The sequence below is a fragment of the Halichoeres trimaculatus genome, unplaced genomic scaffold, assembly GCF_033239565.1.
Source record: "Halichoeres trimaculatus isolate MK-OKI-2021-1 unplaced genomic scaffold, fHalTri1.1 fHalTri1_scaffold_13, whole genome shotgun sequence".
In the NCBI taxonomy this organism is placed as follows: Eukaryota; Metazoa; Chordata; class Actinopteri; order Labriformes; family Labridae; genus Halichoeres; species Halichoeres trimaculatus.
The window spans coordinates 13,351,044-13,847,821 of record NW_027437191.1 but is presented as its reverse complement, the minus strand read 5'-3'; the positions used below and the strand labels follow the sequence as shown (position 1 = coordinate 13,847,821).

Below are 496,778 nucleotides of genomic sequence, written 5' to 3'. Positions count from 1 at the left end.
CTGTGTGTGCACACACATGACTGTGAGTGTGGGTGCTTGCATGCATGTGTTCATTTTTTTGCTTGTGCTCATCAAAATATGACAAACATAGATGTACCTTAGCTCAGCCTTTTATGTTATTTATAGTCTCTCCAATTCGTCTCTATTGATCAGTCATTTTTAACCCGACACCAAAAGCATGTAAAAAACAATAAAACAAACAACTCTGTATTGAAATCAATACATTTTTATGTGATGAAATCTGAGAATAGGTTTTAGTAGAGGTGAGCGATACTGGGAATTTTGGTATCAATGTTGAAATCAAAGCTACACCACTGAGACACTGAGATAGCACAGTAACATATGCACACTCAGCAGCACTGGGCACCTCTCACTCTATTGGTTCACTTGTCAAATGCCAAACATATTAGGAACAACATATCAGTTATCAGGTTGCACCTTGAAACTGATAAAGACATGGTGACATAATTCCTTTCCTTTGGCAGATTAGCTCAAGGTTTTTAGCCCAGTTTTCACTTGCTAGTTCAACAGGGGCAGACTTCAATCATTAAAATACTGATCTGACAGCAGGATGCACGGTTTGCTGAAGATGTTTGTTTTCGACAGACTCACCGAGTTCCCACATTGTTTTTGTATTATCTTTTTAATTTGCCCTGGTCATTTTTAATTCTGACTTTGGGTGACTTTAAATCATCACCCATCATTCTTAAGGTGATGATTTATAGTCTCTCTTTCATTTATAACATGGTTCATTGACATTCCTGGTTACCATACATACCAATACCATTTCCTTTAACTCTTAGTAGATCTCCCAAAAATGTTTTGTTGATAATGTTCAAAGAAAATAAAATGATCATATTTACAGATGTTAAGATTAATTCTGATTAATTCTGATGGTTTTTGCACTTTCCTACAGCCTTGATGTTCCGCACATTGAATTGATGAAGAACAGAAAAATGTGTCAACAATGACACCAGAAAGTTTTGGCAAGCACTCACGGCAGAACAGGATAGATGCAGCAAATAATCTACCCTGTTTTGAAACAGGAAATAAAAACACTAGGTCATAATAATATGCAACTAGAACATCAAAGTTAGCACATCCCACTTCAGAATCAACTTTTAAGGACTTTTTTTTCCAATTTGCATAATTTTAGGTGAATTAAATGAGCTTTGAGAAGAACTAAATGCCAATATGAATGCTGTCAAGGTAAAACTTTCTAAGACAATTTGTTAACTCTACCATCCATGGGCCCGATCATATTTTTATTGCAAACACAAGTTTTAATACACATTCTTATGCCTGTAAACAAACATAAAGTTCATTAAGAGAGAACTTTTATAAGTAATATATTCATTCTAACTGCTAAAAAGCTGTTTCAATGTAGAATTAGGACCACTGTCTCTGTCTCTTTTAAAATGTTAATTGATGTGCCTCTACAGGAGATTTTATCTGAGTGTGTTTTCATCCTCTGAATGCAGCTTACATTTCTTTCTGAGACAGTATCACACGCAGGATCTTAAATCTTCAGAATTATTTTTTTTTTGTGTGTTTTGGTATATTTTTAGACACCCCCCCCAAAATAAATAAATAAATAAATAAATAAATTAAAAATAAAAATAAATAAATAAAATTAAATAAAAAACAAAAAACATAAATGAATAAATAAATGAATAATAATTAAAAAAATCTGGTGGTATCAGCCTTTTTCTATTGTTTTATTCTCTTCTGTTCAGTTTTAATCTTGTCCGCACATTTTTCTCTATTTCTCTTTTATTGATCGTTTTATGTTGGACCTTGTTTTGTATAACCTTGTTTTGTAGACTGCCAAATTAAGTGTTTTATTATTCTTTAGCATAAAGATGCTGAGTCAGTTGTTATGTGAACGCGCCCTCTGCTGTACAATAAGGCAAAGTACACCATTTTTACCTCTTGCAACGGCACTTTAAAACAGCATTATTTAATCTTTGTGGAAAGTTGAAACTCAAGCTGAATATTATTATAGCAACATCTGACAACATATTATCGATTAATGTTTAGAGTTTTTCAATAAAAATAACGAAAAACACTGTCATAAGAATAGCTTAATGTTTCACTGGGAATTGTAGTTGCTTTGGCTACCAGCCCGGCTGCGTGTGCTGCGTCGAGGACTCAATTTCCCATGATTCCACAAAGCTCGCTTAAGCCACAAGCAGGTGCACGCCCACGCTAAATAAACCCATCGACTGTAATCCTCACTGTACACAGCGGGATCCTCTGCGGCTATTTTCTTCATTCACTTTAAGTTTGTGTCCAATAAAGCGATAAAAATGGACAACTCCGGGAAAGAGAAGGAAGCGATTCAGCTAATGGCGGACGCTGACAAAAAAGTCAAGTCCTCTGGCTCCTTTTTGGGAGGGATGTTTGGAGGGTAAGACAGCATTGCACCAAAGAACAAACAGCTAGCACGCATGAAGTGACAGCAGCAAAGTTGGCACGCAGCCTGTTTCTTTTTATATATTTAATCAGTTGTTATATATTTACCTGCAAATCATGAATAAATTGTCGTTAGGTGTTACAACAGTGTAAGTCAGTATCTGGCTTTCAGGAACATTATTCATCTGTGACAGTTAGCCAAGAAGCTATAGCTGTCCCTCTAAACAAGCCAGTACATCCGTGTTCCAACTGCAGGATACGCAGTTGGCTGAAGATATCGTTTGTTTTGTGCAGACTCACCCAGTTCCCACAGTGTTTTGGAATTGTCCTGGTCATATTTAACTCTAATTACGGTATCTCTTTCAAAACAACGATAAACATCTGATTTTGCTTTGACATCCTCTTCACTCAGGGTGATGATGTAAAGTCTCTTTCTTCAGACCTTATCTGATAATCTACATTGCAATACCTGTGAAAATACTGCCTCTATATTAGAATCATTTCTAGTATAGTTCATTGACATCTCTAGTCACTATAAATACCACTCCCATCAAAGAAAATATCATATATGATCATATTTGCAGGTGTTGTATGAAGATCCATACTGATGGCTTTAGTACTTTCATACAGCCTTAATGTTTCTCAGATTGAAGTTATGAATTACAAAAATACATTAAATCATGACGACATTGACACCCGTGAGTCAAAAAACATACTTTAAGAGTTGGCAAGTGTTGTCCCATCATCATGATGTATGCACTCTTCCAAAAATATGCTTCTCTTTCCCAACACCTTTCATTACAAGAGTCACACATATTAACACAGTATGACTGACCTTGGGAATATGATTACTATGTTGCAGTTTGAATGAAAAAAAATGCATGTCATTTTATATCAAAGGATTTTATCATGACACAGAGGAAAGACTGCAAGAGTAGTGTCATAACACAAAACACCAGCTTTAAATCTGTCTCTTTTCCACACCCCTGTCCTTTGTGACCCCCAGATGTTCACAGTCCACAGTTTTTAAGCGTGATAACCCTCAGCTGGCTTTATACTGGTAATTCTGTGGCCGGCCAAGCTGTGAAGTAATCCCCTCTCAGGATTGAATGGCCAGAATATTATTACAAGGACAGAAAGCTCCCCAGGGTCCACATCTTGTCATGGAGGAGGGGAAATGTATAGTGCCTGTGATGAGGTCTTTACATAAGCCAGAATGCCAACCTGGGATCTGCATCTCTTTGAGAAATGCTTTAGCTTGGCAGGCTGTACACTGCATCACCCCATGGTGCCAGCCTGGCACAATTTATCAGATATAACCAAAGTATGTGAATCTTTTTAAAGCTGTCAAAGTTTTGTATTAACTGTTTTTCTATTCTGTTTGTCCCTCTCTTTGTCTAGAGGACCTCACAAAGTGGAGGAAGCATGTGAGATGTACTGCAGAGCAGCCAACATGTTTAAGATGGCCAAGAACTGGAGCGGTGGGCACAGTATTTTGAAACGTATTGCATGCATGATAGATTATATAAAGCCGTAACAAAGTGAAAAGCTAAAGATTTTGCCTTCTCTCTCCCCTCAGCTGCTGGAGGAGCATTTTGCAAGGCAGCACGTCTTCATATGCAGCTGCAGAACAAACACGACTGTGCCACCAGTTTCATTGATGCAGGAAATGCTTACAAGAAGTCCGACCCTAATGGTGAGACTTCTGTGAATCCCCACCCTAAATGATGAAACACAGATGCCACACCAGCATCTATTATTTATAATTCAACACACCCTGGACTGGACAAATAATAATAGAGAGTTTAAATGAATATTATTCGCAGTAGAGATAACTTGCTAAATAATTCCCACTTCTTGTAATGTGGCAACAAAGCTATACAGTGTATGATGGACATGTTTTTGTTGATGCAATTTAGCCTACTCTCAAGAAATCAATTGCAATTTTCAAACTACTGTATTATCAAAATGTTGTGCCCTTAAGCTCAGTTCTCACAATTTTGAAATAGACTGCAAGTACAGTTTTCTGCCAGGTTCAGCTGAGGGCCTGTGATTCTGAAGCTTTTCTCTGTGTGTCACTGTCTTTCTTTCCTTTTAATACTGCCAAATATATGTATTACCGTACTGACCTGAATATAGGACAACTCCATTTTTTTAGACGACCCCTGTCTTTTCAAGACCAATCTTCAGAAAAAGACTGACAAAAATTTACTTTGAAATTCTGAGACAATCATTGAAATAATATTCAGAGACTGCTTTCATTTGTGGCTATTGATAAAATCACCAAGATCTGTGTTTCAAATGTAATTCTGAGGACAGCTCTGGTATAGCCTTTGTTACATTTCTCAAAGTCACAGACCCTCTTGTCATTGTCTTGGTAACCGCCACTTTGAGGACCACGATAATCTTTTCTTTTACAGTTCCGATTTTTCAGACGGTCTTTATGGACAATTCTTTGGACAATACACTTCATAACCTTGTAACTACATTTTTTTTTGTCTGCCAGACAGCTGTTTAAGGTCTCTTTTGCATTATTATCTTAAAATTGGCATCAGAACTCTGCCGCAGTTGTCTATTAACCTTGCCCAACTTTTGGTCCATTTTCCTCTGGATTATCATCGCATCTCTTTTTGGCTCATTTCCTGTCACTGCGTCTCTGCTGGGATCGACGGATCACAGCAGCCACAGTGAAGCCCCTGGCTGTACAAAAAGCTGGCGCTCTCTGCTGTTGCAGTCATGTAGCGACCACTGACAACTATCAGCATGTATCAACAGTTAGACCCCGATCATAAGACAACCCCACCACTTCACACATCATTTTCAACTAAAAAAAACTTGTCTTATATTCGGGTTAATACGGTATATTAAAGTAGTTATTGACCTTTCTTTTCCATGTAACTTTGACTGTATGTGTAACAGCTGTCTTTGTTTTACTAAACATAAGAGGGGGATTCTTGCTTGCAATTTTAATCTGTTTCATATCAAACTAACTGCATGAAACTAATTGGAAAAAAACAAACACCTCAGTTAAGTCAAACTAACATGATCTCTTACTGTTCCCTCGTCTTCCTTCCTTTTCCCTTAATGCTTTCAAAAGAGGCAATCAAGTGTTTAAACGCTGCCATCGATATATACACAGACATGGTAAGATGCAAGAGAAAGAGTCCACGTATCCTCTGGTCCATATCAGTCATATCATTTTTAGAGTTTAGCTCTGATTTCTCCTTCACAGTGTGAGTTTTGTAGATCACATCGTTACATTCACCTAGTAGCCTCTCCCTGCCTTCTTCACTCTCCCAGATTTACATTATTGTTTCATGTCACTCTTTTCAGTTTGTTTACCTGTCTTTGATCCCTGGATCAAACTGGTTACTTGTTAATCTTTTTTAGCAAAGGATTAATTTCAGAAGCTAAAATCTTGTAGATGTGTAGCCACAGGCTTCTACTTAACCTCCCCTCTCTGCATTGTCTTGTAACACAGAGCTTTCATTGACTAAAGAGGTGTCTGTGGATAGATCCTGTTAGTAATGATTTCTTCTCCTCCTCCTCCTCCTTTTCTAGGGAAGATTCACAATTGCGGCCAAACACCATATCAGTATTGCAGAGATCTACGAGTCTGAGCTGGTGGATATAGAAAAGGTAAAATTATGCAGCCACAACCATTATCGTTTAACATTACTAAATGTTATTTGTTAACAACAGTGCAAGTTATTTTTTTTCTGTTTTCTGTTTTTATTAAGGCTATTGCACATTATGAACAAGCAGCAGACTACTACAAGGGAGAAGAGTCCAACAGGTACGGTTATATTTCTTTACATAGACTAAGAAAATGTATCATGTCTTTTTACAGCTCTAAATGAGTTAAATATTAGTTTTAATGGGAAAATAAAAGTAAGAAGTGTGTTTCAATTACTTAGTTTAAATGGACACAACCTGAGTAATTAAAAAATGTAGTTCATAGATGACACATATTTCAGTGGAGGAGCAGAATCTGAAACGCTCTTGCTGTTTTCAAACGCTGACTTGTCAAAGCAGGGAGAGCACAGCTGCCTCTAATTAACTCACCAGTAACGAGCATATGACACTGTAACACCTGGCAAAACATGAGCCCAGGAACTGACTACATGGGTTGTAGTCAGAGCCGTCATTAATTACACCTGAGTGTGTTTTCTGCTATTACACATCAAAATGTCTGTAACATTCAAGAGCCTCTCTTAATTATTCGGCCAGGTTAGCTGCCAGGATCTAATGTCATCTATGGTCTGAATGTGTTAACACATTAGTATTCATCTCAAAAGAAGGTTTTTATAGTTGTTACTGTGGGGATTTTTGTCAGACAGTTTGAAAAAGAAAGGTTTAATTGATAAATAAAATGTTACCACAAATAAAATGACAGTGTTTATTTGCGTTTCATGTTACTTATAGCTATAGTTTCACACTTCAGTGGCACTTAGTGCACTTTAAAGTCTCAATAGCATTAACACAGTCATTGTTAATGCCATTAGTAACACGTGTGCTTCTCATCCTACTACAAATCAAATGTCCTCTGTTAAAATGCTCATGCTCTTTTGTAGGGATGAACGATTTTGGAAAATAATCAAATTGCGATTTTTTTTTTTTTTTACCATGTTGCAATTTATCATGCAAATTTTGGGGGGGTTATGTTTATCTTCTACATTATTCACTGAACACAAACAATAAACTGTTCTATAGTATGACCAACACAACAAAGGATAGTGTAACATACAAACAATTTTTTTCTGTATGCTAGGCCTACATGTCATATTTACAAATAACATATACCTTTATTTAACTTTTACAATCACAGTAGAATATTGACTGATTGATTTAACTTTAGGCCTAATAAACCTGTAATAAAATTATCATTAATTACCTTAAATAAAATCAGAGAAAGGAACAAAGCACTGCAGATCAACAGGCCTATTATGAACAATAAAATAAAAAAATAAATATGAATCCTCTCGTCTATTGATCTCACATAAAATACAGTGCAGAAATGTAAATAAGACCAAATCTCTGCCTCAACCACTGAAATATGTCAACATGTGGAATGCACTTTTTTTTATAAAATGAAAAAGAAACACTGTGTGGACATAAATTTAAATATTAATTGTATAGAAATCATACTGATCTCTCATCAGTAACAAAACACAAACTGAAGTAAATGCACTTTTTGCATGCATTTTTTTTTGTTTTGTTTTTCTAATTGCAGTCCTTGCGATTTGAAAATTGCATTCTAGTACATTGCAATGTCGGTTTAAATTTGATTAATTGTTCAGCCCTTCTCTTTTGAAATCCATGTTTGTAGACTGTAATAGACATAATAAAAACTGTGTTTTGTATTTTTTATTCTTCCCTCAAAGTTCTGCCAACAAGTGTCTGCTGAAAGTGGGGGCTTACTGTGCCCAGTTGGAGCAGTACCAGAAGGCGATTGAGATCTATGAGCAGGTACGTTTTGTCTCATGATTCTCTATTAACACTAACTTCAGGATGCTGGTGTTTTTAACAGAGTTCATGTGATTTTGATTCCTTCAGGTTGGAGCTAACACCATGGACAACCCGTTGTTGAAATACAGTGCTAAAGAATATTTCTTTAAAGCTTCTCTCTGTCATTTCATTGTGGACGAGCTCAACGCTAAGGCGAGTTTGTACTTTATCACAGTTATAGAGTTTGGGAATCAGGGGTATGAGGCAGAATTTTAACACATCATATCTCCACAGATTGCTGTTGAAAAATATGAGGAGATGTTCCCGGCTTTCTCAGACTCTCGAGAATGCAAACTGTTGAAGGTAACGCAGCTCTAAAAACTCAGAGGAATCTGACGGCTTACTTTCTCCTCTTAATGTGTTCAGTGTCTGTGAGTAACCTATATCTCTTTGTCTGAACAGAAACTTCTTGAAGCTCATGAGGAACAGAACAGCGAGGCTTTCACAGAGGCAGTAAGTTTGAAATTCGTTGGAAAGTTTTAAAACAAGGGCACTGGTGAGCAGAGGCATCCCTCTGCAACTGCTTCTGTAGTTTGTGAGATCCCTTGAGTGTTCAGGAAAGTTAGAGGCTGGCACTTGGGTATCTTGTCACTCTCAGAGGGCTCAGTGTTTACATGGTACTACAGAGAAATCTACAACTTGCTTTTGTAGATTAAGGCTTACATTTTTTCAAAGTGAGACAAGGAGAAGTTCTTGTTTTGTTCTAAATCTCTGACTTTGCCATTTTCATTTTAGAGGATGGTTCATGTGTGTTGAGTCAATAGAGTACGAGTATATGCATTACTGGTGGTAGAAATTGAATAGAATAAATCAGTATACTGTATTACTCTGTCTAGATACACCCAAATGTGTATGAAACTCAAACTCAAAGAGCAGAACTCTAAACCCTGGTAAATCTTTCTCACCTGCAGGTAAAAGAGTTTGATTCAATCTCACGCCTCGACCAGTGGCATACAACCCTCCTGCTGCGTATCAAAAAAACCATCCAGGGGGATGAAGGGGATCTGAAATGAAAGAAACCAAGGGGCAAACTGCAGCACGGAGGGACAAATCCATCACGCATGCTTTCTTACACACACACACACACACACGCACACACACTTGCACATATACAGACCTGCACTCTTTCACTCGCTGCACTGTGTATAGCATCTGGAGAGGAGCCACTGCTGATTACTTATAATTTATCACTGCTTCACTGTCAGAGTACTATCTTTGCTTTCCTGACAAACAAATCTGAATCCAGTCTGAATGTAAATCCTCTCGCCCTCACCTCTTGTCTAGAGGACTGCTGCATACCTTTTCTGCTGAAAACCTGTCCTGGGGGGCAGAGTGGTATCTTGTATTGAAACTATTGTTAGTATTGACAACAAGCACTGCATGTTTTATACGATCATCATTTCTTAGTCACTTGCAGCTTGTTTTTCTTCTTTCTTTCTTTTTTTTATTTAAATCTAGTTTAAATAAATCATTTAAATGTTTCAGTTTGCTGTACATAAAACTATCATGGTATGGCTGGGTTTGAAAAATGTGTTTTTATTTGTTGGATTAGAGGAGAGGTAGATCCTGTCGATCCTGCATTTTATCAGCCATGAGGAGAGACTCTTCTGGGAGAAGGGCAAAGATATGCACCAAGTGTAGACTGTTAACCATTTGTATCCAATCAGACCATACACTTCCAAACTTCCATCAGTTTTTGCCTCAGTTATTTATACTTTAGGAGTTATACATACAGTTCTACTTTGAATGTTTGAATGCGTAAGCTGTGATTTATAGTTTGGCTGTGGAAAATGTCTTTTTCGATCTGAAGCCCTGATGCGTAAACCCTTCCTCCTTCTTTCCAGGGATGTAATCTTGGGGTTAATGTGCATCATTTGTCACTCATCTCGTGCTGTGTCGTGATGTGAACTTGTCATTGGAGGTTTTACTAACACAGCAAAGCTTCCTAAAGCCCAGTCGCTAAGCATGTCATTGTGTGTAGTAATGTGTTGTGTTACATTCATTAGAGTGAGCCAGACCAAAGTTTTTACCAAAGGGTCAGTCGCCCTGCGTATCCAGCTTCTTCCAGGTGGAATGACTATGGACCTTATATATGATCTGTTTGCTTGTATAAAGGGACAATAATAAAGATAATATAGCTCATCTTTATGGTCCTTCTCTTGAATTTACCAATCAAACAGTATCTTTCATTCTTGAATCATCTATAGATACATCATCACTTTGGGTTAGACCTCTGGGGGGTTTGGAGTCAGTAAATGCACGCTGCTCACTACTGCTGGCAGAGCACAGTCTGCTTTGTGGAACAACTGTCAGGTAAAATTTTGGCTGAAAATAGTGCATTTCCCATCCTTTTATAATAAAGGAATAGTAATTAAACTGGGCACCTGCTTTAGACTTTTTCCCCTATTGATGACTACTATATCTACATTAATTTAAAATATATTTGTAAGAAGACTTTAAACATAGTAACACAACAATATAACATATTCTATATATATATATATAGTAACAATATAACATGGGTAGCGGGCCAAAAAAACCCCACTTGCAGCCAACTTTGGCCTGCAGACCCCAAATTGGGCAGCTTTGCTCTAACCATATTTATTTTCTTGTTTTGGAAATGTTGCAAATAATCCTCGAGGCACAAGAGTTTGTAGGTACAGCGTTTCCAGAAAAAATTCCAGAATCAGTTAATATGGCTACTAGAAACAGTATGTTTATCATTCAGTCACACGAATCACAACTAATTTTATCTTCATGTGTTGATGTGGTATGGTAAGGGAAAGTTTTGAAAATGGCTTTAAAACAGAATTCAACATTTCAACGCAAACCTGTCCCCTGATCTCTGTCGGTTTTTAAAAATGTCATAATTAAAATGCTCTCCACTAGGGATAGACCGATTATCGTCCTGGCTGATTATTAGGGCCGATATTTGGCATTCTGGGGCATATCGGCATCGGCCTTTTTTTAAAATCCGACGGCCGATATGAAACCCATTCAAAACTGTGCTGTTTTGGCTTCTCTGCACAAAATTTCTCCCTATCTACGCTATGGAAGCCCTAGATGGTCATTTAAAATCAGTCATGTACAACCAAACAGAAAAATAATTGAACTGCATTACATGCCTGTAAAAGGCAACACAAACTCAATTCTGTCCAGTTTTATTGCAGTTACCTAGATTTTTTTGAAAACTTTATTTACTGTAGAAAACTTTAGCTATTTATTTTTATTATTATTATTTATTATTATCATTATTTTTTTCAAGTTTTCATTTACCTTTATAAAACATGCTGCTTAGCCTGGGAGCTGTTTAATAAACATATGCTTGAAGGCATTTGATTTCAGTTAAGTGTTGGAGTTTGTATTGTTCAAAATTTTTACGCCAATTTTTTCACTTGTCTGCAAATAAATATATCAGCTTCAAATATTGGTTATCGTCCTCCTTGCCTACAAATCAGTATCGTATCGGCCCCAAAAAATCCATATCGGTCAACCTCTACTCTCCACATGTTGATCTTAAGTGACATTATGATGTCTTGGGATTGCCAAAAGGCAAGCTTCCTGATGACATATTTAACATTAAACACAAACTTACCTTACTTCAAACTTTTAATATCAGTGAAATATATGACATAGCGCTTCTTGCATTTGCTCTGCTTCTTTAAACGCATCATACAAACTTTAACATCATTCTTAGTATTATTCCTTGAGAATTTAAGAAAGATGAATCAAGTATTTCCAGATGAAATGTTCTTAATTTTAAATCTGTCAATTGCTTACATTGGAATAATTTTGGACAACATGATTTAAAAAGCTTTAAATACTTAAATCGTTGCTTTATTTGAGCTGATGGATCTTGCGTTCCCTTATCACTGACATTATTCAGTCTGCTGCAGCAGAGCAGCTGTTAAGTCTGACATGTCCCGACATGACAGACTGGTGATTTTTTTAGTTGGAGGGTTAGGTTATTGATGGAAGATGAAACCCCAAATCTGTAAATCTGATACGGTGTAAGACACCTGGTTTCTATTGTGTAGTGCAACACCTCCACAAAGCAGAATGTTCACCACAGATATTTATTTCTTTTGCCCACATGATTAAACATGCAAATTAAATCAGTCACAACAGTTTTCTTGTAACATGCCACACTGGCCCATTCAAACTTTGTTTACTGAGTTAAAGATTCAGACTCCAGTGATTATTTTTCTGAACCTTTTTGAGGTTTTGTAGCTGGTTGCAGCCTTTTAAATCCTCTGGGATTACACAGGTACCTCCTGTCAATAAACAGCTTAAATAACAGCTGTGTTTATACGGAAAGGGTTCCAAGGAGAGAGACGTGCCAGAACTTTGAAGGATTAAGGGTGCTTCATTTACATTTAGATGACCATAAATCATGAGGGGAGTTGCAGAAAGTGTGTCTGAGGTGTGTGGAAAGCTACTTGAGGATTCACAGGGGTGCTGTTCTGCTGCTGGCAAGGACTTCTGTCAAATTTCCCAGAACATTAAACCCAACACCAAATTTGTAAATCCTTCAACACATGATGTAACAGATGGCCTATGTTAATGTGAGTGCTACGAAGTAAACCTGACGTGGTGTTTGGGTAAATATGAAAGGAATTAACCGTTTCCTTCATTTTATTCTGAGGATATAATTCATGCTTCTCATCACACACTGCGGTTGAACCATAGCTAAAAAACAAAATGTCCACAAAACTGATGATTCTTTTTGGGTTTTAATGAAGACTTTACACCCCAAATAACTGAGACAAACACTGAACATCACATTCAAGTCTTCATGAAATACTGGATTACAGCTCTATGTATTATGAAACAGCACATTGTCAAATTTGTAATGGTCAAGTATGTACAGAAACAACACAGAGACAGGGATTGATATGCATTTTACATTCCCTACACCCTGAACATGTTACTAAAAGGGGTCTTGGTTTGCCCTAGTGGTCCAGTCATGTACCTCCTGTGCAGAGGCTTTGGTCTTCGAGCATGCAGCAGGGCAATTCAACCTGCAGCCTCTTTCCAGAATGTGATCCCCCATTGTTCCCTGCTCCATTCACTGTCCTGTCCCCTTCAGTAAAGGCATAAAATATAACTAGAACAGCATTTTTTACACAGCATCTCATGTCTGGGCCTCTTCAGGTTCAGCTGTGGGCTTCTCTTCTGTCTTCTGCTGCTCATCTTTTTGGACAGTATTTATTTGTTCTAGACCCTTATCAGAAATAATCACAGTCTGGATATCAGGGCTCAAACTTTCTGCCTCAGCCACTGAAGCTTTATTTTCTGAATCTGGAGCTAAAATGGTCTGTGAGGCTGCAGCTTCCAGCACAGACGATGAAGACATCGTCGGGGTCTCTGTGTCTGATGTTAAGGTGCCATCAGAAACAGGAACCATGATAGTAGAAGCGGCGTCTGAGACCAAGGGTATAGATTGAGCCATGGACACAGGGATAGAGAAAGGGATGGTGGATCCGTCTAAAGAAATGACACTTGCTCCAGTGCTGTCGGTGGTTACTATGGGCTGGAGCTGAGTCCCAGGTGGCACCTCGGTGTGGATGACTGTAATCCCGCCGAGGGCGCCATGGCTGACCAGAGCAATGGCTCCATGAGTGGCCCATTCAGAAGGGAGGGTGACAGGCTCGGTCTGCACCACAACTGAGTCAGCGTTGGTTTTAGCAGCACCACCAGCAGCGATGGCATCGGCGATACTAATGTTTTTCCCATAAAAGCCTTTTCTCTCCCCTGCTCCTGGTTTTTCTGTCTTTTCCTTTGTCGGGGTTTTGGGCTTTTTTTCCTCCACATTTCCTTCCAGCACCACGAGGTAGTTTTTCCAGGGAGCATCTGCATCATGAATCTGAATAATTAAAGAGCTCAAGTTATTTACAGAGCAGTTGGAGGGGCTTATTGTCTTTTTAAACACAACTGTTAGAGGATAAACATGCATTGATTAGACATTGTACAATCATGTTTTCAGGAATTCTTTTGTCCTGCTGCAACACAAGCATAACCATTACTCCATTTAACACTTTGCAGCTACTCACCATTGTGTGCCTGCGCAGGGTGGACTTGTCTGTGAAGGTGCGTTTACAGAGACCACACATGTAAGGCTTCTCCCCTGTGTGAATGCGTTGATGTCTCTGCAGAGCATTGAGCTGAGTGAACTGCTTATCACAGTCTTTGCAGCTGTATGGACGCTCACCTGACAATCGAGAGAGACAAGTTAAAAGACAGAAAAAAGCAAAGAAGGAATGACAACCAACCTAAAATAGATGGTAATAATGTCAAATGTTGATGGTCAAACAGTTACCTGTGTGTATTTTTAAATGCTGGTGGAGGGAATTCCTCTGAGCAAATCCTCTACCACATTTGTCACACTTGTACGGCTTGGACCCTGTGTGGATGTTTGAGTGGTGTCTCAGGTATTCCTTTGATGCAAAGCTCTTACCACAGGCTTCACACATGAACGGTTTCTCTCCTAACATAAGAATTAGAGACAGAATCAACAGAATTAACAAGTTATAAAATCCCTAAATGGCGCATGAAAATTCAGAAATCTCAGAAATGAGGATAGTTTCAACACTGCATCACTCTTACCTGTGTGAGACCGCTTGTGATAAGCCAACATGTGTTTCTGAGTGAACCGGGAATCACACTCATCACAAGCAAACGGCTTCTCACCTGTGTGCGTCCTACATGCAAAAAAACAGACATTTTATTGAGTTTATAGATAAATTAACAGAATAACTTTGATGTTTACATCTGCATTCCAGTACTTCATACCTGCGGTGCATCTTGAGAGCAGAGTTCTGAGTGAATCTTGCCCCACAGTCAGTGCACTCATAAGGCTTTGAACCTGTGTGTGTCCTCTCATGCAACAGCAGGGCTGTTTTGGAGCTGAGCGCCTTTCCACACTCAGTACAGACATGTCGCAGGTTGTTGCGTTCATGAACCTGAAATTAACAGACACAGACATGCTTCAAAGTTAACCTTTGTATATTTATCTTGGCACATTAATAGAGTGAATAAGCTTCAGGTATGGTCAGTACCTGTCGCTGATGGCGGACAACATCCTTCTTTCGTTTAAAAGTCTTTGTGCAGGATTCACATGCAAAGAGCCTCTCAGTACTGTGGACGTGCTTCTCATGGATCTTCAGGTTGCTGCGGTTGGCAAAGGTCTGCAGACAGGTCTCACAGCGGTAGATGACATCTGCTTGTACTCCATGATATGTACTGTCCGGGAGAACAAACACAGGTTACAAAAAACAGCTTTTTATAGCCACCACATACAACACAATTTCACAATTAGGATTAAGCCCAGTCAGGAACACACTATCAGAGCTGATGTCAAAGAGTTGAGAAAAGGTTTAAGTTGCTTCCCTGATACATTTAACCCAGCAGTGCTAACATGTCTTACCTGATGTGCTTTAAGTAACTTCTCTCATAGTGGAAGGTCCGCTGGCACTTGTCACACTGGAACTGAGCTTTGGATGTTCTCTTTATGGGCTCCTTGGACTGCCCCTCCTCCTCCCCTTCCTCTTCTTCCTCCTCCATATATAACATATCTTCTTCGGGATCACTTCCCTGCTCCTCACAATCCCAATCGTCCATATCAGGGGCTGGCATTTCCATCCATGATTCATCTCCAGTTTCGGCTTGATCATCTACTGCAGGTTCAGCTTTGGTCCAGTCCACATCTTCCTCTGTTTCATTAGTCTTACACTGTTTTTCACCGTTTGCCTTTTTCCTATCAATTAAACTCCTGTGAAGGACTTTACGACCAGCTAACCTTACTTTGAACACTTTTCCTTGTGTTACATTATCCTTTGGCTTACGCTTTTTTGAGACAACCTCTTTCTCAGAGCTATGTGAAGGGAGCCGCCTCTTAAGAAGTAAGCTTTGAGGTGTCCTCTTTAATTTGGTCCTATTTTCTGTCTTGGCAACATCCAGGTCCTCGGTGTGAGCGGGATTCATTTTTTTCTTTTTATGTTTTGTGTGTACGTTTTCTATGACTTCAGCATCCGAAGCCTCAGTACAAACCTCTAACAGATCCACACAGTCTAAAAACTGTGCTGCTGCTTTAACATCCTCAATCTCGTCTCTTGGGACCTTAACTTGACCGGTGTACACAAACTCCAAAAACTTGGAGAAGCAGCTTGAATGCATATTTGAAAGAAGTAGGTTGTCTCTGGTAGCATCCTGGGAGAGAAGGGTCTTCTTAAAATAGCCACTGGATGCTGCCAGCATCACCTGGTGGGCTAGAAACTTCTTTGTGTCTCCTTGATAGTCCACCTGCACAGTGACGTCACTCAGGTGTCCCTGCACCATTAGCTCATGCAGTGAGGACAGGATGTTTTCATGGTGGGACTTAGAGGTCAGCTGCATTATTTTAACTCCCATGTTTCATTGAAGCTGCTGTGAGAGGGGAGGGAAAAGGGGAGATTTGCAATCCCCGAGTTACATTATATGTGTAAACAACAGGAAACAAAAATGCTCTGTCAAAGATAAAACTAAAAAGAGAGGCAGCCTACACATAAAGCCTCGCATATATATTTTTTTAATCATTGCTGGGTCTACTTTTTGGTATTTTAAAAGTTCATGCACCTAAATGTAATTTCTGCCCCTGTATTTTCTAACCGGATGCAATTCTTAATCAGTTTCCAAAATATATAACATCTACCGGTATTAGCCAAGTTTCATATAGTGACTGACAACCGATATATTTATGTCTTTGTCTTGATAATGTTGCAAATTGAGCTTAAGGATTGCTAACCGTAGCACAACACATACGTTAACATACCAGCTAGCTACCGTTAGCTGTCATTACGAAGCTGACGCGTTAGGAACAGCAAATGAAATACATTTTAATGTACTGTACAGTGCAATGAATGTGCAGCAGCCAGTGGACGACTCAACAACACGAAGCAAGTTTTCTTACCGTAAGCTCGCTAAAATGGCAGCCCTTCACAAATGCTCTCTCCATACAGCGGAAGGTATTTCCTGTAGAAATCGCTCACGAAAACGGCTCCAACCCACATCCGGTGTCGACAGGGCTGGTTTGGGATCAGCGAATGGTTTATCATCACAGCAAGTCGGCACATACGTGATTACATCTACTGGTCCTGGATCAGTTTAGCATGTCTTGTAGAGAAACATAAAAAAAATGCGCCTTTGTATTTGTTTCGTTAGAAGAAAAAGTAGTTTTGCTCCAACAGACCAAACTGCATTTTCCTTGTATTTTTGTCAACAGTTTGGCGATATTTGACGATATTCTTTTTTTTAACCTGCAATTTCACAGCAACTGACTGGCACAAGTCCTGGTTAACAATAATTAAATCGTACAGGATTTGCTTTAAATCCTCTGAATGATCATAATATAAGGGTTTCATGTAAATGGCAAAAACCAAAACGTTAATGCGCATTATTGCTTTACGTCCACAGGGTGGCGCCACTCTACAGATGTACATTTATGGATGTGCAAACTAGGGTTGGAGATTTAAAGCAGCTCGGTTTCCTCTGTAACAGCTTAATGAGCATTTTTTGTCAGTACAAACGGTATCCACAGCGGCTACGTTTATTATCAGTTTTAATGTCTCATTACCAGATCACCAGCACGAGTAAATCAGCCTCTGCACGGTTGGACACTCACTACTACTACAGGTTGAATCAGAATAGCTCTTTGACAACAAAACATATGATTGAAGCTTATTCATTTACTTTCAGATCAGCAGTATTCAGCAGGCTGCAAAAAGCATGCTGTCATTCCTAAGGTGTATGGAAAGCTACTCAGGGATACACTGGGGTGCTGTTCTGCAGCTGCCAGGGTTGTTTTCTTCCAGAGGAAATCCATATACCTTACATTTGTCTTAATGAATTTTGCAAGCTAGCAATCTGCTAAGTTCCGGTGACTCATGCTGGTCTCTGGACCAAAGCTCTATAGACTACAGCTCTGACCTGGAACACTGTGTCCGTCTGGCTTTTATTACATTACTCCCCTGCAATACCATATTTCATGGATTAGACTTTTCACACAAACCATCCTTATTGATTCATCTTTACAGAAAAGGCACAGAACATCTGCAAATATAACGAGCTGAAACCATACACTCATGGGAATCTGAAGTATTTGCATAGATATTAATGTTGTATAAAGTATTACCACAAAAATAAGCTGAGGCTTTAATGGAATATCAAATTACTTTGTGCAAATTAATGAGACAAGTCATAAAAATTAATTTTCTGTATACTGCCATAAGAGCACATTTTGAGATTAGAGGAAGGAGAAAAAATTTTTTTCACTTAGGGCTCAACCCCTCATTTAGATACATAAACATTTTTTGGCTAATATTATGGAACATTTCCCTTAAAAAAAAGAACTGCAACTTGCGTTTACAAAGAACTTGGTGATATTATCTTTTCAGCAGGACACAGCTATGAACTTTGTATCTAAAGTTTGAAGTGTCAGATTCTAGATAGCACTGTTGGTAAAAATAATGTCAAGTTGTGGTTTGTGATGTTGTCACTGGATGGTTTGTCATAATGAAGACATGGCAGGGAAACAAAGGTTTCTACATTTCATCACCAGCAGACATGTAATCAGGGGGGTGAACAAATGCTGCATCACTGAAATAACAAAAGGTCAAACAGTCATCTCAGTATAAGTGTTAGTTTTAATCTACTTTTCGTGGTATTACTGGCTGACTTTTTAAATGACTGTGGGCATTTTGTGATATTCAAGGACGCATGATTCAGCTGCAGAGAGAAGACGTCATGTAGAAGATGTCATGTAACAGTTAAGGATCCAGATGTTGTCTCCCCATGGCATGCACAATAGCCAGCTGCATCACCAGGCCTTGCAGTAGCAAATTAAACTCCCACAGATATATCATCAGGTTGTCATTGGAGAAGTAGAGGTGTAAATGCTTGTTGAAAGGTGATGGGCTCAGCAAACACAGGATTCTACCAACACTGGGTCTTGTTTGCTCAGGATAGCGGGTAGACTCCTCCACACGTACCGAAAATATCTGTGCTGACGTTCCACAGTGCACAAACAACGTGACAAAATGTGCACTGTGTGAGTGAAAAAACACAACTCATAGCCAAAACCGGTTTTAATTTAAGGCTCCAAACTGAACACACTGTACAGAAACACAGCAGGATTCTGGAGTTTGGTGGTGAAGGCTGTGTCCAGGCTCGGTTTGTGTGCTGGAGTCGCGCAAACACTTTAATTTGGATGCAACAAGGGTAAGCAAGACAGTCAGTGTCCTTGCAGGACCTCTGTGCAGCTCCTTAACAGGGCTGACTCATAATCCCTGCAGATGAATTAAACCAGTGATGGTAAACACCAGAACATTACATGGAAGTGCAGACAGAGGTGGTCCAACAATAACCGCAGCATTCTCTTTGTGCTTACACACAAAACCACACAGCTGATGCCAGACCAATCACTGAAAAGTCCAACTTAGTTTTCTGTGGTGTCTCTTTCTTCCCCTCCAGTCACAGGGTTTAGTTAAAAGGAAACATGTTGCATGGATTCACATTTTATGCTCTTGTATTTTTGTTTCATTTCCCTTTTTTATCAATGGGACACAGGATTTAATGCAGACTTGGAGAATGGTTTTGGTTTGTTTTTGTAAATGGGAAAAAATGTCCACCCGTATTTGTTGAAGGAAGAAACTGGGTAGGTGTCAAATATTGTACATGTTTGTGCAGTCCTGTCAAGGCCAAGTTTGCTTAGCCAGGATACACACAGCAGTCCAAACCTGTCTCTGGTAGTCCCTCCTAACACTTTACCTAACGTCTTTCCTCTTTGCCCTTTTCTTTCCCTGACTCTGGCTGGATACCACACCACACTTAGTCAGTCCAAAAATTGCTGGAAAGCCTCTCAACCACAATATAGCTTGAGGACATAAGAAACCATTACTTTACTAAAATTGCAGAATGCTTTCTCCCATAGTGACGAACTGTGTTTTTTCTCTCTTGGCAAGGGATGATGACAAATCGCAGTATTTCTGGGTCATGTCCTTGCTCATGACCACATAGGATGAAATGCAAGCAAAAAGAAAATGTATTTCTTTGGTGCATTATTTGTCTGTCTGAAGCTGGAATATGGGTTTATTGACCACAAAGCTGCCACAAAATTTCAGGGATATATGCTGTCGTGCATGGAAGAAATCTCAGTGACTGATAATTCCCCAGTTCTGCTTGTTAACAATTACCAGGTTCGGTTTACAATTGATCAAGTCACTTAATTTGCTGTTGAGAAAAAATCTAATTGGCTAAAGTCACCATTCCAGCTAGCTAATACCAGTAAAACACACAAGTACATTAATATTTCCATTCATGGCTCAAAACCTTAATGTCTGTTGTTGCCTCACTCTAGTTTTGTTCAGCTATTAGATTAAAAAATTGTTTTATTTCATGCAAACCTTAAGTAATGACACATTAAAAAAAACTGTCTTAGTTAGCAAGCTAGCAAGCTCAAAAAGATAGTTGCCATGTTACACATTTAATAAACTTGCTAAACAGCTTTCATATATATACTGTTGTTTATTCTTCGAACACTACTAGTAAATTTAGCTAGTTTGTAGTTAGAAAAGAAGTGAATTAGCTTCATAACATCATTGAACCAGTACTCATTCATGCTTTTACCACTAGTACAGGACTATACTTGAATAACAACCAGTTTTTTGGCTAGCTCTCTGATTTGATAAGTCTGACATCACTATTTACAAAGTTATATTTTAACATATGTTTCAGAACCTTTACTGCTAAGTTTTGTCACCACTAACAGCAGCATGTCAGGTACGGTGATTTGTAAACAAAGCTAGTTCGCTAACGCTATAAGTTCAGTCTATGATTTTAAAAATATTGGTATGCTAGTATTCTCATTTGGCTCACAAATATTTCTACACTCTTTGAAGTAAAGGTGCAGACTAGAACCATACAAGGTCGTCAGAGGAGAACTCTTTTTGGTTCCTGCTCAAAACCCCTTATAAAGGTTGCACCTGAAACCCTTCCATAGGACTCTACCTAGAACCCATCATAAAGGGTTATACCCAGAACCGTCTGCAAAGCACCCATCTTTGTAACTGTGAGTGTGGAGGGAATGCCATGGACATGAGTCCCAGCTGTACTTTGAGATGCTCTGTGGGAGATACAGGCTGAGTGTGCCCCGTTGCATGGACCAAAAAAACAACAAACTTCAATCAATGTTTTTTTATACTTTGTTTTAAAACCGGCCAACACAGCATCAAAACATTTCGTGCTCCATGTGGCACAGTACACAGCCATTTTGAAATGACTGTCTGCAAACCTTACAAATTCAAAAAATTAGCAATGGTTTGAAAATTAGTACAAAATGAGAAATTAGGGACCTGAGCTTAACTTGACAGCTTGACAGCTAAAATTGGCATCTCAACCAAGCGGTTCACCATGTTTCCAGAGGACTCATACATAAACGTCTAACAAATGCCCCTCAGCCAAAGTAATATCGATATGGTTTGTAGAAATAAAATCTGTAAAAAAATTTTTTTCCTTAATTTTCACATATTGCCCACAAACATTTTGAGAAGCTGCGCTGCTTTGTGTCACTTATGTGTCTTTCAATAGCTTTCGGACAATAATATTTCTGCACAGCAGTACCACCCAGTGGATGTCATTGGAGCTATAAACACTTTGGGTAAATGCAGACATACTAACCCCCCCCCCCCCTCCCCCCCCAAAAAAAAAAAGCTTTAAAGAATTTTTGATATGGCAAAATGGTGGCTAGAAACAAGTTAACTGTGCGGTTACAGTGCTGGTTCAAGAGCCCATATCCTTCCATTCTCAAACTTCCCCAGTCAACAGTACATATACTCTAAACAAATCTTTCTTCCTTCCCTTCTCTCTCTTTTTTTTTTTTAGGTCATTCCTAAGTACTTTTTCATACAAACTCCTTAGTATGCCAAGGTGACTGACTCATGTCCATCATTGTAATTTCATTTCCATCCATGTTGGCTATCAGAACAGTAATTTCCTTGGCCCAAGAAAAGAAGAGAGTAGAATGATCACCTGTGGGGAGCCCTCCATGAATGCTCACACAACACTACAAAGGCTGAAATATGCATTGTTGATGAGCTTGAACAGCTACAGACTTTTTTTTGGAAAACTTTTGTTAATGCCATGTACTGATACAACTAACTTCACCAACACAACATAAGAGCAAAAAATAATCTGTGAATTGTTTCCATGCGCTCCCCTTCAGACAGACTCAGAGATGTTTTCCTTCTCGTGCTAGCCTGGCTCACAAAATTCCTTCCTTTCATTGATGAAAAGATACACAGCATTCAGAGATTAAATTACTTTCGAAACGGCCTCTGACTCACCATCTCTATTCCCAGTTCCCTCTCACACTCGGCCTCCCCTCCTCCTTTCCTCCCCTCCACACCCCTCTCCACCTTCACTTGTCCTTGTGCTTGTTCTAGCTATTGTAACTGTATACAGCACTTAGCACTTCAGACGGCAGACAAACCAGCTCAAGGACAACCACCCACTCTCACCATGCTCATAAATAGACTATTTGTGCAGGCTTACCAATCACCTTACCCACCAAGCTTGTGTGGGTGCTTGTGGACAATGTGTAGCTTGCACTAAAATAGATCCTCACTGCTGTTATGTGAAGGAGGACCGGGCCTCCAGCCTGCATATTTCTACTCTGACAATGGTTGTTGTACTTCAGGAAATTAACAGCTATGACTCATAAAGTCTATCTCTTTATAACGTGTGATTTTATCATCTGCTTGCCTGCCTAAACAGGTGGTGTCACCTCTGCCCTGTTTCCCAGAATGCAACAGTCTTCTGGGTTGTGTGGGACATGACCGTCAGCACATTCCTGGAGAGAGCTGGATCTCCAGAAGCAACAATTCCTCCTTCCTCCCTTCCCTCCCTTCCTTCCTGCTGCCCTTGTGTCCTCTCCTTTGCTTCCGTGGATTGCATCACTTGTCTGCCTCCTGGCCTCCTCTGCTTGGACCCTTTAATCACATACAGCACACAGGCACACACACAAATGCAGACAGACACACACACACCCATTATGGGCAGAAGGCACCCTCGTCAGTCCTCGTACTGGTTTCGTGGCTTCAGTTGGAATTTTATGGTTGGTTTGAGCAGAGGATTCTGGAGGTTTTCCAAAGACTCTGCTTCTCTCTTTCCATCTCTTTGTTCCTTTGGTCTCTTTTTCGCTCTCTCGCTACTCTTTCCTCCCCCCTCCCTGTTTCACCCGCTCACCCTCAAGGTCAAAAATATCCTGTGGTTTAGGTTTGATCCCTTAGGTTATGCCTTCACTCTCTGCCTCTTTCAGTCTCTCACTTCCTTTCTGTCTCGCTGGGGCTCTCTTGCACACTCACTGCGAGCATACTGCACTTATTGAAGCATTCCCATACAGGAAACACATGCTGGGATCAGCATATGTGTGTGAGCGTGTGTGTGTGTGTGTGTGTGTGTTTGTGCATTGCAACTGCACACACATTCCTTCCTCACCCGGGTCAACTCGCTATCTGGACATGTAAATATTTTCATCTCTACATCTCTTCTGTGACCAAGTTGTCATCACTACAGATATCATCTATCATGGATTTAATGTCGCAGAAACAGAAAAAAAAAGTACACTGATCCTCCACTTTCCCATAGACTCACAGTCCATTGACTCTTATTCTCCACTGGCTGCAGCCAGGTTGATCCAGCTCCTCTGGGTTCACCTATCCTCTGAGTTGTGCAACATGGCAGAGGTCCAGCACTTGTGTAATAACAGAGGTCTTGGCTGGCTGAAAGAACGCCAGTTCAGCCAGTCATCCTCTCATATCCGCCAGTTAATGGAGGAAAACAAAGTCTTGCCCAATTAAAGCTCCAGCCCAGAGTCTCTAGAGCATGCACATCTGTCATAGTCATACAGATGTCAAGTTAAGTTTTTGTACTTGAAGTTTGTGATTGTTCCAAACTTTTGGGTGCAGCCATAAAGCTGCTTCCTTCCTTTTATGACCATTAAAGTTTGGGATTGTAATTTTGACATTTACTTTCAGTGTGGAATCCAGTTATGGAGTCTAAAGTGAGTGGGTGTGATATATGTACACCGTCTGGTAACCATAAATACAGATTTGCATGTTGTGAAACTTAACCCTTTTTAATATTTAGGTGTGGAAAAAAATCTGACCGGACAAGAATCATTCTACGTGTGCAGATGTAAAATTAGAACAGAGGTGGCCAACCTGTGGCTCGCTAGCCACATGTGGCTCTTTGCCTTTTAGTATGCGGCCCTTGATCCTTTCATAAAAATATATATATATAGTTAAGAGTAGTGGTGTGCTGATCAATCCAAAATATTGATAAACTGATGCCAACGTGGGGATCAGTGTTGATCAATGTTTGGGTGTACACATTGATACTTAAGTTTCAGTTTCTCTTCTCTAGTACTCATTTTAACACACAAAACACACTAACACACTAACAAACACAGTAATTCTCGCTTTGAAAATTTGAAATGTATTGATTTTATTTCATTCTGTTTATGTGTGCGTGACGTGGTTCTCTATCGTACCTCAGTAATTTTTGTGGCTCTTGGTCTCTGACTGGTTGGCCACCCCTGAATTAGACTAACACTGGATAAATGTAGCTCAGGTATATTGACATATTGACTCACATACACTTAACCAGTTTTGCCCCACCAGCAGCAACTGTCATTTTCTTCTCTCAATAAAAAATCTCAGCATTACTAATACAACTTTTTCCACTTATATGCTAGTAGATAACTTAGACAAATATTATGGTTTATAAAAAATAGTTTCCAAGTGGTTCCTGTCACATGACATCATCTGATCCTGCTCCTGCTGGTGGAAGACATGGTGGATGCAAATCTTTCTGGAAAGGGCCAATTTTTTAAAATAAATTTCTTGTGATTTTCCCCCAAAATATATTTACCATTCAAGTCTCTAGAGTAACCTTTCACCAAAAAATTGTACATGGGACATTTTTTTTTTTCATGGGCTTATTTCTGTGAGTGGCAACAAAAGTTGCTGGTGGGCACATTTCTTATTAGGAGCTATGTCCTTGACACACAAGTACTTACCATAGCCAATGCCCACACCTACTACCCCCCACTCCCCCACACACCACCTTTAAAAAAATGACTTTATTATTGTTTTTTAAAATTAATCTATTAGTACTATGATTACTTTTATTTCTATATAATTGTTAGGTGACCCAGTGACAAGCTGTGTGACCACTGGCAAAAAATGTTGCCAGTCATAAAATTCTATTTACCTCAAAACAAAGTACAAAATGGAAAAAAAAAATACATAACATGATTGAGAGGGACTCAACCGATAAAGCTACATACCTTACAACTCTGAAAAAATGTAGGCATACATGGGTTAAGGCTGTACAGGTCAAATCCATTCTGTGCTGATATTTGTTACAACACCACATCTTTTAGGTTGATTTTTTTTTAGTATAAACAAGAAGTAATAACTTTTTTCCTACAAGTTGTCAACCATTCTTTTTGCCTGTCTTTTGTTTGTGGCACATTGATGCTTTTTATGGCTCCACACCTCCAGATGAGTGAGATAGTGTTACAAAATTAACAGGATGTGTCATTATGTCATTATGTCATCTGCAAACCTGATGTGCAACACACTCACCTACAATGACTTAATGACAAAAACCTTTTGTTTTGAAATTTGTGATAGCAGAGGACGCTTTGTCCATTTCCTAACAGTTTCAGTAACACGTAACTGTAAAATCTTTGTATATTACACTGAGACAGAGTAAAACAGCCTTCTCTCATACTCTTTTTTTAGCCAAAGTGGGAAAAAAAGAGCTAATATCTGTCATATAGTTTGTCTAACATTTGTGTGAAACACCATGTGCAGCTGAACGCCTTTCTTAGCCACATGGGGCTCTCCTCATTAATTTTATGACCACTTTGCACATACAAGGGCCTCCTGGCATGCCAAACACTCCTCTGACATATCTAGCCTTGGGCTGACTCAATCAGTAAGACTGACAAAGGCTTTGACAGAGATATCCGTTGCCCTGCTTCGGTTTGACGCTTTGACGTGATTGAAGAAAGTTTCTCCCAGTAAAATAAACCACAAATACTTCTGGAGAAACGCTGCACCCTGCTGCTGTCCTCCAGCTTGTTGACACAACGGCTCAAGACGGATTGTTTTTCAAATATGCAACCGGTTGTCAAATATACAGTGTCAAATTAACTTCAGGGTTGCCTCCCAAAGGTCTGTGTTCTCCATGCTGAATTTGTCCATTTTCTTTGGGCTGGAGCCCAGACGTGGAGGAGACCACAGACATGGAAATACCTGTGTGAAATGAAGCCTAACCATACAGCCAGCTGGCTTAGGCCATGTAATGGAGCCTGTCTGGAGATATACAGTGTGAAGACTGCATTTTTCCCTCTCCATAACTCTCGTCAAGTCTTATTATTTATGTAGTTTCACTATACTGACTGTAATAATCCATAGTAATCCATTGCATATTTGGTATAAAATATGTATAAGAATGCCTTGTTTGATGTTTACAGCCACTTTCTTTCATAGAGGGAAAGAAGGCTGGGTTATAGGAAGGTCGCTACTCTGTGGAAATTCTACAGGTTTAAAGCCCAAGCCTTGTTTTTTATAGTATATATATTTTTTGTCTTTGGAGTGATTTTGTTCATCTTTTACTGACCTCTATGGGATAATTACCTCAGCCAAGGAGCCTATGTTTTTGGGAAGTTTGTCTCTGAACAACATAACTCAAAAAGTAATGAACAGATCTTGATGAAATTTTCAGGAAATGTTTAAAATGGGATAAGAAAGAAGTGATGAAATTTTTTAGGTGATCCAGATCACCATCTGGATCCAGGACGTTTTTAAAGGATTCCCTATCACTATGAGGATAGGGTCATTTTCACCATATGTGTATATAACTCCACCATAAATGGTCGGATTGCTTTGCAAGAGAATACAAGACAAGGTCACCATATTTTCTGACAGATGTAAAAGTACGATCCAGATCCTGGAAATATTCTGGATACTAAGATCTGGAATAGGAAATATGTACTGGGTCAACATAATTTTCAACACTGTCACTGTCTCACTGCTGAAAGGGAGTATAACATTAAAGTAGGACTAAAGTGTTGCGTGATGGTCACAATGTGCTTGGCGGAGGTCTGGGCACTCTGAGTGCTTTTCTTGTTTTTGTCTGTTTTTGTTTTTAAATTCATACTGCTTGCTCTTAATTTTGCTTTGTGTGTTCACAACAGTGAGAGCCTTGCAGTAGGATCAGCTAACGGTACTCTGTTTGCACCAAATCCAGTTAACCCTGATAAACACAGCTTTACTTCCTTTGTGTATGAACCCTTGCTCTTTTTTTCTCCCTGAATGTCCAAAAATGGAGGAGAGTGCGGAAAATGGCCATCGGGGGGAGGGGGGATATAGCCTCTGACAGGCTGTTCCAGCAATGAGACCCATGACTGACACATTTACTGTGAAATAAGACAAGACTGAGACTGTGTGAGAGAGATAGACACAGAGAGTGAGAGGATGAGATGGAAATAATGCCACACGCACACACAAAGTGAAAGCAGTGCATCTTTTTCTGTCAGCTAAGTCACGGGGCCGAAGCTTCGTTTCACTGATTTCATTTCATGCAGGCTGCCGAGGAATTTTGCAGGGGCACAGGCATCCCAGCAGGACTGCAATCCCATCACGTCCTGACTGTAAGCTCTGCAACAGACACCGATGTGTCACTTTTTCCATAATGAGCTCTCATTTGATCTGCTACCATTGAAATGGCCCTCTGTCTGAGACGACTGTCACTGTTTATCCGCATTACCAAGATAACGGGGCCATCTTGTGTGGTTTGGCGGTGTTAGATGCGAGGAGTGTGGAGGATATTGTCAGTGAAGAGGAGAATGATTCATTGTGTTGCTCTATAATTGAATGATCCGGCATTTATCGTGGGCATGATGGTGAGATCATCTCCCACCACCGGACCTGCGGGCCTCGGAGCCAGACTGCAGGACACACACATTCAAGGAACCATACGTGCGGTTTTAACTGATGCAGTCTATTAACTATCATTTTCAAATTCCTTTCTTTACTGCTGGCTATTTTCTGAAGTAGACCGCAAATGTTAAGATTGATATCCCAATTTACAGGAAGCCACTGGTTTGTGTTTCACCACAATGTGAAAGTCATTAGCAGCAGCCTGAAATTTCATTGAAACAGTAATCAATCACACTAAATATTTTCTCATGTGTATGTTTGAGGAAAAGTTAAGTTGATTTTCTTTGGCGGTACATCCAGGACACAGGCAGTGGAGTGTTAAGGGACTGAAGAGTTGTCCAGAACCTACTTTTTAATCAATGTTTTCTCTGAGCTTGTTGCTGTTTTTTACAGAGAGGATATGGAAAAAAACAAACCAAAAAAAAAGGATTTTCTTGAGATCTCACAAAACTTTTGCAAGAAATATTTTGCAAGATCTCAAGGCACTTTTTTTTGTCTTAAGATCTTGCTCAGTGGTTTTTGAATTTCTTATAATGTGGATTTTAGATTCAGAAAACTGTGTCATACAGTCACCACTTCTCACATCTACTTTACCACAAATTATCAGCGCAGGAAAATGATGGCGTATAAGTCTTCAGCATGACATCAGAAAAGTGTCTAAGAAATCTTGTAGACAATAGACTGAGGGGTAGCTCTGGAAACATAAATACTGTTGTATATTCCATAAAGTTTGAGACATCAAGAAAAGAAAATATGTGGGTGGGTAATTCCATTTCTTGGCTTAGAGTTGTGTTTACATTTGCTGACATGTTTGTGAGCTGTAAAAGTACACAACATCAACTCAATGTGCATAAAGTCAACAAGGATGTCCACATCTGTTCTGAAGCAAGTCAACATGAAAAGGAAACAAATATAAAGTTATCTTGAACAGCTCTATCTTTAGCTAAAGTTAGCCTAATGTTAGCTCCTAGCTGCATTGATTATCATGTTATTTTGTTTGTTGGGAGTTCATCTGCCTATTTAGTTTCATTTTTTGGTGATCATACATCATTGTTGGCTGTTGTCCAAAGGGCTTTAGTAAAAATGATGCTAACTTCTGTAGCTTAGCTTCATTACCTGATCTATAATAGCTGAAAAAACAAAGGTTGCCAAATGTTATGCTGAATAATTCAATGTAAACACTGTTGCACCAAGCTAGCAGAGACACTCTAGGTGTATGATTAATATATCCCTGCAATGCCCATTTTAGACCCTTTTGGTGACTTCTGGATCATATGTGATCTTTCTGTCTCCAAAAACCATCAATGACCTCCTGCGAAATGTCTCCTACTGTGAGACCTGCAGTATTGCCCATCACTGAATGTTCACTGTTTGCCCTGGGTCAATTGTGGTACACATTCCAGAGTTATGGCCCCTTACAGAAAAAGACTGAACATCTTCACAAGCCATCCTGCTGTGTGTTCTGTCATGCAGCAGCAACAATGTGGAAAGAATTTGGCTTAAAGGTCCCGTATTATGCTCCTTTTCTGCAGTGTAATATGGATCATTGGTGTCTTCATGAAATGGTAGCAACATGTTTTGGTCCAAAAAGACAATGAATCAAGCACAGCAGCATTGTTTCCAGGCTCTCATAGCCCCTCTGTTCAGAACGCTCTGATTTAGTGGGCGTGATCTTCACGTTAATTAACCTACCGCTGATACTGCCCCGCTCTTCCGCGTCACTGAGAGCGGCGCCACAAGCTCTGAGTGCACAATGTTTAGAAAAACAGCGGAGCTCGTTTACCGTAACATTACAGGCTAAAACAACAGGCTAACCGCGGCTAAAGTTAGCATCCTGAAGCTAACACAGAGACAGGGGGGACACTGAGGAAAAGCTCTTACATCTGCTCCACAGCTCACAGCATTTAAAATACTCACATTTCCAGAGTCCCAGGTTTGTTGGTGGATGGTTGGTAATGCCCCTGGATTCAGGACCAGTCTATTCACTAGCCCTCTGTTGTACTGTCCAAAGTTGGAAAAGCAGTCCGCCGTGAAGTGACTAGCACAAACATGCACAGTTTTACTGAGTGTAGCTGGCACATTTCCTTGATAAATTAACCATAGCCACTCAGTCTTGTCTTCTTCTGGGATGGGAAGCTTGTGCATGGAACTATGTGGCTGTTTACAGCCAAAAACAGAGCAGTGATGGCTCTTCAGCTTCAGCATTCTTCAGCAGCAGGGAGGGGAGTGGGCGGGGAGGGGATGTGGGGCTATCTGCTCTGGTGGACCAATCAGGTCAGGCTTGCTCCTGATTGGTCAAAAAAGGGAACCGCTGACATCCGCAAGTCCCCAAAATCAGAAGTACAGGTTTTGTGATTAAATATCAAATTTTGTGGGCTGGAAGGAAAGCCAAAGACCCACAAATTTCACTAAAAGACTTAATAAAGTGATTTTTGCATAATATGGGACCTTTAATATTAACAAAAGCCGGTTTTCTTTTCTAATTTCCTAACTGGTTTTTGGTACAGTTTTGTTGACATTTGCTGCTGCGCCCATGAACTGTAACATTCATTTGATCAAAGTCTGCTCCTTTGATTGGCTGTCATGAGCATTCCATCAGAGTTTCTCTGATCCGTAACAGTAGATATTCAACATGTTTAATATCTACAGTTCCAGGTCAGGGAGACTCTGACATGGTCAGAAGCAGTAAAAAAGTCATATTGACGACACACACTTGAGATTTGGTTCCTGAATCCAGCTTGAAATCGTGTACTGTGTTGTGTTGTAACTCTAAGATAACCCTGATAACATAATTACAACATCCCTTGTGATGTTTTTCCAGTCAAAGTTCCTTCTAAGCGACAAAGCTACTGGGAAGTTTCTTCCATTGACAGTTCTGTTAATGGCGAGTTCACAGATATTCCAGCACTAAAATAGTGGAGAAACCTTGATTTGTCTGAGATGCAAACTCATGGCTTCTGTCCGTGACATGAGTAATTAAAACTCTAAAAGGGCAGATTCTATTTATACTGTAAAGGCCACAATTTTATTATTCTAGATAAGTCGTCCACAATCTACACTTAATCTAGGATTTAAACCTTTTGTAAACCATGAGGAAACACTAATGAACTCTGATTAGTATGTTGCCTTTGGTGTCTTCTTTTAAAACATCAATCAGTCATGTTTTTTTTTTTTTGTTTGTTTTATTTTTGTTTTCATCCTCAGTTTGTTGTCTGTTGTGAACAGATCTTACCCTGTTTCTCGCGGTGTGCTCTGTACCATGACAGAGAATAATGCAGGGACTTAGGAGGAAGGTTCTTTGAGACACAAGATAAGAGAAGGTGCTTGACCTCCCATAAGGAGCCATCTGTATACTGTGTGTGCTTAGAGTACAGTACAGACTGTTCCCAGTGTTAACACTCAGCTAAGATAGTAATGCTGTCACTGTTTTATAGATTAGTGCTGCTGATAGTTTAAGTATGCGGTGATTTAATTTAATACCCAGCATGCTTTACCTGCAGCACTATAGAAACAGATCTTCATCACAGGGACTGTTCCAGTTAGAGGTCATTTTTGATTACACTTCATCAGTTGGGCTTAGTCTTTTCATGACGGGAACATGCATGCATGAGTGTGTGTGTGTGTATGTGTATGAGGCAGAGGAAGAAGTATGAGGGTCACCTTGACTTTGCCCCAGTGGTGCAAATCAGTAAGTTAAAGAAGGCAATCTTTTTCACATTTGTCTATAGCGAGTCTCACATCAGAGCACAGAGAAGCAATTTACCCTCCCAACGCTGCAAAAAGTAAACACACAAGCTGCAGTCATAACCACCCTCCCTACACACACACACTCACAATGTTCTGTGTGTGTGTTTGTGTGTGTGCGTGAGAGCATAAAAAGCACAAGGACACGAGTGCGACAACACTAGGTACACAGGTAGATGGACAAAACGATCCAGTTTGCCTCATTAGAGACAAAACGTGATGTTCCCGGAGACTCCGAGCAGAGCCTGGCAGGGGTTGTCATGGAAACGGAGCAGCATTGTCGCAGAGTGTTTCCGCGGGGTTCTCGTCTGTCTGTCTCTCTCCACATTTGCTCTTCATCAGAGACACTCAGATCACTGATATTCTACACCACGAGGCTATGACTCATACACATCTTTTTTTTTCTTTTACTGCATCTGGAGGAAAAGGGTTGAAACAAAACAACACACACAGAGGAGCAGCTATGCAAACACACACACCTTGATGCACATGTATACTTTGAGCTCATGCAAACATGCACAGAAGTGTTGATTGTGTTTTAAATCAATTACAGAGCCTACAAGCAGGGACTTTGGATAAAAATGTTTGCTCTTTCTCTTCTTTTGTAACAGAACAGATGTGCAGCTCAACATGAAGCCCTCTTTTCTGAGTGGTTATCTCTGTGATCTGGGCTGTTTCCCCCTCATTACATATCAGGTAGATTATGTGCTTTAATCGCCCTTTAGCCCTCACAGATCGGCTGATGTGCTCAGTGTGTTTTCTGCTTATCTAGGCCACCAGATGTCAAAATCCGGAGCCTTATGGAAAGTCGGAGCGGCATCCTCAGTATCAGACGGCGGAGAGGGATGAGAGATGAGTGATGTGGAGGAGAATGCCAAACTTTGTAAGGAGGAGACAATCTGTGGAAGGGACGGTGGGATGCAAGTGTTTGCCAGAGATATTCCAGGTGCGCCAGATGATTTCTGTTTGAGTTAAAGATAGGCAGCCCAGCACATACACACACATATGCACTCATGTACACACACACACACACACACACACACACACACACACACACACACACACACACACACACACACACACACACACACACACACACACACACCTACACACCCTGAGGTGCAAAGTAGAACAAAGTGACGAGTGACCCCCTGTCTCATCGTTCTCCTGCCATTTCCTACAGCTGTATCATCAAAGCCTTTCTGCTGGCACCTCTTCATGTGCTCTGACACACACACATTCACAAACACACACACACACCCTTTCTCCCCTGCCCTCTCTTCCTATAAGCTAGTATAAAACACATATGGCGCTCTATATTCTACATTCCACATATGGACTCATAGACGGAGGATGAAACATGTTCAAGACATTTGATGTGGATTTTCTGTCAAGGAAAAAAGTCTCTAACCAATTCGATCCCGCTGTTGCTTCACCTCCTCCTCCTCCTTCTCTCTTTAAGATGTGCATTTAATGTTAATGAAATGCAAAGAATCCATATGAAATGGTTTATATATGTGACGCATGTTCAATCTTTTATACATTCCAGGTGTTGGAGAATGAAATTAAAAACGTAGGTACATAGAAATGTATGCAAACGAGACCGTTCTGTAACCTCACCCTCGCAGCAGCATTGTTTGCATCCACAGTCACATTAAATGCTGGTTTCTGTTCTGGAAAGAATGCTGCAGCATCGGCCCAGGTTTGTCTGCCTCGCGTTGCTTCATGGTTTCATTCTGATGGATAAACATGTTAGCTGTGATTTTTCAAGCTGCCTTTTATTTGCTCGACTATCTACCATTTCAAGCTGTGTTTGTGCAGGAAGAACAGCAAACTTCCCTCTCTCTGATCTGCACGGCAAACATATTTGTTTTGGAAATTGCATCCAGTTCTTCTCAAGTACTGTTGTTGTTTAATCAGTGCAATTTTTTTTTTTAAATGGATCTGGTAAATATGGTCATGTGAATTTCTCAGCAAAACAACTTTTAACTATTACTATCACCACTTTTAATTTTCAAGCTTCAACAACACCTGTTTTGTTATGTAGACCTTGATAACCCCTACTTTACTTAATTTAGCTAATTTTTGCTTAAGCTAACTGTTGTTAGTGAATTAAAATCATATCAATAATTGTTTCCATTCATTGGCACCTTGATGATTTCAATCAACTTCACATAAGAAAACTCAAATCTTGAAGACACTTATTTACTTATTTCACAGCTTTTTTATATTACAAGGTCCATAACAGAACTTAAGCATTCTGACATGTCCTTGACCCTAGAAGACAAGGTCTGGCTTGGTGGCATGCATGCAAAAACCTGTTTCCTCGCACCTGTCTCCCGCCAAAACCATCTGCATCTATCTTCCATTGCATTAAACAAACTAATGAGGTGTGAAACTGGCAGCTAAAGTCACTGATTGCAAAGTGTGGGGCGGCTTCCATAACAGAACAGCATGTAGCATGTGAAGGACGGCTATTTCGGCAGCCAACTGCAAATCAAACATCAGTTAACAAGAAAGTCAAAGAGTCTCGTGTGACGATCTCATCGGAGTCTTGAGCTCAGCCGTGCATAGCTGATGAGTTTCCTGCTTAACTGCTTCCAACCAGCCTGCCTGCCGCTCCCTGGCAAACCAGCCCTGTGTATGACTCATCACATGGAGCATGTGATCCTGCTCTTAATGCACACACACACACACACAAGCACATTTATCTGCAAGGGGTTTCCCTCCCTCGCAAGGTTTTATATGGGTTATGAAATCCCTGCCAAGCATACAGAAAAGGAAAGCCCGTCTTTGTGTTCGAGTTTTTACGTGTATCTCTGTGTGTGAGAGTGTGCAGGTGTGTTTGTTAGATAGTGTTTATATCAATGGATGTGTGATTGGACGTGTGAATGGGAGTGTGTTGATTTTTCTGCAGGGCCAACGTTTGATGAGGATGAGTCATCCGGATGGAGACCCCGAGGAAGACAGGCAGGTTGGTGATTCACCCTGCTTAGAAAAAAATGTGTGTCTGCGTGTGTGTGTTACTGTGTGTGTGTATGAGTTTTATTTGTTCCTGCAGTATGAATCCCGTAGATCCACATAAACATACGCTCATATATGCAAACACCTGGAATCCATGTTCTTTAGGCGGGTATCCATATGCATAAAGAATGTATGTAATGAAAGCATATGCAAATATGAGATATCATCAAAAGCCTCCGCGCGCGCGCGCGTGTGTGTGTGTGTGTGTGTGTGTGTGTCCTTGTGCACATATCTATGTATTATATGTAGACAGCTTGGTTTGAGCTCTTTATTTATCTTTCTGAAGTGTGTGGCGTTGGCTGGTGCATAATCAGAGAGATGCCACAGGGTACTGTTGACTCCATTAATCCAGTGTACAGGAGAGCATTCGTCATCCCACACCACACCCACAAATGCACACCCCCATCAGCCTGGTGAAACAATATGAACAGCATAATGCAACATAGATGCAAGCATCTGCATTTCTGCAGGGATGTGATTGAAGTGATCTCATTATGTTCTTGTCAGATATGCCCATACACTCAAAGCTGGAGAGTGAAACACAGTGCAGCAGAGAGGAATTAATCAAAGATATCAGAGACTCCTACAAACGAATTGATATTCCGTCAGCTGGAAATCTGCATATTTTTCTTTTATTCGGGTCTTTTATGTCTGCTAGAAACATCCTACACCTCCTGACTGAACTCCATTGCGAGGAAGTTCATTTTCATCCTCTTGCTCCGAGACTCTCAAGAAACTGCTTCTGATGGTATGTTCTGATTAAACATCAGAAGAGTTTTTTCAAACAGATTAAAACTAAAAGTGCAGAGGCACTGATTTTGATCAGATGGATGAGCAGGCAGCCCGTGTGCAGAGAATACAGTTGTGGGATCAATTCCTGAAACGGCCATGATTTGGTGCATGTTGTTCTACCATCTCCCCACAGATTTCTTGTCAGTCTCTCACTCCCTGGAGATTTTTCAGCTAATAAAGTGTTTTTTTTTCACTTGCACATCATAGTACAGTCAATATTGTACAAAACATAACAAATACAAAAAAATAACAAAAATGCATTTTAACCATGCAGTCATTTTTGACTTAAAAACTCAAACCACTTAAACAGTCAAATCAAGGTTTTGTCATCTATAAGCTTTACTTAATCCTTTGTGATTGGGGATATTCTTATTTTATTTTATTTTATTTTATTTTATTTTATTCATTTATTTATTTTAATTGGTTATGGTTGTTACAATTTGCTGCTGCTGCTGATTGAAATAAAACTACTCATTCATTTTTTATAAAGTGCTTCCAAAAAAATCTTGTGGGAGGATAGGAAATTTAGGAATGTGAGACATACATTTTTAAAAATGTGCTAGAAATGTGAGAGCATAGGGCTGACACCAGAAAGATGAAAAAAAATGAAAGAAAAAATAATTAATAAAGAGTCCTTTTTTGTTTCATTTTCTTTGGCTACTTATCCTCTTTTTAACAGTGTATACACAAAATACAATTTAATCATAACTTAATAAACTTTACGGTTTATGCAACATGAATCATTTACGTGCAGTGATGTGTTTCAATATTTTTTTTCTCTTTTTTTCATATCACTAAAAAATTTGGGTCACTGATTTAAGGAAAATAAACGTCAAAACAAAACACAGCTGAAATTCCTGGGCTGTAATACTATATCACCAAGGAAAAAACAGGAGGCCAGCTCAAAAAGTTAGCTGTGATCAGAGTGATCATTATTGCATAGAATGTACATATTTTCTACTAAATGTGGACTATTTGCCATCATTTTGCACCACAATCTTGCATTCAAAAATCCTGGTGCACCTAATATCTGGCAACCTGGGAAAAGAATGTTACCTTCAGGTTTCACTGATGCTTGCTGAGAGAAATTAAAAAATAATTGAAATGACAATAACAGACTTTCATTGCTTTATTTACACATCTTCTACTCTCTAATAATCATTTAAGTCAAATAAAGCCATGTAATAAAAGGCTGTTATGGACATACTGGGCACATCATAGCATTCACAGGAGGAGTTCACAGCAGCTTTAATGAGCAATCATCAGATGAATGCGGCTGTGGTTAAAGCAGCCAGAGTCTATCTCTTTACATTAAGATGATTGATCAGCCAGGCGGGATGCTTGGCTGATGATGAGCCAGTTATCTAGAAGAGACAACAGCGCGATCATTAATCTTCCCCCGTGATGAGGATGCAGGGTGTGTGTGTATGAGTGTGTGTGTCTAAGGATGCCGATGTGGCTGTTTGTGATTGGTTGAAGCTGCGCTTGTTTGTTTACAGCGGCACTGATGAGGATTTATAAAAAAAAAAAAAAAAAGAAAAAAAAAAAGGAAAGGTAAACACTGCATCTCTCTGTTTCTTTGGGTCTCACACCGACACGCACACACACACATTCACACACTGCTACAGTCTCCTGGGGGTCACCTTGAGCTTCACAAATTGGCTTTGGTTGGTTGAGGTCTCCGCGCTCACAAATTAGTCAGGCGCTGCACCTTTTTGAAAGTCTGAACTTGACTCTCTGTCTTTCCAAACATCATCCTTTGTTCTCTTCCTTCAGACGCTCTCCTTTTTTGTTTTTACAGTGCTCACTCTTACTGTTTCTCCTTTTCTTTCCTCCTTTCATTCATCAAATCTCTTTCACTTTTGCATTCTAGTTTCGTCTCTTTTTACCCCTAACCCCCTTTTTTCCTCTTTCTCTTCTGATGAATGAAGTGGAAAGTTTGTCACTAAATGCAGCTGCTGTGGCATTTCTTCGCTCATTCATTCACAAGGCTGTTAAATACAGTGCTGCTTTTCAACTTTTTATCCTCCCTGTGCTGTTTGTGTGAATGCATTACTTCAGCTTCACTTATGGTCGCGGTGAATGAGCTTGTTTGCTCGGCCGACGTGCAGGAACTTGGCAAAGTGCTTCCATTTAGGGAGAAAGATAATGCTGTGTCACCAGAGGAGCAGACACTATTTATCTCCCACAAGCTGTAGTGTCAGTGGAAACAAGCACCCATTCTGTAACTGACATCAGAGAGCTTTTATATCAAAACGGAGAATCTGAGGTGCGTCAGAGCAAGTTGTGTGAACAAAAAGTGAGCCAATGAAATCAATTCCTCTGTGAAAAACAACAAGTATTAAATTAACACGATAAGGATGTTGATTTTGGCTTTTTCATCGTCATCAGCAAATGTTTTCATTCTGGTCTTGTCAATACAGCATCCAGTATTCAGCATGAGATCCAGACTCGGTTTTCCTATCTTTTTTTACAAAGCTATATAAAATAAAATCCTTTGCTGTCTTTATTCACCCACCAATCTATTTTAAATAAGTCCAATTATATTTCATTTGCATATTTCCCTGCTCACTTCTCATTATTTTCACCTTTTTCTAAATCTACAATTAGACTGGTGCTATTTTAGTTACCCTGTAATTTGGCAGGGTACACAAACCCACACCAATGCTGTGGGTGCTTAATATCAATGCTCGACAGCAGTGATTCCCCTGAGTCCACACCAATTAGTTCCACAGGGGGTGAACGACTTTCAGTTACCAGGTGGAAAACGGAAAGCTTTACTTTTTTTTAAAATCCATGCCCATGTGATTTTAGTATATTCATAAATCTTTATGCTTGTGGTGAAAAAGGGAAATAAACATATTTAGAGTATATCAAATGTGAATTGCTGCATGCATTGAGAAGCAATGGTTAGCATTTTGAACAGTATCTGTTGTCACTGCATGAGCGAAATCAACAGCTAGTAACTTGCACTAAGGACCAGTGGATGTTGCTCTAAGACTGCAAGGGAAGCTCAGCTTCCCCTAAAATGTCACCAAACAAAGTGGTGATATGTTCTGCTGTGTGTACATTTCATTGACAAAATATGCACAAATATTCCTTCATCTTTTGTTCAGAATCAGCTCCTATCACAGGTAACTGGCTCCACCTCCTTCTTTTTCATCCTCCCAGCATCTCAGCACTTTAACACAGTCAGACGCTGAGCGTCTTCTGACTTCAGCGGGGAAGCGTAGAGTGGGTTGTTCCACTGTGGAAACTGGACGGTCATTGGATAAACACTGGACTTTGTCCCACCCATCAGACACTCAGCGTCTCTGGGGGTCTATGAGGCAGTGGGCTGGCCTGGACGCTGGGCTTCTGCATGATGATTGGATGATCTGTGTGAGGTCGAATCCCTTTTTGATTGACAGTGAAATGAGCCAGTCAGCGATCTTGAAGTATAACCCTCCACTGAAGCATCTTCTGACATTAAACATTCAGTTGTTCTGGACTGACTCGGAGGCTTTATCGATCCCCAGCGAGTTTACCTTTCTTAAAAATGACGAGCGTTGAGCGAACACTAGTAAAATCCCTGGAAAAAACACCTGGTTGGTACGACAGGGTCACAGATCATTTTCTTGAACAGGAATGGAGGGTAGAATTTACGTTAAATTAAACAAATTTATGATGTAGGCGGGCAAAAAGTGAGCCTCCCCTCCTTGACTGACCAGCAGCCGCCACTGCTAAAGACCAAATCCAAAACGGAGGGCCAAGAGAAAGGGATAGAAGAAGGGATGAGACAAAGGGGAAAGAGTGACAATTGGGATTGGCCCTAAAGCTTTATATCTCAAATCGTATACTTCTGTAAGAACATGAACTGCACTGCATACACTATGCACTTCCCAGAACAGTTTACAAAATCTTTTAGGTTTGTGTTCTCCCAAATCAAACACTGCAGCTTTGCACTTACCCAAAATTATGTTCGTGTTCAAAGTACATTGCATTTTTCCATACTGTCAATGTGAACACACTTGTGCACCAAAATAGTAAGTGTGAGTGAGGAAGTATGTGTTTTGGGTGGATGTAAAGTTGATATAGCCAGCTATAAAATGGCTTAAACTGATGTGGCTAGTTAGCTCTGCAAGGCAAAATGCAAGGCAAGACAATGTTACAATGACCCCAACACTACCACAATATTACTTCTAAAGGAAATTATCCATGTTACACAAAATTATGACTGATTTTACTGATTATAATGCTTTTCCTGTTGAACCATGTAGCTTTACTTATTTCTGTTTTCCAAACTTCATTTTGAGAAGATCAACAGAAACACATAAACCACGTCAGCAGCCCCTGATTTGCAGGACGATGCGGTGATTGATATACTAAAGCATCACCCAAACAGAACTTTGTCCAGCAATATGCTATCGATTTAAAAAAAAAAAAAAGCATTGTTATACCTAAATAACAAACCAGTTATTGCAGAAACGTACCAATCAAGATCAAGCATTTAACAAATTTCTGTGGTAACAGCAGAGGGATAAAAAGCTTAGCAGCTGATATTTGACTGAAAATGGTTAAAATTATTGGTTATAATGCACCCTGTAAAAACATGTAAAAATCAACTTAAAGTGACAAAAGCTCTGAACACAGTGAAATGTAATGAGGTCACAGGTGAAACTGTTAGCTTAAGATATTGACAGAAAAAAATATTTACAGCATTTTACAACTGAAATAAAAAGTTAAAAGTATCCAATTGCTGAAATAATGATCTAAACAGCTTAAATGAATAAGTTCAAAAGTACTAAAGAGCAACAAAAGTTAGCTTGAAGTAATCACAACTGCAATTGTTAGCTAGATGACATTCATACTGGTAGTTAGCTCATAGCACTGAACAGCTAAAATAAAAAGCTAAAATGACTAGTTGGCTGATGTAGTTAGATAAAATTGTTTAACAGCTTCAATGGATATCATGAAAAGTACCAAAAAGATGAAATTGCAAGCAAATGGTATTCAGTAAATAGGTGAAAGTGTGAGTTTCAAGCAAAGGTAAACAGCTTGAAAGGTCAATGTTCTTCATGAACTTTCAGTTGTTCAGAACTGATGTAATAAAATAACTACTGTAACTTTATTATTTTTTTTTAAATAACTTCTTTCAACATCCCCTGATCAGCTTTACTGATAACACTGTCCACTGAATAACATGTTATCAACAAGAAATATGTTGAGAATGATTTTTGTTAATGTTTTGAAAAGGTTACTTGAGCTCATCTTACTGAGCTGAGGGAGAACATCTGTCTAAATAAGATGGGGAGTCTCTGCTGAACAATGTTTTCTCTTTCTGTATCTCTGTGTATGTCATGTATCAGTTTCTGAACCCAGATATGAGGAGCAACAGACTGGAGCAGTGGACTCTTTGATCAAGACCAAGTGAGACCTCATCTTTTGTCTTGCCACTGGCTGCGTTGGCATGGAAACCCCAGAAGAGTGGGGAACACTGTGGTCGATCAGCAAATAGGTCACATGGAGAGGAAAACAAGCAGAGACCTGCGAGAGTGCGCACGCACACACACACACACACACACACACACACACACACACACACACACACACACACACACACACACACACACACACACACACACACACACACACACACACTTAAAACTTGTGTGGCAACCCCCTTAGCATCAAGTGCAGTGTTACAAAGTACAGAAACCCCTGACCTATTTCACCACCAGGCTGAAGACTGAGCCCCTTTCTTTTGCACAACATGCTTATGTTGCAACATGCTATACAGTTAAAGTATAAGCCATGAGCCACATCTCTCACTAAAGTTGAGAAAGACTTTTTGGAACTTAACAGAAAAATGCATTTCCATTTTTGAGTAATTTATTATTGATATCCTACATGTCTGTCAGGCAGGAAGATGGCACAGCTATTTGGAGAGCAGATGCAGAGAGGAGTGTCTCAAGGAGCAGTTATAGAATTAACAAATTAGCTTCCTGCTGGTGATTCTGAAGCAGGAAGATGGTAAGGGATACTCAAGGCTCAGTACTTAGAGGGAGAGCCCAGGGTGATGACTCACTGCCAGTTAGCAGGGAATACTTTCTGTTACACAAGAGCATCAGCGGAAAAAAATGAAGAATTAGGAAGGAAGCAAAATATCAGATAATATAACAATGAATGACAAGAAAGCAACAAAAGAAGATCGGAAAAGAGTCAAAGGCAGATTGTTCCTGAACATCCATTCAGATGCCTCACTACACACCCTCCTGACCAAGTCACAGCCTGAGACAGTGTGTACTTGGCTCTGAATAGCTTGCGTTGTTAGTCCACAAACCAGTCAGAGATTGAGTGTTACAGGAGTTGTGTGTGCATTGGTTGGCTGCCACATCTTGGTGACCTTGTAAAAGTATCTGCAGGGCAACGTGATGCAATAAAACATCATGTTTACTGCAGCAAAAATCTGCAGAGGCAAAGAAGAGCAACATAGAATAACTCCTTGGTCCAACCATCCTCTGCAATTAGTTGTAAATAGTGATATAAATGATGTAAAGAGAAATAAAGAATGCACACACGCACACACACAGACACACACACACTCACACACACACATATGCAGAGACACAGTTCAGTGTGTCTGGCTTGCTGGCTGGCTCTCCTATTTGGTTCAGGGCTGGCATTCAGTTACATCATTCTTCAGAGAACGGAAGCTCAGATTACAGGAAAGGCAAACACAGGCCTCTAGGGTCTGCATGAGAGTGTGTGCGTGTCTGTGTGTGTGCGTGTGTGTGTGTGCGCACTTGCTCTCCCTGTATGCCCTTCTTATATAACCAATCAGAATGCCCGGCACGTCTTTCTCTATGGATGCGTTTCGTTTGGGTTCAGATTTCATCATTCAATTCAACACAAGGTTTTGGGGCTGTTTGTATAGTTGAGATCTGGCTGATGTTTTTGTCTCAGAGCAATACACTTGTATGCATAATGCTTGCCATAACTGTGGTAGTATGCACTTAATTGAATTGATTAAAAAATGTTCAATAAGCTTTTTAAAAATCCTTTTAAAATTTTGGTAATACAAGAGATTTGCTAACTGAAGTTGTCATCACACTTGTAAACACACAGAATCTTGTTGTTTATGGGCCTTATGAAAAGTCAACTTGTTTGACTTTCCCTTACAATAGCTAACACAGCAATGGTGCAAATTTGAGCTCCTACTGGCAGCTAAGGATTTACATTGTTTGCATCAGACGCTATTAAAGTAATGGGTGTGTTAAATTTGTGAGTACTTGAATGTTTGGAGTTAACTTCCAAAATTATTGTGAGGAATCAGTTGAGTTAGACTTCACAGGGAGGTGACACTGTTTATGCTAACTGTGGTAGTGCGTACTAGCTAGCGCTGACTAAGGTTTTCAGCTAATCTAGCCTCCTCACTTACTTTCTAACCAGCTTATTTTTATCCCTGCCCTCAAAAAAAAAAACAGTGTCGACACAAAGTGTCACAGAGTTGCCCCACACAGATACAATCAGCTTGTCCCACTTATCCAGATGAATGGCCATCTTTGAGCCGTACGTCACTGGATGCTGATCGGTCATTGTGGCACAAATAGCTCAATAAAGATCAGATTTTTCCACTTCTGGTTTTGTGAATTTGCATCATTCCTACATAAAACTCTCCACATTTTCACAATGTCACCACCCAGTTTTAGTTATCTGTGTTGCTTGGAAAGAACTCATATTGTCACCTACTTGTCTTTATATAAAAAAGAATTGGTCAAAGCTAGCATGATGAGGGTAGATAGATTTTGACCAGCAAACATTTCAAAGCCAAGTTACGATGATGCATTGTTAGGATGATCAAAATAGTAATAAATAAAATACAACGTTTAAAGCAGTTATGTTGTAACACAGGGGTCACCAACCTTTTTTAGACCGAGGGCTACCTCACGGGTAATGAGTGGCACGAAGGGCTACTTGTCTGACAAAAACTTTCTGAAAAAAATTGCACAGATCACTTTTTAATATCATTTATCATAGAAGAAGTGGTAATACTATGTGAAGAGACTGCATACAGGTCAATGGTAATTATATTACAATGATTTACACAACAATGATGGTTGCTAGGCGCTGCCCAAGTAGCTGCCTTTTGCAGCAGCTCTCTCTTCTTTGTCCGTTTCTTGTATTTTTTTTTCGTCTCTTTTTCGTAATCTTTGTATTTGGAGTGGATCATTACTTTGTATGGTTCATTTTTGGTCATGGACACCAAACTTTTCGTGGCTTCAGCGATATTTTTTACTACTTTTCTCCTGTGTTTGTCTGGAGATCCCACATGTAACCATGGCTGCATTGTATACATGCGGAATTAGCAGTTAGCAGCCTGTAGCATGTCAATGCTAACTGGTGTAGGGCTTGATGATTTCCCTCTAGGTGAGGAGAAGGAGGTGAGGATGGCGTGCTGGTTCTCGGGTGTGAGCTGGGAGGTGACGACATGGACCTGTCCTTCCATCCATCATTGTGAACGTGGGATCTATCTCTGGAGGGATGGACGAGCTAGCCGTGCTAACCCAGCGGCAGAGGAGCTGCCGGAGGGCAGAGTGGCATCGTGCTGTTCACGGATGTGGCTGACGGAGCTGACATCGGTTGCCGGCGCCACATTGGAGGAGCTTTGCCTGTTGTGGGCAGACAGGATCCAGGAGACAGAGACTGAACTGCTGGGAAGGCTCAGTCCGGTGTGGAGGTGCAGACTGGCTGGGCTGGAGAGTGGTGGACGGGATGTCCTAATCTATTTTCTTGTGGACATTTCTGCACTTTCTATACACTTTCTTACTCTGGTTTTCTTGATTGCTGCTGTGACTCCTGAATTTCCCATCGGGGATAAATAAAGTATTTTCTATTCTATTCTATTCTATTCTATTCTATTCTATTCTATTCTATTCTATGATAGTAGTAAGGAGCTCCATTGTGACCAGTGTTGTTTTTTGGATCACTCCCGCGGGCACCTTAAGTGGTTCTTGAGGGCACCCAGGTGCCCACGGGCACCATGTTGGTGACCCCTGCAATAACATATAATGTTGACCTACAAAATTGGGACAGTGAGCCTTCTCTGTCAAAGGGGGAAAACCAACTCATTCACCAATTCATTACCAACTGAAATCAAACCGAACACAGACCTGAAATCCTTCGCTGTTAAGGTCAAGTGCTGGCTGAAAACAAAACAGAGCTGTAACCATTTTTAGTCTGCCGTGTTTTTAATTCCTGTTTTGAACTAGGAATTTGTTGTTGTTTTTTAGGTTGATGTTGTCCTTATAATTTTACTGTTATCCTGTAATTTTTTCTGTTCATTTTATTGCTGGTAAATGCACATTTTATGATCATTGTTTTAAAGGCCCGACTGGAAACATGAGTTGGAAATTAGCACTCGCTATAACTTCTCTGTGCAGCACATCAGATTCATGCTTTGTTGTGAACTATGTTAAACTGCATCAACCCTATCAAATAAATTCAAATTCAAATTCAAATAACTTTTGGATTTTATGTTTGTATAGATTCGAACTACTATCAGTCAAAAGAAGCTTAGCTTAGCTGTGGCTAGCTTCAGCTCATGCTAACATTTGCTCAGCCCGTACGATATGCTTAGGTTAGGCTTAATGTGCAGTGATAGTAACCATATCTCACCCATACACAGCCAGTGCTTACTTAATGATGGTATTATGATATTTTTTTTAGTGCAAGTATAACAGACAACATCTCAGTTTTGATCATTGCTTGAGACTGGACAAGGAATCAGTACTGTGATGGAAAAAGGGTATTGGAAACAAACTTAGTCATTCCTCCAAACGAGCAAAAAGGATGTAAATGTTTTTGTGGGCGCTCAAATAATGAAATCATTCAAGGACCTTTTGCCTTATCTCTCAAGAAAAGCCTTCACTCCATTTATTAAAAAACATAATCTGCCATAGATCTTATCTCTAATGAGCTGCATTCAAACTGTTTCTTCCTCTGTAGGTAGTTAACAGTTGCAGGAACTAGAGCAGTTAACCAAACAGAAGTCTGCTTAATTACTAAAGAGATGCACAAACAGAGATATACAATAGCTGAGAGCATCAGGCAGGTTGAACAGGAGATAAAGTAGGAGTCAGGACATCTTGCTCCACAGTTCACCAAGCATCTCCACACTTCTCTTTGTGTCAGAGCTGGAGTTAAATTAGTGCTGTATAATTAACAGGACCAAATGGGCTCACAGATGTTCCAAAGTCGATTTAACATCAATAACTTCATCGGAGCGACCGTCTCTCTTTCTTGGGCTGTCTGTCTCTCTCGTCACTGCCAATCCCCTCTTTCTTTCTTTCTTTCTTTCTTTCTTTCTTTCTTTCTTTCTTTCTTTCTTTCTTTCTTTCTTCCTGTATAAGAATCAAAATCTGTCTCTCTCCGCCTTCCTTCAAACCGTGGAGATGGATTTCACAGTCTGTTTGAAGCTGCTTTTCAGCCCTCTGGATGGATGAGTACAGTAACATTTCTGAGTGCAGCTGCTGCTGATGTGGCCATTTCTCTCCCGGCATCTCTGGATTTGGCAGGCTGTCGCATATATGACTGCTGTCTGCTTAATGCCACTCAGAGCTTTGGAGCCCTGATCCCAGTGATTTGAGCATGCCCTATAGATTATGTATGTTATCACATGTCATATGGGTCAAGTGTCACTGAAGCACACTTTAAACGAATTACTGCTGGGAGATGGGCTGCCCATTTGACATAACTCTGACACTTTCACATTTAATAAAGCTATGTTGAAAAGAAGTTTATACCCACCTTGTGGGAATCTGTTGAAGAGTTGTTTTTTAATCACCCAGTCTACCTAAATCCTCCCTTATTGCTCAGGAGTGGACTGTCAGACAACCCATGATATTTCCCCCAATATCTATATAATCCATCAAAATATGAGCAATGCATTGCTCCAACAGGCTGAGTTAGCTGAGGGGTACAGAGTTAGCTCTGTCACTTACCTGGAACTGGAACAAGTGTACTGTGGGTACAAATTCACAGCCTACATGCAACTTTTATCATTTTCATTGATGCCAATCAAGCCATGAGAAATATGCAATTTTGAAATCTTCAAAAATAACTTTAAAAAAAAAAAAAAAATTACTTCCCATTACGTGTGTGGTGATAGAGAAATGAGATAGTCAGAACATTTTTTTTTAAAATTTTTCATTTTGCACCTGATGGCAAACATGTTTACCTTAAATGGAAAGGAGACATTTTTTAATGGTTCGGGTTCTACAGATAGCTTTAAGGAACATGTGAGAAAATTCAGTTTTTAGCACTTTGGCATGGGCTCCATTTTTCAAGACTGAAGGTCATAGTTTGGTTTAAAGCAAGAAAAAGCCTGAAGTGACAAAAATGTAGGGACTTAAATGACTAAAAATAGACTTAGATGTTAGAGGGCTACAAAGACTAAAGAGTGCCTTAAACTACAATTACATATACAAATATTTTTGGATTAATATTTTGGATATTTTCATATAAACACATAGAGCAAAAGTCTTATAGAAATATCTACCCAAACCAGGACCATCCTCAGCTTTTAGTCAAAACAAAAACTCTACAGAATGGTTTTTCCCCCACTCACAAAAATTAGAGACACTCAGCCCACATCAAATGTGATGCTGAACACCCCAAAATGATACACAGACCCACTAAAAGTCTATGCTTGCAGCCACACATTGATATGCTGACTGTATTCTGCCCAAACTAGGCCAACATCCCCCATGACTTCAGAGGCGGAAAGGAAAAAAAAAGCCATCACACACATTGTAGTTTTTCTGGGCAAAGATTCACTAAGCATTGCAATCTTTAAATTTTAGCCAGAACAGCACTTCAGCTCTTAATTAGTTCAAGAAACAGTGCACTTCTGCCCCGAGGCTTTATTAACAGACAATCAGCCCGAGCTATGATTAATTTCTGCTACCTGTGGTGGATTTGAAACAAAAGGGCACAGGATTCAGCAGATGTTAAACTGTGCTGTAAAAAGAAAAGTGAGCTGGAGTCTGGAGGCTAATTCACAGGAGGGCAGGACACAAACTTCCCCCTCAGTTAGTGCAGATTGAATTCACCCCTGCCTGGAGAACTCCCCCACCATCTCCTTCACTGTCTCCCCCACCATCTCCATTCCTTTTTTTTCACTCTTGGGAGACATTCACTTTCTCTAATGCAATTCAGCGAGGTGACAATAATGTGACTCACATGCAAAACCTGCTGGCCATATGCAAAACACAGTCACTGAACTCAGGGGGAAGACAGAGCTGATAAGATGGCTGTGATGAAAGAGAGTAATGATGGCGAGGGGTTGATACTGTGGACTCTAATTTCAATTCCAGAATGATTTCATAAATCATTCATGGAGATAGTTATCTATAAGACAGCTGATGGAGATTTTCTTTGTCTTTATCTTTTGCGCAAAAATGTTGCAACTTCAGTTTTTTTTCTGCTTTTCTCCCCTGAGTGATGATTATGCTGCCTGACTTCTTTCTGTATTTCAGTTTTTATGAATGTAGCAAGTGCATGACTCATGCACACTGACAGCCTGACTCTGTTCCCAAAGCTGATCCACCGAACATCATAAGTATCATAAATTTGGCCCCCTCCCCACCTAAGGCTGGAGGAGACGATAAAAGGAGAGCGTAATAGAGTGGAGGCTCTAGGGTGAGATTGACAGAGCCAAAGAGACCCACTGAGAGAGACAGAGATAAACTTTGACTTTTAGCTCTCGAATGAATAATCGGATAGAGGGGGGAGGTAGATGCGGAAAGAGAAAGTGTGAGTGAAAAATAAGCCCCTTTCTCTTCTCTGATAGTGTGTATGGAAACAGGTGTGTCTATGGCAGTGCTCGGATCCTTAGTGGTGGGCGTTGTACAGATGGCAAAAGGGGAAGTTAAGCTGTGCTGCAAATGCGCAAAGGATGCAAATTTAGGAACACATGCAAAAGTCCATAACAAAACAAAACAAAAAAGCACAAACAACTGCATTAAGAGAAGACATGGTAGGAATATATGAAAGATATGAGGCCAAAAATACACCAAAGCAGGAAACAACTGCAAAACATTGCAGCATTTGTATCCATGCTATCCACTATCAGTGTTGGGCACATTACTTTTGAAAACGTGATTAGTTAAAGCTACTCATTACTTTCCCCAAAATAGTAGTTAAATGAGTAACAAATTACTCCTTCATAAATGTAATTAGTTACCAAGGAAAGTAGTTATTGAGTTACTTTTTTGATAAACTTTAAACATATAAAGACATCAAATTTTTGAGCAGGTTTTGCTCTGGGACATAATGTAGTGTTAACCTTCCTGCTTTGGTGTAGGACCATGGTTGGGAATTACAGGGGAGGCTTTCAGTGGTCTGTGCCAGGGCCAGAGTTAATGCTAACTTTGGGAGTAAACCCCAAACACTCGACCAGTTGGCAGCAGGCAACAAAAAGTACGCGGGAAACCAGTTTGGCTCTTAAAAATTTGCAACTTTATTCATACATAGGCACACAAATAACTTTTCTAACATCTCCCACTACCGCTTGCCTGGTTCAGAAAACAATTTGGGTCTGAAGTGCTAATTTCACCATTGGCGCTCACTGAGTTTGTAGTGAATTTTTTTCTATCCTGGCGGTTTAGAAGATGTTAGGATCATCTGATTGTCCAATCAGAGCCACAGCTCAGCACGTGACTGACAGGCACCCGATAGCTGTTAAAAAGGAAGCTCAAAGCCTGTGCATCATATTGAATGTGGCTGCATTCATGGACTGGCTTCATTACACTGTATCAGGAACAGACGAATGATGTTGTGGAGACTACGTCCATATTTTATACAGTCTATGCACTCTCCGAATAAATCATGCTTATGCACAAAGCTGTTCATAAACAGACATATGCTACATGTACAATATTAGACTTCACCTGCTTGTCCTTGCCTTGTACGTCAATGATGGTGAAGTAGCTCCTGTATGAACAGACAACTGCGTGTAGAGCACACACAGCAAAGAAGGACAAAACCGGAAAAACACAATTGATATGTAACTCCTGTCCTGTGGCTGGCTGAGCAAGCCAGGTAGGATACAAAGTAATGCGCCACTGTGGGAAAGAGTGATGGCGTTGTAATATTTGAAATAATTATTATTTAGATTACCGATGACTGTGGTTATTCCAAGCACTGACTTCCTTACACTAAAATTACATCAGTAATTTTACATCAAATATTGCTTTGAATTAATAACATCTATTGCCTTGAGCATGGTAAATAAAGTTACAAACATGTCATGGTTATGTGAAGCAACCTCTAAGGCCCCTTTTACACGACAACGTTTAATTAGAAAATGCTAAAATGCAGTGAAAAAATTTGCATTTACATGGACTGAAAACGCTGTAGTAAGCATGCCAGGCCTGTAGTTGGCGCTATTACTGTCTTATCCAGAAACTGTTTTTGGTAGATCTCCACTGAGTAGAGTTGGACGAATCATCTGGTGTATTGGTGAATACTAAAGGCAGTAGCGAAGTAACAGACGCACATTTTGTTAAAAGACAGTCAGCAGATACAGCAGCACAAGCACCACATGGAAGTCCGGGAGGAGCGTAAGAACGGTACTGTGGTGCTGTTGTATGCGCTCATGCGAAGCGGAGCATGGTGTTAGTGTTTCCACTGAAAAAGCCGGCTTACTGTTTACGTGGCAATGTTGCCAGCAGTTTTTCAGAAAAATGTCACTCTGGTGGCCGTTTTTGAAAGTTTGCGTTTTAGGTCAGCTAAAATGCTGTTTCCGTGTAAACGCAAAGCTAAAATGCAACAATACCTTTGCTTTTCATCCTAAAACCCTTGTCGTGTAAATAGCCCCTGACACTTACTGAAGCTTAACCAAACTTTTAACTAAAGACTTTCCCATCTCACTTTAGGTGCCGGTGAGTCTTATGCCATGTATTCAAATCTATGTAAAGCGTATTGATGTCAGTCTGGAGTGAGGCAATAAGCCACCTGTTTGCATGTCATTTGTGGCCCCACAGCAGTGTGAGCTGAGGTAGAAATAAGTTCACTTAAGAGCTAGTTTTCAGTCACTTTGGGTTCAACAGGTACGCTCTTTGAAGAATGACTACAGAGTGAATGATGAAATATATGAGAGGATATTTTTCTCTGAAAAGATGGACCGTCTGTTCAGTTGTGTCACCTGTTGGTTAATGGCTGCTCTTTACTGCAGTGCAGCACTGAAACAGAGTCAAGAATCCAACTCTCTGTATTTCATCAATGTGATTAATATTCAAACCAGACGGCCAAATAAATGTGAAACTATGTGGTCTCAGAGCTTCAGAAGACGTTTGAGGGCTGAATTATTCACTGAAGCATCCTGATTAAAAAATGATTAATCAGACAGTCAGGGCAGACTCAAATGGAAACACAATCTTCAAACAGAGCAGAGAGGTATTAAAGTTGGTTGGAGTATTTGACGACAATCTCATTATAGAGGCCAACAGCATGTAATCTTCTCCTTTTTTATTCTCTCTCTTTGTTTCACAGTTACACTCCCTCCCTCGCTTTTCCTCACTCCCTCCAATATGCAAAAGAGGCATTTCCCCCCTCTTTCTGTAATTAGCACAGAATATGCAAAGCAGATCAGAAGTTGGAATTTAATAAGTTTCATATTCTAAACAAATTAGCTTTTTATTGAGGAGTCTCCTCCCTCCAGTCTGCGGTTCATTGACAAGCTCACTCATGTTTAATTGCTGAGGCTCAAAGCTGACCTTGAAACAATGAATTCATATAAAAGTGGAGATTTACAATACAATTACAGCCTCCCTGAGAAAGGACAGATTATAAAACCTGGGATTAGAGAGGTCAAACATGAGCAGGTTTGAAGTTTTATCTAGCAAGTGATGAAGTGTAAGTACATCAGTGACGGTGCTCTCTGAGCTGATTTGACCCTGGCTTTCTGGTCTGCCTCTTTGAATCCCTCTTTCTGTGTCACTCAGCAAAAAGCACATCCGTCTTTTAAACTGGGGCTTGCTGAGTCTCACACACACACACACTGGCCACATACTCGAATACTCTACCTACGGTTTGTTTATGAGCTGTATGTCAGCATTAACATCCTGCATGTACATGTACCAACACGTTTGCCTGTCTCGTGCGAGTCGATAAGCACTCATCATGTCATTATGAAGGCACACATCACGTCCTCCAGATAATTTGTTGTTGCCGAGCTTGGGACCTCTGGGGTAATGCATTACCTTTAACTCATAAACCATACTGCTAATGAGACAGGGCTGATGCTAATGTTCCTCTTGAGAGGCTCCTGGTTTTCTCTGACTGGTTTACAGTTTTCTTTTCTCAGCTCAACTTCCCTTTTCAAACCATGTGTCACATTTCTAAAACTCAACACAATTATCACATCAGCAGCCAGTTGTGAAACATACCATTAACACCATTTGTGCTGGAGTGCATAGTGATAAGGCTTGTTTTCTTTACTTACACACTCTATAATGGAAGCTTCGGTCCTTATTGACAAACACCCCGAAACAATGTGTAAGAAACAAAAAGCTGACATCCAAACTACTTTATTTCATTTATGTGGAATTTATTTAACAAGAAAGGCTGGTTCACCTGAAGATATAATTGTACAACAGAGGACAAAAAAGTTGTGAAGGAATAACAGAGCAAAGACTGTAGCTTTTTCAAATCATTGAAACTGTTTTAGAGGAAAGAAAGTAAGAAATTTTTATGAGGACACACCTGTGTTACAGTCTCCTGGTGGATGTTGCAGGCCAGGGAACTCGAGAACGAAGACGAGTCAAAGCTTAAAGATTTACAGTGAAGCTCAGAGCTCCACAGGAAACAGCTAATCTTCATACTAAAAACCATGAACAAAGTCCTAAGTGCTTTTAATGAGTAAAAATATCTGCTCGTGAAATTTCCCAGATCAATTTTTTGAGACGAGATTTTCTGTTTGAAAAAGCTGATCAAGGCAATTTCACATGCTTTTGTGGCCAAGTCCTCATTTCTTTATGTATATTTAATAAGGTTTATTTCTGGACATGCTGGATGAGTATGACTAAGTGAAATTTGATATAACACAATTGTGAAGTTTAAACTTTTTGCTGCGTAGTAAAATTACCTCCACTAAAGTTGATGAGTTGGTGATTGCTAAACTGCACACAGACAGGAATGCATTAAAGAAATAAAGGAAGTTACTGATGTTTTTCACATTTTCTTATGTGAGCCTGACCCAGCAGATGACCCCTCTTATATAATACACTGGATTGATGGCAGGAAACACTGTGGTCAGGATGAAAATTGCTGTCACATTTATAATCATACAGCAGGAGTTGGTGTTTATTACCCGAGTGTGCACCGATGAGAAAGAAACAAACAAAAAGCAGAGACCAGCATGTAAGCTCTGCACCCACTAACCACACACAACACCTACTCGCATGCCTTCATCACATACAAACACTCACGCGCACACACACATGCGCACACTCTTTCGTGGGATTGGATTAGGGGAGAAGAATCAGTTTAACCTCTTTCCTGTGAAGAGCTGAACAGTGGTATCTTGCCTCTGCCTGTCTGAGTTGGAGGAATGAATTTGACACGGCTTCCAAGAAAAGAATCAATTTCCATCCAGGCATTAAAGCCACCCTTCAAATGGAGTGTATGAATTCGAGTGATGCTCTAGGACAGACGCATAATTACAAGAGAGAAGGTGATAATTAGCGTGCCCGTCAGCGTGAGCACACAACATGATTTTGGCTTCCTCTCTACTCTGACAGGCCAACACATTCACATTATGATTTCTTGGTTCGTCTTCAGAACATCAGTCTTCTCTTTGTGTCATTGTGTTAGTAACTCCTTGCCAAAGGTTGCACATACTGTACATGTGTGTGCCTTTTTCTCTGAAACCCTGGGACATCTCTATCATCTTTATCATTTCAAGAAGATCTCATCATGTGCCTCAAATCTTTTTCTTGGCTGGAGCGCAGCTTGGTGTCTGAGCGCCTGAAGTGAAGTCAGACTTCATCAGCTACTATCAAGGTGAGGTCCCTCTCCCCAGGCAAAGCCGAGCCACCAGTCACATGTTTCTTGTTCGCTGCCCTGCCTTGCATCATGTTCTGATCATAGCCACAACAAGAGACATAACATTGGAGAGGCGGTGTGTTGCGTTGCTGGAGGCTGAAGCAAACGCTGCAAAACTTTGCATCAGAAGTTTTTTATTTTACAAGACTGGGTGTGTCCAAAATAGCTGCAAAGTTCCAGAGAATCTGTCAAACCTGATTTGTAGCTGCTGCTCACACGCCAAACTTTTTTGATATCCTCTATAGCTACATTTGTACTTTTACCTAATGGCTTATCAAACTATTGATCAGCTCTCTATTACTGGCCTGAGCCAAGCAGCTACATCATAGGCCTGTCTGCTGTGAGTCTGCATTGAGAAATGATGAATGGGAGTGCTCTGGTACTCCCCCATCAGGAGACAGGCTTCCCTGTGGCCCAGTCCATTAATGCATTATAAATGAGCCGACGAGCATCTTCAGAGAGACATGTGAAGCATGTGAGACACCACAGACCAACACTTCCTGTCTTCCAGTAAGGAGCAGCCGACTCCGCGTGACCTGGCCGGCAGGAAACCATGTGACACAGCAGTGCAGACCACCAGACCAAAGACTGGCTGCAGAACTTTATGCAATTGCAAAATTAAATGCTGTTGTCATGCGCTTTGAAGTCAGAACACTCTTTGTTTAGAGTAAAGTGTATGAATGATCTGACAACTTAACAGCTTGGTGACATTCAGCATCTTAGTAAACAGGATGTGCTATTATTTATGGACTTAAAATCAGAGAGCAGGTCCAGAAAGGGTCTACATAAAAATGCCAAGAGTTCCCATTGCTTTAAAGTCACAGCTGCAGTCTTTCCTAAACATTTTGTTATGTAATTATATTCATAACATTTTGTGCGATCAGCAGATTTAAAACAGTTTGAGGCTGAGTTAGGCAAAGCTGCAACCTCCAAGTGTAAATCTCATGCAACAGTGATAAAAACTGCAGTTCAGTGGGTGTTCACTTGAGGCTGGCTCCATGAACCACAAACCCCACATACACATCCATTCAAAAAGGACTGTCATACTGGAAATAAACATATTTACACACACACACACACACACACACACACACACACACACACACACACACACACACACACACACACACACACACACACACACACACACACACACACACACACACACACACACACACACACACATTTTGTCTGTGCTTTGTTCAGTTAACTTGCCTGTTATCATCACTTTTACCTCCATGGACCGTGTGAGGTACAACCCTCACAGAATGCATGTTTGATATGGTTTTCAGCAAGTAAAGAAAATGACTCACACCAAGTCAAACTGAGGGGCTGCATGGTGGCGTAATGGTTAGCGCTGCAGCCTCACAGCAAGAAGGTCACTGGTTCGGTTCTCAGCTTGGCCGGTGGGCCTTTCTATGTGGAGTTCATGTTCTCCCCGTGGGTTCTTTCCGCCTTCCTCCCACAGTCCAAAAACATGCTCATCAGGTTAATTGAGCACTCTAAAATGTCCCTGGGTGTGAGTGTGTGTGTGAATGGTTGTCTGTCTCTGTGTCAGCCCTGCGATTGACTGGCGACCAGTCCAGGGTGTACCCCGCTTCTCGCCCAGTTTTGGGAGTTTGTCCGTTTGTTTGTTTGTGAACAACATAACTCAAAAAGTGACAAACAGATCTGGATGAAATTTCAGGAAAAGTTCAAAATGGGATAAGGAAGTAGTGATTAAATTTTGGAGGTGATCCGGATCACTGTCTAGATCCAGGACTTTTTAAAGGATCCTGTATCATTGTGGGATAGGACTGTTTTCACCATATGTGTATATACTCTATGATAAATGGTCAGATTGCTTTGCAAAATAATACAAGACAAGGTCACGATAATTTCCGACATATGTAAAAGTATGATCCAGATCCTGGCAATATTCTGGAAACTAAGAGGCAGATTATGAAATATATACTGGGTCATCATCATTTTCAACACTGTCAGGTAACAAATTATCGTACAAACCTGCAACTAACGCCAAATTGTAGCAGACAGTCTGCTGAAAGGGAGTAAAACATTGAAGTAGGACTTAAGTGTTGCGTGAAAATCACAAAATGCTTGGCAGAGGTCTGTGCTCTCTGAGTGCTTTTCTAAGTTTTGTTGTGTCTTTTCTTCATGAAGAATCACCATCTCAGAAAGTTCACTGAGCCTCAGACACAGTTTGATTACTCCAAGAGGTATGAAAAGACAACACTGTGTTATTCTGGGAATTTTTAAATGCTAGACGGATGGTTTAGGGATTTTTTTTTTCCACATAATTTCCAGTTTAATTACTTGATCAACCAGGTGCTAACACATTCCTTGTTTTACAGGCCGAGGGGCTGGTTGGCTCATTAAAACACACATAAAAAGATTCTCATCAAAATGATCCATTCTCCAAACCCAGATTTTAAAAAAAACCCACAAACGCCAAACAACTTCACTGAAACCAATTTCTTTTGTGTAATTTTTATCAGCTATGCTAGACACATATGAAAGATGGACAAGCACGTCTTCCCTTTGATTGACACACCATGATGACTGGCCTCATTGAGCTCCCTGAGCCGTATCAAAGACTTGATTTCCGGATACTTTCTCCAGGTAGAACGCACCAAAGAAAATCCTGTTCTTTTCATCTGTGTCAAAGTAAAGTGATACCACTTTTGATGTCAGAGCCAAGATCTCTCTGCTAAACCACTGCTGCACTTTGAAGTTGCTTGTTGTGCAGGCACAGTGGAGAATTCATTAAATGTTGTGATAGTTGCAGTGTGTCACATGATGAGCCCGAGCATGAAAACGAGAGCTCGTGTACAAGTCGGAATAAAGATTTCTCTCTCTTTTTAAAACCCCTGGCTCGATGCTCTGTGCAACCATATGCTCTCTGATGCTTTATCCTGTCCTGTGCTCACGGCAGCCTCTAGCTATCTCTTACAGACACGGAGCTTAAATAGAGCATGCAGCACATTAGCTAGACCTGGAGAAAGAAAAAGAGATACCGTGCTGCCATCCACTTTGGCTGCTCAAGCCCCAGAGCAAGCGTAGTTATATGAACAGCAGCAGACATGCTATGCACACAAAACACACACCTGCACACACACGCAAAGTTGCACTGGAGGAGTGGGAGCTGCAATGGAAACTCTGAGTCATGAGCACTCCTTTGCCATTCAAACCTAAATCTTTGTGGCGTTGAGTCACTACAGGGCTTCCTGTGTGTTCATTTGTGTGTCTGCATGCGTGAGCGTTGACAAGAGCTGGGTTTTATTTTTAAAGATGTGTGGCTGCCGCTTATACATACATACAGTCTCTTCTTATTTGCAGTATAGGTGCGTGGGGATTGTATAATATATATAGATATATATTAATAAATGCTCACATGTTCCCTGCATGTGAATGTTTATATTAACATCAACCACGACAGGAAGCTGAGAGCAGTGGAAACTATACATATTGTATCCTGTGCTGCAGAGGAGCTTGTGCTGCTATGTTCAAACAAAGAGGAGGAAAGAAGAGAAGAGAAGCAAAAATTCAGTCTTTAAAGGTCCCATATTGTGCAAAAATCATTTTATTAAGTCTGTTAGTGAAATTTGTGGGTCTTTGGCTTTCCTCCCAGCCCACAAAATGTGACATTTAATGACAAAACCTGTACCAAGTAGTGCTTGTGAATGTAAAACCCTGACCTAAAAAAGCTGTTTGAATTTTGGGGACTTGCCGACGTCAGCAATTCCCTTTTTTGACCAATAAGGAGCAAGTCTGACCTGATTGGTCCACCAGAGCAGATACCCCCGAACCCCCTCCCTGCCCACTGCCCGTCCCGCTGCTGGAGAGAAATCTCTCCAGCAGCGGGGCAGATAATGCCAAAGTTAGAGAGCCATCACTGCTCTGTTTTTGGCTGTAAACAGCCACATAGTTTTATGCACAAGCTTACCATCTCGGAAGAAGACAAGACTAAGTGGCTGGAGTTCATTTATCAAGAAAATGTGCCAGCTACACTCAGTAAAACTGTGCATGTGTGTGCTAGTCACTTCACGGCCGACTGCTTTTCCAACTTTGGACAGTACAACAGAGGGCTAGTGAATAGACTGGTCCTGAATCCAGGCGCATTACCAACCATCCACCAACAAACCTCAGACCCTGGAAATGCGAGTATTTTAAATGCTGTGTGCTGTGGAGCAGATGTAAGAGCTTTTCCTCAGTGTCCCCCCTGTCTCTGTGTTAGCTTCAGGATGCTAACTTTAGCTCCGGTTAGCCTGTTGTTTTAGTCTGTAATGTTACATTAAATGAGCTTCGCTGTTTTCTAAACATTGTGCACTCAGAGCTCGTAGTGCTGCTCTCAGTGATGCTGAAGAGTGGGGCGGTATCAGTGGTGGCTCATTTACATATGAAGGTCACGCCCACTAAATCAGACCGTTCTGAACAGAGGGACTATGAGAGCCTGGAAACAATGCTGCTGTGCTTGATTTATTGTCTTTTTGGACCAAAACATGTTACTAACATTTCATGAAGACATCAGTGATCCATATTAAACTGCAGAAAAGGAGCATAATATGGGACCTTTAAGAATAGATTCCAGCCCAAATACTCGTCTGGTGGGCAGCTTGTCTCTGTAGTCATGGATGCTGTAAATACCAACATGAGGGGGATTTTTACTCCTCTCTTATCACCACCTTTCACTTCTTTCTCACCTTTCGGGTCACCAAAGGTGCCAGCCTGTGCTTAGTTCTGCATTTTTCTGAGCTCCATCTTAGGGCCTCTGTCCATTCTGTTAGCACATAACAGGGTTGACATGTCAACACAACCCTGGTCAGCTATCACACAATTACCATAGAGATAATGAGGGCTTTTAACGTTTCTGTTGCTCCAACAAGATTGTGCAAATACTCTTTCTCCCTCCCTCTCTGTCTCTGAGTTGGGGGATATGCTGGGGGCATAATGACCTGCAGCAGCACTGAGATGTGTTTGCGGTTGCAGAGATTTGATAAGCAGGAAACCTACAGGAAAATAGACGTGATAAGGCATTGTACATTGTGCTTCCCGGTGCGTTGTGATTCTCCTAACTTTTCAATGTTGATGCTATCACGCAAGACCTGGCAGCCAGGAACTGGCTCACCACTGAATTTAAAGATAGCATTTATAGGCCAGTCAACACCCTGATATACTGCAGCGTATGGAAATGAGAAAAGAGCTGCTGGGGTCTGCTAAAGAAATGGAAACATTGCACTGGAGTTCACGTTGTGGCCATTCTCAGTCATTTGAAGCAATTATAGAAGATTGTGTGGACACTAAACATCCTTCTGAGACCACAGTTAAAATGTTTTAGCCATCACTGTTGCCAGTTGTTGATCAGATGTCATCTTAGCCTGAACCAAGGCCTGGATTGATTTGAGAAAATCTGTGGGAGTGATTATGAGACAGGAAGGTGGGAGGCTTTGAAACTGAAACCAGCCCAAATGGAATCAGATGCGTGTACAGCCAACCGCCATCGGCCCACTGCTGGCTGCCTAAAAGCTCCTGACCTTTGAGAATCAGACAGATATTTTTTTGATTAACTGCTTTTGAATGCACTCAAACACAGTCAAGCTCCTGTCTCTTGTGAGCATGCAAACACTTCCTAAGTTATTACATCTGCAACTTAGAGGTGCATACCAGGAGTCTTTCAGTCGCCAGTGCTATGCATGCTGGGAGCTGCACCTTATTATGTGGGTTAAAAGGCCCGATTCACCAGAGAGGACAGGTAGTAACTGAGCATTTCGACTCTCCTCCACTTCAGGCAGGCACAGGAGGAATGAAGCGGCTGGCTGCCTCAGATGACTCATCCTCATTGATGAGCTTAACAGCCATCAATTCCACTCTAGGGAGCAGAGCCCAGCGCTCTCCCCCCACCCGCTGTACTCCTGCCTGGGCTCGGCTTCCTCTGCACTCCCCCTCTCCCAGCAGAAGGCCTGGAGCTTAAATTAGAGCTCTGGCAGAAGGCCATGTGAGAGAAGAGCAGTGAGCCGGCAGCAGTCATTCATTCCTCTGGAAGCCTGAGTCACATTCATTGTAGCGCTGAGACAGGGCTGGGGGCCGGCTCAGAGTGGGCCCGATAGTTTTTCCACAATGGAGCCCAGAAATTTCCCTTCACAGTCTGAGAGAAACATTTTGGTTTCAAGACGCAACTCAGCACAATTTTGCAGATAAGCGGATGGTTTTCTGTAATTCATCAGCTGCTGCTCCAAGAGGTGATTGTATTTCATCCATTCTTTTGCATCCATACAGAGCTCAACTTGAAACAGACAAGGAGACATTTACAGCTGTTTATCTACATGCATAGATATACTTTGTGTTAGAAGCAATGTTAATGTGTTCAGGTGGAAGTATGTCGAGTATATGCATACAGCTTCAAATATGAACCAATGTCTTTGGCATGTGGGAAAAATGACTACTCAAAGCAAAAATACAGTCATGAGTAATGTTTTAATCTTGTCAAGGGAAATAATGGACCAAAAAACCCTTTCATTCCTAATTATTACTTATCATTTCTTATTTCAACTATACAGTAATGATAAATGGAGAGATGCCTGCTAGCTAACTCAGGCAGGCAACTCCAGCTGCTGCTTTTGCATTTGCCATGCATCATTCCCACAATCACCTGACAGAGTATTGTCCTTAGGCGGTGTATTTCAGCTGCAAGATTTCCGCTCTCTGCCTCTACTTGGCTACTGTCAGCTCAAACTTACAGCCCCACCACCCTGGGCTCTGATTATAGGAGGTTTAAGATATTATGTCATTACTCCCTCATGTTTCTTGTATAAAGTTAATCTGCAAGGAGTGATCAGGCTCAACATAAACACTTATTGTGCTGCTGAAGCCAGTTTTAACCAATATAGTATGAGTTGAATAACTTAACTCAGGTAACCAAGGCCAGTATTCAAAAAAGTAGCATGAATAGATCCTTATGGGAGACACTGAGACAGGTATTAAGGCCTTAGCCCTATCCTCTCTGAGTGCATTTGTCATTGTTTTTATTTATTCATTTTCAAGCCTTTTAAATAAGTTCAGTCTTTTTTAAAAATCTCATTTAGTATTACAGAATAAAGCCTGGCATTTATTTTTTCAAAAGTTGTGTAACGTGTTCAGCTGGCTGGTTGTTACTGAACATCAAATTCAAAGTGAAAGAGAGCTCTTCAGCCAACTTATACCTCTTGCACATGCACTCCTGGAAACTTCTAGACCAGGGATCTGCCACCTTGACTATCAGAGGAGCCATTTTGCTTGATCTTACTTGGATTAAAGTCATTCCAGGGCCAAAAAATCTACTTTACCTTCACAATAAAGACAGTACAGTATAAAAAGTTCTATACATGGATTAAATATTTTTAAAAATTATGACCAGATTTTTTTTGAATTTCTGAAAAGGTTCAGCTATAAAAAATAATATTTAAATTTGAAACATATATTGATAATGTCGCTCAACTCCTCATTTTTTTTTCTTTTCTTTTCTTTTGCCACATATCAAGTATTTATATCCAGCTGGCACGTTTATTCAGCAAAGCATTAAAATCTTTTTTTTTAAAATTTGTCTTTTTGTTGATTAAGTTATCTTACCAGAGGTGCAAGACTTGAGGTAAACCTCAGGTGCAAAGAAAGTTGCCGTTAATGTTGTAGGAGGTGAAGTAGAGAGGTGGCAGGCTTAATAGCAAGATGTGATGCATATTTAGTTCAACAAAATGTCAATTATTGATTTTCTGTAGCCTCAGTGTCTCTAACCATTAATACCCTCTGGAAGAAAAATAAAAATTCTTCATTTCAATAACATTTTTAAGGCCAAGGGAGCCAGTGCATATAAATCAAAGTGCCACAGGTTGCAGACCCCTGTTCTAGACATTATCAAAAGCTCCATCTCCCTGAAAGTGTTATGCATTGCTTGTTCACACATCCCACACAGTGTGCATTCTTACTTGAGTGAAGTCACCGCAATGCAACGTTTACAACATCATGGTGGACAAAGCATCTCTAAGATGACAGCTTTTAAATCTGTATCAATGCTGCATGCAAAGAGACAGATGTGCAGACACCTGTCATAATCTTCCTGTCATCAACAATCGGCTACCTGCTCATCATTACATTTACTGAATATTTTTTACTATGTTCTCACACCTCAATTTCACAAGGAAATTTTACTAGTAGAAGAAAACCCAGGAAAATTTGGGGTTAGAAATGTGTCCGTTTGTGTTCAGACACAGCTCAGTCCAGGAATTTAGTGGTATATGTGGGTTTAATGAAGTTTTTCACTAAACATTGTGTAACTATAAAAGCACTCAGAGAGTACAGACCTCCGTCAAGCATATTGTGATTGTCACGCTTCACTTAGTCCTACTTTAATGTTATACTCCCTTTCAGCAGACTGTCTGCAACAATTTGGTGTTAGTTGCAGGTTTGAACGATAATTTGTTACCTGACTGTGTTGAAAATTATGATGATCCAGTACATATTTTATATTCTGGATCTTAGTATCCAGAATATTGCCAGGATCTGGATCATACTTTTACATCTGTCAGAAATTATGGTGACCTTGTCTTGTATTGTATTGCAAAGCAATCTGACCATTTATGGTGGAGTTATATACACATATGGCCCTATCTCACAATGATAAAGAATCCTTTTTAAAAAATCCTGGATCAAGACAGTGATCCAGATCACCACCAAAATGTAATCACTTCTTCTTTATCCCATTTTGAACATTTCCTGAAAATTTCATCAAGATTCGTTTGTTACTTTTTAAGTTATGCTGTTCACAGACAGACAAACTCTCCCAAAAACATAACCTCCATGGCAGAGGTGATGATAACAAAGTTCAACACACTGACTGATTTCATGCTGACTGTCATAACAAATTCACTGCCAAGTCACAGGTTATTTTGTATTCCTTCACGATTAACATATTGTTGCTTGCTTTTTCTTGGGCAAACAAGGAAAACCTCTGATTTGTGGTTTTTCCTGGTTTGAGCATTTTTCACTTTAATATGTCCATCACTGTGTTGTCTAATCTCTCAACCGGTCATCAGCCGCCTGACTTTGTTCATGATAATTCATATATTAGAAAAAATCCATAAAGGAGCATGGACAGTGGCACTCCACCATGTGCAGTATCTCATACCATGATCCGATACAAAATGAAAGACTTATTACACCAGCATCTATGAACTGTTGTATAATATTTGATATTTTTTCATTCAGTCCTTTTGTTTTCCGCGCCTCCAAAGTGTGATGTTATCAGTGTCGGAGGAGATTGCTTTTCGCTTCACTCCCTCATTTCTTTGGCAGTTATTACATCTGAAGTCAGGGAGGTCACCCCAACATATTGCTCAGGTTGTAGAAAGCCATCTGTTAGATTTCATATAATGTAGCAGCCCGCTGGCACTCATGGCACATTTCAGCGCAATAATACACCATAGCTAAACTATATCCCCAAAGTAATTTACACAGCAGGCGGACAATATGTGCAGACGCTGTGCGGCATCTGATCCACAACTGCAGCACAGCGAGACATGTTTGAGAGGATGATATTACACATTAAAGGGTTTGTGTTTTCATGTCTGCTGGCTTTTTGTGACTCTTAAAGCAAAATGTGGGAGCATCTCATCGCTTTAATTACCATTCTTAGCATCATGATCATAATAGAAGTCATCTGGTGCAGCAGCAGAGTAATTTCTCCAGCTATTGTTATCAGCATAATCCTTATTAACATTTTTTTTCATTGTGAGCAATTAAAGAGGGGTTCTTTTCTCACACGGATCCTGTCTGTGAAAGCAAAATGGCCCAAATCTGCCCAATTCCTAAAAGTCACATCCCCTTTGGCATTAATTAGCGATACTTTCCAAGTGTGGCTCATCACAGCTGAATTAAAGCAGATCAAACAGCGGGTCATCAGTGTAGCTAATGGTGATGTTAGTAGTCAGGGGTAGGAAGGGAAGTAAGTCACTAAAGCAGCTGTTTACTTATGGAGAGCACTGTGAAGGATGCGACTTTTAGCCTCCAGTATACACACACGGCTCTTATAAAACCATCTATATGACTTAATACAAACAAGAACAAAAGTTGCCCAACAACACACTCTCCATCATTTGTTATTCCCAACACATACTGTACTTCATTCTCTCATAACCCAGATGCATTCTGGATATTTAATTACTGTCTTTAATGATGTTAAAACAACGCTTCTCATTTGCAGGTCATTGGGAACAGCAGGAAACAAGGGGAATATTCCAGGGCTGCAATAATTACATCATGCTCATGTTATTTGCATTTGTGTGTTTGTGTGTGTGTGTCACGTGCAAGATTTTGCAAGTGTGTACAGTACGTGTGTGAACGGAAAGCTAGGAAGCGTAATTGGATTAGAGAGAAATTATATCAAACGAAAATGCATCTCCGTGGGTAAACAATACAGCAGGAGGTTTTTCGGCAGTACCCTGAATGCAGCATCTCTCCTCAGTGTGTTTCTATCACAAACATTGTGTTTGTTGTAAAAAGAAAAGTTGTAATGACCCATGATGTGGACACAACAGATGATGACCTTTAATAACAAAGGAACGTGGTGGGTATGCAAGCAGGCAAAACTTCCTCTTTCACTTTTCTTTGCTTACACACACATACATGAACACACACACACGCACACACCTGTAAACTCAGCATTAAATCCCAGACTGTGCAACTCAGCAGAAAGCTAATGCTAAGGTGCTGCACTGAGAAACTAGCGGCTAAGCGGTTCTCATACTCGGCCTTATCTCCTCATCAGAGGCAGAGGTGTGCTGCTGAAAGGGGATGTCCTGCTGCATCAAAGATACAATCACTGAGATGAAATCTCAAAGGTCTGCTCCCCTTAATGCCTCACCCACTGAAACCCCCTGTCTCTTTGTGATGTACCACATTAGAGAGTTATCTCAAATCAGACTGAAAAATGAAAAGACAGTGAGAGAGGGTATGGCACCAGTTTTCCAGAGACTTTTGAGAGCTGCGACCCCTCTCATTATCTGTTTCAAAGCAAGCCATCATTTTTAAATAGATGGTAAAAAAGGGGAGGAAATGTAAAAAGGATTCAGTTTTCTTTGCTCTTACAATTCAGTGGGAGTACTCTGCAGTCATTTGAGCTCTAATGGTATGCTAAATACACTGACCCATGCCCGGCACTGATTGCCACAGGCATGGTTTGTTTGACATGCCAGCCTTTGTTAGCCAGATATGCTAGAAACAGATCATTACTGTCACAGCTAATGCTGCTAATGTTGCTTACTGTGACAGTAATCGCAGGTCACTCCTCCCTCTTTCTCCTTCCTTGTTTGTCTCCCTCCTTTTCAGACTCGAGGCTATTCCGCCTGAGGCTAAGGCCTTTGGAGAAGACAGTCAGTTATTATCCTAATAGCTGCACATCCCCATTACGTGAATGCAGACCATATTCACAGCAAAGCAACATGAGCCCACACAAAGATCTCTGAAACGCCAAAAAGACACAGGCACAGCTTCTGCAACTTCTCTTTGCATTCATGTTTTTCACACCAAATCATGTATGCTCTTATCTGATCAATCTGGCATGGCCTAGATTCTCTTTCTCATCCACGATGCCTCTTCTGTCGAGATATCGGGGCAAGACAGACATTTAGACTGAATTTAAAAGGAAAAGTCAGAGGAAATGGGGAGATCCTTGTGGGTTTGATTGTCATGCTCAAAGCAGCTTCATGAGTCTTTCTACCACAGTCTGATGGGTACCAGTTTCAGAACCTCCTGAAGTAATAGCAGACTTCAGGGCTTCAGGTGAGGCCAACAATAAGAGATAAGAGTCGTCTAGTTTCCCATGCAGTGACACAGAATAGAGATGATAAGCAAAACATCCCAAAGTTGGCTATGAAATGAAATTTCTTGCAGATATCTGTCTGACATTAATAAATGGAGCTTATCTTTTACAAGATTGTTGCTCAAAGGTTCGCACCTATATTCTGCATTATCTGTAAATGTAGATGAAGTAGGCACCAGCTTGTTGAATGACTCACAGCAGCTCTACAGGCAGGAAGTGGAGCTAAAACACTGACGTAGAGTAGCAAGTCATGCCCTCCCCAACACCTCACTACTTCTTCCAGACCAAGAGTCTTTACTGCTCAACTTGTCCTATAGCTCAACAGCGGTGTAAAATGGTTAAGCAGCACTTATCATACCTAGAAATTAAAGAAGAAGAGAAGCTGCTTCTTACCCTGGATTGATTTCATTTGCATGGATTTCAGTCTTCATGCTGCGTTTTCAGAGGCTGTTCCACCCCATCAAGAAAGATAAAACATGGGAGAAAGTGTTGCATATGGAGTGAACACGGCATAATGAAGCAGTAATTCACGTTACATGATGGAAGTGGCGTTAAGTTGACTGTAGTCGTGCTGTGATGGAGTTCTGTGACTACATCCTTTTTGCATGGTATGGCGAAAAAGAGAAAGTGAATCAAAACTCCCCGCCATCATTTTTCTGTCTAAACAGCCATGAAATGTACCTTTTGGCACAAAATGGCTCATAAAGCGAGCAGAGTGTTCGTTCTCTCCCAGGAGATTAGACCATGGGGTCCCTTCGGTGTGTTTCAGAATGTGTAGTGTACTTATGTGTGTGTGTGTGTGTGTGTGTGTTTATGTTTGCAATCCTGTACAACTCTCCCTGGGGGATGGAGACAGGTTGCCATGGCAGCAGCTTGAATGTTGCGTATATTGCAGTGTGGTGTGAGTGTGTGTGTGTGTGTGTGTGTGTGTGTGTGTGTGTGTGTGTGTGTGTGTGTGTGTGTGTGTGTGTGTGTGTGTGTGTGTGTGTGTGTGTGTGTGTGTGTGTGTCTGTGTTGTGTGTTAATGTTCTCGTGCAGAGACCAGACAAGGACAGCGTGCTCTCGTCATTTCGTAGCTTATTGTACAGGCTGAATCACTGCGAAAAACTGTTCGTGAGACCTTTTCATCATCTAATTTTAACCTGGGGACTCATAGATATTTCTTCAATTTTTGCATTACTTTGACAACCTACCAGACATCACTTTTGGGAATCTTTATGAAGCTTATTATTTAAGATTAGTCAAATGCCAGAAGTAATACATGCAATACATGTTAAAGAGGGGGTGAAAGTTCCAACTCTTGTCAAACAAGGCTGACAAGTATATCATACAGGTTTGATACATGTACTATTAACCTTGTTTTTTTCCACCCAAAGATGGAAAGAAAGAGATATTGTCAGTTATCAAAGTTATAAAAAAACATAAAAAACTCCCATTGTAATCAGAGACTGTATAAAGAGACGGGCATTTAGCCTTTTTGCAGACATCTATAAGGACCCGCCTGTCAAGCTAGTCAGCAATTCCCTTACATGGGCAAAATTTACATGTTGTATAACTTTAAAAATAACAAGTTATAAATGAATTCACCCCTTGTACAGTGCACTCTGATAGATAAACCAGCTATTTTGGCTTGGTGTGTATGTGGTTTTGGTGTTTTAACAGCAAGTATCAAGTGGGATCTCAAAGAACGGCCATTTTTAACACCTTCACAGACCAATTTAAAGATACGGCTTCGGCTGAGCGTTGCTGCTTGATATAGCAATAATTATTCCTATTGAGGGAATTTCTTTAATTTTCCTTTTTTTTGCATCCAAAATCAGCAAATGTGTTGTTCAACATACTTGCCTCCTGTTTTGGTTCAAATCATCATCATTTTTCACTTCATCTAGACCAGACAGAGTGATGATGATGCAACACTCATTTTCAGTAAAGCAGATCTTTGCAATCCCTGATATTTACTTTTTTCCCATCCTCTTAATTTAAAAACTCACTCTTTTAACTTATACCATCTCTAGAGTAAGACATCCTTTGTTACCAAAACTATACTACTTTCAATAATCATTGGCTGCAGATAGTGATAGTTGGGTTTGCAGCATATACTGAAGAAAATATGGGCATAAGCCTGTTTCCACTAAGCGGTTCAGTTCTGTCTTGGCACAGGACACATTTTGACTAATCCTGGGACAGACCCCCAAATTACAGAGACAAGCTGTCCCACTTTTTGGGACCCTTTCGTAGGGTGTCAGACTAAACCCATCTAATCCCAGAAGGTGGAGCTACAACACAACAACACTGAAGTGATTGGTCAAAAGAATCATCACTTACCGTGCAACAGCAGCTTTATTTCTCCTGGTGGCACACAGTCTTCTCTGAAACAAAACTTGATTGTGCTTTGTAACAAAGAGCCACATGCCAATCACTTAGAAGGCGAATTGCTGGATGTCTCCCATATAGTTGCTCTTTGTTTACTGTGTCACGATTTTCTTTTTCGTGAAATTGGGTACACTGTGTCGTGCTGCTATTCCATAACACTATTATTTAACCGATGTGGTTATCAACAACCGGCTTACGTGGCGCCTACCATGAAGGGGCATGGTTATCTGTTGAAACGCAAACAGGACCTGGCCTAACAGAGCCAACCTGTACCATTGAGCTAAACTGTACTGCTTGGTGGAGACGGGGCTTTAGTCTCCGCGACATGACCCAGCTGTTACAGTGAATGAAGCCCGTCAATGGCTTGGTACGGCCATATTGGATTTGAGCTTCCTTGCTAACAGATTTAGGGCCCCCGTTAGTCACGTGAGCTGAGCTGTGTCTCTGATTGGACTATCAAACTATCATAATATCTTCTAAATGGCTAAGTTAGAAAAAAAATCACCCCCTTACAACGTTTTCAGACCCATGCTGTTTCATGAACCAGGCTGTAAGTATGCTTTTGAATGCCATAAAAGCCCTTCTTTTCTGGTTTGGTGTGTACGTGGTTTCCAGTCTTTCTGCAGCAAGCTTCATGCAGCTTCTCAATGGACAGTGACTTTTAGCACTTTTGCATAGGCGTCTTTTCTCAAAACCGAATGTTTCCCTTGGTTTCCAGTACTGAATATGTGAGCATTGTCTGTGTTTAGAAATCTTTTTAGGATAAATAATATTAAATGAGTTGAAAGTTGCTCCAGTTGTCCAGTTTGGCCCATCTAGGGTCTTTAGACAGTGTCATTGTGAAGGTTTTGTTGGCTCATATTTTTCATCACTACTGGGTTGCAAATGAAAAAAAAAAAAAAAAAACTTTAAAAGTGTTTTGACGCTGACCCAGGAGCTCTCTAGTGTCGTTGGACTATAAAAGGAAACCAGCTTGGTGAGAACAAATGTCACAAAAAGCGCGCTCTTTGCTCTGAGACGTCAGTGAAAACCACGGAGCCACCAGGTGTCTATTTGTAGTCATCTCAGAGTTAAACATCTCAAACCAACAGACAGCCAACAAAGATCACACACCTCTGTTGGCTGTGATAATTTTTTTTTTTACCAAGTCAGTATTTTGATCTGTTTACCGCCTGATGTCAAAGCAGTATGTAACATTCAGTGGCTTCACATGCAAAAGATTACGTAAAAAATCCAAAACACATTTCAATTCATTTAGTTTTATTTGAGAAGGACTGCAGTATCCTTATGTGCTCTTCACTGATTTGTCTCCTCTTTATGTACTCTGCTCCTCTGCAGGGCGTTGAGAATCATGACTGACTCATCAATATCACATGCAGTATGATGTCGGTGTCTATGCTTTGGCTTTCTGAAATGTCAAGATTTAATATATCTGCCTGCATTTCTCTGTCCTGTGACGCCTCAGGCAGTTCTGTGCAGGTGTTGCTGTGCCAGGAAATATCTTTTCACACGTACAAAACAATATCATCTGTCATACACAACAGAAAAAACACAAATTAAGACACTGCTGTTTTTTCCCCATTCACCCCATAGCTTTGAACTGTCATACTTGATGCCTAGAAATATCTTTATGTGCCAAACCACATTACTAACAGTAATGTCATCCAGACCTATACACTGTCATATAAATAGGATCGCTACATGGCAGTTTTGCCCTCCAGCTGGATCACATGGTTGGCTTAGGCTGATAAAGATGTGTGATTTCACCTGTAGCGACTCTAATGTATGACTATTATTAACCTCTCCACTTATGAGTGAGTGAGTCACCCTGTCCAGTGACAGAGCTGCCACAAGTCCTCGCTCAGCTGTCTGACTTCATGAAGGCGAGATCCAAGCCAGTGACGCCAATCCAGTCTCCCCCTCGAGCCAAGAGCCTTCCCCTCCGCGCAGAGGGGAAGAGGGGGGAGGTCCTGTCTGCGTGACCTGCCACTCACAGCCGCTCACATTTCCTGCTGCCTCAGAGAGGGAAAGTGGAAAAAATGTCTCACTCTGGGCAGTATTACAGGGATATTCTCAGTTTAATTCAGGCTGGTATAGCAGCACATAAATCCAGAAGGTCGGGCTCAGGTCAGAGGAAGTGCCACTGTTTGATTTGATTGTTCCCCTCAGTTCACACAGATGCTGACTGGACAGTGTTCAAGCAAAGTGTCCATTAATTTGCACTCATGCATTTCTTACTTTGTTGTGAGTGGACAAATTTATTAAGGGGACCAGAGCCAAATCCCACATAATGGAACATTTTGTAAGCTTTGCCTGTTGTCCTGACCCATTTAGGTCGACATGCATCATTCCTTTTTGCTCCACACGTGGAAGATTTAAAATAATGTCATGGAATCTCTCTTTAGCGTTTAGTCACCAGACAAATGATTCAGAATTTCACTCTGTAATGTGACACATTATAGTTTGGGTCAGTCTCTACAAGACCCTGATGCTATTTCAACCAGTCCCTGTGCAATTTGTATGACCTTGCAATTTTCACTAATCACAGTAGTTATCAGCATATTTGATCACTCGCTTTAGTTCCTCTGAGAATAAATTGTTTAGTATTCTGTGTTGAAAGAAATGGTTTGTCTAAGTTGATCAGTGGATTTCTACCAGAGACTGTGGATTTAGTCTCTGAGGTGCCATACATTGTTTTCCCAGCTAAAGGATTGAAACCTATTTTTTTAAAAGGTGTCATATAAAAGATGTTCACTCAATAATGTTTTTGATAAATATGAAAACAGCTATTTTGTTGGGATTGTGATGTTATTGGTGCTGTAGCAAACAGCTACAGCACCAATAACATGCTTGTGAGCTCAGCTCATCCCTTAATTTTGAAATGTAGAAGTCCTGGCCTTGGTGAAATCTAATTGGATGCTCTATGAAAAATATTACTGCTTCATAAAGTATGTACAAATAAATGATAATAAAAACACATAAAAGCTGCAAAATGATAAGTTTAAATGGAACAATTAGGATTTTGATACAGGACCTGCAGAGGACACTGAACTATAGGGCTACTGGGTTATACCACTTACTGACTGGCTTTATGTTTAAGACTGGATGGTGGGGCTTGATTGTTGCACAGGTAAAAAAAAAAAAAAAAAGGAAAAAAAAAGAGGACAAAAGCCTCAGCACGCTGCAACCTGTATTGTATAAAAGCTACTCAAAATCATACATTTAGGCCACAAAAAGAGTCAGGGAATTCATGTTAGCGATGTAAAGTATGCGCCTGTAGAGCTATAAACATCTTCATTGTCTCCTGTTCTAAAAAGGGAGTATGACACTTCTGTATTGAATGCGTCCAGCCTAATTAAAAATGGTGCATTTCAACCTCTTAGGATAAAGAAAAGAACAGAGTGCACTTCCACAATTACAAATGTAAGCTTTCTTTTTGTCTGACACGCCATTTAAAAGGGCAGATCTAATTACAAACACATATTAAAAACAAGCTTGCACTTGTAATTGCACTTCTTTTTTTATGGTTGCCATTGTTGTGTGACAAGCAGCTCGGGCTCTGCAGTGACAGGAAGAATGGGAGGAAATATGAGCGTTGACACATTATCAGTGAAACATTATCCTCCTTTCTCTTCCTCTCTGTCCTCATAATCTGCGGCTCTATCCCTCTGTAGCTCTCCTGGTTAAACACAGGCCTTCAGTCCCAAAGCGCCACGCAGAGCAGAATGTGGCACATGTACCCATCCCCAAAATAACTTGCTTTTTTCCACTGCACAGAAATTGAGGGGTATTGCAGCTGTTACCCTGAACCAACATGCTTACCAAGAGTCATAAAAAGGATGAGGGATATGGGACTTTGAGGAAAGCATAACTGGGCATATAAAAAATAAAACCAGAGAACCCATGGGAGTAAATCCACCGCTAAAATGGGACTCAGATTATGTCTGATATAAAATTGATGGAACATTTTTCTTATTTGTTTTGTAAAGCATATGTTGTCTAGATTCACCCAAAGCTTCAAACAATAGTCCCTCCTCTGTCTCCCTGGTTGCTCTAACATGAGGTGTTTCCATGAAACCATTTTGAAAGTCTATCACTTTCTGTCACTTTGCTCTTCTTCTACTTTTCCTACCACTCGTCACGTTCTCCTGCTGCCTGCTTTCCCTCCTCTGTCCTCCTGCCTCGTTCTCTTTCTCCCACACATCCTCTCCTCTCACTTTCGCTCAATGAGCTCATCCTCCTATGTGCCTCTGCATCTATCTTCTCGCATATGATCGAGTTTCTCAGTGGAAGTTACCCGCAGGGTGTGGATGTGACAGCGCTGATTCTTGCTGGTGTCAACATGAGCTGGCTATAACTGCGTTGCTATGGGAAATTGGCTATTTTCTGCATGTATAATGAGGGGAAAATAAGTCTCATATGAGTGGGTTTCATGGTGCATTGTAATGAATTTCATTTGAAAGTGCATTCCTCTGGAGAATGTCATCCCTTAGGCCTTCATGTAACATCAACTTCTCAGGAAAAAAACTGACCTTAGATCATTTTCTGCAGGGCAAAACAGCCTATTAGAAAGTTGGTAACATCACAACACTGCTCCGGGGATTCACAGACACTCATCCGTCCTTGTTGACCTCTGTAGTCTTCCAGGACACATCTTGCTCCAGTGGCAGACACACACACACACACACACACACACACACACACACACACACTAAGAGTCATGAGCTCTCGCTTGAAGGCACTGCTGGGACAGCCTGCCCGTTGCTCCTCGGCATGTAGGCGTGTCTAGAGAGCTGATGAGCCTCAATGGATTTTCTCGAGTGCTGTTCTCCTCTGCGAATGAGTCACATAGTGTGTCAGGGAATGGGGGCAAAAAGGAATCTTTAGGGATTATTATTCTGATTCATGCACAGCTGTGGTTTAGGCTTAACAGAATCCCTATCCAGGGTTAGAGCAATGGGCAGAGAATGCAGAGATGGAGGGAAATAAAACAGAAATGAACCAGGGTAAAAAAGAAGTCATCTATAGCTACTGCAAAATGAAAATGTTGAGCAAAAGATAACGTAGGTGTCTCATCACAGAAACATACATGCACATAAGCTTCAGGCCTGGGATGTAAAAGCTTGTGGGTGCAGCCACATTCTGCATCTGCAAACCACCATCTCTGAAATGAGAGGCCTCTGTGTGCTAAACACATTTCCATGTTGCGGGGGCTTATTCAGCCAGGCAGCAAGAAATGAAGCTTTCGAATGGTGCATGTTTTTGTATGCTTTTGTGTGTGCTGCTACTGCCTTCAAGCATGGGGAATAAAGGTTAAATGGAACACTTCTGTCAGTGTCTTTAGTCCAGCTGCGAGCATTCCTCTCACCGCCCCGCTGTTCCTACATGGAATTGCACAATCCTGCCGTCACACCCCCTGGTAATCTAGGAAGAACAATGAATAATGAACCTCCTCCATCCTGCACTTTGTAATGTATTGCAGGAGCACAACTCTGCAAAGACAGGAATTTGTTACAGGAGGAGCTCACATCCCTGTGCCAGCTTTTAATCAAGTCTGTGCTCATACATCTATTTTTTTACACTTGGCACAAAAATCTGATACATGATCCCATATCAAAGCAAAGCTAATACCTTTCACATTTAAAAGATGCTAGTGGGCAATTTTTCCAAGGTCAAGGCTTACACTGATCAATGTCATTACACTCTTCAGCTGGGAAGACCCACCCCCCCTCTTCAGATCTCTCATTTTATTCTTCTCTTTTTGACAATGGCTCTTGCATACTGCATATGAGTGTATTTATTTATGTATCCCTTTGTAATACACATTTTTATTGCTTTCATTGTACATTTACTGATCTATCCTCGTAGAAAAGGAAAGTTGAATTGTTGCATTCACGTGCTAAAATACAAATAGTCTCCAGTGTAACGTTGTGGCTGCATTCAGTGTTTTTGCAAATGAATACAACTACTATATGACTGGGCTGGCTGGTGAACATCTGCCTGCTGTTGTGAGAAAGGGATCCCCCTCACTTTCCCTTGAATGACATTTCAGGAGGAAACACATTTGTTACACAGCACGTACAGTAGCTATACTCTCGCTCCCATCATCGCCCCCTCCTTCCCCACCTAATTTACCAGCGTGCGATGCATTTAGATTCATGGGGGTGTAGCTGCACTACATGGTTCTCACATGACTGCGCTGCACATTATAACTCAGAGTGGAAGCCAATCAGGTTTCGAGATTGGAGTGACGTCAGGGGGCGGGTCGGTATGCCTCCCTGTATGTGTATGAGTGTGTGCGCGTGTACGCGAGTTCGTGCGTATGTAGAAGCTCCCTCAGCTCCGCAGCTCTGTACAGGCGCAGTGTGTGCAGTGTGTGCAGTGTGTGCAGCTCGGCTGGCCTCCCTCCGCACTGAATGGACTAGATTCCCAGCCACGTAAGAAGCACAGCGGCACCACGGGAGAGAGGATGTCCTGCTGAATCAAGGGATAGGCCTGGGAAAGTCGGCCGGCCGTCCCTTCCTTCCTTCCTTCCTTCCAGCAGCAGACATACAACACTGACGACACTTTTCCTCATTTGGACAAGACCGAGCGAAGCAGAGAAGACGTCGACTCCCGCATACAAAGAGCTACAGCAGTTTTCCGGATGGGGTTTTCTGCTCCTGTGGTAGATGACAATCACCGTGCATGGATATGATCCTGGGGAACAAGGCCGTGCACTGACCTGGTACTAGTTAGCCAACGAAGCTAACTAGTTAGCTCTGCACCTGCTAGCCATAATTTGTCTGACCAATTACGGCTAAATTTATCAGCTAGAAATCGCTTGCAAAACTTGATTTATGTTTCTAATGACATTATTTTGAGACTGCAAGCTGTACAAAATAATTTGTTTCCATTTTATGAAACGTGCCATACTATTAACCGGCGAGATAAGCTAGCGAACAGCTGCGGGTTAACTAGCACTCTTCATTCATTATAAAAGCTGACTTTTTGTAGCCTCTGTTAGAGATTTTTGTATCTAAAGGCGCCACGAACGTTAATGAAATTGCAGCAAGCATTTGCACAAGGTTTTCAATCGACGTGGGGCAGTGCATTTATCATTTTAACCTGGCCTTATCTCTTGAATGGAAAACAAAGGGGGTCAAATGTACAGCTGAACTCTGCAAAGAAAATTGCAGACCTCAATTTTGAGAACCAACGAGGCAGCTTTGGTTGTTGGTCGTCTGCCTCATTCGTGAGCAGCGAGTTGCATATAAAGTAGAGAGTATATTTTTTTGTTTTTTTAGAGTTTATTCACGGTTTTACACAAGTATCGAAGATACTGTGATATTGCACTGAGTTCACAACAAAGTGGTGCCCTTGTCAAAGAGGAGTAGAAGACCGAGGAGGAGGAAGGCCCCCGCTTTTGTGGAGTTATCTCACTTTTTCCTCATGAACATACAGAGGTCAAATCCAATTAACATTTCACGTTATGGGAGATCACGGCACAAATCACACGATTTTGAAGAGCTGTCTTGCTTAAGGACTACAGAGTCGCACCAGAGTTTCAGTCCCAACCTCGGGTCCCCCAGCCCGCCGGAGACCCCGGACTCCTCTCACTGTATCTCCCGCATCGGGGACTACCTTTTGTTGGAACCACTGGAGGGAGACCACGTTTTCAGAGCCGCCCACCTGCACAGCGGGGAAGAGCTCGTATGTAAGGTCAGTAAGCAGCGTGATCGATCGAGCCTACCTTCATGCTCCCACAACAGCTCTTCTACTCTTTCATGAAGCCCAAGTGCAACACGAAAAGAACATTTGCGGGATGAAATTCAGTGTTACTACAGACTTCTCACCTCTGCTGCTTGTAGCTCATGATACTCAACACTATTTCAACACCTATCACATAAAATATAACGCACATACTTGCATTGAGACACGCCAGCATTTGGTTTCTACTGACTGGCTTTTGCAGAAAGTCCTCTGCTCTCAGCTTTTAAATAATTGCTTGAATTGTAAATAGAGAGCTGGCAGAGCAGCCTAATGGAAAAAGTGAATGGGGCGAGCTGCGTGGTTTGGGTTGCATGATGTAACGTTGACAAAGGAGTGAGTAACCACGCACACACACTCCTCTCTGTGCTATTCTTGCTTACCCCTGGCTTCTCTCGTTCATAGTGCTGTGCTGTAACAGTATCAGATCATCCTTGGTTTTACATACAGTGCCAAAGAAAAGACATCTAGAAGCAGCTTTTGAATTGAATATTCAAAGAAAAGCGAGGTTTTGACAACAGTTGTGTACAGAAGAGCACACATAAGGCAAGGAAACTGCACAAGTTCAGCCAGCTCTGACCCTCTCACCATAAAGAGGAAACTGCTCTTCTCAAAGGTTGAAGACCTACTCACAGCCTTCACTCACTCACCACATGTATAGCCCATATTCACATTCCTATATCACTGATTATAAGATAGATAGATAGATAGATAGATAGATAGATAGATAGATAGATAGATAGATAAAATACTTTATTAATCCCCAAAGGGAAATTCATGAGAATAGAGATATATGAGCAGTGAAGTCGTGTCTAAGGTACATTCCAGCTGGCTTAGGAGTCTGGATGAATTGAGACGATAGTTGCATGCACTGTTGGACTCATAAGACATGGCGTATCCAATAACCTGTACCTTTTGACTCCAGATAATGTTTCGTCATGGCTATAACAAATTAATGGCCTTTGGCACCGTCTGTGGGTTAACTGCTTTTTGACCTCATCTGCTTTGTGCTGCTCTCAATACGGCACCAATCAATCCACACATCAATGATGAATCATTACTGCTAAGCTGGAGGTCTAGGTAACAGTACGAGCTGTATTTGTATTGACTGAAAGCAGAGGAGCCCTCTCACCTGAACTGGTGGTACTGAAAGTCAATTGGGGGTGGTTACTATGGAAACAAAAAGAGACACTGCTACCTGGGGCTGCAGAACAATACTGTTCATTAACTGCTGCTTTGATTTTGTTACTTTGCATCCTTTGACCCTCTCAAGTATCCACAAGTTAAGTAGCACAAAGATGTGGCACACTGTTCTTGTTTCCCTTCAGCACAGTTTGGAGCCGTTTCAGTTAGATTAAAGTGTTTCTGCAGAAGGAAAGGGAAGATTAAAGATTTGCACTAATGTTAAAAGCAGACCGTAAATAGGTATGTTTTCCTGTCGTTGCAGGTTTTTGACATCGGCCGGTACCAGGAGTCACTGGCGGCCTATTTTGCCCTCGGTCAGCACCAACACATCAACCAAATCGTGGAGATATTGCTCGGAGAGACTCGAGCCTATGTATTCTTTGAGAGAAGCTATGGCGACATGCACTCTTTTGTCCGCACCTGCAAGAAGCTGCGGGAGGACGAAGCAGCCAGACTCTTCTATCAGATAGCCTCGGCTGTGACACATTGCCACGACAACGGGCTGGTCCTTCGTGACCTCAAACTAAGAAAGTTTGTCTTCAAGAACGAGGACAGGTGAGTCCTCCAGAAACTACAGTGTTATTTTCAGCTTTATCTCTGCTCCCTGTGTGTCTAATAAGAAGCGTTTCAAACTGATCTGTGTTTTATCTCCACTTACACTGATGATGCTGTAAACTGAGACAACGCAGGGCTGACATGCCTCTCCCAGATGTGGTGCTGAGTACAGGAAACCTAAACCCTTTATGTCTCCCCAAGATATTTCTGTGCACAAGGTTTATTACTGGATCTGACTCATATATACACATATATAAAGGTGTGTGTGTGTGTGTGTGTGTGTGTGTGTGTGTGTGTGTGTGTGTGTGTGTGTGTGTGTGTGTGTGTGTGTGTGTGTGTGTGTGTGTGTGTGGGGGGGGGGGGGGGGGGGGGGGGGGGGGGTTGTTAAAGTGCATTTGTTTTAAACAGCTCATGAAAGGAAGACCTGGAGCATAGAAGTTACCAGAATTAGCTGATACATGACAGAGACAAGCTTTTGCTGCTGCTGCTCTTAAGTGATCAGCATTGGGAATCCATGGAACTGCATCTGTGCAACATGAATTTACTGACCCCTGGTGGGAACACTGGATAACTACCAGTCTAAATATACAAGGATCTGTTTCCACAGCAACCTCCAAAGCCCTGTTTTTTAAATAAGCTGTGTATTATCTTTTAATGTATAAAGGCTTAAACCTCTTTCCAGACTTAAGCCAAGTGAATGCTAACTCTGCAGATCCAGAAGGAAACTTCCCAATGGCCTCAGAGCCCTCTGTCTCTGAGTGTGATGTCATTCTTTGGCTCTTACTTTGGAAAAGGGAAGTTGAGCCGTCCCACATATTCAGTACCGGTTCAGTGACCTTGAACGTTACACCAGACTGCTGCTGGGTTGCCATTAAATGATTGATGACAGGTGAATTTTTAGAGCTATCACGCAGGACAGTGTGAGGACACATTTACTATACGACCTGTCACGAATCCTCTTACATCTTTCCAACAGGTCTGGCAGCAGAATTGAAGAGACGGTGTTTCAATAGAGGCTGAAACACAAGGATCTGATTTGGCTCAAGTTTAGGATTGTGACAAAAGTTTGTAGTGTCTGCACAGAGTAGGAAGAGAACAAGGCGAGACATCATATTGTACCTTAGCAGGCTACCTCATGACCTGCCAGCCTCCTGACTTTATTCTGTCCTGTTGTTCTCCCAGCACCACGCTCACGACACATTGTAGGATTTGAGACTATCAGAAATAGGTTTGGTCTTTCTGTTTTGCTAAACCCTCTAAAGAATAATTGCATATGTTTGCACATGTGCTCCAAAAATGCTAATATCCAGAATTACGTTATTAATAAAAACACATGGCATTTAATCTCCCAGAGGAACAAAGGGAATTTAGCTCAGAAAACAATAGACTCTACTGATTTTTCAAAATGTGAAAAGGCTCTACTTCATATTAATGAAAGCTAATTGAAACTTGAAACAATGAACCACAGAGTGGGCTCGTATGGTTGCAGCCTTGCATTCTTGAATAGGTCCCAGCACATACTTCTTGGTTTTCCTTTCCATGGCAGGTCTCAGGACAAGGATCTTATCACATGGTGGTGGGTTCTTTCTTTGCAGCATCATGGCAGCATTTTCAAAACCACATGCACACAGAAATCGCTCTTACCTGAATCTCTTAACATTCTTTGGTGACAATGCATCTCTACTGCCAGCGTTTTTATCACTTCAGGAGTATCATAGCTGGGATCAAGAGGGTGACAGATGTTGTTTTGCCCGGGAAAAGCATGAGAAAGAATCCACATGGTCTGGTTGCTCTCTAACAGCGCCTTAAGAGTTGTGGAGGTCTTTTGGAAATTATTTTCATGTTGATGCCCTTGAGCTGCGCTTTTATCCAGGCAAAAGGAAATGTGGAACTGAAGCCCGAAGCATTTTGCACTCGTCTTTTTTTGATATTGATCTGAAATATGCAAGATATGTTCTTCAGAGCCATTTGGTATTTCTATTCAATGGCATCCAAATAATAAAGTAATGAGACTGATCTTTATTTACTGACATAATCAGATAATTTCTGTTTGTCCTCAGCACTGTTGAGCAGTATCATCGTTTTTAATGTACTTTTCTCTTTTCTTTGTTTGTCTCCAGGAGTCTTGTAAAGCTGGAGAGCCTTGAGGACACTTATATCCTGGATGGTCATGATGACTCCCTGTCAGACAAACATGGCTGCCCTGCGTATGTCAGTCCTGAGATCCTCAATGCCAACGGCAGCTATTCGGGGAAGGCAGCTGATGTCTGGAGCTTGGGCGTCATGTTGTATACAATCCTTGTAGGCCGCTACCCTTTCCATGACGTTGAGCCCGGATCCTTGTTCAGTAAAATCCGCAGGGGCCACTTTAACATCCCTGAAACACTCACACCCAAGGCCAAGTGCCTGATCCGCTCCATCCTCCGCCGGGAACCTGCAGAGCGCCTCACCTCCCGGGAGATTTTGGAGCACCCCTGGTTTGCCTCCTCCGGGGCACTAGGGGGAGCTACAGTGCACTGCAGAGGGGAAAGAGAGCAGGAGCAGATGGTGCCTGAGGTGAACATGGAAGAAGAGCTGGAGCAGTTCTTCAGCTGAGCAAACAGCAAGCACAAACAGATGACTTTGCCACGGCCGGCTCATCATGCTCACAGCAGAGCCAAAAACAGTAGTTTAGAGATTAATAGGTGATCATTTGTCACTCATAATAAAGGTGTTTCCATCCTATTTCCTTTTCCACCATTTCATGGAAAACCTTAAGCCTGGCATGACAAATGGCATCTCTACGTCACCTGGCGAGGCACCTCCCGCTCTAGGAAGCTGCTGCCAGACATGCAAGTTGCGACGATGTAGCAAAGTTTTTTCTTTCCTTTTCAATCTGTTTTGGTTTAATGTGGTGCTCTTAACGGTAGACACATTCACCATTTTTGACACTATGGAAAGCATGAAGGGACATCAGAAAACAGGAAACCAAGGAGAGCAGTTAAAAAAAACAAACTGACAAACTGCAACACCACACCTTAAAGTTTTTTTTGCTCTAGCTTGAGGTGCTTACAGTTTAAACCACAGACCCAGGGCCAGACATAACAACCTCATGTTCTTATGCTGAACAAATACAAGGTGATTATCCCTGACCTTGGATTGGTGGTTGGTGAATGGAGCAGCTTTGGCTTTTTCTTATCATAATCATCCACAACATGGTTGACCTCATCTTTGTTTTGTATTTTTCCTTATTTGTTTATTTTTATATTGGTAATAATGCTGACATCACCGCTAAACCCCTCAATGGCCTTGTTTTCAGTCATTCTTATGTGTATGCATCCATCTTTGTAACACTTTGTCCCATCTTCCACACCAGTTTATGTTTCAGCGACTAAGCATTTTTAAACAACTCGCTACTTTTGTTTCAAGCTATCCCACTCTGTTGTTAATGCTGCTTTGAGATCACTCCCTGAACCTCAATCTTCAAACGTTTTCTTGGTAAGCCTCCAAACATGGCATCATGCACTTGATGTGTTGGGTGAATGAATAATTCCACCTTAAAATTAGCTTCCTCTTATTTAAATTCATTCTTCAGTTGTAGGAAGGAGAACGTAACATTTATTTAAATTGTAACAACTATATATATAAATCTAAAAATATATATAAATAAATATATATTTAAAACTACATTGCAGGGTTTTTCTTTTTTCAGAGATTCCTTTTTCATGTATGATGTAGGCAATATCTTGACACAGGACAGGCACAAAGAGGAAAATGTCTGTCTGAAGTTTTGGTATACACGATATCTTCTGTGCCAGTATTCTGGTGCCCTGACAAGCCCCATGCCACCCGGTCTCCCTCGTTTCTTTTTTCAAAACTTGATATGAGATATTCAGTGATAGTATTGCTATGACATGCTCACTCCAGGACCTCATGTTAGTTTTCTACTGCCTGCGTAGGTTCTGTGAAACGATCACACTCGGAATGGGTACCAGTGGACATGTTTTGTCGTATCTCAATGTTACTTGAATTTGTGTTTTTAATCTAGTCATTGGCATGTGCCCCATGAATGCTATAGCCTGCCTAGCAGGGGGGAGGGTGGGGGGAGGTGGGTGCTTGTTTTTTAAGAAAAGTTAAAAACAGGAAAATTCTCACTTTGCTACTTTTCTGAGTTGCTTTTCATTAAGAAAAAAACAACTATTGCTTTTTATTGTTTTTTGTAGACTGAGCTACCTTTTATTTAAGTTGGTGCTGATTTGGTGCTAATGTTTAGTCCTTTTTGTTTCATGGAGGGGGTGGTGCATGGTGGGATATCTGCCTCAGATGTTCTGATTGTATTGTAACAGATTCTGGTGTTTTGTCCAAATTAATTCAGTAAATAAATTGTGAACTGCTATCAGTCTTTTGTTGCTTTTTTAAAATCTGTCTACAGAATTTAGTCACAATAAAGAGAGTGGTGGCTGACTTTTCAGTGGAAAACCTGTAGAATATTTGTCAGTTTCTTTATATTTCCAGGAGTAGGTAAGGCACAGCTTTTCATACCAAGCCACATCTTGGTGATTCCACCTTCATGAAATGAAGAAGCAGGTCATTTAATGCACGTATATGAAGAAAATGTAAATTTCCTTCTACACCTGCCTTCCCTTTACTGTGTGCCCTTACAGAAGCACTTTCCAGTCCATCATGAGATTGCAATCAGCGACAGGTCTTGAATGCATTCCAAATGAACAAGGAGAAAAAGGCTTTTGCGCTGCCAGCTCCACTTTATCTAAATGATTCCACACATGAGGCACCGGTAAAAAGCTCTTCAGTCCAGTAATTTTCCTGGAGGCATCCCTGTGAGAGACCATTAACAACATTCTTTCTTTCCTGTCCACTGTGGCAGGATTGTAGTTCCGCAGGACTGGCTGATCCTCTGTGGCTCTGCTGACCTCGGCATGTCACTGAGGCAGAAAATCTCTTCAGATTCAAACAAGGCAGGTCCATAATGTAGTTTGAAGTAGGATCTGCATATTTGTGGGCTCTCCTACCTGTGATCAGGCTCATGAATAGTAATGCAGATTAAGCTTCAACTATCAAACAGGGCAAAGCTGCAGTAGTTTAAGATGCCTATGTGACTATCCTCTGTACAGGGCAGAGTTTTAATAGTAATGGGTCACTGCTTAGCCCCACCTGTGATCATACTGTTCACACAACAAAAAGCCCCGTCCATTCTCCCAGTGGAGCTGAAAACATGCGATGCCATCAAAGGCTTAAAATGACTTTGACAAGTTATGTACTGTGTTCGCTTCAAGAGGCTGTCCATATTTCAGGGAGCAACATACAAAAAGAACAGGCAGATTACTATTGTCCTCTCATTTCTGTTTATATAATGGCAAAATCCAGCCTGTAGAAGTTTTTATCGTGCAAATAGAGGATGCAGGAGATGGTGCTGCCCTCCCTCTTGCAACTCAGTGGACAGGCTGTCTTTCATTAAATTCAGCTTGAGAATGCTACATTGACCTCTAGTGGCAATAGAAGGGAAGGAACAGGGATTGATATTTCCAAGTGCAAAACAATAAAACATTTGTGCTGAAATTGATTTCATCTAAATTTCTTCCTCTGATCAAAAAAAAAAAACATGTCTGGTTACTTTGGTAGGCAAGAAGTCAACATTGATTTAACAAAAATGTGGTACCTCATAGTGTGTTACAACGTACAATACTTAGTAAGAGAAGAGTTCAGACATGCAAACCACTTCACTCTGTGTTTGGTAGATTACAAAAGCTATCAATAGGTTGTTACTGATCCTTTTTGCCAGTTCTGCATGTGTGAATGTGGAAGTGATGAGTGTGCTATACAGATCAGGAACAATAGTGTTCAACTTATTACTTACAGTATATGTCTCTCTGCTGCATGGGTTGGTGAAAAGTCATTGAGAATTTAACCCTATATTGCTGAACATATCAGATTTCATACACGAGTTTCAAAGACCTCAAAATGATAAATAGTTTCCTAAAAAAAAAAGTTTAAAAATGTTAAAATGTATTTTTTTTAAATCATTGGAAAACCATTGAAAAGCTGCAGTTTTGGTTCTTACCATCTCAGTTCCACAAAATTAGGATTTTCAGAGGGGTCAGGCTTTACAGGGTTAATATGTAAATCTAAACGTATTTGTGTTTTGTTGAAGTGGATCATTAATCATGTACAACAGACATTGTGTTTTCATTTGCATGAAGTTAACAAATCAAATGAAACACGAAATTCAGTATTATTTGAACTAAATCAAATCAAATCAAATTCAGTGGGGACGCCAGCTGGATTGCCACGCTGGTGGTGGTTTCAGTCTTTCTCCTGTATCGCTCTTGTTGGGCTCCATGAAGTTTGCCAGCACACTTAAGAGAAATTTGTAAAACATTTAAAAAGGCTGCAGAAGCACAAGTTGCTTCACCCTGAAGTTTAGAAGTAAATGTAAATAAAGATCTTAAAACTCAGTATTCCACATTGTAACCGTTCAGAACTGCAAAAATTAATATGCTTCACTGAACTGTTCAAATGAGATATGATGCAGGAAACGTGCATTCATGTTGTGAACTTTTCTTTCTCTGCACTTTAATTAGTTTCAGTCGTTTCTATCTTTGTAACTCTCACTTTGTCTAATTAAAGACCTTGTGCTGAGTCAAAAACCTGGCAGCAGCAACTTCACAGTGCGAACAACACTCCCCAGGCAAACTGCACTGCTATTTTTATTTTTGACAGACTCTGACCAGGTGTATAAATTTAGACACTCTACTTTCAAGAGTCTTCACTGGGTGCAAAGACAGAAAGTTTGGAGTCTGGTTTGAGCCCAAACCAGATTAGCAGACATCCACATTTCCTGCCCCGCTTGCTTGTTTTGCCTGTTGACAGAAATGATTCATCTCATGTTTACACTCTGCAGCCAGTACTGTGCATTTCCACAATCTGTCAGGCTGCCGCTGAAAGCTGTTGACATCCACAAACTTTATCAAGACTTGGTAAACACTGAAAATGTAATGAAATCTGTCTCTGTTTGAGTTAAATTATTGATTAGTGTTTGCTTCTGTTTTCACACCACTGCAGGACATTAGCTGTTTACTTATACAGGAACCATTACCAAACAGTTTATTTAATATTTTTTGCATTTTTAGGTGCTCATTTATTTCTCTCAAGCTTCTCAGGGAGAAAGAGAAAAAACACATGGGTGCTTTAATAGCACTGTGTGGAAGATCAACTGAAGAGACATTATATGAATTTCTCATTTCTCACTGCGTGGATTTGCTGCTGATTGCAAAACGCAGTGAACTTCTGCCCCAGAAAATCCTGCTGTCACAATAATCTTTTTTTGCAATCCCATCACTAGTGAGATTAAAATGAGGGCAAGATAACATATTATAGGTAGAAAGTTCTGTAAAATGATGATGATAATAATGATCTCTCACTAATGTGTAGGAGTACTCTAGATAGATGAAAGAGGCTCGCCCTGGAAGGTGACCTGACTATTTACGAAGCACTTAAAAAGAAAGTTATCACCATTTCAGCTATTTTAATTCAAAACAGCTGCAACCTGTTTCCATTTTAACACAACAGCCTTTTTGTTTGATGTCAAGCTACAGTTGGAGAGTCGATTACTGCTAAATACTTTTGCTCTTCCTGAGGCTGAAGTAGTGAACACAAGAAAATACAAATGTCCCTGCTTTAGAATTGATCAGTAGGTGGAAAGACAAGATGAGTGAAATTTGAAGAATTATTTACAAATTATAAAGTCAAAACAAAATATTTGATTATTTGTTAGCTAAGGATGGGTACCCAATTGAGTACTTCTATAGGTACCCACCGGTTCTGTCTGTAGAACCGCGTACCAATTCACATAAAATCAAACGGCACCCGAACGCATCCTTGTAACTGTGAGTAAGTGGAAGAGTAGGCAATTTTCCATGCTGGACATGAACACAGCATTGCAAGGTTATATAACAGAGAAGAAATATGTTAAATTGAACATTGAGATTTTAGAATTAAACAAATTTATATTTATTACCACATGAATGCACAAAAGTACTTAAAATAGGTACCGGTGAGTACCGATTGCCAGGTACTGGGTATTGGTACCATACCGTTTTAAATGTGAAAGGTACCCATCCCTGTTACCTTGCTATTAGCTTGTTAACAAACATTGGCAAACATTGTCATTTTACAGCATCCTAATTTAAATCTGTCAGAGGTTGATCTTTTTTTTTTCTCTCTGAAACATAAAATGAATTAATGCCTTGCTAGGAATGCTACCTAGCAGTTGGTTGAAAGCTAATATTAGCTGTTAGCTGCTGGCGTAGCTGGGGTCAGCCCTATGTTCCCAATTTTGTTGCACATCTTCAAAATTAGGTCTTGTGTTCCTACATTTCCCTTCAATTTAAGCCTGATCTTTGGAAGCACTCTGTAACAAATGAATGAATGAATGACTGAATAATTTCAATTTGATCATCAGCAGCAGAAACTGCCATAGCCACAGTCATTACAAGAGAAAAAATAGGCTGAAGTAGAGCTTATACAGTAGATGCGAAACCCTTGTTTTCATTTCCTTAAGTCAGACAAACAAAACCATATTTTGGAGAAAAAGAAAAAATCCAAGCAATGTGGGAACATTGGGCCATGGGAATAGAGGCCCTGCAAGCGAACAAGTAATCAAAAGTTTTGTTGTTGAAATATTAAAATATTACCTTCCAGGTGTTGACTCTCTTATGCATTTCAGTTTCAGATCAATCTGGAGGTGGTATGATTCTCACAGTTTGTTAATCCCCATGTTTCTACTGTAATCTGAACCATGTTGTCGAAGAAGAAATGGTTGCCATGTTAATATAATCTACTGCTATCAATATAAAAATGTCAAATCTTCATATGCAGATTTATTTATTTAACTATGCTGCGTGTGTGTTTTATTGTTTTAAAATTCTCTCAAAGCAAACAAGAAAAGTTATCTTCACTTGCACCTCACTGCTCAGTTTCACAACAGGAATATAAGTTTTCCCCCAATTCAATTAACTCAGCCTATTTTATGCACAATGATTTTATGGAACTCCGGGGAACAACATTACTGTCTCACTGTTCTGAAAGTTTTTCTGTGTTCCGCCAAGTTGCTCCAATTAAGGTTAATGGCATGGTTGTGTAATGATCCTGCTTCAACAAAGCTCTTTTCAAACACTGCTGCTATTGTGCCCAGGATTTGGTGGATACGGGCGAACCTGACAGAGCCAGAAGGCAATAAAGGTGCTTCAGTGATTCAGCCCCCAGGCACAGCGTGGCGCACATGGGTACTCTTGGGTGTTCTGGCAGCAGAGTTTTGTGGCAGGGCACCACACACACACACACACACACACACACACACACACACACACACACACACACACACACACACACACACACACACACAGCAGATGCCCTCCGTTGTCTTCCACACAGGCACAAGGCTTGGCTGGCTCTTGGTTACAAAACCCACAGAGAAACAGAGAGGCCTGGGACTCGGCCAGGTGGATGTCTGAGTCATTTGTTATGGTGATGTTTGATACTGTAATTCATCCCCAAGCAGCATGTAGCAGTTTGTCTCTTATTCTGCTCATACAATTTTGCCTTAGCATATCTTAAAAACAATTGTATTCAATTTCATTTAGTTACATAACTCTTTAAAAAAACAAAAACCAAACAAAAAAAAAAGATTGTGACGATGTCAAACAGCAGAATACAAAGAACTGCTGGAGTTTTTGGTCAAAAGAGCTTAAAACAATATCAACAATAAAAAGCTCTATATTAGAGGAGAAACAGGTTTTGGGTTGAAGCTTCTAACAGTGCACAAATATACATTTCAGTTTCTACAACAGTGAATTAAAATTTATATTCTGTTGGGTTGAAAGGTTCAAATCAAAATAAACACGGGTCAGTAGAGTTCAGTTTACAGGTTAATTTTCATTGTTTATGCAACCAAAGATGACTGGCATGAATTAAAAACTGAATGACAGACTTTTTTACATGTCACCTGGCAACATAAGCAACAACCCTTATCATATCTAGCTGCAGCTGGATTACACACTTACACGTCACACTAGTGGTGGATCACAGTTCCTCCGCAGCTTGGGTGGCAGAAGCCCTGATTTACTGAGTGCTTTAGTCCCATCAAGCCATTTAAGATCGATTCATTTGACTTTCATAATCGATGAAAAGGTGTAAGGTCCTATTTCAATCAAATAGGTTAAAAAAAAAAAAGGAGAAGAATTGTTTTTGGGATCCGGTAGGCACCTTGTTTCTTTGTGTCCTCCCACATTATGATTTCTGCCCGAGCCACTGTTGAAACCTTCTTTGCTTTTAAGAAAATACTACTGAAACATTTCTACAAATAAATGCTGAGAATACTTTTTGCAAGGTTGAAATATAAATTCATACAATACTCCTTTAGCCAGTGCTGCCCCAATTACATGGTCAGTAAACAGCACAATCAGAGCGTCGAGATGACAGAGTAAAGTGGAGAGAGGTCTTGAGTGCTGTCTTCACTTTCCCCATTCTTCTGTCAATATCCAATTATCCTCTCTGCTACTGAAAGTGTGCCACTGCGATTGCTTTTGCAGGCATTGTATTCTAATTGCACTTATCCAAAGTAATGACGCTTTAAACAACCATTGACAGCTTTAAATAGAGGAGACAGTTCAGTTGGAAGAGAGCATAGTTTAAAAGATATTTTGAAGGGTCCCTGCAAAGGGGGAGAATTTTGTATAGCTGTTGGTTCTGAGGTTTAGACATCTGTAGCTGTTTCAGGTATTTCTCTTATAAGGGCTTTACAGATTACAGTGTTTGGAGGAAGTTCTGGCTTTTTCTTGTGAACAACAAACCTCAATATACTTCTGTGTATATCATAAACTCTGTCCTACAATAGCACCAGGAATATCATTACAGGGCAACATTTGTGATGATTATCTTACTGTTTGTCAAAGATATTGTTTTTGATTTTTTCCTTAACCTTTACCTTAAAAAAAAGAAGCAAAACAACCTTCTTGCCATTATATGATACTCATACATTATGAGACATGGTTTGCTTTATAGTAAAATATAATTTGTGCAAGTCACTTGCATTGCTAAACAACATCCTAGGATAAGCCCAAGTGACTTTAGTCCTTAAAAGCTTTCCACTGTCTGTTTCTATGATTCAGGGTCTTGCCTGAGCCTAGTGCCTGGCTGTGCTCAGAGGGAGAGGCAGTTGAATAAAACATGTTGTTTTGTGTTTTACTGAAGTGCTGGAGAAGTGAGAAGAAAGGGGGGAAATGGCATGAAGTCCTCTTCAAAAAAGAAAAAAAAATCTCTGAAGCCTAAAGTAGCAAGATGTTACACAGGCTGAGTTCAGCTTTTCAACAAGCAGGAACATCCTGTGAGCTACAGATGACCATTTTACAGTGGTCAGCCTTTCAAATGCAAGCTTTGATCTGTCTCACTAAAGTTTAAGATCCAAATGTGCCATGCTCCTGATCTGAGAGTACATTTTGATAAGGGGTGTCAGATTTTTTGAGATGCCAAAAAAATGAGGTCTTGTTTTTATTTTCACCACTTGAGGTCAGCATAGACTTAGTTTCATCATACTGACATAGCACATGTAAGCAGACATTACTTGCACATCTGTAAATACTGTTTCACTGCATAATCATGTCCCTGTTTGTCTGGGAAATGTATGGTCAGTGTGTCCTCTCCTTTGGCTGCTTTAGTCTTGATCACTGTAGAAAACAAAACTTTTAAGTCACCAGATGCTCTCACTTAATGTAAAGGTCCCTTATAGTTCAATATAGAGTCATATAATCATCAAAATGTAGAATGTATAAAACAATGGATTAAACAGAACATCATGCGTTAGGTATCAAGCTCTGTATCCATACAGAGGTCAGACCTAATAAAGAAAGTAGAAGCTGAAATGCTGTCATTATGTTGCATTGCTGAGTTTGAGGAGTGATAAAATGTATGATGAAATCACCTCTTCATTAGTTTATAACAAATAAAAGCAGTGTATATATGATCCTTAAGAGCAGACAATAGATTGAATTAGATATTAGACTCCTTAAGATGCCATATAACAACAATAAATTTGATGTTTTAAGCAAGCATAGTAAAAGCTTATCAAAAGAAAAGCCTACATTTGCATTTTCATTCATTTTAAATAGTATTGTGAAATACCAAGGGGGAGCTTATATTAACAGGACAGCATGGCTGAGCTCTATGTCTTATACAATTAAAATGAAATCACAGCAAATGGTAGATTTTAAAAATGTTCTTTCTTAATGGGCTTTTTGCACTGCAGCATTCTCTTCCATAGAATAAACAAACAATGGCTCTCATGGCGTGCCCTCTTAAGCCTAGAAGCCCACAACTTTGGACTAGTGACACAACTGCAGAGCCACAGGCTTCAGAAATATTTGTGGGAGGGTGGAGAGTTTGACATGAACAAGGTAGACAATGTTGATTAATCACTTTCTCAAGCATTTTCTTGTGGGTTGTGGAAAATTGCAAATTAGGGCAGATTTAATTATGGCCAAGTAGTTTTTACATTACATGAAACTTGTTTTGGTCTTTTGGTGCTAATAGTTAAAAAACAAATAAACAAACAAACAAACATAAGAAACGAACATCACAAATAAAATTATATTAAGAATATAATAAACAAAAGTATTTGCATACAAAAGTGAAGAATAGAATATAAATGAAAACAAACACTAAGAGAATATGAGATTAAAATGTGTACAGAATAGCTGTTCATTAAAGTGGGAGTTGTGCATGGCAGTACAAATGAGCAACTGTGCAAAATAAACAAGTGACAAGTGTCCATGGGGGTCAGGGGCCTCGTTGATGAGACCAGCTGCAGATGGAAGAAACTGTTTTTGTGGCGTGATGTTTTGGTCCTGATGGACTGCAGCCTCCTGCCAGAGGGGAGTGTTTCAAAGAGTTTGTGTCCGGGGTGAAAGGGGTCAGTCACAATCCTCCTTTCTCGCCTCGGGGTTCTTGCGCTGTACAGGTCCAGGAGGGATGGAAGACTGCAGCCAATCATCTTCTCTGCTGAGCGAATAATACGCTGCAGCCTGCCCCTGTCCTTGACCGTGGCCGCAGCGTACCAGATGGTGATGGAGGAGGTGAGGATGGACTCAGTGATGAAGGAGTAAGAATGCACCATCATTGTCTTCGGCAGGTTGGATTTCCTCAGCTGCAGCAGAAAGTACATCCTCTTCTGGGCTTTCTGATGTTCAGCTCCCACTAAAGGTCCTGGGTGACGATGGTCCCAGGAAATGGAAGGGCACCACAGCGTCAACTTGGGAGTCACACAGGGTGACGGGGGCAGGTAGGGCTGCACCACCGTCATCTCAACTGTTTTCAAAGCGTTAAGGTCTAAGCTGTTCTGATCTCCCGCCTGTGGGCAGTCATAGGTAATAGTGGTAATGGTGAATGCTGTCAAATGGTAACATCCATTGTGAAGTCGATGAGGGCTAATAGGCTGGTAAAAAAAAATGGTCATCATATCATGGAGCAGAGATATATTATATTATACTCCTCTGCAGTGCTGTAGTGTTGTTCTGTCTCTTGGTACCTTACATATTGTCTTGCTTTTGTGGCTGACCTACAAATTTATAGACATTCCCTTGCTGCCCCAAAACAACCATGAGCTGTCACTAATCAATAAAGTGGAAGGCACAGTTTATTAGATGTCAGTAGCTAATCAAAAACCATGTCTGTAAACTGGGACACTAGCTAACGTCACAAGCTAGGTAGCACCCTTTTTATCATATCATGTCACCATAACTGGAGAGGTCAGTCGATCCACTGTTATTTTACTACAACTACACTATTATTTTCAACAGAATATGATACCTGGCTTCATATTTATATATTTCCCATGGTCTTTTCAGCTGCATGATTGTATTCAGTATATTTGCTCATCATCCTTAATGTTTCTATGTAAACTTATCTGCAAGGAGTGATGAGACCAGAGCCTCGGAGCCAAGCATATGAATGTATTTGTTTGCTAAATAAACAATTCAAATGTGAGGTATCTGACTGAAACATGTTTACAGCCTGGTACAACAAATGACCTCAATCTGAGTAGCTTATTTCTCCAACAGCACACACTTCAAGCAGGATATATATGTTTCTAACTAGGCAGTTCGGAGGATATTAAAATGACAAGTTTACTCAGTCAGAGGCACAGCCCAGCTGATTGACAGATGGGCATCCTGTAGGTGTTTGTGAAGAAGCTGAAATCTGCATTTCCATTATGGCTTCTGTGGACCATGTGGTTCAAAACTCTATTTCAGAAACAGATGGGTGACATCACAGAAACTACGACCATTTATTATACAGTCTATGAGAATCACTCAAAAAAGACTAAGACAGGCGGAAACACAGATTAGGGCTGTGTCTCACACCGCTTACTTCTTATATATGAAGTGTACTGCGTACACTCTGCACTGACAAGAATAGTTCACAAAATCTTTCAGGGTCGCATTGTCCCAAATAAAAAACTGCAGCTTCACACTGCATTTTACAACTGTTCACAGGTGTTCTTCTGCTATTCAATGATTACAACCATCAACCATTGTTTGATCTGTTCCTGCTCCTTCCTCTATGTAAAAAATATGGAAAACAATAGGCCTCATTCACCAATAAATATGAAGAAATGTTCTTATTCTCTCACAAGCTCCGTTTTTACATAAAAACACAGTCCGATTCATAACACGTGCGCACCAGCCAATTTCCTCCCCACCATCGTGCGTATCTTAGTGAATCAGACTCATTCTGAATTGACAGGCGTGTTCCCGCAACCTGCAATCAGCATACTAACACACCCCAATTCAGCCATATAAGGATAACAAATACGTAAGTATGAGTGAACAGTGAAGCTGTGTGTGCGTCATTTGCTCAGAGAAATCATAAAAAGAAGCAATTTACGTCATGTTACCATTCAATTTACATTTAGAAACATGCTTAACAACTGACCTCCATTAGAGACGCTGCATTTAGGATACCCAGCAATTCAATTTTAACATCAAAACTGGGACATTTTAAAATGCACATTGTGATATTTTGAACTGTAAAACTAAGCATTTAATGTAAGATTCTGTATTATGTGTATGATAAGGGTGGATATGCATGAATTTTGTTATTTAATACATTTAGTCAATTCACAGATTTTATTCTTTGATTCTATTCAAGTCTTTCTTCTTTTACTGAAAGTAGTCCAAATATGTCATGCATTTAGTGAAAAGTTTATGTGTTCACACTTGCTAAAGGAGCTGGTCGTCATTATTTGTGTGTACACACGGTCTGAGGAGGTTCTAATTTGTGCGCACAGTAAGAACAAATTCAAGTAAGAAATATTGATGAATCACAGAATTGTACGTCAAACGTTTGTCAAATACATGATCTAGGCCCAAATTTGTGCAAATGCACTGTTCATGAATAAGGCCCATTGAGTGTGGGAAGTGTCCAGCGTTACGAATCTATACTGTCAGTGTGAATACACTTATGATCTCAAAATAGTAAGTATAAGTTCAAAGTACGCTATTTTGGACACAGCCTAGACAGTCACAGAAGTAAGAGCAGAAAGTAAAACTAATCCAGACGCACAGGGAGCAAGAATTACTACAAAGGACTACAACACAAAACAGATTGCTATTAAATAACAAGACATAAAGAGCAACTTTTAACAACACAGGGAAACAAGCTATGAAACAAAGAATAAACCTTCAAAGAGAAACAGGAAATTAAAGACAGAGTACAGTGAAATTACAGAAACAAAACAACAGTCATTCATGACATTTGTGATCTTAGGGGAAAAAAACTGAGTCAAGTTGGGGAATCAAACCATCTCTAGCTGGGTTTTGTTACCATGAATGTCTACTTTCATGTCCAAGAAGTGGGCTGTCAAAAACAGCTGTTCATAAGTGGTTTATTCATGGCATTCATTTAGTTTTTTCCATTTGGCCAGTCATGAAATATCTTACATCTATAACACAAAGAAATAAAAACAGTTACCGTGAAACAACAACAACAACAACAACAAAATCACTGCTATAAATTGTTGTGATAAATAATTGGTTGTAATATCAAATTCAGCAGCATCTGAGCAGCTTCTACACGACAGTTGTTCCCTTTAAATGCCAAAAGAACAACGCCGCCTGTTAAGTTGTTCAGTTTTAGGATTAAAGCCCTGAGAATTGAATGCCAATTATCAAGTTGAAGAAGAAACAAAGTCTGTCCCCTGACTCTAATTATTATTGTGCTGTTTTTAAAATCACATGCACATGAACAATCCGACACAGTGAATAGCATGCTGCTCTGCAGAGTTGTGGTGCATTATCAGGTGTTAATTGGAGGAAAGTGTTTTTCCACCTGCTGCAGTGATGGAGGAATATGTGTGTGTATGTATATATGATATGTGAATTTATATGAATGCATGATTATTTTTGTATACATATACATATACACATACATGCACACACGCATATAAATATTACTACATACAAATAAAACTATATACATATAAATATATAAATGTATAAATATATAAATATGTATGTAAATATGTATGTAAATATATATATAGCCATCCATTTTTTATACTGCTTTACTGCTTATCCTGTTCAGGGTCGCGAGTGGCTGGAGCCTATCCCAGCTGTCATTGGGCAAGAAACGGGGTACACCCTGGACTGGTCGCCAGCCAATCGCAGGGCATGTATATATATATATATATATATATATATATATATATATATATATATATATATATATATATATATATATATATATATATATATATATATATATATATATATATGTATACAACTGTCTACAGGGACTTGGCTTTGAACCTGGAAGGTCGCTGGAGGGGCCAGAGGGTTTAAGTCCCAGCATGGACCAAGACTGGGAATTGGGATGATAGCTGTTGAGGTGTTAGCATGATTTCCTAAGTGCTGTCAAGGTGCCCTTGAGCAAGGCACTATTACTTTTTGCTGTTGAGGTTGTACATTGTTTTAGACAAAAACATCTGCTAAGAAAAACTTCAAAAAATTACAAGTATATGTATTTGTTTATGTTCATGCATACGCATTTATAAAGTTGTTCTTTGATTTCCCATCCATTATCAGAACCTGCTAGTTCTAGGACACAATGTTTACAGTCTATGAAGTTTACTGCACTGGCAATTTGATTCACATTAAATACTATTAAAAGTCTATCAGAACATCTGTGAAAGAGCGGCAGCCCTTTATCCACTGACAAGAATAAGCTTAAGAACATGCAGTTTGAAGCAAAAGGAAAAAAAGAACATTTTTTCAGAAAAAATCTTTTACACAAAGACAAGTAGAGAAATACCTTAGTTTCAGAGAGTGATTCTTCAGACTGTCGTAATGAACTGCAGACCAACAAGCTCCAATTGGCATCTCTAAACTAATAGTATTTGTCACTAGTCCCTTATTTGGAGACAAGTCTTTTCTTTTTGCAAAGTGCTTATTCTAATTCTGCTGTGAATCCTTTTTTTTAAGATGCCCTGAATTTTTCATAGTGTTGATTTAACTGCCATTGATTTCTCGTGCATAATCAGAGTCATAGCAGCAAATCAATTATTTAAAAAAACAAATTCTGTGGTGGACAGACTGTGATTTCAGACTGAACTGCTGATGTTTAGTTTCCAGACAGATATGGATTTCATAATGGATAAACATAGACTTGCTGGCTCCTTCATCTCTCTCTAATAGGATAAATGTGTTGGCTCTTCCCTTTTTCTGTGATGTCACATCGAACAGTTCTGCCAATATAAGTCTACCAACTACCATGGGGTCCATTACATACAGTGCTCTTTAAGAAGTGTGATGAAACTACAGCCTGGTTACCGGAGCGTCTGGAGTTTATTGTAAAGCAATTGTAACCTGTAAAAAAAATAGACAAAGTGACAGTTTAACTCAAAGATGAAGCTTGTTTTTTTTTCCCACTGCCTCCTGAGCCCAATTACTGCTGTTTACAGGCTTCAGATTTAGTCACACATACAGCACATTAATAGGCTCTAACACATTGCCCTGCAGAGCCACTGGTATCCGAGGCGAGGAATAGCAGATAACATGTGGAGCATGATGGACAGATTTAACCATCGACAACAAGGAATTATGGGAAAGCTTTAGTTCTGTTGATTTACATTTAAAAAAATAATTTCCCCAAAAGGTCACATATAATTTGAATTTAAAAAGAATAATGCAAAAACTTCACAGTTTCACAAAATCATGTCTTTTGTGCAAAATTAAAACTATTACTTTTCAAGACTCCATTAGATTCCATCTAATTGGACATCAAGCACTTTTGGATATGTCTTTGTTGTCACTAAAGATACAGATACTTAAGGAATTTGATTAATTACTCAAAGGTTTCTAATCCCCCCGCACATCTTGTATTGCATTGTCATCAGCTGTGGAGTTGAGCTGAACACCATTTTCATCCCACAGACAATTCAAACAAATACTAGCCGCGATTGTGTGCTTTAGTAGATTAGTTGACACTGTTGTACATCATTTCACATGCTACCTTGGCTAACAGGTTCTGTTGAAAGACTCCTAAAATTACCGCAAACTAGAATTGGACTCCTGATAAGGCCCACTATCTCCTCTCCTTATAGTGTGACATTTTGATGAAACGCAGGCTTACCCAGGAGTTGAGAGCACTCAAGTCTCTTACCCAGACACTCTGGCAAGATACTGAAATTACACAGGGTGATATTTATTATCTTTCTTATGAGTGCTATGGGACTTCATTCACTTTTAAAACAAGACCATGAAAATCCACAGATCACAACAAAGTGAAGGCTTCACATCAACAGTTTGAATGTTTATCTTCATCTTTTACAGGGGTTAAATAGATAAACACCTTTTAAATGGTGTGATGAAAATAAATACATTAACTGAAGGACACAGCTCAAACTGAAGTTGTCTTTGGATTCTATGGTAAAGCACTTTAAAGTATTTCCTCTTAAGATCTTAGAGTAAATAGTGTCATTTTAACAGCCTTTAATTTAACTTATTTGTAAATAAAGACCTTAAAATAGTCACACAGTTGTCATCAATTACAGTCCCTCATTGAGATATTAAATCACTATGTTTGTAGAGTCTACAAATAAGGTTTCATTGGCTTTAAAAAGTCAAACTCCTGTGTTTACGAACTTTTGAGGTGCAGGGTGATTAAATTTAGATATTTAGATTATTGTCAGTAAAACTTCACAGAGCTATAACTAATATGCAGAATTTTGTACATCATTAAAAAAACTTTTCCTAATGTATTCAGAGGTAATTCATCAACAACATAAAAAAAACTTACTGAAAATGCAGTCTGGTATAGTTTTACTAGGAAACGTTGGAGTTTAAATGATCATCAGGCACTTATTTTTGGCTAATTAAATAATTTGCTTTACCATTAGAATTAACTATAACAGAAACGTTCAGTGCTAATTTGTGCTACGCAATATTTAAATATAATTTCTTATGTCATGCTTTTGAGTATGATTCTTTTCCTAATTCATGAGCATTAATTTTAATTCAAGGTCCACTATAAATCTAGTAACAGTGATAATTGTAAGTCCTTAGATATAGAATCATCAAAACAGTCAGTAGCAGGTAACTCAGGTCACAGGCTGGGGAGATTTCAAAACAAACTGCTGACTCAGAAGGTTTTGTTACAACATTACAAAACAATGCCAGAGATTCTTCTCCCATTAAATTTATGATATTTCAGAGTGGGCTACTTATATAGTAAACAAAGATTTTGTTCTGCTTCACTGACTCAGAAAATCATGCTAGAAACCCAGGACTTTTAGACTTAAACAATGTTATTCAGTTCATCAATCAATGATTCAGATGTGAAAATGACCTAAATTAAGGTCCTAGTAATGGGCAGAGCTAAAGTCATATCTGAATATGAACCAATAAAATGTTCTATCATGTTCTGTCTTCTCAATGAATAAATAAATGAATAAATAAACAAAAGAAACAAAAGTCAATCAAATATCCTGCACATCTCCAGTTGAGCATTAATCAAGTAAAAACACCTGTGAGAGTCTCCTATGGGAGCAGGAAGGTGACACCATAACAGTATAACAATGGATATTTATTTCTCCTTTGATGGTGACCAGGAAAGCTCAAGTGGGTGATAATAAGTGCCAGTCTTTAACATATAGTTGCCAAATGTCTGTCGAAAAGTTTGGGTTGTTTAGTTGTTTGAGTTGCAAGTTGCTTAGCAAGCATGAAAGGAACTGCTCGAGTGCCCATGCCAAATCGTCTCAAAGGATATGCACTAACAATTAATTTACATCTAAACTTTTGGGCATTTTTGGCACTTCTTATTTATTTATTTATTTATTTATTTATTTATTTATTTATTTATTTATTTATTTATTTATCTATCTATCTATTTATCTATTAATTGTGAGGCCAAATCACATTCTCAATCATGGCCTTGGAAAAACGCTCATTTAAGCAAAAGGGACATCCTTTTTTTTTTTCTTTGTAAACTTTTAATCCAGAGAGGGAGGGTGTACAATAAAAGACTGATTTGTAACCAGAGACAAGATGTGGCCAGTGTATAACTGCTGGTAGGATGAATATGCATTCCCCCCTCTAAGAAAAAAGAAGAAGCTTTCATTGGAGGATTAGTATTTTGAAATGTGACATTTAAAACATTTAACTGCGTATTTATCTCTTTCTTATGAATTTAACCTCCTGAGACACCATCGGAGGTTCGTGCCAAGGCTCCACTGACGCTGTGCTGATGGGACACCTCTGTAGGTGCATACAGTTACGCGTAGTGACTACTGGAGGCGCTGTAGGGCTTGTGTGAGCCAATCACAATGAAAAGGGCGGAGCAGCATCGTGAAAAAGTGGCCACACGGTGTGCCTGTCCGTTCTAACACTCACTCACATCTCAGATCAGCTCCGCAAGACGCGTCTGCCAAGTCCAAGCCACTACAACCGGTGACGTGCAGCACGGAGCACAGACAGGACATTTACCAACCAGCACACAGCCCCCACCAGCATGCACTGTTGTTCCTTTTTGCTGTAAAATGCAACAGTCGACTATTCGGGATAGAAACAGCGATCATTCATGAGCAGCGTTGCAGCAAAACAAGAACAAACACCGGGGACAGGAGCGGCGAGCGGCCGGCGAGGTAAGCGCTCTGTCGGTGCAGGTACAAGCAGCCACCACGCTGACTCCGGTGGCCGCTTGTCTTTGTTTTGTGTCGGACAGGAGGGTTTGGACAGCACGCGGGCACCTGTCCTACAGTGAATGCATAAGAGGACCATTAGTTTCACTGCCACCCTTTCCCGAGGACCACAGCCTACCAAACGATGTGTGCGGTGCTCAGGTCGTGCACACGCGCTCCTGTAAAGACGGATGGAGAAATTAACTTTACGTTTTGGCTCGTGACATGAAACGAAAGGGTTTGAAATGTGATCTGAAAAGGATAGGAAAAAGTCAGCCCTGGAAACATGGATGATTTATCAATGTATGAAAAAGCAGGATGTATTCTCCTTATTTTTTAATTATATCCATTTTACACTGAAATGATCTTTATTCTATCATAAAGCCATAAATTATGGATTTTAAAAACCGTAAAAGTGAAGCAGTCGTTCAACCATCATTAAGCAATGTTATGATGTGGTCCTACTTCCACCCCAGATGTGATTTTTACATCCCTCTAATTGTTATCCTGAATTCGCAGAGCAAAACTTATACCCAGTTTCTTGTTTTATCCATACCCTGTAGTGTTACAAAAATCTTTCCTTTCTCCATGAGAACACAACTTGTAGCGGATCCTCATCCTCGAGATAACAAAGCCTTCCTCCTCCTCCTCAGTCCCATGTGTTGTTACAGTGAAGTGCTGTACCCTTGGATGTGAAGTAGAGCTCTGGTTGTGAAGAACACTGTGCCTTTTCCTGGCACACAGTCACAGCTGAAGCTGAATCCAGCCATTTATTACTGCTGTCAATCGTCCCTGACAGTGTTTCTCTCTGAATCAGTACCCTCCATGTTTCAGTTATTTCCTGGCAAGTGTGAAGGTGTTAATGAAAGAATGAGGTTGGTACTAGTCAGGGTATTATCACATGAAATCTAAGCTCCATATTTAGCACAGTTTACTATCAACCCTCATACCAAACTATGCATGGGTCTTGGCACTTGTTCCTGTTTACAAGTGTGATGCTATATTTAACTGGATGCGGTTTGTATGCATGTGTTACTACTCCTTAACGGATGAACCCTAGAGTTGTTTTTGTAGTAACTGGTCGACCATGTGAGGCGGGAGCAAGACACTCTCTCCCACAGATGACATTTGAAAACCTGGCAGGCTATCATGAATCAAGGCGGGGATTAAGGGCTTTAGTCCTAGTTCTCCCTGAACAGGCAGGCGGCTCTACGCTCGATGATGTAACACAATGCATTTGCTTCAGAGCCCGAGCCGTTTAGCAGGGGTCTACTCGGCTCATCTGCTGCTTCTGCTGGATAATTGTCTCCCCATATTTATATTGAGCAGTCACTGTAGGTGGATGATTACGCAGCAGCATCAGCAGCAGTATACTGAGGTGTGAAATAGGTGTGTGAGCACCAGTACGCTGCCATGTTGTCAGGTAACTTGATGTTTTACAGTTTCTGAAGTTTTGGCAGGAGTCTGTGCTGTAAACTCAATCAATATGTCCGTAACATGTGGTTTATGTTTGCCTGGGGGATGATTTTGCTTTAGAAATTTATTTTCACATTAAAAAAGCAATTTATTGTTATAGTAGGCCACAAGAAAAATGCCTTTTTTTTCTTAAAGACAGCAAATTACAATGCTGTAGCTCAAGGCAGTTCATTTTTTTCATCAAATTCAATGTGAAAGAGCTCATTTTTTGTGTGTGGGGTTACATACATTTGACTTGTGTGATGTACCCTTAGCTGCGTATAAAATCAATATATTGTACAGTACATTCTTGTTCATGGGTTCTGATGCGTTCCTGTGCTTTACCTACGGTGATGCACTGTCGAGCAGAAGCTTAGGCTTAGACTGTATAGTCGTCGTCTTCCTGACGTTATCCGTCTGTCAGAAATATTGTCTCAATCTAACTTCAGCCAACCTTACATGAGTTAAAGAGGAAGAATTCAGGTGGTTCTCGAGCCTTCTTGCTAAAAGCTAGACATAGACCGATATGGATTTTTCCAGGCCAATATTAATACTGATTATTTGTAGTCAAAGAGGCTGATAACAAATATTTGAAGCCAATAATAATTTGCAGTTAAAGTGAAAATATTGGTGTCAAAATTTTTAACAATACAAACTCCAACACTTAACTTCATTCAAATACCTTTAAGCATGAGTTTATTAGAGCAGCTCCCAGGCTTAGCAGCATGTTTTATAAAGTTAAAAGGAAAACTTAAAAAAAAAATTGCTAAAGTTTCTACAGTAAACAAAGTTTTCCAAAGTTTCATTGTAACTGCAATAACTGTAATAATTGCACTGCTGATTGGCTCAGTCCCAAGCCATGGCTCTGCTTGTAACCAATCAGATGGTACTGTGGGTGGGACAGTGCTGGGGATTGAGGAGTGACTGCAGACAGTGGAGCGGCTGCATCAGAGCTGCAACCACGCAGTTTTAAATTTGTTTCCTATCACCCGTTGGATTAAACAAAAGGCCGATGCGCCTCAAAATGCTAAATACCGGCCCCGATAATCGATCCGTCCGTAATAAAAGCTACAGTGTGTCTGCCTGTCAGTCAAGACAGCAGTGCCTCTAATTGTACAAAACTTGCAATCTTAATATCTTCTGAGCTACAAGTTTTTTTTTCTTTATTTAAATAGTCCCTGTACAGCTTATGTTGGGAAATAAGCTGTTGTTACCAAACTAATTTCTTGTTAACTTCAGGGGAAATTGGCTTTTTTGAAAGGTTGGGTTCATGGTTTCCTGTATTTTTCCAGCCAACCTCAAATGAACACCACAGACTGTATAATTAATGGAGGTAGTCTGCCCGACGTCACCCATCTGCTTCTGAAACAGATTTTTTAAGCAAATTGGCTATTGGGGCCATACTGGAATTAAAGGGTGGCTTCGAGTACAGCTATAGAGCTGAACTGTGCCTCTGATTGGGCAAGCTCGCGATCTTAATATCCTCTGTACTGCTGAGTTAGAAAAAACTTCATTCCCTTTTGTGCGTGCCGATAGTGAAATTAGTGATTCAGACAGGAAATAGTTTTTTTTTAAACCACGCTGTAGATATGTTTATTTCTGCTGTTAATACTGCTTGTTTTTGGCTTGGTGTGTATGTGAATTCCAGTACTTCTGGAGCCAGCCTCAAGCGGACACTCGAGAAACAGCAGTGCATGGGGCAAAAGGCCATGAGTGAATGCTGTGATTCTTGAGCTCTATAGAGATCAGTGAACTATGAAAGGCCGTCTCTTGAGCTGCCCTCTTCAACACAGTCTCTGAAGGACCCGTGATGCTGGTATCATTTTCTAAAAAGCTTTGAGTTCCCCTGTACAGAGACCTAAATGGTCTCAAAAAGCACTGAGCGCTAACCCTTCTCCACCTGTGACTTTTATGATAGTACTGGACATTTTAAATCAAGATTTTGTTCATTCTTAGATAAATGCAGCCATAGCTCAATACACAATATATTCCTGTATCTGAGTGGGAGAAATTTGAAGTAAAATATTCATTTTAACTTGACTTTCTTTTTTTTTACTGTAAAAAAAAAAATAAAAAAAATCAAAACCCATTCATAAACTCTATGTCTGTGTTGTAGCCCTGTGTAATGGTGTTATCATGGCCTTGATATTCCAAATTCCCCCTTTTGTTATCCAGCAAAATGCAATTTCCTGCAGTATTTATGAATATTACTTGTCTTGCAAAATGGAGACCAGTTGGCCTTTCAATTAAGAGAATGACCACACTTTCAATGCCCATACAAGTAGTTCATCCACTGAACATCTCTGGGGGTGCTGGGTGAACGATTATGTCTGGACTTCGGTCTGTGATACTTTGTCTTGGGGCCAGTGCAGTGAGCGGCTCTATGGGGGGCAGATTAAGCCTATTAGCTCCACATGATGCCATGGTGGCTTTCCTTCGTGGATGGAGGAGAGAGGAGAGGGAAAGGAATGAGGAATTTTTTTTTTTATCTCTCATCTCAAAACCTGAAATTCATCAGCCATAAGTGTTAAGTGTTTCCATACACTCCCATCAAGCATGGCTGCATTGTTATTTTCCCCTGACATCTACTTTATGAACCCCTGTCATTTCAGTAAGGTTTATTTTGACATCTGATCTCTACTTCGAAGTAAATATCATCTATAATGAAACACAAAATCTATTGTTGGTATGTCTGGGCTGTTAAATATGCAGAATATATCAGTCATTATCAGAGAGTGCACTGGGCCATAGAAGGACCTGGATATATTATGTAATAATTTATTTGAAATTGAATAATTGAATCAGCCGGGACGAGAAGCAGAGCTCTAAAGAGGCCTGATGGAGCAGCCCTGTCTGCCTGAGGCAAACCAGACTTAAGATTACTTCAAGTAAAAACAAATTTAGTCACTGGATTCACTTAAACTTATTCCTTCCTTCTTTTCTAAACAAATTGATAGTAGATGTATATCTTTCTAGAAATGACATAGTTTTATTTGTGTGCATCAGGTGATAACAGAACTCCCTGATTCTCCCTGATGTAGTTTATTTGAGCAATCTGCTCCAGCCTCAGATGTAAAACTATATCATCTGTCCTAGCAAAAACTAAACTTGAATGTGTAATTGATTCCTGGTTAAGAGGAAAGAGAACAGAGTAATTTGGGGTACACTCTGTGCATATGAGTTTGAAGGTGGCTTTTGAGTTAAGGAAACAAATTACATCTTTGAAGAAAACGTGATGTGCATCTGTAAAGCACCATTTCTACATTCTGTATTCCTTAACGTATTCTTCCAAAGACTGTATAAACTATTGGCCTCATTCCGAACTCATCATGCTGTGCTGGTTGCTCTCTAGTGTTGATTCATTCAACATTATTTTCAGCATTATATTTTTCCTGTTTAAATACCTGCAGTGAGTTGACAAGGGTCATTATTTAGAATAAACTGTATAAACCTGTCAGAAAATGCATTGAGAGAGCAGGTTTTGTTTTCCTGACTATACCCCTGCTGTCTCTCAGGGGTCTGGCGGTTGCCATTAATAACACAGGTTGCTGTTACTGGAGTAATTGGGTCATGTAAACATTAAAATCAGTCACATAGTGTTAGTGTGTGTTGTTAAGGAACAGAAGAATTCCTTAGTTTTTTGTTGAAATACATCTTAGTTACTTTACTCAACCTGTCCTCTGTTTCAAAGTGAATCAATCAAATTTTAATGTTTAAATCTGAAATATTATACTTTTCTGTAGACACTCATGAAGGATAGGGGTGTTCAAAAAATTGATTGTTGATTATGTTAAGGATGAGTATGGATCGATCATTAAATTTCTAAAAACCAGTTACATGCTATAACAACTTCTAGCATTGTTCACAAACAGAGAAAAGGCTGCTCCGCTGTTTCTGGCTTTAAAAGAACGTTATCTCTGTGACCCACAGGATGCTGTCCTCATGTGCTGGCTAAAGCATTATGAGAATGAATACGTTAATAACATGTTGAAATCAGCTCTGTGTATCCCTCTGTAGTCTCAGAATTGGACACAAGAAGAGCTAGCGAAAATTTAGGTCAAAGATTGTCTATAATGTGTGAGAACTCACTCTGAAGCTACTTTTGAAAACCAAACAAATACAGAGCGGTCACTCTGTCACTATTTCTGAAACCCTACTATGAATTGCTTTAATTTAAAGACAGCGCACACAGCATGTCCTGCCATTTACATATTTGGTTTCCTATCCTGCCTCACTGGAGCTGTACAGCACAGTCTGTGACAACATGTGATGTGATTCAAACATGATGCGACTAGTTTGACAGCTTACGTTTGTCTTGTGTTTCTGCTGAGCCTCGCAGCACACTGGATTGATTCTATCACTTTCTTTCTTTAGATGATTCAAGTCAGGTGAAGTAGTCATAAAGTTTGAGACAAAATAAACATTTTAATGACGGGGAAAAACAAGAGACTGTCATGTAAGTGTGTGATATTTATATTTGTAGTCTTGCACCATATCATCGGAGTTGTGTTTATGTCCCCTAGTTGATTTCTGTGTTCTATAGTATTTAATCTAGTAAAGCTACAACAAGTTTTGCTATTTGAGTTTAGTTGTCATGAAGGTGCAAGTGATTAAACAGCTGTGAACACACACAGTTTCAAAGCTGCAGTTTTGTTCTAAAGAACAAAAACCTCCAAATGTGGACATTTATTTGCAAATATGAATATGTTTTTAAAAAAAAATCTAGTAACAAGTACATCACTCAGGAAGTGCTATGAGTTGTTTCCCAACCAAAGAAAATTATTTCAGCAACTGATTTTTTTTTTTAATGGTGCAATAACTTTTTGGGTGTCAAATCGTAACCAAATTGAATTGGGAAATCAGACCACCCCTGACAAAGGAAATTGTTTTTTGCCTGCTCTCTGCGCATGTGTTGTTTGTTTTAGACATTTTGCTGTGGTAAAGTGTGCCTCAGATTAAAACCTCAATTGGCATTTTTATATTTGAACATTTACTATTGCTCTATCCATACCATGCTTCACCACACATAAACTCATTAAGGATAAAAAAACCTTTGAGTCTGTGTGGTCAATCCTCAGGCTGTAGTTGCACCTGTTAAAGGTCATTTAACAGTGTGACTATCGAGCTGGAGATGGAGTCAGAGGTAATGGGACATCATCCATGTTAGGTTTTTGATGATGGGTCTCAATCTCTCAGGTCCTAATTGGTCTCTGCTGATTGCGGAGCCTTCTGATTAAGAAATGACATTAAAATTGGTGCATCATGATTCCACGTGTTTATCACCGTGAGATAGCTCCTTCAATCAATTGATTAAAGTCAGATAATTTATGGCTGGGCTTTAGTTCGTCAAGTTAACTATAACTGACGTGATGCAACTTTTCCCCTTCACACTGCTGGATGCAGCCTCTGCGCCAAGGAAGAGGCAGTGGCTTGATGTTTGTTTATAGTATGCCTTTTGTCTAAGTAGCACTGACCATTTGAGTAAAATTGATGCCTTCTGCGTTCACCTGCACACTGTAACTGAAGCCAAACAGCATAAAGACTCTGATGATACAAAAATGAGCTTTGAAAAGAAGTTCACTTTCCCTCATGATGACAGTCTTGAAACGGTCTGCATTTTCACTTTCCACTGCATTATGGGGCTTCTAGAAATGTAATTGGTTCTTTAACAGCAAGACAATCACAAGGAAAATGGTATTAGATTCATACTGCTGAAGTAAACCAAAGCGAAAATTTTGCGTAATTTCCCATCTACTTTTCAGCTGAGACTTTGGAGAGACTGACCATCCCAGATGTAAAACACTGCATACACTGCATTATTTCCTAGAGTCGCATATGCATCATCACTAGTCAGTTATGAAGTTCATTGAAACAAGACACAGAATCAGACCTGTAATATTAAGCCCATAGGGAAGTTAATGAACTATTCTGCCATGAAACTGTTGAAGTCCTCCTTTAACTGTGTTCATAATCCAATACTTTTCCTATGTACAGTTTCAGCTCATACTTCTGAAAAACAAGAGGAAACAATGATCAGTTTTATAAAAATTACAATGAAATGGGTATATAACTGGGTAAAGGAGTTTTTGACTTTTTATTAAATCAACCCCATGTTGTCATTGGGTAATGTAGAGAAATGTCTTTGAAGTTTGAATTAGTACATCATACTGGTATACATATTCAGATTACAGAAAAGTGAAAGCAGAAATCAGTGGGATAAGATCTTTTACAAATTCATGGTTTGTTTAGTTGAGCTCTTAGCATTTGATCAAATTCCCTGAAGTATTTCTTTGATAGATGTATTAGATGTATGCGTCAAAACCTTAACAGCTTTTAGCACATTAAGGGGTAGCAAAAAATTTGGTGTCTTCAAGCAACCTTCAGTGTTTTCATCACTGCATAAAGGAAGCCTTTTCCTCTTTATGTAGAACAAAATGTCTTCATATGCAATTTTTCTATCTTGAAGGAAAACAACAATCAAAACCATGTTTAGGAGACGCTTGACGTGTGTGACATGGTAGTGAAATAACTAACACATCAACAAGAACCATCTCCACATTACCCATTACCATCTCACTTTTGTGCAGCAGTTGGCCTGTGAACCCCTTGCTCATAGAATAGAATAGAATAGAATAGAATAGAATAGAATAGAATAAAATGGAACCGGTATTCCCTCTGATTCTGGGTTAGCACAGTTAACTTGTCTATCTTATCGGAGATAGATCTTACCAATAACGATGGATGGAAGGATAGGTCCATGTCGTCACTTCTTAGCTCTCACCTGAGAACCAGCACATCGTCCTCACCTCCTTCTCCTCACCTTGTGGGAAACATCAGGCCTTACACCAGTTAGCATCGACATGCTACAGGCTACTAACAGCTGAGTTCACATGTAAACAATGCAGCCATGGTTACATGTATGATCTCCCGACAAACACAGGACAAAAAGTAGTAAAAATATCACTGAAGCCACAAAAAGTTTGGTGTCCATGCACAACAAATGAGCCATACAAAGTAATGATCCACTCCGAATACAAAGATTACGAAAAAGAGACAAAAAAATTACAAGAAATGGACAAAGAAGAGAGAGCTGCTGCAAAACGCAGCCATAGCAAACAGGGCGGCGCCTAGCAACATGTATATGATACAGCTCTGCAGATCATCCTTGGATTGGTCAGCAATATTAGTGTTTTAATTTAAGACGGAGGATGCTTTGTTCCCTATTTTATGGAAATACATTTTGGGAGCACAACTTCAGAGGTGACTGTAAAAGCAGAGATATGTTTCAGAATATCACCACAACAAGGTGTGTAGATTAAACAGCTCATTTGGTGATCAAAGTCTTTCACGTGCTGACTTTTCATGCAGGTGCACACATGCAGTTTGAAAGGAAGACGAAATTTAAATTTCAGGGCTTTGCATTTTACCAGCTTGTCACCTGGTGTATATACATGATTGACAGAGCCTGGGCCAGCTGATGGCTGCTTTCACCAGTCCACTTTGGCCTGTTAGAAGATCAGAATCAGAAACAGGTTTTATTGTCAAGTGCATTTGCACATACAAGGAATTTGGCTGTATTGGTGCTTACAATCAACAAGGAAGTAACGTAAGACTAGCAACTACTTAATTAATACAGAAATATAAGCTATACACTCTGTAAAAAAGAATATAGAAAAAGTTAAGATATAAAAAATAAAAATTAAAGCAAAAGAATGTACAAGGTGCAAAGTGGAGCTGTGCAGTTTAAAGTCCAGTGGGTGTTAATGTAACGCATAAAGAGAAAGAAAATCACTCCCATGGGAAGAGTCAGGGTCGTGTGGGAGGAGGAGGGGTGGCAGAGACATTGTTCACCAGGCTGGAGGCAGAGGGGAAGAAAAAAGACCACATTGCCTATCAGCTTATTTCACATACTGTCATTGTTTTCTTTTGATGATGAGGTTTTTTTTCAGTGATTCTTGTCATTTTGTCATTTATTACCGCATCAACATTTCATTAAGTACCTGTGTGTGTCATAGCTGAAGAGAGTGTCTGCTCTGCTTCACTGCTGCTTCACTGCTGTCACTCCTCGGAGCATTCTCACTAAACTTTGGGTTGTACACTCAAGATACTGATTGTAGTGTGGGTTTTCTTTGAAGCTAGTTTGTTTTTTGCCAGAAGCTGGGCACATGAAGTAAAGAAAGTAACAGATTTTCAGAATCAGAAGTCGTGTCCCTGAGCCATTGATCTTAAAAAGCCACTAGTCCAGTTTAAATGTAGCTTGATGTCATCCTTTGTTCTTGGACCATGTTTATCTTTTTCTCTCTTGTAGGCTTCCTGTTTTACTTTCATTGAAGTAATCGAAATTATGTTTTTTTTTTCATTTCCTTGAATGACTTTGGAGAACCCTCAAACAAGTACATGAACAAACTGGATGGGTTGAGTGGGTAGACAGAGAAAAGCTGAAATCTCAGTGATCCTGGAGAAGAATGAGTTCAAAGGTTACTCTGTCTTTAAATATCAACAAGGCTGCACTTCACTCTGGGATATAAAGACCAGACAAATTAATATCCTTAACTGAAAGCTTAACTGAATCCGTGATGTATTTTTTATTTTACTTTAATCAGGCCATATTTTGCTCTAATAAGGAAAGTCTTCCTGTATACATGATTGCCTTGTACAAAGAAAATTCCATTTTACTCTGTTTTCCAAACAGAAGCCGACTCTCTCATACACACACAGACACACACAAAGCCTGAGATGTGGTGACACCAAAGGCTGCCACCGCAGATGAGTCACATGATTGCTGTTTTTTTTCCCCAACACCAGTGCTATTGTTATATTTGACAATGAAATCTTTTGAAGTATCATCTCCGATGCAAACCCTTTCCTTTGTCTAAATCTTAAAATGAGAAGAGCTTTCACTCTCAGGTATATGGTTGTTGACATTTTTTATTTCCACTGAGGAATTCTTTCATTACCAACTCTTAAGAGCTTTGCTAACTTCAACCATATGCCTTCAGTTTGACCTTCTCCACAGCCGAATTATCCACCACTGGCCTCTTATTTTCTCTTAGGGCAGTTGGAGAGAAGCATGAATATCTGTGGTGTAAATTCTCTCGTAACTAGACCAAAGAATATGCTAATAAAGCCCATAATGAAGATTGTTTCTCACAAAAATGTTCCCTTTCTCTGTCTCTTTGAATGAAAGCATGCGTTCATGAACAGATGGCAAGCACAAGAGTTATAGGGGCAAAATCAAAGACTTTTTCCATTTAGTTTTCAACCTAAAGCCTCATCACATTTATCTTTTTTTAACTGTTTCTGCAGGTGCAGACATTGATACTCTTAGGATCTCATTTGTCTGTGATGATCGTCCTCATCCACCAGAGACCAAAGGTAGGGTAAGCATTGAAAAGCTTATTATGCCCAATAAACATTTTATTAAACCACAGACAAACCACACTGTGTGGTACAAAAGCACAATAAAATGAGTCATGTCCTGTCTCACTGGCATATTATTCTCCCATGGAAACCATTTGGACAATTGTTACATTGTTGTTCAGTTTAAAACCCTTTTAACCAATGAATGTTAACTTGACTCTATGATTTCTCTAAATATACTAACTTTTTACTATCTGAGAGCACTCGATTGTTTGATTCTCTGCTCATTGTGTGTACAGGCTGTGCAGTGTTGGCCTGCTTTAGTGGGACATTGATTGTCAGACATTATTTGATATACTGCCTCATTAATTCTGCCTGACTTCCCTGCTGTGTCCACAAAATGAGCTCTGTCTGGCTTTGTTTCTCTTCCTGCAAACATCTCACAATTCTGTCAGCCAGTAAGACCAGGTCAGCCTCTCAGTAGATTTGGGACAGAGGAGGGCTGGAGAGGTAGGATTACTCCTGGGGCATGCTCAGGACCCCAGGAATGCACAGACCCCTCTGGTGGTCTACTTACTGCTGATGAAATAGAATTGAATTAATGGGGTTGCTCACAGCGAGGACTGATTAGGGTGACACGCCGCCTTTGATCCCGGGCGGGGTGACAGGGTGCACAGGCACTTGGATGGGGGTTGGGATTGGCTTTGTTTTGGTGTGTTAGTGTGTCTATCTAGTTAATGTTCGGCGATGTGGCCTCAAATCAATTCTACAACAAATGAAACATTTCACATTGATGAAGGTTATTGAATTTTTTCATGTTGCAACAAATAATGTGTTTAAACAAGGCACACAGTATTTTTTTTTTGAAACAAGCTGCTCTGTATTCTCGTTGTTTGAGTTCTACCTTACGATTTTCCATGATTCAGCCGTGACCACAAATGTGATTATTTTAAGGAATCAGTACAGCATTGATAGAAATTTTAGGAAGTCATCACAAAATTAAAAGAGAAAGAAAGATAACGTCCAGAAGAGGCAAAATTATATTGGTCAGAGGTTCTGATTGTCTGCTTTTGATTAATTTTCAATAAATTGAGCTACTGTCGGTCCCTAAGCAGTAAATCTCTGATGAAAAAAGCGTGTTATGTGTTCTGCTTGCATGGGTTCAACCCCCTCACCGTTGGTCTGGGAAATCATTCCATGGCATTTCTGCCCAGGGAACTCTTCTATGGAAGCCTGTGTGGCTCAAAGCTGTTGTGGTCAATAATTATTATTATTATTAATAATAATAAAATAATGATAATAATAATAGTAGTTATCATTATATTGTATAGCACTTTTCAAAGTTCTCAAAGACACTTGACAGAATGCATGTAAGCATAAAAAGATACATGTAAAACAGAGCACAATAACACAATGATTTAAGCACAATTAAAGACATTTAAAAACAATCCTGAAAGGTGGGGAAAGGAGGTTACAGTTAGAAGGGTGAAGACTACAGAGTATGGGCTTCATGGGGATGAAGCAGGTCAGTAAGACAGTGAGGGGCCAGATTAAAGAGGCCGCTGGTAAAAGGACTTTGAACTGGATGCGGTAGGGAACAGGGAGCCAGTGGAGGATGTGAAGGACGGGGGTGATGTGATCATGGAGTGAAAGTGGTTGAGCAGATGGTCAGCTAAATTCTGAATGAACTGCAGTTTGAGGAAGAACCTTATAAGAGGCTATTGCAGTAGTACATTCTGGGTGGCATGTATGAGGGTTTTGGCAGCAAAGAAGGGGAGTAGTGGGCAAGTACGGGATATGTTTTTAAGATGAAAGAAAGCTGTTTTGGAGATGTAATTAACATGTTGTTCCAAGGTGAGTCCATAATAACGCCCAGATTTCAGAGCTGGGATGATGGAGTGAGGCTGGTGTTGTCGACAGTAAGGGAGAATTCCTAAGAGGCTGTAGTGAGGGATTTTGGGCTGCTGATTAAAATGCAGCAATCACCTTTTTAAGACAGTTCCATTTGGAGTATGGTCCTGCAAGTGTTCAAAAAGTCTCACCTGAAGCTTGTGTGTGTACGTAAGAGCATTTAGTGTTTTTCCTGCATCATGTGTGGAAGTGTTATAACACAGCTCATAAACCCAGGATTGTTTGGCTTCCACTGGTGTTTACCACTTTATGGGCTCCTATGGATATTTGTGGTAAATTTTCCTAGTAGACAAGTTGATGAGGACCATTTGAGTGTAAAATGAACCCTGTAGCACTACCGCAGAGTGAAAGAATGTGAAAATAATCTGTTGGGTGTTAAAAAGTTACAAAATCCAACTGATGAAAAAAGCCCAGCTGTCTGCAATGGCTACTCCTTGAATTCTGACTTCCCCACATCCCAACTGTACTTTCTAACCAACTATCATAGATAGTAATAAAAATCATTGCCTGGTTTACTCTGCTGTTCATGTTTGGCATTTGGACAGACTGTTTGGACCGTAGACTGGCGCTGGCTGCTGGAATCATTCAGAGAGTCTCTGCATGCAAGAGCACCATAGAGCTGGCAGACGACCTGTTGCTTTAGATGCGGGGAAAGTTTTAGGTTGGTGATAAATAAATGCCTATAGGGGACTCTGCTGCAGTCATTTTGGGAGGAAATGACAACTTTATTTTTGTGGAAGTGCAGTTAATCCTAAAAGATGGGAGCAGTGACTGGAACCAAGCAGCCACCTGCTTTGGCCTGTCAGGAAGTACAGGGCCTCTCTGCAGAACTGACTTTGACTTTGAAGTGAAGTAAAATAATCAGCACTTAAGTGAAACACTTGTCTGAGATCGCTCTTTATACTTGAATATTGGGTCCAAAGACTCACATTTTTTGTGAGCCAAAAGTCCAGATTCCAAAAATATTTAGTCAAAAGTACCAACATTGTAAACATACCACACTTGAACCTTGGTAACATGACTTGATTTGTGTTAGAATAAGAGGTTGAAAATAATAACCAAAGGTCGGAGCGGTGCACACATGCAATTTTTACCTGAAGAACAGTCCTGCTGTGAGGAGATAAACACTAAATGATGTGAATTTTTAGTCCTGAGTCATGGCCTGTCATGATCCATTAGACAAATGCAGCAGGAATAGCTTTATATAATGTCAACCACTGTTTAAAACCCTTACTTGTGAGCCAGCCTTCTCCTTCCTCCATCATCAAGAGGAGAAGCCTCCAGCTGCTCACAAAGAGGAAACAACCTTGAAGAGCATTTATCTGGACACAGCACGGTGCAATTTATAGCTGGAGGGACAGAATATGATGGGGGGAGTTTTGAGATCCAAGCATAAAATGGATGTAGCTTACGACATGACCTTTGACCCCGCTAATGAGCCGCATCTCTAATATTGTTTGTGCTGCTGAATGATCATGTGCGGGAAGAAGAGAGAGGAGAAAGCCTTCTCTTGCTGCTGACCATAACGACAGCCTGTAGCTCCCCCAGCTGCAGCCTTAATGATAGAAATGGCTGCCCTTTTTCCTGTGTTCATAATAAATTCAAACACTGTTGCCCAAGCACGACGGAGGTAGAACATAAACTCACACAAACAGGCTGTCACATCAGGTTACATCCTTGTCGCGTAGTCAATGAGCCATTGTCTCCTGGATGCCCCTGCAGTGATTAAGATGTAGGGCACTGCAGGGGTGCCCTTGGTGAAAGGGGCATAGGACATACACACACAGCAGGGGTTTTAACATGGTATGTTATCCGGCCTATTGAGGCTAATATGTGTGAATGGGACATGCTGGCACTTTTAGAAGTGCTATCAGTGTTTTGTCTCTCTTCTCTTTAAGTGTCCACAAGGACTGAAGCGTAAACACAGCAATAGGAGAAAGAAAAGTAAAAAGCTGATTCATCTTTAGCGCTCTTACTGAGGAGGAGTCAAGTGGGACGAGGACAACCATCAACTGCCTGGTCTTCTTTTACTCAGGAGATAAAACTTAAAATCGTTTGAAGTTTAAAATCTGCAACACAGCCTTTATCCGCTTCATGATGTTATCAGCTCATATGGTGGATCACAACAAGGAGGCAGAGAAAATGAAGTCAAACACAGAAATGAGGTGTTTGGGAGTAAAGGAAGTGAGAGCACATTTTGTGTCTTTTGGCCGCAAATAAAATAAGGATACTGGAAGAGAACAACATGGCATAGACCAGGGCTATTTAATTAGAAATTTAGTCGGGTCAGATTCTCAGGCTAAGGGCACCAGCTGGGCTGCACATTTTTAGCAGCAAAGTTAAGCTGCTGTGGTCTTCTCCTGAGCTAAGTTTGCTTTTTGCTTCTTTTCAAGTTTGCTTTCTTGTTGTGCAGCTCCACATGTAAGACACAGTCAAACTCTGAATTTTGGCGGCCCCTCAAGAGATCCCTCGGGGAAGTTTGTGTAAAACTCTGCATGTTTTTCAGTCTGGTGTCTTCAGACATTATAAACTTTCAGCAATTGTTGCAGAGAAAACACACTGGTTTGGTTTGGACTGGGTGGTGAAATAAATAAATAAATACTTTCCAGTCCACACAGGATTAAACTGATGATTTTCCTTGCTATTTTTCATTTTAAGGTAGACAGGGACATACTATTTTCACCTACGTAGGACTACTAATGCTCAATGACACAATGCATTGGGTTAGTTGATAGGTTACGATAGGTGTTGCAGTCATTATATGTAATTTAGCCAAGAACACTCTTGTCATACATTGAACCATTTATTGCCAAATGGATACAGTTAGAATTGATGTTTCAGCTCAGCTTTCCAGTGCATAGCAAAACCCCATATGTACATACAGATTAGAAGGATGCATACATATCAATTGGATAAATACAGAGTCTTAATAGGAGGAGGCTGGGGTGGAGGAGGAGTTATTAGGACGGCAGCAGCTGGGTAGCAATAAGGTAGCAGGGATAAGACAGAGTGATGACGTGATTTAAATACGCCACCTTGTCGTTAGACACACGCTGTGATTGGTTGAGAGGTGTTAGAGACTGAACATCAGTCAGCTGATCACAGCTGGGCGTATAACCCCCGTGTCTTGCATGAACTTACACTAACTCCCTTAATGTTGGAATTTTTGTAGGAACTTGTCAAAATCAGTAAAGATGTTTTTCTCAACCGATCACTGAATCCCAATCACTTGTGGACACTTTCGGGCAGGTTACTTTCGGGCAGCTAATATAATAGGGCTGGCATAGACTATTGCTTTTTAATAGCCACTCAAGTTTAGAGCATAGCATTGCTCCTATATCAAAAAATATCCCACAAAATAAAGTGTTGCTGTTGAGTTATTGAACAAAAGACAAAACCACTGAACCAGGAGTGTATAACATATTTTATTTTGAAATATTCTGCATAAATTATACAAAACTAGAGAAAATATTGACTTAAACTTAAACTTGAACTGGAAAGGCAAACCAGCAGAGACTTTTTCTGGCAGCAGAGGTGATTCACAGTGGAGATCTGCAGAAGTAGGGCCTGACGGTGGAGGTCTGCAGCTGGACTGTCTTGGAGCTCCTTAAACTGATTTAGAGTGCATCACATTAGCCTTCTTGGCCATGAAAAGTGTGTAAAAAAGAAAAAGTTTTGCTTTTCTCTTCGGCTTGCCAAACTTAACAAAGTGTCTGAAGACTTGTGGTGGACCCACGAGGTTTGGTCGGTGATATATTTTGCCTTCCTCTCCTTTTTCCTTCTGGGTCAGGCTGTTGCACAGAGCAGCAGCTTCCTGTTTCAGCTGCAGTTCAATAACACTCTGACATTGTGAGCAGCAACAGTGAGTCTGCTGTCAGTTATCCAAAGACATATTTCAAAAAAGCATTTTCATGCCTGCTATAAAATATCCTTTTAACTTTCATTACACCTCTGATCTGCGGGGACTGAATGTCTGCTGCTGAAATTAATTTCTCAACAGGGCTTCTTATCAGACAGGTCAGATGTATGCTCTTATCATCATCTGTGATTGGGTCTGCTGGAAAACTTAGCCTGGATTACTTGTGAGCATCATCTAACACGTTTAAAGACTTCCCTGTTCAGTGTTGATTAAAGCTTTAATGGCCATGGACAGGGAGCAGCTCATCATGGCATGTCCCTTTGCATACAGATGTAGGGGTTATGTGAGGGTGTTTTATGGCTTTTTACACTACTCTTAAACAGCCTGACTGAGTTGTTGTCCATCTTGAGGCAGAGAGAAACTTCTGGTACATATTTCCTCTTGAACTGAGCCTGAGAGGCTGCTGTCATGTCTGCGGATGGTTACTGCAGAAGTCTTTCAGCAGAGACCAGAGAGCTCATAGAGACACGAAGGAGCCGTATGATTACTTGTATGTTAGAGGTCATTTGGTATTCCACATTTAGCCGAGCTCGACAGCAAAGATTTGCTCAGCTTCTCTCAGGTCTGAATAACAGTCAGGAGACTTTCAGTGGCTATTCCTCTGTGTAAGTTGTGTATTTGTTGCACATGTATGACCATGAAAAGGATTCTTGGGTAGGTTTTTTTTGTTTGGTTTACGGCTGAGACACACATGCCGTGCAGATGTCAAAGTGATGCTATAGGGGCTTCCCAGAGGTTAAACGCGCTTGTAAAATGTGAATTCCTGCACCAGGTTTTTTTCTTTTTCTGTCTGTGGAACTCATGCACCACTCGGCAAAAACAAGTGGGGTTTTAAGTCTGCTTGTAACGGTAGAAAGGATCCACGTCACCGCAGCTGAATTCAACCCATTTGTCAAAGATACTGATTTTTAAGTTGATTTCAAAGTAGAAATCTGTGGTCATTAGAAAACATCTTGCAGCAGCATAGATAATTTGAGCAGGAGAACAAAGCAGAAAGCTGAGAGGTCATCATAAGATAAGATGAGATCCACTTTATTAATTGCAAAGTAAATTGTTAACAGAGTGAAAAAAGTAAATACAAAATTCAGTACAGGCAAATCACAAACTTCAAAGTGTTAGTAAATAAAGAACAAGATGCAGAATACAGAACAGGTATCTATTAACCAATAAAAAGTGTCGAATGGAGATTTAATATGTAAGTGTTCAAGTGAGAATGCAAATGCATAATAGCCCTCAAAAATAACATGATGAATAAAAGTGATAAAGGATCTGTTGAACTTTATCAAGGTTCACACACAGGGCTCGTGTGACCAAATGCATCCATACAGAAGGAATGCAAATGTGCTGCTTTTCAAAATAAAAGCAACACAGTTGTATGGCATGCACTTTACATTCTTTTAATTTAACCATAATCAAATTTATGATTGGCCTTGGGCCGGCCTGACAGCAACCCCCTTTGTGGCCACATCTGGTCAATATTTGCTCAGGTATGCTACAGATACAGTTTGATCTACCTCCACTACTTTTTTCAGACTCAGAGCCACCCCCTGAGAGACGTTTCCAGCACCCAAGCATTAGGTCTCATAGCTTAAGTGAAGTATACAGGAACACATCCTTCATTGTTACAGCTGAACTGGCTCAATATTTCAAGTCTGCCCTATGCTGTAATGCATTTTATGAGATTTTCTCTCAAATCACTCAAATCGTTCTTTAATATTTATTCAGTTTTTGTCTACATGCTTGTGCAGGAGTTGTTTGAGTGGTCTGATGACTATCACTCTGTGTCAGGGGTTCCCAAACCCTACGACGCCAAGACCTCCCAAACAGCATTTGCTTCTGGCTGGGGACCCCTTTCGAAACCAACGACTTTGCTTCAAAACTTTCAGAATGTTTTTCTAACATTTACTCACTTTTCAATAATTATTACATTTGTTTAGAACAGGAAATTATTAACAAAAAGAAGCCAGACTCACAGAAGTAGGTTGTTGCAAAGAGGAGAGGGGAATTCAGAGCTCTGTCAGCCAAGGTGGGATACTCTTTTCTAACATGTAGTCAGTAGTTAGACAGGGGAATAGCCTTGAAGTTCAGTTCACAAGTTTTACAGATAGCTTAATAACAGGCTCAAATGACCAGGTCAACACCGGACATGACATCATCATGCAGAAGCTGCATTTGTCATATCAGAAACTTGAGAATCCGACAATTATGGCGCTTTATGTGTTACATGTTCAGGACAAATTGTTCTCCATATACATACATTTATGTATGTATGTATGTATGTATGTATGTATGTATGTATGTATGTATGTATGTATGTATATATATATATATATATATATATATATATATATATATATATATATATATATACACACACCTCGAAAACCACTGCTCTATGTAATATTTTTGCATCAGTCTGAAGCTTTGTCAGAATTTCAGATTCTCACCGCCTTTTACCTTTAAGGTATGATGAAAAGTCAAATGGGAGCAAATGTTTTAAACGTGATTGTACTTGGATTCTCAAACCTTTGCACTTATTTCCACCCACAACACTTCTGGCAATTTATCAGCTCACAAGTTTCTTTAAAAAAACTGACCTTGGCATCAGCCTTTGGCTTTTTCAAATGTGAGCAAGTGTCCAAAATATTCTGAGTGGGAAGCTGCTTTGACCTTCAGAAGTAGCACAATTTCTTTTTCTGGAGTCGGCAAAAGCGCCTTGGTTGGAAGCAGTAGAAAAGCAACACACTCTTTTTTTTCTACTTCTGGAGAAATGTCAGAAATGTATTCAAAACCTAACTTTTTTTCAAAGCAGCTTATCTTTAGTTTCCAACCTTCATCCCTATCACATCGGAAAAATAGTGAATTTTGTCTAATTTTTTATTTGTTTTGTTGGCAAAAAACAAAACAAAACAAAACAAAAAAACCCACCACCAACAACAAAACAATCAAACAAAGTGATAGGAAACGTTCCCTGCCATCTCTGTAGAATGAAGCTTATGACTTTCTTGTAGTGATTTCAGCATTCAGGCTAAGAGCTGAAAGAGTCACCCACCTGTTAGCCCCTGTCCTGTTTCCTTACACCACACAACAATCCACACGTTTTAGAAAAATATGTTTTATAACTTTTCTTTTCACCCCCCCATTGGGCTCTAAGGAGCCTCTTGTTTTTAGCTAATGAAATCGATAGCCATTCCAGGAGTAAGAGAGACTGCTCTCCTGTCAGTGTGACTTTGCCTGATGGCTGTCATCTCTTTTAATTGCTTTGCTAATATCATCCACACTCAGCCTGGATCTGGGTCAGCAGGGCCCCTCTGCTGGAGCTGGCTGCTGGCTGTCCTCCTCCACCATCTCTCTCTGCCTTCTTATTGTCATCTTCTCCTTCTCTAAGCTCATCTTGGAGCAAAAAAAACAACAAAAAAACTAACTGTTGGACTGCGAGAAAATTACATTTTATTTTCTTGGCAGTGGATAATCATTTATGCATCCTGCTCCATTCTGGGACATGGAAGAGGTCTCACCAGAATTAACCTTTTATATTCCTCTCAGGTGATGCAGGATCTGCTTTTTCTCTGTCGACTCTTTCTTTGATTTGGATCATCACAAAAACCTTATAATCTATAATAGAACACAGCAGAATATCATTCTGATGTCTCAGTGTTGGAGATTGCTCAAAGGTCAGCATGACAAGAAAGGCTCTAAATTGAGCTCCGCGACTGAAAATGAACAGTTGATGTTGTGCTCTGTAGAACAATGAGAAGACGTAAAGGTGAATACTGTGTCTGATTCCTCATGTCTTGAATCAATCAATCCCTAAAATACTTTTATGTTTGAATAATTCAAAGCACTTTTTTTTTAATGAGAACTTTCTTTTTTGGCAAACTGTCTGCTGGCTGTGTATTGGCATCTCAGTGGAGTTTTTCTCCGAGGAAGAGGGAGAATGTTATGCAAGTGTTGAAGATGAAAAGCAGACTGCTTGGGGTAAATGCAGAATTATCGGTGTGATGTTGTCTGTTGTGGCTTCTTTTCTTCATGTGTCCGGGTCTAAATGTCTATTCATATTCCTGTTCTTACACTATATTTTAGTAGTTTAACACTTTAAAGGTGCCATATTATGCAAAAATCACTTTACTAAGTCTTTTAGTGAAATTTGTGGGTCTTTGGCTTTCCTCCCAGCCCACAAAATGTGATATGACAAAACCTGTACTTAGTAGTGCTTGTGAATGTAAAATCCTGACCTAAAATGAGCTGTTTGGATTTTGGGGATTTGCCGACATCAGCGTCCCTTTTTTGACCAATCAGGAGCAAGTCTGACCTGATTGGTCCACCGGAGCAGATATCCCTGGATCCTCTCCCCGCCCACTCCCCTCCCCTACTGGTGAGTAATCTCCACAGCAGCGGGGAGGAGAATGCTGAAGTTGAAGAGCCATCACTGCCCTGTTTTTGGCTGTAAACAGCCACATAGTTCCATGCACATGCTTCCCATCTCAGAAGAAGACAACACTAAGTGGCTAGAGTTCATTTATCAAGGAAATGTGCCAGCTACACTCAGTAAAACTGTGCATGTGTGTGCTAGTCACTTCGCGGCCGACTGCTTTTCCAACTTTGGACAGTACAACAGAGGGCTAGCGAATAGACTGGTCCTGAATCCAGGCGCATTACCAACCATCTGCCAACAAACCTCGGACCCTGGAAATGTGAGTATTTTAAATGCTGTGTGCTGTGGAGCAGATGTAAGAGCTTTTCCTCAGTGTCCCCCCTGTCTCTGTGTTAGCATCAGGATGCTAACTTTAGCTGCGGTTAGCCTGTTGTTTTAGTCTGTTTTCCAAACATTGTGCACTCGGAGCTTGGTAGGTAGTCATGTATGTGGGGCCGCTCTCAGTGACGCAGAAAAGCAGGACGGTATCAGCTGTGGCTCATTTACATATGAAGGCCCCGCCCACTAAATCAGACTGTTCTGAACAGAGGGGCTATGAGAGCCTGGAAACAATGCTGCTATGCTTGATTTATTGGCTTCGATTGAACTGCTGAAAAGGAGCATTTTATGGGACCTTTAACTAATGGATCCTTGAGATATTAAACATTGGATGATGAACTTCATGCTGTTCCATGACCAAAACCAATTAAAAAGAGATCTGAAAAGCAACATGTGGATAATCTTCTGTAAAGAAAACTCTATGTTCAGCCTAAGAATCTTAAAGTACAATCAACAAATATATCATTGAAAACGTGTTTATCCAGCATTGGGTCTGGCATCAAGTGTGATGTTTTTTCCCAATCATTTCGCTCAACATTGAGCTCCCTAATGGCCAAAGGAAGTCTGCGATCAAAACATTGAATCTTCTACCACCTTGTTGAGTTGCAGCGCTGTGACAACATTACTCCTCTTGGTTGTTATAGTAACCAGTCCCACTGGGCTGAGCTTCCAGCTTGTGAGGACTTCAGCCATGACTTACCAGTGTGATCTTAGGGAACATAGCTAGTTTGGAGACAGGCCCTTTTAATTTCCCAGTCTCCTATTAAATGTACTGTCACGCTCATGCATGGCTCATGGGTCCTGCTGGACCGCATGTAATCAGCGCAAAGTGAGGCACTTTTTTCCAGCTGTGCAGTGAGGGTCAGGCTGCTGTGTACACATAGGCAGCACTTCTCTTGCAAAGTAAATGTGGCTAGGCGACTGCTACCATGGGTCAATGGTTGTTGGCACCTGCATAAAGCTGTCCTGTTGTATGGTTGAAGACAAACTGTGGCTGTTTTCCAAACCGCCTACTACATACTACATTACCACATTCTACATGTGAATGTAGTATGTAGTAGGCACTACATACTACCTACTGCTTTTGCATGTAGTATGTAGCATGATGGTTCTGTTGTGTCTGTTTTGTAGTAGGATATACTACTCTTGTTTCCAGTCTCGGAAGGCGAAGCTACAGATGATGTTGGATTTTTTTTGCCTTTAATATAATTGTACAAAACAAGTTATGGGCAGATCTCGGCATTTAGTTATTTTGTTAATCATTTCAAAGCAGAATCATCATTCTTGATTTTTAATCTTACACCAAAAGTTATATCATTGACTGAAAATAAATCTGAATTTTTATTTTTGCAGCTCTCCATATAACCCTTTCCATATAATCCATGTATGGTTAAAAACGGGTAATTAGTCTTTTATATGGACTTTAATGAGTTTGTAGAAGTAAACACCTCTTTTACAACCAGAAGTGACAAGATTCACCGATGTTTATGTGTATGTCTATCTCACGAACCATATAACGTTAATGTTGTTGTGTTGTAGTTATAGTGCTGACTTATTCCAGTAGATGGCAGTAATTCACCGAAACCTGCCATCTGCATCAGCGCTGTGCATTGGGGGAAACAGTATGCCAGGTAGACTAGCCTTCATACAGAGAAATTTTCCTGGATCAGTAGGACATCCAAGGATTTTTGGCATACTGCAGATTTTGCAAGTTTTGCATACTGACTATAACGTACTAAATTTCGGCCAAAATAGTAGGCATTGCTAGTGTAGTAGGCGGTTTGGAAAACAGCCAATGTCTTTTGCAGTTACAAGCTTAATCTATTACGGTAACTGGACAAGGAAAAGTTTTTGAAGGTGTTTCACCAAACCTGCAAAGGCTTCTTTATTTCTAACAGACTGGTGGACAGAGGAAGAAAAGACAAGCCTCTAAGACACATCACATGTTCACACATGTGACCCCAATGTCTTTTACTATGTCAGGCCCCCACCTTTGTAGTACCCCCCACTGTTTGTATTTTTCTTCACAAGGCAACCTGGATCGAGCATTGCAACATAAACTAAATGGACATAGATGATCTTGTCTTGTTCAACATATTGATGTATCTAAAGAACACGGTGTGGGACCCAGAGTTTCTTACAGTCATGCATTCAAAAAAGGCAAAATGCAAATGAGGGATAAGGGCTCTAAAGCGCTCTGAGCCAGGAGCTGTCAGGGCCTCATACTTTCCCTCTGCTCACTTTTTATTGGAGTGTGTAAGGGTCAAGGTGAGCTGCTCTGGCCCCATTCTACGCTGCTCCCATCCTTCTCTGCTAGATTCGTCTGAACAATAAGCCTGTAAAGGAGCAGCTGAAAGAGCCAAATGGTTGTCAATTCACTGTCATTGACCACGTTTGGCTTAGAAAGAAATCTGATTTTTCACATTAAATACATTTCTTTAGTCTTAAGTTGAAAAGCTTAACTTTTAGATATCATGTTTCTCTGTTCTTGGGGACAGGAGTCACACTCTCAGGTGCACATGGGCAAAAAGTCTCCTGCCGCCTTCCTGTGGAACCAGACTTAAGTTTTTTTACAACATCTCCACCCTCTGGTGGGCTATAATTCTTGTGTCTGTTGGCTGCAGTCTCAGATTCCTAACAGTGGAAATGAATCTTCTCTTCATGGTAAAGAGTGAAAGTCCAGCTGTCATCCAAACTGTTTGCTTTGGAGGATGGTGTGAAGTGGTAGAAACTGACCCTCTGAGTAACATGAGGCCTGTTGTTTTTGAACCACTATTGTTGGGAATAAAGCCCAGATTTCACAGATCAGTGGTGTCATTGTTCAAACCTCACAAGGAGCTGGTACTAGTGAGCTTCTGATTCACAAAGACAAACATTTTTCTCAGCTTCAGTGCTTGAGCTAAGCCTGAATTTTTATGTGTAAACTTGTCTGTTTTTTTTGTTTGTTTGTTCAGTGTAATTTGGTCATCATAGGTAAGTTCATATCAAGTTGAAACATGTATATCATCATTGATAGTATGAACATATTGCACCAGATCATCACTCTAAAGGTCCTTAGCTTTGGTGCATATTATGTCAAGTCATATTTAATATCCGACACTAGGGCTTAGTGATAAGAAATGACTTCAGTGAGAGCTATGGACTTAAATAGATATGAATCAAGATCAGTATTTTTGAAGGTAAGACTTTGTTTTAAGAAAGGAAGTTGTCACAGCTGACTGGATATGCAGCAGGTTAACTGTTGTAGTATTTTTTTTGGCTAGCAAAACAAAGCTAAAAGTATTCAGAATGAGATCGTGCTGCAGCTAACAGGCTGAACTGAGCCGGGATGTGCATTCATGGTGATTGGTTCACAGCTTTTCTGGTGACCGCTCACTCTTTCATAAAAGGGCCATATGCAGTCTTAGTGTTTGCCTTACACTCTCAATCAATGAAGATGTGAGGTTGAATTTTCCCCTGTGCTCCTCTGCATCCTGGTGAACAGATTTTCAAGATGAGCTTGCTGACAAGTGTCTTCTTCCCTGAAGGCGAGGCCACAGCCTTCCTCAGAAACTCTCACAGCTGTTTGTGCAGTTGAAAATGATGACAGGACTATGTTAGGATGATCTTTCTAACACTTTTCAAATGGCTTAATTTGTTTTTATACAGTATATGTATCTGCTGCCAACTAGCAGTTAAAACATTTGATATGGTCAGTTGTCTCTGATCAGTCTGTAGAAAAGAGATGATCACTGACTTAAATGTGGGAATGAAAGAGATTTATTTTAGAGTAGACATGCACTGATCAATTGGTCAGCCCATCGATCAGTGCCAATTTCCTTTATTTGTGAGATTGGTGATTGGCCCATCCTTACATATAAAACTGATCTTATATACCTCTGGGAAGGTCTGACAGCCAACCATTGTCGCTTTTTGCTCTGAGACCTAAAACTTAGGACACTTTTTTGGTTGTTTAAGTTAAAACAAAAATATTTTATTGTTTCACAGGTATTGTTCAATGATTTTCAATAGAAAAAGATTGGAACATTGAAGGTATATGCTATCAGTTACTAAAAAAAAAAAAAAAAAAAACAGTATTGGCCCAAATCAGTGTCAGCAGGTCAGGCTTTTTGAAGATAGGTGATCGGTGGTCCCCAAGAAAATTGTTATCGGTGCACCCCTACTTTTGAGGAGATCTCATACATAAACAACACTTTTAGAAAGATGACTGTGCTTATTTTTTGTATTTTTATATCATTGATGATTTTTGTCCAAAGACATGGAGATACAGATTAATGGAGCAGTTCATCCAAAATCAGTCCTGTCATACAGTATTACCGTAGCTTTCTCATTTGTAAGTTTTTATTTGAGCAGTGACATAAACACCACAGTTGGCAGTGCTACCCCTGTGCTGTTACCCTAAATAAATTACTGTGATAATGCACAAACCCCTGTGCAGACAGCTGCACGGGGGTTTTGTTCATGCTGCATCATGGACTCAAAAAGGTCTTCACCCAGGATACCAGACTGTTTGGTTATATTTATAGGAAATTGCTGGTGTGCAGCTCCCCCTCCTTGACGGGTTATGTTTGATCATAGTCAGATTGGGCGTCATAAACTTTGTAACAAAGACGGTGTAGTGAGGAAGGCCAGCTCTGTCCTGGGCTGCTCTCTGGACCCTGTAGAGGTAGAGGCTGATGGTCAGGAGAATGATGGTCAAGCAGTCTATGATGGACAACAGGTCTCACCTCTTTCAGAAGACTTTTTACCTTTTATGTTAGCAGTCTGTCCACATTTCGTATTTATACATTGGTTCTTTACAGATTTATTGTGGTTAAATAGTACTGTATGACTTTTTTCCCTAGGTTATTATGTTATTCAATTTGACAAATTCTTATTGTAATGTTTGCACAATACACTTTCATGTTTGCTGCTGTAAATCTGTAAATGTCCCCGTTGTGGGACAAATGAATTATTATCTTACCTTAATTACCAAATTCACTTGTTTTAATTGCTCATAAAACTCATAAAGATGGTTTGAACCACGGTTTTCTTACTTTGGTAATTTTAGCCGTGTTATTCTGGTGAAGACAGTGCCGATTGGTCAGCCTGCCCGATTATAAATCCATATTATGATTATTTAAAAAGCTGACTGAATGGATTTCATTTGTATTTTTTGGTCGACATTCATGTTCCCCAGTGGAGTAGGCTCCCTTACTTGCAGGCTTCTCTGACCTTTCATGTAACTGTGTCATGCAGCAGATGATTTGTTATGGCTCAAGATGTGTTGCTTCATGGATACCATAAACTTACACCATCCGGTTGAATATAGAGCACAACATCTGCCTTTAATGCAAAAAATACTTTTTGAGAGTTTTAAGGTCAGGTTTCAAATTATTTTTGATAAATTGATCAATTTAAGGAGATAGTCAAGTTGCTTTATGTCTTCTCTTTGAGATTAACAGGTTGAAGAGTCATTTCAACAAAGAACGACAGCAGCTATCTTTATTGCTCTGGTCGGCACCGGGACAATTTTTTTCCTCGTCACCAGTCAGCCTTTCCAGTTTCAAGACAGCGTAGACACTCATTACTTTCTAAAGAATAATGAGTATTAAGTTGATTCATTCTTCTCAGATTATGTTGTAGTTTAATAAAGGATGATAATGAGTAAAGGGGAGCTAGAATTTGTCACTGCTGGATTATTTTACTGTTTTTTCTCACATCATTAATTCGCACCCTCCACAGTCCAAAGACTCGTCTGTTGCTTCTTTGTTCAGCTTTGTTGCATTGTTTTCCCAATGGTTCAGATTATACAGTTTCCAGTTTATTACCTGTGTGTCCAGGTGCTCCTTCACTGGATTAACTGATGAATCATTGCTGAGTGTTTGGACTCTAACAGGGTTTTATCGTGAATATCAAGGATTGTTCAGTGCTCTTGTGATAGAGCAACACTTTACAGAACCCCCCCTGACGTCTGATTCAGGACTGCTGTCCTGACATTTCTCTTCTGGTGTTGGCTGAGGTTTGGATTGAGATCAGGGGTGGGATGATCTCTGATCTGTGGAGAAGTCTGTGACATGTCTGTGGGGAAAACATGCTCCAGTCCAAAACCCAATTTCCTTGAAAAGATTGAGGAGGCTAACATGCTCCAGGGCGCAAGCTCTCCTTCTTTTGGCCCCTTGTCTTTATATCGCACGAGAGCTTTTGATTATTTCTTGAACTCGGTCTCAAACCTTTATTTCTTAACCTTTGATTGTAAGCATGATAGGAGACGAGAGCTGTGAATCTGAATCTCTGTGACATTTGGCATTTTTAGAGCAGACTCTTGTTACCAAACCACCTCTGGTAATTATGCAAAGGGAGTTGTCAGCTTTGACTGATGGTTTACTCTTCCAACACTGACACACACACAGACACACAGGTTGCTGAGTTGTGAATCCTGCATATAAACGACCTAATCATTCTAGGGTGCCTGATTTCAGTATTGATCAGTGAAGAAGTCGCCTTGCGCTGAGGTTCATAGTTTGCTCTTTTAATGGCTGAATGTGCTGCAAACATGACAGTTAGCTACATGTCCTCTCTTATAGAGTTCATCGTCTTTATGCATCATTGGTTAACTCACTCTGAAGCTCTGACGAGTTGCTTTAATCCACCGACATATTAACAGTTATGGATTTTAGCTGTATTTGTCTGTGTTTACATCATCCTCATCTTGTCTCTGTCAGCTCGGCTTAACACACCCAAAACCCTGACAGGTCAAAGTGTGCTAATGCAGTGTGTGTAGGCTGCTGTCTGTGTACAGATAAACCCAGTAAAATCAATGAGCTCCTGTGCAGCTCTTTCACACCTTTTATCTCCAAAAGGTCAGAGGCAGCCGAGTCTTTGAACTCCTCATTGTTTGCTGTGTGTGTCATGTTTAGCTGGAATGATAAGAAAACGACACAACCATCAGATTTGCTTTGTTTTTCTGATTTGTTCTGAGATATCCTGGAAGAGAGATGTTGCTAATGTTCCTGACTGGTTTGCAGTTCATGCTGCCAACCCCTTTTCATCCTGCTTTTTGAGTCACTGTTCTCATTCTGATGGCAGCGACTACTGTATATTGTTTTTTTTTTTTTCTTTTGTTGTACATGCTGATTGGCACAATATCTCCTTTTGTTCTTTAAATAAAGTCTCCGCTTTTCTCTTAAGTTGAAGCACAAAGCTTGAAAACTAGGAAACATGGCAAGATTTGTACCTTTACCAAGATACTTCAGACAATTACACAAGTAAATTGGATTTGATAAAACCCTTTAATTGAAAAAATATCTCTGGTTTTCACAGGAGGAATAATTACATTGGCTGTGAAACAAACAAAAAACAATGATGATTTACTTTAGGGTTTGCCCCCTCTATCATTTTTTTGATGTCATGTTTTGTTATTATAAATGTGTAATTAATTCACCACAAAGTGTTGCTACAGTTTTCCCTTTGTGGTTGGAATTTAATTTTACAGGACACATGTGAAACATGTGACAAAAAAGGAAAGAAAGCTTAAATATGTACAGCAGACCTATGAAAAGGACTTCCACTTACAAAGCCATGTGACGCCTGCACACCATATGTAGATGAGTGTTAATGGTCAAAAGGACCAGCAGTATTCCATCGGTGAAACTGCACCGACTCTGTCAACTCCACTCATCTGGCTTTTTACTTGCTTCATAGTAAGTGAGAATTGGTTTGATATTTAAAAAGCAGAGCTACAGGATGTTAACAGCAGGAGTATAGACATCATGGTGCTCCGAGGTGTTAGCAGTCACCCCAACAGTCGCTGTGACATTCAGCCGTCTGAAATGGCATTTATCACATTCATTGAGAGTAATGTATTCTCCTCAGTCGGCTCATCTTGCCCCTCAGCAGAGCAGAGCGTATTCTTACACGGTCGACAGTCCTGTTTGATTTTATCAGCTCAGAATGAAGAGAAAAGGAAGAGATAAAAGCCTCATTTCTAACTATTACTTGTACAGAAGAGGATGTTTTTTGTCTTCAAAGGTTGGGTATGCAAGAATTTCTGTTACTTGTTAGTAAACACAACATTCAAACTGGGCTCCTCCTCCTTGGCTCAGTGCAAGTGGAAGCGCACACCCACTGTGACTACATGAACACACTCAGTTCCCCAGTAACCACCGGTAGCAATGCATTTCTATGTGAGACAGATTGGAGAGCCGTGCATCTGACTTGGCATGTTAGCACAAGCTAATTAAAGGTAATTGACAAATACAAATTCACATTGCTCTTTGCCCTGCTGCTCTCCAAGTGCCTGAGTGAAAGTCGTACCAAGCTTCACCCTCATCTAGTGCAAAACTTTATCCGTTTGGTGTTTCGTTTCACTTTAGTTGTGTTTTTCTTCCTCCATGCAACGCCCACTATCGTAGCTGCTCAGGCTCAGCTTCTTCCTCTTACAATCATCAATGTGCAAAGTCTCATGCGCACTGAGCACTCTGTCATTAGCTGATATAACCACTGTTACTCTCCACCCAGAAATATCTTAATACAATGAAAACATCAACATTCAGGCTGAGGAGGCAGAAACAGACACTGACACACATGTATAGGGGCCCGTAGGAGACGATTGAGCAGGATTATTCCTTATAATGTGCCCCAAAGGAAAACAAATTGCTATTCAAAGTCCTTCATTCCCTCTGCTATTAAGCTCCTAAATACAGACTGCACCGACTTTAAATGACTATTTCTAGAGGATATTATTTAATTCTTGTCTTATCTTCTTTCTTGCTGTTTTAAAATTTTTTACATAGATTTTATTTTTCCTTTTTTCTTTTTTTGGTTTTGTTTTGTTTTTTAACCTTTATCCTACCTTGTTTCTATCTTGCTCTACAATTTGCATATGTAGACTACTTATAATGTCCGACATCTCTATCTGTCCCATGCCTGCTTAGATATGTGTCCTTGATGATTATCTATTTATTTATTTATGTTGTTGACTGACTGAACGAATGCATAAACACTGGGAAGCTACAAATGAATTACCCCTTGTGGGATAAATAAAGTTGTCTGAATCTGAATCTAAAAATTGACATTTTATTTTACTTTGAAGAAAATCCTGCAGACTCTACCTTCAATTTAATGACTCAGTGTAATTTATTTATTTTTTTAACAGCATTGCCCTACTCTAGACTGGCTCTAAGCAACAAAAAATGCAGAGGCAAGGCCATAGTAGGTATGAGAAAGTTATTTAATCAAAGATAATGTGTTGTTTTAATGGTATGGTAAAATTACACTGGCAGGTGTATCATTCGTTTTGCAAAACTACTTAAAACATACCTTGAAAGTCCACATGCTTCATTTGCATGGTAACACACTGAGGGCACATGCAGTGATTACACTGAGCGGAGCTGGCGTTAGCTGCCTGCATAGCTGGAGTTGAAATGAGTAACCAAACAGTTCCAGGAGACAAAACATCCACTAAACACCACCAGCCTCAGAAGCGACGTTGTTAGATTTAATTGCTAGATGTGGATCTCCCTCACTCACAAGGAGCTAGTTTGGCCCTGGGAAGATGGATGTTGCTCAAAAGGTTCTGCCGACTCTAAGTGTTTGCTGCTGAAGACAGCTCTATGGCAAATTTGTTTCACCATCTGCCAATTAAGCATCTCACAGAATATGAGGAATATAAAAGTCAGTGATAGACAGTGACTGATCATCGGAGGTACTACAAAACAAGAAAATTCTCAGCATTAGTGCAGTTCATTTCATTATTTGCAGCTTTTAAACTTTTAAGAACAAACGCTGTGAGTTGGCAACATCCATCCTGAACCTGCTAGGTTGATGTATCAGAGCAGACTGATGTAGAGCAAGCATGAGGAAAAAAGGAAATCTTGAGTTTGACGGCACTTCTACCTGAAAATAAAATAAAATAAGAAGCATTTCGTGTTTATGAACTGAATGTACAAACTCACTCCTCTTTTTCCCTCCATCTCAGTCATCCACAAGAGGATTGGGAGGGTTTGTGTCGCAGCATCCTTAGAGGATTATCAACACTGCCGAGCATTTTACAGCTTGTAAAGCAACCATTGCCTTTCCCACTCTCATTCTCCCGCATACGCTGCCAGATCTGCTGAGTCAGCTCACCTTTGCATGGAGAGGTGCCCCCTCAACCGAGACGTTATTGATTTGCCTCTGTTTGCGAGAGGAAATGTTCACAAACCTCTGTGTGCCACACAGCCACATAGTATTATATTAAGAGCAGAGAAAGTACAAAAACTGTTATCACTATCAAAAGCGAGGCAGTCACACATGGGTGCAGAAACCAGCTGTATGAGGTCATCTTAACACCTTTTGCCTCCTGTTTTTTGTATTTTTTACATGACCTTGGTGCCCGCACAGTCTTCACTTCAATGTTAACCCGGGCCAGTGAGCTACATCATTGCTTCATTTGGATCAAACTCCAGTGCTCAGGAATCATTTACCTATATAGTGTGTGTGTAACCTTCACACTCTTTGTCACTGAAAGAGATCTGTGCCAAGGTGCAGAAAAAGAAGTGAGCCCCTTTTCACTTTACAAAGGTAGAAATTAGAATAATCTGTTTTTATTCTGCTGTAAATAATTTATCCTTGAGATCTTTAACTGGGAGATACTTTCTTTTATTAGTTTTTCTTGGGTCTTTTTTTAATCTGGTACATATTTTAAGAGTTGTTCAGTTGCTCAACTTTTTTTTTTATTTATCGTCCTACTTCTTCATTCCTGTTAGTCATTGCCTGACCTAGCACTGATCGTTCATATTTTAATGACTGCCTTTTTTCGTTTGAATGCATCCCTTCTTCACTTATTAGTCTCTTAAAACTTGTCAGAGAATGAGTGTGTTCCTATAAAAGTCGAGAAGATTTAGAAAGCTGAAAAATTCAGGAGAGGGCTGTTTGCCATAATCAGCATGTCTGTGTTTGTTTTGCTCTGGGGTTTCCCTCAAACCCTCTTCTGGATCAGTTTTTCTTCTGTCCTCTGCTTGTGTGTTCTTCACGAGAGCTTCATGATCCTCCCTCAGCCACTGACTTTGTCCATTTTCTCTCATTTCTGTAATCCATGCACACAGAATATACCAACGCACACCCAGAGTGTCTGGCTATCATGTTTCCTCATCTCCTGTGACTGTCTAGCTGGTACAGTTTGAGTGACAGCTCTTGGTTTGTCTGGGTATCTGTGGTTACAGCCCAGAGGCCTGCGTCAGGGGACCTGGACCTGTCAGCACTCTCTGAATCCAGAAACCAGAGATGGATGGCCAGGAGCCACCTCTGCCCTGAGCTCTGTGCTCTGCTCGTCTCTCCTGCTGCTCTCAGCTCTTTATCACAGGCCCTCCTCCTAAACAGAGGCTCTGCAGGCAATTTACAGAAAACTGAGGCAATAGCCTGTTTGATATGGTAGGAAGAGACAAACTGTTTTACTAGCAAATTTTTCAGAAATATGGCTAAAATTAAAAATCACAAGTCAAGCTGTATATTTTTAAGGACGGCTGGTTTAATTTTACCGTAACAACCCCAATCGGTCACCTGAAAGGGGAGCACTACTCACGACAGATCAGGTATCTGTCGGTCTACATTATCCCACTGCTTCTTTGGTGACGGACACATGCTGCACATATCAGACACCAGTCGCCTGTCGCCCAGTGTCTAAATGGAGACTGAAAAAGAGTAGGCGATGCAGACAGGAGGAGAAGAAGAAAGCACAGCAACGCTGGAAATGGGGAGGTTGTTACCGCCCAAGGCTCTGATAGCTGTAGGCTGTAGCTGCGCTGTCAGAGTGCGTGTGATCTCTCAACCAGCTAATGAGAACATTTAACATTTGCTGAGTCTGCAGAGGGTTGGAAGTCATTCAGCACTTGACTGATTCAGCTCTTGCTGGACGAATGTTGAACCAGCAAGATTGTGCCATGGGGCCTGAGGGTGAAACTATGAGGGTGTGTTTAACGTGAGGTAACACACCAGGGTAATGTAAGGGGTTTGAATGGTCTGGGATAAGTGAGAGTCTTTCTTCATCTGTTTGAAGCTTCTGTGGAAAAAATGTTAGTACATCTGATTTAGGCATTTTTTAGGCAAATTCTTAAGCATTTTATTTCACAGACTGCATTGTAGGGCTGCAACTAATGATTATTTTAAGTAATTGATTACTCTGACTTTTATATTTACGATTCATTGATGAATCAGAAAAAAAAGATGAGAATGCATAATTGTAAAATTCGCAAACCCATATATGTGTTTTAGTTGATGACTATTGTTTGCTGAAAGATATATACAAAGAATCAACATATTTCAACATAATAAAACTGATCAGATGCTTCATTTATAGAGTATAAAAAGTGATATGAATGTATTGTCACTTAAAGAATCAACAGTATGGGCAAAATAAAATAAAAGATAGTGGGCAAAAAGACAAATAAATAAAAATGTGTCTTCAGTCTTTTCACCTGCAGGTCAAACAGTACACCCCCCCTGCTCTACCACTATCTGTAGCAGCTAATGCTAATGCTAACGGTAGTTCAATGAACTCCCCCCATGCTGATCTGTTTACATGTGACGCATACAGCCCCACAGCCCAGGTAATCTACACTCCAGTCAAGTAGGTGGCGGTAATGCACCTTTAGCTAGTTGCCAACCGCTAATTAATCCAACAAAAAGGAAGAAGACAAATAAACTGAAGAGAAACTAATACAGTAATGATGCAGCACAGTTCATCAATTATGGAAGAACGTTGTTAACGCTTTTGCCAATCAATTTTTATCGATTTAATCAGTTTGTCGTCAAAGCCCTACTGCATTGTAAACAAATGCCCCCCTAACATGGCACCGCTGCTGCCTTTTCCTTCAACCAATGGTGAAGCAACGTGTTAGCCTGCTGCTGCCGGCTGCAGTTAAGTGAGGAAAGACTGGGTGCTGCTCATTTATTTATGTCCAGAGATATCCAGACCCAGTGGCCAATTTATTATTAATTTAGTTATAAACTCATTAAGGGGCTGCACGGTGGTGCAACGGTTAGCGCTGCAGCCGCACATCAAGAAGGTTACTGGTTCGGTTCCCAGCTGGTGGAGTTAACCAGTTCTCCCCGTGCATGCGTGGGTTCTCTCCAGGTCCCCCGGCTTCCTCCCACAGTCCAAAAAACATGCTCATCAGGTTAATTGAGCACTCTAAATTTCCATAGGTGTGAGTGTGTTTGTGAATGGTTGTCTGTCTCTGTATCAGCCCTGTGATTGGCTGGTGACCAGTCCAGGTCGTACCCCGCCTCTTGCCCAAAGACAGCTGGGATAGGCTCAAACCAGCCTCGACCCTGAACAGGATAAGCAGTTCGAAAAATTAATGAATTAATAAACTCACTAAAATGCTGTTAATAGAAAACACTACTTTTTTGTACACAAAATTCATGGACTCAATGAAAAATCTGATCGATAAAGACATTGATTTCAGTTAAATCTTAGCAATACCCATGAATGACCATTTCAATGTTCTTCTTTTGTGCTTTATTAAAGTTCATCAATGTATTAAACGTTTGTGAAAAGAATTGTGATCTCAATTCAAAAGCAAAAATACTGTCATCTACATCTTTGCCAGAATCATGCAGCCCCTAGTTTTATTTTCTTAAGTCATTTCCATTTCTTAAATAAACAACAACAACAACAAAAAACCCCAAAACATTGTTCAGTATTTACGGAAAGGTCAAATTGTTGCAAGAATAAAAGTTAACCTGTGTAGTGATGAGACCCTACAGTTTTTACAAAATGACAGCCTGATGTTTCACAGCAATCAGTCCAGCTTTTGGTGAGATATCTCCGTCTCCAAGAAATGAACAACCCACTGTCACAAAACGCTTTATCTCCTCTTTAAGGCCAAATCTGTCTAAAGTCTGCCAAGGTCCACAGACAGATTTCAACCTGCTGGAGTGTTGAATATGTGACAGTAAAAGCTGCACTTTTCCCACTCCCACACTGTGGAAGAAAATGAACCATTTCATGACTTTCTATAAACTGGCTTTCCGTTGTGAACTGTAAAAAAAATCGTTGAGGAAACCAAACAGATCCTTTGAGCCATTTCATGTTACAGAACTGTTTGATTTGCTTCCACAGTTTAGTGCTACAAAGAGCTGCTCCATTGTGAGTGACCAATAAATGCACCTGGAAGCTATATTCCTAGATAAGAGCTTAAAGAACGCTCCATCTTTCATGAGCTTTGCTTTCCTATTTTCACAGAACCAACAAACGTGCTCGTATTCAAAGAGATTCAAAAAATGTAACCCTGCCTCCCAGAGCCTGTGTTTCTGTGACACTCAAACTGCTCAGTGACCGTGACATGAACTCACCTCATGCTGGCAACCAGGCAAGTGTTACAGTGAGGTGAACACGCACGTGTTTTTGTTTCAGAGGAATATTTAAGTGTGGTGTGTGCTGAAAGTTGCATGACGAAGGGCTGGTCTCTTAACCGAAGAGCAGCCTTGCACTCTCGCTGAACCCGGCAGTGTCGAGGATAACATGAGCACTAAGACTGAAGCTGTCCAGCTCAGCTCCACCCAGGGACCCATCACCATCTAATGACAGTCTCCTCACAGAAACATATCCTTCCTTAGCCAGTGTGTCCTTTTTTTTAACCATAGAGAGACCCCTGTTCGTGAACATGAGTGAATGATGACTAATTTATTATGGGAAAGTTGGTGCCTGACTGCTGGAGTGTGACATGATTGTTTTTGTCTTAGCTGAGGGGGAAAGGGAGGTCACGATCCACTCAGGTGTCAGCTACTGTTTCAAGTATCTTAAGCAGTTTTTCCCCTGTTCCCCTTCGGTTGTTGTATGCTGCTTCGAAACAAAGATCACTCCTGATAAGCCCTTTCACTTAAATCTCTAACAGGACTAAGCAACAAAAGTTATACCCTGAAGAATTCCTTTTTAAATCTAAGAACAAGTTGTCTTTACTTCATCTTCTAGTTACATTATATTTGGGTAACTACACTCAATGTTTCATGCCTGCAGCAACATTTTAAAGAGGCAACAGAGTCATTATTATTCAGCTGTGAGGGGCTAGTGGTTAATGGGAATAGAGATGGATATAGAACGTGAGTGTTAGAAGAATGTGAAGTATTGAATTAAAAGTTTATGTTAGATCAAAGTTGTGAAACCAAAAAAAAAAAAGAGAAAACAACAACAAAAAAAACCATTGCTCCAGCCTTTCTTCAGCAGTGCAGCTTTGAATACAAATTAGCATTACCTTTTTACTTACTTATATATGTACAAAAAAGCTTCAGCAGGACCTGTTATGTTTTCTTCAATATCGGTTGGATTTCAGCTATTAAACAAAAATAATTCTGAAATTTAATTGTGAGCTCTGCAAAGTAGTATTTAATTGACCATACATTCACATGAATCAGTATCCGGTACTTTTGACAGAATTCGGTACGTGGTACCTATAAAAGTACCTAATTCGGTACCCATCCCTACTCTGGCTGAAGTCAGGTTGAAGGATATACACAGAATTTGTGTATACAACCACAAATTTCAGCAAAATTAAAAATATTTTACATGCACTTTGAAGGACAGCAAAAATGTCATAAAGCAGCAGTTAAAGCACTGAGGGAATAATTTTGTCCTTGTCTTAGTTCCTCCACTCCTGAGGAAACCATGGACACCAAGTGAATTTGACGACATGAAATATATTTAACTCTGCGTCCTGAGACAAAATCACCTTTATGGTAAAGCCAATTTTCTGATTTTCAATTCAGCTAACCTGAAATCCAGTAGGTTGATCTTTTTAACTTTGAGGATGTAGGACTATATGACTTTTTGAAGACCTCAAGCTGCTTCTTCCATGACATGACAGTCTGTGCAAAAGGTGAGGAGTCATTGTGTTGTGTTCCCCTCAACTACAGTAATTCGTCAGCACTTGAGGCAGTTTCGGCTGATTGCATCTTTGACAGAGCAATCTCCACTACGTCAAAGATAATTTGGTTTTATGGTGGGGCAGAGCTTTGAGGCCGAATACAAAGATCATTTTAGGTAAACATGTAAGAGTCAGACTGCTGAATATGATTGCAAATTGAAAATCCTGTGTGCGTCTGTGCCTGCATGTCCTGTTCGCCAGCGTGCTGCAGTGCCAGGGAGATTCAGTGTTTGTACCTCTTGAGATATGATGGAGTTTTTCCCATCTGCTGCTCCCTCAAGTCTTGTTTCTTTCATCTCCTGAGATATTCAAAGATTGCAGCAAAATAAAGGTCACTATGAGCCACTTTTCAGACTGTTTTAATATGCGTGTTGTATACATGGAAAGCCTTCTGTTCAATTTGCCATCTCTGCTTCCTCGGTATTTGCTGGCCAGCCACAGAGCAGCTTCTATAACAGCTTTAATTAACACAAGAAACCCTTTGAGGCTCAAGAATTGGAAAAGAAAAATGGCAGCATTTACCAGTATCTTAACTATTTGCTTATGTGCGTAAGCCGTGGAGAAAAGAGACTGTAAATAGCATTGCTTAGATGTGCAGCTTTTTAAATGTCAGTGCATTTCAGGAGAAATGAGTGTTTTTAAGTAATTTGTTGGGGAGCTGGGCTTTCACTGCAGGGAGCTGATAGGGCTCAGTATTTAGAGGTAACATAAACACCAGAGTCTGATAATATTTCACTGTCATGTGGAGCAGTGACCATGAGAAGCTCGAGTGGGGGTGGAAGAAATGAGTTGGATACCCTGAGGATATCTGCCCTGCGAGTGTAAAACCCACTGTGAATTTTTTATCATCAGCTTTTCCTCTCACTGTGTTTCCTCCTAAACATCAGGGTTTCCTGAACAGAAAGATAACAACAGAATGTCATTTAAGCAAAATTAACACTGATTAACAGAATCTAAATCTTATTTGACTTGCTCACTTTTATTCAAATACTAAATGTCAGTGTTTCACCCACACCTCCGAGCTATGCTTGATTAAATCCAATCTGCTTCACAAGCTGCACTCATTGGGAAATGTAGAGGATTCTTTATGGGGAGGTTTTAGGCTAAAAGCCCCCTGGAACGCAGGAACATTAGCAGATATTACACTGCCTTTAGCCCCGTTTATTGCGTCTGTAGAGCATGATTTAATGTAGAACAGTTGGTATGGTTTTCATTTGGTGAAAGTTATTCTGGGATTTTCAAAGGAGCTCTCTTAATTTTCAATCGGCTGCTTCAAATGAAAACTTTAGCTTTGGTCCCAGTTTAATTTTTATTCAGTGTGTTAAACTGAAATTTCACTTAAAGTGCAAATGCCACTAAGAGGCTCCCCACCATGTAGGATGAGTATAAGCCACAAAGTGCAGACTCAGCTGATTAAATTTCTTTATTATTTCATTATTGCCCTGAAGATGGCTTCTGGCTATGTGAAGCACTGTGTAAATTAGCTCTTTATTATACCAGCTAACCCCCTCCACCTTAACCTCATCCCCATGGCTTCACCCCTTACCCCCTCTGAAGCTGTCTCAGCAGTTAGGACATAATTGGTTGGATAAACTAATTGTTTCAGTGGCCGATGTTGCTGACATGAGTTACTTTGTTTTTTATTTTCCTCCAGTAATATCACTGTAAAGTTGAAGAAAATGGATCACTCATGTTGCCTGAGTGACTGCTTTGTTGATGGGTTAAAAAAAAGATCTTTAAAGCATCCAGCTGTCAATCAATGTGAAGCAGAAATGATAGAGACAAGGTGGGTACAGATGTTGGATTTTGACAGGCCTCTCTGTGCTGAAATCAAACCTCAACTCAAAAGCTGTTGGTTTGTACTCAGCCAATGAAACATCATACCTGATCTTTACAGATAACCGTAAAATCCATTGTCATCTGAGACTTTTAACATTTGCTGCTTGAAACACTTGTCAATGTGACGCATGCTCAAGGTCACCAGTCTAATCCAGTAAACTTTGCTTTGCATCAGAAAATATCCATGTACAGTATGGGTGAAGCAATCTTCTGGTTCTCAAAATCAATCCAGTGCAAAGGTACCTTGCTTTCTTTCTGGTGCTTCTCAGGAGTGCTCTCCACTCGTTGCTAAACTGAATAAAAAAGATAAAACCCTGCCAGGAATGTCGTCGACTCTCCAGTTAATTTATGACTGCAGTATGTCATTAATTTCGAAAACAAGGGGATTACGGGTAGTATCTTTGACTGTGGGTGTCATTGATAAGCTACTAATATGGTAGCCTCTCAGTTAGGATCCAGATTGGGAATGGATCCTATGACCAGCAGAATGAAGACTGTAGCCTTTGGCCCCGTTTACACAACAACGTTTCATCTGAAAATGCTAAAACGCGGTTAAAAAAATCTGCATTTACACGGAAACGCCTAGGGACTGAAAAGGCTGTAGTAAGCATGCCAGGCGTGTAGGTGGTGCTATAACTGTCTTGTCCAGAAGCCGCTTTTGGGAGATCTCCACCCAAGCAGAGTTGAGCCGGTCGTCTGGTGTATTGGGGAATACAAAGTTAAAAAGTGGAGCAAAATATGCACATTTTGTATAAAGACAGTCTGCAGATTCAGCAGATTGAGCAGCACAAGCACAACACGGTAGACCACCACAATTGTAACAGCGATACTGTTGTCCTGTTGTATGCGTTTGCGCAAAGCGGAGTGTGACATCAGCGTTTCAAATGAAAATGCTGTGATGAATGAAATTCCGTGGACAAGCGAGGCTGAAACGCAACAAAACTTTTGTGCTGCACCCTAAAACAGTTGTCGTGAAAACGGCCCCTTACTGTACCAACCCATCTGTTACTGTACAATTTCACTCTATGATGATTTTTGGGGGGGCGGTGTGATTTAAATTGTGTTTCTTGGATATTTACGATTTTTGCAATTTTTAGTTTGCTTTTTTAACACCAGACCATGTGAAAAAGTTAAATGACAATGATAATGTCAACAGAAAAGAAGTGGTAACTTTTCTCCAACTCGGTTTATAAACAAAGACTGAATTGAATAATTTGAATCTGACAAAAAAAAAAATTGACAAAGAATCCATATTTTGATATTATCAAACAAAAAATCCTGATGTAACCAAGATGACAAGCACCAAGTGTCAAACTTTCAAAGGGGGTTTCACAACCCTAGGGTTGACAGTAGTCTATGAGTGTTATCACCTCTGGATCATTTGGAGGTGTTGATCCTAAACCCGGAGCATTTTTAAATTTGTAAATTTGTGAACACAGCAATCACTCTCTGCTCATTTGTTTTGCTTTGTATCAGAGGTTGCCTACATGAGGCAATCTGGTCTTGGCTCATTTCCTATCTAACTTCAGAGTGGTTTGTGTGCCTTAAGGACACAACCAACCCAGCAACCACAGTAAATAGCCCCTTGACTCATTATGCTAGTTGTAATGGATGCAGTAATACATCTGTAACATTTGTAGAAGAGCTATTTGTGACCACATCACAAGACTTGATGTCTGTAGTTTTGTGGGTGGTGTCCAAAAGCTATGCCCATCGCAAAAAATCCCTGTTGCTGCTTTAAGTCAACTAAAGACTCACTGGAGTAACCAGTATGCACAGGATTTGTTAATGGTTTTGTTCATTTGCCACAGATAAAGGAGCGACAGCCCTGCAATGGTGTAAGCTTTGGCCCACTTTGCAATCTTTCAATGTGAGCACAAAACAACCCCAGGAAAACATGCAGCAGAAAATCATTATTTTGACCTGAATTGGAACCAAACAAAGACTCTTGGGGTGAGATAACAGCCTGTGATCAGGTGGGCCAACATTTATATTGGAACGAGGGCACGGTAACAAATCCTCTCAAGAGCTAACCTTCACTAGGAGCCTCCTCCGGGCCTCACAAAGCGTGATCTTTGCAGCAGGGGAAGAACAGCAGTGGATGCACATGGAGAGAGGTCGAGCTGTTTAATACATGGTAATTAGACTCCACAGTGGGAATAAGTGACCTTTTAGATATGGCCATGAGTTGTATCTGGACTGGATGGAGTGCTCTTCAGAAAGAAAAGTACTGAGTGAAGTCTTGCAGAGAGACAGTGAGTCGATGCCGTAACCCCAGCGGGAAATAATTCATCTCTTTAGGCATCCTCTCTTTTTACTGCCTTTTTTATTTATTTAGTCGTACACAGCTTTGGTAATTGCATTTTGCTTCCAGGGAAAAACTGCCAATGCAATCTCTCCCTTGTTTTTGATGCGAGGGTTTGTCTGCTGCATATATTAATAAATTTAACATCTATTACTGACAGTGCAGGCCAAATGTACATAATACATTTTGGAAACAAAACCAATTTATTTCAAAGCTGTTAATGCTGATGCATGTGTCTTTCAGATAAGGCTGTCTGTTTAATTTCCTCCCTCTCTTTAAAGAGCAGAATTTATTACTTGAAGACTTGTTATTATTGTAAGTATATCTTTAAGTGTGATTGCTGCAGCAACCCTTCCAATGAGTTATATCAGAAGACACACTATTTGTGGAGTGTAACAGCTGCTATTATCAACTCGTTCAGGGAAACTTTTTGCTTCCTATCGGATTTTTCTGAATGTATCAGCTTATGGTCCCGGTCACCCTGCAGATAAAACTTAACAGGAAAGTGAGAAGGACACTTTTGACAGTTAACTTGTCCAGACTTCCTTTCTGGAGACCCAAATTATAAAAGAACAACACTCAGAGAGTCTTTTCAGTGACACAAAGTTTTTATAGAATTTGTATTTGTTTTTCATTTTGCCATTTTTAGAGTGAATGACCTGCCCATGTCCCAAAAATCAGGGGAAAATGACTCATGACGCCTTACAATGAAAGGCATTACAGACTAACTCCTTAAGGTTAAATTCCCCGTGTGGAGGACATCCTGTTAAAGCTCTTCAAACGTGGAGCCAATTGCTGTAACACTTGATGTGGACCATGCTTCTTTCTGCGCGAATCAGACATCTAAAATGTTTTCACTAGAAGCCTGTCTGCTTTTAAGAGCCTGAGCCAAGTTCAAACTCAGTATTGGTAGTGAAAAATCTCAGGTTTTGTGACTGATCATCTGCACATTTATTTATTAACACTTGTGTAGCACATTGAAAGGCCAGGAAGAAGTATGGTCCCCATGACTTAATACTTTAAGACACGCAGCCACTGGAAAAATGAAAAACAAAATCTCTTTCCAGAGCAGATTTCTTTTTCAGTGTTAACTTAACAGTCCTGCGTTGAACTCTACTGACACAGAGGAGAGGGAAATGATGAGAGAAATAACACAGGCCAAAACAAGAGGGAGGCTGAATGATGAGTCTAAATCCAGATGGATTTTTATAGTGGTGAGTGGGCTGGTTTGATACTGGGATGAAGGATGAGTAAAGACAGAGAGCACACCAAGTCAGCACACACAGGCACAGGGCTCCACAGCTGTGGTCATTTATTCTGCTTTGTTGGACACTAATGCTTACTGTGAATCCAACCACATCAAACACTCTCCAGTTCCCATGATGCAGTAGCTTTGGAAACGGCACACACTATCATACCTACATCATGTGCAACTGTGTATTCTGCATCTGTGTAAGAATCTTCTCCCGTGTGTTTGCGTTGCAAGCTAACATGCTTTCTATTGGGGAACACAGTAGTCAGGCAATATGTGATTTCTGTTGTTGTGTGGCTATATTTGTGCACAAAAATGTTGCACGTTTGGTTTCCTTTTTACTCTGTCTTTGTGTGTATGCTTTTGTTTGTGGTGACAAAAGCGTACTTTTGTTCCTTCTGCTTGTTTTTCAGCAGCACTGACAACGACGAGCCACTGAATCACACTCTTTGTCTCCCTCACTCATTGACTTCTCTCCTGCACCTACACTTAGTCACGAGATGCCACACTACCGTACACATGATGGAAACTCTAGGCCTTGGACGATAGTCAATAAATCAATTAATCATGGGCTAAATAAAATGAACTAGGACTGGGCGATATATTGATAATTTAATTATATCGATATATTTCTGCCACGCGATATAAAAGGGACTCTATCACTTGTATGGATTAAGTTTTTTTTGCATATCCTCCCCTCACTCCGCAACAAACACTGAGATAATCTAGCCACCGAAGAAAAGTTAGTCAAAGATGAATGGTGGCTCGATTATTTGAAGATGGTTCGTATTCAGTTTATCAGACAACTAGCATCAAAACGTTTTCTATTAAAGAATGTGGAAAACCCGTTTCTGGAGTGCTGTCAGGCATTTGGTGCTGGATGAAACTGTAACAGCGTGTGCTTCTGAGCAGAGTGCTGAAAGTGCCGGCAAGATTAAAAAAATAACAGAGAAACACAAGAGTCTTTTCCTATTGGTCAAAAAGTGTATCTAAAAAATCAAATGGTTGCTAGGAGAGAGGGGAAGTTCTGGGAGTTATAACATGTCCAACATTGAGTTTTAATCTATTTGTGCCTTTTAACGCGTTTGGATTACATTATTAGTGTGTAGTAGTGTGTTAAGTGGGTACTGTAGTTTTGTGTTTTGCATGTCAGAGCAATGAGGCAATTCCTGGAAAGCATTCTGTACAATCTTTTTGACACCTGATGGTTTTATAAATAGTTGTACAAAAATGCATGAGAATTCCCTGTTTTAATGCAAATAGTTTATCGTATTGTTTGCTAAATTTGTACATTAGCATTGAAATTTACTATTTATATTTGCATTCTAAGTTATAAAAATGAAACGCTGCACGTTAGTCAGAACAGATACATAATTAATATGAATTAACATAATAAATATCAATACACATATCGAGTGTTGCCATTCTGGTTTGATTGTGTGTATCAAAGCAACATTCCAAGGCTAAGTCAAAATATCAAGATATATATCTTAAATCGAGACATGGCCTAAAGATATTGAGATACGGATAAAATGCTATATCGTCCAGCCCTAACTCAATAATTTGCCTCCGAACAGGCTGGATGTCGAGAGGGTATTTGAAAGTTATTTGTATTCCAATTACAATAGTAAAAGATACTAATGAGAAATATATATTTTTTTGCATTTGAAATGGTTTATGTATTATTATAAGAGGTGGAAGTAAGGAATTACAGATACCCAAGTTACTGTAATTAAGTAGACTTTTTTGTTACATGTACTTTCATGAGTAAGTTTAACCAAAGCTACCCTCTATTCATATTACGCTAAACAATCAAAAATGTCCTCAGATTGTTTCACTGGTTGAATGAGTTTTTGAATATCTGTTTTCCTTTGGTGCTAATGGCAGAGATGTGATGAAGTAATATTTGAACATGATGTGCGATAGTTTACTTATCTCTGCAGAGAAAACATCCATAAAAGATTGAGTACCATGACACCACTGACAGCAACATCTCGTCAAGGCAATTTGAATTTCTGCTATTGGAAACATAAACAAACACTCCTTGTTTGAAACGAATTAATACTCTGAGTAGATTTTGAGAAGAGTTTGTACATTTACTTAAGTATTATTTTAACACCAGTACTTTTACTTGTAATTGAGTAAAATTGAAGCAATGTAACAGTACTCATACTTGAGTATAAATTTTAGTACCCTTTCCACCTCTGATTATTATGATATATTACTTTTATATTATTGGTTAACTTGGTCTCAAAATAATATTGTAAATTATATTGTGTCAACAATTGTGGGAAAATGTATCGTCCAGCAGAATTTGTTATCAGCCCAGGCCTATGTAACTCATGGACACAGGGGAGTGACGTCACTTTTGATTTCATTTCATGTATTTATTAATTGTGCTGGAACACTGCATATTAATCATCATTATGCACTGAGCATCAGCAATAATGCGCTGAACTTTAGCACAGATGCTAAACCATCATAATCTGTCGGTCACTCAGCTTTGCTGGCAGACAGGTGAGCACACATAGGCTCTCAAATTAATACCTGTACTTTCTCACCAGCCCTCCACTCTAAGGATACACACCACCACAAACCCTCAAATGGGGCTGCAGACAGAATTTAACACAGGACTTGTGCTCTACAGCAGCACGACAGCTGTATGGTTTTTGTTTGGGCTGTGGTGAATGAGGCTGGCAGTGCAACACAGTGCAACAAATACAGTAAACACACTTTCAGCCAGGGAAAGCTGAACTGACTGACTGAGATTTTTGGGCCATGGTTCTGACAGGAACAGACCCTGAGAGAGGAGAGGAGATGTGCTGTTTCTGGAGAATCATACACTGTTCACTACTTCTGTGTAAAAGCATAAGAAGAAAGAAACGAGAAGAGAATGACATCCTATTACCGTGTTTGCGTTTCTTTCTTGCATACTCTCTACTTGACCTGTGCACGTATCTTTAGGTGTGTAATCCAGCAGTATCTCTAATGGTGTGTGTTCATTTGAGTTTGCCTTGAAACAGAATACATAATATACTGTAATGGTTTGACTCGAGCCAAGTGGGCTAACACTTCTTGGCGCCTTTTAATGGCTCGCATAAAAAGAGAGAATTGATTTTGCGGTTTCTGCCTCAGACGCTTGTGTGTAGTAAGGCTACTGTACCATCACATAGTATTTACCTCTAATGTGTGATTGTGTGCGTGGAGAGGGAGAACAGAGGGAGACAAGAGGATGAAAAGGAGTAAGACAGAGTGAGGCTTAACAGACAGGGAGAGCGTAGTTTCTCCTCAGCTCTGAAGAGTTTCCTGGTGAGTGGGTTGTCAGCTTGTTTGCTGATGGAGCAGCAGGAAGAGCAGCAGTAGTAGAGAGGACGTGATAAGACCCTTCAGAGGCAGGCGTAGATGCTAATGCTGCTGGAATTAATGACTGAAATGCCATCGTTTCTCATCTGATTCAGACCCTGTGACAGAGCAGAAAAACCAATGAACTGAGATATTCTGTTTTCCTCTTTTCACCTCCGTGCTCTGTCCATTATTGGAATAATCTTGAATCTTTGAATCTCTCCTGTCTTGACACACCCTCACAGCCTCTCATCCTGCCTCTCTCTGCTTTCAACTGCTTGTCCTTTGTGCTCACTCTCCTCCCTGTGCAATCCTTTATCTTGTTCCATTCATTTAGCTAATTTGATATTTGGACTTGATAGAGCTCTGAATGGGGGCCTGTGTACGTACATTTGTCTGCATCTCCCAATCTCTTTTTTTCTCTTCTTTTTCCCGAGCTGTGATAATGAAATCAGGCTGCAGCCCTTCTCCTGTATTAGCAGCATTTGTGGGTCTAAGAGCATCTAACAGCTTGCTAATTCTCTGCCTCTGATTTGTTTAATTGACAGACATTTGCATAATTTAGCCGCCTGCTCTCTCATCCTCAAAGGTTGCCTGCAGATGCTCCTGTCATTGAGTGAAATTGAAATCCATCAACATCACGGCTTGTCTGATCAGATATCACTTTTCAAGCACCTGCAGTCCTCGCACATTCACCGCTTTTCTCTCTGAAAAATGCCCTCATGTGAATAGAGAAGGTTTCTCCTCTGTTACGCTGACACACATGATTGCTCGTGTTGCTTTGTGTTATCTCTTTTACCTTTCTCTTTGGAGCGGCAGTGCCTGCATCTTCACAGCACTCCTGGCTGGTGAATAATGCACATGCCCGAGACACTGGCGCGCAGTGATTCACACAGATCATGCCTCCTGCTCTGGTTCCCTACTCTGTGTGCATACAGGTGTTCCATTAACCTCACAGGCTGACAGGTCTCTGGGTAGCTTCATTATCTGCAGCATGATTAGCTCTAAACTCGGCTGTTGCGCTGACAAGTCACACACACCCACAACTGTTTCACTGTCAAAGAGCACCCATAATGGCACAGTTTGCTTTTCACCATAGATAAGTGGCTGTGTGTGGGAGAAAATTCCTCTGGGTGTGAGTGTGTGTTTATCTCATGCATTATAAAGAGATCTGGTTCCTGATGCTCTCTGTGAGAACCAGACAGTGAAGGAAGCAGGGGGGGAAATGAGGGGGAGGTGCTTGTGACACTCTTTGGCATTTTAGCGGCCTCTGTTTCCTTACGGTGTTACGGTCTCGCCGGGGTTATCCAACTGGCACAATGTGTCACGCCCAGTGAGCTGCACTGTGCCATAGGGAAAGGCCAGGCTTCGAGGGGGTACAGGGGCTGGAAGGTGGAAGTGTCAGGGGAGAGCCAGCAAATGTTCTCTATAATGCCTGGAGGTATGCGACCTTTATCAAAGTAAAGGGGCCTGAGGGAGCAAATGAAATAGCAGGTGTAGAGGAGAAAAAGAGTAAGTGTCAATGGGAGACTGGGTTTCTTTTGCCTTTTAGTTGTTTTTAATATGCTATCTCTTATGTGCGTCAGTTTTTCTTATCTGTTTTTAGCTTTTTATCTATCCGTACTGCACTTTGTTTACGGCTGTGGTTGTTTTTGAAAGTGCTTTGTAAACCAAACATTAAAGTCCTCCTTTAATGTTATACTTCCTTTCAGCAGACTGTCTTCTACAATTTGGTGTTAGTTGCAGGTTTGTACAATAATTTGTTACCTTACAGTGTGGAAATTTTGATGACCTAGTAAATATTTCATATTCTGGATCTTGGTATTCAGAACATTGCCAGGATCTGGATGGTACTTTTACATCTGTCAGAAATTATGGTGTCCTTGTCTGGTGTTGTTTTGCAAAGCAATCTGACTGTTTATGGTGGAGTTATATACACATATGGTCAAAACAGCCCTGTCTTACAATGATACAGAGTTCTTAAAAAAATCCTGGATCCAGTTGGTGATCCAGATTACCTTCAAAATGTAATCACTACTTCCTTATCATGTTTTGAACATTTCCTGAAAATTTCATGAAGATCTTTTTTTTTTTTTTGAGTTATGCTGTTCACAGACAAACAAACAAACAGACAAACTCTCCCCTGAACATAACCTCCCTTGGCAGAGCTAATAAAGTTGGTGTGGTTTGGTAGGCTTTGAAAAACTACAACAATTTAGAAATTTCTTTCATCCTTATTTTGGATTAAATTTTACTGGAAAGTTCAAAAAATGGATCCAAAGAAGGCTCGCTGTTCTGGATGGATGACTTGAGGAAGTGTTTGTCTCACGTCTGATGATAAATATTAAAATATTTAAAGCATTTCAGCTTTTTTGTTCTACATTATTGTCCCTGTGTGGTACAGTGGTGCAGTGTTTGGCATAATTGCTTCATAGCAAGATTTTTCCTGGTTCAGCATCCTGGCTGGGCAGGCTGCTTTCCATGTAGAGTATTCATGCTCCCTGTTTGTATGCGTTGGTTCTCTTAGGCGTCCTCCCACAGTCCAAAAACAATGGTTGTGTGTGTATATGTATGGAAATGATTGTTTGTCTCTTCGTGTTAGCCCTGTGATAGGCTGGAAACCTGGTCAGGGTGTCCCGTGTCTTTCACCCAATGACAGCAGGGAAAAGGAAGAGTGGTAAGGATAAAGAATGGACAGATGACGACCCCTGCCAGATCCCCCCTTCCCACTCACCTTTTTCATTTCTATCTCATTCTTCTTTGTTAGACTCATACCTCTATGAATATCACGTCTGATTTCCAGCAGCTTTAAAGTTAAGCTCTGAAGTTTTATGGCTCTTTTAGATATTTGTCATCCTTTACAGCTGCTGTAATAACTCAGATCTCAGCCCATTTATACACAAACTCATAGTAACTCTTATGTGATTTTTTCTGTCTTTATTTTTGCCCACTGTACAAAAACAAATTCCATCCTCTATTGCTGGCTCATCTACTTTTCACCCCCCTTCACAGAGAACCTCGGGCTGACCCTCACAGCATATCGAATTCTACATTTCACAGCTCTTTTCCCACACACCGCTGAGTGTGAGGAATATTTTCCACATATTTATTCCTCTCTGGATGCAGGTTTCTATTCCAATTGCTCTTAGAAGCTACAAGACCACATTATTGTCCCTGTTGCTTTATATGTGGTCCATTAGTAATGATTCACAGTGCCACATGAAAAGTGCAGGTAATACCTGGGGCCTTTTTTTTATTTATGAAGGTGTGCCTGTGGAGACATCAGTATAATCAGTGTACATAGCCCTGTTGGAGCAACTTGACAAGGATCGCTATAGAAAATTCAACTGATCGATATAGAAAATCCAGTTAGGATCTCAATGATTAAATGTTGTCACTGTCTTTCATCAGCCCAAGAAGTCCTAGTCCGTTTAACAAGTCATTAATATTTATTTTTATTATTTATTGTGGGCTTGCTACTAGCTGTGGTTAATGGCTCCAGCCAGAATCCTATACTGCTCCAGTACCAGGATGTAAACAAGCACAGATGATGATCTTGCTTGGTGGAAAAGTTTGGTCGTATTTTGATCTAGAAGTTGGAGATAAAGCTGTATGACTGCTTGTAGGGGGAATTCTTAACCCAGCACATTTAGACCATAACCTTCAAGGAAGAATGAACCCTTGCTCAAAAAGTGAAATTAAAATTGAAAAAACAGGAAAGTAGTTGCTCTGGATCATCCTTTTTTGAATTACTTTATTTGAAGCGACAGAGCATCAGCTTCAAAAACATTTCATTGCAGCATATTTTTTTTTAATAAGCCAAAGTTAGACCTAAGGCTAATTTTTGTCTGCAGTCCTTGGAGGGTCACAGCAAAATTCATATGGGTAGAAAGGGATAAAGACAGATAGAAACAACGCCTCATAATACCATAAAAAGGAAGCTCAATAAAAGCCAGATTGAAACTTGGCTACAAAAAGCGTTGATGGATCCTGAGCTGTCATTGGAAATGTCTTTTGATTGTAATTTCAAGGTTATTTGACTCACATTATGTGTATGACACAAAGGGTTCATCACAGACGTGAACTTGACACAGACAATTAAAAATCATCAAAACGTGTAACATGGAGCTCATCCAAATAAGATTGTCTTTTGAAGAGACAAGCACGTAATGGGATACCTTATCTCCGTCACTGTGTGTCATGCAGCTCTTTATGGTCGCTTTGTTGCAAATGTAACTAGGTGTTTGTAGCGTGTGCTTGGCATGAGAAGGACATGCAAGAAGTCTCAGTCTTACGTCACAATGACAATTTCTTGCAACTTTATTTACAGATTTATCTGTTCTCTGGTGTAGGAAAGAGAAAGCACCAGGGGATTTTTTTTCAAACTTGAAAAAAATTCAACTTGTTCAGAGATCAGAAGTATGAGAATTGTAATTTCAGGCATTAAAAAATGTTTGTGGGACAGGAGAGTTTCTGGAGTCTGCATTAGTAAAAAATATTCTTGATAAACAAATATTGGTGTAGTGAGTCACAGCAGGTGTACCCCAGAAACAAAGTGGACTCACTTTATTACATTTATCTCTACAGAGCAATCTTCCTCCTCACCAGTACACGTGCAGCATCGGGGCTCTGTAGTGCTGACTCTGCCTACCCAGCTTACTCATACACTTGGTCCGTGACAGCATGGTTGCATGAACTAGTTGTTTGTGCAGCTGAAATGCAAAATTGAAACTGCTTTCACTGTCAAAAAAGAGCAGAGTATTTCATAACCAAGGTGATGACCTGAACTAACTTTTTCATGTGAATTACAGAGCAGGATACCAGATTTACTTTAAAACTACATTAAAAAACAACACAGAACAGAGAAACACTTATTAAATTAAAGACATTAATAGGTTAACAGTAAAGTAGCTGGTGGAGGGTATTTGTTAATTTGTTGGAAACCAGTTGAATAACCACACAACGTTTTTAGTTTTTTGGGGTTGTGGCATGTGCATATTCCTTATATAGCCACCCTCTTTAACTTTTACTGAACGTTGAACAAATTCTCTACCTGCTTTGACCTTCAGACGTCAGCTGCACCTCCAAGTAAGAGTGAATTTTTTTTGCAGAACTGTACCAGCAGGTTGTCATCACTCATTTCATTTTCCCCTCCAGAATCTTACTCAGGCTTGGGTTCAGCTGATATTGTTCATCTATGAGATACATGAAATAGCCTGACTGACATTCGATCTCCATTTGCCCATCCATTAATCTTTCCTTACTGTAACCCATCCTGCTACAGGCCAGTCAAAACAGATGAGATGTCCCATTATTTATTTAGTGACACTCCAAAGGGAACCCAGATCACCTGAGGAGACTCTCGTTCACGTTACCAACATTTGTCAACCGTCTCAAACACAGCAGAAATATGTGATCGATCAAGTCAATAAAGGATGCAGGGGATGATTTGCTGTGGGTCAGATGGTTAAGTGAAGGTCAACATGAGAGGGTACTGTGTAATTCTGAGCTCCTGATGTTGACAGGCAGAAACAGATTCATGAAGCCTAGGTGGTACAGTTTTTTAGACTTTCTTACCTCCTAAATCACCGTGAGCAGAAGAGCAGGGGGGTTGTTTTTACTCCTGTAATGAAATTCTCTTATGACAAAGGAAAGTTGCTCTGAGGAGGGTGGGTTTTGATACATTAGAAACTCACGAGGAAGAACACAAGATGAGTGAGTTTTGTAGGAGAGAGACATCTCTCAGACTGGCCTGACTATTGTTGGTGTGTTTCTTCCTGTTCTCTGTCCACCTCAGCATCCTCATTTTCCTCTCTGCCATACACTTTAGTTCTATTATTCAGTAATTTCATCAGTGCCCAACAACCCCCCTTAAGACTTTTTATATTATGTAGAATTATCAAGTTTAATAAACAATCCCTCTTACTTTAAAGGGGACAGATCGTGCTGATCCGTGATTTAATACTTAAATATAAAATAAAGTTGAAAACAAGACCTTACACCCCCCCAATTTTCAAAAAATGAGATATTGTATTTTTTCTGATATCCTAGAACGAGATTTGATGCCTCTGAAAATAGGTCATTGCCATTTGGCCGTGAGATTTCGACCTTCATGACGACACGAGGATCCTTTCTTTTTATTGGAGTAATCTAATAAAGCAGCTCCTCCTCTGTGATGTCAGTTAGTCACACAACCGCCACCGAGGGATACACCCACCAAGAGCCGAGTATAAATAAAGCTCCCTACTAGCTCTGGCTAGCTTGACTGAGTGCTAACATAGTGACGAACTGACGGTAGAGGCGATCTTTAGACTACACTTTCAGCATGATGGAAAAAACAGACAGAGAAAAGTGAAGGAGCAGGATGGAGCCCTGTTATAGAAATAGTTTATTAGTGAAGTCTGCCGATATTTCCACGTATAAACTATACATGTTACAGTACCAGTTTGACTCACCACGCTGAAGCGTCCTGAGATGATCTGTGTCGTGGTGGGTTTTCTTCCTCCTGAGCTGCAGAACTGTCAGGGTCTGACTCGGGGTCCAATACAAAAAGACGTATCCTACACTCTGCCATTTTATTAGTGCTATCAATGCCTTACGGTGAAGTTATGGCAAACAGCAAACTCGCTCGGTCTGCTCCATTCAATGTGGTGATTTTGTAAATACTGCCATGCTGCAAAAACCGCCCCCTGGCTCTACCCCCTCCACCCCTCTGATAGAACTGACCAATCAGAGCACAAAGGGCTGTGACGTTGCGAGGTTACTGGAGGTCATTCTTGAAACAGAGCGTTTCAACGAGATCTTCAGAATGGCCTAAAATGAGGATATTGAGAACGCTATTGTGGGGCAATGAAGGAACTAAATGACTTGTACTGAGGGCAGAAATGCTTTACAGGCATCCTAGTCTGGCATAGTGAAAAGGAGAAACAAGCATGATATGTCCCCTTTAACTTTGATAATATACTATAAATGTTCAATGCCGTAACTCTCAAAAATGCTTGGCTCCCATAATTACCACACCAAATCCAAGGGACATCTTGCGGTAGTATCAAACAAAAGAAGCAAAAAGTCTCTACAATGGTGTGTTAGCCAGAGAGTAAGAAAATGTTAATACTTAGCAACAATAGTGGTCTGTCTATACTGGGGATGGTTGCAATTAATTGAGTACTCGAAAACTTGCTGATGACCCCATTATTGAAGTGACACTTTTTTTTATCAGCCCTCATGTGCAAGCGCTGCTTTTGTTGACATAACTTGAACACATAGAGCATTACATGTGTGACCCAGCTTTTTGTCTTTGCCTAACTGAAGATACTTGGTAGGAAAACAAATCAGCTAAGCCAGATTTCAGTAAAAACAACTGTTTTATGGCAACCAAGGCAACTCTCAAGGAACGTGTTACAACACTGAAAGCAAAAGCATAGCAAATGCAGAACCGTCTGCTGCACTTGCAACATGTCAGTCAAGAAAAGTGATGTCTGGAAGTACTTCGACAAAAATGATGAAGTTAATGTACGGTGTGAGATATGTGGTGTTGAACTTGCATGCCATAGAATATCAGTTTGAACTTTAACCACATGAGCTCAAAGCACAAGGAGAAAATAGCAGACGGGCAGTCTCTCATCACGTCAATGGCTAGCCCTGTTAGCACACATGGCTGTGACCAAACCAGAGCGGAAGAAATCTTATTTAGCGGTGTTTTTGTGTGATAACCAAAAAAAAAACGCGCTGAAAATTCTCTAAATAAAGCGTGAGTGCAGAAATCTTGATTTTTTTTATTTTAATTTTTTGGGGACCACCTAAAGTGGCCCCCCTTGTGACAAGATTGGATACTTAGTAGCCCTCAGGTAATCTGAGTTTAAGACCCCTAATCTACATAGATGACAGAAATAGTCAGATTACCCTTGCAGTGTATGTTTGTTGAATATATCAGAATCAGTTGTGTGAATCTATTTTGAATTTGGAAAAAAAACTTAATCATTATATTATAACTACAATATAACTTCATGCTGAACTAGGTTAAAGCTGTTATGCTGTTTAAGACCTCAGTCACAGTTAATGTCTGTCTCTGACTAGTTCATTACAAGCTAAATGTTTTTGTTGTCATTTTAAAGCACTAAATGCATTAATTGAAGTTCCTGTTCATTAAATCTGTGCAGTGTCAGGCCCCATCTTATCAAAAAAAAGGGTCTTTTTTTAGATGACACACACTGACCCCTTCATTTTGTTTTTACTCAGTCAGATAGCAAGAATATAAAACTGAGCACGTTCCCCACAGTTTGACTCTGGTACAGTTTAGTTTACATCCCATGTACGCTTCACTCGTCTTATCATTCAGCTCTTTTCTTTTTCTCTCTGGGGTTATTGAAGCTGCTCTCTGTGTTCATTCCTCTTGCCTCAGCTGTCTCCTGTGTCATTAATCTATACTACTCCAACAGCTACTCTGGGACGGACCGGGTTGCTGCTTCACTCAATGTGGAGGCTCTGAGTAAAACACTGAGTTCCATCAGGCAGAGATAGAGGACAGCTTTTAGAGATAAAACACTCAGAGACAGAAGATAAGACGTAGAAATGAAATGAATGAAGAATGAAGGATATAAGGATACGTTTCTCCTTCATTGTTCATCCCCTGTAAAACAGGAGAGACAGAATCATCTGCACTGAGGTCACTGTGGTGTCTGCCTTTTTTTTTCTTTTTTGAGAAGGTTGAGATTTGAGTAGAGTAATATGCTGTGGCACACTGGGGCATCCTGGCTCATCTGGAGTCTGCCTGCAAACCCTGGAGGTGACAGGGAGCTGGAGTAGACGACCTGGCTTGATTAAGGAGAGAGCACTGTCCTGGGTCCAAGTCTGTTTGAGATAGATTTTGTATGACTTGAAGTAACATAGCGCCCGTGCTTGTGTAGGGGAAAAAACAATAACTGGATGCACCAAACTTGGCAGTGAGGCTCGCCTGACTCCAGACTCAGTCACTGATTATAATGGAAAGTCTTGGAGCTGACAGAGTTGGAATTTGTTGCTGCAGCTCATCTGAACTCTGTTTGGCTCTAGTTTTATTGTTATTGCCTCTGTTGGAAATTAGCACCAATTTTTTCATTTACAAAACAGCTCGCTGATCTAAAATTGTCTCAGAACATTGCTTCTCCACATGATTTTCTTATCATCATCTTATAGTGTTTCTCTTTTTAACTTTTTTAGTAAAGTGAAAATGTCTCATGCCATCACTCAGGGGGGAGACTAGCATCAATTTACATTCAGTCTTTTAGAACTATGTGTGTAGTTTATCCACCTTGTGTAAGTTTTCACCTGTTATCTCAGCTCTGGTGTAAAGTATGACTTAATGTTGGGTTTTCTGTATCTCTTAAGTTCCACACCTCCTCACCAGGGAGCTTAACGCTACAACCAGGATGTTACTGTTGTCTAGTTTGTCTCTCAAGGGCATTGCGGATGCATTTCCTCACCCAAAGGATCCACCTTAGTATCTCATATCTAAAATATAGCAGCAGAAACACAAGGGCTAAGTGCTAATGAGCTAAGAGAGGTTGTAGAAAAGTACTGCTTGTTCAGTATTTCATGGACATAAGATAGTTTTTACTTTACGAAACTGGAGGATTCAGACCAGTGATCTCTTCAGTTGTGAGGACACTAGCCATACCAGAGCACCTTCTGTTAGCAAATAAAGCTCAATGATTTAGGAAATGTCAGCTGTTAGAGCCATCACTGCCTTTTCATGTTCTTTGAAAATAAAACTTATTAAAAGCATTTAAAGCTAGGGGTGTAACAAAATGGTCAACTCACGATACGACAGTACAATACAATACAAAACACTACGACTTAACTAATAGTTTAGTCATAGTGTTTACATTTGCTTTAGCTCACTCATCAGCATCAACTGATGGGAGGGAGGATGATTGACAGTGTTTTCCCAAACTTCAATACAGACATCCTGTTGAAGTGGGTCAAACACACTGAAACCGGTTTTTAGACACTGCCTTGTTTTTTTATTTATCTATTTATTTATTTATTTTTTATCAAACCTGAATAACATTAAACAAAGTTTGACACGTTGAGACAGCTGTATTTCAAAGTTATACCTCCTAACTACAGTAGCCCCTCAAGCCCCAATGTATATGGGGTAGAGCATGTGAGGAGAAGCACAAAAACTGGCTGTTAGTAAGACAGAGCTGTTGTATAAATGCATATCCCTCATTGTCAGATTTGCAGAAAATGAATATTTTGTGCAGACACCCAGTTTCACGCAGTAAAATTTGGGTCCTTTCATTTTTTTTCTTGATTATATGGTGCATCTTTCAAATTTATTTCACCATTTTCCATTTTGCCAACTTTTGGGCCGTAATTTTTTTTTAACACCCCTATTTCAATCTGCTTTTTAATAGTTCCTCCTTAGGAACAGGAAACCTTAGACATGGTGGTATGGCCACATATTTTTTTAAGAGTTGTAAGGCATATAGCTTTTTTAAGTTCCTCTGATTAATGTTATGTATTTACTTTTTTCCATTTTGTACTTTGTTTTGAGGAAAATAGTATTTTTTATGACTGGCAACAGTTGCTGCTGGTGGTCACACAGCCTGTCACTAGGTCACCTAAAATTATATGGAAATGATATAAATTATAATATTAATAAATTCATAAAAAAAACAATAATGTAGTCATAATAAATTAAAAAGGTGGTGTGTGAGTTGTGTGTGTGTGTGTGTGTGTGTGTGTGTGTGTGTGTGTGTGGGGGGGGGGGGGGGGGGGGGGGTTGGTGTGCAATCCTGCAGGCAGTGTTTTCCTTTAGTTTTCGACTAGCTATGTGCCCACCAGCAGCTTTTGTTGCCACTCACAGAATTAAGCTCGTGAACAAAAAAAAAAAAATATGTCCCAGGTACAATTTTTTGGTAGAGAGTTACCCTAGAGACTTGAATTATTAAACAATTATAAATATGTTTTGGGGGAAAATCATATGAAATTTATGAAAATCGTCTCTTTCCAGAATGATTTGCATCCACCATGTCCTCCACCGGCAGGAGCAGGAAGCAGATTATGTCATGTGATGTGACAGGAACCACTTGGAAACTATTTTTTATAATCGAAAATATTGGTCTAAGTTGTCTACTGGCATATAAGTGGAAAGAGATGCATTGGTAACACTGATTTTTTTATTCTGAGTAGAAAATGATAGTGATACACTTTTGCAACAGTTGTTGCAGGTGGGGCAAAACAGGTTAAGTCTGTTATTGCAAAAGAGGTCATGATTTAGAAATCCTACCCTGTGGTTGGGTTGCAGGTCAACCAGCAGGACTTTGTCTTCTGGAGCAGGCAGGAGCTAAACATGTTGCTTAAAGGTTCTTGTAGCTCTGTGTGAGCTCAGAGTCAAAGCCCTCCTGTTTGAAATCATGTAACGGAGAGACGGGCCTAATGTAGAGCCTTTGTCGCAGAGCAGAGAGGGTACTGATACAATCCAACCCCAGAGCATCTTGCAATGTCCGGGAGATACAGATCACAGTTGAAGAGGGCATTGCTATGGTGACAGAGGACATGTCATAACCCGTGTTGCCAGAGAACGACAGACCATTGCTGGTTTTCAAAAGCCTGTAAGCTCCCAACCTTCTCTGCTGTAAATCTCTTCTTCTGTGTCCTCACTCTTCACCATATTGTGTCCCTCGTTTAATTCTCCTGCTCTCTTTTTCATTCTCATTGCTGCTACATCTTTTATGTTTATATCTCCTGATCTCTGAACAGGAGCTAGAGTTGAAAGGGATGTATGCCTGCTGCCCTCTCTGCAGCAGACGTCCAGATAATTTGGACTCTAGAGCTGTTCTCATATTCATACACATGCTCACATGCATATTGAAAAATTAACAAACATGTTTTATTTATTATAATAATCCAGCACCCAAAGGTTGTCTTTGCTTCATGTGCCTTGTATGTGTGTTAGACCTATGCCTAGTGACGTGTGTGTGTATGCCTGTGTGTGTGTGTGTGTTTGTTAATCTCATCTGCCGTAAGAACATTTTTTATGCTGCCATAAAAAAGGCGACAGCTGCTGTGGGCTGCAGAGGATACACAACACACATGAGCACGTAAGCTTTATGTCCCCCAGCCTCATGTCATATGACTTTTAATTTTTTTGTTGTTGTTGTAGATTTGTGTTTTCAGTAACTGAGCAGCAGCGTGAGGTGATGGAGGGAGCATTTCCAGCTTTTTTGCTGATGAACATTCAGGACCAGAGATAACCAGACACTGGAAGGGTGTTACTTACTCCATCATGTAAAGATATGATAGGTCTATGCTCAGTCCGCACCCTTGTGTGAAGGTGGTGCGCTAAGAGGAGAAGTGTTGTTGAGGTAGAAGTTAGAGACTCTTACCCAGATTGGAAGAATGTTTTATACAAGTGTTATGGGTTAGATAAAGTTTTAGGAAGCAAAGAGCTTTCACACCAGTAATCCAAAAGAAAAGGGTGTCCTCCGAGTCTGCTGTGTCTTGGCGTTGTAGTTCAGTCCAGTGCATCCATTCCGGCCTTTTCACTGCTGGAGCCACTTCTCTAGATTACCTTGACATCTTAAAGGGAACCCAGCCCCCGCTCCAGGAATGATGCATTCAAAGACTCAGAACAACACAGTGACTCTTCATTACTTATCCAAACACCTTATTTCTGTCAGAAAAATATGTATTATATAGGAAAGAAATAGAAATATGTAAAAGGAGAAACACAAGGATAACTATTGTTTTATATCATCCCTAACATAACAATGCCAAAATGTTTTAGTGATAAGCATAGAGAGAGGAACATTAGCTTTTTTTCCTCTGTCCTCCTTCTGTTTTCCTTATATTTCTGTTTTTCATTATCCTTTCTGAGGGATGTTTCAGATACTTGAATGCTTTGTCAAAGTGAAAATGATCAGGGAGTGTAAGTCTCTTGGAAACTGAGGCAGTGTGTGCATATCACCAAGGGATGGGTACCGAATTAGGTACTTTTATAGGTATGGACCAAATTCTGTCAAAGTACCGGTACCAATTTAGGTAAAATCAAAAGGCTCTATGTTTAGGTACCTAAATGCATCTTTGTGACTGTGAGGAAGTGGAAGAGTAGGTGATTTTCCATGCTGGACATGAACACAGCATTACAGGGTTATATATTGAAGAATAAATATGTTAAAGTAAAAAGAATTAACTTTTTATTTTTTAACAAATTGATTTTTTTTTATCACGTAAGCACACAAAAGTGCCGAAAATTGTTACCGTTGAGTACCTATACCGTTTGTCAGGTACTGGGAATTGGTACCGTATTATTTCTAATGTTAAAAGGTACCCATCTCTAATATCACCCATCAGTGTTTATCCATTAGGGTTTCAGATTAATGAATAAAGTACATTCACAATACTCCCCACAGGATCTTCAGTGTAAATCCTTTTTTTTTTCATTTGAAATAAGCAAATGGATCAAGGTTAGAGCTTTTGCTTATTACTGGTTTATCTGATCACTTTTCTTTGCTTGTTTTAGCTCAGTCAGCCTGTGACAATGTGCTCAAATGAAAGCTGTGAAGGGCGTTTCAACTGGTGGCCCCTGTTTGAGGAATCCCACGTTTCATGATACACTGATGACTGTACGATGTCCATGAATTCCACTTCGACCACTAATGGCTTTAAGAAGATTGAGGCAAATTGCCTTCTCAAGCCACTGGGATTAATTGGGCCTGCTAATGCTCAATCCCACTTAGGGCCAGCATGGCTCACACTGGGTTTGCTGATTTCCATGCCAGCAGGTAGCTGCATTCATCTCCCCTTTTCTTTGAGATTAGCTTTTCTCCTTCCCTTACCAGTCCCTACATTTCCTGTACAAATACAGATATTCCCAATGAAAGAGCCAATAAAGTCACAACTCTGCTTTCCTTTTTCTCTAGTTTATTTATTTGGAAGTACTTGTATTTCTCTTCTTCTGAAACATCACTGAGGTGTCTCCTGTATCACATTCTTAAAAGGAAAAGCTAAAAATACTCAGGACATGCTGGTGCTTTTCCGGAAGATCGGCTTGCTTCATCAATCAATATTTTACCATGGAGGATAAAAATTCAAAGATGCTGGAAAGAAGGATATCCAAATAAATAGATATTTGGATTGTGTAGCTAAGATTGTAGTAGCACCCAGTTATTTTGTATGTTTGTGTATGTTTGTGTATGCCTGTGTCGAAAAGTAGTTAGATTTCTCTCTTTGGCATTTGTATCTCTATCCCATCTGACTGTAACGTCAACATCTGCTGGGTCCTGTACAGACTCCAGCTAAGAAGCAGAATTTAAAAGCCTCAGACTCTGGTTTACATCGCCCTGGGCTGCTCCTGTACCCACAGTCTCTTCCATTATTTAAATATAAGGATGGATACCTCTGATGTCCTGGAGGAACTGTCAGCACATTTACTGGTGTGCAAATTCTATTGGTGTGTGTTTTTGTGTGTGTGTTTGTGGTTGTCTGAGTGCATGTCCCACAGGGCCTCTCATTTACCACCATATCTTGTCCCCTTAAAGTAACATTACACCTACTTTCCTGCCCCTTGTAACAGCCAGACTTGCAGATGGACAAATTGATCATTAAGAGGCTTCTGTAATGTAGCAGGTGTCTGTGTGTATGTGAGTGTGTGTGTGTGTGTGTGTGTATGTGCATGCCTGTGTATTAAAGATCAAGACCAGAGGCCTTCATCTTGTGAAGTATCTGTGGTCGATGAAGGAGCTGGGGGGTATTGAGTGCAGGTCAAAATGTGCAAGCCCAGCAAACATCACATCCTAGAACAGAAGTTTGAAACTCAATCCATCCCTTGCTAATCTGGTCTTTTAACACCTTTTCTCTATTCTGGGTATCACATAGACACACACACACACACACACACACACACACACACACACACACACACACACACACACACACACACACACACACACACACACACACACACACACACACTCAAACACACTTTACTGCTTTTGTTTCTCATCTGCTTTCTCACTTACACTGTCTAGCTGTCTCCTCATCTCTGCCACGTCCTGTCCATCTGTTACACTCCCTCTTTCCTCACATCTATCTGCAGCTCCCTGTGTTTTCCCATAAGGCTTTATTAACGCAGCTCCATCACACACGCCTGACACGCTGCATGCCGCCTCAGAGTGACAGATGCTGTTCTCAGGGTGTGTGTCTCACACCCCTCAGCTAACTTATTATTTTGGCTAATCACTCAGCTGTTGTCAAGGAACTTAAGTTATTAAAGGTTGTGGTTCTGCATGATTGTACGCCTCACACAAGAACGTGCAGGACGTCTCCTTGGTAATACGTGAGGTCAGGATGATGTCAACCTCAGCTGATACACACGTGCAGACTTTTGTGTTTGTTCACAATAAACACACACATGCACTCCCACACTATGCTTCTACCTCCTATTGATATCTTCTTTTCCACCTGCTCACCCACATCATATAAATCTAATGTTACATTTAAAACTGATGCATGATGTGGTTTTGATAACAATAAGGCTGCAACTAACAATTATTTGTAATGTTGACTAATCTATCGTTTTTTTTTTTTTTTTTTTTTTTGTTTTTACATTAGTCAATTAATCATGGTTATTTTGTGTTCCAACCCAACTTGGCCTGTGAAATTTTCAGACCTTTAAAATCAACGTGTGTTGCATTTTCACTGCATTTACCCAGAGTTAGGTTCTCACATCTGATTGGTCAGCCCCGTTTCATGCTTGTTTTTTTTTTTTTTTTGTCTTAATTTCATTCAGATGACATAAACATATGAGTTAAATACAAAAAATAAACAAACAAATAAATAAATAAATCTCAAAATGAATGAAGCAGGTTACGAGGAAATTAAGTTGTTGTTCGCAGTGTTGGTTGGCAAGACCACTTATTAGAGACTTAGATTATTTTTTAATGTTTATTTGCACAATGGGGCTTGCTTTGCTTTCTGTATGATCCCGCTTGACTCTCTCCCAGCTCTCCATAGCAGCGCGTTAAGTTTTGTTTCTCTACATGCGCTACTTCCACTTCGCTCATGCGCACTCCGCCCCTCCTCCTCCCCGCTGAGTTTTACCGGTGCAGTGTGAGCTTGTGTGTGAGAGCTCCATCGGAAAAAATGTCCCCTTTTATAAAAAGTTAGGGGAGTTTTGACACTAGTTTGTGACTCAGACCCTGAAAAACTATTTAAAATGGAGAGTGAAAAAGACTCTCTAAATCACGTTATCAGGCGCCAAACACAGGGAGCTGTAAGGCTGTCCAAGCCGGAGATGCAGTCTCATCAGCGCGCAGTGCCAATATTTCCTCATCAATATTCTGGTATTTCATTTCACCATATGACAATAATAATAATAATAATAATGGTAATAATAATAATAATGATAATAATAATAATGGTAACAATAATAATAATAATAATAATAATAATAATAATAATAATAATAATAATAATAATAATAATAATAATAACGGTAATAATAATAATAATAATAATAATAATAATAATAATAATAATAATAATAATAATAATAATACATGTCGACTGTTAAAATTTGTGTCGATTAATTTTTATAGTCGACGAGTTGATTATGTCGACTAATCGTTACAGCCCTAGATAAAAATGCGTCAACACTATTGTATCATACTAAATGCATACCAATGTGTATGATGAATGTGAATAAACCAGCATCTTAAGTTGAGAACGAAAAAAAAATACCCAGCAGCCAACACACACTTTGACTCCTCTGCAGCTTTTTGGATGACTGACAGTCTAATGGAGATGCCAGTCAGCCAGTCAGGCCATTAGGTTTGATTGCTGACATCATATTTTCACCTGTCTCAGACTCAGATGATCGTTTTGGAAACTGGATCCTTGTTCTCACTATTTAGGCTTCCAGAGGAATAATGATGATCTTTCTTTGTTTAGTTCTCCATCTCTCAGCATGGGATTCTCATTCATCAATTGTTGTTTCATTTTTGGAGAGAGGAAAAAACATTTGGTATGGAAAGTCTGTCACCTTCTGGTAAGATTATTAACATGCTGACAGGATTGTAGGAGCTGCAGAGCAGCAGTAATTGCTTAAGAATTGGCTGAAATGATGTCATTAGTCTCTTATAAAACTTAAAAAAGGCTCTGAGCGGGTTTGGCTCCATGTGCACGTCTTGCAGCAGAGGTCATCATCTCTCCTCTCAGAGGCTATTGTTCTGTCCACGGCTGACTCTGTGATCACTGGATGTGAGGGAAATAGGCCGATCTTTCTTGGCTCGTTTTCCCCTGGAGCAGCCCAGCCTGAGCAAAGTGTCACTGCAAATGTGATGTATACGAGTGTTTATCTGCTCTGGCAGAGTCCACAGGTGTGCTGGCTGTTACTTTCCACAGGCAACTCCGAGAGCTAAATTCTCCTTTTTCATTGGCCTTAAGCAGAAACACACGCAGCATACACTCTCTGCCTCAAGTCAACGTGCTCATACAACAACACACAGCAGCAGTCTTTTAAGGAGTAACAGAAAGTGAAGATTGTGAAAATTATTTAAGAGTCTTTTAATGAGACCCCTGAATCCCTCTGTTATTTAGTAAAACAAGACATGCTGAGGGATTCATCTAAGTGACACGCTACAAGCTGTCAGACATGCATACACAAAAAGTCAAGGGATGATGGGGACGATAGTGCACATATTAAAATGGAAAGCTAGTACAGTGAATATACCATCCCTGACCATGTTGAATTCTTTTGTTCTACTTACTCTGCCCAATATAAGATGCAGTCTTGTTTTTGAACTTTAATTTGATTATCTCTTTGAGTCAATTCCAGTGATTTTAATATTTTTACAAACTTAGTTTAAAAGGGATACTTTAATTTGTTTTACTTACATTTTGCAGCCATTTCTAAAATATATATATTAAGGGTTAGAAAAAAATTTGATAAACTGCAGTATAGAGATTTTTTGTTGAATGATTTCAAACAGGAATTTTTTTGTTCAAAAATCTTTTTTTCTTTTCATTTTTTAAATTTTTATTCCTTTATTTTAATCTTTTTTTATAAGCTGGGTTGGAAAAAGTTGAGAATGTGGTCGCCCTGAATAAATCCTAAAATCTGACTCAAATGTGATGTGCATTTTTGGGGGAAGATATCATTCCTTATATAGTCTTTAGACATCATCATCTTCATCTAGCTTTTTCACATGGTCTGCAGTTAAAAAAAACAAACTAAAATTTACAAAAATTGGAATCAGTAAAGAATCCCAATTCAGACTGAAGCGTCATCCTGTAAATTATAAAAGAATAAAATAAGTGGAAAAGCACATCTTCCCAGCCCTAATATTTATATAAAAAAGTTTTTTTTTTTTTTTTTACTGCTTTGATTTTTTTCTTCTCTTTGTGGCAATAAGATCCAGTTTTACTCAAGGTCATTCCACAAAGCTCTCTCTTATGGGCTCTTGGAAACTTTATGCACTGCCTTTCTGAATAATGCTGCAGATTTGTTCTCAAGGATGCCCTTGTTTCTTGGTCTTCAGGACACACACACACACACACACACACACACACACACACACACACACACACACACACACACACACACACACACACACACACACACACACACACGCTTTTTCTATATCATCGCCGAAATACACTAGATACAGTTTTGGTCCTGCTCCTCTCCCTCAGATCAGATAGGTTTCCGTTTAAATCCAGATCGTATTTAGCTTGACTTTGATGACATAATGAGTGGAGCTGGACCAGGAGTTGGCAAGTTTGATGTTTTACAGCCCAACATGAATGAAGAGAGACTCATCAATGGAGTGGGAAGCGCGGGAACTTCTCGGTCTTGCAACTCCAACTGTCTGTCAGTCATGCAGATTGCTGGACTCAACATGCAGCCGGTGTGAGTTGACAAACGCTGTCAACACACAAAAGAGGGGAGCCAGACTGCAGACGTATCTGGTGTATTTGAGGCGTCACCCTTTTTTTCCTGTGAAAAATCATTTGGTATCCCTCTTATTTCTTCAAGAAATGTGAGGCTCTGTAAGAAAATAGTACCACACGCTTGCTCTGTCATTATTCAGGTAACCTGGCACCGTGTCACTCTCTGTATCTCCTGTATTTTTAGAGAAAGTACAAACATCCTCTTTTGCAAAATTTGAGGTTATTTAAAAAGGTAACTGTGGAGACGGAGGATGATGTTGGATTGCAGCTTTTCACTGCTCTGTTTGGCTTCCACTTTCTTTGTGCATTGGTAGGTCAAAGTTGGACAGAGCAGACGTTGTTAAGGAATGAATGAAAGAAGCCAAGAGATGACATGGTGAAAAAAATGACAGGTAGAAAAATCAGAGGCAAACATAACAGCAAATAGAGTGAGGGGGTTTGGGGCTGTGACACATTCTTGTCGCACCAAAAATTTTAGTCATTTGGTCTGTCTAAATGTCCAATTCAAAAATCACATTATGCTAATAATATTAAAGATTCCCAAGCAGCAGAGTTGTTCTTTTACTCAAGTTTGTTGGAGTTTTTTCTCATTTATGCCTGCCCAAACAATGTATTAGTTCACAGCCATTTGCTTGTAGCTCACACTGTTTTACACATGCAAGAGTAAGCTTTTTAACTTACACTTCTCTCTGTGGGTCAAAACACAGAGTGACAGACTCCAGTGTGCAGAGTAAAGATTTACCATCTGCTGTCACTCTCCCCCCACAGACCTGTGGATTTAATATGGGGACTGGCTGGACCTGGTTTGAGCTAATTTATTTATATCATCTGTTATCAGGGGCTCAAGAAGCAGAATGTGCCTTTGGTGAGGAGGAGTGCAATGTACTTTGGTCCCTTCAGCAATGGATTTCATTGCTCAGATCCTGCACTGCTTTGGTTAATGAAATAGTGCAAGGGTCTTCAACCTGCTGCAGCTCTTTGACTCCTTTGAAGTGGCTCCTTGTAGCTTTAAAAAGTATTGAAGAACAGATTTCTTTTTTTTTTTCTTACAGAGGATATGGATAATTAAAGACACGGACACTAAATAAAATCATGCATTAACAATTTTTTTTTGTTTGCAATTTTTTTATTTTTTGCAGATTTTTGGAATTTTGATTTTTTTTTTGCGAAAAAAATGAAGAGCTTGCAAAGTTTTTGCATTTTCTTTGCAAATTTCAAAATTGTTTGGATTTCTGCAAATTCTACAAATTATTTAAAATCCATAATTTGGAAAATTAAGCAATTTTTTAAATAGATTTTTACAAATTCTTCGCAAATGTATCAGATTTTTGAAATAACAATTTTTATGAATTGTTGTTGGAAATCTATGAAATTTTGGCAAAATTTTGGAATTGTTTTAGATTGTGGCACATTTTTTAAAATGTAATTATTTTGAAAATTTTTGAAAGCTTTGAAAAGTCAGACATTTTGCAAAAATATGCAATTTTATGAAAATTCTTTTTTTAATATTTGAAAATTTATTAAAAATAAAAACAATGGCAGTCCCATTTACAACTTTATAAACAAATAAAAATTTCTTCTGTAGGTAATTTTCTTCTAGAGTTTTACTATGTTTTTAATTTTATCCCTTTTTCATCCTGTGAAGCTAAAGCAGATTTTGTGGCTCCAGAATGACTTACATCCAGGTGAGCTGAGAAAACAATGGTTCCTTTGAAAGTAAAGGTTGCAGGTCCCTGACATAGAGTAAAACACTGTAAATGCTGCACACACCATACTGATGTCACCCCACCTTTTTGTCCAGCACAGCTCGTCTTTTTTTTTTTTTTTTTTTTGAAAAATATGGAAAACCAGGGGCAATCTGACGAAATTAAGTGGTCAATATGTTGGTTTTATGTGTTCAGACAGCTGAGTTTTTACCAAAGGGTCATGATACTGCTGCACTGTCCTCAGGCGAACTTCACTATGTGTGAAGCTGGTTGTGTTTGCTCCCCAGCTTTGTTTTAACCTTGCTTTGTTCAGCAAGAAGCCCCGTGACAGATTTAGCTCCTTATGGTTTTGGCACTAATGGTGTTTTTATAGACCTCATTTGCTCATTTCTCTCCTGTTTGTTTCAGCTCTCAGAAATTAAGAGCAACAAATGAGCTGCAGAGCAATTGCCAGTCGGATGTGTCTGGAGCAGATGCTACGAGCATTTACACTTTAATGTCAACATTTCCTCGCCTTGATACACTTTGAATGCCACACTTTTTATCTTCCATGGTTTCTTTTTATCTCTTTAAAACTTCCGTCACTTCGTCTTTCTCTTTCTGAGGCTTCTTTCTCTCAGTTTGTGTTCTAGATAAGGAGGAATTAACTTGAACTGGACTTTATCTGTTTTTTTCTGCAGCCTTGCACCAGTAGTTCCCTCTGAAAGGAAGTGATGTCACGCCATCACCACCGCTTTGGGGACTATCGGGGACCCTGGGAGCGGAGAGACATCCGTCCTTCTGGCCTCCACAATGGAGGAGCCAATCACAACAGTGCCTCCACTGTCGTTAACGGCAACAACCGCCCAGGGCTCCTCCCTCTACCGGTCATCCCCTCCCTCCTGCCCACACCAGTTACAGTTGCCGTGACAACATCAAGCAGCGACATAGCAGTCAAAAGGGGAATCACACCAGTAGGACCTGTGACACCGACCTCAGCAAAGGTAAGAAGATCATCCAATCTGGTTCAGTGACCTAGTCCACTCTGAATCATCATGAAAGCCTCTCCATGTGTGGCAGTGTTTCTGTCCTTAACTTGAACTCTGTGAAAACTGGACATGAGTTTCATTTTAGTCCCTGCTGTTCAGACTTTACACCTCTCTCACTTTCTCCAAATGTTTCTGATCTGTCCAACTCACTCGTGTGCTCATCTTCATCAGTTGTCTCAACCCCCCTCCCCCCCTCACCCCTCCTGCCTCCATCACTCTCTACAGTCTTCCTGCTCTCTTTTTGTCTTCTGCTTCATTTTGCCAAACCATTTTACTTCATCCTCATTTTCTCTTTGTGCCAAATGGCTAACTCGCCCTGCCTCTTTCACCTTGGTTGTTTTCTTCTGTCATTATCTAAATGACCTATGACAATGACTTGGATGGTTACTGCTGTCAGAAGTGGTGAAAAGGGGTGATGCTTTCATCAGCATGCTAACAAACAAATGGACGACATCATTATAAAGTCCCTCATCATTAGCTCACTCGAAAGAAAGCGTGTTTACTTCAGCTGCATATATCTCATTTTCAGTGGTTTCTACAGTGACCACGATATTTGCAATAAAAATATAGAACAGAATAGAATAGAATAGAATAGAACAGAATAGAATAGAATAGAATAGAATAGAATAGAATAGAATAGAATGGAATGGAATAGAATAGAAAATTCTTTATTTATCCCGAGGGGAAATTTGGGAGCCACAGCAGCAATCAAGAAAACAAAAGTAAGAAAGTGCAAAAAGGTCCATAAGAAAATAGATGATGACAGCTTGTCCATCATTCTCCAGTTCAGCCAGCCTCCACCTCTACAGGGTCCAGGACTGAGCTTCTTCAGCAGTCTGTTCAGTCTCTGTCTCCTGGATCCTGTCTGCTCACAGCAGGGTGAAGTTCCTCCAATGTAGTGTTGGTGTCCAGTGTTAGCTCATTTAGCCATGTCTGTAAATAGCATGATGCTACTCTGCCCTCTGGTATTCCCTCTGTTGCTGGGTTAGCATGGCTAGCTTGTCCATCTCACTGGAGATAGGTGTTACATTCCCAATAACAACAGGTGGACGGACAGGTCAATGTCGTCACTTCTTAGTTCACACCTGAGAACCAGCACGTCATCCTCACCTCCTTCTCCTCACCTTGTGGGAAGACATCAGGCCTTGCACCAGTTAGCATTTGCATGCTACAGGCTGCTTATTGCTAATCTCATATGTAAACAATGCAGCCATGGTTATGTGTAAGATCTTCAGACTAACACAGGAGCAAAATTAGTAAAAATATCACTGAATACACAACCATTTTGGTGTCCATGACCAACAAATGAGCCATACAAACTGATGATCCACTCCAAATACAAAGATGACCAAAAAGAGACGAAAAAATTACAATAAACCGACAAAGAAGGGAGAGCTGCCGCAACAGGCAGTCACAACCAACAGCAACAACTTTGTATCTTCATATCTATGGAGATATGGGGGCCCAACAGGCCCAACATACTGAGACAGAAGACCATTCCGATGAGGCAGCTTTAGCTCAGTGGTGGAGTCTATTGTCTTTGTATCAAAGATGTTGGCGGTTCTACTTTATGTCCTACTGTCTGCATGCCAAAGTTTGGAGCAGTGCCATGGGTGTGTGAATGGGAACATAGCATTGACCATAACTGAATATAGTAACCTCTGCCATCAGTGTGGTAATGTGGTGTGAACGGGACTAACAATGTAAAAGCACTTTGAGTGGTCTAAAGACTCGAGAGACAGTGTGTTATAGAAGTACAGTTCAATTACCATTTACCATTTTATGGGCAATTTGGAGTCACCAATCAACCTGATGAGTGTGCTTTTGGAAAATGAGAGTAAGCAGAAGGTTCCTGCCTGGGTACTAGGAATCTCCTTACTGTGAAGCAACAGCACCTACCACTGTACCACTGTGCAACCCTATAAATACTGCCCAAAAACCCATGTTAAATATGAAACCTTATTCTGAAACTGCAGCTTGAAAATCTTTGTCCAGTTTAGACAAGAGTCTTCGGTTTGTGTTGTTCAGCCCCTCTTCCCTGGTTTCTGAGCTGGCTGTCAGCAGTGTGTGAAGAGGAGCCTTTTCCAAAAAACAGTTAAACATTTGAGCTTCTCCCCTGGCTTTGTTTCCATGGATACCATTCATCCTTCTCTTAACACTTGTCCTCACCATCAGATCATTTGCTTTAATTTAAGCAGACCCATGTCTCTTCCCAGTACCGTCTTTCTCTCAGTGGGGCCTGCACTCTCAGCGCAGAGGTAAACAAAGCTCTGCTGATTTAGCCTGTAAGTGAACATCATTAGAGATCCTGCTGAATGCACTGACCACAGACTGTGAATCTGCTCTGACACAGCCTCAACCTCGTCTTTTGTCTGTCTGAATAATTACACACACCCCAACAAACTCTCTCCAACTCCCACTGTGGTCATTGTCATCATTTAATGGCTGCCACAGCAATTAGGTGTTTTATGTTGAACATGGTGGCACAATAGTACAAAGCTTGAGCCTGTGTGAGGCAGCTTGTGCGTGTATTAAGCAGTAATTTCCATTTTTGAGAGAAAGGAGGTGCTGTGTAAGTCCTAAAAAATCTTTCCTCAAATGTCCACCTGGGGCTGTCTGACACACTTATTCTGATAAACATCATAACAGCTAAGATGAACATTTTTACAGATTCACAAAACATCTAAACTGTATCATAGGCTGTAGATCATCGCTGCCCAATAAGAAACAAGGATCTCCACTTTTGAAAAATCTGCCTTTCTACGACACATAGTGTAGCCGCAGTCTCCTCCAACCATTGTCAGTGTTGGAGACCCAGATGACCAAAGGAAAGACATTTTATTACTTTATCTAGTTATTACACCTGTATCACCCTGATGTGCCTCTCTAGCAGGAGGAGATTTTTACGTCTGGTGGGCTCTGTAATGTATCATTTTTTGTGGAAAACACTGCGTTCTCTCATGGTTCAAAGTATAGTTGTCCACTATTGCACAGAAGCGATGTGATTTCCTCGAGCCACAAACAGGCTGCTGTGCACACGTCAGTATCAGACTACTGGCCTTTAAATAATCATAATTTTAGGGGTCCCAGGAAAAAGGAATGATTAGGATAATGTGCCATGTGGAATAGGGGAGTGCCATATCACAATATCTACGATAATACCGGTAAAAAAAAAAATTACGATATAAATTTGTCATTTTGCAATATTTGTAGTGCAGAGGCGCAATTACGTTTGACGCTCCCTGCTGTGTACAAAACAACGATGGCAGAGAGCAAAAGTAGTCGGCAGCATCAACTTAATCCTGACATGAGGCTTTAGTGCCTGAAAGAGGAGCTTCCTCAGTGATGTGGAGGTGGTTTGGCTACCAAAGATCAGACACACAGCAAAACACATTAAATGCAAAATGTGCAGGAGAACTATTACCGGGAAGGGTGGCAACGCCACAAACATGTTCCACCACCTAAAGTTGAAACACACGGCCGAATACAACCAGGCTATAAAGACACATGAGGAGGACGTGAAAGTTACGTTAGTATCAGTGGATTTGTTGTCTCTACGATGGACGTGTAGTCGAGCCGAATGTCTGGACCCTATATTAGCATCACCCCTCTTTCACACATAAAGAGTGAGCACCGTGCAGCGCAGGTCCGCAGATTTTGGCTGTGTCCCAATTCATACTGGATGCATCTTTGGACGCGCAGCACAGCAGAGGGCAGCGCCCATAGCAGCTGGATACCCGAGATCACAGGAGAACAACATGTTCCTGCAGGAATCCCGCCCATGATAACGTACTTTCATGGTCATTAATTAGTATGTTAAGCTCATCTGGCCCTCCCAAAACTTCAGCACCTTCAGTCCATGTCTATTGCTTTCTGCTGGTTTCCTTATAGAAAGACGTGTTGTGTCATATAGAAATATGAAGTTTTTCACCTGCAAGATTGACTTTTCCTCCTCCAAAACGTCAGATTTCCTCTGGATCTGACCTACTAATTGTGCTTACATTTCAAGCTTTTGTAGTAGTAGTTAATGATTGGAAAAAACGTCTTCCATACTGTGTGTGCGATAAAAATGCTGTTATTCAGAAGCAGCAACCACTAATAATAAGTTGTTCAATTTTTTCCTCCATATTGCCAAAAATATTGTTATTGCAAATTTCCTTGAAATATCATGATATAATTTTAGGGTATATCGCCCAGCGTGGAATCATAGAACGGTCCTCTGCCTATTGTTTACCAACATAATGAGACATAAACCTGGATACCAAGGTTTATGATAAACGTCACTCCAGTGCATTATAAATAATAGTGGCCGACCACTACTGATTTTTATTTTTTATAACTGACAGCATATACCTTCAATGTTTCAATGGTATTTTATTGAAAATCAATCACAATACTTGTGAAAAAATAAAATCTTTATGTTTTAACTTTAACAAAGTGTCCTGAGTTTTAGGTCTCTCAGCAAAAAGCAACAAAGGCTGGCTGTCTGACCTTCCCAGAGCTATATAAGATCAGTTTCATATGTTACAATGGGCCAATCACTGATCCCCCATCACTGATCACTGATCTCCCAAAATTAAGGAAATCGGCACAGATTGATTGGTGCCTCTCTATTAAAACGTACATGTCTGTCACTGCTTGCAGTCATACATGCAAATCTATTTGAAATATTAAAAGGTTCATGGATGATATTATGTTTTCATTTTGGGTCTTGTATAGGTCATGTCACGGCATTTTGTGTTTATTTTGAAAGTTAGTATATGAGAAAAACATTTTTTGCATGCTCCTAGAAAAGAAGAATTTTGGAGATGTGTTTTTTTTCAATGGACAGCCACAATATTAAAATTGATGAAGCCAAGAGATTTACATCGCCTCCTGCTAACTGGCTTTATTATAGATCATTTTCCAGAGGTTGTCATGCTAGACGACTTTTTCTCAAACTTAGCTTTTGTGCTCATTACGGATGGGTATGGAATCAGGTATTTTTAAAGGACTATTCTGTCTGTTTTACCGAGTGCCGATTCTCATATAATCAAATGGTCCCGTGTTTAGGTACCTGAACATTTCCTTGTGACTGTGAAGGAGTGGAAGAGTTGGCGATTTTTCATGCTGGACATAAACAAAGCATTGTAAATATATGTATTGAGAAATAAAAATGTTAAATTGAAAATACACACAAAAGTACCAAAAATTGGTACCGTTGAGTACTAACACTGATTGCCAGTATCAATTAAATGTGAAAGGTACCCATCCCTAGTGGTCACAGTTAGTTCTTATCACGGTGGTTTGAATGCTGTATCACCCCTTGGATGCTTTGCCTTTTGTATTGAAGCCTTCATCAAGAAGAACTGTATCAGCATCACTCTGATGTCTGATCACCCTGTAATGAACAGGCTGCAAACATAAATCCCTCAGTTGTTGTTGTTTAAAGGTGAACAGAAGAGAATGAAATCTTTATTGAAAATGGGATGATTTAAGTTAAAGGAGGATCGTGGTGGAGGAGCTTGGTGAAGCAGACAGAGGGGGAGGTGAGGGTGAGAAAATGACAGGTGAGAGTTTTTAAAATAGCTTCAAATCAGGAAGAAACTATATTCGTTCCATCCCAGAGTAAAACTTTGTCATCAATGAGAGATGACAGTTTCTGCATCAGGCTCAGCAGGGGCTCTTACAGAAAATTCAGCTACATTATGAAATAGCTGGAGGAAAGTAAACTTCCTCACAGTTTGAAACGATGTGATTCAGGTTTTTTTTCATTTTACTGATGAATGTGAATCGATGAAGTCTGGTGAGGATTGTTACATTAAAGAAATCTTATCCCTAATGTGTAACGAATGAATGTTGTGTTATTTTCCCTGACAGTTTCACATAAATTGGAATAGACTCTCAAACACCTACATGAATACTGAGCAGGAGAAACTTCCTGTTATCTTCCTCTGAGCAGCAGAGAAGTAAACTATCTTCCTACTATGCTCACTGGTTTGATTAATTAAATACTACTCTGTGTTGGTGTGTGATCACAGCCTCACTGTGTGTCATTTGCATTCATGGCGAAAATGTCTCTTCATTCCAGCGCTCAGTGGACTTCTCCCTGAGAGGAGAAAGTCGACTGAACAGATTGATTAGAAACACCTAATGGCTCTCATTTATTATCCATACACCTTTGTACAAAACCTGAAAGCTTTTTTAAGTGGGTAAAGTGTCTCTTTATCTGACTTTCAGTGTTTGAACAGTTATGCATTTTTAAATACCTGGAGTCAGAGGTACATTGTGTTCTCTGTAAGTGGTTAAGTGGTGCATGTGTCAAACAATTTAAAGCTTGCAGTCAGCTTATCTGACACTGTACTGAGGTGAACCCATCAGCTCTTTTTTTTGTGCAGTCAAAACTGTCAGCTGAATAAAAATCCTGTTCTGCTTGTGAAAAAACTGCCCACTTTGTGCTCCTTCTGATTAGATTTAATAGAAAACGTTTTGAGTTTTTGGCACATAATATTATGTCTGCCATTGAAATACATTAAGAGCTGGTCTGACGATGCAGGTGTTTTATGTATATCTAGAATTTACTGTAGCTTTTCTTTTCTTTGGACATCATGATCTGCTGTCAGGCATGTACAGCGAAGTCATTAACAAACAGTGGACCTGGAGGGAGCAGAGCTAATCTGGGATTTTCCTGAAGATGATCTGTGGAAACTTCAAAGTGTAGATAAGAGGCTGTGATTGTGTGTTTACCAGAAGACATTACACCAGGGCAGGGATGTCTCTTCACCATGTGAGGAGAATTAAAGCTTTCTGCTCACAATCAGCCCAGGCCATGCTGCAGTGATTGCTAATCAGTGACAGAAGTAAAGAGGTAGACAGACAGACAGACAGACAGACATATAGACAGATACCTCAGTCATGACTAACAGAACGCCAATCTGTCCAACACTGACAGAGTGTAAAAAGAAAACACTTTGAAAAGGAAATTTCATGACTTCCTTTTTAAAAGTCCCATATTATGCTCATTTTCTGCTGTTTAATATGGATCATTGATGTCTTCATAAAATGGTAGTAACATGTTTTGGTCCAAAAAGCCAATAAATAAAGCACAGCAGCATTGTTTCCAGGCTCTCATAGCCCCTCTGTTCAGGTCTGATTTAGTGGGCTGATTTAGTGACCTTCATATGTTAATGAGCCACAGCTGATACTGCCCTGCTCCTCAGCGTCACTGAGAGCGGCGCCACGAGCTCCGAGTACACATTGTTTAGAAAACAGGTAAGCTTGTTTACCGTAACATTACAGGCTAAAATAACAGGCTAACCGCAGCTAAAGTTAGCATCCTGAAGCTAACAGAGAGACAGGGGGGACACTGAGGAAAAGCTCTTACATCTGCTCCACAGCACACAGCATTTAAAATACTCACATTTCCAGGGTCCAAGGTTTGTTGGTGGATGGTTGGTAATGCGGCTGGATTTAGGAGTGGGCGGGGAGGGGGTTTGGGGGTATCTGCTCTGGTGGACCAATCAGGTCAGACTTGCTCCTGATTGGTCAAAAAAGGGGATAGCTGATGTCGGCAAATCCCCAAGATCCACACAGCTCGTTTTAGGTCAGGATTTTACATTCACAAGCACTACTGAGTACAGGTTTTGTCATTAAATATCACAAATTTCACTGATAGACTTACTAAAGTGACCTTTGCATAATATGGGGCCTTTAAGTATCAGTGTTTAAACCACACATCTGAACACAAAACCTAAATACAAAATCAGGATATGGTTATCTTGTATTACTCCAAAGACTGCAGCAAGGGTCTCTTTGATACAAGAAATAAAATCCACATGAAATTCAGAAACAGCCTTTAGATGTGTTGAATGATAATGGTGAACAGGTCCAGACATGTCTTATCTTTGTCTGTGTTGTCAGTCTCTTTGTTCAGGCTGTTTTACGGGTTTCATTTACACCTTTTCTTCTCCCGGGTTCTCCTGTGTCTATCTTTCTTTCTTGTCTGTCAGGTTTTGGTCCTAGTTGACCTTTTGGTATGAACATTACTGTAGTTGCACATCAGTCAGCCTTCTTCTTTATCATGAGTTTACAGACCTGGTTAAATCTCCAATCTTCTTGATTTTGATGAATCTGAGGTGGATTTTAAACCTCTTCAGAAACAGAGGCAGGTTAAGTCTTCTGAAAACCAAAATACCACAGAATTGGTCAAATCTCTTTACTTTTTAACTCCCCATCATACTTTGACTACCGTTTTTATCTAATTTTTCAGCCAATCTCTCCCTTCATCCTTCATGATCCCCCAACAACTTCTCGTCTTTGTTGAAGCGTAGAGCCTCATTCCTGCATTAGCATCGCCTCCCTCTGAGCCTGGTGTGAAATTGGATCGCTGATCCATTGGCGCTGAGTGGCAAAGATGTAATATTAGATAGCAGCGACCACATGTTTTGATGCCTGGAACAGCTGACGGATCGCAGATGACGCTCGACTGCTCGTTCTCATCTCCTCTAGTCTGGGAATGCTCTCAGTAAATCTCCTGACACAGAAAGGAGGATGCAGTGCTGAACAGTCGACCTAAACACACGAGGCACATTTCACCCCGCAGCGTGTCGTAGGTTGTCAGAATGGTCAACCTCTCCTTATTATGAAGGGGTCATTGTTAATCCTGAGGTAATTTGAAGTGGCTGCCATATCAGATTTGCTTTCATTTTGTCATCCCTGTGACTGCTGCATCTCACACTTTCACTCCCTCATTATGGGTGATGAGCTCATGTCAAAGAGGAAACTGATACTTCACACAGCCAAAGCTTATTAAAAAAACAAAAAAAAAACAATAAAAAAATAACAACAAAGAAATGGAAAAAAAAAGAAAAAGAAACAAGGTTAATGTTGCGCTAAATTAAGCTTCATCCTCATGATCACTGTCCCAGGAACACTGCTTGTGAGACAGAAATATAACAGTCAAGGATTTTTTCCTAATATGAAGAAATGGTCCTTGCTGATGCCAAAGTAATTTATCTTGTAAACTTCGTCTAATTCATTGAGTTCTTCCTGGCTGGGTCTGACATTCTCCAGATGCTGAGGTTACAAATCCTGGGATTCTGTCTCTATACCCCAAAGCAGCTCTCTTGGCATTGTAGTAATAATAATAATATTAATGAGAATAATAACAACAACAACAATAATAATAATAATAATAATAGTAATAATAACAATAATAATAATAACAACAACAGCAATAATAATAATAATAATAATAATAATAATAATAACAACAATAACAATAATGATAATACATCAGATTTATATAGCGTTTTAAAGGTAGTCTACAATGCTTTACAAAACAGAGATAAGTGCATAACACAGATAAATAAAAACTTATAGTGCATTAAAAATACTGAAAAGACATTCCAACACATTTTCTTACTCATTCTCAGTTTTGCCTCTTTAGTTGCTGTTTGTATTGGGATCAGTGATTGGGGATTGGGAAAGCAAGTCTCCAATTGGACATCTTTAAACAGCCAACCACACCAGTAACACAACAAACTGTTTGTTGCTCTCTGTGGTGTCAACAGGTGACAATATGAAAACAGATTAGTACTTAACAGGCTTTAGTTTGTGGAAAATCTTTGAATTTTGGTCTCAATTGTTACACTGATAAAACTCAAACATTTCTGAAAAGCTTATTCAGCCCCAAACAAACAAGAGTAAGGAATATTCAAGACTCCAAGATATCTCCGCTTGTAATTGCAAACATCATCACGTGGGCTGTGTAGATATGTGGGCTCACATAGTACACATATTCCTTTGTAAGCCCCCTGCTGGCCAGGTGGATTGTATGTCATATGTTTTTCTTGTGATGGAGGGACAAAAACAAATCTGCCTATCTCCTTCCTCCGCCTTTCTGTCCTGTTCCACAGTTGCAGAATAAAGACCTGTGACATTTCCAAAGTTCCACATGTGGAGGAGTTGACATTCAGAGTGCTGACACCTTAAGGTTAACTCTATATGAAAGGTGATGGTGAATGCAGGCTGTTAGAGCATCAGTCATGCAATGTGGAGTATCAGCTATCAGTGAGGAGGAGTGTTTCAGATGCACAGGTAAACTGTACGTCTCTGCAACTCTGAAAAGCTTTTTTGCTCCACAAAATTCACAAATCTTATGGAATTTGCAAAAGAATGTGATGATAACCAAGTTTAATTTATTTCATTTATTTATTCATCAGCACCTTAGGTGTTCATCAATACTCTAACATTTCCGTGACAAACAATTATTTCTTATCCATTCCTCCTAACACACTGTCAAGAGTCTGTATTTTGGAATAAATGGGATGCTCTGTTCTGTCTTCATGTCTGACTTCTTGCCTGGGTGGATTTGCTTTAGAAAGACTTTGTGTATTTCTACTGGAGCAGTTGCTTCAGATGCCTCACAGTGCTCCCAGTGGAAACACAGCAGCGGCACTCGCAGCAGAATCAAGGTTGAAGTTTGTGCGAGATCGCAGCATCAACACAATAAAACAAATAAAAGCTGGGTGATGTTTTTGTTTGTCTGCTGTGTCTCAGACATATTTGACTGAATGACTCTGTCTACTAAAAAACAGAGTTATGGACAATTGCACTCAGAAGCTGCCTGAGGCTGGATCCTGACTCCAGGTTAAAATAAGATGTTTACTTCCTCATGCTCGTCTGAACAGGTGGAACAAAAGTGCTCTGGCTTACAACAGCTTGTTCTTTAAATTTCTCAATTTGAATTGAATGCATGCTCAAGGACTATAGCCTCTTCACATAGCTAAAGGTAAACATGCTGTCAGAACTCCCTGACAGGTGTTACAAAAGCATTACCAGAGACCAAATGAAAAAACAGCCAATGAGGCTCCACAGTTTATTTTTCCTCTGTATTTCTGCTTTAACAGCCCTGCCAACTACACTGCAGCTGTAATCAGATGAGATACTTCTGGGAAATAACTGGATCATGCTTGAAGAGGAGGATATATCCCTGTTCAAATTAGTTTGCAAATTGGTATGAATTAAATGTCTTAAGATCATATTTTACTGTGTCCAGAGGAAAAACATCCAAAATAAATTGAAAGCATTAGATTTTGATTACTTCATTTGATTAATCTCACTCTACAGGTTGATAATTTGAAGTAGTTAATCATTTACAGATCAGTTTATCTGCTTTTATATAAATGATAATGTTTAGTGAAATCATCATATATGCCGATATTTATTCAAGCTGAATGAAGAAAGGTCATCTACAACTGATCTCTGCAGTTTGAGCATTTATTTTTTTTCAGCACAACAAAAACAAGGATGGCCTCATTTGCTCCATTTATCTTCAGTGCAGTGCATCTGTCTGCCGCACTGGACAGATTTTTACATATTATCCCCACTACCTGAGTGTAACAGAAATGCAGTTTAAAGAAAAGAGACCTTTTCATGAAAATACCACCAAACTTTGGCAGGGGTAAGGGGCAGAACAAAAACTATTTAGAGTTGGCTGCTTTGCACTTTCATATGCTGGAAAAAATCCTGCACAGGTGTTATTTTGTTCCCTATTTGATTTTAACACACATTTGCTGGTTTGTTGTTGGGGACAGAGACACCTGTTCCCCTTATGTTCACACAAACTTGTCAGGAGATCATGACAAAAGGATGAACCGCCACAGATCAGTTTTGATGAATTCATTTCATGGGTCTGTGTATGATCAGTTACATGTGTCTTACCTTGTCTCATAGATCACTTTAAAAATTAGAGATAAACCGGTATGGATTTTTCAGGTCAGATACTGATACCGATTGTTTGTAGTCAAGGAGGCCTATATCTGATATTTGAAGCCTACGTTAGTTTTCAATCAAAGTAAAAATATTGATGCAAAAATGTTGAACAATAGGAACTCCAACACTTAACTGCATTCAAATACCTTCAAGCATATGTTTATTAAACAGCTCCGAGGCTTGGCAGCACGTTTTATAAAGTTAAATGAAAACATAAAAAATAAATAGCTAAAGTTTTCTACAGTAAATGAAGTTTTCCAAAATTTCAATGCAACTGATTGGCTGATACCCGAGCCATGGCTCTGCTTGTAACCAATCAGGTGGTACTGAGGGTGGGACAGTGCTGGGGCTTGAGTAGTGACTGCAGACAGTAGAGCGTCTGCTTCAGAGCTGCAACAACACAGTTTTGAATTTGTGTCTTATCGGCCGTTGGATTACAAAAAAACAGGCTTTAAAAAGCCAAATATCGGCCCCAATAATCAGCCCCTCCGATAATCGATCTATCTCTATTAAAAATCGTGTTGGCACTCTCCTGTTCACATCCCTGGTCAGCTGCTGCTTTGTATCTCTCAACTGTTTCCTGACCAGTTAGCATAGAGATAAAGAAATGTACAGAAGATGGAGTTTGGCTGAGCATTTCAGATGTATTCAGTTGTTGTAAAATACCGTCTTCTTGATGATAACAAAATCTTAAAAGTACAAAGGCATTTCAAGATTTAGTCTTACTCAGAGTGGAGAAAAAACAGACTGTAGTATCTTTGCTTTAAGGCTCACTGCAACTTTGAGGGACTTGTGTTTTTCTCTCAGGGAGCAAAAGTTTTATGTCTCAACAAGTAAATGAAATATGGGCTCAGTTTTACCAAGGGCACCACAAGTATGTTTGATTTTTTCAGGTTAACCGATTAGGCCTGCAGTCCCCCATAAAACGTCCTTGCAGATTTTTCTCAACATGTTCTTGAAGAGAAGTGAAGGTTGCTTCATATTAAATTGAGAAAAGTCGAATTGAAAGAACCAAATTATTATCTTGGCCTTAATTAACTTGATACAGACGAGGGAATGACCATGTTTGTGATGTTTTTGAAAACTGAAATAGCAAAGCTGATAAAAACAGCGTCACATAATTGAAAAATGTTTGCCGATTTGAACCGTACAGCCTGACATCAAAATACAGAAGAAGGACATCAGTGCTCAGGAAGGTTATCAGCGCCTCAGGAATTTTTCCTTGAGAAGATTGCAGAATTTTTATTTCACAGTATCAAAATTTAGCAGAGCCTCATTATTTCCATCACAATGAAACATAAAAGAATGATTGTGAAAAGAAATGGTTTTTACCCATACTGGATCACTGTGCAAGCCACATCCACCTTGAACCTCCAAAACACATTAATAGATAGAATAAATGAACCTAAGTTTTGGTTTTCTCCAGCCATTTTCTCTAATATGAAGTTTTTAATCCTGTAGTATGTTTTTTTTAACTCTTGAGGAAAACATTGAACTTGTACTTGTATTTGTCTGGCGATTTGTGATTAATTTAAATATAAATTATATACACTACAATGCTTTACCATTCAATAGGGATGGGTAAAAAATATTGATGAATTGATGCATCAAAATATTGCCTCGCCCAATTCAATTTCAATTCAGCAAATGCTATTAATTGATTCATCTCCAGGCAAAGTGGGGAGAGTGTCCGGGGAGTGTGCGTGTTATTCACGTTGTGTGGACAAGGGCCATGAGAGACCAAACAAAAAAAAAAAATGGCATCCAAAGCAGCAGCAGCAGTACAAGCATTAAGCCAGATCCTTCAGCTTTAAAGTCTGACGTTTGGGTTGTCTTATTGCTCCAAAAGGTGAGGTGACATACAACATATGTTCACATGGGGCATGGAAATCGATAATGAAGCATTTAAGTCAATATTGAATCGAATTGAAATCAAATCAAATCAAAATCGAATCGAATCTAACCACAACCTAAAGAATCAAAATCAAATCGAACCATGAGGTTGTTAGCAATACCCAGCCCGACCATTTAAACTTATTAATGAGAAGCACTTGCTTCGTTGCAGCCATTAATAATTGCAGCAGTAATTTTGAAACATAGTTATTTGGCTGATACATTAAAATGGGTCAAGAGATAAAGTGTCTGTTAACTTCCTACTGTATCCAGTGTTTTTTTTTAAAGCTATATTGTGACCTGGAAAAGGCAAAGCATTCACATCCATGTGATTGAAACATAAGGATAGGAAGTGTTATAGCAGCTGTCTTTTAAATCCTTTTCGTTGGTATTGTTGGGGATAAAGATGTCTCCAGAACTGGTGGTGTCTGACCGGCATGCTTTCCTCCTAAATGAAACCTGTGAAATAATGTGCCAGAGGTAAAATGAGTCTTTCAAGAAGCACATGCTGCTCCCATCATCACAGATAACTCAGCTGGAAGGCGAGGGACCTCATTTAAGGGATTTTACCATTCCCCAGATTTGCAATTGAGCTGTACCCAGCTCTGGCTAACGGGCAAAAAAACTGAAAACCTGCTGAGCAAAAAGAGCTTAAAAGTTTGCTAGTCCACAAACATAATCATGTCATTTTTTTTCAGAGTTTACCAAACAGTGGTAATTAATAATTCATGCAGCTTATCTCATCCTCTGCTGTGAATGTTTTCTGAGCTCCTCCTTAGAGTTGATACTCATCCTGGAAAATGAAGCAATACAGGAAAGAGGACCCACTTTGATAAAACAAAGAGGTTGGATGTGATTAATTCCTGGTCACATCTTCTGGCTGCCTCACACTTCACTGATTCATGAGAGCGGAGCCAGGAAAGGAACAGCATTTTTAATCAGAGTCATAATCCTAGATCAGCACTTAAGCAGGATTTGTCTGTAATCCAAGTGATTGTTGTCACTTCTCAGCATGTTTAAACAGCTTATAGTCAAGGTGAAATAATTTATGCTTAACAATGAGCTTTCTCTCTCCACCTCGGTGTTGGCTGTTTTTCTTATCTGGGCTTCACTTGCGAGTTATCATACTAATATGCTGAGCAGACAAACGCCAGATTTATGAGCTCACGGGAGGATAAAATATTCAAAAGCTTAGATTTATGTAAAGGTCATTCCAAACTTTTATTTAGACATTGTTGTCTATTTTTCAACCATTTGTGTTTGTTTCTTGAACTGCAAATATTTGCCTCACATAGGTTAGCATAAACTAATATTTTCTAAACTTTTTTTGGCTTCTCTAAGATTTACAAGTTATTATGTATCACTATTCTTTGACCCTCACAAACAACATGAAAACCGTTTGAATTTTTTTTAATCATGACAACTGTTTCTAGGTGTCATAAAATCAGTTTCAGAGGAAAAAAAACGTGACACTTTGACTTGTCTCATCCAGGCCCAGTTATTGTAACGTTGTGCTTGACTCAGAGGAGATTTCACAGCAATGAGAAGCAGGGCAGTCTTTCTTCTTTTTCTTTCTTCCTGCACTCCACTACTCAGCCTCTTTTCATCGGCTTAATGACCTAATTTTTCTCACTAATACACGAGCAGGGACGAGAGATTGTGACTGTTCTCACAAGCAGTGCCCTCTGCATTCAACCTGTGTGTCTCTATTATGAGGCCTGGTCTCCGTAGAGAAAACAACCTGTTTATTGTCTCCTCTCATTATTGAGATTAATACTTAACTAATGCACAGGCTTCTTGTTCAGTTTACACATTACAGTGTGTAAATTTAACGCATAGTTTATTTTACATTGTGGCTTAGTTGATAAGATGCTTGTGTTGTTTGTATTTTCCTTGAAACTAGATGTAAGAAATAATTTGAACTAGAAAAGCACTCAGAGAGCGCAGACCTCTGCCAAGCGTATTGTGATTGTCGCAACACTTAAGTCCTACCTTAATGTTATACTTCCTTTCAGCAGACTGTCTGCTACAATTTGGTGTTAGTTACAGGTTTGAATGATAATTTATTACCTGACAGTGTTGAAAGTTATGATGACCCAGTACATATTTCATATTCTGGATCTTAGTACCCAGAATGTTGGCAGGATCTGGATCATACTTTTACATCTGTCAGAAATTATGGTGACCTTGTCTTGTATTGTCTAGGGATGGGTGCCTTACACATTTGAAACAATATGGTACCGATGCCTGGTACCTGGCAATCGGTACCCGTACTCAACGGTACCAATATTTGGTACTTTTTTGTGTTTAAGTGCTAAAAAATATCAATTTGTTTAATTATAAAATATATTTATTTTACAATTTAACAAATATATTCTTCAGTATATAACCTTGAAATGCTGTGTTCATGTCCAGAATGGAAAGCACCAACTCTTCCACTCCCTCACAGTCACAAGGATGCGTTTAGGTACCTAAACATGGTACCTTTTGACTGTACACGAATTGGTACCTGGTACTTTTGACATAATTCGGTCGGTACCTGAAAAATTACCAAATTTTGAACCCATCCCTAACCTTGTCTTATATTGTCTTGCAAAGCAATCCAACCATTTGTCATGGAGTTATATACACATATGGTGAAAACGGCTCTATCTCACAATGATAAAGAATCCCTTAAAAAATCCTGGATCCAGACGGTGATCCAGATCACCTCCAAAATTTAATGACTCTTTCCATATTCTATTTTGAACATTTCCTGAAAATTTCATCAAGATCTGTTTGTTACTTTTTGACTTATATTGTTCACAGTTAATGCATTCTCCCCATGAACTTCTTTAAAAGGGATGTATCATGAAAAACAACTTTTTTAGTGTTCTTGCTTACATACTTGTGTGTCTGGATTGCAGTGCCTCGTTCAATGTAAGGTTTGATCGTTTTCACTAAAGATCAGAGTGTGAAATCAGCACCTGGATTCTCTGTTATTGATCTACATAAGTAAGAGACTAGGCTTGTTTTTTTGCAGCACAGATCAATATGCAGGCAGACTACCTGATATGGGCATAAACACCAAAACAAGTTTATCATGCAGGAGACTGCTGTCAGCGACAGAGGTAAAGCACATACAAAGGGACATGAGACAGGAAATCAATACTCTCTGATCGGGACTGAGACCTGACAGCTCAATATGCTTCAGAGAGGACATGCTCCCTCCTCTTACTCTTCTTTCTGCTCTTCCCACCATATATCCTCTATCAACCTATATCCCGCTCCTGCGAGGGACGTGACAGCTCAGCCCCGCAGACCATTTCAGATTACAAGCTTCTGTCAACAAGTGCTCAGAAAGCCGGTGTGTAAAAGAAACAGGAGTCTATGTACAACATGGGTATCTTAAAGCTGGTTTCCAGTGCTGTCGATACCTCGCTACAGATGCAAAGGAAGAGCGTGTACTCATGATTAAGGTCAAATCACAAAAAAACTCAAGCATGCTGCTGCTAAATAACTGATGTTTTTAAGTTTTGCATTTTGCAAAGTCCTTTTTGTCAAACATAAATATAGCCTAGAACAAATTAAGACATTGGCATACTGTATTGTGTTAATTTGTGAACATTAAAATTGCTCAAAGTGTGTTTGATGTCTCTCCTTGAATAAGTATGACAACAGATAGAAAGAAGACACCTCAGATATTATTTATTTACTGACTGATATTCTATTTCAATGTGTCCAAAGTGCAGATTTAAGTTACATGACTCATTAATGTAAGTGATTTATTCTCTGTCTCATAAATATTCATGTTTCTTTCTTTAGATCTGCTCAGACTCAAAACAAACAAGTAAAGGAACAGAAACAGATGCATAGAAAATAATAAAATTACCAAATGAAATAAGTATTGGCCTCAAAGGACATATTAAAAATAAAGTTTGTTTTGTGTTTTTTAACTCCCAAAGATTTCGTGTTTGAATAAAACTGCAGCAAAGCTTTGCAGGTCTGCTCATTTCTCCGGCACTGACTGATGAAATGGGTAGATACAAAACTGCACCATGAAAAAAGAAACAAAAACAATAAGGAAGTGTAAAAATGTATTTGAAGCAGAGCTTCTGTTTATAAAAAAATAAAACACAGGTCATATTTATTTTTTTGCTTTTGAATATAACCTAAATCGAACGACACAACTTTTTGTTTTTCACGCATCTTTGTTTAAATTTCTCAATTCTTTTTTATTTTTTTGCAATTCTTTCTTCAATTTATGTTTGTTTAAAAATAGATACGGCATGGAAACATAAACCAGAAAAAGATCAGTATATTTTTTGTTGAAGGTAACAAAAGTTGTAGACCTTGAAATTACTTTTGCCATCTGTAAATAATTGCCTTAGCATGTGAAAAACCAACAACTGCAGACAGAATCAACGGGAGCTCATTCAGAGAGAGTTTGAAAGGCGACTCAAAACGGAAAGAAAACCCTCCCACAGCTCAAGTGAAGGTCTGTTTATGCACCTGTTGCAGTAGAGTTCACGGTTATTTCTCACTTTCTTTAAGAGTCCTCTGTGTCTAATGTTCCCAGCGTGTCTCTTCGGTGTATATCTTACCCCAAGCAGAGCGCTGTGTGGACTCCCCCCTGAGCTCACAGGAGCACTGAGCAGCAATGACCGCTTCATCTTGAGGGATAAACCAGTCTTTCAGTCTCCTGTTAAACCCCGGGGGGAGCAGAGCTGGAGCTCTCACACTGAAACCTCAAAGGATAGAGCTCTGACAAGGGTTACACATTACTTATGTACAACTTTATGTTTCCTCTGTGTCTGATAAAGTCTGAGTTCATTTCCAGCACTACATCACTTACAACCCCCCCCCCTGCATTTAGAGATAGGTACTCTTTAACTGTCTGATGATGCTGTAATGTTTATCATTAATGTGCACTTTTTACCTGTAAAAGTTCTGCAAAAACAACTCATCATAGGAAGCTTTTGAGTGCCCTGGTAATTTAAACCAAAGTGGTGTCATGAGGGGTTTTGATCCGACAGTAATATAATCCTGATTCTGCAGTCCCTGTTTAACACAGCTATCTAAGGAGCTTCAGTGAAAGGTGATAGGCACTCTGCAGCCAGATGGCACATTCATTTCACTGTCCAAAGTTCATCTGAGTGGAGCTGATGAATCAGCTTGTTGAGCTCTCGTGATGTTGCAGCACATCTATAATTAGGCCTATTTGCAGCAAATACTGTCCATTGGCTGTATCTAAATTTGACTCTGAGGCAAAGCCTGGTGGTAGTGTAGTGATTTTGACTTCCTGCTGAGGTTATGTTACAGTTAAAAACTTTTTGTGGCTTATTTCAGTCGATCAGAGAAAAGATGGTGCAGGAAGTTGGACCCAGTGCATAAAGATTACATAAAGAACAGAAGGTTTCAACTTCAGTGAAACCAAACTCAAATATTAGAATCAGACCAGTTTTGGTTTAGCCGGAGGCTTTACTATTTAGGATTTGTGGTCCCAACTCACTAAAGACTGCTTATTTGTGAGTCACTGCTTTATCTGCCCTAATCTAAGGACCCAACCAAAAGCAGAGGATGATGGTTCAATCTATCTCACTTCCTGTCTCAGACAACCTCATAACCATACATGGGGCTGGTGCAAATCCAGTTTTCAATGACGTTTTAACCTGCTTTTGCATTTAGTCGCAAGTTTTTGTTTTCAGTCTAGGAGATATTAAATCAAAATAACTGTTAAAACACATCTGCTGGTATGCAATTGTTTAATTATTGCTGATGTAAGCAGCCAAATTTAATAAAACTCTCATTACACGTGGAGCAATTCCCTCTCATGAGCATCTGCGTCCCTCACATCATAACCCGTGTAAGGAGCCATGCTGCTTATAAGAAATATATTCAGGAAGTTGTGTTGTTTTTAAAGCATATTGGAAACATTGTAGCATGCAGACACAATACCAAAGTGTTAAACAAAAAAGTGGTGCTGAGGCGACTTAACTTTAAGGATGAAGCTGCAAATTTCCACCTCTCACGGGATATTAGCTGTGTTTATAGCACCACTTTTCTTCTGAATCTTGTCGTCCTCACCCCTGCAGTCATGCTTTTCTTCTTCCAGAACGTGAACCGAACTAAAAGCCTGCTGAGCTGTCAGAGCATCTTAGCTGGAATTTTAGTTGAAGTGAAGTCTGTTCCCTTTCAGCCATTTGGTCCAGAGCTTGGAAGTACAGTCTATCTATTGACCTGTCTGTGGCGCATCCCTAGTGTATACCTACTAAACGCTTGTGTTGTGGTTTGGGATAATACACACTTGTCTGTTGTGTGATGCTTGGGGTGAGTGTTTACTGTTGGCATCACGGAGAATTCACTCTCTTTGGATTTTCAGTTTCGAGTAAACAAACTGTCATTTATTGACTGCCAACTGCCATTGATGGCTGACAACAATGAGGCAGGTGTTTCTTACCTAAGCCTGGATGGTAACTCTGCTCTCAGGACCATGTCTGTAGTTTATCCCCAACTTGTATCAGCAGAGAGATATTTCACAAGAGCTTTACTGCACATTTTCTGACATTCATTTTTCTGACTTCCATTTAACTGTTGGTTGAAATAAATTCATAATTAACTCTCCTTGAAATATTCATGTATTTTGCTAGAGATTTTTTTCTAAACAGAAGAATTACAATACCAACCCGCTGACTGATCTTACCTAAAGATGCCATTCAGGAAATGGTTCAAATTTCAATAACAGTGTGACACACAGGATCACAGATTCTCCAAGTAAACTGTGTCATATTAGTTTGCTTAGTTGCTTGGATTTTGTTAGCCAAGCTAGCTTCACCAGCCTTCAATACAGGGTAACACTAACTTGCTTGTGCTTGTTATTAGGTGGAGTTCACTCAATACAACCTGCAAACATCTGCATCTCAATTTTTCTAATAAAAAAACTGCCAAACTGTGATCAGTGCTTGTTTACATTAAGATGATGTAGATTTTTAGCATTGTGGCAGCAGCTGCTGACCAAAGCTGCAGCCCTTGCACGTTGCAGGTGGCAACTTTATCAACATTTCAGGCCTACAAGAATAGATTAGTAACTTGGCCAACAGGTTAATAATTCTGATACTAACAAGCAGAGTAAACACTAGGGCTGCTACAGTCACCAGCATTGACTGTAACTGCCCTTTTAAAGAAAAATGAAATATTAATTATGTGCTAAAAATTAACATTATGGTTATAGTACTTATTTTAAAGGGTGTGTTTTGCACTGGTTGCCACCTGATGTGAAATGTAGGGGTGGGAGACAAGATTGAAAATCGATAAACCACTAACTTCTTTGCAGGGTCTGGTATTTAAAAAAAACAAACTAAAAATCGTAAATATAAAAGAATCACAATTCAAATTGAATCTGCACCCCCAAAATTGTAACAGAATAGAACTGCAAAAATAGCATATCATCTGAGCCCTAGTGAAGTGGAGGATGATTGAAGAAGCAAAGAGATGGTCGTTAGCTAGGCAGCTTGGTAGTGAGTACGTCATATCATGTTGGAAGAGATGACAGGTGAAAAACCCCACACTCTTCACCCCATCCCGAACCCTCCCAGAAAAAAAAAAAAAAAAAAAAAAAAAAAAAAAAAAGATAAGAATCTCCTCTCTAGTTTGAATGTGCCACAAAGACTTGTTTCGGTGGATGCTCCAGTCTGCCGGAAATGTGAAACAACAGTGACTTTAAGAAGGAGGAAATTAAAGAAATAGACTGAAAAAAGCTCAAGACCTGATCAGTGGACATTGAGCCAAAGACACATTTTTCTCACATACTTATTCTCTGTCCCTGCACCGTTTTGTCTGGTTGTGTTTTTACTACTCATTAAATGTGTTCTTGTTATTTCTTTGACATTCTCGTAGTTATTGTCATAGACTCTCTCTTACCTCCCTGAAAATGTACTCAGAATATTTTTACAAAGAAGACATGAACAGTTAAGTTTAAGGTACATCTGACTACTTTTGATTCCCAAACATAACATTATTAGTTTCAATGTGAATCATATGATTATGATTATGAGGGGAAATTCTGACATTCTAGAGCCCTAGTTGACGATATTTAATTGTTTATAAGATAAAAAAAAATAATTCCTACACTGTTATATGCAATTTCTAGGTTTAATTTAGAAGTATGAGGTAAAGGGCTGCCTTAAAGTTATATATTAGATTGAAAAAAAAAAAAAATTTGTAGCTCTGACACCAACAAAAGTTATCTTGATGATGTCTTGTGTAAACCCTTGTCTTAGTTTTGTTGATTTAGACTTGTTCGGTAGCTTAACTTCTTCAGGTAGTTATTTGGAAAAATTAATCTTCTCTGACTCAACTAAATTTTTCAGTTATGTTACCTTTCATTTCTTGACGTTATAAAGCTATTTCATAGACTAACACTTTGAGTCATGGAGCTCAAAAATCAGATTTGTACCGCGAGGCTCTGACGTGACAGTGACAAAAAAATGTAATTCATAAAGGCATTCTGGGTATTAACTTGAAGGCTGAAGCTTTACAAAACAGTTTGAGGCTCTCATATCCCCCTCACTCAAGGTGAAAATAACTTTTAGGTCACAATTCACAAAGGCATTCTGGGTAATAACTTGAAGGCTGTAGCTTTATTAAACAGCTTGGAGGGGCTAAGGTGTGCAGAAAATTAGGAAACAAAGCGCAGCAGCAGCAGACCCCTGACAGTGATCCTCAGCTGTAGTATTTGACCTTAAGGACCATAGGCAAGTGTTTAAAAGAAAACTTTATTTAAAAAAACAAGCGTTAACTCCAAGTGAGAACTATGCTTACAAGAGCAAAACATGCAAGTTTTTTGAAGTCACTTATTACCACAGTGCAGCTCTGTAATAGTGTAATAGCAAGGATGTGACGAGGTTGGTGTTTTTAATCCTACACCCACCTGAATCCCTTCATTGTCAAGTCGACATCCACTACTACTTTATTTGGAAATACATTTTCAATTTGAAATATTTTTTTGTTGTTAAGATAATGCCAACTTAATATTGTGAGCTATCACAACAATTTCAGGGATTGATCTGAATCTGACATAGAATATGCTAGAATAACTAAAATACAAAATCTAATTTTACAGTGTACTCATTATTTCACACTTCTAACTGCCTTACAATTGATTATTTAACAATAGAAATTAAATTACCTACCTAAGTCTAAATGCAGCCATCACATAAAATACAAATCTTCCCGATCCGTGGACCCACACTCTTCGACATGTTTGTGCTACACTGCACTTTAAGATGGCTGCCAATAATGGCGCAGCCGTCTCTTTGTTTCTCCGTGCGGTGCTCTGCGATGTTCCAGTCCGATAGATTAGACACAGCCGCCCGCGTGGTCCGGCTCCAGCATTCAGGACCATTATGTCGGAGGTCCAGAACAAATCCACCTCACATTTAGATGTCAGTGCACTGTCATGGAGAAGAGATACCTCTATACAGTAAGTGATGAATGGTGGAAAGAGAATGTGTGATTCTTCTCTTGTTAGTACTTCTGGACAGTTTTGGACCACACTTGGAGCTTTTGGCAGAGCAGGGGGAAAAAAAAGGTTGTTTTTTTCGTTACTCCTTTAAAAAAATAATTAATAAAATGATCAGTCATAGGCAATAATTCAAAGCGATAGATGTGCGATGTGATGGATGGTTTGTCTTTCTCTGGCTCATCCTTCACTCCTTTCTTTGCTGCCAATCTTCCTGTTTCTTTTCTCTGAGGAAAACCATTATTTCCATCCACTTCCACATTTCTGCCAAATTCTCTGTATCTGTCCGTGCCTGGCCAAAGGGAAGAAAAAGCCATTCTGTCAGAGCTGAATTTCATTTCCTCGCTTGCACATACCGTTTTTTATGATTTGTTCATTGCAGGGAATTACATTGTGAAATGGTTTTACAGTTGCTCACACAGATATGAAAAATATATCGCTGCAGTGATAGCTTCAGTTTGAATTTTGATGGAAATTAAATCTGAAAATATATCTGCCCAGAGGTTGCTGCTAATCACGGAGGTGAATTTTCTCTCTTGGATGCGTTACACTAAACTGTAGTTCCAACATCTGACCGCCAGACATCCTGTCCATCATTTTGGAATAAATTCTTCTCACTGAACTGATGTTCTGTCAGGATAATGACTGAACAGCAAAAAGGTTTGATTCAAGACACAGCAGTAAACCTCCTCCGCTCCTGCAGTCTGTTATTTCCCTCATGTGTGGAAAGAGAAACACAAAGCAGAACATTATCAACTTTCAGTGCTACGGATATCGATAAATGTTGATTTGTCTCTGTAATGACCTGCATTATATACCCTGTTGTTTCTAGCTGGCTCTGGAAGTTGTTCTTAAAACATTAGCTATTGTTACTGACTTTCATTTTGTTCGTTTCCGTATGCTACTTTCTTTAGTTGAGGCCAAGCTTTCCTTTAGCCCCTCTTTCAAGTTTTGTCTTTTTAAACGTGTCAGGAAAATCCTTCCTGTGCCCTGACTCACAGGTGGCGGTAAAATTATCTCAAAGAGCAGAGTAGTCTGTTCGATGAACTTTTACTTTCAAGGAGTGAGCAGTTTACAACAAAGGCAACTTCCTCTCACTGAAGATCAGGTTCTTGGATGTACATTGTTATAGCAAGTTGGTGCCCACACCTTGCTGTTACACATAAACATGTGCTAATACATCTCACACAGCAACCCACATATGCATTTGTCTATGTGACTACAAGTCTGTTGAAAGACTTGTAGTCTTTCAACTACAAGTGATTGGGGGGTGGGGGGGCGAGTGGAGGGGCAAGTGATTCTGGAGTTTGACCACAACAAAGGATTCTGTCAACATGTGAACAGTACTTTCTTGCAAATTTCTTTTTTTATAATTCTTTATTTTTTGTTGGAAAAGACATTTTCATTGATAAACAATTAAGCATTTCTTATAAAAAGTCCTTTTCTAGTCTTTTTTATTTACACATATGCAGAATTTTGTGTGTCTTCTTCAAAAATATACCGTTAGACATATTCTCCTTGTTGCTGTTTACATTTTGAATGTGTGTAAATCTCCATATAATATCCACATATGTTACATCACTCATATAAATAAATAACTATGTACAAATGAACAAAGGGAGTTAACATTTACATTGTCCCTCACTTAGGAGGGTGGAGGAGAATAACTGTTGGTGGGGTCAGACAATGTCTGCTCTAAATGGGGTAACAAAATCAATCCACTTATTCCAGATGAGATATAATTTATCTTTCTGAATCCTTAGATTATAGGTCAACTTCTCCATTTTAAAGATTTCTAGGATTATTTCGAACCACTCGTCTCTTGTAGGTGGTAGAGGATTGAGCCATTTTGAGTGATGAACTTTTTGCTAGCTGCCAGGAGGGCCTTCAATAACTTTTTTTCACTCCTATCTTTTATGGAAACAATATTACCAAGGTAAAGTCCTTCAAAACTCAGTATTATTTGAGTGTTAAATATTTTTTCAAGTGTTTTGTGGATATCCTCCCAGTAAAAATTCAGTTTGGGGCAACCCTAGAAGACATGAAAATGATTTGCCGCTCCTGAACCACACTGTCTCCAGCATGTTGGACTTGGGTTCTTATACTTTTCTTGATATGGGGTCTTAAAGTATCAATATTTTTCCAACAGTGCTCTCACCAATTTATCAAATTTGTTGAAGAACACTGAAAACTGCAAATCTCTTCCCAAACTCTGGCAATTTTCAGTTGAAAAATAAAAAGGAACTTTGGAATTGTACTGGCCTCCAGTTGTCAGTCAGAGTAAAAAACCATACACAACTAAAAAAGCACTCAGAGAGCGCAGTCCTCTGTCAAGCATGTTGTGATTCTAATGCAACACTTTAGTCCTACTTTGATGTTATACTCCGTTTCAGCAGACTGTCCGCTACAATTTGGTGTTAGTTGCAGGTTTGTATGATAACTTTTTACCTGACATTAGCCACAGTTACATGAGGAGTTTTTCGTCTTTCCGAGTGGAATCTTTCTGAATGACTTTTACGAAAACAATACTATACATGGAAAGGAATATTCCAATCTCTGGTTTACATGCGCCGCTATAATCAAACAGAATAGTCAATGGGGCATGCGCAGAAAAACGTAAACATCACATGATTTATCAAAGAATGTCTCTAGTTGCGTCTTATGTCATATCTGAGCGTGCGCTGGAAGAACGCACCCTGACAACTTTCCATTTGAGTGGATACATGATACCTCAATTGGTTTGGGGAAAGGAATATTCCACCCTGTGAAACCGTTTAAATGCTCATTCAGATTGGCACTTTTCTGTCACAATGAGGTCTATACTAAGGTTAAATTCTTTCCATTTGAAATAAACTGAATGCAAGTGGAATATTTGGGTCCATGAATAAGTGGCTAGTGTTGAAAATTATGATGACCCAGTTCATATTTCATATTCTGGATCTTAGTATCTAGAATATTGCCAGGATCTGGATTGAACTTTTACATCCGTCAGACATTATGGTGACCTTATCTTATCTAAATTCTGGATCAGCTCCAAAAATGCCTTATCCCATTTAGAACATTTCCTGAAAATTTCATGATGCTCTGTAAGTTACTTTTTGACTTATGTTGTTCACAAACAAACAAACAGACAAACTCTCCCAAAAACATAACCTCCTTGGTGGAAGTAATGAAGTGAACAAGGGGTGTAGCTCTGTGAACCACAATCATTCTGTTGGGGATCTCTGTAGCTCACAGGTTTTTTGCCAGTAAAAAACAGCATGTTGGCTTTGTCAAATTTTGAGGAAGATTAAGTACAAGTTACTTTGTCCCCTCCAGGTCTGTGTACATGATCCTTTTTTTATTCTTAAATGTAGCTTTTTTTAATTTGAAAATTGCATTTTATCATGTTGCGATGTTGCCTTCATTTGATTAATTGTTCAGCTGTTGGTGAGAGGCAACTCTCTTTATGTTACTCATCATCCAGGGTAGAAAAATCTCCTCAGAATATGAGTTGAAACATTCACACTAAGACTTCATTCACACAGACTTACATGCAGACGTTCAAGGCCGGCAGCCATGATGGAGGGCAGACAGCTCCCTCAAGCAAAGATGAAACACAGTTTAGCAAGCTCCTAAATTTTTTATGTAAACAAACTCCTTTCAATAAGTAAGCTAATAAATCATTTAGATATGCATTGGGTTTTCTGTAAACTTAATAGTTTCCTGTGAGTCTGTGAATATGATGAGTTTCTGTGCTCATAATATGTGACTGAGTTTTCTGTGAGCTTTGTAACATGTATACTTTTTCCAGCAAAACTTAAGAATTAGTTCTTCTCCCACAGCCGTACCCCTTTCAATTCTTTATTTATGTTGTGAAATTTTCTGTGCAGTTGTCTCTTTGACAGTTCCGTAATGTTGTTTATATCACTGGGAGGTGATCAATAAGAATTGACATAACATGGCTTTTCCTCTTCCTGTTGAGTACACTTTAACATCTGCTAAAACTGACAGGACGATGAATTGTGCAGGTTACACACACAGGCCAATAACACATGTTCAAAAGCTTTAAAGAACAGAAGCTTATGTTGAGGGGTTGGGAGTTTTTCTGCAGATATCTGGTTTCCTACTCAGATATTACAGGACTGAACTAGTGCAATACCTCGCACAGACAAGGTCTGACTCAAACGGAACCCAAAGACAAACACAAAGCTGTGAGCAAACAGTCCCTGATCATTGTGATGTGGATGTTGTGAGTGACTCAAAGCAATCAAAGCCCAGAGTCCTGGCTCACCACGAGGCCTCTCCTGTACCAGTCTACAGCAGATGGCCAGTGGTGAGAGGTAATACTGCCTGCTATACTCAAACACACATAGTGACAGATGTCAGTGTTTGCTCTGTCTGAGAGAATAGCTGATATTCCAGCTAGAACAGGACTGCTGGCTGTGCACTGACAGAGGATTAGTTTATGTTCAGCCTTGATGCGTCTTGATTTTATCTTTCCCTCCACAATACACTGATTCTGACATTTCTGCTACACTCAGAGGTTTGAGAGGGGATCTGTCAAAATTGGCTGTGCATGCATGTGTGTTCATGTGTTTCTGCATGGGACTGGACAGGAGGAGCTGATGAATAGCTTCTGCTTCAAACGCTAAAAAGCAGATACTTTGTTTACCTGCTCAAATAGACTTAATATCCTCTAGAAATAAAACAGGTTGTGCTTTCTAATGCTATAAAGTGGTTATTAAAGTGGTAATAAAAATGGTAATGAACAACTATTTTTTTATTAGAAGTTTAGTTAAAGTTAGGGCTGGGATGATAAGCTATTCTCGCGATTCAATTCTATTGCGATTCATTGATATTTATGATTTTTGCTATTTTTAGTTTGCTTTTCTAAACACCGGACCATGTATAAAAGTTAAAAGATGATGAAAATGTCTTCAGACTATATCAGGAACCATATTTTCACATAAAATGCACATCACATGAATCAGAAACATTTCACCCTCTGCTGGAGAAAGGTAGCATATTTTTCCAATCCAGTTTATAAACATAGACTGAAATGAAGAATTTGAATTTGAAAAAAACTAACAAAACAAAACAAAAAAGTTTTTGTTTGACAAAGTATCCCGATTTTGATATTGTCAAACAAAAAATCTTCATATATCTTGTATCGTTTTTTTTTCTCCTACCCCTAACAGTTAGTCCATCAAAAATTAGGGATGGGTGAGTACTGGTATTGGTATTTGGTAGACATGCACCTGATTTCTATAATTTTGGGGGATCGGTGATCGGCCCATCCTAACATATGAAACTCATCTTATATACCTCCAGAAAGGTCTGACAGCCAGCTATTGTTGCTTTTTGTTCTGAGACCTAAAACTCAGGACACTTTTTGTTTTTTTTTTAAGTTAAAACATGAAGATTATTTTGGTTTACAGGTATTGTTGAATGATTTTCAATATAATAAGATTGGAACATTGAAGGTATGTGCTCCCAGTTGTCAAGAAATAAATAAATAAAAATCGGTATCAGCCCAAATCAGCATCAGCAAGTCAAACTTTCTAAAAATCGGTGATCGGCCAGAGATTGTGATTGGTGCACCCCTACTATTGGGTATTGGCCGTTACAGCCTTTTTTCAAGATATCAGTACTCGCAAAGGCTGCCAAAACCAGCAGCCGATACTCATGACAAAAAAAAAAAGAAAAAGAAGTACTAATTACTACTAAACAAAAACTCTGATGGTCGGTTTCATTTTGCACTTTGGTTAATTTATCAAAAACAAATAATAAGCACAGAGAGAGTTTGTTGTGTTTTATTTGGGACTGTGCTGTCTTTGTTCAAAATGATTGTCACTCTTCAATGAAATTTTATGTATCAAACATAGCAGTGGTATCATCCCTCGGTATCCATGAGTACTTAAAAAAGAGTGCTCTTAGTGTTATCAGTCTGAAAGAAAAGTGGTATCCAACATCCCTATCAAAGATCATGTCTTACATCAGTTTATTCATTTTTCTTATCACACTCTTATCACACACTGAAGGGTACTATTAGCTACACCAAGTCAAAGGATCTCAACGTGTGTCTGAAAGGGGGCAAGAAAAATATCTTTAGTTTGGTACTAGACCTGAAACTATCAAAACATAACATTGGATGTGATGAGACACATTAACATTAATACATAAGTTATCTTTGATGTCTTAAATAAGCTAAGGATAAAAAAAAGGTTTTGTTCATCTTGTTAACCAGTCGATTAATGAATTATATTAACGTGTTGATAAGTGGGTCACAGGCTCAGAAGAATGTCAGTCATGTTTTATAAATGGAGATAAGATACATGTGTCCAACACAATACTCTCCACTCCTCAGTCAATGGTCTGTATTCATGTACATTGCTCACTCCACAGAATAACCTTTCCCATGCCAGATTGACAGCAGACACAGAAAAGCTTGGCCCTTCTCCAGCATGGTCTTGGTCGAGTCAGAGGAACCAATCTGCTGCTCGGTGATAATGTGCCGCTGGGGAAGAGGGGACTGGAAACGTGAAGAGCAAATAAGATAGAGAGAAAATGTCAGCCCTTTCCCAGAACCTGCACATGCTTGAGCCAACATATCTGTGAATGTATTTCCCATCCATCATTGATCATTCTCTGGTCTGGATTGTTTCTGAGTCTGTCCCATGTGATGCTGTCAGTGTGATGGCGCTGACTAAGAATCTCTTATTTCTGTCCTGGTGAAACTGAAACTGGGACAGATGGAGTGCCTGCAGAAAAAGATTTTCCCTGTTTTTGTGTCTGTTTTAGGTAGATTGGTGGGAGCACTAATGAGGGGGTATTATGAGGCAGGTGCAGCACAAAAAGAAAACAGAGAGTCATTGCTGCGAGTTAATGGGTGGAGAGGAATTTGGTGAAGCTTACGGAGCGTAGGAGGAAAACGCTCATTAAAACAAAGAGTGGAAATCAACTCCTCACCTTGAAAACGGCCTAAATTTTCCCTCCTGGAGTCTCAGGAGTTACTGAGCACTGAGGGTTTCCTCCCAATAAACCCTTTAAGTTTTCTCTTGTCTTAAGTCGGCAGGTGGAGGTGGAGGTGGACAAAAACTCCTGAAAGCCTGTCTCCTCCTCCTCCACCCAGCCTCACTCTCCCACTCCATCTCACTCTTTTTGCTGCTCTACCTTGGGATGTTGTCCTTTTTTATTTATTTTTTACCTTTGCCTACCAGCACAAACTTTCAGTAAAGATTTATTAACTCAGTGACACTCACTGAACATGTCTGCTGTTGAAATGTGGTTTATTACAAGGCAGGTTTTGTGCCGCCTCAATAAATCAAATCTTAATGTATAAATATATATTTTTTATATTTTTGGGATTTCTGAGAATTTATATTTTTAAAAGTCGGTTCAAAATTAAAACCCTTTAGATTTTGTGCAGTTAATTTGACAAGAGAAGAAATCATTAGGTCGCCGAATTGGGTTATCGGAAAAGCTTTAATGACTTCCACTTTAGCGTCTTAAATGTACAATAGACAACTGATTGACAAAGTGTCAAAACAATCCTCAAATTGCAGGCTCTGTCTTTGAGTGTAAGCATTCCTTAAATACTGATTACCCCGTCTTAGAGCAAGAAGCGATATATCCCTGAAATCAGATCCAGATAAGGCTGGGACAGATTTGTTTGGACCACGTTCTGTCCATCAGAGATTGTCGGCACAGCTGTTTGGTTTCTTGATGGGAGCTTGATGAATTGAATGGTGGGTCAGGGAGGACAATGGAACAGAGGGACGGAGGGATCAGCCAGGAGGACTCAGCAGGGCCCTGGTGACCAGGTCTTTTCTATTAACTCAGAGTTCAAGCTAAGGGGAGCGCAGGAATCAGGCTCTGCTCTGTCCTGTTCTCTCCCTGCCTGCTTGTTAGACCAAAGTGTCCAAACTGCAGAGAGGGAGAGGAGAGCATTGCTCAAAGGTTTAGAGAGGATTGACCCTATATTTTCACCAGCCTGGACTCTCCTGATATTATTTCTTATCCCCCTGAAAAGCGAAATACAAGAGGCATCGAGCAAAGACAGCTCAACGTGGTTTAGTACCATGTCATTGGTTTTACCCCTGAACACAGAAACAGTGTATATTTGAAATTACAGTTTTCATTTTTCTCAACCCTGAAAAATAGTTTCTATTTACTTCTTTGATGAATCAGTGTTCAGAGTTCTACTTTCCAGCTTGACTGAACAAAATGTCTCATGTACTGCAAAATAAAAAAAAAATTGGTCTCAAGAGCGAAGCTCTGAGTTTGAGTAGAGCTTCCCCAAGTAAATTGTCTGACTGTATAAAAGCAGAAGTAATGGACCTTCTGTAAAGACTCCTGAGACTTTTGATCCCAATTTTCTGTTCTTTTTAACTGCACCCTTATTTGAGTTATAAAATATTGTATTCACACACTCAGAGGATCATAAAGTGTAAACTGCACTGTTTAGCATCTAAAGCCAAAGGTGTGATGTGTTGTTTGGTTTTAATCTTGCGTACATCGTCTGGTTCTGAAAATTGATTCTGTGCTTCAGGTTGACACAAAGAAACATACCTTTTCATGTTCTACAATAAAACCTTGTGTCTCTTGTGTCTGCAGGTCTCAGGTGTGTCCCCTGTTGACAACCAGAGTCCAGGACTGCTGCTGGCTCCAGGGGTGAGGTGGGGACAGACGCCCATTAACCAGCTCACACCTTGGGATACAGATGAGCCGCCTGCCAAACAGCATCGAGACAGCGAGCCCAGCGGTGATAAATCTTACCCACGCAGCAGTTATATACACAAAGTTAGACACATACACCCTCCATAAAACAAAAGAAAAATCTATACCCCTGAATTTCTGTAGCTTAACAAGCATCCAGTGCTGAGACATCTTGGGTGCTTTCATTTAACACACACAATACCCCAAACCATGAATATTCTGAATGCATTAACAACATCTCTGTTAAGATAAGATGAAATATGCAAATTTATGTAGTGGAAAATCCCCCCAAAAATGTGTGATCAAAAAGTTTCCAAAAAGAAAAGTTACAAATTCAAAACCACCTCCAGAAGTCTCTAACTCTACACTTTCTATTTTGTTATCCTGAAACTTAAAACGTCTAAATCAAATTGTTGCTGCAAAACTCTTCCAAACGATCCCCACCAGGTCTAATCTAAAGGTAGACCTTATTCTATTTCTGCCTCTTTAAAAACAGAAAATGGTTTCTACAGCACCCTCTGAGGAGTTAATCCAGTGTTGTTGTTTTTTTACTTTCATCGTAATGAACTCGCCCAGGACGACTCTGCCCTACAGCAGTTAATTTTCCTCTAATGCTCCCTGGCCTCTGCCTTCTGTTCATCACAAACGTGCGTCTAATACTGGCACACAGCTCGCTCTAGTGGAAGCTGCAGTTCAACTAATCCAGATTTTTGACACCTGCTTCTCTTTGAGGGAGCTGTTTCGATCAAAGCAGTGTTTCGGCTCCTGCTAATGCATCACCAGCCTCTCTCCTTGATTTCATTTGCAAGTCACATGTGAAGATTGGTCCGTGGATTAATTATCACACACTTTTTACGAGAGTGTCCCTGTCTCAAAGTTTCATTACTATGGAGGAACTCAGATTTGATGGAAGGGTATGGAGTGCAGGGTTAATTTGGAGTCTTTGCCCCCCCTGCTGTGCGGCCACAGTCTCCTGCTGTGTTTTCCGAGTCTGGTTTAAGTCCATGAAGCTCCAGAGTTCCTATCAAAGTGGGAAGTGCACATGGCCTCACTTCCTGCCCCCTCCTCTTGCCACACTGCAGCTCAGACCCCAGTGTGAAGAGGGGAGTGAGATGTCACTGACTGAGCGTGCTGTCACATATGACGCTCAGAATCCAAGCAGTGTTGTGTGTCGATTTGTGTGTGTGCGTGTAATTCCAAACTGTGACTGGCATTTGCAGTGAAGCCAGCTCCTCTCCACACTTTGCTGAAGTGTGTCTCCAGAAAGTTCTCTGCCAACCATGCCAGAATTAATCAACACTTTCTTTCAACAGAAACTGGGAAGTTGTGTTTGTTAGAGTCTCTATCTGAAAAGAACGGCTGTGAACGGAAATACATCTTTAATTGCGTTCATGCTGTAGGTTGAAGCCAGATAGTCTTTTATTAAACTTAGTAAATACATAAATAAACGAAGTCCTCTCTGCCTAGATTATCGTCAAGGCTCTTTTAATTTGCAAAAAATGTTAAAAAAATTTTTTTGCATGCCTTAATGAACCCTTTGGCCCCTTTGCAAGCTGGTGAGTTCATTTCTGGACACTTGCATCAGGGGAGGCAGAGATGCAGGAGTAAAATGAGGGAAGCTGCTCTCAGCCCCATCATGGCTTCATCTCTCCAGCTCAGTCTCGGCATACAACACCTCAGAGTGGAGAAATAATTGGCCCCAAGTGTCTGGGTAGACTCAGACCCTCACAAATAAAATGTTGACTGCAGCATATTTTTCATTTCACATTAAGACATTTCTTTAAGTTTTAGCAAATCTGATCTCATTATAATGTTGATCATTATTAAATTATGCAATCTTTCACATCTTTCGTGGTGTGAAAAGGAGGGTGGGTTCTCTCTCTTTATGCTCCTTTTTCTCTCATGCTGCTGTAACAGCTTTATTCACACTTGATAAATCTGTTTTCCTGTCTCCACAGGTCCAGCCTGGGCTGCACCAGTAGCAGCAGTTTGCCAGTCCAGCCTCCTGCCTCACACCTACACACTCCCCCAGCCTCCCTCCTTTAGCCACAGCGTGACCACGCAGTCACCCATCAGAGGAGTAACCCCGTCCATCCAGACACCAGGTCCTCCACAACACCCCCTTATGACGGCCCACTTCCAGCTGACCCCACAGTCCACCCAGCAGCCTCCCTCTATGGTTCTGAGCATGCCCAGTCAGTCTCTTTACCCCTCTGCTCAGCCCATCGTTGCACCGTCCGCCCTCACTGCTCAAACCAACCAGGTGGTTCATCCGAACCAACACAATGTGATCGGCAACGGCCACTTGACCCCTCATCCTGGCCTCATCCAGCCCCCTGCCCTCCCTCTGACAAATGGACAGGCAGCAGCACAAGCTCCGCCCTCCGCAGCAGACAACCTAGACGGTCCTAATGGGCTTCAAATGCTACGGACAGTTGGGATGGGAAAGTATGAGTTTAGCGACCCGGGACATCCTAAAGGTAAGCACAGACAGTCAAAGCTGATACGCACTACACAGCAGATTCCCTTAGTTTTTTTAGACACATTTTCTTACTGATAGAACCTGTTAAATCTTTCTTTGAAAAGCTGAATCCGTTCAGGCAACAACCTGAGCTCAGAAGAGAATCAAACCAGGGAGCTGTTAGGAGTCATCTAAGCTCTCTCTTTCATCCTGACCTCCACTATGTGTGAGGCTGTACTGAAATGAAACTTATAGTCCCCCTCCCCTGCCCTTTCCGTCTGCGTACCAGAGCAGTTTCAGATGCCAGCAGTCATAAACAAGACCATAAACACTCCAGGAAGGGAATTTTAAAATATAACCAGAGCCAATTCACTTCAAAGCTGCTCCAAGGTCTCAGAGAACAGAGGTCCAACCAGAACCTCTGGTACTGCTGCTGAGGTGGATTCTTTAGAAAGGAGGATATGTTATTTTGGTCTTAGCCTGTTTCATAACACCAGCATCTGAACTGTTGGTCCTTGTTGACTCGATCTGTGTTTGTGAAGGTGCTTCAGAGCTGGGACTCATGTCTGAGTCTGTGAGCTGTAAATTGATGCCTGGTTTAATCTCGGGAGTTTATGATGCTGGGCGCCAGAAACAGATGGTGGCAATACCCCAACCAACACATTCAGTGAAGCTTTTAATTTAGGCTTGGATTGTTTTTTTTTTTACTGACTAATTTTCATCAATAAAATGTGTCCAAATGGACTTGCAGATTGTAGAAAAGCAATTATTGTGGGAGCTGCCTGTGATGCATTGAAATGAGATCTCAGGTAGAGTTGGAAACGGATAATTAGACAGGCTGCTCCGCTTGACCCAGTGTTAACAAATGAGAGCTTCTTGACCTCTGTGTTGAATAAACTGTCTGCATTCATTAAAGATGTATGTGTCAAAATATATTAACCGAATACGCCTGAGCAAGGGTCACTCTAGACTGTATCAAGACTTGAAATTATAAAAGAAAAAAACCCACAATGTCACAAGTACCTGAAAGTCTTACTGATTGTAAAAAAGAATGAGTGTCTAAAGGGAGAGGAATTACCGACAGGCTCAGATGCAGGCTGCTTCTCATTTTACAGGTCTTTACAAGGTCTTGTAATGTTTGTACAGATCGGTGTCAATTGGTGATTCCTTTGTCTATACTTACACTGTGCCATCACAGTGTTATATTTGATTTTTTCTCAGATTAGGGCTGTTAGAGTGGCGTGTAAAGATTAAAAAAGATAATCTGTGAGAAACTACAGCATGCTGAAACTGCAAAAGTAATGTTTATTTGTTGTGGATGATGGGAAATGATTTCCTTGTCATCCATCAAGGGAGGACTCAAGGATACTGAAACAAATAAAGATTTCGAAGCATCTGTGCTGTTTTTGAGACCTCTGTTTTGATCTCAGGGTAGATATTTTGGTTGAAAAAAAAGGTGTGCTTTAAGTCCAATCAGACCATAACTCTCCCAGTAACATAAAGTTTGTTCTGTACTCAGGAGATTCAATATAACTTTCTAGCACACACACAAACCTAACACCAATCAGCTAATTAATTTGGAGCGAAATCAGCTGGGGTTTCTGAGTTTAAAGCCAAAATAAATGAGATTCCCAATTTCTCAGTGTACCACCGACTGGCATGTGGAAGACTCTGTGAATCTCAGTTTTACGTTGACAGATTTCCAAAACATCCTCCAGATTGGGCAGAAACTTTCAGAATTTATCACTTTTTCTGTTGGTCGTCTGTTTTAGCATCACCCCAGGGGATTTTCTAAAGTGGCTCTACAACAATAGTTTTGAAACTCACAGCTTAGTTAGAAAAGAAATGCTTGATCCGATGGCCAACAGGCGCTGATATGCAGAGGAGGTTTTGTGGCTTTTTGGCCTTGATCTTGAAGAAGCTGACAGAGCTCTTCTGCTTTAATCCAGCTATACCGCAGGCCGCTGGGTGTATACGGTTGTACGCCCTCTCTCAGCGTCTTGGTTGTGACTTTATAGATGTTGTGTCAGATGTCAGCCTCGCAGCCTGAAAGCCAAACAGCACAGTGACAGAAATCAGACTCCGTGTTTGATTTGGCTTGGCCTTCAAAGGGAAGCAATTTGTTTTCACTCTGCATCAGTGGGCACATCAACAACTGTGTGCTGCTCTCTGTGTGGCAGTGTGTGTTTGTGTGTGTGTCTCTGAATTTTTAGTTTACAGTATACAGTCAGTGTGTTTGCATTCATCTGTGGAAATACAGTATGTTTGTGTGTATATAGATTCACAGAGAGCAGCTTCAAGGCAGCTTTAACCTCATCGCCTCCTGAGGTATTTCCATCACCCTGCTGTGATCCATCCACAGCAGGGCGTCTTCATCGTAGCTGCCTGTCAAAGTTAACAAACCAAACTCCACACCTTCCTTCCAGTGGTTAATTTTCCTGTCACACCTCTGACTCCTCATCCAGTTTTCTATTGTTTCCTGTTTTATGAGGGAAACAGAATATTGGCGCATTTTCAAGCTCCTGAATAATCTCTGCACATCTGTTGTCTAAACTGCAGTGACGCAGCTGTCAGCATGTTTTGTGAAATGTCGGAGACAAGACCGCCACTGTTGTTGTGTTTGAAAAGGACAGTGAAACTTCAGATGAATAGGCCACGGTGAAGCAAGAGAGGGAAGAGTGTGAACATGAGAGTGAGGGGCAGAGGTGCTGAGTGTGTAAGGAGCAAATCATTAAAATCAATGGCTGGATGAACATTAGCAGTCAGAGCTGAGCGTAGCTGTACTCAATCAGGAGCCACCTGAGCATGTGCCACTACACCTCTCATGTCAAACATCGTTTTAACATGTCCTTCCACCTCATTGGCCTCCATTGATCCATTTTCTGTTGTCTATCCTCACCAGTATGGGTATAAACATTTTAAAGCAGAAACAAAAGACACACACATAACAGGCTATTGTAAGGCATGTCCTCAGCTCTGCAGGGGAAGCTCATCTCCCAGGCATTAAAGCTGCGTTTCCACCAAGCAGTCCGGTTTGGTTCGTCTCGGTACGGCGCTCATTTTGTGGCGTTTCCACTGACTCATCTCCAAATAACTGAGACAAGCCGTCCCACTTTTTGAGACCCTTTCGTATGGGTGCCAGACTGAACCGATCCGCTTTCGGAAGGTGGAGCAACACACTGCAGACCGTTGATTGGTCATAGCCGTCACTTACCCCAACAACGGCTGCATTTCTCCTGGCGGCACACAGACTTCTCTAAAACAAAGCTTGATTGCACTTTGTATCAAAGAGCTACATGCCAATCACAGAGGGGACGAAATGCTGCATGTCTTTCATCTGTGCTCTTTGTTTACTGTCGAGTTTTTCCTCCTTCATTGGATTTTTTAGCGGGGTAAACTGCGTTGCGCTGCTACGGCGTCATGCTATTGTTTAACAGCTGCGGCTTTTGGCAACTGGCTTACACGCGGCCTACCACAAGAAGGCACAGTTTGCTGTGGAAACGCAAATGGGATCAGGCTTAACTGTACCAAACCGTGCCAAACCGTACTGAACCAGACCGGACTGCCTGGTGGAAACATGGCTTAAGATGCCTTATTGAATTCAAGTGTGTGTTAGTTTGTTTAAGTAAGATCATCATGCCTGCACATCCAGAGCTGGCTCACCTTAATTCCCCTCATCAGCTTTATGAAAACTTTACCCTCAGTTAGATTTTTATTTATGTTTGTTTACTTTTGGGCTGAGAATCTTAGTATTTCTGTTTAGTTTTGTAAAAAGGCTATGCATGTAGAAACTAGAAAAGCACTCAGAGAGCGCAGACCTCCGCCAAGCTTATTGTGATTTTCACGCAACGCTTTAGTCCTACTTTAATGTTATACGTCCTTTCAGCCGACTGTCTGCTACAACTTGCTTTTAATTGCAGATTTGTAAACTAATTGTTTTGCAAAGCAATCCGACCATTTATGGTGAAATTATACACACATATTTAGTGAAAATGGCCCTATTTCACAATGATGAAGAATCCTTTAAAAAATCCTGGATCCAGATGGAGATCCGGATCACCTCCAAAATGTAATCACTTCTTCCTTATTCCATTTTGAACATTTCCTGAAATTTTCATCAAGATCTGTTCTTTACTTTTTGAGTTATGTTGTTCACAGACAAACAAACTTCCAAAAACATAACCTCCTTGGCGGAGGTAAGTCGTGATGCTGAGTAAGGAAATTATTGGCAACAAACTGAATAAGACAGTAGCTTTCTGCTTCTTGAAGCTGTGTGCTTTGGGAGACTTGTTCGCATGAGATATATCTGTTTTATTGAAACTGAACACATTTGATAAAAACAAAACATTTTGAGTTAACCTGCTGTTTTGATTGGGTTGATGTTTCTGGATTTGAAAACAACATTTCTTAAGATTTACAGACAGGGATAAGAGATCATTTTTCTTTTGATTCACTGGAAAAAAACTGAAATTTTATCAAGTGTTTTTGTCTTATTTTCAGTAAAAAATGTCTTTTTTGACTTAATATAAGCCCAATTCACATGACTAGTCCAGAAAAATGTCTTGTTTCAAGTTATTTAAAGACAAAATGAGGTCTGAATTGCTTGTAACAAGATAAAAAAAAATCTGCCAATGGATCAAGAGAAAAGCTACTTGTAGTAAGATATCATTATAGTTTTATTTTATTTAACCGTTATGTAACCAGGAAGTCCCATTGAGATTTAAAAAAATCTCTAATACAAGAGAGACCTGGCCAAAATTAGCAGCTGTACAAAGTCACGGTACATAGAAAATGACACAACACAATGAACTGGTTTAAAACAAATCACATCAAATACACATTTGGCTTTCAAGAAAAACAACCACATACAGCTGTCACCACATTATTAATGAAGCTCTTAAATTCACTTAGATATCATTAAATCCAGTTTTAGCTCTTTTTGAAGATTTGAAGGAAGTTTTCAAGCAATTTTTTCTTGTTTTATTGGCAGCTCTTGTCAGACCTCATTTTTGTCTTTAAAAAAACTTAACACAAGACATTTTTCTGGGCTGACCAGTTGAATATGGCTCATTTTAAGTACAACAAGACAATTTTTACTTCACACAAGACAATAACACTTGATAATATTTAAGTTTTTTCTGCAGTGTTCAACCACAAGAACAAACAGCCAGCACGTCCGGCCATTTGAATCTGTTATTTCAAAACCAGTCAGCCAGCGTTGGGGCCATTAATCACAGAGAGCATGTTCATTAAACCCCCTGCTTTCTTTTCCCTCTCTTTGTCTTCCCCTCACCTGATAGAGAGCAGAAGAGCTCCTCTTCATCCTCACTGTACATGACACAAAAGAGTTTTTCCCCCATTTCACACATATGTAGGATCTTCTTTTAGAGCAGTATATTCTTCTCACTCTTCTAACATGCTTTGTATGAATGCATGTGGAAAAAGCAGCAGTACATTAATACATTAATACAAATCTTTGCTGTGTTGTGCTGTGTGGTTCATTATCTTTTTTCCATTTTAGAGTTATCCACAGAAGGATTAATATTATTTTGTGACAGAAGATTAGTCCAATCACTGTGGAGTCACTTAGTGAATGAACGGAGGACATGGTGACAAACTTTTGTTTAACCTGAGCGCATGGATCCACATGAGGTCTGCGTATTAAGTCAAACATCTCATTGCAGAACTAAACATCCTGATGTCGTCTCGTTAATTATGCTCTGATGGCTTCCACTGAGATATCTCTTTACAGCTCCGACTCTGAGGAGGGAGCAGAGAAGAGAAGAATAGAAAGTAAAGGTAAAATAGGCGGTAAAGCTTCTTGCTCTTCACCACATTCCCCCTTCTTATCACATTTTAAAGGAAAGGAGCCCCTCCAGGAGCCTCATCCGTTATATCCCCTGTACATTTAAAATAGGCACGGTGGATAGCTCATTAAAACGGATCATTCCTTGTCCGCCTCCTCCTAGCAAAACACAGCAGCAGCTTCATTAATCATTGGGATTTTTAAGATAAAGCTCAGTGGCGGCACAGTGGCAGGACTGAGAGCCTGACAGCCTCGGCTCCTACGTGCATAATCACAGTGGAGGAGCAGCCGCCGGCTCCCTGCTACGCTAGAGGAGGTGTTGCGTTCACGCCTCCCTCCCTCCTCTATACTCTCCGTCCTCCCTCCCCCTCAAGTCTTTTTTCCTCTGCAATTGTATCTTAGTTTCCATTTTCTCCACTCCCATGCTGAGCATCCACTCTGGCCATCCCGCCGTGCTAACATCCACCTGCTATCAGTCCGCACATATACCTTCTGCTTTCTCCTGCATTCACTTCCACCTCCTTTTTCACTTTTTTTATGCTCTGCATGATGTTGTTTTCTGTACTCACCATCTGTTCTCTGCTTTGCTAACTCGTCTCTCCTCCTGGTTTCTGAAGTCTTTTGATGCTGTCATTAGAAAGTTGTTTAATGGCTTTTTTTAAAGCATGGTAGCTTGTTTTGTAAAGTGATGGTGAAAAGTTTGATCAAAGGATAAAGACTGAACAAAAAGCAACTCATCATAGATTGCTCATTTGTGACAGCTGGAGCAAGTTTTAGTTGCTGGTTTGATTTAAAACAAACTGTTTCACCTTCTCTAAAAGTGTTAAAAATCTGAGTTACATTTCTGAGAAATTAAATCACTTAATACTTAAAGTTCAAATTGCTTTCATTATTAAAAACAGGTTTAATTAATGTCTTCATAGAAATAAACAGCTACACTAGCTAAAAAAGACCTTGCATTTTTGTTCAATTTAAGTCTCTGCAATTTTATTTTTTTGGTCCTGATCCACAAAATACAAGCAGGTTTACGTACCGAACAGAAAAACAGATCAAGATTATAAGTCCCCCATCTGTTACCATTATATTGTAAAGATATATTGGTGGTATTAACACAATGTTGTTCTAACAAACAAAGACATCAGAGTTGGCCTCATTCCTGATTTACTGTCTGTTTGTATGTTTGAATAGAATATAACTTTATTTGTCATTGCAACAAGTACAACAAAATTGCAAAAGCCTTTCAGTCAGTGCAAAACAGTGCAAAGTGCAAAATCGCTGCCATGATCAGGTGCATTGATGATATAGAGATAATTGTGATATTGTAATTATATGACAACAAATGAGGTAGTGATTTTAGCCTTTGTTCAGGACCCTTACTGCTGTTGGGTAAACTGTCTCTGAACCAGTTTGTCCTTATAGTTATAGACCTGTACCGCCTGCCTGACAGTAACAGATTAAACATATGGTGTCCGGGGCGAGAGGGGTCCTGGGTTTGCTGGCAGGTAGAGAAAGGTAAATAGTATATGTAGCACAAAAGTAGTGAAAGGGTGATTTATCATTTTGCTAGAAACTGAAGTAGTTATGTGAATATAAGATAAAAGACTATAGGGCTTACTATAATTTGATTAAAAACAATAACAGAACACAGGTACATTTGACATCCTCTCTTGCAATTTCCTGAAAAAAAAAAGTCATCATCCTTACTTATATCATGTTTGAAGGCAGAAACAGCCTTACAAGGTTTGTATAATCTGTTTTTGAGAGACTGAGATTCCACAATGAAGACAGGGAAAGTGTGTTCAATAAGATTTGGGACCCTTTGCTCAACTTTCTTTGTGGCAAAAAAAAATGTTCCATGTCTTAGTCGGGCCATATTGCTGGAACTATGTGTCTTTGTTTTTTTCCCTCAAATTATTCATTGTTTTTTTTTCCAAGAAGAACTGCTTAAGTCAAGACTTCAATATGATTTAATGTCTTAATAGTGCAATAGACGTGCATTCTTTGTTACTTTGTTTTTTCTTTCCCTTTTGGGTGGGGGTGGGGGGAAAGGCTCCTCCTTTTTTCAGTTTTGCTGGGTTTTTTTTTGCTTGGTTTGTACTCTATAAAAAAACAACAACCATATTTTCAAAAAAAAAAATCTGAAATAATTGGTGTGAAACAGAAAGGCTTTAACTCGATCTGTAACTAGCAAATCTACACTCAGAAAAGCTGAGAGTATTTTAGCCTCTCCTCCTCATGTACCTTTCGATGAAATCTGCTTGTTGCTTTCATAGCACCGGTATGTTCTCCCTACCTGTAAAACAAACCGGCTGTTAAAAATTGTTCATCCCCTCTGCAATCAGATTACTGAATGTTTCTTAACAATCAATCTATCTTTGGTGCTACATATCTTTCATCCTTTATTTCTTTTTATTGACATTTTCTGGTGGCCAGAGTGGATGCTTATTTTTATTGATATTTTCTGTTGAGTCTGATTGACTTTCAGTCAAGCCCAGTATCATCATCTCCTTTAAGTTGTATTTGTGTTCTCAAGCTAAGTTTGTTCACTGCTTGTACGTCAACTTGCCTTTATTTCTGTTTCTTTCTTATGTGCACAAACTGCTCCACACTAATTGTCCCATGAGTGATAAATAAAGTTGCCTTAATCTGAAACATCCAAGAATATTAAAAGGAACTATTTTCCTTTATGGGGTGTCTTCTGCCCACAGAAGCTTATTTAAGATGATATATTTTTTTTTTTTTTTTTTTTTTGGGGGGGGGGGCTTTGCCTTTATTTAATGGAAAAGCTTGACAAACTGGAAATGTAGGAATGGACAATGGACATACACCAGATGCTGGCAGGACCATGAATCTGCCCAACGCCGAGTCACTCTCGGCATAAAGCACTGACTAAGCCAAACAGGCATCCCTGCGATCCTCAGCAGGGGTATTTGATGAAATTATTTGTGGAAGGAGGCTCCCCCATAAATGGTTCTGAATCTCAAACACTTTGTGTCAGGAACTGTTTGATATGAGAGATTAATTTCCGTGAGTGAAATGTGGAGGTGTTACTCTGCGTATCAGCCATGAAATATGTGCTAATGCATTATCAATGAGACCGAGTGTAAACTCAGCAGATGTTAGCAGGAAGCAGTCAATAGAGGATGTTTCTCTCTAATGAAAAGTGTAATTGAAACAGAGAGAGGAGTCAGGATCTAAAACAGCAGCAGATGTGCAGCAGCAGCTCTGCAGAAACATCCAGAAGAAGTTAAGTGGTATGAATCCACTAATGTTTGTATGCTTATCTGAATGAATCATCTCCCTTTGTCCTTTTGACTCAAAGTGCATGCAGAGAATCTGATATGTACTAATGACAGGATATGAAATGCTAAGAGTGGGATCTGAACCATCTCAAACTCAATACTTTACAAAGTTTTTGAAAAGAAACTGTCTTGGATGGAGTGACACAGCCCAGGATGGAAGATTAAGCTGATGTAGAGATGGAAAAACAAAAACTTGAGCGCCCACCCAGAATCCCACTTTAAAATCACACAGACACAGTGTAATTAGTCCACTTCCCTTCACTCCTCTCAATTTTAAATGGTCTTAAGCTAGGGATGCACCGTCCAACTTTTCTGGTACCGATACTGATACCGGGGCTTTGGGTATCGACCAATACCGATCTGCAGTGGCAATTGCTCTAAGACTGCAAGGGAAGCTCAGCTTCCCCTAAAATGTACCAAAAAAAGTGGTGATATGCACTGTTGTGTGTACATTTCATTGACAAAATATGCGCTAGAATTCCTTCATCTTTTGTTCAGAATTAGCTACCTATCACAGGTAACTGGCTCCACCTCCTTCTCAGTCATCCCCGCAGTGTCTCAGTGCTTTTACACAGTTGGACGCTGAGCGTCTTCTGACTTCAGCGGGGAAGCGTAGAGTGGGTTGTTCCACTGTGGAAACTGGACGGTCATTGGATAAATGCTGGGCTTTGTCCCGGCCATCGGATGATCAGCGTCTCTGGGGGTCTATGAGGCAGTGGGCTTGCCTGGACGCTGGGCTTCTGCATGATGATTGGGTTCTCTCTCTTTTCACCAATAAACAGCTACAGCTTCGGAGCTTCTCCCCCTGTCACTCACTCAATCCGGTAACAGTGTTTAATAATAACCTGCATGCCCTGCTGTGGGATAAGACTGGTAATGTTTTTGATAAAAGGCAAAAAATGAGTATATGGATTTACTAAAGTTAATATTTATTCAAACCATAAAATATTTAAATGTTTGCCAGCAGTTTGGTGAAAACCATGCTTCAGAATGTGCAGAAATCAGTATTTAATTGTGATATTTTTTACCCTGTAGACTGGTAATTCAGTGAAAAACAAAGAGAGTACATCAGTAAAAGGGAGAAAGCTGGAACGGCTCCTGCCCAGTGATACTGATCCAGCTTTGAGGGGCAACGATCCACCAATTCCTGATACTAGGATGGGTATCAGTGCATCCCTACCTTAAGCCTGCTCCTTCCTAGAGGTTAACGTTACAACCAAGTGTAACAGAAATAGTGTAATTAGTGCACAGGACACGACTTTGAATTGAGGTCGTAACTTTCAGCTGTAAGTCAAAGGCAAGGTTATACCCAGGCGTACGCCCAGCTGGTGCACTCATCCCCTGAGCTCCTCTCAGGTGTGCAGTCTGCTGAGAAGACTCCCACATACAAGCCACTACTAACCTTTCTGCTTGAGCTGCCATGACTTACACAAAGTTACCCAGTAAACACACACTGTCTTCAGGGAGCGATGTGACATTTATCTCACACTGCACTGCAGACATTAGGTATTTTTTCTCTGTGTGTTGTTGTCCTGTTGTTTAAGGTCAACTTGGAGGAAATGTAGACCATAGAGGGAAGAATCCTCCCTGTGCAAAGCCAGGACGGAGTGTACACAAACCAACCTCATAAACAGCAGAGGTGCTAAGACAAGCTGGGGAGCAGATCTACATTCTCTCACACACACGCTAGGCTTATTGTTGTAGTGGCAGCAATAAGCTCTGCTGCCTTACATTTTAACCCCTTAACACCTCCATGACATGTCTGTAATACCTGTCTGCTGACCAGCTCAGCCTCACACAGTGGCTGTGTGTCTGGCTTGGTCGCACACTTGCTCAGTCTAAATAAATTGTATGAAAACACCTTCAGATATGATACACTGTTAAGTTTAGTTTTATATGTAGATTTTTCATTAAACTCAAAACATTTCTGTGTTTGCTCCCACTGCCTGTGGTAATAAAGGATCCAGATTGGTGAAAACTCAGTGTACAAGCTGCCTGAATGAGAGCTGGCTAAAAGTTGGATTGTCTCATTGACATGGTGTCGTTGTTCAAGGTCAGATCCTGTTCTGAGTGACAGCTGGAGTGACTCAGCAAAAACGGACAGAAATCTGTTTTCAACGATCAAGTTTAGGAGTGAATGCAACACACTGATGTTTGTTTTTATGGCTTATGAAAGGATGCATTTATATCCATGCTCAAGACCTTTATCTAGATGATTAATTACTCTGAATTAGTCTCGTTCCTCTGATGTTAATTATGTGTCAGAACTCTGGCCTCTGCAGTTATTTCTATAACAAAGTAATAAAGCTATTTTAATGAAACAGGAGAGTAAAGTAGTGTAGCACACCCACTCATTTCTTATCAAATCCCCTCTCAGCTGTATGTTATCCTCTCATACAAACCTTTGTACTTAAATTATTTTTCTATGACATTGTCTCGCCCACAGTGTGCATGTGTGTGTGTTCGAGTGTGTTTTTCTGGCTGTCTGTTTTAAAGGTACATTGCGTGTATGTCCTCCTGCATATGCATGGTTGCGTGTGTGTCTCTCTGCATCAGTGCTCTTGTGTTTCCGCACAATGACAGAGTCATCTGCTGCGCGGTGAATGAATTATTAAACCTTGAGCTGAGTTAAACAATGATGTCCACAGAAGAGTGTTTGTTAGTCTGTGATGGTGCCCAGCCATATAGCCCTCACACTCTCAGATGAATGTCAAAACAGTCCTGACAACCTTAGACATGTCCTTAGACACCTCCATTGGACCTCTGAGGTTGTGATGGGGTATATTGCTCTAAGATATGAGCAGCAGATTATTTAGGTCTTGCAGGTCATGAAATGGAGATTGAGATCTGAGGAATAATGTGGATTGAATGGTTCTTTTGTTAAACAGAACCACACAGGCCATCCTTTTCTTACCCTGTGCATGGATGAGCCTTCGTTTCCCAAGACCATCTCACTGCTTCGCTGTTTTTTCCTGGTTCCTTTGACCACTTCTGATTAGGGATGGGTACCGAGTTAGGTACTTTAATAGGTACCGACCTAATTCTGTCAAAAGTACCGAGTACCGATTCACATTAAATCAAAAGGTACCTAAATGCATCCTTGTGACTATGAAGGAGTGGAAGAATAGGCGGTTTTTCATGTTGGCCATGAACACAGCATTACAAGGTTATACATTGAAGAATGAATATGTTAAATTGGAAAAAAAACAAACTTATATTTTATTATTAAATAAATTTATATATATTTTTAACACATTAACACAGAAAGTATCAAAAAATTGGTACTGTTGAGTGTCGGTACTGATTGCCAGGTACCAGGTATCGGTACCGCATCATTTCAAATGTGAAAGGTACCCATCCCTAATTCTGATACTGATCACTGCAGAACCACTACAAGTTTTGGTGACACTCTGACCCAGCTGCTTAGTCTCTACAATCCAGCTCTTGTCAAAGTCCCTCACAGCCTATTTTTTCTGCTCCCAACAACAACTTTGAACAAAATGTTCTCTTATTAGTGTCCATATTGGCACCTTGCCTCTTTGGCAATTTTTCAAATAAGCCAATCCAAAAATTCAAGGCTTGCACTCAGCATGCGGAGCAAAAAAAAAGGAAATTATCCATGTTTCCACGTGAAGTTCTTTATAAAGTCTAAAGCTTTTACATTTTACTTCAATAAAACTTTTCAGGAAATTTTCAGGAAATTTTCAATCTTTTTTTTCCCTGACAGAAATAAATATAAATGAGGGCATTAAAACCCAATCTGTATAAATAGAGTAAGTGTGATTTATGAAAAGATGATTAGCTGTTGTAATCAGCTAGTTTTTCTAAATCTATTGTCAGTTCGCAATGACTTGCTTGCCACTCCTCTTAGTCCATATTCAGTAACGGATGAAGACAAACACTTAACAGAGGCTTTTGTCATATCTCTGAGACATAGAAGCTGTTTTTTCTTATTTTCCTCCCATGTGTGTCTGTGTTAAACACACCTGGCCTTTGAATGAAAGTGTTGCAGACAGGACAGTGCAGAGCTGTGCTCTCTGCTCCTCTAAGCTGTTTGTTGCATGCTGATTGGAGAAGGCAACAAAGGCCTCGAAGGCGCGTTTGAGGGGCACAGGTTCCTTTCTTTTCCTGTGTCCCCTGCTGCCTCCCTCGGCTCATTGCAGGCTGGTACCCAGCAGTGCAGAGACAGGAGCAGTTCAGCTCAGCAGATTGGAGCAGGGGGAATAAAAGGCGTTCTCATCACGGACTTCTGGCTTGATGAGCCACTGCTGGAAAAAGGAGGAAGAGAGACTTGAGGAGACTTGAGGACTTGGATGTCTCTGTGTGCTGATTTCCTGGGAGTGAGCTCAGGCTGTTGGCTTGATGGAATAAGTGAGTCTGTGATTGTTAAAGGTATGCTTCACACACTTTTAAGAGTGATTGCACCTGGCATGAAACGAGGGCTTAGCTGAGTTCCTCACAGACCTGTAAGAATTAATTTGTGAAAAGTACATTTTGCCACTGCAGCTTCATAAATGAATTAAATTTACCCGAGGCTGTGAATATGCCTGGAGAGAGGTCTTAAATCATACCGTCATGGTTTACACGTTTCTTTAGTTAACGTCTATGGGTTTCTCATACAAATACATTTAACAATGTGAAAAACAAACTACATTCTTAATAGATATCATGAAATATTATCAAAGGGAAATCAGATGATTTCTAACCGAATGCCATTTAAAAAATCCCCTCATGTATTAAGAATAAAAAGGGCAAAAAAAGTGTTTTTTATTTATTTATTTTTATTTTAATTCTTGATGGTTTGTGTTTTCAAACACTTGCCAAATCAAAGTATTTCTCATCAAAGCAAAGACTTTGAGTCACATCTTCAATTGGGGAACATATAAAATGTTTTTGGACTGGAATACACTGATCTTTCCTGTACTAGATATTTTTGAATAAAGAGTGTGTCAGAAATGCACAAATGCACAATCCCTTTTAAGAAACAAAAGAAAAAGCCCTTTTTTTTTTTTTTTTTTTTTTTTTTTTTTAAAGATATTTAAAACTAACATGGAAAAAAAATGAAGACTAATTTTTGATTAAAAGATTGATCTAATTAAATATATTGGCTACAGTAGCAGAAACTATTTAAAGGGGAAACAAACAAAAAAAATGTAACAGTATTTTAATCTTTTTATTTCTTTTGTCAAATGTAATTTTTTTCTTTTATTTGAATTACACAAACAACCGTAAAGCACAGCACATCATGAAACGTTTAAAATAAATCAACTTGATGGAAGCATGCAAAGATAATTAAGGACTGAGACATTGATGTGTAAATTAAAGCAAAGGAAAAATAGTGTTTTTTGGTCCATATTTTGCCAAATACATGTTAAAAAAAATTGTCAACAAATATTAACAGATTTATAATTATTTAATTAGACTATTGTTGTTGATACCTCATAAAAGCCGCTTGCATGTGAAGTTTTCTTACTCTTTTTAGTCTTTTTACTCTTTTCATGCAAATAAGATACAGATCTGGACAAAACTACCTGGTTTATGCTTTAGTCTCAACTGGCGGTTTGTCTTGTCTACACGGGTATCATTTGAAAGACATGACCTTTTGCAAAAATATCAAGGTCAAAGAGCTAAGATAGTGTATCAGACAGCAGTTTTATTTATTACAAGAGATTCAATGTTAAATCAATCATACTTATTTATTTATTTGTATTTATCCTGTAGTTTGTAATTACCATGAATTAAAACAAATACACAAAATCAAAAATGAAAAATGTGAATAAATTTATTCTTTATTTGTGTGATCATTTGATTTATTTATTGATTTATTTACTTATTTATTTTTTTGTAAATTATGAGTTGCCCAGATAATTTAAATTTAACACTTGTCAAAATATCTAAGAAAAAAACCCAAAAAGTTCATTAGAGACTGACCAAAAATGTATTTTTAAGAAATCTTTCAATTATGTAAGGTGTTTGCCACCACTACCCTAAATTAACAGTATTTGGTTTAAGGTCAAAGCAGTTCTCATGTTTCTGAAATGTTTAATCCGCTATGTGCAACCTTTTAATCAAAATGACGTATTTAATGGCTAACATATTTTTATTGTTCAAATCCATGAACTCTCAAATGTACTGTGGTACAAAAAAGCAGAAAAAACAGTCGCACGATTGAGTATAATTTAATTTTTTGATTGAAAAATTACAGTTATTCATTGCTGTTCCTGAACAAAAAAAAAAAGAAAAAAAAAGAAGTTTTTTAGTGGTTGGATGATATTTATGATACATTTCTGACCTCTCAGAGAATTCCAGTTTTTTTACTCAAATTTGTCAATAAAAACAGAAAATCAATGTTACCAATTTGAGACTCGTCTCTCCTGTTCCAAAGGGTGAAGTGAAGAGAAATCTACAAAAAAAAAAGAAAAAAAGGAGTCAGAGTTTAAGTACTTCATTATGCAGGGTGGTTTCTTCATTTGTGTGTGTATGTGTGTGTATTTATATATAAATACATATATAACCTCTTATACTGAAATAGTGTATTTGGTTCTCATGCATGTTAAAACATGGAATTGTTAAACAGGCAAGAAGAGAACCAGATCACCATAATCTTCTCCACCAACGTTTCCCCTGAAGCTTTACTGGTGGTAACATCATGCAACCAAAAATTATTCACACTGGAAAAAAAACTGATATAAAATGCAAATGAAATCAACTCAAACCATACAATTATGTCGGATCAAAAATAGCTACACACTGTAAACAGTAAGAACTTCATTTTCAAACAGAAAGAATCTGTATAATTGTGAAGTGGACTTTTTAAAATAAAACAAATGACAAAAAATAAAAATTATTAACTCCTTTTCGTTCAGAAAGAGTCTTTATAATCATACCTTCAAAATAACATGCACATTTTTCTGACTTTATAAAGCAGTCCTGACCTTTATAAAGTGTTTTGGTTACAGAGAAGACTTTCAGCATTTTTTTTAATTCTACATCTCAAAACTTCAACCTCAAATATATTTAACCAGAATATTTTTCTTGTCTTGAGTAACATTTTGTCCTTTATAGCAAATTAATTACAAGGAAAAAGAACTAATAGTAATCATACCGCTCATATAAAGGGCATTTGAATGTCCAATGTGTTTCTCTTTTTTGGGGACATTGCCACATATTGCCTGAATACTTTTAGTATTTTGGACACTCCAGATAGAAAGAGGTCAAGAAAACATTGTGAGTTGTTGCAGGTTTTCTTTTATACTGTGGCATGAAAACAAAATGGAGACTCTACGGATGAGTAACCCTAAAATGACTTCTAGTTCCAAAACCAATGGCGTAAAGCCTCGCCCTCCTGCAGCAGCCAATAACAGCTCAAAGAAGATTTCACACATCTCATTGGAAGGAAATATCTGGTGCACATTGATTGGTTACTGGAAACCACAACACAGGACCCCCATTGGCCCCAGAGCTCAGATGTTTTACTGTTGAGTTACTAGGGTGAGCAGCAGAGTTGGCCCTGATTTTATTCCCCGTGTGGTGCGTCGACCAATCAGAATGAGCCAGCTCAGGCCTTCGCTACTGTAATGAACAGCTCACAGGCAGAAACTGCGCTAGCATTTTCATTGCTTTTCATTGCCAGTAATATTCTTCAAAGGAGTACACCATGTCTTCCCATGAAAAAAAAAAATGTGGTCATTGGAAAATGTCTTTTCGTCATCTGTGAGAGGACTTTCCTTCAAAGATTCCTCTCTTTTATTGAGACGTCTGCAGTTTCTTAGCCGCTGCGGTCCAATTGAACATGGCCTCACACACTCCATGCTAAGTGAGAAAGGGGACATCATGTGCTGTTTCACGGTGCTGATGAGGAGGTCTTAGAGGCCATAGTTATCTTGCACGGCTCTGAGGGAGGCAGCCATTGTTTGCCGACAGGCTGAGTTCTGCGTCTCCTCCTCTCTTTTTCTCTATTCTGGGGGTAAACTGATGGTAGGCTGTGGAGCTGATTGGAGGTGAGAGCCGTATAAGTTGTTGGAGTCTTGAATGTAAACTTGAACTCACTAAGGGCTCAGTATTCACTGCTTATATCTACACAGCAGTCAGTTGGTTGACTGATGAACAGGCAGCAGTTGTTGGGAGGAAGGTGGAGAGAAAAGTGATGGATGATGGCCGACGCAGACTCTAGCCTTTGTTTTTGCGTGTGTGTATGTCTCACACAAACTCAGGCTGCTGTGAATCCTCACTGTCTACAACAAACATGTTGTCATGAACTGGATTCATTATTGTGTTTTCCTTCTATTCTGTATTCAGCATGTTTGTTAACCACTTTTCTTTCTGTTCATTAACTCTGAAGGATGCATCACTCAGAGACAACGCTTTTCGGAATCTTTTAATACAACCTTATTCAACCTATTTCTTTTTTCAGTGTAATTAAAATCTGAATGAATTCAAAGCTCCCAGTGTCAGTCAGGAGAAAGAAGGTGCTAAATGAAAAAATATTTCTGGCAAAAAGAGGACCAGGTGTCAGTTTAGTTTACCAAATGTCTTCTTTCACGGCGGCGAGCTCAGACTTCTTTCACGATGATAAACAACTTTTTTATTTCACCACCAAAGTTAAAGCTGATAAAATCACAAGTCTGATCATTTATTCTACAATTATCGACCCAACGTATAAACTGAATATCTACACACACATTATGCGTGTTACGAGTGACAACAAGCCATTCATTTAGTCACTGTTTAGATTTGCCAAGAATTGCTAAAATACTGTTTATACAAGTTGAAAGAAAGAAAAGTAAGTTTTTGTGTTGGTGGAGAAAGTGTTTCTCTCTCTGTTATCTTTCTTCAGTTAGGACTTTGTGCTGTGTGCCAAATAGATGTTTACCCTGCGGTCTGCAGTCTTTATAAAATTTGTCAAGTCTAATTTGACAATATGGCAGCTGGCTCCTCTTTAATTAGCCACATTATTGTTTCTTTAGCTCTCAATTTGAAACTCTACGTGTTCTCTCAGCAGCATTTCCGATAGATTAACAGAGCTACAGTGTTGGTTATCCCTCCTGAGGCTGCAGAACAAGTTGCTCGTCTCCCGCTGATTTCCCCTCTCAGCTTCCCCTCATGGTGCCTCATTAAGACGCAGAGAAACAAGAGCCTCCGACCCAACGCTACTGTAAGGCCAGGCCTGACACGAAGCCGCTACACCGCATTATGCAGCTCTTTGTATGCACCAGCCCCGAAGATTACACAGTTCTGCACATATTTTTCTATTCTGTATTTATTTTCTACCTGACGGGGAAATTGGTGGGGGTGTAATTTGTAAAAGGCAGCGAGAGAAAAGAAGCAGGTGTTTGGGTTTGAGGATAAGCATTTGTTGTCTCACCAAGTGGCGTCTGAAGGTCAACTCTTCATTGCGCGGCAGAGCACTCGAGAAAAGAAACAGCATTTGATTCCAGTATGAATAATGCAAAGAAAGAGTCTGTTTTCAGCCCACATCTCTTTTAAAGAACATTTTAGTCTCATTCAGCGTCTTTTCCTTGAAGATGTCACTCAGCAGTGAACATAAACAGAGGTCAAACACATTTAATCGAGGGTCTCTCCACAATGATGTCAGCTTGAGGTTCTTTTTAGTCCATCATCAATGAGCATGGTTTAGGTTGTGCACACTTGTAGATCAGTATAGAATATATAAGCTAATTATTTCCTGTTCTACATGCATACCTTTCTGTTACATATATAATCATAAATCATTTTTCATTGACTGAAACTCTTAATAGGATCTGTACATCTAACTTCTTCTCTGTCAGATAATGAACATTATTTCCTTAGACCATCTATCAGTTGATCCACACAATCTGCACTCTTCAGAACTGTTTTGTTTCTTGTCATGCTGCTCATGTGTGTACAGGAAAGTGAAAAATTTTTCAACCCAAACATGTCGTTGTGTGTTTCTTTTTCTTGTTCTACAGAGATGTTGAAGGAGCTGAACCAGCAGCGCAGAGTGAAAGAGTTTACAGACCTGAAAATAATAGTTGAAGGCAAAGAGTTTGAAGTCCACCAAAATGTTCTAGCTTCCTGCAGCTTGTATTTCAAGGACCTGGTGAAAAGGTTTGCCTTCTCTTCCCCCCTCCCACCAGCTCTTGATCCAATCTGTTCTTTTCATAGGGCGCATTTGTGTCACTTTTTTCCCTTCCCCTCTTTCTCTCTTGCAGGTGTGTGAAGACTTTGGTTCCTAGCACAGGGCCAGCAGCCATTCCTTCCTCTTCCTGCTCAAATGAATGTATCTGAAAACAGAGAATTAAGGTCAAACTTGGTCATTGCTTTTCCTCCTCATGTGGAGCAATTTAACTACATTTCCATTTTAATGAGACGAGAAAACGCTCTTTGACTGGGGATGTTTTAAACTCACCAAAGATCCAAAAACAGGCGACTGCAATGATTTACACTTTGGGTCACAAAGTCACACACTGTCTTCAGTGGGACTTTTGTCTGTGACAGAATTAATTATACAGCTAAATCCTGTGATTTTGCTGCAGAAAAACTTGCTGTGTTCAAAAATCCTTGTCATTATAAGAAAGTAAAGAGTCATACACAAAGACAGCTTTATGAACCTCCACTGTTACAGGTCAACACCACCTCTCACTCGTGATTTCATCTGATATTAGGGTGTCCCCTGAGTATTCTGCCTGTCATACTGCACATTTTACTGTCTATGTACTTGTCTGCATAAAACTTTGTGTTTCAGATAATTGTGTTAAAGTTGTTTTCTTTTTGCTGTTTTTTGGTCAGCTTTTTTTTTCTTTCGATTTTTTTCTCCTATTTTGACATCGTAACCCCCTCATGTCCACGTCTACACCCTATATACTAAGCTTGATTGAGTGTGTGTGTGTGTGTGTGTGTGTGTGTGTGTGTGTGTGTGTGTGTGTGTGTGTGTGTGTGTGTGTGTGTGTGTGTGTGTGTGTGTGTGTGTGTGTGTGTGTGTGTGTGTGTGTGTGTGTGTGTGCGAAAGGGCGCATGTTCATGTTAGTATAAAGATGAAGTAAGAAAACACATCCACACAGTCTCTAAGAGTACCCACAATGCCTGAGGGAAGTTCTCCTCTCTGCCCTGCAGCCATGCTGTCTTCTCTGTGAAGCTCATCAGAGAGCAGAGAGCTGCTCATCAGCTGCTAAACTCACCACTGATACACTTGTTCTTGACTGTGAATGGAGCGAGGAAGAGCAGAGAGGGAACAGAGGTAGAGGAGTCACAGAGCCTCTCCTATCCTCAGCCTGCTCTTCTCTATGACAGCTCCACTCAGAATAAAAAAGAGACACAGAGTCCTTTTTGACCTTGACAGCAGCAAAGCAGCTGTCTGAGAGACTGAGAAGACTTTGGAGGGAACTGAAGCCCCCATGCTGGTCAACCTGTCCATCAGATTGTCTCCTCTGTGCCTCTTATCAGTCACATCCTCTATGCTTAAAGAATGGGCCTTTAAACACTGGTGGGACCTTGTTGCCCATGAAGGTCATCAAGCTCATTATTACTTTTTATTCCATGTTTTAAAAATTCTGTCCCAAATTGAATTCCCTTTATTTCATTCTTCATTTGATCAGTCTTTTGTTTTGCTAATTTTTTAGACATCTTTGTTTCAATGTTGTCATGACAACCTGAGCAGCTTTTTTTATCAGGAGCTTTGATTTTATGGAAATGAGAGCTGCGTGACAGCAGGTCAGCAGTAGTAAAAAACAAGGCACGGGCCGTAAGATCAGACAGAGAGGATGAAAGAGATCATTAGGTCGTAGCCCTGGGGGGGACAGCCGAGTCAGACTTAGTGTCTGAGACTCCGTCATAGAGAGCGGTGGGTCTGACTATCTTTGACTTCTGGCCTCTGGTGTTTGGCTCCGGTCAATCTTTCAGTGTGGCTTAAATTAAGCTGGGAGTCCACGTGGCTTCCTGCTGTCCACATCTTTATGAGGCCAAATAAGAGTGAAGGACATCTGTGAGCTGCCCACCATAGCCTGCCAGAAACTGTGTGTGTACATGTACACGTGTGTGTGAGTGTGGTATACAAGGACATAACTTACAAAAAGGAAGACTACGTCACACTCTTTTTTTTGTGACAATCGGAGGAATTAACATGATGTTTTGGAATTGAATTTTTTTTTTTAAAAAAGAGCGCTTGAGTTTTTTTTCATTCAAATCAGAAAAACTAGTGCTCAAATGCAAAAAATGTTTCTTACTCTCACTCTTTTGTAAAATGACTGATTCTGATGTGAGTTCTAGTTTGATAACAAGAAGTTTTGTTGAAAGTTTTTCCAAGTTGAATTGAAAGGCTTGACCCAAAGTAACATTCTGTCTGAATGTTTTATACTTTCAGCATTGATGATGTCATTCTCATTTTAAGCCTGAGAATAAAAGAGATGGTTTCTGTAAACCTTTGCAATTTTAGATATTTCTGCCTTTTGTCAGATACCACTGATAATAAGTGTGAATGTAATATTTTTTTAGTTCATTCAACTGAAGGTCTTATAAAATACAATATAAGTGTTATGGCAGGTTTTATTGGATACTTAATATTTATCCAACTCATTTTCTCTTTCTGATGTCAGTCCTCCTCCTAAAGCTTCTATGTTCAAGTAGTTAGAGTTTTGAATTAAGACTTTGTCAGTCCAGTGTCCATGATGAGTTTTTTCTCCCTCGTGTTGATGCTTCAGTGGTTTGAGCTTTTAAACTCTCCACCAGTCACCCTGTCCTCTCTGCGGGTGACACAAACTGGACTCATTCTCAGCGCATAGCCTTGACGCGCCCTCAGATGTGTATTTATACAAGACGTTTATAGCTCCGATGGTGCAGCTTTACATTAAAGTCATTTTCTGCCCGGGTGTATCGCTGCAGCGTGAGCACTTCCACAGAATAGATGATGTTGTAAGAACAACCTATAAATGTATTCCTTGTAAATGGTCTCCCTTTACTATATAGGGTGTGTGAGTGTCTGTGTGTGTGTGTGTGTGTGTGTGTGTGTGTGTGTGTGTGTGTGTGTGTGTGTGTGTGTGTGTGTGTGTGTGTGTGTGTGTGTGTGTGTGTGTGTGTGTGTGTGTGTGGGAATGTGTGTTCCCTCATCATTCTGGCAGCCCCTGCTGGTTTTAAGATTTCCTCTTGAATGATTGGAACATTTTTCACAAACAAATTTTTCTGCCTGTGTGCGCCCATCCCTCCCACCCTCACCCCCCTCTGCTCCCCTCTGTCTCTCCTGTATTCCTCGACTCCCTCATAAAGTAACACAGCATAAATATCCACCTCCTACGAGAAGCTCAGGAAAAAGTCATTTCCATCACATAGACATTTAAAAGACTCAGACTGCCGCTTATTAAAGTGGTTCTTTTTGCTCTAATCGAGCATGTTGATGAGCATGCTCTCCTTTACCTTTCACATTCTTCCACACACATGCACACACTCCCTCTTTTCTCCTCTTTGTGACTACACCTTATTCACACTCCCCTTCCATTGTTGCTGTCTTACCTCCAGCCTCCAAACCTCACGGCAGGGCTTTGTGTTTTAAACAGCAATAACACCTTGTTGCTTTTTGCTTTGCAGGAGGAAATAAGAGTGACTGTCTTGGTTTTTCCAGCCAAAGTCCATCCAGAGACACATGTTTCTGTCTCTTATTTAATTTTTGGATGTCCTTCTCCCCTTCTCACCTCCTGACTGCTCTTTAAGATGACACTAATATCTCGGTTCACATACTACAGGCTGCTGATGAGTATTGCAGTGGGGACAAAGGTTCTGTTTAGGTGTGGTGGATTGTTGTTGGGGTGGGGATTATCTCTAATTTAAAAGACCAAGGTAAAGTCATGGTACAACACAACTTCTCCCTCAGAAGGATGGCTGCTGGCTCCCTGTGGAAGGACCGTCTCACCCTGCTCCCCTTTATTTTCTCTCCCCTTCACCCTCCCCCAAGTCCTCTCTCTGATCTTCACTCTAACCATTTCATCCACCCGTCACATCACGTTTGTTTTGCTGTCTGTGTCCCACTAAATGCTGACTGTTTATCATGACTCCTAACTAACAAACTGCCTCCTACAGAGAAGGAAAAGACACACACTGCATACACACACACCTAATATATTTGTGTTACAATGACTGACAAATGCAAACTGCATCCATCCATCTCAATGAAGGCCACTTTTTTTTATTGATGTAAAAAGCTGCAGTGAGAGTCATGGTTGTGTGGGCACATGCTCTGCAGAGTTTTGATTCCACTTATTTTGTCCTTGAGTGGATTATTGTTTCACATGGGACATTAAACATGGCTGGTGAAGTGATATTTAACTCTCACTCATGAAGTAGTCTCTGCCATTTGATCCTGGTGGAGCCACAACACAGCCCACTTCTGAAAGCAGACCCCTCAGTCGCCCTCCACATCTCAGGCTTTTGGCATTATGGCGCTATCGAGTTATGTTTAACTGATCTGACATCCATCACGCACACACGTAACAGCTGTGTAGACCCATAAAAAGCGAGGGCTCTCCAGTACAACACTCTTTAAACAGCGTCCTTTACATCCTGTCATATATCAGTGTTTGAGCTGTGCTGTCTCTTTCTCTCTGTTTCTGTCTGATGACTCATATGTACTCTGCCATGTATGCATGTCCACATCTGAAACTATGCATACATGAAAAAACACGTGAAAGGCATCAACCAAAGCAATAATATTTGTTTTTGTAATCTTTGTTCAGGGATTATGTTTTGTTTTTGAATCAGAAGCAGTTTCATAGAAAAGTAGAAACCATCAAAGTTCTGTTTTTGTCTATTGCCACTTCTTCTGTGATGATTCTTTTATTTTTCTTCACACCTTCATACTAGACCAGGTGTCTTTTAGGTCTTGGTGTGTCTGTGTCCCTTTCCTTCCTTTTTGTTTTGATACTTTTTCTTTCCTTGTTTTTCCTCTCACAGCATCCCTAACACTCCTTTCTTTACCGTGATTGGTTGATCAGGTCATCGAGAGATACGAGGAGCGGGGAGATGCTGGAGCTGAAAATGAGCAACATCAGCGCTGACGTGCTGGAGCAGCTGCTGGAGTTTGTCTACACCGGATCGCTGGTCATCGACTCGGCCAACGCTAAGACGCTGCTGGAGGCCGCCAACAAGTTCCAGTTCAACACCTTCTGTAAAGTCTGCGTCTCCTTTTTGGGTAGGTACCACCCAGAGCACAGGAGGAGTCTGTTATGGTTTATGCCTGTGCGAGCTTGCAGACTTATTTCATCTTTAAAGGTGACCTTTCCAGCTGCCTTGTTTTTCTCTGACGTTGTCGCTGCTCATCACAACATACAGTATGTACAACCTCACCAAACAGGGCTAAAAATAATTTCCTCTCCGTCTTTCCACATCACACTTCTTTCTGTAACGTTTCCAAAGTGAGCAGCCGTGTGAGAATCCTGCCTGCCGACATTCTCAGTCAGAAATGGTGCTCGTGATCTTGTCCCTGTGGGCGGGGCCAAACGCAGGGGGCAGATTTATAGAAAGGTCATGAACAATTGTCACTTAAATGTCAAAACTTCTGGCCCACACAATGACGGGGGAAAAAAAAGCCAGATGAATTCTTAGACAAGGTGTGAAAAGTGGAGCAAAGGCTGTTTACGATGGGCTCAAAGGGTCACATACAAAGCAAACAGCGTGAGCCAGGTTTTTTTTTTTTTTTTTTTCAAGGGAGGCAGCCAAAAAGCTGCAAATGTCAGATTTTGCATTATTTTATAATTGTATTGTGTCTCTTCAGAGGAATGCATGTTGGTCAAAAGGTCAGCAACAGGACATCAGCAGAAAGGACGTAAAAGAAAACCTGCGGCTCATATTATCGACTTGTTTTTCTCGATTTGGGAAAAAGACACGGCCATTTATGGGCTTCATTGTTGGTGAAATGTCAATCCATTTCTTCTCAACAAGATTCATGACATTTGAGTGGGGGAAAATAAGGTGTGTGTGTGTTTGTGTTAGCAAACAAAATGGTGAAGAGAAAAACTTACCGCATGTCTGGTTATTATTTGTCTGTAAAAAAAAAAAAAAAAAATTGCAACACAACACAACATACAAAGACATTAGTCACACAAGATGAAGTATTGACAAATGGTAATATCTGAGACTTTTCAGACACAGTTTGGACATAATATATTGAAATACAAAACATGGCTGTAAAGTATTCAAGAAAATGATGAAATGAGTTCAACACAGTGTTCCCAGTGCTAGTAATCCTTCATCTGTTAAAAAGGCGTGATCTGGGAAAATTTCAAGACACTTTTGTGTTGCTCTGAGTCCGGCCACTGCCACTCAGCTTGTTCTTCGCTTTGGTTAAGGTTTGATTTAGAGGTTAGAGATGTATCAAATACGCTGGATAAACGCTGCATGTGAGATGTATGAAAGGACTATAACATGTCATGGAAATGTTTTAAGACATCAGAATGTAATTCTGTTTTTACGTTTCACTTCTACACTTTCTGCTGGTGCTCCTGTCACAGCAAGCAGCACACTTCTCTGCCCACCCAGAAAACTCAAACGTGTGTGTTTTTGTATTAGGAGGGGATGGGAAAAGAAGTTGCTTGCATTTGCATTTGCAGTTGCTTGTCAGTTTCGGGTTTTATGTATGTTAATGTAAATTTAAAAAATCTAACTGGAGGGTCTGATTAAATCAATATACTGGTGTCATTTTATGCACCAAAGGTTGAATTTAAAATTAACATGGTGGTTTAGAGGAGAAATCAGTCTTGAATTGGGATAAAGCTTAGAAATATCAAGATGTTGGTTTTAGACCATATTGTGCAGCCCTAGTTTGGTTGTAATTGTACAATTGTGAAGTGACCTGTATTTGAATGGAACTTTATTTGTCATTGCAACAAGTACAACAAAATTGCAAAAAGCCCTTCAGTCAGTGCAAAACAGTGTAAAGTGCAAAATAGCTGCCATGTCTAGGTGCATTGATGACCTAAAGGTAATTGTTATATAGTAATTATATGACGACAAATGAGGTAGTGATTTCAGCCTTTGTTCAGGACCCTTACTGCTGAACCAGTTTGTCCTTATAGTTATAGACCTGTACCGCCTGCCTGACAGTAACAGATTAAACATGTGGTGTCCGGGGTAAGAGGGGTCCTGGGTTATTTTTCCTGCCTTTCGGAGGTGGCGGGAATGGTGCGGTTCTTCCAGTGCAGGCACAGCCCCTTCAGTGCTGTGATCCTTCCAGTGATGACTGTCTGTAGAGCCGTGCTCGACTCTCTGGATTTTTTCATGTATTGTGTATATGTTTTTTGAGTCGACTTTAGGATCTGATGGGAATTTTTCTAAGTGGCCCTGCTAATCCAAATTTATGCTCTCTGACATTCAGCGCCACCTGCCAAAGCTAAGAGCGATCGATTTCCCTTTTGTGTGTTCTTGGTGCTGTTTTGAGTTATTATTCTGTTATTCTTTAATCTCAGGCAGATACACACTGTGTGGTAACAATGTGAGTCTGCACTGCCTGCGGCTGATTTTCCTCTGTGTTAGCTTTTTATACATCTGTGAACTTTTTATGGCCTGTGTTAAAGTTTTGCTTGATTTCTGTCCTAATAAATCTGCTCTTGTCTTTTTCCCTCTCATCTTGTCTCTGACCTGGTTTACTGACTACAGAGAAACAGTTGACTGCTGCTAACTGTCTGGGAGTCCTGGCGATGGCTGAAGCCATGAGCTGCACCGAGCTCCATAACATGGCCAAAGCTTTTGCACTGCAGAACTTCCCTGAGGTGGGTACAGATTTGTCATTCCAGATATTAATTTTAAAATCTTGAGTTTTAGCTTTTACAGAGGGAGAAAAAGCAAATGATCCTGGTTTTACACGGCAATGTATACCACACAGCTAGCTTAGCTTTGTGCAGTGAAAGAAGAAAAAACAGCATGATGATTGACTTCTCTTAAGTATAATGTTACCAGTATAAGTGTTAGGGTTAGATGTATTTTTCTTTTTATGTATTTTGTGTCCAATTTATCTGTGTCTCCATTATGAGATAAAAAAAGAAATTCTTAAAATATAGATATTGAGACAAAAATCACCATTCTGTTAACATATTCAATAAATGCTGTTTTGTAATTATTAACCTTCCAAATCTCCATAGGTAGCTTTTTTTTTTCTAATCTATTTACAGGTCAAGACTTAAAGAAGCTAAGCAAAGATAATTGATTCCTGCTGTAGCCCTCCACTTAAAGAGTTAAATGGAAAAAAGTTACAAAATCCCCCAAAATTGAAACTCTTCTTTGAATCATTTTGTCTTATCTTTTTTTAAAAAATCAACTGAAAAGATCTCAAATTACTACAGATTATAAAAAAACAAAATGATCTCTGTGAGTTGATTTTGCTGTGGTTTAAGACCACAGCCATTTTTCAATGCCATGTGTTGATGGTATATCCATGTCTTGCTGTATCTTTAAAGGATGTATGAAAATGAAAATTCTTCGCTGAAATCAGAAACCAAAAATGAGGAAACCAGTGACTGAAAACCAAAACACCAAAAGAAATTTTAATCCCAGTTATTTGTAGTCTACTATTGCATTCATGGCTATGATGGTGTACTAACCTCACTAAAATAAAAGCATTGCATTTGCATAAACTAATATTAATGTTTCAAAGAACAATGCAGTCTTCACAGAGATGGCATTTGTCTTGACCTCTGTCCACGATACGCAGTGTGGTTGTCTCTGTGTTTGCGCGCATTTGTTTGTGTGTACTTGAACGCATCGTGGCCGAACTCTGCTGTGCACCACCCAGAGAGCAGAGGAGAGTTACAAACGCGCGATCATGTACAGAAATGACACCCCATCATGTAAATAAGATAGATAACATAAGGCTATTTATTCTGTAGAATAAAAGAACAAGGCATTGACCTGATGTACTGGAGAGGCAACTTGAAAATACTTTTGCTTTGATCTGGCACTAACTAGAAATTAGAGTAGATTTAATTTGGGGGGTAGGGTCTTAGTAACTACTATTATTTGGGGCACTTTCTCGCAGGATCTCACTTATCTTATCAGACAGTGAGGGTGCATGCCCTTCATTTGGTATCTGAAGAAAAGAGTCTTTTTTTCAGCGCTCTGCTCTCCTTCTCTGCGCTGTACGCTTCTCCAAGCAGGTTCTCAGCATCTATTGCCGCCTGGATCATTTCTTGTGTGCACAATACATGCTTTGCAAATCGTTACTCGTAGGTCTTTGTCAGATATATTGAAATACGTCCACATCTCCCAAATGTTGGCCCTTATCCAGACAAGAGTGTGCTGACCATAGTTTTTGCTTGCATCCACAGCATAATGTTTCGGCTGTGTTGATTCGGTGATAAAATGCACTTTCGGGTCATTTCCGGCCAAAAGTTTTTGTTAGCCAAATTTTTAATGCATCCCTAGTATCCTTTAAATAAATTTACCTGTTGGCCTTTCCCTCAAGAAGCAGTATGAAGTTAGCAAACAAAATAAAGGAATAATCTCCATTACTTCAGTTTGTGAAGCCTTCAGTTTTATTGTGTCACAATGGGAGTTTCACTGCTTTGTCTTTTTTCAGGTGGCCGGTCAGGAGGAGATTCTGAGTGTGTCCAAAGAGGATCTGGTATCCTACCTGTCCAACAACAGTCTCAACACCAAGGCGGAGGAGCTGGTCTATGAGACGGTCATAAAATGGATCAAACGAGACCCAGACTCCAGAGTACAGGTAACAGAGAAGAGCTGATGACTGTGTTGGTGAATGTGTGTGTAAGACACCTCTGACAGCCTGTGTCCTCTGATAGCACAGATGGTACTGTAGATACTGTATGTCTGCAGAGCTGTATTAATGTGCTTGTTTTGTTGACTCGTTCTGTCAGCTCTGAGAGGTACAAAGCAGAAAAGAGGACATGTGACCCTCGTTCTCACTGGGTTTTGTTTAACAACTGTGCCTCAGACGCAGTGGAACACAGCAGTTGTTTATAATCCCAGGAGTGCTTTGTCCTCAAAGTGTGCTCTATATTTAGTTGCTCTCTGTTTGTTTGTTACGTACTGTTCTGAAATGAAAAAAAAAAGACAACATAAACAGAAACATTCTCTGACTTGTTTTCTGTATGACTGTAACAGCTGTTAGATTTTTTAGAGGCTGTAGATCAGATTCAAAGGTTTCTTCCTGGAGCTCGTGATGCAGTCAGATACAGCATGTCAGGTTAACACAGATCGATAGGCCTTGAGGTCAGAGCTTTGGCCTACATCCATGAAAAGGGAAATAGACTATGCTGTTAGATATCCATCCAGCAGATAAAAAAAACTAGATCATTTGGTTTATATTTTATGGACAGAAAACCATGAATTTTAATCTGCTGATCTTGAGGCTGTACGAGGGATAAAGTGAGATAATTCAGAATAATTACAGCAGTCTATCAGAGGAGGAGTCATCCAGTCACATTGGTAAATTGTCCAAATTATGTTGTTTTGGGTGCAACTGAGAGGATGTATGACTCTGTGGATCTGCAAATTTAAAGCATGCTTCTGAAGGCATCTTTAGGAGAAAGGCATCACTGTATCTGCATCAACAACCTCCAGCCATGCAGCTCAGTCTGGCTCCTGCAATCTCACACTCTAATGGAGAGGTGCAGAGGTGACTTACTCAGATGAAGAAGAGGGGAAAAAGAGAGGCGGTGCATTTGCCATGGTTGTCTTAACACTCCAGTACCTGAGACAACACTACCAGGTCACCCTGTCTGAAAAAACAAGAGGGGACAAGGAAGCAGGAGAGGTTGAGCAAGAAAAAGAAGCAGATGGGATGCGACCAAAGGGAAGGAGCAGTGATTGAGAAAAGACATGATGAAATATTAAAAGAGCTGCTGTGTTTCAATTTAATATCCAGTGAACGGTTTGATGAAAATGTGAAAAAAAACCTGCAGAGGACAGAAGAGGAGAGCAGAGAGTTACTCTGGCTCCCACCCTGCTTTAAGTGGAGGTCATCTGACCCTGTAGCTTCAGTTTGCTCACATAGTCCAGCAGCAGCTAATCATCTCCACCCTCCATCCCTTCTTCCCATGTGGAGTCAGAGAGCAGCAGGAAATCAGTCCACCAGGTCCTGTGACACTTGAATGACATGTCAAGGAGGAATGTCACTGCCCTGCAGGAAAAGTTGGGAGGGGCTTTAAGCCTGGGACTGTGTTTGTGTCTTTGAATTTATCTTTGTGTTTCTTGAGGCTTGTGACTGTGTGTGTATGTGAGGGAGAGATGTGAGTTGCTAGCTGCAGGCCATAGAGTGGAAAAGTGGTATATTGAAGCCGCTGTGTAAATAAGCAATTTTCTCTCTCTGCTGTGCTATCAGTATCATCCATGGCACCAGGAAACCGTCTAGGCATTGCTCCGAGACAGAGGGAGAGCATTTGAGTGTGAATAATAGAGTTAGAGTTTGCTGTGAGACACAGAAGCTCAGGTTGAAAGAAAAGAGTTATTTCATTTTCTTTGATTTAAGATAACTGTATATGTGTTGCCATGCAAGTGTCTGCTTTTGTCTCCCAGTAGAATTCAAAGATTGTCAAGGCTGTAGGGATGTAAAGAAGAAGAGAAACATTTGAAAGAATTCATATTTGGGCAGAGCAATTCATTTCTTCTTGTTTGAAGTCTATTTATGAAAGAATCCCAGTAATGTATTTTTGAACAGAAGTGAAATGCAGAAGTCTAGACTGTATAATGCACAGGCTGGAATTTTCTTCTTTTCTTTATAAGAATTATAAATTCAAAAGATCTTTGTCCAAATTCAGTTTTCATACCAATGAAACCTTTAGTCAGGCAAGAAGATGTTTAGATTTGTAAAGGGGGATGCGTACCGAATAAGGTGCTTTTATAGGTACTGACCAAAGTCTGTCTGTAGAACCGAGTATGGATTGACGTAAGATCAAAAAGTACCATGTTTAGGTACCTAAACGCATCAGACCAGGCAATGTTTTCCAATCTTCTATTGTCAAATTTTGGGGAGCCTGTGTGAATTGTAGCCTCAGTTTCCTGTTCTTAGCTGACAGGAGTGGCGCCCTGTGTGGTGTTCTGCTGCTGTAGCCACAAGGTTAGATGTAGGGATGGGTACTAAATTAGGTACTTTTATAGGTACCGACTGAATTCTGTCAAAAGTACCAGGTACGAATTTACATAAAATCAAAAGATACCATGTTTAGGTACCTAAATGCATCCTTGCGATCGTGAGGGAGAGGAAGAGTAGGCAATTTTCCATCCTGGACATAAACACAGCATTGCAATTTTATATATTAAATAATACATTTGTTAAATTGAAAAAAAAATAATACTGTGAAAAAAAATTATACATTTTACCACATAAACACATAAAAGTACCGAAAATTGGTACGGGTGAATACTGGATTGCCAGTTACCGGGCATCAGTACCATATAGTTTCAAATGTGAAAGGTACCCATCCCTGGTTGGACGCGTTGTGCGTTCAAAGATGCTCGTCTGCAGACCTTGGTTGTAACGAGTGGTAATTTGAGTTACTGTTGCCTTTCTATCAGCTCCAACCAGTCTGGACATTCTCCTCTGACCTTTGGCATCAACAAGGTGTTGATGCCGCTTACTGGATATTTTCTCTTTTTGGGACCACTCTCTGTAAACCCTAGGATGGTTGTAAGTAGGGATGTCCCGATCACCTTTTTTTTTTGCTCCCGATCCGATTTTTTTATTTTCAGTACCTGCTGATCCCGATGTTTCCCGATCCGATGTTTCAGCAATGTATTAGGAAAAAAGAAAAGAAAAAAAAATCCTACAAGTTGTCCTTTGAGTTTTTTTCATTTTATTTAAATGAAGGTATCATTCTAGCCAACATGGATATAGCTTTTTTTCTCCACTTAGTGCAACATTGGATCAACAAAATAAGAATAAAGCTTCTCAGTGGTGCACCACAAGATAACCTTGTATGTGTGTGACAATAAGGTTGCAGTTTCTTGTTTGCAATATCGTTGTACTTGTTATAATGACAAATAAATTTATATTCTAGAATGAATGATGATGTCCTATTATACACATTTTAATTAAAAACAAGAACTAAGGCCCCAGGCTCTTTCCGATTCTGTCTCCTCAATCTCCGGTCGTTAAAAAATGCCCCATCCCGATCTGATCACGTGATCGTGATCGGATCGGGACATCCCTTGTTGTAAGTGAAAATCCCAGTAGATCAACAGTTTCTGAAATACTCAGACCAACAACCATGCCACGTTAAAAGTCACTGAGATCACCTCTCTCCCCCATTCTGATGCTGCAGCAGATTGTCTTGACCATGTCTACATGCCTAAATGCATTGAGTTGCTGCCATGTGATTGGCTAAGAAATTTGCATTAACGAGCAGTTGGACAGGTGTACCTAATAAAGTGGCTGGTCAGTGTATGTTGAAGAATTAATATGTAAAATAGAAAAACTTTGAGATTTTAAAAGTTAACAATTAACATTTATTACCACATAAACACACAAAAGTATCAAACATTGAGTCCCGCTACTGATTGCCAGGTTCCACATTGGTTTCAAATGTGACACGTACCCATCCCAATTTGTAATGTGGTGTTTTTGCCTGGAGCTCACATTACAAAGGAAAATGATGATAATGATGATTCCTGCACAAATTATGTTATTACTATGTAGCCAGAAAATTATCAAGTGACAGAAACGCTTTGAGGCAGTCTGAGGAAATAAACTGAGTTTTCCTCAAAGTTTCACAATTCATTTACCTTCAGCACTGCAAATGAACCTTTCACTGCGAGTGTCACTGTTAATTTAGCCGTTTTCCCTTTCAGCTCCAAGTTCAAAAAAGAGAACTTTTCATCATTTCGCACCCCTGTAAGAAAAGGTTAATTGTGTTCATTAGGGATGAGGAGCTTTATGTCAGAAAAACCATCCTTCAAGACGACACTTAAATTATGGTAGAGAGAGTTAAATGAACTTGTTGGCCATCGTCTGTGCCATCTGTGACAAATACGGGCACTTGGGGAGACAAAGTCAGGCAATAGACTGATGCAGCTGTAGTTTCTTTCTTCCTGTGCCTCCTCTTTACTTCTTCTTTTATCCAACTAATGAAACACTTTTTGGCTTTACACATAATGGAGATTGATGCAGCCATATGCGCTTTCTATCCTTCTTTCTCTTCTTTCTCTCCTGTTGTTTTTCTTTATCTTTAACTTACGCTGACATTCTCTTAAACGATGTACACAGAACACACAGGATTTTGTTCCTTACATCCCTGTTATGTGCTCATTCATTCATACATACAAGACTAGAAATTACTCTTATATTTCTCTGTTGTGACTCAGCGTATTAGAGAGTGAACAGTATCTGATGCAGGCCACTGAACTCTAGACCTCTATCCTCATCTGTGTCCCCCTGAGTGCCTGCAGTCCTGATGTGTGCAGCCACTTGAAAAGCAGTCACTGGACTGCAGTGGCTGCATATCCAGAGTGAGTCAGGGATGTCTCATATCGGCCGGACTACCCTGATAGACACGCAGGGTTTTCATGAGCTCCGTGATGCGTAGAGAACAAACAAATACTGTTATCTGCTTGAGGGAAGCACTTTCCTCACCCCTGAAGATTTTTTAAGGAATGAAAAAATGTAAAAAAGCCATTCATGAAAAAAATATTAATAAATATGTTTTGAATGAAAAGATGCGAAGGAGGCTTCCTCTTTTATCAAATGAAATCATGCTGAAATAGAGGAGAACACATTGCACCCGTCAGTCAGAGCTCAGGGCTGCAGTAATCATGTGGCGTCAGCTACATCTGTCTCCATCCCCCAGCTGATCCACACACAGAAACTCAGCAGAAGCATCTCTTGCAATCCAATAAGTTGTCACTCTAAAACACACGGCGAGTGTATTCATGATATGTGATGTGTGTTTTCACACATAAACCTACACACACACCTAAATGGACACTGAGCTGCGGTCAATTCAGCTGAGTGGGTTCGTTAGTGCTGTGAGGCTAAACATGGGCACGTGCTCCACTGAACAAACACTTGTGAGTCACTGAGTGTGTGATTTTTGTCCTCACACTGAGCTACCTTTAGTGTCAGATTGCTCATGTTTCATTTTAAGCAGATGCAGACTCCTATCTGCCCAAAGCAAACAGAATGATCATGTCATATTTGACACACAAACACACGGAGAAAGAAGCGTTAGTCCTCACTGACAGCAGTGAAATAGAAAATTCTCAGCAAACATTCATCATCGGTGTTAGTGGATGGTGGCTTCCCTGCTGCTTCTCTGCTGCCTCTGACAGATCTGAGAGGCTCCCTGTTAGACACATTATCCCTGCCTCTCACCAGGCTCAACTCATCCACATCCCCTGTGCACCTGTCCGTGTGTGAGTGTGTGTGCGTGTGTGTTTGTGTTGGAAAAAGAGGCTTTTGCGGATGGCTTGTGTAGCATTTACTTGCAGTCGAAATAGCATGTGCGCCTGGCACTGAGATAGTTGCCCTGGTTTGTTTGTGATAGTGTGTTCAAACAGAGATGATGGGAGATATGAAATGTTATGATGCCATCTTGGATGAATATAACAATACAGTTGGATAAGCATATTGGTGAATAATAAACTATTTTTGTCTTCAGAAAATAGAAGTTGGTGCATGTGGGTGGACTGGCTGAAAGAAGTGTCTCCATATGTCCCCAGTCTCCTAGAGATATTTTTTTATTATTGTCAGCTGCTAGAAACCCCCAAATCCTCATTTAATAAAATGTAACTCAGAGCTGAAGCTTTTTCTTCCAATGCACAGACGGTTTGCTATCTTTCAGTGGGCTGAGTAGCTTTTATGAGTCTGTCTGTGCCTAAAAGCATCAAATGATAGCACATATGAAGAGGTGAGAAAATGAAAATGACACCATTGGTCTGCTGGGACACATTCCCTGTAGATGCCTTATCAGAGAGTGATCACTCCAGAGGGTTGTTGGGGATCGGTTGGATGCACGCCTCCTGCTCTTACTGCTGAGTGCAGGAAAGGCACTTATCAGTGGGAGAATTGTCAAGACTCATTCACCTTGTTGGTGTCACATGCATGTGCACAAATCTTTGCCTGAGTGCACAGTTTTAACATCATGCAGCGGAGTACACAGTCGTGCTCACTTTGCTTTCAAGGAGGACGGTTGGAGCTTGCCTGTCGTATTTTTCTTAACAGGGGACGAGGTTTGTTACTGCTCAGTTAATAAAATGTGAGCTTTGAACCCAATTTTAGTGGATACAAAAAAAACACAATGACATATTTGATTTCTGCTCTGGAAATTGAGCCTCATTTCATCCACAAGACACACATCAGCAAGTAGTGACATGCAGCAGCATAACGAGAGATTTCATCTCAAAATCCATTTCATCCAGGGGAATGAAATGACCAGAACATACTTAGGTCCAAAAAACTTAAACCCCACGTGATTGAAAAAGAGATTTTGTAACAAATTTAAATACTAACAGTAAATGTTACATCGAGGCCTGTTTATACTATCTTTATGTACGAAAATGCATCCGTCCTTTTCAAATGATGCTACCTTCACTGCATACCTGACCACACCCGTCCTTTATGCTGGTATAGATGTTAATCAATACATCCATTAGGGGGGGCAGCCCAGAGTCAAAAGTCTATGACAACAAACTCAAAAACAAAAATGGCGACTGTGGAGGAGGTATTGCTAATGTACCTGTCATGGTTTGGGTTTTTGGTTTGTGTATTTCTGGGTTTTCTTGTGTTTTAGTCTTCTTGTGTTTCTTTGTAATACTGTTCTTGTCCTGTGTTTCTGTGTCACCTGTGTTAATCTTAGTTATTCTTGTTGAGTGTTCTATGTTTCCGGTTTTTGTCCTTAGTTTGTGTCTCTTGTGGTTTTGATTTGGTTCTTGTCATGTGTTTGTCTTTTTGTGGTTATTTTTAGTGTTTCTGTGTCTTTAATGTACTTAGTCTCTGTCTTAAGTCCCCCTGTGTTTGGTTTGGTTCTCCTTGTGTTTGCCTCTTTGTTGATTACTCCTCATGTGTTTCACCTATGTCTTGTTTCACACCTGTGTTGATCACTACCCTGTGTATAAAGTCCCTGTGTTTCCTTTGTTCTCTGTTGGTTCATTGTCGCTGTTGCTGCATGTCGTGCCTCGTGTCCCGTGCATCTTGGTTTCATCCAGTAGGTTTTCTAGTGTTTTTTGGTTTGTTTCTTTCCTTAAAGTTTTTGGTCTGGACTTTGGGTTTTTTGAGTTTGGTTTAATAACATTTTTTAGTTCATCTGCATCTGGGTCCTCCTCCTTTTTTGTTCCCCCTGAGTTTCATGATAGTACCTGTCACAAAAAGAGACAAAACAGAGGCAGGGCTGTATGAGATATTAGTTGGTGAGACGGTTAAATACAACTGCGAAAGTTCCACCATTGTTATTTAGTCTTTGTGTCTCACTAACGCTACACATCCTGTAGCAAGAGCAACACTGCCCCCATGGTTTCCGGTGGTACTAATCTGTTTTGTCTGTGTCCATAAGCTATATGTAAACATGCAGAAATATGGATGAAATTAACATAGAGCACTGACAGAAGGCTTTGCCCATATCTGGATCCGTATTTAACTTTGACCATAAATGGACCTTTACATGGAAAAAAAACACAAACAGGAACCTCATTGTTGGAAAAGAGGTGAGTTGTATGACATACATCTAAGTGTCACTCCTACTCTGCTTTCCCACACTGCCTTGCAGGGTACCTCTAACTGGGTACTCAGTATCTTCCCACGCTGCTATCCTGACAGAGCTACTTTTTCCACGCTGCCTTACAGGGTACCTTTAACCGTGCACTAAGTCATGTTCCCACACTGTTATCCTGACAGGGTACATTTTCGCACTGCCTTACAGGGTACCTTTTACTGTTCACCTCAGTTAGTTTCCCATACTGCGATCCTGACAGGGTACCTCACAGATAGTTTGTCACTCTCAAATGATGTCTTTGTTCTAAATTCCTCAAATACTTAAACTACTTCTTATTGGAAATGTGATGCTATCTATCTGACCAAAATACACTAAAATTATTAATCTGACTCCAATCTCATCTCACCTCTTTCCGCGCAGTTCGTTGATGGGGAAGGATCAGGAGACGTCCTGGTTCTCAGTTGAACACAAATTTATTAACAATATGTCAAGAATATGCATTTACAGAGATCTCTGGTGCAGCCTCATTTCCCTGTTCCCTACACGTTGCAGAGACAGTTCATGAGACTGACCCTGACTCTCTCTCTCAGCACCAATATATAGTCACTAACAGAGTTTCTCTAAGGAATGTAGGTTGAGTCATCTTCTTATTGGCTCTCCAGGTGTTGTTCCCCTCTGATTGGCTGCTGGCCGTCTTCTGGCTCTGTCTGTGACTGGCATTCATCAAGTGGGTGATCAGCCCCCCTTCACTTATCTGTGGAGAAACTGTTAGACACACAAATCTCGCTTCCTTCCTTCCTTTAATTGTTTACCTTCCGCACTTTGACTGAAACACCTCAACTCTAATAAAGTAATTGCTGACTTGCGTTATTAGTGTTACACAGTTACTTCTTTTTATTATTGGGTATAAACATTAACTTCACTTGTGGTCACTCTCTACTCTGGGTGCTCCATAAAATCCCAGGAGTCCCCAGCCCCCCTCAAGTGTCCTGCAATTCATACCGACAACAATGAGCACATGTGTACAACCAAGTTAGTAAAAGCACATCTGTATAGTATCGTTAATAAAAACATGTCTACATGGGCTATAAATTCTTTCATCATCCACAACAAGCCTTGTGAGAGTAATTTTAAGCATGCACCAGGAATCCTCTTATTTGTGCAGTCTGACATTTTTGGTTTAAATATCAGCAGCATTTGTTCAACTTTCCCTCATTCCCATCCTGATACAGGATACCCAAGTGTAGGAGGCAGAGTGAGAAGCGACATTGGAGCTGCAGAGAAATACAAAAAGTAAAAAGAAAAAAAACACGTGGGAGACCAGCAGACTTAGCTAGACTGAGAGATTTAAAGTCTTTTTAAATTTCTTTAAAAAATGGAGGGACAGAGGGAGAGCTGGAGGAGGAGAGCTACATCAGAGTAGAGGAAATAAGCCGGGCGTTATCCCGGCACACTCACACACACACACCCACTCACACACAGAGACACAGCCCTGGGGAAGATCCCACTCAGTTTACAGTACACATAAATCCATGCTTGTTTACTTAATCGGAGGTTAACCTCGGTAACTATACTGCTTTAATCTCCTCAACAGGATTTATGGTCAAATCAACTGTAAGGCTGAAAGCAGCACAAAGATTAACAGCAACTGACCTAAAATATTGTACACGACTTGATTGTAATTCACTACAATCATTCTGCTGCCCTGACTTCTGAAGCACCTCCATCTGTCTCTCTCTGTATTCACATGTACAAATCTCCTGTGGGTATGTGGGTGTGTTTTTGGTGAATATTTCAGTGGGAACACTCTTTACCTTCTTGCAGGGACCAGATGCTGTCTATTTAAGGTAGTTTTACTGACATTTTAAAGATGGTTGGCAAATGAAAAGAGGCTACAGCAGATGTGGGCTGGCATGAAGCGAAGATTTGCAGATGGTACAGTTAGATGTGTATGTGGCTGAGTATTGATCTGGGTGTGGTTTGCAGTGCAGGCAAGACATTACTGTAGTCAGAACATGTGTGCATAGAGCTCAACTGGGCTCAATCTGTCCATCATGCCCTGGATTCTCAAGCTGCTGTCTCTAAATTCCCCTGCTCTCTTTGAAAAGCCGTATTTTTCACAGTGATAGAGCGCCTACATGACCACTTTTCCATTCTGAAATATTCCCATTTCAGGTCATCGATCTTTGAACCAGCACACACTGTACCTCCAACACATCCTTTTGCAGTTGCTTGCAGAGTCTCAGCCCACATTTGGACTGTAAAAGGTCTATATAAAAATTACTGGAGGGCATGCGTGCACAGAATACAAAGAGGAGATATTTCTTGCCTTCTGTTCTCAATATGAGAAAGATTTCAACATGCACTACCACATTTTCACCTCATTTATTCTCACTGTGCCACTGATGGCAACACCTGGTTGAATCTGGCCCACATACAGATTCAGTGAAGCTCACAGAGTCAGAACAGTCAGCTGTGGACTTAATCCAGGTGACCTGCAGGTGCTCACGTATGATCTTAAGACACTTTGGCCAGTTGTTCAAATAGTTTAATCTGGATCAAAATGATCCAGATTTGGCAATCCCATTTTTTTTGCTGTCAGTCCTAGTTTTATGCCTGTTTTTCAAAGCAATATGACATTGGATCACCCTGATCCAGATACACAGTTTTTAAGATTACCATGTCCAGATTACCAGTGCTCTAAATGGGACAACATATCACAATGTGGGCTACCAGCTCTGTAAAGAACAACAGGTAGAAGAGCCAACATGTGGTCACTTTGAGGGTTTCTTATTTTGAGACAAAAAAAAAAAAAAACACAAAAAAACATCCACTCCCATTCGTAATTTATTTTATGACACCTTATCTGAGTCACAACAAATAAAAAACAGACATCAAGAAATGCATTGTAGATATTTTGAAATCATCTAAAATTAAAACAAGGTTAAATCCAATAGTCCAATATTTAACAAAATAAAGATTGTCCAGGGAAAAACTAAATTAAACCTGTTTGGGGGATTACTTCACTGGGACAAGATCATTTTTACTTTATTTTAGCTTTTCTGTACTGAAAGACTCAACTGGTAGCCTGTGTCTGTTTATCGACTGTATCAGTGTAACGGTTAAACAAGTCAAGTGCAAAATATAAATAAAAGTATGTGCACTACATGATACAAATGTTAAATTACTTGATTAATTTCAAAGTTATACTACATTTTCCTCCTGAAATCCACCATGAAATCCTACCTCCTGTTGGGGTCAGGATAATCCCTTTTTATTTAACCAGAGTGATCCAAATCCTACTGAAAAGTTTTCAACAATACAAACTGAAAGTTTGATCCAGATTAAAACTGTGATTGGATAATTAGGTCTAATCCTATTTCAAAATCAATCTTTCCCTTTTGAACAATCCATTCTCAAAATTTAATCCAGTCCGATAACCAGAATCCAGTTGGATTACCTTTGATGAACTAGCCCAAGAGGATCGTGTTCAGCCCTCCTCAAGTTGCACTTTAAGAATGTATCACCAAATAGGATTGTGTGTTTAATGCTGCAGTGTCATGACACCACAGTCGGACTGAAAAAAAGCAGCTTGAGATAGAAAATCAAAGACCAATAGGCCAGAGATTCAGGCCACTTTTATTTATATGTGTCTCATGAACGTAAGTTTAAAGGGGCACTTTGAACAGAGGAAGTTCCTCCTGTGTCAGGCTCTTCCATGAAAAATACATCTGTATCAGGGTGCCTGGGGTAACCTCAAATTTTTTATATGCTAAACTGTAATTAAGCAGTCCTGTCTGCAGGTTGGAGACTGACATGAGCTCTCACATATAGAAAATATTGTTTTATTTCCTAGACTGTAGTGTGATTCTATGTCAATTTTTTGTTTTCACTTGAGTTAAATGTGTTTCTATGTGTCTCTTCCTCTCCATTCACTCCTCTCTGGACTTTATTCTCAGAGTTTCATCCCCTGGAAGTCTACCTTAATAGTGTTTTCTCTGAGTAAAAACCTTTTGGCAGGGAAAAACTAGAAACTGGGTTGCCAAGGCAACCACAGGTCCTGTAACTGTCACAGTGTGTGTGTATTTGTGTATATTTCTGTATAAGCACATGAAAATGGGACACACACCTAAATTTGTTGCAGTGGATAATTGTGCTGCAATTATGTGAACATACTCACCCCAGGAGAACCCTTTAAAGGAGTAGTTCATATTTTTTTTGAAGGGTGTGTGTGTGAGGTTTTTTTTGTCAGTAAGTGTTAAAGCTACAGGGGTTGTCAATCAGTAGCTCAAACCAGAGGAACCAGCAGAAGTCAGGTTTGCAGCCACTGCAGATGGAGCCAACTCTACTCTGTTTTTTAGCAAGCTTTAACAAACTCCAAACAAAGCAGCTATCTGTAAGTGTGTGCTCTATTTGGCTACTCTGTGACTAACATTTCTTTCATAAAGCTGCTTGTTTTGTACTATCCTTGAACACAGGCCATGTGTTTTTCTTCCTGCTGTGTGCTGGTCAACTGTTTGCTTCTGTGGGTGTTAAAAGAGCCAGAGATAAGCTAAAACTTGAAAAAGTTAGAATCTGACGGCAACAAAATCATGCTGTTTACTGTGTACACAAGGGACTCCTTTATGAGCACAAGTTTACAGAGGAAGAAAAGACTCAGTGGATTGAGGGGGGAAAAAACTGACTTAACTGTGTAGCAGAAATATCACAGATTACCTGCAAGCCCATGCTCATAAACAGAGAAAGCATCTGCGTCGGTCTGCATCACTCCCTCCCTGCTGTATGGGAAAGCACTGTTTTTTCTGGCTTTCTTCAATATTCACAACTTAGTTCAGAAATCCAGAAAAGCCCAAAAGAAGTTTGTCCTCAAAGTGTCTGGCCGTCATTGTTTTTACCATACCAAAATTTTATCATTATGTTGCAGAGGGGGAAGTTATGTTGAATTGAGGATAATTTTGCCATTTGATACCATCTCATATTGGGATGCAGAAACATCAAAATTTTAATTACGTAAGTTACTTTTGTGTCAGACTTGATCAGTACTCTGCAAACTGAAAACATGTCGTGTTGGTGAGTCATGCCAAAACATATGAGTTTTCTGACAAATGATCGAATATTGTGTCTGTAACACTAAGAAATTTTGGGGCTATCAGAATTTGTCGAAATTAGCTTTTGATCCTTTGGCTGCGCACACAGGCCGAGCTGATCAGCATCTCCCGTGGCAGACACACTCACTAAGAACATGTACCATAAACAACTCTACTTCCAGAAACTCAATTATCCCTCATAAGAAAAACTAAACCTTTAACTGTGTTAAATCTTAACATTATCTAAACCTTTTTTCTCCAATCCTTAAACCTTTAGCCAGTGATTAAGCAGAACTGTGTTTTAATTTAGCAGCAGAAACACATTAGCTGTCAAGGGAAAGATTTAATTCATGAGGAGGAAAAATTAAAGGAAGGAGGTGGAAACGGTAAGATGCACCCCTGCTGCTCTGTTCTCAGTGTTCAAAGCGTAACTGAATGCACAAATATAACCGAGACGGTGACTACATCTGCACAAAATGTCTTTTGGTGCATTGTTCAGTGTTTAATTGCCTCTGATGAACAAATTAATCCTGAGCTACAGAGAATCAGCTTTTTTTAGGTTTGCATGGAAATCTACAAGAGTGAAAATTCCTCCATTGTTGGGATGAAATTTGTTCTGTTCTCTGCATCATTTGCATTCATGATGGTGTCCTGAAACAGAAAACATTGTGAGAAGAGTTACTAAGTTTTGAGGGTCTGATGGTTTCTTCACTGTTACAGCTCAGGCATTTATCAAATGAGGATTTCCCTTCTTATGCTCTGATACAGACAGTTGTTTTGAAGAAAAAGTAATTCTCTTGGAGTTAGAAGTAAATTCATCTGTTATATACTAGATTGTAATCTGAATTGTATTGTTGGAGAAAGGAGAACTATAGTGACTTTGAGTAAATCAGACTATTAGTTACCAAAGACAGTTCTTTGCTAACGCCTCTGTCTTTCTCTCTGTTGTCTTAGGGTTTGTCAGAGCTGCTGGCGGTGGTGCGACTTCCCTTCATCCACCCGTCCTACCTGCTCAACGTGGTGGACAATGAGGAGCTGATCAAATCATCAGAGGCGTGTCGAGATCTGGTCAACGAGGCCAAACGCTATCACATGCTGCCCCACGCACGGCAGGAGATGCAGACGCCCAGGACTCGACCGAGGCTATCTGCTGGTACACACAAACACACGCGCGCACACAGAAGCAGATATGCACATGCAGACATGCACAAATACACAAATACACAGACACACTGGGATAAACCAGTGTGCATCATCTATGACCTGAGTGACCTTGGAACACGATGGAGTTGAGCGATCTTCCACCCACCTAGGTAAATTACATTGCCAGGATCTGTGCACTCACCCACCCACACACACACACACACACACACACACACACACACACACACACACACACACACACACACAATTTCTTATCCATATTTCACTGGGCTTTACTGACATGGAGGTCAGGTCTGCACTGAATCATATTGATTTTCGCCTATAACTGTAGAGCAATGATTTAGGGCTTCATAATATTCTCAACACAACTGCTGAAAATACTTACAAGTACAAGCCTCGCACAGGTCATATTTCTAAATGTTGGTGCTATTTTTTTCCACAATCAAAGAAATGACTGCTGAAGAAGAGCCTGATCTCTGTTACCATGAAATAATCAAAGTGTTCAACATAATTTCATCCTGGAGTTTGGTATCTGAAATCAGACTGTTGAAAACCAGCACAGAAACACCTCCTTACACCAGCTGGTCACAATCAGGTTTGTCCTTGCTCTGAGTCACCAGCCAACCATTTAAAGTCAGGCCAATGAAGCCTGTGTTTGTTTATGCAGTAAAAAACACAGAATCCCTCATTACGGTTAAAAGGAACCTGCAAATTGCCTTTTGCTATTAATTTTTTTTCCCTCAGGTCGTGTAGGACTCCAGTCTCTCCCCCTGTAAAGAGCTGACTAATTATGGTGTCAACATGGTGTTATGAGCCTCGCAACAGCTCACCATTCAGCACAAGTTATTTTCTGCTTGGTAGGATAAAGATAATTGCCTAACAAATGACACTTTATGGCGAGATTACTTTACCAGCATAGTCTGTTGTCCAGCCAGTTTAAATGTCAATAAAAAGACATCAGAGTGATTTTATTGAGTACATATTTTTACATCTAAAAGTAGTTGTGTTGCTTGTACGTGAGGATGTAATAATCCTAACGTTGTTCCAAAAGACAAATTTTTAAAAATAACTAGAAAAGCACTCAGAGAGCGCAGACCTCTGCCAAGCATATTTTGATTTTCACGCAACACTTAAGTCCTACTTTAATGTTATACTCCCTTTCAGCAGACTGTCTGCTACAATTTGCTGTTAGTTGAAGGTTTGAACGATTATTTGTTACCTGACAGTGTTGAAAATTAGGATGACCCAGTACATATTTCATATTCTGGATCTTAGTATCCAGAATATTGCCAAGATCTAGATCGTATTTTTACATCTGTCAGAAATTATGGTGACCTTGTCTTGTATTGTTTTGCAAAGCAATCTGACCGCGGAGTTATATACACATACAAAAAAATCAAGGATCCAGATCCGGTGATCCAGATCACCTCCAAAATTTAATCACTTCTTCCTCATCCCATTTTGAACATTTCCTAGAAATTTAATCAAGATCTGATTGTAACTTTTTGAGTTATGTTGTTCACAGACAAACAAACAGACAAACTTTTCCCAAAACATAACCTCCTTGATGGAGGTAACAATATGTGTTACATGTGACTTGGGAGGCCAGTGGTTACCCCCATTGTCTCACAGTGAGAAGGGTTCTGGTTTTGAATCCCTGTCTCTGCAGGTGCCTTTCTGCATCGAGTTTACATGTTCTCACCATGCATCGGTTCTTGATTGGTCCTGCCTCTTGCCCAGTGACAGCTGGGATAGCCTCCATCCCCTGTGACCTTGAGACAGAATTAGCAGATTTAAGATAATGAATTGATGAATGGGTTTGCCTCCATGTATTTTTTTTTAGGTATAACTCATCCTCTCCATAATATCCCTTAGATTCTGTATGGAGTTAGGATCAGACAAGATTGTGGGTCAATCAAGCACAGTAATATAATTTTAAGCAAACAGAGTGGTAGTTTTGGCGCTGTGTTCAGGTCAACCCCCGAGGATGACACTTCACCCCATACCATCACTAGCTGCAGAAACCACACTGGACCTCAACAATCTGGATTCTGGGCCTTTTTCACTCTCCCTTCATAATCTGGGACAGTGATTCTCAAGTTCATTTTTTTTTCCATCTGATAAAAGGATGTTGCATCACTGAGCAGCAGTCCAGTTCTTTTACTCTTTACCCCCCAAAGTAAAAAACCTCTGCAGTTTTGTCTGACTCAGCAGTGGCTTAATATCTGGAATGCTACAGCTGTTCTTCCTTTCTTGATGACTTTTTCTGGTGGACTTAGCTCTATCTTTATTAATCTCCAAGTTTTTGAATCAACTGTTGTTGACGATCCTTGTAAGTCTGTGGTTATCTCTGTTGCTTGTTCACCTTTTCCACCATACATTCACTTCTATTCAACTTTCCATCAACATGTTTCAGGTCAGTCTGCAAACAGACTCTTCAGCAACGACCCTCTGTGGATAAGCAAAACCAAACTGATCATAGTTGTGTGTATGGGACTGCACCAAAATGTATGGTATTCATCCTGTCTCAATACTAATTTACTGAAACTCAAAACTGAAGGTTTCAACGGTTTTGGATTTACATTTTCCCATTTTTGCATTTTATGGTATGTTGGACATAATTACCAAATTTAATGCATGTGATGAGTTTAGAGCAAGTCTAACTTTCGGATTTTTCAGTAACTGTTAGAGAAAATGCAACTTTGATGCCTACTCTTTTTGTGTATGCACTTGTGTTTGTGGTCAGTATCAGCTTTGTTACACTTGTGCCTTTTTGTGTTCAGGAATTTGTCTAAGCAGATTCTGCCAGTGCTCATTTTCAGGGTTTGTGTTTGTCATCCTTCAGCCTCATTATGCAGACTTCAGTGTGTATTGATTCCCTGCAGCTTGTGGCTCTTTACAATAGAATTACATAAATGCTCAAACGCGGGGATGAATATGTTTATACTGCATTATACAGATGACCTGGGGGTTTGCAGAATATGCAAACTCCCCCCACCAAACTTTGAACTACCCCACGGCTAAATATGTTGTTGTGCCTCAATAGCTGTGTAGAGTATTTTATAACTGTGCTGAGCCCTGATGATGCTCTGTACAGGAGCAAAATGTGGACATATAACAATGAATTTTTTTTTATTGTTTCCAACTGCATCAAAATAGGCCAATTTTTTATTTATTTATTTATTTATTTATTTATTTATTTATTTATTTATTTATTTATTTTTAGGTCTGAGCATTTTCTGTCCTGACAGTTGTTGTGCCATCTGCAGGCATTGCACAGGGTCAGTTCTGCACAGCAGGAAGCATTGTCAGTGGAATTAGAGTGTAGACATTTGGTCTTGCAAGTGTGCACAAAGAAAAAGAATGACTGATGAAAGATGAAGAGCTTGTTTGAGATTTATTATACACAACTGACAAAAAAATAGGTTGATATGGGAAAGCAAGAGTGGTCTGCATGGGGTCAGAGAGAATAGAAAGAGCAGGGTAATTTAGGAGTCACAGGGTTCAGAAGTGAAATTTAAAAGGCAGACATGTTTTTTCTTTGAGCATGTGATTTATTATGTAAGCAGTCAGTGAGTGTGACTGCAAATTTTCAAATGCGTCCATGCAGATGAGGCACCACCTGAGCTCAGGTGATAAGTCGGTCAAGCAGAAAAAGAAGAAAACCTGCTGCTTGCGATGCATCCGTCTGGAAACTTGTGAAATGTGTTTATATGTAAGTGTGGAATAGTGTGTGTGCATTTATGTGCATGGCTCTGTGTGTGTTCAGACACTTGTGAGCATCTCGCCCAGAACTTAAGAGTGCTATCGACCTCATAGCCTACAATTAAAAATACTCTTTGATACAGAGTTTTAATGATCACTTTTTCATATTGAGACCAAAATCTGTTCATTTGACGACAGCTGTGCTTAAAATCAAGGTGATCTCTTAATATTCAAGAGCATCAGAAATGTTAGATTTGTGACGAAAACAATAACTACTAATATGACTGAACATTTTTTAATTTCTCATACTGTGGAGTGTAATTTTTGGCAAGGTCTTTTTTTTTAACTAAGTCTGTATTTAAAATTTGGCATAGTAGTAAAAGGCAGGTTAGCTGGGGTTTGGAAGCTAATGCCTCTCCATAACAGCCTCTAATCTTCCTCATTTGGACTGAGAAGTGTCATTATTAATGTACTAACTCAGAGCCTGTGTGTTCTGTGTGTGTGCTGTTTACTGTTTGTGTATCCATGAGCTGCTAATTGTTAAAGTAGATTGTGGATGTGAATCTGATTAGCTGTCGTGAGACTTTGTGGGGATCAGGGAGATTAAAAAGCTGCTGGTGTCGAGAGTTTACAAACAAACAAACAAACTCATAAGATGCACTTAAATTTACCACTGAGCAGTTTTTGGCTTTTTAAGAGCAAAAACTTTAAGGAGACATACTGTGTCACACTGTGTGTGTGTTCTCATTTCCTCTCTCCACATGTGACGCTGTGCTCGGCTCAGAGGAGGGAGGAGAGCACCAGAGCAAACTGTTAACTCAACCCAGCCAAGTGGAATAGCACTCAGACAAATGGGCAGTAATGATGAGGAGATACAGGGGTCCAACTCGGCTCACTGTTTTCTTAGCACACTCTCTCTCTCTCACACACATACACACACACAAACACACACACACACAAACAGCTGACGGAGTAAAGCAGATAAGGGTTTAAGTATGCAGCAGGTTCACTCCAGAGTTTCTGCTCCAGCTTTTTATCTGCGATCCCTCCTTGTTACCAGATTACTCAGTTTGGAGAACAAGATGTCTTTCAGCAGGGTTTAAGCGGCTCTACATTATGTTTGGATGTAAATGTTAAAAGTTATCAATGTTTCCACAGAACTACAACAGATGGCAGACCCAATAACACACAGTGTGGGTTTCCAAAGAGGATTGATTCATTTTGATCAGTGGAGATAAAGCTTGGCTAAAATCCACAGTTTGGAGAAAACACCAGACTTTTTAGTGAGGTACAAAATCTTTAGGTGTGACATTCATAATATATACTTGTTAACTTCTTTACCAGACAGGAGCACTTTTGGGGCCGGATCACAGAGATGAAAGCCGATCAAGATGATAAAAAGCTTTTAAATGATCATCTGATGGTTTCACATTAAACTGTCACTTTCTGTCTCAGGCTCTGGCCAGTTTACAGTAAGTCTTCCTGATCATTCTGATTCTTTTTCACCAACTCTGATGCTGCCTTTAAAAACAGTTGTTCTTGTAATCTTTCTGACTGGCTGCAAATCCTTAATGCTGACCACAAAGCTAGGTGATGGTGACAGTTTGACAAATAAATGTAAACTTGACACATTTTTTTGTTTTGGCCATGATTTTGTCCTCCAAAGCCAATGGGACACACATTCACCCCTTTAAGCTCTTAGCCCTGGTATAGCAGGATGTAGAGGAGTGTAGAAGATATATGTGAGTCACTCTGTGTGGCATAACTCTGCAGCAGGTTTGATTTTCTTTGCAGCTTTACAATCAGATAATTATTGTATGAGTATTTCCTGATGATATTCCTGACATTTATTAAAGGTCCCATGGGGGGGTTCTGCTCCGGTGGACCAATCAGATCAGACTTGCTCGTCAAAAAAGGTAATCGCTGACGTCGGCAAATCCCCAAAATCAAAACAGCTCGTTTTAGGTCAGGATTTTACATTCACAAGTGCTATTAAGTACAGGTTGTGTCATTGAATACCACATTTTGTGGGCTGGAAGGAAAACCAAAGACCCACAAAGTTCACTAAAAGACTTAATAAAGTGATTTTTACATAATATGGGACCTTTAAAAAAATCTGATGCATGCAAACACATCTATATCTGCTAACACTGTATGCATGATGGCAGTAAAAGCAGATGACAAAGCAAGTGGTCTCATAGTTTGAAGGGACTACAGCCGGAATTCAGGATCATTCCACTTGACCTTTTCACTTATGAGGAGAAAGAAGGGAGAGGAGAAGGGGGAGAAGAAGACAAGATGGACAAAGCAGGAGATGGGTGATCACTCACCCTGTCTGTATTAAGAAAACTTCACTCACTCTGTTCCTCGAGCTGCAGTTCATGCTCAGACCCAAAGCAAGCAGCTTTCACAGGGACATAGATCAGCCTCAGCTCTTTGACCTGCTGAACCTGCTGCACAGCAGGAAGTCTGCTTTGTCCTCATCAGTATTCAGCAGACAGAGAGAACCAGATTTGAGCTGCATGTACAACAGTGCAGGTTTGCCTCTTTAGATTATGCATTCATATGGGCTTACTCTGTCAATTCATGATGGATGGGACTCAAAAGACTGTGGAGATGGATCACTCGTCTTAAGCCCAAGAAAACATTAAGTGGCTTTCTTTTACTTGTGTTTCAATCTTCCTTGGTTTTGAAGTATCCTTTTCTACTTTGACTCTTTCTATGCAGTGAGCTCCAATGAAGTTCCTAACATCTCTTCCTGCATTGTTCTTTTTTTTCTTTTTTTTCTTTTTTAATGCAGATAATTGGTTTATGGCACATTAGAGAATAGTTTGTAGCTGCTTTTTGTTTCACAAATAATACATCAACTGCCAGGAGAAGAGGTTCTGGAGAAAGACACTAAAACTCTTATATTTATCTTAACAGAGTTTCTACTAGCTGTCAAGTATTTCTTTGTGTGACTTCATCCAACTACGCAATGTCCTTTGGACTGTAGCTCCTGGAAAGTATAGCTGGTTGAAGAAAGGTCACAACAGGCAAATGAAAAGGGCAGGGCCTTACAAAGCAGCATACTGTGAAGTCAGATGAGGAGTAGGGTATAGTGGAAAAGTAGCAGAGCCCTTTGAATGTGTCAGCTGCAGGGTATAAAGGTGAGGAATAAGAAAAGCAGGTTTACGGTCAAGGCCAGAGAGCAAGGAGACGCATGACAAGGTGAGATCAGAACAAGTGTGTCAATGAAGAAGAGGAGGAGGAGGCAGCAGCTCTCCATTTAGTCTTCATCTGTTTGAGTTTGTTAGTCTGTCTCTTTGTCTGTGAACAACTTGTCTCAAAAAGGAACAAACGGATCTCAATGAATTTTTCAGGAAATGTTCAAAATGGGATAAGAAAAGAGGGATTAAGTTTTGGAGGTGATGTGGATCACCGTCTGGATCCAGGATTTCTTTTAAAGGATTCTTTATCATCATGAGATAGTGCCATTTTCACTATATGTGTATATAACTGCACCATAAATGGTCAGATTACTTTGCAAAACAATACAAGACAAGGTCACCATAATTTCTGACAGATGTAAAAGTACGATCCAGATTCTGGCAATATTCTGGATACCAAGATCTGGAATATGAAATATGTACTGGGTCATCATAATTTTCAACACTGTCAGGTAACAAATTATCATACAAACCTGCAACTAACACCAAATTGTAGCAGACAGTCTGCTGAAAGGTAGTATAACATTAAAGTAGGACTAAAGTGTTGGTGACAATCACAATATGCTTGGCGGAGGTCTGCGTTCTCTGAGTGCTTTTCAGTTTCAGTCTGAGTTCAGTTCACCATCAAGAGAAACTGTCAAGGGTGTATTTATGTGTGTGTGCAACTTGAGTCCCCCTTTGTTCAAGTAACCACAATATCAGTTCAGATCAGGGGAACCACAGCTTTTTACGACTTTCCTGGCTTAAATCTTACTGTGGACTGCCATCATTGCCCTCTTTCTTGAGCTGTAATGTAGCTTTAGCTTATTCTATATGATGGAGTGAAACCGAAGTATAGCACTTACAGTATATTCAAGTATAGTTAAAAACTGCACCGCAAAAAAAAAACTCAAATCATATCATATCATAATATTTTAAGTGAAAATTATCTTATTTTACTCGATATGAGCCACATTCAACTTATCAGTCCAGAAAAATGTTTTTTTTTTTAAGTTGTTTTAAGACAAAAATGACGTCTGAATTGCTTGTAAAAGGAAATCTGCCAATGGAACAAGAAATGTTTGCTCATAAATTTGCTTGAAACTAAAATAATGCCTTAATACAAGTAACTTTTCTTTTTATACTATACAGTAATTCAGACCTCATCTTAGTTTTAAAATAACTTGAAACAAGTCATTTTTCTGGTCAGGTGAATGTGACTTATATTGAGTCTAAAAAGGCATTTTCCACTGAAAATAAGATGAAAACACTCAAAAAGAGTTCATTCTTTTTCTAGTGTTATAGTAGCAAAAAGCAGAGTTATGTACAGTGTGAAGCCAAAATTTTGACAAAAGGTCTGTAAGAATGAGGAGAGAGAAACATTTTGACTCAAGCTGCCATGGGTTTAAACTGTCAGAACAAAAACAAGATCCCATAAAGCTTTGATATCCCTTTATCCCAAACCACTCATCCCAAACCTACAAGGCTTCACCCTTCATTCCTCCACCAAACTCTCATCAAACCTCTGACTGACTGACAGTCATCCCTTTGAGGCTTCATTTATGAGTTAAAACTCACACACTGTCAGCAGCGTCCCGCTCCTGTGTTGTTGCATTCTGACAGGCCGGTGTTGGGCTGTCTTATTTTCTCTGCATTGCAGCCTCGTTGTCCGGATGTGGACTCTTCCTTATGTGTGCGGACAAGCACAGAGTGTTGAGAGCAACCTGCACGTTTGCACTAGGTGATGATAAATACTTGAATATCCTTCTATCTGAGCAGTATTTGTATCTGCCTACATGGGAAATTGGTTTTGTGAGATAGAGTTTGATGGAGTTTTGCAGGAGGAAGAGAAATATTCTATGCAGAAAAGTAAGAAGAAGTGAATGTTTTTGTCGGAACATATTGATATCATCAGGCTTTCGAGAAGATATAATACCCAACAATAATGCTCAAATTAAATGTTTCACTTTGAAAACAGTGAATGTAATGATAAAACAAAATTTCAAATAGCAAAACACTAATTAATGTACACATCGAGAAAGGACATCCTGAATTGGCCCAGACAAACAGAAAATTAAAAAAGTTAATTGAGGCAGTCAGTATCAACAAAGTGAAACAGCTAATGGGATGAAAGAGGAGGAGAAGAAAAGAGATTAAAAAGTTAATCCTTAAAGGCATAGAAAACAAACTTTTAAAATGCAAATTAAAGTTAAAGAACTCAAGTGATAAAGAGAATCGAGTGCAAACATGCCCAGAAATAGCAGCGAGCTAATCATGGAGAGGAACCACAGCAGAACAAAGTCAATATAATTAATGTGTGTATGTGTGTTTGAGTGTGTGAAAGTTTGGTTTGAGGCTCAGAGGAGAGAAGACAAAGAACGTTTTTCTTTTTTCTTCTTCTCAAAGAGAAGCCACTGTATCTGTAGCTGTCCTTTAACTACGCTTTTATTTATTATCTCAATTTTCAAGCTGTGTGGGAGGTCTTTTTGAGGCTCATAGTCCTGGGCGTGATGCCATGAAGCTGTGACAACGGGCACATGATGAGAACGGACTTGTCTTTAATCCATTTTAGCATCTTTCCAAACTCAAACAGACCTTTAACTCGCTCCCAGAAAGAGCAGCGCTGGCACAACTTCCACCACCCTCCGCATTATGTCACGAAAAGCACTTTATTTAACTGCGCACCAGACCTTCGTCTACACAGTGATTCTGTCACGATTTCTCCTTCAGCTTTTCTCTTTTTACCCTTTGCAGAGGAACACATGAATAAAAATCTCATTGAAGAAGACGAGCTGCTCAGCTTTAAGCTGCGCACTCAGTCTGAGCTGTGTGTCCACGGTATTTCTGAGCCAGTGTTTACTGCTCTGTGTGTTTGCTCGGCTTTATCAAAGCCTATTGTAGTTTTTGTATTTTCTTCTTTTTACCTTCTGCCCTCTCCCTGATAAATAGCTGTCTGTCTTACCAGCTTTAAAGAGAAACTGAAGCTCAAGAGAACTAGAGGGAATGGTATTTCCACTCAAAGTAGAAAATTACAGCAGCTTATCATTCTGGTTTTCAGGAGACAGTGGGTACAGAAAAGTATCAGTCTAAGCGATTAACCAGTTATAAGCCTCTATCAAGTGTATAAAGATGAGCTTTCTCTGCCTTCCCTGTTCTCTCTCGATTTTCCCCTCAAACATAATTTCTCTCTTTCTCTCCCTCCGCCCTCTTCCTGCTTACCTGCTGCTTACAAACACTCAGTTCATTTCTGTACGACAGCTCATCATCGTGTTTGCCCTCTGGAGCCTGCTGCTGAAGACCGAGAGGACCTGAGACACACAGCCTGGTTGTGTGTTTTGGATCACTGGTGTCTTTATCCAGCAGCTCCATGTGTGTGTGTGTGTGTGTGTGTGTGTGTGTGTGTGTGTGTGTGTGTGTGTGTGTGTGTGTGTGTGTGTGTGTGTGTGTGTGTGTGTGTGTGTGTGTGTGTGTGTGTGTGTGTGTGTGTGTGTGTGTGTGTGTGTGTGTCTGTGTCTGTAAGGGCGGATCAACAGGGGAATAACAGGGACAGGTGATAAATGAGTTTTCAGTTTATGTGTAATCTAAATAACACATGGTCCTCCCTGTGTTGACTGTTTGAGAGAAGACACATCTTCAAAATAAATAAACACTCATTTATCCTGTCATTGATTTCCTGAGATTGTGGATGCGTAATTTCTAGGTTGGTGTATTGTTTGTTAAAAGAGAGGAAAAGAAAACCGCATACGATCCACATAATTGACAGCATCATCTGTCTTCACAGTTGAGTTATTGTTTCTTTCTTCACCAAGTAGTTTTCTGTCTACATGAGGAAACATTTCTGTTTTGCAATTTGTTTTCCTTTAACCGACAAGCTTATTGACTCAAGGAAAGCCAAAGCTGGTCCGAATGCTAAACAGCAGGCTCATAACCGGTGGGTGTTTGTGAAAGTTGGTGCTCTTACACTTACTCTTACTCTTGTTTGAAAATTGAAAGGTTCAGAGAATTCTTCTTTAACGTTGCAGTTATTACGTTTCAATGATGTTCACTTTGCTCTTGAGAGCACAGAAAAACTAAAATGTCAAACAACAAGCTACTCAACTTTAAACCTGTAAGTTTCTGCCACATTCAGACATCTCAAACAGGCTTTGGGTCAATATTGGCTCTCACATACTTGCGGAGCCTTTTCCTAAAGCCAGTTTTTTCGCTGATCTTCTTTCCTTTTTCACGCCACTCATCCTCTTTTTCCTCCTCCACTTTGTGCTGTAGGTGTAGCAGAGGTGATAGTTCTGGTTGGAGGGCGTCAGACCATCGGGATGAACCAGCGCTCCCTGACAGCAGTCACCTGTTTCAACCCCCAGAACAGTAAGTGGTACCCGCTGGCCAGCCTGCCCTTCTATGACCGAGACTTCTTCAGCGTCATCTCAGCTGGAGACAACATCTACCTGTCAGGTGAGCTGAATGTACTGCAGGACCATTGTAGCTTTTCTCTCTCAGTGTTTAGTGACACAGAGCAGGAGTACAGTGAACGTCTCAGGTTTGTCAAACTGAACAGATACAGTTTTTAAAGGACTGTGGTGTTCAGAGGTTTCTCAGCTCTTACACAGAAAGGTGTTGATGCTCAGCTCTGACAATAACTTAAATCTCTTTCTTTTCAAAGAGTTCTATAAAAACAACTTTTTCTGTTTACCTTTTTTAGGAAAATTTTCCAGAGCTTGACTTTTCCCTCTCTCTAGTTTTTCAGCCTCTGCAGTGTTGTTCAGTTTATTTATTTCCACAGTGACACACTGTGCTCTCTGTGACTCCCTCTATGAGACACCTTTAAGTTGTTGCTCCAGAGACAGACTGAATTTCTCCCTCCATGGTCCATTTGTGCCAGAATCCCGCTCGCTGCTCAGACCTTGACGTTACAGCGTAGAAATGCAGCAGGATTTGTCCTGCATGTTCCTCTCCTCTCCCTCCTTTCATATAAATGTAAATTTGTGTTTGGGTGTTGGAACAGGTCTGCATGTGTCCACTGGGAGTCAGACAGCCGGAGGAGAAATCAGAGGTGTTCTTGCCAGCTCAGCTCTGTAACCTTCCTCAGACTCAGATCACGGTCACTGAGTCACTGCTGGTGTTACATGTGAAACTACACAGCTGACAGAGAGCCAAAACAAATGTGGTGATGATGGTTTCCTGGTTTACTTACAGCATAGTATTAAACAGCTTTGCTTCAGTTAAAAGATGACCAAGCCTCACAGTTTGTTTGAGCTTCTGAATAAATCAACTGCGAAAGTGGAGACTAGAGCACAGAGAGGGAAGTGCTAAAAGAGAGAAACACAAGACTTAGATTGGAAACAAATCTTTTTATCACTATCCCTTAAGGAACTTATTATTTTACATGATACAACATGGTAGAATATGTAAAACACTGTTTTGTAGTGCACACTCTACGATGGTCATATTCAAGTTCATCACAATATCTAATCAACCAAAGAATACAAAGTGCCTCTTAAAGGCACAAGGCTTGGTTCATATGTTTTTCATTACATCCTGGTTTGTTTTCACTGGGATGCTGTGTTCATGTTAATATTGTATATATGAAATTTACATTTCTTCAAAACAATTTGAAAATTAGTTTAATATCTACACATGCTTCAGGCGCTGGTAAACTCGTTATTCTTTCAGGGCAACTGCATTTCACTTTTTTACTTAGTTTTCTTGTTATTTCCCTTGTGTTATTTCCTTACACATTTGTTTTAGTTTTAAAAATTTAATGGGTTGTCTTTGCACTATTTTCAGTTAAATATGGGGTTTAAATGATTTGCAAACAACAAAAATCTGTTCTTTATCAACATTTTACACACCGTCCCTGCTCTTTTGGAATTGTAGGTTATAGAATCTGTGAATAGAGATTATCTACACTTAAGTATTTCAACATACATGATGTAATTTTTATTTTTATTTTATTTTATTTTATTTTATTTTATTTTTTTGTGGACAGTCTCCTTTAATTTGCTATACAGGAAAAGAGGCAGCTTTAGCCTTAGCGGGTAAATTTTAACTGTAGTCCCTGGCCATTTGTCAAATAAGCAGCCCAAAATGTAATCATCAAGTTTTAAAATACAATAAAATACAAAAAAAAATTACATTACATGTCTGGCTATAACAGGCCAAAAAAAAAAGGAGAAGACATACAACATATCATACAAAATTAGGACACAAACAAAGCACATCAAAGCAGTTGAAGCATTCAAGACAAGACTGAGACAACAAAGTGAGAAGAAAGAAATAACATGGAGGCAGGCAGCAGCAATGACCATGTCACAGAGACAGGGATTAGTGTGTGCAACTGTAGTTGTCTGCAGCCATAGTCTATTGTGGGAAATAAAAGTGAAGTATTTCTTTGATGGTGTTGGGCAGTGGATTCCAGTGTTTTATAGAGTCCTATTTTGTTGGAGTGTATTTTTTTTAATTCTATGTTTATAAAGTGTTATCCACTACTCAAGCATCAAGAGGTCACCTGTCCCTTCTCAAACATTGCAGGAGTTTGTTGTCTTTTTTACTTTGCTTTTTTTTTTTTTTTTTTTTATTGCTGTACAACGTGTTTGGCGTATTATGTTATTTTCTATGTTTTATATTTTATTTTACATTTTGTTTTTTATATTATTTTCATTGGGCAATAAATTGTGTAGTTTTTGTTTTTTATTTTTAATTTGAGATAAATACAGATCAAATCATAATAAATGTTTTTTTTCTGTGCTATTCATGGAGATGGTCAGTCCTGGCTACACGCTATAGGTTTAGACATTTGACTAAGCTACCCCCTGAATTATCAACCATTACTGACTTTGGGCTTTTTCAACCTAAGCTTAAAACCTGTTTATTCAGACTGGCTTTTCTTATACAGTAATGGGGTGAGATATTCTTGCCATTTTAGGTGAATTGTATTGTATTGTTGTATTCAATTTGAATTTTTGTGTCCTGTTTCAGAGTTCCTACAAAATTTTCTTGTTCCCAGAGATACTTTCTATATCTCATAACCTCTATTAATAGCCTTACACTTCAGTTACACTGAAATGATCTTTTTATTATATCCCAGGCGGCACAGAGAGCGGTGTGATGGTGGCTGATGTTTGGTGCTACATGTCTCTGCTGGATAACTGGAATCTGGTGTCGCGGATGACGGTGGCTCGCTGCAAACACAACAGCCTGGTGTACGATGGAAAGCTGTACACCATTGGTGGACTGGGAGTATCAGGGAACCTGGACCATGTGGAGAGGTGAGAGTCACACAGCATCAACAGCAGCCTGTCTCCAAACAACACACACCTCCAGCAGCTCCCAGCTGGTGACTGCAGCATGATGCACAGCTCAAACCTTGATCTGACAATTCTACGACAAAGAATACTGAAGATGCTGGGGATTTCAGTTCAGGCAAATAAACAAACACACTCTGCTGAAAAATGCAGCAGGTGGTTTGTCATACAGTGATAAAATAATGTTTGTAAAGGTTTGTTGGCATTGTTTGAGAGCAGAAAGGTGCAGAGAATTGATTCTGAGCTGAAGCACATTCAGTGCTTACAGCTGTTGGCGTCATTGTGCAGCGACAAAAAGAGTAACTTTTACTTATTTGTGAGTGAGAAGATTTCCTTTGAGATAAGAGAGGCATACTGTGTCTGATTACACCCGCTTCAACATTGACACTTCATGTGAAGGTCGTCCTCTGTGGCCCATTCAGCCAGCTCTATTTTTCTGAATTTGTCTGGATTTTTTTTTTTTTTGTCAAAACTCACCAGAAATAAGACCAGACTCAGACAGTTCCCTCTTCAAGTACAATAAACCTCTACTGACATTAACTTGAATAGAGATTTTTCATATTCTGGTCTTTTTTTTACACCTCTTGACTTCTATAACTGTGCTCCTCTTTTCTTAATTCTCCTCTAACCTGTTCTGAGGAGAGTTTCAGCAGACAAGCTCCCTCTTTCTGCACGGCAGAGCGAGATGAGCCAAAGCAATCAAAAGAACATTACTGAGTATATTAGAGCAGGCCGCTGCCGCTCATTACCTAGCTGCACAATTGATCCCAAAGCTGCTCGCTATGCACAAACAGTCCTCCAAATGAAACAGGCTAATTTGATATTTTCCCATAATGCTGCCTCACAGTGTTGCTGTGACGGGGATAGATGGAATATTTGACCCATAATGGATACGCATTTGATTCCTCCGTCTCTGAGCTGCTTCATTTGAGAGCTGACGGTGTAACAAGGGCATTTCAGGGCTCCAAAGAAATCATTTCATCATGTGACGTGTTACTGTGTCCCACTGTTTGGCATCATGACGCCGCAGTGTGGACTACAGACAGGTAGCAAAAACCTGCACAGAGTGAAACAGACAAACTGGTAATAGTTGGAAAGAAAAAGTTAGATGCTCTAGCTGAGACAAGCTACTTGTGGGATGAGCTCAGGGTCACAGTTGCTTGTCTGGTAATTTAAAAGCTGATTGGTTTCACATGTTGTTTGGATGGATATTCCAAGAAGTCACAAGGCTTGTTTCTAAGCAACTAAGGCTTTTGTTTTGTCTATGGCTAAAATAGCTACAGTACTTAAAAATTTATTAGACCACCACCCAGTGTGAGCTGTTTACTACCACTGCCCTAAATTAACAGTGTATAGTCGACTACCAAATCACTTTTTATTTTTCTCCAATGGTTCAATCCACCAGGATGTGCAAGCTCTTTAATCAAAATTATGTAACGCCAAAATAAAATTATTGTTGTTATCCTTGAATTCTCAAATGTACCGTTCTAAAAAGGCAGGAAAAATATTCAAACACGCTTTTATTTTTCATTGAAAAATTACAGTTATTTACTCTTGTTCCTGAACAGAAAAGAAAAGTGTTTTGGTGGTTGTATGTTATTTTTCTTCTCAGAGATCATCAGTTTTCTGGCTTAAATTTGGCATAAAAATATAAAATCAGTTTGAAACTTCTTCTTCTCACTCCTGTTCAGAATGGTGACATGGAGGAAATCCTTGAAAAACAAAGAGTCAGCGTTAAAGCACTTTATGATGCTGGGTGGTTTTATCTTTTCGTTTCTTTTTTTTTTTTTTTGAAGGCCGGTTGTCTACTGCATTTGTTTAGCACTGTATACTAAGCAAGAGTCAAATTCAACTCAGGTGCCTCAGCATCCCCCATTTTTAAAAATTTAATTCATTATTATTATTATTCATTTTTTTATTTTTTGCTAAAAACACAATTACATGGTTTGTCAAGGGCTCCGGACTGTCCAGTTTATTGAGATTTGTGTTGTCAGTAAATAAAGCATGAAAAAAGAAAGAAAATAATTATTCTTTCATTGACATCCTTATTCCTTTTTTTTTTTCCTTTTTTTGGATATTCCACCTTTTTACCAACACAATATATTGAGCTGCTGTGAAAGCCTGCAGCGGGGACTTTTTGATGAATTCAGGTTTAATCAGCTGGAAAACATGAGCATTGTGCACTGCATACACCTTTATAAGAAGAAGAATATCTGCCTTTATTGAATGTGAAGGGGGTAGTTTTTACAGAAGTAGAAAATGAGGCTCTGGAAAGGCTTAAAACATTTATCATCCTGCATATGAGGCATAGTTTGTATTCACAATGTTCTCTGTGAAAATACTTCACCCTAAAGTTCATATTGGGATGAGGAAATGCACTACAGGGCTGGTTTTATGCTTGTCTTGACTGAGTATGTGAAGTCGGGCTAACATAGAATGTTATGCATCTTTTCCATTAAAAGTTTTGTAGAGAAGTTACTCTCATACTCAGGAGGTTAAGAGAGTCAACCCAGGTATTCCTCCCCTTAAATCTCCCTCATGGGGCGGCGTAACATGGTGCATTTTTAAGCAAGAAATCACATAATCATAAAATGACATTCTGCATACAACAGAAAAGCTCAGAAATAAATGAGTCCAGGAGTAAAACCAGGTCACCTGTGCTCTCAAATAGTCATCTGTTGAAAAAAATTAACAAACAGAATTATAGCAAAGAAATTCTAATGTGAATTCCTAACTTTTGAACTCAATTTAAAGCCTAACCCCATTACCTGGATCTAATTATATATGCGACTCTATATTAACTCATTTAAAACCTTTATAACCTTTAAACACACAGTTACCACTTTTTCTTCTCTTACTGTGAAGTACCTTAAATGACCACAAAGTTTTAATACGAGTCATGCTTGATTTCATTGCATAAATCTCATGCTGTTACTAATTATCCAGATCGCTTTCAGTCTTTTTCTGGAGGCATTTGTTCCAAGCTGTTATGATGAATGAGCCCCATTAGCTGCTGATCCTTTCTTTTGAAGCTAACCATCAGCTTTGGCAGGAGTGTGTCTGCTGTGAGACTCAGCTGGCTCGGCTGCAGCTCAGCACTGTCGGACCACAACGCTAAAGATAGTCTGGAGTCCAGCAGGGGGGCAGCCAGTCCACAGCCGGACTAAACCCTGACCAGAGGAGATAAAGACGCTGTTACTCAAACCTCTGTGTGTTACCTCCAGGGAGAGGAGGAGCTGCATCAGTCTAAAGATTGACTTTTAATTTAGAGGATGGATAATCTGAAATCATCAGTCAGTGTGTGAATAGTGTTGTTTGGTATGCAGATGGCTCCTGTTGGTTGAATCTCAAACCTGGAGGCAATGAAACATTTCATTGCTAGAGTTTGATCTTATCAGCACTTAGAGTGATGGATTTTGCACGCAGTGTTTTTCAGACTGCATTTCTGTTTCCCCTGTATCTCATTCTGGCTCATTTGCCTCTGAACGCCACTTGTGTTGATTTGAACGTCTGCATACCTCACCTACTTTCAGCTAGGACTCGTCACCTACAAACATCCTGAATTTTCTCCATCCCTACATCCCTATAATTAAGAGCTTCATGTTCCTGCCTAGCCACAAACAGTACCCACTGCCACAGTTGTATCTCAAAGGAAGATGGTGCCCTTTTTCTGAAACAGCAAGAGACTCAAATCAGCACTCACAGGAGCGCTCAGGCTCAATCCTGCCTCTGCTCTCCTCACTAAGAATTGGGAGGCTTATAATCAGGTATCCTCGGCCTGCTTTCTTCTTCATCCTTTGGCAAACTGGATATGATTGCAGATGTTGAATAATTCACGATGTCTAATGAGGTGTCAATCACAGATGGTTTTGATGCATTTATTATTCACTATAACCAGGTTTATGCATCCTCCGAGCTCTATTTGAAGTTAATATTGCATGAAGACTGTTAGCAACATGACAATGAGTACAGCGACTGGCTCGTCTCATCAAGACATGTTGAGCTGTAGGGCTTACAGTTCTAAAAGAGAAAGCAGTAACCCCTTAAATGGTTTCATGGATGAAAAACAACCTTTAAAAGGGCAGTAAATGAACACATTTCGGTAAAAAGCTGTTAAGAGAGCTCCACTTATACACTTACTGTTTTGAGGTTCATTTACTGGCGCATTAGTTCTTGTTGTAAAATTTTCTGCATTTTACTTCTGTTTGTGATTATTTGAGTGTCTTGATTCTCCAATGTCTGACATCTACCCTCTAACAACACTTCCACCAACCATTTCTGGAGTTAACTTTCCCATGAAGTGGTGTTCCACCAGTGCAGTGAGCCATTTCACACAGTTGTTTCTCAGTCTGATGCCTGGGGCCTGTCTTCTTCTATCTTAATTCTTGCAGATCCCCAGCAGGGAAGCACTGGATTGCTCCAGGGAAACTTAATCAACCCAAACATGTTGAAGAAGAAGCTTTGAGATAAAGATTCAAGTGTGATGTCTCTCACACTGGAAGCTAAACACAGTCGTGGTCTTGTTCAGTTCAGTGGGTTAGGTTGTGGTAAAGGATGGTTTTAGCTCCTGGATAAGTGTGTAGGAACACTATGACAGAGATTTCTTGGTCTTTTCCCATAATTTAACCTCTACCCCAGCCACCATCACTCCTGACCTACTCACTACCCCACATTACTCAAACACCCTCATTACCTTTTTATTATGTTGGTCAGGATTTTGAATTCTCATGTAGGTTTTCTCATGCACACTTAACTGATAATTTCCTCCCACTTCATGCCTCCTGACCTCCCTTTTTTTTTTTTTTTTTTGAACCTCCATCTCTCATGTCTCCTGCAACCTGTGTCAACACATCTCTTCATAGAGCTGAATAGGAAGCAGGGGGTGGTGACTCAATTCGGGACCTTGGGGTCCTGAGATGTTAGATGCATCTGAAATGCTCAGGCTAAGACAGTGGCTACATTAACATGTAGGGCTCTAATTTTGTGGCGCAGCGCAGGGGGCGCAACCCGCGCAGTGTTAATTTCGTGCAGCGCACTGCCGTGCGCAGCCAATTTGACAATTTGGTAGACCGTCTGCGCAGAGATGGGTGTGACGGTGCACCAGGGGGAGGTGTCGGCATATTCATTTTGGCGCAGTGACAATTACGTGCCAAAAACAGCGCAGAAAGTGCGCTGAAAGCTCACCAACTCCAACCTGGTCTATTCTCGGCGCAAAGCGGAGTGCACCCTCCGCAGCTGTCATTTGGTGACAGGCACACATGTGCGCACATGTCATCAAAGCCTCAGAGGCAGGTGTCCAGAGTGTCAGGCACATTTTAATGCAATAAGCAATCACAGCAATCACTATTTAATGTAACCGTCTGAACCAGCAATACATTTGTATCTATATTAACTGTCCCGTCACATCTGATGTCAGATTAAAGCCGTTTGTCATAATGAAAAGTTAACCTGACGGCAGCTGGAAGTTTGATGCACATTTTACAATTAAACAATAAAGAGCCTTAACATCTGATACTGAGTATATCTGGTTCTCTAATTTCATTTAATTCAAAGAAAAGAGGGAGAGAAAAGACGAAGAAAAAAGAGACAAAATAAATCTGTGTCACTCAGGATTTACCCGTGATTTCCCATATTTCTCTGTTTTAGTCTTTATTTTTAACGTGATCTAAAAAGATAGGGTACAATTGTAAGGAGGATGAGGCAGAGACACTGGGAGAGTATACAGTATATCACCAAAGGTTCTGCTATTTGGCAATGACAAACCAGGAGTGCAGGTGGATCAAAAGTACTCTGAATGGATAAGCCAGCTGTGTGTCTGTCTCTTCATTTTGTACTCCTATTAATGACAAAGGAACAGATTACATCTGTCCCGGGAGCTGGCCCACACGGTGATGCGCTTTGTGTCCTCCGATGCGCCTCGCTGTCCATTCTCCTGCTGCAGGGACAGTGGCTCTGACCATCTACACTACCGGGTCTTTCGAGCACACTGTTTCCACGCGCTGGGGATCACTCAGACCAATCAGACACTGCGCCTCGGCCGCAGGGCATTTAAAGGCGAGGAGAGGCGCTCATTTGATTGGTGAAAGCAGCGCTCGGCTGTGTTAAACCCACTCACAGCTTTTCTCCTCCCTCTCTGCCATTTGCGCGGAGGGAGGCATGGACACGCTCCTCTGCGCCTTGACTGTGCCTCTCTTGGCACTGCAGGAAACTTGCAAAGTGCGCCGGTCACGGCCTGTCCACGCGGCGAATGCCGGCGCAGGACAGGTGCACCTGCGCTTACGCCTGGCCTACGAACTTAGAGCCCATAGACATTAACTCTTTCATGTTCAGAATATGAGCAATAACTCAGTTATGCAAGACCATGTAAACACCAATAATCCTTTTTTAAAAACTAGAATATGCTCATATTCTGGTTTTGAAAAGGTTACTCCTTTTCTAACCTGAATATTTGGTTATGTATATGCCTGTCAGGATATCCCTATCGAAAGGAACATTAAATTGTGTTCCACAAGGAATCTTGGATTTTTGAGTATTGTAGGAAATCTGCCATGCTGCTGCTGTTGTTGTTGCTGCTGTTGCTATGGATACAGGAAGAAGAAGCAGAATTGATGCACATTGCGTTATGATGTTCTCCGTGCGTTGAGATGTTGTCAGCAATCGCTGTTTTGATCGGGATACCATATGTAAGTGGGAATAGCCCTGTTGCTCACACATGTAAACAGGTTATTCTGAATGTTTCAGAGACCGGAATATTGACCTTAACCCAAATATTGATTTCATATAAACGTTGCGAGTATCTCCTCTTCATCACATTCTTATGGAGCACTAATGTCTCTAGGTTGAGGATGCTAAGTGTAGGTGCATGTGCCTGTAGGCATGCCTGACAGCCATGAAAAAAAAAAAAAATCACTGTCAAGCAGCAGCAGCAGCTTTGCCAAAGGTTGGTATTAAGGAGAAGCTGTGGGGAATAAGTGTTATAAGCTGTATGGGCTTCTCCCTCATCAATTATTAAGACACTGACACTTTCAACAATTTCTGGCCTTGACCAACAGATAAGTCTTTCTCTTCTTTCTCTTATCTTCCTTCTGCTTCTATCCATCCTCTTCTTATGATACCTTCCATCTCTCTTATCAAAAGACATTGAAAATGAACATTGCCCTTGTTTGACTCTTTCTCTTTCTATCGGTCACCCTGTCAGCTGTTTATGTGGTCAGCCTGGTTGCATAGACAAGATAAGATGTGACAGATGCATTTCAGATGGTCAGCAGCCAGTTTACTGCACCCCCGACTGGAGGAAGCAAAGATTGACCTTTAGAAACACATAGTCTGGGCAAACCTTCAAAATATTCAGAAACCAGCATACAGGGTGGGATTTCCACTGGAGGTGGAAGGGTTGTTGTTAAATATAGATTTTTCCTGTTTGTGCCAGCCAAGGTCGAGGTACTCATCCAAGATAAGAGCAGACAGAGCTATTTTCAGCTTTAGTAAAAATCCTCATTGCTTGCGAGTGTTTGAGTAAGCATTTGTATCATTTTAAATGACAAAAATCAAAGTCATTTCTCGATGTGACATATTAAAGGAACCAATAGGGACCTGTCTTGCTGAATCACCTCTCTGCATTCTGTGTGTACAGTACGTCTGTGCCAGGATGCTCCATATTAATGCAAAGTCAAGGCTGTCCCCACATGCCAGCAGCAAAGCCTAAAGGATGAAAGTGTGTTGGTCGATCTTGGGTAATACTCTGTAAGTGCTTGATAGCTAATTATGCATGCTAACATACCACACTTGGATTATAAATGTGGTATACATCATATTTACTTACTGTCATTTTGATCCCCCTAGCAATCTGACATTAGCATTTTAGCTCTAAGCACACTTAAGAAAAATGGCACAACAGAGCTACCAACATAGTTGTGGACACTTAATATCAAAATTGCAGGAAACTTAATGAACTGTGGCTTATGAAACCTTTTATTTCTGGTTCATGCTTTGCTGGTGTGACTTCCAGCAACTTTTGAAATACATGACCTAGTGGTGGCTTTCCAATCTTGTAAAAACCTCCACAGTCGAGCAATCCAACCTTTATTCAACTCCTCTTTGTTGCCCTGTCATTGGTGCCTGTTTTCCATCTCCACCCTTCAGTACTGCCCCACATGTTAGCTACCATCACAGTGGTTTGCCTTGCTAATGATGCTGGGTCCCAGTCTTCCAACTCTCGTCTCATTTGAAGTGCACAGAGCAGTAATTGATGTATGACCTACACTCATGTCCCTGGTCCTATGTGACATTCACATCAGATTGAATCTGCCTCTGCACACTCTCAGCCAAATTAAAAATGACACATTTGTTATCAATACAGCTCCTTGAGTTCTCTTCATGATAGCCTTTAAAGGCGCCTTTTTAAAATTCTGAGTGTTGTAAAGCATGTCTGCTGTTATCTACCTGCAAAACATGAACATTGTGTCCTCAAACTCAGGGAACTAGACTTTTGCCACAAATTAGTTCAATCACAGGGATTATGGGTAAATCTGTCAGCCAGTGGAAGAATTCCTCTCTGTCTCACAAGGATCAGCTGAAGGTCACATGAAATTTGCAGGTCTGTGTCCTTCTGTGTTTGTATGTGCTGTTGGTTTATAGCCACATGGGCTGTTTTTAGCCTTACTCTGGTCCTTCAGAAATAATGAACTGTATGCTATGTGTTCCCCTACAGTCCCTGCAGGTACTTCTCTTTGTGAGACTGTGATATTTGGCTGACCTTAACATCTGCTTGTCTGCTGTTCATACCAGGAGCAAGGGTCCATCAGATCCCATGATGCCATCACCCACAGCCTGTTAGATGAATCCTGAGCAAATAACAAGTAAACAACTTTGCCTCTCGGTGTGATGAGAGCCAACGGCAAACCATAGCACTGACCTTGCAGGTGTCTGCACATGTAAGCAGAGATCATAAAATAGTCCAGATCCATTGGTTGCTATGAAGACTTGATCAAAATGTGGTTGAAATACCCAAGCCGTTACAGATTTGAAAAAAAAAACAAAAAAACAAAACAAAAAAAAAAGTTGTCATTGATGTTTACATCAGTAGCTGGCTGGTAAACCTGCTGGGTAGCTGACTTGGTTAGGATTAGCAAAGTCCATCTCAAGTGCCTCATTGTTGTTCTAATATTCTCATAAGCATTTCACTGGAGGTTTTGAAAAATAATATATCTTAAATGAGAGCTTCTGTGCTTCAAAATGCAGACACAGTTGGCCTTGGAGGTAAGGCACTTTCTCAGTTTTAGTTAACAACAGCCACAGAAAGTACCAAACCTATTATCCCTGCACTGGGATGACAAGCCTGTCTTGCCTAAATGAAGCTGCATGCATGTCTAAACGAGTGGCTTATGAAAAGGATGCAAATCCACAAATTTACATTTCTGAGCGGGTGTTGAGCCCTTCCTCTAGCAGGAAGGCTTAATAGATTTCACCGTCAGAAACTGATTAGCAAACACAGCGGTGGGAACACAAGTACCAACAGCTGTCATCCACAGAGTAAACCAGCAAGAGGTGCATACAAACAAGTTCATATTGGTCTTAAAGCTGCTGTTTCTCTTTCCACCTTGAATAATTTACTTGATGCTTTTGTTTGTAAAAAAGTCGAGCAACATGTGGGCATTTTAATATTTGTCAACTTTTGATTGTTCAAACTTAAGATAAACATTAAAAAGGCACATTACAGTCAAATACAGAGAACATAAAATCATCTCTTGTATAACTGCACTGGAGCTGTGAATCTTCTGCAGACCTGTTTGCTGTTGCAGATTGTACATTGGTATGCACACAACTCTTCAAAAAAGCACTAATCAAAAGTGTGAATGTCTCTTAACAGCCATTTTACACCATAGCCCAATATGCAGTCTTTATGAAAGCTGTCTATTTTCTGCTCCGATGTAATTTCTTTTTCAAGGATTAGTAACAGAGCAGATGGTTTCAGACTGAGAATGAAGCACAGCTTATCAACAAAATATGGTTTGGCCACAAGTATGAAGATCATTAATTAGAACATAGCATTTGCCGCAGAACGTTAACACATATATTTCTAGCCAACAGCCTCCTCTGTCAACCAAAATGCAGTGTTATGCTGCCAGTTCTTACCAATGCATTTAAAGAAAAAAAGGGATACAGGTGTTAACGAGATGTGTGTTTGTACACAGCAGACAGTAGGGTGATAGTAGAGGTGCAGTACAGGCCTCACAGCCTCTATTCCTGACTTACATTCAAACTGGCCCATAAAATCTCCACCAATCTCTACTAATCCATCTTCCCTCTCATTTTCCCTGCCTCTTTTACCACATTTACTTCCCTGAGTCTTTTTTTGGCCATTGGATGAGGATGAATTGTTTTGGATTTTCATCCTGATGGGTTCCCCTCTCCTAGCTGCAAACAAAGATTTTTAGTAAAATTAAAAGAGCATAATTGTGAACTGGATGTAATGCAAGATTTATCTGGAAGCAAATTGTTGGGATTGTCCCCCAGACTAAAGCTGTTTACATTGTGGGCTTGTTTACCTTCAGCCAAATGACAACCTCTCAGTTCATTAATCCTGACAAGAAGCAGAAAGAATGAGGATTGATGTATCATCATTCAAATGCACTGTGTTTCCCTGATTCCACAGCTGCATGATAATCAAAGAAAACTGTTTTCCAAACACAAGTGTGTGTGAAAATTTTTGTGTTTATAGAGATTTTCAGGTTTTACAGTGTGCAGAAACTTGTGGAACAACTTGCCAACTTTGCGATTTGATAAAAGAAGGGATTGAGGGTTTTAATTTTTCCTTAACTGGAATGACAAAGTGTGAATAAAGTGAAATAGTGGAACATTTAGCATTAATAAAAGTCCAAAAACAGGCAAGCCATGATTTATGCATGTGCATTTTGATGCTCAGAGCTGAAAGCAGCATGCTTCACTAAGAAAAAAAACCTAGACAGTGTGTACATGCTTAGTTCGGATGGTAACAGTGCTGTCATTGGGTGGTCTAAGTGGAGTTACTTGTGTGAATGGAGAGCCTACAGATTTCCTCAGTGTGTTCTGCTGGTATGTCCATCATGTTGCTCTATACAAGCTGTTTATCTTGAGTCATTGTGTTGGGAATGCTGTAGCTATTGTGAAGCAGTCACTGTTTGCCTGCTTGTTGCAGCTGCAGCATGATTCAGCCATTCAGCTTCCTAATGGATGGTATTGTTAGTGTTGGGTGTATGGAGTTCATGTGGTTGTGTTGTGTATGACACTCTAAGCTCTTCACTTTCTGCACACTGTGTTTTGTATCTCTGAGGAAATGGATGTGAGTCAGTATATCAGTGGCTGGTAGATCATATTTTGAAGTCAATCACCTGTGGGTGTGTTTGTGCATGTGTAAAGCTAACCACTGCACCCACCTGAAACTCAACCAGCCATGTCCTTATATCTACAAATCTACGCTTTCATTAAATAAAAGTCTTGTGAAAGTTTTGTATATAAAAATGTCTCAATGTGTAAAATGATGACAAATTGCAGAATGATCTTTTAAGACTCAAGGTTTTTGTTTTTGTTTTTTGTCTTTTTTTTTTTTTGTCATTTTGTTTTGAACCAAGATGTTAAAGAGTTGAATTAGGCTGTAAAATTTGGTATATCTAAAGTGGATTTTTTTTTTTTACCTGAAGTGTGTCGATCGTGCGCAATTACACACAGGTAGACCGGAGTTCTATGATTATTACTACCATGAGACGAGCACATAGGTTGTGATCTCATGTAAATGAATGTCTTTTTTATAAAATCGTCACTTTTTTGCGCACAGTTCACTTTTATATGATAATATTGTGAGGAGTGAAATAATAATCTCCACAGTGAATCCTGTAATCAGTGCAGCTTCGCCAAAAATTCCAGGCTAAAAGTTCGATCCAGCGTCGTCTGAATGTTCTCTGAGGAGACTTTATCATGGACATGGGAGTGCATTAAAAACTGATAACAGCCTCTCTATTTTTTTTAACTTTTTAAGTAAACCGATAGAGGAAACACATTTTTTTAAACAGAGAAATCAGCTGACAGCTCGTGCTGCTTTTTCATAGCAAAGTATTTAACATATTGGCAAAAAAAAATGAAATGTTACAAACATTCTTGGTGTCATATCTAATTCAAGGATCTAAACATTTCTGAAAATGTTTTGCCTTCATATGATCTAATTATTCTCCTCCACAGACAGATTTTTCTCGCTGCACCACCAAGGTTATAAAAGTTAACTTAAAATGAAACTAAAGAGGAAAACTAAAATTTAAAATACAGTGCAGTTAACTCAAACTAATAAAAACTAGAAAAGAAAACAAAAACGATAAGTAAACTAAAACTGTATCTTGTGTTCACAAAACTAACTGAAACTAACTAAAATTAAAGCCAAAATGCCCTTAGTTATAGTTTTTGACAATATTAATAGCCTTTAGGATTTAAATTAATCTGACACATTTTCCCAACCAATTTTATGACAGTTTTCGGCAGTTGTCAGCGCCGTACAGCACCATCACAGCGACGTACTGGGACGGGCTTGTTTACTGCACTGACTGGCTGTGCTGCGACGAAACGTAGTGGAGCAATGAATCAGAGCATCTGTAATAGTTTAATTTCATGTGAGTCTGACTTTATTGTTACAGAGTCCAAGTTTCTAATTATTAAAGCTCATATTATATTGTTTTATATGATTTATTTTTTTATTATTTTTATTTAATTCATGTTAACATTAGTTTATATAATTTACGTTTATATTTTTATATTAAGTTTATATTATTTTCTTGTGTTTAAGGCAGCAGCCAACAGTTCAGTATCAGCATTGACTGAGCAGTGAGCACTATGTTGAACTGGAAAATAAAGTGTTTTACAAAATATTTACTCTGACCTTTTTGAATCCTGCACCTGGTTAATAAGGTATGAAAAAACTAAACTAAAACTTAGCCTTGTTGCAAAAATTAAAACTAAATCAAAACTAGAATGCCCGCTCCAAAACTAATTCAAACTAAACTGTAATGGAAAAAAAAACGTCAAAACTAACTAAAACTAAACTATAATGACATATCCCAAACTATTTTAACCTTGTGCACCACGCTCCCCACTGACATGAAACTTGCATACACAAACTCAGACCTGGCGTAAGATTTGAGCATACCCGACGCCCATGTTTAGATGCCAATCTGTGCGTGGAAAGGAGCGTACACCCATTTTTCAGGTGTACGCACGTTTGATAAATGAGGGCCAATGAGTGTTCCATGAAAAATTGTGTTGGAAGAAAAGTTGTATGAAAGGAAAATTTGTACATGAGAAAAAAAATCTAAGTGACAATATTGGATTTTTTCTATTGTTTGATGTTTTTGGCTTGTTTACCCAGGACACATCACTTTGTGTATTGTGTATGCCTTTTTGTTTTTGTAACAACGGATCAGCCTTGATCAAGCCAGCTATCTCATTTTGGAAATGCTGTGTTTGTTAATCACAGATCCAGGATCTGTTGTGGCTCTCTAATGAGCTCTTCTTCAGCTGGAAGGCTGTCGGCTGCTTTGATCAGTGGCCTGTGGACACAAGGTTACATTGCCAACACACCACGCTAATGCAGCCGGGGGGCATAAAAAGCACACACACACTCAAACACAAATTTTAAGTAGAAAATATACATATGAAAGCGCAGTCTACCTCTGATAAGCGCACATTTCCATAAGCCGGTGTCTTGTTCACATTATGTCAGGCCTTTCTTCTGACGGTGTGTTTGAGCCAGTCTGGGTCATCTGAGTTCTGAGCTCAGTGTTGAAGTATCAGCCAAGACGCCTCAGTGAGGTCCAAAGCTCTGCACTGACACTCAGCCCGACTCCAGAGACTAATGTGTTGTAGCTCCAAACATATGTTGCTCTGTGTAATTGCTTTAATTGCTGTCATTGTACGTAATGTCTGGTCTTTTTCCTCTTCTCTGGTGGTGTAGGCATTCTGCTAATTATATCTGTCAGCCCTGCAGCCAAAACCAGCATTTCACTGTGAGTTCAGCACAGCGGGATATTCAAAATTAGAGTTTCTGTGTATTATTAGTGTGTGGGCGTAAATGACTGCCTGCAAAGTGTTTAAATAGTTAATGACTTGCTAGTGGAGTCGAATGTAAATCAAAGAGTTTTCGTTGCAGAATTTTGTTCAGTGAAAGTAAGGAGACTGCCATAGTTAGTTTTTCTGAGGTGAAACCTAAAAAATGTACAGAAGCTGATTGAAAACACTTCTCTTTTCTTCTCTAGGTACGACACAATCACCAATCAGTGGGAGACGATCGCTCCTCTGCCTAAGCCAGTCCATTCAGCAGCAGCCACAGTGTGTGGAGGGAAGGTCTACGTGTTCGGGGGAGTGAATGAGGCCGGCCGCTCAGCAGGTGTACTGCAGTCATATGTACCACAGAGCAACACTTGGAGCTTCATTGAATCACCTATGATAGGTAAGGAAAGTAACAACGCTCAGAGTCTCAGGGTCTACATTGTCCACCTACACCTGGTCTGTTTGACAAAATCCTAAGACTGATTTGAAAACATTTTAAAGAAGCTTTGCACAGAGAATTTCTTTCAAAACAATTAGGTGAGTAAGGATGTAATGACTCAACATTTCAGTTGAACTATTAAATTTGGTCTCAGTCCTTCAAGAAATTCACTTCAGGCAAAAAAAAAGTCACCAAAAACTTTAATACTCAGTGCATGACCTTTGTCGTTTCACTTCTTCTCATTGCCATCAAAACTTCCCATCATCCCCCTCTCCCTGTGACATTGCTATCTTGATCCGTGAGTCCTAATAAACCCTCTGACATGTTTTAGGCCTAACTCTTTTCCCCTTCACAATCCTCCATCCTCTTTCCAGTCAGAGACACCAGGGGCCTGTGAAGGACACAGAAACTGAGAAAACACTTTAGCGTAGCTGCTGTAACTCTAGTTTAGCAAGAAAAACACAGACTGCACAACTCAGCCTGATTTTTAAGCTGTTACTGCTGCAATTGTATCCCCTGACGGGTCTAATCTTAGAACATCTTCACAAGATGCAGCACATTGATATTGACTGTTGATTGATTGAGGGATAATGTATGGTTAGCAAGTGATTTTAGAAAAACCATGACAAGAGGAGACAAAACCCTGATGCATAGGAGAGGGGGCATGCTAATAACTTCATATACACACTACAAAAAAACAATGTTATTGTGTGATTGAAAATGATTTAAATTTACAGTTTTCAAGAAATAGTCCCAGTGATTTGATGGCAGCATTCAGGCTTCAGGCATGAGAGAAAAACGCTGGGTAAAAATGGGTTTGAAATGAAATGTTGCCTGACAAGAAGATGATTTTTTTGTGTCTCAAGAGCAAAAAATGCTCGCTGAAAAATTATAATTATGTTCTGACAGCTGAATGGTATTGAAGAGCTGACAGGGCAGCTTACACAGGAGGGAAGTCTGGCGGGAGGCAGACACAGGAAGAGGCGTGCATACCTCATATCCAAATAAATGTAAAATAATAGAAACTTAAATAAAATTGAATAATTTAACACATATGCTGACATTCTGAACAAAGCCAGTGATCCAACAGTTAATGGATGGGTGTCTGTAAATTTGGGCTAGCAATGATCCTAGTGAGCCAGTGGGGAGCACTTCTTGATCCGTCCTGTGATTCCCTCCATTGCTTTCTCTCTATCCCTAATCTCCCTCTTCATCTCTCTGTCCCTTCTCTTGCATCGTTCCCCCCTGAGCACATTTCTCAGCTCTGTCCTATCCACTGACACAAAAACAGCTCAATGTGTGACTGTGTGTGTGTGTGTTCCCTTCATCATCAGCATGGACTGGAAGTGGTTTTCACTGACACTCCAAGGGACCAACTTCCTTCCTCCTGCTGAGTGAAAAATAATCATACTTGTGCCAAAAATAGGCCCTTCAACAAGTCTGAGTTGTGTGATGCCTCTGCAGTTCTGCTCATCTTTGTCTTTTCTTTTGTCTTTAATAAATCTGTCTCGTGAGCAGTTTAACGCCTAAACATGGGGCTGAAAATTATCCTCCATGGATGCTGAATAATTTATGGAGTATCATTGCCTTCTACAAAGTTCAGTAATGCAAAGAGATTGACATGTTGCTGAGATTTACGCCTCTCCTTTAAAGATGCTATGAAGAGGATCTGATTTAATTGGACTGCTTTGCCACGTTTTGGCCCTGAGTGTCACGCACACTTTGGTAAATTACTTTCAGGGAGGTTTGCGTTTCTTTTGGAATTAAATGGAGATTGGATCGAAACAAATTTTCTTTGTACTAGTCAACTTTTTACTGGATACAACAAGTCGAGGTAAGGTATTTATCACTACAGCTACATAGCGATCCAGTTTGAAATGTGACATTAAGCACACATTGTAGTAGCCTGCTATATGTAGCGACATCATCAGCCTGGTGTGTAGGTTAACGTGACAACAAGCAATCGCTGTCAGTTTGTATGTAGTTTAGTAGCCGTCTTTATTTAGCGTTACTGGCAGCCTGGCGCTCTAAGTTAGCTAGCGTTAGCTAACGTTAGTAAATCCTGGTTAGCTATGTCCTGCCAGTCATCTACCAAGCAGAGCTAACATAACCTCACTGTCTGACAGTCAGGCTCCTGTGTCCACCATCACTAGAAAATTAATCAAAGATTTTTTTTTTCAGTAGAGAAAAACAGGTCTCTGTGTTTTATCTCTTCTTACTACTAAACTTCGTCAGCTGGGCTTGTGTTGTCTTGGAGACTGAGACATGCAATAAATCAATCCGGACCTGCCAACCCGATCGCAAGCCAAGAAGTAGCAATTAAAAAAAAAACTTGTAACCTGTAATATTGGCGCTGATAATCTCTTTTTAAAGCGTGGGTTATGGTTGGAGAAAAATCTAGAGACTTTTTGAAGATAATAATAATAAAAAATAATATAATAATAAACTTTATTTATGTAGCACTTTTAAAAACAGTGGTTTAAAAAGTGCTTTGACAGCAAGGACACAGACAACAAAGCACAAGAGTTTAGCACGTTTCAGACAAACGCAAATGGCAGAATTAAATAAAGAGTCATCCTAACACAAAGAACTTAAACCCCAGGAGTGGGTGCAACAGACCAGGCCCAGTCGCTAGCCATAGACACAGAGGAGGCCCTGACCTCACAGGGCTGGAGACACGACACACCAGGGTACAGCAAAACACAAGTGCAACTGTACCCTGACTGTGTTAGGTGTCTAGTGACTCCGGCCCCAAGATCACTTTCAAACTCCTCACAGTCTCTTTAAAGTACTTTGTCTTTGCATTAAGTTGGATCATTATTTTAAAATTGTATTTTAGAATGATTCTGCCTCAGACACCAAGCAGAAAGAACTTAGTGTTCTGTATTTATGAGACCAACACACACACACACACACACACACACACACACACACACACACACACACACACACACACACACACACACACACACACACACACTTATTCTCCCTCACATGTTGTGTGGCAGACAGTGAGGATTGCTGCTCATGGCTGACTTTCTGCTCATGATGGATGCTGCTTGTAATTTGGCCAGCTGTAGTTTTCACTCTCAATTTAAAACTTACTTCTGTTTTCCACACAGCAGGACTGCAGCTCAAAAGCTGCAGCACCTTTCCACACAAACCACTGTTTAATATAATTTCAGTTATCTGTAACTCTACAGTGGTGTTGCCTCAGTGCTTCTGTTTTCCTCATGTTCTATATACCGTATCAGATTGAATTATACAGAATGCACAGCATGCACTGTAGCATCTCTTCACTCATGTTTTTCCAATCTATTGAATGGTTTTTCCTGTTTTTCCCATTATAAATCTATAGACCTGCCAGTGGATTTATTGCAACTGTGAGTTATGGGAACTGCAGTAACTCATTTGTATTGCTGCAGAAAACAAACATGGTTGTGAGCGTAACCTGTTAAAGGAAGAGTGATCTATAACCTCGATTTTTTTCGCAGGTTATCAGTCCATTTATTTTAAATCTTTCTTATCTTTTGGTTTGGCTTACAGAACGATCTTGATAATGACAGTCTGGAAGTTGCAAGAGAAAAAAATTGTAATGAAAAAAAACACAATAAAAAAATTGGAACAGATAAGAAATCTGCTCTTTGAGAGAATGATATTCAGACAGTTGTTCTGTGCTTTGTTTTAACAAAATATCTTCCTCTTCTCTGTGTCTTCTCCCCTTCCTCTGATTTCTTTAGATAACAAATACGCTCCTGCAGTGAGTCTAAATGGTTTGATATTTATCCTGGGAGGAGCCTACGCTCGAGCCACCACCATCTATGATCCAGACAAGGGAAACATCAAGGCTGGTCCCAACATGAATCACTCGCGACAGTTCTGCAGGTGGGTCATTGTGCAAAAAGCAAGTTAACCTAAATATTTTGCTGTGAAAGTAATTTCATTCTCTTAAACCAGCATTCTTTAAAACGGCCAGCAGGAGGAGACTCCACTGTTTACAAAAATAATGAAAACTTTGCTAAAAGATGGAGAGGTACCACTACTACCAACAAGTTTTTGCTTTATTGAACATTTTTCTGACAACCTACTTGTTCTTAAATACTGGTTTCAGGTCTGATACAGTAGAGCTTAACATCTATATGTAAACACCTATGTCTGGCTTGTTACTCAGGACCCTCTTGTGATGATAACACAAGGGCACCTTTTATTGACAGAGTGTAAGGGACTTAAGAGAGAAAGGTTTTTGGATCTGTTCTGTAAGCAACCAAGGGGGTTTTGAATGGGATGAAAATCATCCAGTGCAGAGAAATGTACAGCTGAGCGACATGAGCTGTTAAGTGCTGGTTGAGGACTAGTTATGCTGTTGCGCTCTTGATCACAGAGAGACACAGAGAGGCCTGTAAGTGAAAAGACCCGTCTGTAAATCCTTCATATTACAAGATCTTGTTCCAGTAGCTCTATTGCATATTTTGATCAACAAGATTTGATCTTCCTAAAGTTACCCAGGTCAAATTGGCATGACCTCCCAATGGAGGCTACATGAATGTTTAAATTGAGGTGGTTAGCAGTGGAATGATCGGCTCTGTACTAATCAGATTGAGCACAATTCAGGAATGACAGGACAACCATAATAGGGTCTGAATAGCAATGATATGACACAGATAAATTAACTTGCTTAAATAGTGTTTCTCGAGAAAAGAAGAGGACTGAACACTGGCCCTTGAGGCACTCCTACCAATAATGTTACGACCCGGTCTAGGGGTACTGGTAAAAAAACATAAAGTGACCCCCCTGTCTCACCACCAGGGCATCTCAGCTCATGAACAGAGAAAGGAAACGGAAATCAGGTTGCAGTCTTTGAACTGAAATTTAATTCTTTTTAGAGTTTTTTTTCCTGCTAGCAAATTAAAGAAACAAACAAAATCACACCAATAAATCAAAATATCTTACCTAGCTCTAGAGTAAAAAAAACCCATACAAAATGGATCCCCTTCCCCACGCTGTTCTCCCCTACTTATCCAGACTGCAATTTTAGAATTCTAAAACTTGACAAAAAGTCACAGATCTATGTTCATCCTGAGCACACACATATACAACACTTGAACACAGATGAATGGCGGTGGTGAGGCAGAAGGGCCGGCGTCCGAACTGCTGGAACCCCCTTTGAAAGCCCCATCCTCAGACTCCAGCCAACCACATCATGTCCTCCTCCAATCAGGAGCTGGTGCGTCCTGAAAAAGTATATAGCTTATGTAGACATGTTTTTATTAACAATACTATACAGATGTGCTTTTTCCAACTTGGTTGTACACATGTACACCCCTCAGCCCCTCACAGGTCCCACTTTCAGGAGAGTGGCAAGGAGAACGAAAGAGGAGGAGAGAAAAAGGAGGACAGAGAGGGACAAAACAAAACAGTGCTTCTCCGCGCAATAAACACATGGGACTCACAGTCATAACAATAAACTCTGTGGTTTGAACACTTCTCTCCTTCAAGATACTCCAAAAGATCTCTTTGAGAGGAATAACTAGAGCCAGAGGAAAGGAAGACCCTGAGATACCAAGCTCAAAGAGTGGGAAAAGGAGAATCCAGTAGTTTACCGAGTCAAAGACAGCCGATCCAGCAGCATAAAAGCCAAACGAAGAGTAAATGAGACACGGCTTGTAGAAGTATTGATAACAACAAGCATAGCTACAACTTTATATCCCCCTATCCTTGATAAAAAGTTGATAACAAGCTTTGGAGCAGTACTGAAATATTTACATTTCTGAAAGCCCTGTTATTATTACGCATGGAGGTGCATTGGGATTCACTGTGCCTTAAAGCACATTCAGGGCTGTGTTTTGCTGAGAGGTAGAAAGTGCTATAAATACCCAGGGAAATAAGACCTGAACCTTGATCCTCATTTAGTGAATCAACTGAACAGAAATTAATGGAATCATGGGGTTTGAGATCCATAGCATTAACACTGTGAGAAATGATACACAGCCACTGAAAAGCAAGACGCTGCTTGATATAATTAACTGTACTTTAATAGATTTAATGGCTGGATTTATCCTGAATACTGTGACTGTGGGACATATGAATCACTGTAATTTGCACAGAGTTAGAGGAACAAAATGATCTTTTCTTACACTAAAAACATCAGTCCAGTAATTTTTTGCAATTTGCAGACACATAATTGCTAGTAAATGTAGATGAATGAATATTAACATCAGTGAAGATCACATCCTAATATACCACTTAGCTGAACCACTGAGATGTGCAGTTTTCTTATTAATAAACCAGCTGATTGCCAGGCACAAGTCTTTATTATTTATACGTTTCTTTATTACGGGAGCTGAGAAAGCACGAAGCAAATACTTTTGGGAAGAAATTAGACATTGATCTTAAGAGCAAAATGTGCAACATAAATCATGTTGTCAGAGTTATTGCTAAGCAGTGCCAGCACACACCAGGCAGCTGTTCTGCTACATTTAACCAAGTTCGACACACAGAGGGAGAGATGCTGGAGAAGAGGGAGGGTAGTGAACGCAGCAGAGAGTCAACAAAAGAGGAAACCCTCAAAGACTCAGAAACAGCACTATCTGCAGTGTGTGAGGATGAAGTCTAGCAGAGTCATCGTGCAGGAGAGCTGATATTCTCCCTCCGCTGCGTCCTGCTCTCTGCAGGCCTGCACCTCTCCTCTGTTTATCAGGAGGAGCAGCTCCGGGCTTTACTCTGCACGCTCTCTGTTTGGAATCAACTGAGCTTCCTCCCTAAGTAGATTTAGGATTTGTGTAATACTTTTTTTCTGGTCCCAACAGTGATGTAAATTTGTGCCAGCAGGAGTGTATGTCACTCTTTGTGTGTGCTGTAGTGCTCGCTTTATGTATATGCAGATTACTTTTAACCTGAAGGAGTACAAACCCCTTATCAGCTCACAGCCAACAATTTACTCCTCTCCTCAAATCCCAAGTCCCGTATCAGATGTAAACATTTGTGTAAAGACTTACTGTCATCAGTTTTCCCTTAACAGGGAGAGAACATGAGTTCATATAAGATTCTGAGTTAATAAACTAGCCTTGCTAGCTATAATTAGCTCATTTGAAGACAGTGATATATGCAGGGAAAATACTATGAAATGGATACTTAAACCACAATTAGAAGAACATAAAAGGGCCACAGATCTCAGTTACTTGTGTTGTTAGCCAACCAGCCTAGAAATGGCTGATGTAAGACTGATATTTATCTTCCCATTTAACCTTGAATTTGAAGAAATTATCCTTTACAGGTTGTAATGTTTTGTGGAGGACCAAATTACATATACATATGTCTTTCCCTGCAGTGCTGTGATCCTTGACGGGAAGATCTACACAACTGGAGGCATTGTGAGCAGCGAGGGTCCCGCCCTCGGCAACATGGAGACTCTTGACCCAAGCACCAACACATGGATGCCCTTGCAGTCTCTGCCCTGTCCGCTCTTCAGACACGGCTGTGTGGTCATCAAGAAGTACATTCAGAGCGGCTGAGGGAGACTGGGGCTTGAACAATCTGGGCTTTGAGCCAAACACCACTTGAGCTATTGTTGAAAGTGAAAGTGGGACGGCAGCTTAGGGCCAGGGCTGGTCGGTCTGTGACCTCTAGACTTGACGCCAGCATGCATCCAACCTTTCCCGTCCCACCTTATGAAAAAAAGCCCTGTGCAGAATGTACCCATGTTCAACTACTCAGCCATGTCTGGTGATGATGCCTAAACTTCCAGAAGTGCTCGTGTCATGGTAGTAGACCATTCTCCATCCAACAGGCACAGGGTTCCTCTCAGTAATCTCTGTTCTTTTTTAATGAAGTCTTCATTACTTGTTGTCTTTTCTTTGGTCAAGCTCAATGAAATCCAGTGCAGGGGGAGATTTTTGTCATGTTTAGAGGATTGTGTTTGAAAGGTAAAGGTTTTACAGTCAAATCTCTGGGAGAAAAGTTTCCTTGTGGTTAATAAAGGCCATTTCTTTCAAATTTAAATGAAGGGAAGGCCAGCCTGTCCTCTTTATTGAAGAGTTAGGTCAACATCCTCACTCGTCAGGAAGTGAAATACCCTCATGGGATGTGAATTTATGAGGCAATTAAATATAAAAAGGCATTTTAAATTCTGAATTACACAGCTTCTTTGAAGAAAGTAACCCATGGGTTATCTACTAAATGTTGGATCAATAAAATCTGGATCAGGAAGGGTTTAAAAGGAAACAAAATAAATGTTTTCACTGTGTGGTACCATCCAGATGGAGAAATCATCTGGACAGTGACTGATCTGCTTTTCCTCCCCTTAGTTCACACTGCCTTGTCGTCTGGAACAAAGAAGAAGTTTTGTCAAGAAAGAACAAAGTTCATTTGGTTTAAGATTGGCAGTTACTCTGGAAAAAAGCACAATAACCACCTGTGACTGTTATACAAGTTCTCTGTTTTATGTATGTCATCAGTTTCCCCAAACTGTCTTTTTTGTTTTCATTGTGACCCAAACATGAGTTGGGTTTGTACTCTGTAAATAAAGGGAGGCAAAATGTATATTTTAAACCTGAAGGAAATTCTGTAAAATGTTTTTTAAAAACCTGAAAGATAATCTGTATGAATGTTTTTAGAAAAAAAAGGTTGGTTTTAAAATGGTTTGTCTGTAAATCTGTACTCTACAAGGAAAATTTAACAGTTGTTATTGAAACCTAATACAAATACCAGAACATGACCACAGTCTCCTGACTTTTATTATTATATAGACCACTGGAACAAGGCTATAGTACAATGAGACGATAAACTATTCAATGCGTTTAGTAACACAAGTGATCTCAACATGGCTTGCCATTCTATCCTATATATTCTATAATACCTGTTTTATAAATGGTAATGTTGGGGCTTTTTAATTTGACTAAAGTTTCTTGGTAGTGTTGTTTTTGACAAATGCAAACATAAGTGTCAGGATATGTGTGTGTGTGTCTGTGTGTGTAGTGTTGTATGGCGTTCAACGCAAGATACACTGGTCATCTACACAGGTAAGAGGTTAACCTTCATTTTACTCCACACTCATTGTTGACCCTGAAGGTATGTCGTTAGCCAAAACTCCTGCTTCATGGTATACTCCTGAAGCCCTTTCACTATGGTGGACTGCATAGCATCTTATACCATCAGCCTCAGACTTGATAATACCAAATAGGGGCTGTGAGGACTTTTTGGAAAAGCCAGTGTTTTTCTGAGATGAAGACTACGTTTCCCATGAGCACTTGCACCCACTGTCGTGAGAATGTGACTCTTAGCAAGTTGTGCTTGTTTTGAAGCAAATGAATGGGGAGCAGATTTCCTTTGAAAATCTACTTTTCCTTGTTGAAGACAACTTTTTCTGAATACAAAGTGATGAGGGCTTCACGGTGGCACAACGGGTAGTGCTGCAGCCTCACAGCAAGAAAATCACCGGTTTGAGTCCCAGCTTGGCCAGTGGGCCTTTCTGTGTGGAGTTTGCATGTTCTCCTCGTGCATGCATGGGTTCTCTCCGGGTACTCCAGCTTCCCCCCACAGTCCAAAAACATGTTTATCAGGTAGATTGAGCTCTCTAAATTGTCCGTAGGTGTGAGTGTGTGGTTGTCTGTCTGTCTGTCTCTATGTGTCAGCCCTACGACCGACTTGACTGTCGACCAGTCCAGGGTGTATTCCGCCTCTCGCCCAATGACAGCTGGGATAGGCTCCTGCCACCCGCGACCCTGAACAGGATAAGCGGTTAAGAAAATGGATGGATGGACAAAGTGACGAGGTAATGTATTTACTAATGTTACGTAGCACTACTGTTTGAAACATGACAACAAGCAATGTTTGTAAAATCACTTTGTACCATAGTTAAGTACCAGGCTATATTTAATCCTACTAACATTCTGGTGCTTTAAGATGTGTCTGTAACACGCGTAGTGAAGTGTAACGTGTAATGTATAATGTTAGTGAATCCTGATTATGTTCTACAACCTCACCAAGCAGAGCAAACGTTACCTGCTTGTCATTTTATGGATAGACTCTTAGAACAGACCACTGCAGAATAACTGCTATACAGAGGCAGATAAGGGCCGTCATTCATGGAGAAAATAATTTGGGGTAGGTGAAGATTAAATTTGAAATGTTGTGATAATAAAAAATCCAAATGACAAGGAAAAAGTCAAAATACCTACAGCCAGCTACTGTACTGTTGGATGTTGAAGAGCTGACTTACCATGTGTACTACTACTAAACATAACAGCAGGTTATTTTGGCTTTTTTCTTATCATTTCAACTTTTATCTCAAAATTGTATTTCCACTTAATTCTCATCATTTGTCTTTATTCTTGCCATATTGAGTTTATCAACCTGCTCAAAATTATTTTTCTCTGTCAATGGTGGCCATAACCCACTTCCATACTTCTGCATATGGGTTGGAATGCACATTATCACAAACAGCTTAGCCCGTGTTTCAGTCTTTAGTCTTTAGCCAGTGCTCTATCACTCTTCTGTTTAGCTTTCTTCTGCTCTATTTCTATTTGCCGGTCCAGCTCCGGTGTCCTCTTTTGTACAAAATTAAACAAAGAAATTCTTCTTAACAGAGAAAAATCACAGATTTCTCCTCTTATTGCTAAACTTTTCCAGCCAGCGTGGTGGTGTCATAGGGACCTTTAAGTGCTGTAAATCAATTCAGTCCTGTTTGACCTGGATCGAAAAACTGAGAAAAAGCAGAAATAACCTATTCAGACACTGGTTATTTCATTTTAAGCTGTGGCTTATGATCAGGCATACATCTAGAAGTAAGAATTTACCCAGATCATCAAGAAAGTTCTAACAGGGACGTAATGGAAGGTAAAGTAGTGAAAGAGGTGTTTGCTGAGTGCCAGTAACTCAGTGCCAGGCCCCACTAAGGTAGAGGCACAATTATCTTCACTTTTCTAACCTAGAACTACTCTTAGAAGACCTGCAACTGAATTTCTTCAGTGTTTGATGTTTTTACAGTAGATACTGAGGTAAACTTCAGTAATAGCCATGGCTCCCTTGGGTGATTGGTAACAGTGTGTGTTTTATTGTCAAAGGTAGACTCAGCCCCCACTTACCTTAACTCAGTCTTTTCAGGCTGTCTAGGACAGGTTTTCACCGTGTCTCATGGGGATATATCAACACCAGATTCGCCTCCATCTCCTACAGACATGCACTCACTGTTGGTCTCAGCCAGCTCTGCAAAGTGAATTGCGTTGTAAAGCATCTGTTCACTCAGGTTTCATTATAACTTGGAAATTTCCCACAGCAAACAACAGTTTCACCATGATAGATGGTATAAGTGAAGCAAAGCTGTGCTGGAATGAGTCGGCTGATTTATCTCAGCATGAAAACAGCAGAGTTTGACACTGACTGAATCTGAACAGAGCCGGAGGAAAAGAGACGGATGTTAGCCAGCAATAGAGCATGATTAATGCATTGAAGATGTTACACAGTGTGTGTTCTCCCATCTGAAAAGCTGAGTCAGAGCGACAGGCGCTGATATCTCAAACCATTTTCAACATCTACGAGAAAAGTTAAAAAGTAACAACTTTACAGCACAGAGGAAACTTTTTAAACACACTGTGGATGAGTCATTCCTCATTCAGAGCTGTAACATCTTCCACCAACAAAACAAAGAGTACAATTACACTAATTTACCTTCTATAAGACCAACAGCCAATTCAAATGATAGTTATTTTTTATTAATTGATTAAATTTTGAAATCAGTAGCTTTTAAAAGGGGCTGTGAATTGGGAATGAAAAAAAAGGCTTTCCCCTGACCAGGTTAGGAGTTTGACTCCAATCTTTTCTGATCCAGCCTGTGTGGCAGCTGCAATTTGTGAGTGTGAAAGTGTGAGTTGTGAAGACAGAAGTGTTGGCACTTGTTATAAATCAAGCTTTTCTGAACTGAATATTAACAGATTTTATCACTACTATTTTATTATGGTCCAAAAGGTTAAAACCATAAAAAACAGTTACATCCAGTTTATATTAGAAAAAAACTTAAATCTTATCAAGTGTTTTGTCTTATTTTTCAGTAGAAAATGTCTTTTTAGACTTAAAATAAGCCGAATTCACCTGACTAGTCCAGAAAAATATCTCATTTCAAGTTATTTAAGACAAAAATGAGCCTGAATTGCTTGAAACAAGTAAAAAAAATCTGCCAATGGAACAAAAAAAAATACACAATAATGCTTTTAACACCTTTCTGTCTGTTGTGTCTCACTCTACACCCACTTGCAAAAAAAACTCCTTTGAAAAAAACTTTGATGCTTTGCACTTCTGATGAAAAGTCTATCTGCCTGAAGTCAGATCACCTTTTCATCCCTGGTAAACAAAACCTGCATCTACACCCAGGAATTCCACCATTCTAACCAATCTGCCGTTGAGCCTGAACAATTCTTTTTCTTTCTTGAGTAGAAGTAACTAGCCTGAAGGTTTGATTATTGTATGACCAAATTAGTAAAACATATCAGATTAATAAGTCTTACTTTCCAAAGTGTTTGTCAATGATCATATGAAAAGAAAAGTCATGCACATTAGGCTGTAAAGATTTCATCAACTTGTGTCCAAATTATTTGTGGCAAATATTTCAGAGTTGGTTTCAGTGTTAACACCATCTTTGAACCTGTCTTTTTTTTTTACTTCCACCTTAAGTTGCTGTTTTTCTTTATTTCCAAGATTAAATTTACCAAAACCCTCTGGGGGAACAAAATACTCTGCTGAGTTTTCTCTGAGGTTCTGAGAGCAAACAAGACTGGGGTTGTTTTCATTTTCTTTTCTCCAGAGAATAAATGGGTTGAGTAGAACTATTTTGTGGACTCTGGATGAAAGTGTTGTTTCCCAGGCTTCAAACAACATACTCACAATAATGAAAGCTGGGGCAGAGGCACATTTTGAGCTTCCTAAGCTGCTGTCTAAAAATAAAGTAGATGTCTTCACTTTCCAGTACAAAAGGTCTAAAACCTGACTCTAAACCCAGAAGTTTGGCATTAAAGAACAGACATACAACAGCGAGTTTTCCACAAGAGAAAGTCAACCAAGTTTGAGAGCCCATCAGCATATTACGCTAATGAGCACAGGGTACTTGCTGAGAAAAAAATGAGTCCAAAAGACAGAGTCCCAATTCATCATGCGACATGATTTTCATGTATCATTAAAGGCTGTCTGAAACATCTGTCATCCATGGTTAAAAGGAATATAGTGGAGTCACAATATCCTTTTTTTTCTGTTCAAATGTAGGGGAGTAGAGGTGAGTAGGGGTGTAACAATTCATTTACCACATTGATGAACTGACTTATATTCCTATGATCAAGGTACACTGATTTTTGCACGACATGTTAGTCATCCAGATGGCTATATATAAAAAAACAAAATAAAAGTGTATATATATATATATATATATATATATATATATATATATATATATATATATATATATATATATATATATATATATATATATATATATGAAAACCACTCAGTGCAGTTCATTAAAAGTCAGCTCCCCTCTTTGATGAAGACGAGCTGTGCCCTGGACCCAGAAAAGACAGTCACACACACATTTACATGCCTTTATAAAACACCAACATGTACATGAAATGCTGCAACAGATTGCAACATCAACAGCCATGCAGAGTATCAACACTGCTTTCATGTAAAAAATATGTGTGTTTTTGCAGTCTGTGGACAGAAACATGGAGATGACCCGCTGCAGGAGCGTTGTGTGTGCTGGAAACACATGCAAACAAAACACATGCCAACCAGCTGACATTTCTCCTCTGCAACCAACAATTTAGGCTGAGAGGATAAAATGAACTCAGACACAAGCCCTCCTTTTCTCCAGCATCCAGCAGCCAGCCTGTCAGCAGGCAGCACCACCTGGCTGACTGTTTGCTCCCCCTCTTTCTCTGCTGTTTCCTCTCTCTGACATCCTGACAGCCAGTTCTGGCTACCAGCACCAGGACAATGCCTGTTCTCACCAGCTGTCTGCACTGACATCTACAGAGGCAGCAACAGTTTACCAGAAGGGATTTTGGAAGAAGAAACTACAACAATTTTCCTGAGGAACATTGTTAAGAGGGCTTAATGATGAATGTTAATAGAGTTACCCATTACTACTTTTTCATTATCTCCCTGTCTGCACTCAGCCCTCTTTGCGCCCTCACAGATCTACATGGAGGTGAGGCTCTTGGTTCGAACAAGCAGATGTTGATGTAAGAGAATGGAAGCTCTCTAATTCTTTTGGTAAGCTAAAGATTTTCTTACTCGGCTGTGCAACCAATGCATCAAGCATTTATTTTTACTCTGTGTAACCTTCTGTTCATTCTGTGCAGATCATGAGTCCTTGTGCACAGTTTTATATTCTGTGAGGCTACAATGAAGGTTGTACCCTCGGATCAAGTTCACACACAGAAGATTTTAAGGTAAGTGGCTGCTCTTTTCTTTTCCTCTTCTACATCTGTCTCTATCCCTCCTTAATAACGCAGTGGCAGCTGGCTGTTCAACATGTATGGTCCGGCTCAAAGTTTCCTGCTAAGTGTTTGCCCATCACTCACCAGGTGTAAAAATGTACAAACTTCTAGTTACATAAGCCATCACTGGTTTAAAATACAGAAGTGAATGCTAGTTTAAAACTAGAGCAGCAGACTGCCTCATTTCCTGCCCTGCTTGCTTGTTTTTCCTGTTGACAGAAATGATTTATCTCATGTTTGCACTCTGCAGCCAGTGCTGTGCATTTCCACAATCTGTCAGGCTGACAGCAAGAGCTGTTGACATTCACAAACTTTTTCAAGACTAAGAAAACACGCTGAGAATATGTCAGACTGCGTTTCTGCGTGAGTTCAATGGTCCGTGTGACACAAGGTCATGACTTAAGTTTTTTTTTAAGGTAAAGCTAAAATTAACATCTGAAACTTTGGCTGGCACTTGACTGTTGAACTTTGTGAAACAGAAGAAGTGGCTGTGCTATTAAACTGTCCTATAAAACCGGGTGCCCTGGGACTTCTCTGATGCTGACTATTTCTACAAAGGTTCATGTGAGTATAGAATAATGGATTTAAGTTGTGATAAGCTACCTAGTTGGGTGAGTTGGAGTAATAGTATTGATATTCATGTTCAAAATGAAAGCTGTTTTATTTATATTTCTTAAATCTTTTTTTCAAAGTTCACCCTCTGTAACCTTTTTAAATATTCTATAAAGAGGATCTGTTTTAATTGGGCTGCCTCGCCACCTTCTGGCCCGGAGTATCAGCACACATAAATAAATACTTTTAGCAAGAGGTGTGTTTTTTTCCTTTCTTAAAGGTCCCATATTATGCTCCTTTTCTGCAGTTTAATATGGATCATTAATGTCTTCATGAAATGGTAGTAACATGTTTTGGGCCAAAAAGCCAATAAATCAAGCACAGCAGCATTGTTTCCAGGCTCTCATAGCCCCTCTGTTCAGAACGCTCTGATTTAGTGGGCGTGGCCTTCATATGTAAATGAGCCACCGCTGATACCGCCCCGCTCTTCTGTGACACTGAGAGCAGAGCCACAAGCTCTGAGTGCACAATGTTTAGAAAACAGTGAAGCTTTTTTACCGTAAAATAACAGGCTAAAACAACAAGCTAACCACAGCTAAAGTTAGCATCCTGAAGCTAACACAGAGACAGGGGGGACGCTGAGGAACAGCTCTTACATCTGCTCCACAGCACACAGCATTGAAGATACTCACATTTCCAGGGTCCCAGGTTTGTTGGTGGATGGTTGGTCATGCGCCTGGATTCAGGACCAGTCTATTCGCTAGCCCTCTGTTGCACTGTCCAAAGTTGGAAAAGCAGTTGGCCGTGAAGTGACTAGCACATACATGCTCAGTTTTACTGAGTGTAGCTGGCACATTTCCTCAATAAATGAACTCTAGCCACTTAGTCTGTCTTCTTCTGAGATGGGAAGCTTGTGCATGGAGCTATGTCGCTGTTTACAGCCAAAAAAAAAAGCAGTGATGGCTCTTCATCAGCATTCTCCTTCCCGCTACTGCAGAAATTTCTCTTCAGTAGCGGGGAGGGGAGTGGGCGGGGAGGGGGTGCGGCGGTATCTGCTCCGGTGGACCAATCAGGTCAGACTTTCTCCTGATTGGTCAAAAAAGGGAATTGCTGACGTCGGCAAATCCCCAAAATCAAAACAGTTCGTTTTAGGTCAGGATTTTACATTCACAAGCACTACTGAGTACAGGTTTTGTCATTAAATATCAAATTTTGTGGGCTGGGAGGAAAGCCAAAGACCCACAAATTTCACTAAAAGACTTAATAAAGTGATTTTTGCATAATATGGGACCTTTAAAAGAAGATCGGATTGAAACTTTTTTACTGAATTCAACACGCTGAGGTAAGGTACAGCTATGTACAATAACATAAGACTGCGGTTTGAAACAAAGCAAGCAGCTCAGTGCTCGGACTAACTGTAGGCCAACGCGACAACAAGTAAACACTGTCAGTTTGTATGTAGTTTAGTATCTGTCTATATTTAGTGCAGCTGGCAGCCGGTGCTCTAAGACATGTCCGTAATGTGTAACGTTGGTAAATCCTGGTTAGCTATGTCCTGTCAGTCATCTACCAAGCAGAGCTAACCCTCACTCTTCATTCTATTGATAGACTCTCAAGTTTGAACAGACCACTGCAGAATAACTGCTGACTGTGGGTTGGAATGAACATCACAAACAGTTTAGCCCCTGTGTTAGTCTTAAGCATGAGCTGTATCACTCTCCTGTTTAGCTTTCTTCTGCTCTTCTGTCCTTTTTATGTCTGACAGTTAAGAGCCTGTGTCCACCGTCACAACAAAATTAATCACTGAAACGGTTGTACATTTGTTTTCAGCAGAAACATTAACATTGTACAATTCATTGAACTAAGTCTGATATTGCTTTCCTTTTAACAGGACTGTCTCAGGGTGGAAAGTTTTCCTCTGTTCCATGAAGCCTATCCAATTAAGGTAAATGGCGAGGTTGTGTAATGTCCCCACCTCAACAAAGCCCTTTTCAAACACGGCTGCTTTTGTCTCTGAGCTTTGGCAGAATACAGGCATCCCCAGCAGGGCCAGTAGAAAATAAAGGTGCTTCAGTGAGCTGATCCCCAGGTGCAGCATGGTGCACATGAGTACCCCTGGGTGCTCTGGCAGCAGAGTTTTGTGGCAGGGCACCAAAAGTAAAAAAAGCATACACACAACAGATGGCTTCTGTTGTCTGCGGGCACAAGACCTCAGCTGACTCTTGGTTCCAAAACCTACAGAGCAACAGGGAGTCAGAGAGGATGTTGTATGTTTCACAGTTGTAGTTGAAGACGACTTTTACTAATACAGTTAATTTAACAGGCATTGAATTTCTTTGTGTGTTTTTTTTTTTTTCCAAAAATGTCTTTACAGTTAGCTAATTCATTTATTCAGTTAAGCAAGTTTCAAAGAATTCTCATGTCTCATATTTCTCATACAAAATATTTTAAAGATTTGATGCAGGTTTTGACTTCTTAATTTCCTGTAAGTAACTCAAGTTTAGTTTTCATTTTTGGTGACCTTGGTGGATAAAGCAGCACTTCTTCTCTCTCTTTGCTGATACTGTCCTGGATATCAACTCTGACTGCTCAGGATCCAGGCCTCTGATGTTTCCCCCTGCTTTATAAGTCTTCAAAAAACACATTTCAAATCCTGCATTTCAAAGTTTTTCTTGTTGAGACTAGATTAGAGACAGTTCTGTATGAAACTCAAATCGTCATTCGTCATCAAAGGTTAACAGATAAAACAGTATGGATTTTCATCAACAAGATGTGACCCACAGTGGCCTGACAACATAAGTAAACAGCTTAATTAGGTTTAAGCTTAATGTTCCCTAGGCCTAATTGGTGTATTGAAGTAGTAGAAGTAGTAGTAAATCACTGTACTTTTAAAGCTTGTGGAGCATAGAGCATGATAAATCTGGTGATTAAGTCTGAACAAGCCATTTAGTTTCAGTTAACACCCAAAGAAGCATTTCAGTCTCCCATGTTGTGTGTAAAAAAAGCTAACAAACAGCTGTAAATTCAGCTCTGTGAGCCTGGGACTTGGTCTCCCAGGCTCTATGGTCAACTGCAAATTCTCAGGAAACATCATGTCTTATATTGTAAGCATCTTCAATTTTATGTTTTCCCCCTATTTTTTATAAACTCTACCCCAATTATTTGGTCAGTAAATAGCATAAGAAGAGCTTCAAGATGACAGAGGGAATTGGAGAGTGGTCTTGCACGCTCTTTGCTTTCTACACTCTTCTGTCAATACCCAATTATCCTCCTTGTTGCTGTTCTTACTAATAGCTTGGGCTTATAATGGCTTTTCTGGGCATTGTTTTCTAATTGCAACTATCCAGAGTGACTTGAGTGACTTGACATATTGATCCATAATTAAGGCAATGGTGGAGCTAGAGTGGGAAAAATGGATCACACAGGATTTTGGAGGAAATTGGTTTCACCAATCCTCCTTTTTTCATTATGTTTGTGCTTCATCAGACAGCTTTACTGCGGCTTTTGGTGCTGCTGTAGGCATCACTCTTGCCAGGACAACAATTAAGAGAGTAGTATTAGCACTGGCCACCCTCACCCACTGGCTGCTTTAGTTGTAAACTTAAAATTTACAATTTGAATTGTGTATCTGGCATTTTCGCAAAAAGTTGGTTGTTCTTTTATCAATACTGTTATGTGTTTTAAATGAGGCTAACCTTAAGTAGAAACTGTTTCCTTTTTTTTTTTTTTTTTTTAAAGCCGTTTTCCTATTTTGAGATAGTGGCAGTAAAGTTAAAAAAATTAGGCAAATAGTCTTTGAACTCTCTCACTGAAATAATAGTCAGCTGTCTTCAAAAAAAAGATAAATAAATAAATAAAATGTATAATAATAATAATAATAATAATAATAATAATAATAATAATAATAATAATAATCTATTTTAGGGGCTTTTTACTGAAACATGCAGTTTTAGTATGAGTTGTTTTCATCAGGTCAACTCCATAGACTGCTGAGAGCCACCAACATTTTAATAAAAACTACATCCAGCAATCATTCCACTGGTCTACCGAGGGACTGATGTATAGCCTAAGTGCAAACTGAATAAACATTAAAACTGATGTGAAAGTGCTCTGAGCGCTGCAGGAAATAAATTTAACTCCTGGGCTCCCACCTGCTTGTCTCTGTGTTTCGCATTTTGACACAAGTTTGATGGCGGAGCCCAAATTAAAATCTCTCAGTTACGAAATCATCAAATCTGGTTCTACATGAAAGTCCTAAAACTTCCACAGCAGCCTGTTAGAATGCCAGACTCTTCATGAATAAGTTATGCAGGCACATGTGTCTTCAAAGGCATGTATTTGCTCGTAGTGACGGGTGGAGGAGCTGAAGAGCCCGTGTGAACCAATCAAACAGAAAGAGGAGGAGGCAACGGGAGCAAAGTGGCCTCACGGTGTGCCAGCGTGTCTCAGTCAGCAGTCATTCAGTCACATTGGATCCGCTGCCACGCGTGGGTCAAACCCTGCCACCTGACGTTCAGCGCAGTGCACAGACAGGACACTGACTCACGCTAACAGCGCACACTGCTATTTCTTAGCTGTAAAGAGCGTCATCAACCTTTTTTTTCTAAACCAGCGTTTGTTCAAGAGCAGAGTCGCTGCAAAACAGGGACAAATACAGAGGGGCTGGAGCGGCGAGCAGCCGGGGAGGTAAGCTCTCTGTCGGTGCAGGTGAATGCAGCAGCCGCGCTGACTTACCTCATTTTGCTTTGTTTTTGTTGGACGGAAGAGTTCGGGCCGAACACAGGCACCTGTTCAGTGTTGATGACTGAATCAGAGGCAGATCATCAGTTTCACAGCTTACGAACTGTGTGCTGGGCTCAGGTCGTGCACAAGCGCTTCTGCAGAGAAAAACACAGAACCAGTGTCTTAGCTTGCTACATGAGTTGCATGAGGCGGTTGTAAACTAGTGAAATGATAACTAACTTGATATCGATTAAATGTGCTAAAAGTCTTTAAAATATCTCTCAGTTAAACTCACTCACTTTAGAGAAAGTTTGAAATTCCGTCTCAACTATGTGCTGTTAGTTTGCCCCTCTCAATATGATCGCACAGTTACCTAAAACAACTCCATGGAATCCCCACAGATTAGACATGCCTCATGGGTTCACATTCTTAGTGTGTTTATAAAACCTACCATATTGTCCAGCAAACAGCCAATGAAATATAACCCACACTCATCCTCCAGACAACAAAGCCCCTCTCCTGATCTGCCCCATGTGTTGTTACAGTGAAGTGCTGTACCCTTGGATGTGAAGTAGAGCTCTTGATGTGAAGCACACTGTGTGTTTTCCTGGCACTGACAATGTTTCTCTCTGAGTTGGTACCCTCCATGTTTCAGTTATCCCCTGGTGTGTGAGAAGGTGGTGATGAGAATGGAGTTGCTGCTATACGTTGGTTATCAAAACTAATCTCTACTTCATATTTTGCAGTTTATTATGTGTCACAGCATCTCTCAGCACTGATTCCTCTTTAAAGGTGTTAAATGGATGTGGTTTGGCTGCATATGTTCCTGCTGCTGAACTGATGTAGCCCTGAATTTTCGAGGCAGGAGCAGGCACACTCCCATGACATTTACAAACCAAGCTGGGCTAACGAAGGCTATCATGAATCAAAGCAGACATTAAGGTTTTTAGTCTTGGTCCTCCCCAAACAAGCAGGTGTCTGTGCTCAGTGAGGTAACACAATGCATTTGCTTCAGAGCCCCAGTCATTTAGCAGGGGTCCTCTTGACTCATCTGCTGGAGAATTTTCTCCACATGTTTGGAGTGAGAAGTCTCTGCAGGTGGATGATTACACAGTAGCATCAGCAGCAATACACAGAGGTGTGACATGTGTGTGACCTCATTGTCAGACAACTGTTTCCCTGTTGTCATTGTTTCTTTAGTTTGTCAGCATCTGTGGTTAAAAAAAACATAGATGTTTATTCATCCGTGTACGTTTTGAAGATGTTTTTGCCATATTTATCAGAGTATCAAGCATATTGGGCTCTAAAATGAACCTGTTGAACAAACCTGCTGAGACATAAAAGAAAACTGGTCTGTAAATAGTTGTGACTTTCAAGTATCGTGTATGGAATGCTGATAAATATCTGTTGTTGTTTACTTTAAGCTGCCTACCTGTATTCTAGTTTCCCCCAAGGACATTACAGATGAATTTGTTTTAGGTTCAAGCTTTTTTTTTTAAGGAGGAAACTTTCATCTCTGCCAATAGAGCAAAGCCAGTCCTTAGCTTTTCTCAAAGCAGACTTTTGCGATTGGGTTCTTTGCTTGCTCCTGAATATTTATCACCACAGGCTCTTTCAAAAACATATTATACATGGTGCACAGGGCAAAAGGCCGCGAGTAAACACTGTGCTTTCTGAGCTCTTTGGAGATCAGTGAACTATGACAGGCCGTCTCTTCAGCTGCCCTCTTCAACGCAGTCACTGAAAGACCAATGGTGTCATTTTCAAAAAAAGCTTTCAACTTCCATGCTCAGAGACTTGGATGATCTCAAAATGCACAAAGCTTCCAAAATCCTAGAGATCTGAGCAGGAAAAACAGATATTCCTTCATATAATATATTAGGCTTATGCAATTATATTCAAACACATAAAAATTACTCCAGACACTTGTAGTTTTAGTAACTGCTCTTGAACTATTGCAGTAGTATATCAGACTCTTAAAAGAATTATACACCATTCTGTGATACATGTCAGAATAATAAACTAATACTTTCACCTCTATAGTAAGCTGACTAATTCCACTTTTCCACTCATGCAGCACTTGATCCTTTGTCACACTGTGTCCACTGTGTGTAGTTACATGGTCTGTGCTATTAGCTGGCTTCAGTGGGGGGTTGATTGTCCAACATTATTTAATACACAGCATTGTTAATTTTGCTAGACTTCCTGCTGTGTCCACAAAATGAGCTCTGTCTGGCTTTGTTTCTCTTCCTGCATAGACCTCACAGTTCTAACTGGGCAAGTCTCTGAGCAATTACAGGGTGGGAGTCTGATCTCGGGTCAGTTAGGAGCAGGAGTACTGCTGGACTTGGAACAAAAAGTTGGCTCAGACATTTTGGCTCAGACTGGTCCCTAGTTGCGTTTTCTCTGCTTGTTGGTTGGGTTGCTCTTGATTCAAACAAACTGCAGCACATTCAGCTGAAAACAAGAATTACTTGAACAAGCAATTAAGCAAAAGTACATGTTGTTTTTATTTTATTTTTAACCTCACACCTAGGGCAGGCAATGGTCATCATCACACATCAGGGTTCTATTGTCTTATGGCCATCAGACAGTAAGCATAACTACAAGGTCCTTAAAGAGGCCCTCCGTCCTCGCTTCCAGTCATCCTCGTTCTCCAAACATGCTGCTTTCTTGGCATTATCCATCCATCCATTTTCTGTACCACTTATCCTTTTTAGGGTCGCGGGTGGCTGGAGCCTATCCCAGCAATCATTTGGGCGAGAGGCAGGGTATGGATGATGGACTGGTCGCCAGTCAATTGCAGGGCTGACACATAGACAGACAACCATGCACGCACACACTCACACCTAAGGACAATTTAGAGTGATCATTTAACCTGGTGAGCATGTTTTTGGACTGTGGGAGGAAGCCGGAGTACCCGGAGAGAACCCACGCATGCACGGGGAGAACATGCAGACTCCACACAGAAAGGCCCACTGGCCGAGGTGGGGATTTGAACCAGTGACCTTCTTGCTGTGAGGCTGCAGCGCTAACCGTTGCGCCACCGTGCAGCCTCTTGGCATTATCCCTGTATGTTAATGTTGGAAGGCCTCGTAACAGGTGCCCATGCATTGATTCCCACAGCAGACAATGTCCTTCTAGTCTCATCTTTCTGGCTGCTATTTTCTCACTCACCCTTGCTGATATCAAGTACTGTGTGCAACATCCTGGTGTAGCACTTGTCTAGAGACATCTGCAGGGTTGGACTCTGGGTCCAGCACTCGTTGCCGTACAGGAGAACAGACTGTACCCTGCATAGAAGAAACTAAGTTTGATTTGTCTGGGGAGATTGGAGTTACATATGCCAGGTACTTGAGTCCAGGTCCAGGTTGAGTCCAAGTACTTGAAGTCATTGTCTTTCTTCAGGGCAGTGCCACCTGTTGCTGTGAGAGGTGGATGATCCAATGGGATGTTGTAACCTCAGTTTTTTTGGCATTTATCCAAAGGTCAACTTTGGCACACTCTGACTCTACTCTGTTCAGGAGCTCCGCCTGGACAGAGAGCAGGCTGAAGTCACCCATGTAGTCCGTGTCAGTCAAGACTACTGTGGGTTGTAGTCTAGACTTCCTTGTTGTTAAGGTGAGGCAAAGTTTCTGCTCCCATTCACTGATGGCCTTCCTGAGCTCTTAGTCCAGGACTATGATGAAGAGGAATGAGGCCAGGGTGTCCCCTTGCATTACCCCAGCCAGGATTTCAAACTCCTCACTGTTGCCATCTGGGGTCACTACCCTGGCCTTAGTGGCTGGGTACATGGTCTCTGTCTCCAGGAGTAAGTCAGGAGCTTTTTGTCGAAACTATTCCCAGCCTCTCAGACAAGGGGTCCATCAGCTGGCTGCTGACCTGCTGCCCTAAATGTGAAGGAGAGTTTGAGGATGGTGCTAAATATGAGCCTGAAGGGGATTCTGCCACAGCTGGTGAGGAGCAAAGCGAAATCTATCTTTTCAAGGAGTGCTGTAAATTATAGATGAGTGCTGTGGGAAAATGTAGGAGATTTCTTTCTGTAGTTGAAGTTTTATTCTCCTCCAGACCTTAACCTTGACTTTGGATTTTGGGATTACATTTAATTGTTCTGTAATTATTACCTCTGCCATGGAGGTTATGTTTTTAGGAGAGTCTTTCTGTTTATTTGTCTGTTTGTCTGTGAACAACATAACTCACAAAGTAACAAACAGATCTTGAAGAAATTTTCAGGAAATGTTCAAAATGGGATAAGGAAGAAGTGATTAAATTTTGGAGGTGATCTAAATCACCGTCTGGATCCAGGACTCTTTTTGAAGGATTCTTTATCATTGTGAGATAGGGCCATTTTCACCATATGTGTGTATAACTATGATATGTCGGATTGCTTTGCAAAACAATACAAGACAAGGTCACCATAATTTCTGACAGATGTAAAATTGCGATCCAGATCCTGGCAATATTCTGGCTAGTAAGATTCCTAATAGGAAATATGTAATGGGTCATCATTTTTTTCAACACTGTCAGGTAACAAATTATGGTACAAACTTGCAACTAACACCAAATCACTCCCTGAGTGCTTTTCTAGTTTTAATGTGTGCTGTGCAGATATTAATGTTTTGTATGAAGTCATAATGTTAAGCATGCATAAATTGAGTATTGAGAAGATAACTGATATCTACTGTCAGTGAAGAAAAAAAGTCTTTGTGAAATTATTCAAAAATTCATCAGTGTCATGTTTGCTGTAAACAGACCTTCATATGGATTAGCTTGAGTTTGCATTCAGCACACACACCAGGAGTTCCAGCTGTCAGTAAAAGCTGCACATGCAGTTAGGGTAATATTTATTCAGACCATACATTAATACTTTTTCACTGAATAATGCATTACTCATATTTTGTGCTTATCTGCACACATTTACTTTTACCAAATGGACAGTCCTGCTGTGAGGAGATAAAGACTGTAAATGATGTTCATTTTTAGCGCTGAGTCATGGCCTGTCATGATTCATCTCCCACTGTCAGTGTTTTAACACAGTCAGATACAGAAGAAGCAGCTTTATATAATGTTAAATGGTCTTTGAAAAAACGTTACTTAGAGTCCCTTGAGGCTATCCATCTCCTGCCTCCATCATTAAGACAAAAGCAGCCTCCTCTTGCTGACAGAGGGAGGTAAAAGCCTTGAAATGCATTTATGTTAACGCGGTGCAGTGAAGCATTTAGCTACAAAGACAGAAATGATGGAGGGAATTTTGAGTAAAACTGTAATGTAAGTTAGAGAGTGATGTATCTGATAATGTAACCTTTGACCCAGCCTTCATGAGGGACTTTTCAGATACTGTCCTGGCTGATGAGAGCAGTCAGGTGTGCCGGAAGTTGAGGAAAGAGGAAGCAAAGAGCAAGGTCACACTTTAACAGCTTCTCCTGCTGCCTTTTATGAGACAACTCCGGCTCCACGCTTCCAGCTGCTGCCTTAATGATAAAAAACCTGACATTGACAAAGACAGAACATTAACACACATACATGAACACTGGCTGTAACACTGCATCATCTAACCAACAGTGAGGCACTGCTGTGAGTAAGACGAAAGGCACTGCAGGGGGGCAACCCATGGTTTAAGAGCCATAAAATTCAAACACAAAGACACACGCACACACGCAGTCACACATTGTTTTAGCACTCTTTTAGGCTAATATCTGTAATGGTACATGCTGGCACTTTCAAAAGTCTCTCTTTTCATCCTTAAAGTGTCCTCAGGGACTGAAACATAAACACATCTTCAGGAGCAGGAAAAGTACAAAACTACTTTGTCTTTTTATGCTCTCACTGAGGAGGAGAGAAGTGAAATGAGGACACCACTTATGTGTTAAATACCATTCGAGGAACTGTGAGATCAGCTTTTACTCAACTTCAGTCATTTTTAGTTCGAACATCAGAGGAGAAAAATTATTACATGTTCAACAAAAACCCTTTAACACAAATGTATTCAAGTGTATTGAATGGAAAATGGTGAATTGACTGATCTTGTGTGACACTACGCCTAGGAAAGGAAAAAAAGGAAAGATCTTCATTTCCTTACAAATTACAGGAACATGGAGCAGAAGAAATGAAATTCTTTACAAATTACAGGCCTTCATATCAAGTTCAGCAGCCCAATATCAAAACTGTTTAAAACAACTTGCCCAGTTCCTGTTTTAAATCAACCTTTTAGTCAAAATCTGAGTGGTGACATGTTGACATTACTGGATGAGAGAGCTGAAAAATGCTCAGCATCACCAGCTGTCCATCCATCTATCCTAAAATCCTGTCAGCTATGGTTTGTCTGAGCTCTCTGTTCCAGTCACTTCCTTTTAGGTGAAGAAGTCCTGCAGACTGATGATATCATGAAGACATTTCAGGGCTTACAGTGAGTCTGTCATGTCAGCTGTGTTACTGAAGTACATCTCCTCCTGACTGAGTGTCCCCTCGTGCTGACTCTAAGTAATGCATGATTGATTTTTACATGGTGTGGCTGTGCTCTGACATAGATCTTATGGCACATCCCATTAAAGCTCAATGTGTAAAATTAAAAAAAGAATTAAGAAAACTATACAAAGGACACTACATACATAGTATTGTTTCTCTCAATGTTCAGGGCAGCACTTCACTTAAGCTTGAGTCCTTTCTTCGTTTGTAATATGTAATAATGTTTTCTAATGGCAGATTTTCTTCATCTAGCCAATAATGTATTTGTTTTGACTCACTATAATACCCAGAAGTTGACTAGATGCACTTCAAAAATAGTCAACACCAGGGGTTTTTGATGTTTTCAGATCAAGGCCCCCCTAACTGATGGAGAGACGGAGCAGGGACCCCCTTATTCATATGTATATACATAAACATAAAAAATGTGTGTTATATTTAACCAAGCCAAGTACTTCATATAAAAATACCTTCTTAAGCTGTCCTGGGGAACCTGATGGAGCCAAACATGTGGCCTTGTGATCGGCAGAGTAGCGATAGAGGCCAGTCTTCCTCTGTCTTGAGGAGTTAGAGTGAATACTGAGTGAAACTGTGTGCAATTTGAGAGAGCTGCTGTGTTACCAAATAAGTTCATTTCTCACTGAAAGGTAACATTTTTTTCTGTTAATGTGTGTTCAAAGACAATAAAATGAGTTAAAAGTAAAATATTTGGGAATAATAACTTTAAAATACAAAAATTGGCCCAGCAACCAAAAAAGTCACGGGCCCTCTGCAGTACCTTTATGGACCCCCTGGGGGTCATGGACCCCCTGTTGAAGACCTCTGGTCTACACTGTATAGAGCAAAATTACAGATCCATATCAAAATAAAAAGATGGAAAAAAAAAACATAAATTTTCATTTTTTTTTGTCTCCAGGGTTGAACTGTTGAAGACAAATTACTGACCCACATTGGTTCAACAACTCTCAGCAGACTGTTGCTGCTCACAGTAACATTTTCTAACAGCTCAGATGGACCACCTTATCAAGTGCAGTCATCAGGTAAGCAAAAAACAATTATTCTGAACCACATGTATCATCTGTACCTAAATCAAATTTGGATTTAGATACCCTCCTCTTTCATGTTGGGGAAGTTTTAATCACCATTTAAACAAAGAGTAACACATGGCATCTCCTTGTGTATGTAAGAAGCAGTGTCTAAGGCCCATTTATCCTCCCTTTATATACGAAAATGTATCCGTCCTTTTCAGACGATGTTACCGTCACATGCTTTGGCATTGCTGTTAACCAATACATCCACCAGGGGGGGCACCCCAGAGTCAAAAGTTTGTGACAACAACAAACTCAAAAACAAACATGGCGACTGTGGAGGAGGTATTGCAAATGTACCGTTTGCATAAGAGACAAAAATGCAGGCAGTGTTGTATGAGGCAGTGGTTAGTGAGGTTAGTAAATACATCGTAAAAGTTCTGCCATTGTTATTTCTTCTTCGTGTCTCATTAAAGCTACATATTGGGTAGTAACAGCAACACTTCCCCCACAGTTTCCGGTGGTACAGCACCATTTTGTTCATATCCACAAGCTTTATGGCAATGTGCAGAAATATGGACAAAATGAACACAGAGCACAGACAGAGGGCTCTTTTCAAATCCTTATGTAACGTTGAGCATAAATGGGCCTTTGGGATGCTTTACAGCATGTCACACAGCTGTTAAAAGCATCACAGAGGTTGTTACTTTGAGCAGACAAGAACTTTAAGTGCATTTTTCCACTTGAACAGAGTTTGAGAGGCTGCTGTCATGTCTGTGAACGGTTATTGCAGAAGTCTTTCAGCACAGATGATAGCGCTCAGACATTAAGCAGCTGAATGATTACCAGCATGCTACAGGTCATTAGCTGCTCTACATTTAGCTGAGCTCTCAACAGCAAGGATTTATTCTTCAGCTTCTATCAGGTCTGAATGATACAGTCAGGAGGCTCTGTTATCTCAGCTCCTGATCTGTAGGCAGTGCATTTGAATATTGAAGGTTTCTTGCATTGCTTTCAAAGCTGAGAATGCAGATGTCAGTGTTCTGCTGTTGGAGTTTCACAGAGGTTAACCCACACTCGTAAAATGTGAATTCCTACACCAAATGTCCTGAAATGCATCCTACATAATCCTCACACAACAGAAAAGGCGGACCATTGCATTCAGTTTGTACTCCCTCTGTTGTCAAAAATGATCAGAATTACTTCATCTCTTCTGATCATTTAAACTCAATGGTTTCCCTTTGTTGTAAGCTGGAAAATGAAAGCAGCTGCTTTTCAAACTGACTTTGAGAGTTAAGAGGAATATCTGATTTTTTGGGCATAAAAAACTAATCTAAATCAAGAACAAAGTAAAATAGATAGTTATAGCTTTTCCCACAAGGGTTCATATTTTCTTGAATATAGATTATTCTATTTTTCCCATTTTCGTCAAGCAAAGTCTGGAAAGTTAACTGCTTCCTAGGCCTTGTTCCAAATCTATAAATTCTTCAAGTATTTTATTGCAAAACTCATAAGTTGGTTTATCCAACAAAACATTTTTTGTGCTAAGACTTAATTTTTTTTCGCAGCTTTGTTTGGGAGACTATCCACAGGCTAAAGAGCATCACAGCAGAGTCTGTATTTCCGAGGGTGAAGGAGGATGTTTGAGTGTTAGAGATGAACCAGCTTTTTCTTAAAAATGAGAATAAACTTACCTGTTTCAACCCTTTATTTGTGCTTAAGGCTAAATCCTTTTTGGCTGCAGCTTTTCTGATATTTATTTTTAATCCTGTGGCAACAGGTAGCCAATTTAATCAAGACAGCATTAACCCTGTTGAAGGAAAAAGACTGGTAATTGAGCCAGCAGCAGACCCCTGAACCAGGATCTGTCGGGGCCTCATACTTTCTCCGTGCTCTGGTTTTAATGAGGCATGTAGGGGTCAAAGTGAGCTGCCCTGGCCTGGGTCATGGCTCCCTTCAAATGATCTCTCATCCTTCTCTGGCTCATTTATTGCATCGCTCAGTGGAGCACTAAGACAAAGATGAAGAAGCTGGAGAAAGCATTAGTAAAAGACCTTTACAGCCTGTTTGCTCTCCATGTGCTTCCAAGGACTCATTTTTTTTATGAGGATAACAGTGAGCCTTTTTCTACACTGTGCTGTTGTTAATAAACAAAGGTGTTCCTTTATGCTTTTGAGTAGCATTACCTTTTTGTTGATCAAGAGAATTTGGAAGCCAAAGCTGGCTGCCCCCTGTGGAATAAGTCAGAACACCTTCCTCTCTTGGTAGCTGTAGTCTTTGTGTCTTTTGGCTCTCCGTCCCAGGTTATAACCGATGAATTCAATCTCCTCTTAAAGAGTGATATTCCAGCTGTTACACATAATGTTTGCTATGGAGGGTCTCATGAAGAAGTAGACGTAGGAGGTGTGTTGTTTTGAAATGCCACTGGATGGTTATACAGGGATATGTGGTGTCACTGTTCAGTCCTCATCCAGACTTGGTGCATTGGAGCTTTTAACTCTGAGACATATTACTCATTCACACTCTCATGCCCTGTTTGCTCTATGTCTGCATTTTTATCTCAAACCTGTTTCCTCTCACTGAATTTAATTATTGGTCACATCATGCTTCACTGCTTCCATGATCCAAGAGTTGAGACTTCATTACTCACCAGGGTTTATTATGTGCTTAATTATGTTTAACTCTGATATCACTTCAAGCAAGACAGAGTCAAATACTCAAATATTTACCTTAGGTGGATTGAAATTAATGCTTTTTTAGACTTTTGAGGCTCAGCGAATACATCCTTATGGTTCGGTGATCCTGTGACTTTTTAGTTTTACCATGAGGTAGATGTTACGAGATCCCCTATTACTCAGCATAGATTTACTGCTGCTCCACTGAGCAAAATTAGGCTTTGCTCCATCAGTAAAACACAGTAAACGTGTCTAATTCTTTTAGTGTTACAGGAAGAATACTACAAGAACTGAGCAGAGGTTTTACAGGCCTCTCCAACTTGTTTGACCTCAGTCAGAAAACAGGCTTGGTGTTGCTCAGCTGTAATGGGAAATAGCATGGAGCTTGTCTTGTAACCGCTCAGTGTCTAATCCAGGGGGTGTCCACACTTTTTTAAAGAGGGTGAACTTTGCACGCCTGTGCTACTATTACAGACTTATAAAATAATTTATTTACTCATTTATTGTTTGTGCCTGGATTCATTTGTGAGTAGTTTGTGTGTGTACCTGCAGCTGATGGCTGGCTGTCACATTTGATATTGCTGACTGACTCCTTTCAGTCCGTAGAGAGAAATTGCTTCACTGACTTTGATGTTGGAATGAGAGAGGCCGATTCCTTGAACAAAAAATCTCCAATTCAACAACATATTGTACCGTACTTTTTTTGGTATTTTGTGCTTATAATTAGGGATGGGTATCTTTCACATTTGAAACGATACGGTACCACTGCCCGGTACCTGGCAATTGGTATCGGTACTCAACGGTTCCAACTTTAGGTACTTTTTTGTGTCTATGTGGTAAAAAAATATCAATTTGTGAAATGATAAAGTGTAGTTTATTTCAATTAAACATATTTATTTTTCAATATATAACCTTTCAGTGCTTCGTTCATGTCCAGCTTGAAAAATCGCCTACTCTTCCACTCCTTCACAGTCAGAAGTATGCATTTAGGTACCTAAACATGGTACCTTTTGATTCTTTGCGAATCGGTACTCAGTACTTTTGACAGAATTTGGTCGGTACCAATAAAAGTACCTAATTTGGTTTTGATCCCTATGTTTGATAATAATAATAATAATAATAATAATAATAATAATAATAATAATGATAATAATAATAACACCTTATTTATATATTTATATATATATATATATATATATATATATATATATATATATATATATATATATATATATATATATATATATATATATATATATATATATATATATATATATATATGTAGTGCTTTTCACAACTCAAAGACACTTTACAATTATTAAAATCAATACAAGCAAAGAACAGAAATCAAACAGAACAAAACAACAGTACAATCATAAATCAAAGCTAATTTAAAAAGGTGATTTTTTTTTTTTTTTTTTTTTTTTTTTTACAGGGATTTGAATGTTGAGGAGTCAGAGCAGTTTTGGATATGAGTGGGGAGTGAGTTCCAGAGGGTGGGGGCGGCTATGGATAAAGCTCTGTCATCCCAGGAGACAGGGCTAGGGCAAGTCTAAGCTACCATGTCAGCATAGTTCAGTGAATGATCAGTTTTCAATGAAAACTTGTGGGAATAACTCAATAAAGTCAAAAGTTCACCTGAAATCATACTGACATAGGGAGTTACGTCAGTATGACTGGTCATGACTGCGTCTTTATTTTAACAGCAGGATAAATGTTAGGGTGGCAGAAAAAATTGTTGTGTAGTAGTATTGGGATTTTTTTTAACGACTTTCATTTGTGATTTTAGGGTATTTTATTTCATTTATTCAAATTTGTCCTTCATTTTAGTCTTTGTTTTTAAGCTGGTTTGACAAGAAAGTTTAGATGTCAGATCCCCTGAATAAATCCTAAAAACTGTCCCACATGTGATGTGGATTCTTTTGGAAATATGGCTGATATAGTCTGTAGACATCATCATCATTCAACTTTTTCACTTGGTCTGATGTCAAAAAAAAGAACAAAAATTTGTAAAAAATCAGGAATATCGAATCACAATTGAAATCAAATTGGCACCCCAAGATTCATAAAAGAATCGAACAGTAGAGAAGCATATCGTCCTAGCCATAATAAATACCTCTTCTGGCAGGGCTCCCTGTGTGCTGTGAAGCCTCCTGAACTGTTGTTATGATGCAGAAAACACTGAACAGCTGGAGGTCAGATGTTTTTATTTTAGTTCATGCAGGATAATGGACTCAAAAATGGCCTTACTCAGGACATCAAACTGTTTGGTCAGAATGAAGGATGGTTTCTGGTGTGTAGCCCCTTATCTGAAAACCACAGAATAAAAATGATTTCCTGTTGTGTGAGGAGAATCACAAGTTTCATCCATTTCTTTTGATGTTTGGCATGTCTGACAGTGTGCTCGATGTGTCTTCTCTTGCTTTTAACTCTAACAAACACTTTGGGTAAAATTGCAGCTTGAAAAAAACCTTTCACAACCTTTCAGTTAGCAGTGCTTTCTTTGTAGATTACGGTTTCATACATACTCTTGTAATGGCATGCTTTACTTGCTGAGCTGTTAACATTTCTGAAAACTCTTAAGCTGAAGAGAACATGCTTATTACTCTACAGTCTAAACCATTCCTTACTGTTGGTAATAGCTTGAAACTTGTGACTTTGAGCAGGGCTTCATGTGATGCTTACCTCCATGTTGGTAATGCAAAGAGGCAATTTTCTGGGACAGACCACAGCCCACATTAAGTGAAAACACTAGCTTTTCAAGCTTGGCACACTGTGTGACAATGCTACATTATTATGCCACTACACTTAAACTTTTGAAGCATGCAATAAAGTCTCAGACTGACTTGTGTCAGTAATCACATTGTTAATCTGCAACATGTTCTAGCCTCTCCCGACATGAACAGTTCAAAGACGTCTCTGTTCCTGCTTTGTTCAGCTTTATTGTTTTATTTTTCTCTTGGTTGTGATTTGACCTGAAATCAATCAGTTCCCAGTTTATTACCCATGTGTGCAGGTGCTCCCTGATCTGATAAACTAATGTCTATAAATCATTGCTGGGGAGCATCCTGGGCTCTGTCAGTGCCTGGACGTGCATATTAAGGATTGATCACTTGAGATGTTCAGTGTTTTTGTGATATGAGCAGCAAAATACAGAAGCTGCCTCTGACCTCTGATCCAGGACTGCTGCTCAGACGTTTCTCTTCTGGTGTTGGCTGAGGTTTGGATTGAGCTCCTGGGTGTGATGATCTCTGATCTGTGGAGAAGTATGTGACATGTCCGTGGGGGAAAAAATGCTCTACTGCCCCAAAACCCAATTTCCTCTAAGAGATTGGGGAGGCTAACATGCTGCAGAGCGAGGCGCTGAACTCTCTTTCTCTTATTCCCTTGTCTTTTAATCGGATCAGGCTTTAATTATTTCATGAACTGTGACTCTGACCCACTTTTTTCTAACCTTTCATGAGGAGCGTGAGGAGATAAGAGAGCTGTGATCTCTGCTTTGGTCCCTGGATCTCTGCAGCATGTGACATTTCTAGAGGAGACTCTCAGCTTTATCAAAACACTTCTGGTAATTATTCAAAGTGAGGGTCACCTTTGACTGATGGTTTGCCTTAACAGCACTGACACACATGAAGAGTGAATGTATTATGTATTATGCAGTGGAACGGATCAATATGATGTCTCACTTCAGTATTGATCATATTTGTGGTTCACACTGACCAGGAGGAAGAAATCACATTACACAGAGGTTTTCAGTTCGTCCTGTTAATGACTTTGTGTGCTGCATACACAAACAGTAGACTCCATGTCTGCTCTTACAGGGAGTTAAGTGCCTTTGTGCATCATCAGTTTTCTCAATCATGTAGTTTCTGTCAGCCGACTTTTCACGCCTAATCCTGACAGGACAAAGTGTTGTGAATGCAGTGTTTGTGAGCTATTGCTTTGATACTGTGGATAAACCACGTGAGATCAATAGGCGCCTGTGCTGTTTTCACACAGTTAACGTTGAACAGATCAGAGGCAGCTGGGTATTTCAACTCCCCATTGTTGAATGAGTATCATGTCCATTTAATAATTAGAAACAGTCACCTCCATCAACACCACCATCAGCCCTGTGTTCTCCTCAGCCAATAACCTTCACTTGCTCTAACTTATTGATATTTATTTGCCTCACAGTGAGCAGGATTTGGATTGAATATTAAAGAGCAGAGCTACAGAATGTTAACAGCAGGAATATAGACATCCTGGCTCTGAAGCTTTAGCAGTCACCCCAACAGTCTCTGTGACATTCAGCAGTTGGAAATGGCATTTGTGACATTCACTGAGAGTAATGTATTCACCTCAGACATCTCATCTCCCCTCTCAGCAGAGCAGCCAGCTGCTTTAGAAGCTGTGTGCTGAAAGCATTCTCACACTGTCAAGATTTTCTCATAATCCTGGATGATTTTATCTGCTCAGAATGGAGAGAAAAGCCAGAGATAAAGACCTATTGCTGTATTTATTTTGCTTGCAGAATGCAGTAAAAAGTGACAACAAATGATTACTTCTGACATATTGCAGTGGACATGTTATTTAACATTTCAATTAACTGGAGAACAGGGAAGAAGCAGCTTGTCTTATAAAGCATCCTTTAAAGAGGACACATCATGAAATACCAACTTTTTTTAGTATTTCTGCTCGTGTACTTGGGTATCTAGAGCCATCAATAGGACTGGGTATCACCAAACATTTTCGGCCTGTATAACTGTAAACCTGTACCAATAACTGTACTTTGATATCTGTTCCTAAACGATAATATTTGACACCAATTTTGAAATGCTTGTTAAAAGACAATTACATTACATGGTACAAATCTTGAATCTTACTTTTCTGACATAATACTCTTTTCACTCTGTGCAGTTTTCTTATGAAAAATAAACAGATAATTGTCAGTGCAGAAGAACAGTTGCAAACAAGTGACAGGCCAGTATACACAGAGTATGCACTAAGCACATCTTAAATGTGATTATGCAAATGAACTTTCTTCTGCTGATTTTTTATAATGTCAAAATAAAAATAATCTCCTTTATCTGGGGTTTGTACGGTCAAAAATGACCAAAATAGACAAGTGTAAGTGCAATTCATTTGCATGCAGACGTCTCCTCAGGCTGCAGCATACGTCATGAATTATATGTGCTGTCCACTTGTGCTCGTGCTAAAAAGCTCACCTCTCTGAAGCGTGCCAAAGCAGAGAATTAAATTGTGCAGGAACATGGCACACTTGAGGCCATACTGGCCAAACAAACTGGACTTCAGGTTTATGCTGTTATGTTTGGTGTGTGCATCAAATTTCGAGTTTCATGCAGTGTATTGGCATGTTTTCATGTTGTATAGTTTGGGAGTGTAGCAGTGTGGGAGGTGTGTCTTGTTTCATGTAGGAGGGTCTTGGCCTTGGCTGGTATAAATTTAAGTGAAGGGAATTCAGTGCTGTCAGTTTGTTGTTTTCAAGGGGTAACCTCGGGTTAGTAAAAATGAATCCTATGTGGAAGTGCTAAAAGTTGCTGTTTATGGAGAATCCAGCTGGCTGCAGAAAGACTGGAAGTCACATAGAATAGAATAGAATAGAATAGAAAATACTTTATTTATCCCTGAGGGGAAATTCAGGAGTCACCGCAGCATTTAAGAAAACAAAAGTAAGAAAGAGTATAGAAAGTGCAAAAAAAGTCCATAAGAAATTAGATGACGACATCCTGTCCACCACTCGTCCACCACTCTCCAGCCCAGCCAGTCTCCACCTCCACAGGGTCCAGGACTGAGCCTCTCCAGAAGTCTGCTCAGTCTCTGTCTCCTGGATCCTGTTTGCTCACAGCAGGCGAAGCTCCTCCAATGTGGCGCCGGCGTCCGATGTCAGCTCCGTCAGGCACGTCCGTGAACAGCACGATGCCGCTGGGTTAGCACAGCTAGCTCGTCCATCCACCGGGGCTAGATCCCACGTTCCTAACAAGGATGGATGGAAGGAAAGGTCCACGTCGTCACCTCCCAGCTCACATCTGAGAACCAGCACATCGTCCTCACCTCCTCCTCCTCAGCTCGAGGGAAATCATCAAGCCCTACACTAGTTAGCATTGACATGCTACAGGCTGCTAACAGCTAATTTTGCATGTAAACAATGCAGCCATGGTTACATGTAGGATCTCCAGACAAACACAGGAGAAAAGTAGTAAAAAATATCCCCAAAGATACAAAAAGTTTGGTGTCCGTGACCGACAATGAACCATACAGAGTGATGATCCACTCCAAATACAAAGATGACGAAAAAGAGACAAAAAAAATTACAAGAAAAGGACAAAGACGAGAGAGCTGCTGCAACAGGCAGCTACTTGGGTAGCGCCTAGCAACGGAATACACACCCAGCCATAAAAATGGACTTTTACAGCATTAAAAAACATGTTTACAGCCTAATTCAAAAAATGGCTTGGGTCTAAAACGCTTATTTCACTATTGGCACACACTGTACAGTGAGTGTTTTTTTTTCTATCTCTGCGGTTTAGGAGTTGGTGGGATTGTTCAATTGTCCAATCAGAGACACAGCTCAGGTCATGTGACTGGTGGGTGCCCTGTAGCTGCATGAAGAAAAACTCACAGCTAGCATCATAGCGAATATGGCTGTGTCCATGGATTGGCTTCATTTCACAGTTTCAGGAACAGACGCTCAACGTCGCGGAGGCTACGTCCATGTTTTATACAGTGTGTTCTGTGCCCTTGGAAGCTTTGTGAGTATGCTGATTTGTTAATGCTTTGTTTTTGTTCATAGTCATTTTTTTGTAGAAATTTAAGAGATAATGTAAAACTGATTCGGTTTTTTATTTGTTTTATGAATGTACGGTGTTCCCAGAGTATTGATGTCAAGAAGAGTTTATCTGTATGTCAAGATTTAATCTGAACATATATCGAGGACAGAACAAAGGTTGAAGCATGCTTGGGCACGGTGTAGATGGCCAGTGTGACCGGGCTCTGAGGTGAGCGGCTGTGTTACAGCTAATCATCGCTGGAATTGCCAGGTCTTGATCATGTGATTAACCCTTTGGGTACCGACAATTGACACCAAAAGATGAAGCATGTTTTGATACTCCGTACTACTGAAGTGATCCAGTTGGTGCCTTTGACTGAGACAAAGAAAGTGATATTCTGTCTGTGACAATCTGTAAGAGGACGCTCCAGTCTCTGAGATGTTTCTCTGAATCTTCCTGATTCAGCATCGCCCAGAAGAACACATGCTTTGGTGATCTTAGTAAAGTTTGTCGTGTTTTACATCAACTCCAAATCACTAGTTACTTGTTTGGAACATCTGACACTTCCATGTTTGTCACCGATTCTTCCTTTTGGGGACCACTTTGTTTCCATTAGTTACAGATTTGAAACCAAACCTCAGAAACTTCAACTCAGCTTAAAACAAGTCATCAATCACACTGAACATTTCATCTCTTTTAGTTTAATCTTCAAAGTAGAAGCTTCTTGCCCTCTGTCCTGCTCTTTCATCCAGTACTTTCTTCTCTGCTATGCCTCCAGGAAGTCCATCACTCAGAGACCGTCTTCGTTCACTCGGTCTAAACTTCAAGATCCTCAAGATTAAAGCTTTCACTAAAAGCAGAAGAGTGTTTGTTATCACTTGCTTTTATTACTGACCTGTAGGGATGGGTACCAATTAAGATTTGTTTACAGGTACAGACAGAATTCCATCTGCAGCACTGATTCGCGTAAAATCAAACGGTACCATGCTTAGATTCCTAAACGCATCCTTGTGACTGTGAGAGATTGAAAGAGCACAGCATTGTTAGTTTGTATCTTGTGAAATAAATATGTTGAATTGAAAAACTATTATTATCAAAAAAGAATATTATTGTCACATAAACACAAAAAGTACCAAAAATTGGTCATGTTGAGTACCAATACCGATTGCCAGGTACCCTGCATTGGCAGAAAAACTAGATGAATGAATCTGCAGTATTGTCTTTTCAACTTTGAGCCTCTAAAAGAATTACCAATTTGACATTGTATTGAACAATTTTCATGGTATTTCTATGTCCAGTTTGACCCTCTTCCAAAAAATCTCTTGAATATCTTGTTTTGAAGGGAATTAACCTGCAGCGTCAGATCTATCCTTTGCTCTACAGTATTAGGAGGAGTTTTCTGCTCCATGCATTGTTACACAACACAATAATCGCCCAGCTACAGAGAGCTACAGACTTAAATATTTCCTACACATTCACTCTGGCTCCTGTAGAATTCAAATTTGCTTTCCAAAGGCTGAATCTGAGCTTGCCAGAACCATCATGAGCAGAAAAAAAAAGATAAACCAGTAGAGCTTGATTGCTCTTGCAGCTTAAAGCAGAGCTGCATGTTGGGATTGTTCGCTGAGTGTGTGCAATCTTTCCCTCCAGCCTGCCCCGCCACCAGAGGATCAGAAAAGCTTGTAGCATGGCGCCTACAGAGGATTTTCAACACGGCTGTGCATTTTAACGCTTGTAATGCAAACATTTCCATTTCCTCTAATCCCTCACTAGGCAGCAGGGACTGCTGAATCAGCAAACCTCTTATGGAGAGTTGCTCTTCTAGCCGAGACGGTATTGATTTGCCCTGCTTGTGATAGGGGAAATATTCCCAAACCTCTTAGACCAATTTTCACTGCTCTGCACAGCCAGCATCTGATGGGGAGCAGGCAAAAACATAAACATTACTGCTACTATCACACTTCAAACATTACTACTTACTTTACTCTACAGCTAACAGGCAGTCACATAAACACAGAAACATCAGGGAGCCCTAGACTGGAGAATTAGCATAAATACAAAGAGTGAAACCTTTCATGCAGGTTATTACACAGACGCATGCTGCCACTTTGGTTTTTACATTAAAAAAAGCTTCAAATCAAAGCTGAAGAAGAATCTCTGTTTCTCTTTGCTACCTCTCCTCTCCCCCCGGTAATATTTCCCTTCTTTTCTAACTGTCTGTACTGTGCTGCTGGGAGTATGACCCACACACACACACACACACACACACACACACACACACACACACACACACACACACACACACACACGTTGACTCAGTTTCACTAGAACACACTCTTTACTCCAATACGGCTCAGACCAGTGAGCTACATCATTGCTTCATTTGGATCAAACTGCAACACTCAGAAGTCATTTATCTACATAGTATGTGTGTGTGTGTGTGTGTGTGTGTGTGTGTGTGTGTGTGTGTGTGTGTGTGTGTGTGTGTGTGTGTGTGTGTGTGTGTGTGCGCATGTACGTGTAACCTTCAGACTTCACACTCTTTGCCACTGGGAGAAATCAATGCCTGAGTGTAGAACAAAGAGAAAGCCCTCTCTGTCTTCACCAAGGTGGAGATTTGAATAATTTATTTGTTTTTCTTTTGCTGTAGACGATTCATCAATATGGAGACATTTTGAGGGCACATGAGATTTTTCTCTTTTTTTTTTTTTTTTTTTTTAAACTTTTCTTTCATTGTTTCTTATTGTCTCCAACTTTTTTCATTTTAAAGATGAGACTTGTTTAGTCTGCTCTTAAAAACCCTTGGATAAGGTACTGGGTTTGCAGAAATGTAAATTAATAGTTTTAATTTTCAGCTTCACTTTTTCTTTTTTTTTAACATTGAAGTTAATTTTGAGATGACCAAGCAATTGTGGAAACCTTTGACTCCCATAAATTCTCTTTTCTATATGTCAACATTTTCCTGTTGCAGTAGCTGACATGGTACTTAGCTGGGGCCGAGTGATATTTCTGCAGTGAACAACTTGGCATTAAAAACCATTAGTTACAATAAATCATTTCCTGAGACACAGTAGAACTGGTTCCTGCCAGGGATGAAAAATATATCATTACTGTATCTAGGGCTAGGCTGGTATGCCTTTCCCCCTGATTTGATTATTTTACAATTTGTGCGGTGCCGATTTGATTTAAATTGCAATTCTGCAATATTTCTGATTTTTCAAATTTGTTGTTCACTTCCTCAACACCAGACTGTGTTAAAAAGTTGAATGATGACAATATCGTCTACAGACTATAACAGGAGCCATATCCCCTCCCCCAAAATACAAATCATGAGTTACTTTTTAGTATTTATTAAGGGGATCTGACATTACAACCTTTTTCCAACCCAGCTTATAAACAAAGACTTTTTTTACTATGATGTTTTTATATTTCTGATAAATGCTTATTTTTTTTACTGAACACGTCATATTGTATGGTATCAATCATCAATATCAAAGTAGAAAAAATTGAAAATGGATTTATCAATTTTTGTTTGGCAATATCAAAATTGGGCTTCTCTGTCAACAAAGCATTTTTTAAATTCAAATTCAAATTCTTCATTTCAGTCTTTGTTTATAAAGTGGATTGAAAAAACGTTATCACTTCTCTCCAGCAGAGGGTGAAATGTTTCTCTTTGACTCACGTGATGAGCATTTTATGGGGAAATTATGACACCTGATAGTCTGCAGACATTATCATCATCATTTCACTTTTTTCCATTGTCTGGTTTTAAAAAAGCAAACCAAAATGGCACCAGAATCGCAATTTAAATCATCTGCACCCAGATATGTGAATTTGTCAGTGTTATTTAACCTTTGTTCCCACTAAGCAATTTGGTTCAGGTCACATAAAATGATGTTTATTCTCATCACTAAAAGCATCTACAGATAATTTCACATCAACAACCAGGTACTCCTGTTGAATATTATGTATTACATGCTCACAACCAGTCATTGTTCATTCATCCCTTAGAGGGGCAATAATTCAAACTGACCATTCGCCGGCCCATCTTTATCACTCTGCTGCTTCTGCTGTGATGGATACATGTAAGGCAGCTCATAGCTGGTGTTGACTGTCATCCAGCACCTGAACTGAAAAGGAGTAGGAAATATCTGAGTGCTTAGGGTGTGTGCTTTAATTGCTGACCTTCAAATAATTTAGTGCTTACATATGCACACCGAGAATAAAGAAACAAGCACACATAAAAAAAAAAACAACAACAACAAAAAAAAAACGTTTAAAAACAGAAAGAGCTCATCCCGTGTTTCTGAGAGACATCAAACCACTCTGTGACCGTGATGTGAACTCATGCCATGCTGGTGACTCAGTGAGGGTTAAAGTGAGGTGAACGTGCACGTCTGTGCTTGTCTGTGTGTGAGATTTCCACATGGCATGTGCTAAAAGTTGCATGTGGTGATGATAAACTGGTTCTTTAACGGAACGACAACCTTGCACTTTCGCTGACCCGTGTGACGATGATGATAACCTAAGAGCTAAGTAAGAAGCTGTTCAGCTCTGCACAGCTCAGTTTAGCACGGAGACATGACTATTTAATGACTGTTTCCAGTGCAGAGGCTTGAAAACTTGTGTGTGCTGGTATGAGTGTGCCTGTGTGCGCTTCTGCATATTTTTTTTTCCTTTTTCTTAGCTCTATAAACCCAGATCCCTGGGTAACATGAAGCAATGACAGATGCATCATGGGAGAGGAAGCACTCGACTGCTGGAGTCTGATATGTGATTGTTCTTGTTTTAACTGAGGGGAAATGGGAGGTCACAATACACTCAGGCTCAATGTACATTTCACCTGTTTTTACTGTCCAGCTGATGTTTAGAGATACTCTGAAAAAATTACAGCTCCTGGTGACTCTCTCCTGTATTATTAATGAGACTTAACAGCAGAAGACCAATTTTTTAAGGACTTTAGCATCACTAACAGGGTTTCAGTTTATAAAGCCCAGTGTTCCAGTGAGCTTGCCTCTTGTGTCAGCGTGTTACTGTCTGCTGTTTTATTGAAGAAAAAAAATGATCCATTTATGAGAGTTAAAAATCGTTTTGCCATCTTGGTCTGTTATATTCTGAATGAAGGCAGTGAATCAGAATGGTTTGGTTAGAATAATGATTCTCCTTGCTTTCTGCTAATGGAGATTATTGACTTATCTAAAGCCTCTGTCCACATGAACTTATATGTATGAATGACAAATGTTGAAATTAATGATGACACTAAATCAGCCCCCCCCCCCCCCCCCCAAAAAAAATAAATAAATAAATAAATAAAAAAATAAAAAAGTGAGTGTTGTCCCTGAGGTGCTTGTCCCTTCACAGAGGCAGTCTCTGCAAAAAATGACAAGTCATTGTCTCGCCCTAAGCTGTAGGAATTCATCACCACTCGAGGCGGCTTTGGCTGATTGCATTTTCGACAGAGTAATCTTCACTATGTCACAGAGAATTTAGCTTTGTGGTGGGGCGGACAGTGCAGGAGAACACAGAGAGTTCAGAGGATGGGGTGTGATCGCACATTGAGAATTGTCTGTGTGTCTGTGCATGTCCTGTGTACTTCACAGTGCCAAAGTGTCATAAAGGTTTTCTGTTTGTTACTCTTGCGAGTTTTTCTATTGACTGATCTCTCAAACCTTATATTTCTTATTTCCTGAGCTAATCATAAACAGCAGCAAAGTAATGGACCTTTCTTAGGATTGTTTTTGTTTTACTTGTGTGTTTGTGTCTGTGTAACACAGAAGAATCCCTCTCCCTTATTTGCCATCTCTGCTGCCTCAGTAATTGCTTTCCAGACACAGAGCAGCTGCTCTAACACATTTAATTAGCACAACAACTTCTCTAAGGCTCAACTGACAGGAAAGAAAAATGACACTTTAACTGGTAAATTGACATGTTTGCTGATGAGTGGGAATTTTAGGTGTAAAAAGTAAACTTGCAGCCTTTGAGGTTAGTAAATCTCATTTTATCATATTGCAATGTTATCACAAATGCAAATAATCATTCAGCCCCAGATGAGACAGTATTATTTTCATCACAGCTGACAGTGTCCAGCTTTGAGGCTGTGGTAATGAAGTAGAAAGTACAGTGTACTGCTTTAAATGCTGTATACACACATTTAGTTGGACTCTCTGAGTGGAAAATGCTGTCTACAGCTGAGCCGGCTGACTGTAGATTTTGGCCTGTGCTTTTGACAGAGGCAGACCCTGGTGTGAGCATGCAATATATTAGCGTCCGTGCTGCAGTGTAATGAGACACACTCGAGTTTTTGGTTGAAGGTAGCCTTGCTGGCAACTCAGTATTCAGTACTAGGGATTAGGGATGGGTACCTTTCACATTTGAAACGATATGATACCGATGTCCGGTACCTGGCAGTCAGTATTGGTATTCATCGGTACCAATTTTCAGTACTTTTGTGTGTTTATGTGGTAAGAAATACCAATTTGTTTAATAACAAAATGTAAATTCTTCTTAATTTAACATATTTATCCTTCAGTAACTAAGCTTGTAATGCTGTACTCATGTCCAGCACGGAAAATTGCTCACTCTTCCACTCCCTCTTAGTCACAAGGTTGCATTTAGGTATAGGGATGGGTACCGAATTAGGTACTTTTATAGGTACTGACCTGATTCTGTTAAAAGTACTGGGTACCAATTCACATAAAACCAAAAGGTACCATTTTTAGGTACCGAATTGCATCCTTGTGACTGTGAGGGAGTGGAAGAGTGGAGAGGCGATTTTCCATGCTGGACATGAACACAGCATTACAAGGTTATATGTTGAAGAATAAATATGTCAAATTAAAACATTTTTATATTTTACTGTAAAGCAAATTGATATTTTTTACCACGTAAACACAAAAAAAAGTACAGGAAATTGGTTAATTGACCTTTCAGAGTTTGCACTACACCACATTTTGATTCATTTTTTCAAGGGAGTTCCTGCACTTCCCAATCCATATTTGAACGTCTTCTCGTTCTTGTTTTGGCTGTAAATCCTCCAACCTGTTTACTTCTGGTCTGACTACGTTCATTATGTCAGTTTATTGCCATAGTCAAGTTAAATACAATCTGGTTTGGACACAGTTTGTTTTATTTTGAAAGTCACTGGACATTTTAGATGGTTTCCATGCACAACTTCCAGTCCCTCACTCTGCTTTTTGTGATTTTGACGCGCATCCTGCATAAAACTGTGGTCTGTCGCAGCCAAGGCAAGGCCATTGTCACGTGCACTTTTCTTTTTTTTATGTTAATTACTATTCAAATATTCGAAAATCATTGTCCATCCCTAATCAGTACTGTAGTGGTTTGAGATAAGCATTGTTTGTGCTTTTTAATGGCTAAAAGGAAGATTTGACAAAGGCAAGGTATCTGAGTCTAAAATTGAATCTAAAGACTGCAGACAGTTAAGTTCCTCTTTAGAGTTTATCTTTAAAGTTTCCCGGAGAACTGGCTGTCAGCTTTGCTGGTGAAGCAGCAGGAAGAGCAGCAGCGGTTGAGAGCGTGATAAGACCCTTCAGAGGCAGACAATAGACGCTGTAATGCTGCTGGACTTAATGAGTCAAACTCCATCATTCCTCATCTGATTAAGACCCAGTGACAGTCTTCCTGCTACAGTCTCTAGTTGGCACCATCAATGAGTTACAGGCCATAATATCACACTCATTTCCCTCCCTCTCACTATGCATTGATCTCTACCTATTTCACTCTGTTTTATTTTATCCTCTTTACATTAAAAAAAGATCTTCTGGATCTCACACCCTTCGTCTGTCTTTCTTTTTTTCTCTCACTCTCTCTGTTCATGTCTCTGCCTGTCTGCTGTGCCTCATCCCCTCACTGTCCTTTATCTTGTTCCATTCATTTAGCTAATTTGATATTTTGACGTGATAGAGCTCTGAATGGAGGCTTGTGCCTGCTCACTCGTTTGTCTCCATCTCCTCATCCTCTTGTTTTTCTCTTCGCTCTTCTCATCTCCTCTCTCATTTTTTGGAGCAGAGATAATAAAATCAGACTGCAGCTTATTCAGTATTAGCAGCATTTGCGGGTCTTAGAGGGACTAACAACCTGCTTAATCTCCGCTTCTGATTCACCAAATTGACAGACATTTGCATAATTTAGCTCTTCAAAGGTTGCCTGCTGACAGTTCTGTCATTAAATGGAATTGAAAGCTGTCAAAATTATGGCTTGTTGGACTGGAGTTGAATAGTCATTCAGATTGGTGTAATAATTACTAAAAATATTTCTCTTAAATGTCACAGATTTGAATAACTTCAAATGACCTGCTAAATTAACCAAACCTTGTTTTTTGGAAAAGTTTTTGCACCTCTCTCATTCCTCTTACACCCATGGTTAGTTACAGTGCCCACTAGGGCTGCAACCACAAATCGATAAAATCAATTGACAAAAGCGTCAACAACATTTATCCATGATCAGTGCACTGTGCTTCATCAGTACTGTATTAGTTTATCTTCAGTTTGTTTGTCTTCTCCCTGTTTGTCAGAAAATTTAGTGGTTTGCAACTAGCTAAAAGTGCATTACCGCCACCCACTTGACTGGAGTGTAGATTACCTGGGCTGTGAGGCTGTTTGCTTCACATGTAAACAGATCAGTGTGGCGGAGGAGAAGCCGAGCTGGCAGGTGACGGAAACAAGTAAAAGGTAATGGCAGAGCTAGAGAAGCTGTTTGTCAAAATAATCCAGAGTTTGGGAGTAAAAGCACACAGCGTGTTAATTGACAAAAATGACCTTGCATGGCACGGCAGCACGACTGCAGTGATCTAGCACTTAAAACACAAACATGCTGGGCTTGTCAATGACGAGCTGGGGAGCTTACAGCGAGGCGAGTAGCCACAAAATCCCACATACACTTCTTCTATATGTTGTGAAATGCATGGTATGTCTTTTAGGACTTGTTTCCTCTTTTAGTTAAATCGTCACCCCGTTTGAAAACCACAGGGAGTTCATTAAACTAGCGTTAGCATTAGCATTAGCTGCCACAGATAGTGGTAGGGCAGAGGGGATGTACTGTTTGACCTGCAGGTGAAAATGGTGAAAGACATTTTTCTTTATTTGCCTTTTTGGCCCACAAAGTTCTTAATCTGATATCGTAACAAAATATTTTCTGTAATTTTGCCCGTACTGTTGATTCTTTAAGTGACAATACATTCAAATTGCATTTTATACTTCATAAATGTAGCATCTTGTCAGTTTATGTTCAAATATGTTGTTTTTAATATATCATTTAGCAAACAATAGTCACCAACTAAAATAAAAGCTCATGTTTAATTGTGCAAATTTTACTACTATGCATTGTCGTTGTCCTTTTATTTATTTATTTTTTCTGATTCATTGATTAATCGTAAATATAATTTTCAGAGTAATGGATTACTAAAATAATAGTGAATTACAGCCCTAGTGCCACCCACTCCCATTGTCTTCCTAAAGATGCACATTTTTTAGGTTTTTACATTTTTTTTCCTCTGGCTGTGACATTCCCATCTTCATGTATTAATGAAGAGATACAACACCAGGTGCTCTTTGTGGCAGAGATTTTGAGGTAACCACAGGAAAAAGAGGAGAAGGCTGTATGACCCACTGAGATTATTCAGCTGGCACGCTGTGTCACGCTTGGTAAGCTGCGCAGAGGGAAAGGCTGCGCTGAGAGAGGTTAGGGTTGTAGGGTGGAAGTGTCAGGAGAGAGCAAGAAAATGTTCCCAGTAATGCCCAGAGGTGTCTAACCTTTATTAAAGTCAAGTGGCCCAAGGGAGCAAATGAAAGAGCCCCATCCCTCCAATCCTCATCCAATTACTCTGAGCTCTGGCTTCGGAGGAAGCAAAGTGTAGAGGCGGAGCAAAGGTCAATGTCAACTGACTTTTTCTTTTAATTTCAAATGTATGCATTGTCTTTATTTGCAGAATGTTGAATATGTTTTGACAACAGGGCTTTATTGTATCTTTACTGAGAGTTCAGGACAGGAAATAAAGTCAAAATCAGGAGAGTGAAGGTTGAGGGTTGGATTTGAATCTGTTGCTTTGAGAATCATGTTTCTCTAACCCTGGGTATGTTGTTAAACTGCTGAGCTAAACCAGCACCCCCAAAGGGAAGACAAAAAAAAAGTGCTTCTCCCTCCTCTGATGACAAATGTTTGCAGAAATATTTAAAACTGTTCTCTCCGGAGGAAGCAGTTTGGCATTTTTGTTTCACCACCTCCATGTTCATAACTCATAATTTATTGCTGTGCTCTGAAGCCCTCCTCCTTTCACACATATCATCTTCTTGGTGTCTCAAACTTTTCTTATTTAGTCCTCTCCTACAAATCTCTGTCCTCCAGCAGCCTGAAGATTTAGCCCTACAGTAAAGAGGTGTTGACATGAAGTTTATGCCGCTGCTGTCAAACTTCAGGCCTCAGCCCATCAACACATAAATTCAGAGCTATCTGATGTTTTTTTTCTACTGAGGTAAGTAAACAAACTCCATCCCTACTATTTCTGGCTCATCTGCCCTGCTCAGAGAGCTGAGGGCTGATCCTCACAGCAAATCAAATCCTACATTTCACACGTTTTATCCTTGACACTGCTGAGTGCAGGGAATTTTATCCGCATATTTATTCCTCTGTGGATGCAGGTTTAGGTTTCTATATGGACTCTATATGCACAGCCTTCGTTGACATGACTGCCCCTGTTGCTTTTTAATGATTCTCTGTTTCACATGAAGAGCGTAGCTTTGACCGAGACATTACTATGTTTCCACATTTCTTGGACATTTTTGAAATTAGGTGTTGCATTCCTAAATTTCCCTTCAGTTCATTAGTAATCTGTAGCAGATCTATTTTCTGAGAGGGCTCTGGTATTTTGGTAGAAGGGAGAATCCATACCTGTTCTTCTGCTCTACTACTCAAAGTTTCTTGCAGTATGGAAGCTCAGGCCTTACAGTCCAGCTAAAAGCACAGATTCTTTGGCTGCTGAATATCTGTTCAAAAATGGTGGGGCAGGTGTTGAGAAGTGTTTTCTTAGCAGCTGCTCCAAGAAAACCCTCAAACAGGCTGACAAGATCACAAAGGACCCTTGTCATGTCCTCCATGAGGGCTATCAGCTTTTGCCATTGGGATAACAATTTAGGGTGCCAAACTGTAAGAAAAATAAGTACAAGCTCTGGTTTCTTCCTCACTTTACTTCTTTATTGAACAAACAGTAGATTGGAGGTGGGACAGCTCCACACACACACACACACACACACACACACACACACACACACACACACACACACACACACACACACACATAATGTAAGTGATACTGTGTTGATGGATGAGCTGGATGTTACAGGACAAATTTCCCAGACAATATCAGTATCTTATCTTATCTTATCTTAAGCCCTATACTCCCATAACATTTTTTCAGAATCGCTTCATAAAAAATGAATGAAGGAATGAATGAGTAGTTTTATTTTGATCATCATCAGCAGAAATGATCACAAACACAACTAGAATAGCACTCAGAGAGCGCAGACCTCCGCCAAGCAAACTGTGATTGTCACGCAACACTGAAGTCCTACTTAAATGTTGTACTCCCTTTGAGCAGACTTTCTGGTACAATTTGGTGTTAGTTGCAGGTTTATGCCATAATTTGTCACCTGACAGTGTTGAAAATTATGATGACCCAGCACATATTTCACACTCCGGATCTTAGTATCTAGAATATTACCAGGATTTGGATCGTACTTTTACATCTGTCAGAAATTATCATGACCTTGTCTTGTATTGTTTTGCAAAGCAATCAGACCATTTATCGTGAAGTTATATACTCAAGTGGTGAAACCGGCTCTATCTCACAATGATAGAGAATCCTTTAAAAAAGTCCTGGATCCAGACAGTGATCTGGATCACCCCACCACAAATTTTAATCATTCCTTCCTTACCATTTTGTGAACATTTCCTGAAAATTTCATGAAGATCCGTTTGTAACTTTTTGAGTTATGTTGTTCACAGATAGACAGACAGACTATCCCAAAAACATACACTCCTTGGTTGAGGTAATTATTACAAGAAAAAAATAGAATAGGGTCAGTGAAAAGGGTTTTGGCTGAAGTGGAACTTATAGATGCCAAGCCCTTGTTTTCATTTTCCTAAGTCAGACAAACAAAACCAGATAAGTACAAATTTGCATTCAGTATTAACATGTAGTACAGTCACATGCTAAATATAAGTATATAAACAAACAGCACTCAAGTTTATATGTACCTGCAAACATATATTCATACCAAAAAAAAACCAAACAAACAAACAAAAAAACATAGGCATGCTCCCATTTTAACCAGGCTTGCTCTCTCCATGAGTGCACCATTTAAACTCCAATACAGTGACATTTCAGCCATGAAATATGATGAAGCATGGTTCTAACAGTTCACATCTGGACATGACTGGTTGCCATTAAAACAGCCATGCACAGATTTACTGACATATCCGATCCTGCTAAGACTATTCCTGTCGGTCATAGCAGCGCAGGATGGAGGCTAACACAGATCATTACACCTCCAGGTCTTTAACACTTCTGTGGGAAAATTGTACCACATAAAAATGACTTGGAATAGAGATAATCATCAATAGGTCATGATCAGGACCAATGTGCTGCCCTTTCTGGTCAGTTAATTGAGCTTAAATGAGTAAATCGATTGTAGAAGGGTTTTTGCAGCTTGAGCTTTGGCAACAGCAAGTCAGAGAATAAAAGAGACTGTAAGAAGAGAGATGAGCTAAGAACAGCCCATATTCATCGGTGAGCAAGTAACTTATCTACGGGTCACTGCAGTTATATCAAAAACATACAGTCTGCACTAAGTGTAGAGATCAGAGTCCTGATGAGTCCAGTTGGGGTGAAAAGGGAAATTTGTAAGGTGAAAGGAGCCTATAGAGGGATTATTTGTTTATCAACAACGTCAGATGCGCATGCAACTTGGGTGTAGAAGCACTGTGGAGTGTAATGGTTTGTCAACTGACGTGGAGGAGTTAACCACCAACAAACACATTTTTAAACTAAAAATCATCACTTATACGGATGGTAAATGGCTCCCAGGTTTGTGAAATAGCAGTAAGTGGACAGAAGAGATCAGCAAGTGGCAGATATTAGGTGGACAGATGTTTTTAGTGGAGAAATCTGGCGTGTACCAAGAGAGCAATTTAAACACACAACTGTCACTTGATGCTCATGACTGCATTATCTGTGGACTGTGACAGATCAGGACGTAAACGTGTGTCAATAAATCAGAAACCCTGCCAGACCAAAAAAAAAACCAGCAGACTGCTGAGTCTGAGGCCCGGTTCATAATAAAAGAACCAGAGAACTACGCACAAAGTTACTTATTCACCTGCAGACGTCGCTGGTGTTTCAGAGTAAAGTGCAACCCTGTTAACTGGTGACTCTCAACCGTTAATCACTGATTATTGGCTAAGAGTCACCAGTTAGCATGGTCGCTATTAACTTTAAAACACTGGTTGCTCTGTGACAGTCATAACTTGATAGATGTTGCCTCTGTTGTATAGTATTGTTTCTAAAAAACTGACCACAGAACAACCGTACATTTTTATGCTGATAACAGGTTGAATTTAGTGTGCTGCTACTTTGTCTGAATGAATGAAGCTAAGCGTTGCTTCTGCGGTCAAGATGTGTGTGCATCATTATGATGACATAGACTAATAATCCCTCTAGATGAAACAGATTTTTTATTTCTTTGAAAATAACGAACAGGGCACAGGTATGGTTTAGCAGTCCCCATAAGGTTAGCCCTCAAACAACGAGCATACAATCACAACATGTCATAACTGTACTGCTGTGAGATGAATGATCTCTATGGCGACGTGTATCTCCTCACTCACTCACACTTGTGCAGCATCTTGTCCTGAAGTGCTAACACAGCCTGTCCATGTGACCCACAGAGGCACAAACTGTGGTGGCATAGCTGCACAAACTGATAACCTGAATAGTTGAAAAGTGTCATGCCTTGTGAGGATCGCTGGATAGAGCCACATGTGTTGTTTGTATGTCTTGTTGCCACGTGTTACTGCGTTGCTTGTATCTGTCTTGAACAAAGAAAAGTGGGAGGGGGGGATTCTGGATGGCTGATTTTAGTCTGCATTTCATTAACATTTTACTAACTGATTCTGCAGGTGGTTGAGTTTTGTCACTGTCACTACGTAGATTTATAATTAGGTGATTTATATGCTGTATAATAAAATAAAAAAATTAATGAGAGGTGTTAAGCTAGAATAAACTTTGACAGCTGCTGAGTTGTACACAAATGTATGTCACTTTCTCATCACAATACAGGTCAATGTGGCTCTTTATTTTATCTCATACATTCAACCATCCATGAATCTCCACTTACTGTTACTTATCTTGATGCTGACCAGCCAGAGCTGATAAGATGCCTCATTATTTATTCATCACCACTTTAATGGGATCCCAGTCAAACGAGAACACGATCTTCTTTACAGGAACAACATTTGTCTCTAATACAGCAGACATAAGATGAGATTGACTCACATCAATAAAAGATCAGACAGACAGTTAAGTGAAGGTCAACATGACAGGGCATCATGTAATCCTGAACCCTCGACGGCGACCGACACAGACAGATTAATAAGGCCAAAGTGGAAAAGTTCCCAGTTTCATTTTCCCCTAAATTGATGTGAACAGAAGATAGGAGATAGTTTTTCCTCCAGTAATGGAATTCTCATATTATAGAGGATCCTTGTTCTGAAGAGGGCACAGTTTGATGTATTGGAAACACATGAGAGAGGACACACAAACACAGGAATACAAGAAGGAGGGGGAAAGGGGTTGACTGGCCTTTTGTGTGTGTAAGTGAGTGTGTATTTCCGGTGTATTCTGTACAAGTGGTGAAAAAAATTTATAAACCCCTAGAACAACATGCAGCATAGTTCACTAACAGAGGAAAGGCTGCTCCTCTGTTTCTGGCTTTAAAGAACGTTATCTCCATGATCCACTGGATGCCGTCCTCATATCATGTGCAGAAGTTTTATGAAAATAAATACATTGATAACGTGGTGATATCAGCTCTTTTTATCTCTCTGTGGTCTCAGAACTGGACACGGGAAGAGCTAGCGAAAATTAACATCAAAGATTGTCGATAATGTGTCAGAACTCACTGGAGCTGTAGTCTGTGACAACATGTGAGGTGATTCAGACATGATGTGACTTGTTTGACAGCTTACGTTTGTCCTGTGTTTCTGCCGAGCCTCACAGCACACTGGATTGATTCCTTCACTTTTTAGTTTTGATTATTCAAGTCAGGTGAAGTTTTAATCAAGTTTGAGACAAAATAAACATTTTAATGATGGGGGAAAATCACGAGACAGTCATGTCAGTGTGTGATATTTTTAGTCTCGCAGACTGTGTTTGGCTGTGTTCAACAGTATATTAGCTACAATAAGTTTTTTTCAATAAGTTTTGCCATATAAGTTTAGTTGTCATAAAGGTGCAAGTCATTACACAGCTGTGAACACACACAGTTCCAAAGCTGTAGTTTTGTTCAAGACAGAAAAAAAAACCTCTCTAAATGTGGACATTTATTTGCAGGTGTAAACATTTTTTTTTCAAAAAAGAAAAAAAACTACATAAAATTAAATGAATGAATGAATGAATGAATAAATAAATAAATAAATACACTTATGGAATAACAAGTACACTACACAGAAAGTGCTTTGAGTTAGAAAAGAATAGAATAGAACTTTATTCATCATTGCAACAAGTACAACCAAATTGCAAAAAAGTCCTTCAGTCAGTGCAAAACAGTGTAAAGTGCAAAATAGCTGCCATGTTCAGGTGCATTGATGACATAGAGGTAATTGTTATATTGTAGTTTTATGACAACGAATGAAGTAGTGATTTTAGCCTTTGTTCAGGACCCTTACTGCTGTTGGGTAGAAACTGTCCCTGAACCTGTCTCTTGTTGTTTCTCAGCAAAATAACGTAATCCAGCAACTGACTTGCAATACATTTTGGTTACTGTCAGATGAAACATCAATATCCCTAATGGAGAGTTACAAATTGTTGATTGCTAATAATAGGTAATTGTTGGTGATCAAATCAGGACCTCAACAATCGTAATTGAATCAATAAGCGAAATCAGACAGATTAACCACCCTTTGTATTCAGCATTGAGAATTTACCTGATCATGATTGCCCTCTCCTTTCTCATAGTGTAGACAGAGTCCATGGGTATCATCACCTCTTCCTTTGTGCGAACACACGTCTGTCTTCTCTCTTTCCTTTTTTCTCTCTGTACATATCTCTGTGTACCATCTACTGACTCAATGGCAAAATATTAAAGAAGGGATAGAAGCTGCTCTCTGTTATTGCTAAAGTGGTTTGCCATGGCACCTCATTCTGACTGTATTGTGTGTGTGTGTGACTACATGTTTGGCTGGTCTTGGTCTCTTCATTCTTAAATTCTTCATCCTCTTACTCCTTTTTTCATTTCTCTTGGTTTCTTGTCTCTGATGCTGCTTTCATCCCTTTAGTCTAAATTTAGTCCAAATCTACTCAGTGTGACAGAGGAATGCACCTGGACTGTAGTACAACACACTCCTCCTGTTTGCTACCTATCCTACTTTAGTATACACCTCATTCTCCTGATCATCCTCTTCTTTTTTTTCTCATGGGTCGATTCAGCAGCCCTCTCTGTTTGTTCATTCCTCTTGTCTCGGTCGTCTCCTGGGTCATTAATCTATACTGCTCCAACCGCTCCTCTGGGTCAGACCAAGCTGCTGCTCCGCTCACTGTGTGCTCTGAAACGCTGCTGTGTTCATACCAATATAAAACGACAGAGACAAAGAATGACTTTCATAGAAATCACCAAAGACGTGAGATAAGGAGGAGAGAATACAGAAAATGAGGAGAACAGGTAAAAGCACTGATCCCTCCTCCACTGTACCCGTCTTCAGAAGAAGGACTGATGAAGCTGCTCTCAGGTCACTCGGTGCTCTCAGTATCCGCTCTTTTAAAAAAGTTGCGATTTGATTAGATTATTATGCCTTTGGGTTACACAGGGCATTGTGTGCTGAGCCATAGAAAAATCAATGACTATGCTTCAAACTTTGTAATAAAGCTTGCCTGACGCATTCACTAAGAGTGATAGAAAGTATTAGAGCTGACAGAGTTTGCAATTTGTAGCTGCAGCTCATCTGATCTCAGTTTGGCTCTAGCTTTAATGTGATCGCCTCTGCTGGAAATAAACATCAGTCTCAGATTTATGAGATGTTTCCTTGTTTTTTGCCATTTTGCTGAAATCTATACACCACTCAGTTTATCAAGGGAAGTGAACAAAACATTCCACTAATGTAAAACTGTCTCTGAGCATTATTTATTTGCTTTCTTTAGATTATCATATTTTTTGTCCTACATTTCTTATGTTGTGAGAACAACTCAATTTAAGTTTGTCAAAGCAGAAAAATAGAAGAACTCACTGAGTCTGCTAGAATTAGTTTTGTGTGTAGTTATGTGTATCAGGATCATTATGTGCTGGCAGCTTTGATCTCTCTATGCATCACAATAGATTAGTTCCTGTTTTTCAAACTGCTGGTTAACATGATTTTTCTTTTCTTTTTTTTTTGTAAAATTTGGGGTTCTGCATCTCCTCACCAGAGCATGTGAGCGATGCAGCGAGAATTTTGGGGAGCCCCTCAGTGGCTCCCTGCTTTAAGTCCCACCACGCCGCCCATTTCCGCTCAGCGCTCAATGGAGGTTGCATATCCATTTTCAGACTTGCTACATGCTTGCTCCAAAAAATGTGCATGCATATTTTACTTCTCTTTAATTGGAGCCTTAGACCCCAAATAGGTGGGAGGTAATAAAATATTTGTACATGGGTACTTTTTTTAAACAGATTCTGGCCCAGATTTGGGCAAGCATCAGACTCTTGTTGTGAGTGGAAATGAGCAAAAGTTGAGCAGGACGGCGCCCTGCTCTGCCTCCACATTCATGGAAAAAAAAAAAACTGCTTTGCACTTCTTTCAAAATCTGGCCACTCTGCTACCTGCTCGCTCACTATTTGCTCTGCTTACATGGTCTGCTTCTTACCAGAGAGCAAATCCTTCAAACAATGATGCAAAATTTGTTAGGAGGTCACATGAGATACCCATGTGTCCTCAACTGATGTAGATTGGTTCTGTGCCTATACTTGCAAAAATACAGAAGCAAAGTAAAAAAATATCCTCCCATGTATCGTAAACCTGTTAGAGTCCAAGCTAACAAAGAAAACCAGGCATGCCTTGGAGAAGTTGTTGAACAGGGCTTCTTGTTCAGTGGTGCGTTGACATTAGAGTGTTTCTTTTGTTCATTCTGTGTTTCCTCAGACAGCTCAGGGATTCAAACCAGTGATCTTTCCAGTTGTTAGCACAATTTCTTTACCAGCCCCTGCTGTCAGACACCGAAGCTTCAAGTTTTAATAAGACACATGTTGGCTGTCTGAGGTTTAATTTCTTTTCTGTGTCCTCTAAAATTTACATTTAATTTGAACCATTAATGAGAAGCCTTTATTGCTAAGGAACAGTGAATTTTGTACAGTGGGGAATTTTCCTTCTTGGTTAAATAGTTTTTCAGTGTTTCTGCACACAATTGCACTCAGAATAAATCTTTATTTCTTCTATTTTAACATAGCTCTCAAGTTTTCTTCCTGCCCTGCAGTTGGTGTGCAGGTCAACCAGCAGGATTGTGGCCTCTGGAGCAGGCAGGAGTTCAACATTTTTCTTAAAGGTTCATGTAGCTCTGTGTGAGCTCAAAGGGAGCAGAGTTAAAGCCCTCCAGTTTAAAATATGCCCTCGTGTAACAGAGTGTTGGACCTAGACATACTGCCTTATTGCTGAGCAGAAGGGTCAAGACAATCAAGTGCAGTGCTTTGCATCTCCACAGCAGCAGAGATGGAGATATCTTGGTCTGTGTTGCCAGAGAACTACACAACAGACCATCAGCTTTTTCAACTCTGCTGCAAATCTCTGCGTCCTCTCCTCACTCTCCTCCGTATTGTCTCACCTCTTCCTCTCATTTAATTCTCCTGCTCTCCTTTTTTTCCACCGTCTCATCTCTGCTCTGTCTCTGTTATTGATGTCTGTATCCTCTGATCTCTAAGCTGGTGGTGCTAAAAGAGATGAATGCTCACTGCCCCCAGTAATTTCTGCAGCAGCCATTCAGATAATCAAGATACTACTTTTGCTCCTGCCTTCTGTCCTGGCACTGAAAGTGGAGCTTTGGCCACATACAGATAGGTAACAACACACATATGTTTCAGTTGTTGTGACAGTTCAGCAGCCTCAATAAGGGTTATGGTTTTTGAGCATTAAACGCCCTGTTTGGCTTGTCATTTGTTGTACTGTGAGTTCTTGTTAAGGCGTTTTGATTATATTGAGCTACAGCATTGAAGTTGCATTTTCTGTGTTCCTCAGGCTAATCATTATTTAGATACTGACGACAAACACTTTCAGAGGTCCTATTTCTTACTTTCATTTTAACATTTCATAAAGCGGCGGACATTCCTGCTCCTCGGGGGATTTAAACATTAAGATTTCTGGACAGAGATGGGCTGTGTGTCAGTGGTTTGCACATGCTGTTTAAATAATGCAGCACAGCTGAAACAGAACCAATGAGCTGAAACAACAAAAAGGGGTGTGGATACCCTTGCATCAACAAAAAGCAGTCGTCTAGTGCATACACAACTGCTGCTATTAAAAATGTATCTAATAATGCTCTGAGGTGAGGTTTGCTGCCTGTTTTTCAAGTTTATCCATTTTTTTCTTCATAATTATTCCTATGGAAAACAAATTAACTATTCACAACTTTTTCTCTTACCACTGCCCGTTTTTTTTTATTCCTTTATTCTCCTCTAGCCTATGGTGGACTGTTTTATCAGAGAGAAGATGCTCAAAAAGTGTCTGTGCCTGTCAAAAGGAGGTAGTGTGTGTGTTTCATCTAGCATTTTTTCATTCATGAATGTGTCAGATTAATGTACAAAGTTCCAGCCAAGAGCTTCTCACAATCAGCTTATCTGTCTATTATAACTCTGAGTGTGGTCTCAGATGAGATGATGAGTTGGATTAAGATTATGGTCAGATCTCCTCAGAATGAGAGCTGACAGAGCGGTGGTTCAGCTTTGTCTGCATTGAACACTCCCTGTAGCCTTTTTTTAGTAGAAGTAGCTGGTATTCCTCTCAGAATCTGCTTCACTAAAATCTTTGAAGAGTTCTCAGATGCAAACTCAGATTCAGACAACTTTATTAATTCCACATGGGGCAATTGGTGTGGCGCAACTTGCACAAGACAGATACACAAACAGAAAAAAAGACAAGTTAACATAAAAGCAACAGTAAAAAAACAAAAACAAAACAAAACAAAACTACCCAAAGGGTTAAAAGTTAAGAACACAAAAAAGACTAAAGGAGATGATGACACTGGGCAAGGTTAAAACTCAGTCTGGCTGAATAAATACAAGTGCCAATAAATGAACAAGGTAAAAGGTAAAAGATAAGAGATAAGCAGTGCCAAGATAAAAAATTGTTAAGAAGCAGTCAGTAATCTAATTCCAGAGGGGCTGAACGACTTAGAATAACTGTTTGTTTTACAAGCAGGCAAAACAAAGCAACGCTGTGAAGGCAATAAGCAGAATTTGTTTAAAAGGACATGAATTGGAGAGGCTAAAATATTCTCAACCTTTCTGATTGTTTGCTGGTTGCAAAGTAAGTTCAGATAAGTTCAAAATGTGGAAAACAAAAAACTGGATGTGTTCCTGTTACTAATTTACTGTTTCCCTTTCCATTCCCAGCTTATTTTTATTGTTTGCATGCTTTTCTCTCTTGTGGAACATGAATTTGTTTTTTCATCATGTCTTTAAAAGGAAAAGCTACACCTTCTCAGAAAGCCCTGGTTCTGTCTTGCACATCTTGCATCATCAATCAATACTGGATAAAAAGCAATGATACGTCTATTAAGGCCAGAAACATATCTGAAAGAAGAAAATGATTTACTCTGTATCATGGAAAACATGAAAAATCTCAATTTGAGTACATCTTTATTGATCACTTATATTGTAAATGAGTCTATGGCCTTTTAATGCCTGACTGATTCACAGCGTCTGAGGCCATCTCCTTATTTCAAGCTTTAGCAGGACTTAAATACGGTTATATCCCATCTGTGTCCTTGCTCACACTGTCTAGCAGTCTTTTCAACTGGCACATTCCATCCATCTTTTACATTTCTTTCCACACACCTATCTGTGGCTTCCTGTGATTTCCCACATGGCTTCATGAACACAGCTCTGTCACACACAGACACACTCTGCATGCTGCATGCCGCCTCAGAGTGACAGATGCTCTTCTTTAGGGTTTGTTCCTCACACACCCACCTGCCAGATACCATTTTATTTCTGCTAATTATGGGATGTTTCTCAGGAGCAGGAGAATTACAGATCAAACAGGAACACACAGGGCGTCTCCATGGTGACAGCTCTGAGGTCATGATGAGGTCAATTAAAATTGGTCGTGCACTGAATCAATTTACACCCACAACACACAAAGATGAACACGTTTACCAGCTTCCACTTTCTACCTGCCTTTCTGTCTTGTGCAAGTGCTCACCCACACGGTCTTTGACGTGCAGTTGGAACATAGTTTGCATAATGTAATTTTGATTCTGATGAATCAGCAGCTGTTATTTATTAAGAATCAAAGAGCGCCCGGAGACTGCAGCTTTTAACTCATTAGATAACTGACAGGCTAATGGAGATGCCAGTCAGTCCGTCAGTCAATCAGCTTATTTGGTTTGATTGCAGACATACTTTCACTTTCAGGCTCTGGTGTTTATTTTGAAAACCTGTTTTTTACTGGTAAGTATGTAAATCTCCATATATCAGCACATGATTCTCAGTCATTAACTGTTTTTTCATTCTGGGGTCAGAAACTAGCATCTGTTGTTGGTGTTAACAGGTAAGATTATTAGTGCACTGACAGGATTGCATGGGCTAAAGAGCAGAGCCGTACTGTTTGACTGGTATGATGTCATTAGCCTCTTATAAAGTTGGAAAATCTCTTTAGAAAAATAGTGATAGGCCTAACAGTACAGGGCACAGAGCACCTCTCCTCTTTTGTTTTGACACTGTGCAACACAGAAGCTTGTGATGCTTTTTTTGGTTAGCCTCCATGAACATCCAAAGCACCCACAGCACCCACACTACCAACACAACGTCATAAGGTGACATGTGCTCATTCATAATCTATGTATGTTCCTTTATAACAAAGCATATAGGTTAAAAGTATTTTAATCACAAACGCAAGTTGTAATATTGTCCAAAAGAATCACAAATGTCAATTTTGCCAAATTGTGCAGCACTGTTTCTAAGTTTGTATTATCTTATTAGTGCTGTAAAATTTCTAAAGTAATTTTTTTTCAGAAATTAAAAAAAACAACAACCAGGTGCAGCATTTGCATTGCCCTGATCTGTACTAAAGTTGAATATAATATTCAATATTACATATTTGATAAATACAGTTTCTGAAGATAGAAGTTTATTGGCAAGTGTATCAATAGGCGCCGCCCTGTTGGCTATGGCTGCCTGTTGCAGCAGCTCTTTCTTCTTTGCCCATTTCTTGTATTTTTTTCTCTCTTTTTTTGTAATCTTTGTATTTGGAGTGGATCATTACTTTGTATGGCTCATGGACACCAAACTTTTTGCGTCTTCAGTGATTTTTTTACTATTTTTTGCTCCTGTGTTTGTCTGGAGATCCTACATGTAACTATGGCTGCATTGTTTACATGTGAAATCAGCTGTTAGTAGCCTGTAGAATGTAACTGTAGCATGTCAATGCTAACTGGTGCAAAGCCTGATGTTTCTCACAAGGTGAGGAGAAAGAGGTGAGGACGATGTGCTGGCACTGAGGTGAGAGCTCTCACCTTTATTATTTGTTTTTTTGATTGTTGCTGTGACTCCTCAATTTCCTCTCAGGGATGAATGAAGTTAATTTATATTCTATTCTTTTCCATTCTATTCCAGTCTATTCTATTCTATTGCTTTCCACGGGCGACAGGCAATGGATGTTAGTTCTGAGTATGCTGTGAGCAAAACATGTGCACTGTACAGCCAGAAAAAGTACCTCCTAGACAGGGCAAGTAGGATTTTAGATGGGGCAAATGGGCAAAAACCTTAATGTCGGTCCCTGGACCTTACTGTGTTGCTGTGGCTTAGAGGTAGAGCAGGTTGTCCTCTTGTTTGTAGGTTTGATTGTTTGATTCTGTCCTTGGTTGTTACAGTCTACATATCAGACTGCATTAATGCCTTTGACCCTCTCCTTATTCGTAAAAGTGCAAATCGCTTACTTTTCACCTATTTCCCCCTTCCTAAGTAATTTAGCATCACTGAATGTTTTCCCACAAACAAAACAAACAATTATCTCCAGTACAAGTGGAAATACTTTGGCATCCAAGCAGAAGTGAAACAACAGACAAAAACTTATTTTTCTGAATTGTAAATGCAAAACCACCTAGTTCCCCATTTTGACTCTTATGGAGAAAGTGTTCTTTATTATTCTTCTCCTGTTTTCTGTGAAGGAATTTTCTGTTTTCCCTCTTATGTCTCAGCTGAGGTGTTGGGCTCGGCTGATAAGAGAATATCACTTACTGCTTTGTTCAGTTTGACAATCGTCTTGTCACCCTTTCCATCGCTAATATTCCTTTGTTGTCCTCTAAGATTATTAAACAGGCTTACAGCAGAGAGAATGAGAGATTATTTGATCCGTGCAGGAAAGAGACTGCGAAGGCTGCAGCCCAGTCACTCAAAGCAAAGCACAGCTCTCATTACTGACCCATCAACTTGACATGGACTTTGTCTTTGTCCCTCAAACTTGTGCTGTCTTTTAACCCTGCTTCCATGCCCCTTGTATGTCAGGATCATCAGTGTATGTTTAAAAAAAACAACTTTACATGTTCTATCTTTTGACCCTGTTGAAGTCTATGTGGAAGTGCTAAAAGTTGACTAGTTCAAAAAATGGCTTGTGTCTGGAACACTTATTCCACTATTGGCACACACTGTACAGTGGATGAATTTTTTTCTTACTCTGCGGTTAAGAAGTTATTAGGATTGTTTGATTGTCCAATCAGAGACACAGCTCACGTGACTGATGGGCCCCCAGTAGCTGTTTGTAAGGAAGCTCAAAGCCAGAGTCATAACCAATGTCGCTACGTCCACGGTTTGGCTTCGTTTCAAGGTATCAGGAACAGACGGGCGATGTTGCAGAAACCAAGCCCATGTTTTGTGCAATCTATGGACGACATGCTATTCTCGCGGTTCAATGCTATCACAACTTTTGGGGTGCCGATTTGATTTCAATTGCGATCCTTCAATATTTACAATTTTTGTGATTTTTAGTTTGCTTTTTTAACACCAGACCATGTGAAAAGAGTTAGATGATGATGATAATGTTTACGGAGTATATCAGGAGCCATATTTTCTCATAAAATGTACATCACGTGAGACGGAGAGACATTTCCCCCCTGCTGGAGAAAAGTGGTAACTTTTTTCCAATCCAGTTAATTAGCAATGACTGAAATGAAATATTTGAATTCGAAAAAAAAAAAAATTTTTTGGCAAAGAATCCAGATTTTGATGTTGTCAAAGAAAAAATCCTGATATATTGATTTTCGTTTTTTTCTCCCACCCCTTGTATCAACTTTAAAATCTGCAAAACCTCCTCAACTGGACATGATTTCTAACTTTCTCTGTGCTGTTCAGGCTTTTAGTTTAAGCTCTTGTCAGAATATTTATCCCCTGACCAACCCCCTGGCACGACTCTCTTCATGCTTTCTCTCTCTGTCTCCCTATCTTCGCTCCTGCTGCTCTCTCTGTCTGATGCTTCATTCTTGGCAAACCATTTCCTTCATCCTCATTTTCTTTCGGTGCCAAATGGCCGGCTCGTCCTGCCTCTCCTGCCTTTGTTGTTTTCTTCTTTCATTATGTAAATGACCTCTGACAGTGACTCAGACGCAGCGGCGTACTGAGGGGTTTCAGTCAGGGCCTGGGGTAACCACACACACACACACACACACACACCTACACACACACACACACACACACACACACACACACACACACACACACACACACACACACACACACACACACACACACACACACACCACTGTGCATTGCTGTAGCAACTGCTCTCCTTCTCTCTGAGTTTCTGTGCTGTGGCTGCACTGAAAAGCTGAGAGGTCTTTATTATTCTCCTTACCCCGTGTAATGACTGTGTAAAGGCAGTATTTATTCCATAACATGAAATGGGAAACATCAAAGGTGTGTTTCTCCCTGTGCTGCGCTTTCTCAATGTTATTGTGTGCGTGTGTGCGTGTGTGTGTTCTGTATCTCTCTGGTCCGAGTGTTTGATCATAACTGTTGCTACTTGTTATTTGGTGCTGGTGAAGATTTAATGGGCTTATGGGACAAAGCTGAATTTTTCAGATAAACAGTATCACTCAGAAAGTCTCTTTCCTCAGACTGCAAACTGAAACATGGACGCCTCACTGCATGTCTAATCCCCTCAGATGAATGTTTTAATCCATCCTCTGCTGATATTTACTAAGAGCAGAGCTGTTTGTATTTCTTTGCTGAGCTTTAATAAAAACAACAACAGGAGAAATACAGTAGTTGAAAATAAAGGAGACCACAGATATAGTGTTTGGGTCCGAGGGGTGCTGCAGAATATAACCGTTTATTTGTTTGCTGATTGTACTTGCAGAGATCTTGTTTATTGGATGTATCACTGGCATCTCATTCCTTTATAATTGTTTGTTTATGTATACTGGTTCAGCTTCCGACAGGAGCTTCTCCTTCAATCTTTGTGATATTTCATGAAAGCAACAATAAGGACAAAGTAGAGGGTTATAGATTTCATTGACTAGTTTCCAGCAGTTTGTTTTAAGCAAGAGGAGCTTTGACAGATGTCAGGTCAAATGTGCTGTTTGTGTTGCATTACTGTGCTTAATGGTTGACTGTGATTGCTTTGATAAAGCATTGCTGAATTTGTTGCGAAGCCTTGTACACATTGGTAGCAGCTGTAAAAGTAACAGCCACTGGATGCCTTGAATTTCCCTAGGGGATAAATGAAGTAAAAGAAAAGAATATGTACGTTTTCACATGGTTATACGAGGAATGTGTTAAACTGCAGTCTCCTCTTTCCTCTTGCCTCTGTGGCACTCGGAGTGCTTTCTGAGCTGCCATATTGAGCGGCATCCCATAAAGATAACCGTTCTTTGAGGAGAGGGTAGACTAGAGGAGTGATAAGCGAGGAAACACAAGAACAGGCTTTGTGGAAGTGTTTTCACTGATATACACGTCCCGGTATAGCAAATCACCCACTGATTGGAGAAGCGGCTCAAACTTCTCTGAAACTTCACATCACCAGAGTTTCATGAGAGTGGCAAGACGGAGCTGAAAACAGTCACTTAGAATTGTTCTGAAACATGTCATAAAGCTTGTGTTAAAAAATAGTTTGATGTAAGTTTGAAGTACAAAATACTGATTATTTTTTGTTTATATTTTTTTTTCTCTTGTTCATTTTCCTGTTGGGTCTCCTTTTCTTATTGAAGATAATAAATTGAGTATGTCAGAAAAAAAAAGTGACATTTCCTTCAGAGTTCAAAAAGTTTCAATAATAAGCATGAAAGGTGAAAGAATAACACAATTTTATTTTGCCAGAGACCTCATAAATAACTAATACCCAGTGATCTTGAGACACCATAAATTATGTTATATCAATAGGACTCAGTGTTAAAAATCAAATACTTTGCTAGATTATTTATAAATTATTTAATGATAACACATCTTACTGGTAAACTGGTTTGTGTGCTTCTAAACAGGACACAGAATAAACAGAGTGCAGATTTTCTTCATGTGGAAGTGTTAAACAGACTGAAAACAGAGACACTGTTACTATCTATATTTTAGTAGCGCTATCACAGCACACATGTGCAGACACAATCAGCTGTTAGAGCTGACTGACAGATGATCCAGCAATTGGTTTGATTCAAACAAATCTCCTCCATTCCTCTCTCCTCTCTTCATTTCCTTACATCTTCCCCATGCATCTCTGTTGGGAGGGACTAAGACGAAAGAGAATGAGGCAAGTGGAGAATGACATTTTTGAGCTGTGGGATTCAACTTGGAAAAAATTGGCCTGCCTGAAGTCACATTATCACTCACTTTTTTTGTTGTTGTTGTTTGAGTGTTCTCTGAATGATAAAACCACCTTCGGCTGCATTAACTCTGCTGTTTGGTCTCCTGTTGATAGACCCCTCTGCAGAACCTGCTGTTGAAACAAAAACGGGTGTATCAGACAAAGCCAAATGAAGTGTTGTGTTCAGCAAACTATGTCCTTAAGACACATTTCAAGAATCAGGAAGTAACCCACTATGCAATGTGATGCATTTGTTTAAAAATTCATGCAATTATTTGTGTGAAAACATGTCCAGTGTCTGAACTTCTTTTCTTGTAGAACATTGCAGTTTAAAGTTTCATTTTGAAGTCTTTCAACAGAAGTTTTATTTCTTTGTGCAAGTGGGTGTCATGGAAAAAGAAGATTTTTTTATTTTGTGGGTATGAAGAGCACTGATCAATAGAGCTCGACTTGTAACAAAATCAGACCTTGTGTCCTTTTGGTCATTGATTTCAGCCTGGACAGCCAGACGATGGAGTAAAGCAGAGCACACACTGTGACCAAAACAACATGGTGTCCAGAGCACAGCAGGTGTCATGGCCTCACTCTGACACAATCAGAAAAGTGTGAAACACACAAGGAGCAGGATACCTGTCTCCTTTGTTCTTCTGTCTTTTTTGTTTCTTTGCTGCCACCACACTGAGAGGTGTTTGTGCATTTTACCTGTCTGACATGAAAAACACATCACAATGGAATATGGTCTGCCAGGTATAACAATGTTTTTTATACTTATGAAAACCATCTGCATTTAGTTGACTAAATATGACTAGAATTCTGTGGAGGCTTCATATCTTCATCAAGAAAATCTGTCAGTATCACTCCACTGTCCACTACTTTGGTAATGAACAGACTTGAAGTAGAATCTGAAATCACCAAATTGTTTTAATGGAGTGTATGTAGAATAACCATCATTTTGTAGAGCTGCTGTTAAGTAGGGCTGGTTATCAACGTTGAAGAGGGCTCACACTGAGAGACTTGAGGATTGGGGATCAGGGTGGATGCAATGGCAGGTAAAATCTTTTAAAACAGCAGGAAGTAAACATTTTCATTGAAGTGTAATTCTGTCATCAACAGATCATCAAGGCTCAAAGATATTTCAAGCTGTGTAAAAATCCTAGGGTTTTCAAATTTTCTCTTTTTTATGATGACCAGTTTATTTTGAAGTTTTCCTATCAAATTTGCTTTCAATATTGCCACCTTCCGACCACAAACTGATGATTCATTTAAAACAACTAAATAATCTTGAATATTCATACAAAAGAGATTTATGGCAGATGCATGAATTTCAAAGGTTATTGTTCATTTTTTTATCCTGACATTTAAAAGGGGCTGTGAGGAGTTACTAAGTGATCTTGAAAAAGTCTTCTTTCTGTATGCCCAAGTGTATTCCATACTTTTAAATGAGATTACCAGCACCAATGGAAGTTATTTTGGAAGTGCTACTTTTTAGCTTAGGTCGAGCAGGACCAGATTAGCACCTTAAAGTGTCTATGATGACACCAAGATAGACCAAGATCCATCTGTATTTTTCTCTGTTGAAAAACAATTTCTGTGATTAATTTTGTAGCGCTGGTGGACAGAGAAGCCTAGGTGTCAGACAAAAAAAGACAGAAGAGCAGAAGAAAGCTGAACAGAAGAGTGATGGAGCATTAGCTAAAGGCCAAAACAGGGGCTAAACTTTTTGTGATAATGTTTAAAACCCACATGCAGCAGTTATTCTGTGGTCTGTTCAAACTTGAGAGTGTATAAATAAAATGAAGAGTGAGGTTATGTTAGCTCTGCTTGGTTGATGACTGGCAGGACATGACCAGGATTCACCAACAATACACATTATGGACATGTCTTAAAGCACCGGGCTGCCAGTTGCACAAAATATAGAGCTACTAAGCTACAGTACAAACTTACGGTGTTTGCTTGTTGTCATGTTTCAAACAACAAGGCTATGTGACAGCTGATAAAAACCTTATCATGATGTCTAAGATCCTGTAAAACATTGTCTTGAACAAAGAACATTTGTTTCGATCTGACTTCCTTTTATTTCCAAAATAAACACGCGCCTTGTTCAAAGTCACGTCTTTACGACAGTATGTGTGAGACTCCAGGCCAGAAGGTGGGGCTGCAGTCCAGCTGAAACAGATCTTCCTCACAGCATCTCTAACTTAAACTTAAATAATTCTTCTAATCTTCTTCACAAATACTGAAGAGATTAGTCTACCTTTAAGAATTTGTGTCTGATGTGTTGGCGCCCATATCACACACCCTCTGTCATTTGCATTTACATTTAAGACACAGAGCACAGAGCAGAGGGATCGATAAGAAACACTTAGAAGGTCTCATTTATTATCTATGAGTCTTTGTAAAACCTGAAGGCTTTTTGTGGGTGAGTCAAGTGTCTCTATCTGACGTTCAGTGTCTGAACAGTTATGCATTTTTAAATGCCTGGAGCCAGAGGTCTGTTGTACATTTTTGTTCTCTGTAAGTGGTTAAATGATGAGTGTGTTGAAGGATATTCAAGTGGGTCAAGGAAACGGGAAAGGCGCTAATCATCTCTTTCAGTCACCTTTGTGCGGTCAAAAATGTTGGAATAAGTTAGTGCTTTCACTTTCAATACAAAAAAGTCCCTGTATCACAAATTACCCTGTTTTCTCTCCCTGTGATTCAACTTTTTTTTTTTTTTTTTTTTTTTACAGTGCTTTTAGCACTTACTATGATAAAGAAATATATTTTTATGACTTCTCCTCTGCATTCTGCTGTTACAAATTGGTCTGTTTATAATCCAACCATTATTTAACTCCCCTTTGAAACACTTTTCATTTTTTCCATGCATTAATTCTTTATAATCCTATTTCGCACAAACAAAAGCATCATTACAGTGTTTGCAGACAAACGAATCTGCTGTCAGGCGTCCACTGCAAAGTCTAAGTTGTAAATTTTCTTAAAGTTATAGATTAAAACTTTGGAGTGTTAACAACAATCTGTGGCTGTGATATTACCAGGAGAGAGTGTGGATGCGATTTTACACCAAGCGAGGAGAATAAAGATTTTAATTCAAAATAAATGTTTGCCTTTGTGAAGCAGACTTCTCAGTCGAATATCCACACTGGGTTGGAGTGGTCGACTTTGTGTATATATATATATATATATATATATATATATATATATATATATATATTTTTTTTTTTTTTTTTTCCAGTTCTCTTTCTGTCACATGACTTCGATAACGAATTACATTGAAATGACTGCAGGATGAGTTATAGCTCAAAGCTTGTTCTCTGAGAGTACAAATAGATTATGTATTGATGTTCACAAAGTAGAGTCTCTTCCCTTTCTGCTTCCATGTTTCTGTGCTCTTAGCGGAAGAGGGAAACCATTAACTTTGTCATAAGGATCCGAGTCTGGTATATTACCCTCCTCCATCACACCTTCATTACTGGTTTTATTCAATTCTTCATCCAGTCTTCTGACACTTACTTTCTTTCTTGAAGCTTGGATCGTTGTTCCTGCGTCAGCTCATGGCTCTGAGTGAGCTTGTGATAAATTGGATTGCTGATCCTTTAGTGTTGAGCAGCTGAGATGTAATATATGATTTGCAGCGACTGCGTGTTCTGAAGCTTTAAATAGCTTTTAGAGCACACTGACAGACCGCAGCTGATGCTTGACTCCTCATCCTCATCTCAGCCAGACTGGAAATCCTCTCAGCAAATCTCATGTCAACATCAAGGAGAACACGCAGACAAACAACAAACCTCACCACACGAGTCTGAATACTGGCACATGTGACTCTACAGCATGTGAGGGGTTGTCATTAAGGGTGTGATGAGATCTCATGAGATTGAATGGTGACAATATTTCTTGTTTTGCTTAAAAGATGTCTTGGGGGGTACAGGGCAGAAGCCCATGAGCACATACACATATCAGACTGTGAGCTAAACAGTTTTATATGTGTGACCTGTGGGGGCAGTAATGCACCTTTGCAACGTCTAGTCCAGGGGTGGCCAACCAGTCAGAGACCCAGAGCCGCAAAAATTACCGTGGTACTACAAAGAGCCAAATCACACACATGGTCTTAGAGACATACTTCCTCTCACAAATAAACAAAATGACATAAAGTCTCTCTCTCTCTCTCTCTCTCTCTCTCTCTCTCTCTCTCTCTGTATATATATATATATATATATATATATATATATATATATATATATATATATATATATATATATATATATATATATATATATATATATATATATATATATATATATATTTTAGGAATGAATGGAAGAGCCGCACACTGAAAGGCAAAGAGCCAGATGCAGCTCGCGAGCCACAGGTTGGCCACCCCTGTTCTAGTCCGTCAGAAATTTACCGAAGAAAGCAAGAAGCAGGAGCAGCAGCCTGTCGAGCACAGCCAGAATGATGTCAGAGTCTGGAAATATCAGCACAGAAGATTCCCCCTGTCACTTTTAAATTGGAAACAATGTACGGCAACCAAGTGACACAAACAAAATATAAGCAGTGTATGAAAACAGTGCTGTACATCGCAGCTGTTATGTTTTCCTCACTAGGGTCTGTTTGTGTGTGCTTTGTTCAGTTAGTGTTTTTCTTTGTACTCCATTTTACAACTTAATTTGAAGTGAGTATGTAGATCATATGCAGGCACATAGCAAGGCAAAGAAGTATCGCGAAACAGCTGCGGGCAAGCGTGTATGCTGCTTACATGATGAGTGGAGAAGACAGAGTTAGAGGATGTACCTGTTGCGTTGAGTCGTTCTGCTGTCCCGGAGAATAAAAATATCAGTCGTTTAGTAATTTTAAGAGTATTGTAACAGCATTGTCTTTCTCGACCTCGTTAACCCAATATCGTGTATCATCTTTGTGCTGAGTGTATGGTCACGCCCATAGTTGTTGATTTATCCCAGTTTGCTCAAATGTTAAAGAGTTGGCATTACTTTATAAATTGAAGTGGCTTCATGTTAGACCTGCCTTCATCATCAGTTAGTATGCCTTCACTACACCTTACACTGTCACCTCCACATCAGAGATGAGATGTTTGATTTGAAAAGAAAGTGAAACTGTAATGGGAGTATAAAAATACTTTTTCAGCAATTCTAGCTTCAAGTCAATTCACTGCTTTCAAACTGGTGGAACACATGAAAAGAAGAAACAGTTGAAGTATTTTGTACAAAAACAGGGGCACATCTTTTGATATGCAAACTCAGTAGCATTTGGCAGTCAGCTATCTGTTTTAGAAATTTCCAAGAGAAGAAATAGAAATGAAATGAGCAGTCAGCTGATTTTTTTTTAATGCCTTTGCTTTTTAAGAGTTATGTCTGTTTTCATCCACACAAAAAGGCTTATCTAAAAGCTCAGACTCTCCTAAATGAAGCTTTATCATTTAGTAATCTGAAAAAAAAGATGCAATACTGATTTGACTGGATATAACCAGTGACTTCATCCTCAAAGTCCTGAATGTATTTAAAAACAGCAGATTGATCCTGTTTGAAATGGATGCTCCTGTAATTTAGAGTTTTTCATGTGGTTCTTATTTAACAGAGAAGTGCAGATGCTGATGATGAAAATGTCACAAAGCACCGTTTTGTTGGTGTATAAAAACTTTTTCAAGCATGCCAAAAGGAATTCAGTGATGAAAATAAAAACTCTTTGCCCTCTAGTTTGAGGCTGTGATTCATCCATCACTGTAATCAAACGCATCATTAAATGAGCTTATCAGCTCCGCGGCTTTTCAAAGGCTTAAACTTAGTACCCAGATTCCTTTATAAGTGTTAAATGAGCCTCCCACTGAGCCCAGATGGTTGGACATCATGTGGATTTCCTGTGATGAAGAAAAAAAACATCCGCCCCATTCCTCTTCCTGCATATCCCTCATTACTTTTTGTGTCTTGTTCCTGGATAGCAGAATAAAGAGCGCTGACATTTCCAAAGGTCCACATGTGGAGGAGTTGACATTCAGAGCGCTGGCACCTTGAGGTTAACTCTATATGAAAGGTGATGGTGAATGCAGGCTGTTAGAGCATCAGTCATGTCTCGATGAATATTTGATATCAGTGATGAGGGTTTAAGATGAACAGGTTTAATAGTACGTCTCTCTGCATTGTGTCTGACACTTTTCTCAGCTTTGTCTCACACTCATGATTCAGGTCTGTGGAGCTCACAGCATCAGTTACATTAGTGGTTCTCAAACTATTTTTAATGATGTACCCCCTGTGAAATGTTTTTCTTTCTGCTTAGTACCTCCTAACAAGTAGGGCTGGAATGATATACTATTCTCATGAGTCGATTCTATTGTGGTTTCTGGGGTGCCAATTTGATTTAAATTGGGATTCTTAGATATTTACGATTTTTGTGATTTTTAGTTTGCTTTTCAACACCAGACTGTGTGAAAAGGTTAAATGATGAAGATGATGTCCCCATGAAATTCACATCACATGTGTCAGTATTTTTTTCCAACCCAGTTTATAAAGAAAGACTAAAATGAAGAGTTTGGATTTGAAAAAAAAAAAAAGATTTTTTGGACAAAGAATCCCGATTTTGATATTGTAAAACAAAAAATCCTGATAAATCGATTTTTGAATTTTTCTCCCATCCCTACCAACAAGCTCAAAGCGCAAAGTTTTGGTTGGAAAAACAACAAAAACAAATTTAAAACACTATTGGTGTCTGATATATGAAATATTCTTTATTAACAGACACTCAACATGTGCTGGCTTCATACCACTGTTGGCTAATATCCCCCCGCAGAACGTAAATCCCATGAAGCACATTTTTCCAAATACTGAACATCACAGAAAATTTTGCTGGATCCGGATTTGCTTTCTTCAGCACGTGTCCCTCCCTATTTTCAGCAGTATGCTGTTATGCTTTAAGCATGGAGCTGTTTTTGTGCTGTTATCCTGGTATGAGGGAGACTCTTATTTTTGGGAGGGTCAAATGAAATCAAATAACCAACTGGAAATAATATTCAGTTAATGAACTTATGCTTATATTTGTTTCAAACATTGATGGAATAAACAGCGTTACAGGAATTTTGCTTAGTTGCTCTTGCTTTGAACATATATTTTTGAATCTTGCTTTCCCCTGGATTCCCCTCACTTACCTCAAAGGGTATTTGAGAACCAGTGAGTTACATACTGAGGTGTTTGTTTTTATGTTTGTGCTTAAAAAGAAGAGTTATTTGCCCTCAGAGGCTGCCTGAGGCTTAGTCCTGACTCCTAAAAAAGATGTTTACTCCTTCATTCTCATTAAAACATGTGGACAATAGAGGTCTTATTTGCTTTGACTGGAACAGACTTTGGCCCATTTTACTTTGAAATGTCTTTGCTTGACTTGGTTAGTTTTTCAGTTGGATGGGATAAAGAACTAAAAACTGAGCAAGAAGAGACGCCAAAGAGATGTCAAATCCTTTAAAACAAAATTAGCTGACTCTGTGCTCCTCCTCTTCTCTGAGTTGAGATCCGGGAAAGACTCCATCCACAACTTTAGGCCCCGTTTACACGGAGACTCCCGCAAAGATTCTTCCTTTGCGTTTCCAAAAGCCACCCACGTTTACATGAGGATGGCGTGAAAACGATCCGCGTTCATACAACTCCAGGAGGACAAGTCTCTTCTTCTGTTCTTTCTTTTTCTGCTGTTTTGTTGTGTGAGACGGTCGGCAATCCAACCATGACGCGCATTACCGCCACCTACTGGACCGGAATGGCTCAACTGGAAATGTGGCTGAGCGCGGAGCCTTCACCTGAAACTGCGAGTGCGCATGCGGTGACGTCAGCGTTTCACCCTGACACGCTCCGCTCTGTGTTTACATGAGGCTGGATGGAGGAGCGGATTCAAATCTTTCCACTCTGGGGAGCGTTTTCAAAAGTTTCCGTTTTCAGTGAAAACACAACGTGGTCTCATCTAAACGGAAGGCCAAAACGCAACGAAATGTTTGCGGAATTGACCGTATTCGGGGTCATGTAAACGGGGCCTTAGTTTCAGTGTCTTCACTCAAGAACAAGCAACTTCTAAGTGCTAAAAAACAGCAACAGAAAAGTTGGTGTGGAAAACTCATGGCTGATGGTTGGTCCAACATTGATTTGATAAAATTGGCATGAAATTTAATATTGGCATTAATGGTGTCCAAATTACAAGTCTTGACAACTTTAAGGATTAATTTGTCACCTAAAATTAGGATAATCTTAAATCTGACTCACATAACAAAACTGTAAACAGCTTCAAAACAGCATCAATTTTGTTGCAAAGAGTATTTTATACAAAACAAGGTGTTTCATGGTTTACTCTTTTTTTTCTTTTATCAGAACACATTTCGCATTATGACAGAAACTTTTACTTGACTAAAAAATTCCAACTCTAACTGGAGTAATTATCTGTCTGTTATTGGACTGCAGTGGCAGCTTTTGTCCTTCAGTTTCTGCTTGCCCCCCCTGTGCTCTGTGCTCAGGGAATCTAGCCCACAGTCATTTGATAACACACGTAAATAACAGACAATTTAAATGTAAATGCAAACTGGGACTCTGGGAGTGACTGAACATGCAGAATTTTGTGTTTTGACTTTAACTCAGGCAAACAAATTAGCAAGCGCTCAGTGTGTCTCATTAGGAGCTCCATGCATCATCACACTGCAAAATTTATGATCACAACCAGTGTAAACACCATGTTACTGTTTCCTTTCATCTCTGCAGTTTATCCGCTTTTACTCAAATTAAACCAAATGAACAGCTGCACTTGGTGGTAGTTCTTTCAGTTGTTTTCCCTCCTAAAAGATTAAAAACTATATAAATTATCGAACACAACTGAAGTTATAGTGTAAAAGCAGCATAATTTACTCTCCCCATGAATTAGGATAACTTTTCAGCTAAAAAACAACTTGTCTGTTGCAGCATCAGCTGAATTTTCCCTAGTTCCTTTGAATCTACTTTTCATCATAATACCAGTTACCTCCATCTTTTTACTCCACTTTATCTTTGAAACAAACTTTGAATGTCAGTGCCTCTAAACCCACGTTCAACAGCAAAGACCTCACAGCTTGTATTCCTCTATCTTCCTTCTCCAGTAACAGCTCTACAGACTACACTACAGCTGTAATCAGATGAAACACTTCTGGGAAATAACAGTTGATCATGTTTGAAGAGGAGGATAATATCCCTGCTCAAATTAGTCTGCAAATTAGAATGAAATAAAATGTCTGTAGATCTTAATATTTCACAGAGACCCGAGGGAAAACAGTCCAAAAGCAAATGAAACGATTGGATTATGATTACTGCATTTGATTAATCTGCTGGATTACACTCCTCGTTGACTGTTTGAAGGAGGTAATCTGTTACCGATCAGGAATAAGATGCAGATACACTTCTCAACTAAACCTTTATTTGTTTTGATTCTTGTGACAGAAATCTGGGTGTCTAATGTGAATATTGCTCAGTTAATAAATGAAGTTCTGTTCTCCAGAGTAACAGACACAATTCAAATGATCATTAATATAATTAAAATGACAAAGTGCCCTTGTTTCTTGACTTCAGTCAGAAGAAAGAAGTTATTTTCAACAAATTAGAAGTAAACTAATTTCACTCCAAGCAGTCGTTGTCAGTGTTAGCTTCATTAAATCAAGTAATGACTTCATAATTACTCCGCTCAAGGGAAGCTTTTTTTTTTCTTCAAACACAGTGGGCTGTTTCTGTTTTAAAATACTTCACACTTAGCAACTTTGTGTGTCTTTATTCTCATTGTTATTGTATTATTTGAGAAGAACACAGCAACTTTAAATGTTGTCAGTGACTTGGTATAAACCCCTGATCTTTGTTACTGACCATGAGAAGGAGTAAGTGCTTAAAAAACAAAACAAAACAAAACAAAACAAAACAAAACAAAACAAAACAAAACAAAACAAAACAAAACAAAACAAAACAAAACAAAACAAAACAAACAAACAAAATAAAAACATTACATTACGTTACAAAACTAGAAAAGCACTCAGAGAGCATATTGTGATTGTCACGCAACACTTTAGTCCTACTTTAATGTTATACTCTCTTTCAGCAGACTGTCTGCTACAATTTGGTGTTAGTTGCAGGTTTGTACGATTATTGGTTACCTTACAGTGTTGAAAATTATGATGACCCAGTACATATGTCATACTTGGGATTTTAGTATCCAGAATATTGCCAGGATCTGGATCGTACTTTTACATATGTCAGAAATTATGGTGACCTTGTCTTGTATTGTTTTGCAAAGCGATCTGACCACTTATCGTGGCGTTGTATATCCATGTGGTGACAACACTATCTCACAATGATAAAGAATCCTTTGAAAAAAGTCCTGGATCCAGACGGTGATTACGATCACCAAAATGTAATGACTTCTTCCTTATACCATTTTGAACATTTCCTGAAAATTTCATCAAGATCAGTTTGTTACTTTTTAAGTTTTGTTGTTTACAGACAAACAGACAAACTATCCCAAAAACATAACCTCCTTGGCTGAGGTAATGAACCAAAAACATGTTGAGGTCAAAGCCCAAAGAATATTTTCCTTCTCTGAACACAACACATCATTCAGACACCAGGCGTCTTTGAACAGGTTCAAGTTCTGTGTCAGGCTGTAGACGTTAAAATCTGTCCTCAGTCAGGTCGTAAACATTTGAGAGAAAACCAACCTGACATCAGTGTTCACAAAACCTTCCTGCCTATTTTTTCCTGATGATATAAATGGCCACGTTGGCCTGACCTATCAGAAAGTTTAACAGCTGACATTTTGATTTAGATTTTACTGCACCTCTGACACAGAACGAATGTTTGGGGTGAAAAAACCTCATGAAACATGGACAAAAGACCCACCCAGCAGGTGAAATAGAGCAGAGAAATGTGTAGGGAGAGACAGAGAGAAAGCCTCTCTGCTGTGTGTAACATGTGTATCTCTACCCGATAGAAAACCACAAAAAAGTGTGTGAAAGCTCATATTTAACAGTCAATCACTCTATACTCAGTAACTGCTTACATCCTTACAAGTAGAAACAAGAATGCCATCTAATTTTATAAAACTGTAACAGAGGCAGTCATCCATCAAAATATGTTAAATGCCAAGAAGTGGTCTACAAGCAGTTGTGATAACCTATGGACAATAACACAGTGGATTAAAGTTAGTGTGAGGGTACATGAGCCTCACAAAGAAAAGGCAGCGTGTCAGCTCTCACCTTCCTTCTCTTTCCTGTTGCTCAAGCTAAAAGTCAAGCAAGGAATCTTTGAGATATCACAGACCTGGATTTAAAATCCAGGATTACTTCCTCTGCTTTTTACCTGTTGTAAAAGAAAGACATGTTTTTTTTTTTTAAATAATCTATTTAACCTTTATTCAACCTGGTAAATAACCCTTAGAGATCAGGATGTCTTTTACAAGGGTGACCTGGCCAAGAAGGCAGCACCACATGTTATAAAAAGCCTTACATTATAAAAAGACAGATTACAAACATTAAGTTAATAGAAAACAGTTTACAATGTGGAAATTGATTTACAGATAAAGTGCAGAATTTCGCTCACAGATTACAATTTAGAAACACCTGCACTGTCAAATTGTCTTGCCTATTGTGTCTCTTAAGAGCGAACCAAATACTTTGAGTGAAAAGATCCACTGTTTTTAAGTCATTTGGAGAAAGGTCCATGGGGTTGGGAGCAGCAAAACTAAACACTCTTTTACCTGAGCTCACTGTAAACACGAGGTACAGACAATTTAAAGACCTCACAGGAACGCAAGGTATTATGGCTTTTGGTTCTTTGAGGATAAGAACATACATAAAAAGGCACCGAAGCTCGATTAAGAAGACTGATGTCACAGACAGACCTTGAGAGGATGGTGTATGTGCTCATACCCAGCAGATTAGATTACAACAACAGTCAGTTCACAGGTCTATTAAAACAAACAGTTGGGCAACTTCACCATATTCAAAAAGCTGCAAGTCCTGGCAGAAACTTAGTAAACTCCAGTCATGAAATCCTTTTGGTGGCTACCTGTCGGTCAAAGGATTGACTTTAAAACCCCTGTGTTGATCCATAAGTCTCTCTGTGGCCAAGTGTATAAACCTTTCATGGTTGAACTGAATGTTATTCATGTTTTTTTTTTTTTTTTGTAATTGTTTTTGTACTATTTTGTTTTTAAACATTGCTACATATATTTACAACACAACTTCAAAAAAGATGTTTTTCCCCAACTGGTCATAAATTCTTTAAATTGGACAAATATTTTGTCCCTGAACAGGTTATGCACATTTCTTTTCATAAGTCTAATTTTAACTGATTGGGCTAAGCAATATGTATGCAAGAAGGGCATTGGTTTTTGTGACATTGAACTTTATTATCCTTGAAGGGCAGTTCTTTTTTGAGCCAGCAGGAACAAAATATAAGCAAACAAAAACAGAAAAATTACACAGTACACAGTAATCATGAGAACAAACATGCTACATTACATTGTTGAGGAGTCTGACGGTGAGAGGAACAAATGCATTTTGAAGGCGGTTAGTCCTACACCCTGGCAGTGCTTACCTGTGCCCAGATGGCAACAGCTTGTATGCAGCAAAGACAGAATGGGTGAAATCAGCTAAGAGACTTACTCTCTGGGATCGGTCAGTTATAAAATCAATCAACCAACGTGTAAGGCCCTGATCTTTAGTTATGTTGGTGAGTTGATCAGCTATGATATGGGGCTAATATAAGGCTAGTTTGTAACAAATGGTTCATGTCATGTACATTTTTGTAACCTACTACTGGATGCCTTGAATTTCCCTCGGACTCAATAAAGTATGGCTCCATGGATCTTTGGATCTCCATGCTCACTCTCCATTTTGGAGTCTGAGTGTGATCCTTCTTTTTTGAAATTTTTATTCTGATTAGCGTTTGTCAATGTAAATTCTCTTGTGTGCAACAGTTTCTCCCTTTTTCTTTATCTCCCAGCCTACTCCCATACAGATTTTAAAAAAGCTCTTCCAGTGTCAAGGCAACAGAAAATTGTTTATACAGGAGATCATACATTAATTTTAACAAACAAATATTGTCTTCCATTCCTACTAAGTCTGTCCCCATAAATGCTGATCATTTATCCCTAGTTGTCACACTGGTCCAAGATATTAAGGTAATGCAGGGAAACTTTTATTGTCCTGCATTACAAAGCTGGGATGTGATTTATTCCCAGTCCCATCTTTTGGCTCCATCACCTCTGGCTGATTCATGAGAGTGGAGTCACAAAAAGAACAGCATTTTAATCGGAGTTATAATCCCTGATCAGCACTAAAGCAGGATTTGTCTCTAATCCAAGTGATTCTTCTCAGCATGTTGAGGCGGCTCACAGAGGAGGTGAAACAATTAATGTTGAATAACGATGAGTTCTCTCTCTTCCTCTCTTTGTCTTCTGTCTTTGTCATCTCCTTCTCCATCTTGGCTTCATGTGAGTATGTTGCTTCTGTTGTTTGCTCATCCCTTTTCTAATCATCTTTGACCATCCCTTCTTTGATTCTCTGCAACAAATCAGAGTTAAACTGAAGAACTAAAAGAGTTGTCCTATGAAAGGTGATATTACCTTTCATGATCATGATTTCTGCAAAAGGAATAAAGTGTGAGCATCATTTTGATATTTGCATCCATTGGTACACTGTCCTATACAACTTGCACAAAAATCATAAATGTACCTGCCTAAAACGAATTCCTGCTGATGGTTGGCATCTAACCAGATCACATCTTTGTAGAGGACAGTCCTACACTGTTCTTTTTGTATTTGCTGTTTATGTTTTAGATGCTACAGAGGTTGGTGCTCATTACCTGCTATAGCCAGCTATAGCTTACTCGGCTTGAATGGAGTGACTGGATTAGAGATAATGTCATTGTTTCTGATGAGTCACCAGAGGTTTAATGATTTTAGAGGAAAAATAAATCTTGAAATGGCTGCATTGTCAAGAGCTGCATTCAAGGGCGCTGAATGTTGTAGTTATTACTGCTATTAAAGTTTATTAGAACATGAACGAGGAAGTCGTGAACTGTCTGCAGCTGGTGACTTTTGGTCTCTGAATGTCTCACACAGGCCCAGTTCCAGTCAGAGTTTAATGAGATTTTATGTGGATAAAATTTTGGGAGCTTGTACTTTTGTTTCACACTCAGATATATACAGCCTCATTTCATCAGCTTAATGACCTCATTTAAAAGAGTTTAATGAGTCTCATTGATGTCCGAGCACAGCCAGGAGAGAAGGACTCTTCTCATTTCTAGTATCCTCTGCAGGCACGCTGTACATCTCCATTATGAGACACAGCCAACAGCTATGAGCATGTATTTATTATTCTCGAAATAATGCAGTGACTGCTGCGCAACAAGCTCCGCATGAATTTGAAAGAGTTTGTTTTAACTTCTTTGAGTTGTTTTTGCTAACCATGTTTTTTTCTCAACTGTTTAAAGCACACTGTGTTTTTAAAACAATTGCTACACTATATTCTGTATTCTAAAAAAATAATCAAGTGGTAGAAGGGGAAAAGAAAACCACAGCTGGCTTAGTTTCAGCTTATTTTCTCAATTAACAGTGAACTTTTGATAAAAGCTGATATTAACTCCCCATAATCAGACATATTAGGACTGTTAGCTCTCTCTGTCACCTCCATGTCAGAGCTTGGCTCTCCAGTCTCTCTCATTGTACAGTCTGATATTTCTCTCCAAAGATCAGAGCGGGAAACCAGCTCTACAATACTGTGTTATGGGTCAGTTTGGATGAAGACCTGTGCTTAAAGCCACCATAGATCGATTTGCAGAAAGTCCTCCTGATGTGTTCTTAACCAGAGCAGGCTCACCATGCAGAGAGAGATCTTGCTAAGGACAAAGGTAAAGCACATACAGAGAAACTTGACAGGAAGTCAGTGTTCTGTGAACTAAATTGAAACCTGACAGCGCAATGAACTTTGGAGGGAAATTGCTTCTTCTTCTTCTTCTTCCTTCTTCCTCTTTCCTACCCAAAATATATCATGTTTGCACAAGGATCTTATCACCTTAAACCTGCAGAGCATTTTAGATAGCAGGAAGAACAAGGAGATACAGGTTATGCAAGAGAAATAGGATTTTGTGTACATCAGCAGTGTCTAGATCAAAATCCTCAAAAAGAGTTCACCAAACTTATCCACTCAGCACTTTTTTATTGACCATAGAGTTTGTAAAACCTTGTATTTCTAGGAACACTTGCACTTTTTTTTCAAGTGTTGGTTTTGGAGTAGGACAGAGAGAAAAAAAATTGTATTGTATGACCCTTCAACTGCTAATGATTTTCCTCTTAGGAGTTTATTGATCAGTGACTTTGTGAAGTATATCTCTGGGTGAATAATATAACAGGTAGAAAGAAGGTACTCCACCTCTTTTGTCTGCTTCTCTTTTTTCATTTTGTACCTACCTTTAGACATTTTCAGATGTATAAAAGTACAATATTCATGTTCTATGCCTGTGTACTCAGGCAGAGCAGGGACAGACAGTTGTATCCCTACAATACTTAAAAACCTTCAAAATAAGGAACTGAATTTTGATCATTGCCTGAATGCCAGGAGTCCTACACAACTTTCAGAAGGTATAACCAGGATATATGCTGTCTTAATGTCTACTTTACATGTACTCAGTTACTTTTGCTGATTTTAGTCTAGAATCAAACTTCAATGGATGTCTCTATAGAGAGTTTACAACTGCTACATTTTTTTTCTTGTTTTGAAATAGTGATAACAGATTAAAATCCAAAGGTATACTCTTTTTGTAAATAGTATTCAAAGGAAAACAAAGTGAGATACCACTACAGTCTTCCTGATTTGTAACCGTTTCTTCGGTCACTTTTCTTTTGACTCAACTGCGACACATTTATGAACAAAGCTTAGAGCCGTCAGCCAAACTTTCAAGTCACTTCTTCTTGTCAAAGCAACTCTGGACACACAATGAGGACCTTGAAATTACTTTAGCAAGCTTTTGAAAGCAACATTATCATTTGAAAAACCACAACCAAATCACCTTATTCAGTAGCAGTTTGAGAGGTGGCTGAAAACAGACGGAAAACACTCAATCCAACAACTCAAGTGAAGGTCTGTTTATGCAACTGTTGCAGTGGAGTTCATGGTTATTTCTCACTTTCTTTAAGAGTCCTCTGTGTCTAATGTTCCCAGCGTGTCTCTTCAGTGTATATCTTACCCCAAGCAGAGCGCTGTGTGACTCCCCCCTGAGCTCACAGGAGCACAGAGCAGCACTGACCGCTTTATCTTGAGGGATAAACCAGTCTTTCAGTCTCCTGTTAAACCCCGGGGGAGCAGGGCTGGAGCTTGAGTACTGAAATTCAAGAGCTCTGACACAGTTTACACATGTGGCTGCATTATCTAAGGCAGGAGATCTGTGTAAGTAATGTCACTTTCATTACAGACAACCTGCATTCAGAAAATGAGCTTTTATGTATTCTTATGAGATCAAAATGTGAACTAATAATGTACCATTTTATTTTATTCACCAGAAAAATCTGTGTACAGGTGATGAATAACAGATAGGAAGAGGTCTGTGGGCTCACTTGTAATTTTAAACTTTAATGGAGTCATGAGTAGTTTGGATCTGGTAGTGCAGTAATGCAGATTCTGCTGTTCTTCACTGAATACTGCCTTTTTTAAGAGCTGCAATGAAAGGTGAGAGGCACTCTGCAGACAGATGGCATATTCATTTCAAGAGTTCATCTGAGTGGAGCTGCTTAATCTGCCTACAGTGCTCCCATACACTCACTTACTTTATTCTCCCTTTCCATTTGGTTTAAATAACTCCAAAGACTATCTTTGGGATTTTTTCTGACCAGTGCTCACGTTTGGCTGTGACCAGAATCAGACTGGACTGTACAAAATGTTACTGTTACTGCTTTGACATTGTCCACTGACATTCAATATACATCAATACTTAACAATCACATTTGTCTTATTTGAATTTTCAATTAACAAGAATCATACAGTCCTCTCTGAGGCTGCTGCTGTGACAGGCTGAGGATGTTTAGTTCCCCAAACACTCATCACATATCAGGCAGGGTCATGGTCCGCTGCAGACCTCTGTCTCTTTCTGGAGCCAATGGAGGCCAACATGGCTGCTGACACACTCCTCTGGGAGGTGTAACCATGACATGAAGAAGTCTCCACTGCTGTCCAAGAACTAGTCCTCGTCTTGCTGCTGCTGTGTCTAGTCCCACATATAAAACATGTTTAAAGTGCTGTAGCTCACAGACATTCACAAAAAGAGGGTCTGAGGCGGGTTTTAAAGGGCCAGGTTGCGAGGCCGCTCAGCACTCATGGGATATTAGGCCGGGTTTCCAGCCAGGCATTTCCACTGAAGCTTGTCGGCCTCGCCCCTGTGATCACGCTTCTCTTCTTTTCAAACGTGTGTGCACTGAGCCAAGAGCCTGCTGAGCTGTCGAGGAGTCTTAGCTGCAATCTAAGTTGAAGTGAAGTCTGTTCTCCTTCAGCGGTTTGGCCCCGGGCCTGAAATGATAAACTCTGTATCTGTAGCTTTTTCTGTGGAGCATCAATAGCAGATATACCCACCAGGCGCCTTTGTTGTGTTTACGTTGTGTTTGTTGTGCTGCTGGACTTCGGAGTTGTTTGTGTTATTGATTTTAAATTTTGGTTCTACAAACTGACAGCCATGAACAGCTGACAATTCTATTTTTACATTGATAATGCGTCTTGACAGATGGTGGCTGTGTCTCCAACGTATTTTCAAATTATTCCTTCATAATTACTTTATGGCTTCATGTTTTTGTATTAGTCTGTATTTTTATGCCTTTCAACTTTCACTATACTGCTGTTACTTCTGGCTATTGTTTCAGGAAAAACCATCATTCTGATTTGACTCATGTCTGTGTTATTCTCCTTATCTATCCATGTCTGGCCAAGGGGAAGAAATAAAATTCCAAATTTCCATTTTCCCGCTCCCACTTACAGTTCAGATTTTTTGTGTTTATTTATTGCATTTATTCACAGAAAAACATTTTTCCTATGGTTACACACAGTATTAAAATGTAGCACTGCAATTTCTGCTCTCATTAAAGAGCCCAGTGGGAATCAAATTTGTGTACATGTATTTCTGTAAAGATAGAAATGTTTCAGGAGCTGAGTTTTATTTCTTTCACATTCACTTTAAATACTAATACCAGCTCCAACACAGCAGACCACTAAAGGCCCTGATCCATCAGCGTGGCCCTGATGAACCCATCCTCCTATCAGGATAACAGCGGCACATTAACAGGTGTGATCACAGCAGAGTGAGACACCCAGCAGTAAACCTCCTCCTCCTCTGCTTCACTCTATTTTCCTCTGATGGGTAAAGAGAAACACTGAACCTTTAAAGGTAGAACATTATCAACCCAGAGTGTCACCGACCCACACTCTCACACTGCTATCTCATTGTGTCCTGCAGTTTGCTAATGGCATTTTGTGAGATTAGCTTTTCTCTGTGCTTTAGTGACTGACCTGCATTGTGTGGGTTTGTGTGAGTGCCTTTTTTCTTATAAGCCCCAAGCTTTTCCAGAGTTCTCCTCTGTGCTCTTTTTCACATTAAAACCAGGTTTTCTGTCACAAAAGTGCACCTCTTCTGTTACCCAGACCTATATTATTACTTTTTTAATTCTCTCATATTGTGCTGTAACATTGTTTTTTCCAAAGGGACCTGAGTGTAATCAACATCCTCACATCTCCCTCACTTCTTCTCCCTAAGCTGAGCAATAAAGCAGCTCCTCTGAGTAATACTGGATGTGATTACAAAATGTTCAGCTTAGGTGCTCTGATAATAACATTAGTAGAGAATATACAAAGAGTTGCAGCTCATGAAAGAGCAGTGATAGTTTTTCTGCAGAATCCTGGAGTCCTTCTTTGTTATTACAGGTCTGAACTGCTGCGATACCTCACACAGACGAGGGCCGGCTCAAACAGAACCCAGAGAAAAGCTGTGAGCAAACATGTCCTGTTTGTTGTGATGTGGTGGAGGACTCATAAAAACCAAAGCTCAGAGCCCTGGATCACTATGAGGCCTTAACGAAATACAGCCAGAGGTTACGCTGTCTAACACTGTCAGATACTAAAAAACACGTAGCTGATGTTGGTGTTTACTGTGTCTGAGAAAACAGCTCGAACCTCAGCAAGAGGACGACTGCTGTTTCTCCAGAGGATGAAAAGTTCATATTTATACTTCATAAATCTTGACTTTATCTTCCTCTCTTCATGCCCAGAGTACCTTAGGTTAAAAACTGGCAACAGAGGCCCTGTAAGTTATCTAGGGCTTCAATGAAAAATATCAGACTGTCCTGGCTACCAAGGGCCACACTCCGCTCTTGCACTGACATCCACAGTACAAAATAACCCTTCCTCGCCAAGCTTGATGGTATCTCCCCTCCTCTTCCTCTACATGTTTTTGGCAGCTGGGAAAGAGGTTACTGAGTGTGAGGAGAGCCAATGAAATAAAGAGAAAGCCTACCTGCAGCAAGTCTGTTGTCGACACACTAAAGCCCCATTTCCACCGAGTAGTTCAGTTTGGTTCACCTCGGTACGGCACGCATTTTGTGACGTTTCCACGGACTAATCCCAGGACAGATCAATCCCCTAATGACCAAGATGAACCGGCCCACATTTTGGAACCCTTCCATTGGGGTGCCAGACATACCGATCCTACCCCAGAAGGTGGAGCTACAACACTGCAGACTGTTGATTGGTCAAAATAATTGTCACTTACCATGCAACGGCAGCTGCATTTCACAGCCTTCTCTGTAACAAAACTTGATTGTGCTTTGTAACAAAGAGCCACATGCCAATCTCAAAGAAGACTAATTGCTGGATGTCCTCCATCGTAGCTCTTAGTTTACTGTGTGGTATTTTTCTTCTTCGTTTGATTTAGGGGGGATACACTGGGTCGCGCTGCTATGGCGTCACACTATTGATGATGATCCGCATCCAGCTTACACGCTGCCTATCAAGAGGGGGAACGGTTGGCTGTGAAAACGCAAATAGGATCAGGCTTAACCAATTCAAGCAGTACCAAACTGTACTGATATAAACTGGACTGCTTGGTGGAAACATGGCTCTACAAGACTCTCTGGTTTACATCTCTCGGGGCCTGTTTTATCGAACCTTGATCATCCTCTTCTTGGGTTCATCCATTAGTCTGGTTTAGGGCTTGTGTCAGTGTAACAGTGCTGTGGGGGAGCAATCATAGATAATCAGTCTTTTTCTGTGTTTCTCTTCATTTTGTTTAAATGGGCTGAGTGATAATAAGCCCAGCACTGAATGAAAGCAAAAGAGTGACTTAATGAGGAGCTGTCTTTATAATGGGAAAAGTAAAGGTTGGCTGGAGAGGAATATGGTAAAGCTCACAGAGTGGAGGAGGGAAATGCTCATTAAAACAGTGTAATGGAGAAAACAACTCCTCACCTGAATGAGATGGTCTGAAGTTTCCCTCCCTGAGTCTCCAGGGCTCTCAGGAGGAAGTGAGCGCTGGGGGCTTTCTCTGAGTGAATGAATTCAGTTTTCTCCTGTCAGAAGTTGACAGGTGGAGCTGGACAAAAACACCTGACAGTCTGTCTCCTCCTCCAGCCAGCTTCACTCTCTCACTCCATCAGCCTGTTTGCTGATTTGCCTTGGGATATTTCACTTCTCTTGTTTTTCTTTCTTTTTTTTGGCATTTTACTCCCCAGCCTTTTCAAACTGTCAAATATGTGAAGCTGCACAGGAACGTAGTGTCAAGTGCTTAAACTGCAACTTCGTCATATTACACTTAGCCTGCTCTCTGTCAGGGTTTGTTGCACCAGCTGTCCAAGTGCCTGATGAGAGTTTGATGAATTTAAGGCAAAACTCCTAAAACTTTATCAAAAGCTGAGACTTTCACTTAAGCTATGGAGTCCTCTGGTTTCTGGCTTTTTCAGATAAACCACATTGAACCTAACAGTCATATAGTGTCATACATTTGTAATTTCTTGTATTAACAATTTAGTTTTTGACCACATGATTATTTCATCACTGATGTTGATTTTTGAAATCCCATGGGTCTCAGGTGTGTCTTCTCTTGACAGATCCCAGAAGTGCTGCTGGCTCTAGGGGTGAGGTGGGGATGATGCCTATTAACCAGCTCACACCTTGGATTACAGATGAGCTGCCTGCCAAACAGCATCAAGACAGCAGGCCCAGCGGTAATGAATCTTACACTCAGAATTTGCATACACATGTGTTCCCACTGACATTGACTCATCCAATTATTCCACCTGATGTGAGTTTTACAGTTTTACATCATCAGCACAGCTGGTCTCTGTGAATATAACCATGTACACAACACGCACCTTGAGGCAAACGTGTTCACTGCAGACTCATGTATATATCTTGTACTGGCATGATGTCTTCCTGACATTATTTGTCGCACATACAGGTACATATCTTCTCTACATTGAAAAAAAAGGTAACACTTTACTTTAGAGGTCCAGAAATTTCACAATTTTGTTTTCTTATTTTTTCTAAAGTTACCCCCGAAATTTCATGAGAATTTGGTGAAAATCAGCACATAACTTCTGTCCAGTTTCTGTTTTGTAGTGCGCCTGTACTCGCAGTGTCAATCATAATCAGGTAAGGAATTTACAACCCCACTCTTGGCCAATTTACAAACCCACTCTTGGTGAATATCACATCTGAAGCCTTCAGTTGTATCATGTAAAACATTATAAGCCTAATCATAAAGGTTTACCATTTTGCATGTGATCTCAATTATGAATATCAACAAACTCAGTACTAAATAACTGGGTGAAATTAAATAACAAATAGCTAACTATCAACTGCTTATTGGGAAATGGATTATTCACTGAACATTTCAAAGGTAATTATCAGAGGAAACAATGAACCCAACTTCTGTGTTCAAGAACTAAGCAGCTATTTCTTGTAATTTCTTTGTCTCTTTTTCGTAATCTTTGTATTTGGAGTGGATCATCACTTTGTATGGTTCATTGTCGGTCACGGACACCAAACTCTTTGTGGCTTCGGCGGTATTTTTTACTACTTTTCTCCTGTGTTTGTCTGGAGATCCCACATGTAACCATGGCTGCATTGTTTACATGCGAAAATAGCTGTTAGCAGCCTGTAGCATGTCAATGCTAACTAATAGGGCTTGATGATTTCCCTCGAGCTGAGGAGGAGGAGGTGAGGACGACGTGCTGGTTCTCGGATGTGAGCTGGGAGGTGACGACGTGGACCTGTCCTTCCATCCATCCTTGTTGGGAACGTGGGATCTCGCTCCGGGGGATGGATGAGCTAGCTGTGCTAACCCAGCGGCATCGTGCTGTTCATGGACGTGCCTGACGGAGCTGACATCGGACGCCGCGACACATCGGAGGAGCTTCGCCTGCTGTGAGCAGACAGGATCCTGGAGACAGAGACTGAGCAGACTGCTGGGGAGGCTCAGTCCTGGACCCTGTGGAGGTGGAGACTGGCTGGGCTGGAGAGTGGTGGACGAGTGGTGGACGGGATGTCGTCATCTAATTTCTTATGGACATTTTTGCACTTTCTATACTCTTTCTTACTTTTGTTTTCTTTAATGCTGCGGTGACTCCTGAATTTCCCCTCGGGGATAAATAAAGTATTTTCTATTCTATTCTATTCTATTCTGTTTATCACCTGCTTCTCTGGAAACAGCAGAAACGTTGGGATACTTCTAAAAACATTTTGTGGTGGGTTGTGATTTAATTTTAAATAAATTATTTGCTAATCGTCACCTTCTTACCTTACAATTTTGTAGTAAATTTCAAAGAAACTGGCAAAAACAGTAAACTACCAATTGTGACTTGCAACAATAAATTTTGACATTATTTTAAAGAAGTTATGTGCTAATTTCAAAGAAATGAGAAAAAACTTTGTCTTATTATTACCCAAGTGTGATGAAATTTTCAGACCTCTAAATTAAAGTGTTACCAAAAAGAAAAGAAAAAGAAAAGAATATACATATTCATACCGGAGGTGCTTATGGTTGTTTTCTGTCCCTGTGGCATCGCTATGGAAACAGTTGAATTTGCCTGTGTAAGCATTCCAGACCAGTAAGTGGCAACAATGTGCAGTCTTCCCCACAAATACCAAAGAAGAACATTGTGCATAAACTTATCGATTGTCTTTTTGAGGAAGCAGCATTAGTTGTTAGTTGCTAGACTCTGATATATAAAGTTCAGAAGTGCTAGAGCAGTATGGAGTTGTGCCAAACTACGATTTGATCCATGGTGCTGTGGGCAAGTTGTGATAAAGTTGTTAAGGTTAAATCAATCAATCAACTTTGATTTGTAGAGCCTTTTACAATACACAAGGTGACCAAAGTGCTTTCCATTAAAATCAACAACATCAAGACACAACAATTCAGTAACAATGCAATAATAATGGCAAAACTATCTCGCCCTATTACTGTATGTTAAAAGCCAGTCTGAATAAGTAGGTTTTGAGCCTGAATTTAAAAAGCCCAAAGTTGGTAACGGTATTTCAGGGGGTAGCTTATTCCAAAGCCTGGGCCCAGCGACCATGAAGGCCCAAACACCCCAGTGTTTCGTCCTTACTCTTTGGACTTCCAGCAAGAACTGGTTGAGAACCGTAAGGCTCTGGTGGGGTTCCAGACCCACTCTAAAATTGGTCAGATAGGGAAGAGCTGAGTGTTTTTTTTAAAACAAAAAGCAACATTTTTAAAATCAATTCTGAAAGAAACAGGGAGCCAGTGTAGGGCAAACAAAACAGGGGTAACAAGTTGGCAACAACAAGTATTTGTTAAAAAGTGTACAGCTGCATCCTGAACCAGCTAAGAAAAAAAAGTTCTTTCTTTATTGTGTATCTGAAAATGCACACATTGTCGTTTTTAATAAATTCTCAAGCATATAAAATGCTTTCTTTTTTATTCATTCATTTATTTATCTATTCATCTATTAAATCATATTAAATCAAATGAGTTAACACTCAGGACGTGATTCAGTGTTGTTGTTTTTTATTCATAATTAACTCTAAAATGGCCCTGCCCGACAGTAGATCATTTCCATTTAACACTCTGTTGACCTCTGCCTCCCACTCATTACAAACGTGACTCCTCTACTGGTCATAGTGTGCATAACTCATCTATATATTGGTGTTAACTATTGAAAGGTGGAGAAAATGTGGAGGTCAGGAGTGGCAATGTCTGCCAGCTGAAGACAGAGGGTTTCAGAGGTTAAGTTATTGTGTTTGAGACTTCACTGCCCTCTTCCTTCCACCATCAGTGCAGCATGAGGTGAAGTGTGTCACCAACAAAGCACCCAGTTACACATGACTCTCAGAAACTCAGTGGAGAAGTGCATGTTGATCTGCCTGTGTGTAACAGTCTGAGCTGTGACTGACTTTACATTGAAGCTCCAATCTCCCCACTTCACTGAACAGTTTCTGCTGTCTGTACTCGGATCAATCAGCACCTTCCCTCATGTTATACTTTACTGTAAGATTTGTTGATAAAAAAAATAAAGAAATGCTTTTATTTTTCAGCTTATTGAAGCCCTTTAAAAATCTTAATTTAGAAGTTTAAGACAGAATCCACAACCTTCAAATACATCTGAATTAACAGACCATGCAAGTAGGTCTGCTTTAGGTCATGGTAGTGATACCTTTTTGTGCTGGCTGAGTGTTTTCTTCTCAAGCATCAAAGAAACTGTGAAGTGCAACAACACAAAAAGGCCATTAATACAATACATGAGTATACCCACATACCTTAATGTTTATCACTGCTGGAAACGTTTAATAAGAAGCATCTTCTTACCCATTTGAAGGGATTCTTTCACAGGCAAAGAAAGGGAAATAAAACACAGCATCATTGAAGTTAAGCTACTAGAAAGTGAATAAAATAGAACTGACCTCTCCTCAAGAGTCCTCTATTATCTTTTTCTTCTCGCTGTCTCTCTTTATTTCTTTCTCCATTCTTCTCTGCCTGCTCTGTTATATCAGCATGGAGAGAATCATGAATAATGAGAGCTCACTTTTTTCCCTTTTTTTAGGTTTTCTCATAATTTAGCCTTTGGCCCTTTGGCAGTCTGGTGAGCTATTTTGGACTCTGGCAGAGGGAGATAGAGATGATGGATTGAGAGAGGATGAACAGAGGAAGGAGGCAGCTCTCAGGCCCAACATGGCTTCATCTTTCCAGGTCGGTATTGGTATCAAACCCCTTAGGGTAGAGAAATGATTGGCTCAGAGTGTCAGGATAAACTCAGACTCTCACACAATCAGAAAAGCATTTTTTCAAGTTTTAGCAAAAAAAAAAAAAAAAGCTCTTGATCATATCATGTTCTCAAAGGGGCAGATGGTGTTTTGTATTTAATTTGAAGCATTCAGTCAAAATAAAGTTGTACAGAAGTGGAGCAGCAGTCTAACAATGTTGGTGTGAAGCTGACACTGAAATCAGTATTTTTATTTTATTAATTTTTTCCTCTTTTTCTTGTTTATCTCTCTGTAGGTTTAACCTGGCCCAGTCCATCCTCACACTCTCTGTAATGATCCTCTGTTAGTCACACAGTTGCCCATCAGAGAAACCCTGTCCTGGACTCATCCAGCCCCCTGCTTGACCTCTGACCAATGGACAGACAGCAGCAGCTCAGGGACCGCCCTCAGCTTTAGCCAATCTCGATAACTGGCTTTAAATTGTGTCGAGATGAGAATCTATGAATTCTGTGACCCAGGACATCCTAAAGGTAAGCACAGATGGTCTCAGCTGGGGCACTCTACAGGAGGATATTTTAGTTTTTAGACTCACTTTGTTCCAGATATGAAACCTGTCTCAACTCTCTTTGAAAGGCTGAGTCAAAGCAGATCTGTTCATCAGAGAACCTGAGCTCTGAGGAGAATCCAACCAGGGAGCGGTTAGATATTAAATCAACGCACTCTTGGCTCCCTCTTTCTTTCGACCTCCCTTTATGTGAGGCTGTGCTGGATTGAAACACAAAGTCCCCTTACTTGTCCTCTGTGTCTGTGTACCAGAGCAGTAGTGGATGCCAGCAGTCGTAAACAAGACAGCAAGCACCAAAGCAAGGGACTGTTAAAATACAACCTGAGCCAATTCACTTTAAAGCTGCTCCAAGGTCTCAGAGAACAGAGGTGGACCTTAAACAACCTCTGATACTGTTTTTGTGAAGTGGATTCTTTAGAAAGAAGGACCTGATGTTTAATCTTTGACTATTTTCCAACACCAGCATCTGAACTGTTGGGCTCTGATATTCTGCCTTCACTTTTCTGTCTGAAATCATTTGAAGCCTTGTTGACTCGCTCTGTGTTTGTGAAGGTACTTTGGAGCTGCGACTCATGTCTGAGTCTGTGAGCTGTGAATTGGTGTTTGGTTTACCCTTGGGGGTTTATGATGCAGAGCACCAGAAACACATGTCCATAATTCCCTGACCAATTTTCACATTTAATGAAGCTTTAAATTTGGTTTGGATTGTTTTCTTTCTTCAGACTCTTTTTCATCAATAAAACTTGTCCAAATGAACTTGCAGATTGCAGGAAAGCAATTATTGTGGAAGCTGCCTGTGATACATTAAAATGAGGTCTGCAGGTAGAATTGGAAATGGATAATTAAACTGACTCATCTGTTTGGTCCAGTCTAATCAAATGAGAGCTTGTGCTGTGCTGTCCTCATTCATTTAAGACATGCATTTCAGAATCCAGTGACTTAACAGGCCGAAGAAGCTGCAGTTTTATTGGAGATACAATTTTGATGGGGAGACATTTTAAAGAGGAAACACTTAATGACTGTGGGTGTCAGTGATCGTAACACTCTTTTAGAATAGAGTTGAGTTTACTGTGTTGTTTTGACAACACTGAAGATGTGGATTCTGATGTTAATAAAGTGAACTGATGTCCCATTTGTACACAGTTTATGCGTACTTACGCTGGCATTGCACATAACCAATACATCCACCAGGGGGGGTCAGCCCAGAGTCAAAGGTTTATGACAACAAAACTCAAAAATAAGCATGGGGACTGTGGAGGAAGTATTGATAATGTTCTGCTTGCATAGAAGACAAAAACGGAGGCAGCGTTGTAGCAGGCAGTGGTTTGTGAGGCAGTTAAATACGTTGCGAAAGTTCTGCCATTGTTTTTTCTTCTTCATGTCTCACCAAAGCCTTGTATTGGGTGGTAACAGCAACACTGCCCCCATGGTTTCCAGTGCTACTGTACGTAACGTTGAGCGTAAATGGGCCTCAATATAGAGGGCGTGAGGTTGTAACGTGGTCTTGCCAAATATACTAGGTCTTCTCTAACAGAGGTGTCATCTCTCAGAAATGTAAGCTACTTCCATCAGCAGCAGTTTGAATCCCAAAACCATCCTCAATGCTGGCTTTTAAACGGTGTGTGAATAGCCAGTTTGTTGTTATCTCTCCTCACTAAAGCTACGGACATACATGATTTCCCAAGAGAATGTCTAATTTTTTTTCCGATATCGTTGCACTTGTTGCAATGACAAATAAAGTTCCATTCTATTCTATTCTATTCTATTCTATTCTATTCTATTCTATTCTATTCTATTCTATTCTATTTTTATTAGTCAGACTAGGGACAAAACTTTACCTGAGTCCATCTTCAGTATCTTTAAGCCCAGATAATTCACCTGAATTTCACGACCCAGCTTACAAATAGTTTTCTCTTTGTCTGGTATAGTTTAACCTTCATTTGTGGATGCTGCGATAAACTGCATATACATACAATGGATTTTCTAAGTCATTATAAGCCAATGCTGTGATTTTCACTACAGAGAGTATCTGTTTTTAATGTAGTGCTGAGACAGCCCAAATAAAATCCCTGTTCAGTATGAGTTTTTTGCCTTCTGATTATTCTAAAGAGACTGTCAGGAGTTTCTAAGTGATCTTGAAAAAGTGTTCCTTAGAGATATAAGCCTAATCCACACTATGAAATGAGATTATCAGCACCCATGCAGGTTAATTTCACAATGCTATTGCTTAGCATTATTACTTAGTGATGAGAAGAGAGATCTGTGTTTTTCTCTGCTTGAAAATGATTTCTGTGATTAATTTAGTAGTGATAGTGAACACTGGAGCCCAACTGTCAGACAGAAAAAGGACAGAAGAGCAGAAGAAAGATAAAAAGGGTGATACAGCCGAGCTAAAGGCTAACACAGAGACTGAACTGTTAGTGCTAATGTTCATGCCAATCCACAGTCAGCAGTTATTCTGCAGTGGCCTGTTCAAACTTGAGAGTCTATCAATAAAATAAAAAGTGAGGTTATGTTAGCTCTGCTTGGTAGATAACTGGCAGGACATAGCTAAGCAGGATGTACTGATGCTACACATTATGGACATGTCTATGGACACTGTGCTGTAAGTAATGCTTAATATAGCCAGCCAGCTACTGTACTACAGTTCAAACTTAAAAAGTTATCTTGTTGTCACATTTCAAACCGTAGCGCTATGTAACTGTTGATAAATACCTTACCCTAGTGCATCGTATACAGTAAAAAGTTGTCTTGAACAAAGACAACGTGTTCCGATCTGATCTCCATTTAATTCCAAAACAAACACATGCCTTGTAAAAGTCTCAACACTACAGTGTCGAGGAGATTTTGGGCCAAAAGGTGGCAATACAGTCCAATTAAAAAGATCCTCCTCACAGCATTTTTAATATTTCCTTCTCTAGATCATGAAATCCCACTTTGCATGCAATTTATCACAAGTGCACACTTCAGAAATGGTTGAACCATTTTCACAAAATCTCTGACTGAGGGGTTAACCTCTCTCCATCTTCTCTGTGAAATGACTTTTTTAAAACCTGGTCATGTTCCTAACATGATTTTTTTACATTAGATCACAGAAATCTTTCTAATTAACATTTTAAACAACTCTTTGGGTTTAGTCTTGTACTTCTAGAGATCTTCTTTGGGGAAATTTGCCTTCATTAGCTAAGACAATTGAAGAGAGACAGGAAAGGTGGGAAGAGTGGAGTTAACATTTACTGTTAAGTTGAGACCAGAAGTCAAACCTATGTAAAGACTGTACCCTTTGCATATTTAGTGCCTGCTCTGCTGACTGAGGCCAAGTATATTTACTTCTTTTCAGGGATAAAAAGAACTTGAAGATTGAGGATTGGTTTACTTTATTCCTCTATTGGCTCAAGGGAGGATAAAAAGCTTGGAAAAGTTCTGCAGGCAGAGATTTTGAGTGACAAATACATTGGGGGTAACACACACCAGCAGTGTTCTCACAAACAGATCACTAATACACACTTTGTTTATCTTTTTCTCAGGACGTTTAAAATAAAAAGTGCTATACAGCTCCTCACTGGCACGGCATTTATCTGTACATATTTGAGAAGTAATGTTTTAGGTTGAAATCCAAGAATGGAAATTAATGAGGTACTTCGACTGACCCTGTGCCACTGGCTGGCGAATATTTTGATTGATTTGCTGATAAATAACAACTCTGACAATGTAGAAAATACTTTTTCAAGTGTGCTAATTAACTTTAAAAAGCTGTTTGATTTATAAGAGGGGGTATAAGTAACAAGAGACTAAAAAAAATAATTCCCGAAAGTGACAGTTTAAAGGTTATTCTGCAGTGATGAAACAACAAACAGTTTAAACTCAAAACTCCTGTTTACAAAACAGTGTAATATGAATATGCTGGTATAAAGAGGAGGTTTGGGTCTTTTGTGATTGGGTCTTGAAGGAGGTGACAGAGCTCTTCTGTCTTCATATGTGTAAATCTGTGTGGCTAAATTTCTGTGCTGCTGGCCCTTGGCTGTGACTTCATGGATGTTTTGTCCAATATCAGCCCTGCAGCTAGAAGGGAGGTGATTATTCAAGACCTTCATCAGTGAACACATCAATAACTGTGTGCCTTTTATGTGTGTCTATCAGAGCTTTTCTTGTCAGTATTTCTATCAACAGAATACTGAGTTTGTCTGTTCAATGAACAAATCAAACATCACACTTTCTATCCATTTGTTAATTTCTGTCTCACTCCTCTCACATTTTTCTATTGTTCCCTTTTTGCTGAAGTGACAGAATCCGGGCAAGCTTTCAAACTCTTAAAATAATGTCTCCTCATCTGTAGCTGGGGCTGCAGCCATCACAGCTGTCAGCACATTTTGTGAAAGGTGGTAACAGAAGATGAATGACACTGATGTTTGAAAAGAACAACCAAAAACAAAAGAATCAGAGATAAAAGAAAGACAAGGATTGGAACTTTAGGGATTGAAGGAGAGAGATGCTTACTTGGTGTGTCACAAAAATTGAAAACTTTTTCAATTTATTTAGGAGGCAGAGCAGCTCATTGCAAATATGATAAAGCACAATTTAAAGGCTGTTCATGGCTGATACATATTTTATTATTATAAGGAGTTTGTTTTTTAACCAAACATGTAGAAACACCAGGGGTAATGTTGGGAGAGAAGGATTTAAGTGAATAACAGCTGTCACATGGATCCAGTGACATTGTCTTCTCTGCACAGGAAGCTCATCTTCTAGTCAGCTCACACCTGGGAGCACACAGCCCTGGAGCTGCTTGTGGAAGCATTAAGATGCCTCCCTGAGTTAAAATCGGTGTCTTCATCTCACACCCAGAGCTGGCTCAATTTTCCTCTGCTCTCACTGTTTCATCAGCTCTGGTCTCTGACTTGACAAGATTTTTAATTATGCATTCATGTTTGTTTACTTTGGACTGGGCATATTGGCTCTGCTACATTAAATAGTCAACACACACCGTAGCTCTGATAGTAGATCTAAATGAGGAAATTATAGGTGACAAATTGAATGAGATAGTGGATGTTTACCAGGTAAAGCTTGGTGCTGATGGTGTTTATTTGAGAAATATGTGTTTGCTTCATTTCTTGACACTTTCCGCATCTTGTTCATCATAATTTTAGGATAGAAATAACCATTTTGTTGGGTCAGTTTACCTTCCGCCAGTTAAAATTTTTCTCAGATGTTTCGCCCTCAAGCTGTCCAAAGATAAAAGCAGATGCATTAGAGCAGGGGTGGTCAATCTGTGGCTCGCGAGCCGCATGTGGCTCTTTGCCTTCCGGTGTGTGGCTCTTTGATCCATTCATAAAAATATATAAATTGTTTGGGTATTGGTGTGACAATCAATCGGAAATATTGATATATTGATGCCAACGTTGGGATCAGTATTGATCAATACTTGGGTAATGAGATTGATACTTAAGTTTCAGTTTCTCCTCTCAACATGTGCTCCTCTCAATCACTCATAGATAGATAGATAGATAGATAGATAGATAGATAGATAGATAGATAGATAGATAGATAGATAGATAGATAGATAGATAGATAGATAGATAGATAGATAAAAAAGATAGAACTTTGTCTCTTCCACAGTAAAAAAAGAAATTTGTCTTTGACACGGCTCCAAGTACAAATTTGAACACGCTTACAAACCCACCAAATCTTGCTTGAAAATTGGAAATGTATTGGTTTTCATTTTATGTCATTTAGTTTATGTGTGAGAGGAAGTGGGTTTGTAAAACCACGTGTGTGATGTGGCTCTTTGTAGTACCACTGCAATTTTTGTAGCTCTTGGTCTCTGACTGGTTGGCCACCCCTGCAGTAGAGAGTGTAGCATTCTGAATCTTAAGAGGAAAACAGACATATTAGTTCTTACAGCTGAAATACACCACATATGCCTGTGGTCTTGCTCTGCTTTGTTGCTTTGTTGACTGCATTTGTCAACTCACAGCAGATGCGAGTTCAGTCTGGCATGACTGACAGACAGCTGGAGTCCCAAGACCGAGGAGTTCCCGTGCTTTCCATCCCATTGATGAGTTTCTATTTATTCATGTTGGGCTGTAAAACCTAAAACCTGTTGACTCCTTGTCTAACTTGGCTTATGTAAGTTTGTTGCTGCAGTGGCGCAAAATATGATTTTGGTTTCGTCTGGTTTGTTTTATTTTGAAAGTCCCCTGGCTCTTTTTTAGGTTTCCTAGTACAACGTCTTGTCCCGCTTGATCTGCACTTAGCAGAGATTGTACATTTAATGGATGTAGTCTTCATGATGTCACCCATCTGTTTCTGAAACAGATTCTTGATGTAAATCAGCTGTTGCAGCCATATTAGAAGTGACAGGGGTTCGAGTTTCTACATAGGGCGCCCATCAGTCACGTGATCAAAGCTGTGCCTCTGATTTGGCAAGCTGGCATTTCAAATATTTTCTAAACTGCTGAGTGAGAAAAAAAACAAACAAACAAATTTCTGCTGTGAAAATGTTTTCTTTTTGGCTTGGTGTTTATGCAATTTTCAGTACTTCCGGAGCCAGCCTCAAGCACACACTTGAGAAACAGCAAGTTTTAGCACTTCCGCATTGTCTCATAGTTTTAGACTGGAGGTTGCGGCTTGGCACTATGGTAAACTGACATGCCACAGCTCCTGCATCCAGCAAAATAGGATGGTTGTGTATTAGCTGCGACCTGCCAGACCAGGCACGTAGCTGGATCGCAATGGAACAGATCCAGTGTAAGTCAACACATTGACTAGAATGAAAAACTATCTAATCCTGTGCTGTGACACAGCAGAGCAGCAGAGGCATTTGGTGTTTTTCAGATGTCATTCAACCAAGAGAGTACTCTGCAACTTTGACAGCCTTTTCAGACAAAGTGTTTTGGGGAAAAAAAGTATAATGGAGAAAACTCTTTAATTAACCTTTGCAAATACAGTTTCCACAAGGAGATGTAAATGTTCTCACCAGAAACACATAATTTCTAAAATGCTGACTGGGATCAGTATCTGCAGGGTAAGCAGTAATAAATAAATTATAGAGACACTGTGATTTTGAGCTGAGTGATTAAATTAAAGAGATCCACATCAGGCTCGGGTTATTATGAATCCCATTCAGGATTAACTGTAAATAAAAAATGCATGAATTCTCAATTCTTTTTCTCCTCTCTTGAACCCTTGGTAGCTGTTTCAGAGCAGAACTGGAACTCAGATGAGCTTCTTATGTCGTAAATTAATAATTAGGTTGAAATTTATTCCAATCACTGAGGACTCACTTTGTGCGGGTAATTCTCTTCAATAAAAACCTGCAGGACCACACTGATATATCTGTGCATAACCTTGACTGACACTTAAGTCCATAAGAAAAAGACATTAAGTAATACTGAGTCAAAAATCTTAATGTAAGACAGCACGGAGTGGACTGTGTAGATAAAGGTGGGATTATTCTTTTACTTTGAAGCAGTAAGCAGGGGGAGTGAAGCTGCTTGTCTCTATTCTCTGTCTCCCTTGTTGTTGCCTGAAACATTATAAGTTACTCAGCAGTAACTACAGAGATGGTGCATAGCTCATTAAGATTGATCATTCCTCCTCCACCCAGAACCATGCACTGGCTTCATTAATCACCAGAAGCAGAACTGAGAGCCTGACAGCCCCAGCTTTTACGTGCATAATCACAGAGGCAGGATGAAGCCCAGGAGCAGCAGAGCTCTCTGCCACACCAGAGAAGGCTCCACATCCACGCCTTCCTCCCTCCTCTATACTCGCCTCAACTTATACTCTGCTCTCTTCACTACAGCTACAGATATCTGTCCACTTATTTCACTCCATCTCCCATGCAGAGAATCCTCTCCAGCTCCCTGCTGGGCTAACATCCACCTGCTACCCATACCCACTTACAGCCTTTTTCTTCCTTTTCTCACTTTTTCTGTTTTTCATCCTGAATATCTCCTGCCTTGCCACCTGTTCCATGCTTCTCTAACTTCCTCTATCCCTTGCTGTTTTTCTCTGCTTCACTGATGTTGGAGCTGTTAGCAATCTTTGCTATTTTTTAAAGTTTCTCCTTGGCTAGCAAAGTTGAGGTGAAAAGAAAAATACAGCAACAAATTGAAGAGCGACAAAAACAGTCAAGTCATCCCAGATCCAATATAATTATTGCCAAAATATCTTTTTAATTTGTGAGCTTCTAACACTGTTTGCTTGCAAGCAGATAAATGGCAACACTTAAACTGAAGTCACTGGCTCATATGTCAGATTTATCTCCAGCAGTCAGACGTTGGGAGTGTTTGTACACTTCATGTCAGCCATAGGATAGGTGCTAATTTATGAGGATGAGTGTGCCTGGAATAGAGGGAAAACATCCCAGCAGAAAAATCCAGAAAACTTCAGCAGTATTAGTGCGCAAATCTTTGGGGTGGTGGTCTGAGAAAGTATGTTCACCTCTCCTTAAAGGTAGGGTCTGCGGGTATTTCCGTTACTTGTTAGTAAACAAAATTTCAAACTGGGCTCCTCCTCCTTGGCTCAGAGACTTGAGAACCGTGCACCTGACTTAGCAAGTTAGCCCAAGCTAATCACTGGGTTATTTGATACATAGCATTCGCGTCACCCTTCAGCCCATATGCTCCAAGTGCCCAAAATTGAAAGTCGAGCCAAGCGTCACCCTCATTTAGTGCAAAGCTCTATCTGTTTGTAAGCTGTTTGTAGTTTTGCTTTACTTTGGTTGTGTCTGTATTCCTCCGTGCTACATCCTCAATTGTAGCTACTCAGGATAGCTTCTAACACAATATCATCAACACACAGTCATTTGCACACTGGATGCGCTGTGATTGGCTGAGGCAGCCACGTCGCCCAGAAACGTCTCAATACAAAGAAAACACTACAGGCTGAGAAGGGGTTGAGGCAGACCGTGACACACATGTAAAGAGGTTTACATGTTCAGGATTTTTGGGAAAATCCAGCAGACCCTACTTTGAAACTTTTTGATGCAAGCAGGGCATCTATGTGTAACATTTGACATGGCAAAACATAAGCAAGAGCTTGATTATTTTATAGAGCAGCAGACTGAGCACGGTTGATATTTCATTTTATGACCAACTCAAATAATACTGACTTAAATTGGGATCAAGAGGTCTCTGAGTGCACTACAGAGAGGGTCCAAAGATTTTTATAATGTATATGCATTATTATTTTTCTAGAGGCTGCAGCTCTATTGTACCAGGATCGTAAATATCAGACATGTTTTATTATTTGATGCAACTTGCTGGTGCACCATAAAAAAGTACTGTATCAAAAAGTTTTTACAACATCACAAAGATGAGTACGGGAGGCACTGAAGCATGCCGGACTCAGTCCGGATTTGTGGGGCAGTACAGTTGTCTAGTTATTATTTTTCTATCTCTGGAGAGTGTGGAGGAATAAAAGAAGACTGAAAGAAGGAATGAAAACAAAAGAAGAGGTATGGCAATTCGATGAAAAGCAAAGATACTTACCTGACTCCACCTCAGGCTCCAGGAGCTCATCTCATGTGTGCAGTCTGCTGTGAGGACTCCCACCTACAAGCTGACCTCAGCACTGACCTTTCTGCTCGAGCTGCACTGACTTTCACAAAGTTACCATGTAAACACACACTGCCTTCAGGGGGTAATGTGACATTTATCTCAGTGTACTGCTGACATTAGAACTCTTTTTGTTGTTGTTGTTGTTTTCTGTGTGTAATTGTCTTTCTGTTGAGGTTCAGCTTAGAGGAGATGTAGCTCACAGAGGTGAGTATCATCTATGAGCAAAGCTGGGACAGAATGTACACAAACCAAACCCATTCAACAGCTGAAATATTAGCATGAGTTGAAATAAATCCATGTTCACGCTGTCTCACACACACACACACACACTTTATCCAATTATTTGGCTTCAGAGCAAGTTGGTTCAAATTATCAATGTAGCACTTAAATATTTTGCTAATCAACAGACACACCTCTTAACACCCCCATGACATAGTTCTATCTGTAGACCAGCTCGGCTGCAAACAACATGTCAGTGTCCTGTCCGGGTTGTACCCTTGCTAAGTCCCTGCTAACTGTTAAAATAATACCCACGAGATATGATTAGTTGTACAGTTTATGTTTAAGTTTAGTGTTTTGAAAGACAAAATATGCATGTTTGGGCCCAAAGCTTGAGCATAGAAAACATCCAGTCAGGTGAAAACTCTGACTTGAGTTTTTGAAAAGCCAAAGTCTTCAGGCTAAGTGACGAGAGGCAAGTTGTTGTTTATTTTTGTTAGTGAAATGATGTTCAATCTCATCCGTAGTCACAGCTGCAGGGTTTCAAACACTGAAAAATCTAACAGAAAGTTAAAGAAAATAGTTTTATATACTCCTTGAAAGGAGACATTGGTGAATTATACAAAAGACTTTTGCTTCAATGATTAATTTCACTCAAATAGCCTTGTTTATTCACTGAAGTGTATTATGTAGCAGAGCTCTGATTCTTGCTGTGATTTCTATAAGTAGTGAATAAATTAAAAGTAGTAAGTCAACTTCTTTGAACAGCTCTTCTCTATTTTTTAAATCAATCATATGCCAACCACGCTATTAATCAGTGACCTACTATTCATAAAACCATTGTATAAATTGAGATCTTTAGCTGTTGACTGGATGAAAAGTTACTTATCCAGCCAACAAGTGTGCTCTGCTTAATGTTATGTTATTTATTATTCATACACTGTGGGGTTTCCCGGATATGAGGGTTTTTAAATGTGTTTTGGACAGTAGTCTGCAACAGTAGCTGTGCGTCAATTTGTAAGGGAAATCTCATCAACAGGTCAAAAGGGTCTTCTCATATTCATGCTTAAGCTACAAAATAAACAGAGGTGGCTCCTGTATTAAAAAAGGGCTCTAACCTTTATAGAAAAAAAACAAAAATGTTTAAAAGCGAGAGCTTAATAAGATCCAGCTCACAGAGAGCAGAGCTTCCTGTCTGGCTCTGCACTGCTTGATGTGGGAGACTGGGAGGTTCAGTACATGATAAACATGTCTACCTCTGACACACTAACTGTATGCTCAGGGTTAACATGAAAATAGTAACTATTTTTTTGTTCTGTTGTTATGTCTCTCTGTATTAGTGCCCCTGTCTTTGTGAACAACTATAGTTTCTTCTGTTGTGAGCTGAATGAATTGCTGAACCCTGACAAGGTTTTGCATAATGTTACAGCAGACTGTTCGCTCTGTGATTGGAGCCGGTCCACTTTTACAATTTCATGTTGCAAACTTTATTAAGAAAAGAACCAAATCCATGCTGGCATCTTGCCTCTTGGCACTTTAACAAACAAGCCAATCCAAAAATCCAATAGTTCAAGCTCAGCAAAGAAAGAGGCTTTTCTAAGCCTTTGCCTAAGCATTTTATCTCTGTTCCCAAAAGCTGTTTTCACAAGTAAGAAGTTTCTGCATTTTCCTTCCATAAAACTTTTAAAAGAATTTTTTAAGAATTATAGTAGAAAAGTTATTCCAAGGCATTGATTCCCAAACCTCAGGACTTATGGAGTGGTTCATTAAAAGATGATTAGCCACTGCTTGTATCAGCTCATTTATCTTAATCCATCGTCAGTTGAGGAAGAAAACCCAGCCTGTGGTGCCTCATTGCTCCGATTTTACAAGTGTTTTCCTTAAACTCGTGTGATGGAAGAAGATAAACTGTAATCAGGGGCTGTTTCTATCAAGATAGGAGTCTACTGCCTCTTAATAGTGTGAAGACATCTGTTGGTCATTGGAACAATTTCTAGCATCTGTTGTTTTTTTTTTTTTTTATTCTTCTATCAGAAGATAACAAGCTTACTATAAGTATCATTGTTGTGTTGAGAAATATTGCAGAGTTTCTGAGGCAACCATATTTAAAAAAAGGCAGAATAATTTACTCCATCTCTCTGACCATGTTTGATTTTTAGGCATACCCCATTTTGATATACAACAGTGTAAAATGACATCTTTGAGCTCATAGCATTTGCTCTGTATTGGCATTTAACAGCTTATGAAAAGCTACCACCTTAACTTGTAAACTTTATTCTTACATCATATCCATTCTTTATGTCAGAGGCAACTTTTCAGAATTTTACAAGAGTCTGCAGCATTGTTTTATTTTCTGTTGCACCTGAAGGCAGCATGAGATATACAGCCCTGCTCTTGTTTACCAGCTACAGGAGTCTCCTCTCACCACCACCTTTCTGAGGGAGTATGACCACATGTCACTCACCTCTGGTCCCTCCTGCATGGTTAATGATGGTACCACTGCATCAGGCAGGAGTGAGATTTTCCTTCCTTCTTTTATTTGTTTTCTGAGAACAAGAGAACATTGCATCAGATCCTTTCACAGTGTTGCAGCAAGCCAACAGATTCTCTCAGGGCTCTATTTAATTGTTTTCTTTCACCTCTAAGCCTGCTCTTGTATCTAACTCAGTTTGTCCGTGCGTCTGTGAGTGTGCCCATGTACTCCTCTGACCCTGTTTTAGAGTTCAAAGACAGGACACAGCAGAGCTGTGTTTTATTCCACATCCTTTCATGTATGTATATATATATATATATATATATATATATATATATATATATATATATATATATATATATATATATATATATATATATATATATATATATATATATATATATATATATATATATATATATATATATATATATATATATATAAATATATATATATATATATATATATATATATATATATATATATATATATATATATATATATATATAAATCATACACACCATTTCGTTTTATTTATTTATTTATTTTTTCCTTTCTTTTTTTTTATGGAAGAAGCATCTTCTCAGAGTGGCACAAAGCTGACTCTCTGTTCTATCTCAGGCTCACACCAGGATAGTTGACTCAAGTAGATTGGAGCTTTATGGAGCCTTACCGGCCCAGAAATATGGGCAGGGAAAGTAAAAAGGAATCTGAAGGACTTCAGATGTCCCAATGAAGGTATGTGGTATGTTAGTGCTTTTTTTAGAGTGAATATAAAAAGGCTAGGCGCAGTAACACAGATATTTAAGTGATGTCATTCATGAAAAGCATATTTTGCTTCAAAGGTTTATGAATCCTTTATTATTTTTTTAAAGGGGGAAGTTAAACAAACTTGCACAAAGAAAGAGAGTTTGAATTAAAACGCAGATGCTTTTCTAATTTCTATGACAAGTGCTCTATTCGTAAGCACTGTTAGTTGGACAGTTTTAAACACTTTCAAAAATACATTTAGCCTTTTTTTTCAAGTGTGTTTGTTTTTTGGTTTTTATTTTGTTTGGTTTTGTCTTGAAAGATAATTTTGATACAGAGGATTAATTTAATTTATACATGTAATTTTATTTTATTTTTTTTACAGATTTTAAGCCAAAAATCAAATAAGAATACAAACAGTGAAAGTAAATAAATCCCGCATGAACATTCATAGTTCTCTCATTACTTTTGCAAAGTGCATTATTACAATAAAAATGTTTCAGTATCACTTTAAAACACAAAACAAAACAAAATGAAAAATAAACCGCTGGGAGATTTAATGGACAACCCTAAAAAATAAAAAAAAAATCAATCCATATCACCTTAAAAATTATAATTTTTGGTTGTCCAAAAATGTAAAATGTATTTCAAACAGAACCAACAAAAGTGTGATAAGTTTCCCTCAGTTATTTTACATGGTGTAATAAAATACAAATTTTACTCACACTGAAGAAAGGCATTACTTTTTTTTTTTTTTTTTGATCAAAATGATTTTAAAAACAACAACAACAAAGGGTGAAATGAACATTTATTAGCCCAAATTTTGAAAGATAAATAAGACAAATGAGATAAGTTATAAGAAAAAAAAAAACTCAGACTTTCTCTTTCTTCATCTGCTCAGATTAACTATTTAAATTTTGTTTATTTCACACCTCTTCTTCTTGTATTTTTCCTCAAATATTATTTTTATTTAATTCATTTTAGAACTATTTTGTATTAAAGTTTAGGAACTTGGGCAATTTGGTGACAAGTGTTTCCCCAAAAGACCCTCTGCACCTGGCATCAAAACACACATCGTTTGAGAGTCTCAGCAAAACCATGAAATTAAACTGTTTTTGATCAAAGTTAAATATTCATAAACCATTTAATGCTATAAGGTTGGGAGAGTAAAGTCTTAAATTTCAAAACATCTTAAATTTCAAAACTCTACCACGTTTTTTTTTTTTTTTTTTTTTTTTTTTTTGAATAAACCATGCCTAAAAGGTGTATAAAGACTCACAGTATTGGCTCAGCCTTTAACAATGCGTTAATTTCTGTCATCCAGGCATTCCTGACACATTGAGTATTTTGCACGCTGTTGCTGAAAAGTGTTTCAGAAAATAATGAACCTGTCTGTGTATTGTACTTATAGCGTGAAAACAAAATGGTGTCTGAACAGAGATGCATGCAAAAACAAAAAACATGTTACCCTAAAATGGTTTCAAGTTCCGCAACTAATGATGTGCTGCCTCGCCCTTCTACAGCAGCCAATCACAGCTGAGTTGAATTTGCCGCATGCACTTTAATTGAATGCATGTTGCCCTCTGATTGGTCTGAGGGATCTACACACGAGCACCCTATTGGCCAGATGCTTTGCAGTAGAGTTACCAGGCTGAGCAGCAGAGTCAACCCCTATTTCATTTCCCCCCATTCTGTGTCGACCAATCAGGAAGAGTTTCGGCCTTCAATATTGGAGTGTATAGATTAGAGGCAGAAACCACACTAGTTTGTTTCATCACTGCTGGTAGCCTGAACCGCTTTCCTGATGCAACTTTCTGCTATTAAAATAACTACCCGTACTTCCTCTTCATCTGTGTGGACTGCCCTGAGGAAATTCTTCTCTAAGAGTATTGAGACGTCTGCTTTTTCTTTGTCACTGTTGTCCCACTGAACTTGGCCTCACATACTCCGTGCAAAAGCTGAGAAAGAGGAAATCACATGCAGTTTCACGGTCCATGGTGTCAATGAGGTGGTCTGGGGGCAATAAGTATATTTCCCAGCAGGCCTTGAGGTGTGTGTGTGCACAGCGCTGAGGGAGGTAGCCATTGTTTGCCAACAGGCTGAGTTCTCCGTCTCCTCCTCTCTTTTCTCCTTTCTCGGGGTAAACTGATGGTACGCTGTGGGGCTGATGGAGATGAGTGCTGTTGTTGCTGGAGATTCACTAGTTTAAGCTTAGACTTACTGTGTGTTCAGTATTCACTGTCCATACCCAGTGTGAGCAAAAAATTGATTAATTTTTGTTTCTCTTCTGTTCTGTATTCAGCTTGTTTAATAACCATGTTTCTTTCTGTGCATTAATTATGTCATATAAAATCTCTGTCCAGAGAAACAGCTTCAACATTTGTCCTATTCTTTTATTCAGTGTAATTTCATTAGTAGAATGAAATCTGAGCTCTCAGACAGGTGAAGGCATTCACTTAACACATTTCAGTTAAAATGAAAGTGTTCCTCTAGAGGAATCAATTTTTTAATTTGAGTCTGGTGTGAACACAAACTTATTTTAGGTTTATGACACCCAACCTTTATTTTAGCACCAATTCTTGCCTTGAATACAGTAACAACTCTGACTAGTTTTTCCCCCGGCTTTTTTTTTTTTTTTTTTTTTTGTGCAGAAGAGTAAAGCAAATGTCGAACAATCAGACTTTATTTGTAACTCCTGACAAAAATGAGCCACTTGCTGCTATTGAGGTTTCTTAAGAAATCTGAAGCTGTGTTCAGACTTTATAGGGATGGAAGGAGGATTTCTCACATTATTTATGTAAATCATCTATCTCTTTTTTTTCCCCTGCAGTGTCTGTAAATTTTTTATTATTATGTGGAATCTGGATTTCTCTTTAATCATCCACATTATTGTTTCTCTAGCTCTATATTTGAATTGTCTCTTTTTTGAGGGTATTGTTGAAAGCAGATAATCAGATTTACAGTGCTGGTTATCCCTCCCGAGGCTGCAGAACAAGTTGCTCGTCTCCTGCTGATTTCCCCTCTCAGCTTCCCCTCATGGTGCCTCATTAAGACGCAGAGAAACAAGAGCCTCCGACCCAACACGACTGTAAGGCCAAACCTGACATGAAGCTGCTACACCGCATTATGCAGCTCTTTGTGTTCCAATGAGCCTTCAGTAACATACAATTTACCCCTAACATGTTTTCCCAGTGAGAAAATGCTTGGGTGTTTTTTTTCCTCCTAGAGAAAAAAGGAATAAGCATTTGTTTTCTAACTGAGTTATGTCTGGAGGTCAACTCTTTCTCACCTGGAGCTCTTATAAGATGCCAAACAATTTGATTTTGGTGTGAATAATTCATGAGCACAGTCTCTGTTTTCAGCCCACTCTTTTTTTTGCTATTTTTAATTTCGTTTGGCATCTTTTACTTGAAGTTACCTCTTTGCACTTAGCATAAAAAATCAAGACCTTTCGTAAAGAGTCTTTCCATGGTAACAATAGCTTTTGATCTCATCCTCAGTCATATGTGGCCATACTTCTGACGTCTCAGTGCAGTATAGCCTATGAGAGCTAATTATTTCTTCCTCAATGGGAAAGCTTTTCTCTTACATATTTAAAGATTTAAATCAAATCTCCACACAAGGCTTTTTTTCCAGACTCTCCATTAGTATTTTCTCAAACTCTGCACTTTTTAAATCTTGAAGTTTTGGTGTGGTTGATGCTATTCAGTTGCTTGTGTTCCTTTTTTTTGTTAATCTATGTGTTTTGTTTTTTGTTTTTTTTGTGATCTTCAGAGATTTTGAAGGAGCACAAGTATTCCTCCCTTTACCCAGCTCTTGTTCCAATCTGTACTTTTCACATTTTCAACCCTTTTCCTGCTCAGATGAATGTGTGTGAGAAGAGACACAATATTGTTCAGTCTTTTTCAATACATTTCCCCCCTACTTCCATTTTAATGAGCAGGGACAATGTTCCATGAGGACGTTTTAAACCTACCAGACAAAAAGACACAAAAGAAACAAACATTTCACACTTTTAGTAGTAACTCCACAAAATCAAGCTTTTTTTTCAGGGGAAAGGAATGTTTGTCTCTTCAGCTACTTTATAACACAGTTGCTAATTCTTCAGTTATGGCTGAAAACATCCTTTCACACACTAATCCACCAAGATAAGTGTATTCAAAAATTGTCAGAATTACAGAAAAAGAGGCTTCCAAAACTGTAACTACACTTCCACTGTCACGAGTTGACACCACCAAGGTTTCATTCAGTAGTTTGAAGTATTTTTGAGTTTTTCATATGGCTTATTTTCTTCTGGCTTGAATCCTGATTTGTTTCTGAGGAGTTTGTCTGCATATACACGTGTGTGAACATCTGTGTATACTGGATCTGGAAAGTGTTTTTATGTGCAAGTGTGTTCAAAGTCTGTGTTTTTAACGTCTTCATTCTTATTCTCACTTTTAATCCTTGCCAGTCTTTTCAGCGTGTTTGTCAGTCACCTTGAACCAAATCTGTTTTTCTACTTTAATTTGTGTTTGTGTGATACAGGGATGGAAAGTGTCTTCTGGTTTGCAAGTGGATGATTAAAATTAGTGTAGAAAAAAACGGGGAAAAAACAGTCTCCACCTTTGACAAATTCTGCTTCTTATTCTCAGTGTTTCCTGAATTAGCGGCCTCAATACCACGAGGAAACATAGATCAAAACCATGAAATAAACAACATGAGATTTATTTCCACAATTTCTCGCTGACGTATGCGACAAAAACATGTAAATGTGACCCATTTCAGCCCAGACAGTGTCGCTTGTCATTTGAATAATCTTCTGTCTTTACATATCTCTGCAGTGTGAGCACTTACACATAATGGATCATGTTGCAAGAGCATGCCTAATGCCTTCCCAGTAAATGGGCTTTTTTGTAGGTTTAAGGATATTTTACACAAAAGCTGTGTGTGTCGGTGTGTGTGTGTGTGCGACAGTCTGACAGTCTCTGCTGATTTTAAGACTTCCTCTTGAATAAGTGGTGCTATTTCCACAAACAAATCTTTCCGAGTATGTTCATCATTTTTCCCTTCCTCTTTTCTCCTTTCTCCTCTGCTGTGTCTACATTTTTTGAAGATTATAGGAAAAAAAATCTTCCATTTAATAATAGCTCAGACTTGCCTCAGGTTGAGTATAGTGATAAGTGTGCCCTTCTTTGTTTGGCTCCTTTTTCTCCCTACATTTTTACCTTCTCTGAATCACTTTCTCAAGTAATGACACTCTTTCTCCAGTTGCGGTCCTCCTGCTCCCTTCATAACTCTTTGTTCTCAAGTCTAAAAAGAGGAACTAATCTTAATGTAATCAGCCAAAGTCATCCCGGAGACAAATGTCTGTCAGTGATTTAATTCCATCTGTAGATGCTCCTTGATCATCTCATCAGTTTACTGTTCCTTGACCTTCTGCTGCATGAAATATGAAAGCCCGTGTCAAGATGTGTTTTCTACTATTTAGGACATGATTTATTTATTTTTTTATTAAGTATTACCTCTTTTTTTAAAAAAGTTACAAACATGCACATCTCAGGGGAATGTTTTTCTTCCTATTTATGCTTTGCAAAGTATTTTACACTTTTTACACACACTTTAACTTTTTTTTTTTTATATTAAAAATTCTTGGTCATCTACTCAGCCAATGCCAAGACACTTTAGTGCCATGGCCACACCAGTCGCGAATCAGCGAATTGAAACGCATGTCACACCCGAGGCTGGACGCTGGACTTTTTTGACAAGCTGACGCCCTGACGCTTTATGTGTGTGCAAATTCATCTCTCAACAAACCTCTACACTCAGTCCCTGAGGGGCCTGCTGCCTCTCCCTGGTAATCTGCCTCCACTGGCCCTGCCTGGCTGTTCCCTGCGACCTCATCCTTGACCCCCTCGACCCATGTTCCCGGAGGTCTCCCTGGGGGATAATGAAGGGGTCGAGGAAAGAGAGGACCACAGAGAACTTTCATCTTTTCCCTGGCTCTGCCCCGCACCTCCCACTTCTCTATCAAGCTCCTACATCTTTTACAACAAAACTCCACTGAGAAAAACACAGTTGGACTCAGTGATGACCCGTGCAGGCAAATCCAGCTGGAAACAAATATTTACAGAACTTACCTTCAAAACCTGTTTCCTCAGCGACTTTCACCAAAGCCTGCTCCTTTTTTCCTGGTCTCTGTAGAGTACACACGTCGTATCGTATAACTCTGGATAATGACACACCACACAGATTATTTTCCTCCATCTTTCAGCGGGGTTGGAGCCGGAGCAGGTGGCAGGAGGGTCTCACGTCATCAAATCAATGACGTCGGGGGTAATGTCATTGCTGATTGGCTGCCTTGGCACAGCCCCATGTGAAATTGCGTTGAAAGTTCAATATTTTCAACTTGAGCTAGAGGTGTTTGACTTTGTATGTAACCTCTACATGAATTTGCATCAGGTGTGGCTGTACCATTAGACTCCATGAACACGTTCAAAACCTTCTGTAAAGTGTGTGTGTGTGTGTGTGTGTGTGTGTGTGTGTGTGTGTGTGTGTGTGTGTGTGTGTGTGTGTGTGTGTGTGTGTGTGTGTGTGTGTGTGTGTGTGTGTGTGTGTGTGTGTGTAAAAGTTATGTGCACATTAGCATGTGTGCATCAGATATTCCTTTGTTACATTTCTGCTACATTCCCATTTATACTCAGTTGTATTCATCACTGGGCACAACCTGACAGAACATCTTGCACTGAAGGAATTTCCTCGCTGTCTCCAGCCCTGCACACAACCCCACCCGCTGATGGTCTTGGTCGGGCACAGTGCCTCTGATCTCTGCCAAATTGGGTGAGGCCGAGCATAAAGGCTGATTTATTAAAAGGTTGGGGAGCACTCGTCACTTCAGTATCAAATTATCTGACTGGAACTGTGATGGAGAAATAGCCAAAGAGATTTATTCTTTAAAAAGATGTGAAAATCAGAGCAAAGGTGTTGATGGGATTGTATTTTGGGCATTTTGGAGCCTCGGTGAGTAAAAAGTAATCGCATGTTCCAGATTTTCTAGGTTAACAACACAAAAAGGCATCAAAAATCAGGTCTATTAAATTTCTGTGTGTATCTGTAACAGAGGGAGAGTGTTTGTCAGTGAACAGGTCAGCAACAAGAAAAAAGAGAAGAAAATGGAAAAAGAAAACAGACAACATTATTGATTTGTTTTTATCAATTTGGTGAGAGGATGGTGGATTTATGGTGGCTATTTGTCGACTTCATTACCTTTGAGACATCAATCCATCTTTTTAATGAGACTGTGAAATGGAGAATAAAAGTGAATGTGTGAGAATGATAGAGTGTCAGATATCATTCAACTTTGTAACATAATACACTGGAGTGAGTGATGTAGATCTCCATGTCAAATTCAGACCCTTTCAACTTTTGTTCAACTATAACTGACAATTCACACAATCGAAAGCACTTTATTACATTTATGTTTGTTTGTTTTTTTAAGTGAGACATCAAACCATCCCACTTTCATCACTTGTGTGTCATAATGAGGTGGTTTTAGATTTTTCAACATCTTTTTTTTGTGAAAGCAAACTATAAACTTTGGTTTGCAGAGTTGAACACACATATGAAGAGACTCTGAAACACAGCGTTCTTTTGTGTGAACATGTTCTGAGAAATAACAGTTCATCTGCTCAGATATCATCACAGAGGAACATTTACAGACAGCCTCTTTGTGTCTTTTTTTTTATTTCAGTTGTGACTGAGTTGTGACTGAACAGATGTGAGGTGACCTTTGTTGGTTGGTATTTGTTCAGTGATGAAGACTCTCAGACTCTGAGTTCACAGAGAAAAAGAACCAGCTCTGCTTCTGTTTGATGGTTGGTATTTAATCAGACTTCTGTTGATCCCTGTATGTGTTTGCCTGGAGGTGTGTGAATTACAAAACCAGATCATTTTATCTTTTGTGATGGGTGATCTTGTTCACTGAAACATCATCTGATGCAGCACTTTAATGCTGCACTTTTAAAAAAGGTCATAGTGTCACTCAATGTGAAGTCCTTCTCTACCAGCCTGACTGTCAGGTCAGTCTTGTTTCACATCTCAACTCCTAATTCTAACATCCAGCACCTCTTGATAGACAACTGACAACTCCTCAGCGCTGTTTTGAGTTTTTGTATGTGTTGCTCTTTAGTCTCAGGCTGATACACACACTGTTAGACTGAGTCTGTGCTGCCTGCAGATGATTTTACTGTTCTGTAGTTTAAACTCTGTAAAGCCTGACCCACCAAAAAAAGCAAGAATATTTCAATTTTTTTTGACCTGAGATGCTTATTACCCTTCAAGACAAAATCCTGAAAAGAACATTGCTCTATCATTTTGTTTATGGTATATTTTTTTTGTACCACATTAGACACGTTGGGCAATTTTGGCAACTTTTTAAAGATCTTAGTAAATATTTATCCTTTCAATTTTGAAAAAAAAAAAAAAAAGTTAAAAAGGAACTATGTTGCTGTTATTCTTACAACTGCTTTTTGAAATTTAGCAATGATTTTCCTGAAAACAAGTGTGTGGATGGTTTCATGAGAGCAGCCTTTTTTAAAAAGGGCCAAAGCCCCTGCTCTCTGAATGTTTTGTGTGTCGGCTGTGTTGTATTAAGTGACTCTCCCTGCAACCAAACCTACCTCAGGTACAAATAAAGCAACCCTCAACTCCTGAAATACAACTTCAGCTGCCTGTAGTGTTATGATTATCCTCAAGGGGGTAGGATACATCATTTTTTACATTTTTAAAAGGTTTTTAAGGAACTTATCATGTAATCAGATAGAGGTCTTTAAAACTTGTGTATGAAATGTTATGCATTTGGTGTTATAGGGTTCAATATCTTTTTGTTTTGATAATAATGTCTGAATGTAGACCAGCTCTTCATTTGTTTTTTTTTTGCTTGTGTTTCGCTGTCTGTCTCTGACCTGGTTAATCGACTGTAGAGAAACAGTTGACTGCAGCAAACTTTCTTGAAGTGGTGGCGATGGCTGAACTTAGGTTTATTATCAGTCTGAACAATCTGTTAACTCTTTCTTTTTATAGCATCCCACAAAAGAGACAGTTAGAGCAAATAAAACTGAGTTGACTTCAAGACTCCACACTTTTCGTGATATTGAAAAGGACAAATTAGGGACTTTAAGGCAAAAGTTCTTAAATAAAAACATAGCAGAAGTAAGTAAAATGACTTGTATATTTCTGGTGTAAACTAGTAATGTATATTATGCTGTTTTGTTAGTTTTAAACCTTTATGTGCGGCAGTAAGAGTTTGACATTTTTGTCTTTTCTGGAGTCAGTTTTCTAAATCGAAGGTTTCCCCTGTAGATAGGTAATGCAGTAAGATGAAACATGACAGATTTGCTAACATAAAATCAATATGCCTCAAGGTCTAAGCATCAGTCCTCAGTCTATAAAAGAAAAAAATTACTGTAGCAGGGTATCAATGCTGCAGGCAAATAAAACTTAAGTTATCATATTTTTTTATGGATTTACCCACAAAACCTTACATTTGTGTGCAAGAGATGATTATTAGATCAAAAATGAAACATTACGTGATCTTTGATTGAAAGCACTTTGAGATTTCACTAGTGATTTGTTTGGGAGAGAAGTGAGGATCAGATATTTTATTGAAAAGCTTCATGACAAATAAAAATGATAGAAATTGAATTTGTGGGATGAATAGACTCTGGTTGAGCACATTCAAAACAAAACTGAGTCTTTAGAAGATGAAGATCTATGTTATCTGCATCACAAATCTCAAACGGGCTCAGTCGGACAGACAGCTGTAATCTTACACTCTAAAGGAGAAGTTCACAGTTGACATACTCAGATTAAGAAGACAAAGATAGAATTAAACATTTTTGAAGTCTTCTTAACAGCCAAGTGCATTGGTTCCTAGGATGTGACACCTTGGTCACCTTAGCTGTACAGACAAGAGGAGGGAAAAGAGCTGGAGTGAGATAAAAAAGTACAACAGGCCAAAAGTTTGCAGGCAGTGATTCGTAAAAGAAAAAATTGGGAAAAGGGCCCCAGCGTTCTAATCTTATGTCCAGTAGATGGTTTCTGTGTGCACTGCACCGCCTTAACATCCAGGCAACAGAGACGTGATTGAGCTCTTAGTCAGGCTGAACCATCAGCTCGTGTGTGACCCCAGAAGCACAACCAGCAGGCCTGCAGAGAGGAAGAGAAATGCTGAGAGCAGAGAAGTGTGCCACTATCGTGCCTCAGGAGGAGGTCATGTGACCCTCAAGGTTCATTTTACACGCATGATCCAGCATCAGCTCTTCATCCCCTCCCTCCCTCAGTCAGAGTCAGAGAGCAGCAGGAAATCACTCCTCCAGAACCTGTGACACTTTTAATGACATGTCGGGGGAAATGGGGAAACTGTCCCAGCACTGCTGGAAAGCTCAGAGAAAGAGAAAAGCTTTGAGCCATCAGATCTGTTTGTGTGTGTTTCTAGGTGTGTGTGTGTGTGAGAGAGAGAGCTGTGAGTTGTAAGGTGCAGGCTAATGAATGGGAAAGTAAAATGTTTAATGTGCATGGTGAACAAAAGGAAATATCTCAACCAGATATCACAATAAGCATTGAGAATTGAACATGTCTCACAAAAAATATGAGTAGTCTGAGAATGAATATATAGAAAAATTCAGTCTGAAGACACTGGCACTTAAAGTTTCATCAACAACAGACTGGATATCATGGTGATGAAACGTTGTATGTCTTATTCTCTTTAACAACAGACAGAGATCTGCCCTTCCTCTCACCTCTCACAGCAGTCTTTAATCTCATGATCACAGACACACAGCTTCAGTTACAACAGGCGGAGCTCTGCCAAATATCTGAATAGGACCTCTATCAGTCCTCACTTCATCATCTTCTAAAGCAGGGGTGCCCAAATTATTTTCAGTGAAAACTAAACATTCATGTTGCAGTGCATGATATCAAATATGCCTATAGCATAATTGTACAAAATAAATACTCATACAAGAAATTTGAAAAAGGAAAACTATTTGCTTTACTGTAATTCACAGCATTAAATTACTGAACATCCATACGGCACAAATACTAGGCCTATGTCTTCAAAGACATTTAGTGCAATTTAACCTAAACAATATGAAACACAGCGTGCTCCCATGGAACCAAAATAGCACATTTCCCATTCTTTTAAAATATTGAATAGTAATAAAATGGGACACATGCTTTATTTGTTTTTCCTCAGAAAATACTACTTTATTTAAATTAAGTTACAAAGATTATACTCTTTTAAAACAGCAACTTTCTGCCTACACATTAAGCATACTGCAGTGTACACCATTTCTGAAAAGAAGTGCTCATGTTCCCAACTATTTTTAAACCTCTATTGTCAGAGTGCCACTGTCTCATATGCTCCATCCCCGTCATGACCGTGCATCTTCTCACTCTCTGGTCGTGGACTTCCAGACTTGAGCTGACAGGACCAGCACCACCCTACTCCTAATGTAACACAGTGTTAATTAGTGGTCAGGAGAGGAAGTACAAGAATAAATAATGAATGAGAAATTCAGGCTGCTGGCAGTGGGAAATAACGATAATCAACAAAAAAAAGATATATATATATATATATATATATATATATATATATATATATATATATATATATATATATATATATATATATATATATATATATATATATATATATATATATATATATATATATATATATATATATGATAAAAAGTCAAACATGAGCAGCGGGCTGAAAAAAAATGCTGGCGGGCCAACTTTGGCCCAAATTGGACAGCCCTGTTCTGAAGGATCCTTTCTCACCAGGTGACTCCTGCTGACAGAAGAAGCTGGTTAAAGGTAGAGTCTGCAGGATCTTCTATAAAATAAAATGTTGGCTTTTACAGGAATAATCCTGCTTGTCTCTTCTGGGCCTCTTTATATGTGTCAGTGTCAGTGTCTGCCTCATACCCCCTGGAAAGCCTGTATGTTGATGTTTTGGTTGTAATGACACATTTCTAGACGTAGAGTAAATGTGGTTACTTAAACCAATCACAGTGTATCCAGTGCACTGTGTGCAGCCAGTTGAACCGTAGTCGCTCAGCTTCAGCACCAGCGTATCCAGAGTGAGTCAGAGAGGTCTCCTTTTCACTTCATCCCCAGCAGGGGCTGCATGTGTTATGTGAATCAAGTTTATTTCAAAGATAGAAGGATTTCTTTTTCCCATGGTTCATGCAATGATACTGTCAAACAGCATTTTATCATGGAATACAGAGATGCAAGATTTCACGCAGTGATTTGTACAAAGATATTGTGAATTTAAAGGGCAGATGTTCGGTCATCCCTCTTATTTCAAATGAATGAAGTCAGTCTGAAATAGGCCTCTGCGGGGAACACATTGCACCTGTCAGTCGTTGCTCAGGGCAGTCTGCTACGTCTCCCTACAAATATCCTTGAGAGTGTGTGTCTGAGCTGCCTTCCTTATTCTCTAGATAGCTAAATATTTTCATTTATGAGTAGATTCATACTTCAGCTTGTTCAGAGCGAAAAACATAGAAATACCCACATGTATGGCATTTATTCAATAACCCACTCAACACAAACACACGGTAAGAGGGTGACAGGTCTTAGTCCTCACCGACAGCAGCGCACTAGGAAACACTCAGTGGACATTTATCATCTCTGTAAGAGGATGGCGGCTTCCCAGCTGCTTCTCTGCTGCCTCTGACAGATCTGAGAGGCTCCCTGTAAGACACATTATCCCTGCCTCTCACTTGATTCAGCCCATTCACATCCCCTGTGCACTGGTCTATGTGTGTTTCTGTGTGTGTGGAGAGAAGCACACCCATTAGAAACAAAAGTGTTGGCAGACTAGCTTCAAGTGGAACATATACTCAGACTCTTGTGGATACTATTCATGCTACAAGTAATGTTAAAAACATGGAACTCTCAGAGCTTTTAGCCAACTTGATCAGGACTGTAGAAGACTCCACAATATCTGGCTGAATTTATTTTAGCATGCAGGATGTAAATAAAACAAAGGAAAATGAAATTGAAATCTGACCACCTGCTGTTGCAAAGAGTAGTCAGACTGCTTGATGTTTCATAATTTTCAGCACGTTTATTCCTGTTGTGTCACTTGTCCTCCAGGTACAGCTTACGTTTCGTTGACCATTTTACTCAAAAACGTATTCTGTTTACTTGGTTTCTCATTAGTTTTCAATTTGTTTTCTTCCTTTTTTTCTTCCTGGGTCCTGTTTTTGTCTTCATAGAAATGTACAAGAGTGATCTTCATTACTTGTAAAACATTTTTCTTGTTATCTCCTGCTCATGTCTTAAACCAAAATCTTACACAGGCATAGTGTTGACCTGAAGCTTTGAGATCTTGACACTGACAGAAACTGATCTAATGGTCCCTCTACCATCAGGTTTCCTCTCTTTTTGACAGCTCAGGCTTTTATCGAACATGACAGCTGTCTTCTCTTGAAAACACAACTGAAGAGAAATACAATGAGCTTGGAAATAAATACAACTGTTTATTTTTTTTCTTGTAAAAGTTCATGTTTGATCAAGTCTGCCTTTGCTATTGGTTCTATGCTGCTCTCAAACGTGTCTTACCACATTGTTTTCATTCCCTGTATATGCTGTAGTTTTTTTTCTTTTAATTTTTTGTATCTCACTCAGGTTGTTAAGCACCATTCCTTTTCTGTAGCCTTTTTAATCTCTTTATCCATCTCTTCCTCTTCTGTCTTTCTTGTCAGTGTTTTTCGGAGCTGCTGACAGTGGTACATCTCCCCTGGATAACGAGGAGCTGATCAAATCATCACAGGCAGTTCTGGTCAACCAGGCTAAGCGTTATCGCATGCTGCCCCACACACAGCGGAAGGTGCAGACACTCAGGACTTGAACGAGGCTATCTGCTGGTACACACACAGAAACACATTCACTTTTCATTACAAGCTGAAACACAGTGACACAGAGGTCAGGTCTTCAAAAGCAGACGTGGTTTGCTGCTGAATCGTATTGATTTTCACCCACAACTGAAAAGAATTGACTTAGAGCTCTGTAATATTTTCTTCACAACTACTGAAAATAAAAGTTGAAATAAACGTCACTTGTACGTCCAACTGTCAGCAGCTGGATGTATAATTAATATTTGAATTTTTCTCAAAATAACCAAACAAATGACTTCTGAAAATAAGCCTAATTGCTGTTTTCATGAGACTTTTAACTCTGTTACAAACATCTTAACTTAGGATTTCAACAACAGCTCCTAACTGTCATATAACAGTCATGTGTGTAATTTACAAGTCATGTTTTTTAATAATTCAAAATCAAAGAATCATTTGTAGCTGTTAGGAGCTACCTGCAAGGAGCATTTTTGCTTTTGTATTTCCACCTCAGGTCATATAAGCCCTGTTTCCACCAAGCAGTCTGATTTGGACCAGTACACTTTGGTAGGAGTTGGATCAGTAAAGCCTGATCCTGTTTGCACTTTCACAGCTGACTGTGCCCCTTCTTGGTAGGTGGCGTGTAAGCCAGATGCCAGTAGCCATACTTTATAATAGCATGATGCCATAGCAACGCGACACAGTGTACCCCGCAAATAATTAGCGGCCACCCGCAAATTGTCTTCTTTGTGACTGGCATGTGACTGTTACAAAACCAATCAAACTTCATTTCAGAGAAGACTGTGTGCCACGTAGAGAAATACAACAGCTGCTGTTGCACAGTAAGTACGATTCTTTCGACCAACTATAGGTTGCTGTATTGTTGATTCACCTTCTGCGGTCAGATTGATGTGTTAGCACCCCAGCAGAATGGTTCCAAAAAGTGGGACCATTCATCTCAGTTATTTTGGGATCTGTCCCGGGATGAGTCAGTGGAAATGCCACAAAATGCGTGTCATGCCGAGACAAACTGAACTAAATTTCTTGGTGGAAACAGGGCTTGAGTTGCCTTTTTCTACCCCTATAAAAGTCCATTTAATCATACTTTTGCACATTCAGCACAATTTGTTTTCAATTTGGTGGGATAAAGATATTAGCATAGCACTTTGTACAGAGATCAGTTTACTGGCCCAGTGTTTGTCCAGCCAGTTTATGTTCAAGGAAACAAACACTGGGGTAATTTGTCTTTCATCCTTTGTAGTGCATCCACATGATTAGAATTTACAATGAATCATTTGTCTCTCGAGATAGACATTTGTGGCTTTATACGCTCTCAGCATCATCTCATTACTTATCCTCGATCCAGCAGTTTTCCCTTGGTCTCAGCACTTCTATAAGCAGATTCTGTCAGGGTTCATTTTCAGTGTTTGGTTTGTACGTGTCTTCCACATCCTACATCCTCATTATGCAGGCTCAGGAGAGTATTGATTCTCTACAGCTTGTGGTTGTACAACAGAATTACATAAATGCATAAATGGTGATGGGATGAATATTTTCACAATGCATTTTACCTGATGGCTCAGAGGATGAGAAATGAATCTACACTCTTACCATCTAGTTTTTAACTCTGCTTAAGTTATTTTTTGTAAATGTGTGTCCATGTTTTTTGTTGTTTTCTTTTTTTCACTGTGCAAGCAGATGAGGCACTACCTGAGCTCAGTAGGTATATGAGTCACCAAAGTTAAACTGCCTTGTTCAGTCAATCTGGAAAACAGAGTAATTTGATGCTTCTTCTTACCCTTACTTAGGCCCCTGGAGCAAATTTTTATTACATTAGCAGCCAAAGCCTTCATCTTGTTGATAAGCTTGATGCTTTTATTTGCCTGTAATAAGCTGTCAAGTTTTTTGTCATGAAAACATCTGACCGAAGGAGCTAAAAACTTATGGAAGAGCAGAAAGAGTAAGATTTTAACAAGAGCTGTCTCTAGTTATATATCACTGTTGTTTAAGACAGAACAACAAAGAAACGTAAGTTTGTGCTGTATATCAGTAGCCGGCTATATGTAGCACTACTAGCAGCTCAGTGCTATGATGTAGCCATAGGCTAATGTGACAACAAGCAAACTGTCAGTTCATACAGTAAGTTAGCAGCTGTTCATATGTAGCGCTACTGACAGCCCGGTGCTGTGAGGCGTGTCCGTAATGAGTGAATCCTGGTTGTTCGCTGCCAGCGCTGGCTCGCTATTAAAAGACTCTCAAGTTGGAACAGACTCCTGCAGAATAACTGCTGCATGTGGGTTGAAATGAACATTATCACATACAGTTTCGCCCTTTTAGCCTTTAGCTTGAGCTGTATCACTCTCCTGTTTATCTTTCTTCTGCTACCCGATCGAGAAGCAAAGAAGTAACAAACACATAACAAGTAACACATATTGGTGCTGATAGCGTCATTTTTAAAGTGTGGATTACCATTGAGCATATATGTAGAAGGGAGACTTTTTCAAGATCACTTTGAAACTCCTCACAGCCCCTTTAAATAGAAACATTAAGTTGTGATAAAACTGAAATTAATTACCAAAAAATGAGATGTGTCTGTGTTCTGCTTAAAGGAGGAAAGAGAGAATTAGGGCAAACTGTGAATGGAGGAGCAGCTGAGTGGAGTAGCACTCAGACAAATGAGCTGCATTGATGAGGGGACACAGGGGGTTCAGCTCAAGTGGCAACCTCCTGCCTAAGAATTTGAGATGATGCAGTGTGCCTTGCCACTACCAATATGGCCGCTATGGCCGATGTGCTTCATTTTCCATTTCAGAAACAGGCGGCTGATGTCGGGGAGACTACGTACATGTTTTATACGGTCAATGGTTCAGATCAGATCACATTGGTTCATACAAACACAGACATGCAGACACAAAAAACAATATTAGCCTTTAAATACACTGTAGGAGGAAATCCTTCAAAAGCAGCTCAGTTTCCTATCAGCCACCTTTCAACCTGTTAATTTTATCTTCTCTTACTGAGCATTCATTTGTTTAAAGGCTGAAAAGTCAAGAGCTGTGCTCATAAGTGCACACAGGATCAGAAGCAACTGAGATGAGTCTAAGTATGCAGCAGGGTTTTTTTTCCTCACCAATTTAAATAGTCTTTGATTGTGGCAGGGAATGTGTCACTGTGTGGAAAGGCATTATTATGTTTTCTTTTTTTTTTATTTGTTTTTTGTTCTTTTATGTCATAATTATTGATATAATGATGAGTGGCTTGCTTTGTGCAAGTATTTGGCAGGAGTTTTTCTTTTAAAGTGACTTCAGCTCTCAAAATGATAAGTTGAGGATGCAGGAGAGGGTGCCAGACATGTCTTAAACATTTTTTGTGATTTAGCAGGTCGTCTTTCTGTTTTATTACTTTGGTCTGACAGGATGATTTGGGGGTAGAAGAAAGAAAACAGAAGTGAAAGGGTGAGATAAACTTTGGAGTATGACTTTTTTGACACTCCTGCAGCTCACCAGTGAAACATGGAGACAGTAAATCAACATTACATAACTTCTGGTTTGAAAGTCTGCTGGGCTGCTGCCCAGAATTATAGCTCTGTCCACTTGACCTTTTTACTGGTGACTACTGTCATCCTGAGCTGCAGAGGAGGAGGAGAATGATGCTATTTCCGCTGCTCTCCCCTACCTGAACTCAGAAAACTCACTACGTGTGAATGCTGTTCTTAAGCTTGGCTTAAACTTGATGCGTCTGCAAGGTCTGCACGACTTTGTCCAGACGAATGGCATCATTTTTGCAGCCTCACCCCTACACGTGGTCCTCTTAGAAAATTTCGGCACATCCCAAATTTCTAGATTCCACACAGAGATACAGGGACAATATATATATATATATATATATATATATATATATATATATATATATATATATATATATATATATATATATATATATATGTGTGTGTGTGTGTGTATAATTTAACCCCTGTTTTTTGTGTATTTTTTTATAGCTATAGATGTAATGTGAAACTTTAAAGAGTTTTGATTTTAGAAAGCATGTCTCAACCCCCTATCAGTGTTGTGACGCCCACTTTGGGAACTTGAGCTTCGTAGAAGGAGCAATTTCTTCACAAACTTAAAAGAGTATAAACTCTGCCAAAAGATAAAAAATATAAAAAAGGAAAGAGAAGAGCTGTCAATACTTGGTGTTCTGCCATCCTCAACTAGTTATCTCCAAATATCTCAAGACAACCTCTGATTCAGTGCTGTGACTCCTCTGCCAGCAGGGTGGCTCTGCACTGTTGTTGTGTCCTGACAGGTCGGTACTGGGTTTCGTTATTTTGTGAGTGTGTTCAGGACTTCAGGGGTCAAAGCTGCACAGCAGCACAACCATTCAGATGTGGAGTTCCTCTGGCATGTTTGTTCAAGCAGAAAGTGCTGGGAACAAACTGTGTGTGCTGTAGGCAATAATACAGACCTGCACAAAGAATCTCCCACGTTAACGCAGCGTGAGGGATGGTTGAAGTTGTCTGATTGGACACTGGGGATTTGAGTCAGTTCGCTGACAGAAGATTTTGTGTATGAAAGCTTAAGACGGTGCACTTAGTTGTTTGGACTTAGTTGAAACAAAGAAAGCAAACTTAAAATGAAAAACATCACCGCAGAACATCATTGATTGCAAACAAAACAAAACCTAAAATTGGCTCAGGCACAAAAAGAGGAACTTTGCCAAGTGAAATGAGGCAGTCACTTTCACAAACTGACACAGCTAATGGGATGAAAGACAATGAGATGAAAAGAGAGGAACCATTAATCATGGAGGGCTCAGAAAGCAGTTACAATAAAGGGTTAGAAAACACAAGTGGTACAGGTAAATAGACTGTAAGCACGTAAGCATGTTCAGAAATAGCAGCAAACTAATCATGGAGAAGAACAAAGGCAGAAAAAAGCCAATATAATTAATGTGTGTGTGAAGGTTTGGTAGGATGCTAGTAGCAGGGAGGACAAAATGCATTTCTGCTTTTTTCTTCCTTTCTTTTTTTTTTTTTTTTTTTTTTTTTTAAAAAAGAGCAGCTGCCGTGTCTGTGACCGTCCTATAAAACTGCAGTTGCATTTATAGTCGTACACCCAAGGTCTGTTGGAGGTCTTGAGGCAGTTTGAGGCTCACAGTCCTGGGCGCGATGCCATAAAGCTCTGACGACGGGCATTATGAGAATGGACTCATCTTTAATCCTTTTAGCATTGCTCCAAATTAAAACCGGACCTCTAACTTGTTTCTGGAAAAAGCAGCACTGGCACAACTTCTACCACCCTCCACATTATGTTATGATAGGCTTTTATTTAGCTGTGTACCAGACCTTCATCCACAAAATGACACTGTCATAGTTTTTCCTGTGGACGTGGCTGTGTTTTTTTTTTTTCCCTGTGTAGAGAAACACTCACTTAAAGGTCTCACCAAGAAAGGACAGCCAGCCACCTCCAGGCTGTGCACTCAGCCTGCTCTGTGTGTTTGTTCAGCCTGATCAAAAGCTGTTTTAGTCTTTATATTTTCAATCTTTTTACCTTTTTCTCTCTTCTTGAAAAACAGCGAACAGTGAATGATTTGAAGTCTGTGTGGAAAATATATCAATCCTAGCAGGTGGACCCATGTTAAGCCCACCCCCTCTCTGGTCTGTCTGCCTGCTGTTTACAAACACACAGCTCATTTCTTTCTGACAGCTTGTCTCCTTGTCCGCTCAGGAGCCTGCTGCTGAACACTGGGAGGACCGAAGGCACACACATGGCAGCCTGCCAACCTGTTTGTGTGTTTTGGATCACTGGTGTCTTTATCTCGTAGCTCCCTGGGTGTTAGTGCCTGAAAGTACAAGCTTAGTGGCTTTAAAAGGCAGAATGATAAAAAGTATGGTACTTCTAATACTTCTACTACTGCTAATAATAATAAAAATAATAATAGTAATAATAATGATTTATTTCATGGCACCAATGATCCCGTATAAAACAACGTTTAAGGACTTCAACAATAGTTAAAAATAAATATAAAGACAAAAGCACAACCCCTCAGCTTTTCCAGACGAGTGTCTTAACTCTTATAGACAGGAGTTCTTCATGTACATGTCGACTGTTCATGATGCTCACATCAGCTGATAGGGGTGCACCGATCACAATTTCCTGGCCGATCACAGATCACCAATCTTTAAAAAGCCTGACCTGCCGATACTGATTTGGGCCAATACTGATTTGTATTTTTTAAGTGACAGCATATATCTTCAATGTTCCAATCTTATTTTATCGAAAACTATTGTACAATACCTGTGAAACAATAAGATCTTTCTTTTAACTTAAACAACCAATAAAATGTCCTGAGTTTCAGGTCTCAGAGCAAAAAGCCACAATAGTCGGCTGTCAGACCTTCCCAGAGGTATATAAGATCATTTTCATATGTGAGGATGGGCCAATCACCAATTCCCCAAAATTAAGGTAATCGGCACAGATCGATTGGTGCGTGTCTAGTTGATAGTCTCCAGACGTCTATCAACCTATTATTCAAACAGTGTGTGAGACACAGTAAGTGTATGGCTGAGTGAGTGTGTGGGCTGATATTTGTATTATATTCATTGGGACACAAGACAAGAAAGCTGTACAGTATCCAAACAAATGACAGCACTACCTGTCTTTTGTAATAAGTGGTTTCCTTTGACAAAGAGGAAACTACTCTGCCTCTCTCATTTCTTTTGCATTTCAAGACAAGTTTATTGACTCAGAGAAAGCCAAGGATTCTCTGAATTAAAAACAGCAGACTTGTAACCTATAGCTGCTTGTCTAAGTTCTTGTCTGAATGCTTAGATGATTCAGGTGTTTTTCTTTAAAGGCGCCCTTATTCAGTGTATAAAACTGTTCACTTTGCACCAGAAAGCCCAGGAAAAACAGTAGCACAAAACAGTTTTTAAAGGACTGTGGTGTTCAGAGGTTTCTCAGCTCTTACACAGAAAGGAGTTGATGCTCAACTCTGACGATAACTTTAATTTCTTTCTTGTCAAAGAGTTCTTTAAAAAATGACTTTTCTGTTTACCTTTTTTGGAACATTTTCCAGAGCTTGACTTTTCCCTCTCTCTGGTTTTTCAGGCTCTGCAGTGTTGTTCAGTTTATTTCTTTCCACAGTGACACACTGCTCTCTGTGACTCCCTCTATGAGACACCTTTAAGTTGTTTCTCCAGAGACAGACTGAATTTCTCCCTCCATGGTCCATTTGTGCCAGAATCCCGCTCGCTGCTCAGACCTTGACATCACAGCGTAGAAATGCAGCAGGATTTGTCCTGCATGTTCCTCTCCCTCCTTTCATATAAATGTAAATTTGTGTTTGGGTGTTGGAACAGGTCTGCATGAGTCCACTGGGAGTCAGACAGCCGGAGGAGAAATCAGAGGTGTTCTGGTCAGTCGATCAACAGGCTCAGCTCTGTAACCTTCCTCAGACTCATTGCAGGGTCACCGAGCCACTGCTGGTGTTGTACAGAAGCAAACAACTCCCCGTCAGTTCTCAATTTTAAAGTTTCTTGGAAGGTTTTTCTTCATCATACTTTTTTATCTTTCAGGCAACAGTGAGCGGAGTGATGGTGGCTGATGTTTGGTGCTCTAGCTGGATAATTGAAGTGTGGCGTCTCTGATGACAGCGGCTCACTGCAAACACAACAGCCTGGTGTGGAAAGCTGTACACCATTGGTAGGCTGGGAGTATCAGGGAACCTGGACCACGCAGAGGGGTGAGAATCACACAGCATCAACAGCAGCCTGTCTCCAAACAACACACACCTACTGAACAGTGACACACCTGACCTCAGCAAACCTGTCAGTGTGTACTTCAGCAAAAAGTTGCTGACAAATGAATTTCAGCAAATACATATTCACACTGAGCAGAAATGTAGCAGATGGCGTGTCACACCGTGTAGCCATGCAGTATCTTGTAAAAGTGATTAAACAGAACTTTTTTTGTCAGCTCAAAAATTTCCTGAAGAATGACTCTGAACTGGAGCGCATTCAGTCCTCACAGCTTTGAGTGTCCTCATTCAGCAGACACAGCACCTCTTACTTTTTGTGAGTGAGAGGATTGGCTTTTAGAGAGCAGAGTGGGGGACAGTGCAGACTCCACTCACTTCAGCATTGTCACATCGACAACACTTCATGTGAAGGTCGTCCTTTGTGGCCAATTCAGCCAGCTCCTTTTAACCGGAACTCTTCAGACCAGACACAGTTTCCTGTCAAGTACAGTGAATTTCTGGTGACTTAAAACTTATCTTTGGGTTGTCTGTGCTCCACATAACGTGGACTGTTGGTCTGTGCGTCACAGCATGGACTAGCTGTCTATGCTCTACGTGGTGTGGACTGGCTGTCTGGTTGAAAATAAATAAATATATTATTTCACAATTTCAAAATTGGCCTAAATAGCATGATAGTCCAGTAAAAAATTTCATTTCTTATTTTAACCATTAAGCACAGTGCAAAAAGTCAATAGGTGCAAGACCCCGTGCCATGGAGCACAGACCACTAGTCAGTGCCATGCGGCTCAGACAACCTGTGCCCCTTGAAGAACAATATTTCAATGTATAGCAGGGTCTCATATCTACTGCCTTCCCCTCTCACTCACTGTTATCAAAGTAATGAAATTAGAGTTGATTTTTGTTGTGACGGCGTTTGTAACCGTGAGTGAGGAGGGAATGCTGTGGAAATGAGACCCTCAATGTTATTTAGTTTAGTTGTTCTGCTTCAATGTTTTTATTTTCACATTTTTTCAATTCATAAGGCAAAGTTATTGATATCACATCTTTCAGCTTTGAGCAATGTCAACTTATTATGTTTTACAGTGATATGCAACATTTTCTTTAACATAATTAATATTTTAATTTGTAACAAATAAGCATCAGGTTTATTTGATTAAAGACATCCAGTGGAATGATTTTTCTTAATAATAATAACATTCATAATCACAACTGCTTGTCCTAATTTTGTAGACCAGGCGCAAGCGCAGGCGCACCTGCCCTGGGCCGGCCTTCGCCACGCGGACAGTGCATGACCGGCGCACTTTGCAAGTTTCCTGCAGTGCCAAGAGAGGCGCACTTAAGGCGCAGAGAGGCGCAGAGAGGCGCATAGTGGCGCAGAGGAGTGCGTCCACGCCTCCCTCTGTGCAAATGGCAGAGAGGGAGGAGAAAAGCCGTGAGTGGGTTTAACACAGCCAAGCGCTGTTTTCACCAATCAAATGAGTGCCTTTCCTCGCCTTTAAATGCGCTGCGGCCGAGGCGCAGCGTTTGATTGGTCTGAGTGATCCCCAGCGCGTGGAAACAGTGTCTGAAAAGACTCAATAGCGGAGACGGTCAGAGCCGCTGTCCCTGCAGCAGGAGAATGGACAGCGGGGCACATAGGAGGACACGAAGCGCGTCACCGTGTGGGCCAGCTCCCGGGACAGATGTAATCTGTTCCTTTGTCATTAATAGTAGAACAAAATTAAGAGATAGTTACACAGCTGGCTTATCCATTCAGAATACTTTTGATCCACCAGCACTCCTGGTCTGTCATCGCCAAATAGTAGAACCTTTGGTGATATACTGTATACTCTCCCGGTGTCTCTGCCTCATCCTCCTTACATTAATGTACTCCATCTTTTTAGATCACGTTAAAATAAAGACTAAAACAGAGAAATATGGGAAAATCACGGGTAAATCCTGAGTGACACACATTTATTTTATTTCGTCTTTTCTCTCCCTCTTTTCTTTGAATTAAATGAAATGAGAGAAGCCAGATATTTACTCAGTATCAGATGTTAAGGCTGTTTATTGTTTAATTGTAAGATGTGCATCAAACTTCCAGCTGCCATCAGGTTAACTTTCCATTATGACAAACGGCTTTAATCTGACATCAGATGTGACGGGACACTTAATATAGATATAAATGTATTTGCTGGTTCAGACGATTACATTAAATAGTGATTGCTGTGATTGTTTATTGCATTAAAATATGTCTGACACTCTGGAAACCTGCCTCTGAGGCTTTGTTGACGTGAGTGCACATGTGCGTCTGTCACCAAATTACAGCTGCGGAGGGTGCACTCCGCTTTGCGCCGAGAATAGACCAGGTTGGAGCTGGCGAGCTTTCAGCACACTTTCTGCACTGTTATTGGCACGAAATTGTCACTGCGTCAACATGAATATGCCGACACCTCCCCCTGGTGTGCCGTCAACTCCCCCCGGCGTGCAGGGGTGCGCCAGGCTTGCGCCCCCTGCGCTGCGCCACGAAATTAGAGACCGTTAAGTTAAATTAACTTTTATCATTACTTAGTTTTTTTTTTTAAGTCAGTGGGTTTACAAGCATTTGTCAAGTAAACTAAACTTATCCGGATTTACAGTGTATAGTGGTTACATTGAATGTTTCCTCCTCTGCTGAACTGCTTCATTTGAGAGCTGCAGGATTTTTTCAGCTCTTAAGAAGTCTGTATTTCATCAGGGGATTTTTGTCTCTTTGTACATTCATGTGTGTTTTGTGTGCAATCGTGAAAATCGTCAGAGGCCAAAGAAACTGGATTCAATCATCAGCGTTGTAAAACATCCTCACTCTGATGAAGCCTTTGAGGTCTCCTCTGCTCTGTATGACACTGAATGAAAAGCTGTGAAAAGTGCAGGAGAATAACCCACACAGCAAGCAGAAGTTAAACTCCTGATAGTCTGGAAGAAAATGCTCTGTGCTCTGCCTGCAGCGAACCGTTTATAAAACAAGGTCAGGATCATGTTCAGCAGTCTGATCCTTTAATAGCTAACAGGTCGCTCTTGTGGATTGGACACATTTTGTGGAAAGTCAAAGAGCTTGTCAACACAAAACTGTATTTTGTGTTTTTTCACAAAAATCTATGTGGAGCCAGAGTCAGAGGCTGTAAAGTCTAGTGTTTTTTTCACCTGACTACCCAAACTAATTGAAGATCATGTGCTTTTAGAAAGGGCACAGATTGGAGATTTTATACTTGATTTTTCTTTTCATGCTGTTTATATTCTGCCTGGGTCTATTTTTCTTGAAAATGAATGCACATCCATTATTCATTGGCTCAGATTTCCATCTAAAATGTATTATTTAAACAGTCAAACTCTTTCCCACAAAATATCTGCTCAGTTATCACAGTCTTTAGCAGACACTTTATTAATATATTGTACATTGATCTGCAGTTAAGTACTGACAGTGAGAAGTGAATTCATCCCAATGTAGAGCAGAATAATAGATCATTTGAACTTGTACCAGTAAAGCACAGAGGAGTTGTACATAAGCTGAAAACATTTGGTATCACGTAAATAAAGCCTGATTTATGTTTGCAATAGAAATGCATTAGAAATTAACCTTTTTTTAAGCTTGCCCCTGCTCAAAGACATGAGGCAGCAGACCCTCAGTTACCAGTTAAAAATGTTTTTTTTTTATTAAGTGAAGCAAAACCAATGTGGTGTGTTCTTCATAATTTATTTGAAATATACTGGTAATGCTTGAATAACTGCGGCTGTTTGTCGAACATGATATAATTATTGGTCATAAGACACAAAGTAAAAGAAAACCTTGGATTGATGGATAAATAACACTTCATCTTAGACTCAGACTTTGTGTAAAAATCCAATAATTTGACGTGTTTTCTTTGCAGAAACCTTCAGACTGATGTGTTTTCTTTGCAGAAACCTTCAGACTGATGTGTTTTTTTCTAAGTAATGATATGTTCACTCTGAAACACTTAGCAGTTATGTAACTTAATGATATGTATGATATAACCTTCATAATCTTGTAATTGCACCTACTCCTACAGACAGCTGTCTCATACTTTCTTCTACTCAGAAGAACTTTTTCAACCTTAACTTTACCATCAAAGAGAAGTTCCCTTTAAAGTTTTTTTTTAAGTTATTCTTGAAAACATCACCAAATACCCATTTAGTTGAAGATGATCCAGATCACCCAATTGTATCAGCTGCTTTGCAAAATGAGCTCCATTACCTGCTGATCCTTTATTTTGAGGTTAACCATCAGCTTTGGCAGGAGTGTCTCAGCTATAAGACTCAGCTGGCTCTGCTGCAGCACATCATTGTCGGACCAAAACTCTAAAGATAGTCTAGACTCCAGCAGGGAGGCAGCCAGTCCACAGCTGGACTAAACCCTGACCAGAGGAGATAAAGAAGCTGTTACTTAAACCTCTGTTAGTCACTGCCACACAAAGTGGAAAAGCTACACAGGTCTCAAGAGCAGTTTATGATATGGTAAGTTTCCGATACTCAGAAATTATTAGTCAGTGTGTGAATTTCTGCCTTGTTTGATATGCAGATGGCTGCCATTGATTCTATCTGAAAGCTGTTGATCAGCCAGAAATGCTGCCACAGCCATAGTTTGCTCTCTTCTTGAGTGATCCATGCAGAAATTGTTTACATGGACAATATTTCATGCAGTGTAAACATGTGTTCCATGTGGGTTTAGTGTATGTTCAAATCTGTATGTCTCTGTCTACACACTCATGTTTATTTGCACGCCTGCTTACATCAGCAATCCTCGGCCAGGGTTTCTCATGTTCTAGCACCCAGACTCCTAATTTGCAGTTCTTCCTTTTTCTAATCACTCCTCCATCTCTCCATCCATATCACTGAGGTTTTCAAGCTCCTGACTGACAAAACAAGTCTTCAAACAGAGTCATGTCAAAGCTAGTCGGATGCAGCCTTTCTTTTGAAGCAGCTGGGGGTCAAAACTCGTGCTCAGAGAAGTGAGCAGGCTCATTTGTTTCTGCTCTCCTCGGCTATGACTGACAGATTTCTAGGGACAAGAGCTCTTGAGTTTGATGGCTTTTAACTTTTAATCAGTTGCCTGCTCGCTCCGCCTCTGGCAAACTGATATGATTGCAGATATTGAATGATTCATGGGGTTCTGATGATGTGTCAATCACAGATGGTTTTGTTTTATTTATAGGGCACCATAACCAGGTTTGTGAGTCCTCAAAGCTCTATAGCAAGTTAATATTGTATGAGGACTGTTAGCAACATGACACTGGGTCCAGCAACTAGCTTCTCTCATCAGGGATGCTGAGCTGTTTGGCCAACAAGTCTGGAGGAGAGAAGAAGAGTTTACAAAGATGATTTTCTGGCTTTTTTATTGCTTTCCAAACTTAAGTTACCTCCTGTTTTTCAGTTAGTACCTGAGTCTGTAAAATGCTGTAGCGGCAGTAATTTGGGTGTCTGAGTTTTTCACACATATGCCTGATCTCTATTTATCTACTTTTTACCGTTTCGACAAACATTTCCAAGCTTGTGTGAAATAATGAGCCTCACTCTGATGCAGTGCAATCTCTTTCCGTTTCCATTCGACTTTTACATTTTGAGCATTATGAGCCATCTTTGACTCAAAAGGTTGATTATCATGCCTCCAAGACCTCAAAGTGGGGAATACCATCAACTCAACCATGAGAAAAAAGATGCAGTGGTCTGCAGATTCTGGCATCAAACCTTGCTCTCAGCATATTCAAAGACTTTCAAAGGCTGCTCCTGGAACAGACGAGTCCATAAATACTTGATATCAAGGTTGTGGGAATGCTGTGGGATAGAGTCCCACATCATGGCATTAAGGGCGTGGTCACACTAGTCATTTAAACTGTGCCATACTCAAGCAGGGTTGCTCACCAGCAGCGCCGTTCTCTCACTGGAGAGTACGGCCAGCAGGCACACTACTCACACACACATGGCCTGCCTATGTCATCATGACACGTCTGTTTACACAGAGCGCAGTCTCATCAGAGTGAGAGCACTGCTACAACTTTAGAGACTTTTTGGCTGATGTTAAGTTGTTTTGGTCCCACACAGTCCTCTAACAGCTCCGCTATTGTTAAAAATGATTGTCAAGAGATGCGCTCGTGGCAGTCATACACGCTGTGCATGAAGTGAACAGCGCTGAAGCACACCTTTCTTAAGCCTGCCAAAGCAGAGAAGTTAATCGTGCTTAAGCACAGCACACTTGCGGTCACACTGGCCAAACGAACTGAGCTTTAGGATTGAAGTGTTCTTAAACACGGTACGGTTTGCCAGTTTGACCATGTCCTAAGAGGCTACAGCTAGTTTTTGAGTTGTGGTGAGTCAACCCCTTTTGGTTGACTCACAGCTCACATTTTATAACAAATACCTCGGGAATATAAACCCATTATACAGATGCATCATTGTCACTCATGATATAAGCAGACACTCAAATTGAGAAGTCCTTCCTTGTTCATCTGAGCTTTCTGCAAAATGGCACTTTCTTTTTTCACAGTTGAACACTTGGAACACTCCCTACAAAGTGATGCTGACAACATTCAAATTAATAAATGAAATAAAATAAAATAAAATAAATAAAGATTGCAACAAAAACAGATTTTTAGCCCCAGGATTTCTGCCCTGGCACCAAATTATTGAAGAAGAGCAAGCCAGGAACCAGGGACTTGGCAGCTTTGAGCCTTCTGGTTATGTGTTGATGTAGCAGCCCTGAGGTGGACCTGTGAGCTCTGAACAGTCAGTCACAGTGGAACTAATGAGCTCAAATGAAAGCCCTTTCAGTCCTTCTCCTGAGTCTCCTCTACCTCCCATCGCTTCAGTGATACTGAACTGTCATAATGTCTTTCACTCTGTGTGTGCAGCTGTGCTCTGAGTCTGACAGACCCTGGAACTGGGTTTGTAAGGGTTAAAGGTTAGTGATGGGGACAGCCAACCTTGGTAGCCTCTGTAGCATGACACTGTGGTCATGGACAACAGGCTCCCAGAGCCCCCTGCAGAGCTGCTTCCCACATGCTGAGCTAATCCCTGCTGCTGAGGATTAACCAAGTTCACAGCGCTGTCCCCTGCTGTGCTGTCCCATCGGTTAAGCTCCCAACCCAACACCAGCCATTACCAACCTCCATTTTCCACCCGTTTACCAGAGAACAGCAAAGATGGCTGCAAGTCCGTCTCCCCTTTCTTTTCTCCTTCTGTGCCACTGCTGTCCTTGCCTCCTCACAGTTGGTTAGATGGGCTGGAGTGGGTGGGAATATTTGATCTTTGTAAGACAAAAAAGTGTCTTCTCTTTATTATCCTCTGATGGAGCACTGAGGCCTCAGAGGCATGGGTATTACATGATGCTGAGAGTGTTTGAGAGTGCATGTACAGGCATGTATGTGACAGTTCTGGCAGAGCACTGGCAAACAGCAGCTAAGCCTGAGACAGGCAGAGAGTGACTGTGGGCCACTCGGAGTAAAAGCTCTATGTGCTTCTTCATCACTGATTAATGATTAGCTGACACTTGGACAGTTTTATACCTTAACCACTGGGCATTTTTTTTTCTCTTTTTTGCTTTCTGCTTCTGTACTATCTTCTATACTCCTTTTCCTCCACCAACCCCTAACCAGAGTCAGACAGCTACAAACATTTTAACACACTATATCTCCCCTATATGCACAACTTTCTCCCTTATCGTACTTTGTATCTTGTTTTTTTTATTCAGATGGAAGGAGTGAGATTGACCTCTGGTGATGGGGCACAAACTGACTTTTAGGATTTGGTCACACTGGCACACTGTACTTAGGCGTGCTTCAACCCTAATGTCCAGTTTGTTTGGCCAGTCTGACCACAAGCCGGCCATGCTTGGGCATAATTCACTGTTCTGCTTTGGCACGCTTCGGAGAGGTGGGCATCAGCATGGTTCACTTCATGCAGTGTAACTACACCTTTAGAAGCAGACCTTGCAAAGCATTGCAACATCCAGAAACCAATGAACAAGGAAAAAAATGCAATGAAAATGAAGGGTTCATCATTTTTCTGTATGTTTGACTATGACCTTTTTTTTTTTCTTTTAATGGATAGAAACAAGACGAAATAACGCTCCCTTTTGCTTTTATATCAGTTTTGTGAAGTCCACCTCCAAAGGGTCACAGGGTTGTTAAAGCTAGGTCAATAAGAGGAACCAGTATGCCGGAGGACACTACCTTTTTACATATATGAAAACACACTTAATGACTAAAAAAAATGATTTTTTGAAAAGTGTACCACTAGTGGAAAGTATGATCTGCATCTTTGATCTCAAATTGTGATAGGATACTATTCCCCACATGTCTGCATTTCTGAATGCAATACCCCACCTCTAACAAGTAGAGCTCAGAAGATTTTACCACCAGATGTTGATTTGTGGCCCCAGGAGAAAGACCTTTAGGAACAGAATCAGAATCAGAAATACTTTATCAATACCTGAGGGGAAACTAGAAATTGCAGGTCACATAAAGAGAAAATGCAATTAAATGAGTTAATATTAGTCAATTTCATTGTATTATCTCTGATAATTAAAGTTAAGCTGCCATTTATGGACACTTCCTCAACTTCTGTATGTCTGAAACATTGGTCAACAGTCAGTTAAGTTTTTAAACTTCTTGATACACCAAAATGACTAGATCTTCAAAGGATCTCCAGCATTAGTCCATTAGAGCGGAAACCTCCAGTGTAATGTACATATGTATTTGCGGTTAGTCTGTGTATTCAGAAAGATCGTAATTAGAAGTGTGCATGTCTCTTGGAAACTAAGTAGCACCACAGTGCATTACATCAGGATAAATTACATTAAGACATTGAGTTGATGTAGATGGCCAAAATTGTGGTAGAGAAAGAGAATAAACATGTTTTTTTTTTAACATAAAGTTGCATTTGTAGATTAAAATAATGCAGTGGGGTTTTACACGGAACAGAAAACAGCATGTGCAAATGTGCCCATGTATCTAAGAGATAATAGAGATGTATCACCAGTGTGAAGGCGTAATGTTGGTGTCTTTTATTATATACTATCAATCAGCAGACAGCAGATTGATAGTGGAGGTGAAGTATAGACCCCTCAGATTGTAAAAAAAAAAAAAAGCTGATACAGCACAACTGGACTGTCACTTCTCCTCCTTCTGTTTTCCCCCAAAAAGGATGTTTACTTTCCATGTAACTCCAGAGTCAAATTAAGTACTAAAATATCATTATCCACTTTAATCACATAGACACATAGACTTTGTTTCACAAAATTTCTCTTCTTCAGGCAGCTTCATGTGTGGGATATAAATAGCTAGGCGGTTGCAGGGATTGATTCCAATATGTAATTTGAAGCCTGACCCACAGCTCTAAAGCACCAGCTCCTCTCTGCAGGTGATGAAAACAATGTGTGCTTTTTTCAGGCCAGCTTTTGTTGCCATCCAGTGCACTCCCACTCAGCTTGTAAATGTTGCATTGCTGTTGTTCAGTGAAACACTGGGCTCCAAGTGTAGTTACTTACCTGAATGGACAGCCTCCAGGTTTCACTGAGTCTTTCTTGCATTTGCATCATCTACAAACTTTTCAACTGTTGGGCTGTAACACCCAGAGGAATACTATAAGGGGGAACTTTTTTGACGCTAATCTAATATTGTTGTAACTTCAGAATGATTCAGCTCTCCATCCTTACAGTGGCTCTTTTTGTCAGTGTTGAGGTGTATTCAGTTAGAGCAGGTTTTTTATCAGACTGAGGCCTTGTTTTTTCTTTCTTACTTCAAACTCTCCACTTTCTGTTATTCACTGTCTGTATGCTGTGTTTGAGAGGAAACAGAATTGTGTCAGTAACTCAGGAACCAGCAGGCTATTTGTCATGGTTTATCAGATGTTCATAGATAGATTCTGTGTGAAAGAGGGAGGTATGTGGAACGTTTTGCTCATCATTCACACTCCCCTCAGGTCCCTGGGCTGATTGTCTACACCTGATCTACAAATGCATTAAAACAAAACAAAACATCAGACTTGTGAGAGGCGATAGTTTTAATGCCCTATTAACTCAGATTCACAGGCACAGGCTGCTAGGCCAAAGTCTTTTCCAATTATGTTTCACAAACTGAACCAAAACTTAAGCTGTCACAGTAATAGGTCCATTGCTATTATGACATGGTGCAACCAAACAGGACATTAGCCCTGTTTCCACCAAGTAGCCTGGTTTGGATCAGTACAGTCTGGTACAGGTTGAATAGGCTAAGCCTGATCCTGCTTGAGGTGTCCACAGCCAGCCGTGTGTAAGCCAGAATGCTGATAGCCACTTCAGTCACGCAATAGCAGTGCGACCATAGACTGTATAAAACATGGACGTAGCCTCTGCGACGTAACCTGTCTGTTGCTGTACCTTGCTGTTGCTGCTGACACTTCAAATGAAGCCAATCCGTGGACACAGCCACATTCTTTATGAAGCCGGTTGTGGGTTTCATTTTAAACAGCTACAGGATGCTCGTCGGTCATGTGACCTAAGCTGTGCCTCTGATTGGAAAATCAAATGATCCTCATAACTTCTAAACCATTGAGTAAAAAAACAAAAAAACTAACCGTACAGTGTGTGCCAATAGTGAAATCAGTGAAAAAGTCAGTTTTTATGGCTGGGTGTGTACGTGACTTCTGGTCTTTCTCTCGCCAGCCTCAAGAGGATTCTCGTTGAACAGCAACATTTAGCACTTCCACATAGGTTTCATTTTTACTAAGCGGATGTCACCCCTTGAGGGCGACTCAGTGTAGGTACAATCAAGCTTTGTTTCAGAGAGGGCTGTTTGCCACGAGGAAAAATCCTGCAGCTGCTGTTACACAGCAAGTGACAATTTTTTCAACCAATGAACGGACTGTGGTACGGTAGCTTCACCATCTGGGGTCAGATCAGTGTGTCTGGCACCCCAACAGAAGGGTCTCAAAAAGTGGGACGGTTTGTCTTGGTAATTTGGGGACCTGTTCTGGAATTACTCAGTGGAAATGCCACAAAATGCATGCCTTACCAAGATTCTAAGTTTTCATTTTTTCAGTGCAGGAGTTCTAAATGTAATCAACAACTAACTTTGCTTGCCTGCTGTTAAATGCTTGGCAGGAAACATATTCTGTTTACCACAGCCCTTTCTTTCTTACTCTTTACTTTATTATTTCGATCAGTTTTTTTTTTTTGTTTTTTTTTTTCAAAAATCAGCTGCCACTTAGAATAGAATAAATAAAGAGACACACACAAACACATCAAGCACAAATGGTAAATTAGGAAATCCATATAGATACAAGAAGGACTCATAGCTTCTGATGGAAGCACACTTCCATAAGTCAGTGTCTTGTTGCGTTGAAGACTTTCATCCAGCCATGTTGATTTGGGGTAAGGGTTGGCTGAGTCTGCCAGAGACAGTTCAGGGAGAGAGGTACTGACACACAGCTCTCTCAGACCAATGTGTTGTCGCTCCAAACATGTTGCTCTGTGTAATTGCTTTAATTGCTGTCATTGTGCGTAATGTTTGGTCTTTTTTCTCTTCTCTGGTGGTAAAAGCTTTATACTAATTACATCTGTCAGCCCTGCAGCCAATTCCAGTATTTCACTATTAATTCAGCACTGCGGAGTATTTGAATTTACATTGTTTCTGTATACTGGTGTGTTGTGTGTGGCAGAAAGTGACCAACTACTAGGTGTTCAGCAATTCATGGGTCATCTGGGATTAAAAGGTAAATCTGAGAATCTTGATTGTGAATTTTTTTAATGAAAGATAGGTCATAACTCATAAAAATCAACCAACCATTTCCTTTTGTCTCTTGAGACTTTTGCTCAATTAAAGAAAAACATCCTGTCTAAAAATGCCCTTTTCTCCTCTTTAGGTACGACACAATCAACAATCGACAGTAGATGAATGCTCCTCTTCCTAAGCTGGTCCCCTCGGCAGCAGCTACAGTGTGAGCAGTGAATGAGACCGGCTGCTCAGCAGGTGTCCTCTACATACCACAGATCAACACCTGTAGCTTCACTGAATCACCTATGATAGGTCAGCCATGTGTCAGCAACCACATTTGAAGATTTCAGCAGTATCACGTGGACATCTCTTTCTTCTTTGGCACATCACAGAGATGTGACATCTTCAAAGGACTCTTTTTGCCGTATAACATGACTGTTGTTTACTGTGCAAACCAGCGCATACCATGCTGTGGTTTGCTCTTCACAGATGTATTGTTCCTCTTTCCTCATTACTATACATTGTCCATCAAAAGATAATTACTGGCTCATCAGCTAAATTTAACTTCATCCAGTCTTGAAAAATAATGTATATATATATATATTTTTTTTTTCAGTAATGGAACACTCACCCTGGAAAAGCTTACCTCATCATCAGTCTAACCTCTGCTTTAGTATGTGCATTACCTTAAGTCTTTGGTCAGCGATATTCTGCTGTTTCTCAAGAGAACATTAGGGGTTGTTTTGACATTGCCTAGAGCCACAGCTTTAACAAGTATTTCCACTCAAACCCTTCTGCTTGATTTCACCTGTTTAAAGAGGGGTTATACTGTCCCTCTGGTACCCCTGTAGTAGTTTTACAGCTCTGAAAAGAAGACAAAAAAATCCATACTTTTCTTACACTTGTGTAAGAAAACCCTATCAGCCTCTGTCTGAAATGCTTTGCTTTGAGCTTTGTTGCTATCTCTTTACGGCTACCTGCTCCATAAACCCCTTACTTTTGATTGGCCAGCTCTCTGGAGGTCTGTCTAGAGACCTATGGGCAGGTCTTGGTGTTTGAGGTCTGCCCTTTCAATAGGTTGGGAACGAGTTAAGAGATCCTTATGAGATGAGTTCATTTTACCAGTAACTTTTGTAAAGACCTCATGACAATCTTGTAATTTTTAGGGCAGGCTATTTTTAACAGTTTAAAAATTGGAATTTATATAACATATGAATATTTACGCTGTTTAAAAATTCTGCACGTTTAGAATAGAAGCGATCGTAATTTACTTATCCCAAAAGGAATTTCAGAGTCACCGCAGCAATACAAGAAAGTTTATGGTGACCACCATCCTGTTTGCGCACTGCAGGTAAAATCCATCTAGTGTGGTGTTTGTGTCCAGTGTTTGCTCTATTAGCCATGTCTGTGAATGGCATGATGCTACTCTGCCCTCTGGTATTATCTTCTATGCTGGGTTAGCATGGCTAGCTCATCCAGCTTATTGGAGATAGATCTTACATTTCACATAATGATAGATAGAAGAACCGATCGATGTTGTCTCTTCTTAGCTCTAGCTGCAGCACCAGCACGTTCTCCTCGCCTCGCTCTCCTCAGCTCACAGAGAACACCAGTCCCAGCACGGGTTAGCATCTACATGCTACAGGCTGCTGATGGGTCAAAACTTGTGTGTGTAAACAATGCAACCAAGGATAAACATTGGATCTCCAGACACACACACACAGCAAAAAAAAAGAAAAAAAAAGTTGTAACACTCCTGCAAACTCAACTAGTTTGGTGACAGTAGCTAATAAATGAGCCAGAAAAAGTAATGACAAGCTCCAAATGCAAGGATAACCAAAAAGATAAGAAAAAAGCTGCTGCAACAGGTAGTCTCTCGGTGGTGATTTTTTATGTTCATGTTTAAAACATGGGAAAGCGTAATATTCCTCTCTTGAGTCCTTGATGGCCATTTTAGGAAAGCATCATGGAGCAGATAACTGTACAGAGTTGAATCTTGGGGCTTCCTGTTCACTTTGCATGTTATACACAGGGTACTCTCCTCACACTCATTCATTCACAATCTTGTCTCCATATCAAGATGAAACATGAATCCATTTTGTTATACTTTAATAAAACAAACCATGCTTCTATGTGAGTGTTAGATTTATTCCAAGAAAAAGTCAACAGAAATTGCAGAGGTTTTCCCTTCCTTTTTTTCCTGTTCTTTTTCTCCCTTTGGTTTTACCACCATGAAAGCTGTTATTGGCCAAACTCTGTGGTGTTTCACTTCACAAACCTCCAGCCACATACTACGCCAGTGCCACCAGGGTCCTGTTAGAGAGGCAGCAACAAAAGAAATTCTTTTACCAAGCTACTGTAACTCCAGAGTGGCAGAAAAACACAAAATGAACAACCCAGCATGATGTCAAACACTGACAGCTGTGTTCTCTGTGCTGGAATCTTGTCTGCAAGCAAATCTGGTCACAAAGTGCATTTATGAAAGATGCAGCACAGCACAGCAGTGAGTACTGATGATGAAGACCAGTGAAGACTACAGGGAGTGACTGTCATTTAAACAGTTTAGTTTGTGCTAATAAAAAACCCATCTATTTATCAAAGATCTAAATGGGTGGGGTTTTTTTCATTAACAAAACAGGCCAGCTGTGTACCTGATATCAGTCAAGTTGCTTAGATAAGATTAGTGGTTGTACATAGAATTACATGTAACAAACAGTTGTCAGGATCATCTCATCTTTCTCTATGATAGAAAGCACATAAGCAAATTTATGAAAGTGTCAAACTGTATCCTTAAAGCTTCACAAAATACGTTTTTGTGCACATTAATACTCCACAATTAGAGCCTCAATATTTGATATGGGATGACCGTGTTTGAATTGTTTGTCTCTGAAGGACTCTCAGTGCAAAGTTCTGTCTAAATGTTTTCTGAAAAGTTTCATCTTTTGTCATTTTGTTGCTATAAGCACTATTCGGAGCAGCAGGCATCAGAGAAAACTCTGTGTCAAAAATGATTTTGAATTTAGATGACACGAACTTGAGCTTGTGCCATTAAAGGGTTAGCAAGGAGATTCTTCTGTCAGCTCTCATGCCATAAAACTTGCTCTCTGTTTATGGAGAAATTTAAGAGAAAGACTGCTGTGAGCAGCATTATGAATATGTGAGTGTGTGTTAGTGCCAAAAGCAGGATGGTATTGAAGAACAGGCAGAGCAGCTGGCAAAGACATGAAAACACACATGTAGAGCATTGCAAGTGCTCAGCCCTGGGATATTATCTCAACTCGGTTGTTATGCGTTTGTCAAAGACTCACATGGGCAGACAATCTTTCATCTGTCACAATGTGTGATGATCCTGAATCTGACAGCTAACAAGACAACAGCTGATGGACAGATGTGTGTCATCCCATCATGCTCTCAAATTCCCACACATCTCCTCCTGTGCACGACTTTCATAGTCTCTGGGCTCTGTCTGTGTTTCCTCTTGTTTTCTGTCTGTGTTTATATATATATATATATATATATATATATATATATATATATATATATATATATATATATATATATATATATATATATATATATATATATATATATATATATATATACACACACACTAGAGTACCAAACTATATATATATATATATAAACACACACACACACACAAAAGGAACTGCAAACAATTGTATGGCAGCCTTCCTCTCTTGCAGAATGAAAACTAATGTGACAAACTAGTTGCTTTAGCGGATCTCCCAAGATGTGTGGTGACTCTGCGGATTTGCTTGTTGTATCAGTCTATTTTTCTATTTTCTAAGACGTAAGGGTGTAAATTTGCCTCCTTTAGCCTCATTTATTTCCTTAGCAGCAACAAAAAAAAAGAATAAAAAAAAAACGATGCAAAAGTTAAGATATCTCTCTGAAAAAAATAGTATCACACATTTACCAAAGGAGCATTATAAAGGTGGGTAAGGGGTAAAAAAAGATGGTGTTTCCATGGATACCTCATGGGTTTTGCACTCTATCTTACTAAATTAAATCATATCTTCCTCCTTTGCTGTTTTCTTCTTTTCTAATGCTACTTTTATTTTGAACAACATAAAAGGACACAAAAATGAAAAATTTTAGCTGCTCTAATTACTTTTCATTCAGCTTTTTCATCCTGTTTCCTGCTGCTTTCTGTTTCTCTCTGCATGAGAAGAAGTAGCAGTAGAGGCTCAGTGAACACATAAGGACATCCTCAGGTTTCAAATTCAGATCTCAAACCTCAGATGAAACAGCCTTAGGCCAAATACTCTCATTTCAAGCTTCCTGTTGGCCAGCTATTTCAAAATAGGGAGCTGTGGCGCTGTCCATGGTGCTGAAATAGAGCAGACTGGCAGCTGTCACCCAGAGGGAAAAAGAGAGATGCAAACAGGAACGATGGATTTTGGCTCTACTTAGGGGTTGATTTTGATCAGTAACTAAAGGTAATGCAGAGTGCTTCAGGCTCAGGTTCAGTAGGGCACAATAAATCAGGAGGAGGATGTCACACTGGACTACATCATTGTTTCCCATTCATTGCCAGTACGCATCATTATTTAAATTATTGACCACCGTTTATAACCATTACTATCTAAATCATCAATATACCTTTTTTTTTTTTTTTTTTTTACCAAATCCTCAACTGAATCAAAATAATACTATAAAAAGTTATGTGTGTGCTTAAAGCCAGCTAATCACACCTGATCTCCCAACTCTCTGACTTCTTTCACACAAATTTGTGGCTCCTTCTTGTGATTGGTCTGCAGGAGTTTCATCAGATACCTGATGCTTTTTCAGCTGAGGTCTTAAACCTGACTCTGAAACCCTGGGATATTCTTATAATATGTGCATCACAAAGAAAACATCCAGAACCTCCCCCTCTATCTCTCAGAGGAGATTGTCCTGCAGTGTTGATGCTGACCAAACATTTCCTTGCGGTTATAAGATGATGATGACTGCTGTCTGGGATTCTTTATCAGACAGAGATGTCTCATCTGGATATGAACAGTAGACAGTTTGGAAGAATCAGTTTGTTGTCATTGGTGAATGTGCTGCCCTGGATAGTTTTTATAGAATCAGTTAAGTGTTGTTTTGATACAGGACACAGATAGGAAAGTCAATAAGGCATCCTACACTGACTGTATGCATACATGCCAAGGGAAAACATCCAGTTTAGGTAAATGAACCTTTTGCAGATATATATGAAAAAAAGAAAGAACAACAGACTTTTAAGGCATTGAAAAGCCTTTTTTTTAGCTTGTTCAAAAAACAGCTTTGGTCTGAGTTGCTAATTTTGCTACCATCCCATAGCCTACTGTATACTGGGGGAGGATTTTTTTTCTAACTCAGTAGTTAAAAAGATATCAGAACCACAAGTTTGTCCAATCAGAGGCACAGCTCAGCTCATGTGACTGACAAGCGCCCTATGGCTGTTGGAAAGGCTCAAAGCCCACATCATATCCAGTATGGCCCCCTGCCAACAGCTGGCTTTATTATTCTGCATTAGGAACAGATGAGTGGCGGGGTGGAGACAACATTTACATTTTATACAGTCAGTGGTACAACATGCCCATGGCCTTGGCTCTGTTATTTATTATTTTAATTAAGTTTATTTAGTCAAAAGTCTGTAAAGCCTTTTTTGGCAGAGATTTTTTAACCAAATCTAGAGACAATCCTTTATGAGGCTTTAAAAAAAGCAAGGTCCTTCTTTGTCCTTTGTTTTTTGTTGAATTAAGGAAGAAACTTTGCTTTTAATGCTGAAGGCCAGGGGATGAGAGCAAAAACACCACAGCAGAGACAGAAATATTGAACAACAACAGCAGTCCGCTGAGGCTGGACAAATCAGAATGAGATACTCCTGCCTGGCAGAGAGAGAAAAGCAGGAAGCAGTGGTGAAAGTTTCTATGGAAAAGAGGCTTTTCCTTTGAAAGTGTCCAGTAATTATTCTGCTTTAGGCCCTGAGCAGAGAGAAATTAGTGTTTTGTGTTTATGAGACCAACACAAAACATACTCATGGTAAATGTCCAGCACATGGGCTGGAAGAGACTGGCAGCAGCATTTTAATGAGGCAGGAGAAGAAGAAAATAAACTCGTCATGCAGAGTCTGAGGAAGACCAACCAGAGCAATAGTGATGGAAGCAGACACACCTCATATTTTGAAGTGTGAATGACTGCATTGCAATAAAAAACATCTTGTAATTCATGTTGATTGACTTGCTAAGACAACACAATGAATGATAATGTCTTTTTGTTGGTCGTTTTCCTTTAGTCTTCCTTTTAGCATCACCATTGTTTAAAATCTACCAAATCTGTTAAGTTTTTTATTGAGTTTCATTTGAGTTTTTTCAAAACTGCTTAGTTGAATGAATGGCTGAAAGCATGATAGAGTGCAGCTCATTCACAGTGTTTGTGTGCAGAGCAGCAGGAGTGCCTCTCTCCTCCATGCAGGTGACCTGTTGATTAAACATGTGTGACACCTTTCTACAACCGTGGAAAAAAGAAAGAGAGTAGCAGGTCTCTCCAGAATACAACAAGCTTTTAGAGCTTTTTTTTTTTTTTGCTAACAGCAATTATCGAGGCATCAGACCTGTTTTTGGTTTCAAACAGTTACAACAGTTAGACAAAGAATTACAGTTTCTACATTATTCATGCTGCTTTGTGCAGGCTGTAGTCAGCCCAGAGGAAATTGCTCAAAGACAAAATCAAAAGCAAAGTGATTCAATTGCAGTGAGAGAATAAATTTGTAAAGCAGTTTTATGCATTCTTTGATAAAAGTCCCCCTTAATTTTCGTCCTCTGTTTAGACAACAAATATGCCCCTACATTGGGTGCGTCTCAAAGTGATAAAGTTTCATCCTTCCTTCCTCCCCTTGTGTCGTTCTCTTGCGTCTTAGTCCCTCCCACCAGAGATGATGGAGAGAAGGGAGGAAATAAGAGAGGAGAGAGGATGGAGGAGATTCGTTTATAGAGCAATGGGACATCCTCTCCTCCAGAGCATCCCATGAAGCGACGTGTTTCAGTGATGACAGCATCAGCTGATCACCTCTGGATCATCTGTCAGTCAGCTCTAACAGCTGTTTGTGTGTCTGCACATGTGTGCTGTAATAACTCTGATAAAACATAAACAGTAACAGTGATTTGTCTGTTTCTTTAACCAGTTTAACAAACACGTTACTATGAAGAAAACCTGCTCTCAGTTTATTCTGTGTGCTGTTAAGAAACACACAGATCACTTTATCATCAAAATGCCTCATTATTAGATTGTTTATGGACTATTTAGCCTTTATCTAGAGTGCAGATGATCGTGAACCCTGAAACCTTTCAGTATTAATCCTCTGCTAAATTGGTTTGACAATGGTTGTGTTCAGTATTTTGTGCTTTATGACCCGTTTCTGAACGATCCTCAGTGCCTGTTTCCAGCTCCATCTTTTCTCTCTCATTAAACTCTGTTGTGTTTGTGAGGTTTCATGCAGAGAAGTCTGAGCCGCTGCAGCGCCCAATCAGAGAGTGATATCCCATATGGGGGCATGTCTGTCTGTGAAAAGACTTCCGCAAAGACAGCTCTCATGATTCCTCGGTCAGATCAGTCTCCTCCCTTTCCTCTCCTCTCTCCTCCAAGCACAATTATTGCTTTGGGACAGTCTTCAAAATGGCGGCTCAGAGAGTACTTCTGGTGCCTTGGAGGAGAGAGGAGAGAGGAGGCTTCAGGTTATCGCTTTGAGATGCACCCATTGAGTCTGAAAGTTTTGATATTCATACATGGAGGAGCCTATGCTCTATCCACCATTATCTATGACCCCAACAAAAGTAAAATCCAGCCTGGTCCCAACTTAATTCACTCCTGACAGCTCTCCAGGTGAGACGAGCAACATTATAGTTTTATGTTGACTAAAAGGCTAGAGTGCCCTGCCTAATGACCTAAACAAGTGCAGAAGTGCTTTAAAACTGTATTTTCTCTAATAGGAAGACAGAAAGAAGTGTTTCCAATGTTTCCGTTTTTTCATCATGCTAACTTTAAAAGGTGCCTTCCCATTCCTTGATTAATGTAGCATGAAGAGTGTGCTTCAGGACATGGCTTATTATTACATATGAACAATCAACTCTGTCTATCCTAATGAGAGGAAAGAGACTTGCAGAAAAGGCAGGGACTAATGTGTCTTTTAAAGCCCTATTGTCTTGTTTTAGTCTGGATACTATGACTCACAAGTCATTTGTAATTTTCTGTTTCTTTGCAGAGTTACGGAAACACATTGTTTTTAAAAGAAAATAAACTCCACTGGCATTTTATAATCTATAAACACTTAACGGCTGAAAAAGGGAGATAAATGAATACTAACAGCAGTGAGGCCACAGCTTATTATTTTACTCAGCCTGATCCACTGAGATGTGCAGCTTGCTGAATAATGAATCCTCTAAATTCAAGACCACATAAATTTTTAGATTGTTTCGATATGTTTTTATGCAGATGATGAATAAAGAAGAAAACACACACACTGGATGAAATCACAGTGATCTTATGTGTAGTGTGTCACATAAATCAAGTTGACAGAGTTATTGATAAGCTGCTCTAGTACACATCAGGCTGCTGTTCTAGTACATTTAACCAAGACTGACAGAGCAATAGAAGAGGAAACCGACAAAGACTCAGAAACAGCACTATCTGCAGTCTGTGAGGATGAAGTCTCGCAGAGTCATCGTGCAGGAGAGCTGATATTCTCCCCTCACTGCGTCCTGCTCTCTGCAGGCCTGCACCTCTGTTTATCAGGAGGAGCAGCTCCAGGCTTTACCCTGCACTCTCAACTTTCTTGCGTCAGCTGTGCTTCCTCTCTGAGTGGATTTAGGCTTTATGTAATACACTAAACAAAAATATTAAAGCGAAAATGTTTTGTTTTGGCTCACATTTTCTATGAGCTGGACTCAAAGATCTAAGACTTGTCCCATGTACTTTTTTAAAAGGCCAGTTTATCACACAGCACAATCCCACAGATGTTGCAAGTTTTAAGGGTGCGTGCAATTTGCATGCTGACTGCAGGAATTCACAAAAGAGCTGTTAAATTTCAATTTCTCTACCATAATCTGTTGTCATAGGCATTTCACTGAACTTTGGCTGAGCTGAACAAGGATAGACCACATGTAACCACACAAGCCCAGGAACTCCACATCCAGCATCTTCACCTCCAAGATCGTCTCAGACCAGAAACTCTGACGGCTACTGCAACAACCGGTTTGCACAACTAAACAGTTTTTGCACAAACTGGGAGGAACTGTCTCAGGGAAGCGCATCTGCATGCTTGTTGTTCTTGTCGGGGTCTTGACCTGACAGCAGTTCATTGCTGAGGTGACTAGTTTCCTTGACCCCCAAGCTCATGAAAAATGAGAGCAAAAGCAAAAATGTCTATATTTTTGCTCAGTGTATTTTTTTCTTGTCCTTTTTCTGGTCCTCTAGTCCTTTAGTGAGCACCTTGTGTATATGCAAATTGTATAAACCCCAGACGAGAACAAAGCTGTAATCAGCTTACAGGCAAAGTTTTAATCCTCTCCGCATGCAAACTCCTGTTTCTGTTCCTCATATCAAAGAGAACATTTGTACAGATATTTAAAGTAATTTGTTTTGTCCCTCTGCAGTTGCACAACACTACGAACTGAGTTGCATCATAAAGCATGTGTATAACTGGGTTTCATTATAACTTGGAAATTTCCCACAGCAAACAACAGTTTCACCATGATAGATAATATAAGTGAAGCAAAGCTGTGCTGGAATGAGTCGGCTGATTTATCTCAGCATGAAAACAGCAGAGTTTGACACTGACTGAATCTGAACAGAGCCGGAGGAAAAGAGACGGATGTTAGCCAGCAATAGAGCAAGATTAATGCATTGAAGATGTTGCACAGTGTGTGTTCTCTCATATGAAAAGCTGAGTCAGAGCGACGTATGCTGTTATCGACAAGAAAATAAAAACAGTCATAATGATAAATTCCCTCTTTATAATGCCAAACTTTGAATCTCCCACCAGCAAAAAAAGAAGAAGAAAAAAAGAGTTTATCTCACAAATGCCTGTTTTTTCTTTTGAATTATCACTTTTTTCCAAAACACTAAGGTATGGATCTTGAATAATCATTCATTTTCTGTAACGTTGTTTATAGAATAAAGGTTTAATTTAAGTTTACAACCCTCAATTCCATTCTGAATACATTTACCATTTCACACGACTTAAACTATTCTGAATGTCATTTTGGCTTCTCCAAAGCTGAATTTGTAACACCACTTTATTAGACCACACCAGGATGGGCAGGTTTTAAACTCTGGATGTGAAAAGATATGAAAACAAACCTAGCATACTGTTCAGTAGAAGTCACTGATATGGAAAATTCCCTGAAAGCTTCAGCTCATCAGGTACAGTAGTGTTTAGACACACTAATGCTTTTAACACCTTTCTGTTTGCTGTGTCTCAGTCTACACCCACACACCAACATACAAACAAACTCCATAATACTTTGATGCTTTGCACCTCTGATGTAGAGTCTGTCTGCTAGAAGCCAGATCACCTTTCATTTCTAAAACACGAGAGACAAACTAATAAAGTTAAAGCTTTTTTTTGTCTATAGTAGGAGTAGAATGTAACAAAAAAAGTATAATTTCTGAATTATGTAATACTTTTTGTCTCTCATACTAAAGAGATCATACTAAAAGTGGTGAAAATTTGTGCTTTAAAGGTAGAGTCTGCAAGATTTTCATAAAAAAATAAAATGTAAACTTTTATAGGAATAATCCTGCTCAATCTTAACTCCTGGGTCTCTTTAAATGTGTGCCAGTGCCTGCATCTGCCTCTAACCCTCTCCTCTGCCTGTATGATGTTTTTGACGTTTTTGGCTGGAGAGTAAATGTAGTGACATCAGGCAATCACAGTGCCCCACGTGCACAAGTGACTGATTGATTAGCGAATCTAAGAAGCTATCCTGAGCAGCTAGTGGACGTAGCATGGAGAAAGAAAAACACAATCAAATTGAAACAAAATGCCAAACACATAAAGCTTTTTCCTAAATAAGGGTGAAGCTTGGCTTGACTTTCACCCGCTTTTGGGCATTTGGAGAGCAGCACAGGATGACGCGCGACATGAGCTGGCTTCCTGGTGAGCTGGTATTTGTCAAATAATCAAGTGATTAGCTTGTGCTAACATGCCAAGTCAGGGGGAACATCTCTCAAGTCTCTCATGTAGAAATGCAATGCTGCATGTTGTTGAGCTTTAATGAAGGGTAATACTTCTGGTTTCAGAATCAGAAATGGGTTTGTAGCCTGAAAAAGAAGTAAAAATATATAAATAAATTCCAATTGCATGCAAAGTTTCCAGGAAATGTTCCCACCAATGTAATTTCCTGTTAACATGGAGGCCAACAAAGACATTTAATTGCCTGCAGGATATTTAACACAAATAGCCTTTTTGATTCTCAGCTTATGCAGCCAGTGGCCTGTAAAGCCCTGGCAATGTACCAGTCCAGGTTAAAGGTCAAAGGCTCCCATGGGAGCATATTGCTGTCTGAAACAAAGAAAAATGAAACATTTGCCCTGGGGTAAAATGAAAGCCAATTTGTAGACCAGAACAGAGCTGCTATGTTGTGTACAGAGCACAAAGGGTTCCTTTGGCTTCAGGGAGCAGTTCATCTGCTGAAAGGTCAGCTCCTCTGAAAGGCTGAGACTAGATGTACCCAGAAGAGAACCTGGAGAGGAAAGAGACATATGGGCATGTTCCATTTCATCTGTCAAGGAAACAAGGATTCATACACAAGACACTGAAACGGAGCACAACATTGGATGTAACAACCTTGAATGCACATGTACAGTATACATGTATTGTTTTGGTTATCTTTGGACAGAAATATCGAGATGACTCGCTGCAGGAGTGTGGTGTGTGCTAGAGGTACATGCAAACAAAACGTGTCAACCAGCTGACATTTCTGCTCTACAACCAACAATTTAGGCTGAGAGGATAAAATGAACTCAGACACAAGCCCTCCCTTTCTCCCTGATCCAGCAGCCAGCCTGTCAGCAGGCAACACCACCTGTCTCTTTCCCTGCCGTTGATAGGTCGAAATAATTGTCACTTATCTTGCAACAGTGGCTGTATTTGTCCTTGCTATACACAGCCTTCTCTGAAATAAGCTTGATTGTGTTCTGTAACAAATAGTAGCAATCACAAAGAAGGTGAATTGCATTCAACTCTTGCTCTTTGATTACTGAGTCGCATTTTTATTCTTTGTTGGATTTATTAGCAGGGTACACTGTGTTGCGCTGCCATGGTGGCACGCAATTAAGTAACTCTAGTGAGACGACTGTTAATCGTTTATCTCTGTAACACAAGTTTTTCTGCACACGCTTTTAACTTGTATGACGCAACTGTGTTGTCTTTTCTTTATGTAACTTGAATCGTGACCTCATCTTTTGTGCTTTAATTCAAGAATTGTTTTTCATAACCTCCTTGTAGAGAACTTTGTGGTCTGAAAAAAAACCCTTAATATTCTGATTTTACCCACTTATTAACAGGATGGTTTCAATGTTTGTTTTGTTTTGTCCATGAGTAGTTTATACCCAGTCAGTGAAAAGATACTTTTCTTTCATGCTCTCACTGGTAAAGTTTGCCAAACTTTCTCTGCTACACTTTCAGCAAGTGTCTTTTTTTTCAGACTGAATACATTAAGTTGGAGGAGTTGTTGGGCTTTTTAACATCTTCAAGTGATGAGATGAAATAATTCACCAGTAAATTTCTTATGGCATATAGCGTGATATTAAACCATCTAATAACTACTGATTCTTTGACAAATGCAGTGCTTAGATGGATGCTTTTGATACTCAAAAAATTATCCATTGTGATAATGATCCCCACCACAGCTTCCTGTCAAAGTAGCATCAGTTTCTTTGAATGGGACACCTTTCATTAGTTTCTTTTGGTGGTTTTTGTACTGTAACTCTAGTCTAACATTAATATAACTCTCTAGTTTCAAACCAGCTGTAAGAAATCTCCAAAGGGAGCCAATTGCAGCTTAGAGGCTTTAATGAGGACCATTACAGCCCATCTCACGGACATGTAATGATGTGAAACTCTGTAAGACACTGCAGTGACCCTCCATCTACTGCAGCTTTCCGTTGTATTCTTCACTATTTTCCATCTCTTGATTTTTCAGCAATTCTTTTCTTTTGAGTGCACCTCATCCTTTCTTTCTGGCTTTTTGTATTCGCTACCTGGAGGCATACCTGCCAGTTTTGTTCATTTTCATCTGGACTTTTGAGGCAGGGTAAGATAAATAGTGATTGTGTCTTACATGGGACTCAGTGATTGAATGAGTCTACTGCACACAAAGGAGCAGTAATCCCATGTGTTACAGACGACCACTGACACGGACCATTTAACCTCAAACTTCTCCAAACACCCTGTTCCATCTTCCTCTCCTCGCCTTTGCCTCAATCACTATCTGCACATCTCACATCTCTGTCTGTCCCCTTGGTTGTTCACACAGCAGATGGAGCTAAGTGGGCTGGGATGAATGTTTGTTTAGGAAACACACTAGATGACTGTGAGAGGAGGTGTAGGATGAAACTTTGCCCTTGACAAGATATCTGATACAGTTTGTGTTAACATCTGATGTTTGTACAAAATTCAGACAGAATGTCTGTTTCATATAAAATATTAAAAAATAAAATGACAACCTTGAAAAGAACAAAAAATAAATAATTCTAAAAAAAAATAAAAAATAAAAAAATGAAAAATTCTGGCCTTCTGATTTGACTCACTGCATTTTTCCGGCATTTAGACTGTGAAAAATCACTATCTGACTCTTTACTATGAGTACCCTGCCTGCAGTTAGTGAGGGCAGAGGGTGTATGTTGCACTTGTGGGTGGTAATTTGCTGAGGAAATAAAATCAAGTTGCAGTGACACAAACCGTGCCTTACAGGGCACTAAGTCACGCAAATGACACAATATAGAAATCATAATTTTTTTCCTCAAGAGGAAACAGCTTTTCAGTTTATTCATTTACACAAGGCCTTAATGAAAGCGCATGATCATCTTGCTCATGTGCTTTGAATACTTTGCTCGGATGAATGTTTTTTTTTTTTACTTCTAGATGTATTTAAACGATTCTTACTTTAATTTTTCATGATGCATCTATCATAAACTTTGAATGTCACCATTCTTCATGGAATATTTTCACTGTGAAGTGAAGCTGAATACAGATCTGCAGCAGAGTTGCAGTAACACTCAATACATCAAATAAAAAACCAAGATATAAAGTTTTGATAAAGAGAAACAGTCCTCTGTAGGACAAAGATCAATGTACGAATTCTGTTGAATCAATACAGAGCTTAAAGGTTTAAAGAGAGTCTCCTGGATAAAAGCAGGGCCCAGTCTCTAAACGGCAAACTATTCAGTGTGAAATGGCTCTCACTGACACTTAAAATTGTACTAATTATATGAAAGGGAAAGAGCCAGACGACAGCAAGTTTTTACCAAGTCACCTCTTTTGTTTGTAAAGGAGTAAATCCTTAAAGTCAAGATCTTTTTACTTTAAAATATACGTTTAAAAGAAAAAAAAAAGATGTTAAAGAGAGGGTATTATTTTTGACAATGTTTTAAACATGGCTATAAAAGTAACAATGCTGGATGTTCATACTAAAGGTGTGCTGAATTTCAACTGCTTCATATTCATATGTTGTAGAAATCCCTGAGTCTGTCTGTAAACTGCTCAAAATGTTCCACTTTGATAACATCTTCACAAGACTTGTTTAACTGGTGAGGTCATCTTCTAAAGATCTTCTAACTAGTCAAAAAACCAAAGTGGTCAAAAAGGCCATGAGATTTACTGATCTCTAACTTTTCTCTGAAATCCTTACTCTTAGGTTCAAGCTGAGATCAATGATTAAATCCATTCATTAAAATAAACAAGTTTGAGAAATGCAACCTTTGGTGAGAAGGCTGCGAGGAAGAATTTGAATTTTTCATGGATTTTAGACAGCAGAGATCAAATATCCCTGGGTAATAACACAGAAGAATTACAAACACAGATCTTAGATAAATAAAAACTTCACACAGGCCTGAAAATTCTAATGCAAACAGTTCACAAAAGACAAAATACCAAGTTTTTTCAAGGTTATAAAAAATAACTGTTAACAATCAGGTACTTTAAGAGCTTATAAAAACTTTTTTATTGATCTCTGGCTTAAGTTACTGAAAACTCTCATCTAAGCTTCTGTCTGAAACACTTTAATTCAGCTCTCTCTTTCTCTTAAAATCATCAAAGTGGCAGAGCATGTGCTGGGATTGAAAAATGAAGACCTTAGCATTTAAAACATTTATATGAAGTGTTACCATGGAGCAACATTCACTTAAGAACACTTAAGCACTTAATCTGAGCATTCTCCTCTTTGTCCTCAGGGGTAGAATGAGTCAGGTCTAAGACCGAACTATAAGTGATTTTTCAGCACTTACTGAACGAGAGTTGAAGTATATTGTTGCAGCAATTGACCACCTGCAGCCAAATAACTTGAAGCATTTTGTTGCACTAACTAGGTTTTCCTTCTGTCTAAATCCTTGCTTGTGTTGGAAAAAAGTATCTGCTAATTGAAACTGTAAAACTCAGTGGGGAACCTTCAGGGACTTCTAGGCCTTCAGAGAAGGCCTTAAAAAATCTGGACAAAAAAATATTTGTATCATATATCTCTCTATATATAATTTCTCATTTAGTTGAATAAAATACATTTAATACATCATATAAGTTTTAAAATTAAGTGTACTGCAAAGCTCACTTCAGCAATGAAAGGGTTACTGTCTTGAAACATGTTATCTCTATCAGAGCCCAGTTTGCTGGCTCGTTAAGTGGTTAGGACTTCACGAAGGCCAGGCTGTGTTTCGGTTTTGAGAGAGACAGGAAAATTGACCAATCACGATTTGATTTTTTGGGGGGCGGGACAAAAACTGAAGAGCATAGGCCTTCGTGAAGTCCGAACAGTGGGCAGAGCGGTAAGAGCGGTGAAAGGAATGGCAGAAGATGAGATCAAAGTTGTGGCTAGCTTGTTAGCATTTTTTCAGCGTGTGCGAGTAAAAATTTCATCTGGTCGTGCCCGTGCGAGTGGATATGTCTTAATACTTTATCACGGGCACTGTGTAAGACATTGTGGTTTGAATTCTTCCTCTCTTCCACTGGCTCAGTCAGTCTCCTCCATCTGAACACTCTCCTGTTTTAAAGAGAGAGCGCTGTCGCGTACACACGCAGCTCGTATGAGCATCACACACCGAAGACAGAACTTCATAACGACACACGTTTCACTATTCCAGAGTCAGCCTTCTCACTATATGATTCACGCTGCTCTAAACTCTCCTAATTGAAGAGGATGCTACGTTAGAGCAGAGCTACGTTAGTTTAACTCACGACATGTCAACACCAAAAAAGAAAGATAGAAAACAGCTAAGGCTCTGATAAACTCTTCATCAACAAGTGCAGCACAGTTACCTGTCTCCGTCTCTGAGGTCTCCTGCGTCTTTGGACGTCTTTGGATCAAACCAACTAAGAGAGAGGGGGTGGATGGTTTTTGAGTTTTCGATATATCGCCCAAGTACGGGACTTGATTCACTTTCAAAAAATATTAGCGATCACGGGAGCATGCTTTAAGTGGGGGGACAATCAGGAGAAATCACAAGCCAGGGGAACAGCCAGAGAAGGGGTTTAAAAAATGGGAGACTCCCTCAATATTCAGGAGTGTTGGCAGCCTGCCAGTACTCTCCATGGGTAAAAGTAACGAGTTTATGTATGACAGATGACAAAGATAATAACTAAAGACATTTTCTTCATCATTTTAGGTTATTTAAGTAAGTTTTGTAAACTCACTTAATAATGTTAGTCATTGTTTTATGTAAAGCCTCTTTTTTATTTTTATTTTATTTATTCAATGAAAATGTTTTTTGTTAACTACTTTTTTCCGCGACGATTTCTTTTCTGGGCTGTGAGGGCTGAGGTGAAGGCCCAGCTGTAGTACTTACGGTTCGCCACTGGTAAAACTGTAGAATTGTAGAACATTTGGTTTGAAAAATAAAGCCTATGTGGAAGTGCAAAAAGTTGTTGCTCATTGAGGATCCACTTGAGGCTGGCTGCAGAAAGACCGCAGACCACCATTTTTTCCCCCCTTTCTCGTGGTTTGGAAGATATTATGATCATTTGATTGTCCAATCAGAAACCCAGCTCAGCTCATGTGACTGGCAGGCCTTGTAGCTGTTAGAAAGGAAGCTCAAAGCCCCTGTTGTATCCAATGTGGCTGCTTTCACAGATTGGCTTCATTTCATGGTATCGGGAACAGACAGGTGATGTCATGAAGACTATGTCCATGTTTTGTACAGTCTGTGAGTGTTACTAGTCAAGGGTACAAGCCTTTTTACAGAAGGCTCGATAGATGTGTAAATGTTTCCAAATATAAAGAATAAGTAAGATTATTGTATATTTGGGTTGTGTGAGCTATTTACACCACTGCCTGTCACATAAAAGCTCACCCATGTGGGCTACACTGCACACTCAAAGTCATCAGCCAGTAAATGGGAATAAAAGCAGCTCTTCATATTCTGTCCATTTATTGTCATTCAAACGCTGCCCCAGCTCTATTATTAAGCTTTTTTTTTCTTTTTCATCAGCACACATGCATGATGGCCACTTCGCCAGAGGCCCCCCTGCTGTTATTAAGAGTAAAAATGAAACTGAACTTTTTTTTCTGTTGACAGACTTCTTCTCAAAAACAGGAAATCCTGAAACACTGTAATAGTTCAATGTCCAGCCAGAAGACTTCAAACTGTGCCAGAGACGACAAACACTCGCTGCTTGTGGGCAGCTGCTGCAGAAAACAGCAGAGTGGGCAATAATCTGTGCGCTCTCAGCAGACCGGATTGGATTTTTTGTTTCTTTGTTTTTATCTGAAATCATCTGCACTACGTCTTTCAGTCCATCTGTGGATAAGAGTCAGATTACTCATGAAAGCAAACAGCTGACTATAAGAGACGTATGAGAAACAAATCTCAAGACTGGTTTATTCATGCTGAGATTTTCATTTCCAGTCATCTGACATCAAGTGCCATTTCAGTCAAATTGGAAATAGAGACCTTTATTTTGCATAGTGTAGCAGAGAAAATAACTGTTCCACTGCTCAAAGACAGAAGTTCAAAAATAAAACCATCTCTTTCTCAAACTGATCAAACTCAAACCACTGATGTTTTTTTTTTTATATGCGAGATTTCAGGGCCTCTTCCTTCAACTTAAATCAGAAATAACGAGCCCTCTCCAATCAATGACTACCACTGATGGAGCAGAACACCACTCACTGCAGACCCAAATACACATCAGGCAGCCTGCCAGTCTCAGCCCTGCCAGCAGATATCTGTTTAAACACTGACTCTCATCCTACCCACTCTATATTAAATTTGTCCAGTTAGCCTTGGATAAACTAGAAATTTTTGACTGTCTACTTTTTTCAGATGTCAACCTTCTTCCCTTTCAAACAAATACATCTCAGTATCAGCTGTATAGGAGCAGCCAGCCGTGGCAATGAGATCAAGCCAGTGTTAAGCTTGTCTGTCATTCTAAAGATAGAACGGGGTTCAGGAAACTTGACGTGTACCCCACTGTCACAGTCATATCTGGATGTCACTTTGGAGCATGCAGGATGTATGCTTCTGTCAGAGGAACACTTCTTTTACATCAATTACAGCACACAGAGTGCCCTAAAGCCAACACCCCCCATCTGATCAGTGAGAAGTGCTGTAAGAGGAGCCCACTGAGCCCAGGCTCTAATTTATACTTGTGGTATAAATTAGAGCCTGGGCTCAGTGGGCTCCTCTTACAGCACTTCCTCTGGGACTCCAGTGTGACAATGCAGAGCTCACTGGAGCTGCTCCATTGGCTCTGTTTGTTGGAAACATGCAGGGACAAGTTGGCAGATGTGATGAAGCAGAGAGGAGCTCATGTTTGAGTCATAGCCTTGTTTCTTTACACTCTGCAGATATAACACCTGTTGAGACGACAGTACGATCTGCTGATGTAATTGGCTTCCTCCATGTTCAGACAGCAGAGATTCAAGGGGACAGAGAGAGTGTGATGGGAAAAGAAAGGCAAGATGAGACTGAGGAGTCAGAGTTATCCATCTGAGGAGGACAGTGTGACAGCATCAGCTTCATCCTGCACACATGAAGCTTAAAGCTGGTCATCCATGGCTGAGTTTCCTCTTCCTCCACACCTAAAGCTCCATTTCATGAAAATGTTCAATGTATGAGCTGTCTTCTTTGGCTCATTTCAAACAAAAGAAGACATCTCATTATCCCAACACATTCTGAGACTATGGGAAGGATAAAAGGTGCAAGATATAAAAAGAAATGGCAAAATGCCAAATGCAGAGTGTCTCTAAGATGAGCAGTAAACAGCGCATGTGAGAGTCCACGCCAAAAAGAAAATGGAATCAGTGGAGCTTCCTGTTCTGGCTCGCTACAGATAACAGGAGTGGTCAGCTTTTAAAGGCAGAGCTGAATGTGATGGTCACTGTCATTTTGAAAACAATTTCAGGTCAAAAGCTGCTTCGTTTTTCCATTTTAAAAATTTAATACTGGCACACAAAGTAGTTCAGTGGTTCAGAAGAAGCATAAGTGACAAATTTAGAGTACATTAATAGAAGTACAGCTGTTCCCCTTTCACACACACACACACACACACACACACACACACACACACACACACACACACACACACACACCGACACACACACACACCGACACACACACACACACACACACACACACACACACACACACACACAACTGTAATTACACAAAAACTCCTCGTGAATTTATGAATTTATGAAAATCAAAAGCACAGTGTTTATTAATTTTAAATCAAAGCTCATGTTTTATGTAATCATGGTCTCATTAGTGAACTGAGAAATAAAACAGTATTTCTACAGCTGCATCTGTTGCATCTCAATGTTTCTTTGAGGCAGCAGTGAGCGTTAAGCACACTGTATCCGCTGTGCTGGGGATCACTCAGACTAATCAGACGCTGCGCCTCGGCCACAGCGCATTTAAAGGCGAGGAGAGGCGCTTATTTGATTGGTGAAAACAGCGCTCAGCTGTGTGAAACCCACTCACGGCTTTTCTCCTCCCTCTCTGCCATTTGCGCAGAGGGAGGCGTGGACGCGCACCTCTGTGCTCCTCTGCACCTTGACTGCGCCTCTCTTGGCACTGCAGGAAACTTGCAAAGTACGCCGGTCACGCCCTGTCCGTGTGGCGAAGGACAGCACAGGGCAGGTGTGTCTGCGCTTGTGCCTGATCTACGAAACTAGAGCCCATTATGTTGACAGGAGAAACCACTTCATTAGTCTGTATCACTACTGCTGCATTTGCTGTGACATCTCATCTTAATTATAAAGAAGGCAAAGATCTGACTGAATGTCTCAGTGAGTGCATTTTGTTAACATGCTTAATTGCTTATCAAGTATAAAGATCGATTAGCAAGTAAAATGAAGTGACCAAAGTGAGTGGGTGAGAAATCCCACCTGTTTCTTCCCACTCCCCTGAGATGTGGTTTAAAGTCAGAATATCACCTAATGGAAAAACAACAGAAAAGGAAGCGTGTTCACATCTTGTCATAACATCAGCTGAAGTAAGAGATGTACAAATTAAGATAGTTCAGATTTTCACAAAATGGTTTCAAAGGAAAGTTGAATAATGATTCATGTGAACAATATTCAGATTATTCTTGACCAGACAAGTAAGTAGACTCACTTGATAAAAAAAACTACCATCACGTGTATGTGATCTGAAGTTTGCTAAGATTGAAACAATATATATAACTCAATGACTTTAATATAATGACATAATTCCCAAAGTTTGAAAGCTGTTGGTTGTTTTTTTCATGGCTTTGGAGATAGTGAGATGACAAAAAGCACTATACAGGCAGATTGTAACAGCAGCTCTGCTTCACTGTAGATGGCTGACTCTAATGATAACAGATGGGGCTCTGAGTTTTAAGAGGAATGGAAAAACCAAAGCTTGTTCCCACAGAGTGCAGTAAAAGTGTCACAGCAAGCAAGAATGCTAAATGCTGTGAAGCTTGAAGGCATTTGCTTTCATTTACAGCTTTTCCCCAGACAGACACTGAGATACAAGGGAGAAACTAAGAGGAGCAGTTACAGAAAGATTGAGTAAAATAGGAAACATAGGGGGAAATGACACAAAAATTCAGCATTACATGAGGGTAGGCAAGAGATCACAATTAAGTGGTGGAATCCATTTAAATCTCTGTCAGAAGGTGCTCAAACAGTTAAAAGTCTGTATGGGATCGTCTGTAAATTAATGATGATAACCCTTACCTAAATACACCCCAAAGTCTCCATTATATACTCCGTATGGCACTGCAACTCTCCTTACTACTCATTTTTGAGACACGAGTAAACAATATTCACTGAAAACCTGTTCAGATTTGGCATGCTCTAACTAATTTTTGTCTCTTTGAAGGCTGCTGTTGCCTCTGAAAATTAACTGACCCCAGTGTTTTGATTAAGTCTGACCTCCACATATCACCGAATATTACCTTTTCTACACAATGAACCTTTGAACTACTTCGTCACAACTGAAAGAGCGCAACACTAAAGTAATAGCACTAACTGAAATTTACTCACAGCTCTCCATAAAACTCAAGAAGATAATTAATAATTCAGGTGCTGTTGATGTGCTCAGATCTCTTCTCTTAGAAAACTGTGTTTACAAGTGACCCTCTCAGTAACCTCACATTTTCTGTCAGCCACGATAAACACACCAAATGACCCAGAGTACACTTTGTGCTAGCTAATGTTGTACACATGTTTATGCAGAAACTACCTTGGTTATTCATTATTTCTATTCATCACTTCTTCAGGGATATATTCAAATGAGCAACCTTGCACTGCCCAGCGGTTATTCATGATCTGGATTGTTTCAAATTCATTATAAAAAGTATTGCTTCAAGTGTTTATGTGTTTGTTTTCTTCTTGATGATTTTCTCATTAAAAGAGGCCTAGAAAAACAAACCTGGACAAGGTTAGTTTAAAAAACAAAAAAAGGAAAAAGAAGACCCTGACCCTGCTTCCCATCAAAGCCCACTGCTCTAACAACTACGGACTGAGTGAAAAGGTCTTGACGTGGTAGTTTTCACCATTAAAGCTTTAGGGGAGACCAAATGCCTGCAAGGGACTCGTCATACTCAACTTTAAAATCAGAATATTAATTCATAAAAAGCTGAGAATAGATCAAGAAGCAGCCTCCAGTCTTGAAATGTGAAGCCTATGTGGAAGTTACATTTCTGTATCTATATGTTTGGTTGAGGGTCATCAAGGGAAACTTAAAGCACCCCACACTAAAGTGTAATGGGTTATAATGGTGCAGGCTATTTATTACTGTAAAAGGCTCGTGAGATCCACAGACAGCATTATGTGTATCCATTTCAGATAGAGTGGAATTGTAAGCTGAGGGCACAATGTCACACTATCAATAATGATCTATACTTACAGTCTGCTCCATGTGTGAAATCACTTCATAATAGGGCGTTGAAACTGTGGATCAGCTCATCTACATCATGTTGGAGCAGTTCAAAGCTTTCTCTGACTACCACAAAAACTGGGGTAACAGGGTGTGTGTGTCGGACCGTTTCTAAGTTGGGACCATTAACTTCTTGGGTTTGCTGTTGGTTGCCAGGCAACTGGTCTTTTTTTTTTCTCCCCAAAATGCTGAATAAGGCAAGAGCATACGATAAAAAGTAACTAAAGAAATGAAGACATCATATTTGGTTTTAAGCCAACAGAAGCACCCAGACCAGGGACCCAAATATTTCGCCTTCATTTGGTTTATTTGCTCAAACAGAAAGAATTTATCCTTTGATAACACCTCTTTCGGAAAGAAAAGTGCCAGTCCAAATGGGCATTTAATCGGTTTCACAGGGGTGGAATATTCCTTTCCCCAAACCGATTGAGGTATCATGTATCCATTCAAATGGAAAGTTGTCAGGGTGCGTTTTCTCAGAAATGACATAAGACGCAACTAGAGACCTCAATTTGTTTACATTTGTTAACATTTGTTTGCGTATGCCCCATTGACTACCCTGTTTGATTATAGTGGCGCATGTAGATCAGAGATTAGAATATTCCTTTTCATGCATACTATTGTTTTCGGAAAAGTCAGTAAGAAAGATTCCATTCAGAAAGACGAAAAACTCCTCATGTAACCGTGGCTATTGTGACTATCTGTCATATCTACAGTCAAACAGCCTCCACTCACAGCTGGTCAGCACACTAAACCTTCCACCTTTGGCTGAGGAGCAGGAGATTTAACAGAGCCTTCGTCTCAACTTCACAGTAAGAAAAGTGAACCTGGTTATGTTAGAATTGATCAAATTTTCAGAGAGCAGATTATCACTCAAGTAATAATTGGGATTGTAAGAATAAAACTTAATTTGTTTATCCAGAAATTTAAATTTCAAAACAGGGCACATACAGTAAATGGACATCTTGTAGCTAGCACCTCTAGTGATATTAGCATAAACTGAAGATATGAAAGTTTTATTTCAACAGACCAAACCCCCAAAGGAAGGTAATTTAATGATTACATGATCATCCAGCTTAGAATAACAAACTTCACAGTTAAGAGGTTAAACTGTTACTAAGTTATAAATAGACCACTGATTTATTTGTCTCCTGAATGTAATATGGCTGGTGTTAACCCTACCATTTAGTGAGCAGCAAAATAACCACAGAGGCTGTTTTTCTATGAAGCTAAATTGTCCTTTGTGTAGGTTCTCTTGTGTCAGGTTTAACAGATATTTAGAGTTCAACCGCTCATTAGTGATTTGATAGTGACTGCAACACCAACATTGAATCCGTTCTTTTTTGTACACAGTTTTTAATTTGAGAAATTAAGGTTTTGTTTTTTCCAAAAAAGCCACTTTTGCATATGTGACAGTGTTTCAGCAACACCAGTCCCCAGAGACAATCAATCCAGATTCTCAAGGACTGCTCTCTTTAATCAAAACAGGTGCTCTGCTTTACTAACCTATTTACTTCCCCACTCTGCTGTGTTCACTGTTGTTTGTCAATGTGAGTCTGAATGTAACCACTTGTGCGTGTTGATGCCAGGAAACTATCTATCATGGTCTCCTGAGACTTGTGGCCTTTATTTCTCTCTCATGAATTCACATATAGGGCACAATGCCAACACTAGCCAACTCTAATGCTGCTCATAATACAGAGCGTGGTTACCAAAAACACAAACACCATGTGTGCAGTTAATTAAAAACAATACTTTACGTTTAATGCAGCTACATTACAGTCCACATGATTTGGTAAGAATTTGACCTAAAGATGCCGTGAGGAGAATCTGTTTTGATTGGACCACCTCACCACCTTCTGGCCCAGACTGTTATGCATACTATTGCAAAGATGTGACTTTTAACCAGGCATGTTTGTTTTGAAACTAATTTTCTTTGTTCAAGACAACTTTTTACCAAATACAAAGCAATGAGGTAAGGTATTTATTTGTACAGTTACGTAGTGGTGTTGTTTGAAATGGGATGTTACAAGTTGTACCGTACATCAGTAGCCAGCTAAAAGAAGCACCACTAGCAGCCCATTACGACATATCCATAGGCTAACGTGACAACAAGAAAACTGTCAGTTCATACAGTAGTTTAGTAGCCGGCCATATGTAGTGCTACTGACAGCTCAGTGCTGTGAGATGTGTCATTGATGAATAACGTTAGTGAATCCTGGTAAGCTATGTCCTGCCAGTCATCTAGCAAGCAAGGCTAACATAACCTCACTCTTCATTTTATTGACAGACTCTCAAGTTTGAACAGACCACTGCAGAATAACTGCTGACTGTGGGTTGGAATGAACATTATCACAAACAGCTTAGCCCTTTAAGCCTTAAGCTCGGGCTGTATCATTCTACTGTTTAGCTTTCTTCTGTTCTTCTGTCCTTTTTCTGTCTGACAGTTAGGCTCCTGTGTCCACCATCACTACAAAATTAATCACAGAAATTGTTTTCAGCAGAGAAAAAGCACCAGAAGTTTCACATCTTTCAATACTTTCAATACTTTGTCAGCCAGTGTGTTTTTTGTCATAGAGGCTTTGGACATGCCATAAATCAATCCAGTATTGCTTGACCTGATCAGGGAGCTAAAAAGTAGCATTTTGAAATAACCTATACTGACGCTGATAATCTCATTTATAGTGTGGATTACAATCAGGCATACATCTAGAAAGGAGACTTTTTCAAGATCACTTTCAAAGTCCTCACAGCCACTTTAAAACAGAAACTTAACATAAAAAAGTTAGACCAATGGGACATATGCAAGATGCCACTGCATACAGTATAACAGTAGTAAAGTTTGTTAAGATAGCCATAATTATAGGCAGAGTGGAGCTGAAACATAATAAGCCTTTTGGATCTCTCTAATGATCCTCCGTTTGCTTTTGCTGTGATGCATGTGTAACCTCAACCATGAAGCTATATAAGGGGAGTTGAAATCATGAGAAAGACAAAGGGACTTCCACAAAAGCTGAAAGGGGATGTTATTCAATCACACATAACGGGTCTGGAATATAAAAAGTTTTCTAAACAATTTAACATTCCCAGAGACACTGTTTGGAGTGTGATAAGGATGTTTAAACTGTATGGAACAGCTGCAAACATGCCTGGCTGTGGAAAATATTCCAACATTTCATCAAATTTAAACTCACTTGCTTGCAGAACCAGTGTAGACAGTCACAGACACAATGCAGGCCAACTCAACTCTTTGTCACCTGGTTCATTGGGATCGACTGAAGTCGAGGCCTCCTTCCTGTATCATTAATGAAATATTGATCAGCTTTTTACTGGCACCTGTGGCTGATACAGAGGAGCTCAGAGTGTGGAGCTTTGACATGTTACAAAACATAAAAAATGAAATGAAAAACTGAGACTTTTGTTCCCTACAGACTGTCTGTCTGCACAAATGAGAAGTAGCACTTGCAGTCTATTTCTATTAAAGCCAAAGAACTAAAGAATGGAAACTTAGTGTTTCATTGAACTTTATAAAGAAAACTTGTTATATCAGTGCCCAGACTAGCTGTGTCCTTGCCCACCAGATTCCAAGACACATTCAAAAGGCTGTATTCATCATTCTAACAAAGAATAGAAAAATGTCTTTAGATACTCCACTTCACTGGTCTGTGCTGAGGTTGTTTATCTTATGCCTTTATAAAAAATCTAGTTGAATGGTTTACTGATAACTTAAGCAAAATGAATGATCAAGGTAAAGCAACAACAACAACAGCGACAGCAGTATTTCAATAAAGATAGGAAGATAAAAACTCCATGAAAAAGTTTAATGGTGGCTATGTTTATGTGATGATTCCCCTTATAACAACTCTGCTCTATTGAAATTCAAAGTGTAAAACTCTGAGCAGGAGGATGTTGAATTAAAACCATTAATCAGTCCTGCCTCAAGTGCAGATTAATTTTAACTGACTTTTAATCAGCTTGAGGTTAAAAGTTTTTTTCATGGGCATTAACTTTACTCCAACTTGGACATTATTACTTATTTATACACATTTAAATATGTGTCCTGCCTTTTTTTTTCACCATTACATTTTAATTCTGTCATCCATTTCTAAACCTTGCAGTAATCATCTTAACTTAAAAAGCATAGAGAGAAGTAAAATTTCCTTTTGGAGTTGAACTCTGCACAAAGCTAGAAAACAAAAACTGGAGTCCACAAGTCGAGGCCAGAAGGGGCCAGAAAGGCTGTCGCTGTCATGGTGACACAGGGCCTCAGGGTCAGGGGGTCACTAAAGAAAGACAGCAGTTTGTCACATGGTGTGACTCTTAACACTCACACTTGATGGGATGTCCAGATCAATAAATGATCCCATCGTTGCATCTAGACATGCAGGAGATCAGTCACATTGATTTCTGTGTGGCTTCCTTCCTCTTTTCACCTTATATACCTCAGCCTGAAGGAGCATTTCAACACTTTTGGCAGTACATGTTCACTGGCTTGCACAAGACATGAGAAGCTCAATCCTTTTCCTACAACTGTAAAGTTAATTTGAAGCCAGAGCCATTTAGATATGCAACGAAGGAAAAAGTGAGCCTGCTATATCTTAAGGTAAGGTAAAGATTTGTCTCTAAAAACACAGTTATAAATATCTGGTGTAGCATCTGGTCGAAATAAGTCAGCTTTACTGATGGTTTACTGTCCTTTAGTTTCCATTTTTGATGTAAACCAACGTAAGAGCTAGGCAGAAACAAAAGACATTTACGTTTGACGTTATTCAACACGTTACACTTACTATACAATACAAAACATATACTTCTTCGTATCAAACACCGTAAATAACAATACAAAACACAAACTTCCTTGTATCAAATTCTCTATTGAACATACCTTGTACCTACTATCGGCCGGTGCTAAATAAATCACACTTTTCTCCTTCAGCCTTATAATCTGTAACATACTTTTTTTATGTTTCCTTCGAGTGTATTGTTTTTGTGATCACGTCTAACTTGACGCGATTCCCGTTTTCTCCCGTAAAGACGCTCCTTCAAAATAAAATACTCCCAAGATGTTCTTTTAAAAGAAAATACAAAAGAACTAAAATAAACATCAGACATACATAGAACACATAGAAAAAATAAACTTCTTCCTTTACATCTGGCATGCAATCAATTTATTGTGGTAATCTGAGTTAAAGGACCACTGTAAGGTAGCACTTAACATCATTGGTTCAAGAATAAATCTGAAAAAATGGGCTGCAGCTGCAGGGTGGAAAAATGTCTCAAAGTGAACAAACTCAAAGTATGATTTAGTCAGCATGCATTTGCTTCTGTCTGTTTCCTTTTTGTTTATAACATGATTTTAAAGGCTAGATTACATCTGGATGAAGTGATTTTGTGATGTTAGCTCACATGCTGCTGACCAGCTCACAAATCTGTAGGCGGATCACGCTCACTGTGAAGGAGTAGACTTTGTACTCTGAAAGAACTCTCACGCTTGCTAAATTGATTAAATTGGTTACAAATTAGATTCCCCATGGGCCTATTCAGGGATTCATGTCTTCACAGCTGTAATGGGAGTTAGCAGAAGGAGTAATTAAATTGGACAGTGTTTACACAGATTATTTCTACTGTGCATACATGACACTTCACCAGATCAGCTTCAGATTTGTTTAATTGTTTAAAGTTGTTCAGTATTTGCTCTCCATAGATCAAAGCTTAGATATTAGTTGAATGAACTACTGATCGTTTATGCAGTTGCAGTTTATGCAGACACTGAGGCAAATCCTGGTTCCAACTCCACCATGTTACTGTCAATGCACTTTGTTATAAGATCAATACACTACATTTGGAACATACATTTAATTGCAATGAGAAAACTAAGTTTAGGTGAAGAATTTTAAAAAGCATCCCCACCCCTTTGAGATCTTTGCATGGTTGATGAGGTAAGAAACTGAGATGCTGCAGACCGCCCACAGAGACTGAATTTCCTATTTAAGTATTCCTTTTTTTTCTTTTTTCTTTCCCAGAAGCGTATTACTGCCATGCCATTTGTTTATTTTATTTTATTGTTATTAAGATGAAAATAAAATAAGATAAAAATAAAACTGATTAAAAAAAACTTTCTCTCTCTCAAAGGGACTGTGAGGGCTATCTGTTTGAAAATGATTGCAGCAACACCTTCAGCCGGAATCTATAAATAACAATAAATATAAAAACAACAATACAAAAAAAAGTAAAAAATAAGAAAATAAAATGCAAACAATTGTATGTATATATGTATGTTTGTAAATACATCAATACAAGAAGGTTGATGTCATCAACAGTGTCTGCTGAAATACTGTCATCTTATCAATTATTTTCTCCCGTGTGTGACAATAACAGCCCGTTGCTGCTGTGTGCCTGCTGTCCTTTGTGTTCAGGGTAATATGTAAAGAACGAACCGTTAAGGTCTGATGATGGGTTGACATTGAGCAATAAGGAGAAAAGCAGTATTTTTCTGTTCTTTACATCTCCATACAGCCTTGTACCCTCGTAGCAGTGTCTTACTGACATGCAGGTGGTAGCTGCTGCATTTAGACATGTTTTTCATTTACACTATATTTTTTGACTGAGAAAGGAAAAGGACATGTCATTTTAAAAAAAGAAAACAGGTAATAGGAGTAAACAAAGTTTTAAATTATATGTGAATGAAAGACACTCAAATGAACCAGATCCATGATGTGTCACCCTCTGTATGAACCCTCAGCTGTGGTCCAGGTAATGAACTTTTTTTTTCCACTAATGAAAGAGTGATGAGGTGAAGAGGAGGAGTTAAGAGAGGCTTTAAGAAGGTGGAAGCAGAGAAACTGTGAGAGTTTCATTCATGCAGACTGAGCCACATCTTTTATCCTGTTTCCTCTTGAATCAACATCAACAAGTTTTCTATCTTCCACCCCATTGACTGTGAAGCTTCAATGACCGCTTAATGAGGCTCTAGTTCTCATCGTGTCTCTTTGTCCTGGCAGACTACCTGCGTTTGTTTATATCTGGCACGCCGCGCGCGGACTGATAAACTAAGCAGCGAGCGTCTCACAGCCAGCTGTGGCTCTGCAGCGGAGGTAGCACCGTTTTATGCCACGATGGGAACTAGAGCCTTTTTTTGCGATGTTTTTGTGTGAAAGTAACGCGCTGAAAATTCTCTGAATAAAGCGTGAATGCAGACCGACACCAGATTTTTTCGGTGGGAGTCTGTTTATTTGTGTTTTTGGTCAAGTAAAAATTGGCCCCGTCTGAGTGCAGAGGAAACAGGCAGAGGAGCAGGGAGGGGGTGTTTGGTAAGAGCGCCCTGGGCTTCTGCTGCACAAAATCACTGCTGTAGGGGTCATTTCTGCCCTAAACCTTGTGATAGGACCCAGCTTGTTCCATCCCAGAGTATCACTTTAAGGTGAACACAACAAGCTCAAAATGCCTTAGCTGTATTTGAAACAATTTCATGAACAGTTTCTTCAGTATCAGCAAAGAGATCTGTTCTCTGCATCCCCCAATGAGTTGTGCTGTCATTGTGAGACTGTGTTATATCTGCAGTGAACTCTGTGATCAATTAGCCTAATAGCTGCCTTGCTGAGGTGCTCCAGGTGAGAACTGGCTGCTGATGTCACAAATTAATCACCTCAGATTGGCTCATTAATTAAGTCTCTGGTGGAGGCTGATAAGAACACTCAAAAAGCTTTGACTGGTTGATCCACATGTGAAACTTCTTTGTTTTTTCAACGGCGTTATGCCGTTTTGCAGCTGATGTACTGAATGAATTTTTTTTGTTCTTTTTGCTTTTTATATTGTGTAGATCGGACCACCGGACCATAACGACCTCATCGAAGGTGTCATTAATCATTACCAAGCTTCCAAATCGTAGACCATAGCTTTAACTGGACCAACATGGCAAACTTCAAGAGTTACATCTGACGTAATGTAACTGGGCACTGACATTTTAAAAAGAAAGTGGGAAAAATCGTCACATCTGAAAATAACTTAATTGCACAAATGCTCCCCAATATGTTTTGGAGTTGCACTGATATAATTGATGCCTGGACCTGATTTGCATTAAAAAAAAAACGCTTTTACTGTTTTGAAAAAGTTTTGCAAGGAAGTGAGATCATACCTTTATTTACAGAAAAAAGGAATCCATTAGCCCATCTCTACAGGCCCCAGTCTGGTATGATGATGACAGAAGAGACCCCTTGCACAGAGACTGTCTGTGATCTCAATTCTGTTCCAGCTCAACCACTGTCTTAACTCTATTTAAACCCACTGATGGTTGATCAATGCCCAAAGTCACTTTGTGTGGTTGCAATTAGAAAACAATGTCCCCAGAGGGTTTTTAATCCCCGAGCCATCAGTATAAACAGCAACAGAGAGGATAATTGGGTATTGACAAAAGAGTGCAGAAAGCAGTGAAAGCATGCAAGACCACTCTCCAATTTCCTGTCATCTTGAGGCTCTTATTATGCTGCTTACTGACCACATAATTGGGGCAGAGCTTGAGAAAAATAAACAATTAAGGGGTAAGACATCACATTTTAAAAAGTTGCTCTACTCTAAACTGGGCTGACGTTTCCAAAGTTCCAATAATTTCTAATGAGGCCTGACAGGCTCGTGATTTTCAAGCTTCCTGGAGCTGAATTTACTGTTATTCAGCGGGATAAACGTTTTATATAAAGCAGGAGGGCGGTTAAATGCCTCACTCTGTATAAACTGATTCTTCATGGCTTGCTAAGAGCTAATCATCAGATTAATCATGGCTACTGGTACACAAGCTTTAAAGCATAGTTTACCTTTACTGTGCTTTAAAGGGGCCGCTGTGGCTCAGTGGTAGAGCACGTCATCTCTAAATTTGGAGGTTAGTGCTTTGAAAAACACACAATGCACAGAACATTCCCTTTTCAGAACAAAATAATGAAAATGACATAACAATGTGCTCATTTAATTCATCAGAAACTGCAGTTGGCAAATGCTGAGAGGATGGATGATTTCTGTTGTGGTTTGGTCAAACACAAGCATTCACAACACACAACATGTGGTCCTTCTGTAATCAATTCATATCACTGCTGGACTTAAAAGATTATTACATGAAGCCTAAATCTACTCCAAAAACATAAATCATGCAGGGTAAAGCCTGGAGCTGCTCCTCCTGATAAACAGAGGAGAGGTGCAGGCCTGCAGAGAGCAGGACGCAGTGAGGGGAGAATATCAGCTCTCCTGCACCAGGACTCTGCCAGACTTCATCCTCACACACTGCAGATAGTGCTGTTTCTGAGAGTGTTGTGTGATTTTTCTTTTGCTGGCTTTAAACCGTGTTAACTGCCCCCCCTCCTCTCCTGCATCTCTTCCTCTGTGTGTGTCAGACTTGGTTAAATGTAGCAGAACAGCTGCCTGGTGTGTGCTGGTGCAGCTTATCAATAACTCTGTCAACATGATTTATGTTACTTTTAAAATCAGTGGGTTCATTATTCAGCAAACTGCAACCCTGAGTGGAGTGGGAATATCAGGATGTGATTTTGCTGTTATTAGTACTCATGGATTCATCTTTATCAGCTACAACATGTGTGGACCACAAATCATGTAATGTGTCATTAAGGGGTTGTCAAGGAGTATTAACCAATCAGAAACAAGCATCTGACATGGCTGAAAGATCAGTGAGGAAGTCTGTGAGATATAAGGGGGAGAGAAAACTAAAGCCCTGTTAACACATCTCATCCGATAATGTTAAAACACTGTGAAAAAATCTGTGTTTATACGGAAATGCTGAGGGAAACGCTGTAGTAAGCATGCCAGGCCTGTAGGTGGTGCTAGAACTTTCTTCTTGTGTGCACTTGCATGAAGCAGAGCGTGACATCACCGTTTCCACTGAAAATGCGGGCTTACTGTTTACACAGCAACGGTGTAGGAAATGTTTCAGAAAAATTCCACTCTGGAGGCTCTTTTTGAAAGTTTGCATTTTAGGTCGGCTAAACAACGTTTCCGCATTAATGTGAGGCTGAAACGCAACAATGCTTTTGTGTTTCATCCTGAAACCGTCGTCATGTAAACAGCCCCTTAACAGGATGGTTCGAAGGCCCACAGCTATTATTTAAATCCAGAAAAAAAAAATCTCTTGTGTAGCAACGTCATTTTTCCCCCTGTTACTTACTTTCCATCCTTTCTTGAAAGGCCACTTGGAAAAGTGCCATCATATTGTCTATATCACTTTACAATCAATCTGATATAGAATATAGCACATGGCTAAAACAGAAGCAGCACCCCTGTAGACCTATAGATGATGGAAAACTAAATGAATCAGTTTGTGAGGCTGATGCTGTCAGAAACCTGCAGCTTGTGAGCAGCGGTCCTGCCGTGAGAAGGGAGGAAGTGAATTTTAACCTCATTTTCTCTGCAGCTGAGCAGTTCATCGGCAGCAAGAAAAACGCACAGACACTCTGATGGTACTTGCTTCAATAATGGACGGGCATTTCCGATACCAGGTGGGAAACAAGCGAAACAACACCATACCTCAGTGATGGCAGTAGAAGCTCTAATAGTGTCTCTCATGTTGCTGAAGACCTCTTTCCTCTCTCTGTTTGCCCTCCAGCTGCTGAGATGAGTCAGACATGTTTAATTAACAGGCCATCTCTGGAGGAGAGAGGTGCTCACACTCCACACTCTGACACTCTGAATGAGATACACTACATAATCTTTTCAACCATTAATGTTCTGTAATGATGAGAGGTAACTAGGGGTTGAATAGATTACTCTTTGAGAGAACTCAGTGGGCACAAAGATAGAAATTTACAGATAGGAAATGTATGATTCAATGAACAAACAGATCTACTCAATAAGATTACTTCAGGGCCAGAGTTTTCAGAAAAAAATAAATCGGTCTTTTTACAGACCTGTCAATAAGTAAATTAACTACAAGAGCTGATGTGATCACATGCAAGCATCTGCTTATGTTTATGAGAAGATATGGTTTTAGTGGAAGCATCATGTTTTGTATCAACATCAATTTTTCAACCAACATGAAAAAAAGAGATCCTGAAGTGAAGGCTGATAATTGCTCAAGACCTTCATGGCTCATCCTCTGGAACTATGAGACTCATGTCAAAGTTATAATACCAATATTTTTCTACTGTAATTCCTTTAAAACTTTGCAAAAGCAAGATAAAACTTTGATTTCAGTCATGTGTAATGTGACATCTGTGGTGTCAGATTATTTCTCTGCTCCTGAGTAACAAGCTGCTCTGATTGGTCCTCCTCACATTCTGCCCAATGAGACTATGTTATTCTTCTGTCTTTATCCTATTATTATGCTGCTATCAGTCATTGCAAGCATGTGTAAGTGTGTGTGTGCGCGTGTGTGTAAGTAAAACTCTGTCTGCATGATCTTTTTGTTGGTCTTATAAACAGAGAACACTCAATCCTTTCTGTTTGCTGCCTGAGGCAGAATAATAATAACAAGATGCTCTCTAAGAATGAACCCTCCTCATTTCTTTCCCAACAGCAATTCTCATCAATACTTCCTGCATCTCTCTCTCATCCTTGCAGCATGCAGCAGGTTTGAGAGCTGGAGAAGTACCAGGCAGGTGTTCTGTGCCCTCATTTGAGCGTGCTTTAGAGTCTGCCATGGAGGTTCAACATCCTCCCACCACTTTGCTGTTGCTCTTATTGTCCTGTTTCTGCAGAGAAAAAGTCTGAGAAACTATAAAGAGTGTGAAAGTAACAACTGTGCTTACTGACTTTGTATTCACAGGGGAGATTCTTGCTATACTTGGAGTTTTAGGGCAGATTTTATCTGGATTTACAGCTCTGAGGTTATACAGCTCAGACAAAAAATTGACCACATTTTAAAGTTTGTTATTGGAAAAAAATAAAACTAGAACAAGACTTTGTGGGGAAAAGGTGAAAGAAAATCAACCACTTAATGTCAACATTTCAATTTTTATATCGGATCCCTTTGTCTCCTGCTCTCTTTCTTTCTCTTTAATCACATCCTGACCTCTCTTCCTGTTCTCTATCTCCTTACATCCTGGTCCTCTGTGTGTCAAACAAAATCCCAACCAAGCAAACCATCTTAGTTGTTTTTCTTTAAATATCTTTTTGTCCTGCACAGTAGTCTTTTCCTTTTGACAACACTTCTTGGCCAGAGCTCACCTTGCAACACATTCATGCCATTCACTCAAATTATCCTTACAAAACACAGAACCTTTGGCTTTTAAATCCCCCTAGGGTGTCACCATGAGGTCCAAAGGAGGGTTGAATCTGAAATTGTGATTTTTAAAAAATGTAAGAAACAGGGTTTTTTTCAACAACAAAACTCTGCCACAAATGGGACTGTTTCAGCCCTTTTCTGAATAGAACTTTTGGAAAAAAAATGTTTTTTTTTATTTTTTATTTTTTATTTATTTATTTATTTATTTATTTTTTTACCCCAGGGTAAAATGGCAAGGAAAGAGTTTTTTTTTCTGCCCTTTTTCCAAATGGGGCACAACTCTAAAATACATACCCTGTTTTCCCGAAACCAGGTTTCAGGTCCCACCTTCAGGATAAAGTTGTTGTTGTTTTTTTTTCCAAGGGTGAAATGGATAAAAAAGGCCTCTTTTTACCCTTTTTCCAGTTGAGCGGACACTCCACAAGATCTACAGTGGGATTTATCAAAAACTGGATTTTTGGTCCAACCTTCAGAGGAGGGGGTTTTTCTAGGGCATTTTGGCAGTGGAAAGGGCTTTTTTTGCCCTTTATCTATTGGGACACAACTCCAAAAGACTTACCCAGAGGACTTGAATGCACCTTGGGTGTCTCTGTGATGTTCCTTAAGGCTGAAACTCAACAAGACATAACCTGAGGGCACAGATATTCCTAGAGTGTCACTGTAAGGCCCCAGGAGGTATCCCAAGTGCATTTTCTACAAACCAGATTTTGGGTCCAAGCTTCTGAAGAAGGGCTTTTTTCTCCATGTATTTTTAACAGGGGATACAAGGTCATTTTATGCCCTTTTTCCAATGAAGCTGAAATGCCACAAGACATAGTCTGAAGGCTCAAATACTCCTAAGGTGTCATCGTGAGGTTCCCTAGAAGTGTTTTCTCAAAACTGTATTTTTGGTCAAAATATCAAAAACCAAGTGGTTTTACACACAGAAAAAAATTGGGCACAAATGGGCCTTTTTCCGCCTTTTTCAATTAGACCAGAACTCCAAAACAATTAACCTGAGCGCTCTTAGGGGGCCAGCATGACGTCCCTTAGTGTTTCCCCAGTGTACTTTCACAAAATTTGACTATCAACAAAGATTTTGGAAAAAAAGCAAAATTCAAACCACATATGCACATTCTTTTCTTTAATTTTTCTTATCTTTTTTTTTTTTTTTCCTAAATTTTACCATTTTTCCTATCAGGCAAAAACTCCAACAGACGTGCCCTGAGGACTGAAACTCCTGATCTAGAACTCATATAATTACTTCAGCTTTAAAATGATTGAAAACTTAGCCATCAGAGTTAATTGTGAATGTTTTCCCAGCAGTTTTTTTGTGTTTGTATTATTCTGTTGAAGCTTTCGGATATGGATATGACAAACCAAACACTTGAAGATGAACCCTGACAACCTGCTTAGAGAAGTGCTGTGAACAAAGAGAAATGATTGTACTGATGATGAGTAAAGAGGTGATGCCACAAAAGAGTTTGCTCAAAAAAAAAGTGATCCCTGTAAATCCTCATGGGCCTTTAAAAGTTTATATGTGCATTTGTTGGCAGTGCGTGTTTACTGGTAAACAAACTGGCCAAGCAACAGAGTTAGCCAGTAAACTGATCTCTCCATAAAGTTCCATTAGGCAATTATCTTTATCCTACCAAGCAGAAAATTACTTGTTTAGAGAGAAAAGGTGAGCTGTTACAAGACTCATAATACTGTGGAGACACGATAATTAGTCAGCTCTTTACACAGAGAGAGGAGCCCTGGACTACCCAAGGTAAAATCTCACAGCCTGAGGCAGTTTTCCAGAGCCGTCCAACTCTTAGAACTGATTCTTTGATTTCTACAACAAGAACGAACATGGTCTTCATTGGTTCATTGGCATGAGGCTGCTGAGTGTGGATTCTTTTAGCTTTTCATCTCTGTCAGTCATTTATCAAACTGAAGAAAGATAAGATAGTTCTGACATTTGGGCTCATATTTTTAAAGTATTTTATTAGTTGTTTGGTTCAGGTCTGAATCATTTCTTTCCAGTTCAATATGATTCAGGGGGAGTCAAGGTCCCCTGACCTCTGTGTCAGTGAGATGCATAACATACAAATACTGGATGTGTGTATCTATTATGTGTTCCAGGAAAGTACAGGGATGGGCAAGAAGCTTCACCTTCACTTTGTGTTTAAATCACCCAGAATACTCAGTAAACCAGTGTGTGTGAGTCCATGTGCACCAGAAGATGGTCTTGACTCAGTCCTGGGTGTCTGCATGTCCTGCCTGCATGGTACAGCATGTGATTGTGTTTGGCCTTTGACGAAAAAACACAGAGGACTATTAATTAATTAACAAAAAAATACATAATTAAATAACACAAAAACAAAAAAAACAAACAAAAAAAACACCTAGAATCATTTATATCCAAACATAATGATAGTCTCAACCTTGTTGGTTTTACTACATCATCTTTTCAAACCCCAAATCAATAAAAGAAAAAGAAAGAGCCACTGTTTCTGATAAAAGCCTGAGCTGCCAGGCTGAGGAAAACTGTTGGTAGTGGGACCATTAGATCAGCATCTGTCTCTGTCAGGGATAAAACAAGGTGAAGAGTTCAGACACCTAAAACAAATTATTTACAAGCACTGCTTCAACAATCAAACTGACAGGGAGAATGTAAAAACAGATCCACACATAGTGCATAAAGGAAGAAAAGCTCCCTCAGCTTCTATTGAACAAACACCACTTTGATCTCACCGTGTGATATTGTGTGTCTGTCTTAGTATATAATAACTCCTGTTACAGAGCAAAAAAAAGTGTAATGGATGAATGTCAAGAGGTGAAACCAATGTTTCTCATAAAAATAACCACTATTGTGAAAAAAAAGTTACCATGGATGTGATTTTATCAGTCTACTAAACTTCAAAGATGAAATGAAATGATTTTACAAACTAAAGCTGCGTTTCCACCGAGCAGTACGGGTCGGTTCAGTACTGTTTGGGACGGTTTGGGACAGTTAAGTCTGATCCCGTTTGCGTTTCCACCGCAAACTGTGCCCTCTCGTGGTGGGCGGCGTGTAAGCCGCATGCCGGAAGCCACAGCTGGTAAACAATAGCGCGACGCCGTAGCAGCTTATCCCGCGATTAAATCCAACAAAGAAGAAAACGCGACACAGTAAACAAAGAGCACGGATGGAGGACATGCAGCATTTCGTCCTCTCTGTGATTTTCATGTAACTCTCTGTTACAAAGTGCAATCAAGCTTCGTTTCAGAGAAGTCTGTGTGCCACCAGGAGAAATGCAGCCACTGTCGGGGTGAGTGACGATTCTTTTACACCAATCAACCATCTGCAGTGTGTTGCTCCACCTCCCGAGAGCGGATCGGTTCAGTCTGGCACCCATACGAAAGGGTCCCAAAAAAGTGGGATGGCTCGTCTCGGTTTTTCGGGATCCGTCCCGGGATGAGTCTGTGGAAACGCTGCTAAAAGCGCACCGTACCGAGACGAACCTACCCGGACTGCTTGGTGGAAACGCGGCTTAACTATCCCCAAAAACAAAAAGAAAACATAGATGTCTACAGCATATAGACTTTTAAGTACAACAAAACTTGTATTATCAAGTTTAGAAATGAAATATTTAAAATATACTCTGAGATGATATCTCACAACAACTTGTTTCACCAGTACATTTGAATAAATTCTATGAAGGTAAAATATTCAATAGTTTTCATGCTTTTGTGATCATACAATTTGACAATTTAATAGGACTGATTGTTTAATTGGTTAAAAATGGTAGAGATCTAAATACTGTAAAATCAACAGAAATGCCAACTCTAATGTTTTTCATTATTGTTTAAGGAGACTAAACTACTACTATTCTAAATTTTCTTGCTGTTTGCAATAAAAGTAGTCTCAGTACCTCTTGTGCATCCTGACATGAGAGCTGAGAACAAGGCAACCTTACCATTTCCACTTTCTAATTCAGACTTTTCCTGTTCCAAATTAAATCTTTCAGCAAACAACTGATGTGTTCCTGCAGAATCAAGACTGTGTTCTGGTTCAGTGAAAACATTTTAAGCAAACAGAGAACTTCAGCAGGATGCTGCATCACCATCAGCTTAAGGTCTTAAAGTCATTTAAAAGGATTAAACACATCTACAGCTCATACAATGTAATTTTCTCAACATGGCTCAATTGATTAACTCTTGTATACTGTTCAGGTCTAATTTGACCCATTTTGTTGTTTCACAGCCTTAAAGATAGCATAAACATCATTCTTATATCCTGAAATTTGATGACTTTTTCTTAAGTGATCCAAAATACACAAAATTAAAATATTTTGGTCTTTTAAAGTTTTGTAGGTTGCTACAGTTTTTTTTGTACACTGAGACTGTTTCAGGTCAAATCTGACCTTTTAGATCAACCAGTCTGGGTCAAGTCAATGTTTTTTTTTAGGGTATCTTAAAACTGTGAGACTGCACAGGTCATGTTTCTTTCAATTTTTTTTTATGGAACAGAGGTGATTCGCCTGTCTCCCTGCAGAGATAAATGTGCTGGTCTTTGAAGGGGCACAGAAACCCACTGCGTTATACAATCATCTACAGAGTAACAAATCTGCATCAGTTTGGGTTCGGTGCTGGTGGTCCAAAACATCATAAAGGTTCCTGATTTCATGGATTGATATGGCAGAGAGAACTGGTGTGCAACAGGCCCCTGGTCTGATCCTCAGAGGTAAGGAGGGTGATAGTGATTTGGAATAAATCTCTGATTACATTAAATTTTCCCATCACTTATCTGAATTCAGCAACAAATTTAAAATAAGCATTTCAAAATATAATATATGTGTTCTAAGTGTTAAATGTTAAGTTAATACTGATAACTATGATTTCTTTGATTCCTTATGAGGATGGTCCCTAATGGTTATGTTATAAATCTTGACAGTTCGAGAAGTTAATGCAATTTTCAAATTCATTATGGCTTTTATTTTTTAATGTCTTGTGTGAAACATGATATGATTCTGCGTAATAACAAAAGTAAAACTTAAAACATACACTCTCCCTGCTCTTTGAAACATTCCTAAGGTTTAATTATACACAGATTTATGTGACATAAGCTATTTAAACACTTTTAATATTCTGTAGTATAAAATTTGATGTAAACACTTGAGAGATTTCTGAGTCTGGGTCAAAATTGACCTGATCCATACTGGGAAGGTTTCAAATATGAACAGTATGTAAGAGTGAAAGCACAAGAAGCTGCTGAACAATTCTCAACTATTGCAAAAAATATTTATTTGAAATCTTTATCCCTTTCTGACCTTAAATCTATAGTACCATGCCTAAGGTTTTGCCTGCCATCTTGTTGTGTCAGTGTGCTTGTGTATGGTTTATATGTGCTGGCCTCAGCTCCCAAAGGAGTCTCATTTTTTTCTGCTTGCAAAATCTGTAAACAAGCCTGGGCAGAGGGACAGAGGTGGAGGACTGACCTCGCTGACCCTTCAGCTCAGAGGGGAAGCGACAAAGCAACAGACACAGAAGAAACATAATATGAGGGAGAACACACGGTGAGCTGACACTCTGCTGAAGCATGCCCTCCTCCCACCTGAGGCCTTTTTACTCCAGCATGAGTCCATCTGTTTGGGACCCATGTTCTGAGACCAGAGATGAGGAAATAAGAGCACAGAGCAGAAAGGAGGATGGACAGAGAAGTGCAAAGACAAGTGATTACCTTGAGGGAGGAAAGTAGGCTAAATGAGGAGAACACTGAAGTGAACTGAAGTGAAGAAAAGAAGAGGAAGAGGATGCAGTGACTCCACAGCAGGTGCTGACATTTGCTTTATATGAGCGCTTGGAGCTGAATTCAGTCCTGCAGATGGGACTTTCTGTATTCCTCCCCCATGACGAGCACACACAGTTTACTAAACAAACAGCTCAATACACACAAACACGGAGCTCCTGCTCTGAGAGAGGAGGTGACGTCAAAGCAGTCTTCTAAACCTACTGAGAGCTTCAAAGTAAACTTCAAGCATGCCAAATAATGTCTTTTTAATGGTTGTTATACTTATACCGAGGCACTGAGTGACCTTTTTCTAAAGGTGAGAGGGATGCGACCCCCTCGAATTACACTGTGGTGACACCTATGATACAGTGATACACAGGGAACAATTGTGCTGAAAATCCTATTTGTAACAGCAGGTGAACTTTAATTTCATTTCCTTTGTACTATGTGTTTTTTTTTTTTTAATGCTGAAAGAAATTCATCCAAAATAATCTGGCCTCCTCAATAGTCCTGATCACACAGGTTTAAGACTTTGCCCAAGAATGCTTCTTTTGTAGGTGCAGTGCATGCTGGGATTGATATCAGTGACTTTGGTAAGTGATAAGAATAGATAGAGAACTGGTCCTGTGGGTTTTCCTTCATGGACAGTCTGTTTTCAGGAAAGAACAGATGAATTCAAAGTCATGGGTTGAGGAGTTAAAGTAATCCAAACAGATAAATGGTAAGGTTTACACACAAACACCCACACCTATGTAAAGGACAAGTTAATATTATTATCATGTGGGAAAAAAAAGGAAAATACATTAAGCATTATCATTTTGTGGAGCAAAATGACCTCGAAGAAAAAAACATCTGGTCTCAGCAAAAAGACAAGGAGAGCTTCGAAATAAATATCTGTCAAACTACATCACACACACATTCAGATACACAGATGAACACACACAAACTGATATGATGGCTCAAAGCTTTTCCTCCTCTTTCTCTGAGTTTTCCAGCAGTGCTGTGACAGTTTCTCCTGACATGTCATTCAAAGTGTCACAGGCTCTGGAGGAGTGATTTCCTGCTGCTCTCTGACTCTGACTGAGGGAGGGAGGGGATGAAGAGCTGATGCTGGACCAGGTAAACTGAACCCTCAGGGTCATATGACCTCCTCCTGAAGCATGATGGGAGCAGACTATGCTCTCTCTGCTCTCCTGCTGGTTGTTTTTTCACGGTCACACACAGACGGAGATTTGAGCTTGACCGAAAGCTGAATCATATCTCTGCTGCCTGGATGTCACGACTGAGCACAGAGAAACTAACCGCTGGATAGTCCACAGTCCTCCCTCCTTTTTTTTTGTCTTCTTACAATCACTGCTCACTCATCTTATCCCACTCTGCTTCTCTTTTCTCTGACCCTTTTATTTTATTTTTTTCATTTACCTTTCTCCTCAGAGGTGGGGCTACCTGGATGTTCTTTTTTATATTATAAAATCTCAAACTCTTTCAACTCCATTTGTTTTATTGAAAAAGTAAAACAATCACTGTAATGATGATAATAATAAAAAGCAGTCCGATAACACCACTATCTCAAAGTGTAAGGAATCAATGCACAACCACATAATGTTTTATTCATTAGGTGAAAACATTCAAAGACCTACATCAGTAAAGTAGCATTGATTATGGAGGTCTGTGCTGAATGTGATCAAGCTGGTATGAAGCGGTTCTTCCTCTCTGTCTGATGAGGAGTCATTACTTTGACTGGATGTCTGCTCCACTGATAGACCACTGAAATAAATCTAATATTAATCTCACCGTCACTGTTGCTACAAAGCACTTTAAAATCACTGTATTCAAATTCATGCGCCAGTTTCTGAATCAATAAAATCTTGTGATCTGATGTGTCTTACCTGTGAGAATGATTCTCTGACCTTGAGGATATATTGATTCCAATTAAATTATGACGTGCTGTGTCTCATTACATTATTTCATTTATTACTGATCCCCAGGACTCGTAGCACTTAAACCATTGCCAAACTAAAGACTCTGAGAGTGTGTGTGTGTTTGTGTGTGTCTCTTTCTCCCTCCCCCACTCCCTTTCCCTCTGTCATTGCGTCGACTTACACTGGATCCGTTCTGTTGCAGAACGTCTGCGTGGCTGGTCTGTCATGTTGCAGGTAATACATAGCCATCCTATTTTTCACGGACCCAGAGCTGTGACACATGTATTCAACATAGGCAAAATCAAGCTAGACCGAAAGTTGTGACCGGAAACTACCTCAAAACACAGACTGTGCCAAATGAAATCATATTTGGCTTGACTACGACGGTAAATGGACATAATGAGCAGAGCCAGACTAGGAGTCAACAGATTTGAGGTTTTACAGCCCAACATGAATGAAGAGAGACTTATCAATGAAGTGGGAAGTGCAGGAAGTCCTCGGTCTCATGACTCCAGCTGTCTGTCAGTCACGCAGCTTGTGGGACTGAACATGCAGCTGGCGTGAGTTGACAAACGCAGTCAACACCCAACAGAACTGTCAGACTGTAGACATATCTAGTGTATTTGAGGCTGTGGAGTTCCCATGCTTCCCACTCCATCGATAAGTGTCTCTTCAATCATGTTGGGCTGTAAAACTTCAAACCTATCCACTCCTGGTCACAGCTCCAGGGTCCAGCAAAAATAGGATGGCCGTGTATTACCTGTGACTTGCTGGACCAGGCACACAGCCGCAATGGATCCAGTGTAAGTTGACACATTGACTTGAAAGGAAAACTATCTGATTCAGTGCTGTGACAGAGCAGAGCTGGACTACAGATGCATCTGGTGCATTTCAGCTGTAAAGATAATTTCAAGAAGAAAACAAACAAAAACCTCACTCTAGGAAGAAACTCGATGTAACTTTTTTTGGTTTTTATTTTTCTTTGAAAATTGCACAAAAAGTGAATTGCAGACCTCTAAAAGCAGATTACTAAAACAAATATTGCTTTGGTTCAGGTTCTTCACATGTCTGATATAGTTCCAGATGTGGGCATGCAGAGGAGCTATCAGAAAGAAAGAGACGGTACAGCTCAAACACTGAAATATGGCAGGATGTAAAGGAAGCTGTTTAAAGAGTGTTGTTCTGGAGAGCTCTTATTGGTACAGAACATTATATACACACGGAACCATAATAATTCAGCAGTCTGTATTTATGAAGTGAGAGGTTATTTGTCATCTCAAAAAGTAGTCATGATGTGGGAGGAGAGAAGGGCATCCAAAAATAAAAGTAAAGACAATAGCATTTGTCGTTGGAGGAACTTCGTCTTGAAAAATAAGTACTTTTTTTTATTTTTCTGTCACAAAGCTAGCATTTAGCAAGAAAAAAGAACTGTACAGTGTGTTCAAAGATTTATGTCAGAAACTAACTGAACTATAATCAATGAAATTCGATAACCTCAGGCTAGACTGAGTCTTTAAATCATGAACTTGAAAAAAGGAGTGCAGAAAAAACCCTCAAATGTCTGAGACGAAACAGTGTCATCCAGGGATAAAGTAATTAAAGGCTGGAAACATGGAGGAAAATGGGCTTAAAATAGAAGAAGAGCATACTTATCAGCCTGCTTAATTAGAGCACCAGGAAGAGCTTAATGAAAGTTTGTGTCATCTAAGAACTTATTCTATGCAAATGACTTTTCCCGAGCTTCTAAAAAGAGGTGGATACTGAAGCGATATCTAAATTTACACTTGAGGGACAGAAGAGGCAAGAAAAGAAGGTGAGGAGAGAGAAAAACCATAAACACTCAGGCAAAAAGATTTGTGAAAAATGCACTACTTAATCGAAAGGAAGTCTTGAAATCAGCAGAGACCATCACAATGATGGAGAGAAATGAGGAGAGCTGTAAAACACATGCACATACACACACTCTAAACAAGTCCTTCAACCTTCAGAAAACCCATTTACAGGGAATACATTAGGCATGTTGTTACAAGACCATCCATCCCATGGAAGTGCTCACACTGCGGGGATATGCATAAAGACAGAAGATTATTTAAACGCAAAGGGACACCATCTTGGCTAAAAAGGGGGTCACAAATTCTTCCACATTGTACATCAGCAGAATATTGTAGGAATAAACAAATCTACAGAATTTATTTTACATCAGGGAGTTATTTTTCTTGCAGTGTGAGAGCCATTGGAGTCAAACATCACATCAGGTATTAAACATTTACCTTCAAGGGTATTTGTTGAGAATGAGTCCATCTTGTCTTTGAGAATTGAAAAAGGGCAGAGTGACTGGTGGAACATTCAAAAGCATATACCTGTATTGATGTCCGTGCACAGACTCAGGCATCAGATTAACAAAAGTTAAAAAAAAAAAAATCTTTAATTCAAAATAAATGATTTAATATCTAGACTTTGTCCCCATACCTGCAGTTTCATAGTTGGCAGTTTTTTTTTTTTTTTTTATTCTCAAAATATCCCCATTACATTTTTGAAAAGTAGAAAACCTGCATCTGTGTCCATCTGATACATTTCCAGCTTTATGGTGGAGGCTGAAGAGGATGAAGAAGTAGGAAGGAAGAAGAGGATTAAAAACCTCACCAAGGGTTCAAACTAGAGCTAAGCGCTTTGTGTCTTCCTGTTTATGAGTTTGCCTCTACTTGCTTTAACCATCACCATGCAGAGCACGAGAATAAAGCAAAAATTATCCATCACTTTCTTCCTCACAGTAAAAAGTAGAAACAAATGCTTTGGTTCAAGGTGACTTTAAAAAAAACCTAAAAACATCTGCACACTAGCCTGTGTATGGACAAACACCCAAACACAACACAACAAATCAGGATGTAAATAAGAAAAATATGAAGTGTAAAAGGCTGAAAAATCCATAAATACTTCAGCGTGGATAAAAAAAACACCCGACTAGGTGTCAACCTGTGAAAGGCTAAAAACAGGCCAATTTTTCCCTGAAAAATAGCCTGCAAAAAAACTGAATTTTTCCGAAAGTTGGACCTGAAACCCGGTTTTCAGCAAACCCATTGGGGACTCTCTTAGGGACCTCACGGACGCACACTAGAAGTTTTGGAGCCATCGGAACAAATTTTGTAGAGTTATGGCCCATGTGGTGAAGCTTAGAAACACGACTATTTGGCCCTGAAAAAAAGCCTGCCAAAGACTGCATTTTCCTGAAAGTTGGACCTGAAACCCAGTTTTCAGGAAACCCACTGTGGACGCTCCTAGGGACCTCACACATGCACCCTAAAAGTTTCAGAGCCATTGGCTTACGTTTTGGGGAGTTACTGCCCATTTGGTGAAAGGCTTGAAAGGCCTGAAAAATAGCCTGCAAAAAAGTGTGTTTTTCCGAAAGTTGGACCTAAAACCCGGTTCTGAGAAAACCCACTGGGGACACCCTCAGGGACATAGATGCACCCTAGAAGTTTTGGAGCTTTCGGGCTACGTTTTGTGGAGTTATGGCCCATTTGGTGAAAGTTAACATTTAGCAAAGGTCTCAAATTTCCTTTTTTTCTCTGTTTTTTTTTTTTTTATCCCAAAATGTCTTTTTTTTCATAGTTATCCATGTAAAATAGTTTGTGAAAGGCTGCTTTTAAGAACAACTTCAAGAACTAACAATAATACAGTTGTTTTATATAGTAGTTTCAGACACAATCATTGTACCTACTGAAAAAAGCTGTGTGAATTCAATACATCCCCAGTCATGGAAGTGTCCACTCATTAAAATGGTAATGTGGTTAAATTGCTCCACATGAGGATAAAGGCAATTACCAAGTATGACCTTTATTCTCTGTTTTCAGATAATTTGTTTTCAAGCAGGAAGAAGACACAAAGAGGGGAAGGGCAAAAATGTGCCATATGAAATGAAAGGATTGGATCAAGAGCTGGTGGGAGGGGGGAAAGGAAGGCAAACCTTTTCACCAGGTCATTGAAACACAAGGTGCAGGAAGCTAGAACATTTTTGTGGACTTCAAACTCTTTGCCTTCAAGTATTATTTTCAAGTCTGTAAACTCTTTCACTCAGCACTGCTGGTTCAGCTACTTCAACATCTCTGTAGGACAAGAAAAAGAAACATGAAACACAAAAAAATCTTTCAGCATATGTACCGGATTTGACGGATAAAAAATGAGCTTTGGAGTTCAATATGAGACAGAAAAACATACATTTAACCAAATTTAAAAAAAAGTAAAAACAAGAGCTTATGTACTCTTCTGAGACATAAAATTCAAAGCTAACTTGTGAAAAACAAGGCTGAAAAAGAAATCAACAGCTTTTATTATTCTGGAGAGAGTCAGCGTGTTTGACCTCAGTTAATGTTCACACAGAGCAACAGCTTTAATGAAGAGACGCTGAATGAGATTAAAAAAACATCTACAAGAGATGTGGGCTGAAAACCAAGACTCCATTAATCCATTATTCATATTGACATCTAATTCTCCCGCTTCTTATAAGAGCTGTACTTGACAGAGAGGTGACCTTCAGAAGTTGAGAGAAAACAAGTGCTTATTGCCAAACACCCGCTTTTCACAGATAGTTTTCTTTCTTTCAGAAGATAAACAAGAAAAAGAAACACCCGTCCACATCTCACTGAAAAATAAAAAAAATGTAGAAAATACAGAGAATTTGAAAAACACATGCTGAAAGTAAATTTTATGTTACTGAAGGCTCATTGGTACACAAAAAGCTGTGTAATGTTCTGTGGCAGCTCCATGTCAGGCATGGCCTTACAGTAGCGTTGGGTCGGAGGCTCTTGTTTCTCTGCGTCTTAATGAGGCACCATGAGGGGAAGCTGAGAGGGGAAATCAGCGGGAGACGAGCAACTTGTTCAGCAGCTTCAGGAGGGATAACCAACACTAGGAAATGAGAACACTGAAAGATTCAAATAGGGAGCTGAAAAAAAACAATAATGTGGAAAATTATATTGTAAAGTTAGGATTAACAGATTCTATAGAGACTGTAATCTGCAGCGTCAACATCTATTTGGCACACAGCACTGTCTGTGTTGAAGGAACAAATTCCCAGCTGGAAACAGATGAGAAAAAAAAACACACCATGATTAAAGATAAATGAGAGTCAGTACTTTGAACTCCTGAGATCAAAACTCAAAGAATTATTGGGAGGTCTGAAAAGCAAGGTGACTCAATCTGCACCACGAGTATCATGCCATGAATTCATGTAGAATACTTGCTCTATTCACATCAAAACCCATTGGCTCTGACACTAAAGAGCTGCTCAATATATATATATATATATATATATAATCTCAGATGAGGTCAGAGTTCACATCTGACTTAAATCAGCAATTAATGGAACCAGAATGACACTTTGTGGTCTACTTGGCTGAAATGTGTTTGTTTAATGCCTTTATTCCTCCTGACTGACACAGGCAGGTCAGCACTGAATTCATTCAGCTCATTCAATTATACAGAATACGGATGTGTTAAATAAGAGGCCACTATGAATTTCCCTTTGGCAATAACTTTTTTTTCTGACTGGTTTATCTGTCAGAATTTCTGTATTACAGTATCAATGAGGAGAGAGAAAAGTGACTATCAAACATGCTGAATACAGAAAAGAAGAAAAACACAAGATGCACAGCAGCCTGAGTTAGAGTGAGCCATGGCTCCCACCTCCAATCAGCCCCACAGCGTACCGTTAGTTTACCTTGAGGGTAGAAAAGAAAGAGGAAAAAAAAAAAAAGATGAGGAGACAGAGAACTCAGTCTTTCAGCAAACAATGGCTGCCTCCCTCAGAGTCGTACACACACACCTGGGTGCCTAACTTTGACCATCTCATCAGCTCCATGTAACTGCATATGACATCCCCCTTCTTAGCTTGGGCATGGAGTGTGTGACAGAGAGTTCAATTGGACTTCATCTGCTTAAGGACAGAAGAGATCTCAATACTGTAAAAGAAGCCTAACCCTAACCATTTTAAAGCAAGGTCTGCAAGAATTTTGTCACTTGTTTGTAAACACAACATTCAAACTGGGCTCCTCCTCCTCCAACAGTCTACCGCAAGATAAACGTCACACCTTTCTCTGAAGGCAGTGTGTGTTCACACACCCATGCAGCTGCTCGAGCAGAAAGGTGAGAGGAGGGTCAGTGTGTATACTGTAGACTGCAGACCTGAGAAGAGCTCCAGAAGCCTGTGGTAGATTTAGGAGTTATCTTTGCTTTTCATCAAATTTCTCTCTTTCATATCTCCTCCTTCCTTCCCTGTATTAGTCCTTCTTGCTCACTTTAGGGACAGAAAACAGTTTGTAAGAAAACTGCACTGCCATAAGTTTACTGTGTTTAGGGCTTACAGTGTGTGCATACATTTGCTAGGTTGTAATGCACTGTCAGTGTTTTAGTGCAATAGTTACACTGAACTGAAACCTACAATGTTTAACAAAACATACAAATTTGTTTCCAGAAGTCCTGCCCTTCATGAATATAAAACCTCAGAGTGGATGCCTCGAACAAAGAGAAAAAAAAAATTAAGTCTCTAAATAATATATTGAACTTAAAAGAGTGAACTCTTTCAGAAGCATTTTTCATCAGAAATGAAGACCCTCTTTAATCATGTATTAGCATCTATTTCATGACTGATGTGAATTATAAAACATCAACATTTAAATTGTGGTTATAATTCCATCAAATTAGACAGCCTCTGAGACATTTGAGAACCTATTAGAACCTTTGTTCTGATTCATTTATTTTTCAATGTGGGAAATAAAATATGGCATTAACATTGTGCAGCTTGTTTTTGAAATCAAGGTATTGTTATTCAGATTTAGAAAGACATATTTTTCACAAAAAGAAATTTGGTTCCAGACTATTAACATCTCATCACATCAGTGAAGCAGAAAAAAACAGAGAAGGGAGAAAAAATATTTACCATGGCACAGATGGTAAAAAAGAAGATGCTGAGGATAAGAAGAGAGACAGAAAGGAGGCTATAAGTAGACAGTGGTAGCAGGGGGATGTTAGCACAGCAGGGGGCTGGAGATGATCCTCGGTGTGGGAGATGGAGTGAAATAAACGCACAGAAAATTGCAGTGAGGAGGACAGGTGGGGAGGAGAGGAAGAGGAGAGTATAGGTTGAAGGGAGTATAGAGGAGGGAGGGAGGGAGGCATGGATGTGCAGAACCTCCTCTAGCTTGGAGGGGAGCTCAGCTGCTTCTCAGCAGTCTGTGTCTGTGGTTATGCACGAAGGAGCCAAGGCTGTCAGACTCTCAACCATGCTGCCTCTGAGCTTTATCTTGAAAGTTGAGGTGATTAATGAAGGTAGTGTGGGGTTTTGAATGAAGAATGATCACTCTGAATAGGCTATATACCATTCCTGTTTAACTGTGGAGGATATAATATATGAGGCTGCTGGGGGGGCTTTAAATTCTATAATGCAGGAGAAGAGGAAGAGGAGTGAGCAGTTTAACATCCTCTGTGGGTGACATACAGTAGGGGTCCTCATCTTCTCTCCTCTTTTTTTTGTGTCCTTGCTTTTTCTCGTGAGCTGGACTAGAAACCATAAACTCATCTAAAGAGAAGTGTTTTTTTTTCTTCTCCCCAAAAGTTAAAGGAAAATGCCCATATTCATCTGTGCTCCTCTTTAAGACAATTACAGAAAATAAAATCAAAAGTTTCCTTTTTATTACCCATTGCTTATTCTGTTATCTAAAAAAGGAACTTCAGTCTGCTTGCAGTGAAGGGGAGTGGGACAGACATAGCCAAACTTGTTTTTGCATCACTCAAAAATTGTGCAATTGTGTGTAATGTAGCAACAGTGTGTGGAGACCTAATACACAAATGAACAGTAATGTTTATGCTCTATCTAAAGTAAGTGAACTTGAGTTCAGGATTAAAGACTTTATTCAATTCTGAGTTGACCGCTGGGCTAAGAAAACTGCAACAGCAGAGGAAAGGTGAACCAGCTCTGAGTGCTTGTCTCACTTTACAACAAACTAACACACAGATTTTAACTCACTGAGGCATCTTAATGCTTCCACCAGCAGCTCCAGTGCTGTGCTCTCCCTGATGTGAGCCGAGTGGAAGATGAACTTCCTGTGCAGAGGGCATGGTGTTGCATAATGCACCAGATGGTTGATGTTCACTTGTCCTTCACTTACAACAGTGTGTGTGTGTGTGTGTGTTCTTAGGTTTGTTACCGGTTGCAGTCGCCTCACTCATCACTGTGAGCTCTATGCCATTTCTGTCTGGCCTTCTCTAAAAGCATACATGTACACTCACTGGCTGTCTCTAATTTACAAGGCTCTGCTTGGGTGTGTCCCTCTATACCTCTGTACAGTCCCCCAGAGAAGTGAAAGCCTTGATCCCTTTCACTTCCCGGAAAACTATTGTCTACTTATTCTTCATGTCAGGACAGAAATGGGGGGAAAAGTGTTCAGCTTTGCTCCCCCTTATGTTTGGAAAGCTCTACAAACTGACCTTAACCTGTTTGAGCTCATTTCTCTGAGAGCCTTCCATACCATCTCATCTGGTTAAATAAAGGTTAAATGAAATGAAAGAGCCAGGGGGTTCAGCATATCTTTATGTGACTCTTAACTCATCAATATCTATGACGTTTGTCCATATGAAACTTTTGCATTTACGTGTCCTGAGCTGCCTTTAAAATGTCCAAGACATTTGCTGTGAGATGACCTATGAGCTTTTTTGGATTATTATCATGACGTCCTTTGAACAGCTAAACAGCCTTGTTAGCCTGTCTTTTCTTCCCTTCCTCTATCTTTTTTTTTGTTGTAATCATATTTCTCAAATTTTGTTATTCCTTTTTTGTACTTTATATTTTCAACTTTTTGAAGGGGAGGCTATAACTAAAGTGTAATTTCCCCTTGGGGATAAATAAAGTACTTCTGATTCTGCTTATCGTTTGAGTGTTACCATGACTGAAACTAAGATTTTACAGTGTTTCCTCTGAAAAATGGTCCTTCATTAAGATTGTAGTTCCAGTTAAGCTGGGCCTCTTAAGCCTGCTAAGCTGATGTATTTTAAAATTCACATCTTAAATAAATGACAGCAGCCCATTCAGCACACAAAAAGATCTCATCTGATTAGACTGGACAAAGCACATGAGTCTGTTTAATTATCAATTTACCTGCAGACCTCATTTTAATGTTTCACAGGCAACTTCCACAATAATTGCTTTTCTGCATTCTGCAAGGTCACTACATGGGAAAATTGGTCAGGGAGTTATGGACATGTGTTCCTGGCACCCTGCATCATAAACCCCCAAGGTTAAAACAAACACCAATACACAATTCACAGGCTCAGACATGAGTCGCCGCTCTGAAGCACCTTCACAAACACAGAGCGAGTCAACAAGGCTTCAAATGACTGACAGAAGAAAGTGAGGACAGGGACTGAACCATATCAAAACAGATTCAGCTCGAACTTTTCAGGTAAGATAGGATCAAGCATCAGGTTTTACAGAAACAGTATCAGAGGTTGTTTTAGGTCCACCTCTGTTCTCTGAGACCTTGAAGCAGCTTTGAAGTGAATTGGCTCTGGTTGTATTTTAAAAGTCCCTTGCTTTAGTGCTTAATGTCTTGTTTATGACTGCTGGCATCCACTACTGCTCTGGTACACAGACACAGAGGACAAGCAAGGGGACTTTGTGTTTCAATCCAGCTCAGCCTCACACAAAGGGAGGTCAAAAGAAAGAGGGAGAGCTTACGGTGGGTTGATTCAATATTTAACAGCTCCCTGGTTGGATTGTCTTCAGAGCCTAGTTTCTCTACTGAACAGATCTGCTTTGATTTAGCTTTTCAAATAGAAATGTAACATGGACTTGGAAAAAACACAGGGAGAAAAAAAGCCCACTTGTGGAGAGTGCATCTGCGCAGACTGTCTGTGCTTATCTTCAGAATGTCCTGGGTTGCTAAACTTATACTTCCCCATTCCAACAGTTGAAGCATCTGAAGCCCATTTGGAAGCCTGAGCTGCTGCTCCTTATCCATTGGTCAGAGGGAGGGCAGGAGGCTGGATGAGGCCAGATTAAGGGGTCAAGTGGCCATTTCCAGTCATGCTGTAAAGGTTTGGATGAACCACCTGGTTGGTTTGAGCAGTTAGTGTGGATGGTAGCAGGTGTGGAGACTGACTGGGCATGCTCAGAACCATAAGAGGGAGGCCTGGTGACTGTGCGGTCACACTGTGACTACAAGAGGGAGGCAGGGTGCAGGTGTGAGGCAAGAGGTTGGACTGGCAAACTGCTGAGGAGTAAAAGAAAAAACATAAGTCTGTAGCACAGGGGTGGCCAAACTGTGGCTTGCGAACCACATGGGGCTCTTTGCCTTTTGGTGTGCGGCTCTTCGATCCATTCATAAAAAAAAAAATATAGCCGACATTGGGATCAGTATTGACCAGCACTTGGTTGATGAGATTGATGCTTAAGTTTCAGTTTCTCTTCTCTACATGTGTTCTTCTCAATCACTCATGTACTTCTATCTATCTATCTATCTATCTATCTATCTATCTATCTATCTATCTATCTATCTATCTATCTATCTATCTATCTATCTATCTCTTTGTACCATTGTAATTTTTGTGGCTCTGGTCTCTGACTGGTTGGCCATCCCTACTGTAGCACTTCATAATCACCTGACGTCTAAAATCAAACAAAATACACTAGATGTGATGTTTAAATCCTCATCCTCAATTAACATTATCATAACATTAGGAGATTTATTCTGCTAACAGCTGAGCAAACCATTGTCTAATTGTCAGAGAAAATGTACTACCCTTGGAAGCTTGGTAATTATTAATAACACTGTTTATAGGGCTGTTATGGTCCTCATAAACAGAAAAAAAATCCATTAAGTACATCAGCTGCAAAACGGCATAATAATTGACCAATCGAAACCACCATCCCCCTCATTTCGGGTTTGTGCGTGAGTCCATCCAATCCCCTGTCTCCCATGCTCTGCACCGTCCCGCCCATGGTCCTGCCTTGTCCTTCCCTACTACCCCTCTCATGCCCGCTTGCTGCTCAGCTAGCTGCTCAGCTACTGACGCAACATGGAGCCAGAAGACTGAAACCAACCTGTTACCCTCCACAGCGAAGGGAAAAAATGAAAAAGTTTTGAGGAAAAGGCTGAAGCAAGGAAGAATTATGAGAGATACAGGTGCCAACAGAGACTGAATATTGGAGAAATGTACGACCGGTGGAAAAAGCTGCAGGAGGGAGGGATTTGGGACTGAAGACTGACGCTGAAACAGCCGAATTTCTGTTGAACAGGTAAATACTTTGTTTACCACAGTGGGAGATGTCAGATGAATAACTCTGGTTAGTCTGTGCCTATACTGGCTAATGACTGAATGCTGCTGGTCAGAACAGGTAGGCTATGTCTTTAGATGTTAGCACAAGTTAGCCACCCATCTTTAGCATTGTAAACTGAGCTGGTGAAGACATGCAGAGTAAGGTAAAGCCTCGCCCATGGTTGGCTCTGCTCTGATCAGCTGGCACTCACAACGTCAGACCCGCTTCGTCCCGCCAATTTATGGTTTGGATTACGCCGGTCCAATTGAAAAAGCTACCACTGTGTTACAAGGGGATGACCGTCGTGCATGTCCATATGCCGTCGCAGTCAAGCTCGTTATGAACTGATTTTGACACGGTTTGTTTTGTTTTGAAAGTCACTGAGTGTTTTTAGGTAGTTTCTGGTCACAACTTCCTGTTTCACTGGAGCTTCCCTTTGCGTCACAGCTCTGCGTCCGTCAAAAATAGAATGGCTGCATATTACCTGCAACATGGCCGACCGGCCACGCAGACGTACAGAACGGATCCTGTGTAAGTTGACAGATTGATTTGAATGAAACCTATTTGATCCATTTGCTTTAACGGAACACAGATGCACTGCATACGCATCCGGTGTATTTTAGCGGTGAGATATGAGGCTTGAAGTGGAGGCTGGTGAGTTTCCAGATAGAGGGTGTGGCAGAGATTGGGCAGTTGCACAGGGGCTTGTGGAGGCACTGGGGGAAAAGGAAGACAATGAGGGTTAGAAGGCAGGAAAAAAACTCCAAAAACTAGCAGGTACAATTCTACAGATACGCGACAACTCCAATGAGAGTCGATCATAACACCGCTTGAGAAGCTGGAATACTCTGGCACTGGAACAGTCTCTGAGAAGGGCAGGTGGTGATTGATTCCTTGATGAGGAACAGGTGTGCAGGTGCAGGAGTGAGCCAGAGCAGAAGTGAACTGCCCAATCTCTGTGGAAAGAAAGAAGGGAAACTCCATACACGAAAAATGATCCAACATGAAGCAATCACCACAACTGAGCTACAAAAATAGAGCTATGTTGGGCCTGTGTGCATCCTCCTTCTCCTACTTGTCCTCTTCCACTCTATCACCATAACTCCTCCTGCCAGGGTCAAAGATCCAAAGATAGCTTACCTGTCTGCAAAAGAGCCAAAGGCTACATCCAAAAAAAAGAAAGTAATGAGCTCCCATTATTCATGGCTCTCCCAATGCAGATAAAAAGACGAGAAGGATGGAGGGAGAAATGGAAACAGAGAGAAGAAAAGAGGAAGACCTTAAAGGACTCCTGCCCTGCTCATGATTCACTCTTCACTAGGTCTATTCACCTAACACCAAACAAGAGTCCATGGCAGCTGTTTGACATCGTCGGAAAAGCTTTGAAAATTTTTCAATGAGCACATATACATGACCTCACTCTTCCCACGAGTGCATGTTGCCAAGGAATGCAGCACCATTTAGAAAAGAAACGAACAGGCTCCCCAAGAGTGTAAGATTTATTGCCGAGAAAAAAATCAAACACAAATTTATTTTCTTTTTCTTCATAGTTGAGTTACTCGCCATCACAAAACACAGATTAATCCAATTAAATCAAATCTTGATTTATAAAGCGCTTTTTGTGAAGGAAAAAAAAGTAACACTAAGTGCTTTACAGGCTATTAAAAACAAACCCACATGTCATTCAACCCAACCACCCTTCACGTAGCTCGTGCCAGTTTGTTTGGCCGGTATACCAAAGATTTTTTTTATTCATTTATTTTGAGGTGTGTATAACCCCACAGCCCTTTAAACAGGAAAAACTCCTCTGGTAGATCACCAAGCCTTTTAATGATAAATCTACAGATAAATCTTATTGAAATGATAGTCAGTAAAAAAAAAACTAGTACTGCAGTAGCAGGATCCGATACACTGTTTTGAAAACGAGGCTTTGCTTTAATAACAACAGTTGTCCACCAGACCAAGCTGTGTGTCAGTATTATTCTTAAATGAGTCACGTTTGAGATGAGCAGGGCGCAGAGACCACAGAAGCATTAGAGGGTAATTACCTGCTGCAGGGCAGAGACAATCTGGGTAAGTTTATTATAATAAGAATACAAAAACTACAACAATAGACTTACTCTTTTATGTATGCTACAGAGATACCTTCTCTTTTAAAGGGCAAGGATGGATCACGGCTGACATCTAAACTAGACCTGGTAGAGATCATTTAAAGGACTTTTAGAGTTTGATGTGCAGAACTGATGGAGACTTAATCAGCTTCACTTAGTGACAAAATAACATTAATAAGGACAATAAACCTGAAGCAGAATAAAGAGGGAGGAAAACTTTTGAAGGTGGATTTGAAGACAAACAGCTTGAATTATACATATTAACTATTTATTGTTTGGAGGAAGTTTATTTTTTTAATGTAGGTCAGTCAGCAGTCATCTCATTAGCACTGGATGGTCATACATGAAAACATATTTGCTTCTAAACGTTGTCATTGTGTCTGTCAGTGTGAGCATGTATGTGTATGTTAATTCAGAACGTGTGAGATTCATTACCACTGGGCTCGCTGTCTCGATGCTGCTTACCAAACAGCTCATCTGTATTCCAGAGTGTGAGCTGATTAATGGACGTCTGTCCCCACCTCACCCCTGGAGCCATCAGCAGTCCTGGACTCTGTCAACAGAGGACACACCTGTGACCACCAGAGAACAAAATAACAAACAAACAACAACAGAAACCCACACAGGTGAAACATTCATAAGATAATTAAGCAATATCACATGAGAAGGAGTGCTGTTCACCAAATATCAGCACTGGTGTGATTCAGTCATAGGCATGAGCCGTGCTCATATTCTCTATTAGTGTTTAGGCTGGCACACAGTACAGGATTCTCTAAAACTTCACACATTTAGAGACCACACACTTGATGATAAAAAAAAGATAGATCGCACAAGATTTCTCTCTCCTGATCTTACAGTGGGTGGTCTGCACTCCGAGGACACCTCACACTAACAGATTCTTCAGCAGAGCTTCACCTTCTTGACGCTGAATATTCCATATCTTGCGTAGTAATACGTGACTTTGGTGTAAACAAACATTAACGACAAACAGAAAAAAACAAGGATGGTTGCTTTCGGACTCTAGAATTTTGAAAAAAAAAACACACACAAAAGGGCTTATGGAAAAGGTAGTGGAGGGGGCGAGGATAGGGGCTGTACGAATAACAATGCGAGTTGGAGGTGAGTAAAGTCATTTTAACGACACACCACAGGAAAATCACATATGATGTCATCAGACAATCATGCCTTTTGCCGACTTTGATCGTAAGGGGGAGATCGGGTCAAAAATCAGCCCGGTTATCCTGTAATGTGTACCTGCCTTTAGAGAGTGACACAGATTCCTATCGTGTCTGGTGTAACAGCTTCACGGAAAACACAAATCTGTCTTTTTTCTATCTCTCGATAGTGGACAGCGTCACACCAGCTGCAGGCCATGATGCAAGGATCTGCGTTTTGTTTGCTTTGAGTCATCCAAAACATGTACAACACCATGAACGTGTTCATCTTCTGGTTGATTTTTTCCTTGTCCTGTTTGAGCTGCTTTGCCTGTCAGGTTTTATGAATGTTCAATTCTGTTATAATAAAAATGGAGTTAAAAAACAAAAAACAAAAAAACAAAAAAAAACAAAAAACAAAAAAAACAAGCACTGAGCAAAAGTTCCAAAAGTTCCTTTTACGCTCATGTTAAAGCAGCGGTCCCCAACCTTTTTTGTGGTTTAATGTCAGACAATATTTTCACGGACCATCTTTTCTTCTGTCTCCTCACTGCCTCTTGTACCCTGCCTAAAGAAACGTTCCAAAAATGTTTGTTTTTTGTCTCTTTTGCTAGCTTGGGGGTTTGGCATCAAGAATGAGTAGTATTTTTTAAATAAAACATTCTGAGACAGATAATAATTCAAACTGAAATAATGTAAGCTGAGTATTTTTTTTTTGTGTGGCTCACTACCAATTGACCCATGAACTGGTACCCGTCCGTGGCCTTGAGGTTGGGGACCTCTGTGTTAAAGGACAGAGATTTTTTTTCCTCAGAAAACTACTTTACTACCTGGCTCCGGTAGAACAGCAAGAAAGACAGAATAGGCTTATTACAGTGCCTTTCTTCGGGGTAAACAACATCACAGCGCCAAAAGATCAAATCAAAAATGTATCAACAAGTGTGGGAGAAAATCTGATTAAAGTGAAAAAAAAAAAAAAAAAAAACACCAACAAAAACAAAACAAAACTGGTGGGCTGAGAGAAAGCCTAGGGCACACAGGACACTGCAGTCAAACACAATAAGATTGCTGGTCAGTGCCAAGGCACTGACCTGTGTTCAGTGTTTCTCTTTAAATAACAGAGAGCAGCTAAGGAGGAAGTTTACTTCTGTGTTTCTGCCTTGATCAGACATGATAACGTGGAGCTGTTATTCCAAAAGAATGATCTTTATCTGAGCCAAACTGATGGACTGGGCTGTTTTTAAAACCCATAGCAAAAGAAATATAATTCAGCTCTATACTTAGCTGCAACCACTGCTGAGCTTTAGCCCTGTAATGTTTAAAAAAGGGGTAAAAGTTGCAGTCTGATTCTACATAGAACATAAATCATGAAAACAGTTACAGTACTTGTGAGCGAGGACATGAGATTTTTGTCTAAAGGAAACAGCTTCTCCTTCCTTTTGACAGATCCAGAGAATTTGGCTGAGATGTTGAGGGTGATGGAAATAATGGCTTTCCTTCAGCAAAAAGAAAGAAGAAGATGAAGAGCCAGAGAAAGACAACCTTGTATAACTGACGGGTCATTTTTTTCAGAAAATCTTTTAATGGAGGGAACGTAAAATCTAAATTTTCCTAATCTTTCTCTGACAAACTGTTAAACCCAGTGAAGTCTGAGACAGATCGGGGTGCTGATGGATGCAAAAATATGGTGAATGTGTGTAGGTAGCGTTGGCTCACTGATATTCTAAACCAGGGGACACTGTGCATCATGCACATCGACTGTATATAACATGGACGTAGCCTCTGCAATGTCACCCATCTGTTCCCTGAAACCATGAAATGAAGGCAATCTGCAAATGCAGCCACATTTGCTATGATGCCAGCTGTGAGTTTCCTTTTGAACAGCTACAGGGCCCTTACCAGAAATGTGGCCTAAGCTGTGTCTCTTATTGGACAATCAAGCAATCCTAATAACTTCTAAACAGCCAAGTTAGAAAAATATTCACTCACCGTACAGTGGGGAAATCAGCGTTTTAGACCCAAGCCTTTTTTTTTTTTTAACCAGGCTGCAAATATGCTTTTCAGTGCTGTTAAGGGCTGATTTTTTTCTGGCTTGATGTGTAGATGACTTCAGGTCTTTCTGCCTTTCAGCCAGCCTCAATCAGATTTTCAATGAACAGCAACTTTTAGTACTTCAGCAGAGGCTTCATTACACTGGATGTTGCCCCTTTATCATTATTCACAGTTTGTTGCAGATAAGGCTGTGCAGCCGCAGACTGGTTAGGATGCCATTGCTGACATGTGAACATCAGATAAAGATGAAGAGGTAATGGATGATCAAGCCTTAAAGGAACAATTTCTCAGATCTCAGTCCAACAGGTCATCTATGGAACTTGCTTGATAGCAAAGTTTGAGTCACAAGACTTTAAGGACATGCGGCTGATATCCTGGTGCCTGATGCAGAGGTCTTTTGGAGTCCATGTCTTGTTAGGTCAATTGTTTCATGAATTTCATGAATTGGCTCATGATGTCAAACAAGTGGTCACATTGTTCTGAGCAATCAGAGCTTGTTTGAAGAAATCTGTGACTTGAGTCACTTTTACTGTTTAGTCCTCTGCTCCAACACCCAACAACCATTGTCCTTAAAGAGATACAGTAGTTTTAAAGCCTTGCAGTGCTTTGCCAACAGCTCAATACTGACAGCTTGTTCACTCAAAATCTACAACCAAAACAAACACACTTAACTCCTGTGTCCAGTGGCACAACAAACAAACAAACAAACAGTGTAAACACAGCATGAGCACCTGGTGGGTATATCTTCTATTAATGCTCCACAGAAAAAGCTACAGATAGAGTTTATCATTTCAGGCCTGGGGCCAAACCGCTGAAGGAGAACAGACTTCACATCAACTTAGATTTCAGATAAGACTCTATGACAGCTCAGCGGGCTCTGGGCCCAATGTACAAAAAAGGAGGTGTGATCATAGCAGTGCAGCTGACAAGCTTCTGCAGAAATGCAAGACTAGAAACCTGGCCCTGTGCATTGTGTAGTTACAGCCTCACCCTTAAAACCTGCCTCAGACCTTACTATCCCTTCTCCTTTTCTACTGATAGTAAGTACAGGTGTGCTACAGCACTGTGAATTTTTCTATTTTATTCATTTTTTATTTTATTATTTTTTTATGTAGGCATTATCAGATCAGCAACAGTATGGATTCCTAGAGGAGGAGCAGTTCTGGGACTTTGAGATGTGGAAATTTCTTTATGTCATGGTTACACCTCCCAGGGGAGAGTGTCAGCAGTTATGTTAGCCACCATTCGCTCTGGACAGTAAGAGACAGAGGTCTGCAGCAGACCATGACCCTGCCTGATATGTGGTGAGTGTTTGGGGAAAACTTCATCTGTCACAGCAGCAGCCTCAGAGACCCAAAGATGGCTGTATAGCTCTTGTCTGTAGTAAAAATAAATGGTAACCATTTTCTAAGAGTGGAGTGTGGGAGACTTTTGAATTCATTTCACAATGCAAGCAATCTGGAGGCAAAGTACTGAGATGTTCTGAAGGAGTAAGACTCAGATGACAGCATGCCTTGAAGCTTGGAATCATGGGAAATGTATGATGAAAACTTATTGCCCATACCTCTATACCTTCAGGCTGTTTATGTGTCAGAGCTCTTTTCTTTGAGGTTTCAGTGTAAGAGCTCGAGCCCTGCTTCCCCAGGGTTTCAACAGGAGGCTGAAAGACTGGTTTATCTCTCAAGATGAAGCGGTCAGTGCTGCTCTGTGCTCGTGTGAGCTCAGGGGGGAGTCCACACAGCGCTCTGCTTGGAGTAAGACGTACACTAAAGAGACACGCTGGGAACATTAGACACAGAGGACTCTTTAAAAAAGTGAGAAATCACCATGAACTCTACTGCAGCAGGTGCATAAACAGACCTTCACTTGAATTAGAGAGTGAATCGCCATGTGTTCTGAGCTGCTTTTTAAACTGCAAGTGAATGAGCTCCTTTTTATTTGCTCTACAGCCTACAGGTTGTTTTTCAAATGCTAATTCTGCTCCATAGAGAAAGCTTACATCATGTCAAGGCCCGGAGTTGACCAGAAACTTTTTTAAACAGTTCTTGCAGATTAAAACCAAGTCTCCACAAACATGGCTATTGAAATAGCATTTACAAAATGAATACAATGATAAGTCTGAGACCATTATCACTTTTGTAAAGTGTCAAAGAAAGTCTATATGAAATACCTTTCGTCAGAGAAGTTAAGAATTATTTCAACTGCTTTCAAGGTTAACAGGGAGGAATAGGAAGTTGTAAAAAGTCAAAACTCCAAGGACTGAGAACAACTTTACTCACGTCATCACGAGAGGGTTTATTCACAGAGACCTTTGTCACTTGCACAACGAAAACGTTAAGTCCCCGTACACATGTTAACAGGAGCTTGTAGTCTGAAATAGTCTGCAAGGTTTAGCTGATAAATCCTATATGAAAACAGGACATGGATTGAGAAGGAGGGAGGAGAATTTTTCTTCTGACTGTCAAGTTTCAGTGAGCATTGATATCTTTTCACACAAAAGCCCAGTTTCTCCCAAGCAGTCTGGTATGGATCCAAGATGGCTTGGAACAGTACAGTTTGGTACAGGTTGGATCAGTAAAGCCTGTTCCTGTTTGTGTTTCCACAGCCAACAGTGCCCTCATTAGTAGGCGGCGTCTAAGCCGGATGCTGATAGCAGCGTCAGCTAAGTAATAGCGTGAAGCCATAGCAGTGCGACACAGTGTACCCTGCTAATAAATCTAATGAAGAAGAAAAACACGACTCACTAAACAAAGAGCAGGGATGGAAGACATCCAGAAATTCATCTGCTTTTGGATTTTCATGTGGGTCTTTGTTAGAAAGTAGAATCAAGCTTATTGCGAGAAGGCTGTGTGCTGCGAGGAGAAACATAACTATCAATCAACAGACTCAAGTGTTGTAGCTCCACCTTCTGGGGTCAGATCTAAATGTGTGACGCCCCAATAGAAGGGTACCAAAAAGTGGGTCAGTTAGGGTTGGTAATTTGGGGACTTGTCCTGGGATTAATAGAAAGGTCCCAAAACGTGTGCTGTACTGAGACAAACCAAACTGATCTGCTTGGTGGAAACAGGACTAAAGTCCTTAGCCTACTGTAAGTTCTTTGTCTCTGTTTTTGGCAGGAGTTCACTTCATGATGAGTGTTCTTTGGTTACAGACACAACAGGAAGCCCATCCTCAGGTTGATCTGTTCTGACACTAAGTTAGCCCTTTATTCAAATGGAGTAATGCAGAATATTAAAGAAATATTTTAAATTCTCATTTTCAGGCTATACATTCAGTATACACAGTAAAGTTGTCTCAAAGAGAGCTCAAGCTGCCAATTGTCTGAACATGAAGATTTATTATCACTGTAGATTTAATCATTCTCAGCGAGTTGTGAGAAACTACTCTTTATTTTTTTTTCGCTAGCTTTAGTTTTTCTTTTCAGCACTCAATTCAGCTTTTAAACATGAGTCAATGAACAGAAGCACTTAGCATTATTTATGTTAATACCTTTTTGGTATTTGCAAAACACATTAAAATCGGTTGCAAGAAAAGTTTGTACAGCAAGACCCTCCTTCAACTACACTGTGAAAAAAAAAAAAAATCCTTGTTCCACCCAAAACTGTCACTCATATTACTTGTATAACACAGAAGATCAAAATATAAATGGTATTTCAACGGTGAGATGAATAATTTGGTATATATGTGTTTTGTTACCACACAGGCCAGACCCAATAAAAGAGATATATGATGGGCATGCAGAGGATACTAGAGGTGAGAAAAATCATCCTCTCCTGGCTGTTCCCAGTTATTAAAGTCATTAAACCCATTAAAACGAGGTCATTAGGACGATGAAATGAGGCCGTAAATCTGAGTGCAGAAACAGAACAGGAGCAGGGAGCCCTCCCTAAATCTTATCCATACAAAATCTGAAATGAAACAAGAAGGCTATAATTCAGTCTGGGACTGGAGCTGAGTGAGACGTTTAAAGAGGCCAAAAATCACCTGCAGCAGACAGTTCACAGCATCCTTTGTCACTGTCTAATAAACTTTAATACCCGCAATAACTGCAACAACAACCGCAGCATGCTGCTTGTGTTGAAAACAGCTTTTGATAATGCAGCCATTAGGATGCCTTAAATAAATCTCAGAGGACTCATCAAAGGCAAAGAGGTGGACTCTCAAATCCACCGCCCTCTGGAAAACACATTATCTGAACAGTCATACTTTATTTACTTGAGCTATTTAAAACAAGCAAGTCAGAGCTGAGTTTAAACATGGTTCTTTTTGTAAATGTGTCTCTGCAACTGAAATTGTTATTACCACTTAAATACAAACATGTTGGTAATGGTGATATTATTATTGGTGGAGGCTGCCTTTATTGTCACTTTATTGTTGGTGTCACTCTGATTTACTGAAAAGAGTGAAGCCTTGGTGCTAAAAAGGGTATGATGAAGTGTTGAGTACAGCACAAAGAGGAAACACACAGGGAATGCCAAAATAACAAGGGATTGCTAACAAATGCAGAGACAGAGAAAGAGCTTCTTATTCAATATTTATTGTAACACCTCTTCTGTGAGCACCTTAAAGATTGTGAGAAGTGACAACAACCATTTGGATTAGAGACAAATCCCAGGCAAATGCTGATCTAGGATTATGAGTCTGATTAAAAAATACTGTTTGTTTTGTTGCTCCTGTCTCGAGAGTCAATGAAGTGTGATTCAACAAGATATGACCGGGAATTCATCACATGCCACCTCTTTGTTTTCATCCAAATGGGCCCTTTTCCTTTTTCTGTGTCACCTCATCTTCTAGACTAAGTGCTGAGACCGGGGGGAGGCTAACAAAAGATTCACTGCAAGTCATCTCAACAAGATCTGAATAAATCCCAAATCATTTACATTTTTGCAAACTGCTGAAAGTCAAAACTGAACATGTTTGTACATGAAAAATTGAATCACTTTAACAACAATAACACTTTGTGCTGACCTGCCATTAAATCATACCAAAGTAAGACTGGAGATAAAGTCTTGCAGTCTGCATTTAATTTAAGATACAATCATTTTAGCAATTTTTAAGTCATTACTTTCTTAATGAAGTGGTCACATGGATGATCGTTTAAGGTACAAGTTTTTAACATAACTGCATAACTGTAAACTGCTTACTAAGGGGAAATGTAAGGGGCACTTATTTTATTAACAATAGTTGTGGCTGTTCCTCCAGATCACAGAACTTCATTTTTTTCTGGGCACCACTGAGAAATAACATCATGTTTTTTCACAAGTGTCAAAACACATAGAGGATTAGTTGCTGACAGGCTTTCTGTGTCTTGTTACTGATCTGTAGCAGATTACCTCCTTCGATTGTCAACCAGTAGTGTAATCTAGCAGATTAATCAAATGCAGTAATGATAATCTAATTGTTTTCAAATTTTTGACTAGACTCATTGAATTATTTTGTTGAACAGGCAATTTATTTCATTGCAATTTGCAGACTAATTTGAGCAGGGATATTAGCCTGCCCTTCAAACATAATCAACTGTTATTTCCCAGAAGTGTCTCATCTGATTACAGCTTCACTGTATTTGGCACATTTGTTACCAGAGCAAAAACTAAAGAGGAATACAAAATGTCTTACAAGTTGAGAAGTAATCTATCAGCTAAAAAGCTCATTTTTATTATTTGTAATGCTAAAAAAAATAATTTGGAATAAAACAGTGAGTTCAGAAGATTTCTTGGAGTGATGAACATCGTAAAATCATCATCTGCTTCACTCTAAATTATTATCTTTGTTATGCAGCTCAAATGTAGTTTAAGTTATTTTCTTCATTCATGACACTAAATAAAATTGGTCTGTAACTTTCTCCATTTATCAGCTCAGAGGGGAAGGGGGGCACAGAGTCAGCTAGCTAATGATTTTGTTTCAGAGGATTTGAAAGCAGCCTCTTCATCCTCACTTATTGACTCTTGTGCATCCAGCTGAAAACATCACCAAGTCAAGCAACTAATCTCAGAGCAAACCTGTCACTGTGTTAACAATCAATGTGTTTGCCATCAAAGTGAGTCAGCATCCTTTGTCCAGCTGGTTAAGGAGTGAATCTGGGATTTTAACCAAGAGTCGGGATTCAGCTCAAGGCAGCTTCTAAGGATAATGGCCATAACTCCTTTTTTTCAAAGTAGAAGTCATTTATTAACATTTGGCTTAGAGTCATGAAAACCCCTCAGTTTTTTGGTTTGTGTAACTGATGCTGTAGAGCTCCACAGAAATGAATACCCAGTATGAGACAAAGCTGAGGGAAGTGTCAGACACCCTGCAGAAAGATAACTTGTTCACTTGTTCATGGTAAACACTCCTCCTCACTGATTTCTTATATTCATTGTGACTGATGCTCTAACAGCCTGCATTCACCATCACTTTTCATATAGAGTTAACCTCAAGGTGCCAGCGCTCTTAATGCCAACTCCTCCAAATGTGGACCTTTGGAAATGTCACTGCTGCGATTCAGGAACAGGACGCACAAAAGAGAGGAGTGGGGCTGTGGAGGAAGAGGATGAAAGCTGATAGCTTATTTTTTCATCAGAGGAAACCCCAAGGATGTTTAATCAGCTGGTCTCAGCAGGGGACTCATTTAACACTTCTGAAAGAATCTGGGTACTAAGTGAGGGTCTTTAAAGACCTATGGACTGAGCTGATCAACTCATCTGAGGATGTTATCAGGACAGAAGAATAAAGAGAAGTCTCCCTTTAAGTCTGTTTCTTTACACTGCTTGTCCTCTGATCTTAACATGACTGTAGTCTACTTTATTTTCAAATACAGCTCCTGTTGGTGTTCAGTAAAGCCCAGACAGAAATACAAACAGCTCTGTTCTTAGTAAATATCAGCAGAGGATGGATGAAAACATTCATCTGAAGGGATTAGACATGCAGTGAGACGTCCGTGTTGCAGTTTGCAGTCTGAGGAAAGAGACTTTCTGAGTGATACGGCTTATCAGAAAACTTCAGCTTTGTCCCATAAACCCATTGAATCCTCACCAACACCAAATAATAAATCACAATCGTTTTGTACAAACACTCAACTGGAAAAAAAATTGAACACAGAACAAACCTGTGATATGTCCCATTCCAAATTATGGGAAATAAACACTTCTTTCATGCAGAGTAAGGAGAACAACTAAGGCCTCTCAGCTTTTTAGTGCAGCAACAGAGCAGAGCAGAAACACAGGGAGCACAGAAAAGAGAGCTGCATCTGTCCCTCAGACTCTTTATGATTGAAGATGCTTTGAAGATGACAGAAAGAAAGAGAGCAAGTGAGGAAATCAGACAGCTGAGAGGAAGACAGGGAGACAGGATCAAGTACTGGATGAGTCCCAATGCCTCTGTAACTATTTCTTAGGCCAAAGTAGTGTCTTAACTTAGAGCATGTCCCCCTTTTTCCAACATTGGTGCTCTCTACTGCCTGCTATAAATACTTTAAAAGTAAACAAAGCACACTCAAAATGAATAAATAGATACACAAATAAATAAATATATATATATTTTTAAGTAAACACTGACTTTAATTAAATTTAGTGTGTCTACTCGTTCCACATAAATGTATTAGGGTGGTTGAAAGCAATCATTTCATATTCAATTTAGTTGACCATAAAATTATTGTTTTTAACCTGTAACACTTTATTTTAGAGGTCCACAAATTTCATCACACTTAGGTAAAAGTTAGACAAAGTTTTTTGCTATTTCTTCAAAATTTAAATCTACTCCAAATTGCAAGGCAAGGTGACGATGAACAGATGATTTATTTGAAATTAAATCACAACCCACCACAAAATGAAGAGAAGCAGGTGATAAATAGCTGCTTAGTTCTTGAATACAGGAGTTAGGTTCATTGTTTCCTCTAAGTTAGGTGAATAACTCAATTTCCCAATAAGCAGTTGATAGTTAGCTATTTGTTATTTAATTTCACCAAGTTCTTTGAACTTTTTGAAAGTTTGTTGATATGCATGATGAGATCACATGCAAAATGATTTGCCTTTATCATAAGGCCTATAATGTTTTACATGATACAACTAAAGGCTTCAGATGTGATATTCACCAAGAGTGAGGTTGTAAATTAGCCTTACCTGATTGTGATAGACACTGTGAGTACCGGCGCACTGCAAAACAGAATCTGTCCAGAAGTTATGTGCTAATTTTGACCAAATTTTCATGAAATTTTGGGGGTAATTTCAAATAAATAAGAAGATTTGATTTAAGTCTTTTTTTAAAAATAATTTGAGTAAAAAAAAAAATATAAAAAATTAAATACTCCTACCACTACTACTTATAATAATAATAATAATAATAATAATAATAATAATAATAATAATAATAATAATAATAATAATAATAATAATAATAATAAACTACATGGGCATAATACATATTTTTAATTTGAATTTTTTAATGCGTCAAACTCAAAGCACTTTTCTTTGCACTAAATGAAGCTGAGATGGACAAAGAGGCAACAGTTAGTTAGAATTACATCAGCATGTGGTATTTAGTAGTGAGGCATGAACGATGTTAATTGTATATTCTATTATAAATCTAAGCTGCAGGGGATCTGAAAAGTGAAATCAATCACTGAGGGGACCATAGAACATAATGCTTCATTCAACAAAGGCTCATTTCTTCCAACCTCTGTTTTGCTCTGAGCCAACAACCTCTCTCATTCTCAGCTGTAACCTTTTTGACTAATGTCAGAAAACCCCCCCACGATAGAGCGGGTTTGTCCTTGATAAAATATTGGACACATGAAGCAACAGGGTGCGAGTATGTCCGAACAATGTCAGGAGTTAGTGCCAGGTAATATTCTCTTATCAGCTGAGCTCCTAACCTCAGCTGAGAAATAAGAGGGAAGACAGAGAATTTTCACAGAAACCAAAACTGAAAACCATTATCTCTGTAAGAGTCAGAACATGGGGCAGAGAGCTTTAGTATTCACAACTCTGCACAATGTGTTTTTATCAGTGTTTCCAGACGTGGATGCCAGTGTGCCCTTTTCTGAGTTAGACTGTTCTGTGATTTACGGAGAAAATTGACTGGACTTATTTTTGGTCTTCCTGTAACCCTCCAGGAACAAGGGCACAGTGGAGAACAAATCCATCACATTATGCAGAAAAGGCATTAAATGGGGTTTGTCAGAGCCCACATCGGACAGAGCTAGATGGAAAAAACCTGGAGAGAGGCTGAAATATTCAGAAATAATCAGGCAGCAAACTCTGGTCTAAAACTATGAGCCAGTGTGGAAAAGCTAAAATCTGCTGTTTCTCTGCTTGAGGCTGGCTCTGGAAGTACTGGAAGTCACATACACATCAAGACAAAAAAAAAGCTGTTGTCATAGCAGAAATAGACCTAGTACAAAAATGTCCCCCATCTGGATTTCTAGTTTAACTACCGGCACACACTGTATGGGGGTGATTTTTTTTTTTTTTTTTTTTAAACTTGGTAGTTTAGAGGAATTTCAGATTGCGAGTTCTCCCAATCAGAGGCACAGCTCAGCTCACATGACTGGCAGGCGCCCTATCTGTTTCAGACAAAGACGGGTGACTCTATTGTAATGTAACTACTGACGAGCGTTAAGGAAGGTGGCAGGAAGGCAACACTGCAAATGCCTTCGTCCAAAAGTGTGTATTTATTTACAGTGGAAAAAACAACATGTCAACTCAACAAAACTAACATAAATGTAACAGAAATTAAAACTAATTAACTTATCATCAAATCAAAAAAGGCACACAACTGCTGGCTTTTATGGCCTCCCAATTACCCCAATTGGATACAGGTGAGCAGCTGAGAGCAGCTGAAAGAAGTTGAGATGTCATAGCACAAGAAACAACCTTTACTCTTGCACCCAAAACAAAGAGAATCAACTTCATAATTTAGCCTTAGCTTCCTTGAGCTAAATGACCTTCTAAAGAAAAGAAAAAGTTCCTTCGAACAATACAATGATGAAAATAAAAACTCCATCCAGCAGCAAAACCCCCCACACAGTTGGTATGGTCTGGTGATGTCAGTAATGATATCACCACTCCTATAAAATGCAGGAAGTGCTGAGCTAACTCTCGCTATACTGGTGGGCTCTGCCTGGCAACTAAGCAGAACAAACAAAAGGTAAGCTTAAACAAAGAAAAGTTTTCAAAATAATGTGCATCCAAGATTTAAACAAAAAATAACTACAACTAAAGACTGAGTGTGTGCTTTAATTTACTTTGAGCTCTGATGTGATCTGTAACATAAGACTGACAAACACAAACCTGGGATAGTAAGTACAGCAAATGTTACAAAAGCAAAAGTAAGGAACAGCAAACAAATAATTGAAAAGAGTAATGTGTTGGGTGTTATTTCTGTGACAAGTGGTACCTGAAAGGGCTCACCCACTTTGTCACAGTGACATCAGGGAGACTACATCCGTTTTTTGTGCAGTCTATGGGGAAAAGGAGGTGAGCAAAAATTCACAAATGATATGCACTTATAAGGAGATGTTCTGTGGGATTAATGAAATTTTAATAATATTAATATTATTATTATTATTATTAATATTATTATTATTATTATTATTATTATTATTATTAATATTATTATTAATAATAATAATAATAATAATAATAATAATAATACTGATAATAATACATCATGAATTGGTACCATCTTATGTTTTCTAAAGATCTTCATTTGTGTGTCACATCTTAATGTCCGCTAAACTTGTCGAATCCTACTACATACGCACTTTGTTAACAGATGGATTTAAGACCCTAATTACAGACTGGTTTCTCTCAGAACTTCACTTAATTTGGCTCATGTGATGCATGCATTTGCATATGTTGTTATTGCATGAGCATATGTTGCCTTGATGCTGTAAATAAATGCTGTGTGTGGTTTTTATGAGACTCCACACTTTGCTCAGGCTGTGCAAAGTGTCATAGAGTCAGCTCAAAAGTATATTGCGACAGAAAAGTAACCTTGGCTGTGAGGCAAAGCTGTAAAGCCAGTTTTTTTTTTTTTTAGAGCCTCTTTGCTTTTATGACAGACTAATGAAATCAATTCAGCCAAACCCCGAAGCAATTAAAGCTGCTCTTCAGCTTCTACAGTCATGTCAGTTTAATAGTTATACCTGGAGGTGACAGACTTTTCAACACCAAATGCTAGTTTCTGACTCCAGAATGAACCAAACAGCTGATGATGGTAAATCCTGTGCTTAGTGATAGAGATCTAAACACTAATCCAAAATAAACAGCAGAGCCTGAAAGTGAAAGTATGTCAGCAATCAAACCTAATGAGCTGTCTGATTGATGAACTGACTGACATATCTATTGGTCCGTCAGTTGTTTAATGAGTTAAAAGCTGCAGTCTCTGGGTGCTCTTTTATTCTTTGTTAAATAAAATGCAGATGCATTCACACCAAATTTGCATTTTGCAAACAATGTAAAACTCCTCAGAACCAGCAAAGTGTGAAGAAAAAAAAAAGTTATTTGGCATGTGGAGATGTGAGACACACAAGATAAAGAACAGCATCTGTCACTCAGAGGCAGCATGCAGCGTGTGTGTCTGTGTGTGACAGAGCTGTGTTCACTAAGCCATGTGGGAATTCGCAGGGAGCCGCAGATAGACGTGAGGAGAGAAGGAGTGTAACAGATGGACCGAATGTGGCAGGATGAAAAGACAGTTAGACAGGGTAAGCAAAGAAGCAAGTGAGCTATAACAGCAGTTAAGTGTTTGTGTGTGTGAGTGTGTGAGGCCTAAAATAGAGAGATGGATGTTATAAGAACATAACTGTGATAGGGGGTGTGGTTTATCTCTGTTTGGGGGAACGATGCTTCTTTTCCTCACACATTTTACTCTACATTTTATTTCCCCACTCTTTGACTCACTGTATACTCCACAAAATGCAGGGCTCCATTTCAACCTGTCAGAGTTCTTACTTCAGAAAGCCCATCTACAGCTCAGCTTTCACCACAGTCACTCACATACATACGCAAACAGCCACCTGTTACATCGTCGCAAAGGAAGAGAATATCCATTATTTTAACTGCATGAAAACAAAAAGATTTGTATCATGACCATTCAGCTGTTTAAAGATTTAAATTTAAATGGGCCGAAACAAGGGAACATCTAACATATCTGAGACTGATGTTTATTTCCAACAGAGGCAGTTACATAAAAGCTAGAGTCAAACAGAGATCAGATGAGCTGCATCAACTGTGGACTTGTATATTTTCTAGCACTCTTAGAGGCTGACAAAGTGCATATATATTGCTTTTTTTCTACCACAGGGCCATAGCATCTACTGAAATATCAAGCTTTCCAGAAGGGCAAACACCACAATGACTTCAGACTAATGTCTTCTTTTCTCTCCAACACACGTTTCTGTCACTCCTGCTTGATGAGATGTGAACAGTGGAAGATGAATCAGTGCATTTTCCTTCCTCCTCATTCCTTCATTCTCTCCTCTTATCTCATGTCTCTGGGTGATTTCTTTAAAAGTCATGCTCTGTCTCTGTCTGCTTTATATCAGTATGAACACAGAGGTCTTTCAAAGCAAAAGGTGAGCACTGTTCCAGCTTGGTCTGACCCAGAGGAGCGGTCGGAGCAGTATAGATTAATGACCCAGGAGACGAGACAAGAGGAATGAACAAACAGAGAGGGCTGCTGAAATGGTCATAATAAAAGACAGAAGAGGACGGTCAGGAGAGGGCATCTCCTATATTGTGGGGCAGGTGTATCACAGCTAGGGTTGTCCCTGGAAATTTTGGATTTTTTTTTTCTTGTTTCAACTTGAATGAGATTTCAAAGAAGATCTTGGCAGAAACAACGTGACTGAATGCAAATCCAACCATGTACCATGAATCACATGTGCAAACAATTCCAAGCCTGTTTGATCATCCTATGAGACCACATTTCTGGATTTAAACTCGAGAAGTATGCTATGGTTTCATTCAAAGTAATGGACACATTAAAGTTAAACTAACAAATGCTGATTAAAATATGTATAATTTTTAGATGCTAGCTACGACAAATATTTAAGCGTATACTCATAACAGTTTGGGGAAATTCACAAAAAGTTCCTTAAAAATGTCATTTAAAAATGACATATTTGCATGCATGTCTGTTTATAACAAACTAAATTGTTTAATACTTATTGATGCATGTGAGGAAGTAAACGCAGTTGTTTTAAATTCTCAAAAATGTGTATTAATTCCTATAATTACCATAAGTTTCTGAAAATGCCCATTGAAAGTTTTCAACTAAAAAATATCCTGGAATTTTGCAAACCCTAAAGGTCTTTGCACACATTGAGTCAGTTTTTTGCGGATGCCTTTTTTGGATCCGTAATCCTCAAAAAAAAAAAACATGCAGAGACACTTTGCACACTGTCTCTGATGCGGTTCTTTTGTACTATTTGCAGGCACACAGACACACTGTCACACACATGTCTTCATCATTTAAACATCAACAAAAATGGAATCATCAAGCAACTGATCCTGAGCAGCGGCTGTCAGTTTGAAGCATGCGCGGCATGCACAGGCACACGGACACACCGTCTCGCACACACACACACACACACTCATACATATACACAAGTCTTCATTCATCATCTAAACATCACCCAAAATGTGTGGAGAAAATACGTCAGAAAATGTGATGTTACAAGTAGCCTACGTAGTCTGAATAGTCTAACTACCCTGGAAATGAGCTGGGCAGATGCAAAACAACGCAAAAATAATAATGATAAAGTTTCGGATCAAGTGTGCAAGCACGACTGACATAACTTGGGATCGAAATTTTTTGGGATGAAATGAAAAACTGACTTAGTGTGCAAAGGCCTTAAAGTCCCTCAATTGGGGGACTTTGAGGTTGCTCCACAACAAAAGGCTTCAAACAAAGCACTCATCATGTATAAATAAAGTCATATTGCACATCAGATTAAACGAGAGAAATTCAGCTCCAAACACACAAATCAAGACAGAACTTTTTTTTTTTTTTCATTCGAGTAATTACTCTGAGCCAGTGACATAGATACCAACACTGAAACCTCTGAAAAATTCCACCCATGTTCTCTTCATTATGACACTAGAATGATTTAAATAGACCTTGTAGATGCACACTTTTTAATATGATTAAGTCATTTTTCTAGCAGAGACCAGAAAATGAGGCCAGGGTTTAAACGGTTAATCCTCTGTATTCCTCCGTCACACCAACTGAGTGAATTCCAACTGAATGTGTTAGTGTGCAGCATAATGGGAGTTAAAATAGTTAAAACCATCTGCACACCCAGGTTTGATAAAGGTCAAACACTGCAGTATACAGCTGTCAGTGAATGGGACATGAAGACTTCATTCAGTGTTACTGTGTATTCAAACTGATTTTAAGATGGACTTTTTGATAGAACAGTCAGAAAAGTTAGTGGAGAAAGAAGGAGTTGAGATAGTCTAGGGAGATTAAGAAAGGAAAATGTGCACATATCAGGCTAGTTAAAGTCCCCTCTCCCTCACATCCCTGTTATTGTGTGTCTTCTCCTATAAGCTTTCAATACATCAAAACCTGCCCTCCTCAGAACAAAGATCCTTCATAATATGAGAATTTCATTACAGGAGAAAAACTATCGCTGATCTTCTGCTCACATCAGTGTAAGGGGCAATGAAAGCTGGAAAACTTTTCTACCTCTGCCTCATAAATCTGTCTCTGTCCGTCACTATCAAGGGTTCACAGATTACTTGATGCTCTGTCATGCTGACCTTCACTTAACTGTCTGACCGTGTTCTTTTATTGATGTGAATCAATCTCATCTTATGTTCGCTGTGTCAGAGATGGCTTGCCAAATGCTGTTACTCCGAAAGAAAGTGGATTCTCGGTCGACCGAGGCCTTCTTCAAAGTGGTGATGACTAAATGATGAGGTATCTTATCAGCTTTGGCTGGTCAGCAGCAGGATGGGTTACAGTAAAGATGGGCTAATGGATGGGTAAATGAAGATAAATGTATTAGATAAACTAAAGAGCCAGACTAACCTATGATGACACACAATGTAATATAAAACCCTATGATATACGGGTAGACCAGCCCACCCTTTATCTGTTTATTTTTTATTTTTCCTTCTTTTTTTATTACACTTTAAATATGTTCTGATATCAGTGAAATATAGGAGTCATACAGTTACATCATCTGTGGGTCCAGACAACTTACTCCTTTAGTTCCACTTTAATTTCTTTACATACTGAGGTAAATGTGGCTTATATTTGGTCTAATTAGACCATTTTTTTCCCCCCCAAAAAAAGAAAAAAAAAAAAAAGAAAAGAAAAAGAATTAATTAAAAGAAAAAAAAACTCTTGGCAATATTTAACTTTTTGCCATTTGGATTCATCACACAGCAGCATAGTCATGACCTTTGTTGACTGTGTTAAATCCTCTTCAACTGGTCATGATTTTGACTCCTGTACTCTTACTGTAGACCAGACTGTATGTCATCGATGAACTGCATTAGATAAATCATTCTTTTAATGGCAGAAAGAGGCAGAACATTTCTTCTCTCAGCTTTGTTCCTACAGTCTTCTGGATTATCTGAGCCCACTGATGCCAAAGCCAATGCAGCTCGAACCTACTTCAATCAATTCACTCATTTAATCTCAATTAGCTGACCACAAAGAGCCACACACAACTCCCGATGAAGCTGTGAAGACATTTATATGCTTGGTACATGTTATTGAGCTGTGGGTGTAATGATCTGTGGTAAGTCTTGACCTGTAACAATCCCTTGACATACAGCAGACTGACACCATTTTCTTCTGAATCAATTAGGATGCTGTGCTGTCTTCTAAGCTGCAACAGAATAGTCATGGACAGCACAAGTTAGAGGTGTAAGCATCCTCTCATATTAAGCTCAGGGATCGAACTAGTTGCTGCCTACGTCATTGTGAATCGTCTGTTTACATGAAGCTCTATCTCATCAGTCAGCACACTGAGACATAAGCTACGTTGCTATTACACCTTCTCACAAAATAAAAGCAATATAAATAAAGGGACATTTCTGGGCTGTATGGTGGCGCAGCCTCACAGTAAAAAGGTCACCAGTTTGATTTCCAGCTTGGCCGGTGGGCCTTTCTGTGTGGAGTTTCCGTATTCTCTCTGTGCATGCATGGGCTCCCCCCGGGTACTCCGGCTTCCTCCCACAGTCCAAAAACATGCTTGTATGATTAATTGAACACTCTAAATTGTCTGTTGGTGTGAGTGCGTAAGTGAATGGTTATCTGTCTATATGTCAGCCCTGTGATTAACTGGCGAGCAGTCCAGGGTGACCTTGCCTCTCGCCTCTTGAACAGGATAAGTGGTTCAGAAAATGAATGAATGAATATTTCTGACCAGAATTGTAAAATGAGCAGCATTAAAAGCCTTAAAAATTAAAAATACAGATTTTTTTTTACCACTGAACTTCATTATATAGCTGCTGGTGGACAGATACATAGAGACTGTTGGAGTGGGTGGTACTGGATCTGACCCTAGAGTTTAGAGAGAGACAGGGGCAAAACCTGTACTAAGAAGGAGGTTTACACAGAGAATTAAGTTTAACATTAACTTTCTTTTGTAGGCCATTCAGGATTACTTAAATCAGTGACATTCAAGAGAAATATTTTAATAATTCTAGCACCAGTCTTTGAATGAATATTCATATCTGATCAAATAAGCCATTATGCTGACAGCTTTCGGTTTAATTTAATGACAGACCTGTGGGTAGGCAACCTTTGAGGAGCTGAAAGCAGGCAGCCAAATTAAGCAAATTTCTGTCAATTTAATGAATCAGAGACTGATAATTAGCAAGTTGTTAGTCTCTGTTAGACCTCTAAATGCTGCTAACACAGATGAAGGACTGCAGCCTGATTTTAATGTTGTTGCTCTGAAAAGAAAGGGTGGGGAAGAGAATAAGGGACAGAGAGGGACATTGGGGCAAATGTGGTGTTTGTGAAAGGACAGACCTTCCCTCAAACTTCTATCGGGTCCAAATATTAAATTAGCCAAATGAACAGAATATGATAGAGAAAGGGTAGGACATTACACCTGTTAATCATTGCTGGTACCAACAAGAGACTGAAGCATGAAGACTGTCACTAGATTTTAACCAGATGGGAAATGATAGAGTTTCAGTCATTAATTCCAGTAGCATTATAGCATCCATTGTTGTCTGTTGTCTGCATCTAAAGCGTCTCATCCTGTTCTCTCAACTGCTGCTGCTCTTCCTGCTGCTACATCAGCAAACAAGCTGACAGCTAGATCTCAAGGAAACGCTATAGAAAAGTAAACTGTCTATAAAACGTCTACTATATTTTGTAGATGTTATTCGCTCTTTGAAGTAAACTTTGACACTCAGCCACAATAACACTCAAAATAACAAAAACATTGATATATAAATAAATAAATTGTTAAATAAAAAACACATAAATAAATATATAAATAAATCATGTAATGCTAAAACAGCTTTAATTTCTACAGGCATTTTTGAGGTAGAACTAGGATATCATTACCCTCTTATTACCCAAAACAGATGTAGATGGCATTTATCTAAATAAGGGGTTAAAATGGCATGATGCTGTTTGATTCAGGATTTAAGAGCTTTTAGTCAAAAGGTATCAAGACATAGAACAATCAGCCAGTTTGACTGATGTCTTTGCCATCTAACAAACGTTCCCTGTGATATGACCACACAGAGACCATGAGAAACCAGCTTCAGCCATGTCAGCTAAAATAATTTGTTTATCCAAATTATTATTTCTAAACTGCTGACTCTAGAGCTGTGGAAATGAGGTGGAGTTTGCTGATATTACAGGTCAAATTTAAACAGCCAGGAGCAACCTTAATGGAGATAATACAACAGTGAGGAAATTCAATCAGCAGCACAAACAGTATCTGGACTTCAATAGTGTTACTCATCCATTATGAAAAGGAGCATTCAGTGGTGCTTTAAAAAAAGCTGTTAATGAAGATGAACAATTTACTACACTTTATCAGAAATAAGACTGGGACTGAAGAAAGTATTAGTTTAAGAGTACTGACAGCCGCGCAACAGAGAACCCCTCACTAGCTCCACGTCTCGTCTTATTCAAGGAGCTGAGTGGAAGCTTTGATGGAGCAAAACCCCAAGTTAAGCCTGACACCACAGAGCACTGGTCATTAAAATGATATCCTGAAATTCCCTGCAAATGAACATGTAAACAAAATAAGTGAAAAAAAGCAGTCTTATGAAAGTCAAATTGACTGCTACTCTACTATTGAAGGTTACAGTTTTACACATTTGCTTAGACATATTTATTTAAGACGTTTCACATCAGCAATCACAAGAACTGTCCCTCTAAGCAAACATAGGGCTCAGCAAAATAATCTATTCATCAGTGCATCAGAAAAGACTTTTTTTCTCAGTTCAGTATTGATTAACACAATAACATGCATAATGGAAGATCAAACAATATCAAGATGCTCCTTCAATGTCACAGACTGAGGAAGACACAAGAGCATGTATAGCCTCTTCTTTCCAAACTAGCACAAAAGCATTTTTGTGTTTCTGGGATGAGTGTGTCAGCAGAAAGAGTTTATTCAACTGCCAGTGACGTAATCAGTGCTTCAAGAAGTGCACTTACATCTGAGCTCACCGAACATCTGCTCTTTTTTAAGAAAAACATGCACGTGGGCACATGTCCTGAATGAGCAGAAAGTTTTGATGTTTGAACATTTAGAATTGGTTGAAATTTGTAGAAGTTTTACCATCTGGAAGAAAAATGGGCAGAAGAAGAAGACGAAGAAGCATAAGCCGAATAATAGTAAAGAATTTTGACACAGAAGAACATTTGCTGTGAATGCATTGTGAATGCAATAACTGATTCAAGTCTTTCTTCAGCGCTCTGGCATCGATTCTTCCTGTGGCACATAGTATGTTGTCTGAACACACACATGATGTAACTATACTCTGTACTATACTCCTGAGTGCTGGAGTTGGATCCAAGTGAAGCAATGATGCATCTCAGTGGTCTGAGCCACATTTGGGGAGAAATATGTGTTAGTGAAGCTGAGTCAAAGTGTGTGTTAGCTCAAGTGTGGTGATGGTTGGGTAGGAAAAAGGGAAATAATACAGGAAGCAGAAGATAGACAGTTTTCTGCCCAGATTTATGTTATTTAATGCATTGACTGAAAATGGGAGCAAGTTTGTTTGTAATTATGTGCTTCACAAGTATGTTTCTGTGTATTTAAGCTCATCTAACACAAATTGAGGACCTTCTGGTTTTTCTGCGTCCTTGTATGTATATATGTTATCTGCCTGTGTGAGGGTACTTTCATTACAGCAGTAATGTTTATGTTTCTTTCTGTGCGCTTTATCTATTGCCTTGGGGTGTTTCCTGCAATGTGAGCAATGAAAGACCTTTGGGAATATTTTCCTCTTTACGAAAAGGGCGTATAAATAACTTTCCGGTTGAGGGAGCAACTCTCCATATGAAGGTGAGCTGACTCAGCAGATTTAGTGGGGGTGACAGGGAGAGAAAATCAGTTTTTGTGAGATGCAGTACTGCGAGGGGTAGGGGTGCTGGGGTGCTACAGCACCTCCTGTTGGTGGTGCTGCTTCACTCCAAAAATGTGTTTACCCTCGTGAACCAAATGAAGTTATGAAAAAATAAAATGTTTAAAGTTAACTGAAAACACTCATGAACGTAAATTCTTGTCATCTGGCTTAATATTCATTATTGTATAATTTAGCCCCGTTTCCACCAAGGGGTTCAGTTCTGTTCGTCTCGGCACAGCCAACATTTTGTGGCATTTCCACTGTCTAATCCCGGCACAGACACCCAAATAACTGAGACGAGCTGTCCCACTTTTGGCACCCTTCCGTAGGGGTGCCAGACTAAACCGTTCCGATCCTGGGAGGTGGAACCACACTGTAGACCATAGATTGGTCGAAAGAATCACCACTTATCATGCTGCATTTCTCCTGGTAGCACACAGCCTTCTTTAAAACAAAGCTTGATTGGCTTTGTAACAAAGAGCCAAGTGGAAATCTCAGAGAGCAAAATGCTGGAAGTCTTCCACCGTTGCCCTTTATTTACTGTGGCACATTTTTCTTCTTTGTTGGATTTATTAGCGGGGTACACTGTGTCGCGCTGCTATGGCATCAAGCTATTATGTTAGCTTACACACCACCTCCCATGAGGGGCCACGGTTGGCTGTAGAAACACAAACAGGACCAAGCTTAACTGAGACAACCTCTACCAAACCGCACTGATCTGAACCAGACTGCTAAGTGGAAACGGGGCTTTGGTGTCACGACTACATATAGAGTTGAGTGTAGTTCTATTGGGAAAGTACCAGAGCGCACCTTTGACGCATGCACATGGCTCACATGAAGCCGCTTCCTCATATTATGTTGCCACTGTGAAGAAAATTTGTATTATTTTTCAGCTGTAAAACACACCATCAAGCGTTCACGAACAGTTTGATCAAGTTGAGCTTCCCAGGGGGATGTTGATGATGTTATGAACAGAAAAAAAATTAGCTGTGATTGTGCTTCTGAAGTAACATTCAAAAAGAGACTGGTAGAGAATGCACACATGGAATATTTTAGTTTGCACAGTCTTAAGTGTTTAAATGTCACCAAGTAACCACTGTGGACGCACTCTAAATGGACTGGAGGAGGAGGCTCAGGCCATAGTAAATGGCGCCAATGGGGTAAAGGACACAGATAAGGGATACTTTGCCATCTTTGCATGGTTATTGCAGTAGCTGGACTGTAAAATGAATGAATGAATGAATGGATGAATGACTTTATTTCTTTCATGTAGATGACAATTTAAACAGTGAGTAATACTAATAAATGATGTCATATATGATGCCAATATAATCATACCATATATATTATAACAAATGTACACAAATAATGAATAACTGTGCCCCTCTCATAGTCCATGGCGACTATTTGAAAACTACCGGCAGTTTTAAGGTGGGGTGTTTTTTTTGTTGTTGTTATTGTCATGTTACTTAGTGCATCAATATATCAAGCCACCTTAAAAATGAAAGCGATCAAAGTTGGCCACTGTGTTTGCATCCATTGTCTTTCCAGCAAGGCATGAATTCCAGTGAAAATCAAGTCCTGAAGCACTCTAATTTCCACTGTTACACTGATTTTTTTTTTCCAAACTGCAACAATTCACCTTTTTTTTCATTTTGTGGGAAAAAAAATTCCCAGAGTGCATAGCTCTACGCATCTCCCAGACGGTGCATGCTTACATGCTTGGCTGCGTGTAAGGGCGTACAACCCCAACCCCCTTCCTCTCTCATCAGCTCCCCCAGGCAGGTTGAGAGTTCTCTGTAGACATGCCTTCCTGATCCTCTAAAGGTGCAGGATGGAGGAAGTGAGTGCATACGATAAACTCATAAACACAACATGCTGCTTCTTCTTTTCTTGCTTGTGCTCCCTGTCAGTCTGCTACACTTAAGTAATCTGGCAAGGTACCTTTGCAATGTAAATCCAAGCCCTGCAGTGGCATAACTGAGTGCAGAAAATTGGTTTTAAACTTCTCTTAAATTTATTATCTCACAGGTCTCTCCAACTTTTAGTGAGCTAATGAAATGTGAGCGTTTTCTAATTAAAGACTGATCAGTCAGGTGAGAGTTGAGAGGAGGGCAGACACTAGAATACAAGGCTCTGAGTTGAGGCTGAAGTGAAGAAATAAAGCATCAGAGGCGATAGACCTCCTGCAGTCACAGCTGAGAAGAAAGTAAGAAATGGGGCAGGAGCAGGCAGATGCTACTTTGATGAGATGAGAAAAAGATGAAAGCTTCACTGTGATAGATTACTTGTAAAATGAAAACGTAAAATTGCTGAGAGCTGAGTTTCAAATATGGAATAAAGGGAACAAAATGATTTCCAGAAGGAGGGGAATTAGTCCAAAAACCATGAGTGTGGGATCTTTTGAACAAGTCTGCGTGAGATTTGTAGTTAATGATGTAAAATACATCAAACATTGGTACAGTCATTGAAGCATGTGTTCTTCAGGGCTGAACTGCAACAAGAAGAATCCAGTACATCTCTGAGACTAAAAATAAAAGTGTTTACTCTCACATGGTGTCCTCACTGTTTCACCTTGTGTTTCAGTAACTTTTCAGTACAGCAAAAGACTTTCATGAACATTCCGCATGATCTTTCACCTTTTACATGTTTGCATGACTGGAAATTTGGTCAAGTGTTGTCTAGGTTTTTCATGTTTAAAATATGCTTGGAAATCATTTTTAAATGCACATCCAGCAGCTAAGAAGCCCTAAGTATTCTCCAGCAATGATTCATAGACATTGGTTAATCTGATCAGGGACTACCTGGACTCAGTGGTAATAAGCTGTAAAGTGTCTGGTGGATCTGATATTTAATACTGTGATACAGAGAAGTCTATGGACTGTTTATGTCAGGGTGAGCTGATTAGTGATGTAATAAACTTAATTTTCAGAAATGATGGCTTATGAAGATATTCAAAGTCCTGGCAAACCATTTCTCTCATTAAGAATCCGTCAAACACTGAATGAGTTATTCCTCTGGTTCAAAGAGCAGTAATGTCATATTGGTTCAACCTTCAGGCTGAATGGACAGACATGACTCACTAAAATGTGCCAATGAGACCTGAAACTATACTAACTGAAACACTAAGTGTAGTGGTCATAAAGAGAAATGATGTGTGGATTCTGGTAAAGAGAGAAGCTGCTCTACATTGATGTGAATTTTTTTGCTTATTTGCTTCAGAGAACAGTAAAGCTGCCTCACACAGCTTTATGGTTTCGTCTGGCACCCCTACGGAAGGGTACCAAAAAGTGGGACAGTTTGTCTCAGGGTGTATTCCCACCTGTGGCTTGTTTGCTTGTTCCGATTCAGGGGCAAAATTGATACAATTGTAGCGGTTGCCACTTGGTTCGTTTGTGTTCACAAGGCAAAAGTCTCTTGCGGTCCAAAGTTGTAAACAAATGTCACATGCAATCGACTTTTTCTCTCAATGGTCAGAAATCGTACCTGGAAGGCAGGGAGTTCACCTATCTTTGTTCATTAATTCATGTTCTCACCCGCCATGGAGCATCAACAATGTGCGGCTAGTTTGCATTAGAGCATTAATGTGGCTCATGTACCAGTGTGCGCTATATGAACAACATGAGCAGTTTTTTCAATTAGGCATTTTATTTCCTCGCTGTTCCATGTGAGCCTACAACTCACTATTCTGTTCTTCAGGCTTCTCCACTTCTTCTTCTGCTGTTGTGGATTCTTCTAAGTCTTCTTCTCTTGTTTTGATTGTGCGGTTGTCAACCAGGCTCATTACTGCCCCCATCACATAACTGTGAGCCACAGTTATAAGCCAATTGTGCCGGTTGCTGGGCCATTAGTGTTCTCACTGCACAGGAACTGCTACAGGGCTCGAATGGAAGGGAGCCTGATTTTGGTGATCTTGACCCGCTAATTTTGTCCCACATCAGAGCGCGATTGCTGTATGCCCAAAGGAACCGGACTTTCGGGGGGGCTGCCCACTGTTTTGGAACAACTGCCCTAAACGATCCAGGTGTGAATACACCCTCAGTTACCCGGTATTACTCAGTGGAAATGCCACAAAATGTGCGCAGTACCGAGATGAACTTAATTGAATAGCTTGGTAGAAATGGGGCTTTAGAATGTGTCAAAAGAATACATTACAAGGAGTAAAAAAAAGAAAAACAGTGGGGAGAAAATTTGCAGCACAACAGGAAAAGTTTTCAACTTTACCCAGGCCCAAGAAAAATTGCTGCCTCTGGCGTTAAGAAAAAAAACAAAACAAAAACAAAACTTATCTCTTGTTACAACGCTTTTGATAAGTGTTTTAATGCCGTAAGTTTTAATGGGCCGGGCCAAACAACTTCCTATATCAGAGCACAGACACAGTGTAAACATAAATCTGACATCAGTTATATGGAGGTCAAGCAGCACAAGGAATCGTTCAGGTGGTGGTATTAAATTAAACAGCTGAGATGACAGACTCACTGTAAGCCCTGAAACATTGACATGAAACCATCAGGCTGCAGGACCTCTTCATGGGTCTAACAGCGAGCTCAACCAAACCATAGTTGACAGGATTTCAGGATGTGATGCTGAGCACTTTCCAGCTCAGCTTTCTCATCCTGTAATGTCAAGTTTATTGGATTCTTTCACTTCAGTCAAAATTTAAGAACAGGAATAAGGATAATGGATTTCATTAGATATTCCACATTTAACTGTTAAGAACTGGGTGTTTAAACTTTAACAGATACTGATGGCATTATGGATTCAAAGCTGGCAGCATTTTGGCTTTCAGAATTAAAATGATTGAAGTTTTAGTTGTGAGTAAAAGCTGCTCAGACAATTCCTCAAATGTTCTTAAACTCCAGAGTGTTGTCCTTATTTTACTTCTCTCCTCCTCATGAGAGCACAAAAAACAAGGCAGTGCCACACTTTTCCTTGTCTCCTTGATGCTTTTATGTTTGAGTCCCCGAGGACACTCAAAGAAAAAAACAGACCTGCAACTGATAACACCTCTGAACGTGCTATCACTCAGGTTATCAGCTTGGACAACATGCCATGCCAAAACCTTATGAAGGCCACAGCTGTGTGCATGGGTGAAGAGTCACCCTGTTAAAGGTAGCAGACAGCAGGCCTATAGAAGTGTAGCGGTTTACTCCCCACTCCCTTTTTCACCTTCCATGCACACCTGATCACTCCAAGCAGCACAGACAATATGCAACTCATGTTCAAAGGTCACATCATTAACTGCACCGCAATCATATCTGGGACATAGCTTTGCTCAGTCTTTTCCTCATCATTTTCTGTCTTCAGGTTTGCCCCTCTTCATCAGCAGGATGAGGCTCCCTGATGTGTTGATGTGTGAGACAGGAGAAAGCCAGCATCATGAGGGCTGAACCACATTAAGAACTAAATGAGATCTGCTCATCATTAATGCCCTGACACAAGAGGGGTGCACAAACACCTGCCTAACAATACACGGCTCATTCCACTCCCACTTATGCATCTGTGGTGCTCTTTTATCCTGCTCAGGGATCAGACACCTTTTTTTTTTCTCTCCGACAGTCCTCTATGGGAAACCTCATACATTTAACATTTCATGTTTCGCTGACCTGAGATCAGTCTCTGACCCTGAAATTATTTAAAGACCAACAAGAACTGACTCACTAACAGAACTGAGGATTTTAGCAGGGTGAAAACCAACACCAAAGGAGAGTCAAGCAGAATGAACCACAGGCTAAATATTACACACCATCAACACTGCTCTAAAAATAACGAGCACAGAGCATGTACTAAACAGGAGCGCATAATATACAGCACATCATGGGTTTCATCAGAGGAAACGGCAGCTTATGCCTGCTTTTAATTCTTTTTTTTTCTGTGTAACCTTCCTGCTATAGCAAACTGATAAAAATAAAAACAAACTGACCCTAATAGTTTCCATGGGATAAATAAGTAAGAACATTAACAATTCATTTTTTTTCTTTTCGTTTTCGGGGGCTTTTGTATCACACTGTGATATTTGTCTGTGGTGTTTAATATGTTTATTGGGACATTAAACAATCAGTTTTTTTTTTCTTACCTTTGTAAATCTGATTCTCTAGGATGAGCATCATCTTACACCAGAGTACTGCTGTCTGCACCTGCAGAAACAATACAAGCCAATGAATGTGATGAAACTTAAAGTCAGAAAGAGAAATTAAAACTTCTCCAGATCAAGTCTTTTCATTAAAACCAGAGAAAATGAAAAACAAAAGAAAACCAAAAAAAAAAAACCTAACAAAAAAACAAAGAGCAAGGCCTTCTTTAAAAAGAAAAAAAGAGCACAAAAAAAAACAACAGAAACAAAAACATGTGTGAAACAATCTGTAATTTATTTGTGTAGTCCTTGTGTCGAGCTAAACTGAATGATACCACAGAGACTTCAGCTTGGCTCCATCTATCCTAAGGGGGTATTGAGAGGTCAGTCATGGTGTGACTTAGAAGTGGAAAGGTCAAACTGAAGGCATATGGCTGACGTCGGTGAATTTTTTTTCCTGAGGGGAAATTGAAAAAAGACCTGAGCAGCTCACACCATCACACCAAATTTCCCTCCTTTCTAACAGTGTTTCAGTCAAACAGTAACCGTTGCCAGCTTCCTCTCTCCTGTTTCATTGTTACAAGGGTGAACTCTTGGTGGCTATATTATTTTTTTTGACCAAGTCATGCATTTCTACAGCCCCCCTACAAACTAACCTTTCTCTGGTAAGACCCTTGTGTCCTTGTGTATAAAGGACTTCATTGTTAAACACAACAACAGCACAAGTATTGAGAAGCCCTGTTATCGACACATGCTAAACTTAAGCACTACCCCCCCCCCCCCCCCCTCAAGGTAACTTAAAAAAACCTGTATCCTGCTGGAATTATAGTTTTTATGACTAATATTCTTTGTCAATAAAATTTGATTTTAACATGAAGGAAAATATCCCTTAGTACACAACAATCTTAACTCAGCTGATTCAATTATTCAATTTCAAATGAGTTATTGTATAATACAGCCATGTCCTTCCAGGGGCCACTGCACTCTGATAACACAAGATACATTCTGAGCAGCCCAGATACACCAAGAGTAGATTTCATATTCATTATGGGTGATGTTTATACCAAAGCAGCGATAACACAGTAAAATAAACCTTATCAAAATGACTAAGGTTCATAAAGGAGATGTCAGGGGAGCTGTAGCTGTCAGATAGCTGCCCAGCAGAAATGCTCCTGCAGTCAGGCTTATTGGGAGTCAAGAACAGCTGCTTGTCCCATAAAGAATTACAAAATGATCCGAGTTTACACTTAGGCAGTCAAAATATACCAGCATGGCCTGCCTATAGTTGTGTCTGTGGTATAAGATGGAAAATAACTTCTATGCCTCCCTTCATCTCTATCCACAAGGCACGTGAACCGTGGCATCATCATATGGAGCTAAAAGGCTCAACCTGCCCCCCAATGGAGCCACTCACTACACAGAGGCCTCAGGCTGCGGGAATCCCAAGAAGATGGAGTCTTAAAGGTCTAAGTCCAAACCTAATCCTCACTGTTACGCTCCACTGAAAAATTGGCTGCATGGGGCTAAGAAAATCCACAAATGATCCACAGAAAAATACAGAAGAATATCATAAACATTAGAAAAAAGGATTTATTAGTATTAGACATAAAAATGAATTAACAAAAATGTCAGCAATTATACAAAGACAACAAAATCCCCTATTTGTGAGGCAGCAGGGCAGCAGCCCCGTAAGCAAGTGCCTCTCCAGCTGCAAGCAGCAGAGAGGTTTTAAAGGCTGTGACCAGGTGAGCCTGGTTGACAACTGGTGGCCTCACCTGAAATGAGCAGAGAAGTGAGACAATCAACAATTATTTATTGTTTATTTATTTATTTATATTATATGGTTATTTTTAGTTCTTTATTCATTTATTTATTTTGTAAATTATATATATATATATATATATATATATATATATATATATATATATATATATATATATATATATATATATATATATATATATATATATATATATATATATATATATATATTTTTTTTTTTTTTTTCTATTTATATACTGAGGTCAAGGAATTGACAGGAAGGGTTATTGGAGTCTTGCCCACACCAGGGCCAGAGGGTGGCGGTAATGCCAGTTTAAAGGCAGCCAACTGCCGTTAAACACCAACAAGAAGAAGAACATACAAGCAACACAGAGAAGCACACAACTTTAACACTCACCCTGTGTCTCCAAAGAAGGCAAGTGAGTTTGAACCATTTGTGTGGGAGTAAAACTGTAATAATAGCTTGAATAGTTATCATTTGAGAGGACAAACGGAAAGAATTGCTGATTTTGGCCATTTTAACACCGTACATAAGCTGATGCACATCTCAAAATGTCTGTAGCATGTATGTTTTTAATGTACACGCATTTTCTCTATGCTTTAGGGAAAGAGAAAAATATATATGTATCGCACTAGTAAAGGAAGATAAATTTGTTAAAACTTTTTGACTAGTATACAACCTTATTCGCTCCATGTTATTTTTGGCATTTGAATCCATGCTATGGGGTTTTATGATGTACTCTCAAAATATATACTGTGAACTATTTTGTCACTGTGAACATAAGCTGTTGAAAAGTTACAGGACAAACATTATTTTACATACAGTTTTTTACCTTAACAAAAAATGAATTCTGAAAGGCAGCTTACTGTTCAAACTTCCATAGAGGCAGGGGGATCAAAAACATTTGGGTCTCTGTACAGGGAAACTGAAAGCTTTTTAGGAAATGATACAGCATCATTGGTCCTTCAGAGACTGTGTTGAAAAGGGCAGCTGAAGAGACGGCCTTTCATAGTTCACTGATCTCTAAAGAGCTCAGGAAACACAGTGTTCGCTCATGGCCTTTTGCCCTGTATTCAAAAGTGTATCATACTTTTTTTTAAATAACCTCTGCTTGGATGTGCAGATGAATGTTTATCAAAAGATATCACTGCCACCATAACCCAAAGGCAAAAGTCTGCCATGAGAATAGCAGAGGACTGACTCTGCTCTGTCGGTAGAGATAAAAGTTTCCTCCTAAAAAGCTTGAAACACAAACAAATCCAACAAATCCATCTTTAGTGTCCCTGGGGGTGAGCTGCCCAAGTCTTAAGTACACTGAGGTAACTTAAGATTTTTTTTTTTAATAGTGTATAAGTGGACGACTGGGAATAGACACCAAAGACCCAATGCCCAATGACTTGGGCTCTGAGGCAAATGCATTGTGTTACCTCATTTAGCACAGAGACACCTGCCTGCTCAGGGACAACTAGGAGTAAAGCCCTTAATCCCTGCGTTGATTCTTGATAGCCTGCCAGGTTTTCAAATGTCATTAGTGGGGAAATGTTTCCTACTACTGCTTTAAGTGGCACACCCGTAAACAGGAATCAGTGCCAAGACCAGACCAGATAGGACTGACATGTCTGCTATTTGATGTAAGAGTTGATAATAAACTGTGCTAAATATGGAGTAGAGATTAGGTGTGATGATACCAAATCCTCATTCTTTTATCAACACCTTCCCACTTGCCAGGAAATAACTGAAAGATGGAGGGTAATGATTTGGAAAGAAACATTGTCAGGGACGAATGACAGCAGTAATAAATGGCTGGATTCAGCTTCAGCTGTGACTGTGTGCCAGGAAAAGACACAGTGTTCTTCACAACCAGAGCTCTACTTCACATCCAAGGGTACAGCACTTCACTGTAACAACACATGGGACTGAAGAGGAGGAGGAAGGCTTT

The 496,778-nt window shown here is 39.8% G+C and overlaps 4 protein-coding genes and 2 long non-coding RNA genes across 12 annotated transcripts; 5 read left to right on the top strand and 1 right to left on the bottom strand.

Annotated features, from left to right (window-relative positions):
- The first annotated feature begins 2,200 nt into the window (after positions 1–2,200).
- napbb (N-ethylmaleimide-sensitive factor attachment protein, beta b) lies at positions 2,201–10,066 on the top strand. Its single transcript, XM_074685939.1, has 11 exons — positions 2,201–2,410; positions 3,817–3,896; positions 3,995–4,111; positions 5,513–5,559; positions 5,977–6,054; positions 6,156–6,211; positions 7,800–7,884; positions 7,972–8,076; positions 8,158–8,226; positions 8,326–8,376; positions 8,835–10,066. The coding sequence occupies exons 1-11, from the start codon at positions 2,310–2,312 to the stop codon at positions 8,934–8,936; spliced, it is 891 nt and encodes a 296-aa protein (XP_074542040.1). The 5' UTR covers positions 2,201–2,309; the 3' UTR covers positions 8,937–10,066.
- Positions 10,067–12,651: 2,585 nt separating this feature from the next.
- Positions 12,652–16,945, bottom strand: gzf1 (GDNF-inducible zinc finger protein 1). Of its 3 annotated transcripts, none has more exons than XM_074685965.1 (8): positions 16,871–16,945; positions 15,350–16,347; positions 14,982–15,165; positions 14,716–14,885; positions 14,530–14,624; positions 14,243–14,410; positions 13,977–14,134; positions 12,652–13,789 (listed from the first exon to the last, which is right to left on the bottom strand). In XM_074685965.1, the coding sequence occupies exons 2-8, from the start codon at positions 16,330–16,332 to the stop codon at positions 13,058–13,060; spliced, it is 2,490 nt and encodes an 829-aa protein (XP_074542066.1). In that variant the 5' UTR covers positions 16,333–16,347; positions 16,871–16,945; the 3' UTR covers positions 12,652–13,057. The 3 variants fall into 3 exon arrangements, with proteins under 3 accessions (XP_074542066.1, XP_074542067.1, XP_074542068.1); XM_074685966.1 differs by having other exon boundaries at positions 15,350–16,344; positions 16,871–16,913; XM_074685967.1 differs by lacking the exon at positions 16,871–16,945 and adding an exon at positions 16,733–16,752.
- A 10,597-nt stretch (positions 16,946–27,542) lies between these two features.
- Positions 27,543–32,621, top strand: LOC141801613 (uncharacterized). The gene is made up of 3 exons (XR_012599418.1): positions 27,543–27,679; positions 32,324–32,408; positions 32,485–32,621. It is a non-coding gene; the product is annotated as an uncharacterized LOC141801613 (long non-coding RNA).
- Positions 32,622–74,132: 41,511 nt separating this feature from the next.
- trib2 (tribbles pseudokinase 2) lies at positions 74,133–81,691 on the top strand. The gene is made up of 3 exons (XM_074685501.1): positions 74,133–75,534; positions 77,030–77,322; positions 79,443–81,691. Exons 1-3 carry the CDS (start codon positions 75,265–75,267, stop codon positions 79,915–79,917), a joined length of 1,038 nt encoding a protein of 345 aa, XP_074541602.1. The 5' UTR covers positions 74,133–75,264; the 3' UTR covers positions 79,918–81,691.
- A 16,540-nt stretch (positions 81,692–98,231) lies between these two features.
- Positions 98,232–280,912, top strand: klhl29 (kelch like family member 29). 4 transcript variants are annotated; one of them, XM_074684735.1, is made up of 15 exons: positions 98,232–98,509; positions 109,307–109,375; positions 165,888–166,190; positions 197,980–198,127; positions 200,040–200,561; positions 219,601–219,739; positions 224,608–224,804; positions 227,267–227,379; positions 229,182–229,328; positions 243,306–243,504; positions 254,675–254,857; positions 257,490–257,670; positions 271,980–272,173; positions 275,953–276,097; positions 279,540–280,912. In XM_074684735.1, exons 3-15 carry the CDS (start codon positions 165,921–165,923, stop codon positions 279,721–279,723), a joined length of 2,622 nt encoding a protein of 873 aa, XP_074540836.1. In that variant the 5' UTR covers positions 98,232–98,509; positions 109,307–109,375; positions 165,888–165,920; the 3' UTR covers positions 279,724–280,912. The 4 variants fall into 4 exon arrangements, with proteins under 4 accessions (XP_074540836.1, XP_074540837.1, XP_074540838.1 ...); XM_074684736.1 differs by having other exon boundaries at positions 109,307–109,380; XM_074684737.1 differs by lacking the exon at positions 109,307–109,375.
- Positions 280,913–291,648: 10,736 nt separating this feature from the next.
- LOC141801621 (uncharacterized) lies at positions 291,649–411,780 on the top strand. 2 transcript variants are annotated; one of them, XR_012599419.1, is made up of 7 exons: positions 291,649–291,930; positions 299,345–299,468; positions 357,283–357,399; positions 361,240–361,385; positions 361,695–361,929; positions 396,435–396,601; positions 408,488–411,780. It is a non-coding gene; the product is annotated as an uncharacterized LOC141801621 (long non-coding RNA). The 2 variants fall into 2 exon arrangements; XR_012599420.1 differs by lacking the exons at positions 396,435–396,601; positions 408,488–411,780 and adding an exon at positions 388,730–389,001.
- Positions 411,781–496,778: the final 84,998 nt, after the last annotated feature.

Coding starts and splice junctions, on each gene's coding strand:
- napbb (XM_074685939.1), top strand. CDS start 2,310: ATGGACAACTCCGGGAAAGAGAAGGAAGCGATTCAGCTAATGGCGGAC. Junction 4,112..5,512: donor CAAGAAGTCCGACCCTAATG/GTGAGACTTCTG, acceptor TGCTTTCAAAAG/AGGCAATCAAGTGTTTAAAC. Junction 8,377..8,834: donor GCGAGGCTTTCACAGAGGCA/GTAAGTTTGAAA, acceptor TCTCACCTGCAG/GTAAAAGAGTTTGATTCAAT.
- gzf1 (XM_074685965.1), bottom strand. CDS start 16,332: ATGGGAGTTAAAATAATGCAGCTGACCTCTAAGTCCCACCATGAAAAC. Junction 14,886..14,981: donor TTGTCCGCCATCAGCGACAG/GTACTGACCATA, acceptor TGTTAATTTCAG/GTTCATGAACGCAACAACCT. Junction 14,625..14,715: donor GCTCTCAAGATGCACCGCAG/GTATGAAGTACT, acceptor TTTTGCATGTAG/GACGCACACAGGTGAGAAGC.
- trib2 (XM_074685501.1), top strand. CDS start 75,265: ATGAACATACAGAGGTCAAATCCAATTAACATTTCACGTTATGGGAGA. Junction 75,535..77,029: donor GGGAAGAGCTCGTATGTAAG/GTCAGTAAGCAG, acceptor CTGTCGTTGCAG/GTTTTTGACATCGGCCGGTA. Junction 77,323..79,442: donor GTCTTCAAGAACGAGGACAG/GTGAGTCCTCCA, acceptor GTTTGTCTCCAG/GAGTCTTGTAAAGCTGGAGA.
- klhl29 (XM_074684737.1), top strand. CDS start 165,921: ATGTCACGCCATCACCACCGCTTTGGGGACTATCGGGGACCCTGGGAG. Junction 229,329..243,305: donor ACCCAGACTCCAGAGTACAG/GTAACAGAGAAG, acceptor CTGTTGTCTTAG/GGTTTGTCAGAGCTGCTGGC. Junction 254,858..257,489: donor AGACAACATCTACCTGTCAG/GTGAGCTGAATG, acceptor ATTATATCCCAG/GCGGCACAGAGAGCGGTGTG.